Raw genomic sequence first — 576,716 nt, forward strand, 5'->3', positions numbered from 1 at the left:
TATTTCTCTTCATGTTGTCACAGAGCTCTCTAAGAGTTTCCTCTGACTTTTTGAGTCTTTTTTCTCTTTTCTTCTCTGCTTTCATGCCTTCATTCCAGTTGTCTTCTAACTCGCTGATTCGATCCTCTGCTCTATCTATCCTGTTTTTAATTCCTTCCATTGTGGTCTTTATTTCTGATATTGTATTTGTCGTCTCCAACTGATTCTTTTTTATACTTGCTATTTCTTTATTTAGGTTTTCAAACTCCCCCTCCATTGTTGTTCTAAGATCCCTAAGCATCCTTACAATCATTATTTTGAACTCCGCATCTGGAAGTTTGATTATTTCCATATCACTCAGTTCATCTCTCGAAAGTGTCTCTTGTGGTTTCATTTGGATTGCACTCCTTTGTTTTCTCATCATCTTCTTCTTTTTTTTTTATTTGTAGAGTTGATTGAGTCTAGGCTTGTTGTTGTCTGCCTCCAGTTTTCAGTTGTGTTATTTTTAGGTCTTCGTGGGTTGGTATCAGCTATTATTTGTAATCCACTTTCAGATTTGGGCAGCTTTGAAGTCTTGATTTGTTTGTTTTCTTAACAGGTGATAGTCTTGTTAACTGATCTCAGCAGGGGGCTTCCTTGAAACTGTATCCAGGAATGCTGTGGGTGTAACCTGAGTGGCTGAAGGTCTCTTCCTCCAACTAATCTCACTGGGGGCAGGGTTTTTTCTCTCAGCTTCAGTAGGGGGAGGTGTATCTCAGATCTCCATGGAGACCTGAGTTACTGCCCCTCCTCCCCACTTCTTGTTTTCAGCTGTGTCTTGTTGTGCTGATTGGAGCTGGATAGATGTCCGGAGATCTCTGATCCGGAAGCACTTCAGCTCTGTTTTGTGAAAGGTTCAGTCCCTCCCCCAGCTATGGCCGCCTCCAGCACGAATGAGTCAGCTTTTTTATTTTGTTTCTTGCATACCTTAGCCCCTCACAGTCTGTCCCTCTCCCTGTCTTTTCCACTTGGGAGATAAGCTGGTCTTTTCAACACACCTTGCTCCCTGGTCGCCAGGTAAGTGGCTGTGAGCAGTAGTTTCTGCTCTTTTTCCTCTGTGAAATCCTCTCTGGGCTCTCAGCCTCACCACCCTCCTTCCCTTCCTGTAAGCAGAGGAGATTCAGGCACTCCTTACCAGGATTATTGTGGCTTCCTCTTTGCTCCTTGGTTTTTGAGAGCTGTTCTTGCAGTTCAGTGTTGGTTTTTCATGCTGATTTTTTCTAAATTGATTTGTATTCCAGTTTGGTGTTGAGAGCTGGGTGTCTGTGCATCCGCCTACTCTGCTGCCATCTTCTCTCTCTTTTTTTTTGTATTTTTCTGAAGCTGGAAATGGGGAGAGGCAGTCAGACAGACTCCCGCATGCGCCCAACCAGGATCCACCCGGCACGCCCACCAGGGGGCGACGCTCTGCCCACCAGGGGGCGATGTTCTGCCCCTCCAGGGCGTCGCTCTGTTGCAACCAGAGCCACTCTAGCGCCTGGGGCAGAGGCCAAGGAGCCATCCCCAGCACCTGGGCCATCTTTGCTCCAATGGGGCCTCGGCTGCGGGAGGGGAAGAGAGAGACAGAGAGGAAGGAGAGGGGGAGGGGTAGAGAAGCAGATGGGCGCTTCTCCTGTGTGCCCTGGCCGGGAATCGAACCCGGGACTTCTGCACGCCAGGCCGACACTCTACTACTGAGCCAACTGGCCAGGGCCTGATCATTCTTTTTCAAAGGGCTCCAGGCCATTTCTTTTTGGTGGGCATGGGTGTGCGCGGTTCCAGCCAAAGTTCCCGGGCCTGGTCCTCACGTGACCTTCCACCTTTGCCAACTACCCTCACAAATATTAAACCCAACTGAAGAAAGCTTTAGCGCTTGCCTGACATGGGCAAGAGAACAGATGTTCTCCTGAACTTCCCGGCAGCAAACAATGCTTTCTTTTCCTAGGGAGGCTGCATTATTAAGAGATCCAAGTGTGTGCTGAGGAAGTTAGCTGAGACTGACCCTGGCAAGCAGCCCCAGAAAACTTAGCCATAGAACTCCTACTCGGAAGTGACAGTAAAGTGTTTGTGACATGCTAGAATATGTTAAATTCTGCCACGGACATGGACGTATGGGGGAAGTGGCTGTTTAAAGCTCCACAGACACATGCAGATCGATGTCTTTCTAGAGCAGGTAATTATTTCTCTTGATGGCTGTGGAGTCCCTGCCATGCTACGAATGACACTAATGTCCCATTTTAAACCAGGGAGCTATTCCTGGGCCCTCTTTGGTTTAGTTTTCTAATTAGTTTCTTTAATATTAAAATCCTTACATTTTGATAGCAAAAGAGTTTAACGTGATGGGAAAAGAAGCCTGAATGTCATAGGCCAATGACACCAGCTCTGAGGGACAAAATGAGCTGCTGTCAGAGAGCACGAGTCACTAAACCTTAAGTCTTCTCCCACAGTCAACGATGCAAGCCACTGTAAGCTCTTTAGGTAAAGCAAACCACTTCTATTGCTTAAAGAATTTTCCAGGTACCTTGATAAAAGTGGCATTCTTCATAGGATGATAAACTGTTTTTAAAAAATGGAAAATGGAAAAAAATAAGTTTGTCCCTTGGTGAAATACTTTAGAGCTGTGTCAAACAGCTGAGAAGTTTCTTCAGTATAGCTCTGAACAATTTTCCTAAGGATGTTTGGGAATCCCTTCATGTTGAACCCCTCTCGTTAGTCCTGACAGTTGCCTGCAGGCCCAGGTATGTTAAAAAAATATGGTATTGTAGGCTCGGCTCTGATTTCCCATTGCTTCTAAAGTTAGCCACGTAAATGAACCACTCTTTCCTCCTCACTTTCCTGCCTTGAAAGAAACTGTATTCCTCAACTCTGAAGCACGTGCATAATGCTTCAATTCCAGATGAACCGGATGCCGGGATCATTCTCATCCAGGGCGAGCAGCTCAAAGGCAGCAGGTGGCTGAAGGAGCACCACCATCAGTGAAGTGATCACTGGACAGTTAAACTTTCCTGTGAAGATGTTTTCTGTGAACCTTGTCTCACGGTCAAGACGTTCTCCGTGAGACTTGGGATAATGTGCTCAAGAACTGCACTTTCTCCCTGCAGACCATGGATAAATACACGAGTGGCTATCCAGAACACCTTTCCTTACTGCAAGAATCATTTACTATGTACTTTCTATTTTGTCCTAGCTACAAATTACTGATTACTTAATTTATGTCAGGTGCATGCTCAGTGCTTTACTGAGGTTAATTTATTTCACTCTTACAGAGTGAATTGATGTCATTATGGCTCCACTTGTGTATATGAGGAAATTAAGGCTTAGAAGAAGGTCACATTGTTTGTAAATATTGAGCTAAGATAGGAAGTTGGGTCTAGTTTTACATTGAAACATGCTTTTAAGCAGACTGTTAAATTAGCAAGTACTCAACTAGGAATCATGGAGAACAATAAGTAAGACAAATATATCTGCTTGATGATATTTTGCCATACTTGAATCATTAATATTTAGACACAACACCATGAAGAAAGGACTCAGGCTTTTATATAGTCATTTAAACCAAATGTCAGAAAAAGAGTGCTGTGCAAGAATTCTGGAACATAAGCTCTGTAAAAGCAAGTCATTGTTCTGCTAGTTTTCCTCTATCTCTTCAGTATGTGGAATGATAATCCGTACACAGGAGATACTAGATTTACATTGTTGAATTAATTACCAAAACCACTATAATCAAAGATTTTTATGGCTTTTCCATATTGACATTATCTATCAAAGTTATGTTGCTTCAAATGACAATAAATCCCTTTAGAACAACTTAAACACAAATTAAATTAAAGCAGGAATCCTCTAGCAGCTTCTGAAATACAAGACAACACTGAAGTGTAAGGCCATGGGAAGAACTCAGGGTAGTTTTAGGAGACTCTTGGACTGTCATTCTAGTGCTGGGCCCAACTACCAACTCAGTTTCGGTTCAAAGATCTAAAGAGCTTCCAATTGGCTTCTGTTGAGTCAATAAGTTGTCTCTCTTGGGTCGGGTGATAACTTGTTCCAATAAATTGTGGCCAGAGACAAGGCAGTGTCATGCAGACAAGGTAGGGTCATGCAGTGCAAGTGTGGGTAACTTAAGCAAATGTGTGGCCGGGATGGGTACATTCTAAAATGTGTGAAATGCTGATGTTGCTGCCTTGAGAATGTGACCAGTGCCCTTCAGCTAATATTAATACCTCCCGATTTAGCATACCCTGAGGGAGTAGTTTTGTTAACTTTCATTAGCTCTTGCAGTTGTTTGTGCATTTGGAACTTTGTTTAGGGAGAATATTGTCCAAAGAAAGCACATTATTAAAGTAATTATATATTTGTACTTGGCAATTGGTAAATACCTATCGTTGGCAGGTGAAGTTGGTTTTAACTGATATGCTGATTTTCTGAGTTAGATAGGCAAACTAGTGGTTTTAGGCTTCTCTTTCCATTTCAAAGTACAGAATGGATCATAGACAGAACAAATTTTTATTTTTCACCAGCAAGGCCTATACTTTAAATAGTTTGCAAATGAGATTCATCAGTCACTTGTGAAGTGTGTTGTCAATCATGTGCATTTAATGCTGTTATTGAAGCTCTTCACAATAGATAAATGAGGAGTAATATTGGGTAATTTGAATTAAAGAGGGGTGGGCACATGCAGTAGAAATTGCAGAGCCTGAGAAGTTGTATAGGGTATGGAATCATGTTCTCTTCTACTTCATTCAAATTTTGGATTCTAAATCATTGTCCTAATTCATAGGTAAAAAGGAGGTTTTCATGCACTTTCTGCCATGCAGTGGTGTAATTTCTGGCACCATTATGATGCAGTTGTCTGTGATGTATAAAAACTACATGTCAACTAGAAACATAGAGCTGGTGATTTCAACCTGTAGTGACTTGACTGGACTGTAAAGCTCTGTTGAGGGATAGGACCACATTGCCAGTTTAGTCAAAAAGCCCTAAAGGATCTGAACTGAATAGCACCAGATTCCAGTATGTAGAGCATATTTGTCATATGAACATCCCTCCTAATAATGAGGTATATTACTTTTCACAGCAGTGAGAGAGTGTATCCCACATTGAATGCTGGCATTTCCTTCTCCTGACTTTCCCCTTCTGCTCCCCTGTCCTCCTTGCTATATAGCCCGTTACAAGATGCTATTAATGGCCAAGTATCAACTCTTAAAGTGCAAGGACCATGGATCACTATAGCAGCTGAAGGTTCTCATGGAAATTTTCTTAGTGTGGCATTCATATATATATATATATATACACACACACACACACACACACACACACTTAATTATTATCCTATTCCTTACAGCTTGGCTTTTAAGGCTCTTCTTTGGTTGGCAAACTGTGGCTCGTGAGCCACATGTGGCTCTTTGGCCCCTTGAGTGTGGTTCTTCCACAAAATACCACATGCGTGCATTACCTCGGTAAGGAATGTACCTACCTATATAGTTTAAGTTTAAAAAATTTGGCTCTCAAAAGAAATTTCAATTGTTGTACTGTTGATATTTGACTCTGTTGACTAATGAGTTTGCTGACCACTGCCCTAGATCAGTGGTCCCCAATCCCTGGGCCGCAAACCTGTACTGGTCTGTGGGCCATTTGGTACTGGTCTGCAGAGAAAGAATAAATAACTTACATTATTTCCGTTTTATTTATATTTAAGTCTGAATGATGTTTTATTTTTTAAAAATGACCAGATTCCCTCTGTTACATCCATCTAAGACTCACTCTTGACGCTTGTCTCAGTCACATGATACATTTATCTGTCCCACCCTAAAGGCTAGTCCGTGAAAATATTTTCTGACATTAAACCGGTCTGTGGCCCAAAAAAGGTTGGGGACACTGCCCTAGATGACTTGATCTTTGGCTGTTTCTCTGACAATATTTCTACACTCTACCCCTCACTCAGTCAACTCAAGCATACTTGATTGTCATCAAACCCCTCAAGTATATTTTCAGCTCAAGATGTTTGGGCGTGCTGTTTCCTGGGCCTGGGAAGTTCTTCCCTTATATTAGTGGAGGGCTTGGGCCTTTGTTCTATTTAGTTTTTTATCATCTTTCCTCTCCTGACCACAATAAATAAAATGGAAGCTCTGTCATTTCTACATCCAGCCTTTGGTTTTTGTTTCTTACAGTCCTTATTTCCACCTGGCATAAAGTTATTATACATTCATTTTTTTTATTGTCTCTTTCACCTTAGGGAAATCTAAATATCTATAAGGACAAGAATTTGTCAATTTGGTCCACTACTGCATACCCAATCCTAGAGTGGTGTACCAGACACACAGTAGCTTTTCAATAACTGCATATTAAGTGAATGAATAAACAGGCAAAATAAAATTATAAACATATTTTACATTTGCATTAGGTGGTCTAAAACATTACACATTTATTGATGGATATAAGTTATTAGACTAGTAGTTTATTTCAACTCAATTACATAATGAGTAGAATAATTTGAAGTTGGCTTCTGTTAAGTGTCTATTTAACAAATCAGCTAAAAATTCTGAACTCAGTGTATCAACTTGTCCTATGAATGTGTCATGATTTTTTTTCTGTTTTTGGGTCTCCAGTTATAAAAACATAGGAGGAGAAGAAAAGAGTGCATTCTAGTCTCACACGCAAACTTTCAACTCCGTTTAAAGTTAAGGGTAAGACTTTTTACTTTTCAAGTGATTCTACATCCGATCTCAGAAAAATATACTCAAAACACTTGATTTTGAAACAGATGATGAGCATGAACATTAGCTATAGAATAAGACAGGCAGAATTTGAAGTAAAGATGGCTTGTCTTTAAGATCCTTCCTATCTTGAAGTTTCTTCCATACATCTCATCCTCCATTTCTGGTGGCTAGTTTCATAAAGTTTATGGCTTCTATATTGTCCTCATCTCTACCTCTCTTGACACTTTTCTACTGGAACCTCTTTCTTTGGCAATCTAGAGAATTTATGATAATAAAATACAACTAGTACTAATAATTTTCATAGCTTAGATCAGGGGTAGTCAACCTTTTTAAACCTACTGCCCACTTTTGTATCTCTGTAGTAGTAAAATTTTCTAACTGTCCACCGGTTCCACAGTAATGGTGATTTATAAAGTAGGGAAGTAACTTTACTTTATAAAATTTATAAAGCAGAGTTACAGCAAGTTAAAGCATATAATAATAATTACTTACCAAGTACTTTATGTCGGATTTTCACTAAGTTTGGCAGAATAAATCTTTATAAAACAACTTACTATAGTTAAATCTATCTTTTTATTTATACTTTGGTTGCTCCGCTACCGCCCTCCATGAAAGCTGGAATGCCCACTAGTGGGCGGTAGGGACCAGATTGACTACCACTGGTTTAGATCATTATTAATTTATAATTACTTCAATAATTTAGATGATTAATAATAACTTTGATAAATTTATGCTACAGGTTAATGTACTAAAATGAGAAAGGGGCTGAGGTCTGTAATCTAGTTAATATGAGTTCTCCTAACTTTTCGATGGTGGCTGTCTGTTTGGCCTCCCTGTTACTCAAACTTATTTATTGAATGCTTGATAGTGACTCTTGTACTACCAATTTAGATTTCTTTAAGAATGTAATCATATATCTATCTGAAGGAGAATTTGGCAGAGCCAGAGGTAATAAGAGAGTTAGGATTTAAAAAGAAGATGGGAAAATACCATATAATAGACCAAACAGTGGTTCTAATGCTCCCAAATGGAAAATGATTTTTCACCATCTTCCCACGCACTTTTTCTCCAGAAAGCAATTTGTTTTATTATTGTCTAGCATAGAATCAAGTTTAGTGACGAGGATAGTTTTTTTCTGATAGGTCAGTATTTAAAAAAACAATTGAACAATGGAAATGATAGTTTCTATAGAGCTTTACCTTTGCATCAGCATCTCTCTGTAGTATCTTAGGTTGCAGAAATCTTAGCTGGAGACCAACTGTATCCACTGCTAACGTCCAGATAGAGTTAATGAATATGAAGGAATGCCACCAAAAGTTAATTTGCATGAGGGGCTGAGGCAATTCTTAGCACAAATATGCTGTGTTAATAAAGTAGCTCATAAATGTCACTAACGTTTGTCTCTCTATTCAGTTATTCACTGTCTATGTTTGAGTCCACCAAGAAGTAGTTCTGAGTCTCTTTTTCAGATCTGTTCAGAATAAGGAGTTGGACACTGACTTTATTTTTTTGCATACCCCGACCCCCAGCCAGAATAAAGGGAGTAACTTTCTGGTATATATTCCAGCAATCTTCTGAAGATATAAAAACTAGGTAACATAGTGATCAAAATAAGGGTAGGTAGTTTAAAATGTAAAGTCATAAATAAGTTTGTTTCAGATTATTAAATGGTAAAATCATTTTATAAATAACATAGATAATAAACATGGGTATAAATATTTTTTGTGTCATTTTAAGAGTAGAAAACAAACATGGATTTTAATTACACTAGTTTTCATTACTTTTTCTTTGTTTGCCTTTTTTCCTTTCCTCTCATTTCTTATTTTATCATTCTCCTTCAGGCTCTTCATTTCTCTGCTAGTGACCTCCACCTTGCTTGGGAAAAAGGAAAGCAGAATTTTTCATATCAACTCTAGAAAGCATCATACCTTTCCTATTTTTGTACAGCATAGAGAAGGTGACTTTTTCTGCATCTCTAATTTAAGATGTTGATTTCCAAGGAAATTCTAAGGCAGCAATTGCTATTTCGTACGCCGAGTTTCAAAGGTTGGTTGCATACTTATTTTTGTTAGTTTGCAAAGGGAGGTAAGTCTCTGAACAGATTGGAAATTTGAGATTCTGTTGGCTTTAAAAAAGAAAAATTGTCTCATTTTGCTAGGGGAATTAGTAACCAATTTTAAAACTTAAAATGAGCCTCCTATTACTGTTCCTTTGGGGCTTATTTTGCATCTTTTGATGACCAATATGTGCAGTCTTACAGTGAGTTCCTTGTTTTTTCAGCTTCTGTGTTTCTGCCTCACGCAGCTGTCACTGGTGCAGTGTGTGGGCCTTTCTGTGGGCAGAAGAGCTCTCTGGGTGGGCACTCACTGTCTATGCCCTCGAGTGCAGATGGCACTCAGGGGAAGAGCAGGCACTTTCTTTTTCTCTGTCCTCACATTCTTCCCTCTAATAAAAATTCCTCCTCGGTGGGTGTCTACAGCATTGTGGGGAGGTTGATTAGCCTACAAGTTCTATTCTCTCTATTTACAAAGAAAATAAGAGTTTATAGGGAAGGGATGAAAATGGGTGGTTCAGTATCATATACTGTTCAGGAAAAGGGCGTTGATGAGGTAGACAAACCTGGAATGAATTAAAGCTTGAAAACTAATTGATAAAGAAATATGACTACCGCCAAAGGTCCTTTCCAAGAGTAAATTTACAACCCTGGGTGAGTCTTAATGCAGGATTTATTTGAGAGTTGTGATCAAATGAATTATAAGCTTTGGGCATTACCTACTTCTGAAACCAAAGTTATTTAGGTTAAATTAACTCTAAGTGCCCTTACCTCTCTTCCAGTACTGAAAAACACAAAGTGTATCAGTTTAGAATGATAAGGCTATAGTGTGAATAGCTATTCTTAAGTAACACCAATTCTTAGATAATGCCCAAGTCTATTAGAAGAGACCAATTTGCTTCTCATTTGTATAACTACTCCATCAATATCAATAAAAGATATTTTCCTTTGAACTCGAGAGAGATTTGGAGTAATGAATAGAGTAAGAAGGCCAGGAAAAAGGAAGTTTCTATCTGAAATGGCTATGGGGAAGCATTAGTTTAAAAAGAAATCAAACTTTTGAAATTGTATATGCTTGTTCTCTGCAGTGGTTAAGATTCATTTAAAATTTTTAGCTGTTGTTTTCTCTCCTAACAAGATAAGCCAGAACCACATTGAGTTATATATCTGTTGGCATCAGTCTAGGTTCTCCAGTAAGTGGACACCACGATGGAATTAGAAGTGCAAGAGGTTTATTGAGGGAAGTGCCTGGTGGGTGTAAAGAGAGGGGAAGCTGAGGCAGGGAGAGGTTTTTTGATTGCCTGACATCTGTAAAAAGAGAGAGGGAAGGAAGAATGATTTGGTTGGAAGAGCTGAAGGCTGAAGTGCCACTCCCAGAATGTTTCTGTGAGGCTGATGAGCTGCCCCAAACCCAGCTTGTCTATTAGAGGAGTCCTGAGTTGGGTAGAAATAGCCTGTCTCCACCTACCTTACTGTGAGCAGGTGGGGGAACAGCCAGGGAAGGGCATCAGTGCTAAAGGGGGTCCCAAAGAGGGAGGATCTAGAGCTGTCAGCTCCCTGGATTCTTTGCAGCAGGTTCTCTCTTGAAGGACTATCTGAACAGTGTACCTCTGTGGGTACAGAGGTGGTTTAACAGTGGGTGCACTGGGTATGCGCCCTGGGCCCCGACTTCTGAAGGGCCCCGCTAAACCCCAACTTGACACTTTTTTCTAATGACGCCAAGTTTGGTTTGATATGTGCAATTTTAATATTAATAGTACATAATATTTTTTATTTCTTTAAAAATATGGTTAACATGTATTTTTATTTTTTCTGTCTCTCTCTCTTTCTTAAGGGGCCCAATATTTTCTTCTGGGCCCCGGGCCTCAACCAACCTTAATCTGCCTCTCTGTGGGTACCATTCTATTATATATGTTTGACTATTATTTAAAGAAAATTTAATGTCCTTTCTCATGCATTTTTGCTAGTCTTAGTCTTTAAGTTCCTGTATGGAGGCCTAAGAGTTTTAGTAAATATTTCATTAAACTTCATCCATTTATTGCCTTGTAATTGGCATCTACACCCAATCATTCTGCTCGTTTGGGCTGTTTCTATGACAGGTGTGGCTTAAAGAAAAGTTGTTTGTGAGTCATGACTGATCTCTCTCCCACAACTGAAACTGTGGCAAATATATGTTATTTCTGAGTTTCTTTTGCTAATTTTTTTTCTTAAACCATTTTTTCAAGGTGTGTCACAGTTTGTGAAGTAAGTTCATCCTTATCTCTAAGGTCAAGGATGCTTGTTTGGAAGTACATGCCCCACCTCTAACTTATTTGGGAGACCACAGTGAACGGGAAAGGGAGGCTCTGGGGGGAAAAATTATCAATGGCTTTTCTGCCCATAGCCTGGTTCTCTTTCTGAAGATGATGATAGCAACGTTCCAATTCTAATACAGTCCCTCTAGAAAGAGGCATCTGAGACCTCAGACTCAGCTCTAAACCCAAGCACACCATTGTGCATGCAACCCTAGGGTGTCTGAGAGGGATGCTTAGCCTGCAGATGCTTACAGCATTTCATCTGCCTCTAAAAAGTGGCGAGTCAGTACACCTGAACAGCAAGGTTACTAGAAGGTGCCCTGATGTAACTGCTGGGCTCTGCTCACTTCTTCCTTTTCAGGCCACTGGGACAGAGTAATTTTACCCTGAGAGAAAAGAACTATGAAGAGGCATCAAGAAGGCAACTTTTAACATGGCAATGACACTTTTCTAGAGCAAACATGAAAGATACATAATACGTATGATTTGTAGAAAAAAACTAAAAACTGAAACTGACTTTGGGGTGACTTCTTCTTTTTTAGTGAGAAAAGGAGAGGCAGAGATACAGACCACTAGGTGGTGACACTCTGCCCATCTGGTGCCATTGCTCCGTTGTTCAGCAGCCAAGCCTTTTTTTTTTTTTTTAGCTCCTGAACTGGAGGTCATGTAGCCATCTTCAGAGCTGAACTGGCTTGAGTCAATCAAGCCATGGCTGTGGGTGGGGAAGAGAGAGAGAGAACAAAAAAGAGAGAGACAAGGGAGGGGTGGAGAAGCAGACGGTCACTTTTCCTGTGTGTCCTGACTGAGAATCACGCCTGGGACATCCACATTCTAGCTGACACTCTATCACTGAGCCAACTGGCCAGGGACTGGGGTGACATTTTGAAATGTCTACCACCCCGGTGTTTTTCCTTCAGAATTTAGTCTTATGCTTACTTCCGGCAGGCCTCCCATCCTTTATCTCTGGATAGAATGTAGACATAGTAATTTGTGTAGATCTTCTGTTAAAGACTTATTTCTTCCGAGTAACTGAACTACTCCCTTCCACAGAAGTAAGAATGCTTTCCCAAAATAAACATATTTGGGTTAAAATAAATTACCATGAACTGTAAGATGATTAGAGTCCTTATGAGTATTGCATAGAGTACAGCTCACAGAAAGTGCTCCTGAGACTCAATTCCAAACAGCAGTTGGTAATTCTTTGTAGGGATGTAGGATAAGAAAATTAGTCGGTGCTACTACTAGTTTTTATCCCTATCATTTCTAAATGAGGCTCCCACTTAGTCTACCTGTCTCTTCTCTTTAAAGCCTGAGTGAGACCGCTTGTCAAAGAACTGTGTCAAGTTAGTGCCTAGGGCAAATGTTTACTGTTGTAACAATTCTGTCAAAAGCAAGTTTAGTGCCTGACAGCACATTCACTGTAAAATTGCTGGTGGACATCTGTTCATTTCTGGGCTGCATGTGTGGGGCTCTGTGCTAAGGTTTATTCAGACACTCGACTGATGGGAAGAAACCAGATTTAGTGCAATTTCCATAAGGGACAGTACTCCAGTGTCCCTGTTCTGATTATGACCTCAGGCAGCCACTTAACATGCTTCTTAGTTGCCCATCTGGCCTTAAAAATGTACTATTTCTATTATAAATCAGGAAAGATTCTGCAGTAGAAAAGTTTGAGTATTTCTGGCACTCAATAGATTTAAAAATGGAAGTATCACCATTGAGTTAATGGTTCAATAGTTTTAGGTGAACTTAAATTTTTATTTGAAATTGTGTTCCCTCATGGAGATAATGAAATAATAATGGTAGAGAAATTAAGCTGATTCTTTCTAAAAGCACAAGTTAAAGTTGGTCTCCATTTTACTCCCTTGCCAAATTTCTAAATTCAGGACATATTTTGCTGTATTTAGTTTTCTCTTCTCCGTTTGGGACTCTGGTACAATAGTACATATTTAAAGACTGGTATTTTGGAACTTTGCAAACGACATAAGTGTTTCTGCTGGAGAAGTTATTTCTGTTAGCCGCTTTCTTTACTTACAAGTTGACTATAACATATTATGAAGTTTATGCCCTATATAAATTGCTTTTATTATGCTGGGTTTATGTAACTTTTTCTTATTTGTATAGGCTGCGTGCATAATTTTTTTTTCTAAAAACTCAAGAAACTTGTTGAATATCACAGTAAAAAAATGCAATCATTACTTATTCTTCCTGTGGTAACTAAGTTTAGGTCACCAAGATCATTGACTTTGCATAAAGATACTTAATTTGGGTAAATTAAGTGGGAAAAATAAACTGGTATTATTGTCAAAGTCATTCCAGATGATATGTGTCATTCTTAGAGTTCCAGTTTGTCAACATAAGAATTCTTCCTGTCTTGCCCTGGCCGGTTGGCTCAGCAGTAGAGCGTAGGCCTGGCGTGCAGGAGTCTCGGGTTCGATTCCCCGCCAGGGCACACAGGAGAAGCGCCCATCTGCTTCTCCACCCCTCCCCCTCTCCTTCCTCTCTGTCTCTCTTTTCCCCTCCCGCAGCCAAGGCTCCATTGGAGCAAAGATGGCCTAGGCACTGAGGATGGCTCTGTGGCCTCTGCCCCAAGCGCTAGAGTGGCTCTGTTCTCGATAGAGCGACGCCTCGGATGGGCAGAGCATCGCCCCCTGGTGGGCATGCCGGGTGGATCCTTGTTGGGCGCATGCGGGAGTCTGTCTGACTGCCTCCTCGTTTCCAGCTTCGGAAAAATGGAAAAAAAAAAAAAGAATTCTTCTGTCTTCTCCTCTGGCCTAGAAACAAATCTGGTTCAGTTGCCTTGATAAATGTGTGGGACTCTCCCATTTTCTTACAAGAACATTAGTCATGGCTACGTCTAATTTAAGACCAAGAAACGCTTTCAGCTACTTCTATCTAGTTGATAAATTGAATGATATTCCATATTGAAATAAGAGGTGAGACCACAGGTATCGTGGTTCTTCTGGAAAGAACATTCAAACATTAGGATTTCAGCTTCCCTCCAAGCTATTTTGTTTGCAGGCAGCAGGCTCTTCCAGAGGCTATTCTGAGTAATTTTTAGTTCTTAAGTATCCTTGTTCCAAATTCTTTTTCTCCTTCCCATATTACTTTTTTATTAAATGCAGAAGTGATGCAATGATACATTAAAAAATTTGAAAACTAAGAATTTTCATAATTTTGACACATCAATTGATTATTTAAATTTTTCCAAATCATGTTTCCATGAATATAGATTTTTACATAGTTCTTAAAATAGTCTCTATAATGTTGTGTTGTATTTAACATGCTGGATTGTGAGCACTGTTCTGCATAATAATAAGGTGAGTTCATACCGGCTGTGAAGTCTTTCCTGAAACCCTAACTGAACAGCGCCCATTTTCTCACTCCCTGTCCCTTCTTGATTTTTACCCTTTCCGAGCATTTATCATTGTCTGACCTTATAGTATATACCAGTTTCTTAGTGGCCAGTTCCATTAAAGTATGAGTTCAATGTAGGAAAGCATAGAGAAGTGTTTAACACATAATGAACACTCAAAAAAAAACATTTGTTGAACAAATGGATGAATAAATGTCCCAATCCCTGTTATTTAGATTGATTCCATTCTTTTGCTATTACAGTGAATGCACTAGGAAACATATTATTGCATAAAGGTCTTACGTCTTTTGACCTTTTCCCTATGATGACACTGATACAGAAAATGTATAAAAAATGTATTTTTGTTCACTCTTTTTATTCAATCATTTATACATTGATTTACCACTTATTTTATATCTAGTGACAAAGTTGTGAAAGATTAGATGAAGTTTTTGACTTTGGAGATTTCATTCTAGTTAGAGAGATAAGCAATAAACAAACAATTAAACATCAGGTAGGGATAGGACTATGAAGAAAATGAAAAAAAGGAGAGGAAAAGGTATGCTGTGTAGGTAGGGATGACAGTGAAAGCATTCGTGAGAAGGCAAATTTTAAAGCGATTCTCAAAGTAAGAGGTTAAGCCATATGAATAGATGAAGTAGAGAGAAAAGCAAGTGCAAAAATCCTGCTGCAGGGTGTTCTGTATATTGCCATAGGATGTTCCCATAGAGTTGTGTCTCATTAATTTTATATGCTCTTGATTAAACATATTTTTGGTGTAGCTAATTTACTAAGTGTCATTTCTATCTTAGGTTAGCTTTAATTGGTGTCTTTGATCACAAGTAAGGATAAACCTTTGTTCCCTGTATTTGCCCCCTACTTGCATTTCTCCTTGAACTCTTTGTTGTTATCTTTTGGGAATTCAGCACTGGTGTCTTGATGCTTTCTGAATGTGATCTTTATATATTGGAGATGCAAATGGTCCTCTGTGTCATTATCATTTCAGTTGTGGTTTTGCTTCTTTTTATTATATAGCTGTCCTCTGTGGTTTTGTATGCATTTTAATGGAATAAACTGATTTAAGAAGCATCTGCGGTAGATTGATTGTATTAAGAGACCTGATCCCCACCCCCCACCTCCATGTATCCTTTGCCATATACCTTTTTCTTCTCTGCCGCATTGGCTATGGGTAGCAGCATGCAGTAAATGTGGCAACAGCAGAAGCTTGAAACTACAGGAAAATAACTTACACAATTGCTGTCTCTCTCTTGCTCTCTGCAGCTGCCCTGGGTGTGTGCCAGGACTACACTGCAGGTGGATGGTAGACACTCAGTACACAGGCAAGTCTGATGCCCTAGCCAGAACCATCCTAGATTAGCATAGCTAGTTGACCCCCAAATATGTAAACAAACCCAACTAAGACCTGCAGAGCCACATACATAACTCATAGATCAGAGAAGCCACAAGCTGGAGCTCAGTCAAGAGCAGTCAAGCACCCACATACTAATGAGTTAAATAAAAGCTCTCAGTATATAAAAGGAGGTTTTATGGTTGTTTTCTATGTAACATGTTTATGGAATAGGTAATTGGTAGAGTGCTCATCTTTAAACCATCGTTCTGGTTGTGTTACTTGTGCCTTGTCTTGGTGATTGATATTAGTTGTTGTTGATATTCAGGGTCTCATGAAGAGGAGCCTCAGAGGAATGAGGCAGTGACAATACTGCAAGTGGAAGACCCCAATCTCTCCAGGATTGAAGAGCCTTGGAGAGATCAGCTATCCAATTTATTAAGCAGAAACATGACATCATGTGTGAGAAACTAACAAACAGAATACAGTGTCCAATTTTATTATTTAGTTTTGCAAAACTGATTAGGTTCCTTTTGCCCTTTCTGAGACATAACACCACACCAGCTGCTGTCTGATTCCTGACCTGCAGAAAGCTCCAGCAGGGCCAAGCATTCATGACCTTGGGCCTTCCCTGGACGCGACTGCTTTCAGTCATGTATGTTTGGTCTCAACCTTCGCTTCCTCAGGATGGGAACAGAAAGTCACTCGGTGCTTTGGCTTTCCTCCAACATTAGTGGAAAAGCAATAAAAATATGTTAAAATTTAATGCCAATGTTGGTCCAATATTAAGATTTCATTGCATCACTGTTAGGCAAACAAGTGTGTTAGGCTTGCTGATTGGTGCATGAGCACGGGGCAGTGCCACGTGTGTAGTCTATGTAAGGCTGCAGGTGCTTGCCCTCAGGGCAACAGATTGTAGATTGTGGATTGCCTGCTGCCACCTGGAGGGACCATTTTTTGCTATTGTTTGCTGGAGAAGGGGTCCTCCATCCCCGTCCTGTTTTGCTTGTGAGACCTGGGAGAGAGAAGTGGTTTTCCCTGTCTGCTTGCTCATCCGCCATTGTGGGACTCCAATAAACAGAATGGCCAACCACCCTGTGGCTCCACAGTTCCTTTACCATCTGCCCAAATCCAGTGTGAACCTGCATGGCCATGGCCACTGGCCTTCCAATCACCATTCCCTAGCACACACTGGATGGGTAAATTTGTATTGGTAAAATGAGAACAATTCAAAGAAACATCCTATGATGGACCGATTTAGTGCGAATCAAAGAATTCTTTGCCTAGTAAACTTGTATGAGAGAGGAGACTACTGGCTAATAAAAAAGAATGCAACTTTTTGAAGGTAAAAGTTCAATGTATTTTCAAGAAGGGATGATGAACACACTGTTCAATCTGATACTGCCCCCATTCTGTGGAGAACAACAACGTAAAAATGTTGTGTCAAATGATTATTGTCTGTTTTTCTGAGAGCACTAAAGTCCAGCATGCTCTTTCCCCTGGGACCATCAAATCACCGTGCTCAGAGACTCTCAGGTAAAGAGCAGTGTTTCAAAAAGAGCTTATTTTCAGCTGTCTATTGTTTCTACATAAAATCTATAATGGCCCTTGGGCATAATAAAAACTTAGTATTTACTTCCAGGGTAAATAAAATGGATGAGGAAAAAGCTGCATCAAGTTTTCTATGTGGACCACTGCATTACAACAAATGGAACTCCGCTTGAAGTGCTAGTGCCAGGAGTACTTTGCTCTGCGCTCTCTCACAGCCTGGGAAGAAAAATAGATAGGAGCCAATGATATCCTGACTTGAACTTACTGAGGTCACCCATAAGTGTTTAATTAATCAGTTAAAAATTTTTTTTTAGCTTTGTATATCTACTATACTTCAAAATTGAGGAAATAATTCAGCCACAAATCTGATAAATGTTTAAATATTTTATGTGGTATCAGGTTTTCTAAAATTTCCTTCTTTTCTTTTTTTTTTCAATCTGGACCTTAATAGTCTGTTGAAGTAAAATTATGAGGTTATTAATAATAAGGATCAGAACATATTTTAAGAAGAAATAGTTATATTCAACAATATCTAAAACACTTTTATGTTGAGAAGAGAACTAAGAAAGGAAGAACAAATCAATAAATAATTTAATGTTGCCTGACCAGACGATGGCACAGTGGATGGAGCATCAACCTGGGACACCGAGAACCCAGGTTTGAAACCCTGAGGTTGCTGGCTTAAGTGCGAGCTCACCAGCTTGAGTGTGGGGCTCACCAGCTTGAGTGTGGGATCATAGACATGACCTCATGATCACTGGCTTGAGCAACGGGTCACTGGATCAGCTGGAGCCCCCTGGTCAAGGTACATATGAAAAAGCAATCAATCAACAACTAAGGTGCCGCAACTACAAGTTGATGCTGCCCATCTCTCTCCTTTCCTATCTGTGTGTCTCTCTCGCTAAATAATAATGATAACAATAATGATAATAATAATAACTTAATGTTGATGCCTTGATTATAGATGTTAGTAAAATTCTTCCTGAATTTGTAATTTGGTATTTTTAGAGTTTTATAAAAAATAAGTTTAGCCTGATCTGTGGTGGTGCAGTGGGATAAAGTGTCGACCTGGAACGCTGAGGTCAGGTTAGAAACCCTGGGCTTGCCTGGTCAAGGCACATATGGAAGTTGATGCTTCCTGCTCCCCCCCTTTCTCTCTCCCTCCTTTCCCCTCTCTTACTCTCTCTCTCTCTCCTCTCTGAAACTGAATAAAGTCTTAAAAAGAAAACTTAAAAAAATAAGTTTAATGAAGGTCATTTGATTAAACTAAATCAAATGTTGAGAAATAACATAAGGATAATTAAAACCCACAACTAGATAGTCAATGAATAAAGCTTTGGCTTCACCTGTTATAATAGTGGCATTTAAGTTTCTTAAAAATATTATATTATATATATATATATATATATATATGCTTCTTTTACATAAAGTACAAAAGGATTTTATATTGGTTAGACACATCAGAGTAATTTGATGAATGTTATATTAGATGATTTAAAAGTTAGATTTAGGGAACAAGGAATAAGTTATTATTTTATGAATCAGGGAACCCAGAAGATTACCTGATAACATTTATTCATTTAACAATCATCAACTAAATACCTAAAATGTGAATTGAGTGCCTGAAATGAGAATTGAGCAGGAATGTAAGCAGATTAAAATTTTCAATTCAGAGATATTATCAGTAAAAAAAAAAAAAAATAGTGAGCCCTGGCCGGTTGGCTCAGTGGTAGAGCGTTGGCCTGGCGTGCAGAAGTTCCGGGTTCGATTCCCAGCCAGGGCACATAGGAGAAGCATGCATTTGCTTCTCCACCCCTCTCCTTCTCCTTCCTCTCTGTCTCTCTCTTCCCCTCCCACAGCCAAGGCTCCATTGGAGCAAAGTTGGCCCGGGCGCTGAGGATGGCTCCATGGCCTCTGCCTCAGGTGCTAGAATGGCCCTGGTTACAATAGAGCAATGCCCCAGATGGACAGAGCATTGCCCCCTGGTGGACATGCCAGGTGCATCCTGGTCAGGAGCATGCGGGAGTCTGTCTGACTGCCTCCCGTTTCCAACTTCAGAAAAATACAACAACAACAAAAAATTGTGAAAAACTGAGTTAAATTAGACTTTTGATGTGATTAAATGTACCAGTCAATGTTTCACTTAAGGAAAAAGAAACCATTCTAGATATATCATTTTACTTATATTTACTCCATTCTGAGTTTATTCTTGTGCTTGGAGTAAGAAGGTGGTTTAGGCCCTGGCCGGTTGGCTCAGTGGTAGAGCGTCGGCCTGGCATGCTGGGGACCCTGGTTCGATTCCCGGCCAGGGCACATAGGAGAAGCGCCCATTTGCTTCTCCATCCCCCCCTCCTTCCTCTCTGTCTCTCTCTTTCCCTCCCGCAGCCAAGGCTCCATTGGAGCAAAGATGGCCCGGGCGCTGGGGATGGCTCCTTGGCCTCTGCCCCAGGTGCTAGAGTGGCTCTGGTCGCGGCAGAGCGACGCCCTGGAGGGGCAGAGCATCGCCCCTGGTAGGCGTGCCGGGTGGATCCCGGTCAGGCGCATGCGGGAGTCTGACTGTCTCTCCCCATTTCCAGCTTCAGAAAAATACAAAAAAAAAAAAAGAAGAAGAAGAAGAAGAAGAAGAAGAAGAAGGTGGTCTAGTTTCATTTTTTGCACGTACATGTCCAATTCTCCCAACACCATTTATTAAGAGTAAGGAGGAGTGGCCTCCACACCAGATCCACACAAGTTAGCCATTGACAAGTTTGAGCCTGCCCAGACCTCGGCACCTTGTCCAAGCAGCTGACTCCTCAGCAGGGCATGAGCTCTGCAGGGTCGGGAAACTGGGAATCCAGATGGGGCTGTTGCATTCTGTCAGGCTCCTGCTGTAAGGAAGTCATGCTCCATCAAGAAAAATGGCATCTGTGGTGTGGGAGAGTGACTCATTATGGAAATCCTGGCATTTGTCCCTTCAGCATTCTCCCCAGAGCCACAAACCCCAGTCTCTGCACACGACTACTCTGCTCTGCTATCCCTCCACTAGAGCCCAGGGTGAGTGGCTTTAAAAGAGATTTTGTGCGTTGTTCTTTTAAGAAGGTGCCTGTGTCTCTAGCAGACTCCTCTCTCTCCCGATGAACAGAATCACTGCTGGTGTTTATACTTAGATGCTATATGGGTGCCTTTTCCTGCTCTGGTGCTCTTGGCTGGGGATACCAGCAGGGGGTTTTGACCCCATGATCCTCAGGGGGGAATCTTTGCAGTTGAGCTATTCCTGCAGAATCTCAGTCGCTACTCATGAGAACGGGCTGAGCCCTGTTTGTATCTCCACCTATTCTTCTCAACGTGGCTTCTTCTGTAGATCCTCGGTTTTAAGAGTTCTGCTCAGGTAGTCTTTAGCTGGATATTCAGGTTGATCATTCTATATTTGAGTTGTAATTCCAGTTTGGTCCTGGGAGGAAGTAAGTGTAGCTTACACCTACTCTGCCACCATCTTGGATATAACCCATTCTAGATATGTTAATCAAAAAGAAATTAAATAAAGAGCATTAAGAGCTTATATAATCTTTCAAAGAGCTAGAGGAGTTGGTTGAGGTTACACTACTGTAGCCAAGATTCAGAGGTCAAGAAGCAACATTGTTTGTTACCACCACCAATGCCACTACAAATGCCTCAGACTTGTGAAGCTGGTAACCAATTCCTCAAATATAGATCCAATTGGCTGCAGACAGAACGTGAGTCCAGCCTCCACAGCAGCAGGAAGGTGCTCTTTGTTTCCTCTCCATCTTTCTTATCCCTAAAAAACTATGTCATTGGTGCAACATATATCACATGTAGCCCCTTTCTTTTGGGGATCCTGACAAATGTCTGCTTTACCCTTCCAGCAGCTCTAACATAGGGGTCTTTATAAAAAGAGATGAAAATGAATGCTAAGTCCACATCCAGCATGCTTAGTCTGTTCTGAAGACTCCTTTGGTAAGTTTTAGGGAGATGAACACAAATACCAAGAGAACTTTCTCAAACTATTCTACATTTGCAGGCAACATCATAAGTGGCTGAAGCTTAACATTTCAGGAGGGGATATAGGTCCCCCTGGATTAAAGGGCTTTAGACATATAACCCAAAATTTATTTTTAAATAAAATTTCAGCTTCTGCATTTAGTACAAAAAGAAATATCATTACCTTAATTGCAATTTCCAGCTTTACCTCATTATTTGTTTTATTTCAAGATGAGAATTGATTAAAGATTACTATAATAATTATAATGATGATAATTCACTGTTTATTGAACATTTGCCAAATATTAGGTATTTTATAAACATTAGTTTTTTACATTCACAATTTTACTTCAGAACTACCTAATAAAGTGGCACTACTATTACCTCCATTTTACTCATGAGAAAACTTAGAATTAGATTAATTAATTGACTTGGCCAATATCATACAGCCCATTGACCTTATTCTCATGTCTTCTCCATTATTTTAAAGACCGTCATCTACCAAGTTGCTCAAGTAAAAAAATGAAAGCATTATCCATATTCTTTTTTCTTATGTGCAAATCAAACCCATCAGTGTTATTGACTCTACTACCAAAATATGTCTAAAATCTCCCTCCTTTATCACCTTGATTATCCCTGCAGTCCAAACTGCCATAATCTTATGACTACCACACTAGCTCCCTGACTTGTCACCTTGTCTCTACTTCAGGCTTTTTAAATCCATTATCTGTTCTACAGACAGAATAAATATTTATGCCTAAGACATTCCAATGGCTTTTCACTGTACCTAGAATAAAACTCAAATTTCTTATATGATGTTTCTCCTAATTACCACAAAATCATCTCATTTCTCTCATTCTCATCCACTCTACTCATCATACTGATTGTATTAGTTAGAACTTTTGTAACAAACTAATACAGATTAGGTGGTGTAAGCAACAGAAATTTATTTTCTCAGTTCTGGAAACTAGAAATTGGAGCTCAAGGTGCCTGAAGGGTCACTTCCTTCTAAGGGCTTTGAGGAGGAGATCTGTTCCAGGCCTCTCTGTGGCCTTATGGATGGCTATGTTCTTTCTATGTCTTACATCTGGAAGTGGCCATGTCCAAGATTTTTCTTTTTATAAGAATACCAGTCATGTTGGTTTAGGACTCACCCAAGTGAACTCATTTGAACTTTATTATCTCTGTAAAGAGTAAAGACACTATATCCAAGTACATTCTGAGGTTAAGACTTCAATATGAATTGGGGGGGGGGGGGTTACATTTTAGACCATAACACTAATCTTTTCATTGGTAGTAAATGCCCAAATCATTCTCATCTTTGCATTGGGTCTATTTTCCACTTTCACTGCTATTCTTGCTCTCTTCTCATGGCTGGACCCTGCCAATTGTTTTATTGTAGCTCAAATATGTTAGAAAGACTTTTTCTGGTCATTTAATCTTAAGAATACACTAAGTCACTTTCTGTCTCATCATTTTACTTTTTTTTTGCATAGTATGATCAATTTCTGATATTTTTTTATTTTGTTTGCTTATTATCTGTTTTCCTTAAACCTTACCAAATGCAAACAATGTGAGAGTAGAAACCTTGACTGTTCCACTCATTCGTGCATTCACTGGTTGATTCTAGTGTGTGCTCTTATTGATATATCAAGGCAACCCTCTCATCAACTGAGCGACCTTGCAAGGACTTAGAAACTTTGTCTTGTTCAGTGTTTTATTGCAGCACCTAAAATAATGCTTGCTTTTCACATGATTATACATAAATAAATAAATTAAATAAAAATGAACCAACCAACCAACAAATGGGGAAGGAGATGAAAAGAAAGATGAAAAAAAAGGAGAAAGAATTCAAAACTAAGTCTGTCCTAGATTTTACCACTGGATGTTCTAAAAAAATTGTGCTCCAAGTATTAAATAAAATTTTAAATTCCATTTTGATTTCCATGAATGAATTGAAAGTTAGAAGGTGAATTTTCAGCTTTCTGAGATTTTTGGTTGGTTTCTGGCTCTCATTGATAGCAAGGGTGGACCTCACAAAGAGTCTGCATAATTCTGAAAAGAGCCCTAAATTGGAAAATGTAATGAAATTTCCTAAGTTAAAAAACGTCATGCAAACGGTGTATTATTTACACCACTCATTTTGGCTTCATTTCTTTGTTTCCAGTGCCAAATGTCCATCTATCCTAAGGGAATGGTAATGTTAGAGAAAACTACTTAGCTGAACACAAATGTAAACATACTGGAGGAGACACTACCATTTCCTGAAACATACTGAAGGAGTACTAGGTATTCACATTTCTTGGTTGGTTACTAGAAGAAATAGAATAAATTATTAGGTAGTATGGAGAAGCATTATGGATCTCTTAAGGAGAGGACTCCTCTCCTAGTAATGCTCTTAGTAAAAAATAAAGATAAAATCTGCACAGAAAGGCCCCACTGATACCTGGAACTTGTGTTCAATAGTTTGCAATATAAATTGTATGATGGTGTGGTGGCAAAAATCTAAGGTGACACTCATGATTGCTGCCCCCTTGTGTCAACTCTTGGTGTTAATCTTTAATCTTTTCCTTATGGGCTGTAGGTGGGGCTTTTGCTTCTAGATAAAAGGGTAAAGCAAAATGAAGGTTTTTTTTTTTTTTTAGAAATAAAGTTTCCACAGCATTTGAATTTGAGGTAATAAAAATTATATTATTTTGGGTGAGACTGACTTTATCAGGTAAGAGCCCTTAAATAAATAATTGCCTCACCCCCACCTCCACCACACCCTGAAGTCAGAGACTCTCCTGTGGGCTTGATGGAGTAAGCAGTTACATGGGTGATGTCCAAGTGGTAAGTAACTGCACAAGGCTGCTGGGACCTGAAGGTGGCTCCTAGCAAGTAAAATTGAGCACTTTCACTTATACGGCCACCAGGAAGTGAATTCTGTTAACAACCTGAATAAGCTCAGAAGCAGATTATTCCCCACTTGAGCTTCCAGATGAAAATTCAGCCTGGTTGACACCTTGATTATAGCCTTGTGAGACCCTGAGCAGAGGACTCCCCTAAGTCATACCCATATTCTTCACCTAAGGAAACTCTAAGATAGTAAATGTGTTATGCTAAGCTGCTACATTTGTGGCAATTTGTTACATAGCATAGAATACACATAGCTTCAAAATTAAGAATAAATACTAAGCGGAGTACTTGGCCAACTGGTACCTATCTGGTTTGCTACATTGTCTGCAGTTTGTTGTCCCTAGTGCAACCAAAGTATTCCTTTTTAAATGCAAATTAAGTAGCCTCCCCTTATCCACAATTTTACTTTCTTCTGTTTCAGTTACCCACAGTCAATTGCCATTTAAAAATGTTAAATGGTAAATTACAGAAATAAATAATTCGTAAGTTTTAAATCACATGTTATTCTATGTAGCACAATGAAATCTAGTTCTGTCCCTCTCTGTCCCACTCAGGACATGAATCACCCCTTTGTCCAGTATATCCATGCTATATAAGTCACTTAGTAACAATCTTATTATCAGAATGGTTATCAGAGAGAGAGACCACATTTATATAACTTTTATTACAGGATATTGTTATAATTGTTCTATTTTAATATTTAGTTATTGTTGATTTCTTACTTTAATTCTTACAAATTAAACTTTTTCATAGGTAGGTATGTATGTGTGGAAAAAAATATTACTTATACGGCTTGTACTACCTGTGATTTCAGGCATCCATTGGAAGTTTTGGAACATATTCCTGCAGATACGGGGGAACTGCTATATAGCATCATAGCTTAAAAGTCATTTATGTTTTCCAGGAAAAATCCCTGGAAACCTTAATATGGCCCCACATGGCCCACTCTTACAGTCTATATTTTTCTTCACTCTCTGTATTCATCGTACTGGTCATATTTAGCTTCTCACATGCTCTTTGCTTCCTTCTACCACAGGATCTTTGCACTTGAATTCTCTATGGTCTTAAATTATTGTTATTTCTTTGTGGTCTTAAACAATTCCTTTTTTCAAATAAATATTCTTCCATATTATAAAAAATATTTTTTTCCATTCTCATTTCAGAGTCTGAAATGAGCAGAACCTTCATGGACATTTACTTTTCTGACTGAAGAATTATAGGCTTATTTTTTAGAAAGCATCAGGCTTGCTTCTGTGTTATCTTTTTTAGGTAAGCAGGGGAGCAGCTAGTTTTTATAGTGATAGATGGGGTATTTTTTTTAAAAAAAATCACAAAGATCAATTTAGATCAAATCTAATTGGGAAGGTCTATAAACACCCTGGCAAAATAAGCTCTAGAGAGCTGCTGTACAACATATTACCTGGAAAGCAACAATAACGTATTGTCTAAACCATTGGACCTTGGCCTCAGAGAACAATTTGTGAATTTGACTCCAAAGGCAAGGGAAGTAAAGCCAAAAATAAATGATTGGGACTATATCAAACTAAAAACTTCTGTACAGCAAAAGAAACTGACAAAAAAACAAACAAACCCCAAACAAACAAATAGCCACCTAAATGGAAGATGATATTTGCAGACAACAGCTCCAATAAGGGATTAATATTCAAAATATATAAAGAACTCACAAAACTTAGCAACAAACAAGCAAACAATTCAATTAAAAATGGGGAGAGGACTTAAAAATAAACTTCTCCCGGCCCTGGCCACTTGGCTCAGTGGTAGAGCATCGGCCTGGCGTGCAGGGGTCCCGGGTTCGATTCCTGGCCAGGGCACACAGGAGAAGCGCCCATCTGCTTCTCCACCCCTTCCCCTCTCCTTCCTCTCTGTCTCTCTCTTCCCCTCCCGCAGCGAGGCTCCATTGGAGCAAAGATGGCCCCGGGCGCTGGGGATGGCTCTGTGGCCTCTGCCTCAGGCGCTAGAGTGGCTCTGGTCGCGACAGAGAGACGCCCCGGATGGGCAGAGCATCGCCCCCTGGTGGGTGTGCCGGGTGGATCCCAGTCGGGCGCATGCGGGAGTCTGACTGTCTCTCCCCATTTCCAGCTTCAGAAAAAAAAACAAAAACAAAATACACTTCTCCCAAGAGGATATACAAATGGCCAACAAATAAATGAGAAGATGCTCATTTTCATTAGCTATTCAAGAAATGCAAATCAAAACTACAATGAGATACCACCTCACACCTGTTAGATTGGTTATTATCAAAAAGACAGGTAATAACAAATGTTGGAGAGGCTGTGGAGAAAAAGGAATCCACATTCAGTGTTGGTGGAAATGCAAATTAGTACAACCATTATGGAAGAAATATGGTGGTTCCTCAAAAAATGAAGAATAGAACTACCATATGGCCCAGCAATCTCTCTGCTGGGTATCTACCCCCCAAATTCAGAAACATTGGTACATAAAGACATCCCTCATGTTCATCGCAGTATTATTCACAGTGTCCAAGAAATGGAAACAACCAAAATGTCCCTCAATAGAGGATTGGATAAGAAGATGTGGCACATATACACTATGGAATACTACTCAGCCATAAGAAATGATGACCTACTGCCATCTACGACCACATGGATGCACCTTGAGAACATTTTACTGACTGAGATAAGCAAATCAGAGAAAGCTTAGAACTGTATGATTTCACACATAGGTGGGATAGAAAACTGAGACTCATGGACATAGATAAAACTGAAGTGGTTACCAAGTGGAGGAGAATCTGAGGACATGGGACGGGGGTGAAGGGAGGGTGTAAAGAAGGACGAATATAAGGTGATGAAAAATGATTTGCGTTTGGGTGATGGGTATACAACATAATCAACAGTTCTAATGCTATAGAAATGTTTACCTGAAACCTATATGCTCTTATTGATCAATGTCACCCTGTTAAGTTTAATTTTCTAAATAAAATTAAAAAATAATGTATTTTACACAATAATTTGTTAGGAGAGTAGACCTTCTCTTAAATGTTTTTAATAAAATAAAATAAAATAAAATAAAATAAAATAAAATAAAATAAAAACACTTTGATTATGGTATCACAGTATATAGAAGCCAGGATGAGGGGAACATATGATGATCATAAAATAAGGTTCTTCTGCTCTTTAATGCCACTCACTGTTAATGACAGGTCATCCACTGGGAATCCTCAAGTCTGCTGCTGCAGAAGAATTGAGAGGTACTGGACATGATTTGCTGTGTCTGAGTCACAGAACACCTCATTTTACTCAGTATTATGGTAATTGCCAAAGATTGGCAATGAGGCTTAAGTTTCCTTAGTGTGACTACAAATGCTTTTACTAAGTGCCAGGCATGAATGCAAACACAGCATCAGTTCACATTACCCCATATTTCTTGTCTTTCTTTTGCTCAAATGAAGAAAAGAGAAAGTGCTAGAGGCAAAACTGTAGTACCTTTATCATAAACCGATGCAGCATGTCCATCCGCATCTTGAGACATGAAAGAGACAATCCATCAGAAACTGCTGGTTAATTTGCTTGGGTTGTTTTCTCTCTGAGGGCCATCTATTGCTATAGAACAAAGAAGCAATCTGAGCAACCATACCCCACTGGTTTGAACTCAGAAATTGCTTTAGTGTTTGATACACTTCATTGCACAGCATCTCTGACTGATTTTACACCTCTTCTGAGTGGAACCAAGCTTGATGTTGATTTGAAGACATACAAAGAATCCTATAACAGAAACTAGTGTTTTGCTCTGAGAGAAGTTTACTAGTTTATTTGTTTGATGACAGGGATCCTTATTCTAACTTAAGCAGACTTTTATTTTTTGCAAAATTTAAAATTTAACCTTCTGCTTTATTCTAAGTGGAAATCCTGAATGCCAATTAAGTATCATGCATGCTACCACTCCCTTCACCCATCACACCATGACTCACAGCAGCATCATTAACTGATCCTGACATAGTTTCCCACTTGAACCCAGGTTTTAGGATCCGTCTCAGCGCCTCACTGCATGCATCCTTCAGCCAGTTTTTCTTTTGCAGTAAGTGGAAAGTGAGGCCTGCTTACCTATACATAAAATGTAAGCAAGTATTTTTTTAAATGTAGAGGTTTTCTATTGCAGGATTACATAATCTTCAATCTTTGGATGTTTTAAAAGCAATTCTAAGGGGGACTATAATACGTAGCACCTCTGAACTCACTTGATCATAGAACCTCCCTTTTTTTGCTTTTTCCGAAGTGAGAAGTGGGGCGGGGGGTGTGGCAGACGGACTCCTGCATGCGCCCCCTGGGATCCACCGGGCATGCCCACCAGGGGGCGATGCTCCGCTTATCTGGGCATCTGGGGCGTTGCTCCCCTGCAACCGGAGCCATTGTCACGCCTGCGGTGGAGGCCATGGAGCCGTCCTCAGTGCATGGACCAACTTTGCTCCCATGGAGCCTTGGCTGCAGAAAGGAAAGAGAGAGATAGAGAGGAAGGAGAGGAGGAAGGGTGGAAAAGCAGATGGGTGCTTCTCCTGTGTGCCCTGGCCGGAAATTGAACCCGGCACTTCCACACGCCAGGCTGACGCTCTACCATTGAGGCAACTGGCCAGGGCCTCATAAAGCCCCTTTTTAAATGCAGTTCTTATGAGTCTTTGTAATACAACTTGGGAAACAATGCTATCGTACCTTACCATTGATGGATTTTTCCAGTTAAGGTTTCCGATGTTTATGGGTAATCCAGGTGGTCATTTATTATAATCATTTTTTAAAATAATAATATGAATGTGAACTATATGCTAAAAGGCTGTGCCTAAGAGCCAAGTCAAATAATAAGTCAGTCTTGCGTATCACATAGCATTCACATTTCAAAGAGGATTATCTTTTGTAAACTATCTTCATTGATAATTTACTCCAAGTCTAATTTTCTAAGCACTTACCTCTCATTTTAGCAAAAAACCCCATATATCCCAGTTTATGTCTGAGGTAGTTCTGGTTCATGCCTGGCTTGCAATCGTACTTACTAACACTGTTTCATTTTACCATCAAAGGCTTCTGCCTTGAATGATAAATTAAATCATCTCCTTACATTTAATTCTCAAACAAACCATGCTAGTGTTGGTATTATTAATTCTATTTTATCAATGCTCCAACAGGGCTTCCAGAGACTGACAAACTGGCTTAGTTTACATAGCTATGACACAGCTGAGCCAGTATTCAAACTAGGTCAGTCTAATCTCAATGCTCATGCTCTGGAATGCAGTTCCATCCTGCTCATTTAAAACATGATGTCATTTAGTTCTCTTAAAATTATGTAAGAAACATTATCATCTGCATTTTGAAGATGGGACTATTGAAAAAAATCATGCACTGTAATGTAAAAATTTGAGGTCTCTTGTATTGAGAATCTTGCCTTCTGCTGTACTTAGGTGGGCGTGGTAAGCCCCTGCTTCTCCACCCTTCCTCCACTCCTTCCTCTCTATCTCTCTCAGGTGGCTCACACGTGTGGCAGGTACAGCTACATAAAGGGCTCCAATGGGGCCTCACACCAGCTCTGCGCTAATCCGCTGGGACCCACTAGGTCAGGCTTGTGATGCAGATCTCTCTTCTAAAGACTTACCCATTTAGAAAAGTAATATGCAGTAAAATACAAGTAAGTCCAAGTTATTAAAATTGGACTCCCTGAGCATTACAGAAAACAGGAAGGAACTTAGATGAGCAAACAGTGCACAGTAAGATATAATGATGGCACAAGTTACAAGGTCATTCTCATTAGAAAAATACTGAGAAGAGTCTTATTTTCTAAAAATTGGAGTCTCCATTGGTAGAATAATCTAATGTTCGATTTATGAAAATGCATTAAAGTCAACCATTTGACCATTCAATGACCCATTTACCCTTAAGCCATGTGTGTTCTAAAATATGCATTCAATTATGCTCTTAGAAAATTTTGTATAACGTTAACTGTTTTTATTTTGACAGTATTCTTTTAAATGCTAATCCCATTTTACTTTACAGTCTAGGTCAAGGTTCCTCAACCTTTGCACTTTTGATATTTTGGAATGGAAAATTCTTTGTCCTGTATACTAAAGGATTTTCCCTTTTCTTTACATATGAAATGCCAGGACTCCCTTTTCTGTAGTTACGACCATGAAAAATGTTCCAGATATTGCTAAATGTCCAGGGCAAAGAGAACAAAATTGCCTCATTTGAGAACCATTGGTCTAGCTGCTTTCACTTTGTTATCCTCGGAGATTGACTAATGGCAAAGAAAGGAATTAACTAAACATAAAACTCGTTTGATCACATTCAGTACCTGTTCATATTTCTCTAGAGGTCAGAGTCATGGTAAATTTAAGAACCTGAGGCAAGGGCTGGCTCTTGGAGAAAATTAGGAGTAACGGTTTGGTAACAAATCTGATCTGAGGAAGGGATGAAGAGAAAGGTAAGCTTCTGGCTGTCAGGCTTCCGGAAGCAGCAATCCAATCTGCAGCAGGCCTCTCCTGGAGGTCTCTCCTTGCTGGAAGTGACTGGGCTCCTTGGATAAGGCCCCACACCTCTGTGAGATGTTCCCATATTTCTCGTCTACATCCCTGTCCCTCCACCCTGTCCTCTGATCTTTTCTTACTAAGGCAAAGCTTCTGGTGTGTGGCTCAAATGTGATGAACAGTATTCTGTATGTTAGGGATAAAACTCAGAAATTGAAAATATTACTTTCTTATGGTGCATTTTAATTTGGGTGCATTTAATTTTGGATTACTCTTCCTCTGCCTTTGCATTTCTCTACATTTCATCTCTTCCTTCCATGCAACCGGTATGATATGGGCTTCTGATCCCCCAACTCCAACCTTATCTAACCCATGTGCTCGCTCTGGCAAAGCCTAATCAGCCAAGGATAGGATGAGCCTCAGAGATGGTTAGGTTTCTTTTTCCATGTTTCTTTGTGGTGACAAAGTACTAAGATTTCAAGAATCACGGTATCTAGCGAAAGAGGTTATTAAATGAGCTTTTTGCCAAATTTTATTCTAAGTTAGCCCAGTTCTTTAGGGTAGTGTTTTAGAGATCCTAAATTTAGATTTCCATCTATGTTAAAGATCTGAATTACACCCAGGCCTTATCTCCTGCTCCCACCCTTAACTGAGTTTTTGGTAAGAAATCTTCTAATTATATTATAATCAGGAAAGTTAGCATTTTATCTGTCACTGGATTTCACATCTTCAATAAGACTAAACCTAATGGCAGAATTGTAGGTATTAGTCACAGGCTATTGAAGTTTTAACTTTAGAGATGATACATACATTTACATTTTATAGATGGAGAAAATTATAGAAAAGCAGTTTTTCTATTGCTTTCCCTAACTCTTTGGGTGTGACAATCCACAGAAATGAGGCTCAGTGAATGGAATAGCATACCCTTTCTTGAAAGCTTGAATATGAAACTATGCACTGAATTTCCAAATATAATCATCAGAAGCAGCTTTGATAGGGATAAATTAAACTGTATTGTTGTTTAAAATGAGCTTATTTAAGAATATCAATAGTCTTGAGAAAACTATCATCAATATTTTTCAGATAACTTTTAAAAAATAGACTGTCCCCTCACTGTTTAGAAGCTAGAAAAACATCATTTGTGTTTATTTTACTTTATGGGCTTACACAGTGAAATTAATCAAGTTCACTTATTTTCAAATAGTCTTGGTAGATGTCTCGCTCTGTAAACTGGCAAGTAAAGGAGCTTAGTGGTTAAATCTCATGCATTGATTTTGAAAAGTCAGAGATAGCTTTAAACATTATTTTATTTGCAGTAATTGTGCATGAAAATCATAGAATGATAAAACTGCTTTCTACTTTAAGCTAGTAAACTATGTGTAAGAAATAAATTGATGGAATTGTAACCCTTTTAATAAGGAATGTAGGTCATAGAAATGTATATTAATATGAGATATAAAAAGTTAAAAAAGTTGTTTTCAGGATTACATGCAAATAAGCACTGAATAAGAGGTCTACAAACATGATGAGACAATAATAGTTAATTTTGAAAATGAGAAATTCAGAAAATGGACCAGCCACTTAAAAGGCAAGTATGTACTAAACAAATTTGTATTTTTATGGTTATTCTGAGAACAGGAGGAGTCATTTTTTAGGTTAGTACCTAAAACAGGCCCAATAACTTTGCTACAGAGCATTTAGTTTTTTTGTTCTTATTTTCTTTCAATTTTTAAAATGGAAAATAGCTGCTTCCATGAGAAAATACACTGTAAAATGCAAGAATTTCATTTTGAAAGAATGCAATTGCTCTATGGAATTCAATTGTAGGCTTGATATACCCAGATAAAGCAGATACAATGTCAATAAATTGTGATAATAACAAAATCTGAAATCCAGAGGCCTGCTCTTTCTCTCACGGCGTAGATTTGCCCTGAAGACAGCTGGCAGTCCTAATGCAAGCCTGCTTTACCCTGAAAGCACAGTGTCTGCAGATTCTTGTTTCATTATAATAACCTGAAAACGAGAGCACAGGAAATGTATTAGTGAATAATGGATCATCAATTGAAATTGATTAGCTAACATAAAATCACCGCCATAAATCTTTCTAAGGAATAATCACCTTTAGCTTGAAAAATACACATGTTTATTCTTTCAGAAGAAGAAAATGAAATATTTAGAGGATTCTGTTTGCTAGACAAATGATCCCTTCAAGTCTCTCCTAAGACTGCTTTAGGTTTGTTTTTTAAATAGCTGTTTTCATACCTTCCTTAGTGATCTTTTCTGTAACAGAGACCAAATTCCTTTTCAACTTGGAGTCGAGCAGGAAGCTATGAAAAAAAAAAAAAGATGAAGAGGTAGCTAGCATTTCTTCATTTTTAAGGCTGAGCAAAGAAACATGATAAAGTCATAGTTGTCTTTCATAGTCATGAAAAAACAGCTTTGTAGCAGCAACTGACAAGACAACCCTTCATTTTAAAAGAATCATTGTAAAGCTCAACTTCACCAAAGTACTTGAATTCAAATTTTATTTCCATTTTGATGGAGAATGACCCAAGTGTTGAGAATTTGTATTCTTTTCTCTTATTCAAAATCTTCCTCCAAAATAACATGTCATAGTTGTACAGTCCTTTAGATCTTATAGAAGGATCTTTGTTTGATAAAGATATTTTCACAACTTTCTGGGACTAGGTGTTACCCTGTAACTCTGCTATAGCTGAATGAGTCTAATGAATCTATATATTATAGCCTTATTAGGCCTACAGCCCATTGGTGGGCCACAGAATGATCCAGAGATGCGAATACTTCAGTCAGTCCTTAAGAGTGAATGGCTTTTATGATTACTTATGATTTAGTGACTGATGCATTAGACAGATTAAGGGCTATTAAAGTTTGGTATACTAAAGTTGGTTTATTATGAGAACTTATCAAAGGCTCTAATTCTGGCTTTAAGTAAGAAATCCAGCTGCCACATAACTTGTGACTGCAAATTTCCTACATTGTGTATACAGATAGATGGAATAACAATTTTTATGAAGAAAAATTTGTATTCAGGTCATTATCGTTGTTGTATTGAACTAGTTTTGGTTTTCAACTGCTGCTGTCTTTGTTTAGCATTATTTTTAGCTTCTGTTAGCAATTTATTTCTAGTTAAATGTACAATGTGAAGTAATGCATATTTACATGAACAATATTTTACGGTTAGTTTTCTTTCCCTCTATAACTAGACTGTAACGACTATGTACATTGTGGCTCAAATAGACTCATCATATTCTCGTTGCTAAAGATGATGTCTTTATACCTCTTCTAAGAATTATTTGGCCCATACATGCAGAATTAAACCACAGTTTGGCCATGATGCTTTTTTCCTTTGATCAAGTTTCTTCTTTGTTTTTTTTTCAAAATAGTTAATTTCTTTAAATTATTGCTCATGGATTTTGCACACAAGGCTTATGTAACCTATTTTATTCATATTTTTAGAATATTTCAAAGCATAATCAGGATAGAAGGCTTATGTTCTTTCTCAACAAAATTCTTTTTTTTTGCATTTAATAAAAATTAAGATAGCCCTGGCTGGTTGGCTCAGTGGTAGAGCGTTGGCCTGGCGTGTGGAAATTTCAGGTTTGATTCCCAGCCAGGGCACATAGGAGAAGCACTCATCTGCTTCTCCATCCTTCACCCTCTCCTTTCTCTCTATCTCTCTCTTCCCCTCCCACAGCCAAGGCTCCATAGTAGCAAAGTTGGCCCATGCACTGAGGATGGCTCCATGGCCTCCACCTCAGGTGCTAGAATGGCTCTGGTTGCAACAGAGCAACGCCCCAGATGAACAGAGCATCGTCCCCTAGTGGGCTTGCCAGGTGGATCTCGGTTGGGTTCATGCAGGAGTCTGTCTCTCTGCCTCTCCACTTCTCACTTCAGAAAAATACAAAAAAAATTAAGATAAATACAACCTACCTTATTGTTGAAAGGTATATTATGTAAAGTATTTTCATTGTGAACACTTTCATTACCTAGAAATACAAACTCTGTTACTATCTCTTTAGTCATTCATACATTTAATGACTCATTTATTTAGCACTTAAAAAAATTATATATGCAGGCCCTGGCCAGTTGGCTCATTGGTAGAGCATCAGCCTGGCATGTGGAAATCTATAGTTCAATTCTCGGTCAGGGCATACAAGAGAAACCATCATCTGCTTCTCTACCCCTCCCCCATCTTTCTCTCTCTCTTCCCTTCTTGCAGCCATGGCTCAAATAGTTTGGGCAAAGTTGGCCCTATGTGCTGAGGATGGCTCCACAGCCTCACCTCAGGCACTAAAAATATCTCAGTTTCTGAGCAATGGAGCAGAGTCCCAGACAGGCAGAGCATCGCTTGGTAGGTGGCTTGCCATGTAGATCTTGGTCTGGGCACATGCGGGATTTGTTTCTGCCTCATTTTTTACTTAATAAAAAATTATATATGCAAAAAATAAGATATTGGTAAAGAAGAAAATTACTAAAGAGATAAAAGGGCATATTGAAAAGTCATCTTTGGTGAGTATGCCATTAATTTCTCCTATACATAAAGATCAACTTGGATAGAATACTGAGGAGTTGGTTCAGCTCAGAAACAGTCCTATACCTTTGAATAACAACTTCAACTTGATTACACCTTCTTCTCCCCTGCCTAGTTACCAGGATTTGCAGATTGCAAAATATACTAAGATATGTGTGTGTGTGTGTGTGTGTGTGTGTTCCTACTAGTCTCCATTGGCTCATACCACTGCCCACCTGCCCTTACCACAGGCTTTCCACTCTCCAAACCAGCCATACTGCTCACTTCTACTACTTCCCATTTCCACAGCCAGTGCTTTGGTTCAGGCCATAGACAACTGCTTCTAGATTATCCAACAGATGCCTAGCTGATATCTATTTGCTCTTTTCCCTCAACATTCTGCACACAATCCTCCCCATCACACTAAAGTGAATGACTTTCTCAAGTGCTATTCCAATTTCATTTGCTCTATCAATAACTTCCACTCATCAAATATCAGCTCCTATTTATATATATATCTTTATAGCAATTCCCATGGTATAATGCATATATATATTACAATACATATGATGAAACTGAGGCTTAAAGAGCTTAAGTGACTTGCCAAAGGTCACAACCAATAAGTCACAAAGAGCCAGGTCAATGAGAGTTCAAAGAACAAGCTTCTTTTATTATATAACAATGCCTCTAAGATTGCTATTCTATAACCTTTTCACAATCTATTTTGGCAGTCAAGTGGTTTTGCATATATAAACACAAAAACTAAGTAAGATTTTTACACTGATCTGTCTAGTCATATTAGGCTTAATTTATATTGAAATTGATTTACTATGTGCTTTGTTTTCATCCTCAATCCTTCAACAAATACTGAGTACTTACCATTTGGATGGTGCACAATGGTGAGCTTATCTAGGAAAAAAAAACACATTCTGAGTTTTGCTTAATATTTTTTTCTAACCTTTCTTTTTATTGTTTGACTGCTTATCTTTAAGGTGAGCATAAACTTTCACAATCTGATTTAAAAAATACTAACTTTCCACTAAGTGTGAGAAACCATGTCTTTTACTACTTTTGTCTTTTTTCCTCCTGATGCTTGTCCTAGGGTATTCTGATTTGGATGTCTTTGACATTTAATAAAAGCTTGCTTTTTTTTTTTTTTTAGCTTGGGATATTCAATACTTTTTTGAAATTAACATTATTCAGTAATAAATACAGTACAATTCAAACATTTTTAAGTCTATACTTTAATAGATATAGTCAGTTATGCCATCTCACATCAATCCTCACCCCACACCATACCATTACTCCTGCTCACCCCTGAACTAATTTCTGTCTCATTAATTTTATCTAGAATTCCAGATAAACAAGAATCTTACAATGTGTGCTTCTTTGTGCATAGTATCTTTCAGTCAGCATAACCTCTGTGAGATTCATTCATGTTGTTGTATGTACTAACAAGTATTCATTTTTACTGCTGAGTAACAAGTGAGGCAAGTTATTAAGAAGTAGGAAATTTTCCTGGCAAGTAGAGAACTGGAGACAAAGTACTTAAATAGTCAGGCAATTAGCAGCCAGCTAATAAATTACAAGATTTTATCTTCCCTAACTAAAGACAATTAGGAGCAGATGGTTCACATCTCTCCTCCTCAACCAGAAAGCAAGTGGCTTAAATCTCCCTAATCAAAGAGATAAGTAACAGAGACCCAGTTAGTGGCATTAGTGCCAGCCAAACCCAAGAATGGATCAAGTTAGGGGAAGAAATAACAAAACCAGCAATCAAAAACTCAATTAGAGCCAAATCCAGTAGAGAGGTAAAGCTCCCACTCTACACTCATTTTTGATACATCAGCCTAATAAAGGTCACATCTATAAAGCTAATGAATATTCTGATTGAGACCTCCCCAAAATTTTCTGCCTGCAAAAAACAGACACAAACCCTCAAGACAAAGAACCCCGTGCACTCTCTTTGAGCACACCCATGCCCCCCCGCCCTCAGGGGTGTACCTTTGCTTTCTCTCTCCTGAGCTCTTAAGGGTTCTGATGAGACTTGCAATCAGAGGGGCAGTGAGGAGAGAGGTAGAGAAACAGGAAAATAAAATTCATAGAAAAGCAAAAGAAAACCATCAATAAGAACAACCTGAGATGATTCCACTGTTAACTTTAGCGATGACTTTGAAGCAGCTCTGATAAACATAATTAACTTTATAAAAATATGGTTTTAAGAAATGAATAAATATAAAATCACAGCAAAATATTGAAATTATATAAATGGAAATTATAGAAATTAAAATGATAATAAAAGAAATAAAAAATAGATCAGATGAGCTTATCAGCAGATTGGATATAACAAAAGAGTTAATAAAGTTGAAGACAAATCAACAGAAATTATGAAATATGATGGAAAGGAAGATAAAAAAAATCTTTAAAAAGAACAGAACCTGAGAGACATGAAGAACAATATAACATAGTCTAGTATGAACATAATTAGAGTCCCAGAGGAGAAAAGAGTGAGTTTGGGACAAAATATTTTAAAAGAAATAATGAGCAAAACTTGCCAAATTTAATGTAAGCCACCTCCATACAGTTCCAAGAACTTCAAAAACACTAAATAGCATAATTGTTAAGAGGACTTCATATAAGCAACTGTAGTAAAAGAGATAATCTTGAAAGCAGACAGAAATAAAGACACATTTCACATAGAGGAAAAGGATGAGAATATTCACTAATTTCTTACAGAAACAATGGAGGACTACAAACAATGTAATAATATCATTGAAATGCTAAAAATAAAAATGGCCACTTAGAATTGTATATCCAGAGAAAATATTCTTCAAAAATTTGTTGAACTAGAGACATTCTCAGGGAACTAAAATCAGAAAATTCACTGACCGCAAATTGTAATATAATAATAAATGTTAAAAATCTCATATAAGGTGAAGGGATATTGAAAACAAACTCATATCTGCACTAAGGAATAAAGAACAATGAAAGTTATACAAAGCAGGTAGATATAAAGTATTAGGGTTTTCTTTTCCTGTCTTTCACGTGGATCTTACAGGGGCTTGGTTTTAGGCTTTGTTATGGCAGATCTGGTATAAGTCTTACTGGAAGTTATGGTCCTTAGTTTTTATATCTCTTGGTGTTCACAATAGGATGCTAGGTTTTTTTACAAAGTGTTAAGGAGACCTTTTTACTCTGGCTGGGCAGGAATGGAAATATTCCAGTATGGACTTTCTCTAACTCTGCTCAAACTCTAGTGTCTCTGTTCTGCATTCAATGCCCTAGAAACTGCTATCCTGTATATCTTGAGTGGTCTTGCTCTGCACTTGTACAGTCCATCTCTCAGCCACAGACCTGTGGGGTCCCTCACTCCCTGTAAGGCTATTTCTACACAGCTGCCGCTTCAGTGACCCACCACATACATTCCAGAAACATTAGCTGCCCTGATCTTTGTTCTTTGTCTCTTCAGTTCAACAGGACTGCCTGTTTTGCATAGATTGTAGCCATAATATCAGTCTCTGGGAGTCATGAGAGCTACCATATAAAATTGCTTGTCTTTAGGATTATAGTCTTAGGTTGTTTATTGTCCACTCCCTGAAATCAGTGGCCCCATATTTTTTCCCAGTATGAGTGTTCTGTACAGTGGAATAATTTATTTGGTATATTTATTCCACTTTGGCTGGAAGGGAAGCTAGATGATTCCTAATTAGGACACCAATGATTAAGAGCATGGACTTCGAATTAAAAAAGCAATAGATTGTAGTTTCTAACCTGTATGTTTGGGATGTCTTAGTTTCTTAAAGCCTCAGTTTTCTTATTTATAAATTGAAACTAATGCCTACCTCAAAAGGTTATTGTAAAAAAAATTCGTAAGGTAATATTAAGTGTACAGTCAATAAATATTAGCTACTATTACTTAATGTTCCTTAGTAAAATTATTTATATATTTTGTAATTTTATACTTTGTTAACATTTTAATCTTATTCTACATTAGAATAGAAATCTATAGAATTTAGTTATCTGTAAATTACTCCTGTGTTTATGACCTTAATTATTTTTAAAACCATTTCTGTTTTAGAAAACATTTCTAAGAGAGCTTGAAGAATTCTCTATGGAAATAGATAACAACCCAATAATATGAAAAGAAAATGAATTTTAACAGGGTGGATTTCAAAATGGAGCACTAGCTAAAAGTTATGCAATATTATTGAAAATAGAAGAGATGAAAGTTTCCAAGCTTTACTAGTGGTTGTTAGTTTTTAATTATCTGTGCAGGAATAGGAACTTGGATAAAGAGTGGTCAGATAGTGAGAATATACTTAATTTCAATTTTAAAATATGTTGTTTGTTTATCTTTAGAGAAGATTTACCATTTTAATAATGTTTAGCTTGTGTTAATATTAAGATGAGTGGTTTTTGTTTTTGTTTTTTCTCCTGAGAGCAACTGTTAATTATTAGCAAGGGGAATCTGCACTGCCAAGAAACACGCTAACTGTAGGGGAAGGCAAATGGAGATTTGAAATTTAAAATGATCCACATGTGGACAATTGTGTGAACTCATTCTATTGAGACTCTTCTACCTTATTAAAAAAGTATAACTCCTTAAAAATTTAATTCTCTGCATAATAGTTCACATATAAAAGAAACTAGAGTAGAGTCATTTTGTAGCTCACATCAAGATCAAAGGAAAAAAGGCTCTGGCAGGTGGCTCACTGGATAGAGTACCAGCCTGGCGTATGGATATCCTAGGTTTGATTCCCTGTCAGGGCACACAAGGGAAGCGACCATCTGTTTCTCTCCCCTTCCCTCTCCCCTTTTTCTCCCTGTACCTCTTCCACAGCCAGTGGCTCCATTGGTTTGAGCATGGCCTCAGGTGCTGAGGATAGTTCCATTAGAACAGATCAGCCTCAAGTACAAAAAATAGCTCGATATTCAAGCATTGGCCCCGTATGGGTTTCTGGGTGGATTCTGGTTGGGTCACATGCAGGAGTCTTCCTCACTATCTCCCTCCTCTCACCATAAAAAAAAATCAAAGAAAAAAAAAAGAAACTAGCATTTATTGAATGTCCATTATGGGTCAGAGATAGTAAAAGTATTTTATATGTTAACTTATAAAACCACTTTCAGATATGTATAATTATTCCTGTTTTCAGACAAGGAACCTGAGTAGCATGGATTAAAGATACTGGCTGGCCACATAGCTGGGAAGTGATTGAGTATAGATATGAACTTAGACCTTCTTGATGTCAAAGTCCTTGCATTTTCCAGTTTATCACTCTGCCATTTTTTAATAATAGACAAATTTTACTTACCATAGACATTTTCATCTTCTGGCCTCTTCCCAAGTATGCAATCTCGCAGTTGGCGTAGTTTTTCCTAAATGAGGAAACAAGCAGGAAACAGAAGTCAAGATTTACAAATTGTCCTAGATCAAGAAGAAACTACTGTCCCTAGTATCACCACAACTATTTTGTACTAATTTAGAACTTATAATATCTCATTGACTATCCTTGACATTTTAGATGTATTATCTTGCTTGATCCTCACAACTTCATGAAGTAGATATAAAATGTCATCATCTCATTTAACACATAAAAACTGAGATACAAAGAGGTTACATAACATGCCCAAATCCAAATCGCAGTCAAAGGTGGTAGAGTCAGGATTGGAACTCAGAGTCCAGTTCTTTCAGAAGCTGTTTTACCAATGTAATACTTGACCCCATGTAAATCACGGACTATTTGATGATCAAAAACATGAGAGTGACACAACGGTGACTTGCTATTGCTGGAGCACAACTCCAGCTTCTGTAGTACACCATCCTTCCCCAGAATTCCTTCAAAGAAATAGGGACTCAACCAAAAAAAACACACCTGGATTCCCCTTCTTAGTTAATTTGTGATATTTATTTGCTTTTCAAATATCCTGCATTGAACATCTATTCTTTTTAACCACAATATAATATAAGCTGATATTCAAAAATCCCATTTTAGAGGAAAATATAAGAGTAGCACTTTTTCTTAAGGGTTTCCCATGAAACATAGAAATCACATTTCCTAAATAGATAACAGTTTTCACTGCTTTACGGGAAGTCCCCTAAGAGTGGAGCAAATGTTCTTTAGGCACTCAGGGATCATGAGCGGGTGTGAGAAGAATAAGAGGCCAGGTTTTCACCTTCTCAGCCATCTCACCTTCAACTCCAAGGATTCTACATGAGTCTCATTATTCTAGAATCTCTTCTATTATTAACACTATGTTTGTGCTATTTTTTCTGTTAATTTCCTAAGATAATGTTTCTGTCAATAATAATAGAACTTTATAGTTACCTCTGATTGATTCATCTTCAGGGTGCAAATGAATATTTTTGTAAACTATAATAGTAATAATGAGAAGTGTATGGGATTGAATATGTGTCTGTTATGAAAATGGGAGAACATTATTTTTTTTTTGTTCTGACTATTGTCTAGGCCCTTATATTAAACACGAGGAAAGTGTAGGGTCTTGACAATGTTTTTTGGATAAGATACCCAAAAGTATAAGCAACAAAGGAAAAAATAAACAAGTGTGACTATATCAACGTGTAAAGCTTTTACACAGCAAAAGAAGCCATCAAAAAACTAAAAGGAAACCTATAGAATGGGAGAAATCTTGCAAATCTTTGGTTAAAAAATGGGCAGAGAAACTGAATAAATATTTTTCCAAAGAAGATGCACAAATGATCAACAGATATATGAAAAAGTGCTCAACATCACTAATTATAAGAAAAATGCAAGTTAAAACCACTTTATTATTGTTAGAATGGCTGCAATAGAAAAGATAACAGTGCTAGTAGAAAATGGAAAAAAGGGGTTCCTGAGTACTATTACTGGGAATGTAAATTGGCTCAACCGCTATGAAAAATAGTTTGTATGCTTCTGAAAAATTAAAAATGCAACTCTATATGATCTAGCAGACTCACTTCTGAGTATGAGTATATAGCAGAGGGAAGTAAAAACAGGGCATTGAATTGATATGTGTACACCAATGCCCACTGCAACATTATTGACAACAGCCAAGATATGGAAACGACCTAAGTGTCTCTCAGTGGATGAATGGATAAAGAAGTTATCTATATCTATATACATATAAAATTTATATTTAATAAAATAATATATTTAATGGAATAGTCTTCAGCCATGAGAAATAAGGAAATTTGCCATTTGTAAAAACATGGATGAAAGTAACTTCAGAGTACTATGCCAAGTTAAAAATGTCAGAGCCTGACCTGTGGTGGCACAGTGGATAAAGCACTGACCTGGAATGCTGAGTTTGCTGGTTTGAAACCCTGGGCTTGACTGATCAAGGCACATATAGAAGTTAATGCTTCCTGTTCCTCACCCCTTTTCCCCTCCCTACCCTCCCTTCCTCTTTCCCTCCCTCCCTCTCTCTCCCTCTCTCTAAAAAATTAGAAAACATAGCAGAGAGAGAAAGACAAATAATGTATGATATTACTTATATGTTAAATCTTAAAATGTCAAACTCATGAAACAGTGAGTAGAATGGTGGTTACCAGAGACTGGGGGAGTAGAGGATAAGTTTGGCCAAAAGGTACAAACTTTCAATTTTAAGTTCTAGTGATCTAATGTATAGCATAGTGATTATAGTAAAAAATACTATCATAGCCCTGGCTGGTTGGCTCAGTGGTAGAGCGTCGGCCTGGTGTGCACGGGTCCCAGGTTTGATTCCCAGCCAGGGCACACAGGAGAAACGCCCATCTGCTTCTCCACCCCTCCCCCTCTCCTTCCTCTCTGTCTCTCTCTTCCCCTCCCGCAGCCGAGGCTCTCTTGGAGCAAAGATGGCCCGGGCACTGGGAATGGCTCCTTGGCCTCTGCCCCAGGCGCTAGAGTGGCTCTGGTCGCGGCAGAGCGACGCCCCAGAGGGGCAGAGCATCGCCCCCTGGTGAGCAGAGCGTCACCCCCTGGTGGGCGTGCCGGGTGGATCCTGGTCGGGTGCATGCGGGAGTCTGACTGTCTCTCCCCGTTTCCAGCTACGGAAAAATACAAAAAAAAAAAAAAAATACTATCATACACTTAAAAGTTGCTGAGAAAGTAGGTATTAAATGTTCAACCTCCCTCCCCTGCAACTAAATGGTAATTATGAAATGATGGCCATGTTAGCTAGCGCTATAATGGTAATCATTTTGCAGTATACAAATGTATCAAATCAATACTTCCAACACCTTAAATTTATACATGTTATATGTCAATTATATCTCAATAAAGCTGAAAAAATATAAAGGAAAGAACTGACTGATACCTCTAATAGTATTCAGTCAGAATTCTAAACTTTTGGCTCTATGAAAGGTAACCTTAGTGCCTGTTTTTGAATTTACAGCTAAAGTACTTTATTTTTCATAAGCACTAATCATATTCATTACCCACCATTGTCCCTTTATATATATTAGATTAGTCAGCTCAGTCTCAAAGTAGTGAGTATGGACCACCTTAAATTCTTTTTAAAAAAATATTAAATATAAATACATAAAAATAAAAAAAAACAAGTGTTTAATAAAACAACTAGTGAAGTCATTTCCAAAATGTATTTAGGTTAGATTATTCTAAATTGTAAACTTTATTATTGAAGGGTCAATAAAAAAATCAGATGAAGTACAACTGATTTCTGTGTACAAAATTCATATAATCTAGCATTTCTAGGAATGTGATTTGCATGTCTGCACTTAATTAAGCATATTGTACCCATTTCAGGATAAGAGGGATGTTTGATGGTGATGGTATTGGAACAGACTGAGAGGCATGGACAGCTATCAGTTGCAGAACCCAACAATCAGCATTCTTTCACATCTGTTTGACAAAATCACTGGCCTTGCTTAGCACTGCAAAGTCTGAAACCTGTCTGACCACCAGCCCTTAACCAGAGCTGCCCTTAGAGACATGGTTTCTGACATGAGGTCATCTCAGATGTACTTGAGAAGTCCCCTTTTTTAATCTATCTCCTGTTTATATGCCATATTGTTTAAATTTCACTATGGGATTCATTTTTCTGTTGTCAAAAAATATTTTCCTAAGCATTGTTTTTAAATAAAAAATAATCCCTTAGGGAAAATAGCATACTAAGCTATTAATGATTATTTATACTTGGCCTAAACTAGTTAATTTAAGTATGTTTTATAAGACAACTTCCTGGCAACTGGTTTCTAAGACAAGGGGACATACTGTAATGACAGAACAAAAACTGTTGAAATGCTTTGGGGATAGGAAGGCCTTTTGGGTACTTAGAATAAGGTCTGGATACCCCTTACTGAGAAACATCACAGGGTATATGTGGTATATTTTTGTTTTCATTCTCATCTTTGAACCACCTACTCCAATTTCCTCTCAGGATATAAATTATATCTATAGAAGACAAGACTAAACTTATCTGAATTTAATGCTCTTGACATCATTTCTCTGAAGAACGTTTGTGTACATATATATAAATACATAAATCTATATCTATTATATCGATATAGATATATATGTATAAAGGTTAAAGGGAAGAGAATACTTATTACATTGCTTTTAGGACTACTGCCTGATACAATTTCAATCATTCTTGTTTCTTTTAAGTTTGGTCTACATAATACACTATTCTGAATGCTGAGCACATATTAGTGTAAAGAAGCTTTACCCTAGTTTCATCAATGAGATTCATAAAATATTCACTATACTACTGACAGCCTTAGAAGTTAAGTAGGCCCTGGCCAGTTGGCTCAGTAGTAGAGCATTGGCCAGCGTGTGGATGTGTGGATGTCTGGGGTTCGATTCCCAGTCAAGGTACACAGGAGAAGCAACCATCTGCTTCTCCACCTTCCCTCCTCTCGCTTCTCTCTCTTCTCTTCCCGCAGCCATAGCTTGAATGGAGCAAGTTGGCCCCAGGAGCTGAGGATGGCTTCATGGTCTCTGCCTCAGGTGCTAAGAAAAAGCTCAGTTGAGCAACAGAGTACCTTCAGATGGGCAGAGCATTGCCCCCTAGTGGGCTTACCAGTGGATCCTGGTGGTGTATGCGGGAGTCTGTCTCTGCCTCCCTTCTTCTCACTGAATAATATTAGCTCTGATACATTGGGTCTCAGCGTGGAGTTCACCAATGTTTTGTAATCATGAAGTTTGGATATTTTCTAACTCTTAACTGGTAATTTGAAAACACTTTTTTGGGGGGCTATTTAAAAACAAAAGAACAGTTATCTGTATTCCTTATGAAGACTCAACATTTACAAAGAAGCTTGGAGCTTTTTAGTGACAGAATGTTCCAGAAGGGATTGGGGTCAGTCAGTCTTACCTGCTGAATCATCTCGAGGCCAGTCTTTCCTATCTGCCACTGTTTAAATTTCTCAAGGGCTTGATCCACAGACAGTTTCCCACTCTTCACTTTCTCCTGCAGGAGGATGAGTTCTTCCTGCCCAGCAGCCAGGCAGCCCCTCACAGGGGAAGAGACTTGACTCTCCATCCAAGGTCTGTCTACAATATAAGGGGAGGGGGGTTTAACAAGAAGTCAACATATGACAACTGGAAAAGAAAAGAATCTGAAAAATAAGCAGTTTGAGTTTCTTGTTCTTACTGGTCTATGAGCAGTTACAGAATAAATCAGCAGAATTTTTTTTAATGATTTTCTTTCTAAATGTGTTTATGCCTGGCACTTAGTGTTATGGTTAAAAACAAGCTGTTGCATCACTGAAAAGAGAAGAGGAAGAAGAGGTAGCAAAAGTCCAGCACTGCTTTGTGGTAGGCAGTGCCAACCCTGTGGTCTTTTTGTGAGGATTATTTGAAAATGTGTACAAAATACTTATCACAGTGCCTGCTACATAGTACACTAAATCAATGTTAGCATTATTATTAATAATAAATATTTGCGGGATAAACAGAATCTCTTTACCTTTGGGAAAAGAGATCTCAACCAAAATCTTAATATGATGAGAAGGTAAGGATCATTTGTGTCAATGGAAAAAAAAACTTCCAAACTGTAAGAATTTTTTATGAGTTGATTTGAGCCAATCTGTCCACAGTTGCTGGGAAGCAAAGTGTCAACAGATTAAGAAAATGCTCTGGCAAATGGTGATTTCACCACTTATTTTATATGTCAGAATCAAAGGGGAAAGTGTAAGGAGTTACATGAAATTAGTGATAGATTAGGGAGGCAGGAGAAAGCAAAACCCGTGTGGGGGATCTCTGGGATTAGATAAAAGTGAAAATGTATACACTAAAACCTCTTACATAGGAGGCACCAGACCAGCAGGTTAATTAACATGATAATAGTAACAATGAAAGGGTTTGTTGGCTCCTGCTTTGGTAGGATGCCTGCCCTGAAGGAGCAGAAAAAGAAGATTCCCTCCACACCTCAATGGCATGTTATCAGTTACATTATTGCAAATGAAAAAGGCAACAGACAGCTTCAAAGCAAACACTGACTTTCCTTCAGATAGAGAGTAACTCCCTAGGACATGACTACCCACCATAAAATGCTTTTAGTTAGAAAGGTTTGATTTAGACCAGGGGCAGTCAACTTTTTTATACCTACTCCCCACTTTTGTATCTCTGTTAGTAGTAAAATTTTCTAACCACCCACCAGTTCCACAGTAATGGTAATTTATAAAGTAGGGAAGTAACTTTACTCCATAAAATTTATAAAGCAGAATTACAGCAAGTTAAAGCATATAATAATAATAATTACTTACCAAGTACTTTCTGTCAGATTTTTGCTAAGTTTGGCAGAAAAATTTTTATAAAACAACTTACTATAGTTAAATCTATCTTTTTATTTATACTTTGGTTGCTCCGCTACTGCCCACCGTGAAAGCTGGAATGCCCACTAGTGGGCGGTAGGGACCAGGTTTAGACCATCCTGTGCTTACCTTAGTTCTCTGAATTCACAAGGCCATTGTGTAGGCTTTCCCTGAGCTTGTCAGGTTTAGTTCATGGCCACATCTTGATTTATTAAAAAAAATTTTTTTAGTCCACATTTGAAAATTTATCCTAAAACATTTTAAATAAATAATTGCTGGTCATTTTGTAGTGAATGGCTTTCTTTTCAAGAATTTAATTTTGGAGCAATCCATGTAGTATTTGTTTAGTATAAGAAGAACATTAGATGGTCCAGTTGTCTGTGTGTGGCTGCTAATGCCACACCAGATCCTGGCCTGAAGTACAGTGGTGGTACATTGCAAAACATAGGGGAATTGACTTTTTTATTTGCCTTACGTGGCATTTGAAGTTATACATGAACCATCATCTGCATGCATTTAAGAATGTTATATGTCCTCCTCGCTACCTTAATTTCTGTTACTCTTAATGACCACTGGATGGTGTCACACTTGTGCTACCAGTCTGGCTGCAGAACTCGTTTATGTGTTTGTACTTTCTCATTGATTTATTTCCATGAAGTCCAACATACTTACTCTCTTACCTCAGGAGAGACTGGGTTACTTAGCAGTGGCAGCACATGTGTTAGGCACGGTGAAATCTAAATATGCCATCAAGTCTAGAAGCAGAGAATAGGTAGTCCTGCCCAATCTGTACTAATGAGCTGGCTGTCTCTGGAGAAATTGCTCCTTACTGGGGTCCCTTCTTCAAGAAAAAAAGCAATAAACTAGACTGGACCTACAGCAGACTGACAAGGACTGGGGAGATGGGGAGGGCATTAAAATTCTAATGTAATAAGATTCTTTTTTATATACTTAGTATATTTTAATTCTAAATTATATATATGTGCATAATATATAATCAGTCATCATATTAGGTGCTTGATAAACACTATATCATTTAAGTCTTACAGAAATTTTTGAGAGAGGTATTACAACATTTTTAAATTTTCTGTGAAAACTGGCCCTGGCCCGTTGGCTCAGTGGTAGAGCGTCGGCCTGGCGTGCGGGGGACCCGGGTTCGATTCCCGGCCAAGGCACATAGGAGAAGCGCCCATTTGCTTCTCCACCTCCCCTCCCTTTCTGTCTCTCTCTTCCCCTCCTGCAGCCAAGGCTCCATTGGAACAAGGATGGCCTGGGCGCTGGGGATGGCTCCTTGGCCTCTGCCCCAGGCGCTAGAGTGGCTCTGGTTGCGGCAGAGCGACGCCCTGGAGGGGCAGAGCATCGCCCCCTGGTGGGCAGAGCGCGCCCCTGGTGGGCGTGCCGGGTGGATCCCGTTCGGGCGCATGTGGGAGTCTGTCTGACTGTCTCTCCCCGTTTCCAGCTTCGGAAAAATACAAAAAAAAAAAAAAATTTTTTTCTGTGAAAACTGCATCACAGCATATCTACAAAACATGTTTGATTTTAGAAGAAAGAAGCACCTAGTCCATGCTTGAAGCTATTGCACTTAAGACCAGTTTATGCAAAAAACAGCTATGCAGAGTTAAATATTCTTATGACATGGGTGAGATGGCCTATTAAACTCCTTCATTTCACAGATGAGGCCCTGAGAGTCTAAAGCTGCATTTTCGTGCAGTCCTGAGCCACAAGTGGCTAGTGAGCCCTTGAAATGTGACTAGTTTTAATGGAAATGTTTGTAAGTGCAAAATACATACTGAGTTTTGTAGGCTTAATGTGAAAAAGATGTAAAATATCTCAATAATTTTTAAACTGATTACATGTCAACATAAAATATTTGTTTAAACTTAGTCACCTGTTTCTTTTAAAAGTATTTAAGGTAGCTTGAATTTTAATTGATTGGACAGCACTGATATAGAAGGTTAAATGACTTGTTCAAGTGCTCACAGCTAGACAGTGAGGAGGCAGGAGTCAAATTAGTTTTTTGTGATTTTCTCCCTCTAATGTTCCCTCCGAACCTTTGCCGGCTGGATCTTTCCGTAACTTTTCTCTTTTAGTACTCTAAATAACAACTTTCTGTCCCTGTTTAAGGTATTGCATTTCTCAATTATGTAAAGTTGCTTAGCTGTGATAATTATTATTATTATTTAAAATAAATTTAATGGGGTGACATCAGTCAATAAAATACATTGGTCTTAGGTAAATATCTCTATAGCATTTGAACCGTTGATTGGGTGCTGTGCCCACCACCCAATATGGAGTACTTTGTAGCAGGTTTAAGTGTGTGAAGGGGACTTGAGCCTCAGGGCTGTCTTGGAAAGACTTCTAATGTCAGTCTCAGTTTTGAAAAGATTCTAGCAGGGAATCCGGGAACAGGAATACAGGGAGGGTTTCTTTCTGAAAAGATTTACATGCATGTAAAACTGCTCCATAGCCAATCGTTCTGATGCCCACGGGGCTTTCTTGTCTTGTCTTTTCTCTTCAGAAGTCCTCTTCCCCCAGAACTAACAAGATGTCAACAGATTCTAGACTCTGAGTCTTTTTCTCCAGGGATGACGAAGCATGAAATCCCAGGGGAATTGCAGATGCACAAGTCAGCCAGAGGGCTCACTGGTTTAGCAGCCAAAGCACAGATAACAAGTGAGTTCTTGCTTCCTGTACCATATACTTTTTATAGGTCTCCACACTTCACTTCATTTCATGAGATGCAGTTTGCAGTAGAATTTTACCTGCCAGTCCTGTCAGAGCGTGGAGGGTTAGCATCATCATTGAACAGCTATGCCATTTAACTAGCACCTCGCTTCTGTCATCTCTTTGCCTAAGTGTGAATCCATTTTTATCTCAGGTAAAACCCATGCAACTGAATTTTCTGCTTACTGTGGAAGTTATCACAAGAAAAGCTCTTCCCAGAAAACCATACTAACTTGTTTTGCTACACATACAGATTAGTTTAACTAAAAAAATATATAATAATTTTAATAGTATTCATTTCAATTACCCCTTTATATTTCAAATTTTAGCTACTAAAATATAAAATGCCTTCCCAGAGAAAGGAGCAGGAATTCAATTCTGTGTGGTTGGGCAGAGAGAGCAAAAGAACAGAAGTGAGGAGCTTCAGAAATTCCACAGACCAAGTCCTAGGAGGGAGTTATTTACTAAACTATTTTGCTATACATCTGCTTTTACTCTTTTTCACACTAAAAAGATTAAAAGAAAATTGCTTGATAAATTACTACTAGGCATGGTAAGTTGCAAAGGAAAATGATGTAGGCTATTTACTATCTTTCTTCTCCTAAGGGTAGACTAATCAAACCAAAGTGTGCAACCTGTAGTTTTAGGTAGGGTATGCAAAATTGCTTTATTGCATTTAGGTTACTATCTTATGGAGGATGGAAGGATTTTTTTCCTTCCTCCCCAATTTTATACTTATTATTCGTTTATTTCGCAAGCGTTAGTATGAGTTTAACACAGTTTTCTTTGAAAGCATTTGTAAGACAGTGAACTGGACTTAGTGCAGGCTCCTGGTAGGCTCCTGGTCTCTTATTGTAAAAGCTTCAACACAAACTATAGTTTCTAAAGTTGTTCTCTGTTGTTTGTTTGTTTTTATTGCTTCTTGGCCTTTTGGCTTAGATCAATTGTAAACTTTAAGTGTCTTTTGGTTTATTCTCTCTACAAGATATTCCATTCAAGCAAATGTTGGTCATATAAACATCAAGAAATCTGTTGTGGTGAGTATATGACTCTATAGATCAGGTAGGAAAGCAAATTAGGCTTTTCATTAAAATTTTTTTCTGTTTACTGAGTGACTGGTTAGAATATATTTTTACTGAAAATATGAAAGGAAACAAGTTGATTGCCCAACAACAAGAAATTTAAAATATAAAATATTCATTTAATAAATATTAGGTATTCATTAGAATAATAGTAATAATGAAAAGATCATGTGGCAGCATGAAAGTGCCTATTATATAATGACAAGTATAAAAGTAGGATACAAAATTGTATATAAGTAAAATTTTGACAATATCAATGTTGTACTATAACAAAGCATGAAAGAAAATTTTTAATGATATTAATTGTTCTATTGTGATGGTAGAGAGGTGCAAACTTTTTTCCTAATTTCTAACACTCTATAATAATACTATATTGTTTTCACAATAAAAAAATATCTGCCACTTTGTTAATGGGTTTCCCCATGGAATATATGCCATCTCAAACCATGCCTGATATACTGTACCATGCCACATCATACTGTACCATCTTACCAAATTATTTTGTGAGAAATTGGAAAAAACTGTCAATAATGGGACTTAGAGAACCAATGACCAGAATTTAAATCTGAAGTTCCCTTTTGGTTCCATAGCTAGAGTACTGACAGATAAATACACTCAAGTCTACATGGGCGGACTAACATGCCTGGAATGATTTATTTATATGTTCTAAGAAAGTCTCCACATTTCCTTAACTTAGGGCTGCATATAACAAAGGTGCTCTCCTTTAGTAAACTTTGGTCAGGCTCGCTGAGTCCTTTTCCAGGTAAGCTTCACCTTCTGCACTTCCATGTTTGTCTTTGGATTGCCTAATTTTTACAAGATCATGCTAGATTGGTTTGGCCAGAATCTCCCACCCTCCTATCTGATCAACCTCAATATCTAATAGCTTCCTTATCTTCCATCATTCCCAGATAATGTCTGATCACCTGCTAGCCTTCCGCAGGAATCCTATTAGGTCAAGTCAGCTCCAATCCCTCTAAACTCTGAGGTTTTCTCAGTAATTTTCCGTCCAGCCCTTGTGCCTCCCCCACATTCTGCTGCTTACCTATAAACTCTCACTTTTCCTTTTTGTATTTGGATACAGTGCCTGTCTTATTTTACCTTTGATACTATTTTGCATTATTTAAGTAAAAACAGCACAAAAACCTTAATAATTTTATAATCTAGACTTTTTACTGCTAGTGATTGTCATGCCAATATAATGGTAAAGACTACAGATTTAAGCACTGCATAAGTAACAGACAATAACACATATGGCAAGAGGTGCTGCCTTAATCTTTTTATTTTTCTAAATGATTGCCCAATATCAGCTCTTCTTCTTAATTTTAATTACCGTACTTTTTGCTCCATAAGACACACATTTTTTACCCCTAAAAGTGGAGAGAAAAAAACCCGTGTGTCTTATGGAGTGAAAAATATGGTATTTTATTAAATATTTTAACACACCATTTGGTTCAGAACATTTTTTTTTCTTATTTTCCTTCTTAAAACCCTAGGTGTGTCTTACGGTCAGGTGCGTCTTATGGAGCAAAAAATATGGTAATTAATTAATTACCTTGTTTTCTTTGTGAATTTAGAAGCAGTCTTCCAAAGTGTTGTCTCTTTTCCCCAAAGGAAAACAAATCTTTTGAATCCATTCCAAATGAATGGGGTTTTATTAAATTCATAAATCACTTTAGAAAGAATATAGACTATCTACCTATGCAAGAAAATCATGTGCCTTTCTCTTTTCAATGGAAACTGTTTGTGTTTTCAGTGTATAGTAACTAAGCTTTTGTTTTTCTTTTATGTTGTTTTCAAACTATATATTCTTGCTGGTACATAAAAAAAGCAAATTATTTTTGAATTATATTCAAGTGTTTTTAAATAACTTTCAGGAGTCTTGAAGTTGATTCTGTCATGCTTTCTAAGTATGTATGTACAGAATATCATTTAAAAATAATGAAAATGTATGTTTTCCTTCCCAACAGTTACACTTTTTTTTTCATTGATTGTTTTCTCATACGTGCATCTCCTCAGCATCTCAAGTCAATGCTCTATCCACTGCGTCACTGCCTGGTCAGGCTGCACGTTGTGTTTTACATTCGTGTTTTTTTAGTTGTTAAAACTTTCTAGAAGTTAAATTAACATGTGATAATCAGTATCTTTATCTTGTATCTAGCCATAAGGAGACTAGCTCTATCCTTGAACTATTAAAATATTCTTAATCCTGTCAAGAAATCACTCTCTTTTTTTTTCTCTGTATGATCTAAAAATTATGAACAATGCCTGTCCAGGCAGTAGTGCAGTGGATAGAGTGATGGTCTGGAATGCCAAGGACCCAGGTCAAAACCACAAGGTTGCCACCAGTTTGAATGCAGGCTCACCCAATTTGAGCATGTGCTCACCTAGCTTGAATGTGAGATCATAGACATGATTCCATGGTTGCTGGCCTGAGCCTAAGGCCACTGGGTTGAAGCACAAGGTTGCTGGCTTGAGTCAAAGGTCGCTGGCTTGAGCAAGTGGTCACTCACTCTGCTGGAGCCCCCCCCCAATCCTGTCAAGGCACATATGAGAAGCAATCAATGAACAACTAAGGTGCTGCAACAAAGAGTTTATGCTTCTCATCTCTCTCCCTTCCTGTCTGTCCCTGTCACTAAAAATAAATAATAATAATAGTAATAAAGATTATGAATAGTTTAACAGTAATGATTTATGTCATTTTTATTATTAACTGAGGTTATAATGTATGTTCTTGATTACTGAAATAACTAGCACATTACATTAATATTTCTAGTATATGGGATGGTTCATATAATAGAAAAATTCTTTTACTTTAGTTTGAAATAACTCAATAGCAAAGCTCATTGCTGACTATCTTTTGAGTTAAAACATTCCTTAGTTATTAGTCTAGAAAGTTGTTTTTAAATTTCTTTTATCACCTGACATAGTATGTTTAATATAAATTTTTATTTATTTTTTCAATACACTTTATTATTTAGAGCAGTTTTAAGTTCACAGTATACTTGAGTAGAGGGTACAAAGGTTTTCTACATACAGCCTGACCCTACACATGCATAGCCTCCTCTATTGTCCACATCCCCCATCAGAGCAGTACATTTGTTGTGACTGATGAACTTATATTAGCACATTATCACCTGACATAATTTTGTTAATTAGTATTTCTCTTTAAAAAGTCATATATTTTCATATCCAAGAAAATAAAACAATTCCTCTGATTCTGTATACTTCCATTTTCTCATGACTGATATTTTAAATTGGTGTTTTATCTTTGTTTTATTTGCCAGAGAACTTGCTAATTTACTCTTTTTAAAAATAAACTTTTATAAGGTGATGGAAAATGATTTGACTTTGAGTGATGGGTATACAACATAATCAACAGTTCAAATGTTATAGAAAAGTTTACCTGAAACATATGTACTCTCTTTTTTTTGACAGTGACAGAGAGAGTCAGAGAGAGGGACAGAGATGAGAATCATCAATTCTTCATTCGGGACCTTAGTTGTTCATTGATTGCTTTCTCATATGCGCCTTGACTGGGGAGCTACAGCAGACTGAGTGACCCCTTGCTCGAGCCAGTGACTTTGGGCTTAAGCTGGTGAGCCTTGCTCAAACCAGATGAGCTCCTGCTCAAGCTGGCAACCTTGGAGTCTTGAACCTGGGTCCTCTGCGTCCCAGTCTGACATTCTATCCACTGCGCCACCGCTTGGTCAGGCTGTACTCTTATTGATCAATGTCACCCTTTTAAATTTAATTTTCTAAGTAAAAATTTTTTAAAAATGTACAATTTAAATTAAAAAATATAAACTTTAAGGTTTAACCAACATTTTCTGTATATTCACCTGTGAATTCTTTAAATTCTACCACTAATTTACAACTTTTATAATTTATTTCACTGGCTTCATTTCATAATTTTTACTCAAGTCCAGAAGCACATTAAGGTCGGTTGAGGCCCTGGGTGCAGAAAAAAATATGGGGACCCTTAAAAAAAGGAAAGAGAGGGAAAATAAAAATACATGTTAACCATATTTTTAAATAAATAAAAAATATTATGAACTTTTAATGTTAAAATTGCACATATGAAACCAAACTTGGTGCCATTAGAAAAAAGTGTCAAGTTGGGGTTTTGCGGGGCCCTTCAGGAGTCGGGGCCCAGGGAGCATGCCCAGTGCGCCCGCCATTCAGACCACCTCTGCTAGACTGTTTAGTTCCTTTGTCTCCCTTTTCTGTTATCGCTACAGTTTTCAGACTGCAATGTTGCCTCTGCTTATAGGACTGTTAGCTAAGCAACCAATTGTGTTTGAACTTTCTCTTTGCCTTCAGAGTTTGTCAGAATTTTCACAGTTGTTTTTATTTAAATTTCTGTTATTCATACTTTAAATATTCTATTGAGATTAGAAAGTAGGTTGAATAGGTAATATTTTATTAAGTTTATATTTAACAGCTAGCATATTACCATATTACCAATTATGGCTCCTGAAAAATGTATAGTATATTAAGTACAAACATCCTAATTTTTATATACTCCTTTTTATTATTCCTTTTTATTGAATTTATTGGTGGTAACACTGATTAACAAAATTATACAGGTTTCAGGTGCCCATTCCTATAACACATCATGTTATACACTGTCCTGTACACTGTACTGAGTGTTCACCACCCCAAGTCAAGTCTCACCATTTATCCCTCCTACACCTCCCTCCTTCTCCCCTAGTCCCATTCCCCACATAATCACCACACAGTTGTCTGTGTCCATGAGTTTTTCTCCCCCCTTTTTTTGTTCAATCTCTCCATCCCTACCACCCAGCCCCTACCCTGCAACAGCTCCCTGTTGTTTATATTTTTTGTATTTTTACTACTTTATCAAAGATTCAAAGTACTTATAATCTCTCACTACTACTGTGGTTTTGTCAGATGCTGTTATTCTAACACATTTATTTAAACATTTTAATACTTTAATATTTGCCACATAAAAGTACATAAATGACATATTTTTATTTGGATTTTAGAATTTAAATAAATAGAATGATTTCTTTTGTCTAATAAATACTTTTGCATTGAATTCTATTTTTTTCTAAAAATAAGATTGAAACAATTCCTTCATTTCTGTTTCATCATTAATTTTCAGCTTTTCTTTAATATTTTTGGTCATTTATCTTTTTAAAACAGAATATCATCTAATTTTGTTTGTTAGCCAAAGCTGAATCAGTGTCTTTTATAAAAGAGAACACAGCATAACATTTGGACGCGGCAGGCACGGGTACAAATCTCAGCTTTGCTTCATTCCACTTTTGTAATCATCAGTTTCTTTCTATATAAAATGAAGATAAATAATTTCCTTTCAGAATTATTGCAAAGATTAAAGGAGCTAACGTGTGTAACATGCTTTGTGGCACAAGCGAAAATCCAAGAAGTTATAGAGATACTTGCTACTATGATTACCTGGAAAAACAGTACAGGAGGTGATTATAAACAGGAGCTTCAGAATAAAATAGAATTAAATTCAAGTTTGGCTTCTACCACTTACTTACTCTGTGACCTTGGTTACCTAATCAATCCTTCTTGGAAAGTGAAATAATATCTACCTCATAAGATAGCGCTGAAGTCTTAAGGAGCTATTGTATGCAAATACTTAGCATAGTGCCCTTTGTCCAAAGGATTGTTACTGCTCTGTGAGGATGTTTGACTGACATATGTATTGTCATAACTGCTTTTCTTATACTTAATCTGGTTTTGAGTACTGTTTTTTTGCCTTTACTTGTAGATTCTGACTTTTGTTATAAAGACTATATTTATAACATATATAGTACACTTAATATATAGTACATATTTATATATAATTATATAATATTAAATAATTTGGAAGATACACATTCTATTTATTTTGAAATGGGTACTTTTCTAAATTTCTGAGATTTTTTTATCTTATATTTTTGATTAGTAAAGTCACAAATAAAAGGGCATGGTTTAATTTTTTCAGTTTCTTCTAGTTTCTAGACATGTTTATATATTTGAGAATTAGACCTATATTATTGGAATAAAATTATGACTTGTTTAATTGTATTTATTTTTTATTACCAATATTTTATGTTCACATGGTTTATAAGTAATTTTATAATAATTATGTAAATTGAATTCTGTGTTTCAGTGAATTTATTTTAAGATTTTTAAAATTAATTTTACAGAGAGGAAGGGGGCTGAGAAGTATTAACTCATAGTTGCTTCACTGTAGCTGTTCATTGATTGTTATATGTGCCTTGACAGGCAAACCCAGGGTTTCAAACCAGCAATCTCAGTGTTCCAGGTTGATGCTCTATCTACTGTACTACCCTAGGCCAAGTTATGTTTCAGTGAATATAAACTTTTATTTTATTTTTACTTTTTTTTTTTTCCCGAAGCTGGAAACAGGGAGAGACAGTCAGACAGACTCCCGCATGCGCCCGACCGGGATCCACCCGGCACGCCCACCAGGGGCGACGCTCTGCCCACCAGGGGGCGATGCTCTGCCCATCCTGAGCGTCGCCATGTTGCGACCCTCCTGGGTGTCGCCATGTTGCGACCAGAGCCACTCTAGCGCCCGGGGCAGAGGCTAAGGAGCCATCCCCAGCGCCCGGGCCATCTTTGCTCCAATGGAGCCTTGGCTGCGGGAGGGGAAGAGAGAGACAGAGAGGAAGGCGCGGCGGAGGGGTGGAGAAGCAAATGGGCGCTTCTCCTATGTGCCCTGGCCGGGAATTGAACCCGGGTCCTCCGCACGCTAGGCCGACGCTCTACCGCTGAGCCAACCGGCCAGGGCCTGTTTCAGTGAATTTATAATTCACTACAATTCTTGAACACTATGACTTGTTTTTTGAGCAATTTGTTTGCTTAATCTGTCATTTATTTAGAATCTTTCAGGGAATACTTTTATGATGACATAGAAATGTTATCCTTCCTAAAATCCTAGATATCCTAAAAGTATATTTGTTTTTTTCAGACACAAACAAAATACCTGACTAAATATAAACATAAGTGGCAAGTTTTTCCAAATAAAATGTGTAGTCTTTAGTTTAAATTTTTTTACACAGATGATGTAATTTTAAAACTGATCTTCATTATTTAATAGAAAAGCTAAGTTAAAATATTTCCTCAATACTTTACGATACTTTCTTCATCTTTATGATTTAAAAGATTTGCTAACGTGCTTTTAAATCTGTGTATATTTCACTTGAGCAGGCAGTGGCGTAGTGGATAGAGCGTCAATCTGGGATGCTGAGGACCCAATTTCTAAACCCTGAGGTTGCCAGCTTGAGTGTGGAATTGCTGGCTTGAGCCCAAACGTCGCTGGTTTGGAGCTCAAGGTCACTGGCTTGAGCCCAAGGTCACTGGCTTGAGCAAGAAGTCACAGGCTCAGTTGAAAGCCCCCCCATCCAGGTCAAGGCATGTATGAGAAAGCAATCGATGAACAACCAAAGTGATGTAACAAGTTTATGGTTCTCATTTCTCTCCCTTCCTGTCTGTTCCTGGCTGTCCCACTCTCTGTCTCTCACTAAATATATATATCGGTATATATAATGACTTTTTCCTGGACCACAGTGAGCCCATATAGTCTGCATATTCCATTTCTCATCCCCTGTTCTCCAAAGCTTTGTCTAGTTGTGTTATTTATTGCATTGTCTATCCCATTTTGAATATACCCATCAACACGAGTTGGATCTCTGTTCTCCATATCTTCTGTTTCCAGTCTTTCCAGGTATTGAGACCAAACCCTTCTCCAATTATGTTTTCTATTTCAATAATGGATTTCACTCACTGTCAGCCTTTTTTTTTTTTTCTGAAGCTGGAAACGGGGAGAGACAGTCAGACAGACTCCCGCGTGCGCCCGACCAGGATTCACCCGGCACGCCCACCAGGGGCGACGCTCTGCCCACCAGGGGGCGATGCTCTGCCGCGACCAGAGCTACTCTAGTGCCTGGGGCAGAGGCCAAGGAACCATCTCCAGCGCCCGGGCCATCTTTGCTCCAATGGAGCCTTGGTTGCGGGAGGGGAAGAGAGAGACAGAGAGGAAGGAGGGGGGGTGGAGAAGCAAATGGGCGCTTCTCCTATGTGCCCTGGCCGGGAATCGAACCTGGGTCCCCCGCACGCCAGGCCGACGCTCTACCGCTGAGCCAACCGGCCAGGGCACTGTCAGCCTTTTTGAGTGACCAATGTGAATTTTAATTTCAGCTTCCAAGTTGATTTTATTTTTACCATATTTGCCCTTCTAACTCTATCTCTCTTCATGTCATGTGTTTCACCTCATCCTGTCATTTCACCTAAAATGTCTTTCACCTGTTTGTTTTCATCTCAGCCTGACTTTGATAACTCACATATTTTTATAGTTATTACCTTAAAACATTTTATAAAAAGTTAAAACATTTATAAGAATCTTGAGATTTAAAAATTACAAACTGTTAGTGGAAACAGTCTTAATGTATGTGTGAGTGTGTGTATTTCTCATTAAATCCATATTGGTACCCTGGCACTTTTGGAAAAGCTATGACAATCTTATTAAAGAAGTACTTACAGAAGTATAATAATCTTGGGTTTCCTTGATGAAAAGTTCCCTCCTTACCTCTGAAGTGATTTTTAAAGTTTTTATATTATTTGTTTGTTATCTTCTTCAATACTTCAAAAATTATTTATTGATTTTAGAGAAAGAAGGAGAGAGAAAAACACATTGAGTTGTTATTCCACTTATTTTTGCATTAATTGCTTGATTCTTGTATGTGCCCTGACCACGGATCAAACTTGCAATGTTTGCATATCAGGACAGTGCTCTAACCAGGCTGAGTTACCCAGCCAAAGTTTCAATCCATCTTGAAAGAGAATACATCTATAGAAACATGTTTGCCAAGAGATATATTATCTCTTTTGGTTATTTTATTTATTTATTTATTTATTTATTTATTTATTTATTTATGACAGAGACAGAGAGAGACACAGAGAGGGACAGACAGGGACAGACAGGAAGGGAGAGAGACGAGAAGCATCAATTATTTGTTGCTGCACCTAGTTGTTCATTGATTGCTTTCTCACTTGTGCCTTGCCTGGGGGGCTCCAGCAAAGCAAGTGACCCCTTGCTCAAGTCAGTGACCTTGGGCTTCAAGCCAGTGACCTTTAGGCTTAAGCCATTGACCATGGGGTCATGTCTATGATCCCACGCTCAAGCTGGTGAGCTCATGCTCAAGCTGGATGAGCTGGCACTCAAGCTGGCGACTTTGGGGTTTTGAATCTGGGTCCTCTGCATCCTAATTAGATGCTCTATCCATTGTGCTAGTGCCTGTTTAGGTGTGTTTGTTTACCCTTTGAGTTTATTTCTTGTGTTAAAATCAAATATTGATTTCTGCTCTAGGACTGCAGAAGACTTTGATAGGTGTAGTTCATAGCTCAAGGTCCCAGAGGTTAGCAGACTTTTGTCAATTGCAGCTTTGTCTCCTATAGATGAGACATGATTCTTTGGCAATATATACTGACTGGTTTTGAAATACTAACTCCCTATATAAATTAATAACAGAGATCATTTTCTTCTTCTTCTTCTTCTTCTTCTTCTTCTTCTTCTTCTTCTTCTTCTTCCTCCTCCTCCTCCTCCTCCTCCTCCTCCTCCTCCTCCTCCTCCTCCTCCTCCTCCTCCTCCTCCTCCTTCTTCTTCTTCTTCTTCTTCTTCTTCTTCTTCTTCTTCTTCTTCTTCTTCTTCTTAAGTTAGTGAAAGGCAGGGAGGTGGGGAGGCAGAAACAGACTCCCACATATGCCCCAACCAGGATCCACTCGGCAATCCCCCTATAGGTAACCCTAACCCTAACCATAACCATAACCCTAACTCTAACCCTAACAATAACACTAATACTAACCCTAATAATAACTTTAACCCAAACCCTAACAATAACCCTAACCCTACCTATAACCCTAACCTGAACAATTACCCTGTCCCTAACAATAACCTTAACACTAACCCTAACCCTAACCATAAATATAACCCTAACTCTAGCAAAACACTAAATCTAATCCTAATCCTAACCCTAACAATAACCCTAACCCTAACTCTAACAATAACTCATCTGGGGCTGTTGCTCTGTAACCAAGCTATTTCAGAGTCTGAGGTGAGGCCATGGAGCCATCCTCAGCACCTGGGGCCAACTTGCTTAAACCATTCGAGCCATGGCTGTGGAAGTGGAAGAAAGAGAGAAAGAGAGAGAGAGAAAGAGGAGGGAGAAGGGTGGAGAAGCAGATGGTCGCTTCTCCTGAGGGCCCTGACTGGGAATTGAACCCAGGACTTACACACGCTGGGCCAACACTCTACCACTGAGCCATCCAGTCAGGGCCAACACATTTCTTCTTGACCACCCCATCCCTTCATCACAGACCTTTACTTAAGGCTCTTAGAATGTAAAATGTAATGTGAAGTCCCTCCTTATTTCCTAATGAAAGGACTACTTTCTGCATGTATACAGAAAGACTAGAGCTGAAGAGGGCAGGACTTTTTAGAACTAGCCTCTGTGTGAGTAATAGCTGTGAATCAGTGGCTGGACCACTGATTTTAGTTGTTTCAATCTCTTTTTCAGTCTTAGAATTAACTGAATTAGTTCTACACTCTAGCATTAGCCTTTTCTCACTGTTACTAAGAATTCCATATTATTGACCATGCCTTGACTTCACAGGTATTTTTGAGAGGTCACACTGTGGGCTGTTGACATATCACCATTTTAGACAAGAACTCAGCTATTGAAGAAATTTTTCTAGGCATTGCTTTAACAAAAAAGCTTTTTTGAACAATATGACAAATAGAAATGTAAGTTCTACTGAAAAAGAGAACTGGGTTTCTTATTCTTTTATGGAGTACAAATCACTACATTTGATAATTTTCCTCTTTTCTTTTTAATATATCTAGTGCTGGCAGAAACAGCCTGATGAAAATACCTCAGAGACCAGCATTCTCCTTTCCCCAAATACGGGTAATATCATCCACAATTCCCAGGTCTCTTAGTTATAGAAAATTTTATTACTTAACATTTATCAAACTGCTGCAGCACTTGGCACTTAGAGAACACATACAAGATATGGTTCTCTGACTATATCCTTCCCATGACATGACCACCCTCAAGCAGACCAGCCAATAGCAACTGTGCAGTCTGTCGTGAGGAACAGTGGGCAGATTACACCAGGGATTGCAAACTCATAAGCCTACAGGGGCCACGCTGGTAGAATTACTGAGCAGAGAAGATTTCAGTGTCTGTTTATTAAACACATTCGAATAGTCTTTTGTATCACAAATACATATATTCTTTTCATGTTTTTATGCATCATGATTCTCCCTAAGCTTTTTATTTTTCCACTTTTGATAGAATTCTAATTTTAGAGAAGTGTGTCTCAAAATAAGAAAACAACATGGAGAGCGTGTTAAATGATAATAGCGAAAGTCATTTGTAACAAATGATGTAAATATATAACAGAAAGTGGTTGGAGATTTGAATTTTTATATGAAACATGGATTTAAACCTGAAACAAATTTAAATTATATTGTGCAGATTGTTTTGGAAATGTAACATACTTAAAAGCAAAATTTGACCACAATAGCCCCTTAAACAGTTTCTTTTTATTAGATTTTGTTCTCTATATACCGGTGTACTGATCATTATTCTCATGTGTTTTACTTTTAGTCTATCCCTACAGTCAGACTTAGCCAACCACATTTTAGAAGCTCTGCAAAGAATTCTTATGTTCCTCTAAGGTTGGGAGTCACTGGAATAGGTGAGGGTAGATGTGCTCTACCCTCTCCCACCTAACCCCACCCTCAAAGAAGTATGTTGCTTTCTAAGAGCAATAGCCACAACACATCCTTGATGCAATTCAGTATTGAACTGTGTGGCTGAAACCTGTAGATGTGACTTATGATCACAGTATGGCAGTTAAAATATTAAGAATGCTAAACCTCATCAGTTGCCATGTACCATGTCTGAGGTAGGACTACAGTAATAAAATGGGATGATTCTGGTGAGAATAGAAAAGGCTCCTTGGCACTCCAAGAAAAAAATAATTTACAGAGAAAAAAAGTAACATGTCTGGAAGACATGAGCTATTATGTGTATATGATTTTGTAAGTAGAAAGAATTAAGTGGACATTTCCATATCCTTGAGGAAGCAGCTCATACAGTACCTCAGCCTCCTTCAAGTTGATCACATTTACCTAGTAGTTTTATATTTTACTAATTATATTTTATAGATACTTTATTATTTGAGAGGGACCTAATGAATGCAAACATTCTAGCTCTGGGAAGGAATCTAGTCAATGGAATGCATAGATTTAATAAGTTGGAATTGGGCATTATAAATGAGTTCTCTATGAGTTTGGTTATTATAACTCAGACTTCAAAACTGTGATCAACTCCAAACTCTCTGAAATATTCAAGTCTACGGCTTATGACATGAAGAACAAACCCTTCACTGGCCTGTGAAGCTCAATTTTGGGAAGGGGTGGAGGTGAGAAGCAGCATATTCTGCAATATCACTCTGGCATTTTCTAACGTCAAAAAACTTGGGAGAACTGATTTCAAAATTGTATTTTGATGGAAACTTTTTACTTGTGATCCAAAGTCCTCAGCATTTTCTTATATTTTTTCAAGATGTGAAAATTGAGTCAAAGAAATCTGTTAAGTTTCCATGGAAATGGTGCCAATTAATTTTTTCTGTTCCTCAGGAAAATTCCTTGATTTAGCAGTAGTGTAACTTCCTGGCAATCCCTTGGCAGCTGTGAACACAGGGCAGCTGAAATCCTTACACTTGCAGTGGGAAAATAGTTGGCTCTCACAGTCCCTTTTCCTTTCAGCATATAGTGAAAGAAAAGAAATAATTTATTTCGCCTTGTTTAGAGAACTTGTCTAGTCCCTTTAGAAAATCTTGACTCTGACACCATTTAATGAAAGGATCTTTTGTTCTGTACAAATAAAGAGATTATCATTGCTGAAGCGTGTACTGCTTTTCCTAGTATACCGTAAAATCCCAGGATATTTGAAGAGTAAGCATTAACTTGGGATAAGTAGTTTTGACTTCCTGGCACGTTCTATGAACTGGATGGTTATAAATAGAAAAAATGGTTGGGCACAGTAATCTTTTTTAGGTACTTGAAAGTCTTTCATTTAAAAAATACTCCCAATTATTCTCAATTATTTTCTTTTCCCCAAATATTTTCTTTTTCTCAGATTGAAAGAATCAGGAAGGTTTTTTTTGTTTTATTATTTATTTATTTATTTATTTGTTTGTTTATTTATTTATTAACATTTCCTGAGGTTTAAATTCTCTGGTTCTTGCAAATAGAACCATTTCCTTTTCTGTTTTACTAAATTACTGATATCCAGAGTTAAAGGAATCTAGAAAAACTGCTCTAAGATGAGCAATCAAAAACATCATCATGAAGTTGGATTTAGGTATCTAGAAAGAAAAAAATTGATTGAAATTTTCAGTATCCTAGCCCTCAAAGTGTTTTAAAAATCTGGTAATTATTGACATAGATAAAACAAATTAGGTAACAAGGTATGAGCAGATATTAAGCCAAAAAGTTTTTATAATTAGGTCCTTGTTTCTTCCTTTTTTTGTGACTTAGTATAGTAACTTTTATTTTTGCAATATCTGTCTTGGAGACTGAGTTTAAGAAGGGTTTTATAATTTTACATGGCATTATGCATGAAGGATATTCTTTTTGTTGTTGTTGTTGTTGTATTTTTCTGAAGCTGGAAACGGGGAGAGACAGTCAGACAGACTCCCGCATGCGCCCGACTGGGATCCACCGGTACGCCCACCAGAGGGCGATGCTCTGCCCACCAGGGGGCGATGCTCTGCCCCTCCCGGGCATCGCTCTGTTGCGACCAGAGCCACTCTAGCGCCTAGGGCAGAGGCCAAGGAGCCATCCCCAGCGCCCGGGCCATCTTTGCTCCAATGGAGCCTCGCTGCAGGGAGAGGAAGAGAGAGACAGAGAGGAAGGAGAGGGGGAGGGGTGGAGAAGCAGATGGGCGCTTCTCCTGTGTGCCCTGGCCGGGAATCGAACCCGGGATTTCTACACGCCAGGCCGATGCTCTACCACTGAGCCAACCGGCCAGGGCCAGGTCCTTGTTTCTTTTCATTATTCTCTCCTCCTCTTTTTTTCCAGGCACAGATTGGGCTCTTTTTCTCTACATGTGGGAGTATAATCATCATTCTCATGTAAACTTCATGGACATTTGCAGCCTTTCCATATATTGCTCTCTGTGGAACAACCAGAACAATTGATAAGATCAAGCATTTCAAAGATCTCTTCATATCTTTGTTACTTGTCACCTTCTTTCATCTCCTGTGGCTTTCTTCACTTGTCCTCTTTAATTTTGATAAAATTTAATTAAAACATGATAATTGAATAATTTATAAAAATGCTTCAGGAAAATATTCTCCCAAAGAGCTCAAAGCATCCTCTCTCCTTACTCTTTCCAAAGCTCTGTGAGGTGCCTGGGAGAGGCCACAGAGAAATAATCTTTTCTAATTTGTTTAATTCAACTGCACAACAATCTATAAAGTTTTGCATTAATTTTTTAAGAGAACTAAAGGCACAGTGATAGAATAATAGTAGATTTACAAAGATTCATCATTTTCCCCAAATATAGACTCATTAGAAATGGACACCTCTCCAATAGAATTTCTTCTGCATGTAAATCTATACACAGAATATCCAACTGATTCACGGGAGACTGGAAATTCAGTTCCTTATGTGTTGCATTCAAACATCATGTACTTAATTGGAAGAATGACCCAAGTAGAAACTTCCTGCCATGGAAAACATCACTTGAAGTCATGGGTGAATATCAATCATGTTAGGGACACAGCTTTGTTTGGAGGGCAATCCATAGCATCGGAGGAGTAGGCTTACCGGAGTTTGCATACAATAGCTCAGTGGGTGTTAGAAGTTGGCACAGTCAGTACCCAGTCATCTTTGCAATGGCACAAAAGGTGATTGACTTCAGAAGTGTTTAGTAGCTGTTGTGAAATCTCCTAGTTTTATTTTAATGTCTCTTTCAGCATTTTATCAGTAACAATTTGCAGGTAATATTATTTGGGACTAGAGTACTTTCAAAGGTGGGTTGAGGTTAAAACATCTGTGCATGTTCCTTGATTATCAAGGCAGCCAGTATTAGCTCCCTCTGCCACCTTTCATGTTTTTCATTTTTGAACTTTAACCAAGGACTTATTATCAGGAAAAAAATCATGATAAATAACCAGATCTTTTTTTCACTAAGAATGAGATGTGTCAGGGAAAATGGTGGTGGTGGTGGTGGTAGGGAGACAGCTGCCTCTTTATACAAGAGGAAAATAATCTTCCTGTGAGAAGTCTCTGTAGCTACAGATTTTGGCTGTTCTCTGCATAACAAATAATTGTTTAAAAGTGTTGGATCAAGTGCCAAAGGCAAAAACAGTGAGAAAGGGGTACAATCTTTGACTGGAATTCAATGTAGAGCACAGAAAAACTGGGCTCATTTCATTTTGGGGGCTATCAATCATCTGTCCTTCCCTCCAAGTAATTTCAGAGGCCACTCTTTAAAGGTCCATGAAGGTGTAGTAACTGATGCATATTTGAGAATTTGTCTTACTTGATCTTCCTAGAGCCCTGATAACATTAAAACCACTAATGGTGTCACAAGGCCACTTTTTGCCTTTGTTAATTAAAATATTTTTCTTGCATTAATCTTATTATGGCAAAATTATATTTGGGTAAGACAAAGTTAAGAATGAAATTAATCAAGAACACTTATATACTTCTATCCCAAGAGACTTTATTCAGTATTCATAAGACTCCTTTAACTCTAATTATAGATAATTAAATAAACTGAAGTTGGTGTCAGTACCTTGTTTCCTAGGACCATGGAACTTGTCACCGTCAGATGGTCTTCTGGCTGCCTTTTGTTGAAACACTGCAAAAAGTATAGCACATGTTATTTATTGAACATAATTATAAATAAGAACAAACTGTGGAAGTCTCCAGGAAACTGGAATGCAACACATCATTTTCCTTAGCATCAATTCTTGAATTGTATTATTTTTGAGTGGGAGGATTATTAGATTTACAATTTTCTCATTTGTGCAGCTCATCAGTCATTTCAAAAGGCATTCTCTGTGGGCTGAGCAGTATAATGCTGATGGAATGCATCATTAAACTATTTAAATCAAGATATGATCCCATTTTGATATCAGGTAAAGATAAAAGCTGCATTTTGTTAAAAGTGATAAATGTTAAAATCATATGAAAAATTCCATTTGCACAGAAATTACTCATGCTGACTTCTTGGTGATAAGCAAGAATAATGGTTGTTTCTTCCAAAACAGATGAAAAGACTTCTGTATTTCAGATGTAATAATAAAAAAGTACTTTATTCCTGTGTCGTCTAGCTGGACCTCAGAGCTATTAAAGAAACTTATTCGAATTACTTCATTATTTGAAAAGTGCTTTGTTCTCATTTATTATTTCTCACATGAAATTCTGTGAGACAAGTCAGCATTACTCATCCCATTCTGCAGATAAAAGATAAAACTGATTGTTTAATATTTATTGAGCACCCACAAAGCTCCATATAGCTTCTGGCACTTGTTAATGAAAAAGTCTCTACCCTTTACAACTTGACTTTAGAAACTGAACGTTGCACAGTTCCATTTATTTTTTATGACTAGTTTGAATTGCAGGGTTTGGGAACTGGAAGAGGCCTTGGAGACCTAGTTCAATCTCATATGTTTAGAGATGAAGGAGATGGAAGTAACTAAATTATAAAAGGGCTAAGTAATTTTGCAATTATGGTAGAGCTGTAATGTAGACCTTCAAGCTTTGATCTTTAATCTAGTGCTAGGTTCTTTAGAACACAGCTGCTTCTTCATTTCCATAGGTGTTTCAGTTTAAAGATAAAGAAGGAGCTATAGGCAGGGGGTTGAAAAGAACCTTAGAGCATTTTCAACAAGCTTGTGTCTCTTGCTCTCAGTAGCTCACCAGGATCTCCTAGGAGTAAGAGCTGTCCAGCTGGATGGTGCTTGACCACTGTGACCAGGAGACCATGCATCCCAGCAGTTACCTGGATATCCGTCTTTGCTTTTAATATTCTTCAAACCATTCTAATACCAAGTCCATATCGGGATTACTCCAGATAGCACATTTTGTAAATTGAAAAAAGGTCTCTAAATCATATCAAATCAATAATTATTTATTAAGCATATATAGTTAGCCAGCTGTTGTCAAGACAGAGGGTACTCTAGTCTACTGTCCTCTTTCAAACAGGAGAAGCAAAGATATTTTCAAAGTATGATGTGTTTAAAGAAAATTATATGCATGAAATAATATTTCTAGTTGAAAATCAATTTTCTGCTTCAAGTTAGTATTTGGAAAACATGCTAAATAGAACTTACTGGGAAGTTCTGGGGTTTCTGGCTTGCATTTTTTTTTTTTTTTTTTTGTATTTTTCTGAAGCTGGAAACGGGGAGAGATAGACAGACTCCCGCATGTGCCCGACCGGGATCCACCCAGCACGCCCACCAGGGAGTGACGCTCTGCCCACCAGGGGGTGACGCTCTGCCCACCAGGGGGTGATGCTCTGCCCCTCCGGAGCGTCGCTCTGTTGCGACCAGAGCCACTCTAGCGCCTGGGGCAGAGGCCAAGGAGCCATCCCCAGTGCCCGGGCCATCTTTGCTCCAATGGAGCCTCGCTGCGGGAGGCTAAGAGAGAGACAGAGAGGAAGGAGAGGGGGAGGGGTGGAGAAGCAGATGGGCGCTTCTCCTGTGTGCCCTGGCCAGGAATCGAACCTGAAACTTCTGCATGCCAGGCCGATGCTCTACCACTGAGCCAACCGGCCAGGGCCGCATTTTTTTTCTAAAATAAAATATACTGATAGATAGTCTGTGATATATTTTAAGTTAGTAAATGAATTTTTATAAGTGGTGCTTGATTTTTTTCATTGGTCAGCTCTAAAAGTCTTTAAAAAATAAAACACTTTTGAAATTTTTATAACATGCAGGCCCTCTGTACTTTTCTCCCAATATTAAGATAATAACTAAGACTGTTCAGACAAAAAAAAAGCTGTAGTGTGTCATAATTTACCTGGGAAATAATCTGAATCCAAAGATAAATTCAGAAAATAAGTTTTTTGACTAAAATGTACATTAATTTTTAAGTTTTAGGAATTCTGCTGAATTTTGAAGCTATAAACAACCTGGAAGTGGAATTATTTTTCCCACTTTTTGACATTAATTTGTTAAAAATCACTTTATACTTTACATAAAAAATATTTTATTAAAACATGTTTGGTTGACAACAAATGACAGCCTTTATGAAAAATAGTAAATGTTAAATCAACACTCTTTTAGTCTATAGAATAAGAAGTTAACAAGTAGTATACTTCTTTATTGTTGAGAATTTACCAGGGTTTATAGTTGGGGTGAGGTGAAGAATTGCGGTGGGAAAGCAAGGTGTTCTGTGTAGGATGATTATGAAAGTGCTGTTAACATAACTTGTTAAAAACAAGAAGTGCCCTAAGCCATACCCTACAGTACAGAGATTCTCTTCACCTGTCAAATTTCCCTTGAAATGCCCCCCTAACTCACCTCCACCTGCACCTATTATAAGAGTTCCTTTCCTTTCCCCCACTGAAAAGCCTTATTTCCTTACAAAAACTAAAGTAGCAATTAGCATATTGCCAAACACTAATGTTTCATTGCTGTGAAAACTAAGAGGTGTGTTTGAATGTGAGGTAATCTTGGAAAAGACCTGCATTAACTTTTTTCCTGAAGCAAGAGCTAGCCTATCAAAATGATCACTGATGCAAGCATGCATACCAAAAACATGTACTCTTTTAACCTTAGAAAAAAATAGATAGGTGTAAAATTTCAGAATTATTTTAATAGTAAATATTAGCTGAATCATTTTAAATTAATTCTACCATTGAAATCTTTGTTCTAAAAAGCTTTACACACTATATATTTACCATGATGACCACACAACCTTTATAAGAAATAAACATAAAATCCATGTTAAGGTGAGAACTGAGCATTGAGTTAGGGGGTTACTCAGATTAAAGTACACATTTTTGTACAATAAGATCTATGGTGAGCAAGATAACAGACTGTTTTAAACATATAATAATTGAAAAAAAATCTATATGCCAGAATGTTAATATACTTGGGACAGTGGAAAGGGTGTAGTTTTTTCTTAACTTTAAAAAGATATGTGAAATGGGAAAATGGCTTTCTCCTCCTGGGCCTTTATTTTCTTGTCTATAATGTTAGGGTTCAGATGAGATGATCTCCATTGTCTCAGTCAGCTTTGACATTCTGAGATTCTGTCAGTTCTTTTTTCCTCAAGTCATTCCAGGCCAAATGGTGCCTGAATAAGTTCTTAAGTCAGTAGAAATTTAAATAGAGTGCTATGTTTTGAGGAAGATATTATTTTTACTGGGGGCTCAGACTATTAATAAAACCAGAAAATTATATCACAGACCAATGTTAATTTTTCATAATATAGGGAATAATCCTATCCCTATATATTTAATTTCTTGGAAGATACTGTTTTTGACCACATTTGATTGCATTATTGTTCAAATAATGCTATCAAGGCAATTATGACATCTGTCAATTTTGATGACTCTCTGCCCCAATGAATTCTTATTTTTCTCTACCTATCTAAAATTGGAATTTGAGGAGCAAGAAAAATGAATGCATTATTAGTAGCTGTCACTGCTTTTAAAGATTAACAAAAAGTCCATAGAGAAAGTAAAACAATTTTTGAAGTTCAAAATAATCTTAAACAACACAAATGTCCCAAATAGCACCCTCATTTATTTTAAATATTAGCAGAATGCCTTATGTAAAATTTTCTCTAGAATGAAATAAAATTACCATAGTATTAAATATTCAAAATGTTAAGCAAAGCAGAATTACCAGAAGAGCAGAGGAGGGAGAGAAGGTGAAATATAATGAATTCACTTGCACTATTTGTCTTCCAGGTTGCTTCTGCAAGAATATTCTTCACGTCAAACTCATTTGCAGACTATTTCAAGCAAAAGGACTCTTCTAGAGCTATCTTTATTAGAAAATCTGATAAAGCTTATTTGGAATTATTTTACAAGGAGCTAAGGTAATGGAAAATCTGTGCAATAGCTAAATGCATGCATAAAGATATGAATTATAAACGACAAACCCCTTGATATTCCATGCCCATTAGAAGTCTAAAATGAAACATTTAGAGCCAAATGCCTATCACTAATGATCATTCTTGAAACTAGAGACTTGATATAAAATGAAACATGCAGATCTATATTATATTCTGGGTTCTCAGGCAATGATACAATACAGGTAGCAGCAGTGTGTTTATTATTCACTCAACAAACTTTCATTAGGTTGCTAACTTTGTAGCCAAGTGCTATGCTAGGACCAGAGGATACAAAGGTAAATAAGACTCAAAGTTCCCATGATTTCTTTCATTATGAGCATTTATTTCAGCACAGGTCCATTCTAGAAATGCTTCTTATTCAGGACGATGAGACATTCAGAGACAAAGAGAGAGAGCAGTTGGTTTGTGGAATTCTGTACAATTAGAATTTGAGGCCATTCTAATAGGTTTATTAGCAGAATCTAATTCCACCACTGGGCAAACAGGTTCTTCTTCCTCTGGTTATGAGGCAGCTCACATATATTGCTTGCATAGCACTAGACCAGGGGTCGGGAACCTTTTTGGCTGAGAGAGCCATGAACGCCACATATTTTAAAATGTAATTCCATTAGAGCCATTCAACAACTCGTGTATCTTATGTATTATCTAATAAAAATTTGGTGTTGCCTGGAAGACAGCTGTGATTGGCTCCAGCCACCCACAACCATGAACATGAGTGGTAGGAAATGAATGGATTGTAATACATGAGAATGTTTTATATTTTTAACATTGTTATTTTTTTTTATTAAAGATTTGTCTGCAAGCAGATGCAGCCATTAAAAGAGCCACATCTGGCTCACCAGCCATAGGTTCCCAACCCCTGCACTAGACTGAGGGTTTGGCTACCCCCATATGATTTCATTTGGACTAATTGTTTGACTTCACTTTTTGACAATTTGTAGTCAATAAGAAAATGAGCTTGACCAGGAAGTGGCATTGTGTATACAGCATTGGACTGGGATGCAGAGGACCCAGATTCAAAACCCTGAGATCACTGGCTTGAGCGCAGGCTCACCCGCTTGAGTGCGGGGTCACTGGCTTGAGCATGGGATCATAGACATGACCCCGTGGTTGCTGGCTTGAGCCCAAAGGTCATTGGCTTGAGACCAAGGTTGCTGGCTTGAGCAAGGGGTCATATGCTGTGCTGGAGCCCCCAGTCAAGGCAAGTATGAGAAAGCAATCAATGAACAACTAGGTGCTGCAACAAAGAATTGATGCTTCTCATCTCTCTCCCTTCCTGTCTGTCTGTCCCTATCTGTCCCTTTCTCTGTCTCTCTCTGTCTCTGTAACAAAAAAAATGATATAAGTGTATATATTACTCTAGTAATATCTTTGGTAATTTTCCCTGTTGTTTCAAAGAGAAGTGGTTTGTATTACTAAAATGTCATATTAATACTCTACAAACTATGATGAGTTTACCGTTTGATTCACACTTAGAGATCAACAAAAGTAATTCTTCTTTCTTTTAATATTAAAGAAATAAAACAAGACTGTGCAATGTGCACTGACTTATACAACGTTTAAGTGGCTAAGTCATAAGTCAAATTCAGTTCCATCCAGCTTCACAATCTTCATGAATTTCACTCCACCATGCTGCTAGGTCCCTCTAGGAGGTGTTTTCCAGTGGGCCAACCCTACGGAGCGCCTTATTTTTCTCCAACAAATACATATTTAGAATAAGAAAAGTACACACGTTAAAAGTGCTGGTAAAACCTATTGTGAATTTAGGAAATCTAAAGTGAGAAAAAAGAAAAAATTTGTGCAGATAGCTGTTTGATGCACCTATGGTTTCATTTTCAAACGACCATTCTCTCGAGTATTCAAATGTTGACTCTGACTTAATAATGGAAGCATCCCACATCATGGTTTCTCAGCCTTGGCACTATTGACATTTTGGAGTGGATAACTCTGTAATGGGACCTGTCTGTGCATTATAGGGTGGTTAGTGGCAGCTCTGGCCTCCACCGACTAAATAACTACCAATTATGTCAAAAATTTCTTTAAAATATTGACAAATGTATCCTGGGAGGCAAATCACCAGAAGTTAAGAACTACTACTCATACCATTAAGCTTCTTAAGACATTTTTAACAGAGAGTCTAGAAACTTAGGTGTTGAGGAAAAAAATATCAGAATTCATTCTATTTTTGAGTGAAAATCTAAGCACTTGGTAATACCTGCTTTTATTTTCACATGAAATTACAAAGTCTTTAATGTCAATTCATACCACCGTTGATTACTGACTTCTCCCTTTACTAATACAAAGAAATTGAATTTCTGGAAGATGAGGTTATGAAAGCTCACTATTACTGTGTCAACACTCTCACAGATGGTCTGCAAAACATTTCTTAGGTTTTAGTCCAGCAGTAAGGAACCTTTTTGGCTGAGAGATTAAAATATGAATGCTACATATTTTAAAATGTAATTCTGTGAGAGCCATACAATGGCCCATGTATGTTACGCATTATCCAATAAAAATTTGGTGTTGTCCCAGAGGACAGCTGTGATTGGCTCCAGCCACCCGCAACCATGAACATGAGCGGTAGGAAATGAATGGATTGTAATATATGAGAATGTTTTATATTTTTAACGTTATTATTTTTTTCATTAAAGATTTGTCTGCGAGCCAGATGCAGCCATCAAAAGAGCCACATCTGGCTTGCAAGCCATAGGTTCCCGACCCCTGTTTTAGTCAGTGTCTCCGTAATGTTCCAGGGTGAGGAGGATAGAAAGAACACATCAAAACACTTAGGTAACACAAGCAGGCTTGACATCCTTTAATAAATAGTGTCAGCCCAGGCCTGAACACTGTTACTTTGCAGAGTTTGCACCAGCAATCTATTGGGGAAAAGGACAGAGTCAGAGAGAGAATCACAGGGAAGACAGGAGCACTGGGCTTACAAATAGAATGATATTTAAATTATGTTTCTCTGTCCTGAAAGCACCTATAATACACATACTAAGTGCTACAGCTAAACAGTTTGGACAAAGTAACCCAGCCAAAGAGTAGAACCCAAGGCACTTGATCTAAGGTCTACTTTAATCCACTTGACCATCTTTCTTCATTAATGAGGACAGAGACCATTCCACTCTTGTCACATTTTCAATGATGTGGATCAATTTTCCTAAGAGGTTCTAGAAGGTCTTTCTTTTTTTTTCTGTTTGCATTTCAACTGCATTGTATGTGATTCATTTCAAGTACAAGTGAATTGCAAGTGGAAAATTTCTGAGAGCAACAGAGTTGTACTTGACATTTTGGGGTCCTGGTAGCTGAGGAGCTCTCAAAAAGGTCATATACATCTTTGTTGCACTGCAAAATGCCAAGAGCAATTCGGTAGCAATGGGAAATTGAAAGGGAAATTATTTTCTACTCCAAACTGGAAACATGGACTCTGAAGAAGGATCTTGGTTCTATTAATTATGTGAGGGAAATTGTCCTTGGATATTAAAAATTTTCCCCAATAGGCAGTCATCTTTTTTTATGATTTATGAATATAGTTTTACTAACTATCTACACTACACAAAGTGCTCATTTTTTTCCTTGATTTTGTCTTAAATCAAGAATGCTGTCACTAAAAAGCACTTATATCCATGGTAATTTCTCTATATTCTTGAAGCTTAATGAACTTGATTCTTTTCAATATTATAGGGAGAAAAAGTTGGGGAGAATATAGTATTTGAAAGCAGGCAGACTTTAAAAATTTTCATTAAAGAAAAGATACTTTTTTGTGGTTGTTAACATAAAATTAGGGATAGTATAATAGGAGTGGAATTTAAAAAAACAGAAACATATTTCTCATATAAAATAATCCATGAGTTTAATTTTGCATTAACATTACATTTCTGGGGGCAGGAGATGGTGGTGATGGTGGCAACCGAGCATCTCTTTGGTATGTTATTCTGTGTGAAAACAGAATCTTTAGGTATATGTGAATATTCTAGAACTTTATCTCATTCTGCATGGGCTCCCATCTTCACACAATGTAGGGAAACACATTCTTACATTTATGTTTGTTATAGGATATGATAAAGGATACAGATGAATAGCCAGATAAAGAGACACATGAGGGTGAGGTGTAGGAGGGTCCCAAGTGCATGAGTTTCTGTCTTTGTGGATTTGGGGTGCATTACTCTCATGGTGGGGATATGTTTGCCAACCTGGAAGCTATCTTTTGGAATTTTCATAGGAGATTCTTCACGTAGACATGATTGATCATCAAGTCCATTTTCAGCCCTTCCCCCTTTTCAAGAGAATGGGTTTGGGGGATGAAAACTCCAAGCTTCTAATCATGGCTTGGTATTTCTAGTAACCAGCCCTCATCTTTGAGCCATCCAGAAGCCCATACAGAGTTGCCTCATTAGAACAAAATATACTATCACTTGGAAAGTTATAAGGGTTTCAGGAGCTTTGTGCCAGGGGTAGAGTCTAATAAATATATTTTCAATTATCTCATGAAAGCCAAAATAATTTTCTTGTATCTATCTGTTTTGTTTGCCTAGCCTCTTTGCCAGTAATTTCTTGAGTTTTTGAAATAGTAAGTTGGGATTCTGCATCCTGCAGTCTTCTTCTATCCTCTACTCCACATCCTTCTCCTTTGGCTACATTAACATATCCTGGATGTGCCAACTTCTGCTACCACTCTGTGCTCTGGCAAGAATTGGGTCAAGTTAATGTTAATTGAATGGATAGCTCTCTGGGAAATGGTGGTAATTCTATTTAATATATTTGTGTGAGCGAGGGAAAAAATGTGATGACTTTTACCCCTGTGAAATGCAAAGAACATCATGAGACAATAGCTGATAAGGCCATGTTTTCTAATGTGGGAACAATAAACATCATTAGCATAAAGGGATTGGCAAGAAAATATATCCCAATGAGAAAAAAGAGGAAGAAATAATGGAAAAGGACTTTGAATAACTCACTTACAATGCAGTTTTTGCTACTGATTTGGGATGTGGGGCTAATAACTACACCTGCTTTTATATACTTACATGCAACCCCCCCCCCCCCAAACATACATTATTACACTGGTTTCTCTCTGCATATAACACAAATGTGAGAACCAACTAAGTTGTGTTTTTGAATTAGAAAGGATTCTTATAAATTTTGAGGGTGTCAGGCTTATAAATAGCTGAGATTAAATAGTCTTTAAATTTCTTTTAGAAATACAAGATTTCTAAGATTCTTTAAAGTTCTTTTGTGTGTGTATGACAAATTATACCATTGTTATGCAAGGAATTTACATAATATGTAGAAAGACTATTATTTGGTACTCAATACACTTTTATATAATTAATAAACACATGAAGTAGGAGGAAAACCATCTCAATTCTCTTACATCGGGGGTTTGATTAAAAGTCTAAAGCATCCATAGCCCCACATTTATTTTCTGATGAAATTAGGCAATCATCATTATAGAAGTTTTATTCCTTGGAGAAATTGAACAGAAATGGTTCTGGCCATCAGACATGAGGTCCAGTTGTGGCAGGTGTTATACACTGGACTGAATACAGAGGAAACAAGTTGATTTGTGGTGAGATTTCCAAGTCTTCCTCCTATCCCCTGATCCCAGAGTGCTGGCAACCAGACACATAAATATAGATTGGAGTAAGTTGGATTTTTTCCTTCTACAATTGAAAATCAGGAGAATAGATCCATATAAAACTAATGTTCTTGTGGTAATTCTGTGATAAAGATGGTCACCTCCCCATTATTCTACAATGCCTTATACAAGTTAACAAGTCGAGTTGCCATTCAGGATTTTGTGTGCTGTTCTTAAACATAAAAATGTAGCTAAGATAGCCAGATATTTGATGGAAATTTCCAGCATTCCAGACAGCACAATCAAACATCAAACAAAGATAATAGAGACAACATGAGAACAGAAGTAAAATATAATAAAAATACGAGAAATTTAAAAATAAAAGCAAAATGAAACACAAACAGTAACCAAATTATTGAATGATATGGCCTCACCACCATCACAGAAAGAGAGTAGGACAAAAAAGGACAATCAGAACAAGGGAGAGTTCGTGAAAAATAAGACTTTGGCAGTGAACTGACGGGCGAGAAGATTAAGTACAAAGAGGAGAACCTGTGATGGGGAGTCTGCTGTCATTCCTGAGGTCCGTAAGGATCGGGGTAGAGGAAGATTTTTAGACTACAACTAATGATTGTAGTGAGCTACAGCTATTTTCCCTCTTTAAAAATACTTATTGGTAAGCAGCAACCTTGTCAACGAGTCAACAGTATTCTTGTGGTCACTATGACAATCTGAGAAATTCTAATTCGAACTTCTCTCCTGCCTTAATAATTTAGGTAATTGTTCCAGCATATTTTTTAACTTGTCATCATTTCCTAATTTTCAATAGTTTCTTGAATATTATCAGTTGCAAATTACTGTTAAATAAGTATATTATACACTGGTAAATAACTTTATACTTTCTCAAGTTTTTTACATAAATCTCTCAATACACACTATTAAAGAAATAGAGTGGTTTCTTTTGAACTTATTAAGCACAGATGAGTAACTGTGTTTCTTTTGGGTAGATTTGTGGCATATATATTTAAATGTTCTGTCTTGGTAGCTGGTTTGGGTTACTTAAATCTTTTGCCTCTCAGCTTTAGTTACCACTCACGCATTAATTCCAAACATTTTGTTCAAAAATCTCTAATAAAGGGTTACATTGCACTCTATACATTTATTGGCATATCTGTTGCCTAGAAACTCCTCTGAAATGAAGGCATAGTCTTAGTTCCTAGGATGGCATTTTAGCCCAAAAAGGTATTCAACACATTTATTTGTATGTATTGCACTGATGAACAAAAGTCATCTCCTAGACACTGTGGACTCATGGATTACCAAACCACAGTATTAAGAAAAAAGAGTAGAGTTAATACATTTTGTTGGGCTTACAGGTATAAAGATAGCTCTAAGAAATTTTTTAGTTTTTTATTATTTAGATCCAACTGGGTACCAAAGAAAAAGGTGTCTATAATAAAGTAGAAATTCTATGACAGATAAGGAAATCTTAATCATTGGTCTGAAATGCAATTATCAGAAGAATTGTGGTTAAATACCTGAGATTCTAGTATTCAAATGTTTAAATTTTTAAAGTCACCTTAAATAAAATTAGGAGTAAAAATAAAGTTAGGAGCAAAAAGTAAAGTACCTACCTTTTCTCATTTTATTTATTTATTTATTTATTTATTTTTACTGGGGTAACATTGGTTCATAAAATCATACAGGTTTCATGTGTACAATCTACAATTCATCATCTGTATATCGCACTGTGTGTTTACCCCCTAAGTCAGGTCTCCCTCCATCGCCATCTAATACCCTCTACCTTCCTCTTATGTTGGACATTATTCACTTGAGTTTCCCTATTGTAGAATTATGGAAATGTCAAAACAGAATTTCTCCACACATGCTACATTTTTTATGATCTTTGGATAGTTTGTCAAAATTATTCTTCTGAATAAAGAATTAGAAACCATACTCATACTCATTAATTTTTATTTTCTTTATTCTTTGTGTTTCTGAATTTTAAAATAGGCCAATACAATTCACCTATGAAATGAAAAGATACTTTTCATCCTTGGGTTTAGATCCCACTAAACAAGAGGACAGTCCCACCCAGAGACGGATTTAACAGTGGGCGCACTGGGCACGTGCCCTGGTCTCCAACTTCTGAAGGGCCCTGCAAAACCCCAGCCTTACACTTTTTTCTAATGTAAGGGGCCCAGTATTTTCTTCCGTGGCCCAGGCCTCACCCTACCTTAATCTGCCTCTGCCCCCACCCCCAAACACACTTACAAACAACAAAATACCTTACCTTGAGCTATATAAGGCGTGGTTTCCTCTTTCGGAGGGATGTTTGTGGGTCGAGGTGTAGGGGCAGGAGGTCTGTTTAGAATGAAAGACCGACTCCCAATTTTTTTCTTTGTACTTATATTGGCTAATATCATGTCATATTCACCATCATTGATCTCAGCAAAAGTATAAGGATCTTCCTCCTCCTTCTGCTTCTTTTCATCTTCTGTCTTTTCTTCCTCTTCTTTGGGTTCACCTCCTGTTTCTTGCCTTGCACTTGGATCACACCAATTTTTACTTCTTTCCATTTGATTCTCCAACATCTTCCCTGCTTATGAAATATTTAGTTCGTGGTTACTCTTCAATTATATGCAATCTTTTTGATGTTCACCTATCACTTACTTGAATATCCCCATTATATTTATATATTTTACCATATATTACAAAAAGAGAAAAGTGAACATGGATTTTACCAATATATCTAATATATCCTCCTGTAGCTTGTCATTGTTAACATTGTTAAGAATAAACTTTTAACAATGGATTTCTCTCAAAACATAAATAAGCATATAAATATTTATAATGTGGAAAAATTCACTCCACATATTCAATGCATGATTTAATATCAGGGAATAAAGTTATAAAATTAAGCCTCAAATTCCAAATGCTTTGAAAAATTGTTTTTCAAGTCTAATATTCTTTGACTTTTTTTTCACTTGAAGTCATTTTACCTTTTATAGAGTTCGCACTGGATATTCTGCCTAAAATTCAATTTCTCTAAAAATGACACAGTAGAATAACTAAAACACTATTGCTTGATTTCCTAGGCAAGTATTGCCCGATGATGACAAGCTGACCTTCAAACTCTTGATTTCTACAAGTCAACATGAACCTCACATTTAGGTAAATAAAACTTAAAGTAGATTTCATGACTTAAAAGATGGCATCAATTTTATCATTGGCTTGAACATTAATTCATATGAAAAGAATGAATAGTCTTTGATGGTTTTCATATGTAGTAAAATCTTTACATATTTTTATAAAAAGTATGAAAATGATTTAGTAGCAGTTATTTAGAAAATAATGATATCATCAACTTTGGTTAATGAATAAGTTGAAAAGAGTTTTGACAGTTCTCTGACAGGATAATGAGAATTTTAAGAGTTTTGCCCCATGGCAAATATTTTGCTTAAAGTATTAATAAAAACAATACAATGGAAAAGATTTTAGTTACCGACAAAAAAGTCATTGCTATTCTATGTTGTTCTGGGAGAGTCAGGCATATGAAAACTAAAGGAGAATATCTTTCTTTCTCTTGAGTGAAGCTCTGATTAAAAAAATTTTAATTTACTTACATATATTTTAGTGGAAAAACTTAGGAGCTAAGGAGAAAAGTTGTAGAGAAGACTGAAATAATATTTTCATAAGAAGACTCAGCAATTTTGAAGAGTTAGAATATGAGGAGAGACCAAAATAGATCATCTTTCAACAGTTTTAAATTTGATTGTTTCAGTTAGTTTAACCCAAGAAGAATACAGGCCTAAATGCTTATAACCAATTTTAAAATCACCATGACTTGCATTTTCCCTGAAGAAAAATATGGTATTGAGATTTTGAATTCATGGCTTATGTTTCACTGACAGCATCACAGGTGAAACCAGATTAAGTGTGTGGGAAACATTTTTACAGTGTTTTATTTTTAGTGGAATGTGTCACCTATCTTACTTTTATGAACTGATTTTCTGAGCTGTTATCTTTGTTTCTCTACCCACTTCCTTTCCTAACTCTTTCTAAAGTTGGGCTTGCACTAGAAGTAATATATTTTACTTTTTATTTCCCAATGTATCAGATTATACTTTTCATGTCAGAGTGGGACCTATATTCTTTCAATGCAGGTTGTACATTAGTAGGTAAAGATTAAAATAATTCACTTCCATAATTCTAATTTTTGAAATAATTGGAGCAAGAGTGTATAACAAAGAGAAGAATCCCTAAAATCCCAGGAAACCTGTTCTGAGAAGTATTTGGTACATTCTAATTATAGGCTCTATGGTCTAAGGCTGTCCCTCCCGCCCAGGATGGACCAGATTGACCAGCACTGCAAAAGTGGGCGGGTTTTTATAAAAAGGTTCGCCATCACGGGTCTAGGGTCTGAGTCAAAGAGGGGTCGTAAATGATGGCTACCTTTCAAGTTTGTTGTAAAGATAAAAAGAAACAGTTTGTTCTTTATAAACTGAACAGTTTTCTATCGTGTTCTGTATTATTGTTTTCTATAATAAATATGTCCATAAATCCATCATGGGGAATTTGATGCTTAGGGCAATGATGAGGAGGCCTCTTTTTTTTTTTTTTTTGATAACTTGAGGATATTATGCAATATTTTCTTGAAGGACAATTCCTGAAGGTATCCCTAGTTAAAATCAAAGAGCCCATATAAAGTCAGTGGCAAAAAAAAAAAAATGTAGAAGCTTTCAGTCTTACTTTCAAAGACCTTAATCAAAGTATTTTAAGAAAAAATATTGGCATTTCATTTTCCATAGACTGCCAATATCAGTCCTATGAAAAGATGACATTAAAAGTAACACTACGGATGAAATGTAAAAACAGAGTTTTAAGTAAAAGGAGTTTTTTTATTTTTATTTTTATATTTAGTACTTTCCAGAAAATATATTAGTAACCAAAATTATGCTTCTTGTCTTAGATATCTGGTGAATACACTCTGTAGAGCAGTTTTAGACTTCTTAACCAACATACCATATATAGAAATTTCCATTAGAAAAACACAATTTAGTATTAGCTCTTTTAAGAGATTTAACCTGATACAGGATGAATTTGCCACTTATCAATTAATTTTAATAATTATATAAAATTATTCACATTTGTTGAAATAATAAAAAATATACCAGAATTTTGTTGTCAGTGTACTACAAATCTATGTCCCTCCCCCATTCCCCAAATTGATACACCTACTTCATTGATCTACCTAAATGGTCTATATGAGCTTGGCACACAGTAGGTAATCAATAAATACTTGTTGAATGAGTGAATGGATCAGAGGAGTGCCCATGAGGTTTTCCATACTTTCCATTTAAGCAATACTTTCCATCTCTAAATACAGTGCATAACCTTAGTACAGGTTTATGTTGATCAAGTGGAACTTCCATAGAGACAGGGCCTTCAAGGACACAAAGGTTAAATTTAATGGCTTTAAAATTTACTTTGAAATAGTGCTTATATACTTTATAACCTTCTAGTATTCAACATCTAAAGTATTGTGACAAATGAGGTTTTGATAATAGTTCTTTCATCTTCCTTATTAAATTTTCTTTGTAAGAATATCTCCTGAGTTTAGAAAGTAAATATAAAATAGTGAACAATAAAGTGGGTGAAAAACAGTAACAGTGACAGTAAGCATGAGTGTGAAGCTAGAAGTTTGTTATTTGCACACTCCAGGCTATTAAGAGCAATATGGAAGCTCTTTTTGGTATTCTTGAATTCCCTCCCCCCATTATACACCTTAATCCTGCATTTGGGAGCAAATATGGTTATAGTCACTTAACTGTTTTTCCACTTAAACAATATATGTATATTTGGTCTCAATGCATTGTGTGATAAACCCTCTGCCACGTGCTTCCCTTGAACCCAACTGAGCAAACTTCCCCAAATCATTTTAAAATCTGTACTACATTAACCTTTCCCTTTGCCAGAAGACTGAGTATCTTTATTTATTTTTAGAAGCAAAGTTGTCGTTTACTTTTTCCATGTTACCTGAGGTTAATTTTTTTTTTTTTTGTACTTTTCTGAAGCTGGAAACGGGGAGAGACAGTCAGACAGACTCCCGCATGTGCCCGACCAGGATCCACCCGGCACGCCCACCAGGGGCGACGCTCTGCCCACCAGGGGGCGATGCTCTGCCCCTCCGGGGCGTCGCTCTGCCGCGATCAGAGCCACTCTAGCGCCTGGGGCAGAGGCCAAGGAGCCATCCCCAGCGCCCGGGCCATCTTTGCTCCAATGGAGCCTTGGCTGCGGGAGGGGAAGAGAGAGACAAAGAGGAAGGAGGGGGTGGGGTGGAGAAGCAAATGGGTGCTTCTCCTATGTGCCCTGGCCGGGAGTCGAACCCGGGTCCCCCGCACGCCAGGTCGACGCTCTACCACTGAGCCAACCGGCCAGGGCCACCTGAGGTTAATTTTAAGGAAGAATTTACAGACTAATTCCTAGTTTTGTTTTTTTACTTACTTAAAGCTTTGCAATGAGACTGTTACAGAAGGAAAAAATAATTGAAGGAAGGAAGGAAGGAAGGAAGGAATGAAGGAAGGAAGGAAGGAAGGAAGGAAGGAAGGAAGGAAGGGGGGAAGGAAGGAAGGAAGGAAGGAAGGAAGGAAGGAAGGAAGGAAGGAAGTAAGTTAAGGGCAGTTATCTCTTGCCTTATTTCCTGGGCCCTAGTTGTTAAATAATGGAGTGAAGTTGCTCTTAGTTTTAGAAGCCGATCTTCTCTGTATAGACTTGCTACCACACTATATGCTATGTAAGTCTGTCAAAGCTTTCGTTCTCTTTTTAATTTTAAATTTACCTTGTAATGTGAAGTGAGGTTTATCCAGTTGAAGGGCAGCAGCTACAACAGCTCGTGGAGGGGGAAGAGGTGGTCTGTTGTTCATGAGTGGCTCTTTTGAGTTAATTTCTTGATTGTCTCCAGGAATGGACATGTACAAGTCATCATACTGGTCCTCAGAACTCCCACTGTCAACCTCAGGTAGGCTGTGCTCGGCCTCCGTGTCTGATTCAGGCTCTTTTTCTTCCTTTTCTGTTTCATTTGCCTCAGCTCCTTCTGCATTCTGCCTGTATGTCTGCCCACTTTCATGAAGAAATGCTGGCTTCTGTATGGCTGTTTATGATGAAGATTGCATGATTTCATTTAAACATACCATCTGGAGGCATTTCATATTTTGTAATTTCATACAGAAGTGGTAGTACAGCTAATAAAACTTTTATGATGTGATATAGTGGAAAGCTGACAAATGCATAATTTTGGTGTATAGTCATTCTTGGGCTTTTAAAATATTTACTGACTGAACAGTTAAAGCTCCATTATATCTTGCTACCTCAGTATGAGGCACAATCATACGCATAATGTTCTGATTCTCTAGAGTTACTGTTCAAGACTCACAGATATGACTGTACTATTGTATTTTTATTAGAAAACAGTAAAGCTGACATAGTAAGTAATAAGAGATGGAAAAGTTAAAGACAAGAAAAAATAAATCTTAACTCACTTGTAAGTAATGCAATAAAAATAAATGTGATTCTTATTGTTATTATTTTAATACATCTTTATCAACAGATGATACTTTCTTGAAAAATGTTATTTGAGAAAGTGTTAATGTTTTTTGATGAGAAAAGATTCCAAAATCACCAATAGTAGACAGCTCTTTCTAAGGCTCAGTTCTCTCACCTATAAAATGAATTCTATCCTGAAATTTAACCTAATGATCCAAATTCTCTCCATTCTAAGAATCATGATTACAACACTTTTTTTTATACTGTACACAATAAATGCTCTCTAACCACTCAGGAAGAAAATAGAAAAACATTATAATGCAATACTTTTAAATCTTAAAAAATTTTTATTATATTCTTTTTATAAAAATTCTCCTCTATGGCCCTGGCCAGTGGCTCAGTGGATAGAGCATTGGCCTGGCGTGTGGATATCCCAGGCTTGATTCCTAGTCAGGGCATGTAAGAGAAGCTACCATCTGCTTCTCATCCCCTCCCTCTGTTGTCTCTGCTCTGTAAATGCCAGTTGCAAACCTCCTTTTTCAAGTCATGGCAATTAAAAACATCTCTGTTCATTAAGTCAGTCAGATAATACCATTTAATTTCACTTGTATGTGAAATCTAAAGAACAACATAAAGAAACAAATAAAATTGAAACAGACTCATAGACACAGAGAGCAAACTAATAGTTGCCAGAGGGAAGGGGGTTAAGGGGTCATATGAAAGAAGTACAGGGATTAAGAAGTACAAATTGGTAGTTACAAAATAGTCATGGGATGTTGTAGGAGATATAGTCAATAATATTGTAATAGCTATGTATGGTGCCAGGTGGGTACTGAAAATATCAGTACAAACGCTTTGTAAAGTATACTATTGTCTAACCATTATGCCATACACCTGAAATGAATATAAACTAACACTAAATGTAAAGTGTAATTAAAAAAAAACTCCATTCATTGACAAATATCTATTATTGGGGGCAGAAAATAAACCTCCATTGAGAGCCACTGTGCTACTGTAATAATTCAGGGGGAACTGATGACAGCGTGGACTAGGAATAATCACAATGAAAAAGAGAAATGGCTGAATGCTGGTTCTATTTTGAAGGTAGAGTGAACAGTATTATCTGACAGATTAGACGTGCAGTAGGCGACAAAGATAAAAGCCATTGGTGACCAGGGTTTTGGACTGAATTGACCAAGGATGGAGTCTTTACTGTCTGTAATGGGGAAGTCAGCAAGTGGAGCAGGTTGAGAGTGGCAGGAATTAGGATGTCCAAATTTGGAAATGTTAGGTGGGAGATGTGTATCAGACATCTTGGTGAAACAAGCTGTCGTAAATCAATGTAATCTGACATAATGGGCACAGTGATATATATCTACAAGTACTCTGAATTAATCTTCAGACACTAGGTTACAGAATTCCATCCTTCTGTAGTCAGTGAGGACCTTAGGGAGCATCCTCATCCAATCTTCTCATCTCCTAGCTGAGGGAACTAAGGTCTGAAAAGAATGTGACTTTGTTTAAAAACAGAAAACCAATCGTAAAAATATAGTTGCTAAATAGTTAGAATATTTACATCAACCTGATTTGTGTATTTTCTTTGGGTAGGAAAAACCAGTGTTTGTTTATTAAACATTGAACTTAGAACTATTTAAATTAGCAAGATAATTTACTAATGTTTCTACCCTATTATAAATTATAAATTAAAAGTCACTTGGTTAATTCCTTTTTCATGCTCTCTTCAGTTTTACTTTTTCAGTTACATATATATAATACAAACATTACTTATATACATTATACATAACCTATAGAAACACTTACTGGGAAAATATGCAGAAAGTGAGGTAATATCTTCTTCATAGTCATGCTCTTGCTCATTACTTATACTAATTTCTTGGATCTGAAAAAAAGTGAATATAATTTTCAATAATATGCATTAATCTATTATAAATAGTCTTAGAAGTTAGAGGGTATTATGCTAAATGAAGTCATACAAAGACAAATACTGTATGATTTCACTTACTTATAGATCTAAAAATAAAATAAAACAAACGGATAAACAAAACAAAAGCAGACTCATAGAAATGGAGAACAAACTGATGTTTGTCTGTCAGAAAGAATGGGTGAAAAGGTGAAGGGGGATATAGTAAAAAATAATGTGAAATGTTTGCACCGTGACAGATGGTTATTAGACTTGGTGTGCTGTTGTGGAGACAAAAACTATTCGGAGTAGCAAGCCTGTCATTTGGTTCCTGTTACTCACACAGGGCACCACTTGTGATGACAAAAACTATTTGGAGACCAGTGAAATGTACTGGGGGGCAAAGAGGAGGTAACAGTCCTGGTCAGCAGATCAAAGGACTGAAGTCCCATCCTTAGCTTCACTCAGATATTTATCAGCAAGTACAAATAACTCAAGGAAATACAAAGACGTTCTCAGGGGGGTGAAGTAAAGTGCAAGGAACATGCTTACTCCTAATCTCTGTTCTGAGAGCCTAAACATTTTCGTTGCTAAATCTTATCCTGCTGTTTTGCTATTTCCAGCATGCACTGTTTCAGTACAGGGTCAGAGAAGCCCCTTGACTCTCATCTGCTCAGGGCTTTTACCCTAGGGTGCCTTGCTGTCTCTAATTGCTTTCCTAACTCTACATGTTTTCATAGCATGTTCCCACAGTGTGTTAATCACATTATATGATAAATGTTGATTCACTATGTTGTACACATGAAACTAATATAATATTAGGTGCCAACTATACTTTAATAAAAATTAAAAAAAATTATCTTGACATTTGCCTGATTCTCAGTTCTCTAAATAAAATATCCAGTATAAACAATAAAATCTATTAGTTAAAGTGCTCAGTGTAATAGTCTAACCCATACAAAGTCTGTGCAGTACACACTGTTTAGTAAAATTAAAATAATTTATTATAAAAGATAAACTAAAATAAAAACTTTCTGTTAACTGACATATATCATATAAAGTTACATATGGTTTTGGTATCTAGTACTGTACAAATTGATCATAATATTCTGATTTTGAGGGAGTGAATAAAAGCAATCTTCACATAGCAGATGTTTTCTAAATCTTTTAATGAGATTCTGAAGATATTCTAATTAGCCCAAGCTTGCCCAACTTTCTACCATGTTAATTATAAATTATTGTACCAATGTTAAAGCATATGGTGGTCTGTGAAATGAGAATAAGAAGTCATATATGTTTAAAGAGTAACAATTACCCAGTAATATTTTATATATTACCAAAAATAAATGATGCAGTATTGTTGATAAAATTATAAAGATTATTCTTACTAAATGTTAAGAATAATAATTAATGTTATACTAAAGCTATGATAAACAGAAAATAGAGTCTCAAAAAACTTTTCAAGGGCATACTGTAAAAATAAATATCTTAGCTCTCCTTTTATCTTTTAAGAAAATTTGCTTCTCCTTAGGCTATATAGGTATACAGCCCAAAGCAGATTCATATAATCTCATGAAAGTTTCTTTATATGTTGTAGGATTTAGATCTTGAATGTAAAAATTAAATAGGAACAGCCCTAAAAACACTTCATAAAAGTTTTCATTCAATGTCTCTGGTGAAGTGAATTACAGTAGAATAGTGCAAATTTTTACTGGACTGAAGCATCTTGAAGAGTAAAAGCAGTGAGAAATGGAAGGCATCATGTATGTAGAGTTCCCTTTCAGAAACATTGATGTTAAGAAAACTTATAGAACAACTTTGCTTAAGATTTGCTTTTCAAAGAATGAGTTAAAAATTTTGGCGAAAGAATTATTTAAGGTAGGCAAGGGCTATGAAGATGGCAGGTGTAACATTTCACAGTACTGGTGTACAAAATACTGTTAAGCAATGTGAGATACACAGATATGAAAATTTCATAATCCCAAACCTCAGTATAAAATTAGTGGGGATGAGAAGAAACATAGATAAGGCAAAATGAAACATTCTTTAAACATATGTATATACCTGCAAAATGTTATAAGACAGAAACATGCATTCATTTGCATTGCATTAATAGACTGGAGAACAATTCAGATCAGGTGATATTCAAGCTGAGTCTTAAAGGATAAGTATAGTTTTAATCTGTAAAAAGAAGGGAGGGAGCAAATTCTTGATCAATGGGTAAGCATGACCGCAACAGCAGGGTGACTTGGTAAATAGTTCATTTTGGTTTGATTAGGTTGAATAGAGGAATATATTTGAATCACAAGATAGGATAGTGCATTTAGGTTTTATTTTATAAAGTTTTAAATACATGTCAGTATGTAATTATTTTCTAAGAAGTGGGAAGTAGCATGATCCTGCTTGTATTTCAGAAAACTAATTCCAACAACAGTGGGGTAAGAGAGAGAGGAAGTTATTTTAATAGTCAAGGTGAAGGGTAATGAGGATAGTGAAAAAAATTGAATGGAGAAAACAGATTTAAGAAATATTCAATGTCACTCCATTAAATTTAAATTTAAAAAAAATCAAGGACATGGGGTAGACAAGATTTTTGTTTGTTTGTTTGTTTGTTTTTATTTGCTTCAGTGGCAGGACTGAAGGCCAAGGGTCAAATAGGAATATGGTAAGTATTTGTTTAGCACAATGACATCTGGTAACCAGTTCTAGTGCCCACATTTCTCCCTCCCTCCCTCCCTCCCTTCCTTCTTTTTTTTTCTTTTATTTCTTTTCTTTTCTTTTCTTTCTTTCTTCCTTTCTTCTTTTTTTTTGAGAGAGAGAGAGAGAGAGTCAGAGACAAACAGATAGGTGAAGACAGACAGGAAAGAAGAGAGATAAGCAGCATCAAGTCATAGTTTCAGCTCCTTAGTTGTTCATTGATTGCTTTCTCATATGTGCCTTGGTAGCTCCAGCTGAACCAGTGACCCCTTGCTCAAGCCAGCGACTTGGGGCTTAAACCAGTGACCAGTGGGTCATATCTATGAACCACACTCAAGCCAGCAACCCTGCACTCAAGCTGGTGAGCCTAAACTCAAGCTGGATGGGCTTGTGCTCAAGCTGGCACAATTAACCTTGGATTTTGAACCTGGGTCCTCAGAGTCCCAGGCTGATGTTTTATCCACTGTGCCACCACCTGGTCAGGCTAGATGTGAGTTTTAGATCAAGATATAGTATCAACATTCTTCAGTAGCCTTTATATTGCTTCATGTAACACTTGGAAATATATGTTAAAGTGGATATATGGGTATTAAATAGTGAATATTCTAAATTTTTTATAAAGTTAAGCAGTTTACCAACTTGGGAAAACAGAAGTAGTAACTGTATGGTGGCCAAATAAATTATTAATTTGATCAACAAGATTTTTGACTATGAGAACAGGTTGATAGAATTAAGTTTCAGAATAACTAGGTGCAAAGTCCAAATTAGGTTATAAGATACCAAAAAAATTGCTTAGATGCAAGCAATTAAACATCAAATTATAAACTACATTTAATCAAATTTTACTGTATTTCTAAAATATGAAGGATCTCAAACAAGTTGTTATGAAGTTAAATGATTAATTAGGTATTAGGTGTTTCTGAACAATAAATATACTAAAAATAAAAGCCATATACTTGTTTCCACAATTTAAAAATAAAGTTAGATGGAGAAGAGACAGCAGAAGGAAGGAATTTAGTGAAAAGATAGAAAAAAATGTCAGAGACAGGAGGATATAATCATATAAATTAAAGGTTAAAACTAAGAGCTGAGAATTATTCTTAATCAATTTCCCTCAATTTCAGAATAATACTCAGAACTCACCTAAAGCATCTTGAAGGGGAATCAATTGCTGATATAAGAGACTTTACTAACTCAAGAAACAAGTTAGTTCTGAGATTTTCTTACTATGTAGTTTAGACACATCATCTAACATTTTCAAGCATGATTACCTTGGTTCATCAGTCAATAAGTATCTGTTGAATATATATATATATGTATATATATACATATATATATATACATATATATATAATCTTCTTAGGATTCTGAACATGTAGGTAGAGAAAAGAATCTTTTTTTTTTTTTTTTTTCCATTTTTCCGAAGCTGGAAACTGGGAGGCAGTCAGACAGACTTCCGCATGCGCCCGACTGGGATCCACCCGGCATGCCCACCAGGGGACGATGTTCTGCCCCTCTGGGGAGTCATTCTGTTGCATCCAGAGCCATTCTAGTGCCTGAGGCAGAGGCCACAGAGCCATCCCCAACACCTGGGCCATCTTTGCTCCAATGGAGCCTCGGCTGCGGGAGGGGAAGAGAGAGACAGAGAGGAAGGAGAGGGGGAGGGGTGGAGAAGTAGATGGGTGCTTCTCCTGTGTGCCCTGGCCGTGAATCGAACCCAGGACTCCTGCACGCCAGGCCGACGCTCTACCGTTGAGCCAACCGGCCAGGGCCGAGAAAAGAATCTTAAGTATTTGGTTTGACTAAAGAATACAGTAGATCCTGACCAGGCGGTGGCGCAGTGGATAGAGCATCGGACTGGGATGCAGAAGACCCAGGTTCGAGACCCCGAGGTTGCCAGCTTGAGTGCAGGCTCTTCTGGCTTGAGCCAAAGCTCACCAGCTTGGACCCAAGGTCACTGGCTCAAGAAAGGGATGACACGGTCTGCTGAAGGCCCACGGTCAAGGCACATATGAGAAAGCAATCAATGAACAACTAAGATGTCTCAACGAAAAACTGATGATTGATGCTTCTCATCTCTCTCTGTTCCTGTCTGTCCCTATCTATTCCTGTCTCTGACTCTCTCTCTGTCTTTGTAAAAAAGAAAAAAAAAAAGAAAGAAAAAAGAATACAGTAGAAGATAAGAATGAAATCACTATAGGTTGGAATAACTAAAGCTGGAATTTGCAGTATGGGTAGAATTTTAGAGATAAATCTTAAATATAGTCCTCGCAGCTAATGCCTGCTTTTTGAGCTAATGAATGAATGAACAATAAATGGATTGGTAGAAGAGGAACAAATGTGGATATTCTTGGTAAAGAGAATGGTGCAAGAAAAAGCAAGATTGATTAGATCATATGCAGAGATCTGAGAGCAAAACTACCCAATCAAAGCAGCAGGTAAATTTAGGAGAGAACATGTGAATATTGAAGGGAAGAATGGAGTCAATCTTTGCTTATTATTCCCCAATTTAGAGTATTGGAAAAGTCTCTAGATGATGATAATGATCAAGATTACTATTAAATATCCCATCTATAAATACATATAGGTTATAGAGATTAAGAGTTTGAGTCCAGAAGCACTGTCAGACACCTTATTCAAATCTGATGTTTCCATTTATCACCTATGTGAGCTTAAGCACATTCCTTTCTCTTGGTCTTGCTGGATGTAAAATAGGTATGAACATATCTTACCTCACATGGTAATTGTGAAAATTAAATAAGAAACTACATATTAAATACTTAGCATAGTGCTAACATCTTATCTTTATTAACATCATTATTTATTACAGAATGAATTTTACATAGCCCTATTTTTTCATAATACTAATATTTGTTTATGTCATAATTTATATTTTGTTAAAAGATGTAATGAAGATCAGTTGTGTTCAAATTGGAATATAAAAAATAAAAATAAAGACCTCAAGATAGTATGTATTATTTTTGTAGCTTACAATGATTTAAAAAAATATCTCTAATTTAAGAATGAGGAATCACAGAATATATGTGATGATGAATCAGAGCTAGACCAATTAAGCTAATAAAAATTAAGCAGAGCTCCTGGGTATGATTATATAGGCTGTACAATGAAATTCTCTCAGGGCATCATCCCATAGACTATGGTATATAAGGCAACCTGTGGTCTGGTTATCAGCTGGATTGGTGAGGAAAGAAGTCTCAAATGATTCTATAGTGTTTAATTCTCAAATGACTTATATTTGATTTACAGTCTTGATATTATAACCAAGACTTGTTTAGGCTAATAATAAAACTAGTTTTCTTTCTTCCAGCATAACATAATATGAGAGAAGACAGGTGAGAACCCAGAAAGGTGTTTTATACCTGGAGCATCAAGAGTAAGGAAGGAAAATATGGCCATGAATGAAATACAAAGTAGAAGGATGAGTAGTCAAAACTGATTCAAGAACTTGACTTTAATGAACTATGAACCTTGTAGCGGTGACAATGGCTACTCATAGACCAGATGAAGTACATCAAGGGGCCGAGGGGAGGCAACAGTCCTGGACAGCAGGTTGAAGGACTGAAGCCCCATCCCCAGCCTTACTCAGATATTTATTAGCCAGTACAAATAACTCAAGGAAGCAGAAAGCTGAAGTGCTCAGGGGGTGAAGCAAAAAACAAGGAACATGCTGACTCCTAAACTCTGTTCTAAGAGCCTAAATATTTTTCATTGCTAAATCTTATCCTGCTGTTTTGCTATTTCCAGCAGGCACTGTTTCCAGTATGAGATCAGAGAGGACCCTGGATTCTCATCCCCTCAGGGCGTTCACACTAGGATTCCTCACTGTCTCTAACTGTTATCCTAACTCTGAATGTGTTCATAGCATATTCCCACAGAATCTATGTTTGCTGCATTTATTACTTCAACTCTGATTTTTTTATTCCTGTAAAAGAACAAAAGCATATACCTGACACCAGCAAAAAGCTTTGCTATTAACAATTCTAAAATCTTGAAATTAGTTTTAGTTTCAAAATCATAATTTTTAAAAAAGTAAACTTCTGTAAAGGAAACAAAATAACACTATGTCAAAAGTATAAATCATTATCCCATTCTAAATACTTCAATCAAAGCAAATTAAAAAAACATGCTTTCATTTGGAGGAAAATAAAATAAAAATTTAAGAGTGGATGAATTTACATGTTTCCAAGTTAGCAAACTAGACTTATTGAAGAGGTAACCAGGTTTACATTTATGTTGACTATTACTAATAACCATATGTTTTCTTGTCTGTTGAGCCTTTGATAATTTGAGTGAGGGTAAAAAATAGCAAGTAGAAAAAAAAGAAAGCCTAGTAATGAAAGGCTAACATTGTCAATACCACAGTAGTTGGACATTTAATTTATCTAAAAACAGAGGAACAAGTGGTTTCTGAAATCCAACTCAGAAGCAAACACAAAATACCACTTAGACACCAGGCAATTTCTGACAAAGATTATACTCCTGAGGTGTTAGATGAATGTTATTTGATAAATTAAATGAGAGACCCTTAAGTTTATATTATTACCACCTGAAAATAAGTGATTTTTAACAAATTAAATAGAAAGATTCTCAAAGCTTATATTGTTGCTGATCTATTTATTCCCATTAGATATTTACATAGCTAAAATAATCCCTAGATTCCAGTTACAGAATATAAGGATTCAGTTGTATTGATTAGAGCATTTAAATCATGAAAGATCAATAGCTCAAAAAGGCGAATCATAAATTAATGATGATATGGTGAAATTGAAATAAAATTTCTAGCCTTAAACCCTTAATTTGATGGTGGGTGACTATTTAGGAGAAGCTTTTCCCATGGGAAAAAGTTGCTACAGATAAAAGTATATAAAAATACTTATTTTATATATTGTATTTAATATGTTTTATATATTGCAATACCCCATAGTGCTCTAAATATTTCTTCCAATTTAAAAATTTTACATTAAATTATGGAGTTTAATTAACATTATCAATAACATTCAGTAGCAAACTAGTATCTATAATCAGAGATACTGCTTTTATATATCATTTTGCAAAATCATTCTTTAGTCAAATTTCATGGCCTTCCGTCTGAAAATATATAGCGGTCTATATTTCGAACTAGAAAAATCCCTCTCAAAAGATACATAAAGGTTATCTGACCAGGCAATGGTGCAGTGGATAGAGTGTCGGCCTGGGATGCTGAAGACCCAGGTTCAAAAACCCCCAGGGTCACCAGCTTGAGTGTGGGATCATAGACATGACCCCAGGGTCATTAGCTTGAGCCCAAAGGTCTCTGGCTTAAGCAAGGGGTCACTGGCTTGGCTGCAGTTTCCTGGTCAAGGCCCATATAAGAAAGCAATCAATGAATAACTAAGGTGCTGCAACTATGAGTTGATGCTTCTGATCTCTCTCTTTCTGTCTCTCTGTCCCTGTCCATCTGTCTGTCTGTCTCTCTGTTTTAAAAAAAAGTACATTAAAGTAAAACTAAAGATAAACTGCATAAGACAAATTTATTTGAACTTCATGTAAGGTTACACACTCATAGAGCTACTTCCAGAGGAGAATGAATATTCTCATATGTATCAGACACATGAATGCTCAATGAATAGTTTTGCTATTAAAAGCCACTATTTACCAATCCCAATTTACCAGATTCTACTAAAGTCAGTCATGATAAGATTTTTTACCATTCCACTTAGCTTTGATGACTACATTGGCAAGATGTACATTTTTAGATCTTTGCCTAAATACAAACCTATTTATGATAATGTATTATATAGAGAGTTGTACACTCAAACCTGTATTATTAGCCAATGTCACCCTAATAAATTCAACAAAAATTAAAAAAGAAACATTATATAAAAATGCATTTTTATGTACCAAAGACAACATAAAACTATAGTAAAATAAATTTTATAAGTTGATAAAAGAACAAAACTTTTGAAAATAAATTTGTATTGCTTTTAATGTAACATAAAATGGAAAAATTTGTGGTACAAGAAACAACATTGTTATATATTAAAGAGATATACTTCCTCCATACCCACATGTAACATTAAAATGGAAGAGAATCAATAAAACCAATAAGCTCACTTTAGAAGAAATACATAATTTTCTTTAGCTCAGAATTCTAAAAGCTTTTAATCTGTAATAATAAAATAAATTTTATTTTGTGAGGGCCCCAACAAAGACGTTAAGTGTTCTGCTTTTTACATTCTATAATTACTGAAAAATGAGCCTCATTCCACTCTATTCTGCCAATAGGAGTTGCAAACTATCTTTTTTTTTTTTTTAATTTTTTTTTATTTATTCATTTTAGAGAGGAGAGGGAGAGACAGAGAGAGGAGAGATAGAGAGAGAGAGAAGGGGGGAGGAGCAGGAAGCATCAACTCCCATATGTGCCTTGACCAGGCAAGCCCAGGGTTTCGAACCGGCGATCTCAGCATTTCCAGGTCGATGCTTTATCCACTGCGCCACCACAGGTCAGGCAGGAGTTGCAAACTATCTTGCTGTAAGGTAGTAACTTAGCATTTTTAAGCTTCAAGTGTCAACATACGTAAAATGATTAACGTAATACCCTGTATCAACAAAACAAAGAACAAAAACTATATGATCCTACCAATAGATGCAGAAAAGGCATTCAATAATATACAACATCCTTTTGTTTAAAACATTCAACAAAATGGGTGTAGAAGGAAAACACATCAATATAATAAAGGCCATTTATGACAAACCATCAGCTAATATCATATTAAATGGTAAAAAACTGAAAACTTTTCCTCTAAAATCAGGAACAAGACAAGGTTGCCTACTCTCTCCACTCCTATTCAACATAATGGTCGAAGTTCTAGCCAGAGAAATCAGATAAGAGAAAGATATAAATGGCATTCATATTGGGAAAGAAGAAGTAAAGGTTTTACTTTTTGCAGATGATATGATTCTGTATATAGAAAACCCCAAAGACTCAACAGAAAGGCTATTAGGAACAATAAACCAATACAATAAGGTCACAGGATACAAAATTAATATACAGAAGTCTACTGCTTTATTATATGTCAACAATGAAACTTCAGAAAAAGAACTCAAAAAAATAATCCTTTTTACAGTTACAACAACAACAACAAAAATACCTAGAAATAAACATAACAAAGAATGTAAAGGACCTATATAATGAAAACTACAAAGCATTACTAAAGGAAATTGAAAAAGATACAATGAAATGGAAAAATATTCCTTGTTCATGGATAGGAAGAATAAATATAGTTAAAATGGTCATATTACCAAAAGCAATATACAAATTTAATGCAATTCCCATCAAAATTCCAATGTCATTTTTTAAAGAAATGGAATAAAAAAAATTATTAGGTTTATATGGAACCATAAAAACCTTGAATAACCAAAGTAACCCTATGGAAAAAAAACAAAGCTGGAGGCATTACAATACCTGACTTCAAACTATACTACAGAGCCATGATCATCAAAACAGCATGGTACTGGCAGAAAAAATTGACACACAGACCAATGGAACAGAATAGAGAGCCCAGAAAAGAAACCCATATATATGGTCAAATTATCTTTGATAAAGGATTCAAAAACACACAATGGAGAAAAGTAAGCCTCTTCAATAAATGGTGCTGGGAAAATTGGAGAGCCACATGCAAAAGAATAAACTTGACTACTGTTTGTCTCCTTGCACAAAAATTAATTCAAAATGGATCAAAGACCTAGATATAAGATCTGAAACAATAAATTACATAGAAGAACACATAGGTACTAAACTCATGGACCTTGGCCATAGAGAACATTTTATGAATTTGACTCCAAAGGCAAGGGAAGTAAAAGCAAAGATAAATGAATAGGACTACACCAAACTAAGAAGCTTCTGCACAGCAAAAGAAACTGACAACAAAACAAATAGACAGCCAACTAAATGGGAGATGATATTTTCAAACAACAGCCCAGATAAGGGCCTAATATCCTAAATATACAAAGAACTCACAAAACTCAACAACAAACAAGCAAACAATCCAATTAAAAAACAGGAAGAGGACATGAACAGACACTTCTCCCAAGGAGAAATACAAATGACCAACAGATATGTGCAAAAATGCTCATCTTTACTAGCTATTAGAGAAATGCAAATGAAAACTACAATGATAGGAAGAAAAAAAAACTACAATGATGTATCACCTTACACCAGTTAGATTGGCTATTATCAACAAGACAGGTAATAACAAGTGCTGGAGAGGCTGTGGAGAAAAAGGAACACTCATTCACTGTTGGTGGGAATGTAAATTAGTACAACCATTATGGAAAAAACTATGGTGGTTCCTCAAAAAATTAAGAATAGAACTACCATATGACCCAGCAATCCTTCTACTGGGTATATACTCCCAAAACTTGAAAACATTGGTACATAAAGACACATGTAGCCCCATGTTCACTGCAGCATTGTTCAAAGTGGCCAAGACATGAAAACAGCTGAAATGTCCTTCAATAGATAATTGGATAAAGAAGAAGTATTACATATATACCATGGAATACTACTCAGCCATAAGAAATGATGACATAGTATCATTTACGACAACATGGATGGACCTTGATAACATTAAACTGAGTGAAATAAGTAAATCAGAAAAAGCTAAGAACTATATGATTCCATACATAGGTGGGACACAAAATTGAGACTCATGGACATAGATAAAAGTGCAGTGGTTACTAGGAGGAAGGGAGGGAGGAGAAGGAGGGAGGTGAGGGAGGGGGAGGGGCTTAAAGAGAAACAAAATATAGGGTGGCAGAGGACAATTTGACTTTGGTTGATGGGTATACAGCATAATAGACTGTCCAAATGATGTGAAGATGTTTTCTCTAAATCTATATACTCTGGTTGACCAATATCACCCTATTAAATTTAACTGTCTAAAAAAAAATCAAAAGTATGCAAGGCACTCAGCATTTTGCTAATAAAAAAAGTCTTTTAAAAAAAGCTTCAAGTGATTTATTTGGCTGATTTCAGTCATTTGTGAAAATAATTCCTAATTTTCATATCATAGCCTAAAGGAAATCAGAACTAGTCAAATGGGAATATGGGTGTGCCTAGTATTCATCTCTGGGAGTCGATCCATGAATGTGTAACCTTACATAAAGTTTAAATAAATTTGCCAAATGCAGTTTATCTTCAGCTTTACCTTTACGTATCTTTTGAGAGGGATTTTTCTGCTTAGAAATGAGGACAACTACTTATTTCCAAATGGAAGGCCATGAAATTTTACTGAAGAATAGTTTTGCAAAGTGATATATAGGTTTAAAGTTTCTTTCAATTAAAAATATACTCATAAATATGGTCAACTCATCTTTGACAAAGCAACAAAGGAGATGCAATGGAGCAAAGATAGTTTCTTCAAAAATTGGTCTTGGAACAACTGGGCATTCACACAAAAGAAATAAATCTAGACACAGACTTCATACCCTTCACAAAAATTAATTCAAAATGGATCATAGACATAAATATAAAATGCAAAACTACAAAACACATAGAAGATAACATAGAAAGAACCCAGACCACCTTAGATGTGGTGATGACTCTTTAGATACAACACTAAATACATGACCCATGTATTGATAAACTGGACTTCACTTAAATAACTTCTGTCCTGTGAAAGATAACATCAATCAAGAGAATTATAAGTCAAGCTACAGACTGAGGGCTAATATTTACAAAGGACATATCTAATAAAGGATAGTTATTCAAAATACAGGGTGGGGCACCCTGTTCGAATAGCTCAGTTGGTTAGAGCATCTTCCCAATACCAAGGTTTTGGGTTTGATCCCTGGTCAGGGCACATATAAGACTCAACAAATAAATGCATAAATAAGCAGAATAACAAATCAGTATCTTTCTCTCTAAAATCAGTAAATTAAAAAAAATATGTATACAAAAACATTTAAAATTCAACAAGAAAATAAAAAACTGATCTTGATTGACACCTTATCAAATAAGATATACAGATTACAAATAGGCATATGAAACGATGTTCCATATCACATGTCATCAAAAAAATAAAAATTACAACAATGAGACAATACTATATACCTATTAGAATGGCCAAAATTCAGAACACTGAAAAATGAAATGAAAAACACTGATAAGCCCCTTGTCCTGGGCTTGCCTGGACAAGGCAGATATGGGGGAGTTGATGCTTCCTGCTCCTCCTCCTATCCTCTCTCTTTTTCTCCCCACCTCTCTGAAATAAACTAAAAAAAAAAAAATGACAAGGATGTGGAGCAATATACACTCTCATTCATTGCTAATGAGAATGCAAAATGGGACAGCCACTTTGGAACACAGTTTGGCAGTTTATTACAAAACTAAACATACTCTTTCTCTTCTCTCTTTTCTTTCTTTCTTTCTTTCTTTCTTTCTTTCTTTCTTTCTTTCTTTCTTTCATTCTTTCTTCCTTTTGTCCTTTCTTTCTGTCTTTCTTTCTCTTTCCCTTTCCCTCCCTCCCCTCTCTTCTCCCCACTCTTCCCTTCCCCTCTCCTTCCCTTCCCTTTCTTTCCCTTTCTTTCTTTCTTGCTCAATTCCTCCACTTTCCTCACTTAGTAAATTCAATTAAAAAAACTAAATATACTCTTATCATCAATACAGTAATCTTACTTCTTGGTATTTACCCAAAGAAGTTGAAAATTTATGACCATATAGAAACCTGTACATGGATGTTTATTTATAACTAACAAAATTTGGAAGCAACCAAGATGTTCTTCAGTAGGTGAATGGATAAATAAAATGTGGTGTTTCCAGATAGTAGAGTGTCATTTAATGATTAAAAAAAAAACCATGGGAAACCTTAATAACATATTACTGACAGAAGCCAATCTAAAAACACTACATTCTGTTTAATTTCAGTTTATGACATTCCTGAAAAAACAAAATTATGGGGACAATAAAAATACCAATGGTTACCACAGATGAGATGGGGAGAGATAGAGAATAGATGATTTTTAAGGTAGTGAAACACTTTGCATAATATTATAATGATGGATATATGTTATACTTTTGTCAAAATCTATTGAATGGACAACATCATAGTGAACCCTAAGGTAAACTATGGGTTTAAGGACATTATGATTTGTCAATGTCGGTCCAGCTTTGGTAAATGTACCATTCTGGTGAGGAATGTTGATAATGGGTTGGCTATGTATATGCAAAGGCCAGGTGTGCATAAAAAAAATTATGTACCTTCCTCTCAATTTAGTTATAAACCTAAAACTGTTCTAAAATATAAAGTCTATGTAAAATTAAAAAGACACTCATATGCCTTAGGTAGTGGACTTAATGTTATTCACTTTGTCTGGAGAGTTTCTAAAACTGTTTAGGGTAAAATTCTATAGAAATCAATAATGTCTTAGCATATATAAATATAGTTATGACTCACCACCGGATCAACTAGCTTTTTAGCATTACAATTAATATTATGCATAGTTATTTGAACCCATCTACATTTTATGGATCATGTAATTAAACAGTAAGATAAGAATTGAGTTTACTTTTTCTGAGATTTACTAACAGCTGAGCTAAATGAATGAATAAGATATTAAATTTTATGTCCTGTGTTTGAGGACATTTTGAAGTTTTATAAAGATACATTCCTCACCAAAAAGTTGAATTGCTTAGAAATTCATCAAACTAAAGCAATTATAGCTTAATTTAGGAAGAATTCATTCTTTGGAGAATTACAAGAATGCCATAGGGGTTTTATTTTCTTATTTACTTATTAAAAAAATTTAGTTGAAATCCACTAAATATTATAAACTAGGTTAGACAATAAAATATAAGGAAGGATAAGTTAAGTTTCTTTTTTAAAAATGCAGGCATCCACATATATTTATAATATGATAGATGTAATAATGTTATTATTAAAAATAATAGCTTATCTAACATTTACTATGCAACAAACACTGGTCTAAGTTCTGCACTTATGCTAATTATAGCTATAAAATGACTTTATGAAGTAAATTTACTGTTGTAATCCTCATTTAATGAGTGAAAAAATGGTTACAATGGGACAGATAACTTGTCCACAGTTACACAGCTGATGTTCTTTTAGAGCAGGGGTCTCAAACTCAACTCAGCATGTGGGCCACAGAGCAAGATCACAGCCATTCAGTGGGCAGCACTAGGTCTACAAAAGGCAACTGTTATGCAACACTTTTCTCACTGCAGTTGAAAACAAAAAAAAAATCAGTACAACAAGCACAATCGTACATGCAGTTTACTCAGTGTCACAAAACGACCAGAAACTGTAGTTCGCATCACAACTGCTGTTAACTAAGCTAATATCTAGCTAGGATGCTAGAGAAATGAAAAATACAAGTAGGCCCCTAGGCTTACTTAATTTTATCCAAAATATTTTGAACTTCGTGGATTAGTCTGCGGGCCGCGAGTTTGAGACCCCTGTTTTAGAGGGCCTACATAATAAGGAAATAAGTGTATACAAGAAAAATACATCAAGTCACTTATGAGTGTTTTAAATGAAGAGAGAGAGACTCATCTGAGGAACAGCTGACAAAATTTGCAAGAAATGCACAAGTTTCAGGGTGATAGCTGGCTTTGGGACATCTTTGAGAGATGACAAAACATTTGAAAACAGTGGCTGGCCCTGGCTGGGTTACTCAGTTGGTTAGAGCATTGTTCCTAATATGCTGAGGTGGCAGGTTCGATCCTGAGTCAGGGCACACACAAGAATCAAACAATGATGGCTAGAATAAGTGAAACAACAAATTGATGTCTCTTTTTCTCTGTCTCTGTCCCTCTCTCTCTCTAAAAATCAATCAATAAAAAAATTAATAATAAAAACAGGGGCTAGGAGTTATGGGCTGTCAAACAACATAATCAAGTGGATGTAGGAAAGTATGGGTCATGTTTGGGAAACAGTGGGTTGCCCAGCTTACCTAAAGGGTAGGGGCAACAGATGTCTGTCAGTGGGTGCTCACAAACTCAGATGCACAACCCTTCCTTTCTCCTCAAAAGTTCTGGCTCTCAGGTCAGGTGGCTGGGAGCCAGGCTGTCTAACAGTGCAGCCGGTAGAGCACACACCGAGATAGTTATGGCCCTTCTCTGAGTTATGAGAAAAAAGAAGGCCCAGTCTCAGTCTCCAAAGAAGAAACGAGCAAACAGTAATAATGGCATTTGAAAGCACAAGCAAGACATCATAAATCCATATTGTGATTATATGGAGGCTGATAGAGCAGGGCTAATGGAGGCCCCGGTATCAGGTGGCACTCAGCGGAGATGGCTCCGGTCTTCAGTGTTCATTTTCTTCTGCTGGCCCAATTTGCAAAAGAGCTAGGTGTTTTTTGAGATGTAGAAGACAGCTACGTTTTTACATTTGACTTGGATAAAAAATACAGTAGAAAATATCTTATAGATGTTTCTTGTGTTCTGAGAAATAAAAAAAATGCGATGAACAGAGATAAGCTATCATCAGAAAATCTTGCTTTAGGACCCAATCTTTCAGAAGAAAAAAAAAAACTGTTGTTGTAAGATGAAAATGTTACAAGTAAAAACATACAGGTTTCACAGTAATATTGTTTGATAACTTAATGGGCTGTGTCACCTTGGTACTACATAACTAAAGTGTGTGGCTCTTATTCCTTCAAAATCTGCCTCAAGCAATATATTATATAAAATCACATGTTATTATACTCATATCACAAATGAGATAACAGAAGCAGAGAAATTCTTTTAATGGTTTGTTCAAGGTCACTAGACAAAGTGCATTTCTTCTAATCAGAGTTTTATCCTTTCTGAGATATGTGTAATATATGGCTAGAAGCACTGTGACTTCGGAAGATTTGGATTACACTCTCAACATTTATTAACAAATATTTTCAAAACAGTTTCATGTCTATCACCATCCTTGTATCAACCCCACTAGTTAAGCGGGGCAAGTCCTACTATGAAGATAGATGAGGAGATAGTGCCTTAAAAAATACCATATGATTTCATTTACATATGTGGAATCTAAAGAACAAAGTAAATGAATAAACCTAATACAAACAGACACATGGATAAGGAACAGACTGATGGTTGTCGGAAGGGAGGCGGTTTGGGGGACAGTGAAAAGTTGAAGGAATCAAGAAGCACAAATAGGCAGTAGCAAAAACAGTCACAGGGATATCAAGTACAGCATAGGGAATATAATCAATAATATTGTAATAACCATGAATGGTGCCAGGCGGATATTGAAAATGTTGAGGAGGCACTTAGTTATATCTGAAACTAATACAAAATAATATTAAATATAAACTGTAATTAAAAAATTTTTTAAAAAAGAGAAAGTGGCTTGTCCACAGCTCACAGTATATAAAGCAGAGATCCAAACCCAAGATAACCCAGGGTTGTAGGTTTGTATATTGTGGGTCCAACTCCAGTGCTTTTTCTATTACAATATGGTGCTTTTATGTCAAAACTATCTCTACTGTGAACAGTTGACATTACAAGAGACCTACAGAAAATATTAGATATTTTAAAATAATATTTTTTATTCAATGATGAAATCACATCTAACTACAAATCAAATTCTATTTTATAAGTGATATTAAAGGTTTAAAATTTTATGTTGGTGGTAAAAATTAATTTGAAATTCATCTCTATTTTTGACTAATAATATACTTTCTAGAGAAAGTGAATGTGAGAGAAAATGATGGAGTTAATCAAACAAAATCTAGTAGTCAATAAAAATTTTGTGATACAGTTTAGGATGGATGACCACTATGACTTTAAAGTCATTTAAAGATGACTTTGAATATTCCAAAATGATAGAAAAGTCAGTATTTTATTGTCTATTTACCTGCAATTAGATTTTCGAGAACGTGTGACCATTTTCATAATCAGGTAGACTTTACCTGTCTTTTGATAGATGTAAATAGAAAGAGAAATAAAAGTAAAATTCCACAAATTATAGTTACATTTGTTAAAGTTTTCTGACAGAAAGAGTAAAATTAATTTTAAATTATGATTTCAGATTACTTCCCTGGCCTCCATCACCACAGAAAATTTTAAATCCATGCTTTTTTTGGGTTTCCTGACTCTTTAGCCAACATACCCAAAATAAGCCAAAGCACTTAGCCTGTTAGCACTGATTTGTCTTTGGAACACATTTGCTTGACAGCCTTGTAATCATTACTAACTCTCCCATTGCTAAACCTATAGAGAGGTCATTTACTAAAACAGAGGTGTTGGATCTTTACTTGTTTCTTCTAAAATTTTTATCTGGTCAGATTGCTGTCCAATTATGTATTTCTACTTTATCAAATATTTAACAGATGGTAATACATATTTTAGGTATTGTATCTTAGGAATTATACTTCATCACCTTAAGCCAATTTACTCTTTTTCAGACTTGCCCATTAGCTTCATGTTTTCTTTTACTTTTAAAGAGAAATAAATGCAAACCACAGAAAGATAGGCTTTGAAATAATGAGTGAACAAAGCTTTATTATCAGCTGCAGCTAAGTTTGATGAGACACTTTCTTTGGCCAAATGTAACGCAGCTTGACTCAGGTTACCCCTATGTTATCCTTTGTGAATCAGAGCTGCATTAACTTAAAAACTGTGAGCTTGGTTTACTAAAGATAAAAATACAGTTACTAGGCAATTTAAGTAGATAATATGTTATGAAAAGATTATCTGTCAGGAAGATCAGAAAAAAGTGAATTTAAAATTATGACATCCTACTCAGACCCACCTAGTTATTTGTGACTGGGTTCAGAAATACATTTCACATTTAAGCTCCGTGTTTTATATGATAAAACCCATACAAGAAAGCACTGGAGATTTCCAATCACCAGTTTCCTATTTATATTGTACTCTGTCCTAAAAAGAATAATTTAGATTATTGCATTTTAGGAGGTTGAAACCAAAGATACCTTTATGATGAGGAACAGGATCAGATAATGTAGTAATCTGGGCTATGGATGTGCACGTTAAGTTCAGGTGGGGAGCTTTTATAAACTACCTATTCTCAATAACCAGCCAAATTCAACTAAATTAGAGTCCCTAGAGGTGGGACCCAGTCAATGGTATTTATCAATGGCTCTGTTAAGGATTCTACTGTGTACCCAGGAGCAAGAACCATGAGGATGATGATTTCAAGCACAGATTTGGAGATGACCCAAATTCAAAGTGGCTCCTGACTATCAACTACGAACAAAGTATTTAAACTTTCACAGAACGAATAGAACAAAGTATTTAAGCTTTCTCAGAATGAGTTTTCATCTGTAAACCACGTGCCTACCTCTATGGGTTGTTTCAAGGGTTAGAGCAGATAGTTCTTGGCATAAGTTCAGTAGTACCGCTATTATGCAATGGGGAAAAGCCACCTCCTGTGCAGAAGTGTGACAGCACGCACTAACTTCTGAGACTGCATTTTAATTCCTGTACCCCAATACCTGGTGGCATTCCAGATTTTCACTATCATATCACTTCCTGAAATAGAATTTAAAAAACTTTCTTTATACGTAACACTGTGCCTTCTTGAAGAAATAGAGAAGTATGATTAAGCATATGAACTCAAAAGCCTAAATTTAAGTTCAAATCTGACTATGCTTTCTATTAGCTGTGTAATATTGGTCAAACACTGAAATTTCTGTCTTTCAATGTTCCCATCTGTAAAATAGACTACTAAAGTACCTGACTCAGTGGAATGTTGTGGTGTGTGTGTTAATATACACTATATAGATATAAAGCATTTAGTATGTTCCCAGCACACTGTAGAGTACCCAATAAATGTTAACTATCATAATGATGATAATAATGATATTAATAGTGAACTCTTTTACTGATATTTCAACTGAAAGTGTCTATTTTCCACTAGTGGAAAAAATCCATCACAGTGCCAACCAGACCTTTCCATTGTTTTTAGCTATTCTTCTACATCGTGCCCTCCAGAACCAAGTGTGGAGAATAAAGTTTTCAAGGACGAGGTTCACAGCTCTCTTATTTTTCTGCCAGTTCACAGAATTTTTAGAATTAATTATTCAAATCCAAAAACCACTTCTTAAATATGGCCTCTAAAAACTTGTTTTATTGATAACAAACTAGTAGCATCTTTTTTTATATATGCATTTATTTTAAAAATGTCTTAATCATATATCACATGGTTATATGTGACAAAATATTAATGTTGATATTAAGGGAGAATTAAGAGGATCCATAGGTTATTACTATGTCACAGTTCTTGTATAAAAGCTTCTTTACTGGGCTTTAATAAAAAATATTCTTAACATTTTTTTACTGATTTTAGAGAGAGGAAAGGTGAGGGAGTGGGAGCATCAACTCATAGTAGTTGTTTCTTCTATGTGCCTTGACCAGGCAAGCCCAGGGTTTCAAACCAGTGACCTCAGCACTCCAGGTCAACACTTTATCCACTGCACCACCATATTCTTACTGCCTTTTTTACACATCTTGAGTACAAAGATATTTTTTTCCCAAATAGCATTGAATATCATATTTAGAATTTTATTTTATTTCATTATTTTTTTAAGTGAGAAGAGGAGAGATAGGGAGACAGACTCCCACACGTGCCCCAACTGAGATCACCTGGCAACTCCTGTCTGGGTCAATACTGAATCAAACGAGCACCCGGGTCAATGCCAGACCAGTCAAGCTATTCTTAGTACCTGAGGTTAACACTTGAACCAATCAAGCCACTGGCTGTGGGAGGGGAAGAGAGAGAGAAAAGGCAAAGGAAGGGGAAGATAAACAGATGATCACTTCTCATGTGTACCTTGACCGGAAATCGAACCCAGGACGTCCATATGCTGGGCTGACGCTCTATCCACTGAGCAAACCAGCCAGGGCCTTCAGAATTTTATATTATTATTTTTTGTACATTTAATTAAAATTTTAAATTTTAAATGCTATACCAGAGAAATACTGTGTAATTTATGGAGTTATTATATGTTTCCCTACTGTAGGTATGAGATTGTGTTTCACCACAACCAAAATGCCTATGGAGGATGCCATAGCATCATGTCAGGGGTCTGAATGCAGATCACAATTAGCAGTCGGTATGTGTTTACAACCAAAGCTGTGGCGGCACTTGTCATAAGGATTCGCTGTAACATAGCTCATCTGAAATAAGGCACATGATCTTTTATTGCTTTCCTTGCTTTGAGGGCTTTAATTTTTCTAAAGCCAAACAAGGTCTTTTCACATCATTTTTACTTGACACTTACTGTGCCAAAGATAAACTTTCTGAAATAAATACTAGTATGAGCTATTAAAAACACCTCAAGGTAAAGCTGGCAACTTATTAACTATGACTTTATGAGGCTTCACAAATTGCATCTTGTGGAAGGCAAATAAAATCCTTATATCTGTCACTGCTTTTTCTAACTACTTCACAGCTGCCACTCAAATAAAAAAAAAATCCCTCTGCTGAAGATTCTAGCACTGGCTGGTCTATGAAAGAGAAATAAAGTGTAGAGGATAGTGTTTATAGAATTTTATTTTCCACGGGATTACAGATGCAGGTGTCAGGAGCCTAAATAACATTCTTTCTCTGCCATGTGCCAAGTTTATTATATATGGAAGAGGGTGCCACTAACCTTTTGTTTAAGTGACGTCTCAGTGTTCAGCCTGAGAGCCAGCATCTATGAATTCATGACCTCATGTACTGGAGGTAGTGTCTATTTATGCATTCACTAAATAAGTTGAGCACCTGATATGTGCCATGCACTATGCTGGGCAATAAAGATGTAGTAGTAAATAAAATGTGATAAGATTACTGCCTCCATGGAAATACATTCTAGTGGGGGTCAGATGGGTAATAAATAAATATATAATATGCCAGATAATTATAATTGTCATGGAAAAAATAAATGGATGTGGGTAATACCAGAGTGGAATTGTTATTTTACATAGCTCAACAGTTCATATATGACTATGAAATATATATTTGAATGCGAAGTATATGCATATACATACATGTGTATGCATTCATAAACTTCCCATCCCCTATATTTCTCACTCTACAAGCTCCTGCAGAACCTTGCCACTCTATTACCAAAAGTAAGTGTTTATGTTCTCTTTTCTTGAAAATGAATGGGCCTTTGTAGTTTCCTTGACTAAAGGGTAGGACAGAAATGCCTCTATGTTACTTCTGAAGCTAGGCTGTGAAAGTGCTAAACTGTTGCCAAACTCTCTCTCCCTTGGTTCACTCTTAAAACTCAGCGACCAGGCTGTGAGGTAGAGCCTCCCCCACACAGAGAGGAACAGAGGCATAGTATCAGTTGAGCTCTCAGCCTAGAGCCTCAAATGCCAAACATGTGAATGATTCATTTTTGAGTGTAGTTAAAACTCTATTGAGTGTGTTTTTCCAATTTTAAGGATTAGACAGCAAATAAACCAACTTGAAAATAATTTGGATGACTTGAGAAAAGTTGTTGTGTTGCTAACCATAGCTACTAAAAATAGCAACATGACCCATTTTAGCAGGGTTATATCTAAGGTTGGTTTCATAAGGTTAAATTCTTAGAGAAGGTCTGGACATTTCCCCCAAAATAGCTTTCAGTGCTGTATTCAGGATTGCCCAGTGAGGCATGAAACCTGAAGTAAAACTTGTGTAGTGAAGCTCTGTAAGCCAGAGATGTATAACTTGAAATAAGTCACTCAACCTTTAAGAGTCGGTGTGGACCCTGACTGGTGGATCAGTGGATAGAGCATCAATCTGGTGTATAGATGTCCCTGACAAGGCACATATGAAATCATGAAATGTGACCTTCTGCTTCTCACCCCTCCCTCTTCCCCTTCCCTCCCTTTTCCTCTCCCGCAGCCAGTGGCTTGATTGGTTCCAGATTGGCCCCAGGAGCTGAGGATTGCTCCCAGTGTTTCAGCCCCAGGTGCTAAAAATAGCTCAGTGGTCAAGCATTGGCTTCGGATGGGGTTGCTGGGTGGATCCCAGTCGTGGTGCATGCGGAAATCTACCTCACTATCACCCCTCCTCTCACCTAAAAAAGAAAGAGAGTCTATGTGTGTGTGTGTGTACACAGAGGTGGGCAAAGTAGCTTTACAGTTGTGGATATGCAACACAATTTATTCTTGTATTATTATTTATTAGTAATAATAATAAACTGCATGTTTTTTTCCAGATGAATAACTGTAAACTTACCTTCGCCAACCCCTGTGTGTATGTGTGTGTGTTTATATGGTTGCAAGGTTAACAGTAGTAATAATAATTGCTAATATTTTGAATGCGTATCATGTGGTAGGCACTATCCTATGTGATTTTCATACATCATCACTTTTACTCTTAAAACCATTTATTTTCTTAAGAAGTATGCTTATCTCATTTTTTACAGAGGAAGAAACCAACTTACTCTGAGGTTAAGTAGCCCAAGCAAGTACTGGAGTGGGATTTATAAAGCAAGTTTTTCAGCTAGCAAAGTCAGGTCACTTAATCACTAGGCGGCATATCCAATAAGGTTATAAATATGACAGATGTAAAGTGCTGAAAACACATAAGTGAACAAAGCAGCAGGGTAAGATTGTACTTATGGAAGGAGCAGAAGTGCTACAGGAAATAAATTGAGAAGAGAATTTTAGAAGAATTGAATGCTGCTGGCACTGACCACACTACCGTTATAAGGTGTGAAGCCAAATAAATACAGGAGTTGGGAGATAGGCAGGCCGAATGCCATGTTTCTGTTGTAAAGAGCAGGGTTTCAGAAAGGTGGGTAGAGAACAATCATACAGGAACGAAGCCATGAGCCCCTCTCTTGATTTTGGTGTCCTGTAGGTGTAGTAGGTTGATTAATGGCTTCCTAATGACCTTCATATTCAAATCCTCAGAAATATTGAATGTTTGCAGATGTGATTTCATTAAGGGTCTCAAGATGGGGAGATTAGCCAGGATTATCTTGGTAGGCCTGATGCAATCGCAAAGGTCCTTATAAGAGCAGAGGTGGTATGAAGGTGGAGGCAGGGAGGGACCTGAAGATGCTACACTACTGGCATGAAGATGGGGACAGAAACCACTAGCCAAGGAATGCAAGAGGGAAGGCACCCTCCAGGAGCTGGGAAAAGCAAGGAAATGAATTCTCCTCCAGAGCTGACAGAAAAGAAATAATCTAGCCCTGCCACAATTTTGACTTTAGCCCACTGAAACTTATCTCAGACTTCTGACCTCCAGGACTATGAGAAAATTACTCTGTGTTGTTTTAAACCATGAAGTTTCCAGTCATTTGTTACAGCATCCAGAGTAAGTTAATCTGGTGTATAAGTAGGTTAAAATGTGCAGAGGCTTGTAAAAGTACACCCCCGCCAGCATTGTGAGATCAAGATCTGGTTGGGTAGCCAGGGAACTTCACAAACAAATAGTTTATCTTAATAACTCCAAACTGAAGGTCAAGAGTTTTTATGTTGATATCCTGGGTTTGATTCTCGGACAGGGCACACAGTAAATTTTATTCACACTTTATTCAGTAAAAGCACTGAATAAAGATCCAAATAATGTCATTTCATAGTGAAATTTGGAACCATACTGGAAACTAATAGACAATGGGCAGTGTCTTAAATTTCTAGAAGAAAATGATTTCTAAACTTGATTGTTATATCTAGCCAAATTACTAAGCAAGGGTGAGGTCAGGCTACAAATATTGTCAAAATATTTTATGGTCCCTGCACCCTCTCTCAGAATGTTAGGGAAAAAATGTGCACTTTGAAGTATAGAAGTAAATGAGAAAACAAGAATATACAGATCAAGAAGAGAGAATTCAAGCTTGAGGAAAGCAAGTGGCTGGGAGAGGCGAGGTGGCCCCAAAGGCAATCCGTACCGATTAAGAAAGAATGGCTCAGGGAAAGATGAAATGGATGATCATCAGATGATTTTGAATGCACTGAGTTAAGATTTTCATTGTTTCAGAGGGTTTGAGTGTGAATTACTGATAGCAATGCAGGATATTAAGCAGCAAGCATACAATAGCAATAAAAAGCAGGTCATACAAACTCCAGGGAGAAAAAAGTGAAACAGGATAGAAAATGTAATAATTGTTCAATGAGTCATACATCTAATGAATATTATTTAAATAATTATAATATGCAAACCTTGAATATACTCTAAACAAAATAAAGGCTATAACTGTATTGAGAAGGGAGGGGGAGGGGTACGAGGGAAGAAGGTATATTGTATGAGATGTGCAAGAGTTAAATTCTCATAGTCTATAGTAGCAAGTCGATAAATGATATCTAAAACTAATAATCAAGAGCTAGCAGTAAAATTATTCATTTAGAAAGTGAAAGGAAATATATATGGAACAGCACTAAGAAATAAATGCAATGCCTCTGGGCCATCACAATTGCATATGGAGAGAGCAAAATAGACAGTATCTATTTTTCTGCTATAAACCTTATAGAAATATTTGGCTTTACAACTGGGTCTACATGAAACTTTCATACAATAAAATAATTTTAAAAATTTGTGTTTCTTCCATTCTCACTCTCATTATGGAATCAAAGACATTTTAAAAGAAATGCACTCCTGGAAATAAAAAAGTTATCATTTTTCTGCTGATAAATGAAAAACAAATAATAAAAAGAACCTGGAGGTACAGGTCTCTGCTTTTCCGGGTGTTTTTCCTCATCCACAAAGTGAGGGAGTTGGACTCATTGATCTCCAAGGCCCCTCTCTGCTGTAACATGCTGTCGCTTTCACCGCCATCACCATGTACAACAGTGTACAGCTCTCATTCTTTTGCTTGACTTTTATTAACATGAAGCATTTTTTTTTTAATCACAGATTTTACAAATTAAGGAAACAAATAATTGCTAACAGTTGGTGAAACTCTCACAAGGGACAAAGTAGAGCAGACGGGTAACGTACAACCCTATCTAAAAGCACAGGGGTCTTTTATGAATGAAGCCCAACTTTTACTCAAATCTCCGGATGCTTCCTGTGGCAGGAATGGTAAATAGACTGCAGTAAGCATTTCTGCAGCACCCATCACAATAGCCCTGGGCTCTGCGTACTCTGCAGGGCAAGCTTATATGAAATTACTCATTCTTTAATTGGAATTTAACAAAATATATTTCTTTTTATGATGTCTTTGAGAGAAATTTTCTTTCCTATTTATTTATCTCCAAATTTTTCCCCAAATATAGGTCATAAAATATTGAACTTGGTGACAACCTTAGTCTAAGCTTTATGTCTCACAGATAAAGAAATTAGGGGCCCAGGATATTTACGTGCTGTGCCCAGGGCCATACACAGTGACCAGCAGCACTCCTGGGTTCTCTGACTCTGTGGCACCCTGTTGGTAAAGACAAAACTACCTAATATTGCCAGTATGAGCTTGTTATTAAAGCTAAAGGAAACATAAATCAGGAGAAACCAAGTAAACACAAAAATGGTAGGAAAAGCTTAAGCTTAAATAACTGCAGATTCCTGATAAATCTGTTAGAAAACAGAATCCAGAAGGCATTTAACCAAAAGCTTTACACATCCTCTAGTGGGTTGTGCCAACTTTTTAATTTGACAGAAATAAAAAATATTCCCTGTAATCAAACACCCAGGATTCTGGTCTCTCATAAATTAATGAAGTGACTTTCTCCTCCTTATTAGATTATCAGTGGCTACCATTTTCCAAGATGGAGAAAATAAAGCATCATACCATAAAATGCTTTATCAGCAAGCGTGTGTTTAGTGCCAAGTAATTATTAATGCCGGGAAGGAAACATGCTGGATCAGCTCTGGCAGTGCCTTTGAAAACCTCAGGTCCTGAAAGCTCGGCAGCCCCATGCTCCAGTTTACCTCACTTACTCTCTCAGCCACACTTCTCTCCTCCTATTGCTTCCTGTAACGGAGACTTCGAGAATAGGAAAACTGGACGGGTTTTACAGGGATTCTCTAAGCTAGCAATTCAAGATAGAATAAAGTAAATTGCCTGAAAGAAACTGATTGCTACTCTTGGTGAAAGCCTAACCTAAAAGTATTGAGACCATATAAAGCTCTTTCTAATTGTTTGAGGGCTCCTATCTGTCTTGTTTTGGAATTACTTTCACCATAGTTTTTCAAACCCAGAGCCTGCAGAGATGAATACTTAGAGCTACTTATTTTGGCATGTCCTTTGCAGAATCAATGATTAGATTCTTATAAGATTCTATAAAAATTGTGACCTGGAAAGATGGAAAATAATCTACAGACTCCATGAAAACTGACTCTGCCTTTGCAAGTGGTTCAGATTAGCTGTCTGGGGGACAAACACTTCCAGAGGGGATTGTGGACTTCCATACAAATTTGGACTGATGGTAGGATAACCAATCTAAACGGTCCAGAGTTTAGCACTGCAAGTCCTGAATCCCACTCAGGAAACGCTTTCTTTCCAAGCAAACTAAAACAATTTGTCCCTCATGGTTTATTATTTTCTTATATATCATTTTTTTAGATCTCCAAGTATTGGGGGAAAACTATTGGGTTATATTTTGTCATAAAATAAAGAAATTCTTGGATCTTAAGTAATAGACATTTACATCTATAAACTTTTAATGTCTAGCAGTCATCTTGCATATGTTATGGACTTTGGGAATTGTACCATCTTGCTCTTTATTTATCTGCAATTTAAATGTTTCACCAGAAGCCAGGTGGGAAAAAGAATATGCAGTATGAGTCACTCTCAAAAGAGATACGTAAAAAGACAAACATATCGTGAATAATGATGATATGCTCTGTTCTACTACAATTTCTATGAAGACAAGCTCTATAAAAAGACTGATAAGATAATGGTAAAATTTAAAATTTAAAATTATGGCATTGAAAATATTCTTGGTTGAGAAGAAACACCCTTGCCCTTATTTCCTGTGCCTTCATTTTGCAGTTTTGGTGGATTTACTTACAAATATCTAATTATTTTGCAGCCTTTCTTTTTCAGTTATAGTTAGCTTGTTTTGAGAAAGCTCATTAATAAATGATTCAAAAAATTTTCCTATTCTCTGTGATTTTCCTTTGTCATTTTTATTTGTTTTTCCCATTCAGCTAAAACAGCAATATGGTTCAGTAAGAAACACACATGATTGAAATAAGACCAAAGTTCAATTTTTCCTTTGACCTACAATAGCCATATAATTTTCAGAAGTCCTTATGAAACCCCGAACCTCTAATTTTTCATGTGTAATTAAAGGATTTCAACCATATAGTTGAAAGCATTGCTTTTATCTTACAAACCTATGTGAATCAGGAAGCAGTGGAATAGGGCCTCATTCATTAACTCTCAGGGTTCAAAAGAGATTTTGTACACTCACAGGTGCTGATGACAGTGTCATGGCAAACTATTCTCTCTATAGCCTTTAAAGACTGGATCTTTTAAAGACAGAAAAAGATGACCTAACCTCACACACCCACACATACACACACACATTGTTCATCTTCGAAAAGTTCTCCTTAGTGTTTTTTCTTTCTTCCAAATACACAGGAAACTGTTTTGTATAGAGCACACACAGAAGGCTTGGAAAATCTCATGAGGCTTTATAGTATGGTTGAAGGTTGTATGAATTAGAGTTCTACATGGCCACTTGTCCAAGGGCCAATAAAAGCCATTTCCTAGGCTCATTTTTAAAAAGTGTCAACAACATGATACTCCTATGAAATACACTAGTAGACATTTTTGGCTTCTCTAACTTTAATCTATAGACAACGCGGTCTACAAATGTACAAAGTACAAAACAAAACAAAAGGAAATAATTTATCCACCTAGGAAAATCCAGAGCTTATTTGGGACACTGTATGTGGCATGGCTGCTAGTAATCCTGTTAACCATTCATATTTTCAACTGTAAGTGATAATAGTTACAAAAACTGTCATAATCACTCACTCTAGATTTGTTTTACTTCAAGATTCAAATGAGAATATGATCACAGGAACAAACCCAAGGAAGGTGGGTTAGCAAAGGAACTAAGGAGATGGGCTGTGATGTCCAGGGAGTAGGATTCAAATCCCAGCTATCCTCACCCGCTGGCAGGCTTTGGAGAGTCACATGACCATCCGAAGAATTCACTGCCTCATGTACAAAATAGAGATAATATGGTGCACCTAACAGTTGTGATAAAGATTAACAGCCTAATATATGAAATCTCCCAGCATGTTACCTTGTATTGAGTAATGTTCAAGATATGGAAGCCATTAAGAAAGCATTTTTAGTTAATTTTATTGAATACTTACTACATGCCAAGCACTGTTCAGATTATTCTACAATTTAACTCATTATCCACACAAGGACCTTTGAGTGAAATACCATTATCATTTCAGTTTTATAGATGAGATAACGAGGGCAAAGATAAATATCTCCCTTACATTTTCTTGAAAGAAGAATTTGTATTTTGTTGATTTTCAGTGTTTCAAAATATATTGCATTCTGTGGTCTACTCTGTAAAACTCAAAAGTGGTATAACCACACTTTGTACCTAGTGAAGCTAGGATTCAAACATAGGATGTTTGGATCTGAATGACCTTTGCTTAATCACTATGTATACTATTTCTGGAGATCCTCTGATTCTCCTGAGAGCAAAAAGATTTGAAAAGAAAATGTGTCACATCTCCGGCATGTAAAAAGTTTATAAATGACAATTCTTTTCCTAAAAACTGCAAATAACAATGCTTGTTCTGTGAAAATACAATAGCAGTAAATTTTAGCATAAACATGGTGACAAGGGAACTATCTTGAACTCATGAGGAAAGACATTTATTTAATAAATAAAGTATATTTATTACATTTTTCAGAGTAGCCACAGAATGCAATATATTTTGAAGTATTTAATGACATCAAAATAGAAATTCTTTTTTTGTGTGTGACAGAGAGAGGGACAGATAGGAACAGGGGACAGACAGACATGAAAGAAGAGAGATGAGAAGTACTAATTCCTTGTTGCAGCTCCTTACTTGTTCATTGATTGCTTTCTCACATGTGCCTTGACTGGGGGGCTACAGCAGAGTGAGTGACCCCTTGTTCAAGCCAATGATCTTGGGCTTAAGCTGGAGACCTTGGGCTTCAAGCTAGCAACCTTTGGGCTCGAGCCAGCAACCACACGGTCATATCTATGATCCCACGCTCAAGCCAGTGACTCCATGCTCAAGCTGGTGAGCCTGTGCTCAAGCCGGCAGTCTTGGGGCTTTGAACCTGGGTCCTCTGTATCCCAGTCTGATGCTCTATTCACTGAGCTACTGCCTGGTCAGGCATTTGTTTTTAATTCAGTGAGAGGAGTGAAGAAAGAGACTCCCGCATGCACTCCGACCTGGATCCACTTGACAAGCCCCCTATGGGCAATGCTCTGCACATCTGGGGTTTTGCTCCATTGCTCAGCAAATGAATTCTTCTTAGCACCTAAAGTGGAGCCCATGGAGCCACCCTCAGCACCCGCAGCCAACTCACTCCAATCGAGCCATGGCTGCAGGAGAGAAGAAAGAGAGAGAGAGAGAGAAACAAATGGGTAGTAGAGAAGCAGATGGGTGCTTCTCTTGTGTGCCCTGACCAGTAATCAAACCCAGAACATCCACATACTGAACCAGTGCTCTATCACTGAGCTAAGCAGCCAGGGCCTAGAAATTCTTTATGTAAGAAAAACTTCTAATCATAAAGTCATTCACACTAATTTGAAGCTGGAACCAAAAATACCACTTTTGTTTGTTGCTTTGCTTGTTTTGTTTTTATGAGGTGAATAAGAAAAATTATTGAATTTCTCTTGTAAATCAAAGCAGTACCTAGGATGTTCTCTGATTATATGCCAATATCCTCAGAAGTCATGGTCAAAAATTTTGCTTTTTCATTGATGCTGTAATTCATTATTGCAGTCTGGGGCTGGAGAGTATACGGATCTACTTTTGGAAGCTTTCCCAAGAATGTGTAATCAGAAAATCAAATAGATAGAATCCCAGTAAAGCAGTAAGTAGTGGTGTCATGCTTTTGGATGTTTTGCCATTTAAAGCAATCACCCTGCATATGAGGACGGGTTGGAAGTGGCAGGGTAGGGATGGGCCATTTAATCAATAACCACATTATACAAAAATTCTGATAATTTGTTTAACCATGTCCTTTCAACCCATCTCTGCCTATCTTCTTCATCCTTATTGTTCATCTTAATCTCTGAAATCTCATTTTCAAGCCATATTCTCTCATCCTCTTTTAACTTTTTTAAAAATAGACTTTATTATTTTGAGCTGTCTGAGGTTCACAGCAATATTAAGCAGAAGATATAAGATTTCTCGTATACCTCCAGCTCCCAGACATGCATAGTCTGCCCCTTTATCAATATCCTCCACCAGACTGGTACATTTGTTAACAGCTGATAATGTACAATGACACATCGCTATTACTCCAGGTCTATAGTTTACATTAGGGCTCACTCCTGGGGTTGAATATTCTATAGATTTAGACAAATGAGTGATGACATGTTTCCGCCATTATAGTATCCTATGGAGCAGTCTTATGCCCTAAAACTCCTCTGCGCTCCACCTATTTCACCAACCCTCCATCCTTCCTTATCCCTGCCAACCTTATCTATTTCCTCTCCATAGTTTTGAACACTTTGTTTTTGTTTTTCCAGGATTTTAATCTCATTTAAACAGGTCAGCCCTTGATTTCTCTTTTCTATTTTATTAGTCTATAATGGTTTAAATCTCAATCATCAAGCAGATCAAACTCCACTTCTATTTGCCTTTCTCAGCATCCTCAAAGCCAGATCTCTTTATCTTTTCCTGTGCTTGATCAAAAACTAGCAATTTCATGTCAATATGATCATTTGTCTTTCTTTGTCAGCTTCGGAGAGCCATGCCTCTAAATTCATAGAGGCAGACCTCTAGATATAAGACTAACATGAAGCTCTTATCAAACAGGTTGTATTCTAGTGAAGCCATCTGGATGGGCTGGTGCTTCTCTCAGTTTCCAAAGTTGGCCTATCAAGATCAAATTCAGATTGCTTTGTTCTACTTCTAATGCTTGCATGAGTTAGATCTGACACCTGCTTCCATGTCAAACTAGGGCCCTGCCAGTTGCACACACTCCGACCCCTGTTTTTGTTTTCCAAGTTAGATTTTGCATCTTATCCATGGGCTCTCAGAAGTTTCCCTGGGACTATCTATGATTCTGGCTTCTCTCTTATCCCGATTCACAGATTAAAGTCATTTTGCCCCATGAAATCAGAACAGCCTTACACAGATTGGTAGGTACCCAAAGGATAATTGAGTAATTGTTAAAATTGGTGTCTGCATGTATGTGATGGACTTCAGGCAGGCCTGAACTCTGAGTTTGCCAATTGATGTTTTGTCAAAGATGTTGACCTTTGATTTCTCCAATCTCATGGTAAACTCAGACATGTGCTGGTGTTTTACTGTACTGAGTGCACAGGCAAGAATGTGTTCTCTCTTTCTCATAGTCAACTGCAGTTACATGGAGGACTGGGCAAGAGGCAATTTAAACTTCATAATAAATATAAAGAAGAGCTTTTTTAATAAAAAGAATCCTCAGTCTTTGTAGATGGTATTACCAGGTTTTTATCCCTACAAATATGTGGGAAATGAGTACACTCTTATTGTATACTGTTTTGTGTAAATTTTGTGTTTAAGTTTTCATATCTTTTTTACAAAAGAACAAATTATATAGCTTTTAATTGTGTCTTCTGATATCTTTCTGCCCATCACATCACCATTCTACTTTGTGACAAGCACACAGTGTACTTTTGGTTTCTAAATGCTCAGAACTCAGAATACTTTTCATTCAGCTTTGCTATCTCCTTCTTCCACCACCACTACTGTTTGCTTCCTAATGAAGCCTAGCTCATTAATAGTCTGAGTAACTTGAATTTGCATTTGTGGTTATATTACATCAGATTAGTATTATTTGTTTATATGTCAATTCTATTAGAAGCTGAACTTCTCAAAAGACAGGACCTTCTCTTGCTGAACTTTCTCACCCCAGTGCCTAGAGTATTATTAAATGCGTAATAATGAGTGATTATTCAATCTATTCAATAAATGCCACCTATTTAATATTTTTTGAAAGTTATGTATCTTTATATCCATACAGCTTTGTTATTTGAGGGATTTAGAGTCATATGTGTTGTTAGTGTTTAGTAAACAGTAAACAGATTAAAAGTGTATGTGATAAGTGGAGTCATGCTATATTTAGAAAACTTTCTCTATAACTAACTAGCTAACATATGTGGGCAAAACTGCAGATTGGCAGTATGCAAATAACATTGAACTTGAAATCAGGGAATTGAGTTCCAGTCCAGTTAGTTCTTTGGCTCTGTGTCCTCAGTGAAGAACTGCTTAAATTGCCTGTGCCTCAGCCTTCTTTTTTCAAAATTGAAGCTGTTCATTTATTTTAGTTCCAATTTGTTCATTTACTTCTAGTTCTGTTAAAGTTCTGATTTGTTCATACTCAAAGAAAATGTTATTTTTGCTTTATCTTCCTGTTCTCCGATTTCCCTTCCTAGTCAACATACCAAGACTTGATTACTCACCCAATTTGCTTTCTGTTACCATGACTTATTTTCAATAAATCTTGAAAGCCATCACTAAAAGATGGCAGATTACATGCATTTCAAACATTCTTATGCATTTCAAATATTTTCTGTAAATGACAATTTTATTGAAATTACTGATGTTTGATAATTTAGTAAAAAAAATGTTTAATTGTATACACAATTCAATTTCTCAACAATGCAGTTAGTCAAATTTTGGTATCCATTGACTAATAGTTTCTCATATGAATGAAATTGTTATTTGTTTCCTTTTGTATCAGATGAGGTATTTTCAGTCAATATTTACACTTTCAAAATTATTCAAAATGTATAGTGTCAAATTTTACAGTTTACAGAATTTAGTAGTTGCGATCTCCATTGAATTTTTAAAAACCTTCATTGTTAAAATATACGAGCAAAATTCATAATAATTTTTGTTTTTCCTGACACCAATATTTTTGGTTATATGATCTGAGGCAAGCCACTCATATTCTTTCCAAGACTCAGGTTCTTCATCTTTAAAACGAGTGCAGTAGACAACTCACATTGATGCTAGGAGGACGGAATGAGACACTCAGTATGAAAACACTGTGTAAAACTTTAGTTATAAAGTAAATATAATTTGTTATTGGTTTTAAATATTCAAATCCAGACTCCTTTTTTTTCAAACTCTTAAGTTTTAATTATTTTTTCAGGTTAAAATAATATATTAAGACTTAAATGGAATTATTTCTAGGAATAAGGCAGGCAACTTCTAGTCATCATGTTCAAAATCTACTGATTAGTATCTCCCTCTGCTCATTAGGCAGAAGGAGCTCGAGGCTCAGCATCACACATGCTGACTCCCTGAAAGAGTTTGTAACTCTTGCTCCATGCCCTTGATGCTAACTACAAGAAAGTGTTCCAGCTGATTTTGGTCCCCGTAGGCATTCTTTGATATTATGCTTTATAACTGTAAAGCATGAGGCTTTTTCTCTTGTCGGCCAGTATTCTGGTTGATGTCAGTCTAACTGCTGTTAATTGCTCATTTTCTGAGCGGTGTGAGATCACTGCCCTTGCCTCTGTGAACCTTGGAATGCACTCAATTGGACTTAAGTTATCCAATTATAAAGTCTGCATCCTTCACCTGCACTGCCAAATGTATATTGGATTCTAAGCAATTCCGCTTTCAAGGTACTTTCTTTAAATTATTCAAGAATTGCAGAATGGGTTGAAACCAAACATGTGCAGTTTTAGTGGAAAAATAAAATCAAGAGAAAAGGTTATTAAAATAAATGTTAGGAATTTATAATAAATTTCTATAATGCAAATCATACAAATTTTTATAATTTTTAATGAAATAGCTAGAAATAAACATAATTCCAGTTTTACTTTGAAAGCTTTAAGTTCTAGAATGGAGCAGAATGTAATTATTCCTCCTTTCATTCTTTACCGTATGGCTGTTGCTGGGACTGGATATATTTAGGACCAAAATTTTAAGAAGGTTCTGATGTGTTTTTTGGTTAAATTATCCAAGAGAACTCACAGACCATATTTGTATAGACTTTTCTATAAAATTGAGTCTTTTGTTAAGAATAATTTACTATTCTGAAAATGTAAAATGAGAAATAATACTGGGAATCTACCAGATTATTTAGAAGCTCTAAAATTTTTGACTGTCATCACATTATAATTAGAAAAAGAAGAAAACAAGGAAGGAGAAATAATTATAAGTTTGATATAATTATAAAAATTGTGTGTTGAAAAAATGACTTTGCAAAGAAGAAATATAGAAGAATATACTTTATTCAACTGATCTAAGCTTAAATTAATAGTAATGAGAATAAGTAACAATTTGTCTCTTAATATGATGCACTGAAAGAGGGACAATACTACTGCTTTGTCATTTTTACCAAAAACAAATAAACTAAATTTAATGACAAGGAAAAATGCAGACAGACCCAAATGGAGAGATTTTATACAAAATAATTGTAGTTTTCAAAAGCATTAGTCATGAAAGAAAAAGAAAACTGTCTGAGATTAAAGGACCCTCAGAGGACATGATAACTAAATGCACTCTATGATTCTGAGTTGAATTTGGGCCAAGAAAAAGTATATTAAGAGCTACTGACAGAAAATGAAATAAGTTCTTTAGATTAATAGTATTGGACTATATCAATATTATTTTCCTGGTTTTGAAAAATTGTTGTGTTGTTATTTAAGATGTTAACATTTTGGGAAGCTATGTGAGGGTGTTATAGTAATTTGGACTATGTTAGTAACATTTGTAGGTTGGAAATGACTTCAAACTGAATTTAAAAAAAATAAAGAAATACAGATTTAAAACCATAGGTAATACAACATGTTCTAGGTCACACAGTGGTAAGTGGTGCCCTGTTAGAACTCCACCTCAGGTCTCTTCATTCCAAAGTCATCCTGCTAAGAAAACAGCAAAAAGCAATTGCAGTAGTTTTACATTTAAGTTTTTATGTTATATTGCTATACCTAAACACCAAGCTTATCATTTAACAGAAAAGACATCATTAGTCATAAGAAATAGTTACTAATCATTACTAATTATATAAAAATAACTTCTAAACTCAGCCCTATAATTTTATTTTACTTTATTTTATTTTTTGTGGCAGAGACAGAGACAGTCAGAGAAGGGACAGATAGGGACAGACAGACAGAAAGGGAGAGAGATGAGAAACATCAATTCTTCATTGCGGTTCCTTAGTTGTTCATTGATTGATTTCTCATATGTGCCTTGACCAGGGGCTACAGCAGACTGAGTGACCCTTTGCTCGAGCCAGTGACCTTGGGCTCAAGCTGGTGAGCCTTGCTCAAACCAGATGAGCCCACGCTCAAGCTGACCACCTCGGGGTCTTGAACCTGGGTCTTCCACATTCCAGTCCGATGCTGTATCCACTGCACCACCACCTGGCCAGGTAGCCCTATAATTTTATATGTAGGAGCATAGCCTGAATTTCTTCCACTGAATTTCCCCTTCAAAATTAAAAAATAATTATTTATTACATTTTTTCCCTAAATCTACACCATTTCTTTGCAATATGGGGGTAAATGAAAAGGAAAAACACTCCTAATAAGGCACAATCCCCTTGCTATTTTTCTGTCACTTTCATGAGGATTGCCCTTGACACTTGATGGCCCAGAATTGATTTGTATCAGCACTAACATTAGAAATAATAAGCTAAGGTGACCTACCTTGCTGAGTTTTATGTTTTTGAGTAAATAAACAAGCACAATATTTTGCTTGGGATTTAAAATGAGTGAGAGTAAAATGTTATTAAATTTATTTTGAATGACTCATATATATAATGTGTGTATGTATATATATATACACACACACAAATTTATTTACTAGAACAAATCACATATTATTTATTGCTAGATAGCTAATCATTTATCTATTGAAGATAGAAAACCATTTTCTTTTTTCCCATGAATCTTATGATGTGAAAAATAGTTCTGCTGCAGGCTAGGTGCACTGTGAGGGAGGAACTGAGCATTAAAACTCCCACTTTTCAAAAGGAATAAACTGTCCCAAATCAGACCATGATGTCCATCATAAACAACTGAAGCTCCAACTCTTTTAAAATCAGTTTACCCAAATGTTTATGTACCAAGGTAAGACTGTTGTGAAACTGATCTAATGGTAACTCCTCAAAAACTTTTTTAAAAATTTTATTTATTTAATTAATTGTGTTTACAGAGATTCAAGGGTCACCCTGAATGCATCCCTCCCTCCCCCATATTCCCCTCAACATCTCCCTTGCCCCCTTCCCTATAACACCCTCCCCACTTCCCTTCAAGTTTATCCCATCCTGTCATCCCCTTTCCCTCTGTCCTCTTTTCCTCTGGTCCCTTTGATCCCTCCTCTGTCTCCATTCCATTTCTCAGTTCTCATTGTTCCTTGGATTCCTCAAATGAGTGAGGTCATATGATATTTTTCTTTCTCTGCCTGGCTTATTTCACTTCACATAATAGTAGTTTCCAGGTCCATCCATGTTGTTGCAAAAGGTAATATTTCCTTCTTTTTCATGGCCCCATAGTATTCCATTGTATATATGAACCAAGGCTTTTTAATCCACTCATCCACTGATGGACACTTGGTTTGTTTCCAGATCTTCAATATTGTGAACAATGATGACATAAACATGGGGTGCATTTCTTTTTTTCAGTAGGTGATATGGTGTTCTTGGGATATATTCCTAAAAGTGGGATGGCTGGGTCAAAAGGCAGATCCATTTTTTATTTTTTGAGGAATCTCCATACTGTTTTCCACAGTAGCTGCACAGTCTGCATTCCCACCAGCAGTGCAGGAGGGTTCCCCTTTCTCCACATTCTCACCGGCACTTATTGTGTGTTGTTTTGTTAATGAACGCCATTCTGACTGGTGTGAGGTGGTATCTCATTGTGGTTTTAATTTTCATTTCTCTAATGATTAGTGATGTTGAACATTTTTTCATCTGTCTATTGGCCATGTGGTTTGTCCTTTTATTCTGTTCATATTGTCTTTAGCTGTACAAAAGATTTTTAGTGTGATATAGTCCCATTTCTTTATCCTTTTATTACACTTGCCCATGGAGATAAATCAGTAAATATATTGCTGCGAGAGATGTCGGTGAGCTTACTACCTATGTTTTCTTCTAAGATGCTTATGGTTTCAAGACTTACATTTAAGTCTTTTATCCATTTCGAGTTTATTTTTGGGAATGGTGTAAATTGGTGGTCTAGTTTCATTTTTTGTAGGTAGCTGTCCAATTTTCTCAACACCATTTATTAAAGAGGCTGTCTTTACTCCATTGTATACTCTTACCTCCTTTGTCAAATATCACTTGTCCATAAAGGTGTGGGTTTATTTCTGGGTTCTATGTTCTGTTCCATTGATCTGTATGCCTGTTCTTATGCCAGACCAAGCTGTTTTGAGTACAATGGCCTTGTAGTATAACTTGATATCAGAAAGTGTGATACCTCCCACTTTATTCTTCCTTTTCAAGATTGCTGATGCTATTTGTGTTCTTTCTTGGTTCCATACAAATTTTTGGAATATATGTTCTATATCTTTGAAGTATGTCATTGGTATTGCATTGAATTTATAAATTACTTTGGGTAATATAGACATTTTAATGATGTTTATTTTTCCTAACCACGAACACACTATATACCTCCATTTCTTTTGTATCTTCCTTGATTTCTTTTATTAATGTTTTATAATTTTCCGAGTACAAGTCTTTAACCTCCTTGGTTAAATTTACTCCTAGGTACTTTATTTATTTATTTATTTTGCAATAGTAAAGGGGATTGATTCCTTAATTTTTCTTTCTGACAGCTCATTGTTGGTGTATAAAAATGCCTCTGATTTCTGTATATTAATTTTATACCCTGCCACTTTGCTGAATTCATTTAACAGGTCAAGTAGTTTTTTGAGTGAGACTTTAAGGTTTTCTATATACAGTATCATATCATCTGCAAATAATGATAGTTTTACTTCTTCTTTTCCAATTTGGATGCCTTTTATTTCTTCTTGTTGTCTGATTGCTGTAGCTACGACTTTCAGGATTATGTTAAATAAGAATGGTAAAAGGGGGCACCCCTACCTTGTTCCCGATCTTAAAGGGATTTCTTTTAATTTTTGCCCATTGATTAAGGTGTTGGCAGAGGGTTTGTCATAGATGGCCTTTATCATGTTGAGGTATGTTCCCTGTATTCCCACTTTGCTGAGAGTTTTGATCATAATGAGTGCTGTATTTTATCAAATGCTTTTTCTGCATCTATTGATATTATCATGTGGTTTTTCTCCTTCTTTTTGTTTATGTGATGAATCACATTGATTGATTTGCGAATATTGTACCAGCCTTGCTCCCCAGAATGAATCCCATTGATCATGATGTATGATTTATTTTATGTATTGCTGGATCTGGTTTGCTAATATTTTGTTGAGGATTTTAGCATCTAAGTTCATCAAGGATATTGGCCTACAATTTTCTTTCTTTGTGTTGTCTTTGCCTGGTTTTGGAATGAGGATTATGCTCACCTCATAAAAGGAGCCTGGAAGTCTTCCTTCCTCTTGAATTTTTTGAAATAGCTTGAGAAGGATAGGAATTAGTTCTTCTTTGAATATTTGGTAGAATTCCCCAGCGAAGCCATCCAGCCCAGGGCTTTTGTTTTTTGGGAGTTTTTTGATAACTATTTTGATCTCATTTGTTGTAATCAGTCTGTTTAGGTTTTCTGATTCTTCCAGATTGATTTTTGAAAGATTATATGTTTCAAGGAATTTTTCCATTTCACCTAGATTGTCTAGTTTTTTTGGCATACAGTTCTTCATAATATTTTCTTACAATATTTTGTATTTCCGTTGTGTCAATTGTTATTTCTCCACTCTCGCCTGACCAGGCTGTGGCACAATGGATAAAGCATCAGAATGGGATGCAGATGACCCAGGTTCAAGACCCCGAGGTCGCTAGCTTGAGCGCGGGCTCATCTGGTTTGAGCAAAGCTCACTAGTTTGGACCCAAGGTGACTGGCTTGAGCAAGGGGTTACTCGATCTGCTATAGCCCCATGGTCAAGGCACATATGAGAAAGCAATCAATGAACAACTAAAGTGCCACAACAAAAAACTGATGATTGATGCTTTTCATCTCTCTCCGTTCCTGTCTGTCTGTCCCTATCTATCCCTCTCTCTGACTCTCAATCTGTCTCTGAAAAAAAAATTAAAAAAAATAAAAAAGTTATTTCTCCACTCTCATTTCTAATTATATTTATTTGAGTCCTGTCTCTTTTTTTGGGGGGGGGGTGAGCCTGGTTAAGGGTTCATCAATCTTGTTTAACCTTTTAAAAAACTAGCTCTTGATATCACTGATACTCTGTATTGTTTCTTTAGCCTCTATGTCATTTATTTCTGCTCTGATCTTTATTATTTCCTTCCTTCTACTACCTCTGGGCTTTACTTGCTTTTCTTTTTCTAGTTCTCTTATATGCAGGATTAAGTTGTTTATTTGAGCTTTTTCTAGCTTCTTGAGGTATGCCTGTAATGCTATGAACTTCCCTCTCAGGACTGCTTTTGCTGTGTCCCATAAATTTTGAGTTGTTGTATGCTCATCATCATTCATTTTTAGGAATATTTTATTTCTTCTTTAATCTCTTGTTAATGCATTTGTTATTTAACAACCTGCTATTTTGTTTCCTTGTGTTTGAGTATATTTCAGTTTTTCTGTTGTGGTTGATTTCTAGTTTCAAGCCATTGTGATCAGAGAAAATGCTTGATATGATTTTAATCTTCTTAAATTTGTTGAGACCACTTTTGTGCCCTAGCATGTGGTCTATTTTAGAGAATGTACTGTGAACACTTGAAAAGAATGTATATTCTGCTGCTTTAGGGTGAAATGTTCTAAAGATATCTATTAAATCCAGTTGATCTAGTGTGTCCTTTAAATCTTCTGTTTCTATGTTAATTTCCTATCTTGAGGATCTATCTAGTGATGTTAGTGGGGTATTGAAATCCCCTACTAATATAGTATTGCTGTTGAGTGCACCCTTTATATCCATCAAAGTCTGCTTTATATATTTAGGTGCTCTTATATTAGGTGTGTAGATATTTATAATGGTTATATCTTCCTGTTGGATTGCTCCCCTTATCATTATATAGTGACCTTCTTTTTCTCTTACTATAGCCTTTGTTTTAAAGTCCATTTTGTCTGATATAAATATTGCTACCCCAGCTTATTTTTCATTTCTGTTTGCATGAAAAATTTTTTTCTATCCTTTTACCATCAGTCTATGTGCATCTTTTGTTTTAAGGTGTGTCTCTTGTAGAGACATGTAAAGCATATGTATGGGTCCTGTTTTCTTATCCACGCAGCTACCCTGTACCTTTTGTCATCTCTGACTGATTCTTTTTTAATATTTCAATATCCTTTTTTATACTTGCTATTTCTTTATTTAGGTGTTCATAATGACCACCCATTGTTGTTCTAAGATCCCTAAGCATCCTTACAATCATTATTTTGAACTCCGCATCTGGAAGCTTGATTATTTCCATATCACTCAGTTCATCTCCTGAAGATTTCTCTTGTGGTTTCATTTGAATTGCACTTCTTTGTCTTCTCACTATCTTTGTTTGGGTGTTTTGTTTGTAGAGTTGGTTGAGTCTAGGCTTGGTGTTGTCTGCCTCTAGTTTTCAATTGTGTTATTTCTAGGTCTTCTTGGGTTGGCATCAACTATTATTTGTAATCCACTTTTGGATTTGGGCCGCTTTGAAGTCTTGATTTGTTTGTTTTCTTAACAGGTTATAGTCTTGTTTACTGATCTCAGCAGGGGGCTTCCTTGAAACTGTGTCCAGGAATGTGGTGGGTGTAACCTGCGACTCTGAAGTCCTCTTCTACCAATTAATCTCTCTGGGGGCAGGGTGTTTTCTCAGCTTCAATAGGGGGAGGTATATCTCATATCTCCATGGAGACTTGAGTTACTGCCCCTCCTCCCCACTTCTTGTTTTCAGCTGTGTCTTGTGGCACTGATTGGAACTGGAGAGATGTCTGGAGATCTGTGATCCGGAAGAACTTTGGCCTTGTTTTGTAGAAGGATCAGTCCCTCCCCCAGATATGGCCACCTCCAGCACAGATGAGTCAGCTTTTTAGGTCATCTCCTGCATTCTTTTGCTCGTCACAGTCTTTCCCTTTCTTTCCTTTTTCCACTTGGAAGATAAGCCGGTCCTTTCAACACTCCTCGCACCCTCGTCACCAGGCATGTGGCTGTAAGCAGTATTTTCTGCTCTTTTTCCCTGGAGTGAGATCCCTTCTGGGCTCTCAGCCTCAACTCCCCCACTCTGTTTCTGTAAGCAGGAGAGATTCAGGCGCTACCTACCAGGTTTGTTGTGGCTTCTTCTTTGCTCTTCGGTTTTTGAGAGCTGTTCTTGTAGTCCAGAGTTGGTTTTTAACTCTGATTTTTCCTAAATTGATTTGTATTCCAGTTTGGTGGTGAGAGCTGAGCATCTGGGCATCTGCCTACTCTGCTGCCATCTTTAGATGGATCATTTGGTCGGATCATTTAATTCATTTACATTTAAGGTTATTATTGATATATAGTTGTTTATTGCCATTTTATTCTTTAAAGCTGTATTCCTCTTTTGCTATATATTTTTTTCCACTTTGATCTGTTTACAACAGGCCCTTTAACATTTCCTGAAGCACTGGTTTGGCTGTAATGAATTACTTGAGTTTTTGTTTTGTTTAGTTTGTTTTGGGTTTTTTTTTTTTGTCTGGGAAGCTTTTTATTTCTCCTTCAATTTTAAATGATAGCCTTTCTGGATAAAGTAGTCTTGGTTGTAAGCTCTTGTTCTGCATTACTTTGAATATTTCTTGCCATTCCCTTCTGGCCTCCAGTGTTACTGTTGAGAAGTCAGATGTCACTCTTATGGTGGCTCCTTTGTAGGTGATAGCCTTTTTTTCTCTAGCAGCTTTTAATATTTTCTCTTTATCGCTTAGCTTTGGTATTTTAATTATGATGTGTCTTTTTGTAGGTTTCTTTGGATTTCTCTTTAATGCAGTTCTCTGTGCTTCCTGAACTTGTGAGACCCTTCCATGCATCATTAAGAAAGTTTTCAGCTAAGATTTGATTGAATAAAGTTTTTATCCCTTGTTCTTTCTTTTCTTCTTCACGAACCCCTATGATGCAGATGTTATTTCTCTTCATGTAGTCACAGAGCTCTCTTAGAGTTTCCTCAGAGTTTTGAGTCTCTTTTCCTTTTTCTGCTCTGCTTCCATGCCTTCATTCATCTTGTCCTCCAACTTGCTGATTCGATCCTCAGCTTCATCCACCCTGCTTTTAATTCCTTCCATTGCGGTCTTCATTTCTGATACTGTATTTGTCATCTCCAATTGATTCTTTTTTAATATTTTTGTTCTTTTTTGTATTTCTCTGAAGCTGGAAATGGGGAGAGACAGTCAGACAGGCTTCCGCTTGTGCCCGACCAGGATCCACCCAGCACGCCCACCAGGGGCGACACTCTGCCCACCAGGGTGCGATGATCTGCCCCTCTGGGGCGTCGCTCTGTCGCGACCAGAGCCACTCTAGCACCTGGGGCAGAGGCCAAGGGGCCATCCCCAGTGCCTGGGCCATCTTTGCTCCAATGGAGCCTCGGCTGCGGAAGGGGAAGAGAGAGACAGAGAGGAAGGAGAGGGGGAGGGGTGGAGAAGCAGATGGGCGCTTCTCCTGTGTGCCCTGGCCGGAAATCGAACCCGGGACTTCTGCATGCCGGGCTGACACTCTACCACTGAGCCAACCGGCCAGGGCCTTGATTCTTTTTTAATATTTTAATGTCCTTTTTTATACTTGCTATCTCTTTATTTAGGTGTTCGTAATGACCATCCATTGTTGTTCTAAGATTCCTAAGCATCTTAACAATCATTATTTTAAACTCTGCATCCAGTAGTTTGGTTATTTTCATATCACTCAGTTTATTTTCTGGAGGTTTCTCTTGTGGTTTCATTTGGATTGCACTTCTCTGTCTTCTCATTATGTCTGTGTGTTTGGGTGTGTTATTTGTAGATCTGGTTGAGTCTTGGCTTGGTGTTGTCTGCTGCTAATTTTCAGTTCTGTTATTTCTAGGTCTTCTTGGTTTGGCATCAGCTGTTGTTTGTAATTCATTGTGGGATTTGGCTTTTCTAGTAGAGCTGCTTTGAAGTCTTGATTTGTTTGTTTTCTTCTCAGTTTTCTTAACTAGTTGGTAGTCCTGTTTACTGATCTCAGCAGGGGGGCTTATTTGAAACTGTATCTAGGAATGAAGCAAGTATAACCTGAGACTCTGAAGGCTTGATCTGCTGGTTACTCTCTCCGTGGGTGGGGGGCTTTCTCTGCTTCAGTAGGGGGAGGTGTATTGCAGATCTCAATGGAGACCTGAGTTACTGCCCCTCCTCCCTACTTCTTGTTTTCAGCTGTGTCTTAATGCACTGATTGGAGCTGGAGAGATAGCTGGATATGGGTCATTCAGAACCACTTTAGTCTTGTGTTGTGTGGAAGGGTCAACTGCTCCCCCAGCTATGGCTACCTCCAGCACTGGATGAGTCAGCTTCTCAGGCCATCCCATGCAGTCCTCTGCCCATCACCATCTGTCTCTCTCTCCCCTCTTTCCTTTTGGAAGACAGGCCATCCCTTTCAACACACCTCATTCCCAGGTCCCCAGGAAAGTGGCTGTGAGCAATATTTTCTGCTCTTTTCCTTGGTCAGTGTGGTTTCTTCTTTACTCCTTAGTTTTTGAGAGCTATTCTTGTAGTCCAGAGTTGGTTTTTCATACTGATTGTTCCTAAATTAATTTGTAATACAGTTTGTTGGTGTGAGCTAGGAGTCTGTGCATCTGCCTACTCCACTGGAATCTTCAGGTCCCTTTCCACACAAACTTTTATATTGTAAGTGTAAGACCCCTGACTGTTTCAGCAACTTCCTAGTTTGCATATTCTGGCCAATACCTGCCAAAACTGTCTCCAAAGCTTAAAAGTACAGTATCCTTTTTCTACATTACCACCCTTGAGATGTCTCATGTTCAGCATGAGATGATCTCCCTCAAGGTGCAGGTTTTTTTGCTGCAGTAAGTAATAAACCCAACTTTGTTGTCTATAAATGTGTATCTGGAGGTTTTGTGCTGATAGGTGTTGGCAAATATTATTTTGGAGAGCAATGTTAATTAGTAGACTTTTATTTTTGTGATTTTAAGAGCCTTGAGCAGTGTTTTCTGAGAACTGTTTTAATGCTTTCAGAAAACAGTGAAACACAAAGACCAGAGAAAAGCGAGTATGTATAATTATACAAGATAAAATCCCCCATATTGGAAGCTGTAAGAATCCAAAACATTTTCTGAGTGTGAGGTATTTCTGAATTAAAGTGCAATTCTCACCTGGTGTGGACTTTAAGCAATGGGTTTCAACCTTAGGCACACATGAGAATTATTCTAAAGGGCTTTTAAAAATATGGATTGCCTAGTGACCATTGTAGACATGTTTAATTAGAATCTTTGACCTTGGCTGGTTAGCTTAGTTGGTTAGAGCATCACCTTGAAACAACAAGATTGCAAATTTGATCCCTGGTCAGGGCACACATGGGAAGCAACCAGTGAATGCACAACTGAGTAGAACAACAAATGAATGCTTCCCTCCCCCCCCCCCCTTTCTCTTTGTACCTAAAATTCAATCAATAAAAAAAAGCGCTGGTTGGCTGGTTGGATCATTGTCCAGAAGTGCAGAGATTGCCAGTTCAATCCCAGGTCAGGGCACAGGCAGAAGAGCTTGATGTTCCTGTCTTTCTTTTTCCCTGCCTATCTCTAATAAAAAAAAAAAAAGAAAAAGAAAAAGAAGACTCTCTGGAAATGAGGCCCAGGAATATGTATTTTAAAAAGTTCCAACATGATTCAAATGTGAAGGCAGTATTGAGAATCATTACATTAGGGTGCTCACAAATCATTCTGTTATAATACTTATTATGAGTTTATTAAATATTAATCTATTCAACTACCCACCTGTTTAAAAACATTTATTGTGTTTTGGTATAAAGCACTATAGTTTCAAAAAAAAAGAGTTGAACATTTTAGAAGTTATCTTACTCAGTATACACCTAATGAAAACACAATAAAACCTGTTAGCAAAATCTGGATTTAGAATGGTTGCTTCCTGGCAAGAAAAGATGTTTCTGAGAACTGGAAAAACTGATTTTTTAGAAGCTGCAATTTCTGAACAGATTAATACAAAGCAGAGATTGAATCATTCACCCACTTAATAGACACATGAACTCTGGAGATAAAATGAGGTCATAAATGTAGGAGGCGGCTGCTAGGTAATGCCTCCATGCTCACCTAATACATGTCTAGTGAAGTCCAGAAGCTACAGAACTGGGCAGATACAGATGCAGCTTTCATAAAATGGTTTTTTTTTTCTAATTTTATTTAGAAAACTAAGTTTAACAGGGTGACATTGATCAATAAGAGTAAATAGGTTTCAGGTAAACATTTCTACAGCATTTGAACTGTTGATTATGTTTTATGCCCATCACCCTAAATTAAATCATTTTCCATCACCTTATATTTGTCCCTCTTTACACCATTCCTCCACTCCTTTCTCACATCTCCCTCCCTTACAACTCCCACCCCCTGGTAACTACTTCACTTTTATCTATGCCCATGAGTCTCAGTTTTATATCCCATCTATATGTGTGAAATCATATAGTTCTTAGCTTTTTCTGATTTACTTATTTCACTCAGTATAATGTTCTCAAGGTCCATACTGATCTTCAGAGCCAAATATTAATATTTTTGGATCCATTCTGGCTTTGAACTTTTGTATAGTGCTGTTTTCTTTCACTTTTGAATTATCAAAGGCTTAACCATTATAGAAATGAAGTTCAATAATGATCCAAGCTGGATAGTCAACAATGAATACAGTCTCTGAAAAATTCTCTAAATATTTGTCAAAATATACTTCTTGGAGCTGTGAGGAACACACAAACATCATGTGTCACATCTATAGTCAAGAGCTAATAAAAGAGTGGGAAGAAAATGTTGCAATTGAAAACTTCATCAAGGCCCTGGCTAGTTGGTTGGGTGGTAGAACGTCAGCTTGGCATGTGGATGTCCTGGTTCAATTCCCAGTCAGGGCATATAGGAGAAGCTACTTCTTTACCACTCTCTCCTCTTTTCTCTTTCTCTCTTCCCCTCCTGCAGCCATGGCTCAATTGGTTGCAGTGAGTTTGCCCCTGGTGCTAAGGATGGCTCCACGGAGCCTCCACCTCAGGTGTTAGAAATGGCTTGTTTGCTGAGCAACAACCCTAGATGGGTAGAGCATCACCCAGTAGGGGGCTTGATAGGTGGATTCCAGTTGGGGTACATGCAGGAGTTTGTCTCTGTCTCCCCTCCTTTTGCTTAAAAAAAAACTTAGTCAAGTTATATTAAAACACTCTGAAAAATGCTTTGTTGGGGTACCCTACGTCCAGCAGTCTGCAAATAAAGATAAGTAAATAAAACATTCATAGTAATCAAAAATTTGAACATTAACAGCACTATCATATGTATAATTATGAATAACTTTGTATGTTAGGAAACATCCCTGAAAGTTAAAGTATAGGTTATTTCAGTGCTAATCAGGCCTTTAAAAGCTGTCTTAACATCTAGGCAATGTTTTTATGCTTTAAATTTACAGAAAGCTTATGCCATGAAAACTCAAAAAGCATAAAAGTTGAGATAAACAATGCAATATAATTTGCTAATTATTCTAAAATTTAGATGTTTTAGATAAATATAAAATTATATAAAGTATTTCTAATAATTATACATTGAAAGTGGCAAGATAAACTGTTTTGGGTTGTAACTGCAAATATCTCATGAGGTTTAACTCAAGAAATGTTTGTTTGTTGCTCACTCAGGTGTTCATTATGAGTTGCCAGAGGACCTCTGCTTTACAGGGTTATTCTGGGCTCAGGCTTTATGGCGACCCCTTCCTCTGTGATCACCTTCTGCAGTGGGAAGGGAATGTGGCAAATCTTCCTGCTTTCTCCCCAGGCAATGTGCACAGCTACTGCTCACATTTTATTGACCAACTGGCTTAAGCATCCATATTTGACTTCAAGGAAGCAGGTAAAAAGCAAAACAAACAACAAAAAATTCTATTGTATGTCTAGAAGGACGACTGGAGATTTTTGAAAACAAGGTCTAATGATTCCTACAACCTGTACCAGATTCAAATTAAAGTAAGAGCAATAGGGGTAAAATATAACTTTTCTTCTGTTTTTAATATTTGTAATGAATAGAAAGGCTTCTTTCAACTTAGAAAGTTCAAAGAATTACTTGGGAAAGTAATAAGCACTCATTGCACAAAAACGCAAAGGTCACTGGGAGAATAATTCACAAGAGGTAAGCTTCACTGGTATGAAATATTTTAGTAGTTGTACACTTTTAAATGAGTGTATAAGATAATATAAAAAAATGAGTCAGTATATTGAGTATTTAAGACCCTGGAGGCTAGGTTTAAATTCTGGTTCTGCAACTAACTAGCAGCATGACCTTGATGAAGTAACTATCCTTCTTGTGACTCAGTTTCCTCATTTATAAGTGGGGACATGACATTGATGCCCTCTTCAGAGTGTTTTATGAGGATTGGTAAGTGTATGTGTACACACACACACATTATTCAGATACTAGTAAATGTGATTAAGTGTTTGCTATAATTAAGTGAACTGATTTTCCATTAGAATAATGCCTTACAAGGACTGGATAAGTCAAGTGTTGAGGGTAAATTTGGTCTGTCAAGATCAACAGCCATGCCTTCTAGGACAGTGTCATTGAGATGAAGTATTGAGATGTCCGGCTCCAGTCCCACTTCAACTCCTAACTAATGTGCAACTTTTAATAGATCACTTAACATGTTTTTGTATCTCTTTTCTTTCCCCTCTTTCTTTTGTTCTTTCTAGGCTAGGTGAGCTTTCTTCAATTTAAAATTTATTTACTGGGGATCCTATGGCATATACAATATAAAAAACCCTTACTCTGTAGTAAAGGAGTAATCACATTAGAAAAATGAGTAAGTTAGAAGTAAATTTGACATGAAATATAGACCTTTGGAGTCAGAAAGAATTTTACCAGTTGGATGGTGACGGGGTATTCCAGTGCAGAGAGTAGAAATGACAACATCTTAATAATAACTGTAACTCATTCATTGAATGCTTACAAAAAGCCAAGTATATTTACTTTTAATTACTCCTTGTCATCAGAAAACTCAGAAAGGTGAATTAAGCATCCACATTTTGACAATAAGGAAATTGAGGTTCATTGAGATTCATGTAACTTGAGTCTGGTTTGTCTGACTCCAGAAGCCAGCGATTTTTTCATTTATGTTATTCTATGAAGGGGGACAAAGTGAAGGTTAGAATCAGGGGAAAATGAACAATCTGGTTTGCCTAGGCCATTTGATTGTTTAGAGTTAGCAATAATTCAATTAAAAAGGCCTATTCCATGCATTGAAATCTTTTGTTTCTGTTGTCTCAAAATTAAGCTCAATTATAAGAATATGTGCATCTTAAATGTCTGAAACATCTGCCTCAGGAGTCCCCTGGTACTTTATACATACATTTATGAATCCTTATCACACACCTTAGCTTTTATATACATACTTATTATAACCTTTTAAATTACTATTTGTTTTATACATATATTTATCAGAGTATTTTTATTCTTTGCTTATGAATCTGTAAGACAAAGTTTTGAGTTTCTTGAAGGGAGAAAGAAACTATACCTAATTTATCTTCTCTTCATATCCCTAAGTTCCCATCACAGTAATTGGTAGACTTTAAACAAATATTTATGGAGTGAATGAAGGAATAAATTAATTAATGCTTTTATAAATACTCTGACGCTTGAATGTTTTCTTGACTCTTAGCTCTCTAAAGTCCTTTGAAATTTGACAAAATATAAATCTCCAATAAATACATAAAATATGCAAAGACTTACTTTTGCTAGAGATAAATTTTATTTACAATTAAATAAAATTCATGACTATTCTATGATTTGTTGACTATAATCTTTTACTTTAAAAATTGTTTCCTGGCTCTGGCTGGTTGGCTCAGTGGTAGAGCATCAGCCTGGCGTGCAGAAGTCCCGGGTTCAATTCCCAACCAGGGCACACAGGAGAAGCGCCCATCTGCTTCTCCACCCCTCCCCCTCTCCTTCCTCTCTGTCTCTCTCTTCTCCTCCCGCAGCAAGGCTCCATTGGAGCAAAGATGGCCCAGGCGCTGGGGATGGCTCCTTGGCCTCTGCCCCAGGTGCTAGAGTGGCTCTGGTCACGACGGGGCAACACCCTGGAGGGGCAGAGCATCACCCCCTGGTGGGCGTGCCGGGTGAATCCCGGTATGGCGCGTGCGGGAGTCTGTCTGACTGTCTATCCCCGTTTCCAGCTTCAGAAAAATACAAAAAAAAAATTGTTTCCTTTCATTTTCATATTGAAAGATATTTTGTAGTAATAATAAACATTAATGGAAACACATTATTTAACAAGCTGATATCTTACATGCAACAGTTAAAATATTTTTTTCTGAGATATATAGCAAAACCAATGAACACTGCAGTCACAAAAACAGTAGTGTTAGTAAGTAGAACTCTTTTCCATCACACAAGTTAGAAGTTGACACTATTTCTCCAATATTATAAATTTCTCTTATGGAAATTCAATAATATTAAGTGGTAATATATAAGAAAACTAATGAAAATTAATGGTGTATGTGAGTAAATCTAGCACTCTACTCTTCATTGGATCAATAATTGGTGTTGGTTGTCATCTTTCCTAGTAGTAGTCACTCAGGCCACATTCATGATCATATGAACTCACAACTGTTAAGACACTAAAATTGTTAAGAAACCCTGTCTTTTTTTTTTATTACATAAATAGATTTTTAAAATAACCGAGAAGTATAGTTTCCTTTCTGTTTTCAAGGTCTTTGAGAATGAAATGGCATTTATTCCTCCTCCCAGATTCTCATTTTCATATTTGTCATAATGATAATCAACAAGTTTGTTCTTAAAACTCATTGAAATTTCATCTTTAATTAAGTTAGTTTCTTAAGAATTATTGTTATTCTCTAAAACTCTCAGTGGAAGTAAAAATAACATCTCTCAGTAATACAGTTCTTTTACTTCAAATTTCATGTTGTATATATAATAATTCTGAGAGGTTACTGGTAAATGAAATACTCTCTTTGTTTTCTGGATAAGAAAATTTCATCAAAGAGCCTTTTCTGGTATAAGTGAGTGGTTTTACACCCAGAGAACTATGCTTAGTATCATTTTCGTAAAATTCCACCATATCCTTAAAGGAAAAATGATATTAGCTTCACTTCTCCTTGTGGGCTAATGATCATAATCCTTAACCTTATTCCAAGGACCTCTTTTCTAGATTTCTTAATTTTTTTTATGTTTTTTTTAAGTTATCCTAGATCTTTTTTGTCCTTTTGTACATAGGGCACCTTAAGCTGAACACAATAATTTAGTAAAATGATGACTAATAAATATTTATGTTTCTTGTAGTATCAATTAATTTCTCTGCTCACCTAGGCTGAATGTGCTCCATAGCTGATGTCAGAATATCTCTGAGGTGATACATCCTCTTCCTTATCTACTGTAAATGTAACTGTGAGTTAATACACTGGTAACATGATTGGCTAGGGAATTTTATTTCCCGAGTACTTTAGGTTTTTAAATTATCTTCTGGGTACTTTTCTGTTGTGCCTATGCCACAACAATAATGCTGTCCAATATGATATTTGAATTGCTTTTTGAAAAATGAATTAAAATAATATTGAAAATGGACACAATACTTTCAGGAGGTTTTGAACCACTGACAAATCTAATGCTTCAAGCTAAATAATTTCCTCCTGTGTTAAATAACTGGTTAACTATCTGGAGCCTTTTTTTCCACCTTTTTCAAAAAAATCCTTTGTGATGAGAAGTCTTTAATCAGATCCACCTATTTCCTTTAACCTCATGGTTCGCTTTTAAATATAAGTGAAGACTATGCTATACTTCAAATACATCAGTTACTCACAATCTGGTATGCAACAACCGGAAGCCTCTAATTATTTGAAGAGGATGTCCTGAAATTATAATAGCTACCATTTTGTGCCATTTATTTTTTCTTTACACAGACATACAAACACTATCTCCTTGCACTGCGTCCTCCCATCTGCAGCCCTTCAGAAATGTGTTTTCCTCTCTCCCTTTCTAGCATTCTTGGGAAGAAGCATTCAGGCAGGTTTCCCTGCCCCTCTATATCCTTGATAGAAGTTAGCTGAAGGCTGGGAATGCTACTGAGGCTCCTGGCTCAACCCCTCCGGGAAGGAACAGCCTGAATCCCCTCTCTGCTTTCTTTTAAGAGAGCTTCATTTTCACTCTATCCACTACGTGGATCTGTACTGGCTGGAAGTTGGCTCTGCCAGTCACGGGGACTGTGGGAAGAGCTCTGCTGCATCCCAGCCTGGAGGTTCAAGCTATCCTGTTGAGTCCAGATGGGTGTGTATAGGTCTGACCTGTGGTTGTGCAGTGGATAAAGCATCGAACTGGAATGCTGAGGTTGTCGGTTCAAATCCCTGGGCTGGCCTGGTCAAGGCACATACAGTGAGTAACTACTACAAGTTGATGCTTCCTGCTTCACCCTCCCTTTTCTCTCTCTCACTCCTTCCTCTCTCTCTAAAAATAATAAATTAAAAACAAAAACCAAACCCAGATGAGTGTGTGTAAATGAGCAAGGGCCCTGAAATAGGAGCAGATGGTAATGCATTTCCCTGGGCTTCAGTTGTAGAGTGAAGGAGTGCCAGCCCCATGTACCCTGCTTCCATCTGGCTCGGGTATGGAGGCCTGAGGATGCAGGTGTGCACCTGGATTTTGCTGGTGGGGTGGACGCGTGCCCAGAGTTAGGGGTTGCAGTGGAATCAGGAGGGTGAGCTGTGTGGTCAAAGACAGCACCAAACTCAATGGGAAAATAATAGAGGCATTGTCATTAAAGTTGAAAATAAGGTAAGGATGCCCTCTATCACACCTATTCAATAACACTTCTTTGCGCTAATAGTTCTAATTAATTAATAAGAGAACAAAATTGGATTTACTAAAATTGTGAAGAAAGGGGGGAATTTTCACTACTTGGAAATAATGTATTGTATCTTTGAAAAATTCATGAAATTCATGTGCAATATAATATACACATCAAAATAATTTAGTAAGCCCTGACCTGTGGTGGTACAGTGAATAAAGCATTGACCTGAAACACTGAGGTAGCCGATTCAAAACCTTGGGCTTGCCTGGTCAAGGCACATATAGGAGTTGATGTTTCCTGCTCCTCCCCCCTTCTCTCTCTTTCTTTCTTTCTCTCTTCTCTCAAAAAAAAAAAAAAAAGGAATAAATAAATCTAAAAATAAATAAAAAAATAATTTGGTAAAGTCTTATTAATGTACCATTAAATATGGTTTGCTAATATTTTGTTGAAGATTTTTGCATCTTTGTTCATCAGGAATATTGTCATATAATTTTTTTCATTTAGTGTCTTTGGCTTTGTATCAGGGTAATGCTGATTTCAAAGAATGAGTTTGAAAGTGTTTCATCTTCTTTTAGTGGTATTTATTTTTCTTTATATGTTTGGTAGAATTCAAAAGTGAAATCACATGAAACTAAAATTTTATTTGTGGGAATGCTTCTGATTACTGACTTTATCTCCTTACTAATAGTTGGTCTCTTTGGATTTTATATTTTTTTATGATGTAGTTTTATTAAGTTGTATGTTTCTAGGAATTTATACATTTCTTATAGGTTATCTATTTTTTGTGTATAATTGTTCATAGCAGTTTTCTGTGTTATTAGTTGTGATGTTTCCTCCTTCATTTCTGAGTTTAGTATTTGAATCTTCTCTTTTTCTGTTAATCTAGGTAAATACTTGTCAATTTGTTTTTTTTAAAAAAAACACAGTTCTTAATTTCATTGATTTTTCCACTGTCTTTCTAGTCTCTATTTCAGGGGTTGGGAACCTTTTTGGCTGAGAGAGCCATAAACACCACATATTTTAAAATGTAATTCCGTGAGAGCCATACAATGACCCGTATACATTATGCATTATCCAATAAAAATTTGGTGTTGTCCTGGAATAGCTGTGATTGGCTCCAGCCATCTGCAACCATGAACATGAGCAGTAGGAAATAAATGGATTATAATACATGAGAATGTTTTATATTTTTAACGTTATTATTATTTTTATTAAAGATTTGTCTGTGAGCAAGATGCAGCCATCAAAAGAGCCACATCTGGCTTGCGAGCCATAGGTTCCCGACCCCTGCTCTATTTAATTTATTTTGCTCTGACTTTATTCTTTCCTTTTACTAACTTTGAGCTTAGTTTATTCTTTTCTAGTTTTTGAGATATCAAGTTAGGGTGTTTAATGGGATCTTTATTTTTTTTCTATATGTAGGTATTTCTTCCTATCAAAGCACATATGTTTATTTATATATTTTTATAATTATTATACATATATGTACATATAAATATATAAATTAATGGGACAATCAATATCATATAAGACAGATGAGATTTTGTTTTAATGACCTAATTGAAATAGCAACTTCCAAATCATTTATTGTCTTTTAAATCATTCTTTTCAGCTTGTATGTCTTTCTGAAAACAATTTATTCCTTAAAAATGCCGATAGTTGACTCTACAAAAAAAAATTTAATAGCAGTGTGAGTCATTTGGAGCATTTCTAAAAGAGCCAGATAGTTTTCCTTCTCAGAACAATAAAAGTTTGTTTACTGTTCTTTCCCTTTTTGGATTATATCCATAGGTCTACTGGTTTCTGTTGAAACCATTTATACAAATTAATTTTATATGGTCAAAAATCAGTGCTATACAATTTGAAGTACTACCAGAGGCAGTCTTTTTTTCTTAAAAATGCCTTTGCTGCAAGGATATAACAATGCTACCCTACTTTTCAAAAAATAGTGTTTTACATTGGCTATAATCTTGTAAACATTTATTTACATTTATGGTATTTCTTTTTGTCTTATTTTCATGCATATATTGGGTTTTCATTTTATAAAACTGATTGTGTCTAATATTTGCGTTACTGCTTGCTTTTGCATGTCCTATACTCTGATAACTCATCAGAGATAATTAGATGCAAAAGGCATGTGTTATCCCAAACATAATTATCTGCCAGCTTCTTTGCCAAATAACATCTACTGAGTTTACATATAAGTAGGAGAGCTAAGCCTTAAGGGAACAATGATTCATCACATTGATAAAAACAAATGTCACAGTATCTTAATTTCTGAAATTTGGTGATGTTAGTTTGATGTGAAATAAATTTTATTGCTTCCAACAAATATATTGCAAGTAAGTCTGTATTTCAATAGAAAAGATACTTTAAGCAGAATTCTGTGTCATTAAATAAGAAAATTAACCAAAAATAATGACATTTTATTGTGATCAAGCCATTATACCTTTCTCTTTTTTTTTAGACTGGGAAGAAATAAACTGTGACAAATTATGCTCACTGATCTCTAAATTCTTTCAGCATATTTCAAGAATGTAACCATGAAAGCTTTCTACCTGCCTTGAAAGCTCTATAGATAGGAACATATATATTTAATCATGAGCTGAAGGTTTCTATGTCAAATATACTTGGAAATAAAAATGTTGGGAGAAAATTTGGAATAGAGGACTACCTCTAAGGAATATCAATAATATTGAATGCTTACTACATTCCAAGTATATCATATATAATATTATTTTAGTTAATCAGTTGTAGAATTCATAGTTTTATATCTTCCTCCATATAACTTAATATTATGAAGGCAGAAATTTAATATATATTGTTTATCTGATTATTTCCTGGGTCTCAGTTTTGTCATTTGTAAAATAATTGGGCTGACTTGCATAGTCTTAGAAGGATTCTGTACTTTAAAATTCTGTAATTCTAAAAAATAAAGTCCATCATTTCTTTTAGGTTGCAATTATAAGACAGAGTAAAGAAATCACTAGAGTTTCATTGTTTTACTTTTGTTCAATAGAGTGGCTATTTTATTCCCTATTATAACTTTAATAATTGTTTTAGGAATACTTTTTTAAAATTGAATTTTAATACTGTATTTTTTATTGGGTTTTGTTAAAATCCAACACAGAGATATTTTATTTTTGGTAAGTGCATATTCATCTTTATGCATCAAATATAATCATCTATTTTTAAATAATAATAGTTCTATAATTATTTTTAAATGGAGAAAAACAGAAGTGATTCATTTTTTTTTTTTTTTGCCAAGGATAAAATTTTTGGCTAGAATGACCACAGGTTTGATTCAGTAAAGAAAATTCATGTGATTTTATTGATATAAAATTAGAAAATGCATGAAAGGAAGAAATTAGTCTGAAAAATCACTGGATTCTTAAGAATTTCCCACCTGCTCCTTAAATTAATCTAATAGCTAAAAAGGTTGAAGAATGGGTCATATCACAGAAATGAGGTGGTTTTATAAGTAACAGTGTAATACATTTACATCAAAAGCATGTAAATAGTAGCACTTAATGACTATAGTGACAAGAACATTTTTAGGGCTAATTTGTATCTAAGAACTATTCAAATACTTTGATGTTCTTCATGTTGGGCACATCATAAAGTGAGATTACACTTCATCTTTGAGTTAGGCTTAGCCATGTTGCTTGCTTTGTCAGGAAGCTGAAGAACCAGTGTGTGATTCACCGCATTCCTTTGCTCCTGGGGCAGAAGTGTGGAAATCTGAGTTGTGATGGGTCTGCCAGCCTGGGCTCCTTAGTGACTTTGATGAGCAGAGGCCCCGAGGCTGCATAGTATTCAATGTGCAGAGTAGATGTGTATGTTTTTACGCCTTTGAGAATTTAGTGTCATCCTTTACTGCACTAGCCCATCTTGTCTGAAACATTTCTGGAAATTCAAGGACTTTCTCTAACTATATGTGTCAATCTTGATTAAATGCACAAAGTCCTGATGATTTTAATAACACTATAGTAATCTGACTTTCTGATTCATAGTATTTCTTGATTTGCAATATGATTAATTTTATTGTTAGAGTTGAAATAAATCAAATACTGTTTTCTGTAAAATATTCCAATGTGCAAGATTCAGGTTGCATAGAAAGCTCAGATATTACTAAATCTTTAAAAATTTCATCCATGAAAAATGCCTGTGTTAACTAAGCTTGCAGATAATTTATTTTATTAATTCCATTACTCTAAGAATAAACTTTTCAAAAGTATTAGTGATAAAATTGAATAAAACTCAGGTAAAATTTTATGATATTCAATCAAAGCACATGGCATTCTAGTGAGAATAAAATAAAATTTGTGATTGATAAACCATCATGTTTATTTGGCACATGAAGGAAACAAACCAGGCTTCTTTTTTTACCCAAATTTTCCATTTTAGAAATATTAACACTTAAGGACAAAGTTTCCAAATCAACATTTTACTTTGGCTAGCAAATTAAAGGAAATGTTAGCATGCCAAATCTACATGTACTCTCTAAATTAAATATTCCATTTTAATGACTAAAATACTTTCAGCCATCTATTTGGACATTATTTTTGTATATTCTTTGTCAGCATTAATCCAAGTCCTGTGTAGTTCAATATCTTCCCATTCTGAGCAAAGTCTCAGACTTAGAAAACTAGTTTAGAAAATAGAGAAATTTAGCCCCTACTCTCAGCATCTTCTGTTATTAGTATTGATTTTCCCTGTGGCATTGAAGTACAGATCCAGAGACAGCCAAGCTGTACTTAGAATACTGAAAAGAGGCAGCAAAAAGCAATATCTCTAATTCACTGTTTATGACCACAGATACATTAACTCTTTGGACAAATTGAGTACTTAGATGTTTATTTAAATACCTTTAAGGGCTAGTTTATATACACATCAGGTGCTGAAAATTATTTACTGAATAAATTAATATCGAACCAGATCCTTTCCCTTGTTTGAGGAACACATATTGGTAAAAAATATCTTTGGAAAAAAACTTATGGGGAAAAGCCTAAAATAAAGAATAATATATCTGAATAAGAAAATTGTCAGAGGTTGAGGAGGCAGTGGTGCAGTGAATAGAGTTAGACTGGAATGCAGAGAACCCAGGTTCGAAACCTGGAGGTCGCCAGCTTGAGCGTAGGCTTATCTGGTTTGAGCACAGCTTACCAGCTTGAACCCAAGGTTGCTGGCTTGAACAAGGTGTTACTCGGTCTAATGTAGCCTCCCCCCCAATCAAGGCGAATATGAGAAAGCAAACAATGAGCAACTAAGGTGCCACAATGAAGAGATGATGCTTCTAATCTCTCTCACTTCCTGTCTGTCTATCCTTATCTGTCCCTCTCTCTTTTTCTCTCTTTCTCTGTCTCTGTCAGAAAAAAAAAAAAAAAATTAAAAAAAGAGAATTGGCAGAGAACAATCATAGACGTTATCAAATATTGTTAGGGTTATAATTGGTCACTTGTGCCATTCTCATTTTAACAAGACTTGCATATTTATTTATTCATTTACTAAATAGTGATTGATTATTTGCCATATCTGGACCTATGCTCATTACAATAAATAAAGTACAGAAAGAGAAATAGTCATTATGCAGTTTATACAGAAAAGCCAGTAAATAAAACAAATGATAACAATTATATCTAACATTTGACTATCATTGACAGCCACTAGTAAAAGTACTTTTAATGTGTTAACTCATTTTCTCCTAATAATATTTTCTGAAGCAGGTTCTATTATTGGCATTGCCATTTTACAGATGAGAAAACTGAGACACAGAGAGAACTGCTTTGGGCAAATAACTAGTAAGAAGCAGAGAAAAGTTCTGAAAAATAGCAGAATGCCTGAACCTCTCATGTTATGATTGATGTCTCTCTCATGAACTGCAATGCCAACAATAGCAGAGGAAATGCAGGCATCAATACATTCTTATGGCAGGCATAACAGTCTAGAAGACTAATATGAAGAACTCACCTTTAATCTAAAACCAGATAGAGTTAGTCACTTGTTCCCAATTTGTATAAAAGGGAAAAAGAATTAAACATTTTTTATGGCAATCTAAATGTTACCTCTAAAATCACTAATAATTTATTGAAAATAATCTTAGAATTTCCCATCATCATAGAGGTAACCACTTGTGAGGCATTTCACATTGAAACAACATTTCCTTTTACACAGTCTGAAGAATTTCCCCTTGACATCCATGTAAATGGGTTTCAAATGAAGCAGATTCCCTCCCACTAGGTGTCTCGTCTATGTTAATAATTAGGGAGCCATGTTTATTCTTTCAAGCTTCTAGGCCAACAAGAGCATACTGTACCTAAATGTTTCAGTTTTTACAGAGCTATATTCTAAAAATGAAGCCATCATAATGCAAAGTCAACACAATGTCATTTAGACATAATATGAGATCTACTGCTTAAAGTAGGTATATTAGACTCAGAGTTATATAAGAGTCCTGGGGCCTGACCAGGCGGTGGCGCAGTGGATATAGCGTCGGACTGGGATGTGGAAGGACCCAGGTACAAGACCCCAAGGTCACCAGCTTTAGCATGGGCTCATCTGGCTTCAGCAAAAAAAAAAAAAAAAAAAAAAAAGCTCACCAGCTTGAACCCAAGATCCCTGGCTCGAGCAAGGGGTTGCTCAGTCTGCTGGAGGCCCGTGGTCAAGGCACATATGAGAGGGCAATCAATGAACAGCTAAGGTGTCGCAGTGAAAAACTGATGATTGATGCTTCTCATCTCTCTCTGTTCCTGTCTGTCTGTCCCTATCTATCCCTCTCTGACTCTCTCTCTGTTCCTGTAAAAAAAATAAAATAAAAAAAGGAAAAAAAAAGAGTCCTGAAAAAGTCCATTATGGACAACAAAGTATCTGAAACTTCCGAATTCTTTGTTGCCAAAGAAGTTGGCTATTATCAGTTCATTGTTGGTAATCTTACTCTTTTGTTTTTTCTTTAAAAAAATTATTTTATTTTTAAGTTAAATTTATAGAGATAACATTGATTAATAAGATTATATAAGTTTCAAGTGTACATTTCTATGATACATGATCTTTATCTTCCATTGTGTGCCCACCACCTAAAGTCAAATCATCAGTCAGCATATATTTGGTCTCCATTACCCTTAACTAACCTCCAACACCCTTTCCCTCTGGTAACCACCGCACTGTTGTCTCTCCATGTGTCTCAGTTTTACATCCCAATTATGAATGAAATCATATGCTTGTTAGCTTTATCTGACTGATTTATTTGCAACAACATAGGTGCACCTTGAGAATTGTATGGCAATCTTACTTTTCAGCTCAGAATCTGGTGATAAAATGAGATAAACTTATACTGTCTGTAGTGACAAAGCTGATGAAAGTAGAAGGGATTTTGGGTACTATAACTCACCCTCCTGGTTCTTACCCAATATATAATATATTCTAGTATTTGTTGTTGTTTGGGTAGGCTGTTTATTTGTACTTTTAAGAGAGAAATGTTTAGAGTAGAGAGGGAAGAAAAAAGCCATGAACTAATTCTGGCCCATGACAGAAAAACAGAAGAGTAAACAAATAGTTTGTTTCAGTTCAATTCTCCCCATTCAGTCAGGTTTTTTGACATAAACCAGGATTATTAAGCAGAAAGAAAGCAGAGAAAGCATTTAAATACTCAAATAGAAATATATATTATTTAAATCAGTTAATATATATTTATATATTCTTTCACTCATTAAGATAATAAGCATTTATTGAGCATCTACCTTATACCAGACACCAGGTTTAATTAGCAAAGCAATATTTGTTAATATCCAGCAAAAGTAAAGAGCTATATTGTTAAAACCCTTTATTGTTAAATAATTTAAAAAGTTGTTCTTTAAAAGAACAGAGTATAAGTTAAATAGCTAGTTAGAATAACAGAACTCGGAGTGACATCACGGAAATGGCGCCGTGAGCAGCGCGTCCGACAGCTCTCCCCTAAATCACAACAAATTTATCAACTAGAAACAGAAAAATTTATCCTCTGAGCATTCCGGAGTTCCACACAAACTGATAGCGAAAGGACTGTTATCACTTGAATCTGAGAGACGGGGGTGTGGAGGAATCGACCACAGGGACGTTCTTTCAAACCGCAAGGAAGTGCGCCTGTGGTGAGTCAGCCCATATACTTGGGAACCGCGAGCCGCTGCGAACCGCCGCCGCGAGCGGCCGCCACGAGCCACCGCCGTGAGCCACCGCGAGCCGCCGGGCGCGCGCCCGGTCTGGTTGAGCACCGCTGACGTTCCCAGCGGCCCGCACACTGCGAGTGGGGGTCGCCGGCCACCGGTGCCCGGAGCGCCCCATTCGCGCGCGTGCCTTGGGCATTCCACGCGCCCAGGGCGCCCTGCTGGCCCGCACACCCAGGGGGCTCCATTATCCTGCGCCTGGTGCGGTCCAGCCGCCAGCGGCGGGGCGAGCGGGAGAGGCTTGGCAGATTCTCTCCATGGGCGGGGCACCTCACCCAGCCATTCAAGCTAACAATCAAGCGTTGGGGGAGGGGCGCGCGCAGGCAGCCTAAAATACCTTCGGAAGCACAGCTGCGACCCAATCACTGAAATTAGCTTAACCCATGAAATCTGCGCACCCTCGGTTCTAATTGATAAGATCTCTCTCAATTCAGCGTTCCAAGACAAGAGGCGTGATATTTTTTAGTGCCTCTCGCTAAAGGGGCGGGGGCAACTTCTGATTAATAGAGCCTCCATATTTAGGGATAAACGCTAACAAGAAGGACTTGGCAGATAATAAGGTCTATACTACACTAGTCGTAAGCAGAGACTAGTGCCTCTTCTTCCCTGCAAAAACAGGCTACAAAGTGTGGAAAGCCTGGGTTGAGAGGTCCAACTAAATGATAGGCGCTGAACAGTCACCTTGACAACAATTGACTCCCACCCCCGCCTGATTACACTGGAGGCCCTGACTGTCAGAGCCTTTCCCAAAGCCTTGCACTGAGTGGGGATAGAGTGGGGATTTCCCAGCTCTTTGAGCCTCTTACTCCCCAGGCAGAAGCAGTTGCAGCCTTATAGCTGGATCACCAGGCTGCTAATTCAGAAAGGGGGGACTAGGAGAGAGAATCCAGGAAAGCAAACTCTCTCATCGTTGGACCCTGCAAACACCAACAAGCCTTCACTTCCAGCAAGACTAAAGCCAATTATATGACATTGCCATAGAATCCCATCAACTGCAAATCCCTACCTAAGAGTGACACAGGGGCAGAGCCTGGGGTACAGAGTCACCGACCAGGAAGAGGGAGAGAAAAGAAAAAGGAAGAAGTTAACCTCTCAAAATCAAGAAAAACCCACAGACTTTACAACTTGATCCACTATTTATTTTTCTTTTTGTTGTTGTTGTTGTTGTTTGTTTCTTCTATCTTTTTGCCTTTATTTCCTCCACCTCGGTCCTTCTATTCTCTGCCCATCTTATGCTTCCCCTTTCTTGAACTACACTACCCATGAGTGTTGCATTTTTTCTTCTTCATCCTCACCCTCCTTTAAGGTTATACTCCAAAACACTTAACTCTCACTCTCTCCTCTTTTTTTTTTTTTTGTCTTGCTTTATTTTGTTTTTTTCTCTTCCTATTTTATTTCTTCCTTCGTTTTTCTCTTTTTCTTATTTTTTCCTTTCTATTCATTTTTTCTTTTCTCATTTTACTTTCCTCCCATATAATCCTCAATCACGAACAAATTAGTTAATTTGGGACTCAAGGCTTTTTTTTGGCTTTATTTCTCTTTTTTGCTTTTGTTTTTATTTTTTTTTTTGTGGCATTTTGGGTCCTCCCAACCCAAGGTCTCCATTGTATTTAGTCTTCGCTCCACTTAATACAACAGATTTTTACTTATTATTTTTATTTTTTCTTCTTTATTATTCTTTTTTGGTCCTTTTTTCTGGTTCCCTCTTATCCCTCTCATTATATCTCTTAGTTGACCATCACATACAAGCAAATCATCTTATGCTTGTCTAAGATTTTTCTTCCTTTTTTTTTTTTTTTTGCATTTAGTAGGTCCCTACTCCCTTTTTTTTGCCCCTTGAACTCTTCACCCCAAATCAGGCCCTCCATTATAGGCACGATATTTCCCTGAGGAGGGGAGAGGAGGGAAAGAGAAGAGAGAAAAAAAGGGGGAAATAATAAATTATTACTGTTTTTTTTTGTGGGGTGTTTTACCTTTTTTTTTTTTTTTTTTTTTACTTTTTACTCTTTATTAATTCTAATTAGTGCTATCAATAAGACCACCCTCAGATGCCGATGAGAAAGAGGAAATCGAATATTATGGATACAAAAGAAAGAGAGGTAACACAAATAGATGTGGAAAAATCTATGGAGAAAAGACTTAACATATTAGAAGGCTTGGAGCTAAATGACAGATAATTTAAAATAGAAATCTTAAAAATACTCAGAGATATACAAGAAAACACAGAAAGGCAATATAGGGAGATCAGAAAACAACTCAATGAACACAAAGAATATATTACCAAGGAAATTGAAACTATAAAAACAAATCAAACAGAAATGAAAAACTCATTTCACGAGCTGAAACACGAGGTAACAAGCTTAGCTAACAGAACAGCCCAGATTGAAGATAGGATTAGTGAAATAGAAGACAAACAACTTGAGGCACAACAGAGAGAAGAAGAAAGAGACTCAAAAATAATAAAAAACGAGAAAGCCCTACAGGAATTGTCTGAATCCATCAGAAAGAATAACATAAGAATAATAGGTATATCAGAGGGAGAAGAGAAAGAAATTGGAATGGAGAATATACTCAAACAAATAATAGACGAGAACTTCCCAAGCCTGGGGAAGGAACTATAGCCTCAAATTCAAGAAGCAAACAGAACACCAAGTTTTCTTAACCCCAACAAACCCACTCCAAGGCACATCATAATAAAGATGACACAAACCAATGACAAAGAAAAAATTCTCAAGGCAGCCAGGGAAAAGAAGAGTACAACATATAAAGGAAGGCCTATTAGATTATCATCAGATTTCTCAGCAGAAACTCTACAAGCTAGAAGAGAGTGGACCCCAATATTTAAAGCCCTGAAAGAGAGGAACTTTCAGCCAAGAATACTATACCCATCAAAGCTATCCTTCAAGTATGAAGGAGATATAAAAACATTCACAAATACAGAAAAGATGAGAGAATTTATCAACAGAAAGCCCCCACTCCAGGAAATACTAAAGGGGGTTTTCCAACCAGATTCAAAGAACAAAAGAAAACAACACCACAAGTAACAGCTCCACCAAGAACACAATAAAACCAAACTTAAACTGTGACAACAAAGGAAAAAAAGGGGGGAGAGGATGGAGATTAACAGTAGCAAAGGATGATGAAGTGCAGAAATACTTATAAGATAGGGTACTACAATGAATATGGTAGGTACCCTTTTCATTACTTAATGGTAACCACCCTTAAAAAAACCACCACAAAAACACTTGACTTAAAAAAGGTAGCAACAGAGGAAAGAAGTATGGAACACAAACAAACAAAAACAAATGATAGAAAAACAAAAAAGAAGAATCAAACTAGATACAAAACTAACAGAAAGCAATTTATAAAATGGCAGTAGGGAACCCACAAGTGTCAATAATTACACTAAATGTAAATGGATTAAACTTACCAATAAAAAGACACAGAGTAGCAGAATGGATTAAAAAAGAAAATCCAACTATATGCTGCCTACAAGAAACACATCTAAGCAACAAGGATAAAAACAAATTCAAAGTGAAAGGCTGGAAAACAATACTCCAAGCAAACAACACCCAAAAAAAAGCAGGCGTAGCAATACTCATATCTAATAATGCTGACTACAAGACAGAAAAAGTACTCAGAGACAAAAATGGTCATTTCATAATGATTAAGGGGAAGTTGAATCAAGAAGACATAACAATCCTTAATATATATGCACCAAACCAAGGAGCACCAAAATATATAAGACAGCTACTTATTGACCTTAAAACAAAAACTGACAAAAATACAATCATACTTGGACACCTCAATACACCGCTGACGGCTCTAGATCGGTCATCCAAACAGAGAATCAATAAAGATATAGTGGCCTTAAACGAAATACTAGAACACCTGGATATGATAGACATCTACAGGACACTTCATCCCAAAGCGACAGAGTATACATTTTTCTCTAGTGTACATGGAACATTCTCAAGAATTGACCATATGTTGGGCCACAAAGACAATATCAGCAAATTTAGAAAAATTGAAATTGTACCAAGCATATTTTCTGATCATAAAGCCTTGAAACTAGAATTCAACTGCAAAAAAGAGGGGGAAAAACCCACAAAAATGTGGAAACTAAACAACATACTTCTAAAAAATGAATGGGTCAAAGAAGAAATAAGCGCAGAAATCAAAAGATATATACAGACAAATGAAAATGAAAATACGACATATCAGAATCTCTGGGATGCAGCAAAAGCAGTAATAAGAGGAAAGTTCATATCACTTCAGGCCTATATGAACAAACAAGAGAGAGCCGAAGTAAACCACTTAACTTCACACCTTAAGGAACTAGAAAAAGAAGAACAAAGACAACCCAAAACCAGACGAAGAAAGGAGATAATAAAAATCAGAGCAGAAATAAATGAAATAGAGAACAGAAAAACTATAGAAAAAATCAATAAAACAAGGAGCTGGTTCTTTGAAAAGATCAACAAAATTGACAAACCCTTGGCAAGACTCACCAAGGAAAAAAGGCACAGGACTCAAATAAATAAAATCCAAAATGAAAGAGGAGAGATCACCACAGACATCATAGATATACAAAGAATTATTGTAGAATACTCTGAAAAATTATATGCCACCAAATACAACAATCTAGAAGAAATGGATAAATTCCTAGAACAATACAACCTTCCTAGACTGAGTCATGAAGAAGCAGAAAGCCTAAACAGGCCAATCAGCAGGGAGGAAATAGAAAAAACTATTAAAAACCTCCCCAAAAATAAAAGTCCAGGCCCAGATGGTTATACTAGTGAATTCTATCAAACATTCAAAGAAGACTTGGTTCCTATTCTACTCAAAGTCTTCCAAAAAATTGAAGAAGAAGCAATACTTCCAAACACATTTTATGAGGCCAACATAACCCTCATACCAAAACCTGGCAAGGATGGCACAAAGAAAGAAAACTACAGACCAATATCTCTAATGAATACAGATGCTAAAATACTAAACAAAATACTGGCAAACCGAATACAACAACATATTAAAAAAATAATACATCATGATCAAGTGGGATTCATCCCAGAATCTCAAGGATGGTTCAACATACGCAAAACGGTTAACGTAATACACCATATCAACAAAACAAAGAACAAAAACCACATGATCTTATCAATAGATGCAGAAAAGGCTTTTGATAAAATACAACACAATTTTATGTTTAAGACTCTCAACAAAATGGGTATAGAAGGAAAATATCTCAACATGATAAAGGCCATATATGATAAACCATCAGCCAACATCCTATTAAACGGCATAAAACTGAGGACTTTCTACCTTAAATCAGGAACAAGACAGGGTTGTCCACTCTCTCCACTGTTATTCAACGTGGTGCTAGAAGTTCTGGCCAGAGCAATCAGACAAGACAAAGAAATAAAAGGCATCCATATCGGAAAAGAAGAAGTAAAGCTATCACTTTTTGCTGATGATATGATCCTATACATCGAAAACCCGAAGGACTCCACAAAAAGATTATTAGAAACAATAAACCAGTACAGTAAGGTCGCAGGATACAAAATTAACATACAAAAGTCCATAGCCTTTCTATATGCCAACAATGAAATATTAGAAAACAAACTCAAAAAAATAATCCCCTTCACGATTGCAACAAAAAAAAATAAAATACCTAGGAATAAACATAACAAAGAACGTAAAGGACCTATATAATGAAAATTACAAAGCATTGTTAAGGGAAATCGAAAAAGATACAATGAGATGGAAAAATATTCCTTGTTCTTGGATAGGAAGAATAAATATAATCAAAATGGCCATATTACCCAAAGCAATATACAAATTTAATGCAATTCCCATCAAAATCCCTATGAGATTTTTTAAAGAAATGGAACAAAAAATCATCAGATTTATATGGAACTATAAAAAACCCCGAATAGCCAAAACAATCCTAAGGAAAAAGAATGAAGCTGGGGGCATTACAATACCTGACTTTAAACTATATTATAGGGCCACGATAATCAAAACAGCGTGGTATTGGCAAAAAAATAGACACTCAGACCAATGGAACAGAATAGAAAGCCCAGAAATAAAACCACATATATATGGTCAAATAATCTTTGATAAAGGGGCCAACAACACACAATGGAGAAAAGAAAGCCTCTTCAACAAATGGTGTTGGGAAAACTGGAAAGCCACATGCAAAAGAATGAAACTCGACTACAGCCTGTCCCCGTGTACTAAAATTAATTCAAAATGGATCAAAGACCTAAATATAAGACCTGAAACAATAAAGTACATAGAAGAAGACATAGGTACTAAAATCATGGACCTGGGTTTTAAAGAACATTTTATGAACTTGACTCCAATGGCAAGAGAAGTGAAGGCAAAGATAAATGAATGGGACTACATCAGAATTAAAAGTTTTTGCTCAGCAAGAGAAACTGATATCAAAATAAACAGACAGCCAACTATATGGGAACTGATATTTTCAAACGACAGCTCAGATAAGGGCCTAATATCCAAAATTTACAAAGAACTCATAAAACTCAACAACAAACAAACAAGCAATCCAATAAAAAAATGGGAAGAGGACATGAACAGACACTTCTCCCAGGAAGAGATACAAATGGCCAACAGATATATGAAAAGATGCTCAGCTTCATTAGTTATTAGAGAAATGCAAATCAAAACTACAATGAGATACCACCTCACTCCTGTTAGATTAGCTATTATCAACAAGACGGGTAATAGCAAATGTTGGAGAGGCTGTGGAGAAAAAGGAACCCTCATTCACTGTTGGTGGGGCTGTAAAGTAGTACAACCATTATGGAGGAAAGTATGGTGGTTCCTCAAAAAACTGCAAATAGAACTACCTTATGACCCAGCAATCCCTCTACTGGGTATATACCCCAAAACCTCAGAAACATTGATACGTGAAGACACATGTAGCCCCATGTTCATTGCAGCACTGTTCACAGTGGCCAAGACATGGAAACAACCAAAAAGCCCTTCAATAGAAGACTGGATAAAGAAGATGTGGCACATATACACTATGGAATACTACTCAGCCATAAGAAATGATGACATCAGATCATTTACAGCAAAATGGTGGGATCTTGATAACATTATAAGGAGTGAAATAAGTAAATCAGAAAAAAACAAGAACTACATGATTCCATTCATTGGTGGAACATAAAAATGAGACTAAGAGACATGGACAAGAGTGTGGTGGTTACCAAGGGTGGGGGGGGAGGGAGGACATGGGAGGGAGGGAGGGAGAGAGTTAGGGGGAGGGGGAGGGGCACAGAGAACTAGATGGAGGGTGACGGAGGACAATCTGACTTTGGGCGAGGGGTTTGCAACATAATTTGATGACAAAATAACCTAGACATGTTTTCTTTGAATATATGTACCCTGATTTATTAATGTCATCCCATTACCATTAATAAAAAATTATTAAAAAAAAATAATAACAGAACTCAATTAGCTCCACTGAGACTCAGTTTTGCCATCTTTAAATAGATCTAATATAATAATATTGTCTATTCCAACCCACAGATTTTATAAAATATTTTAGATTAAAATATTACTTTTGTTTTCATTTGTATCAATAATATTTCATGATATAATCACCCCAAAATGAACTAGATTATATGAACTATGGGCGCTTTTGCATAATATGAAAAAGAGTAAGTAAATTCAAAATCTTATGAAAATAATAGATAATGACTAGTCTCTGTGACTTTTAGCACTTCCTGGACTTTCCACACTACGAAACAGTTTATATACTGATGACCCACTCCCATGAAAACCATTTCAAGAATAAGAGGTGAGCAACTAAGGCAGTAGATTTTAGTGGCTAAGGAAGCTCTGGACCTAGTCATGTTTAAATTTTAACTATGTGATTTATTCACCATATGGCTTTGAGCAAATCCCTTAATATAAACTCAAGTTTCCTAATCTATAAAATGGAGATCATAATGAAATCTATTCTGTAAATTTTTTGAAGATTGAGTATTTCTACAAATAAAGTAAAAATCTAAGAGTTTTAGATGAGAAGATACTAGCCAAGTTGGTCTTACTATTTTTAACAATCTGTTTTTTGGCCTAATTACAAGTTTTCTTATATGTCTATGTGGCTTTATCAGAATTTTTATCAAATAGATCAGTGATTCTCAAGTTTTTTTCTGTTTTTGACACATTTTGCTTAAAAAATTTTTTGAGGCACACTTGCATCTTTTGTAAAATACAGTGGTACCTTGAGATACGAACAGACCAACATACAATTTTTTTTTTAAGATACGAGCTGCGTCTTGGTCCGTATTTTTGTTTGAGATTCCAGCGAAATTCCGAGATAAGAGTTGTGATTTGGGAAGCTGCCACTAGTTGGAGCGTTGGTGCATGGGTCCAGTAAAGGCAGTTTGATATACAAGTTGACTGACTTATGAGCTCGGTTACAGAACGAATTAAATTTGTATCTCAAGGTACCACTGTATATAAAATATCTCAGGGCCCAATGGAATTTTAATTTACTCATTGTTCTTCAACATTGTTTATTGCTCAGAGAGTAATCTCCTATATACTGAGAGAGCTTGAGGTTTCTTGGGTAACAGTTTTCAACATTATGTTATATTTCTTGCTACTACCTTTGATAATGTATAACACAGACAACACCAAATCACATGAACATTTCACCACAAATTTCATCTGGTCATCTGTCATTTGGCAGCTCCCTTAAAGACTTGCATGCTCAGGGACACATGTCGCAGGCTGTGAACCAGTCACTCGAGGCTGTATGTTCAGAATCCTACTACCTGGAAATTTTTTCAATAATCATAGACAAAACAAAGGCTTGAGAAAATTATGTTTCCTTCTCCTATGTCACTCTGAGTTGAACCTAAAAAATAAAAAACTCGATTTTACTGATTTTTTTCTTTACCAGCTGTTTGGATTTTTCCTAAGCCAGTATCATCTGTCTAGGGAATATAGAGTGGTCATTAGATATTTCCCAAGTGAGCATTGTACAGGTTGGCTGGACAGCTAGGTGAGCATGTTAGGTAGAAATTCAATACAGTGAATAAGCAGACATCCACTGTTGTCTTTCCCATTTTGTAATTAATATTCCAAGCTGCACAGACCCAGATAACGTTCTCAAAGGGAATAGTTATCTGAAATGAGGCAAACAGGATTATTTCCAGGTTTGTTTGTTTGGTTGTTTCTGTTGCCCCCCCTCCCAGCATCATCTCACAGATTGTAGTGGCAAGATGACAAAAATATAACACAATAAGATCAAGGACTGCTCATTTCTGAAATCTTCCCATAGCTAACTTATTGTAATTTTCCCACTCCAAACTCTTACAGGTAACTCCCGAATATTCTAACTATATTTCACTACACAGTTGCCAAATTTTTGTTCTTAAACTCTTTTAAAACTGTCTCTACAACCCTGGAATTCCATAACCTAAAACTTCAGTCTCTATTACTGTACTATAACAATATCAATAGTAAAAGTAAATATTTATTGAATTCCTAATTTGTGCCAGCTTCCCTAATCTTCCCAACAGCCCTGAGGATAAGTGTGTCTGACCACAGCAGGGATTCAATAGAAAGTTGAGTCTGGTGGAATGGCAGGAAGTAAGTGGAGAAAATATGGGCTTAGAGAGATAATATAATTTATGCATGGTCTCCCAGCTAGTAAACTCCTTTTTTTTTTTTCTTTTTTTCTTTTTTTTTTTAGAGGGCCGGGATTTGTGAGGGGCCGGGTTCATGAGGGGTGGGATTCGTGAGGGGCCGGATTCGTGAGGGGCAGGAGTCATGAGGGGTGGGAGTCCGTAGACTCCTTTAAAACTCAAGACTTTCTATCTTAAAAGACTGGGCTTTTAATTTATTTTTTTTGTTCTTCCTATCTCATATCACAATATATTCCTGTAAATCTTACTTAAATTCACCCTTATCTGTTCTTATTCAGAACTAGAGTAATGCAAAGACAAAGAAGGCATCATATTTAAAGCTTTATTTGCATAAAACCATTCTATGCAAATAACTGGCCATAAATATACACACTTGATAGCTTAGTTGGACATATGATGAGTTTTTCTGGCCTTTGGTTATGTATTATTTCATTTGATGATTTGCATGATAGGAATAAGTCTTGAATGGTCTCTATGTACATTTTTGCTGATGTGGAAGCGGTGGTACCTTATCCATCTACTTGTTAAGGTAGGGCATGTTTCTAATTCATCCATAGCAACAATATGTGATAAGATGCCAAGAAATTGCAAAAATTGTTAACATTAGTATTTTAAAAGGAAGAATCAGGCCCTTTACCCTTTCTTTTTGAAGAGAAAAAAAAAACCCAAGAGAAAGAGATTAAAGGGGCAAAAGTTAGTTAGTAGTTAATCATAATTTACTATAGTTCTCTAGAAAGATTGAGGCCACTTGCTAGATAGCAAAGAAGGTAAAACTTATCTGAAAACTTCTTCTTCCTCCCTTTCTTGAGAGCCTTTAGGAGACAATTTTTACATATCTTAATTAAAAATTCCTACACTGATTCTAACTCTTCCCCTCCTGGAGTCCTGAGGGTGATGTATACCACTAGATAAAGGGATCATGAGCCCACTCCCCTTGCTTGAAAAACCTGCATTCTGTAACATTTCGTATGTTTTCTAATCCCTTTTAAGATTCTTTATATGTATAAAACTTATAAACTAAGCAAGTGGGGACTAGCTTATAATACTTTTAGCAAAGGTAATTTCATTTAGCTTCTCTCCTTATTCTAAGCTAAATTTTTTGTAGCAGGAATAGGTGGTAGACCTAGAGGATTTGGGAATGTCTTTGCCGGGTATGTAAAACACTTATCACTACTGTGTGTTATCTTGTGGTCTTGATGTGTGGGAATGCTTTTTCATTTTAAGAGATCCTATAGATACATGTTGTAAGCTTGTTAGTAATTGACTATTGTACCATGTTCCCCCTCCTTCCCTACCCCAACTAGTACTTAATTTTGTATAAAAGAAGGCTCAGAACTGTATGAGAGCCTACATGATTTGAGACCATGCCCCATGTAGCTAGCTGGCTAATTAATTTCTTCAAATTTCTTCTGTAACCTGCCTGGTGTCTCTATGTAACCCGCAGATTGCAGTACTTTATAACAAATATAGTGTCTATTTCATTTAATAATATAATTTTCTAGACACTACTTAAACTTGTATACTTATCTCAACTAAATTTAAACATCAACTTTAGCAAGAGGAGTTGTTTTTTATTCAAATGGCTATTTGCCTCAGTAACATGTTGTATGGCTAGTAGCCAGGGCCACCATCACAGCCGCCTGGCCCATGCAGGTTTGAATTTGATTTGGACAGATGGTAATGAGACAATGGAGCCAAGAACTGGTGAACCATTACTTTTAATCCTAGCTTGCACCTGGCGGGCGAGAAATACACACAGTGGGAAAATACTTCCCTTTTCATTCACCTTTGTTCCCAATCTCCTTCTCTCTGCACAAACTGGCTTCTCCCTCAGCACTCTGCCATCTTGGCTGCTTCTCCTCTGCATTGCTAATAGCAGGAACTGAGAGAGAGAGAGCGAGCCCCCAGTCTGCCCCATTTTATAGTGTAGAAATCAAAACCTTTAAGCCAATATACAAAAAAAGAAGTCTCTGATACAAAGTCACTTATCTGAGGCATAAATGGGATTCCTCATAAGAGTGCACCACTCCACATCATGCAACAGTCAAAGGCAGGGGTCCCCAAACTTTTTACACAGGGGACCAGTTCACTGTCCCTCAGACTGTTGGAGGGCCGGATTATAAAAAAAAACTATGAACAAATGCCTATGCACACTGTACATATCTTATTTTAAAGTAAAAAAACAAAACGGGAACAAATACAATATTTAAAATAAAGAACAAGTAAATTTAAATCAACAAACTGACCAGTATTTCAATGGGAACTATGCTCCTCTCACTGACCACCAATGAAAGAAGTGCTCCTTCTGGAAGTGCGGCGGGGGCCAGATAAATGGCCTCAGGGGGCCGCATGCGGCCTGGCCCGTGGGCCGTAGTTTGGGGACTCCTGGTCAAAGGTGTGGGGAAAAGCTTAGTTTTAAAAAGATCTTAGTATTAAAAGGGCGGGAAAGGCTTAGTCTTAAAACTAAGCCTTAGGCTATAATGACCCTGCCTGCTTACAGCCTGTCCCCCACTCCCAATGCAAACTATAAGCAAGCAAACATATACATCATATTTACAAATTTATTTGACCAACACATGTTATTAAGAGAAAAATGTTCAGGAATTTGGAAATAGTTTATTGTATCTGGAATGGAAGGCAGTGTGTTATTGTATTGTTAACTTTTAAGAACTTACTAAAATTTGCTTATTTATATAACATTTATAAAGATATTTTTAGCACCCACACTAATCTAATAATATCTGAAACTTTACTATTGTCAATATACTGCTCAATATGCCAATTTTTAAATTAATTCATAATCAGTTGTGTAGGGGGCATTTTTATTAGCCTAGGACACAATTTCCTTCCAATTTCACTTACATTAGCAAATACAAACATCAAATATATTTCAAATGACCTAATTTTTTAGTTTGACGTTTTTCTGGATCTTTGTATTTCTATTTAGTCAAAGTCAAGTATAGAGAAGACTATTGTTTAGAACCCTGTCTGACTCTGGCCTCTGTATTTTGATCCAATTCCCAGAGGTGGAAGAGCATTCAATCTTTATCAAATACAAAAAGTTCCAAGTCATACTTAAGCATGCTGAGAACAGTACGGTTAGAGGTAGCTTTCTCTTGATGAGCTCAAATCTCAGACATTATCTCTTTAACAGCTTTCTTTGTCTGTTTGCAGAAACCTTCAATGGTCACACACATCTGAGAAAGGGGCATGAATTCTCATTTATTCTGTATTGCCACCATCACCTTTAGGTGTTACCATTCTCAATACAATTTTAGCATCACATTGTTCTCAAAGTAGTCTTTTTTTAAAAAGTTTTTTTTATTTATTCATTTTAGAGAGGAGAGGGAGAGAGAGAGAGAGAGAGAGAGAGAGAGAGAGAGAGAGGAGAGACAGAGAGAGAGAAGGGGGGAGGAGCTGGAAGCATCAACTCCCATATGTGCCTTGACCAGGCAAGCCCGCGGTTTCAAACTGGCGACCTCAGCATTTCCAGGTCGACGCTTTATCCACTGCGCCACCACAGGTCAGGCTCAAAGTAGTCTTTCATTATTTTTCAGTCAGTTTTTCTCTTGATTTCTCATGAGCAAGAGTTCTATCGGTTTGGATTTTGCTCTCCCTTCCTCTTGCATATGAAATTGTCTAGCATTATCATGCTATGTGTGGAAATGTCCTTACAAATTTTAAAATTTCTTTCTCTGTAATTCTCTACAATATTAAACCTTTCTATTTCATATTCAGATTGTGCTCATTTCCCTCTTTAGCGCTGCCCTGCCCTCAGCCCCTCAGCAGCCCGGACCCCGCCCACGCCCTGGCACTTCTCTGGTTCTTCACCGCAGCCGGAGGGACATCCTGTCACACTCTGCTCCACAAGTGTCGCACAGCACTCAGCACTGAGCCGGGAAGCTCATCTCTGTGTACCGGGACACCCAGCAGTCTACTTTTGAGACTACATGTTGGGCTCCAAAAACAAACAAACAAATAAATAAATAAAATTTAAAAAGCAATTTTTCTGTACAATTTTGTCTCCCACCTGAATTTTTTTTCTTTCTTTTAATGTAGGTCCAAATCTATCCAGCATCTCGTTGGAAGAGCCTGTAACATGAGAGTGAGTGCCATTTCCGCATTCATGTTGCAATGTGCTTAAATTAAATACACTGTTTTCATTCGTGGCTGTTTAACAGTTTCCCAGCAAATGCCTCCTGGTGATTTTGTGGCTTCCCTACATACTTATTTTAACATTTATTATGTATCATTTCATCCCAAAAGGTTAAATGAAATTATTACTTGCTGGTAATTGGGTTCGCAATTTACCTTTTGACATAATTCCCAATGTATTATTGATGCTCCCCACCTACTGGCCCACATAGTCTTCTGCGGGGGCATTTCTTCTTATCATTTATGTGTGTTGCACTGACATGACATTGCTGTTTCAAAGACTGTGTGAATTTATTTCCCCTTCAGAGACTCATCCTCCACCCCTTGTTCCCAGGGTTCACCTTCTGTGCAGGCCACCACCAACTTTAGCCCACTGTTTTTCCCTAATGCAGCTGATTGCTTGAAAACAGCTAAGTTTTATGCTTTTTTATCTTATTCAAAATCATCCTAAAAGTCCTTTGTTTCTTCAGTGCTGTTTTAAATTTTAACTTTACTTCTCCTTAGTCCTTTTCCTTTTATTTTCCTAGTTACCTTTCACGCTGCTACCTCTGCTTGGTTCTTTCCTCATGAGTAACAATTGAGTTAAGGTTTAAATCAGAGGATGAAGCATATATGAGTGGAATTTAGATGGCCTGGGATATGGAGCTTGCTCCTGTTATATGTGAGCTGTGTGACCTTAAAACTTCCTCAGAGGAAGATATTTTTCAGTAAAACAACAAAATTGGAATAAAGACCTTGCATGTTTACTGAATTTAATGTTGTTTTCTCTGAATATGTACTTCACACCCCCTTCCTACTTTATTTAAATCACTCCCTCCTCTCTGCTGCTCTGTACTGCTTAAGTTTTCTAGAAGAATACTGAGACCATTGAATGTAACTATTTCTCCAGAGACAAGTGATTGTGAGTGTAAATGCTGGAGCTATCATTTTGAGCATGAATCCTGGTTCTAAATTATTCAACATTTGTTGTCATTTCCTTGGACTCTCTGTGTTTCAGTTTTGTCATTTATACATTGAAGCATATAATAGCACTGACATCATATTGAATGTTGTAAGAATAAATTATTTAAGGTATATAAAGGACTTAGCATTGTGTCTGGTACATAGTAACTGCTTAGTAAACATTATGACCCTCCTTTAACTGTAACCTCTTTGATGGCAACATTTCAGTCCCACTCATTTATTTCTCCCTAGCAGCAAGTATATTGCCTGGAATCAGTGCTCAATTAATGTTTAATGAATTGGAATACATTGAGTAAAACATGTTTTGTGGAGTCACGGTAAGGCCCTTGACAAATGTTTGTTTTCCCTCTGACAAGTTTTATTAACTTCCCTGATGGATGAGTGAGCACTATTTTCCTAACATGGAGAAAGTTAGTCTCAGAAAAGCTGCATGTATTCAGTAGCCCATGCACTGGAATTCAGGTGTACTGAACCAGGTGTTCTGAATGTCAGGCTGAAAGATGCTGCTTCAGAAGCTGACTATGGGTCTTGAGTTCACTTCCGCCAATTCTCACATCTTGGCCAATGGCTAATGCTTCTTACCTTTGAAGATGCTTTTATGTGATTTACTCTGGCTTCATGAGCCCAGGCACAAGGTGGGCTGTGACTAACAGTTCGAAGTGTGTCTGAGATCATTTGAGTTTCCAAACTATGTCTAAATCAAAACTAATGAAATATCATTGAATAAAAAGAAATAAGTTCTTGATATATAAATGGCAAATGACTTGCTTTTCATTTTATACATGCTTTTAGAAGCTTAAGGGGAAAATCAAAGAATTGCATTAACAACATTCCACATTAACTATTCTCCGTGATGTCTATCACAGCCAGACTAAATAATTTATGATAGTTATTTATTAAATTATACCCTGTGGTCCAGCTCTTCTAGAAAACAAACTTGCTTGCTTTCTGGCATTAAATGGAAGCCTAATAAACATTCCCTAAAACCAAAATAAAGTGCCCATTTCAAAATCCTCCTTATATAATGACCTTTGTTTTGTCAAAAAAAATGGTAGAGGAGAAGAAAGAGAAAGATTGTTTGAAAAAAAGAAAAGTAGAGTAAAACATTCAATGAATGGTTACAAGTACGGGGTTTGAATAGCCTCTTTGAAGAGGTTGGCTAAAAGTAAATTGCTTCTTGGATCATAATTTTCATCAAGTATGAATTTTAATCTATTGCCATTATGACAGGACAAATAAGTAAAAAGATAAACCTATGTTAGGGAAAACAAATCTTCTTTTGATATTTTGTCTTTATTGCTTCACTTGCGTTTAATTAAGCAGCAAGCCACAGAACAAATGGATGCTGAATTTTCAATAAAAGGGCCACCAAGCCTTCCCAGATATCAAACGACTATGAGCTAGTTCAAAGTGGCTCACATTATTATAAAATGGAAAATTCTGAGGAAAGGTCATGTCAGTACAACAACTGGAAATTATTAGAATTTATATGACACTACTGGTAGATAATCAGAAAAACCAGTGGGCATCCAACCATCTAGGTCTATCTCAGTGAGCGTTCAACATTATGAGAGTTGCAGATTTTGCAGAGAAGCCCCATAATGCTGTGGTTCTCTAGGAACCACTTGCTGAGAGTTGAGGCTCATGAATCATAAATGTTGCTTTTATAGGCACTCTAGGTGGCTTCACAGAGAATGTGTTTAGTTTTTATAGTGTCTTAGCTGGGAGACTATTTTAAATGAAGAAAAAGTTAGCAGATAAAATCAGTATGAAACTCTCTTTAGATCTCAAAGAAACCTTATCCTTGTGGCATTGCACCATTTAATTAGAAGATACAAGCTTTACTCTCACCAGGGTTTATAACACTACTTCATTCCAGACTTAGTTGTTTGTACATTTTGTGGCACTGCTTTTTATTTAGGTGGTTGTATAATGTAGAAGTATTGCAGCAGAGAGTAGCAAAAGGTATTGTTTCTTCTGGATTTCAAAGAGCCTGTTGTTTTAGAAAAAAATGCTTTTCCTATTTTATTTTGAGTAAAAATAAAAGATTAAAAAACAGATGGCTTTCAAATATTATAAATAGAAATAGGTCAGTGTTTTGTCTATCTGTTCCTTCATTAGAATATTTTTTTATATTTATTTTAATTGAATCTCATCTCTATTGGAAAAAAAAATAGTTGAGTTTCTCAATCCCTAAGGAAGAGGAAAAAATTGTTTCTGTAAAGAAGTTATTCAATGTAAAACCTTTGTGAAAGACGATACCCTGTTACAGCTTTTACTACAAATAGATTTTTATAATTGAACCAAAAGGTACATACTAGTTAAAATTTAACATAAAATAACATCATGTACCTATAAAATATATAATTAAATTATAAAAATAAAGTGAATGTTTTTTCAAAGTAGAATATTTTAACAGCTAGAAGAGATAGGAGTTATAATTCCAGTTCTATAGATAAGTTAAGATTTTTTATATTTTTGTTTTGATGGGGCTGTGTGATGATGCATTTTAAAGATAAAGTGGAAGCACTATTCATCAAGAAGAAATATGATAGCATTTTTTTATGAGCATATAAGAAGGCTATGTTCTGTTGACCTCATCATCTAATTACTCTATCAGTGATCAATGGCCAAATGAACTTCCACCTATCCATGATTTATGGCACAGCAATGGGATGAATACAAAATGTAACCCACCTGGCTAGGACTCTAGGTTTCAGGCATCTAATGTATTAAATTAAATAAAAACATGTTAAGCCCTCTAACAACAAACAAGTAGGCAGTACTAGATGTTGGAGAAGACACAAAGATGACAAAGACAGTCCTTGCCTCTAATATGCAGTGTAATGATTGATGTCAAATGACTTTCATAGGAAAGAAGTGCTATGGGAGCAACCACTGTAGGATGAGGGCTCAGAAGAGGAAACACTGAAATGATGTTAAGAAAATATCAGAGAAGGATTTTTGGATTCCAAGATGGTGACTAATTAGGCAGATGTACCAACTGCCACCTCCCAGGATCAAATTGGATTACAACTTAATTTAAGAACAATCATCTTGAAAAACCAACTTTGGACTAAATGAAGAGGAGTTTATAACCCAGGATCACAGAAGAAGCCACATCAAGACTGGTGGGAAGGGTGGAGACATGGAAAGGGCTGCCCTGCTCCCAAGAGCAAGTGGCACCTAAGGGTCCGAAGGGACTCTCACTGCGGGCAGGATCACCCTGATAGGTATAGGTCCTCAGCCCCAGTCCTGGAGCCCCAGCCTAGAGCCCCAGAGCCTAGAAGAGGTGCCCACACAGCACTTGGCAGAGAAAAGAACCGAGGTTTCTGTCTGTGAGAAAGAGACTAGAGCTCTCAGAGATGCAGGCTCCATGTTAAAGGGCCCATGCAGAAAATTTGATCACAACCACTTACCTGGGGCTCCAGTAGAGGGGGAGCTGAGAGGACAAGAGTTGCATGAGGAGAGTGTGAAGTTGGAGGGCCAGGGAGAGACACCATGGCAGAGAGTCACTGTGGTGAATTATTCTCCAATACCTCAGTCGCCAGCTATCGTGGGTGGCGCAGTCCCCTCCATGCAGCATTAGCCTGGGGAAAGCAACTGCCCCACCCTGGGGAGTCTCTCCTGTCTCACACTTTGGAGACTGGGTCATTCTGAGAAGTCAGCCAGGAAGCAGGGAGCACATCTGTGACTCAGTTTTCTGGTATTGCAGCCAGAGCTTCCTCCACACTCTCCCGAGTCTATGACTGGTGCTTCTGTCCCACAAAAGTCTCAGTAGAAACTGTCATGTCTGCAGCAGACCACACCTCTGGGTCTCAGAGGCCACACCCACCGGACTCCTGGTGCCACACCCTACTGAAGTCTATAAAAAAAATCTGGACACCCTGGCCGGCTGGCTCAGCAGTAGAGCGTCGGCCTGGCGTGCGGGGGACCCGGGTTCGATTCCCGGCCAGGGCACATAGGAGAAGCGCCCATTTGCTTCTCCACCCCCCCTCCTTCCTCTCTGTCTCTCTCTTCCCCTCCCGCAACCAAGGGTCCATTGGAGTGAAGATGGCCCGGGCGCTAGGGATGGCTCCTTGGCCTCTGCCCCAGGCACTAGAGTGGCTCTGTTCGTGACAGAGCATCGCCCCCTGGTGGGCAGAGCGTCGCCCCTGGTGGGCGTGCCGGGTGGATCCTGGTCGGGCACATGCGGGAATCTGACTGTCTCTCCCCATTTCCAGCTTCAGAAAAATACAAAAAAAAAAAAAATCTGGACAGACTGATACCTGAGGTCGAGGGGCAGAACCACACCCTCCACCTTTCCTAATCCCTAATTGCAGCAGGCTTTAGACCAGGCATGGCCAACAGACGGCCCGCTGGCCAGATTCTGCCTGTGTAATGAGTTTATGTGGCCTGCGATTAAATTTTTAATATTCTCCACTACTTTAAAATCTCAGCTACTCAGAAGCGGAAGCATCTTTGATTATTGGAAATCGAGATATTTAAGGAGATAGTGATAAGTGGAAAAGTGTGTGACTAATCTAGGGTTAACTTCCAATAATTTGTTGAATGGATTCACGATACTTATTTTTTTTAAAAATTCCATTATAAAGATTTACAACTTTTAGACTTGTCTGCACTCAATATGAACTGTTTGAAGTTTAGCGGTGATGTGAAACCCACATTCTTTTAGGCGGAGTTTGCCAGTGAGCACCCAAGATCAAACAATTTGTTATTTTTGTGGTCAAGTGTGCTGAATCAAGTGGCACTGTAGCATAGACAATAGCTGCAGTTGATAACTGAAAACGTGTCCAGGCTGTTTGTAAAACAAAATAATTGTTTTATTTGTGATATATAACCCCTTCAAGCTCATTCTATTAATTAAATATTATTTCAATTGATTGCAATACAGTTTGGATATTTATATGGTATTTAATTACATTTTTATTAAAATAATATTGTATATTAAAATGTTTTTTCACTCACATTTATTTATAAACAAATTACATAATAAAATTTTGTTTATTTAAATGAATTGTTTTTGTATTTAACATTTTTTAATGTTAATATTTTGTCCGGCTCGTGAAAAAAATTTTCTTTCTAATCTGGCCCAGGGGCAAAAACTGTTGGCCACGCTTGCTCTAGACTCTACCAGAGGTTTTTTTCAGTGGTGAGCCCAACAAGCAGCTAGCAGACAGAGGCTGCAGGAGGCGGGACTCAGGGAAACTTGGCCTTTTAAGTGGACCTTCCCCCAGGACCAGAGTGGGTAAAAGCCAGCTTAGGAGTGTAGCTTGGTATTACTATATACATCTGGGCCCAGCAAAGGCAGCCATATACTTCTTGGATTGTGTGTATCTCCAAGAAGATTGCTGAGGGCCAGTCATGGGCAGTGTCCCCACTGGTCTGTACTGGGGTTATCCCAGAGAGGCCCAGGGCCGGCACATCCAGAGGCCAGTTGCAGAGAGCATCAGTTCTTGACCTAACAACGCTTGCTAGTAGTGTGTCCTAAGGAAGGGCTCCTCACACCTGGCCCAGCTGAGGTGAGTTTCACTTTCTGGGATCAGCATCTGCATAGCAGCTCATATGCACTGGGTAAGGTGGAATTTCACAGCCAGCCAGCCCAGGTGCTGGATATCCTGCCCAGATGGGCTAGATTCCACAGAGGTAAGAGCAAGAGGCTTGGAGCATGAACACTGAAAGTGTGGATCCTTGTGAGCCTACTGTTGGGTCTGCTCAAGGGGCCTAGCCACTTTCTGAGGGAGCACAATTAGCCCTAGAAGAGAACTCTCTCAGTCTTCCTTCCTGAGACCAGGGCCTCACCAGCTGGAAGAACTTCTGCAGAGGGAACTGTCAGCCCCACTTGATCTAAACCTGCTGCTCACCTTGCTGGGGAGAAATAAAATTTGAGTATCCAGCAGTGGTTGAGGGATTAGGCTCTGAAGTAGGGGCCATTTTCCGAGTACCGAGCTTCTGACCAAGAGACCCTGAAGTAAGGGGTCCCACCAATGTTGTATTCCCAACTTCTACTGCCCTAACTCACCAAACTTGCAACCTGTAGAGCGGTAGGTTGGGTGAGGCCAGTCTGAGCCCACACTACAGTCTTTCTATAGAAGACTCTGTGGGAAGACCAGGCATCTGTAAAAGTTGGTAGAGTAGATGAAAAGTAGGCGCAAATTTTACAGAGCTTTGGGCTTTTACAAAGCTATGGTTATCTCTAAGCAGGAAGAAGCTGATCCTTATACACAGGTTGGCCCCTTCCACAATACCAAGGCACAGGAAACACAGACACAAACAACAAACAGAGCATTAGCTCCTGACAGGTAGCCCACAGCAGGTAACAAACAATGGCTGACGCCAACCCAAGAAAACCCAGAACCAGCACAACCAGAAGTGGGTGGAAGATAGCACCAACCTTAGACACAGCTAACTACATAAGCAGCATGCACAAAGGAGAAGTCCAGCAGGCACCAGACACCAGGGAGAATAAATATGCCCAACAGGACAGACATTGCACAGTGTCTAATACATAGGTTATGAGAATAGGGCTTTGATAAATGGTTAAGTTGAAGATTTGCTTCTTCGAAAATGAAAATTATTGTTGCTGTTGTTGTGTTTGCAGTTTGAGAAGTCATATATATCTCATAATAAAATAAATTAAAATAATATTTTAAAGAAAAATATGGAAACCCAAGAGAATTAATAAATAAACAAGATAATTAGTTAGGTGGTAAATCCAAGATTAAACTAATTATATCAAAAGCAGCCTAACTGGTCAATAATAACTAGATAGAAAATATAATAAAAATTACATTTGAGTAAACAGCAATGTTGCTAGATATGAGTCTAATAACAAGTGTTCAAAGCCTAAACAGAAAATTATAAACCATTAATGAATAATGATTTAAGGAAAATCAAGTATTTGGAGAGTTACATATCTTACTTCTAAATGGTAATATTCAATATTTTAATGACCCCAAAATGCATAAATTTAATGCATGCAAGTCAAAATATCAATAAATAATTGTAAGTGCAAGAAGCCAAATAAATTCTTAGTTGTTAATCTGTTATTGGAAGAATAGCCATGAACATTTGGAAGAGACTAACAAGGGAGGATATACCTAAGCAGATATGAAAATGGTACCTTGACTACAGTGGTACCTTGAGACACGAGTTTAATTTGTTTCATGGCCTGAACTGTGGTGGTGCAGTGGATAAAGTGTTAACCTGGAAACACTGAGGTCGCCAGTTCGAAACCCTGGGCTTGCCTGGTCAAGGCACATATGGGAGTTGATGCTTCCTGCTCCTCCTTTCTGTCTGTCTGTCTGTCTCTCTCTCTAAAATGAATAAAAAAAATAATAATAATAATTTGTTTCATGGCCGAGCTTGTGACTCAATTTGCTCGTGTGTCAAATTGAATTTCCCCATTTAAATTAATGGGAGTGCACCCTGGCCGGTTGGCTCAGTGGTAGAGCGTCGGCCTGGTGTGTAGAGGTCCCGGGTTCGATTCCCGGCCAGGGCACACAGGAGAAGTGCCCATCTGCTTCTCCACCCCTCCCCCTCTCCTTCCTCTCTGTCTCTCTCTTCCCCTCTCGCAGCCGAGGCTCCATTGGAGCAAAGATGGCCCGGGCACTGGGGATGGCTCCTTGGCCTCTGCCCCAGGCGCTAGAGTGGCTCTGGTCACGACATAGCGACGCCCCGGAGGGGCAGAGCGTTGCCCCCTGGTGGGCGTGCCTGGTAGATCCCGGTCAGGCGCATGCAGGAGTCTGTCTGACTGTCTCTCCAGGTTTTTAGCTTCAGAAAAAAAAAATTAATGGGAGTGCAATTAATCTGTCCCAGCCCCTAAAATCTACACAATTTTTGTTTTATTTATATGCTTTTAAATAAGAAAATATACTTTATAAATAACAAATATATATGTATGTATGTGTGTATATATGTATATATACACACACATACATAATAAGAGAGAATGTAAAGAACTACATAAACTGGTTTATGAAATGTTATTTACCTTCAAGGTCAGGTAAAGATGCTGGCAGAGGGGGAGGAGACTGGCAAAGGTTTTAATTTTGTACGCTATCACTTAACATACTCTTTACACGCTACACTACATTTAATTGCAAAATTGACCTTACACACTACTTATGATACTGTATGTAAATTTTATCAATTTACTTGTGTAACCTGCAAAACTGAATATTCAGCAGGCTGTTTAGTGGAGGGTGGTGGAAGCTCGTGATTCAAATATCCGCTCGTGACTTAAAGCAAAAATCCCACGAGTGACTGCTCGTCTCTCAAATTGCTCATGATTTAAAGTGCTTGTGTGTCAAGGTACCACTGTATAGTACATAAGATTGTATGGCACTGTCAAAAGTCTCATCAAAGATCAAAAGAAATGTAAGTCCAAAAAGAAAAAAAGACTCATATACATTGAAACACAAAGTGACATTTCACTAGAAGAAACTATCTATCACTAAAAAAAGTATAGATATTAAATCCACAGAATAAGGCAAATTTGTACATTTGAGGGCAAAATTTGACAATATTCTTATAATTTAAGTGTTCATACCTTTAGGTAAAGCAATTCCACATAGCTATCTCAATGATGATTTATTTGTAGCATTACATAATTAAAAATATAAGAATCTAAATACATACCAACAGGAAATTAAAGAAAAAAAAGTACTCCAATTCTCTAACATACTACATATCCATAAAAAGAAAATATTGTCAAGAAAAATGACGAATGTGTATTAAAAATAAAAACAGCTAATAGCAGAATGTTGTTTACAAAGTTGTGTTAAGTGGTTGAGGCCAGTAAGGAAAAAAAGCAAGAACTAAAGACAATTCAAAAGTAACAATTCAACTTCAGGTGACTTGGAAACAGTGAAGTCATTTAAAAAGAGAGCCAAATAGGAGCAAAGATCTGGTCTGGTGAATATGGTGAACTAATTTTTAAAATGTCAACAGGTTGCCAGAGATAAACTCATGCCTATGTGATCAATTAATCTTTGACAAAGAAAGCAATTACATTAAGGCAATAAATGCTGTTGAAGAAGAAATTGGATAGGTATATGCAAAAAAAAAAAAAAAAGGAAAAGATATAAAATAAGACCATTTTCTCACACTATCCACAAAAGTAAATTCAAAATGGATTAGATACTTAAATTTAAGACCTTAAACTGTAAAACTTGTAAAAGAAAATATAGGCAATAAAATCATGGAAATTTCTCTTAGCAATATTTTTTTTGACATCTCAAACAAGGGAAACAAAAGAAAAATAATCCAATGGGATTATATGAAACTAAAAAGTTGTTTCAAAACAAGGCAAACATCAACAAAATTAAAAGAAATCTACTGAATGGAAGAGATGTTCACCAATGATATATTCAATAGGGGTTAATATAAAAAAATTATAAAGAACTCAGACAACTCAATACCAAAAAACTGAAGAAACTCTTCTCCAAATAGGGCATACAGATGGCCAGTAGAGGTATAAAAAGATGTTTAACATCACTAATCATCAGAGAAATGCAAACTAAAACCACAATGCAACACTACTTCATAACTGTTAGAAAAGCCAGCATCAATAAATCAACTAACAACAAGTATTGGCAAGAATGTGAAGAAAAGGGAATCCTAGTGCATTATTGATGGGAATGCAGATTGGTCTAACCACAATGGAAAACAGTGTGGAGGTTCCTCAAAAAAATTAAGAATATAGAGAGCAGCAAGATGGTGATGGAGTAGGCGGACGTACCAACTTTCACCTCCCAGAACCAAAGTAGATTACAACTTAATTTTAAGAACCATCATTTGGAAAAACCAACTTTTGACTAAACTAAGAGGACTCTTTAACCAAAGAACACTGAAGAAGCCACACCGAGACTGGTAGGAAAAGCAGAAACGCAGAGAGAGCTGCTTAGTTCCCTGGAGCGAACGGCAGCCTGGAGAGACTCGTGGTGGGAACTGAGTTTAGTAGAGAGGGGAGGGTCCTGAGCCCCCAGCTTGCAGCCCCAGAGCCTAGAAGAGGCGTACAGACAATATTTAGCTGTGAAACAAGTTAGGATACTGTTTGTGAGAAAGAGACAGATTTCTCAGACCTAGGATTCTTCTTAAAGGGACCGTGCAGAAAACCTCTCTCACAACCACCCACCTGGGGCTCCAGGGGACAGGAGAGAGGAGAGGACCAGAGCAGCAGGAAGAGAGTGTAATCAAGGAGGCACAGGGAGAAACACTTTGAGGGACAACCATCCTAAACCCTGAGCTGAGTCACTCTCCATATCTGAAGCGAATTATTTCACCTGGAAACAGCAATACCAGTAAAGAGAAGCAGGACACTAGACAAACAAGGCCTCCTGCAGCACTCAGAGCAGGAGGGAGGTTTTGGGACTAGAGTATTGAGTGTTAAGGTCTGAGCTGCAGTGACCCCACCCACACGGCTGAGGGCTTGCTGAAGGGCGGTTCAATGGGCAAGAGCAGAAGCTGGCCGGCCATGACTGAGGCCCAGGTGTGAGCTCAGTCTTGCCCAGCAGGGGTGGAGGGGACATGCAATAGTGGTCAGGACCAGCTGTGGGCCTGTGGGGGAAGGGTGGGAGCCCTGGAAGGGACAGAGACCAGCTACTGAGCAAGGGCACGCTGGTGCACAGCCTCACCAGGCCGCAGAATTGAAGCTTGTGGCCTGATGCACGAGCCGGCTTCTCCCATGGGGATGGGGCAAAAGCCCATCCCGCGACTGAGCATGGGTGATTAGCCCCACTCGGCCGGCGGAGCCAAGGCTTGCAGCCCACTGAAGAGCAGGCTCCTCCCTCAAGGGCAGGGTGAAAGCCTGGAAACAGGTGGAGACCTGCCGCTGAGCAAAGGTGCTCACCTGTGCTTATGGTGCCAAGGGTTGCAGCCTGGGCATTTGCATAACTCCACCTGTGGGGGTGGGGCAAAGGCTGAGGCTGTGGAGGCTTGTACACCCAGGCATGTATTATCAACCCCTCTCATGGAGGAGAGGCATAAACCACAGAAACAGCCCCAGTGGGCTGGCACCATCAACGCTCATACCCAAACACCCTAGGCAGCAGCAGCAGAGGGCGTGGCGGGCCAGCAGACAGAACACACCTAGGGAACACAGAGGCCATATCCATTGGACTCCAGTGGCCAAAACCTTCTTATATATAGACAAAATGAAAGACAGAGAAATACAACACAAAGGAATCAAGAGAAATCCCCAGAAAAGGAGCTAAGTGAGTCAGATATAACAAAATTACTGGATGCAGAGTTTAAAATAACAATTATTAGGATGCTCAAAGATCTTAGAACAACAAGAGATAGTCATTACAAACACTTAAAAAAGAGATAGCAAATATAATAAAGGACATTGAAATAATAAAAAGAAATCAGTCAGAAATGACAAATACAATAAAAGAAATTAAGACCACAATGGAAGCAATGAAAAGCAGGATGGGTGGAGTTGAGGATAGAATCAGTGAGTTAGAGCACAAGATAAATGAAGGCACAGAAGCAGTGCAGAAAAAAGAAAAGAGACTCAAAAAGTCTTAGGAAACTCTAAGAGAGCTCTGTGACAACATGAAGAGAAATAACATCCATATCATAGGGGTTCTGGAAGAAGAGAAAGAACAAGGGATAGAGACTTTGTTCAATCATATCATAGCTGAAAACGTCCCTAAATTAATGCAAGAAAAACTCTCACAAGTTCAAGAAGCACAGAGAACTCCATTAAAGAGAAACCCAAAGAAATCTACACCAAAACACATCATAATTAAAATACCAAACCTAAATGATAAAGAGAGAATGTTAAAAGCTGCTAGAGAAAAAAAGGCTATCATCTACAAAGGAGTCCCCATAAGGGTGACATCCAACTTCTCAACAGAAACACTTGAGGCTAGAAGGGAATGGCAAGAAATATTCAAAGTAATGCAGAACAAGAGCCTACAACCAAGACTACCTAATCCAGAAAGGCTATTGATTAAAATTGAAGGAGAAATGTAAAGCTTCCCAGACAAAAAAACTCAAGGAATTCACTACAACCAAACCAATGCTGCAAGAAATGCTAAGGAGCCTGTTGTAAACAGATCAAAGGAGAAAAAGAATATAACAAAAGAGGAATACAGCTTTAAAGAATAAAATGGCAATAAACAACTATATATCAATAATAACCTTAAATGTAAATGGATTAAATGATCTGATTCAAACATAGGGTAGCTGTGTGGATAAGAAAACAGGACCCATATATATGCTGTCTACAAGAGACACACCTTAAAACAAAAGATGCACACAGACTGAAGGTAAAAGAATGGGAAAAAAATATTTCATGCAAATGGAAATAAAAAAAAGCTGGGGTAGCAATACTTATATCAGACAAAATGGACTCTAAAACAAAGGCTTTAGTAAGAGATAAAGAAAATCATTATATAATGATAAAGGGAGCAATCCAACAGGAAGATATAACCATTATAAATATCTATGCATCTAATATAGGAGCACCTAAATATATAAATCAGACTTTGATGGATATAAAGGGCAAGATCAACAGCAATACTATAATAGTAGGGGATTTCAATACCCCACTGACATCACTAGATAGATCCTCAAGAAAGAAAATTAACAAAAAAAACAGCAGACTTAAAGAACACATTAGATCAACTGGATATAATAGATATCTTCAGAACCTTTCACCCTAAAGCAGCAGAATATACATTCTTTTCAAATGCCTGTGGTACATTCTCTAGGATAGACCACATGTTAGGGCACAAAAGCGGTCTCAACGAATTTAAGAAGATTGAAATCATATCAAGCATTTTCTCTGATCACAATGGCATGAAACTAGAAATCAACCACAATAGAAAAACTGAAAAATACTCGAACACTTGGAAACTAAATAGCATCAAATAACGAATAGGTTAACAATGAGATCAAAGAAGAAATAAAAAATTCCTAGAAACAAATGAAAATGAGCATACATCAACTCAAAATTTATGGGACACAGCAAAAGCAGTCCTGAGAGGAAAGTTCATAGCATTACAGACATACCTTAAGAAGCTAGAAGAAGCCCAAATAAACAACTTGACCCTGAATCTAAAAGAACTAGAAAAAGAACAGCAAGTAAAGCCCAGAGGTAGTAGAAGGAAGGAAATAATAAAGATCAGAGCAGAAGTAAAGGCATAGAGGCTAAAGAAACAATACAGAGGATCAATGAAACCAGGAGCTGGTTCTTTGAAAAAGTAAACAAGATTGATGAACCTTTAACCAGACTCACCAAGAAAAAAATAGAGAGGACTCAAATAAATAAAATTAGAAATGAGAGTGGAGAAATAACTGACACAACAGAAATACAAAATATTGTAAGAAAATACTATGAAGAACTGTATGCCAAAAAATTAGACAACTGGGATGAATGGACAAATTCCTTGAAACATATAATCTTCCAAAAATTAATCTGGAAGAATCAGAAAACCTAAACAGACCAATTACAACAAATGAGATCGAAACAGTTATCAAAAAACTCCCAACAAATAAAAGTTCTGGGCCTGATGGCTTCACAAATGAATTCTACCAAATATTCGAAAAAGAACTAACTCCTATCCTTCTCAAGCTATTTCAAAAAATTCAAGAGGAAGGAAGACTCCCAAGCTCCTTTTATGAGGTGAGCATAATTCTGATTCCAAAACCAGGCAAAGACAACACAAAGAAAGAATATTGTAGGCCAATATCCCTGATGAATTTAGATGCTAAAATCTTGAACAAAATATTAGCAAACTGAATCCAGCAATATATGAAGAAAATCATATATCATAGTCAGGTGGGATTTATTCTAGGGAGGCAAGGCTGGTACAATATTCATAAATCAATCAATGTGATTCATCACATAAACAAAAGGAAGGAGAAAAACCTCATGATAATTTCGATAAATGCAGAAAAGGTATTTGATGAAATCCAGCACCCATTATGATCAAAGCTCTCAGCAAAGTGGGAATATAGGGAACATACCTCAACATAAAGGCCACCTATGACAAACCCACAGCCTACATCATACTCAATGAACAAAAATTAAAAGCAATCCCCTTAAGATCAGGAACAAGCAGGGGTGCCCCCTTTCACCTCTCTTATTCAACATAGTCCTGGAAGTCCTAGCTACAGCAATCAGACAAGAGGAAGAAATAAAAGGCATCCAAATTGGAAAAGAAGAAGTAAAACTATCATTATTTGCAGATATTATAATATTGTATATAGAAAATCCAAAAGTCTTAGTCAAAAAACTACTGGACCTGATAAATGAATTCAGCAAGGTGGCAGGATATAAAATTAATACTCAGAAATCAAAGGCATTTTTATACACCAACAATGAACTGTCAGAAAGAGAAGTTAAGAAAACAATCCCCTTCACTATTGCAACCAAAAAATAAAGTACCTAGGAGTAAATTTAACCAAGGAGTTTAAAGACTTATGCTCGGAAAATTATAAAACATTGATAAAAAAATATCAATTAAGATACAAACAAGTGTAAACAAATACCATGCTCATAATTAGGAAGAATAAACATCATTAAAATGTCTATATTACCCAAAGCAATTTATAAATTCAATGCAATACCAATTAAAATACCAATGACATACTTCAAAGATATAGAACACATATTCCATAAATTTATATACAACCAAAAAAGAACACAAATAGCCTCAGCAATCTTGAAAAGGAAGAATAAAGTGGGAGGTATCACACCTCCTGATATCAAGTTATACTACAAGGCCATGGTACTCAAAATAGTTTGGTAGTTGCATAAGAACAAGCATATAGATCAATGGAACAGAACTGAGAACCCAGAATTAACCCACACCTTTATGGAAACTGATATTTGACAAAGGAAGTAAGAGCATACAATGGAGTAAAGACAGCCTCTTTAAAAAATGATGTTGGGAAAATTGGATATCTACCTGCAAAAAAATGAAACTAGACCACCAACTTACACCATTCACAAAAATAAACTCAAAATGGATGAAAGACTTAAATGTAAGCCGTAAAACCATAAGCATCTTAGAAGAAAACATAGGCAGTAAGCTCTCTAGCAGCAATATATTTGCTGATTTATCTACACGGGCAAGTGAAATAAAAGACAGGATAACAAATGGGACTTTATCAAACTAAAAAGCTTTTGCACAGCTAAAGACAATAAGAACAGAATAAAAAGACAAACTACACAATGGGAAAACATATTTGACAATACGTCTGATAAAGGGTTAATAACCAAAATTCATAAAGGAGTTGTAAAATTCAATACCTGGAAGACAAACAATCCAATCAAAAATGGGCAAAAGAAATGAATAGATACTTCTCCAAAGAGGACATACAGATGGTCAATACGCATATGAAAAAATGCTCAACAACACTTATCATTAGAGTAATGCAATTTAAAACCACAATGAGATACCACCTCACACCAGTCAGAATGGCGCTCATCCACAAAACAACACAGGATAAGTGCTGGCGAGGATGTGGAGAAAAGGGAACCCTACTGCACTGCTGGTGGGAATGCAGACTGGTGCAGCCACTGTGGAAAACAGTATAGAGAGTCCTCAAAAAATTAAAAATTGAACTGCCTTTTGACCCAGCTATCCCACTTTTAGGAATATACTCTAAGAACACCATAGCACTGTTTCTAAAGGAGAAATGCTCCCCTATGTTTATGGAAGCATTGTTCACAATTGCGAAGATCTGGAAACAGCCCATGTGTCCATCAGTGCACAAGTAGATTAAAAAGCTTTGGTACATATATACTATGGAATACTACTCAGCCATAAGAAATGATGACATTGGATCATTTACAACAACATGGATGGACCTTGATAACATTATACTGAATGAAATAAGTAAATCAGGAAAAACTAAGAACTATATGATTCCATACATAGGTGGGACATAAAAATGTGACTCAGAGACATGGACAAGAGGTTGGTGGTTATGGGGGAGTGTGAGAAGTAGGGGGGAGTGAGGGGCACAAAGAAAACCAGATAGAAGGTGATGGAAGACAATTTGACTTTGGGTGATGTTTATGCAACATAATCAAGTGTCAAAATAACCTGGAGATGTCTTCTCTGAACATATGTAACCTGATTTATTAATGTCACTCCATTAAAATTAATAATAATAATAATAAATGAGTCAGGAAAAAAATTAAGAATTTAACTGTCTTATGATCAAATTATTCCTCTTTTGGGAATATACACAAAAAATCCCAAAGCACTAATTAGAAAGAATATATGCACCCTATGTTCATTGCAGCATTATTTACAATAGTCAAGATATGGAAACAACCCAAGTGCCCATCAATAGACAAGTGGATGAAGAAGTTGTGTTACACACACACACACACACACACACACATACACACACAAACACACACACACACACACACACTGGAATATAACTCAGTTATAAAAAAGAATGAAATTTCACCATTCATGGATAGACCTAGAAGATATTATGCTAAGTGAAATAAGCCAGATAGAGAAAGACAAATACCATATAATTTTACTTATATATTGAATCTAAAGAAAAAAATAAATGAACAAGCAAAATTGAAACAGACTTATAAATACAGAGAACAAACTGATGGAGGCCAGAGGGAAGGGATTGGGGGACAGGGTAAAATAAGGTGATGGACTTAAGAAATACTAATTGGTAAGTACAAAATATGCATCTGGGTGTACATTAAAGCATAGGAAATATGTTAACAATATTACAATAACTATTTATGTACCAGGTACCAGGTGAGTTGAATTATTGGAGAGAACATTTGTAACCTATATGAATGTTCATCTACTGTGCTATATACCTGAAACTAATACAAAATAGTGTTAAATGCAAACTACAATCAAAAAATAAAATTAAAACAGCTCCAATTGATGAATTCATTAACCAGTCAATTGCAAGAGAATGTCAGTGGAGAGTTTGAGAGAGACAAATATTTGGGATCATCTACATAAAGATAAGAGTTAAATTACAGTAGATAGACTGCCTGTGGTGGTAGAGAAGGCAGAAAAAAATTGCACAGGGGCAAAACATTGGCAACACTTGTGTTTCAGAAGAAGAAAAGGGCAAGAAAGAACACAGTGTACAGGGATCAGAGACAATGGAAGAACACTTGGTTTGCTTAATGTCATTGGGCTGTCAGAAGAGAATCTAAAGAGGGCGACTCATGTCATGTGATATAGAGAGGAGTCCATCAAGAGAATACCTGAGCCATGTTGACTGACTCTGAAGGTTATTGATAATCTCGGAAAGAATAATTTAGGGTAACAAGTGATAAGAGAAGACTGATTGGAAGAAAGTGGGTGATAGCACCCCAATAATGTATTTGACTTATCTACACTTGCTTTGTAACCTTTTTAATTTTTTTTATCAACAAGGCAGAAAAAAATAAATTGAATATAAAGTAATGAAACAGCAATGACAGTAAAATTATTCCTGGTGACTAAACACACATAAAGAGGCACCTGCAGGTTTACCTATAAAATTTTCCAATTTGTTCACCAGATGCTTCAATACACCACTTAGCAGGGTAAATTGCTTCCAATTCTTAAGGGACCCAGTTAGATGTTGCTGAGAGGTGGACATTAAGGCAGAAGATGACAATATTTTAAATTGCGCTGCAGGGGCTGCATTTACTTTCTCTATCTTATAAAAAATATAAATAAAGTAAGGCATATTTTTTTAATCTATCTGAAACCTCTGGTTTCCTTTCTCACCTAAAGCAAACTGACTTTTTAAAGAACCATTTATTTGCTTTAGATTTTCTCAAAAATAATCAATTTTGAAATAATAGCTTGACAGGGAAATCAATGTGATCACAAAAAATGCAGGCAGATTATGACTATGAAGAAGATTAAGGAGATCTGAAGAAGAGAAGAAATTCTCTTAGTTGAATAAAAGGAGAGTGACTAAAACAAATATGATTTAACTCACCAGGAAAATGAATGTCAGTCTTCTTCAAGGTGGTATACCTTAATGTGTGAGAGACTCTCCATGAGTAGCTGAATAAGCTAATAAGAAGACCCTCATCCTAATAAAGTGATTTAGTAACTTGAGAGTTAGGACATGGTGATGCTAAATTGGTGTTCTGACAAGAGTACTGTCATTGTCACCATTTCATTAAATGTATGTGTCCACCCAATCAAACTTCATTAAATATTGTATACTGACTATAGAATGCTCAATATGCTGCTGTTAATAATAAAAGATTCTAACTTTGTCTCTGAATATCTTCCACTCAATACTTTTCTTTACATTTCTACATTTACTGGCAAGTAATTTTTTCCATATAATCCTAAACAGATAATCAAAAACTAGGGAAGAGAATTTAAGGAAGAGCATCACGATTTCCCTTCCACATATTTTTAGTAGTTGATCATTAATACCTTATCTTCTCTTTCTTCTCAAATATGAAAGATAGTCAAAATGTTTTTAGTGATTATCTAGTTAAACCTTCCTATCTTGTAGATGATAAAAATGAGTCTCCAAGAGGTAATTTGCCTGGGGTTAAGTAGGTTGTTAGTAGAAAAGGCAGAGCTAAAAATCCTGTCACCTTCCTCTCAGTCCCTGCTTTTTACATATAGGATAGATTAAATAGTTACTTAGCTGTTGGTGGTTAATTGCACATAGTTATGCTCTAAAATAGCTATTGATGAATTATCCATGAAGATTTTATATGTTTTAGCAAAGCTGGACAGAACAATGTAAAGAAAACTTAGAAAAAGAGGGAAGACAAACTAATAACAGGTAGAAATAATTCCCCTTTTCCTCTGCTTGACCCCTATTAATTTCTCCATTGTATATTGTCTCAGTCTGAAGCCTCCTCAGACATCTGCTGGTTCCCCATTGCCTACTAAATAATCACCCGCACAGTCAAACACCATACTGTGTGTGGTAAATGTGCACACGTATGTAATTCAACAGGACTGCCAACATTCTCAACTGGGAGACAGAGAGCTTTCAGTAGCTAAAGTTTCTTACTGTTTTTAGCCTTCAACCATACCATGTCAGTTTATATGTTGTCCACACTTATCCATTGAGGACACACCATGTTCTTTTTTTCTATACATCCATACCTATGATAAAGTTTATTTTTAAAAAAATATTTATTGATGATTGTTTTTAGAGAGATAGGAAGAGAGAGAGAGACAGAGAGAGAAACATTGATTTGTTGTTCCACTCATTCATGACATCATTGGTTGATTCTTGTCTGTGTCCTGACTGGGAATCCAACCCCGCAGTCTGGGCATGTCGGGACAACACTCTAACCACCTGAGCTATCTGGCCAGGGCTAATAAAGTTTAATATCGATGTTTGGCACAGTGAGATATTAAAATCTAATAATAAAATAGAAATATTATTACAATATATTGTAACTAAAGCCATGTGAACATGGTCTTTCTCTCTGTCAAAATATTTTACGGTACTGTACTCACCCTTCTTCTTCCTGCAATAATATAAGAAGATACAATGTCTACGTGTGAAATAAAATGAAGTAAATGATGTAGGCCTTTTGACACAGCACAATAACGATTTATATGGGTTATCTGAACACAAGCACTGGGATTCTGCAATAGTCAATCTGATAATAGAGTTGTCTACTAAGTGACTGAAGGGCAGGAATATATGCACAACATGGACCCACTAGAGTAGACTAAGGGGTGATTCACGTCCTGGGCAGGACTGAGTGGGACAGAGTAGGATTTCATCATGATACTCAGAACAGTGTGCAATTTAAAATGTATGAATTATTTATTTCTGGAATTTCCTACTTAATTTTGTTTTGGACAATGGCTAATCATGAGTAACTGAAACCATGGAAAGTGAAACTGCAGATGGAGGGTGGGGAAACTATAGTACTTGCTTATATATAAAGTTGTAAATGATCTACATGTATTCTTGAGTAGAAAAATATTTAAGCAGAAGGACCATGATTACTCAACTTTTTCATCCATTCTCTTTATAAGTTGGTATAGTGCAGTAGAGTAAGAAACACAGAAGCCCCTAAATAAATTTCACTTGCATTTTTAGACTGTGGTGACTTTGTGATGTTTAGTAAAACTACCTTTCTACTTTCCTTTATAACAGGAATGATTAATGAAAATTAAAAGTTTTACTGCTAGAACTACCTGTAATCATTCATCTGGACTTCAGGCTTTTTGACTATAAAGGAGAGTACTAACTCATTTCTAAGGTTCCTTCCTTTCTAACATATGATGGGTGATGTCAGAATCCTGACTCTTGAGGGTAAGATCAGGGAAGGGAATTACTACATTTTCTAAAAATGACACTGAGTGCTGCTGTGGGGGGGGGCACTAAACTTTAAAATCTCTGTCTACTTACACTATAATCCATGTGTTATTAAAATTTGTGCAGCAGGTTAGCCACGTATAATTTTCTCATTAAAGTAGCTTAGATGGATGGATTTCTGCTCCTCCAGCTTTGATCAACGAAGCTATGTTGGAGTAAGCATTACTTTCAATGGGCTGACTGACCACATTTGATTAGCTAATGAGACTGCCTTTTCTGTTAATGCTAAAGATGCTTGCTGATTAAAGTGGGGGACAATATTGGAAAATTGTGATACTTATATAATCTTTTGATGGGTACTGACATTAGTCATTATACTATGAACTTTGCCTTGACATTGTAGCCATTCTCATACTATAGTTGACTTTTCAAATTCCAAGAAGATCCTCTATCTCAACTTTCCTTGTCTATTTAAGTCAGAACATTAGGAATCTACTCTCTAGGAAGCAGAATAATAATAGCTTTCAGAATTGAATGTAAACATTTCTAGTTGAACATAAGGTTTCTCTGCTGTATATGCGTGCCTTCAACTTTCTGTGTCCTAAGCACGAATCCCTAGAATAATGCTGATTTTATAAGGCAATCCATGAGATTTTATAAATCAAAGTGAAATTATCAACACATCACATAGTCCTTTCAAGGACTCTTGATAATGTATATTCTGAACTAGTTGAGATGTAAGAATTTCTCAAAATACCTGCACTGCCATTCAGTCTACTTCTAGAGTCCTGGAATACAGCCAGTGTGCTAGTGGTGAATTTGAGCTTCCTGCTTCAGAACTCTGCAGAGCTGAGCATGTGTAGTGGATAGATGTCAGTATCTATTATTCACACAATTGCTTAGTATCCTGAGGACATCCTCATCCTTACATGCCCAGCTCATCAGAATTCAGTTTGCAACATTGTAGAGTGACCATTGCAAGGTGAGTATAAGAAATGTTTTAAGGAAATGGTAAAGCAGATCTTTGAATAGAGGCAGAACTGTGTAGTTCTCGGAAAATAGCACCAGATGGGCCAAGCTGGCATACAACTATCAGAAACAGCAAGAACTATTTTAAGCAAAAAGCACTGGGGCAGTCTGCAAAGTGAAGAGAAAATGACAGTAAGTGTTTTTAACATCACTTAGTAAAACGAGTATGGGTTGTAATCTCAAACGGGTTTTTAAATCCCAGCTATTTAATTTACTAGTTTATTTTAGGAAACGACTTAGCAACTTTGAGTCTTAATTTTAGAGACTCTAAAAGAATGGGAATGGTGGTGTTTTTATTACAGAGTAATTGTGATAACTCAATATGCCAAACACACAGCCTAGTGCCCAGTACATACTAAAAAATAAATTAGTATAAACAAACATCAATGCTTATATAGCACATCTAGGATAGATTTCATGTGTACAAAGTGCAGAAAGAACTTTTGGTTCCAAAGCCTATGTTTCCAGTTACACTTACAACATCAAGATCTTTAAATGTAATGATTAATAAATTGAGTAAAATGCCAAAAAAAAAATTCTCACTTTAAGTGGAAAATTGAAACACTTTCAATTTGTCCACATACTCTTAAAATGCTCAGAAAGTTAAAGGACAATGGCTCAATCCCTTCTCTTCTACCTTCCCAGGGTGAGTTCAGCCAATATTTTCTTCCAGATGTGTAAACTGCCCCTAAGCCAGTGAGTCACAGTTGACTCACAGACCACAGCTCACAGGAGAAGGGTTGTGCATTGTTCACATGGTGGCTTCCTTGGAGAAAAGACAACCATTCAATGTCTGTTAGGCCCTGAATAATCACATAAGTGAAGCTTAGTTTTTACTATTAAGTAGAAGAATAAAGTTCTTCAAAAGTAGGTAACTGGACCCAGGACCACAGGAACACAGCCAATTTCAATGTAGGAATCCTCCCAGTCAATGGAATCCTGAAAGAGTGGTTGTGAGACTGAAGGCGAGGATGAACAGAACAGACCAAGGTAGTCATGTTACTAAGTAAAGGCCAAATGCAGAGATATGGCTGAAACAGTTCAGATCATCAAAGGCATTTCTTGCTTTGGATAAAATAATACAAAAGTAAATAAGATTCTGTATGTGTCTTCTTTGTTAGTAGCTATAGTTTCAAGTGAAATTAAGATTATAGCTCATGGGAAGGAATGGAGTTGTTAGACATATCATCATAGGGAAGGATATGGCATGGGATCATTGGAAGGAAATGATGGGCAAAGTTCTTTCTGAATGAAACAGAAAAGATCAAGATGTCAGGAGAAGTATGTTTTTGGTCTGCCACTGCTGTTAAATCATCTGACACTGATGAACTCATGTGCCTCTTCTATACTTGTCAATTTTCCACCTGTTCGATGAAGGCTCTGTGGTTTCTCTTTCCTACATAATTCTTCTCTCAAAAGGAAAACAAAATATTGAGCATTTTGTCTGCAAAAATCAGATGGGCAGATTTCATTATTCTGTATGTTCTGTGTTGGCAGTAAGTAAGGTAGAGCAAGGCGGGGACTGAGCAAGAGTAATAAAAGCTAGAATGTTTTCTGTTTTGCTCTACAGATAAACCAAAAGCTTAAGCGTCTGAGTGAGACTGGTACTTCTTCAGGTCTGAACATTATCTCAAGTGCTACCTTCTAGGTTGTGATCAACTTGATGCACTTTTAGAGGTTGAGCTATTACCAAGGGGATTGCCCAAACTGCCTAAAATAGATGATGTTTAGGACTTCCAGGTTAGTGAGAATCATTGTCATCAGCCCTCCTCTTTGGGTTTTCAAATGTGATTTTAAAAAAAGAGAGAGAATAAAAACACAGAAAGAAACATTATGGCATTAAAATTGTCTGACAAACAGCCAAAAGGGAGAAGATATTACAAACAACAGCTCCAACAAGGGGTTAATATTCAAAATATATAAAGTACTCATTGGCCTGACCTGTGGTGGCGCAGTGGATAAAGCATCGACCTGGAAATGTTGAGATCACTGGTTTGAAACCTTGGGAGTTGATGCTTCTAGTTCCTCCCCCCTTCTCTCTCTCTCTGTCTCTCCTCTCTCTCTCTCTCTGTCTCTCCCTCTCTCAAAAAAATGAATAAATAAGATTTTATAAATATATATACATAAAGTACTCATACACTGCAATTACAAAAATAAATAAATACTTAAATGGGCAGAGGGCCTGAACAGACAGTTCTCCAAAGAAGACATACAAATGATTAATAAATATATGAAAAGATGCTCAACTTTACTATTAAATAAATGCAAATCAAAAGCACAATGACCTATTACCTCTCACCTGTTAGAATGGTTGTTATCAATAGGACAAGTAATAAAAGGAGTTAGAGAGGTTGTGTAGATAAAGGAACCCTCATTCACTGATGGTGGGAATGTACACTGGTATAACCACTATGGAAAACAGTATGGAGTTTCATCAAAAAAAATTAAGACTATGCCATATGACACAGAAATCCTTCTTCTAGTATCTACTCGAAAAATTTGAAAACATTTATTTGTAAAGCTTATGTACTCTCCTATGTTCATTGCAGCATTATTCATAGTAGCCAAGATATGGAAAAAATGGAAGTTCTTTCAATAAATGATTGCATAGAGAAGATGTGGTTCATATATATAATGGAAAATAATAAGCCTTAAAAAATAAAATACTGCCATTTTTGACAACAGATGGATCTTGAGAATATCATGCTAAGCAAAATAAGTCAGATGGAAAATGTCAAGAACCAAATGATTGCACTCACATGTGGGATATAAAACTGAAAGCAACCAACTTACACACAAGGCAAACAAACAAATAAAAACACATAGACACAGACAAGAGTATGGTAGTTACCAGAAGGAGAGGAGTTTGGCGGAGTACAGTAAATGATAAAGGGGTCAAATATATGGTGATAAAAGGGGATCTAAGTTTGGGTGATGGACACACAATGCAGTATACAGATCATGTATTCTGAATTGTACACTTGAAACCTATATAATTGTGTTGACCAATGTCATTCCAACAAACTTAATAAAATTTATAAAAGATAGAAAAAAACATTGCCTGAATATTTAGAGTGTTGTAAAGGCAAAGATGAGGATAATAAACGAGACGATAGGCTTAGTTTCCATAGAATACAAGATAGAGTCAATAGGGGAAGCAGTCATTTAATCTTGCCCTCGACCTACAAGGGGTCCCTCACTGGCCCTTTCACTTTTGCTTAAACATTTCACAAAAAGACATGTTTCTTGTAAGGAAATTAATTTCTGGATTTTAATGGTTTGATTGTTAGAACAGTCTCACTTATTTTGAGCCCCTGAATTATATTTTGTTATATTCCCAAAATATCATATCGGAAATTATATTTTTTAAAATAAAAGGTAGCATTTAAAAAATCTGATAGCAATTATATGTTGGAAATGCTTATTTTGGAAATATTTTAGTTTTCTTCATGTTTAACAGTTATTGATCACTCTATACAGACACTGGTAAACATTTTACATAAACTATTCCATTTAATCTCCATAACAATATATGAAATGGGCACTATTATGTTCATTGTACAGATTAAGATAGAATGCTTGGTCTCAGTTAACACCTATGGTTCATTTATGGCACTGGGGTATAAACACAGACTTAAATATCAAGCTATTATCAAATAATTTGCTAGTTTATTTAGCCTTAATATAGATTCTTACATGTCACATCTAAGTGGAGGAATTTTATCATTTAAAGAGGTCAGTGTTCTTACATAATGTTAACCAAGGAAAGGAGCAAGGAAGAGACAATTTTCTTCTCGACAAGAAACTGAGCATCAAATTCCTGTTACATAACCATGCTGCACTCTCTTTCAGGAGGCTGATGGCGGAATAACATACAAGGAACCGTTCCCTTGTTTTATGTAATAGGATAACAACCTAAGTGGTAAAAACATGAAAGAAAAAGAATCAATGGCTCTATGGTGGAATTACAGATAGAAAGAAGGACATCTAAACTGCACTGGAAAATAAACATCCAGTTTATGTCACTAATACTGCAAAATAGCAAGAGAACTAGTCTGCGACCTGATAATTATGTTTTTTTAAATCTAAATCTATAAAGGGTCTTCTGAACAATCTATTTGAATGTGTGGCACATCAATAAATACAACAGCCATGTCAGAAAGATATGTATTCCCGTGTTGGAGTGTCTCTTAGCAATGACTTTATTGCTGTTTCTGTCTGCTCGCTCAGTCTAATGTGCTCTCCTTCGCTGCACCGTTGCCTGCGTGTGCAGTAGCTCATCTGTTATCCTGCTTTTCAGAGCACCTGTCACTGTAGCATTTATGAGCTGTAAATGAGGACTGCACAGTTTATACCCACACAGCTAACATATTAACATAATGCCTCATGAAGAAAGGTTTCTTTTTTTCTTTCCTTAATTAACTCAACGCATGCCTACCAATCATTGACCTTTATATTTCTAATGTTGGGCTCTACAAATCATATATTGCTCATGAAAAACAAACATAAATTTAGGAAATGTTCCTTTTGGTGCTCAAAACTGCTGTCTCATCTAACAATGGGAGATTTCTTTTTGGTGAAATACAAGATTTTCCCCTCCTTTTGTGATTTTAATGTGTGTGGCATTAAATGGACTATGTCTATTATATTTCAAGTAATTGCATGTGGTTTATAAGAGTTCCACTCAGAAAACTGATCACATGTTTGGCAAATTGTGGTGACAATCAACTTAGAAAAATTCACAAAATCAGTGAACTTAGGTATATCTTTTTCCCTACTATCATCTTGGTATTTTGTTTGTCTGCATGCCCAGATCCAATCCCTTATTCAGTCTCTTCCCACTGTCAATCCATCACCTCACTGGTTTGGCTGCTTGACAAAGAAAGAGTTCTCATACCTTGGAGTTTGCCATCACCTTTCCCAGACATAATAATGTTTACCAAGGGCTTTACAGTATTTGAACTTGATATCCTCACTGTGTCTGGAGGTCAGAAGAAAAACAAGACCCTAAAAATGAGTCTTATACTTGCCAAAATGTAAAAATCACCTTCATTATTTCCTTGAAGTGAGGTTTCATTCATGAGGAGGGTATTGGGAGTTGAATTGTATCCCCCTCTAAAAATAAATAAGTAAGTAAGTAAGTAAGTTTCAATCTAAATCTTGTGACCTTGTTTTGAAATTGGATCTTTGTAGAGGTAATCAAGTTTAGATGTGTTCATACTAAATTAGGATGTGTCCTACGTTCAATGACTGCTGTCCTCTTAAGAGGGCCACACAGAGATAGACACAAGGAGAACGCCATGAGATGCCCAGGAACACCAAGAATTACCCATACCCACCCAAAGCTCAGAAAGAGCCATGGAATAGATTCTCCTTCAGAGCCTTGAGGAAGACTCTGACACCTTAATTTTATACTTACAGCCTCCAGAACCATGAGAGAATACGTTTCTGTTGTTTTAAGCTACATAGTTTTTGGTAATTAGTTACTACAGCTCTTGAAAACAAATACAGAAGGCAAGACATACAAGATAGCAGAGAAATATTAGTCTCAACATGTGTACCATCTTATATGCAGAAAGTAAAGGTCAATCTTTCTATTTTTTAAAATTCACAATTTATAAATTCATATGAAAATGAACTATCATGTATTGAGAATCCACAACTCAGGCAAAAGGAAGGCAGGTATATAAGAAAAAGGCAGTCAGCAGCATACTTCCTTTGTTCTAGTTGAAAACATGTGGCTTTTTACTTTTTTTCTATATGAATCCAGAAAAGAAGTAATAATGCAGGAGCAAGCCTGCTGCAAATTTCAACGTGCTCTGACCATTTGTCCTACAAATACTTCCTAATACGTCTGCTTTCTCCCTGCAATCCTAACATACTATAATCTTGATATTTACTGAGTAAGAACAGAGATGCTGTAATTGTGAGCAGGTTTCTCACTGTTCCCCCTTTCAAGATTTAGTGTTCTGAACAAGGCATTTTCTATAGATATGACAAGAGACAGGAAAAGCAGACGGGAACATTTCAATCCTTCCTCACTTATTATTTATACTACCTTTGTTCTCATCTTCATAGTATAAACTTAAAGGATGAAAGACCATTATTGTGTTACCCCAAAGGTTCTTACACGTAGTAAAACTTCAGGTAATAAAATGTCTTATTTCACTATTTTTCCATCATCTAGGCTTTGGCATAAAAATTAACCTTGACTTACCTCTGACCTCTCCATTTTACCTAAGTAGTGTGGGGTGCCCTCTGTTGGTGCAGATGTGGGCAAAAGGTCTTGCCTAGTTACTTTCACTGATCTCGAATTATTAGTGTAATGATTTTTGGTTTTAGTCTTTGGTTGTAAGTTAAAAAAAAAGCTAGAAACATTACAATTATTGATTTGATTTTAATTATATGCAAAAATCACCTGGCCTGAGCATAACATGGCAATGCAGGAATGTGGGAAAAGCACAGGCTTGGCATCAAGTACTAGATTTAAAAATCTTCTTTAATTATGAAAAAGTTTTAACAGCTTTTGTCCCACTTTTTTTTTAACAGAGACAGAGAGTCAGAGAGAGGGATAGACAGGGACAGACAGACAGGAACAAACAGATGAGAAGCATCAATCATTAGTTTTTCGTTGCGCATTGCGACACCTTAGTTGTTCATTGATTGCTTTCTCATATGTGCCTTGACTGCAGGCCTTCAGCAGACCGAGTAACCCCTTGCTTGAGCCAGCGACCTTGGGTCCAAACTGGTGAGCTTTTGCTCAAACCAGATGAGCCCGCACTCAAGCTGGCGACCTCGGGGTCTTGAACCTGGGTTCCCAGCATGCCAGTCTGATGCTCTATTCACTGTGCCACAGCCTGGTCAGGCTGTCCCACTTTGTTAATACAACAAATACAACACACTGTTCTACTGATTTTCTGTAACCAAGGCCTGTCATTTATTTATCCTACAAATATTTACCAAGTACCTATTATGTACTAATGTTTTAGATGTTAGAGACATGTCAGTGACCCAAATAGACAGCTTTCTTTCTCCAGGCCTACAATACAATGGATGTTTTCAAATTATAAGCTTATACTAAGCACTCAGTAAGTGTTAGTTATTTCTATTGTTATTACTATTTTTATTGTAACTACTATAGAATTATTAAGCATAAATGTCATTTTTCTTAAAATTTTATTTTCTATTTAGACTGGGGATCTATTGTATACATGGGATGGTTCTTGTCCTCAAGAAACTCCATTCTGAAGATAAACACAGTTAATCACATGAATTAGAATGTTACTAGTACACATACAAAGGCAGATATACTTAGACATAATGTATGCTAGTACTTTGGGTCATTCAGTCATTTATAAAATAGACAAAAGCCACAAGTATCTGGCCTCACAACTGGACAGTAATTAAGAAACATCCGTCAGGTAGTAGGTGTTCCCTTTGTTTTAGAGGGAAATATACTAAAACAGCACATGGCCATTCATTTGCTGTAACTGAACATTAAAATGATCATAAAAGTTTCACATTTTTCTATTTATGAGTATGCATGCATCATTATTTTGTTTTAGAAATGTGATGTGCTCTGAATATAAGTACCAAAACAAAAAAACAATCATTTGTATTGACAATTCTTTAATTTTGGCTAGATTAATGATGGAAAATCCCAGCAAATGTTTATAGGTTTGTTTCTATTGTTTTGCCTGCAATTAAAAAATTATCCTTAGTTTGCACATTGGAAGACTGAAGTAGCAATTATAATTTTCATCTTGTACTTGAGTCTTTTGAATAGGTTCTTTTGATTTTGAAATTAAATTTAATGAGGTGACTCTGATCAATAAAAGTACATAGGTTTCAGGTGAACATCTCTATAGCATTTGAATGGTTTGATTGCATTGTGTACCCATCACTCAATGCCAAATCATTTTCTATCACTGCATATTTGTCCTTTCACTCCCCTCCCCCACCCTCCTCTAGGTAACCATTTCACTTTTATTTATGTCCATGAATTTTAGTTTTATATGTACTTGAGTTTATTATAGCAAAAGCAATCTTTTGTAATGTCAAAACCTGCATTTTTATTTCTGTATTTTTTCCTTATAGTCCATAAATGTCTGCATTATAAAAGTGAATGAGTCTAAGAATTGTTTCTTACAAAGAAATACTTTAAGCTATGTCTTTTGAATTTCAAATGGTAAAAATAATGTTTTCGATTTTTTCAAGGAAATGTAGAGCAATAATCTAGTTATAAAATACTTCAACTTGAGATGCTACCTGTTAGAGCAACTGCTTTTAGTTATGTCTAAATTTTCCCTGAAAACTGGTGTTTGGGTTAAAGTTTATAAAAACAAGTAGAATAATAACACTCTTACTGAATAAAAATTACGCATATTTTTATGAAAATACATTTTTTATATTTTGTTAAAAAAACTCCTCTGAATTCTTAACCAAATTTTAGGTTAGAATCAGTTTTTAAAAATAGTCCCTTCACATGTAAATAGTTTTAGATTTAAAGGAAAACTGTGAACGTTGTTGAGCTCCCACATCTAGTTGCCCCCATCATTAAGAGCTTACATGAATAGGATACATTTAGTTGACTAGTGAACTAATGTCAACACATTACTATTAAGTAAAGTCCATGTTTTATTCAGATTTCCTAAGTTTTTACCTAACACTCTTTTTCTGTTCGACAATCTCATCCAGGATGACAAATTACATTTAGTTGTCACATTTCCTTAGGCTCCTCTTGGTTGTGATATATAGTTTCTCAGACCTTCTCCTTGTTTTGATAACTTCTCTGTGTTAAGAACAGCTATCAGATGTTGTGTAGAATGTCCCTCTAGGCCTCTAGATGGATTTATCTAATGTTTCTGTCATAATTTGACAGAGGCCATGAGCTTGGGGGAGGAAGACCGCAGAGGGGGTGGCAGTGTCACCACTTCACATCACAGCAATGGTTCAGACTGTCCCCAGAGCTTGTCACTGTTGTTCCCCTTGACCACCTGCCTGGGGCAGTGTTTGCCAGCTTTCTTCCCAGTGATCCACTTCTCACCCCCATTTCATATTATAGTTTGGGGAAGAAAGTCAATATATGCAAGCCACACTTTAGGGTTGCAAATTTAGCATTTTTCAGCTTTAAATTTAATGTAATATTTCAAAGAAAGAACATTTATGCATAGAACAAAGGCCTCCTCCTTTACTGAAGCACTTGTCTAGGGGTAATGTTCCAAATGGAAGCAGGACTCATTGGAGGAATCTTGGCCTCAAGAGTTTTATCTGTTTAAGTCCTAGTTTTTTTAAAAACTGCATAATCCCAAGATTTCTCCTGGAGTTTTTACATGCATCCAGTACCATTTATCCTACTCTTTGAACATTAATGAACAGTGGACATTATAGCAATCGTCTCCTTTAAATTTAATAGTCATGGCCTCTGTGGCTTATGTATTTCAGAGTTACTACTGAAAGAAACTAGAAACAGCATAATGATGGTAAATCTCCACCAGTGGGTCCAACCAGTCACAGTGGTCTTTTATCATCACCTTATTTTATCAGTTAGCTCATACAGAGCCAAATTGAGGCTCAGTTTCAAATAATGTTGAGTAATTTTGCATGGCAGACATTCTGATAGACATTTTCATATATGCTATATTTTAAAAGCTATATACTGACCTTGTGTACATATTGCTTCTATTATCTAGATAAGAAAACAGACACAAGCCTGGCCAGGAAGATAGAGCAGTGGATAGAGCATTGGCTTGCGACACTGACTATCTAGGTTCAAAACCCTGAGGTCACTGGCTTGAGCGTGGGGTTACCAGCTTGAGCATGGGATCATAGACATGATCCCATGGTCACTGGCTTGAGCCCAAGGTTACTGATTTAAGCCCAAGGTCGCTGGCTTGAACAAGAGGTCACTGGCTTGCTGGTCAAGGCACATATGAGAAAACAATCAATCAACAACTAAGGTTCTGCAACTATGAGTTGATGCATCTTATCTCTCTTCCTTCATGACTGTCTGTCTTTGTGTGTGTGTGTGTGTGTGTGTCTCTCTCTCTCTGAAAAAAAAAAGTATTCTTCCTTCTTACCAAGAGATAGTCTTGCTCTCAGTGGTTCAAAATGTCAATCTAGAGTTTAACATGTATTCTATTGCATAAAATTTTAGCTTTTATGGGAAATTTAGCATGTTCTAGAAACAATACTAGAACTTTAAATAAAATGTCTCATTCAGTGCTCACATAATGAAGAAGTATCTAGTAGTATCATTTTAAATTTGAGTAAATAGAGGTTTAGAGAGTGTTAGATTGATTACATTTGGTTCTAATTAATGGTCTCCTTGTGTCCTTTGCCTTGTAACTCTGTAGTCCCATCCCATGCTGACTAAGCCCTTGTTATTGGTTTGGCCATGGGCCAATGACAAACTTGATGCAAGAAGGGGCTTTAAAAGGAGGTTGCATGTTTCTGCTTTCTGTCTCACTTCCCTGTGTTCAAGAGAACATGACCAAGTTAGCCTGAGAAGACGGCTGGTATAGACTGCTGGGAAAACACAAGAGACACATGTATATGAGATTACATGGAGCAGGGCCAAGCCAGCCCAGCCAAGAACATCCTAATCAAGTCAGCTCCCAGCTGATCTGCCAACTGACCACAGACACACGAGTAAATCCAAGCCTCAGTGGCAAGGCCAAGACTAAAGTGAGGCAAGTGAGGAACTTGTACTAGTTGTAAAATTTAAGGGGGGGGGGCTACAAAGAAACTAAAAAAAACCATAAAACAATATTTTAATGCAATAGTTTAAAAAAAATGAATGCAAAACTCATAATGAATAAAATATCAAAATTTAACTAAAGACACTGTCAATATTACTATTTCCCTTTAGCCTCAGGCACCAATATGGCATGGCACAACACTGTTCAGTAGAGCTACCTACCTAGCTCCCTACTAAAGAATCATGAAAATACAAATGATTATTGCTTTAAGTTGCAATGTTTGGGGAGTTGTTACTTTTTCTTTAGGGAGAGAGACAGATAGACAGACAGAGATAGGAAGAGAGAGAGATGAGAAGTATCAACTCACAGTTGCATCACTTCTGTTGTTTGTTGATAGAATCAATTGGAGTCTGAAAGACCAGTGTAACAGGCTTTAATGAAAGGAAACCTGCCAGGCTGTCCCGTAAGGGAGAGCAGCCCCATTTACAGACTCAGACCACGTTTTAAGGGTTAGGTTTAAGGAAGTAAGAAGGGTAGCAGGGCATTTGCTGATTGGCTGTCACTATCGCTGGGTGCAGGGGTGTTTTTCACCAATTATGAATGTTGGTGCATTTTCAACTGTCCATGACTTCATCGGAATTGTGACACTGGACATTCTTTTGTGGCTGGTCATCTGCCGCAAGCCTGAAATGAAACTCATGCCAGCAGGGTTAAAGAAATGAAACCTAAGACCTTTCATATGTGCCTTGACCAGGGGTGCTCAAGCCAAGCCAAGTGACGTCTTGCTCAAGCCAGTTACCTTGAGCATCAAGCCAGCAACCATGGGGTTGTGTCTATGATCCCACGCTCAAGCTGGATGAGCCCACAGTCATACCAGCAACCTCTGGGTTACCTCAGCATCCCAGGTCAATGCTCTATTCACTGTGCCACCACCAGTATGGCTAGGGTTGGTTCTTACACATTAATAATATACTGAAAGAGATTAATTTCAAGTTCACATAGATAATACCTAGAGAACCCATATTTAAATAAAAGCACCTTGACCACAAAATCTCCCTTTCTTACCCTTATATTACCAAGATATATACTTGATAGGAAAGAATTTCACAGAAACAATTCTGTTCTTGAAAAATGTGATAATGGGTGAGTATTGTGATTAATAGTATGAAGTATGGTCAGATGGAGCTAGGTTTGAATCCAAGTTTTCATCCTACCATCTAAGTTATCTCGGAAAGTTGTTAACATAGGATCCTCATCTTGAAAATGTGAACAGTAAATTATATACAAATTTTATTAAAATTAGATGAGAATATTCATATCACAAAGTTTAATATGAATTAAAATCTAATATGTAGAAAGTACTTATTAATGTTAATTATTTTATTTTGAACACATTAATACTATATAGTTCCATTTCCCACTTATATTATGTTCACTATAACCTCTACTTATAAGCCTAAACTGCTCTGAGGCTTACCTAACAGGGAAAGCCAAAATAAGGACAGAATAAAGTGATAGGTTAGCCTTTATTTTGAAAAACATATTTTATTAAAATAGAAAAATGTTTTCTCAAGTTTATTGATTTCTATTACATTGGAAGGCAGGCCTGGTAAATTTGATCATGGAGTGTTACACACAAATAAAATCCCATTTAGACTGAAAGAGAAATAGGAAAACATGCTTTTCTAGACTTGGCAGATTGTGTTAGAAAAGAAGACAGGGTCCTGGCCAGTTGGCTCAGTAAATAGAGTGTTGGCCTGGTGTTTGGACATCCTGGGTTCAATTTGCAGTCAGGGCACACAAGAGATGTGACCATCTGCTTCTCTTCCCCTCCCCCTCCCCCTCCCCCTTCTCTTTCTTCCTCTCAAAGCCAGTGGCTTGATTGGTTTGAGTGTCAGCCCTGGGGTGCTGAGGATAGCTCAGTTGTTCCGAGCCTCTGCTTCAGGCACTGAGGATAGCTCAGTTGATCGGAGCATCAGCTCCAGATGGGGTTGCTTGGTGGATCCCGGTTGGGGCACATGCAAGAGTCTGTATTGCTATCTCCCTCCTCTCACCTTTTTTTTCTTTTTTTTCAGTGACAGGAGGGGAAGCAGAGAGACAGACTTCCACATGTAACTAATCAGGATCCACTTGGCAAGCCCACTAAGGGGTGATGCTCTGCCCCTCTGGGGCATTGGTCTGTTGCTCAGAAACTGAGCTCTTCTTAGTGCCTGAGGCAGAGGCCATGGAGCCATGCTAAGCACCTGGGGCCAACTTGCTCTAATCGAGTCAAGACTTCAGGGGAGGAAGATATTGAGAAAAAGAGAGAGAAAAGTGAAGTGAGAGGGGGATGTGTGTGGAAGCAGATGGGTGCTTCTCCTGTGTGTTCTACCTGGGAATTGAACCTGAGACATCCACATGCAGGGCCAATGCTCTACCACTGAGCAAACCATCCAGGGCCTTCCTTCTCTCACTTGAAAAAAAGGAAAGAAAGAAAGCAAAGGAGACGTATAGGGTGCCCTTCTTGGAACCACAGCCTTTAATTTAGCAGGTTGGATGTAGCATCTTGGTATAAAGAAGCCCAAGAACATCAAGACCCCTAGGATAATGCCAATCTTCTTTCTGGCACTATGATCATTATGCCTTTGAAACAAAATGGTGGTGGTAAGATTTCTTAATAGATGAGTTTGACGTAGCCTCACTTACTGAGGCCATTTTAGGTATAAGTAAGAAGCAAAGGCAAAATATAAAAAACAGTCATCCAACAAAGACTGAGTATCCTACAATGACTACTTTGATTATAGAACTATAATGAATTTACTAGGTGGTAAAAAATCATTCTCCTTCTTACCCTTTGGGATGACAGCATAGTTAAGGAGATAGAATCTAAAGTGAATGTCTGCTGTAAAACTTTGCAGTCTGTTATATGATTACTTAACTTCTGGAGAAAAGAAGCTCTCATTCACTGGGCAGTTCTGCTGAGGCTGGTGCACAGGCCAGAGAAAGGCATGTGGGCCGGCACCAACAGCACCAATTACATAGGTTCAAGTGGCATTGGGTGTTAATCAAGTGGTTTTCCAAATTATGACAATTTAAAGATTTATTTTTGATATGACTGTGCTCATACTCTCCCCTTTTCTTTGCAAAATACTGGTAACAGGAAAGCTTAAAAAGCAAGTATACTTTTATTAAAGTACTAATACACATTCATTGTTTTACTAAATATATGGCATTATAGTGTCAGATTAATAATAAAATTACAACAATAAGGATTATTTCTAGTGTCTAACATATAGTAATTATATATTAATGTTTAAAAATGAATGGATAATCCTGAGAAGGAAAGAACAGTTAGTTGCCTGATAGAAAACTGTCCATAAATTTATATCAGTTCTGTATATCAATGACATACAGAAACAGAGAAATCAATTATTCAAAAGTATTTTATATCATTGTTTCTTTTGATGTAATAGAAAATAATGATAAGCAAATATGAGAAAACTTGGAATTCTTATAACAATATGTTATTCGATAGGGGTAAAAGAACATGATTTGTGACAGCAAAGTTCAGGAGAATTATTCAGAAGAATAGATGTTAAACACGATAGTAGTTACTTCCTTATGAATGCACGGATTTAATTTCATAATTTACATTTTCATGGTTTCTGGCTTGAATGAATGAATCGCAAGGAACAAATTTGCAAACACTAAATCTAAACTGCACACAGAAAGATAATGTAAAATATTGCCACCTGGAGCTTTCATGAATCAGACTGCAAGCAGCTGTGCTTCCTCTTGAACCTGACAGGCATCTTTAATTAATTCAATTAAATGTGGCCTTTAGTTAAGTTTTCTATTCCCAGACTCTCATGGGAACCCAAGGACTCACACATTGATTAATCTTCTGTGAGATGGAGGGTGTAACTCCTGAATCTGTTGAGGAATGCAATGCATAATACACATTTGCAGTGTTTTCAACCACAAACTGCTCTCCACTGCCACTGAAACCAGCTCTTAGGTTTTGCAGGTTTCACATTTGAGTACCTTGAGTAGATGGTAAACCATGAATAAATATTCAGAAGTTACTGAGATCCTGAGGTTAGGACATATTTTTCCTATGGCATATACTTGTGAAATTGAGAGCATGTTGGAAGACAGTTCAGTCCTCAGGTAGATATGGTATTGCATGACTGTCTAAGGAATGATTGGACCAGTTTATTCTCATTTCCCTGGGGAAGTATTTGGAATGGAAGAGGTCAAAAATCTCCTTCTACTCCTTTCCTTTTTTCTGAGTATAGGAAGAGAATAAATGCTCTCACATAACAAAATTTGAATATGCTAGTAAACATCTTAAGAAGTTTATCTTAAGAAGTAAACATTTTAGAGCAAATTGCCTCCAAAGCAGCATTCTTGTAAAGGTAGATATATTTTTCAGCTTTACATCACCTGAAAATTGATATTCAGGAATACAGACTCACATTAATGGTTAAAGAAAAGTTGATTAGGACAGGGCTAAGTAACAAAGTCTATAACACACTACAAGATTTCCAAGCTGCTATCAATCCATTCATTAACACTTAATATGACTTAGTAAGTAAAGAATCCAGCTAATTGCTTCAGTTTTTAGGGCTTGTTTTTCCATCTTGTCACAAATAAATGGGAAGAAAAACGTTCAATTTATAAAATCTCAACTAAACTATTAAGCTTATCAAAAAGAATGTGCATTGGCCTGACCAGGCGGTGGCGCAGTGGATAGAGCGTCAGACTGGGATGCGGATGACCCAGGTTCGAGACCCCGAGGTTGCCAGTTTGGGTGCGGGCTCATATGGCTTGAGCAAAAAGCTCGCCAGCTTGGATCCAAGGTCGCTGGCTAGAGCAAGGGGTTATTTGGTCTGCTGAAGGCCCACGGTCAGGGCACATATGAGAAAGCAATCAATGAACAACTAAGGTGTCGCAATATGCAATGAAAAACTAATGATTGATGCTTCTCATCTCTCCGTTCCTGTCTCTCTGTCCCTGTCTATCCCTCTCTCTGACTCTCTCTCTGTCTCTGTAAAAAAAAAAAAAAAAAAGAATGTGCATTATTTTGCATTTCTGATACTATTGAAAAAATGATTTCATTTGAAAAGCCTTTTCCTTCTAAATATTTATAAATCACATTGCCATCTAGAAAATCACTAGGGATTGAAATAATATTGTTATTCTATAGGGTTAAAGCTATATATATTTCCTCTACTTGTGGATAATCAAAGTATTTGGCAAAGTTGGCAGCTCTCATATTTCCAGGATTTCTCTATGATTACCAAGAGTGATCTCTTCAATGACTGTCATGTACTATGACTGAGCCTGAAAACTTGGATTCATTTAAAAGTGTGCGATGGAGCTTTAATCCTCTCTGGTTTTCAAATCCTTGGCTTGGTTTTTTTGTTTTATATGTTGCTTTGACTTTTCTAGTTTGAATATGGTTCACTTCAGAGGAGATGGAAACAAAACCTCTCTCTGTATTTTGTCATCTGCTAATATGAGAGCCACTACTCCATGCTGAGTTCCTGGTGCTTCTTTATGCTAAGTATAAGCATATGGTAAAACAAACAAACAAACAAAAAAAGCCCAACAACAACAAAAAAACAAACAAACAAACAAAAAACCTTTCTCTGGTTGGCTTTAATATTTTCCCCAAACACAGGCTTAATTGATGTGATTTAAGTCCTTCCAAGCATCTACTAGGTGCCAAACACAAAGCGGCACATGCAAAGGCTCATGCCAGTTCTGTTTTTTTAAATTGGATCCTAGAGCCAATTTTTTACCTGCTATGAAGTCAGACAATCAATCCCTAAGTAGCTAATACTAATTACTGGGCAAGGTTCAAGAGAATATACTTCTTGTTTCACCGAAAACCTTATAATAGTAGCCCAAAGTATACGGGTAAAGAGTCTAATAAAGACTGGGTAATTTCAGTTTACATGGTGAGAAGTTGAAGTAGCCTTATGGGAAGAAAAGCTTTAAAAGGAGTTCATTGTGCAGATACCATTTGCACCAGTTTATAAAGACATGGCACTAAATATTATTTGAAATAAGAGGTATCAATTGCTCAAAAACCCATTACAGAATTAATTTAATTGGAAGAGAGATATATACAAGAAATTTTGTGTGTTGAAAATATAAGCATTACGGAAAGATCAAAAGCCATTAAGTCTGAGAAATCTGGACCAATAACTAAGGGACTGAAAAAGGAGATTTGAATTCATAGAGAAAATTGGTAGTCAACATAAGGTGATTTTCTTCTCTTTTCTTTTTAAATTTATATATATATTTTCCTTTTGACTCTCTTTACTCATGTCTCCCACCCTCCATCCCTCTCTTCTGGCAACCACCAATCTGTCCTTCGTATTTATGAGCTTGATTTTCTATTTTGCTTTGTTTTTGTAGATGTCACATAAAAGAGAGGACATATGGTATTAGGCCATATTGGCCTGGTTACCTCTCCTTTCATCTTTTCTACACATTCTTTTAAAATATAAGCTCATTCTAGAACTTACTATAAAACTCTATTTACTTCTTTGTAAAATTTCCTTTCCATGTTTTCTTATTATAATCAGAATATTAAAAATATATTGGTTTGTGTCTATTATTGGATTATTGCCTGTGATTATTGTTACTGTTTAATAATCCAAAATTAAGTTGGCTTATTATTGTTACTTCATCCTTCTGAGAGATGAATTTTTCTGCAGGGTAAGGGAAGAATATATTCTGCTTTATTTTTAAAGGAACAGGATCCCATTAAATCTGGGTAAATCAACTCTCCACTCACTATTATATTTTGTGTTTTTGACAGTTTTAAATATTCTCTGAAGGACCATATTCTACATGGCCTGTGTGCTGATGTCATCACATCTCTATTCTCTCTTGTGCTTCCTCAAAACTGTTTCAAAAGGCTGCAACTCTCAGCATTTTCATTTTTATGCATTCATTCAGCAAATACACACTGAGGGTTTGCTTTGTGCCAGGTACTATTCTAAATACTTGGTTTGAAACAGTGAACAAAATAAAGCAGAATTTCTGCACTTTGGACCTTACAAGATAATTGAGGGAGACAATCAATATAAATAAGAAAATTGTCTAGTAATGTTAATAACTGACAAGCACTGAGGAAACAAAAAGCCCAGTATAATAAGAGGTTATCAAAATACAAATGTAGTGAAGAAGAGAACACAATTTAAATGCCCCATTTAGGAATGTCTACACTCTTCTTGTTACCTATTGTATTTCTTTATTGCATTAGAAAAAAATTATTTTAATTTATTGATTTCAATGAGAGAGGTAAGGAGAGAGAGAGAGACAGGAACATCAATCTGTGCCCATATGTGCCCTGACCAGGGATCGAACTGAAAACCTCTGCATTTCAGGACGATGCTCCAACCAAGTGAGCTACCTGGCTAGGACTCATTCATGCATCTTTATCCAGTGAAATATTTTTCATTTTTTAAATTCTTGTTTAATTGTTTTTATCTCAATGTTGTAGAATTTTATATATAATTTTTATTTTATAATATAACTTTATACATTCTATTTGAGTACTTTATTGTATTGATCTGTTCATTGCTCATATATGCCTTATTCTTTTCCAAAGTTGCAGCTTCAACTAGAGGAAGAAATGGAAATAACACACGGACTCCCAAATACTTCTGTTTCCTAGTTAGAATAAAGAATTACATGTGGATAATATAATACTGTTCTAATTTCCTCCAAATCAGTAGGTATCAAGTGAGAAAATAATTTTGAAGGTATCAGATACTATGCAAATATAACATATTTGTCCCCTATATTTTCCATTTGATATTCTTCACAAAATCTTATACAATGCTAGTCCATGGAAGCTATAAAAGATTCCTCAAAAATTGATAAATAACACTAAGAAATGTTGACACAAAGTTTGAGTAAGAACATTTAGACCACACAACTCACTCTGGTGTTATGTATCCAGTTGTTTTTGTTGTTGTTGGTTCATAAATTCTGTTGGTTCATGGTTCACCAACTCATTTCTGACTAGAAATAATTAATCTCTTCAGTATAAATTCTACATTTAAGTAAAGATGTGAATTTTATCTGTAAAATTGAGATAATAATACCTCATCAGATTTTTTTTTGAACAGAGAATGAAATATATATGTAGTGCATAGCACAGCACCTGAGACACAGTAGGGATCCAAGAAATATTTGTCCCCCCTTCCTGAACAAATGAAAGTTTGCAATAATACTCACAGTAATAAAAAAAATAACTAATGATTACCAGGGATAGGCATTGCTTTGCCAATGCCAACTCAAGTGTATTTTGTCATAATAAAAATCATTTTGAACAATAAATGAATCAAGCTTAGTCATGATCCATTTTATTATTATACTTATTTAAACTTTCCAAAATTCTTTTGATTTAATCAAAATGAGCAAAGCCCTTAGTATGCATTAACAGCACAGCACCTCAACTCCCAGAACTAGAGTCGAGGCGTAATTAAGAAGTCTTCTATGAACTCAGATAAACTTCTTTCCACCTATATTTACCATGCCTTTTAGAAAACTGAAGCTTTTTTAAAATCTGGGACCTGGGTATTACTATCAATTTGAAATGTTTTTATTTTTTTGCCTACAATGGCTTCTTCAGGGTCCCTCTCATTGACACTGGTTTCTTTTATTTCTCTTGAGTTCTTGAAAAACTATGAATAACTAAAGTGCTTTAAGGGAGAAAAAGGAGCTATGGGAAACATAACAGGGGGTGGTAGAGCTGAAATAATGATGGTGGAAGTTGGCCAAGTATAAAAGTTTGTCAAATGTCTTTGGAAATAGTGCAAAAGTCCTAAGGACCTCCCATAAGCAAAAGGAGATCACAGCATTGGAGGAGTTAAAGGGAAGTTCAATGTGGCTGAAACTGAGGGAAAGAGGGGAGGATGGGGAAAATGTATCATTATCCACTATTGTTTTACTCTTTTGCAACCTTTTAAAGTAGTGTATTTCCTGGCAAGCACGTCTTATACTTTTCTTTCTTTTTTTAAAAATTTTTTTTCTTCTTCTTTCTTAAGCTGGAAACGGGGAGAGACAGTCAGACAGACTCCCGCATGCGCCCGACCGGGATCCACCAGGCACGCCCACCAGGGGCTACGCTCTGCCCACCAGGGGGCGATGCTCTGCCCCTCTGGGGTGTCGCTCTGCCACGACCAGAGCCACTCTAGCACCTGGGGCAGAGGCCAAGGAGCCATCCCCAGCGCCCGGGCCATCTTTGCTCCAATGGAGCCTTGGCTGCGGGAGGGGAAGAGAGAGACAGAGAGGAAGGAGGGGGTGGGGGGTGGAGAAGGAAATGGGCGCTTTTCCTATGTGCCCTGGCCGGGAATTGAACCCTGGTCCCCCGCACGCCAGGCCGACGCTCTACCACTCAGCCAACCAGCCAGGGCTGTACTTTTCATATAGTTTTTTTCAATATGTCATACACTAAAATTTGTTGATTGACACACTGATTATAAGAAAAAGCTGTATATTGAGAATTCTTAAATATAGTGAATTAGGGTCTACACACATGAATGCATACACACAAAGACACACATGCATTTACTGGTTACCAGCAAATACCAGGCGATATTTAAAGAAAATTGGACATACTACAGAAAATTAGACATTTTATAGATGATACTAAAGCCCAAAGAAATTAATTCAATTTCTCAAATCTAAAACTAATAAATAATTTTCAAAGCCAGAAAATCATGTATTATAGCTCCAGAGCTTAAGGATTTAATCACTATACCATGAAAATTTTATTTTTTATTAATTGTTTTAAGGTGTGCTCTGTTATAGTTATCTTTCCCATTGTCTTTACTACCTTCGCTCTTCTTCTATTTACAGTTTAGATATTCTGCCTGAAATCTAGATCTCAATATCAAACTTCCTATTAGCATCTAAATTGAAATATAAAACAAGCACTTCAACTGAACTTGTCTCTGTCCCAAACTGAATCCATATTTCCCTCTCAGATTCCCTTTCCTCTCTAGTCATGTACCAGTTAAGAGTCCCCATTTATTGAGGCATTTAAACCAGAAACTTTCTGCTTCCCTAATCCCGATATCAGCTCAGCCACCATGACCTGTTGTTCTGTCACCTTCATGCCTTTCTAAATGAACTACTTTTTGCCTTCCTCTCTGTCTATCTCAGCTCAGCTCTCCATCATCATTCATCTCATTGGGCCCTTTGCATATCATGTTTTCTTACAACACATTCTCTATCATGTGGCCAGAATGATGACTTATCATTCTTTTGTCCGAACATCTTAATGTTCTCCATTGTCTCAAGCATTATTAAGAACTAATTTGTTAATACAACTGATTTCAAGGTCACCTCTCCAGCCTTTGTTCCTGCATATTTCCCTGACATGCCATACATTTACTTTAATGTCATTAAAGGTACATGAAGTTTTTTAAATAAACCATGTTCTCTCTCACTTCTAGCCTCTGCTCATCCTACTCTTTGTGCCCTGTTATGTCTTTTTATTATTATTATTCTTTTGGCTAAACCCTATTGGTTCATTGGAAATCAACTTAGAGGCTGGATGGCGTTTCTGAGTGTTTAGAAGATAGCCTTATTAACAATACTATCACACTTACTATACTCACACTAGATTGTCCTATTATTCAGGGCGGAGTCCATGTCATTAATATGTGTATCCTAAAGGTATGCTGCAGTATCTACCACTCTGATTGAGAGTCAGTAAATATTTGAGTAATAAAAGAATGTATTTTTAATAGATACAGTATGTCAAATGCTTAAAAGTGATAATTTTCTAGTTATCTTCCTTTCCCCTCTTTTTTTCCCTGCATTTTATCTCCCACATCTATGTAAAGAACCAGCTATCAAGTCTGACTTTAGAATCACACTTATCTTAAATTATGAAATTATAAGAACAAATATTATAAAATGTTTAGGACTCTTTTTTTAAAGAAAGAGGTCAATTTTTTTTCTGTACACTGACTTAACTTTAAATTGTAAAACAATTTCAGAATTCTTTTTAGCCTGACATTAATTTATTTTTCATAAGAAAGCAATGTCGAGATGTGTACATGTTGTTTCACTTATTTATGATAGTTTTTCAATTCCAGCTTTCGAACTCAATCTTTAGCATATAAGAGTTGACAGAGAAATGTGGGCCTCTTGAGCTTTCTGACAAAGAACAGGCTCACACTGCCCAACACAGGCTATGTCCTCCTGCTTGGCGTATTGGACGCGTTTCCCACTGTGGTGATGAAGAGGTCTGCCTGATGATACAAAACTTTCAGTGCTCATTAAAATCAGGCTCGGAGGCTGTGGAGTGAGAGAAATGTTATGGAATGACTTTGGGTGATGCAGCTGCAGAATCAATTAGGCTGAATAGAGTCTCTGGTTGCCAATTTTAGTAATAGCAGAAAAATGAAAATGCTGAGGCTGGTAGTCACCCAGATGCTAAGTCCTGCTGACTGGCACATCAGTGTTCATCCTTCCTGATCTGTCTTTGGTTCTTGGGCATACCTCATGGTATAAATAAATACTGCTCTTACTCTCACATAAAGGCCAATTACGGGAGGAGCTGAAAATAGGACAGAAAAAGCCATAATATCCTAGTCTTCCATTTTCATGGCTTAGGAGATGGCCACTGCCACAGAAATGGATCATTAGGAAGGTCAGTAACAATAACACTTAAAATAAGGAGGAAAAACAACTCCAAAAAAAAATACTGGGGAAATAATAGCAGTACTAATTTGTCAAAAATTAGAAATAAAATTCAAACCTCTCTTTTATTAGAAAGCTAATTTCTACTTAATCACCTTAAATATAAAAAATATTTGACATATATATAAAACATATATATATTTATCAATTTTTTAATATATATATATATAATTACTACACTTTGGATGGTGACTTTGTATATAGTCCCAAAGTCCTATCTTATACTTCTGATGGATGAAGGATCCAGTCCCCCAGGAAAGACTTCTAGAATTCATTTTACAGAACAGGCAGTTTTATTTTATCCTTGTGTAGGTTTGCACAACTATCAAAGTAATTCAGATAAAAAGGAAAAGTCTTTTTATTCCAGACTAGGATTGTTGGCAGTCTGGGTAAACCTGAGTAAAATTTAAGGAGAAATACATATCATTCTTTGCTTTGTCAGCTGAGAGGGCCTAGAAGGAAGAGTAACACAGTAGCAATTTGCTGCACCTCAATGTTGATTTCTAATAACATTCTCCAATAAGAGAAACAAGACCTCCTTGACAAATGGCTGATGCTGAGTAGGAAATATACAAGATAATAATATACAATACATAGTCACGGAAAATAGTGTAAAAAATAATGAGTATATCAAGGGGACAAAGAAATGAACTAAAACATCTCCCAAATGGCCAAAGCCATTTTGTTTTCAAGCAACAAAATAAAGTAGGAGTATAACCCAAAGTATATAATAAACATCCATGATTCCATACTGATATAAATAAATTCATGCATAAAATAATAGATGGGGGAGATTGGCAATCCTCTTGTGCACTATTGTGTACACTTTATATAAATAATGGGCCCCCAAGGACACGGAGTATGGGCACCTGGCTGTGCTCCTGGGAAAATAGCCTCCATACTATGACTCTGACTAGGGCATGAGAGGTGGCGAGGATTTGGGGTTTGGAAAAATATGGAGGTGAAGCATAAATGTTCACTCTTTGAGAGTGAGATGTGCATAGTGACATCCTTCCAAGAGTACAGTATGAAAGGCGGGGGAGTGGAAAGTACCTTATAGCGGAGAAAGCTGGCAAACACTGCCCCAGCCAAGTCATCAAGGAGAAAACAGTGGTGAGTTCTGTGGACAGTATGAACCATTAATGGGATGGGATGGGATGGGATGGGATGGGACTGGCACTCCACTTCTGTAATCTTCCTCTTCTAAACCCTTAACTTCTATCTAATCATGAGAACATTAGATAAGCCCCTCTTGAGGAATATTCTGTAAAACCTGACCAGCAATTCTTACACAGGGAAGTCATCCAAAACAAGAAAAGTATAAGAAACTGTCATAGCCAAGAGGAACCTAAGTAGAGATGACAACTAAATGCAGCATAGGTCTCTGAAGGGCTCTTAAAACAGAAAATAAAAAAAAAATTAGGTAAAAAGTAAGGAAATGTGAAAGTCTGAATAAAGTACAGCGTGTACGTAAAGTCATGGTGTACTTTTGAACGGTCACAGGAAAGCAACAAAAGACGATAGAAATGTGAAATCTGCACCAAATAAAAGGAAAACTCTCCCAGTTTCATACCTATTCAGTGCAGTTCGATGTGGGCTAACACACAGATTTTTGGGGGCTCCTTAGGTAGCTATCCCGTATAGCCTCTACAGACTCGTCACTGACTGATGGCCTACCAGAATGGGGTTTCTCCACCAAACTGCCAGTTTCCTTCAACTGCTTATCCCACCGAGTAATGTTATTCCTATGTAGTGGCGCTTCGTTATAAATGCGCCGATATTCATGTTGCACTGTGGTCACGGATTCGAATTTAGCGAGCCACAGAACACACTGAACTTTCCTCTGTACTGTCCACATCTCAACTGGCAGGGCCATGCAGGGGTTGTCAAACCTTTTATAAAAACTGCCCACTTTTGCAGTGCTGATCAACCTGGTCCTTACCAAGCACTAGTGGGCATTCCAGCTTTCATGGTGGGTCAATCAATGGTGCAGTTTGGTTGCTCTGTTACTGCCCACTATGAAAGCTGAAACACCCACTAGTGTGAGGTAGGGACTAGGTTGACCAGCACTGCAAAAGTGGATGGTTTTTATAAAAAGTTTGACGATCCCTGCGCCGTATCATCCTACAGAAACTGGGAGGGTTTTCTTTTTATTTGGTGCAGATTTCACATTTCTATTGTCTTTTGTTGCTTTCCTGTGACCGGTCAAAAGTGCACCATGACATTACGGACACACTGTATGTACTTTAGTTAATGGTAATATATTAGTATCTATTTACTAATTGAGACAAATGAACTATAATAATGAAGGGAGTTAATAATAAATAAAACTGAGTAGAGAGAGTATATGGAATGTATACTACCTTCAAACTTAAACTACTAAACCTGATAAATAAATTTGACAAGGTGGCAGGATATCAAATTAATATTCAGAAATCAGTCGTATTTTTATACACCAATTATAAACTGTCAGAAAGAGAAATTAAGGAAACAACTACATTCACTACTACAACAACAAAAAAAATAAAGTACCTAGGAATAAATTTAACCAAGAAGGTAAAAGACTTGTACTCAAAAAATTATAAGACATTGAAAAAAGAAATCAAGGAACATACAAACAACTGGAATCATATACTGTGTTCATGCTTAGGAAGAGTAAACATCATTAAAATGGGTATACTACCCAAAGCAATCTATAAATTCAATGCAATTCTTATTAAAATATCAATGGCATACTTCACAGATCTAGAACAAATATTCCAAAATTTATGTAGAACCAAAAAAGAACCCAAATAGCCTTAGCAATCTTGAAAATGAAGAACAAAGTGGAGATATCACACTTCCTGATATCAAGTTATACTAGAAGGTCATTGTAATCAAAACAATTTGGTATTGGCATAAGAACAGGCATACAGGTCAATGGAACAGAACAGAGAATCTAGAAATAAACTCATGCCTTTATGGTCAATTGGTATTTCACAAAGGAAGTAAAAGTATACAATGGAGTAAAGACAGTCTCTTTAATAAATGGTGTTGGGAAAATTGGAGAGGTATATGCAGAAAAGTGAAACTAGACCACTGACTTACACTATTCACAAAAATAAAGTGGATAAAAGACTTAAATGTAAGCTGTGAAATCATAAACATCTTGAAAAAAAAACACAGGCAGTAAACTTTCCAATATCTCTCGTAACAATATTTTTGCCAATATATCTCCACAGGCAAATGAAATAAAGGACAAAATAAACAAATGGGACTATATCAAACTAAAAAGCTTTTGCACAGCAAAGGACACCATTAACAAAATAAAAAGACAACCCACACAATGGGAGAACATATTTGCCAATACTTCTGAGAAGGGATTAATAACCAAAATTTATAAAGAACTTCTGAAATTCAACATTAAGAAGGTAAACAATCCAATTAAAAAAATGGGCAAAGGACCTGAATAGACACTTCTCCAAAGAGGACATACAGGCCAACAGGCAGATGAAAAAATGCTCATTAGAGAAATGCAAATTAAAACCACAATGAGATATCACCTCACATCTTTTAGAATGGCGCTTATTTACAAAACAACACACAACAAGTGCTGACAAGGGTATAGAGAAAAGGGAACCCTCCTGCACTGCTGGTAGGAATGCAGACTTGTGTAGCCACTGTTTCCTCAAAAAATTAAAAATGAAACTGCATTTGACCCATCTACCCACTTTTAGAAATATATCCTAATAATCCCAAAATACTGATTTAAAGGAAGATATGCACCCCCATGTTTATTGCAGCATTGTTTACAACAGCCAAGATCTGGAAAAAGCCCAAGTGTCCGTCAGCAGACGAGTACATAAAAATTGTGGTACACATACACAAGGAATACTTCATGGCTATGAAAAAGAAGGAAATCTTACCTTTTGTGATGGCATGAATGGACCTGGAAATTATTATGCTAAGTGAAATAAACCAGGCAGAGAAAGAAAATATATCATATGATCTCACCTATGTGTGAGATCTAACGAACACAGTGAACCGAGGAATAGAATAGAGGCAGAGGTGGGGTCATAGGGAGCAGAGGGACAGCTGTCAGAGGGAAGGAGGATGACGAGACAGAATTAGAGAAGGTGTAGGGATTAGTGAAATTATATATCTATATAACACAGAGATACAGATAACAGGACAGCAAATTCCAGAGGGTAAGGGGGAGGGAGTTAGGGGGAGAGAGGCAAAGGGTGTGTAATGGGGGGCATGTGGTTGGGGGGTGAGGGTGTTATATTGAGTGGGACACTTGAATCCATGTTAACATAGTAAATTAAAAAAATTAATAATTAAATAAAAAGAAAGTATTCTAAAATATAAAGTTTATTTAAAAAAAATAAAATGAGTACAAATCACTTTTTTTTATACGTGGAAAAGTGAAGGGAAAATCCCTGACACTATAATATTTAATACACAAAACATTAATCATTCCAATTATGTTCATTTATCTAGAGGGATAAATAAGTGCCTCATAATGATGTGCAAGGGAGGGATGCTGAAAGAACAAATCTCTTAGGGGCAATAATTGAATAAATAAATTTGAGTGAGCAGACAACAGCTGAATGAGCTCTATGTAGTTTGGTTTATGGATGAATCCAATTTGCTGTTGTCCAAGTTAATCGTGTAAGTTAGGGAATATTTGAATAGCACCCGAGGAACTAACTTTTCAGAGGAGTTGGTTTCAGTAATTTTAATGTTATTTTTAAAATTACTTTCTTATTGATGTATGTTATATTATCTTTGTACCCTTAGAATATCAATACACATGTAAAATTAATTTTAATAAAATTGCATTGTTTGAAGTTTGATTTATCCTGTTAGTGCCCATAGCTGATGTGCAAAATATGTGTGATAAAGATACTTCTCACCAAATATTCCATGTGTTCTACATTTTTCAGAATCCCTTGTAGTTGGGTTGGGGCCCCGTGACTGGTTTAGGCCAATGATTTGTGAGAGGAAGTGATGTCAGTCACTTCTGGGCAGAGGCAGTTAAGAGACCAGGTTCCTAAGCCTTCACCTTTCTATTTCCTTTCCATTGTATTCAGAAACCATGTTTCCAGGTGCTGCTGCTATAATATGATATAGCATCCGTTAGCCTAGTTTTCTGAGTTATCATATGGGGCAGATCTTTCTCCCCAAACCCTGACAATGTATGTTGAACATGTGATATATATTATATATTCTATAAACCATAAGACACTAAAGTTTTTCTGTTGTTATATTTAGTGTTAATTAATCTACTATAGCTACTAAGAAAAATCACATATTTTTAAGAAATTAATATTACATTTTAGGCTATTTTATTATAGGTAGTGAGAAGTAGCTTTTAAGATTACCATAAGCTTTACTTGCCACAGACCCCAAATGATAATGCCTTATACCATAAAGGAATACTGTAAATTTTAAAAGGCAGCAGGTATAGAAATTATGAATAGGAATAGAGGCCCTTGTAGAACAACCCAGTTCTACAAGGATAGTGACTCGGTCCAGCCAGGAAAAATGACATAAACTCAACCTATTGAAAGAATGGGGATTTAAGCAAAAGTTTAAGATTTTGTTATATTGTATTTCAAGAAAAAACGTATCAGGTAGAGAAGGAAGGTAAGTAGTACCTATGGCTTGAATTGATTTTCAGGAACATAAGATGAAGAAATATAAATCATATTATTGCTGGAGGTAGAGAAAAATGAGCGTTGACTGGATATAAAGTACTTTAGGGAATAACTGTAAGATGCCATGTGTAATTTCTATAAAACACAGGGGTATGAATAGGGAACATGTTCACACTCTGCATACAGAGGTCTCCCAGACCAGCTTTCCAACACAGTATCATTAGTCATTTGTCAATAGAGGGATAAGTTTTATGGACTGAGGTTCCCCAAGCGCTATCTACCATTCACTTAATCATGCCTGACATATGTGTTTCAGGTTTGTTTTTGTTTGTCCTGCTAATTAAACTTTTTGACATGACTGTAGTTAGAGGGTTTGTTCCATGTTTCATATGTTCCCTAGGACTCTCCCTGAACTAATAACTTGAGGGAAATATTACAGGTTCTTTCAATTATAATGTTACTCATACGTGAGATTTGCGATAGCATTTGATGATAAATTGAATAATGTGCTGAAGTGAAGAAAGATTTCTCCCCCTTCTTTATCTTCATAAATGGTTTTTAAAAATTAAAATAGATATCTCAAAAAGTCAATATGGGTTTGTTTTAAAGTATTGATGGTATATTCCTCTCCACTCAGCTAATAAATAGTCCCAGTGCCCCACTAATGAGCCAAATGTATTTTTTAGAAAATTAACAGTCCACAGAAAGATTGATATTTTAATTTATATTCACAAGGCAATTTTATGACACTGCTGTTTTTCTGATTGACTCCTTAAGAACTTTTCTTATAACTTTTTCATTGCTTTGCTTTTAGAATTGCAGCACGGTGTTGACTTTTACTACGTTAATGTAGATAATCTGCTTTTTTCAACTTTAGAAAGATTTTTAATGCAATAAAAACAAAGATCCCTGTCCTCACAGTAGTTATATTCTAGGTGGAGGACTGAGAGGCAGATAATAGTGTCATGTAGTCTTTCAGAACGTCATAAGTGCTATGAAAAAATGGAAAGTAGAGCAGAGTAAGAGAGAATTGAAATGCCAGGTGAAGGGGGATTGGGATTGACAATTTTAAGTTGAGTTGTTAGAGTAAACTTCATTGAGACGACATTTGAGCAAGTTTCTGAAGAAGGTGAAGGAGTTAGATAGGGTCCTAAGTATGTAAATAGGTAGGTAAACACTGCCCAAAAAACACATAAGACAATGAAGAACCTGATGTTGATGGAAATGTATAAAATTTGAAAGAGGTTCCTCTACAAAGTTGTTTTAAGTGGCATTTTGACAATAGTTTAGCTATAACGGCGCTATATATAGAATCTTCAACTTATTGCTGAATTGTTCTAACAGTTTGTAACCGAGTCAGTGGTTTGGTTTTCTTTAATTTGTTTGTTTATTTGTTTGTTTTTAAGCTATGGCCATAAGGCCACTGGCTACATCAATCAGAAAGGCTTCTTAACATTTTCTTATTTTGACAGAAATGACAAATTTTTTTTTTTTTCATTTATCTGAAGCTGGAAACAGGGAGAGACAGTCAGACAGACTCCCGCATGCGCCCGACCGGGATCCACCCGGCACGCCCACCAGGGGCGATGCTCTGCCCATCCTGGGTGTTGCCATGTTGCGACCAGAGCCACTCTAGCGCCTGAGGCAGAGGCCACAGAGCCATCCCCAGCGCCCGGGCCATCTTTGCTCCAATGGAGCCTTGGCTGCAGGAGGGGAAGAGAGAGACAGAGAGGAAAGCGTGGCGGAGGGGTGGAGAAGCAAATGGGCGCTTCTCCTGTGTGCCCTGGCCGGGAATCGAACCCGGGTCCTCCGCACGCTAGGCCGACGCTCTACCGCTGAGCCAACCGGCCAGGGCAGAAATGACAATTTGAAAGCTCTTCATAAACCAAAAACAAAGGATTTTTTCTCTGGTTTCTAGAATTCACTTGGGATGGAGGCTCTTACTACTTATAACTTCCTTTTATTTTCATCAGAGAAAGCACTAATTTCTCCTCCAAGGATTATAGCCATCAAATCATTTTCCTTTACTCCTTCCATTTTTCTGTTTCCTTTTGTAGTCTCTTAGCATATCACATACACAACTCAGTTTACTCCTCTAGCTATGATGGTAGAGAGATACTGAAAACCCCATTTTAAAGAAGTTACAGGATCACAGTCTCCTTCCCTCAATACAAAGTTCTTTCAAAAGGGGTCAGCATACCTTTAATGCTGTTAATAAAGGTTTTTATGATTCACTCTGGAAGCTTCATCATAATTAATGCTTATACATGCTTGGCCTTCCTTCCAGAAATAAAGAGATTCCACCCTTGTGTCATGACTCTGCCTTTGCCTCTTGGCTTCACATTTACACGGAACAGCTCGCTGGTGTCATTCTGGCCCTAAGACAGGGTTCACAATATTTATTTGGTTTTAGCGAGACACACTTGTAGACATCAGCATTTTTGGCAGCAAACTGGAATGAATAAAAACACGCATATCATGCTAAATAAGCCAGCCAATAATTATAGGAGAATCCTGGCCGCTGAATATGAGTGTCTCACAGAGTTTATGAAAGTGTCCACAGTCATGGTGTAACTGGGAATAAATATGCCAATGGCACTATCCATTTAGTAACCTTTTAGCACTGTCATGAGGTCTGAATAGAACTGTTTCTTTTCCTGGCTAGCTTTTAACTAAACTTGTGAGGCAGAACTGTTAGTTCTTTCAATATTTATTTGGGTATTTTTTTGTTTTTGTTTTTGTTTTTTTAAAGAGACAGAGAGAGAGAGAGAGAGAGAGTCAGAGAGAGGGATAGATAGGGACAGACAGGAACAGAGGGAGATGAGAAGCATCAATCATCAGTTTTTTGTTGCGACACCTTAGTTGTTCATTGATTGCTTTCTCATTTGTGCCTTGACCATGGACCTTCAGTAGACCAAGTAACCCCTTGCTGGAGCCTGCGACTTGGGTTCAAGCTGGTGAGCTTTGCTCAAACCAGATGAGCCCGCACTCAAGCTGGCAACCTCGGGGTCTTGAACCTGAATCCTTCCGCATCCCAGTCCAATGCTCTATCCACTGCGCCACCACCTGGTCAGGCAGGCTTTTCAATATTTGACCTTCCGTTGGTACACACTTGATGTTACTTCCTTACTCTTCTTTTTGCAATAAGTTGTTTTTGTCTCTAAATGACATTGTGCTACCTGGCTCAGTATTCTATTCTCTTTGACAGTCATCACGATAACATTATATATGCTAAATTATATTTTAAAATGCATGTGGATCAAAACTGGATGATATACTTGTGAAGAGATTGCAACACAGCAGTGAGAATGGCTGCCCTAAGAAACACCCACCTGTCTTATCTAGAGTACAGATTTAACAATCCTTTGCATTAGGCCAAAGGTGTTAATGCTACAATCATAAGAGCATTGCACCTTTTTAATATACTTTTTTCACAGACTTGTTTTTGAAAAAAAAGTTACTCCCAGTGGGTGCTTTCAGGCTTAACACTTTTTTTTTCTCACTTGATTCTCCTCTAATCATTAAATATGCTACCTGTTACTCCCACACAAATAAAACTCTACATTTTATTTCCATGAGTTTCTTCAAATAATCTTCCTTTCCATACCCTTATCTTTACCATGGACCATAGTTTTTGATAAATTTCACAATAACCACCTGCCAATTATTCATGACATTACTAATGTTTGCATTTGAAAGGGAGCAGGGTTTGCAGCATAGCTAAACTGCTCACAAAAATTAGAGGATCAGGGAACGTGCAGCTACTCCAGTACTTTCAGCCTTTTGTATAGTGCATTGTCACCAATGAAACAAAAGTTGGTTTTGCATCTATCTCATTTGCATACTCATACAACTTTCTTTGACTTGTCATTTGCTTTTCTGATGTTCTTATTTAATAAAAATAATCAAATCCTTCTTTTTATCACTTTAAATTCATTTTGAAATATCCCCTAATTTTTGTGAGCAGTATAATTCACACCATAAATTATGGAGGCAAGAATATTTTTCAGTGCACATTCTCCAAATGATAATATGGTATCCACATCATAGGACATTTTAAAACCACAGTAAAAGACAATAATATTAGAAAGCTCTGTATAAACACCTTTACCAGACCCATTTCAATAATTATCCTCATCCCATAGCTTCATAGTTAGTCTCATGCTGCATGCATTTTTGCCCATCCATTAAAACTATTGTTTTGCTTATCTACCTTTGGGGGATGACTTAACTCTATTTGAAAAGAAAATTACCTCCGTGTTCTATCTCTGTCTAGTACGTGTAAGGCACCAGAAGAATGGGTGCCTTACCTTATTTCTTCTTTCATTGATGTAAAAATGTTACTGACATAGGGGAGAGGCATATCATTAAAGTAGTTTGAAATAGCCATTTTTTGAAAGGCATGTATTATACCATCAGCTGTATTTTCACCTTTTCTTTCAGAAGCTGTTCAAATTGTGCTCAGTGGTGATGATGGTGGCGATAGTTGCCTCACAAAATGGCAGCCCTCTACTTTCTGACATCTTATAATTTACTAAAATTTGTGATATGTAATTAGTTGAGGGAACTGAGTTACAACTAGACAACTAATTTAAAACCAAAAAAAAGTCCCCTTAGAAAAGTGATACTAAAAACATTGCTGAAATATATATGAAAGGCTTTTTTTTACAAATTCCAAAGACCTGTCACATACACAATTTGAAATTTACAACATTCTGATATTTAATGAAGTAGATTTCAATAAGAAATAAAATTACAGTTTTCTCTTTTCTCTCTAAAAATCCTATGATATATGCAATGAGTGCTCAATAAATGTCTGGAAATAACTACGAGGATAGTAATCTAGGGACGAGGTTGACATTTTCTTTAAGAGCACCACATGGACATAGGTGGGGATATCAAGGAAAGAATGCATAGGACTGCAGACGAGGCACTGGCTTACTCAATGAGTATTTTTTATTAAATTTAGATCACTCTACATCCCTTTGTGCTAATGTAAAATCCAGTCCCTTTCTTTTCTACTCTTATAGTTTATGCTAAAAAAAAGAATAATTTAAATCATTAAAAAATTCATGGAGACCCTTAATACTTTTATGGCTAGCCTACTTTTTGAAAAGTCATTTTTTTTTTTTTTTTTTTTTTATAATTTTATTTTTTTAATGGGGTGACATCAATAAATCAGGATACATATATTCAAAGATAACAAGTCCAGGTTATCTTGTCGTTCAATTATGTTGCATACCCACCACCCAAAGTCAGATTGTCCTCTGTCACCTTCTATCTTGTTTCCTTTGTGCCCCTCCCACCCCCTATCCCTCTCCCATTCCCCCCTCCCCCCCGTAACCACCACACTCTTATCAATGTCTCTTAGTTTCACTATTATGTCCCACCTACGTATGGAATAATACAGTTCCTGTTTTTTTCTGATTTACTTATTTCGCTTCGTATCATGTTATCAAGATCCCACCATTTTGCTGTAAATGTTCCGATGTCATCATTTCTTATGGCTGAGTAGTATTCCATAGTGTATATGTGCCACATCTTCTTTATCCAGTCATCTATTGATGGGCTTTTTGGTTGTTTCCATGTCCTGGCCACTGTGAACAATGCTGCAATAAACATGGGGCTGCATGTGTCTTTACGTATCAATGTTTCTGAGTTTTGGGGATATATACCCAGTAGAGGGATTGCTGGGTCATAAGGTAGTTCTATTTTCAGTTTTTTGAGGAACCACCATACTTTCTTCCATAATGGTTGTACTACTTTACATTCCCACCAACAGTGTATGAGGGTTCCTTTTTCTCCACAGCCTCTCCAACATTTGCTATTACCTGACTTGCTAATAACAGCTAATCGAACAGGTGTGAGGTGGTATCTCATTGCCGTTTTGATTTGCATTTCTCTAATAGCTAAAGAAGATGAGCATCTTTTCATATATCTGTTGGCCATTTGTATTTCTTCCTGGGAGAAGTGTCTATTCATATCCTCTTCCCATTTTTTTATTGGATTGTTTGTTTGTTTGTTGTTGAGTTTTATGAGTTCTTTGTATATTTTGGATATTAGGCCCTTATCTGAGCTGTTGTTTGAAAATATCATTTCCCATTTAGTTGGCTTTCTGTTTATTTTGTTATCAGTTTCCCTTGCTGAGCAAAAACTTCTTAGTCTGATGTAGTCCCATTCATTAATTTTTGCCTTCACTTCTCTTGCCATTGGAGTCAAATTCATAAAATGCTCTTTAAAACCCAGGTCCATGAGTTGAGTACCTATGTCTTCTTCTATGTACTTAATTGTTTCAGGTCTTATGTTTAGATCTTTGATCCATTTTGAGTTAATTTTTGTACAGGGGGAGAGACTGTAGTCCAGTTTCATTCTTTTGCATGTGGCTTTCCAGTTTTCCCAGCACCATTTATTGAAGAGGCTTTCTTTTCTCCATTGTGTGTTGTTGGCCCCTTTATCAAAAATTATTTGACTATATATATGTGGTTTTATTTCTGGACTTTCTATTCTGTTCCATTGGTCTGAGTGTCTATTTTTCTGCCAATACCATGCTGTTTTGATTGTCGTGGCCCTATAATAGAGTTTGAAGTCAGGTATTGTTATGCCCCCAGCTTCATTCTTTTTCTTTAGGATTGCTTTGGCTATTCGGGGTTTTTTATATTTCCATATAAATCTGATGATTTTTTGCTCTATTTCTTTAAAAAATGTCATTGGAATTTTGATGGGAATTGCATTAAATTTGTATATTGCTTTGGGTAATATAGCCATCTTGATTATATTTATTCTTCCTAGCCAAGAACAAGGTATATTCTTCCATCTCATTATATCTTTTTCGATTTCCCTTAACAATGGTTTATAGTTTTCATTATATAAGTCCTTTACATTCTTTGTTATGTTTATTCCTAAGTATTTTATTTTTTTTGTTGCAATCGTGAAGGGGATTATTCTTTTGAGTTCCTTCTCAGTTGTTTCATTGTTGGCATATAGAAAGGCTATTGATTTCTGTATGTTAATTTTGTATCCTGCGACCTTACTGTATTGGCTCATTGTTTCTAGTAGTCTTTTTGTGGATTCTTTGGGGTTTTCGATGTATAGGATCATATCATCTGCAAAAAGTGATACCTTTACTTCTTCTTTTCCGATATGGATGCCTTTTATTTCTTTGTCTTGTCTGATTGCTCTGGCTAGAACCTCTAGTACCACATTAAATAAGAGTGGAGAGAGTGGACAACCCTGTCTTGTTCCTGATTTAAGGGGGAAAGCCTTCAGTTTAGTGCCATTTAATATGATGTTAGCTGATGGTTTATCATATATGGCCTTTATCATGTTGAGATATTTTCCTTCTATACCCATTTTGTTGAGAGTCTTAAACATAAAATTGTGTTGTATTTTATCAAAAGCCTTTTCTGCGTCTATTGATAAGATCATGTGGTTTTTGTTCTTTGTTTTGTTGATATGGTGTATTACATTAACCGTTTTACGTATGTTGAACCATCCTTGAGATTCTGGGATGAATCCTACTTGATCATGATGTATTATTTTTTTAATATGTTGTTGTATTCGATTTGCTAGTATTTTGTTTAGTATTTTAGCATCTGTATTCATTAGAGATATTGGTCTGTAGTTTTCTTTTTTTGTGCCATCCTTGCCTGGTTTTGGTATGAGGGTTATGTTGGCCTCATAAAATGTGTTTTGCAGTATTGCTTCTTCTTCAATTTTTTGGAAGACTTTGAGTAGAATGGGAACCAAGTCTTCTTTGAATGTTTGATAAAATTCGCTGGTATAGCCGTCAGGGCCTGGACTTTTATTTTTGGGGAGGTTTTTAATGGTTTTTTCTATTTCTTCTCTACTGATAGGTCTGTTTAGGCTTTCTGCTTCTTCTTGACTCAGTCTAGGAAGGTTGTAGTTTTCTAAGAATTTATCCATTTCTTCTAGGTTGTTGAATTTAGTGGCATAAAGTTTTTCATAGTATTCTACAATAATTCTTTGTATATCTACGGTGTCCGTGGTGATTTCTCCTCTTTCATTTTGGATTTTGTTTATATGAGTTCTTTCTCTTTTTTCCTTGGTAAGTCTTGCCAAGGGTTTGTCAATTTTGTTGATCTTTTCAAAGAACCAGCTCCTTGTTCTATTAATTTTTTCTATAGTTTTTCTGTTCTCTAATTCATTTATTTCTGCTCTGATTTTTATTATCTCCTTTCTTCGGCTGGTTTTGGGTTGTCTTTGTTCTTCTTTTTCTAGTTCCTTAAGGTGGGAAGTTAAGTGGTTCACTTGGGCTCTCTTTTGTTTGTTCATATATGCCTGAAGCGATATGAACTTCCCTCTTATCACTGCTTTTGCTGCATCCCATAGATTCTGATATGTCGTATTGTCATTTTCATTAGTCTGTATATATCTTTTGATCTCTGCACTTATTTCTTCTTTGACCCATTCATTTTTTAAAAGTATGTTGTTTAGTTTCCACATTTTTGTGGGATTTTTTTCCTCTTTTTTGCAGTTGAATTCTAGTTTCAAGGCTTTATGATCAGAAAATATGCTTGGTACAACTTCAATTTTTCTGAATTTGCTGATATTGTTTTTGTGGCCCAACATATGGTCAATTCTTGAGAATGATCCATGTACACTGGAGAAAAATGTATACTCAGTCACTTTGGGATGAAATGTCCTGTAGATGTCTATCATATCCAGGTGCTCTAGTGTTTTGTTTAAGGCCACTATGTCTTTGTTGATTCTCTGTTTGGATGACCGATCTAGAGCCGTCAGCGGTGTATTGAGGTCTCCAAGTATGATTGTATTTTTGTCAGTTTTTGTTTTAAGATCAATAAGTAGCTGTCTTATATATTTTGGTGCTCCTTGGTTTGGTGCATATATATTAAGAATTGTTATGTCTTCTTGATTCAGTGTCCCCTTAGCCATTATGAAATGGCCATTTTTGTCTCTAAGTACTTTTCCTGTCTTGTAGTCAGCATTATCCGATATGAGTATTGCTACACCTGCTTTTTTTTGGATGTTATTTGCTTGGAGTATTGTTTTCCAGCCTTTCACTTTGAATTTGTTTTTATCCTTGTTACTTAGATGAGTTTCCTGTAGGCAGCATACAGTTGGATTTTCTTTTTTAATCCATTCTGCTACTCTGTGCCTTTTTATTGGTGAGTTTAATCCATTTACATTTAGTGTAATTATTGATACTTGTGAGTTCCCTATTGCCATATTATATCTTGCTTTCTGTTAGTTTTGTGTCTTGTTTGATCCTTCTCTTTCGTTTTTCTATCTTTTGTTTTTATTTGGTTGTATTCCATACATCTTTCCTCTGTTGCTATCTTTTTTATCTCATGTGCTTCTGTGGTGGTTTTTTCAATGGTGGTTACCTTTGAGTAATGAAAAGGGTCCCTACCCTGTTCATTGTAGCGAACTATTTTGTGAGTACTTTTGCACTCCATCGTCCTTTGCTACTGTTAATCTCCGTCTTCTCCCCCTCTTTCTTTTTGTTGTTGTCACAGTTTAAATTTGGTTTTATTGTGTTCTTCTTGGAGCTTTTACTTGTGGCTCTGTTTTTTTTTGTTCTTTGTATCTGATTGGAGAACCCCCTTTAGTAATTCCTGGAGTGGGGGTTTTCTGATGATAAATTCCCTCATCTTTTCTGTATCTGTGAATGTTTTTATTTCTCCTTCGTATTTGAAGGATAGCTTTGATGGGTATAGTATTCGTGGCTGAAAGTTCCTCTCTTTCAGGACTTTAAATATTGGGGTCCACTCTCTTCTAGCTTGTAGAGTTTCTGCTGAGAAATCTGATGATAATCTAATGGGCCTTCCTTTATATGTTGTATTCTTCTTTTCCCTGGCTGCCTTGAGAATTTTTTCTTTGCTGTTGGTTTGTGTCAATTTCATTATGATATGCCTTGGAGTAGGTTTGTTGGGGTTAAGAAAACTTGGAGTTCTGTTTGCTTCTTGAACTTGAGGCTTTAGTTCTTTGAAAAGTCATTTGATGAAGATTCTAGCTCCACAGTTTGTTAACTCTCTAACATGTGAGCCTCAGTTCCCCAAAATATAAAATAGGTAGCAGTTCCTTATACATTAGTGGAGAACAGGGAATGAGGGAATGTGTATGAAGGTTCTAGTCTAACCTATTATATAATAAATCTTCAATAAACAATCAAGTCGAAGTCCTCCCTACTTCTACAGTATTATTGTAAGCAAGCTGCAGGCTTGTTTAGCACCACGGTCCAACACTCCTGTAATGAGCCAGATTGTTCGGATAATTGGCATTCTCCCACCAAATGCAAGATTGACAGATGCAATAAAAGTCTGTGCAGTTACCCATTCCTGTAATAGAGAGTTCTCATTAAGAAAATGAATTAATTGGCTTACTGATGTTTTAGTGAAAGCCAGATCTGAATAAGTAGACTCCACAGTACTGAGAAAAGCAAATTAAACACTAATAAAGAGAGAAATGTGCTTGCTTTGGCTGAAGTCACAGCCATGGGCTCAAGTCAAGGCTTTGGGTTTCAGATCTGTCAGTGTGAATGGATACTGATGTCTGACAGATTAAACTACTCTGATTCCTCCCTGACAGTTCAGTCTCTCTGCAAGTCACTCAGACCAGTTGGAGGCTGCATGTGTCTCATGTGTCTCCTCCCCTAGAAGCTTTTCATCAGGGATTCCTAACCCCTCATCAGGAAATGTGTCTACTATAGAATCATGCTTCACTCTTTATCCCCACCAAAAACAGTTAATAAGACATATTTGGGACAAACTGAAAATGAGAATAAAATTTCTTCAGAATTATTCCCAAAGTAATGATGCTCATACTTCATTAGAACATTTTGTCCTAATCTCTCTTCTCCCAGTGACTCACTGCTCCCTCTTCAATATTTGGAAAGATTTATATATGATTAGTTTTTCAGGAAAAAATATAAATATACACATATAAATACACACACATATTATTTATGCGAGTGTCTTTCTTGTCCTGTTAAACAGATACAATAGTGTTTGGCCAGTGCTTTTTCTCTTTATCAGAATCATTGATTTTTCTCTCTCTATTGGTCATTTCCATTAGCTTACAATCATGTCATTCCCTTAATCTTTAAAAAAATAAAAATCAAACATCTCAATTGACTTTACATTGCTTACCAGCTACAATACCTTTTCTCTGCTTACCTTTATACTAAAGTACCCCAAAGAATGGCTTTATACTCATTATTCCCCAATTCCACTCCTTTTTTGACCTGATCCTCTTCATCATCTCAAGGCTTGTCACCTCGCTCACACCCTTTCGCACAGAGCACTTCAAATAAACTGTACCTGATGGCCACATTGCTATGATCCAAGGTTGATTGTTTGTCCTTATTTTAGTTATCTTGTCAGTAGCATCTGAGACAGTTGGCCACTATTCTTCTGTGAAGTTTTTTTTTCACTTGACTTCCAGGTCAATAGGTTTTGATGTTTCTCCTCATCTCAATGACTGCTTGCTCATTTCTAGTTTTTTTCTGTTAGTATCCCCTATCACCTCAACTTCTTAACTTTGGAATATCTACTAGTCATTTAAAATGTAATATGTTTAAAACCAGATTGATCTTTTCATGCCATCCTGTTCTTTATACAATCCCTCACCTCAACATGTAGCAATTTATTTCTTCTGCTGCTTCAACCACAATCTTCAGAGACATCACTAACTCCTCACTTGTTTTTACATCTCACCTTCAAAGAAATCAATCTGTTGGCTCTCCTGTAAAATGCCAGCATATTTCAAATATAACTACTTCTCACCATCTCTGCCTCTGTTATCCTAATCTAGGCAATTATTACATTATCATCTATCCTGTGGATTATTGGAGTAGTCCCCATTCAGTTCCCATTTCTCCTGCCCTTGCCTTAGACAGTCTGTCATCAGAAGGGCAGCCAGAAAGTTATATCAGAGTATGCCTCTCCTCAGAATTCTCTGACAGCTTTCTTTCTTCAAAATCCTCACTATTGCATACAAGGCCCTACATATTCTGGCCTTTGTTACTTTTCTGGCCCCATAAATTTTTATTATTTTTCTCTCTCATTCACTCTGCTTTGGTGACATGGGCCAACTTGCTCTTTGTTTTGGCCAAACCAGGCACATTCACCTCAGGGCCTTTGCATTTAATGTGCTGTTTTCTCTTATTGGAATAGTTTCCACCTAGATATCCACATGGATTTTATAGCTTTAAGGTTGTCACCAAAAGGCTGCTTTCTCTCTCAGTGAGGCTTTCCACCCTACTTATTTCAAAACTGCCCCCATGCTCCTCACACAATACCTCACACCATCTTGGCCTTAAACATTAATGTCCATTGGCTTCATTATATGTCTTAATTATGTATCTGTTTATAGTCTCTATTTTTTATCATTTGAGTCTGAGTACAAAGATGGTAGAAGTTTTAGTATGTTTTAAATTCCAGTGTTTATAACAATACCTCACATCTAATAGATACCCAATAAATATTTGTTGGAACAATTAATAAATTGATTTATTAAATGAAAATTAGAGAGACTATTGATATTCTAGCTCAAGAATTATTTAAAATAAATCCAAATTTAACCTTTAACTGATACCATTTATTTTCCTATTACACTATGTTTTTAAAGGCAAAATAAATCAGACAGAATCCTTAATTCCTCACATCCATGTCTATCACAAGATAGGTGACCCCACATAAGGAAAGATAAAGAAAAACTCATTTTACTTGGCTCAGGGCTATATTTAATGAGTATTCCATGTATATTAGATGTTAGAGACATAATTATATATTGTATATGTATATATGTAGACACATTTTTCTCATGTGTAATCTGGAAGGCTCCTATGCTCGCCGCTATACCACCAATGCTGCACTCATCTATAATCTGACCTTAGAAAGACCTTCTATTAACTAAAAGTAGAAACCGTGCCACACGGCCAGCAGGAAAGTATATGGCGAGTCTATACTGGATTACCTATATTACATACCCAATTCTATCCTCAAGCATTGAGAATGATTAAAATTCAGAGCCAATTGATAGAGAAGAATTTCTAAGTTATATTTTCCCACTGAAATTTTTATTAATTTGCCTTTGCAAGCTTTCATTCTGAAAGCATAATGCCATTGTATTTATTTCATGAAATCCACTTTCTAAAGCGGTGATGTCAACAGCCATTGCTCTAATTAACATTTGTGATCAATTTTGCACACACTGAAATTGCATTTCCTTTTGACCAACAGGCTTGCAAGTGATAGCTCCAGACTATTCTGTTCTGTGCAAACTAATTCCTTTGAAAGAAGCTTGGTGGGAGGGGATCTCAAGTTTGAAAGGTTTCTGAGAAAACAGAAGCCTAAGGATTATTAAAATTTAGGACTCCAAGAAACTGAGACAATTTAGACAATATATGTAGGGGTGTGACATTTGTAAGAAAACTGTACACTGCCTGTATCTGAATGAATACATTAAAAATAATTAACTATCTGTTTAGAATGAGATGCTGTTTCAATCTTGAAAAAAAATTAATATATTAATGATCTTTATTGGACAGGAACTGTAAGCACATATATTATTTCCCTCTAGTACTTTCATGAATTGCCTTGTTACCTATGGGTAATCAATTAATTTTAATTTAATAAGCATTAAAATCATTACCTACTGAGCCCATAGGTAATCAAAATAATAGTGTTGTTTGTTCTAATATACCATGGCTGCATTCCAAGAAGATATGACATTTGGAACAATAAAGATTAGAGCAGAGACATAAATTCTGAAATATGCATTTGCTGTGACTGAATTTGCCACTGCAGCTGTTTTCCATGTACTTGGAGATGAGGACAATGGGAGATGAGTCTAAATTGTACACTGGGAGCAGCCATTGGTATACAAAATATTTCCTAAAAAATGAAGATGAATAGGTATTCACTTATCTTTAAAAGATATTTCAGGATAAATCTCATTTAGCAATAAAACTATGATTCTCCTCAAATGCTAAGGTTTTGTTCTGCCTGGAACGATGAGGCATTATTTTGCAGGGTTCAGCAATTGGAAGGACAAAGTACCCCCGAGGGTTTATCAAAAGAGTCATTAATTTCTGAAATAATGGTTTTAATAAAGCATTTCTTGCCCGGGCTGGTTGGCTCAGCGGTAGAGCGTCAGACCAGCGTGTGTAAGTTCCAGGTTCAATTCCTAGTCAGGGCACACAGGAGACGCAACCATCTGTTTCTCCATCCCTCCCTCTCCCACTTCTTTTTTTCTCTCTCTCTCTTTCCCTCTTCTCCTCCCACAGCCATGCTCAAATAGTTCCAGCAAGTTTTCCCCAGGCACCGAGGATGGCTCCATGGCTTTTCCTCAGGAGCTGAAATAGCTTGGTTACCGAGCAATGGAGCAGTGGCCCAGACAGGCAGAGCATCGCCCTGCAGGGGCCTTGCTGGATGGATTCCAGTTGGTCAGGGTGCATGCAGGAGTCTGTCCCTCTGCCTCCCCACCTCTCACTTAATTAAAAAACAAAACAAAAATAAATATTTAAAAAATATTGATTTATAATTGGGGTAAAAAGTTTACTTGATAATTTTGAAGGAGATAAAATTGACATTGGAATAAGAAAGGTGACAGACACCAATATTATGAGATATGTGAGTATACCCTTTTTATGAGAAAATAGCATTTCTTATGTAAATAATCTAAATCATAAAGATAATGCACTGTGCTTATCTCCAAAACTAGAAACATAAACCATGCACTATATCAGTATTACAAAATCTTTTCTTTGTTACAGTTTAATGAGAGCTAATTTCATGTATGGTTATATAAATTGATAATACAGTAATCTGTTTAAGTGCTTGAGTTAGAAAAAAAAAACACAACTCAGGGGCTGTTCAGATGTGTTATTCCTCTTGCTTTTCCCAGTGCCACTTGCCTCCTTTTTTCCCTAAATGATGATAATGTCCTAGAGACTACTGGGTTTTATCCTGACTTCATTCTTTCTGTTTCCTTTTGTGTGGAGGTAGACAAGGGATAAGAACCCAGGAAAAATAATTTTTAGGGTTATGTGATGTATGTCTGTAAATAGAAAATATACAGATACTGTTAGCTCTTCTAGGAACTTTTTAAAAATGTGAATCATTTATTAGGTAGCAATGCTGTGAAAAAACAGCAGCTGTGACATCTGTGAATAGTGCCTACTGTGAATTACAAATGGGTTTTTGTTTTGGGTTGTTTTTTTTTGTTGTTGTTGTTGCCTGACTTTGTTAAACCAAACTAACACCATTTCAAGGAGAGATTATTTCAAGCAGTTCACTGGGCTCAGTGGTCAGGAGAAATATCTTTTCTGATGGTCATGCTATTGATACACAGCCTAAGGATAGTTTTCTCAATAATTCACAGTTGATAAAATAAATTTGGAAAATCACTATCACATTTTCTCCACCTTGAATTAAGCTGTCTCCCATATGTTGTATTAAACATATAACCCATGAGAGAATGTGTAAAGAAACTTATCAAAAATTGCTTTCTCTGCGTAACTGAGTGGGCAGAATGCCAGAGATACCTGCCTTACCCACTTCTGTTTTGCTAATGTCTGTTTCTTTATTAGTTCCTTTACTCTTCCTCCTTCTTTAATTCCCAACACTTTTTATTTAATTTTCAAACTCAATGGGCACATTTTAGGCCAATACCTAAAATCAAAAGAGTTTTGTTGTGTATTTACATTTTCTAAAACTTAAGATACTTACACTAAAATTTAATAAATAATTAATGAATTTTGGAATCAAGCAAACTGTCAATTAATTAACTGGATATTTCACTTTTTATCTAGTTATCATATTGAAACCATGGCAAGTAGTAGGTTAAATCTCTCTCTTCTTCATCTGTGGAAATGCTTGTCTAGACCCAAACATTCTCAAAGCAGCAGAGAGCACACTACATGATTAAATCAATATTGTTGCTTGGTGCTCTTAAATGTTAAAATTTCTCTTTCCTCTCATCAAGTCTGTCCTGGGTTGCTCCCTAGAACTAAATCAATTTTATAAGAAGCATATTAAACCTTAACTGAAAAATAAATTTTTGTTAAGCAAAATCCCTTCTAGTCTTAAAATGAGAAAATTGTAAGAGTCCAAGGCAGAGCTACTCGACTTGGACATAGGGAATGTTCTGCCCTCAAGCTAGGAAATCCCGTCACTTCATGCATTTATTAGCTCAGCATGTATATACAATCTGGGCCTCCCTTGTGACCCTGATTCATCAACATCTGATATCTTGCTCCTGATAAGCACCATTTGGGTTTTTAACTGGTTCAAATCCTCTTACATTTTTCAGGTAGGACCATGCTACTTTTAGATGCAAGTGTTGGAGTTTTCAGTGACTCCTCTCTGATAATCATTTTGAGGAAGTGAAGTAGTAACTTCTTGGGTTATCTCTAGAAGGATTTATCACATATTATATTTCTATTAATATTAAGTTATCGGGTTTACAAGGCATATATAACAATAAATTAAGAGTGAATGTAATTTTAAATTAAAAGCATACAATATAAAATGTTATTACAATGTAAAAGTAACGCATGGAAAATCTATATCTTAACAACTGACACCAGGATTCTTCTGAATTTCTTTGAATATCTTGATAAATTGTTTGAAGGAGGAAATTTATATTTTAAGGACATAAATTGAGAACAATGATAAAAGATGACCAAACTCTAGGGAGTTTGCAAGAGAAGAGAAGTAAGACTTCTTACTTATTTTTACTAGGATAGTGTTTGGAGGCAAAGAGCTGATCAGCATTGATGAAGATTAGTGTCAAGGTCATTGCCCTCCATGACCCTAAACTTTTAAAGTAAAATATGCTATTCACACAGAGGTCCTCTGTGAATGGCATCTGTGTGGGACTCTAGGGAAAAGGGCAACACTGTTGGGAGCTGAAAGAGCTAGAGAAAGATGCTACCATCCGTCACCTGGAGAAGCCAGAACATAGAATCATTTGATATTAAAGACATAAAAAATCTGTTATTCAAATATTTCTAGGAATGATTGGACTCTGAGAGCTTCCTACCTAATAATAGGTTTGAGTCATTTAAATTTATTTAAATTTCAAAAAATGAATGTAACGAAACACATTAAAATATTTAAAGTGGTATTTCTAGAAGGTGGGAATATAAATAATCTTTATATTTCTTTGTATTTTCCAAATATTTGGAAACAACCAATATTACTTTTAAATTGAAAGGAAAACATAAATAGATGCATTTTCTCATTGAAATGTACCAAATATGAAATTTACTTCTGTACCACTGTTGGTTTACATACATCAGTGCTACGTAAAAGAAAGTCGGTATTTACATTCATATGCTTAGCATAGAATTTTGTCATTTGCGTTCCTTTTTTTTTTTTACAGAGACAGAGAAAGTCAGCGAGAGGGACAGATAGGAACAGACAGGAACAGAGAGAGATGAGAAGCATCAATCATTAGTTTTTCACCTTAGTTGTTCATTGATTGCTTTCTCATATATGCCTTGACTGTGGGCCTTATAACCCAACCAAGTAACCCCTTGCTCAAGCCACTGACCTTGGGTCCAAGCTGGTGAGCTTTGCTCAAACTAGATGAGCCCATGCTCAAGCTAGTGACCTTGGGTTCTCGAACCTGGGTCCTCCGCATCCCAGTCCAACGCTCTAACCACTGAATCACAGCCTATCAGGCTCTTCTGCATTCTTTATTCAGATTGCTAGCCTTGACTTATTTTTTTTTAAAGGTATATAGAAGGAGTAGTCAACCTTTTTATACCTACCACCCACTTTTGTATCTCTGTTAGTAGTAAAATTTTCTAACTGCCCACAGGTTCCACAGTAATGGTGATTTATAAAGTAGGGAAGTAACTTTATAAAATTTATAAAGCAGAGTTACAGCAACTTAAAGCATATAACAATCATTACTTACCAAGTACTTTATGTCAGATTTTCGCTGTTTGGCAGAATAAATCTTTATAAAACAACTTACTATAGTTAAATCTATCTTTTTATTTATATTTTGGTTGCTCCGCTACCGCCCACCATGAAAGCTGGAATGCCCACTAGAAGGTGGTAGGGACCAGGATGACTACCACTGGTATATAGGATCTCTGTAAAATCAGATTGAAATCTATAAGGACAAAACCTCAGCTTGGCATAAAAAAGTGATGATAATAGATTTCTGATTTAGTGAGCTCTTTAAAATGTAGATGTTGACTTATAAGTGCCATTCATACCCTAATCGTTTTAAGAAAAATAAATAAAATAAATCTCTGTCTGTTCTCAGAACTTAAAATGAATACATACTTATATATTTTGTTCTTAAAATATCAACAACTTGTTTAAATATTTAAATTGAAAAGAAAAACTGAATAAAAATATGAATCACATTAAATTCTTAGAAAAGAACAGATATAATATGACAGTAAGGCAAAGTATATCTTTAGCAGATGTTATGTGCCTTGATTCTTAATAAACACCAGTTATTAAAGGTCAACAAATCTACTTTCAAATGTTACTTTTATTTATACCAAAAATAATTAGGACTATTAATAATAATAACGATCCATTTAAACGGCAACTCTTGTTTCTATCTCTGTCATAATGTGATTTACTTTATTGTATTTTGCAGCCAAAGATGTCCACATGGCAATATATATATATATATATATATATATTTGCTTTTGATTTTGTTTCATCTTTTTCTCCCTTGAAATGATAAAAAGTTCACAAAACATTTAGGAAAGAGAATCATTCTACAAAAAAAAGAGAAGATTAGAAAACAAAACCATCTTGATTTATCTCACTGCATTTTTCACTTTTATTTTCAGTAAAAATAATCCTATTGCCTGTACTTTTAAATACCTACTATGAAGGTGTGTATGAGCTCTTTTGAGCTCTAAAAACAACATTTCTTGGTATATTATATTAAAATCCCATTTTTAAATGTTAAAGCTTTTTAAAAAATAGATACATGGTCATTCTTAGCTAATTACTGTCAAGTCCAAGGATAATCTATTTCTTATGAAAAAAAAATTAGATAAGATGACTAGGTTTTCTGGTCTAAGTCAGAGCTTAAATTTACTCTCTCTGCCTTCTCCCCACAATTGCACATTCTATTGCTTTCATTCAGATGCAGCCTTTATGTCTTTCAGTCAAATGCTTTCTATTTAAAATTTTATTCGTGATTTATCTTCTCCTTAGGAAAAATTCTAGGTGATTTCAATTGTTACCGTTATAATACTGCCTCCATTTACATTTTTAAAATATTTATGAAGATGTTTTGGATATTTTTATGTTCATCCATTTCATTATCTGCTGGGACACAGCTATTGCTTTATTATTTTGTGAACAAGTTCTGCAGCAGTGAGACTTTCTTTTGCCTGAAGTACTTTGCTCACTGAGTACACTGCCACCAAGGGGCTTCAGCCTTCAGCATTCATGATTTAAAAAGAGAAATTATTGCACTTTTTTTTCCTGTTACATAGAAATATCCTTTTTCATTAAATAAACATGCAGTTATAATTAGGAGTTAAATCCAGGTGCCTCTCTACAATCTCATAACTGACTTTCCCCCAGCAAGTCTTCTTACTCCAACCAGAAATGATTACCCCTTGCTCCATTAGATATTGTTTCATTTAATTACAGTATGTTACAATACAGGATAAAATATTGATTTACTTATTAAAGAGCTGATTTGAGGCTAAAAAACAGTCTTTTTATATTTTTACCACAAGTCAATTTTACAATTCAAGATAGTAAAACAAAAGTATTTAAAATCCTACTTTAAATGTATTCTCAATTGAATTTTAGTCCTTTCACACATGTAGGAACAGTTTTGTCTCCTCTGGTTTCTGGGCTCCAATGATTACAAGAATTTTTTTTCATATAAGATTCAATAGAGTTACAGATATATTTATGTATTACTGGAATATAAATACTAAAGCTAAATAATGAAAAATAATACTTTAATGGTATACAATTTTAAGGAACACAGAGAAAGGCTATAGTTAGGTGGAAAAACCGTTAAATGGAAAAATAATGAGGCTTAGATGGGAAATATAGCTTTCTTAGATTATAGCATAATCCCAAACAAGTGGCAGGTTCTGAAGTTCTGATCTGTAAAATGGGAGGAAAATATCCAATTCACACAGATGAATATAAGGATATAATGTGAAAGCACCAGGCTCAATGCTTGACATAGAACTCACCAAAGGCTAGTTCTCTTCTTTCCCTTCCTTTCCTGAGTCAGAACTATGTGAAACAATAACAAAAACTGAACTTGATCTGGATAAAGATTAAGATGCCTTTCAGGTAATGTTATAGTAACAATGCCACTAATCTTAAAAATCTTAAATCAGTAGACTTAATGTAAACAGCAATTCATAATTTCATGGCAAATGTTTACCATTAGAAAAGTCAAAACAACTTGCAATGTGATCTTAAATATTTTCATAGTTGTATATTTCCACGTGAATGTTCTTTAAGACTTATTCAAAAGCTATAGTATTTATAATTTTATTATTCAAAATTATTTATTAAAATCACTCATAGTAACTATCTTACTGGTCAAAAAATGCAATAACTAGCACCTGCAAGCTCACTAATTGGTCACTGTCTAGAGAATTTACTGAATGGACAATGACATGTATGAAATAAAACTGTTTACTTCTCTGATATTGACAAAAGAAGTTTCTAATCTCTTTTCAACTTGCCATTTGCGATAACAAGTACATACTTGATCATTTACTTGCTATGTAAACACCTAACACTGCCAGAAAAAATATTTTACAAAGTAGAAAACTGGAAAATCTAGATATTCTATCTCTAAGAAATAAATTTATTAAGAAAATATTTAAACGAAATCACAAAATAGCTCTAGATGTTTAGATAAATTATGGTAAAATGCACTGGCTGATGTTTCAATGCATTGTGTTGGCCTGAATCTAGTTCTTAAGAAGAAAAAAGTAGTTTGTGGAGAACATGAAGAGTCTGAGAAAGGCTAAGTGTGTGCATTGACACTAAAACATTGTGATATTTGCCAAGATCAAAACCACTTGTACCGTGATACTGAACAGTATTAAATGTCTCTTTTACTAATGGTAAATTCTTGAAGCTACTAAATTTTTTTTTTTGGTTTCATGTTTCTTATATCAAAATTTTACTATACCATAGTCACTTCTCTCAAACAACTACAACAAAATAATGTTCATTTTTGGTTGAAGAAAGAATGAAGAAATAAAATGGAGGCATTATTGTCAAGTTGCTAAATTATTAAAATCAAGTAGTATGAAGCATTAGGAAATAATTCTATTCTTACTTTAACTAGCCTGAGAACTTAAAATTTTGGAATTTTTAGTTGTGTATCAATTACTGGAGATATATTATACAATAGGTAACCTTATGGGGAACCACCTGACATCCATTATCCAGACCCCTGGTCATCTGGGGGATTACCTGCTCGGATCAATCCAGAGGCTCAAAATACAGGATTGATTCTTCTCAAGCAGTTAGTTAGTATAAATTTCTCAGATTTTCTTTATTCTTTGGAGCTCTCTGAGTATTGCTTGGTTGTGAATCTGATTTATATATCCGAAAACCCTCAAATAAATATTTGCCATTTATTTCTAGCCATAGCCTCTTGATTCTTTGTGCATGGTTGACTTGATCTCTGTTGAACTTATCCACATAATGCTTTTACAAATTTCTTATTAGGAAAAAAATAGTCTTTGCTATTTTTATTATTTAACAAACAATTTATTACCAACAAACTCAAAGATATTATGTTGGGTACAATGGGAAATATGGAATAAATGGTGTATGGTACTTGCCCCCAGGAACTGAGAAGTTGACAAAATCAACACTGACCAACTGGTTTATTCATTTCAATACTTAAATAGTGAACCTATCTATAGTATTTGCCAAAAACTATGTTAGGTACTGGCTACTGTGGTAAATAAAATAAAACTGACCTTGCCTCTATGGAATTCATAATTTATTGGAGAGACAGGGGGAAAAAAGCCTACAATAAATAAAAATAATTCACCAGTATTTACTTTAAACTATAAGTAGCTCCATAAAAAGGTCCTTCAGACTGAATAAAAGAAAAATAATAACACTTAACATTTATGGAGCACTCTTTATTTGTCATGTTGTTGTACATGTTTTAATGTATTTATATTTAATAATAACTATACTACAAAGAAAGGCATTGTCTTTATCTCCATTTTACAGTTGAAAAAACTGAAGCATAAAAAGATTGCCTTAGTCAAGGGTCCATGACTAGAAAGAGCAGAGCCCATGTTTAGACCAAAGCAGGTGGCTCCAGAGTACATGTTCTCAGCCTCACAATGTTTATGCTAAATTTGCAATGGAGATTAAAGGTGTGCAGTGGAGATACATACCTGTAGTCTCTCTCTCTCTTTTTTTAAAGTTTCCTGGAATAGATGAAGCTTAAACTGGGATTCAGGCATGGTTCAGAGCTCAGAATATTTTAGTCACAAGGAAGGGAGTTCTAGGTCAAGTTAATAGCCTGAAATAATGAAATGCAGGAAAGACAAGTAGACTTTGGTGACTGAGGTCTGCTATTAAAGGTGGGTCCTTGGTAGGCGGCCTGATATGAAATGGCTTGATGCCACAAAGATTGGAGAGAAAGACCTCTTAGGACGCCTCTTCAGACCAAAAGAGAGAAAATGAGTTATAAACTGAGGAAGTCACAGAAAGAATAAAAAATAGGGAACTGGTGAAATAGATTACAGTTAAGTAAAACTGTTGAGATATGTTGACCAAATTGATGGTCTGGTTGGGGGTTGTTTGAGGAAAAGGGAGGTTACAAAAAATGAGTTCAAGGTTTAGTTGGACATATTTTTAACTGAGTGACTTTGAGCAAGTTACTTTATTTCTATAAGTCTATTTATTCATATGAAAAATGGGGAATAGTAAACTCATGTATGTTGGAAGCTTAAATGAGATCATGGAATTGGAGTGTTATGCAGAGGATGTGCACACAGTCTCTATAAATGACATTTGTGACTATTTTAATAGGACTTGAAAATATCTTTTAAGTTTTAGGCCATTTCAATAAGCAGAGATTAAGTCATTAACTGAGTTGAGGAAAAGGGATATTTGGTATATTGAGATCTAGATGCTTGTAATATATCCATATGGACATTTACAGCTTGCAAACCAAAACCAGAGTCTTAAGTCAAGGGAAAGGTCCAAATTAAAGACAATGATTTAGCTGTTATCACAAGAGAAGACTGTGTTAAAAGAATCTTAGCTGATGGAGTAAGAGAAGGAAGTTACAAGGGGTCAGTGGTGATTTAGAAAGAGGACAGGGTCACGAAAACCAGGGCCAAAGTTTGAGCCAAAGCATATTTGAGAGGAATCCAGTAGATCTCACATATGACAGATCATCCATGGCCTTTGACAGAGCAGCTTCAGTAGTGGGTTTAAGCTCTGATTATCAGGAGGCAAAAAATGAGTGAAATAAAAAGACAGCTGGTGTAGACCATTCTTTCAGTTAACTTTGGCCTTGAAAAAGAGATTGAAGAGAAAGCAAGGTTGTTGGGAATATGTCTGTGTGTGTGTCTTATATTTGGTGAGCTGTTTTAATGAGAGATTAATGATGTAAAAGAGAGGGGACGATTGGTGGTGAGTTCTCGAGTGGATATGAATAACTTAAATCAAAAGTAAATACGGTAAATGCAATTTCATTTATTATGGATCTACTATATATTTAATGTTTTCACATTTATTTTCTTAAGTTCTAAGACACTCTGTCAAAATCATTTTTTCAATTTTCTGATAAAGAAACTGAAACAGAGAACACAGAGGTTGCCCAAAAGAAAAAGAAAAAGCTTGGTATATGATGAAGTTAGGATTCAAATCCAACCTGGCTGAATCCCAAGGCCCTATGAGTAGAGGATAATAAAAAAATTTGACAAAAAAGAGAGGAAAGTTGAGGGAGTTTAACAGTATGTTTAGAGGTGCAGAGCTAGGGTATCAAAACTGGGTTTGAAGACTTGGAGAAAAGTAAAATTCTATTACAGCCACTATGGTGCATTAAATGGGATATTAGGAAAAGGTTGCTAACTAGCTCCAAAACTTTAACTGAGACATGAATTTGTAATGCATGCCGTCAAGTGCAGTTATGTGACTTGTTCCAGTTTCCTCAGTTCTAACAGAACATCAATATTGAACAAAGGCCAAGCTTCTACAATTCATTGTAGGTTGGCCTATTAAAAATATATGCTGAAGTTAGCAGTTTGGCTATTTGTCTATGAATTCTCTAAAACTAAACTTTAAAAAATATTGAATATAGAGAGAATATGTGGAATTATTTTATTTAAGCCAATGTTTTACGGATATTATTATGTAAGTAAGCTAAAATAAGTCCTTAATTTTGAAGTTTGCCTTCTGCCCCATCATTGAGTAAATACATGTTGAGCTCCTCTGGTGAGTTTGATGTGGGGAGGGTGGAGAGCCATTATACATGACTAGCCTCTAGACTGGTAAGAAATAAAAACTATATAGGCAAAGCAGGGTATGCTACTATTTAGATTCAAACAGTATATTATATATGCTGAATAAAATGATACAGTCTACTAGAGAACAAACAGTATATAAATTACGAAAGGAGTAATGTTAAGAATGAGAGAAATAAAGGGCCAATTAGAATGAATGTGCACTGGCCTAAACACATAAAGCCTGCCTTCTGAGTAACTGGTTCTCAACACCAGTCAGTAAGTCACTGCTTAATATTAGGGATGCTCTAAGTGCTTTAACACCTATCCCTCTGTACCTTTATTCCAAACCCTTGACCACTTGAAAAATATCACAGTTGTTGTCTATCAGACAGACACACTAGAGGGCAATATAATCTCTCTCTCTCTTTCTCTCTCTCTCTCTCTCCTCTCTTCTTACTTTGTCCTCTCTCTTCCTCTCTCACTCTCTCTCATGGAAACAAGCACACACACACACCAGCCCACTGTTCACAAGGGAAAGAAAGTGTCTAGGTAAGTCAATGAGAGAAAGATGCCACAGGATTCCCATCACTGATGTGAGCAATAGAGAGTCTCAGCTGAAGTTCTCCTAAAGAGGCCAGCTACAAAGAGTACATGGGAGACTAACTTTCTATTTCTTAAATTCATCTGAAGTCTATTTATGCCTGAGATCTTATTAACATACACACCTAAATACATAAGTGAACAATGTGATGGAAGAAAGAAGATCTCATCTGGATATTGTTCCTAATTTAAGAAACTATCTTTTGGTTTTGCAATTCCATAGTGGTCCAGCAGAGAAGTATATATTTTCCTGTCTACTTATACATTGATATAATCATTTTTAAGTATTCTAAACTGGTAGAGATGTATGGAATGATATGTGTAAGATAATACAAGGAAATGTCACATATTATTTTGGTTAAAACACATTCTAATTTTTGCTGTATGCTTTACATCACAAAGTATCTCTTAATCTGTGGCCAACTTCCAGTTTATTTTCAGTATTTCAGATATTTTTGATTGAAAAGATAGCTTTTTATAGGACTGAATTAGTTTTCAGTATTGCTATTTATTATCTGATATAGTCTGGCTTTTCTCAAGAGTTCTGTTAAACAAACTGTGGTTCACACCCAATAGTGGATGTGTGTGGGTTTATATACCAACACTCTGCTCTTTGTCCAGAATTTATATTAATTTCCCCAGAGGATATTGTGAGAAACTAAAACTTGAGTAGTTTATTTGAAAGACCTGATGGATTATAGGAATATATGGTATTATAATCGTTAGCAATACAGTACTTTGAAAACATAAAAAAAGCATAGGTGTTAATTAGATAACTTTATCAAAGCATGAAAATTATTTATTCATAGTAAAGAGGCTCTGTTCATAGATTGTATATAAATTATTAACCTCTCAAAGAAAAAAGGTCATGAAGAAATGTTAAGAAATGTGACCTGAGGCTCCTTCTCTTCCTCCACTTCCTCCACATAGCTAACGCTAAGATATAGATAGCCCTTGTTTGTTTATGAATGTATGCTAATGGTCTCATGTATGCTAATTGTCTCTTTTTTTCTATATTTTTAAAATTCATAAGACTGTGTTCTTCTACCTACTTTATTCAGTAATGATCAAATTCATGCTACTATAACTCCCTTTGAGAACCTAAAATGAACAATTTTCACTGATGGCAGATAAGGAAGAATTGAGCAAATCTGTAAGTCAGCTGGGAGCAAAATATTATATGTTTGAATTTAAAAGTATATATTTCTTCAATACAGAAATAAGTTCCATTGGTAGGTTACAAACCTCAACATAAAAAAATATACTCCTTTCAATAATTCTGAAGTAATAGTTCATGGAAATTTGAATATATATGTCACCATGTTAGATTTACCAGAATGTGATTATGACATGAGAGCTATGTAAACATTATTAAAGAAACAATAAAGTATTTTAACAGCATAATGAGATTACACATTTTTTCTTTATCAGGTTTAGATATGCTCTTAAAAAGACATAGCTACCATAGTTTGAAATATAAAATTTCAATATTAGATTATCTGGTATAATTTCACTAAGAAGGTGTGGCTTTTGTATTTATATTAAATAAAATTAATAATTAAAAAAATAATTAAAAATATATTAATAGGAAACATTTTTCCTTGTGCATTACCACCTAATACATATGTTCTCATTTCCTTAACCACACATTTGCCAAAGGCCTTTCGTAGCTTGCAAAATTATTGTACCTAAAATTATCCATAACCATAAAATGCCCTTATAAATCTGTTGTCCCTTGCAACAGTTACAGTCACTTCCTTGCTGAGAGAATACTCACAAAACTAATCGATCTAGCCTACCTATAATTGTAATGTCTACTACAGACGTTCCAGCAAAATGGAATACCTCACAAAGAGATGAAATAAATAAATCATTTAACACATTTCATAGAATAATTATCAAGCATAACTTCAAAATTGAATGCTGTCACTATAAAAAGAGTGAATAGTCACTTAAAGACAATAATAGCAATCAAACTCTATTGGTATTATTATTGCAGAAACAGAGGATATTGTTAGGTTTAGGTTCAAGGCTCCTTTATATCCAGAGTCCCTTCAAAACTCAAATTCCCCTCACCCAACTTCCTACCAGGGCTCAAAACAGAACATTCTCACTCCCCACTGTGAAGTTGTAGTTAATTTGATTGCTATTCTCTCTCTTAACTGCTTCCTGGCCTTTACTTTGAAATGTATCAAAAAGTTTACCTTTGCAGGAATGTCATGGAAAGCTTACATTGGGGAGGGACTTGACCATTAGGGGAGCTTAAATCACAATAGTTGTTTCAGAAAGCCTAGCCACAGGCTCAGAGATGCCAGGTCCCAGCTGTTCCTGGGAGATTCCTGACCTCAGCTGTCTTCAAAATTTACCAAGGACACCAGACAGGACCACGCTGATTAGGCCCGAGGTACATCAGAAGGAACTTGTGTTTCTGCAGCTGAATCCCCCTCATCCTGCTCACTGTCAAGTCAGTGTCCAAGGTCACAGACCCCAATATGATAATCTGAGCATGTCAAGGTGATGGCAACCATGCCAGCAAATGCCTGCAGCAACCCCTATATCTAATACTCTCTCCTGCAGCTCGGGGCTGACACGCTTTGCTGGTCTCAGCCCACTTGTACCCAGGTGCTTTTAAAATAAACTTGTTTTTTGGAACACACTAGCCTCATGTTTTAGGTGCAGCCACAATTTCTGCCTTTTATTCTGGTTCTGAAATCCTGGAGGTGTGTGCCGAAGACCAGTTGAAGATCTAACCCTGACCCTGGGAGGTGGATGTTTGCCACCCAGGAGCGGTAAGCGGCATCAGCTCATCTCAGGCTTACCTCTGGATCCTGCCTCCCTTGCCCATGGAGGTGAGGAACTAGTTTACTGACCTTTTGGCCATGACTCCTGAACCCACTAAATCTTCCTTTCAGATACCAAAGAGAACAAAAGTATTTCCCACATCCATCAAACCCTTGACTCATACTTAATGTCTATCTATTGTCATTATTATATGGTATTATGCTATTTATGGAGTACACATAGTTTGCATGGGAATGCATCTGTTAAAAGCTGAGTCCTCCCTGGAAAACTAGAAATGCAAGCATCACTCTTTGAAAATCGAGGTTAATCTTAGAAAGTAATCTTGAGTATTGAAGAGTTTTAGGGGAAAATTTAACTGAGTTCACCAGTGGTTGAAAATTTGAGACTAGGGTTGTAGAGAAGTGAGATGTACTGAATTAATGGTATTGTGGGCAAATACATAAGGCTGAATTGAGTCACTGACTTACCTGACATAGATGCCATGTTTCCGTGTTGTACTGGTCAATGGCAACATACAATGGCTAGACGCTAAAACGAATGTACTCATCAGATATATAAGAATTGCCATCTAAATTCTTTCTAGGAGTAAAAATAATGCTTATTCCATCCTTGAAGGACATAGAATAAAACCTAGTAGTTTATTATAAACTTTATTTATTTTAAACACAGGGAGAACATGTCTTATTACAATTCCAGATAGTAATACACATTCTTTTTGGATAACTATTTTGGTATTTCTTAAAAGTGGTGGGAAAAGTTATATTAGCTGTCATTTTGCTGTCTGGAAATCAAAAATGCCAATGATTTTATAAATTTAATATCACACGGATATAGTCTAATAATCACAATAAAAGCTAAAATAATAAGAAGCTATTTATAGCTTCCAATGATTTATATGATATTAAAGGTTCATAGGCAATAAAAGTATTTTATGAGAAGCCAAATTTTGACAAATTTACCAACAAAACCATTGGCCTATTTTATTTTCCTAAGAATCATCAGAAATATAATTCACATTCTTGAGCAAAATATGCATACTTCTGTTATAAACAGAAAATTATTACTTTTCTAAAGTTGATTATGAAAACACAAAATGTGTTTTCTGGACTAAGGTCAGAACCTTTCCTTCAAAATCTTCCCTTGGTTAAATTTTTACAAAACTTATATCCTTCAAAGAGTGTTCTAAAATTGGGGGCTTCAACCTACATAATAAAAAACTGAGACTTCACAAAGAGAGAAAAGGAATAATAGATGAGGACAGATTTAAGTAATATGAATTAACTTTTAATAGGGTAAACTTTTTGAATGATTATCAAAATGTTTTCCTTAAATATAATAATAATCTAATAATGTGTTTTAAAACTTTTTTACTGTGTTTTATTTTATATCATGATTTTTTTGTCCTTGGTAAGTTGATATAATTTAGGGAAATAAATACTCCCTTCTCTTTTTTATTGTATATTTATGAGTAGTGATAGAAAGGACAGACTATAAGAGCATAGGCCAAGGGTGTAGAAAGTGAAAAAATAAAGTTGAAGAGAGAGACAAAATGAGTGTTTACAAGAACCCTTCTGTACCTAATAATGTCTTATTTAGACTTCTGAACAAAAGAATAAAGATAATAGGTTTTTACTTCCTCCTTACTATGTCCTCTCCAGTATTGAATAGGCTATATAGAAAGACCAAATACATTTCAAAAAAGCTATTTGGGGTGGGGGTGTGGAGTCAGAACTGGTTTATGGCAATACTAATAAAAGCTGACTAATCTCACAAAATCCTTTTTAAGACAATGAATGATTCAGGACGGACAAACACAGATGCAAGTAGCAACACAGTAGCATCATTTTCAAAAGAGCAGTGTATGCACACACACAAACACAATATTATTGGTGCAAAAGTAAATATTTTTGGTGCAAAAGTAGGTTTATAAAGCAGTGTATACACACACTCATTTTATAAAAAGAGTTTTAAAGATATAATGGGGAAAAAACTTACTGAGAAGTCTTCAAAGATTTTCTTGAGTTCTTTGTGATCATGCCTTTCAGCAATATTTGCTGGATCTAATCCCTCCAAATTTTTCATCTGAGTAGCCCAAGTTGCTCCTGGACACTGAAGCAAATGAATAGCCAAGTTCTTTAATCCAAATTTTGCTGCACAATGGAGAAGAGTTGGAAGCTCTTTGAAGCGAGTATCTGTAAGCATGAAAATCAGTAGAATTTAATGTTTTTATATCTGCAATCCCATTTAAAAAAAAAATTGAATGCAATAAGCTCCTAAAAGTAATTCCGACATAGTGGGACAGACTTTTAATGTGATTTTACATATAAGAAACTCTCAGTGGTTTTTTCAATGTAGAATCCCCCCTTTCTATTTCTCATCTTTATATATATATATATATATAGATATAGATATAGATATAGATATATAGATATATAGATATATAGATATATAGATATAGATATAGATATAGATATATAAAGTATTAATGTTTAACTCTTACTAGTGGGATAAATTTAATATAGAAAGGCACATCAACCTCTTAAATGTAACAAAACAAAAATCATTATATTGTAATAACTCCTTTTGAATGTAATTTGATGTTAGCCAAGCACTAAATAACAAAATTAAATAAGTGCATCTATAAAACCTTTTTGTGATTTTTACTGCTATGTCTTGTTTGCTTCTTGCTGAAGTTGAAATGAACATGAAATTCCTGGAGGGGTTATGTTAGATTTCTATGTGAATTTTTTTTTCCCAAAAGTAACTGCAACAAAAAATATAGGTAAGCACTTATATAAACATCTCATTTGGAAATTTTCATTAGGATTTTATAGCTTTCATATAAATGTTTTTCAATGTTTTTAAGTTTGAATTTCATATTTACTTATTAGGTATCAATTAGAAGACAGGTCCTAATTATGCATAACTAAAAAGTGATAAATATAAACTGCTGTCCCTGTGACACAACACACACACACACATGCACACTGAGAAGTGATGGTTTGTTATTCTTCTACACTTTCACACTTAGATAAAAAACATGTTATGGACATTACATACCAGCCTCCTTTAATAGCGGTGGCATTATCAGAAGCAGGCAAAGGTAAGACTTACAGCAATAGAAACAAAAGCCACTGTCAAAGTAAGAGTCAGTTCTCTTCCAGCAAAATTTTAAGCAATAGAAATAGTCACCTTATAATGTTTTTGAACACTAATCTGGCCTCATTTGCCTCTTTGTTATTTTGTAGACAAGAAAAAAGGAAGAAGAGAAAATTAAACCTTGAGTTTTCAATTCACTTGGGTGTTTCAGGGCTGAAGAAATTCAGTTTGTTGTTATATATGCTTTTAACAGAAAACAAAACAAATAAAAACCTTCTATAGACATTAAGAACTTATTGTAAGATAATATTTTACCCTTCAAAATATACTGAAACTAAATGACTATAGGTAAATCTATGCTCATATTTCAATAATAAATGCATTGATTCCTTCTTATATGATGTGCAGTGGGTTGAAGCTTATCAAATAGTTTATGAAAATAAGCTTATGAAAGCTGAAACTGTCTAAGGTAGATACCAATTTTCAAAGTAAAAAATTGTTTTCTTAAAAATGTCTAAAGATATAATTCCCTATTTATTTTCAGTAAGTTGCATTCTAATATATAATTTTCTCAGGTAATTAAACTAAGCCAAAGTTAATAAGAAAAAATATTTGCAGAATAATATAAGATTTTTAGATGCCCTTAGTCATCTCTTTGCCACACCATAAAATAAAAAAGAAATCACCTGTCAATCAATATTATGCGTTGTTCTAATCATTGATATTCTGGTGAATTTTTAAATCACTTTTATTGCAGCTTAAAATGTTGTTTTTATTAAATAAATATTTAGTCATTATTGAAACTGTTTCACCTTTTAACCTCACCAACCTCCCTATCAGTAAAGTCATCAATAGTAAGGCAATATAATATTTAAAATAACAAGAAATTTCATTAAGTTATTCCTTTAATTTTTGTACTTTAAAAAGAGTACAAGGAGTGTCACAAGTGGCCATGTTTTTTCAGGGAACATTTCTTAACAATTTTGACACCCTGAACCACGTTTTCTGACGCAAAGAGGAAATTCTGCTGATTTAAGATAATACTGCTGATACCATAGGGACCACAGGTTTGAAGGTTGGCTTCTCTATTTTTCATTTTGTTATTTTAGTGGTAGCTTAAAATCCATTAACCTACCTGAATTTTTTGTGAAGTTATAGACATAAAAGAGGTTTGGAGGACATCTAATTTTCTACCTATAGAAGCAGAATGATGTTCTAGGTCCTGCTTTGCATACCTCTAATGACAGAGTTCTTTATTTCCTGAGACAACCTGTTTCTTGGTTACACAACTATTCCTACTGTTGTGGTGAAATGTATTTTCTCTAAATTTTCATATCTTCATATCTTTTGGGCAATACAGAATGATAGTTACAAAAGCCTGGGCTTAGAATCAGTAGATCCTGCCATTTATTTACTCTGTAAACTTCAGCAAGCAAGGGTTATCTAAGCCTAACTTTCTCATCCAAGTTTGTAGGTCTATTGAGATAATGAAATGATTTAATACATAACAAGTGCCAGCAAGGTGTTTGAAACATAACATTCAATAAATAGTAGTTTCCTTCCCTTTCTCTGAATCAAATAGTTTAGAGCATCCTTGTCCTAAATCATGTTTGCCCCAACTTTATGATCCCTAATTTTTTCATTATTCTAAAATATGAGTATTCTGAGATTGGCCCAATAATTAGACCTTTATAGAATTAATCAGTTTCAAACCTGTCCAACATTTACTGCAATCCTTTTCATTGCCTGTTATTTTTGTTAAGTAAAAAATAATCAGCCTACTAATGCACATGGTCAATAACTAGAAAATTTCTAATTTAAGATTTTTTAAATTATAATATGACAGTTAACTTTACAAAGAACTTGAGATGATTCACAGGAGTTATATTAGTTATTTTAATATATTAATATTTTAATATTAATTTATGGTCTCACATTATTTTTGCAGAATCTCAAATTAAATATACTCAGTATGTGCATATAATATTATATTAATATACATATGACATTCATATTTGTAGAAGTCCTCACCTCAATAAAGTGTGATTAATACTAAGAATTAGTTTGGGTTTTTAGTACTTTATATTTTATAAAATCACACTTTTAATGTTTCACCTTGATTTGATTATTATGAAAACTTGAGATATCAATGAGTCTTTCTGTAATTGGAACTGGTAATTTGTAAACAGTATAAGATGAGGAAGTCTTTTAGTACAATAAAGCTTGCTGAGGAGATGAACGCTTTTTCTCCGCACTCATTCAGTATAAGAGAACGAGTGTTCATCAAATAAGGTGCCTGGGATTCTGGAGTATTACATATTGTCCTTCACTATTCTTTAGAGCAGGGGTCTCAAACTCGCAGCCCGCGGGCCGCATACAATTTTGTGCGGCCTGCAGACTAATCCACGAAGTTCAAAATATTTTGGATAAAATTAAGTAAGCCTAGGGGCCTACTTGTATTTTTCATTTCTCTAGCATCCTAGCTAGATATTAGCTTAGTTAACAGCAGTTGTGATGCGAACTACAGTTTCTGGTCGTTTTGTGACACTGAGTAAACTGCATGTACGATTGTGCTTGTTGTACTGATTTTTTTTGTTTTCAACTGCAGTGAGAAAAGTGTTGCATAACAGTTGCCTTTTGTAGACCTAGTGCTGCCCGCTGAATGGCTGTGATCTTGCTCTGCGGCCCACATGCTGAGTTGAGTTTGAGACCCCTGCTTTAGATCTTCATTTAAATATAGAACACATAATTGCTGTTTTTTTTTACTTAAAGATCTTTACCTTCATATTGGAATTTCTAAAAGTAGTTATTTTTTTAACCTCATAGCATTTATTTTACAAAGTTTATAATCTTATGATAGACTCCTCAAGAAGATGTAAAAAAAAAACAAACCCAACCTTTGAAAATATGCTTAATCTGCAGTGTATGTCTGCTTCTTCAATTCAAGGCAATTTTCATTGAATTAATCAAGATTCATTACCAAAGTATAAATATAGAAACCATCATTAACACTAAGGTCTAGCCAATTTGCTTTTGATTTTTTTTCTTGACAATATAAATTCCCAGTTTTCAAATGTTCAGTTTTCTAGGAAAATCCAAGTTTAATAGTGTTTCAAATAAAAATAACTAGATGAGTTGGCACATAGTAAAGAAGTTGAATCACATACAGTGTTTGTTTGTGCTGAGCCATTTCTAACAGTTCAAAGTAATCTGTATAAAAGATGGGCAATGATTACATTAATCAAATCAAAGCTTTCAAAAGATTAACCTAGTTCACCAGAATAATAAAATGAAAATAAGTGAAAGGTTAGAATATCAGCTTTGAAAATTTAAAAGATGAGTATACAAATTGGAAGTAAAGGACCATGTAATAATCTATTTGTATTCAAAAATCACTATCTGGAAGCGTAAATATTTATTTATTCAAAGTAGGATGACCAGGTGGCCACTTTAGGAAAAAACAATGAAGCATACAACAAAACAATAAAAAGCCAGGAAATACACAATATTACCAGCTTAGCCAGGAAATACACATTCTATTACCAGCTTAGTCACTACATCTGTGGTACTTAAGAAAGTTCTTTCATCTCCCTGGACCTCAGTATATTTATCTATAAAAGACAGGATTGGGTTTAGAATTATAGGATTTCTGATATCCTTCTGAGCTAGAAACCATGCCACAGGTGGTTTTTAGGCAATTTTCCTAGGACGCTAATCAGATAGCAGTTACAGGAGTAAGGACAGTAGTATTTGTGAAGGTTGGAGAAAGGTAATGGCTTTGATTCCTTTCATCATAGAATTTAGAGACTGATGAAATGTTAGTTTTAGTTCTCCTGTGGATCTGTAAAAGAGAAGATTGCTGGGTTTATGAAGCTGATTGCTGCATGGCAGAAGGAGCACACATAGAACACGAGAGGGATCACTCTTAGCATCCTGTAAAAAAAGTAGACGTATACAATAATCCTATTTAGAATTTCAAGCAACAAAACATACTGTCAAGGTAATTATATCCATAAAACCTTGATAAATTACATGAATAAGGGTCCATCAAGCCCTTTGCTACAGTTGTATTTTTCATATTATGTAAAATATGTGGAAAGTTCATAGATATACACATCAGCATTTACCCCAATTTTAAATTCATTAATTTTTGCAATTGCATTTTTATTACTGAAACATTCTCTTAAATATTTAAGAAAAAAATTAAAGCTCATATCCATTTTGCATGTCCCTTGTTAATTTTCTCAAGAAACTTTGTACCAGATATCCTTTTTCAAATGCTTTAAATAAAGTATTAATCATTATTATATTCAAATGAATCCTGATTTCATCATAATAAAATTAAAGCTTTTCTTTATTTTAAATGCTAAAATTTAATCCCTTTTATTATTTTAAACCCTAAAATTTAAAACTTAATATTTATTTCTTTCAGGAAGCAATACTGTGTATTTAGTGCTTAGATATTGGGGCTTTGAAACAAGACCACATGGATGGAATTCCAACTCCAGCATTTAAAATTGGTGTGATTTAAACAAACAACTTGAACTTTCTGTGTCTCAATTTTCTGAACCATTAAATGAGGATAATAACATTTATTCAATCAGGTATTAAACCTAGGTACAATGTATAATATTTTGTCATACAAATAAGTACAGTTGATCTTCATTATTCAAGGATTCCATATTTGCAAATTTTCCTATTAATAAAAATGTATTTGTACCCACAAAATCAATACTTGTGGCACTTCTCCAGTCATTTGTGGACAAGTGCAGAGCAGTGACCAACTTGAGTCAGCTGAAGTGCATATTCTTAGCTGAAGTGTATACTGCCTCTTGTTTTAGCTCTTATAATGTAAGCAACTGGCCTTTTTGTGGCCTATGTAGTACCATATTTTTTACATTTTTGTGTTTTTCTTGGTGATTTAGTTGTTTAAAGTGGCCTCTAGCCATAAGCTAAAGTGCTGTCTAGTATTGCTAAGCTCAAGAAGGCTGTGATGTGCTTTATGAAGAAAATAAGTGTATCAGATAAGTTTCACTTAGGCATGAATTATAATGTTATTGGTGGTGAGTTCAATATTAATGAATTAAAAGTATATATCAAATAATATGTCATTAAACAGAAACACACATAAAGCAGTTTATGTATCGATCAATTGACAAGAATGTGACCAGAGGCTGGTAGGAACCTAACCTTGTATGTCTCCTGGGAGCAGCGGTTCAGTAGCCTCTTGTTCAGCAATTTTATAGAACATAATTACTGTAAATAATGGGAATCAACTGCACTTTGAAGCCATATAGAGGTCCCTTTTTCCTTTTGGAAAAAGAATTCAGAATAGGTTTCAATAGGAACATGGCTAGGCATTTTCAAAAGTGTGGTGCCTTCTTTTCTTTCTTCCCCACAGCTGAAGCTCTGAGTGCAATCGTGGCGCCTGCTCCTCAGGAGTGGGGCTGCAGGAGGAAACTGTCAGCATCTAGGCCCGTGTTTTCTGAGGCATTCTCCCTGGCTGTCTCTGTGTTTAGGGCCTACCTTGTTAAAATTCAGACTGGGCATGATTAGAGCTCACACTACCAACCACCGTGGTGACAGAAGGAACAGGCCCAGGGTCTTATTTTTTTTCTCTTAATCTAGCTTATTAAGCAAAACAACAGGAAAAATATAAGGTAAAAATGAATCCTTACTCTGTTGTTCTTAGGTAATGTGAATTCCTTTGAGTGACTTAAATCTTTTCAATTTTAGCAAAACTTCTGTATTTGTGTGATAACTGTATGTTTAAGATTTGGGAGTTTTGTAAAACTATAAAAATAGACTTTTGGAAGACTGATATGTAAATATCTGAATAATAAATTAACAAGAAACATGAGAGGGTTGGTGACGTCACGGAAATGGCGCCGTGAGAAGCGCGTCCGACAGCTCTCCCCTAAATCACAACAAATTTATCAACTAGAAACAGAAAAATTTATCCTCGGAGCATTCCGGAGTTCCACACAAACTGAAAGCAAAAGGACTGTTATCACTTGAATCTGAGAGACGAGGGTGTGGAGGAAGCTACCACAGCGACGCTCATTCAAGCCGCCAGGGAGTGCGCCTGTGGTGAGTCAGCCCATATACTTGGGAACCGCAAGCCGCCGCGAGCGGCCGACCGCGAGCTGCCGCGAACCCCCGCGAACCCCCGCGAACCGCCACCGCGAGCGGCCGCCACGAGCCGCCGCGCGCGCGCGCCCGGTCCGGTTGAGCACCGCTGACGTTCCCAGCGGCCCGCACACTGCGAGTGGGGGTCGCCGGCCACCGGTGCCCGGAGCGCCACATTTGCGCGCGTGCCTTGGGCATTCCACGCGCCCAGGGCGCCCTACTGGCCCGCACACCCAGGGGGCTCCATTATCCTGCGCTTGGTGCGGTCCAGCCGCCAGCGGCGGGGCGAGCGAGAGAGGCTTGGGAGATTCTCTCCATGGGCGGGGCACCTCACCCAGCCATTCAACCTAACAATCAAGCGTTGGGGGAGGGGCGCGCGCAGGCAGCCTAAAACACCTTCAGAAACACAGCTGCGACCCAATCACTAAAATTAGCTTAACCCATAAAATCTGCGCACCCTCGGTTCTAATTGATAAGATCTCTCTCAGTTCAGCGATCCAAGACAAGAGGCGTGATATTTTTTAGTGCCTCTCGCTAAAGGGGCGGGGGCAACTTCTGATTGATAGAGCCTCCATATTCAGGGATAAACGCTAACAAGAAGGACTTGGCAGATAATAAGGTCTATACTACACTAGTCGTAAGCAGAGACTAGTGCCTCTTCTTCCCTGCAAAAACAGGCTACAAAGTGTGGAAAGCCTGGGTTGAGAGGTCCAACTAAATGATAGGCGCTGAACAGTCACCTTGACAACAATTGACTCCCACCCCCGCCTGATTACACTGGAGGCCCTGACTGTCAGAGCCTTTCCCAAAGCCTTGCACTGAGTGGGGATAGAGTGGGGATTTCCCAGCTCTTTGAGCCTCTTACTCCCCAGGCAGAAGCAGTTGCAGCCTTATAGCTGGATCACCAGGCTGCTAATTCAGAAAGGGGGGACTAGGAGAGAGAATCCAGGAAAGCAAACTCTCTCATCGTTGGACCCTGCAAACGCCAACAAGCCTTTACTTCCAGCAAGACTAAAGCCAATTATATGACATTGCCATAGAATCCCATCAACTGCAAATCCCTACCTAAGAGTGACACAGGGGCAGAGCCTGGGGTACAGAGTCACCGACCAGGAAGAGGGAGAGAAAAGAAAAAGGAAGAAGTTAACCTCTCAAAATCAAGAAAAACCCACAGACTTTACAACTTGATCCACTAATTTTTTTTTTTTGTTGTTGTTGTTGTTTGTTTCTTCTATCTTTTTGCCTTTATTTCTTCCACCTCGGTCCTTCTATTCTCTTCCCATCTTATGCTTCCCCTTTCTTGAACTACACTACCCATGAGTGTTGCATTTTATTTTTCTTCTTCATCCTCACCCTCCTTTAAGGTTATACTCCAAAACACTTAACTCTCACTCTCTCTTCTTTTGTTTTTTTTTTGTCTTGCTTTATTTTGTTTTTTTCTCTTCCTATTTTATTTCTTCCTTCGTTTTTCTCTTTTTCTTATTTTTTCCTTTCTATTCGTTTTTTCTTTTCTCATTTTACTTTCCTCCCATATAATCCTCAATCACGAACAAATTAGTTAATTTGGGACTCAAGGCTTTTTTTTGGCTTTATTTCTCTTTTTTGCTTTTGTTTTTATTTTTTTTCTCTTGTTTGTTTATTTTTGTGGCATTTTGGGTCCTCCCAACCCAAGGTCTCCATTGTATTTAGTCTTCGCTCCACTTAATACAACAGATTTTTACTTATTATTTTTATTTTTCTTCTTTATTATTCTTTTTTGGTCCTTTTTTCTGATTCCCTCTTATCCCTCTCATTATATCTCTTAGTTGACCATCACTTACAAGCAAATCATCTTATGCTTGTCTAAGATTTTCTTCCTTTTTTTTTTTTTTTTTTGCATTTAGTAGGTCCCTACTCCCTTTTTTTGCCCCTTGAACTCTTCACCCCAAATCAGGCCCTCCATTATAGGCACGATATTTCCCTGAGGAGGGGAGAGGAGGGAAAGAGAAGAGAGAAAAAAAGGGGGAAATAATAAATTATTACTGTTTTTTTTTGTGGGGTGTTTTACCCTTTTTTTTTTTTTTCTTTTTACTCTTTATTAATTCTAATTAGTGCTATCAATAAGACTACCCTCAGATGCCGATAAGAAAGAGGAAATCGAATATTATGGATACAAAAGAAAGAGAGGTAACACAAATAGATGTGGAAAAATCTATGGAGAAAAGACTTAACATATTGGAAGCCTTGGAGCTAAATGACAGAGAATTTAAACTAGAAATCTTAAAAATACTCAGAGATATACAAGAAAACACAGAAAGGCAATATAGGGAGATCAGAAAACAACTCAATGAACACAAAGAATATATTACCAAGGAAATTGAAACTATAAAAACAAATCAAACAGAAATGAAAAACTCAATTCACGAGCTGAAAAACGAGGTAACAAGCTTAGCTAACAGAACAGCCCAGATTGAAGATAGGATTAGTGAAATAGAAGACAAACAACTTGAGGCACAACAGAGAGAAGAAGAAAGAGACTCAAAAATAATAAAAAACGAGAAAGCCCTACAGGAATTGTCTGACTCCATCAGAAAGAATAACATAAGAATAATAGGTATATCAGAGGGAGAAGAGAAAGAAAATGGAATGGAGAATATACTCAAACAAATAATAGACGAGAACTTCCCAAGCCTGTGGAAGGAACTAAAACCTCAAATTCAAGAAGCAAACAGAACACCAAGTTTTCTTAACCCCAACAAACTCACTCCAAGGCACATCATAATAAAGATGACACAAACCAATGACAAAGAAAAAATTCTCAAGGCAGCCAGGGAAAAGAAGAGTACAACATATAATGGAAGGCCTATTAGATTATCATCAGATTTCTCAGCAGAAACTCTACAAGCTAGAAGAGAGTGGACCCCAATATTTAAAGCCCTGAAAGAGAGGAACTTTCAGCCAAGAATACTATACCCATCAAAGCTATCCTTCAAGTATGAAGGAGATATAAAAACATTCACAAATACAGAAAAGATGAGAGAATTTATCAACAGAAAGCCCCCACTCCAGGAAATACTAAGGGGGGTTTTCCAACCAGATTCAAAGAACAAAAGAAAACAACACCACAAGTAACAGCTCCACCAAGAACACAATAAAACCAAACTTAAACTGTGACAACAAAGGAAAAAAAGGGGGGAGAGGATGGAGATTAACAGTAGCAAAGGATGATGAAGTGCAGAAATACTTATAAGATAGGGTACTACAATGAATATGGTAGGTACCCTTTTCATTACTTAATGGTAACCACCCTTAAAAAAACCACCACAAAAACACTTGACTTAAAAAAGGTAGCAACAGAGGAAAGAAGTATGGAACACAAACAAACAAAAACAAATGATAGAAAAACAAAAGAGAAGAATCAAACTAGATACAAAACTAACAGAAAGCAATTTATAAAATGGCAGTAGGGAACCCACAAGTGTCAATAATTACACTAAATGTAAATGGATTAAACTTACCAATAAAAAGACACAGAGTAGCAGAATGGATTAAAAAAGAAAATCCAACTATATGCTGCCTACAAGAAACACATCTAAGCAACAAGGATAAAAACAAATTCAAAGTGAAAGGCTGGAAAACAATACTCCAAGCAAACAACACCCCAAAAAAAGCAGGCGTAGCAATACTCATATCTAATAATGCTGACTACAAGACAGAAAAAGTACTCAGAGACAAAAATGGTCATTTCATAATGATTAAGGGGAAGTTGAATCAAGAAGACATAACAATCCTTAATATATATGCACCAAACCAAGGAGCACCAAAATATATAAGACAGCTACTTATTGACCTTAAAACAAAAACTAACAAAAATACAATCATACTTGGAGACCTCAATACACCGCTGACGGCTCTAGATCGGTCATCCAAACAGAGAATCAATAAAGATATAGTGGCCTTAAACGAAATACTAGAACACCTGGATATGATAGACATCTACAGGACACTTCATCCCAAAGCGACAGAGTATACATTTTTCTCTAGTGTACATGGAACATTCTCAAGAATTGACCATATGTTGGGCCACAAAGACAATATCAGCAAATTTAGAAAAATTGAAATTGTACCAAGCATATTTTCTGATCATAAAGCCTTGAAACTAGAATTCAACTGCAAAAAAGAGGGGGGAAAACCCACAAAAATGTGGAAACTAAACAACATACTTCTAAAAAATGAATGGGTCAAAGAAGAAATAAGTGCAGAAATCAAAAGATATATACAGACAAATGAAAATGAAAATACGACATATCAGAATCTCTGGGATGCAGCAAAAGCAGTAATAAGAGGAAAGTTCATATCACTTCAGGCCTATATGAACAAACAAGAGAGAGCCGAAGTAAACCACTTAACTTCACACCTTAAGGAACTAGAAAAAGAAGAACAAAGACAACCCAAAACCAGCCGAAGAAAGGAGATAATAAAAATCAGAGCAGAAATAAATGAAATAGAGAACAGAAAAACTATAGAAAAAATCAATAAAACAAGGAGCTGGTTCTTTGAAAAGATCAACAAAATTGACAAACCCTTAGCAAGACTCACCAAGGAAAAAAGACACAGGACTCAAATAAATAAAATCCAAAATGAAAGAGGAGAGATCACCACAGACATCATAGAAATACAAAGAATTATTGTAGAATACTATGAAAAATTATATGCCACCAAATACAACAATCTAGAAGAAATGGATAAATTCCTAGAACAATACAACCTTCCTAGACTGAGTCATGAAGAAGCAGAAAGCCTAAACAGACCAATCAGCAGGGAGGAAATAGAAAAAACTATTAAAAATCTCCCCAATAATAAAAGTCCAGGCCCAGACGGTTATACTAGTGAATTCTATCAAACATTCAAAGAAGACTTGGTTCCTATTCTACTCAAAGTCTTCCAAAAAATTGAAGAAGAAGCAATACTTCCAAACACATTTTATGAGGCCAACATAACCCTCATACCAAAACCTGGCAAGGATGGCACAAAGAAAGAAAACTACAGACCAATATCTCTAATGAATACAGATGCTAAAATACTAAACAAAATACTGGCAAACCGAATACAACAACATATTAAAAAAATAATACATCATGATCAAGTGGGATTCATCCCAGAATCTCAAGGATGGTTCAACATACGCAAAATGGTTAACGTAATACACCATATCAACAAAACAAAGAACAAAAACCACATGATCTTATCAATAGATGCAGAAAAGGCTTTTGATAAAATACAACACAATTTTATGTTTAAGACTCTCAACAAAATGGGTATAGAAGGAAAATATCTCAACATGATAAAGGCCATATATGATAAACCATCAGCCAACATCCTATTAAACGGCATAAAACTGAGGACTTTCTACCTTAAATCAGGAACAAGACAGGGTTGTCCACTCTCTCCACTGTTATTCAACGTGGTGCTAGAAGTTCTGGCCAGAGCAATCAGACAAGACAAAGAAATAAAAGGCATCCATATCGGAAAAGAAGAAGTAAAGCTATCACTTTTTGCAGATGATATGATCCTATACATCGAAAACCCAAAGGACTCCACAAAAAGATTATTAGAAACAATAAACCAATACAGTAAGGTCGCAGGATACAAAATTAACATACAAAAGTCCATAGCCTTTGTATATGCCAACAATGAAATATTAGAAAACGAACTCAAAAAAATAATCCCCTTCACGATTGCAACAAAAAAAATAAAATACCTAGGAATAAACATAACAAAGAACGTAAAGGACCTATATAATGAAAATTACAAAGCATTGTTAAGGGAAATCGAAAAAGATACAATGAGATGGAAAAATATTCCTTGTTCCTGGATAGGAAGAATAAATATAATCAAAATGGCCATATTACCCAAAGCAATATACAAATTTAATGCAATTCCCATCAAAATCCCTATGAGATTTTTTAAAGAAATGGAACAAAAAATCATCAGATTTATATGGAACTATAAAAAACCCCGAATAGCCAAAACAATCCTAAGGAAAAAGAATGAAGCTGGGGGCATTACAATACCTGACTTTAAACTATATTATAGGGCCACGATAATCAAAACAGCATGGTATTGGCAAAAAAATAGACACTCAGACCAATGGAACAGAATAGAAAGCCCAGAAATAAAACCACATATATATGGTCAAATAATCTTTGATAAAGGGGCCAACAACACACAATGGAGAAAAGAAAGCCTCTTCAACAAATGGTGTTGGGAAAACTGGAAAGCCACATGCAAAAGAATGAAACTCGACTACAGCCTGTCCCCGTGTACTAAAATTAATTCAAAATGGATCAAAGACCTAAATATAAGACCTGAAACAATAAAGTACATAGAAGAAGACATAGGTACTAAAATCATGGACCTGGGTTTTAAAGAACATTTTATGAACTTGACTCCAATGGCAAGCGAAGTGAAGGCAAAGATAAATGAATGGGACTACATCAGAATTAAAAGTTTTTGCTCAGCAAGAGAAACTGATATCAAAATAAACAGACAGCCAACTATATGGGAACTGATATTTTCAAACGACAGCTCAGATAAGGGCCTAATATCCAAAATTTACAAAGAACTCATAAAACTCAACAACAAACAAACAAACAATCCAATAAAAAAATGGGAAGAGGACATGAACAGACACTTCTCCCAGGAAGAGATACAAATGGCCAACAGATATATGAAAAGATGCTCAGCTTCATTAGTTATTAGAGAAATGCAAATCAAAACTACAATGAGATACCACCTCACTCCTGTTAGATTAGCTATTATCAACAAGACGGGTAATAGCAAATGTTGGAGAGGCTGTGGAGAAAAAGGAACCCTCATTCACTGTTGGTGGGACTGTAAAGTAGTACAACCATTATGGAGGAAATTATGGTGGTTCCTCAAAAAACTGCAAATAGAACTACCTTATGACCCAGCAATCCCTCTACTGGGTATATACCCCAAAACCTCAGAAACATTGATACGTGAAGACACATGTAGCCCCATGTTCATTGCAGCACTGTTCACAGTGGCCAAGACATGGAAACAACCAAAAAGCCCTTCAATAGAAGACTGGATAAAGAAGATGTGGCACATATACACTATGGAATACTACTCAGCCATAAGAAATGATGACATCAGATCATTTACAGCAAAATGGTGGGATCTTGATAACATTATAAGGAGTGAAATAAGCAAATCAGAAAAAAACAAGAAATACATGATTCCATACATTGGTGGAACATAAAAATGAGACTAAGAGACATGGACAAGAGTGTGGTGGTTACCAAGGGTGGGGGAGGAGGGAGGACATGGGAGGGAGGGAGGGAGAGAGTTAGGGGGAGGGGGAGGGGCACAGAGAACTAGATAGAGGGTGACGGAGGACAATCTGACTTTGGGTGAGGGGTTTGCAACATAATTTGATGACAAAATAACCTAGACATGTTTTCTTTGAATATATGTACCCTGATTTATTAATGTCATCCCATTACCATTAATAAAAATTTATTAAAAAAAAAAAAAAAAGAAACATGAGAAATAAATGGAGCATGTCACCTTGAATTCAGAAAGAGTTCATTGTTCACTAAACACCCTGAAATGATTTTAGATTCCACTATAAAATTAGCAGCAGTAATAATAAGAGCAGACAGGGGAAAGAAAATGGGAAGAAGGAAGAGATTGGGATTTTAAGTGTCTAAGTCAGAATAAGTAATAACAGAGCCGCAGAACGTGTAAGTAGAAGGTTGTTGCAAGATAGTTTGATCTTATAGAAGGAGTATTTGAGGACATAATGTGAAATGCCCTCTTATCCAGGGTTGTGAACCAGGAATAGCCAGGGAGTAATAAGGCAATATACAGAACAAGACTAAGGCAGGCCATGAGGCCACAGTGAACAGCCTGAGAGCTTAGGGTCCATGTCTGGAGATAAAATTAGGAAGAAAAGGGTGGTATGGAGTTCTTTTTTTTATTTTTATTTTTTCCTGATGCTGGAAACGGGAGAGACAGACTCCCGCATGCGCCCGACCGGGATCCACCCGGCACGCCCACCAGGGGCAATGCTCTGCCCACCAGGGGGCAGATGCTCTGCCCCTCTGGGGCGTCACTCTGCCGCGACCAGAGCCACTCTAGCGCCTGGGGCAGAGGCCAAGGAGCCATCCCCAGCGCCCGGGCCATCTTTGCTCCAATGGAGCCTCGGCTGCAGGAGGGGAAGAGAGAGACAGAGAGGAAGGGGGGAGGGTGGAGAAGCAAATGGGCGCTTCTCCTATGTGCCCTGGCCAGGAATCAAACCTGGGTCCCCCGCACACCAGGCTGACGCTCCACCGCTGAGCCAACTGGCCAGGGCCTGGTATGGAGTTCTTATTGAAGTTCTTGTAATTGACAGCAGTTAAAGGTAAATCTAACAGCACTTGAATATATTTGTTTATTATCCACTTTCCATTATCAGCCCACATGGTGATAAAGTAATGAAGAGCAGGGCTGCCACGTGCTCAACCAGTCCAGTCAATCTGTGGTTTGCCTTGTGTGAAAAAGAGAATTCCCTGGAAACTTCATGTCCATACATGTGTGATTATAGTCTATCTGTCTGTGTTCATTTAAAAAATACCTTTTGAAAATTACCAATGTTGACTCTGCTGAGTGAAGGAACCAATAACCTAGAAAGAAACTAGGAAAGAACCTAGAGAGAAACAGGATACCTAAAACAACAAAAGTGTAAAAATCAGATAGGCTGCAGTGGGATTAAATGGCTAGTCACTCTATTGCAGGGCCATGCCTTACAGTAGAAAGCTACTCACTCTTTTTGATGGGTCTCACATGGAAATCCAAGGAATATGCACAACAAGCAGTAAATGGACATATCAAAGATGCTTGATTTCATTAGTAAGGACTATTCAGCACTTTTTAAGACTTGTAATCTCAAGCACCACATTTGTTCTTTAAAAAATAATAACAAGCCCTGGCCAGTTGGTTCAGTGGTAGAGTGTCAGTCCGGTGTGTGGATGTTCTGGGTTTGATTCCTGGTCAGGGCAACAGGAGAAGTGCCCATCTGCTTCTCCACTCTTCCCCCTCTCCTTTTTCTCTATCTCTCTCTTCCCCTCTTGCAGCCAAGGCTCCATTGGAGAAAAATTGGTTGGGTGCTGAGGATGACTTCATGGCCTCCACCTCAGGCACTAGAATGGCTCTGGTTGCAGCGGAGCAAGTCCCAGATGGGCAAAGCATCACCCCCTGGTGGGCATGATGGGTGGATCCCAGTCAGGCACATGCGGGAGTCTGCCTCCCTGCTTCTCACTTCAGAAAAATATAATAATAAAAATAATAATAATAACAACAACAAATATGAACTAAGGCAAGGAAGAAAATCTGGGCAGTTCTTTGGGCAATAAAGTAATGGGGTAGAGCTTAAGATGCCTTAGGGAGCAATTTCTTATGTGACATAGGGGTAGAATGAGAATGGAATATGAGAATAATTAGAGAAGCACCTATTTGGAGAATAGATTGGTAAGAAAGGTAAAACATGTTACAGAAACCTGGTAGAAGAATTTTTTAGAAGGAAAGAGAGATAATTGATGGTCTGAATTAGAGTAGTGGCAGGGAAAATTAACAAATATGTCAGACATTTCAAAAGAAAAGTTAGCAGGACATTGTCAATGACAGTGTAGGCTCTAAAGAGTTGAATGTAAGATAACATTCAGGTTCATGACTGTGAAATTACAAGGTAGAAAAACAGAGAATATTTATTAGAAAATGTGACAAAGATTATTGCCATGGAGAGTTATAGTCATGGGTATTGATAGGGTAGCTGCCAGCAATAGAATTATATGGTAGTAAGTCAAATAAGTCAAATTAGAAATATGTGTCCTTGAGTAGAGCATATTGGTTATAAACTTAGATCCGCATCATTAAACAATGAAAATAACCACAGAACACTTGTGTTGTGAAAGAGAAAGCATTCTGACATAGGACCCCAGATACACTCTCATTTGCCATAGAAGGTAACATTCACAGATCTGGGAACTGGGACGTGAATATCTTTAAGACGCAATTATAATATTTAGCTCACTACTACACTAAGCAAGAGATGTTAACTCAAAAGCCACTCCCATAACACAGGAAAGTGGTAACAGCTCTATAATTCAGCAGTTTGTATTATGTACATGACTTAAATTATATGTTACCACACAACCAGCACATCCTCAGGATAGAGTACTTTGGAAGATTTTTTTATTCACTAGGTTATAGTTTCTTCATAAATCTATTAATAAGCATTTTTCTAACTGATTGTTGAGAATCAAAACAAGTAAGTTGGAGTTGCTCAGAGCTATCAACCTCTGAATAGGATAATGGTAAGTATAATAGTTAATTTTATGTGTCAACTTGGCTAGGCTATGTGCCTAGTTCTTCTGTCACACATCAGGCTAGCTGTTACTGTGCAGGTATTTTTAGATGTGATTAATACTTATATCAGTAAACTTTGAGTAAAGCCAATTACTTTCATTTACTAGTTGAGGGCCCTAGGAGAGAAGACAAAAGAGGAAGAGGAAGGAATCCTATCCTCATACTGTCTTTGGACTGAAGACTGCAACATCAATTTCTACTGGAATTTCAGCTGGCCTGCCCTGCAAATTTTAGAACTTTTCAGGATTGCCAGTCCCATAACAATGTGAGACAATTCCTTAAAATTAATCTTTCTCTTTCTCCCTCTCTCTTTCTAATATACCCTATTGGTTCTGGGGTTTTTTTGTTTTTTTTTTTTGTTGTTGTTGTTGTTGACCTTGGGTAATTCAGTGAAAAAAAATGACTGTGGTGGTTTTGGTTAACCATAACCTATAGGTACAAGACATTAAGATAAGTTCTACATCTTTGAGTTCCTGTCTTCTCAGAGTAGAACAATGAGTCCTTAAATCTACAATGACACTACAAAGATTTTCTACAGCTATATGTTAATGGCAGAATACAGAGATCAAATGAGTCCCTTTAGGATGTGAAGGAGTTATGTTTGGAGTGAGTTAGTAATATGGTACTATAGGAGTTGTTTGTTAAGAATTTCAGAAAGTAAAAACTGTAAGTTTGAGAATCATTACTTCACAACAGCTGCAAAAGAAAGAGGAAGTTACTTAAATAGTAACTTACTCAATTTGTTAATAAAAAAGCCCGTTTCCATTGTGTGTGTGTGTGTGTGTGTGTACATGTGTATAAGTGAGGTTAATCCATACTGCATTTCCCTTCATAAGGTGAATGAACATTAGAAATCCAATTTCCTGTTATCAGTTACTAATGGACAGTATTTATGGGTTTGTTTGGGGTTTTTTTGTAACCTTATGATGAACTTTAGATATTTCTTACTATTGACCTGGAAAATTCTATATTTGTGTTATCCCTGAGAAGATGAACATAAGTGTCTTATTTAAGCATGGACAATTCAGTGCAGTACACTCAGAAGGTGCATAAAACAATTTTTCATTCTGCTAATGGCAGATGCCATGAATAGGTAGAAAAGACAAAATAATGACATTAAAAGTAGCTGCCCTATATTCTTACAAATAAGTACTCTTGTTTTAGAAGCTAAATATTATTAGCCTATACCTATTTCTGTCCAGGGTCTTATTGATTTTGGTCTATGGCTAATTTTATTGACATTAACTAATTAATTAGTGTATATTAAATTGACTGATAGAAATTCTTCTAGCCACTGGGAATAAATCAGTGAACAAAATAAACAGGGTTCCTTCCTATGGATATTTTCCCATAGAGGCAAATGGATGATTTGAAGAAAATCATGCTCTATGAAACAAAGATCACTGTATTTCAAGGACTGCAAAATGTAGCACAAAGAGCATCTGACACAACTTGCCTCTATCAATTATTCATTAAAGTAATAATTTAAAATAATTTAGCAGAAATTTATAACGTTTCTATTAAATTTAAGATCATCTCCCAGGGAAGCTTCTCCTGACTGCTCCTCTTTCTCGGGGCTCCCATGACATCCGGGAGCTCCCGCTCACTGCAGTGTGGGACACAGCTGTCAGGTTGGTTAATCATGTGGCCCCTTCAGCTGGGCTGCCTGGATCTAATTCCCAGCTCGACCACTATTTGGGCATGTAATGGTAACTCTCAGTGCCTCATCTTTAAAGTAGAGATTAAAATAGTACCTGCTTCAGGACTTTTGTGAGGAGTTAAAGAGTTAAAGTATGCTAAGTGCTTACATTTTATTTGACACAGTGTGTACGAAATGCAAATGTTAGCTCTTATGAGTAGCGCACATTATTTTAGCGACACTTCTTGTGATTTTTGTTTTCACTTCCTGTTTGGGGTACCCTCTGAGTTTATGGGTTGTGTTTTGTTTCATATTCCTCTACCTTCCTTCGGTGTCTAGAAAAGCACTTAGTGCAAAGCAGAGTGCACTAAAGTTCTAAGAATTCATGAGGATTTTATATTTTTTAATAATAATACACAAAAAATACTTTGGAGATTAAACAATCACTCTAAGACTACTTCATTATGCATCCATGGTTTAATCCTGGGACATGAAGTGATGGAATTAAAAAAAATTTGCAATCTTGACTTTAATTTCATCACAGCTTATTTTATGTATATAACATGTCAGCGGCCCCACCCACAACTGCTGTGTTCACTCAGTGGTTCTCATTGGTGATTCACAGACCCATAGCATCAGAATCATCTATGAATTTGTGAGAAATGCAAAATCCTTAGGCCTATCCTAGACCTACTGTATTAGAAATTCTGAGCGGGGCCCAGAAACTTGAAATTTAACAAGCCTGTCAAGTGATTTTGATGTCCATTAAAGTTTGAGAGCAAAGTATTAAATACAAGAAAAAATAAGGCTTGGTCTGAATAATCAGGCAAGAGTGGATAGCCAAGAAAAATGTGGTAAACCACACAGAGAGTTAAATAAAACCACAAAGTATACAAAGCATGTTTTGGGTAAACTTTCTCTCCAGTCTATTCACAGTTTCACTAAAAGTTTCCCTCTTCTGTCTGTCATGGTTTACATATTAAAAAATATCTGCTCATGTCTAGTCAAAGGAAAATACTATAATGGAAGAGAAATTGTGTGCTAAAAGATTCTTATCTTAATTTATTTCTTAGATAAATACACAATCTCATAGTACTTTGAGAAATAAAGCATTGTTAGAAACAACATTTCAACTAAACACCATATAATGTATTATTGCAGAAGTAATCTCCACTTGTAATCTGAACATAATGGTAAAAGAGTATGTAAATTCTTTCTCTTTTTTTAGTTTTTTGTATTTTTCCGAGGTTAGAAGCAGGGAGGCGGTCAAACTGACTCCCGCGCGCACCCAATTGGGATCCACCCAGCATGCCCACCAGGGGGTGATGCTCTGCCCATCTGGGGTGTTGCCCAGAGCTATTCTAGCACCTGAGGCAAAGACCATGGAGCTGTTCTCAGCACCTGGGCCAACTTTGCTCCAATGGAGCCTTGGCTGCAGGAGGGGAAGAGAGAGATAAAGAGAAAGGAGAGGGGGAAAGGGTGGAGGAGCAGATGGGCAATTCTCCTATGTGCCCTGACCAGGAATCAAACCAGAGACTTCCACACACTGGGCTAATGATGCTCTACTGCTGAGCCAACTGGCCAGGGCTGAGTATATAATTTCTTATAGTCAGTCAGATATCATGGGTAGAGGTCATTCTTTACTAGATTTTTATAACTTCAAGAATTTCTTCTGTAAGGATGTAACTCTCATCTTTCCACTTCACCTTTCTGGCTTCTAGGATGACCCAAGTCAGTAACTGTTTCTTGGCTGAATAGGAATGGAAAGGAAGTAGCTGGAAGATAATGCAGTTCAGCTTTCAAGCCTCACTTGTTCTTTATCATATGCTGCTAACCCTACTATTACCATACACTTTAGATGCTCAGACTAATCTGAGCATCTACATTTTTTTTTTACTCATCTGCTATCCTGTCCTCTGTATTTCACTTTTCCCTGTTCATAATTTGTCTTGTAGCTAATATTCACACCTTATTTCAATACCTGTATATTTCCACTCAGTATTCAATGTCAAATATGCTTAAAATAGAGGAAAGATATATACCAAATGAAATTTAGGTTCACTACAGTGGAAATGAGCCCAGGGTAGAGTTAATTGTAACTATACATAATTCTCTGTTTCTTCTGAATAATGCTTTTTTTTTTTTCACTTGTTAACATCTTGCATTCTCTGAATCAGTCTGCATTTCCAATTGCTTTTAGATATTTCACAGAATTCAGGGGCCTTTCTCTTCCCAGCATTTGCTCTACAGACACTATTCATACAGATTTAAAGAAGAAACCATCAAATCTACATGATATTTTTGCTACAATGATTTGGGGAATAACTAGCTCAACTAGGGGTACATTTCTGGCATTAGCAAATGGTTTTTCCAATCACAAGTTATTCTGTGGTTATTTTTCTTCTCTTTCAGAAATATGTTCTTCATTTGGCTCTCAAGACTCCACACTATTTCAGCGGATACTCCTTCTCAGTCTCCTTTTATGGAAGTTTCTCTTCCAGACCTCTAAATATTACATTGCCCAGGATTCAGCCCTTCGCTTTGAATTACACTCTCTACCGAATGACCTCATCCGGACAGACCATGGCTGTGAACATCATGCATTACCTCCTTCTTGGGCTTTTGATAATCTTCAGCAAGTTCCCCATCTTTATTTTCAAATATCTACCAAGTAAGAGCAAGTCTCAAAACCTCTACTGTTACCAGCAGTTGATAGCCACCATCATGTCTCCTGTGAGACTAACTAGAATGGCCTCCTGTCTAGTCTCTGCTCCCATTCTCACACACCTGTAATTTGTTCTCTACATAGCAGCAAGATAATATTTTCTAAATGTAAATGAGATGATACCAAACCATGGTTAAAATCTTTGCACGGCTCCACATCACCTCCCAACTCTCTATCCTTTTGTTTTACCATACTGCTATTTGAAATAATATTGTTTATTTTGTGCTGTTGTTGTTGTGTGAATTGTTTATTCAGTTTCCCTAAATAAAATAAAAGCTCCATGAAGACAGATGTTCCATAGCAGCCACCTGTGTCTGGAATATCTACTGGTGTGTGGCACTTTGTTTATACTTGTCATATGAGTGAATAAAATCACTTAATGTTTTGCAGAATTAACTTTTTGAAAAATATTTAAAAATATTATTTGTAATAGATCTTTGATGTTGATTTTATCTGTTCCTAATTTTCACTTAAGGGAATAAGATTAGTAATTTCTCATTTGCAAAAACTATTTTCTATGTAGAACTATGATATGTTATTAGATACATAGATCAATTCTAGAGTTACTAAGGAAAGGAGCAAACACAATTTAAAAATATAGTTTTAAAATAAGATTTTTGATCTCAAAAAATTATAACTAGAGATAAATCTAAGAAAGGTTTTCAAGAATTTTCTAGAAATACATATTTTTGGAAAAAATAAAAAGACCCAAGTAAATAAAATAGCATGCAATAGTCAGAGTTTGTATACTACAAATGGCAGTTTTTACCAAATTAATCTATAATTTTATTTCAGTTTTATTTGAGTTTTTTTATGGAATTTAAAAAGCTGATCCTAAATATCATAGACAAATAATATAAGAAGAAGAGTAAAAATAATTTTAAAAATAAGGAGAGGATCAGCTCTAATTGATAGCAAGTTTTATTATAAGCTTTAATCATATGCCTACATAAGATACTGTATAAGTGTAAATAAAAGCCATTATTAAGTAGATATTCACAATGTATAAAACTGGAAAATGATTAGCATTTAGAATATATATATTAAAAAAATTCCAAAATTTAATAAAACAACTAAAAGAAATAAACAAAGACTATAAAATGGAAATTCACTGAAGAAAAATAAAATTCCAAGTTAACAGAAGAAAAGATGTTCAGCGATATTTGTAATGAAAATATTAATTAAAAGTGAGATACCACTTCATACCTTTCTGAATGGCAAAAATAAATTGCTTCACAATTCTTAACATAGAAAAGATGTGGAGCAATGGTATAATACTGCTTGTGGAACTATAAATTGGCACAAATATTTTTCTAAAGAAATTTGAAAATATCTAGCACCACAGAATAAGTATGTACCTATTTCAGAAATTCTATTGATAATTATATTTATTGAGAAATTATCACACGTATATATAGGCATTCTTTTTTTTTTCTTTTTCTTTTTCTGAAGCTGGAAATGGGGAGAGACAGTCAGACAGACTCCCGCATGCGCCCGACTGGGATCCACCCGGCACGCCCAACAGGATCGATGCTCTGCCCACCAGGGGGCGATGCTCTGCCCCTCTGGAGCGTGGCTCTGCCGCGACCAGAGCCAGTCTAGCGCCTGGGGCAGAGGCCAAGGAGCCATCCCAAGCGCCCGGGCCATCATTGCTCCAATGGAGCCTTGGCTGCGGGAGGGGAAGAGAGAGACAGAGAGGAAGGAGGGGGGGTGGAGAAGCAAATGGGCGCTTCTCCTATGTGCCCTGGCCGGGAATCGAACCCGGGTCCCCCACACACCAGGCCGACACTCTACCGCTAAGCCAACCAGCCAGGGTATATAGGCATTCATATGCAAGAATATTCATTGTAAGATTAATTGCAATGATAGAAAAATTGAAACTTTATCAGTTAATAAGAGAAAAGATACATATTGTGGTATAATCAAATGATACACTGCCATTACTATTTTAAATGCATGACTTAGATCTACATATATACATGCACATATATAAAAAATAGCAGTTGAAGGAAAAACAGTGTGATACCATTTACATAAAATTTACAAAATTGTACAACAGTATATATGAATTATAGAAACAAACGTAGTAAAAGGATTAAGAAAAGCATAGTAATGGTCATCAAGAAATATAAAGTACTAGTTACTTTTCAAGTATGTCAAATGACAGAGGAAAATGTATAGAAATAGAACTTGATCCATAATATTTTATTTCTTTAAAAAAATTTGAAGCAAATCATGACAGTGTTAAAATTTGGCAAAGGTAAGTCACGGATAAGAGTGTTTTTATATTGTTCTCTATTTTTCTGCGTGATTAAATCATTTGATAATATAAAAAGAGAAAATCTAAGGACATTTCCTCTATTCAGATAGCAAATGAGCTATTTTCTGTGAATCTAAAAGTATTACAAACTCAAGATAAATCTTGAACCTACACTTACCACTATGTATGCATTGAATATCCAGTTATAGGCCCCATGTTTCATAGACATAGACATAATATTTTGAGTTAATACTTACACATGTCACTGGACTGGTGATCATGTCTTATTCTCTTTCTGATGACACTATTTCTACTTAATGGATATATGCTTTGACATACTTTTCTAGGTATTGGTGTGGGCTTTCCTAAGCCTATTCTTCTTTCTGGGTAAAGGTAAATAATCTGCCTCAAAGTAACCTAGTTTTCTTTTTTTCTAAACTAACTACCACTTATAGTGATTGAACCAGCATCTATAGCCTTCTGTACAAACAAATTGGACTACTTCTTTTTCCTCTTTATGACAGGAGATTCTCTGAATTACCTAGCCTTCAGAAGGCTTCTGAAAAGAAGTTAGGGAGATTATGTACCTTCTGCAGTCAGACGAGACTACATAAAATGTCCTGAAGCACAGAGTAGGGGAGAGCCACAGAGAGACTAAAGCAATGTGAAAGGCCACAAGCCCTCTTCTTCATTACCATACCAAGTCAGGGACATTCAAACTGATTCTTGGTGACCCATATCATGTGGATTTATATGTAAATCTACAACCAAAACGGAACTTGCTAAAAATGATACTTCTCTGACTTTAAGAAATGTAGTCAGTTATTATTTATTCTAGTATCTTATATGTCAGTAAAAAACTTGTTACAATCCCTTACATCAATTTTACTGTCTCTGATGATTCATACACTAGAAAGTTGTTCATAAATTATTTCTATGACTGTTGTATTCAAAACTCTTACATTATATTAATATATCAAGTTTCTCTGAAAACCTTTTAGTATTCTTCTCTCAGGGAGAACTTTTCACTATGGGAAATTCTCATCAATGGAAAATGTTATTTTAAAATCAATAATAAAGCATTACATTAAAAGGAATAAAATATTTCTATCTTATCTCTGCAACTACCATCCCCACTTCAAATCTGCCTGCCTTGGGTGGAAAAAAAAGTCATATGAGTAAGCTTGTTGGCCAGACAGAAATGAAAATTACTGAGACATAATTGCATGGGATAGCATTTACTTATAAACAAAGTAACAAGAAACTAAACTTAGAATGTACCAAAAACAAGTTGAAGACAAAAAAAATAATGGGGCAATAATAAGTTAAAAAGGTCTGATTCATATATCATCTGGTTCTAAACTTTTAAAGAACCATAGGTATCTGTGAACAATACCATGGCTCATTCTTAGTGAAAGTCAATGCTCAAGGTACACACTGTCAATTTTTTATGGCTATCATCCCTTCACAATCTCCTAACCTTCAACTAAAATGTGGGGTAGTAAATAATAAATGAGTAATAAATAAGACATTTCACCAAATAATTGAAGAACCTTCCTCGGGGATAGACACCTGGAATTATACCTGATCATTGATGAATTTATCTGTCAGAATACCTCTAGTGGTGTTTCTATAAAAATTTGTCAACAACTTACCAGTTCTTTCCTAAACTCTCTCCCTCAGTTAATTTCACATTATATATGAAAGCATCTCCACCCTTATTACAGATTCATCTTGAAAATGATGAAAATACCAGTGCAAAGTCTTAAAGACCAGATATTCTGAAGCTGACATTGATTAAAGATTATAGGGTTAAGAAGGCCAGCAAAACATGAGTTCAGTCATATTCATGTCTATCTTACATGTTTTTATTATGTAATTTGTATCATGTTATTTTGTACTTCAACTAGGAATTAGAGTCTAATGTTATGAGGATCATTTGCATCTGTTATAGGATTAAGAGCAAATGTCATCTAGCAATACCTATAAAGGTTTCTGAATGATTACTTAGACTTAGAAACATGTATTAAACTTTACATGTTTAACTTCTGTTAAAAAATGTAATTGTTATATAAAAATGTTTGTCAAGTACAGAATAATCATTAAATTCTAGCAAAACTTTTATATGCTACTAAAGTTCTAACCTTTGGAAGAAAGAGTAATATTTTCTCTATGTCAAAAATCAGTATGAGGGCCCTGGCAGGTTGGCTCAGTGGTAGAGCGTCGGCCAGGCGTGCAGCAGTCCCGGGTTCGATTCCTGGCCAGGGCACACAGGAGAAGCGCCCATCTGCTTCTCCACCCCTCCCCCTCTCCTTCCTCTTTGTCTCTCTCTTCCCCTCCCGCAGCCGAGGCTCCATTGGAGCAAAGATGGCCCGGGTGCTGGGGATGGCTCCTTGGCCTCTGCCCGAGGCGCTTGAGTGGCTCTGGCTGCAACAGAGCGGCACCCCGAAGAGGCAGAGCATCGCCCCCTGGTGGGCAGAGCGTCCCCCCTGGTGGGCGTGCCGGGTGGATCCCGGTCGGGTGCATGCGGGAGTCTGTCTGACTGTCTCTCCCCGTTTCTAGCTTCAGAAAAATACAAAAAAAAAAATCAGTATGAGAATGATTTTTTTGACTGTTCTGCAGTCCAGTGAAGCAACTAGGGGCTGGTAAACTTGGTTACCAATTCAAATTACCCAGGAAACTTTAAAAAGTAGTGAGAGCTGGGATCCATTCCCCCAGATTATTTTTTACTTGGTATAAGGTGTGGCTTAGGCATGGGATACTTTAAAAAGTCCACAGTTATAATATGCAGCCAAGGCTGAGAATAACTGCTCTAAACCCCTGATGCTCAATGAGAAGTCTGAGGACTAGCATCAGCATTACCTCGGAACTTGTTGGAAAAGCATAAGCTTATCTGTCCACCAGATCTGCTGGGTCAGATTTACTTTTTCAGGGGCTCTGATTCAACCCATTCAGAATTCTCTTTCTATAAAAATTAGGTGTCAAGCTAACCCATTCTTTCCAATTCTAAAATTCTTAATCTACAACATAAAGAATACACTGAGAAACAATTTTAAGTTTATCTAGAATTCTTTACCTATAAAAATTGAAAGACTGAAACCATTCAATCTCTCCAACTCTGTAATCTCATTCCACAACCTAAATAAATATTAATACAATGCTAAGGGAATTTGTAAAAACTGTGTCATAAATCCATCTTCTGTTTTCCTTCTTCTTTCTCACTAGAATTCACTCATCTTTTAAGACCAATGTAAAATTTCACCTCCTTTATACAGCAGGTGCTAAAAAATAACGTATCTTTTCTCTAAAATTCTATGTCAATATAATCAGTTCCAGAAAGTTTACTTCATTGTTTCTTTCTGTTAAATCAGGAGTCCCCAAATTTTCACATAGGGGCCAGTTCACTGTCCCTCAAACTGTTGGAGGGCCAGACTATAAAAAAAAACTATGAACAAATCCTTATGCATACTGCACATATCTTATTTTAAAGTAAAAAAACAAAATGGGAACAAATACAATATTTAAAATAAAGAACAAGTAAATTTAAATAAACAAACTGACCAGTATTTCAATGGGAGCTATGCTCCTCTCACTGACCACCAATGAAAGAGGTGCCCCTTCTGGAAGTGCGGCAGGGGCTGGATAAATGGCCACAGGGGGCCATGTGCGGCCCATGGGCCATTGTTTGGGGACCCCTTTGTTAAATGTTACCTCATTTCTCCAATTAAAAAATGTGTTTTAGAGAAAGGCCACATGGAGGAGGCCAGGAGAAGCAGCCAAGATGGTGGAGTGCTGAGGGAGAAGCCGGTTTGTGCAGAGTTTGTGCACGGAGAAGGAGATGGGGAACAGAGGTGAATAAGGCTAGTGAGCTAGAAAACTTTGATTCTAGGAAATTCGGATAAGTCAGTAGTTTTATGAGAACTGAATGAGTGGGTTTTGGAGCCCAGTGTGTGTTTTTACTTACCTGCTGGGTGTAAGCTAGGATGAAAGGGAGTGATGTCAGATAAATGGTGCTGTGAGGAGTACTACTGATAAATCTCCCCAAAATTCAACAAGTTCTTCAACCAAAGATAGAAAAATCTATGCTTGGAGTGTCTGGAAGTCCCATACACTGAAAACAAAGTGCTATCAACAAAACCACCCTCAGATGCCATTATGGAAAAGGAAATAAAATATCATGGATACAAAAGACAGAGATGTAACACAGATAGATGAGGAAAAATCTATGAAGAAAAAATTTAATATATTGGAAAGCTTGGAGCTAAATGACAGAGAATTTAAAATAGAAATCCTAAAAATACTCAGAGATATACAAGAAAACACAGAAAGGCAATTTAGGGAGCTCAGAAAACAACTCAATGAACACAAAGAATATATTACCAAGGAAATTGAAACTATAAAAACAAATCAAACAGAGATGAAAAACTCAATTCATGAACTGAAAAATGAGGTAACAAGCTTAGCTAATAGAACAGGTCAGACAGAAGTTAGGATTAGTGACATAGAAGACAAGCAACTTGAGCACAACAGAGAGAAGAGAGAGACTCAAAAATTTAAAAAAATGAGAAAGCCCTACAGGAATTGTCTGACTCCATCAAAAAGACTAACATAAGGATAATAGGTATATCAGAGGGAGAAGAGAGAGAAAATGGAATGGAGAACATATTGAAACAAATAATAGACAAGAACTTCCCAAGCCTGTGGAAAGAACTAAAGCCTCAAATTCAAGAAGCAAAGAGAACACCGAGTTTTTGTAACCCCAACAAACCTACTCCAAGGCACATCATAATGAAACTGGCACAAACCAGCGACAAAGAAAAAATTCTCAAGGCATCCAGGGAAAAGAAGAATACAACAGATAAAGGAAGGCCTATTAGATTATCATTGGATTTCTCAGCAGAAATTCTACAAGCTAGAAGAGAGTGGACCCCAATATTTAAAGTCCTAAAAGAGAGCAACTTTCAGCCAAGAATACTATATCCATCAAAGCTATCCTTCAAATACAAAGGAGAAATAAAAACATTCACAGACACAGAAAAGATGAGGGAATTTATCATCAGAAAACCCCTAATCCAGGAAATACTAAAGGGGGTTTTCCAATCAGATACAAAGAACAAAACAAAAGAAAACCACAAGTAAATGCTCCACCAAGAACACAATAAAACCAAATTTAAACTGTGACAACAAATAAAAGGGGGGGGGAGAAGGCAGAGATTAGTAGTATCAAAGGACAATGGAGTGCAGAAGCATTCATAAGATAGTGTACTACAATGAACATGGAAGGTACCCTTTTTATTACTTAATGGTAACCACCCTTGAAAAACCACCACAGAAGCACAGGACTTAAAAAAGGTAGCAACAGAGAAAAGAAATATTGAATACAACCAAACAAAAACAAATAATAGAAAAACAAAAGAGAAGAATCAAACAAGATACAAGACTAACAGAAAGCAATTTATAAAATGGCAATAGGGAACCCACAAGTGTCAATAATGACACTAAATGTAAATGGATTAAACTCACCAATAAAAAGACACAGAGTAACAGAATGGATTAAAAAAGAAAATCCAACTGGATGTTGCCTACAAGAAACACATCTAAGCAACAAGGATAAAAACAAATTCAAAGTGAAAGGCTGAAAAACAAATTCAAAGTGAAAGACTGGAAAACAATACTCCAAGCAAATAACACCCAATAAAAAGCAGGTGTAGCAATACTCATATCTAATAATGCTGACTACAAGACAGCAAAAGTACTCAGAGACAAAATGGTCATTTAATAATGATTAAGGGGACACTGAATCAAGAAGACATAACAATTCTTAATATATATGCACCAAACCAAGGAGCACCAAAATATATAAGACAGCTACTTATTGACCTTAAAACAAAAACTGACAAATATACAATCATACTTGGGGACCTCAATACACCGCTGATGACTCTAGATCTTTCATCCAAACAGAAAATCAATAAAGATATACTGGCCTTAAACAAAATACTAGAGCACCTATATGATAGACATCTACAGGACATTTCATCCCAAAGCGACAGAGTATACATTTTTCTCTAGTGTACATGGAACATTCTCAAGAACTGACCATATGTTGGGCCACAAAAATAACATCAGCAAATTCAGAAAAACCGAAATTGTACCAAGCATATTTTTTGATCATAAAGCCTTGAAACTAGAATTCAACTGCAAAAAAGAGGGAAAGAAACCCCACAAAAATGTGGAAACTGAACAACATACTTTTAAAAAATGAATGAGTCAAAGAAGAAATAAGTGCAGAGATCAAAAGATATATACAGACAAATGAAAATGACAATATGACATATCAGAATCTCTGGGATGCAGCAAAATCAGTAATAAGAGGGAAGTTCATATCACTTCAGGCCTATATGAACAAACAAGAGAGATTCCCAGTAAATCACTTAACTTCATACCTGAAGGAACTAGAAAAAGAACAAAGACAACCCAAAACCAGCCGAAGAAAGGAGATAATAAAAATCAGAGCAGACATAAATGAAATAGAGAACAGAAAAACTATAGAAAAAATTAATAGAACAAGGAGCTGGTTCTTTGAAAAGATCAACAAAATTGACAAACCCTTGGCAAAACTCACCAAGGAAAAAAGAGAAAGGTCTCATATAAACAAAATCCAAAATGAAAGAGGAGAAATCACCACAGACATCATAGACATACAAAGAATTATTGTAGAATACTATAAAAAACGATATGACACCAAATGGAACAATCTAGAAGAAATGGATAAATTCCTAGAACAATACAACCTTCCTAGACTGAGTCAAGAAGAAACAGAAAGCCTAAACAGACCAATTAATAGGGAAGAAATAGAAAAAAGTATTAAAAACCTACCCAAAAATAAAAGTCCAGGCCCTGACGGTTATACTAGCGAATTCTATCAAACATTCAAAAAAAAAGTTGGTTCCTATTCTACTCAAAGTCTTCCAAAAAATTGAAGAAGAAGCAATCCTTCCAAACACATTTTATGAGGCCAACATAACCCTCATACTGAAACCTGGCAAGGACGGCACAAAAAAAGAAACCTACAGACCAATATCTCTAATGAATACAGATGCTAAAATACTAAACAAAATACTAGCAAATCGAATACAACAACATATTAAAAAAATAATACATCATGATCAAGTGGGATTCTTCCCAGAATCTCAAGGATGGTTCAACATACGTAAAACGGTTAACATAATACACCATATCAACAAAACAAAGAACAAAAACCACATGATCTTATCAATAGACGCAGAAAAGGCTTTCGATAAAGTACAACACAATTTTATGTTTAAGACTCTCAACAAAATGGGTATAGAAGGAAAATATCTCAACATGATAAAGGCCATATATGATAAACCATCAGCTAACATATTAAATGGCACAAAACTGAAGGCTTTTCCCCTTAAATCAGGAACAAGACAGGGTTGTCCACTCTCTCCACTCTTACTTAATGTGGTGCTAGAGGTTCTAACCAGAGCAATCAGACAAGACAAAGAAATAAAAGGCATCCATATCAGAAAAAAATAAGTAAAGGCATCACTTTTTGCAGATGATATGATCCTATAAATCAAAAACCCCAAAGTCTCCACAAAAAGACTACTAGAAACAATAAACCAATACAGTAAGGTCGTAGGATACAAAATTAATATACAAAAGTCCATAGCCTTTCTATATGCCAAAAATGAAACATTAGAAAACAATTTCAAAAAAATAATCCCCTTCATGATTGCAACAACAACAAAATACGTAGGAATAAACATAACAAAGAATGTAAAGGACCTATATAACAAAAACTAAAAAGCATTGTTAAGGAAAATCAAAAAAGATACAATGAGATGGAAAAATATTCCTTGTCTTGGATAGGAAGAATTAATATAATCAAAATGGCCATATTACCCAAAGCAATATACAAATTTAATGCAATTCCCATCAAAATTCCAATGACATTTTTTAAAGAAATAGAGCAAAAAATCACCAGATTTATATGGAACTATAAAATCCCCCGAATAGCCAAAGCAATCCTAAGGAAAAAGAATGAAGCAGGGGACATTACAATACCTGACTTCAAACTATATTATAGAGCCACGACAATCAAAACAGCATGGTATTGGCAGAAAAATAGACACTCAGACCAATGGAACAGAATAGAAAGTCCAGAAATAAAACCACATATATATGATCAAATAATTTTTGATAAAGGGGCCAACAACACACAATGGAGAAAAGAAAGCCTCTTCAACAAATGGTTCTGGGAAAACTGGAAAGCCACATGCAAAAGAATAAAACTCAACTACAGTTTGTTCCCTTGTACTAAAATTAATTCAAAGTGGATCAAAGACCTAAATATAATACCTGAAACAATAAAGTACATAGAAGAAGACATAGGTTCTAAACTCATGGACCTTGGTTTTAAAGAGCATTTTATGAATTTGACTCCAAAGGCAAGCGAAGTGAAGGCAAAGATAAATGAATGGGACTGCATCAGACTAAGAAGTTTTTGCTCAGCAAGAGAAGCTGGTAACAAAATAAACAGACAGCCAAGTACATGGGAAATGATATTTTCAAACAACAGCTCAGATAAGGGCCTAATATCCAAAATATACAAAGAACTCATAAAATTCAATACAAACAATCCAATAAAAAAATGGGAAGAGGACATGAACAGACACTTATCCCAGGAAGAAATACAAGTGGCCAACAGATATATGAAAAGATGCTCATCTTCATTTGTTATTAGAGAAATGCAAATCAAAACTACAATGAGATACCACCACAAAACTGTTAGATTAGCTATTATCAACAAGACAGGTAATAGCAAATGTTGGAGAGGCTGTGGAGAAAAAGGAACCCTCATTCACTGTTGGTGGGAATGTAAAGTAGTACAACCATTATGGAAGCAAGTATGCTGGTTCCTCAAAAAACTGAAAATAGAATTACCTTATGACCCAGCAATCCCTCTACTGGGAATATACCCCTGAAACTCAGAAACATTGATATGTAAAGACACATGCAGCCACATGTTCATTGCAGCATTGTTCACAGTGGCCAAGACATGGAAACAACCAAAAAGCCCTTCAATAGATGACTGGATAAAAAAGATGTGGCCCATATACACTATAGAATACTACTCAGCCATAAGAAATGATGACATCGGATCATTTACAACAAAATGGTTGGATCATGATAACATTATACAGAGTGGAATAAGTAAATCAGAAAAAACCAAGAACTGCATGATTCCATACATAAGTGGGACATAAAAATGAGACTAAGAGACATGGACAAGAGTGTGGTGGTTATGGAGGGAGGGGCGGAGAGGGAGGAAGAGTGGAAGGGGGAGGGGGAGGTGCACAAAGAAAACTAGATAGAAGGTGATGGAGGACAATCTGATTTTGGGTGATGGGTATGCAACATAACTGAATGACAAGATAACTTGGACATGTTTTCCTTGAATATATGTACCCTGAGTTATTGATGTCACCCCATTAAAATTAATAAAAATTTATTTTAAAAATGTGTTTTAAGTGAGAAATCATATCATGTTCATTTTCTATCCTAATCCAATCTCTAAACTTTGGAAGTAAACTATATATTGTTAAAATACATGTATTATTAAAATATATGTGAAACAAAAATATGTTTCACTAATCATACAAGATTACTTAATCAAAGCTAGGTTATCACTGCCATTTCCTTATAACGATATGTAGGGAATGATAACCTCACCACAGGTAATACAAGTTCTCACACATTCACATGAATCACAATCTGCTGTGTCTTAGAAATCTTATTGCTGACCTGAAGCTTGTCAGCTGGTTAGTATAAAGGTGCTTTAAGTAGAGAGAGACTGTACAGAAATAAAATGTCCTCTGCTATAGTCCTTAATATGCCTACAGTAGATCTTTCATATTCTTTCTCTCTCATAGTGTTTAGCATGTACTAGGCATGTAAGTGAACTATAAACAGACAATGCAGGAATAATTTTGAAAATGTACTACTGAACTTATCATAACATTTAGAAGTGTGATTTTTTTTGTATAGTTCTTATATACACTTTTCTTGATTCTTATATTTTTCTTTTTATCATACAGGTAGTACAGAGTCATTGTACAAAACACAACTTAAGTAAAAAATTTTAAATGTAATCCCTGAAAATTCAAAACCCCAAACATAACTAATGTCAACAGGTACATGTCTGTCCAGATCGACAATTTATAGATATAAGATATGCACTATTGAACATATGTACTTTGTAATAGATTATTGCACTCTACTGCTACATACCCTGCTTTTATTAAATGAAGTATATATAAAAAGTTCATTTCAGCCAGCCTACCAATTTAAAATAAAGTTCATTTCTGACAGTTGCTTTAATGAATGCACTAAATTTATTTAATTAATTATTTATCTTACAAAGATTAAGTGACTTCTACTTTTGGTAAAATTATAAACAATGTTAAAATTGTTGGTGAACAGTCTCTATTACAAATGTACTTTCCTAAACGTTTCTTTGGTATAAAAATCTAGAAAGTAAGTTTACTGATTTTAAAAAAACTATGCACATTTTTAGGGCCTGAGTTAAAAAAATTTACCAAATGAACCTTCAGAAATTTGTACTAGTGTGCTCTCTCACAAAATGATAGGAATTTTCTAAAATATCTAATCAGTAATTGAACTGTATTATTATCTATAAAATTTACTATCAATCAACATCAACTGTCATATTGAAATATGACATTAAAGAATAATTGATGCAGTTGGAAATACTCACATTCTTTTTGAAGGTCAATTTCAGTTTGGAGAGATCGGAACTCATAATCTGGTATCTCTTGTCTGAATAAAGATGTGAGAACATCATCAAGTTCTTCCATGTTATTCTGTTTTCAAATGTAAAGGTCATTTTTAATTAGTTCATTTATTCACAGAGAAACTCATTTTAGTGCAATATAATAAAAAGTTATTAGCTGAAGTAAATACTGAGTAATCTTTGATAATACTATTACTATTTTTAAAACCTCATACAAAACATTAGGGTTTGCTTAAATACCAATTACTGGGGAACAAATTTTTTTTAAATTTTCTGTTGCATGAGGTTTTATAACTGTTTCTATATATTTCTGCATCGCTGATTCTAAATCTGAAATCCATTTTTTGGTGCATGCTTTCTTTTTTATGCAATTTTAATTTCTTTTTGTTACAGTTAATGGCATGCATTTGTTTTTGAATTGGAGTTAAACAGCAATGACTCTTGGATTGAACATAACCACAAGGCAATTAATGTTTTAAAAACATCACTTTTACATAATTGTAGTTGTTTTTAAATGTAAAAAATTATTATCTGATAAAAACACCCTCTTATTTTGTTTTAAGATTGAGTCATGGCTTCTTCAAGTAAGCGAAAATGTAAGAATAGTCCTGACATCTTCTGTTATATATGTGGCTGTTAAACACTTCAATGTCAAAGGCACAATATTTCATCATTTGTGACACGTGCATATATTGCCTATTTTCAAGTTCCCCTTGGCGATCAAGACAAGAATTGGGCTCCTCAAATTGTGTGTTATAATTGTGAGAAAATGCTTTGTGACTGGACAAAAGGAAAACACAAAGGAATGCCCTTTAGTATTTCCATGTTGGGCATGAATGTAAGGACCACAGCAGTGACTGTTATTTCTGTCTGATCCATACAAAGGGCATCGGCAAGAAAAAATGGCATATGATTGCATATCCTAATATTCCTTCAGCAATACATCCTATCCCACACTTTGAGATACTCCTGGTTCCAGTTTTCAATGGTTTTATTTCTTCTAAGGATGAAGAAAGTGAACATGGTGATCAAGTGTATTTTGATAAGATGCATGAGGAAATGGTTATAGAATCTGAAGGGTCTTCTTCTGATGCCAAGCAGTCATTAACCCCTCAGCAGTTTAGCCAACCCGAATTGAATGACTTAGTAAGAGATTTGGGCCTATCAAAGAAAGCAGCTAAGTTATTACCCTTTAGGCTTCAAGAAAAGAATGTATATACTTCACTGGTCAGTTAAAGTATCCCATTTCAGGAAGCATGAACAAATTTTTGTGAACTTTTTTCCCAAAGACAAACACTTTGTTTACTGTCATGATATAAGTAGTCTTCTCAGCCAGCTAGTGTTACCACTTACAGTTCAACAGAATGGTGGCTATTTCTTGACAGTTCTAAACAGAGTCTGAAAAGTGTTCTCCTACACAACAGTAATGTTTATGCAGCGGTTCCAATTGGTTATTCAACTCATCTGTGAAAAGATTATAATGACATAAAAATTGTCCTCAACTTTCTGAAGTATGAGGAGCATAACTGGATCATTTGTGTTGATCTTAAAAAATTTCCTGCTAGGGCAACAGAGAGGTTTCACGAAGTACCCTTGCTTTCTGTGTTTGTGGGACAGCTGAGCTTGGGAGAAACACTGGACAGAGAAGGAGTGGCTGAAATGTGAAGCTAATAGGGATGCAAAATATTGTGAATGAACCTGCAGTTAATTGAGATAGTATTATTTTTCTCCCACTTCACATCAAACTTGGCTTAATGAAGCAGTTTGTTCAGGCTTTGAATAGAGAAAGTGAATGCTTTCAAAATATTATTTCTGCTTTTCCTGCCTTGTCTTTCGAGAAGATAAAAGCAGGTGTATTCGATGGACCTCAAATTTTGAACCCTCATATGTGACAAATTTGCCAGGAAGGTGAATAAGGAGGAGAAAGCAGCATGGCAGTCTTTTGTGGCAGTTACAAAGAACTTCCTTAGCAACAAAAAAGTTGAAAACTATGAACTTCTTGTTCAAAGGATGATGTTGGCTTTCCGTGACATTGGATGTAACATGAGTGTTAAGATTCACTTCCTGAACTGTCTGTCACCTTGGTAAGTTTCCTGAAAAGCTTGGAGCTGTTAGTGATGTGCAGACTACTGCTGGAGCATCAAACAAGATTGTCCTCAACAAGTACACAAATGCAAGAGCTACAAATGCAAATTTTTTTCCTGAATAGAATTTATATAAGTTTTGTGCAAATTATATGATTAAAATAAGAGTTTTAATATGTTCTATATCAAAATTGTAGACAAATTCTGATGCAATCTTATCTTTTAGTGTATTACTGTATTTACTGTATTATATAAATTATTATATTTTCACAAAGATGACATTTTACTTCATTATGTTAAACTAAATGTTGAAAATTTTACAATAAGATGAAAACCTCTAATCTTGAATTGCATAAAAAGGTATAGCTTACAGAGGAAAACTAATGTCAGATTTGAGATCAGCACACTCGAATTAGGTAAGAACAAGTGTTTTTGTGGATGCAACAAAAATTTTGTTCCCCATTGTAAAGTAATAGAAAAATAGATGCAGAAAACAAAAGTCTTTACTTAAATACCAATTATAAAAGAAATCAGAGCAGGTCAACGATAACACTGAAATATTTTAAACTAAATTTTGATAAAATATATGTGATGTCTTAATACATAAAATAATAAAATAATGAATCTAGCTCTTAAAGGTAAGGGTTAGAAAGTATACTCTATTTTATTTCTGTGTCAAAGTGAGAGAAAATATTCATCTTGGCCTTTTTTTTTTCCTTTGCAAATATACAGTAACAATATGTCTACTTTATTTCCCTAATTTTAAGAGGAGGCAAGCAAAACTGAAACAGTCTCCTACTTATGGCATACCTATTACAAAGACCAGCATTCTGGACTAACTGAACAAATTGCTTACAGGCATGTAGGAATCATGGAACATGACCTGGTTAAGTATTTTTGAATTTATATAAGACTACTGTAGAGTGAGAGAGAAGAAAGAAGTGGCATTTCAAAAAGTGCCATAATAAAAAGTTTATTAAAAAAAAAAAAAGTTTATTATTCATGCTGTAAGCCTTGAGAAGTTGTTTAGGGTTCACAATGCTTAACATGGAAATGCTTATTATTTGGATTAAACTTATTTAAGTTGCAGCATGATTATGATTGTTTATGCAGTTGAATACTGATGTCAAATGAAACTTATTCTACAAATAAAGATGTGACAATTTTATATTAGCAATAATTACCCCTTTTTAATTGAGGTATAATTGATATATAATATTATATTGGTTTTAGGTGTACAATGGAATGATTCAATGTATCAGTGTATACATTGCTATATTGAAATAATCACCACAATATATATAGTTAGCATCCATCACCATATGTAATAAAATTTATTTCTTGAAATAAGAATTTTTAAGATTTATTCTTTTAGCAACTTTCTATAATGCAATATAATATTAACGACTATAGTCACCATGCTCTACATTATATCCCCATGACTTTATAACAGGAAATTTGTACCTTTTGACCACCTTTGCTCATTTCTCCCAATACCATACCCTAGCCTCTTGCAACCACCAATCTATTCTTTGTATCTCTGAGCTGTTTTAGATTCCATATGTACATGAGAGCATTTGTCTTTCTCCGTCTGATTTATTTCACTTAGAATAGTGTTCTCAAGTTCCATCCATGTTGTTACAAATGTCAAGATTTTGTTCTTTATATGGCTGAATGATATTCCGTTATCTATCTATTTTCTATCTATCTATCATCTATCTATCTATCTATCATCTATCTATCTATATTATATTTTCTTTATTTCTCCATCAGTAGACACAGGCTCTTTCCATATCTTGGTTATTGTAAATAATACTTCAATAACCATGGAGGTGTATATATCTTTACCAGTTAGTGATTTCATTTCCTTCAGATCAAAGCCTAGAAGTGGAATTACTGGATGATATAGTATTTTTATTTTTAATATTTTGAAGAACCTTACTTTTTCCAACAGTGGTTGCACTAATTTACATTCCCACCAACAATGCACAAGGGTTTATTTTTCTTCACGTCCTCACTAACACCTGTTATTTCTTGTCTTTTTGATAATTTCCATCCTAACAGGTATAAGGTGATACTTCATTGAGGTTATCCTTTTAATTTTTTCAAGGAGTCTTTGAAAGGAGCAACAGAGCAATACATTATTAGCAATATATTTGCATTTCTTTATACTAAAGTTCAAAAGAATATATTTGAGCTGTCTGAGATGAAAAAGAGAAATAAAAAAACATGAAAATCATACATTAGTTTATAATTTTTAAAAAAATTCTGTCAATGGCTATGAGATTTCTGCATAACCTATTATTTAGTCATTGATAATTTTACATAAAAAGATAAATTTCTACTTCTTTCCAAAACTTAGTAGATAGAAACTGGTATGTCCTAGAATTCCTACTCTCATGTATAGGTTAGTCATAAGATAACCTCTGGAATTACTTTCAGCTCTGAGATTCTGAGACACATGTGAGAATTCAAAGAGCAAGAGTTCTCACTAGAAATCTGAGGCACCATGATACTTCAATGGAAGAAATGCTATAGCTTATAGCATTGAATTTAAAAAGTAAAGTAATAGTGTTCTTAGTAAAAAAAAGTCAATGAGAATATAGAAAAACTCAAATACAATATCTTATTATCCAAAAGTCTAATCAATAAAGATCTAATGAACATATATAGATTATTCCATTCAACAATAGCAAAATACATATTCTCACCACATATCCATGGAACATATACTGAGATAGATTATCTCCTGGGACATAAACATATAACAGAAAATTTAAAATAATTTAAATTATACTGATTGTGTCTTCCAACTGCATGGAATCAAACTATATTTCCATAACAGAAAGAGAGTAAAAAAGTCTCTGAATTTTGGAAACAAAACAACACAATTCAAAATCCATGAGTCAAAGAGGAAGGAAATTTCAAGAAGAGTTTAAAAAACACATTAAAGTAAATGACAGTGAAATGCAACATATCAAAATTTGTGCAACACAGCAATAGCAGGGCAGAGAGAAAATTTTATCGCAACTATAAATACTAGAAAAGAGAAAAAGTCACAAGTCAATCATCTCATCTAGGCTCCCACTTCAAAGACCTAGAAAAAGAGTAAAATAAATTCAAAGCAAGCAGAGAGAAGAAAATAATATAGTATAGAAATCAATAAAACTAAAAATATAAAAAAAGTATCAGTGTAACAAGATTGTTTTTTCTAGTTTTTATTAAATTTATTGGGGTGACATTGACTAATAAAACTATAGTTTTTAAGTGTATAATTCTATAATACAACACCTGTATATACTGTATTATATATTCACCACCCAAAATCAAGTCTCCTTCCATCATCATTGATCACCCTTTTACCCTCTTCTAGCTTCCCTTCCTCCCCCTTTTCCCTCTGGTAATCACCATACTGTTGTTTGTATCTATGAGGGGTTTTTTTTGCTTAATCCCTTCACCTTTTCACCCAGTCCCAACACCCCTCTTCTCTGACAACTGTCAGTCTCCATATCTATGAGTCAATTTCTATATTGTTTGATTAGATTATTTTGTTCATTAGATACTTTATATATGTGAAATCATATTCATCTTTCTCTAACTTATTTTACTTAGTATAATACACTGCAGGTCCATCTCTATGTTGTTGCAAAAGGTAAGATTTGTTTATTTTTTATGGCAAGTAGTATTTCATTGTGTAAATATTCCACTGATTTTGATCTACTGATCTACAGATAGGCATTTGGGTTCCTTCCAAATTTTAGCTATAATGATGCATTAAACATAGAGATGCATATGTTCTTTCAAATTATCATTTCAGATTTCTTTGACTATTTTCTCAGCAGTGGAATTGCTGGGTCATTAGGTAGTACCATTTTAAATATTTTGAAGAGACTCCATACTGTTTTCCACAATGACTGTACCAATCTGTATTTGCACCACTAGTGCACAAGAGTACTCTTGTCTCCACGTACTCACCAATACTTGTTGTTAGTTGATTTACTGATAGCCATTTTGGTAGGTGTGAGGTAATATCTCAATGGGGTTAATGAACCAACAGAAAGATAAATTAAGAAAACAATCACATTTACAATTGAATAAAAAAATAAGGAACTTATAATGATTTTAATTTAATTTTAATAATTTAATTTAATAAGTTAATTTTAAGAAATAATTTTACTAAGGAGGTAAAAGACTTATACTCAGAAAATAATACAATACTGAAGAAACTAAGGAAGATACAAATAAGTGGAAGCATATGCCATGTTTATGGATAAGAAAAATTAACATTATTAAAATGCCCATAGTACCCAAAGCAATCTATAAATTCAGTGCAATTCATATGAAAATACCAATGTTATTATCACATAGGACTAGAACAAATATTCTAAAAATTTATATAAAACTACAAAAGATTCCAAGTAGCCTCAGCAATCCTGAGAAAGAAAAGTAAAGTTGGAGGCATCATGCTACTTGACATTAAACTATACTACAAGACCATAGTAATCAAAACAGCATGGTACTGGCATAAAAAAAGGCATGTAAATCAATGGAATAGATTAGAGAGTCTAGAAATAAACTCATGCCTTTATGGTCAATTAATATTTGACAATGGAGGCAAGAACACACAACAAGGTAAAGCCAGTCTATTCAATAAATGGCATTGGGAAAATTGGACAGATAAATACAAAAAAATAAAAAGAAGCTAGAGCATCTCCTTATATCATACACAAGAATAAACTCAAAATGAATTAAAGATCTAAATGTAAGTCTTGAAACCATAAAAATCCTAGAAGAAAACATAGGCAGTAAAATCTCAAAAATTTCTTGTAGCAAATTTTTTCTGATATAGCTTTATGGGTAAGAGAAACAAACAAACAAACAAAATATAAACAAATGGGACTCATCAAACTAAAAAGGTTTTGCACTCAAAGAAAACCATCAACAAAATGAAAAGACAACCCATTGAATGAAAGAACATCGTTGCCAATGACTCATCTTAGGAGCTAATATCTAAAAATCTATAAAGAACTTATATAACTGAACACCAAGAAAACAAACAATCCAATTAAAAAATGAGTGAAGGACCTGAATTGACACTTTCAAAGAGAACATACAGATGACCAATAGATATGAAAAGATACTCACTGTCACTGATCATCAGAAAAATGCAAAATGAGATGATTTTTCAAAGATCAAGAAGATTGAGAAACTGCTAGCAAGACTGACCAAAAAACAAAAGAACAAAGATACATATGACCAATGTTATGAATGAAACAAGAGATATCACTGCAGAGCCTGCAGACATCAAAAGTACGACAAGGGAATATTATGAACAACTAAATTTATAAATTTGACAAGTTAGAGGAATGAACCAATTCCTTAAAAAGTACAAACTATCAAACACAAACTTTCTCTATTATTTCTTACAAATACATGTGAATTACAATTTCTAATAACTAAAAATTTAATTAAATATAAACAAACCAGAAGAAAATATTCATTACGCAAAGTTGAATTCATTGGGATAAATAGCTATTTATTTAGCAGCACCACTTCAAAGTTTAATTTGCTTCTTTCTTGAATGAGAAGTGTGAACACTGCTGTGGTGTGATGGCATTGAGAAACTGTTCTTTAAAAATATATATATATATATTTTAAGATTTTATTTTTATTTATTCATTATAGAGAGGGCAGAGAGAGAGAGAGAGAAGGGGAGAGGAGCAGAAAGCATCAACTCCCATATGTGCCTTGACCAGGCAAGCTCAGGGTTTTGAACCGGCAACCTCAGTGTTTCCAGGTTGACACTTTATCCACTGCGCCACCACAGGTCAGGCTCCTTTAAAAATATTTTAGGGGAATTTTTTGTAAGCAGTTCAGAGATACTTCAGATATTTGGAAGGTGTGAAAGGTTATGTATTCTACATATAAGGTAAGTGCATACAATAAAATAGACTCAAAGAGTTTAAGTAGTACCAATAACTACTACATGATGGGTGCTTATAATTTGCTAGGATTTATATAGTTTATATACAACTTTCATAACATTCCTGCAAGATAGATTTTTTAAAAGCCTGTTTTTATAGATGTGATCATTATGGTCCAAAAAGTCAGTAATACCCCAAATCATAGAGCTAATAAATATAATATAAGGATTTTAATTTATGCTTTCACATTCTAAACAAATTGTGTTTTATACCACATTCTAGTCATGGAAGAAAGAATAAAGTCTGAAGCACAATTTAAATAAAATAAAGAATAAATTATGGTTTCATGGTTTTACGATAGATAGCATACTTATGTTTAGACATACCTGGAAGGGACATGGAGAAGGTGGCTATTGACAACCATATCTATTCTTTTCTTTTTTAATCAGAAAAACAAATGCTCCAAAGATGTCTATCTGTGTCTCATTGACTAAGACTGTCTCATATGACCAACTCTAGCTTCACAGTTAAAAGTGAGGAAATTTGGCTTTCCCAGCTTCCATAATAAAGATAGGTAAAGAACAGAAGTTTTAACATTGATGTTGGGTAAAGAAACCTATAAGGTTGGTCACAGAATATTAAGGTAATTTTTAAAATCTATTAGAGAAAGACAATAAAAGTCTTTAAATTTATTTTCCTATTGATTTGAGAAAGGGAGATGGGGAGAGAGAGTGGAAGAGAGAAAAGCATCAGCTCGTTGTTCTTAGTTGTTCCATTTTTACTTTATTTGTGAACCATTCATTTCTTCTTCTGTGTGCACCCTGACTGGGGATGGAACCCATGACCGTGTACTAGGACTATTCTCTGTCCACTGAGCCATCTGGCTAAGGCCATGATAATAGAGTCTTGATTAATAACAGAAACAATATCAGTGACATAACCATAGGAGGGTTGTAAAATATTCATGATAAAAGAAGAAAAATCTATGAAATTGTTGTAGTATTTTATGCTTTACCTTCAGATATCTAAAACATAAGTCAGTTCTACTTCTTTTCCAATTTGGATGCTTTTTATTTCTTCTGTTTGTCTGACTGCTGTAGCTAGAACTTCCAGAATTTAGTTGAATAAGAGTGGTGAAAGGGGGCACCCCTGTTTGGGCTAGAGAGGGATTGTGGGAGGCGAGTAGCCGGCCCGCCACTGTGAGGGGCCATTTTTGCTGTTTGTTTGCCTGAGAGGCAGTTTCCCCTGCCTGTGTGCTTGTCTGCCGTTGTGAGACTTTATTAAATGAAATGGCCCAACAACAATAAATTTTAAAAATAAATAAAAAATTTAAAAACGTAAAATGGAAGCCAGTAGTTGAGTTGAAAACATCTTGTTCTTATTATAACAAATTGCTATGCTTGTTTAAGTTTCACTAGTAAAAGAAAGAAAAGTCACTTCATTTGTTCCATTGTTCATAAAGTGTGCTGTGAAAGGGAGCCAAAATAGCCATTTAAAGGGGAATAAGATAAATAGTTTACATAACATATCTTAAACAAAATTTCCTACTGAGGCTTGCAAAGAAAATGATAGGTAAAAAAGTAGAACAAATACTTTTTAGGGTTTCATAACACCTTTTCTTTTTCTTTAAATAATTTTATGAGTCCAAGCAGTTAATTTAAAAGAATAATCTAAATATGTGAATAGAACCAATAATTTTTTTTATCGAATTAAGTTTTCTACATTTTCAGTGTGTCAGTTCTTAAAATTTCAACCTGCCTGTGACTACATACACAAAAGTAAAAATAAGAATATAAAAGTCAATCCAATTTAAGGCTTGCTTTATATACTTGTTATTGATTAGGTATTTATAATGTTATAGAATCTCTTTAAATAACTTAGAAGTTATATTCTAACAAAGAAAATATATTTTGAGATCTGAGAAACCTGTTCCAGAACTCACTAGCTATGGACCTTAACTTAATAATATTTAACTGACAAAATTATTACAGTTAAAATGAGTATGTACGTAAAATCTCCAGTAAACGCTATTTCCCTTTACTCTAAATACTATGATGTGAGTGCTCAGATATAACAACTCATGAAAATAATAATTGTGATTCAGAAAACTACACAATTCTATCAATGAGAATACTATTCCCCAAATTTGTTTTTGAATCAACTGAACAAATAAATTAGTTTGTTTTTTTCTTCCTAAATTCTTAAATTATATAACATATCTTTTAAATTACTTAGAATGCAAGTTTTGATATTGTAATTCAGAAACTCAAAATGCCAGTGGATTAAACAAGATAAACATCCATTTCTCTTTGAAAAAAAATTCTGGAATTAGGCAGGTCAGGGCTGATCAGCATGGTGATTCCCTGACTAGGAGATCAAGGCTTTATTTTGTTTTATTACTGTACATTATTTTCATGGTGCTGGCTGTTTTATCCATCCCCTGTTGGCATCACAGGGCAATGAAGTCAGTGAAGGGGAGAGCGTGACTGTACCCTTCTTTTTAAGGACATGATCAAAAATGTGCTTGTATCACTTCCACTGACATCCTGTTGGCTGCTAGTCATGTGGCTATACCTAGCAGCAAAAGAGTCAGAAAGTGAAATATTACCTGGACTATCATATACTTAGATAAAAGTTATATCATAAAAGTTAGCAAAGAAAAATATTGGGGGACAACTAGCAGTTTCTGACATCTAAATCAATAATGCAATATGTACAAAGATCATAATTCATATAAAGGCAATTTGATAAAGGTTTAAAAAACTCATTTAGCCTGATCAGGTGGTGGTCCAGTGGATAGAGTGTCGGACTGGGACATGGAGGACCCAGGTTCGAAACTCCAAGGTTGCTAGCTCAAGCACGGGCTCATCTGGTTTGAGCAAGTCTCACCAGCTTGAGCTCAGGGTTACTGGCTTGAGCAAGGGGTCACTCAGTCGGCTCTAGTCTCCCAGTCAAGGCAAATATAAGAAAGCAATTAATGAAAAACTAAGGTGCCGCAACAAAGAACTGATGCTTCTCATCTCTCTCCCTTCCTATCTGTCCCTCTCTCTGTCACACAAAAAAACCAAAAAAAACTTTTTTAGATCATTTACTATGATGTGCTGATTTTTTTTTGAAAACCCTTGATTATGCTGAATTTTTTAACTTTGACCCCCTGTACATAATGTAAACAGCCTCAACACTTTAATTTGATCTAACTTGAACAGATTCATTAATGAGGATATTTAATGACAATATTGATGAAACAAAAAAGCAAAGTTTTTCTATTATAAGCATTACATAGAGCAGTCATAAGAACCATGTCTTATATCATTCTTAGGTCCCTTTAACAATTATTTTGTAAGTACCTAATGTTAAATATATAAGACAAGTTTTAAACCAAATAAAGGCCTAATATAATTTAAAAATGTCTTTTTTCTTTTTTCTTCTCTAATTCTCTTCTTTTCTCTTTTTTTTTTCCTCTTCTTTTCTTTAAGCGAGAGGAGGGGAGGCAGAGAGACAGACTCCTGCATGTGCCCCAACCAGGATCCACTCAGCAAGCTCACTAGGGGATGATGCTCTGCCCATCTGGGGCCGTGGTTTGCTGCTCGGCAACTGAGCTATTTTAGTGCCTGAGGCAAGGCCATGGAACCATCCATAGTGCCCCGGGCCAACTTTCACCAACCAAGCCCTGTCTGTGGGAGGGGAAAAGAGAGAGACAGAGAGAGAAGGGAGAAGCATATATTAGCTTCTCCTATGTGCCCTGACTGGAAATCAAACCTGGGACATCCACACACTGGGCTGACATTCTACCACTGAGCCAACTGGCCAGGGCCAGAAATGTCCTTCGAAAACGGTTTTTCTAACTCATGCCATGATTTCCAATATATTCTGGAATTATTCTTTTGTGTTGTTTTAGGTTCTAGTTTTCAATCTAGATAGCACAGAACTGATCCATTTTCTCTTCATTTGATTTTTTTCTTTTGTTGTCCTTCCTTTGTCTTGCTTTTTCTACTGCAGTCACAAGCAGCACTGCTTCAGCCAGTAGTCCAGTAACTTTCTCAAGAAGGGTTGTGCCTTTGTTATCAGGAAACCAATGACTATTGAAACAAGGGGTTTTGATAGGTGGGCCACCTGAGGTTGGATGGCAAACAATGTATAAAATTCGTTCACTTTGTCATTATTTCACCCAACAAAATATGTATTGAGTAGCTATGTGTCTGTCAGTGTACCTGGTTTTGGAACTGAAACAAGGAGCAAAGATAGATAGTATCTCTGCCCTTGTTGACCTTGGTGTCTAATGAAAGGCAGACATTATTTTGAGAAATATCACACACACTGGCATCAAATTAGAATGGGATTAGTGTTACATAGAGATACATAGGAGATGTGCAAAGTCAGGAAAACTTCACTACAGAAGAGATGCTAAAATCAAAATTTGAAGGATAAATTAGAATTAATGAAGTGAAGAGAGTAAGAGAGGAGGGACTGGAAAAGTGTTTTAATCAGATAGAGGGGCATATATAAAGGTCCTGTGATAGAGATCAGATCATAAAAGCCTAGGAGCTAAAACCAGGCCAGTATGTCTAGAACGGGGGAGGGAGAGGATGGAGATACACTGGAGAGAGAAAAAGGGAACACCCCAGAGCCATTTAAATAAATGGATGAGCATACTAAATAATATATTTCTATTTGATTCAGTGATTTTTAACTCAGGTGAATATAAATGCTGAGAACTTTCTATTTAAATGATCTTTCTTTTCAGACTGACTATGGACTTAAGGTATGTAGGTCCTTTGCAAGAAACTCATAGTGGGGACCAGTTGGGAGGCTATCACAGTTGTTAGGTAATAGGAATAGTGGTGGATCAATGCACTGGGATGGCTGAGATGTGTAGAGAAGTGAGCAATATTTAGTAAGTAAAACTGATATGGTTTAATGATGGATTGAATTTGTAAGGTGAGGAAATAAAAGGTATTAAGGAAGCATAATGACTTTTAAAAATATATAAACAAACATGTTTTGTCACAATAATTTTTTCAATCTCTAATTTCCAAAAGGTTATTAATGATTTGAGGTTTGTTCCTATCAGGGGCAGATTCTCTAATTTTCTGTAATTATCTTGTTATGAATAATAGCTATGAAGAAACGCTGTTAAGTGTGTTAGACTTATACTTTGTTTTGGGGCTATTTAAAAACACTCCTTATAGTTGAAAAATATCAGCCCTCTAAACAACTAGATAGTAAAAGCTGAAGCCCGCACTCCAATAGGGTCTGTCACAGGCAGCACTCACAAGAGCGTGCTGGCATCCTCTGTAAAAGGCAGTCGAAACCAGCCCCAGCAACGACAGGGGAGGAATGTGAGAAGCAAGAGAGATGCTTTAGTTTGGGAGAAATAGAAAATAGAGCAAGCATTGATTTCCATTGGGTAAGCAAAACTATAAATTAGCAAGTTACTAATAAAATATATTCCAAACAGCAGCTGAACATAGCTAAACACATGGTGCCAAAAAGCATGAAAGTGGACTGCGATGACTTCCAGGAAAGAATTCTAGAGAACAGTATGGGTGTCTTAATGGCTAAGTATCTGCACTTAGAAATATTTATTTTTTCTTGTAACAACTCCTATATCTGCTGTTAAAATTAACCAATTTATTATTTTTCTTTAAATAAATGGATGAGCGTACTAAATAATATATTTCTATTTGATTCAATAATTTGTAACTGAGGTGAATATAAATCTAAATCTTAGGTCTGAACAACATAATCAGGTATTGTTTAACTATATAGCTTGACCATTACCCCAGGTAGAGACATACCATAAAGGAAAAGTCACTTATTTTGTCAGTACAATGCGAACTTTAATAGCTATGCCATATTCGTATTGATCCAGTCTTCTAAGGGCACACACAATATGGAAAACGAATCCAGAAATAAACCTCCAAATTGCATTTACTTTACTGATCTTTCTCTACTCATTCCAAATCTTTCATCAGAAATATGAAACAAATAATAAAATTGACGGAAGAAACCTGAAATTCAAATCATTTCCTTTTTCTCTGGAAGAAGAGTAGGGAAGGAGTGCAAATAGAAGTAAAATGAAGGCTGTGTAGAGAGCCCACACATATGCAAGCCTATCCTCTTTAATGGAGAGTGGTCATAATTTCCAATGCAGTTAAGTATTTTTGTCTTGGCATAAAATTATGGAATATTTGAGTTGGAAGTGACCTTGGAGATCATACACTCTAGCTTCTTCATTTACACAGGAGGAAATTCCTCTAGCACTAAGAACACTGAGCCCTCATGAAGTGATTGCTTATTCAGTAAAAGGCTCTAATGCCTGCTCCTGCCCCATAGGAACATCAATTTTCCTAGGCTACACTGCCACTTGCCAGTAAAGGAAAAGGAAAGATAAGAAGTAGCCTTTTGAATGAGAGATAAAATCTTGGGCATTTTTTAAATCTTATTTTTATTCATTTTAATGCAGTGACATTGATAAATCAGGGTACATATGTTCCGAGAAAACATCTTCAGATTATTTTGACATTTGATTATGCTGCATATCCCTCACCCAAAGTAAATTGTCTTCTGTCACCTTCTATCTGGTTTTCTTTGTGCCTCCCCTCCCCCTCCCCCTCCCCCTCCTTCCTCGCCCCCTCCCCACCCCTCCACCCCACCCTCTGTTACCATCACATTCTTGTCCATGTCTCTGAGTCTCATTTTTATGTCCCATCTATGCATGGGTTCATATAGTTCTTAGTTTTTTCTGATTTACTTATTTCACTCTGTATAATGTTATCAAGGTCCATCCATGTTATTGTAAATGATCCGATGTCATCATTTCTTATGGCTGAGTAGTATTCCATAATATATATGTACCAAAGCTTTTTAATCCATTTATCCTCTGACGGACACTTGGGCTGTTTCCAGATCTTCACTACTGTGAACAATGCTGCTATAAACATGGGAGTGCATTTCTCCTTCTGGAACTGTTCTATGGTATCCTTGGGGTATATTCCTAAAATTGGGATGACTGGGTCAAAAGGCAGTTCAATTTTTAATTTTTTGAGGAATCTCCATACTGTTTTCCACAGAGGCTGCACCAGTCTGCATTCCCACCAGCAGTATAAGAGGGTTCCCTTTTCTCCACATCCTCGCCAGCACTTATTCTGTGTTGTTTTGTTGATGAAAGCCATTCTGACCGGTATGAGATGATATCTCATTGTGGTTTTAATTTGTATTACTCTAATGATTAGTGATGTTGAGCATTTTTTCATATGCCTATTGGCCATCTGTATGTCCTCTTTGGAGAAGTGTCTATTCATTTCTTTTGCCCATTTTTTGATTGGACTGTTTGTCTTTCTGGTGTTGAGATTTACAGGTTCTTTATAAATTTTGGTTATTAACCCCTTATCAGACATACTGTCAAATATGTTCTTCCTTTGTGTAGTTTGTCTTTTATTCTGTTTTTTTTTAATTTATTCATTTTTTAGAGAGGAGAGGGAGAGACAGAGAGAGAGAGAGGAGAGACAGAGAGAGAGAAGGGTGGGGAGGAGCTGGAAGCATCAACTCCCATATGTGCCTTGACCAGGCAAGCCCAGGGTTTCAAACCGGCAACCTCAGCATTTCCAGGTCGACGCTTTATCCACTGAGCCACCACAGGTCAGGCTATTCTGTTCTTATTGTCTTTGGCTGTGCAAAAGCTTTTTAGTTTGATATAGTCCCATTTGTTTATCCTATCTTTTATTTCCCTTGCCCGTGGAGATAAATCAGCAAATATATTGCTGTGAAAGATGTTAGAGAGCTTACTGCCTATGTTTTCTTCTAAGATGCTTATGGTTTCACGCCTTTCATTTAAGTCTTTTATCCATTTTGAGTTTCTTTTTGTGAATGGTGTAAGTTGGTGGTCTAGTTTCATTTTTTTGCAGGTAGCTGTCCAATTTTCCCAACACCATTTGTTAAAGAGGCTGTCTTTACTCCATTGTATTTCCTTACCTCCTTTGTCAAATATCAGTTGTCCATAGAACTGTGGGTTTATTTCTGGGTTCTCCGTTCTGTTCCATTGATCTATATGCCTGTTCTTATGCCAGTACCACGCTGTTTTGAGTACAATGGCCTTGTAGTATAGCTTGATATCAGGAAGTGTGATACCTCCCACTTTATTCTTTTTTCTTAAGATTGCTGAGGCTATTCGTGTTCTCTTTTGGTTCCATATAAATTTTTGGAATATGTGATCTATATCTTTAAAGTATATCATTGGTATTTTAATTGGTATTACATGGAATTTATAAATTGCTTTGGGTAATATAGACATTTTAATGATGTTTATTCTTCCTAACCATGAGCACGGTATATGCTTCCACTTGTTTGTATCTTCCTTGATTTCTTTTATCAATGTTTTATAATTTTCTGACTACAAGTCTTTAGTCTCCTTGGTTAAATGTACTCCTAGATACTTTATTTTTTTGGTTGTAATAGTGAAGGGTATTGTTTCCTTAATTTCTCTTTCTGAATGTTCATTGTTGGTGTATAAAAATGCCTCTGATTTCTGAGTATTAATTTTATATCCTGCCAATTTGCTGAATTCATTTATCAGGTCCAGTAGTTTTTTGAATGAGACTTTACTGTTTTCTATATACAATATCAAATCATCTGCAAATAATGATAGCTTTACTTCTTCTTTTCCAACTTGAATGCCTTTTATTTCTTCTTGTCTGATTGCTGTGGCTAGGACTTCCAGGACTATTTTGAATAAGAGTGGTGAAAGGGTCATCCCTGCCTTGTTCCTGATCTTTTTTTTTCTTTTTTTTTTTTTCATTTTTCCGAAGTTGGAAACGAGGAGGCAGTCAGACAGACTCCCGCATGTGCCCGACCAGGATCCACCCGGCATGCCCACCAGAGGGCGATGCTTTGCCCCTCTGGGGCATTGTTCTGTTGCATCCAGAGCCATTCTAGCGCCCGAGGCAGAGGCCACAGAGCCATCCCCAGCGCCCGGGCCATCCCTGCTTCAATGGAGCCTCGCTGCAGGAGGGGAAGAGAGAGACAGAGAGGAAGGAGAGGGGAAGGGGTGGAGAAGCAAATGGGTGCCTCTCCTGTGTGCCCTGGCTGGCAATTGAACCCGGGACTCCTGCACGCCAGGCTGACGCTCTACCGCTGAGCCAACTGGCCAGGGCCTTGTTCCTGATCTTAAGGGGATTTTTTAATAAATAAAATAAAAAATGAGGGGATAAATAACAACTGACACAACAGAAATACAAAACATTGTAAGAAAATATTATGAAGAACTGTATGCTAAAAAAACTAGACAACCTAGATGAAATGGACAAATTCCTTGAAACATACAATCTTCCAAAAATCAATCTAGAAGAATCAGAATACCTAAACAGACCTATTTCACCAAATGAGATAAAAAGTTATCAAAAACTCCCAACAAAGAAAAGTCCTGGGCCAGATGGCTTCACAAGTGAATTCTACCAAATATTCAAAGAAGAACTAACTCCTATCCTTCTCAAGCTATTTCAAAAAATTCAAGAGGAAGGAAGACTTCCAAGCTCCTTTATGAGGGGAGCATAATTCTGATTCTAAAACCAGGCAAAGACAACCCAAAGAAAGAAAATTATAGGCCAATATCTCTGATGAATATAGATGCTAAAATCCTCAACAAAATATTAGCAAAGCGGATCCAACAATATATGGAAAAAATCATACACCATGATCAAGTGGGATTTATTCTTGGGAGGTAAGGCTGGTACAATATTCGCAAATCAATCAATGTGATTCATCACATAATCAAAAGGAAGGAGAAAAACCACATGATAATATCAATAGATGCAGAAAAAGCATTTGATAAAATCCAGCACCCATTCATGATCAAAACTCTCAGCAAAGTGGGAATACAGGGAACATACCTCAACATGATAAAAGCCATCTATGACAAACCCATAGCCAACATCATACTCAATGGGCAAAAATTAAAAGAAATCCCCTTAAGATTTTGGGCATTTTTAAGCAGCAAACATTTCCTCAATATTCAAATGAAGGCAAGAATGGAATCTGGAATCATATGGTCGTTTAAAGTTAGTAATGATGTGTGTTAACTTGCTGAGACAGAAGATGAAGATAAGTTTATAGCACAAATACTTCATTTTTCAAGAATCACAGACCTCTGAGAATTCCTCATTTTCATAAGCATCAGATTTAGTTATTCACTTTTATAAATAAATAAGAGTGTATTTTAAGAGGGTAGTTCCATTTCTCTTTATAGCTTATACGCCGATACTACAGTTTTTTAGTTATTCTTCAAATAGCACTAGAAAAAACTGCAATCATTTTGTGTGTTCCTATTTTTTAAGTAATAACTATCAGTGTGTCCCTTGCATCAGGTACTATTCTTGTGAAATAAACTGGGTATACATAAATGAAAGACACAATGTTCCTTTCCTTTAAGAAGCTGGGGGTGGAGAGAGGAATAGCATATTGTGTTCTCAAATAGTCGGCAATCTTGACGGCTAGAACATGGGGAGTATGGAGAGATTTAAGAAGACACACAGAGGGTATGCTGTGGTAGGAGTCAAGTTGGAAAATATTTGTGACCGTGCAGCCTTATGTGCCAATCAGAGGAGCTGCATCTTATCCAGGGAGCCAGTGAAAGTTTGTAGCAAGGAAGTGTTAGATAACAGTGGCCTTATGGTGAAGGGACTAGATGGATTTTTATCTCTCATCAACAGGAGCTGACGAAAAAGAGGAAGAAGGATGTCCATCAACCTTTTGAGGGAGACATGGATCTAAATATATTACTGAAAGACCTGGGGATTCCCAGTGTTCCTCAATGGGAAGAATCTACTGAAGATTCTTTAAGGGAGACAACTGCTAACACCTGAGCTTTACTTAGTGAAGAAACTAACCTGTAAGGGAACTAACTAGTCACAACTGGGACATTCTGAATGATACGACAGTTTCTCTAAGCCTATACCTTCTCACACCTAACACCATCTGGCTTCATACTATATGAAACATTTGCAGGCAGCATACCAAAGATTGAATAATATTCATAATTTAACAAAAAATACTGGAAATGAAGTGTACCTAATATGAAGATGAAAATAAGATTTAAGTGAGTATAAAGTAAAACATGAGAAATAATAAATACTTGCAAAGCAAAGATACCATTCTACCTATAAGAAGTACAAGTAAGAAGAATTATTTGGTACCATTTCAAGAACTCTTAATGAATAGGATCCTAATGCTTTGACCAATAATTCTACGTTCTTTTAGCATTTCAACCTAATTTAATTTTTATATTGTACCTCGTTCTTTCTATATAAAGTTACCTTTATTATTGCCCCTAGACACTTTTATAAATAGTATAAAAGTCTCAAAGGTTTTAATTATCTTAGTTAAATAACAGATATTAGTATTTCTAACACTAGGACTTGAATTCTAATTATCTTCCCAAATTGGGCTTTGACTCTCTTGAATTCACTCTTTTAGGTGATAATCTGGAAATTGTATCATTATAAGACTATGTGCTGGGATTTAGTATCTATTCAAAAAAGGTGAAATTATTTTATAAAGCAGTTAAATAATTAAGCTGGTTTGGGTTTCATATTCTACAACCTAATGGACATCACTAAAAATAAACTAAAAAATCAAATTTCTCCTTATCACTTCTTTTCTCAGATTCACAAAATGGTCATTTTGCTATATGCTGAAGAGGTTTTAAATGATAATGCAAAGTCTCTTATTACAACTTCTAGGATTACTGAAAAATAAAACCCAGAGATTTGTCATTATTAGTCCTTTCCTCAAATTCAGATAATGTTTATGTTATTATATGCTCAATAGCCTTTAAATGATTATAGGGAGTATTTTATTACTAATTTTTAGGATTACTTAAATCACATCCACAATTAAAATTTACAGGAACACTCAGGCTAGCTCTTACAATATACCATTTTAGCTAAAAAGTAGGTTGGATACTGAAAAAACTGAAGTCTGCTGATATATGTCTTTGCAAATATAAGTTATTCACAGTAACTATAGTGAATAAAATTACAACATATATTGTTATTTGAATAGAGATGTTCAGTGGACCATTTGCAAAATATTCAAATATCCCAATAAATGATTCAGTAACAAACACATAAAAATTACTGTGATATTGTATAATGGAAAGAAAAAGCAAAGGTTTTTACACAATTTCAAAAATATAATCTACGTGGGAGCAAAGTCAAGTGTCAGAAATATAATCTATGTTGGAGAAAATCCAAATTCCCACACGGAGAAGTGTGGGCTGGGACACATCCTTTGAGGCGAGCATCCCTAAAACACTGCAGGGAAATGCTCTGTTCTTTTCCATCAAGGGTAGTTTGCCGTTCATCATCGTAACAAATTCATAACGGACAGAACATATGTAGAACAGATGTCAGTGGATCAGACAAACCCCGTGTCAAACCTGATCTAAGATCTGGTAGAATCTGACTGAACTGCAGCCTTTTCCTCCCTGTAGGTGTGTGATAGTGTAGCTTGGTCTGGTCTGAGATCTGTCTCAGAATTTGTTTGATCTAATCCCACATTCTAGGTCCCCTCATGACAACAGCTGAATTGCAAAGCCTCTCTTAATTGTATGTATTAAATCTAATCTCTATTGTTTGTTCTTACACAGTGGTCTGTTGTCACCAAGCTAGAACAACTCTACTTCTCAGAACTCTCACCTTGAGTTTCAAGTGGCTCTTCCCTGATAGTCACAGCCTGAATTGAGCTGTGACTGTCCAGCACTCTTCTTCTCACTAGACACCAGGGCTTGGAGGGAGGAGAACTCTAAGATGCAGTCACAACCTTACTCACCTCTCATTTTTGATACTAGGGGTGAACATAAAACAAAGCATTTTCTAGCTATTTAAAAGATTTTATTCACTCAAAGCTGTAGAAGAAATCATGACTTGCACATTGCAGCATTCTGAAAAATTATCCAAGAGTCATAAATTACTTTTACTTTTCACTATATACAAAGAGTATTTTCCTCCCTAATGGCAAAACCAACACAAAAATATGTCTTGGGGACTGTTTTACTTCTATGCTGACTATATTAATAATATAATATATCACTTTTATTAATTTTTTGGTAAATAACAGAATTATTTAAGTAGAAGATAAGGTAGACTTGTCATAGAAAATGTAACTGTATTTCAGGCTATTATTTTTGTTCTTGCTTTGCAATTACAAAATAGACATTTTGTCAAATGTCCACAGACTGCCTGGTTTGACAAATGGTATTTTACTCCCTGTCCTTCTCTAAGACATTTTTACCATTTCCAATGTTCTAAAATATGTTGTTCATAAAGGAGAACTCTAATAGAAAAATGTGTCACACAAAATAAATAACAAAACCTCCAATTTCAAACTAGCTTAAACATATAAAGCTTCACGACAACCTGTCAACTTCACTATCATTGATGGTTATGTTTCAAGTTCTTATAGAATGTTTTGTGGTGAATTTGAAGAACATATTTTTCATTCAACTACCTCTTTCTTTCTTTCTTCTCCCTTTTACCCTTTTCTTCTCCCCCCACCCAAATGACAAATAAGCAAAGTTATAATTCTAATTAAATAATAACTTAGAATGGCATTTATATCACTCTGAAAATTTGATGGAATAAACATGTAAAAATTAAAAGTTCTACATCAAGCAAGCTTTCTCTCTATTAAGAGTGGGTCAGATAACAAAAGGATAAATAAAATGCAGAAATTAAAGTAATGGCATAAGATTAGTCAACATGCAATTATTACATTCTAACTCCCTGAGGGCAGAGGAGTCAAAGCATATATACACACTGGAAAATGTCCCAAACAAAGGCTTTTTGAGAAGACCACAAACTCCTCAGCAAGTATCATTTTTGAGTAATAGAAGCAACCTGTGGATTAAAAATGCCTTTTTGTATACTTCCCAGAAAATGTTACCCTTCTGGATTTCCTAACAAACATTGTCCATTTAAAGTAAGAATTTTCACTATCAGATGACAGTGATAAATGAAACTAAGAAAAATGTACACTGAGTTTGGAAAGTTCCACATGAAGATCACAACTTCTAGATTAATACCACATGCTCCCTTTTGGGTGGTATTTTTGGTATGTCTGACTTCTTAACTTTAAAACATCAGATGACCTGACTTTTCGCTTGTTTGGATTGTCCAGATCTAGATAAAGAGGAAATTAATTTCTGAAGACTTTTCTTTAATCTTTCTGTCTTTTTCTACCCTGTAACAGCTTTAAAATAAGCCTATCACAATAACTATTTCATAATGGGTAACCTATCACCCAGTGACATTATCTGGAATGCTTGATTTAAGAAACTAATTCATCCTCATCTCTGCACCACAAAGGTCAGTTTCTTCCCTTTCTATTGATTAGTAATTCATTCTTATTCAAACAACATACAGACTTTCTACCAAATCATGCATTCTTTTATCCACATTAGCTCTTTAGCTCATTTTCAGCATCATGAAAAGATCAACTTACCTGACACACACTATCTCTTGAACCTGCCTCTCCCGTTAGGCATCCTACAGCCTTTTCTGTTGTATAGTATTTAATCTGGGTTGTGACCTTAATGATTCCATTACAGTAGACACCGACATTCACAGAGCCAGCAGAAAAATCTTATAAAACACAAAAATAGAGTTAGGAATTGAGTATATAATGCACATCTCACATTATTATATCTTTTAGGGAATATGAAGGAAGGTTTTAAAAACTAATAACAATTTTACTAAGTTCTATTATGTGTGTTTTCTTTTTATCTTTAAAAGTTATAAATCTCATAATAGATGTACAATATTAGACTTGTTTAAGAAAACCTTAAAAGATAAGAACAGTTGGTAAAATTATAATAAAACCAAAGCACTAAGTCCTTCCTTCCTAACTACTAACTTCTATTTTAAAAATAATATAGAGACTTCTGGTCAAGATGGCAATGTAAGCAAACAAGGTACTCACCTTCTCCAACAACTACATCAAAATCACAACCTAACTAAAAAGCAACCATCATTCAGAACCACCTGAAACCTACATAAATGGAAGTCTTACGACTAGGTAATTAAAGAAGCCACATAGAGACTGGCAGGATGGTTGGAGATGCAGAACAGACTGGTCCCATACCCATCTGTGGCAGATAAAAATTGGAAGGAATATCAGCTTCAGAGGTCTCCCCTGTAGGGTGACGGGTATCAGCCCCACACCAGGGCTCCCAGCCCAGGGTTCTACTGCTGGGAGGAAAAGGATCCATAGGTTTTGGCTGTAAAAAGTAGTGGGGATTGAAGCTGAGGGAGACAGAGGACTGGTGGAGTCCCAGGAAGCTCCTCTTGAAAGGCCTGTGTACAGACTTACTCAGACTCACTCTCTTTGATCTTTCAACTTGGAAAGCACCAGGAACATATGGAAAGGAACTGGATTGTCCAGCATCAGAGCAAAAGCTGAGGGGCCGCTTTCTCCCAGACAGAAGTGCTGGCAGATGTCATTGTTCTTTTGATGATCCCTCTCCCCACAGATTCCCTTGAGCTAGCTTAAGCTCTAGTGATTTGCTCTGCTTTGGTGATTTCCTCAGGCTCCTCACCACCCAACTTTCAGTCCCACCCAAGCTGTTTCTAGTAGTTTTCTCATATGAATGACCTGTCTTGGCTTTAGATTTTTCTAAAATCTCTTGAAAAAGCAGCACCTGGCCTCAGCATGCCCTATACCTCCAGCTAAGTAACCCCAGACCTGGCACTTGTCGCAGCCAGTCTTGGTTCACAGTTGGCCTTACTTGAACACTTTCAAGTCCAGCACAAGTAGCAGCCATATGCAGGTTGCTTTGTAATTCATTTTGGGTGGCCCTGGGCAGAACACAGGTGGTGGCTGATCTTTTCCTGCACATCCCGGGATACCTCAGAGCCAGTACACTCAGTGAACAGCTTCAGACTACATTGAAACATTATCATCCAACTACCTGCACAACCAACACACTCAAGGGGCAGACTCAGTGGACCCCAGAACCCCTCTGAAGTAAGTTCTGCTCCTTGTGGCAGGCCCTTGCACTGCTGATCCTTCACAGTAGTCACTGGTTGGTTGGTGGATGCAGTTAGTCTTTGCAGCTGATTAGCCTGGGAATAAACACCTGCTACTGACATGCCAACAGTAATCAAGGCTCAACTACAACAATAGAGAGTACACAGCCCTGTCCAGTTGGCTCAGTAGTAGAGCATGAGCTCGGCATATGGAAGTTCCAGGTTCGATTCCTGGTCAGGGCACACAGGAGAAGTACCCACCTGCTTCTGCTTCTCTACCCCTCCTACTCTCACTTCTCAATCTCTCTCTCTCTCTCTCTCCTCCTTCCCTCCTGAAGCCATGACTTGATTAGAGCAAGTTGGCCCCGGGCACCGAGGATGGCTCCATGGCCTCTGCCTCATGCACTAAATAATGGTTCCAGTTGCAACAAAGCAAGGGCCCCAGATGGGCAGAGCATCGCCCCCTGGTGGGTTTGCTGGGTGGGTCCTGGTCGGGGCACATGTGAGTGTCTGTCTCTTCCTCCTCTCACTAAAATAAAATAAAAGAGAGAAAGAGAGAGAGTGTGTGTACACAGCCCACATGGGGTGCACCTTGATTGTCTAGCTTGGGTGATTGGGGAGGCTGTGCCATTGGACCCTACAATGGCCTACATTAGGCCACTTTACCAAACCTGGGAGACATAGCAGCTCTACCTAATACATAGAAACAAACACAGGGAAGCTGCCAAAATGAGGAGACAAAGAAATATGTCCCAGATAAAAGAACAGAACAAAACTCCATAAAAAGGACTAAACAAAATACAGAAAAGCAATGAACAGTCTGAAATATTAGTTATAAGGATGCTCAATGAACTTAGAACCTCAACAATATACAAAAGGATTAGTAAAAAATGAAGGATGCAGTAACTGAAATGAAGAATAATTTACAGAGAATCAATAGTACAGTAGAGGAAACCAAGAATCAAACCATAGATATCAAATATAAGGAAGCAAGAACCACCCAATCAGAGCAACAAAAAGAAAAAAGAATATAAAAAAGTAGAATAGTATAAAGAGCCTCTTGGACAATTTCAAGTGTACCATTATTTGCATCATGGAGATGCTGGAGGAAGAAGAGAGAGCAACAGATTAAAAACCTATTTGAAAAAATAATGACAGGAAACTTCCTTAACTCAGTGAAGGAAATAGATAAACAAGTCCAGGAAACACAGAGTTACAAACAAAATGAACCCAAAGAGGCCCACACCAAGACATATTATAATCAAAATGTAAAACGTTAAAGACAGAGAATCTTAAAAGCAACAAGAGAAAAGCAGTTAGTTATCTATAAGGGAGCTGCCATAAGACTGTCAGCTAATTTCTCTATAGAAACTTTGCAGGCTAGAAGAGATTATTGGCAAGACATATTCAAAGTGACGATAAGCAAGAACCTACAACCAAGATTACTCTACTCAGAAAAGGTATCATTTAAAATCTAACGGCAGATGAAGAGCTTCCTAGACAAAAAAGAACTGAAGGAGTTCATGACCACCAAACCAGTATTATATGAAATCTTAAAGGGAAGAAAGAAGTAGAAGAAGGATTAGGATTAGGAGGAGAAGAGGAAGAGGATAAGAAGGAGGAGGAAGAGGAAGAGGAGGAGGAGGAGGAGGAGGAGGAGGAAGGAGAAAGAGAAAGAGAAAAGAAGAAGAAGAAGGGGAAGAGGATGAGGAGGAGGAGGAAGAGGAAGATGAGGAAGAAGGAGGAGGAGGATAAAGAACATAATAACATTTCAATAAATACGTATCTATCAACAAATGAATATAATACAAATAAATGAACAAGAGAAAAGAAACAGACTTATAGATACAGAGAACATATTCACAGTTGCCAGATGGGTAGAGGGGATGGGTGAAATTGGTGAAGGGGTTAAAAAATACAAATTGGTTGCTATAGAATAGTCATGGGGATATAAGTACAGCGGAGGGAATATAGTTAATACTGTCTAATAACTATGCGATGTGTTAGATGGGTGTGAGATTTATTGGGATGATGGCTTAGTAAGTTATGTAATATTTAATCACTGGGATGTACATCTGAAACTAATATAATAATGTATGTCAATTGTAATTGAAAAATGAAAATGATTTAAAAAGGAAAAAAATTGAAAATTCACCAGTTTAAAAAGTAAAAACAAAAAATAATATATAATCATTTTTCACAATACTTTATAATTTAGATCAGTAAAGTTGCTAATAAAAAGTTAGGTATTTGTTACTGCTATTATGAAAAAAATGTCCATAAATTATAGGTAAGTTTCTCAAAACTGTATCTGAACATATAAGAGTGGAGTCTATTGAAATCATAGAACTTACATTCAATTTATTATAATGAAAAACCTTTGTGAAGGAAAGGTTTAATGCTCTATTTCAGTACTAGTTATTTACACTATACGTTTATCCAAAGCCTGTTGTGAACAAGCCGTTTAAAGAAAAGATATATGTCATTGTTAATTCTGCTCTAACATACCAGTAACTAGGGTTACCTAAGAATTTTGGGCTTCCCATGAAAGAATAACAATAAAGAGCCATTTCAATAGAAAAGTCATTGTGTTTTATTGCAACATGAATAAACAAAATTTATCTTTTTTAGTTCTTTTTCAGAACACACTTCAAAAACTTTCACATTTTTCTGGAGACATTTTCTAAATTCTTCTGGAAAATAGTAACCTAAATATGTGGGGTTTGGGGTAAGCCATTAAGTACAAGACTAAAAAGCTAGTTTTAATCCTACCCCCCCATGAAGCTTTAAGTATTTAAAAGTTTTTAAGGTTTAAGCATTAATTTTATAATATTATAAGGTTAAAGGACTTTATAATATTTTTCAGGGTAATCTAAAACCAACAAAAGCAATCTAAACTTAACCAGATGAAGAAGCTAAAATTTTCTCTTACCATATTGCTGGACTAAACACTTAACTTGTTATCATAAAGAAAATATAAGTAGATAAGTTGTCTCTTCCCAAAGTAAGTACCTAGCCTACAAGGAATTTAAGAGAAATCAGAATAAAAAACTGAAAGTTGGCCCTTGCCAGTTGGCTCAGTGGTAAAGTGTCGGTCTAGCATGTGGAAGTCCCAGGTTCCATTCCTGGTCAGGGCACACAGGAGAAGTGACCATCTGCTCTTCCACCCCCCACCTCTCTTCTTCTCCCACAGCCATGGTTCAAATGGTTAGAGCAAGTGGCCCTGGGTGCTGAGGATTTTTCCATGGCCTTGCCTCAGGTACTAAAATAGCTCAGCTGCTGAGCAAAAGAGCAGTGGCCCCAGATGGGAAGAGCATCACTTCCTAGTGGGCTTGCTGGGTGGATCCTGGTCAGGGCGTATGTGGCAGTCTGTCTCTCTGTCTCCCCACCTCATACTCTCTCATTTAATGAAACAAAATAAAACAAAACAAAAAATCCTGAAAGTTATTAAGTACATCTATCTCATCAGCTATTGCTGTACACATATGGTAATGGGGGTTCTGAAGTTTTTGGAATCAAATAAAATCAATTTCATTAAATACATAAAGATTATTTTGAATGAAGTTATTAATTTTGTTTATCTAAAAAGATATTAGGAGTTTTATAATAAGGTGTTACATTTCTGAAAAGTCAGGTGATGCATCATGAGGGAAATATGGTGAGATTTTCTTGCTGGTTCTTTGATATAGAATACTTAGAGTATTTTAATTTATGTAGAATAGAAAATTAAAATGAGCTAATTTGTCTCTGATATCTGGAGCCATTAGTTGACTCAAAACTTTTCCATTAGATCTATTGATTATGATGTTGATTTTAGAGTAATCCTCCAAAGAAATGTTCTTTGAAGTACTATCTTTACTATGTTAATTTTCATATCTATTGAATGGCAGTTATTAAATAAGACTTAATTATTTTTCCCACCCATATATTAAGGAGGACAGGTTATAGATTCATCTGGTTGGGAGGTCCTCCTTCCTAATATATTACTGAATTGACCTGTGTGTGTGTGTGTGTGTGTGTGTGTGTGTGTGTGAACAATACGCAGTATGACTTGGGCATTATTTTACATTAACTATGGTCACTATGGTGTCTACATTTCATAGCAATGAAAATTATATCAATTACTTTAAGGAGTCAAGCAGAAAAGAGGAAAATTGTATCCTGTTAACACTGGAGTTATACAAAAATATTGGTCAAATCACCAAATCAAGTAAGGGTATAAGAGTCAACTATGAAGAAGAAAAAAGCCTTACTATAGAAGAAAAAGAAATGAAACTTCCTGCCTCATGAGACATATATAAACAAAAAGTACACTTAATAGAGGAGCAATGGTATAAAAGGAATTCTAGTTAAATTTCAAATCTCAAATTCTAGGCTCTTCAAGAATCTTGGTCAAACTTTCCTGTCTCTGTGACTAAGTGATATGTCCATCCAGATAAAAAATAAATAAAGTTAATTTTTGGAATATATAACCCAAAGGTATTTCTTGAGAGTCAGGATTATATTCACTAATTCCATAAAAAAGATATTTCACAAATCCATTAATTTAAGAGCTTTTCGCTTTCTGTATTGCCATCATCAAAGAATCTGTGTTCCTTTATGAATCAATTTCAGCCCCATAACACGTGGCAAAACATAAATCAATCTATCTAATGTCTCCACGAGAACTGAAATCAACATGAATTTTTTTTATTAGAGCAGTATTATTAAGTATTATCAGAAGCTTCAAAATGTTGATCACAACTAAAAATTAATTTCAATTTTTTATATGTAAAAATCATCTTTCTGAAGTATGATATTTAGAAAAATCTCTTGTTGTTATTTTTCTAAGCAGGTCCAGGTTAACATTTGGCACACTCTAAAGTTTTTAATACTCTTTTAATGAAATATGAGTTTATAACTTATACTATTCAGAACACAGTTTCCTAATTAATAAAGATTCATTTACAATCCTTTCAACTTTTAATTGCTTGTCCCTGCTATGTAAATGTTTTTCTGGCTGAGCTGCAGGTACCAAAGGGATACCCTCTTCATCTTGAGAAAGAACTAGTTAATATTTCTAGTTTAAAGCCTTGACATATATTTTTATATATATCGGCATAAACTGAGACTATGTAACTTTAAATATTTTTAGCACAAAACAGTCTGTCAGAGAGCAATCCGTGACACTATGGGCAAGGTGTGGTTTTTAGCAAACAACGTAATAAGTATATCAAGTTATTGAATTTAAAGGGAGAAGAAAAATTAGAGAACATTTTCTCAAATTAAAAAAATATGGTAATATTTGAAAGTGTGTAGCAAGGAAAGAAAAAGAGCATTTAGGAAAAGAGTATCTTAGGATTTCTTTCCTGTTTGGATATCGTACTTTAATATAATTTTGTTACTCTCTGAATTATTACTAAGTTAGAAAGAAACATACATTTTAAAAGAACATTAATATGTCACAGTATTGGGTTGGATGGAGAGAAATCTGAGAGTTTCATTTGAGAACTGTAAGAGGGAGAGTTCAGAGTATTTGATATGCCTCAATGTTGAGAGAATATTAATACAAACATACACACTCTCTCTCACACACACACATTTAAATGGTTAGAAGGAGGTGTCCAAACAAAGGAAATAGAGTAGTTGGTTTCAAGGTACTCTTTTCTTTTTCTTTTTTTTCTTTTTAAATAAATTTTTATTAATTTTAATGGGGTGACATCAATAAATCAGGGTACATATATTCAAAGAAAGCATGTTCAGGTTATCTTGTCAATCAGTTATGTTGCATACCCATCAACCATAGTCAGATTGTCCTCCATCACCTTCTATTTAGTTTTCTTTGTGCCCCTTCCCCTCCCCTTCTCCTCTCCCTCCTTTCCTTCCCCCCCCCCCAACAACCACACTCTTGTCAATGTCTCTTAGTCTTGTTTTTATGCCCCACTTATGTATGGAATCATGCAATTCTTGGTTTTTTCTGATTTACTTATTTCACGCCATATAATGTTATCAAGATCCCACCATTTTGTTGTAAATGATCTGATGTCATCATTTCTTATGGCTGAGTAGTATTCCATAGTGTATATGTGCCACATCTTTTTTATCCAGTCTTCTATTGAAGGGCTTTTTGGTTGTTTCCATGTCCTGGCCACTGTGAAAAATGCTGCAATGAACATGGGGCTGCATGTGTCTTTACGTATCAATGTTTCTGAGTTTTTGGGGTATATACCCAGTAGAGGGATTGCTGGGTCATAAGGTAGTTCTATTTTCAGTTTTTTGAGGAACCACCATACTTGCTTCCATAATGGTTGTACTACTTTACATTCCCACCAACAGTGAATGAGGGTTCCTTTTTCTCCACCGCCTCTTCAACATTTGCTATTACCTGTCTTATTGATAATAGCTAATCTAACAGTTTTGAGGTGGTATCTCATTGCAGTTTTGATTTGCATTTCTCTAATAACTAATGAAGATGAGCATCTTTTCATATATCTGTTGGCCATTTGTATTTCTTCCTGGGAGAAGTGTCTGTTCATGTCCTCTTCCCATTTTTTTATTGGATTGTTTGTTTGTTTGTTGTTGAGTTTTATGAGTTCTTTGTATATTTTGGATATTAGGCCCTTATCTGAGCTGTTGTTTGAAAACATCATTTCCCACTTAGTGGGCTGTCTGTTTATTTTGTTGGCAGTTTCTCTTGCTGAGCAAAAACTTATTAGTCTGATGTAGTCCCATTCATTTATCTTTATCTTCACTTCTCTTGCCTTTGGAGTCAAATTCATAAAATGCTCTTTAAAACCAAGGTCCATGAGTTTAGTACCTATGTCTTCTTTTATGTACTTTATTGTTTCAGGTCTTATATTTAGGTCTTTGATCCATTTTGAATTAATTTTAGTACAAGGGGACAAACTGTAGTTGAGTTTCATTCTTTTGCATGTGGCTTTCCAGTTTTCCCAGCACCATTTGTTGAAGAGGCTTTATTTTCTCTATTGTGTGTTGTTGGCCCCTTTATCAAAAATTATTTGACCAAAAAATGTAGTTTTATTTCTGGACTTTCTATTCTGTTCCATTGGTCTGAGTGTCTATTTTTCTGCCAATACCATGCTGTTTTGATTGTCATAGCCCTATAATATAGTTTAAAGTCAGGTATTGTAATGCCAGCTTCATTCTTTTTCCTTAGGATTGCTTTGGCTCTTTCTAATAGAAAATTCTAGTTGCCTATCCCAATGTCTATTCTCTTCTTCTTCTTTTATTTTATTTTTTGACAGAGACAGAGAGAGAGAGACAGATATGGACAGACAGACAGGAAGGGAAAGAGACAAGAAGAATCAATTTTTTGTTTCGGCACTTTAGTTATTCATTGACTGCTTTCTCATAAGTGCCTTGACCAGGGGGCTGCAGCAGAATAAGAGACTCCTTGCTCAAGCTAGTGACCTTGGGCTCAAGCCAGCGACCTTTGGCTTTAATCCAGCAAACTTTGAGCTTAAGACAGCGATCATGGGGTCATGTCTATGACCCCGTGCTTAAGCCAGCAATCCTGTGCTCAAGCTGGTGAGCCCGTACTCAAGCCAGATGAGCCTATGCTCAAGCAGGATGAGCCTGCACTCAAACTGGTGATCTTGAGGTTTCAAACCTGGGTCCTCTGTATCCCAGTCCAATGCTCTATTCACTGCCCCACTGCCTGGTCAGGCTATTCTCTTCTCCCTTTTAGAAACAGATTTTGAATTTCTTTTGCTGTTGTTGGACACATTTCTATCCAACTAAAAGGACTAGATTTTATACTCTTCCTTTCAGCTAGATATGACTTTAGGATTAAGTTCTGACTAATGAGATATCAACAGGTATGTCTTACAGAAACTTTCTTATTTAATGAAACATTCATTACTTTAGCCCAGTGATGTTCTGAGAAACTGATTCTCTAGAAAGAATGAGAAGCCTTGGTTTTTAGATTTGCCAGTTTTTGTGGTATCAATACTTACACTATCGTTGATTTCAAGCTACCAAAGTGTTATGCACTATATGGTGTCCCCCTGATCCTAAATTCTTATGCTGAAGCTATAGCTCCTAATGTGCTGTAATTGGTGATAAGGACTTAAAGGAGGTAATTAAGGTTAAATAAGGCCTTAAGGGTGGGTGTCTTATCTATTAAGACTGATATCCTTATAAGAAGAGAAGGAAATTCCAGAAGTGTAGATGCACAAAGAAAAGGCTGTGTTTGGACAGAGGAAAAGTGGCCATCTGCAAGCCAAGAAAGAGATTTTGCCGTAAACCAACTTTTGGCCCCTTGATCTTAGACTCCCAACCTCCAGAGTTGTGAGGAAATAGATTTCTATTGGTTGAGCCATTCAGTCTGTGGTATTTTGTTAGAAAATCATGAAAAGTTTAATACACAAAGTGATATCACTAAATCTGAAATAGGGAAGGGATACATAAAACTGGCTCTTGCAGTCCAGTATGAGATGGTTCAGTGTACCACTGCTATAGAATGGAGACTAGAAGTAGGCCTGTGTCCCAGATAATATTGTGAAGTTGCCATACCAGCCCCCTATACCAGCCAAATTTAGAATAGGAAACTGGTTACAGCACAAGAAAATATTCAAAGGAAGCAAACCACATTTTAAGTCATGTGATTAAGTTTTGGGTCAGGTGATCAGAAATCAAGTCACATGAGCATTTTCTCTAGAGATCTCCTCTTGACATTGATGCATCAATATTCTTCAGAACAATTCTGAGAGTGGGAAAGGGTTGCTCATAAGCTTGTACTTTAGTTTTTGATCCCTCCATTTTAATTTGGTATTAGAAAAGGACAGAAAAAAAGATGAGGGATACTAAGTGAGATCATTTCTTGCCTTGAAAGTCACCAATAGGTACAAGGATTATATCTGAGATGACATAGAATTAGGAGCTCCTCTGAGTATGAGTTCCCAAGGGTAAATAGAGACAAAAAACTTCCTGTAGGGAAGAGAAGGAAGTTTTTAAATGGTTTAGCCATAGGTGTCCTCAAACTATGGCCAGTGGGCCACATGCAGCCCCCTGAGACTATTTATCTGGCCCCCCTGCTGCACTTCCAGAAGGGGCACCTCTTTCATTGGTGGTCAATGAGAGGAGCACTGTATGTGGCTGCCCTTCAACGGACCCCTGGTAGCACAACCCATCCAGAGAGTAAGGGTGTTTTATCACAGAAAAAAACTACTCCTTGTGTTTAAGGGAATTGCTAGAGGGAGAGATGGACACTGTCCCTCAGTTGGATGTCTGTTTAAGTGCAGTCTTCTATCTTAGCTCCCTTGTCCTCAAACATCCTCTAAGCAAGTACTTAAAATGTAAGTGGAGAAATTATTTTATCAACAAGAAAATGTGGCACACAATGGTCAAAAGACTTGTCTAGTTACCCAGTAAATGGCTCCACACAGAGTAAAAACAAGTCTCTTGGTCACTAGTTAATTGTTTCTTTGGCTACATGCAGATTCTGGACCAATCATTAGCCTTTAAGAGCATGCTGGGCACTCTCTCTTACTCCATAATTGGTGTAGAGAAAAAGCCTATTGTACAGTCAATTGAACATCTTGAGATGATGGATATGTTCTAAGAAATCATTTGAAATATGGTTAGTGCAACTGAAAAACTGAATTTTACATTTTGTTTAGTTATAACAAATTAAAGTTTCAAAAACCAGATGTGGCCAGTGGCTACAGTATTAGCCAGTGCAGCTACAAAGTATAGCTGTGGTTTGTGACATACTAGCACATCATGACATCAATTTAGTAGGTGTTCACTAGCATCAAATAAAGAAATACAATTCTTACCTCTCTGCTTATATTAGCCATCGCATGTTCTTGCATGTTGTCTGCTTTTCCATTATAGCTCTTAACATATTAATCCAAGTCATTTAAAATTCCCTGACTGATAATTTTAACATCCATGTCACAACTAAGTCTGGTCTGATGTTTGCTTTCTCTCTTTACACTAATGTTTGTTTGTTTGTTTGTTTACTTGGCTTTTGGCACAACTTGTAATTTCTTGTTTAAAACCAAACATATTGTGTCAGGTATAAAAAATGATGTCAGTAGGCATGCCATGAGAACATATAGTAATTTGGCTAGGAGTTGAGCTAGTTTATGTTTGCTGTAACTGTACATACCAAAAGCTTCAAATTCCTCTATTGTCCTCCCTTTTGACCTTGTGCTTCCCTAAGCATTCCTCCTCAGAAAGAATCTGCATCTTGCAGTAATGTCAACTGTAATTCATTGTCATTATACTGAACCCTGCCATGGTGGTGGTGGTGGTGGTCAGGTGGGAGGGAAGCATTTTAATCTTATGATTAAGTCTCAGTCTCTTAAAGGGCCCCTGTCTCTTGGTTGTGACTTTCACAAGATATTCTGCTATGGCAGAGATTTTCCTCCCCAACTTCTAGGAGGACTGGAGAGGATACAGTGGGATGAATGCCCTTTCCCAGGAGGAGTACAGTGGTTTCTCCTGGAGAATAGCCTTTGTTATGGAGAATATACTGGAAGTATTTCAGCATGATTATTCTTCCTCTGACCTGGCAGAGCTTCCAGAGGAGCTTTCTCAAATCTTTACTCTGAGAATTGGTGAGGTTCTTGTAGGTAATTTCCATCCATTTATAGATGCCTCACAAGACTACAGTCTCTAGGAGATTCTTTGTTTACTTACTTTTTTTTATTCAGTGAGAAGAGGCGAGGCAGAGAGACAGACTCCTGCCTGTGTCCCAAACGGGATCTACCCAGCAAGCCCAGTAGGGGGCAGTGCTCTGCCCATCAATGACTGTTGCTCCATTGTTCAGCAACCAAGCTTTTCTCAGCACCTGAGGCAGAGGCCGTAGAGCCATCCTAAGTGCCAAGGCCAACTCCCTCTAATCTAGCCATGGCTGCAGGAGAAGAAAGAGAGAAGCAAGAGGGGGAGGGGTAGAGAAGTAGATGGGTGCTTCTCCTGTGTGCCATGACTAGGAATCAAACCCAGGACATCTACACACCGGGCTAACGCTCTACCACTGAGCCAACTAGCCAGAACAATCCAGGAGACTCTTACTCTCAAAATAGTCCACACTCAGCCACCAGAAATTCATTAAAATTACTATTTACATCAGGGGTCCCCAAACTACAGCCCGCGGGCTGCATGCGGCCCCCTGAAGCCATTAATCTGACCCCCCCGCCACACTTCCGGAAGAGGCGGGGCACCTCTTTCATTGGTGGTCAGTGAGAGGAGCATAGTTCCCATTGAAATACTGGTCAGTTTGTTGATTTAAATTTACTTGTTCATTATTTTAAATATTGTATTTGCTTCCATTTTGTTTTTTTACTTTAAAATAAGATATGTGCAGTGTGCATAGGGATTTATTTATAGTTTTTTTTATAGTCCGACCCTCCAATGGTCTGAGGGACAGTGAACTGGCCCCCTGTGTAAAAAGTTTGGGGACCCCTGGTTTACATGCTCCTACCAGTTTCTGGCTAGTGACTTCTGCTCTTGGCAAGCAGATTTTGGATATCATTCTCTTGATTTACCTTTCTCTTTACTTTTTGGGATGGTGGCTTGCTCCACAACCATAGTTATCAATGAACTCAAGAAAAGTCATTTATTTTCAGTTTGTTCAGCTTTTATTATGTTGCATGAATGGGAATGACAACTTCCAAGTTCTACATGACTGTGCTAACACTATTAGTCTTACTACCGCTTTAAAAACCTTTGTTTTAATTATGGATTTATGCATAGGCACTGGGTCATGATATAAAACGTAGTTATTGCTAGGGCTCTAACACTAAGAAACAGTGCCATGAGGCAGAGAAAATAGAATTCTGGGGCCATTTCTGCTAGGGCCTGTCCCATCCATATTCCCACTCATACTCATGAAATCAGTCTATATATTGTTACATAGCAATCACAGTCAAAATTTCACAAGAAATCACACAATTTCACAATCTTTCCACAGAAAGATTTGGAAAGATTTAATTAACATAATTATTAAATACTGGTTTATTTTTTTTACTACTAGGATATCTTGGAAATTTAGACTATTAGCTTTCTGCTTTTCTGAAAAGCTTTTGAACTTTTACATGCTTTATTCTTTTCACTGTTCTTAGCAACTAGGTAAACTGAGCCTAAAATCTTTTTTTTTTCCTTTTTTTTTTTTTTTTAGTGAGGGAGATTGGGACAGATATGGACAGACTGAAGGGAGAGAGATGAGAATCATCAATTCATTGTTGCAGCACCTTAATTGTTCATTGATTGCTTCTTTTATGTGCCTTGACCAGGGGGCTCAGGCCGAGCCAATGACCCCTTGCTCAAGCCAGTGACCTTGGGCTTCAAGCCAGTGACCTTTGGGCTCAAGCCAGCGACCATAGGGTTATGTCTATGACCCCACGCTCAAGCTGGTGACCCCATGCTCAAGCTGCAACCTCGGGGTTTCAAACCTGGGTCTTTAGCAACCCAAGCTTATGCTCTATCCACTGCGCTACCATGTGGTCAGGCTGAACATAAAATCTTAATGTGAATAATTTTATTTGACATTTTGATCTGCTCTTTGAGAAATATTATCTAAGTACTTCTTAATTTTCAATATTGATATTTTCTGTAGTGATTTTAGCCTAACTAGATTTAGTTTAAACTTCAAAACTAATTAGTTAGAAATTATTCTTTGTGAAATCGTTTTAAACTGTGACACAAGGAAGTAATGGCCTTTAGAAAAGAAAGAAAAAAGCAGAGTTCTTTCTCATATCACTTATGCATATCCTTGTCCATGAGAGGAAGTAGCATCTAAAATGTTTATAAATGCTTGCTATAAAGTCTTTTCTTTTTATAACTGACCTCTCATCTCAGCTGTGCAAGGAAATCCATAGAGAGGACATATGCTTTCATTACATAACCAAAAAAGTTTGCAAATGCTCTGTAATGTTCTTTTATTTCATAATAGCCATATATATATATATATATATATATGGCGTATATGGCGCATAGGATGCATTTGACACACTCTTTAATTTTAAATATATTTTACATTTTCAAAGTTTACACCTATAAAGTTTTATAAGGTAATTTTATTTTCTCATTAAAAAAGGTAAATTTATAAAACAAGTAGTCTTACATTTTTTATTGAAATATTCAGAAAATAATATATCAGATTTTGAATTTAGTACAATTATTGTTGCAAGTGTGTATATTCCTCTGATACTATTTATCATGCTGCAAGCAAAGTTGCACAATGAAATGGTTAGCTTCACAACTAAATGAAAAGAAGGGAAAGTGTATGCAGAAATGTTACCATGATGATAAAATTGTGAAAAAGTTTATACTTTTCAAAATAAGCAAAAATATACTGAGGAGCATGACAACAAAAGGCAGAGAGAAGAAGGGAGGGAGGGAGGGAGAGGAGAGAGGAAGGGGAAGAGGGAGGGAGGGGAAGAGGGAGAAAGGGAGGGAGGGAAGGAGGGAGGGAGGAAGAATGGGAGGAAAAGAGAGAAAGAAGAAGAAAAAAATCAGTTATTAACAAAAATCCAAATATCTACTAATCCTGTTACAATAATGCTAGTAATTTTAGTTCCATATTTAATAGCTGGTACACAATCAAGTGCATTCTGCTGACATGTGTAATGTTACTAGATGCTGTTTCACAATATGACATATAAACTAGTTTCTCATAATTTACACATTCGTACTTTTGCAAATTCAGATTAACAACCATGGGTATGTGAAAGCTAAACACAGGAAACACCTGCAGAACAATATTAGTTTCTGTAAGGAAGTGAAACCATTTATCATAAATTTATTGAAAGAAATTCAGGATGATGTTTCACATTTATTAAAGCATAAAAGAATTTCTTACCTAAAGCTTTCATACACCAGACTGTTTTACTCCAACGTGCTGGCCTTGTTCTAATGCATTTATTATTTGATGTAAATTCAACCTCCACAGTATCACCAATTACTTCATCTTTCAAAATAATAAAAATTTCACCAAGATTCTATAAGAGATGAAATAGAAGCCAATTAAACATTTGAAAAGTTTACATTAACCACATAGCCCATTATATTTATTAATGATACAGGTTGCACATGATCATTATATGTCTTCTGTCATGTCTGTATTTTCAACCATATTTAGAAATGAAATACATGAATGTGATTCTCATTATATTTTGAATTTATGGACTTAGTGTCTATTGCATACTCAAATCTTTTTGTAATACCATATGTTGCAACTGAAAAAACAGTGAGAATATAGATGCATAATTACACAGACCTCCAGGGAACTGTAATTTAATTGTTAAACCCTTTTTCCAAATCCTTTCCTCCACCTTTCTAGAACTTGATGTATTTATGTATAAATGAAAGACAAAACATATAAATGTGATGAATTTCTCAAAATTTAAGTATGAAAAAAAATTTTAAGTCCAATAATTTTAAATCTTTCCTAATAGACATTCTCTGGTTAGTTTATTTATAATAGGTATCTATGAAGGTTATTGAGTTGACCAAAGGTTATAAATCTAAAAGTTTAAAGATTTTTATTAAGTTAAAAAAGCTAAATCTCTGAATACAATGTAATAAGGGTTGTTGAAAACTTTTTGAATTTTTTTTTAATTAGGGATAAAAAGGTTGAAATTAATACAGAGAAAGTAATAATTATTTATTAAGCATCTATTTTATACTAAAACTATTCTAAGCACATTTTATATAAAGACTTTTTAAAATTCTAACCAACACACACACACACACACACACACACACACATACACGGGAATGCATACACTTAAATCAAATGGAAGACTATTATTTTTCCCTTTCATAAACAAGGTAACTAATACAGTTACATCTGAAGATGAATCAGAACTATCTGAATTCAAAATCCACACTTTTCTTTACATCATGTTATTAAACCCTTCCAAATAACTAAAATGAAATACTATTTTTATGATTATCTCAGATACCATTCTTCAAAGACTTTCTTCAAAGTCAAACTAAATTTAAGTTCCTCACAAAATAAACAGGAACTTCATTGATAGGCTCTTATAAAATCATGATTACCCAAAAGTTATTAATTTCAAAGTTCTCTTAGTTAAATGTTATCTTCCTAAGCAAAAGTCACCCACCACTAAAGCTTACATCTTTAATGCTCTGTCCCAAAGAGTTTCTACAAATCTGTTGGTGTTACAAAATCATTTCAGCTGATACACATCCACTTGGGAGTTTCCCACTGGGCTCCAATGCTCCTAAATATTTGTCTGCAGCGTATTTTGATCTGAGTTTCTCCTCACCCATTAAATTCCATATGAAGAAAAGATCAAATCTCAAGGGAACTACTAATATTTACCCTCTCACTCTTGCCCCACACATCCAGCTTGTCAGAAACACTTCCCTGTATTCTTTTTTGTACCTTCTCCAACACATTTCTTCAGCTGAGTCCTCAAGGTCAGGGCTGTGAGACTCTTCTGTTGCTCATACCTGCAAGCTCTTCCACACAGGACCTCACATCTAGCCCAGTTCTTCTGTTCCTTTGTTACTCATATCTGTCATCTTACTTCAAATTTTTAGTGACTTCTTATTTCACTTCTTGCCTCAGATCCCCAATTCCTGCTTCAAAATTCTTCAGAGTTCTCTTCCACCGAAACATCACTTCTTATTTAACCTTGACCTCTCTCCTTCCAAACCTGGTAAGCCTGAGCATCTCTCCAATGTTTTATTCACACAGTCAACTCAATCTCATTCATGACTGTTTATACGGGCAGCTTCTTATGCATCAGATTTTTTCCTTAATAGAGGGCATGGCTCCACCTTTCAACCATTTCTAGAAAAAAGTTCTAAACAAAAGACAAGCATACTGACCACCCCAAATGAAGCACTTACGTGTTTATTTGTATACAGGGCCAGCTTCATGGGCAGGCGACCTGTGCAACTGCACAGGGCCTTGTGCTCAGTGGGGCCCTGCACTTAGTTTAACGTTCTGCTGTCACTGCCTTGAAATACTCAGTAATTTGAACAAGGGCATCTGCGTTTTCATTTGGCATTGACCCTGATGATTAGGTAGCTGGTCCTGTTTGTACATAATGCTTATAATTTCCTTCCTTATCTCCCTTCATGTCTCCATACTTACCCTCTCTATCAATGTCCAACTCAGGTTTCGCCAGTTCCACAAATTGTTCCTACAACTTCAGTACATGAGAGGTTTTGCAACTTCCAAAGGAATCACAGAGAATTTTACATCCAGACTCCTTATTTAACCCTTTCTAAGCCATGCCCTCTGCTCTTCATTAGTGTTTCATGTCTATGGCTTGCCTTCCCAGCTAGATTTTTAAGAATCCTGAAGGTAATTTTATTTTTTATATCATATCATTGGGGCATCTTGCAAAACATAAGAGAAAATCTGTATATCTTTTCAAATTAAGATGAAAATAGGTCTGTAAAAATATGACTCTTTAGCCTGACCAGGTGGTGGCGCAGTGAATAGTACACTGAACTGGGATGCGGAGGACCCGGGTTCGAGACCACGAGGTCACCAGCTTGGGCTCATTTGGTTTGAGCAAAAGCTCACCAGCTTGGACCCAAGGTCGCTGGCTTGAGCAAGATGTTACTTGGTCTGCTGAAGGCCCGCGGTCAAGGCACATATGAGAAAGCAATCAATGAACAACTAAGGTGTCGCAACGAAAAACTGATGATTGATGTTTCTCATCTCTCTTCATTCCTGTCTGTCTGTCCCTATCTATCCCTCTGACTGTCTCTGAAAAAAAAAAAAAAAATATATATATATACATATATATATATATATATATACACCTTTAAATTGAGCATGCTCAGCCCTTCCAGGACTCACAGCTTCACCCACCCCTGTATCTCCATAGAGGAAGCAGTCTGCTCCAAGAGTGAAGGGCTGCACTTGTCCCACCTTGTCCTTAATTATTGTGGACATCTTAATTATTAATATATATATAATTATATGGTCACAATTAATTCCATGGAGAAAATGTTGAGATAGTCAAATGGTCATAAGTTTAGTTTTATCAGTTATGAGGGTGTTATTTTGCTCACAATCTTTCTATTCATTATTTAGTTCTGAGCATTTGAAGAGAGAAAGGCTTATGATAATTATCACTTTTAAACCCTGATGTTTTGCTTGCATTCGTCAAAAACTTTGAGACCTAAACAAAGGGGCTAGAACTTGGTGTACAATATGACTTAAAGCTAGTGAAGTTTCTGGCTCTGTCAAGGTGGGTATATTTACGAAGCACAAGCAACAAAGAATTTTGATCCTCATCATGTTGGCTTACTGTGAATTTTGTACACAAACCAATGGTTCTTTCTCTATATTAATGGCTACTTCAATAGCCACTAGGTCAACAAGCATAGGTTCATTCGGCCTTATTAAGCCAGGATGGTGCAGGTTGTTGCTACAGCCATCATGGATCTGATCCAGAACAGCAGAGCAAGGATAAGGTTATGGCAATGGTTCCAGACTGGGATGCTAATTGTCACCCTCAGAATCATCTGGGAAGATTACAAAACTCTGTGTTCAGGCCATATCCAGATTTTTTATATCTGAGTTCACTGAGATTTATATCTGAGTTCTACTTCATAGAATGCGAGGTATTGTTTTTTGAAACATCCATTAGTAGTCCCTATATGCATCTTAGTTTGAGAACCGCTTGGTTAAAGGGAAAATACATCTACTGGCCATTGTAAAATCCTACCACCAAAGCGGCAACAGTTCACAACATAGATATGTTTAACACAGATATACACAATACTTTTTTTGCTACTCTTACTATAATTTTTTTTCAATTAGATTACAGGATCAGATTTTATGTTAAGGATGGTTACCAAGAACTAGTACGTGACTTGGTGTTAGAAATAAGTGGGCAGGCCTGACCTGTGGTGGCACAGTGGATAAAGCGTCGACCTGGAAATGCTGAGGTCACCGGTTCGAAACCCTGGGCTTGCCTGGTCAAGGCACATATGGGAGTTGATACTTCCAGCTCCTCCCCACCTTCTCTCGCTGTCTCTCTCTCCTCTCTCTCTCCCTCTCTGTCTCTCTCTCTCTCCCTTTCTCTCTCCTCTCTAAAATGAATAAATAAAATTAAAAAAAAAAAGAGATAAGTGGGCAGTGTTGTTAGCTTCTATTTATTGTTTTACTCTGAATTCAGAGCCTAGGGAGAAATTGGTAGAAGGTAATCACTGAGATTCTTGTGGTTCACCCACGGGCCCTTACAAATCACACCCATTCATTTAGTCTCAGAGTTTCTCTAGATTTGTAAATTAATCTGTGGCCTAGGTTATGGATTTGAAGATTTATATTATGGTTGCAGCCAGAGAGGTATGTCAATGAACAGGTGAAATAAAATGAAATAAAATTCCCTTTATTAGGGAATATGCTATATTCTAGGATTCAGATAAGAAGGCAATTCAATGAAATTCTTATAGATCTAAATGCTAATAAAGCCACTTAAAAGAACTTTAGCAGTTATTCTATAACTTTAAGAATTAAATTTGCTAAAAAATTCAAGTTATTGAATTGGTTTTAAAAGTAGGCTCCAGCTTTATCTTGAGAACAGCAGCACTAACAGAATAATAAAAATAAAGAAATATCAGTTAATCACACGAAAGGAAGTAAGAGATTCAAGGGGGAGGAAAGCTAAGATTGAAGTGACCATATTCTACTTAAAAGAGAGAAAGTAATAAATTGGAAACCTGTCTACAAAGGTAAAACAAGATAAAGAAAATGAGCTCACTGTGAACTCTTCAGAACCGGGCTACCGAAGAAGCAACACACAGAGGCATGACCAAGCCTCTTCGGGGACTCACAGAAGTGACGGGAGGGGCGGGAGGCGCCAGAGAGCACCCCGCTGCTTCTGAGCAGACCCACCCAGGGAAACTTCTAGAGGCTCCCTCTGAAAGTTCAGGACTAAGCCATGAAAGGTGACTGGGAAGCAGCTATGCTCACCACTATGCAACGGATGCACACACAAGACCGGCCCCAGGCTGGAACTGCAGAGGGTTCTCCCACAACCACACCCTGGGAGACAATGCTAAGTATTAAGCCTCAGGCTGCATTCCCATAGCCACAGGGTGACTGCACTGGTCGCCAAAGCAGTACATGAATGTCAGGCTTACCTTTACCTACTATATAAATTGCACCAAATCATATATGTATGTTCTTTCATTTGTACCATTCCTTCAAATAAAATTATGTGGTACCCGTCTTCTCTCCACTCCCCAAAAGAGTCACTGGAACCAATGCTTATAGGTTACACAGCTTTAGCAAGTGATTAGAGGACCACTGGGTAGGCTGAGGAGAAGTCTCTGAGGGAGCCCTGAATTCTTGATGCCATTATTAGGTGATCTGAAGGTGATTTATTACTTAAGAGGCATGAAAGTATTTCCTATCTTCTGAGACAGGATTCAACCTTGATACTACTGACAGCTGGGGGCTAGAGAAGTCACTATTGTGGGGACTGGCCTGTGCATTATAAGATAATTAGCAGCATCCGTGGCTCCTACTCACTAGATGCCGGCAACAGCCCCCCAGTTATGACAAACAAAACTGTCTGCACACTTTGTCAAATACCCTCTGGAGGCAGTGAGCAAGATCACTTCCAAATAAAAATCATTGCCTTGAGAAAATCTGTGAGAAAAATTAATGAAATTAAGACTCTGATGTAATACACAGCACAGAAAAGAGAAACTAGTGAATAATAGACCAGGTCCCGTTCTGGTTTAGGTGCTGTTCCAGTGGGAGGATGCCTCCAAAGTGTAATTTTCATCATGGATTTAAAATTGGATAAGATTCATTTGAATAATGGATATATCATTATGTATCCTTTGCAGACAGAACTCACTGACTTCATATTTCTAGTATTTAATTACCCTCATGACAAAATCAAGAGGTTTTGCTAGAAAAATAAATGCCTTGGTCCATAAATAATTTTTTAAAATACCAAAATAGAACAAAAAATGCTAATCATAAAAAAGATAAAGAGGCAACATTAAATAACAGATTTAACTTGTTGAAATTCATCTAGGTATTTCTCAAAGAGACAAGAAATAATTCACACAAATAGAGCACTGGAGGCATATCTTTACCAGTGTATGAAAAATAAAAGTTGAAGAAAAAATATTTTCTGAGCCCTGGCTGGTTTGCTCAGTGGATAGAGCATTGGCCTGGTGTATGGACGTCCCAGGTTCAATTCTTAGCCAGGACACACAGGAGAAGCAACCATATGCTTCTCCTCCTGCCTTCCCACTTTTCTCCCATTTTGCCTTCCGCAGCCAGTGGCTCCACTGGTTCAAGCGTGGCCCCGGGTGCTGAGGACAGCTCTGTTGGAACACATCAGAATCAGGCGTTGAAAATAGTTTGGTTGATTTGAGCACTGGCCCAAAATGGGGTTGTTGGATGGATCTCTGTCACAGAGTCTGTCTCACTATCTCCCTTCCTCTCACCAAAAAAGAAATACAGGGGGTCCTCGGGTTATGACACAGTTCTGTTCCTACGACAGTGATGTAACCCGAATTTTAAAATAAGTCAAAACACACCCTTGCCTAAGTCACTTGCCTATCCTAACACAGTTGTAAAATCATAATCTAGAACATAAAAAACAACTCCCTCAAATCACATGCCACGTTACTACATATTCTTCTGTTGTGTGCAACCAAAACAGTTTGCTCACGTAGTCTGTAAGTACAATGCTAACAGTGTAAGCCAAAACACTCATGTCTCGATTTTTTAAAGTTCTTTATGGGAGTGATCGTTGTAAACTCGAAACATTGTATGTTGAGACTGTCATAACCCGAGGACCCCATATATATTTACATATTAATATATTGATATATTTTTTAGTTAATTTTTCTTCTGTTTTTAAAGTGGCACAAGATTTTTATGGTCCAGGCAACAAAACAACCCATGGAAAAGATCAATGCCAGTTAAGATGACAAGGTTGAGGGAGCAATACTCCCAGGTTCCCAGGCTTGAAGGCAGCAGCAACATCCCCCACAGCCTCAGTTAAATAATCCACTCACATGGATTCTTCAGAAAAGATGATGGACCAGAGAGCACATCTCTAGGAGGCATGTCCCTACACCCACGCAGCTCCACAGTAAGAGGCAGCAGCGGACAGATTCAAACTAGCTCCCTGCTCCCTGTCCATCAGTAAGATAAAGATTATGCCACTAGGTAGAACGCATAGTGAACTCAGTGCTGGTATGCTGGAAACATGAAAGTACATGGAGAAATGAATAGATTTTGAAGATGCTGGGTATGAAAGAGGCATAACTCAAATAAGACCTCCTAGCCAACAATAATAAATATTGTACATTTCTAGGTGTTGTAAGATGGCAGGGATTCCAATATTACCTCCTGGCTGTATTATTAAGGGGTCTCTCTGTTCACTCATTAATTGGAATACTTCTCAGAAATGAGTAAGTGCAAAGGTTGTGTTTTCAGACAATAGGCATAGACTGAATGTGATCCTGGCAAATCTGAAGCATGCTTTTTACTCATTTGGATACAGATCATCTTTCCTGCGGTGCTTGACAGTTTTCATGTGGATTCAGATTTTACTAAGATAGAGGTTCTTAGAACACAAGGTTTTGACTGGGGTAACTATACATATTTGGTCTAAGGATTAGCTTATTTTGAATTTTTCAGGTACAAGGCTAGTGCTAAACAATTCTTTTATAACCTCTCAATTCTTAGGGTTGGTTAAAAGTAGGGTACCCAAGAGAAATCTGAAAATGAAATAATTTAACCTCAGAGAATCTGGAAAAAATATTTCCATGTCAATTATAAATAGCCCATGACACTGCCATTGAAAGAACCCTGATCCTAACTAGCCATCTCGGCCTGGAGGGCAGTGGGGTTTAAATTTGGAGTTTTAATTTCTCTGAAAATTTAATATTGAAAAAATTTTACATTATTCAAATTTTACTGTTACAGATATTTTTAAAAGCAGCTATTTAGACTCATTGCATAATTCCTGGTGAGTTATTTTTAGTTCTAGAGGGTTTTTCTTTTTGCTGTTTCTGCTTTGATTTTATCTACTTCAGAACAGTTTTCATTTCTCTTTTATTACAGTCTCTTCTATTGATTTCTGTCTCTCCCATGATTTCTGACTCAACAGCAGCCACCAGTTCTGATTGTTTAGCCTGAGGTTCCTCCTTTGAGATCTCGAGTCCTTTAAGGGGGTTGCAAGTTCTCCTTGCCTGATTATCTGTGCCAGGTCCCTTGAACCTGTCCAGGTCAGGTTTCTGGGCTAAGGTAGCGTCAGAGAAGTGTTTATTCCTCTGGAACTGACAGCATCACACTTTAAACCTGTGATTTTTCTGCTTAGGCATCAGGTCTGAGAGTGAGGGATTTAAACTGTTCCACTGCATGGAATGTGCAGCTTCCCCAGGACTGGGCCCAGCAGAATCAGGAGAGTCTTTCTCAGAACACACCTCCCAGCAAACAGAAAAGGCAGCTCCTGTGGTCCAGTCACATAAATCGACCAGCCTCTACCAGAAAGGCCCTTGCATGCAAGTCCCGGGACTCTCCTGTGTCTTTGGCTCCCTGCACTTAAAGATACAGGTACTGAGAGCCAGCATTCTCTTCTTGTCTAGAGATTACATAGCCTGAAATTCAAGTCAAGCTCTATCAGGAGGCTTATTTCAGTTGTTTGTTTCATGGAAGACAAGAGGAACACATGTCAGCAACATGTATTCACATAGTCACCTTCAAAAATCCACCTCCCTCCCCCCCCCCAGCCACTATACTTTTATTCCCAAAAGGACAAACTCTTCTAACTCTTAGGATATTTTCCCTTGATAATGTAGGCCTCTGATACATGGTTTATAATTGAGATATTGATTATCCTAGAAAATATTTTCAAATTCCATTAAAAATGTTTCCCTTGATGAAAAATAAAATCTCTGATCTGGTTAAATCAAACCCAATGTTCTTTTTAAAGTAGCTTGGTATATGTAGCAACTGCAAATCTGTTTGTAATGCATCAAGAAATAGTTGATTAAATTAAGCTTTTAGATATTCTCCAATAGGCAAGTCAACAAATATGTATTAAAAGCATACTAATCGCCAGACATTGGGTACTGAGGACATGAAAAGAGCAGACAAAAACACCAGTTATTTTAGACCTTACATTTTGTTGACATGAAATATCTATTAAAATAATACAGTTAAATAGTAAGACATCTTTACTGACCTCACAGGGAATTTCAGTGGGAAGCACCATTGCCAGTGGTGTGGTGCTTCTGGAGGCTTCAGATGAGTCTTCAATTTCCTTTCTCTCATTTACTTCCCCAGAATGTTCCACTCTTACTTCTGTTGGAATATTGACCTCAAGGTAATTCTCGGAACCTAGAGAAAAGTGCACAAATGTGGATGATAGTACAGATAAGGCCATTTTATTTCCTCTATTTTTATAAAGAATAAGTGTTGATCAATCAACTTAATTACTTTGTAGAACAACCGAACTGAGTTTAAGAACCAGTGTTAATAAAATAATGCTCCACAATTTAGCTAATGTTACAACCTTAGTGACTAAACTAAAGCAACTAAATATGTTGATCTACTAGTTAAACTTTTCTCCCAAAATCCAACCATCGTTTAGTATTTTCTCTTACTATCAAAACAGCAATTCTGAAAAACATGTAACTCTATTTTCAATAACTGTAATTAAAAAATATTTTGTTTTAAATGGAAACAATTTAAATCAGAATGATTATTTACCCTTTACATATATTTCTAGTTTTTAAAAATAAAAAGCTTAACTGACACTAAATAAACTAGTAAGAACATTGGTTTAATAGTGGAATGTTAGGCCATGGTTTATGACTCAGTGGATAGAGCGTTGGCCAGGCATATGTACATCACAGGTTTGATTCCCAATCAGGGCCACACAGGAGGAGCAACCATCTGCTTCTCCCCACTTCCCTCTCCCATTCTCTCCCTCTCCCTTTCCCACAGCCACTGGCTCCATTGGTTTGCGCATCAGTTCCAACCAGGGGTTGCTGGGTGGATCTCAGTTAGGATGCACGTGGGAGTCTATTTTACAATCTCCCCTCCTCTCACACACACACAAAAAAAATAGTGGGATATTAGGGATATTACTGTTCATCAAAATGTTAATGTGTTATGTAAAAAAGAAGTGTTCAAACAAAATGGGTGTCTTTATGGTAGTTTTACTAAGAAGATTGAAATATTGCTAATGTGAATTTTGAATCTCAAAGTAGAAATAATAGTATCTGATTTAATTTTTTTTAAATTTAGTATTTGATATTAATCATTAAAACATTTTTTTTGTATTAAAGAGAAAAATGTTGTATGAGGAGAGATAATGTTTTTATTACTCAATGTTCCAAAGCCCAAAGCATTTCATTAGGGCACAGAACCAATGTGGCTGACCCAAGGCTCTCACAACTAGATTGTATCCATCAAGTCTTATGCCAACCCTAAAAGTATCCCTCAAATTCCCAAAGAGGGAACTGGAAAAAGGAAAGGAGCCCTGACAGCTAGAAACAGATACTGTGCAAAGGCCTTGGTGTTGCTAAGAGCAGCATCAACAGCAGAGAAGGCCACTGGATCACCATGATGAACCAAGGTAAAGGTGAGACCACTATGTAATCATATTTGAATCCTGGCAAAACCATGTACACTGACCAAACCATAAACATACCCAATTATTCCATGTCCTGTGTACTGTGAGTGATGATGCTTCTTCACCAATTCCAGTATAGCCTCTTTTCATTTTTTTCTTTTTTAAAACTATTTTTATTAAATTTTAAAATTTATTATGTTAGCATAGATTCAGTGTCCCACTCAATACAACACCTTCACCACCAACAATGTGCCCTCCATTACACCCCCTTTGCCCCTCTCCCCATATCTCCCTCCCTCCTTCCCTCTGGAATTTGCTGTCTTGTTATCTGTTCCTATATGTGTTATATAGATATAATTTCACTAAGCCCTTCACCTTCTCTGATCCTGCCCCCTCCTCCTAGCTCTTGTATGTTGATTTGTTAATGAGAGCCATTCTGAAAGGTGTGAGGTGATATCTCATTGTGGTTTTAATTTGTATTACTCTAATGATTAGTGATGTTGAGCATTTTTTCATATGCCTATTGGCCATCTGTATGTCCTCTTTGGAGAAGTGTCTATTCAGGTCCTTTGCATATTATTTAATTGGGTTGTTTACCATCCTGGTGTTGAGTTTTAGAAATTCTTTATAAATTTTGGTTATTAATCTCTTCTCAGATGTATTGGCAAATATGTTCTCCCATTGTGTGGGTTGTCTTTTTATTTTGTTAATGGTATCTTTTGCTGTGCAAAAGCTTTTTAGTTTGATATAGTCTCATTTGTTTGTTTTGTCTTTTATTTCACTTGCCTATGGAGATATATCAGCAAAAATATTGCTATGAAAGATATCGAAGAGTTTACTGCCTATGTTTTCTTCCAAGATGTTTATGTTTTCACACTTACATTTAAGTCTTTTATCCACTTTGAGTTTATTTTTGTGAATGGTGTAAGTTGGTTGTCTAGCTTCACTTTTTTTGCATGTTCCTGTCCAATTTTCCCAACACCATTTATTAAAAGAACTGTCTTTAAATCATTGTATACTCTTACCTCCTTTGTTAAATATCAATTGATCATAAAGGCATGGGTTTATTTCTGGGTTCTCTGTTCTGTTCCATTGATCTGTAGGCCTGTTCTTATGCCAGTACCAAGCTGCTTTGATTTACAATGGCATTGTAGTATAACTTGTTATCAGGAAGTGTCATACCTCCCACTTTGTTCTTCATTTTCAAGATTGCTGAGGCTATTCAAGGTCTTTTTTGGTTTCATATAAATTTTTGGAATATTTGTTCTAGATTTGTGAAATACTTCATTGGTATTTTAATAGGAATTACATTAAATCTTTAGCTTGCTTTGGGTAGTATAGACATTTTAATCAGAGGCAGATTAAGGTCGTTTGAAGCCCGAGTGAAGAAGAAAATATTGGGTCCCTTGTCATTAGGAAAAATGTAAAGTTGGGTTTTTGCAGGGTCCTTCAGAAGTCGGGGCCCAGGGCACACTCTTGTGCACCCGCCATTAAATCTGCCTCTGATTTTAATGATGTTTTTTCTTCTTAAACATGAACATGGTATATGTTTCTACTTGTTTGTATCTTCCTTGGTATCCTTTTCAATGTCTTACAATTTTCCTAGTACAAGTCTTTTACCTCCTTGGTTAAATTTACTCCTAGGTACATTATTATTTTGATGCAATAGTGAAGGGGTATGTTTCTTTAATTTCTCTTTCTGAAAGTTTATTGTTGGTGTATAAAAATGCTACTGATTTCTAAATATTAATTTTATATCCTGCCACCTTGCCAAATTCATTTATCAAGTCTAGTAGGTTTTTGACTGAGACTTTAGGGTTAAGTCTAGTAGTTTTTTTACTGAGACTTTAGGGTTTTCTATGTACGGTATCATATCATCAGCAAATAATGACAGTTTTATTTCTTTTCCAACTTGGATGTCTTTTGTTTCTTCTTCTTGTCTGATTGCTGTGACTAGGAGTTCCAGGACTATGTTGAATAAGAGTGGTGAGTGGGGGAAAGGCTGTTTTGTGCCTGATCTCAAGGGGATTAAATTTAATTTTTTGCCCATTGAGTATGATGTTGGCTGTTGGTTTATCATAGATGGCTTTTTTATGTTGAGATATGTTCCCTGTATTCCCACTTTGCTCAGAGTTTTAATCATAAATGGTGCTGGATTTTATTAGATGCTTTTTCAGCATCTTTTGATATAATCATGTGATTTTTATCCTTCATTTTGTTTATGTGATAAATCACATTGATTTGCAAATATTGTACCGGTCTTGCCTCCCCGGAATAAATCTTATTTGATTATGATGTATGATCTTTTTAATGTATTGTTGCATCTGTTTTGCTAATATTTTGTTGAGAACTTTAGCATCTATGTTCATCAGGAATATTGGCCTATACTTTTCTTTCTTTGTAGTGTCTTTACCTAGTTTTGGAATGAGGCTAATGCTTTCCTCATAAAAGGAGCTTGGAAGTCTTCCCTCCTCTTAAATTTTTGGAATAGCTTGAGAAGGATAGGTGTTAGTTCTTGGAATGTTTGGTAAAATTCACCTGTGAAGCCATCTGGTCCAGGACTTTCATTTGCTGGGAGTTTTTTGATAACTGTTTCAATTTTATTTGTTGTAATCAGTCTGTTTAGGTTTTCTGATTCTTCCAGATTGAGTTTTGGAAGATTGTATGTTTCTAGGAATTTATCCATTTCATCTAGGTTGTCCAATTTTTGGCATACATATATCTGCACAGTATTTACTTATAATCTTTTGTATTTCTTTGCTGTCAGTTGTTACTTCTCCACTTTCATTTCTAATTTTATTTATTTGGGTCCTCTTTTTTTCTTAATGAGTTTGATTAAAGGCTCATCAATCTTGTTTACCTTTCCAAAGCACTAGCTCTTGGTTTCATTGATGTTTCGTGTAGTTGATCTTTTAGCCTCTTTGTCATTTATTTCTGCTCTGATCTTTATTATTTCCTTCCTTCTACTTCCTCTGGGCCTTATTTATTGATCTTTTTCTAGTTCTTTTAGGTGCAGGGATAGGTTGTTTATTTGAGCTTTTTCTTGCTTCTTAGGGTATGCCTGTAATGCTATGAACTTTCCTCTCAGGACTGCTTTTGCTGTGTCCCATAAATTTGAGGTTGTTGTATGTTCATTTTCATTTGTTCAAGGAAATTTTTTAATTCTTCCTTGATCTCATTGTTAACTCATTCGTTATTTAATAACTTGCTATTTAGTTTCCAAGTGTTTACATGTTTTTCCATTTTCTATTGTAGTTGAATTCTAGTTTCATGCCATTGTGATCAGAGAGGATGCTTGATATGATTTTAATCTTCTTAAATTTATTGAGACTTGCCTGACCTGTGGTGGCGCAGTGGATAAAGCGTCGACCTGGAAATGCTGAGGTTGCCGGTTCGAAACCCTGGGCTTGCCTGGTCAGGGCACATATGGGAGTTGATGCTTCCAGCTCCTCCCCCCTTCTCTCTCTCTGTCTCTCTCTCCTCTGTCTCTCTCCTCTCTAAAAATGAATAAATAAATTTAAAAAAAAATTAAAAAAAAAAATTTATTGAGACTTGTTTTATTTCCTAACATTTTGTCTATCCTAGAAAATGTGCCATAAGCCCTTGAAAAGAATGCATATTCTGCTGCTTTGGGGTGAAAGGTTCTGAAGATATCAATTAAATCCAGTTGATGCAGTATGTCATTTAAGGCCACTCTTTCTTTGTTAATTTTCTGTCTGGACGATCTATCCTGTTGGATTGCTCCCTTTATCATTATGTAGTGACCTTCTTTATCCCTTACTATAGCTTTTGTTTTAAAGTCTATTTTATCAGATATAAGTATTGCTACCCCAGCTTTTATTTCATTTCCATTTGCATGAAATACTTTTTTCCATCCTTTTACTTTCAGTCAATGTGTATCTTTTGTTCTAAGGTATAAAGACAGCATATATATGAGTCCTGTTTTCTTATCCATGCAACTACCCTATGTCTTTTGATTGGAGCATTTAATCCATTTATATTTATTATTGATATGTACTTATTTATTGCTATTTCACTCTTTAAACTTATAATACTATTTCTCTTGATTTTTTTTTTTTTTTTGCTTTTTTTATAGCAGGCCCCTTAACATTTCTTGCAGTACTAATTTGGTTGTAATGAATTCTTTGAGTCTTCTTTTGTCTGGGAAGCATTTTATTTCTCCTTCAATTTTAAATGATATTTTGCTGGATAGAGTAGTCTAGATTGTAGGTTCTTGTTTTGCATTACTTTGTATATTTCTTGCTATCCCTTCTGGCCTGAAGTGCTTCTGTTGAGAAGTCACATGTCATCCATATGTGAGTTCCTCTGTAGGTAATTAACGGTTTTTCCCTTGCAGTTTTTAATATTCTTTGTCTCTTAACTTTGACATTTTAGTTACGATATGTCTTGGTGTAGGGCTCCTTGAGTTTCTCTTTAATGGGACTCTCTGTGCTACTTAAACTTGTGTGACTTTTTCCTTCATCAATTTAGGAAAATTTCCAGTGATAATTTCTTCTATTCCCTTGTTCATTCTCTTCTCCTTCAGGAACCCTTATGATGCAGATGTTATTTTCCTTCATGTTGTCAGAGGGGCCTCTTAGAGTTTCCTCAGTCTTTTTGAGCTTCTTTTCTTTTTGCTGTTCTGCTTCTGTGCTTATGTTTATCTTGTCCTCTAAATCACTGATTTAATCCTCTGCTTCATCCAGCCTGCCGTTGATTCTTTCTAGTGCAGTCTTCATTTCTGATATTGTATTTGTCATTTCTGACTGGTTGTTTTTATGACTTCAACATCCTTTTTGATACTTCTCTTTCTTTGTTTAAATTCTCATTGTGAGCATCCATTGTTGCTCTAAGATCTTTGAGCATCCTAATAATCATTATTTTAAACTCTGTGTCTGGTAGTTTGGTTACTTCCATTTCATTTAGTTCTTTTTCAGGTGATTTCTCTTGTTGATTTATTTGGGTCATGTTTCTTTGTCTGTCCATTTTGTCGGTGTATTAGGTAGCACTGTCTGACTTTAAAATTTGTTGTGGTGTCTTTATGAAAAAGATGGGTTCAGGGGTACTGAACTCCAGGCTACCTTAGTTTCTTGCTCTAGAAATGCTTTTTGAGGGTTATATTTACCCTCCTGTTGTATGTGAGTGTTGAATGCAGTTGGTCTTTTGTGGTTGTGGTTATCCCTTCACATTGGCTGACTCTAAGGGTCTACCGGAGGCGAATTAAGGTCAGTTAAGACCCTGGATGCATAAGAAAATGTTGGGTGCCTTGTCATTAGAAAAAAGTGTAAAGTTGGGGTTTTGCAGGGCCCTTCAGATGTCAGGGCCCAGGGCATGCACCTGGCATGCCCACTGTTAAATCCACCTCTGTAATCAACTTTGATCATGTATATTAGACACTATGCAAAGTCTGTCTTATTGGGTGTATTTATTCTCCTGAGTGACTGGTTCCTGCTGGAATCCTCCTTTGGGCATGCTGTTTGTGTAGTTAACTGAGTCTAGAGTTAGTGTTGTCTGCCACCCACTTCTGGTTGTTTTGGTTCTGGGTCTTCTTGGGTTGGTGTCAGCCATCATTTATAACTTTCTGTAGGTTATCTGTCTGGAGCTACTGCTCTGCCCACTGTTTGTGTCTGTGTTTTATGTGCCTGGGTACTGTGGAAGGGGCCAACCTGGTTATAAGGATCAGCCTCTTCCTGCTTATAGATAACTGTAGCTCCATAAAAGCCCCAAGCTTCATAAGATTTGCCTCTACTTTTCAGCTGGTCTATGTCCTCTTGTAGCTGCCTTGTATTCCAATAGAGTCTTCTGTAGAAAAACTATGGTGTGGGCTCAGATTGGCCTCATCTCATCAACTCTTCTATAGGTTGCAAATTAGATGGTTTAGGTCCTGGTTGGCAAACTGCAGCTCACAAGTCACATGCAGCTCTTTGGCCCCCTGAGTGTGGCTTTTTCACAAAATACCAGGTGCGGGCACTACCTTGATAAGGAATGTACCTTCCTATACAGTTTAAGTTTAAAAAATTTGGCTCTCAAAAGAAATTTCAATTGTTGTACTGTGGATATTTGGCTCTGTTGACTAATGAGTTTGCCAACCTCTGGTTAGGGCAGCTGAGGTTGGGAATACAATGTTGGTGGGACTCTTACTTTAGGGGTCTCTTGGTCAGGATCTCAGTACAGGGAAAGTGGCCCCTAATCCCTCAGCCACTTCTGAATACCCAATTTTACATCTCCTCAGTGAGGTGAGCAGCAGGTTCAGATTGGGTGAGGCCTACAGTTCTCTCTGAGAAGTTCTTGCAGTTAGTGAGCCACTGTTCTCAGGTAGGAAGACTGAGAGAGTCCTCCCCTGGGGCTGACTGTGCCCTCTCAGAAAGTGGCTAAGCTCCTTGCCTGAAACCAACAATAAGCTTGCGGGGACCCACACTTTAAATGTCCATGCTCCAAGCCTCTCTTCCTTCTCCCTGTGGAATCTAGCCCAGCAGGGCAGGATATCCAGATCCCAGGCAGGCTAACTGTGAAGTTCTACCCTGTCCAATGCGCACGAGCTGCTGTCCAAGTGTTGACCATAGAGTAAGGAACTTTTCCAGCTAGGCCTTGTGTCTAATGAACCCTGCCTTAGGAAACAACACCAGCAAGGGTTGTTAGCGCCAGAACCAATGCTCTCCACAGCTGGCCACTGGATTTGCCAACCCCGGGCATACCTGGGGGAAACCCAATGCAGATCAGTGGGGACACTGCCTGTGAATGGCCCTAAGCAACCTTCTTGAAGCTACAAGCAATCCAGAGTTTTTGGCTGCCTGTGTTGGGCCCAGATGCACATGGAAATGCCAAACTGCATACCTAGACTGGCTTTTACCCATACTGGGTCTGGAGGAAGGTCCAAAAAAGGCCAAGGTTCCCTGAGCTCCACCTCCTACAGTCTTTGTCTGCTGGCTGCTTGTTATTCTTGGCCATTGAAAAAAAATCTGGTGGAGTCTAGAACCTGGGGCAATTCAGGGATTAGGAAGGGTGGTGGGTGTGGCTCCACCCCTCAGCCTCAGGTGTCACTCTGTCCAGACTTTTTTTGCAGACTTCAGTAGGGTGTGGCCCCAGGAGTCTGGTGGGTGTGGTCTCTGAGACCCAGAGGTCTCTGTGTGGTCTGCCCACAGTCTGGACAGTTTCTACTGAATCTCCCATGAGGTGAAAGCACCAGTCATAGACTCAGAAGTGTCAGTCACTGATGCACCCCTGCTTCTGGCTGGCATCTCAGAATGGCCCAGTCTCCATAGGGTGAGACAGGAGGTGGTCCTGAGGGTAAAGCCATTGCTTTCCCCCTGGTTGATGCCTCTAAGAGGGGACTACTTCACCCAAGAAAGATGGAGACTGCAGTATTGGAGAATGACTCTGTACAGGGGTTTTGATGGCTTTCCCCCATGATGTCTCTCCCTAGACCACCAACTTCACACTCTCCTCACAGAACTCTAGTCCTCTCAGCCCTCCCCCTGCCAGACCCTCAGGATAAATGGCTGTGAACAAGATTTTTCTGTGCTCTCCCTTTAAGATGGAGCCTAAGTCTCCAAGAGCTCTATCTCTTTCTCACAATCCAAAATCTCAGCTCTTTTCACCACTAAACATTATGTGGGTGCTCTTCTAGGCTCTGGGGCTCTAGGCTGGGATGCCAGGCCTGGGGCTTAGGACTCTCCCCTCACAGGATGCTCCTCCCTGCAGTGAGAGTCCTTCCAGACCCTCCACTGTTGCTCACTCCTGGGAGCAGGGCAGCCCTTTCCATGTGTCCACCCTTCCTACCAGTCTCAATGTGACTTCTGTGATCCTTGGTTATAGATTCTCTTCATTTAGTCCAAAGTTTGTTTTTAAAGATGATTATTCTTAAATTAATTTGTAATCCAATTTGGTCCTGAGAGGTGGCAGCTGGATTGTCTTTCTACTCCATCATCATCTTGGAATTCCCTTCTTTTTATTTCTGAATAGAGTAGCCAACTCCCCCCAGTTTGCCTGAATTTTTCTGGCTTGTGCACTAAAACTGCTGTGTCCCAGGAACTCTCTCAGTCTCAATGATACTGAGATTTTGGGTCACCCTGATGCTTGATAAGAGTTATGATTATACCAAATTATAAAATTACATCTGCTTATTGACACAAGCAAATGACAGCTATGCTTTCTTTAATTCTCCCTTAAATCACATAACACAGGCTTAAATCCTATAATAAGTCTTTTTTAATACCATCGTACTGAGACACCCTACGGTTCTCCATGGTGCCCTCCATTAATTACAAATACCAAAAATTCCAAGTAGTTCAAATACTGGAGTGTTCCTAGTGATCTTTGGCTAAGGGACATTGATGAAATAAAAAAGAAGAGCCAAAGGCAATATAGATGGAAGTAGCTAGAATTTGGTCTCATTGTACTCAAGAAAAGTGAAGTCATAGTTTCATATAGGTACTTCAATCAGGAAAGCAGAGTAGCAAATGACATGCCCTCTAGAGAAAAGCTGTCCCCATGCCACATCTAAGAAGGAGAGTGGTTTTCTTTGTTGTTGTTATTTTGTTTTGTTTTTAATCTTTCTATCTTATGAAAGTTGCAGAATAAAGGCACGAAAGCACCTGGGATTTGCAGACTTCTCTTAGTACTGGACTTTATTGAAATGAATTAAAAACCAGCCTTTATTTCTTTAACAATTTAAAACACTTTCATAAAATATCTCATTCTCTCTGTCTCTCTGTGTCTTTCACACACACACACATACACACACACACATACATCAACACAATAAAAGGTTATATAGAACTGGCTCAATAATTTTATGAATTGATGAAAGAACAAATTGATTGTATTTGATAGACCTTAAAAGAAAAAGGTATAAATTATTTCACCACAGAAGTATATAGGATGTTATCTGATAGTTTCTCTGTACTATTAGATTAAGAAGAACTATTTTATTTATCTTGAAAATATAACCATGATGTACAAAGTGATTTATATCTATAAGTGTTCATAGTAGCACAGTTTATAATGCAGAAAATTGGAAGCAGCGTGAACAATAAGAGATCAGATAAAAATATATACTATCGCTAATAAAACTCTGTCAAAGAATATTCAACAAGGAATAAGTTTATAATGTAATTGAAAAATTCAAGTTACAAAATAGTCAATCTAGTAAGGTCCCATTTTAGTTTAAAAAAATAGGATCTCTAGGTTTAGATTTCACATGTAAGGGGCTTTTGAAGTCACCACTCATCCTAACAAACAAAAAGCTGTTGAACAGACTAAAAATACCAAGAACTCTTTTCTTGATATTTAAGGAAGGGGCAAGCATGGCATAATTGCTGACCCCAAAGTTGGAGAAACAGGAAAGCAAATATTGGTTGTCTCAGTTTATCAGACCAGAAACTCAGGAGTGGAAATCACCCAGGAATTTGTGTCAGGGAAGGGCAAACTGAACTGTAATTGACAAACTGCTGCATGCTTAATCTATACAGTCCCAGAGTTAAAAACTCTAAGGGATTCCAGACAAAGTGAGGAAGAAAAGGAGGGGACACATTATTTTGAAATTTATCTCCTTCAGGAGCTTAACCAGTTTCCCACAGTAAATATTGGAAAAAATTCCCCTCCTGCTAGAAGCAGAAGGAAGGGAAACTGAGACATTTTGTAACACCCCAGATACTTCTTCCTAACATGACCCACACTGAAAGGAAATTAGCTAACCAGCACCTAAATTACTGGATCATTATGGGAGTTGAACTGATCTAAGGAAGAGAAACACCCACCTGTAATCCACTGTAGCCATTCAGTAACACCCAAGGTGAAGAAAAAACTGAGAAACCCTTGTAAATTTCATAGTCCAGAGGCATAGACTCACTAAACAACTGAGGATCATAGGATTAGAGAAAGCTTTCCCTTCCCCTACACCTCACCACCACATTATTAAAGATCAATCTACATCAGTTCCCTTTAACCCCAGTACATCACGTCTGGCTATTTAGAAAAATTACAAGGCAGCCTGACCAGGCGGTTGCGCAGTGGATAGAGCATCAGACTCCAACGCAGAGGTCCTAGGTTCAAAACCCCAAGGTCGCTGGCTTCAGCTCAGGCTCATCAGGCTTGAGCCCTGCTCACCAGCTTGAGAGCAGGGTTGCTGGCTCGAATATGGGATCATAGACATGACTGCATGGTTGCCGGCTTGAGCCCAAAGATCGCTGGCTTAAGCCCAAGGTTGCTGCTTGAGCAATGGGTCACTTGCTTCACTGTAGCCCCTTTGTCAAGGCACATATGAGAAAGCAATCAATGAACAATGAAAGTGACACAATGAAGAATTGATGCTTATCATCTCTTTCCCTTCCTGTCTGTCTCTGTCCCTGTTTGTTCCTCTCTTGTCTCTCTCTCTCTCTCTCTCTCTCTCTGTCACACACACAAAAAAGAAAAATTACAAGGCATATCAAAATGGAAAAAACAATATGAAAATACAGAGTAAGCAAGACAACCAGACATAGCAGAGATGTTGGAATTATCAGATCAGGAATTTGAAACAACTATCATTAATGTGCTAAGGGTTCTAATGGATAAATAGACAACATGCAAAAATAGATTGGTAATGTAAGCAGAGAGATGGAAATTCTATGAAAGAGTAAATAACAAACCCTAGAGATCAAAAGCACTAACAGGAATTTTAAAAAATGCCTTTTATGGGTTTATTAGTAGATTGGGCAAAACTGAGAAAAGAGTCTCTGAGCTAAAGACTATCTTAATAGAATTTTAAAGAACTAAAAGCAAATAGGGACCTGGTTGGTTGGCTCAGTGGTAGAGCATCACTCCAGCGTGCGGATATCCTGGATTTGATTCCCAGTCAGGGTGCATAGGAGAAGTGACCATCTGCTTCTCCACCACTCCCCCCTTTACTCTCTCTCTCTCTTTTCTCCTCCCATAGCATGTCTCAATTGGTTTGAGTGCATCAGCCCCCAGCGCTCCATGAGCCCCATGAAGTCTCTACCTCAAATGCTAAAAATAGCTTGTTTTGCAAGCACGGATCCAGATAGGCAGAGAATTGGCCCTGGCTGGGGGTTGCCAGATGGATCCTGGTCTGGGTGTATGCAGGAGTCTGTCTCTCTATCTCCTCTCCTCTCACTTGGAAAAGAAAAAGAAGAAAAAAAAGCAAATAGAACAAAGATTGAAAAAAACATAATGGGGCATCTGAGGACTATGAGAAACCTATAAATGGTGAAACACATGTGTAATAGGAATATCAGAAGGAATAGAAAAAGACAAAAAACAATTTTAAACAACAGTGACTGCAAATTTGTTTACATTCATGTCTGACACCAAATCATAGATCCAGAAAAATCAGATATACCAAGTAAGATGAATTCCAAAAAAGTAAAGGAAGGATTAATACCTTGAAATGGCACAAAATCAAAAATAAAGAAAAAGTATTCTGAAAAAAGCTAAAGAAAAAAATAACACCTTATCTTAGCAGAACAAGACAAGAATTATATCTGACTTCTCAGAAATTACACAATATTTAAAAGTGTAAGAGAAATGATACCCCAGTCCTATACCCTGTGGAATTATCCTTATTTAGAGAAGTTCTTTAGTGAGGAGGAAAATAATATGTCAGAAACTCAGATTTACATAAAGAAGAGAAGAGTGTTAAGAAGAAATAACTAAATGTAAAATTAAAATATTTATTTGTCTTATTATAATTGATATAATAGATAACTATTTAAAATAATAATAGCAACAAACTAATTACATATGCTTATGCACATTTATTATATAACTAAAATGAATGAAGGCATAATAAGAGGGATGGGAGAGAAGAATTAGGATTATTTTGTTATTATCAGTTACTAACACTACCTGTGAAGTGGTATGGTGTTATTTGAAAATAGACTTGGATTATTGGCAAATGTATATTGCAAACTCTAGAGAAACCACTAAACAAGTAGGGAAAAAAGTATAACTGATATACTAAGAAGGAAAAGAAAGTAGAACTCATTTAAAATGCTCAGTTAAAATCACAAATGACAGAAAAATGTAGAAGATAAAAATTGGAACAAAGAATAAGAGTAACAAAAAAGATAACATTAATAACTAAGGTAGATATTAATTCAACTATATTAATAATTGCGTTGAATGTCAATGGTCTAAATATACCAATTTAAAAAAAGATATTGTCTGAGTTAATCAGAAAACAAGAACCAACTATGTGTTTTCTAAAAGAAACATATTATAAATATCAAGTCACAAAATGATTAAAATTAAATGAATGGAGAAAAATATTCCAAGTTAATACTAAATAAAAGAAAGCAGGAGTAGCTGTATTAATTTCAAATGGAGTTTATTTCAAAGTAAGGACACTTATCAGGGATAAAAAAAGGCATTACATAATAATAAAGGAGTCAAGTCTCTAAGAAAACCTAATGATTGTTAATAGGTATATACTTTTACAATAGAGAGTTAAACCTTATGAAGCAAAAACTGATAGAGTTGCAAAGAAAATGAATAAATCCACTATCATAGTTGGAAACATCAAAATCCCTGTCTCAGTAATGGACAGATCCTGCAGGCCGTTAAATTTGAGGACATAGTTGACTCAACAACACCATCAATCAACTGGAAACTGGTGTCATCTACAGACTTCATCCAACAACTAGTTTAAAAAAGTAGAAATCATACAATGTCTATTTTCAGACTACAATGGAATTAAACTAGAAATCAATAACAGAAAATAGCTTGATAATCTCACAATATGTGAAGATTAAACAACATACTTCTGAATAATAAATGGGTCAAAGTAGAAATCTCAAATGGTATTACAAAAATATTTTGAACTGAGTAAAAATAAAAACACAACTTATCAAAATATGTTGAAAGCAGCAAAAGTAGTGCTTACAAGGATATTTATAGCATTTCATGCATATATAAGAAAAGAAGATATATTGCCCTGGCCGGTTGGCTCAGTGGTAGAGCGTCGGCCTGGCGTGCAGAAGTCCCGGGTTCGATTCCCGGCCAGGGCACACAGGAGAAGCGCCCACCTGCTTCTCCGCCCCTCCCCCTCTCCTTCCTCTCTGTCTCTCTCTTCCCCTCCTGCAGCTGAGGCTCCATTGGAGCAAAGATAGCCCGGGCGCTGGGGATGGCTCCTTGGCCTCTGCCTCAGGCGCTAGAGTGGCTCTGGTCGCAACAGAGCGACGCCCCCTAGTGGGCAGAGCGTCGCCCCTGGTGGGCGTGCCGGGTGGATCCCGGTCGGGCGCATGCGGGAGTCTATTTCTCCCCGTTTCCAGCTTCAGAAAAATACAAAAAAAAAAAAAAAAAAGAAAAGAAAAGATATAAAGTCTAACCTAAATTCCTGCCATAGAAAACAAAAATGAAGAGCAAATTAAATCCAAAATAAGCAAAGGTAAAAATAACAATAATAATAATAATAACAGAGAAGAAATTAGTTGAATTGCATATAGTAACTTAATAGAAATACCGTATTTTCCCCATGTATAAGATGCACCTTAATTTTGGGGCCTGAAATTTGAAAAAAAAGTATTAGATAAAGTTATTAAATTCAAATTTTATTCATCATAAAAATTCCTGCAACTCCTCAACACTGTCAAAACTCCCATCCATTAGCTTGTTCTCATCTGTGTCTGATGACAAATCACTGTCTTCAACAATGAGCATTAAAACAAGCGTGAGAAAGCAAGAAACGTAAGTGAAAGAATCTTCAACCACTGTATAAGACATACCCAGTTATTAGACCCCAAATTTTTTGAAAAAAGATGCATCTTATAAATATGCAACAATTGTACATCTATATGCAAAAACAAATTTAGACACAGACATTACACCCTTCATAAAATTTAACACAAAATGGATCATAGACCTAAATGTATAATGCAAAACTAAAAACTCCAAAAGGATATCATAATAGAAAACCTAGATGATTTTGGATATAATGATGCCTTTTTATATAGAACATCATAGACATGATTCATGAAAGAAAATATTGATAAGCATGACCTAATTAAAATTAAAAACAACTGTTCTGCAAGACAATATCTAAATAATTAAGAGATAGGCTATAGACTGGGAAAATATTTGCAAAACAATACATCTAATAAATAACTTCTCAAAACAAACAAGGGACTCAAACTCAAGAATAAGAAAATGACACCTGACCAGGCGGTTTTTCAGTGGATAGAGCGTCGGACTGGGACATGGAGGATCCAGGTTCAAAACCCCGAAGTCTCTGGCTTGAATGCGGGCTCATCTGGTTTGAGCAAGGCTCACCAGCTTGAGCCCAAGGTCACTGGCTCGAGCAAGGGGTCACTCGGTCTGCTGAAGGCCCATGGTCAAGGCACGTATAAGAAAGCAATCAATGAACAACTAAGGAGCCGCAACAAAGAATTGATGTTTCTCATCTCTCTCTCTTCCTATCTGTCCCTATCTGTCCCTCTCTCTGTCTCTGCCACAAAAAAAAAAGAAAAAAGAAAAAGAAAATGACCAAACCAAACAAAATTTGGCAAAAGACCTGAGCAGATCTTTGCACATAAAAAGACATACAGGTGGCAAATAAACATATGAAAAAGTGTTTCACATTATAAGTGATCAGGGAATTGCAAATTAAAACGAGATTCCACTACACACCTATTAGAGTGGCCAAATCTGAAACACCTACAGCATCAAATACCGGGAAGGATGTGGAGCAAGAAGAGCTCTTATCCACTGTTTGTGGAAATAGTACAGTCATTTTGGAAGATAGTTTAGTTTTTTATGGAAAAAACTAAACATACTCTTGTTATACAATCCAGCAATTGTACTCTTTGGTATTTCTCCAAACAAGCTTAAAACTTTTATCCACACAAAATTCTGCATATGGATGTTAATAGCAATTCTATTCACAATTGCCAACTCTTGGGAGTAACCAAGATGCTATTCAGCAGATGAATGGATAAACTGTGTTACATTCAGACAATGAAATATTATTTAGTGCTAAAATGAAATGAACTATCAAGCCAAGAAAAGACATGGAAGAACCTTAAATGCGTATTACTAAGCACAAGAAGCCAATATGAAAATGCTGTGTATTATGTCTCCAACTATATAACATTTTGAAAAAGGCAAAAATATAGAGACATTAAAAAGATCAGGGTTTGTTAGAGATCTGGGTTGGGTCCAGAAATGATGGACAAAGCACAGAGGATTTGGGGGCCATAAAAATATTCTGTATGTTAACATAATAATGAGGAAATGACTTACATTTGTCCAAACTCAGATTGTACAACATCAAGTTTGTACCCTAAGGTAAACTATGGACTTTGGGTGATTATGATGTATCAATGTAGGTTTATCCTTAAATGATTAAAAATGTACCATTCTGGAAAATAATCATAATTGGAATGGCCAGGTATGTTGCAAAGAGGAAGCAGGGAGTATATGAAAAATCTCTGTATGTCCCTTCTCAGTTTTGATGTACACCTAAAACGGCTCTAAAAAAGTAGCTTTAAAAATAAGTATACAGATACAGAAGTATGTGGTAGGAATCCAAGACATATTCTTGAATGCCTAAGAATAGCCTAGCCATATATATATATATATATATATATATATATATATATATATATATATATATATATATACACATACACACACACACACACACACACATATATATGTATATAAAATATCGAGAATCGAGAGTGGTCATTTCTGGCTGGTAGGGTTATGGGTTATGGGTAATTTTATTATATAAGGTCTACCGGAAAGTTCTGTCCATTTTTGGAATAAAACAAAATACAAATTTTTCTTACTGTCAATAAACTTTATTAAATAATATAATTGCCATTATTATTAATGATTCCTTGCCAGCATGAGGGCAATTTGTATATCCCATTTTTGAAAAGTGTTTTATCTTTTGGTATGAAAAATTGAACCAGTGCTTGCTTGATATCTTCTTCATTTTTTATTTTTTTGCCATTCAAAAAATTTTGTAAGGACAAAAACAAGTGATAGTCGAAGGGTGCTCAGTCCAGGGAATATGGTGGATGCGACAGACATGTTTCTGTAGCATTTCTTCCTTGTTGAAATTCATAAAAATTACAGTGGCGTAAATGAACTTTATCAGTAGCCATGGATATACTATCGCTTCACACATAAGATTATCGTGAATCAACTTTTAGTTAATTTGCTACATCAGTATGTATGTATACATTAAGTAATAAAAATAGAGAGGCACACATACGCCAAATAAACGTGCTTACGTGTCGAAACTTGTGATAGAAATGGACAGAAATTTTCAGTAGACCTTATATATGTTACAAAAAATACTAATTAATCAAATTTAATAATATATAGTATATATTGGTTTTTCTATCACAAAAATATATTTATTTTACAGACTGAACAATTTATATTCCTCAAATAGAGAAATGAATTGATTGATAGTATAGTCTGAGCATATGTATCTTTTCCCTTTCCCTACAGCATGTAAATGAAATAAAATATTTTCTTTATAATATTTATGTTATATAAAAATGGTTAGGGAGCATTCTTTTGCAGATAGTATGTGAAATTAATCAACTTATCACAAATCATCTACACATTAAGTGATACAGGCAATTCCAAAAGATAATATCTGAAATTAAAGTGATTCTTCTCTTTTAAAATATATATAATATTATGGAAAAATAATCATAGATTCCTTAATGCAAGATAGGTTTGAATAATTTTCTTATCAATCAATAAAATTTTATATACTAGTAATATAGTCACACATTGAAAAATAGTAAAACACTAGAAAATAAATTTTCCTTTAAGAATTAAGTTGCAAAAAACTGGTATACATTTAATTTCTAAAGCTTGGCATATGCTTTTCAAATTAGAATTTTTTTCATACTATTTTTTTCAAAAAATATAATTTTTCATATACTTTCGTGTATTTTGTTCTCGTTTATTTGTTAATTAAACCTCATTTCTCATGGGGCAGATTTTCTAATTAACAAAACTAGAATAGTTGGCTCAGTAGTAGAGCATCAGCCCAGTAAGTGGATGTCCCAGGTGTGATTCCTAGTCAGGGTACACAGGAGAAGTGATCATCTGCTTCTCCACCCCTACTCTTCCCTTTTCTCTCTCTCTCTCTCTCTCTCTCTCTCTCTCTCTCTCTCTCTCTTCCCCTCCGGCAGCCATGAATCGATTGGTTCAATGCATTATTGGCCCTGGGCACTGAGGATGGTTCCGTGGAGCCTCAGCCTCAGGTGCTAAAAGTAGCTCAATCGCAAGGATAACCCCAGACGGGCAGAGTGTTGGCCCCAGATGGGGTTTGCTGGGTGGATCTGTCAGGGTGCATGAAGGAGTCTGTCTTTCTAGTTCCCCTCCTCTCACTTGGAAAAGAAGAAAGAAAAAAAATGACTGCAAAACAGTGACATCTTTTTTTTTTTTTTGTGATCATATTTGGATTTCTTTCATTATCATGATTGCAAGAAAAAAGTTATTCCTAAATAGCTAATGATTCTTTAAATCTAACAGGAGTTAACAGACAAAAGGTTCAGTTTTCATTACAAATAATGTGGAAACAACAACAAAAAAAGAAACACTACTGTAAAAGAAATATGCCTACTGCTAACCCTGCCCCCCTTTTGTCTTTTCATACAAACTTGGAGAAAGTCCTATGTACCGTAAGTGTCAATTTTCATTTTGAATGGAGCAAATAGTAACTTCTTTGTTGAATTGTTTTGATTACATTTAATATGTATAATGTGTCAGGTCTAGAGTAGGTGCTCAATATTAATTCCCTTCCTTTTTTAAATCTGATTTATGATCTCAAAATGAATAAACATAATGGTTTTTTTTTATTTTCAAAAGATTCTAAGCCAATCTTTCTCAGCTCATATAACCTAACCCACTATAATTAAGAAAAGACTACAACATTCCCTTAGAATTTTAACATTAAACATCATTGTTCTTGTCCAATTTGTAATCTTGATAAAAGAATCCAGAACTACAATTCTGCTGGAGTTTTTTTTAAGTATGCTTAAGTTGATACAGATTCTCATTTGCTTTTCTTGAGTTTTAATATCATAACAAAAACTACAATACTCCCTACCACTCAGGTAAGTAAACAGATATTTCTCCAAGAGATAAAGGAAACAAATGTACTTTACAAAGAGATGTAATTTATACCAAATATTAGTCTAGTCCTCCACATTCTCAAACAATCTTTTGTTGTCTGTGGTGCATTATAATGGACACAAGATAAGAAATATTTCATTCAAGGCTATTATTAATGGTAATAACTATTAATAACGATAATAACAAAACTTCTTACCTACCAGATATATACCAGATATACTCAGTACAGACAAGAAAATGGTTTCCAAAGGGAAGAACATAAATCTACTTTGTTTTAAATGTTCATTTCTTTTCCTGGCATTCTAACTGTGCAAACTCTACCAGCTAAAGCTCTCTCATATGTTAGCCTGAATGTATATTTATATTTTATTCTTACTACTTTGGGCTTCTAATTTTAGTTTATAACATGCAGTATAATTCCAATGCAAAGTGTAAGTAAAGAGATGATGTCTATGGTGGCCTGTGTGTTTCATTTTGCCTGCATTTTTATTCCATTTTATTTATTATATTTTCTCCTTTTTCCTACCCTTTTTCTCTCTTTCTCCCATTCCATCACCCACACTACTAACTCTTCCTTTAAGGCATCTTTTCCTTCTGACCTCTTAGTCAAACTTGCTACACAGAAAGAGTACCATACCTTACAACTCAGTGTGGTCCTCAGACCAGCAGTTTGTCAGAAATGCAAATTCCCAGCCTCCACCCCAGAGGACTGAATCAGAGTCAGCTTTATAAAAGGCGACTGAATACATATTGAAGTTTAAGAAGCAGTAACAATGTACACCTTATGTGATATGTTTCCATAATATTATCATAACATAAACCATCAACTAAAATTATATCTGTCTCCTTGTTTCTTTGTTTTTTGTCTATCCATCTAGAACGCAAGCTTCTGAGGTCAGGTAATCAGTTTTCTTCTTTTTACCTCTGTAGTGCCAGTGCATACAGTAGGGCCTTTCCCACAGTAGATGCTTAATATTTCTATAAGTACACATAATGAGATGCTATGTATTTGTATGCATAGATTCATTATTTGTTGTTTTATTTAATGGTTGGATAAACCCACACCTAACCTGCCTTTCTCTCTCTCTTCTTTTTTTTTTTTAGGGGGATCTGGTGAAATGGCTGGTAGCTCCTGGACAGTAATTTATTCCATGTAACTCACTCTTGCCTGACCATCTTAAGGAAGCATATCTGTACTTCAATCAGTATAACCCTAAAGCCAGGAACTAAATAAAGCAGGAGAAAATCACCACAGCTTAGCAAGTACTAAGCTTGTCCATTGCTCTCCTACACATTTTCATCGTGTGCTCTTTCTGACAGTTACTAAGGCAATATTAGCATAACCCATGCCATTGACAGTTATTTTCTGCAACCTGATAAATGAAGCACTGATATTAAGAAATTGTAAGGCCAGTTAATGAAATAAACCCTAATTATATCCTTTATGAAGAATTTCAACATAAATCAGCAGATTGTACAGAATAAAATAAAATCAAGGTCTATTGAATAAGATTACAAACAATAATTGATTATTAGACTTTCAATTATGTCATTTGCTGAATAACATTGCAAAGTTTTATTTTTGGTTGTTATATTTTATAAATCTAGGCTACCAGAAAAATTTGTGTATGACCCGATCATTCCAACTTTGAGTGTTAAATTATATATGGGACATATAGTTAGTTCAAGAGTGGAGGAATGACTTTTTGTTGTCTTAAAAATATTCCATTGAAATACTTGGGGCATGATAATACATAGTCAACCCAGATATATTCAACAATTTGCACTTTATTTTTGTTATTTTTTTCTTACAACTAGGAAAGAAGCATAGAATGATCTGAATAGAGTCTTAAAACACACAGTTGAACAGTGTTCCAAATGAGGTTGTAATATGACACAATTTTTGTTATGTTAGCTCAATAAAAAAATCATTTATATGAATGGAATTTTACTCATTTATAAAAAATAAAAAATCTTATTTACAACAGCCTGGATGGACATAGAGGGTATTGTGCTAAGTGAAAGACGAAGAAAGACAAATACCATATGATTTCACTTATATGTGGAATCTAAAGAACAAAATAATAAAAAATAGACACAGACTTATTGATACAGAGATCAGATTGATGGATGCCCAAAGGGAGGGTGGTACAGAGGCTGAGTGAAAATGGTGAAGGGATTAAGAAGTACTAATTGGTTGTTATGAAATACTCATGAGGAAGTAAAGTACAGCATAGAGAATATAGTCAACAATAATGTAATAACTACGTATGGTACCAGATGGCAACTTAAAATGTTGGGGGGAATGCTTTGTAAACTATGATGGTCTGAACTCTATTCTTTACACCTAAAACTAATACAAAATAATGTTGAGTGTAAACTGTAATTAAAAAATTAAAGTAAAAAAGAATAATAAGAATCAAAGGAGATGACGTCAGAGTAATGGCGGGGTAGGAAGCGATACCGATAAATCTCCCCCAAAACTCAACAAGATCTTCAACCAGAAACAGAAAAACCTATACTTGGAGCTTCCAGATGCTTCGCAATACACACAAAGGTATGAATGAGTGAAAAATAGGCTAAATATATAACCAAACCCCGAAGGAAATAGGGAGTAAGAAATGCTCCGCCTTCCTCACTAACCTAAACAGGGCGGCTTTCTCTGGTAACTGTGAATATAGAAACTGAGGCAGGCAAAGGGGGTGAATAGATCCAGGCCGCTGCGGCACAAACGGCCGAACCAGGCTGTGGCATAGAGATCCAAGCCGAGGAAAATCTGATCCTGTGGCAACCCGGGCAATACAAGCTAACACTCGCGCCAAACCCAAACAAAGAAAGACAAGCAGAGCAGCCATTTTACCCGGTCTCCTGGTCAGTGTGCAGTTAGTGGGCGAGAATTTCTTCCTAGGCCCCGAGAGTGGGTGCCCGTGTTGCCCCACGGAGAGGCAGGGTCAGAGGCCTTTCTGTGGGCCGAGGGCAGAGTCTCTGGGCAGCCCCAGTGCCCTGGGAAAGGCACGCACGGGAGGGAGTGAGAACTAATTCCAACGGTGGAGATTTTCCGTGCTGGAGGGTGTTTCACTCAGAGGGAAACGCGGCCGGCCTCATATCCTGGTTTGCGTGCGCAGATAAGGAGTGAGCAATTCCTCCGAGTGCCTCGGCAGTGCACGCCCGTGTTATCGCACAGAGGGGCAGAGTCAGGGGCCTTTGTGTGGGCCAAAGCGGAATCTCGAGCCGCCCCAGCGCCTTGCAAAAGCCGCGCACGGGGACGGAGCGAGACTCAATTCCAACGCTGCAACTTTTCCCTGCGGTTGGGGGTTTCACTCAGAGCGTGAGACTGCTGGCCGGATATCCTGGTCGCAGACAGTGAGTGAGAGTTTCCTCCAAGCAACCCAGAAGTGGGCGCCCACTTGTGTTACCGGACAGAGTGGCAGAGCCAGAGGTCTTTGAGTGGGCGGAAAGCCCGCCTGATTATGCTAGCAGCTCTGACTGACTGAGCCTTACGCAGAGCACTGTGCTGAGTGGAAATAGAGTGGGGAGTTGCCAGCTCTTTGAGCCTCTTACTAACCAGGCAGAGGCAGCAGAAACCCCATAGCTGGATTATCAGGCTACTAATTGAGGAAGGAAAGACTAGGAGAAAGGCTCCAGGAACACGGACTCTCTCACTGTCAGAGCCTATAAATGCTAATGAGCTTCGACTGCCAATGAGACTAAAGCACAATACATGACATTGCCATAGAGACTTATCAACTACAAACCTCTACCTGAGCATGCCAAAGGGGCAGAACCCGGGGTACAGAGTCACTGACCAGGAAGAGGGAGAGAAAAAGCAAGAAGATAACCTCTCAAAATCAAGAATAATCTGCAGACTTTATAACCTATCCCATTTTATTATATTTGTTCGTTTGTTTCTCTTATCTTCATTCTTGAGACTTTTTTTTCCTCCTCCAATTTGGCCGATTAACTCTCTACCGGTCTTACTCTCTCCTCTCCTTGAACTACACTACCCATAAGTGTTACATCTCCCATTATCTTTTCTCTTCTCTTCCTTTCTCTCTATGAGGGTTGCACTCCAAAACTCTTAACTCTCTCTCTCTCCTTTCTTTTTTCTTCTTTTAGTGGTTCCCTCTTTTTTTCTCTCTCTCTCTTTCTTTTCTCCCTCTATATTAGTTTCTTCCTTTCTCCTTTACATCTCCTCTCATTCAAACTTCAATAACAAACAAATTATCTTATCTGGGACTCAAACCTATGTTTGTGGCATTTTGGGGGTTTTTACTTCACCTTTTTAACTCACTAGCAGTGCTCCCATCCCTGGCTCTCCATATTATCTAGTTCTTGTTCCACTAAATACAATAGTAAGTTTTTAATTTGTCCCCCCATTTTTCCGTTTTCCTCTTATTCCTCTCATCATAACTCTTAGACAACCAACACCTAAAAGCAAATCATTTTATTCTTGACCCAAATTTTTTCCTTATTTGCTTTTTGTGGGTCCATACGCTCTTTTTTTTTCTTTTTTCTTTTTTTTTCCTTTTTTTTTTTTTTTGCCCTTTTATTACTTTTCCCCAATTCAGGCCCTCCATCACAGGCATTATTTGTTATAATTCACAGTCCACCACAAGATTTTCTCAAGAAAGAGGGGAGAGGAGAGGAGAGTAAAAAAGGAGGGGGGGAATAATTTCCGTTTTTTTTTAATTTTTATTTTATTTTATTTTTCTTTATTTCATTATTAATTTTTTTAAAAAAAAACAACTCTTCAATTTTTTTTTAACTTTTTATTCTTTATTAAATCTCATTAATACTATCAACAAAACCACCCTCAGATGCCATTAAGGAAGAGAAAATCGAATATCATGGATACAAAAGAAAGAGAGGTAACACAGCTAGATGAGGAAAAATCTATGGAGAAAAAATTTAATATATTGGAAACCTTGGAGCTAAATGACAGAGAATTAAGATAGAAATCCTAAAAATCCTCTGAGATATACAAGAAAACACAGAAAGGCAATTTAGGGAGCTCAGAAAACAACTCAATGAACACAAAGAATATATGTCCAAGGAAAATGAAACTATAAAAACAAATCAAACAGAGATGAAAAACTCAATTCACGAGCTGAAAAACGAAGTAACAAGCTTAGCTAATAGAACAGGTCAGATAGAAGAGAGGATTAGTGAAATAGAAGACAAGCAACTTGAGGCACAACAGAGAGAAGAAGAAAGAGACTCAAAAATTTAAAAAAATAAGATAGCCCTACAAGAATTATCTGACTCAATCAAAAAGAATAACATAAGAATAATAGGTATATCAGAGGGAGAAGAGAGAGAAAATGGAATGGAGAACATACTCAAACAAATAATAGATGAGAACTTCCCAAGCCTGTGGAAAGAACTAAAGCCTCAAGTTCAAGAAGCAAACAGAACTCCGAGTTTTCTTAACCCCAACAAACCTACTCCAAGGCATATCATAATGAAATTGACACAAACCAACAGCAAAGAAAAAATTCTCAAGGCAGCCAGGGAAAAGAAGAATACAACATATAAAGGAAGGCCCATTAGATTATCATCAGATTTCTCAGCAGAAACTCTACAAGCTAGAAGAGAGTGGACCCCAATATTTAAAGTCCTGAAAGAGAGGAACTTTCAGCCACGAATACTATACCCATCAAAGCTATCCTTCAAATATGAAGGAGAAATAAAAACATTCACAGATACAGAAAAGATGAGGGAATTTATCATCAGAAAACCCCCACTCCAGGAATTACTAAAGGGGGTTCTCCAATCAGATACAAAGAACAAAAAAAAAACAGAGCCACAGGTAAAAGCTCCAAGAAGAACACAATAAAACCAAATTTAAACTGTGACAACAACAAAAAGAAAGAGGGGGAGAAGATGGAGATTAACAGTAGCAAAGGACGATGGAGTGCAAAAGTACTCACAAAATAGTTCGCTACAATGAACAGGGTAGGGACCCTTTTTATTACTCAAAGGTAACCACCATTGAAAAAAACCACCACAGAAGCAGATGAGATAAAAAATATAGCAACAGAGGAAAGATGTATGGAATACAACCAAATAAAAACAAAAGATAGAAAAACGAAAGAGAAGGATCAAACAAGACACAAAACTAACAGAAAGCAAGATATAAAATGGCAATAGGGAACTCACAAGTATCAATAATTACACTAAATGTAAACGGATTAAACTCACCAATAAAAAGGCACAGAGTAGCAGAATGGATTAAAAAAGAAAATCCAACTGTATGCTGCCTACAGGAAACTCATCTAAGTAACAAGGATAAAAACAAATTCAAAGTGAAAGGCTGGAAAACAATACTCCAAGCAAATAACATCCAAAAAAATGCAGGTGTAGCAATACTCATATCGGATAATGCTGACTACAAGACAGGAAAAGTACTCAGAGACAAAAATAGCCATTTCATAATGGCTATGGGGACACTGAATCAAGAAGACATAACAATTCTTAATATATATGCACCAAACCAAGGAGCACCAAAATATATAAGAGAGCAACTTATTGATCTTAAAACAAAAACTGACAAAAATACAATCATACTTGGAGACCTCAATACACCGCTGACGGCTCTAGATCGGTCATCCAAACAGAGAACCAACAAAGACATAGTGGCCTTAAACAAAACACTAGAGCACCTGGATATGAAAGACATCTATAGGACATTTCATACCAAAGTGACTGAGTATACATTTTTCTCCAGTGTACATGGATCATTCTCAAGAATTGACCATATGTTAGGCCACAAAAACAACATCAGCAAATTCAGAAAAATTGAAGTTGTACCAAGCATATTTTCTGATCATAAAGCCTTGAAACTAGAATTCAACTGCAAAAAAGAGGAAAAAAATCCCACAAAAATGTGGAAACTAAACAACATACTTTTAAAAAATGAATGGGTCAAAGAAGAAATAAGTGCAGAGATGAAAAGATATATACAGACTAATGAAAATGACAATACGACATATCAGAATCTATGGGATGCAGCAAAAGCAGTGATAAGAGGGAAGTTCATATCGCTTCAGGCATATATGAACAAACAAGAGAGAGCCCAAGTGAACCACTTAACTTCCCACCTTAAGGAACTAGAAAAAGAAGAACAAAGACAACCCAAAACCAGCCGAAGAAAGGAAATAATAAAAATCAGAGCAGAAATAAATGAATTAGAGAACAGAAAAACTATAGAAAAAATTAATAGAACAAGGAGCTGGTTCTTTGAAAAGATCAACAAAATTGACAAACCCTTGGCAAGACTTACCAAGGAAAAAAGAGAAAGAACTCATATAAACAAAATCCAAAATGAAAGAGGAGAAATCACCACGGACACCGTAGATATACAAAGAATTATTGTAGAATACTATGAAAAACTTTATGCCACTAAATTCAACAACCTAGAAGAAATGGATAAATTCCTAGAAAACTACAACCTTCCTAGACTGAGTCAAGAAGAAGCAGAAAGCCTAAACAGACCTATCAGTAGAGAAGAAATAGAAAAAACCATTAAAAACCTCCCCAAAAATAAAAGTCCAGGCCCTGACGGCTATACCAGCGAATTTTATCAAACATTCAAAGAAGACTTGGTTCCTATTCTACTCAAAGTCTTCCAAAAAATTGAAGAAGAAGCAATACTTCCAAACACATTTTATGAGGCCAACATAACCCTCATAGCAAAACCAGGCAAGGATGGCACAGAAAAAGAAAACTACAGACCAATATCTCTAATGAACACAGATGCTAAAATACTAAACAAAATACTAGCAAATCGAATACAACAACATATTAAAAAAATAATACATCATGATCAAGTGGGATTCATCCCAGAATCTCAAGGATGGTTCAACATACGTAAAACGGTTAATGTAATACACCATATCAACAAAACAAAGAACAAAAACCACATGATCTTATCAATAGACGCAGAAAAGGCTTTCGATAAAGTACAACACAATTTTATGTTTAAGACTCTCAACAAAATGGGTATAGAAGGAAAATATCTCAACATGATAAAGGCCATATATGATAAACCATCAGCTAACATCATATTAAATGGCACTAAACTGAAGGCTTTCCCCCTTAAATCAGGAACAAGACAGGGTTGTCCACTCTCTCCACTCTTATTTAATGTGGTACTAGAGGTTCTAGCCAGAGCAATCAGACAAGACAAAGAAATAAAAGGCATCCATATCGGAAAAGAAGAAGTAAAGGTATCACTTTTTGCAGATGATATGATCCTATACATTGAAAACCCCAAAGAATCCACAAAAAGACTACTAGAAACAATAAGCCAATACAGTAAGGTCGCAGGATACAAAATTAACATACAGAAGTCAATAGCCTTTCTATATGCCAACAATGAAACAACTGAGAAGGAACTCAAAAGAATAATCCCCTTCACGATTGCAACAAAAAAAATTAAATACTTAGGAATAAACATAACAAAGAATGTAAAGGACTTATATAATGAAAACTATAAACCATTGTTAAGGGAAATCGAAAAAGATATAATGAGATGGAAGAATATACCTTGTTCTTAGCTAGGAAGAATAAATATAATCAACATGGCTATATTACCAAAGCAATATACAAATTTAATGCAATTCCCATCAAACTTCCAATGACATTTTTTAAAGAAATAGAGCAAAAAATCATCAGATTTATATGGAACTATAAAAAACCCTGAATAGCCAAAGCAATCCTAAAGAAAAAGAATGAAGCTGGGGGCATAACAATTCCTGACTTCAAACTATATTATAGGGCCACGACAATCAAAACAGCATGGTATTGGCAGAAAAATAGACACTCAGACCAATGGAACAGAATAGAAAGTCCAGAAATAAAACCACATATATATAGTCAAATAATTTTTGATAAAGGGGCCAACAACACACAATGGAGAAAAGAAAGCCTCTTCAATAAATGGTGCTGGGAAAACTGGAAAGCCACATGCAAAAGAATGAAACTGGATTACAGTCTCTCCCCCTGTACAAAAATTAACTCAAAATGGATCAAAGATCTAAACATAAGACCTGAAACAATTAAGTACATAGAAGAAGACATAGGTACTCAACTCATGGACCTGGGTTTTAAAGAGCATTTTATGAATTTGACTCCAATGGCAAGAGAAGTGAAGGCAAAAATTAATGAATGGGACTACATCAGACTAAGAAGTTTTTGCTCAGCAAGAGAAACTGATAACAAAATAAACAGAAAGCCAACTAAATGGGAAATGATTTTTTCAAACAACAGCTCAGATAAGGGCCTAATATCCAAAATATACAAAGAACTCATAAAACTCAACAACAAACAAACAAACAATCCAATAAAAAAATGGGAAGAGGATATGAATAGACACTTCTCCCAGGAAGAAATACAAATGGCCAACAGATATATGAAAAGATGCTCATCTTCTTTAGCTATTAGAGAAATGCAAATCAAAACGGCAATGAGATACCACCTCACACCTGTTCGATTAGCTGTTATTAGCAAGTCAGGTAATAGCAAATGTTGGAGAGGCTGTGGAGAAAAAGGAACCCTCATCCACTGTTGGTGGGAATGTAAAGTAGTACAACCATTATGGAAGAAAGTATGGTGGTTCCTCAAAAAACTGAAAATAGAACTACCTTATGACCCAGCAATCCCTCTACTGGGTATATATCTCCAAAACTCAGAAACATTGATACGTAAAGACACATGCAGCCCCATGTTTATTGCAGCATTGTTCACAGTGGCCAGGACATGGAAACAACCAAAAAGCCCTTCAATAGATGACTGGATAAAGAAGATGTGGCACATATACACTATGGAATACTACTCAGCCATAAGAAATGATGACATCGGATCATTTACAGCAAAATGGTGGGATCTTGATAACATGATACGAAGCGAAATAAGTAAATCAGAAAAAAACAGTAACTGTATTATTCCATACGTAGGTGGGACATAATAGTGAAACTAAGAGACATTGATAAGAGTGTGGTGGTTACGGGGGGGAGGGGGGAATGGTAGAGGGATAGGGGGTGGGGAGGGGCACAAAGAAAACAAGATAGAAGGTGACAGAGGACAATCTGACTTTGGGTGGTGGGTATGCAACATAATTGAACGACAAGATAACCTGGACTTGTTATCTTTGAATATATGTATCCTGATTTATTGATGTCACCCCATTAAAAAAATAAAATTATAAAAAAATAAATAAATAAATAATAATAAAAAAAAGAATCAAAGACACCCCCCAAATTAAAAAGCATATATATGTATATGATTATGTGTGTGGATATATTAACACATATATGTATATGTATATATACATGTGAGTGTATATATATATATTCATATACTATGTGTGTATGAATATATGAGACAAAAAATTACCTTTGTTTGTTTCAGTGGGGGGGCACAGACAGGAAGAGAGAGATGAGAAGTATCAAATCATAGTTGTGGCACTTCAGTTGTTCATTGGTTGCTTTCTCATTTGTGCCTTGACCAGGGGGCAGCAGCCAAGCCAGTGATCCCATGCTCAAGCCAGAGACCTTGGGTTCAATCCAGTGACCTTGGGCTCAGGCCAGTGACCTTGGGGTCATGTCTATGATCCCATGATCAAGCTGGTGACCTTTGCTCAAGCTGGTGAGCCCACACTCAAGCCAGCAGCCTCGTGGTTTTGAACCTGTGCCCTCAGCATCCCAGGCCAATGCTCTATCCACTGTGCCACATCTGGTCAGACTATTACCATTTTCTTAACAGGGATTATTTTTTAAATATTATCTTTATATTTTTTTATTCATTTTTAGAGAGAGGAGAGAGAGAGAGAGAGAGAGAGAGAGAGAGAGAGAGAGAGAGAGATGGAAGGAGCAGGAAGCATCAACTCCCATATGTGCCTTGTCTAGACAAGTACAGGCTTTTGAACCGGTGACCTCAGCATTCCAGGTCGACTGCTTTATCCACTGCACCACCACAGGTCAGGCTTAACAGTGATTATTTATGAGATGAAAATAGAATTCATTAAAAATTTTTTCTCATTCATTTTATATACACCAGACTTTTAAGAACCCATAAATGTTATTTCTCCAATCAGTCAGACAAAAATGAACATCATCAATAAATTATTTATCATTTTTATTGAATAAGAGGATAGAATCAATTCCAATTTTTGTAATAAAATTTACATATTATTTATTTAAGTAATATTCATTATGTATAATTTAAAACACACACACACAAATCACCTATAATTCTATTTCCTAGCAATAACCACAGCTAACTTTTTGATATATATTCTCCTGGTGTTTGAAGAATGCAAATGCATATCTTCAAAAAAATTAAAATGGGACAATCTTAATGTACTTATACAATTAGGTATGACAAAAATACATGGCTCTTTATAATCAAGATTTTCACACACATTATACTTTATTTTAAACATACACTATAATCCCTGTTCAATACTGGAATACTGAATTTCTGTCAACTATCAAAACTATTTATAGTTTTAAAATTCTGTGAGTCAGAAACTGTTCCTCCCCCATATACTGTTAAGCTAAATAAGATATTTTATTTCTCCTCTAATAAGTTTTTTAAAAATGTGGAGATAACACAGTGTAATGCCAGTGGCCGAGGCCAAGTAGGTCCACATTGGATTCGGGCAAACGGTACGTAAACTACAGAACCGAAAAGGGTTGGGCCATTCTGCTTAATAAAGTCGCACATGGTGGACAAGCACACAGGCAGGAGAAACTGCCTCTCAGGCAAACAAACAGCAAAATGGTCCCTCACAGAGGCGAGCAGGCAATCCACGCTTCTGGGATCCCCCCCTCCCCCGCTCTCATCTCTCTGGACTGCAAACACCCATAGCCTCACATAGGCCATATACAGGTGGCGCAGCCACGCAGCCACACACCAATCAGGCAGAGTGCTTGAAACTGGTAACCCCATGAGCAAGCCTAACACAGCTGCCCCACATTCCACCCCTTTAGGGTTGCTCACTTCGCAATGACAGGAAACACTACAGCAAGAGCAAACGTTACACAATAATTACAAAGGTGCCCTTCACAATGTCTGCCTGAGCACTCGGCCCAGGGTGTCTCCTGGAGGCCTACCTCTAACTCCCTACTCCATGGTAGGTAGCAGGGCCTGTATAGTCCAGGGCTGTGTCCATGGAAACCATATAGTGTCTTTAGTGCACCTCTGCAACTGGATGAGAGCAGCTTCCCAGTGTAGGAGGGCCTCCACAGGTGCCATGGTCCCCCATCAGGGTCTCTCATAGTACTGTCCATAAGCAACATGTCTATCCATCAAAAGAGCCAGTGCCCACCTTTGATCACAGTCCAAGAGTCAGTTCATGATAGCCCAGCTGTCTGTGCAAATCACCAAGGTAAGGGTTCATTACAGGCAACTAGACAGACAACTCTTTATTAACAGACCTCAGCACCTTTCCATAATGCACTATTGCCACAAGCCCCATCCAAACTTCTCAAAAAGCTCATAGGGCCTGGCGGGGTCAAACACATTCAAGGCCCGTGTCACCTTAATGGTTCTCTTAGTGGCTGCTGCTGTAAAAAAAGAAGCACCTATTACCTTTTAATGCCAACACCTGCTGTACATTAGAAGGAGAACAGTGGATTGCCCATTTCACATGGGGCCTCTGACCCCTGCCCATCCCTCTCTGACAGGTCCCTCACCCTTCCCCCTATTCAATCTGGGACAACGGGTCTTCAAGATGCTGTAAACTGAATGCCAGCCATTTTCCTGGCAGATGCCAGGGCCACCTGCTTCCCCTGCTTTTTCAGCAGCTGGAACCTCTGTTTTGACTCAAGCTGCCACTAAATCTCCAACAAGACTTTATTAGGCTTGCCATCTAATTTCTATCTGCCCCGGTCAAATCAAAACTACCCAGATCAGTTTTCAGCTAACTTTCACAGGCCTGTTTCTCTTGTTAGTTGGGGAGGGGGGTGTAGCACAGGAAGCAACTCTCACAGCCTTACGGTCCATCTCTGTTCCTGATACCATGATGCCATTCACCCCTATGTTCCACAGCTGCACCAAGCAGGCTGCCAGGGGCTCAGTGGGTTTCTGCCTGAATTTCACCCTAAACTCCATCAGCTCTGCCCGGGTATAGGGCCAGACCACAGAGTGCTCCACTACCTGGGGAAGGGGTTGTGGATGCCCTGAGGGACTCTCTGCTGCTGGATCTTTACCTTCTTGGTGACCACTGGCTGGGCTCTGAGTCTGCAGATGGCAATTGCAGCCTGAGCCTCCCCCTCAGAAGAGTCAGAGACGCCTGCTCCTGCCAACTCAGAGCCACTCCACCGGCAGGAATACAGCTCTGTCTTCCGCACCCACTTCAGCTCCTGTGTCTGCCGGCTCTCAGCCTGAAGCTGACTCTCAAGCTCCTGAACCCGCAGTTGTTTCTCCAACAGCCACTGGCAAACTGCCACTTGTGAACCCGTAACTCTTTGTCCAGAGACTGCTCCAGTTCCAGGTGCCATTGGCTCTCGGCCTGTACCTCACATTGCAACTCTTGGCCCTGGTCGCCTCCTTCTCAAGTGCTCACTCCAGTTCACACTGTCATTGGCACTCAGTATGCAGCTCATCCTGGAGCTTTTGACCTCGTTCAGTTTCTCGCACAGAGCTCTTGGTTTCTTCTCGCAGGATTGTAAAAAGCAACCAGCCCATGATCCCCACCAAGAGAACCACAGGGAACAGCCACTGCCCTATTCCACCCATCAAGGGTGTCGGTGGCTCCATAACAATCTGCTTCAAATCCTGCCCACTATGCCAGCCAGATGTAATGGCAGTGGCCAAGGTCAGGCAGGTCCACATTGGATTTGGGCAGATGGTAGAGAAACTACCAGAAAGTGTTGGGCCACTGTTTAATAAAGTCTCACAACAGCGGAAAAGCACAAAGGCAGGGGAAAACCTCTTCTGCAAACAAACAGCAAGAATGACCTCTCACAGTGCTGGGCAGACAACCCACCATCTCTCTCGAGCGCAAGCACTCATAGCCTTATATAGGCCATGCACATGTGCTGCTGCCAGGTGCTTATACACTAATCAAGGAAAGTGCTTGCAGCTGGTACACCAGTGAGCAAGCCTAACACAGCTGCCCCATAACCAGCTAATGACCAAGTGCTTACAGGACACTGAGGTGAACCTTAATTTGCATGAATGTATTGTCATAGGATGGAAGCAAAGATACATAAGGCAAAGGTGGAGGAGAGCAAATGCTGAGAAGTACTGTGTTGGAAAAAGAGCTGTGTTAAGCTTGCTTGCTTGTACTTTGCATGATTAGTGCGTGAGCATGTGGCAGCACCACGTGTGTATAGTCTATATAAGGCTTTGGGTGCTTGCCCTCGGGGCAGATGGTAGATTGCAGATTGCCTACCCACCACTGTGAGGGGCCATTTTGCTGTTAATTTGCCTGAGAAGCAGCAAACTCACCCTGCCTGTTTGCTCATCTGACATTGCAAGACTCTGTTAAACGGAATGGCCCAAGGCTTTCCCTAGTTCCTCTACCATCTGCCTGAATCCAATGTGAACCTGCCTGGCCTCGGCCACTGACACTACATACTGGGGCCCAGGGAGGGGGGTGCTAGAAAGGCTGATAGGGTGTTCAAGGAGATGGGTGAGGACTGCTATTTCAAATAAGAATGTTAAGACTGAGTAGGAAATGAAGAAACTTTCCCAGGTCCATACAGCTAGCTAGCTATTGCTAAAGTCAAACAGGAACTAGCTAGGCAGACTTCAGAGACCCCCAATCACTATACCACACTGTTTCCTCAGTCACAGTGAAATCATACATATGACACTCAATTATCACAGGAATGATATGACAGAATCAAAGATGTAAACTTTTCAGAGCTCTTAAAAACAACATATGGCCTAAATTTCAGTTACAATCTCTAAGGCATTAATTCTTAGAATACCATAAGATTACATTTTATTGGACATTAAATTGATGTACTAGTTAGGATTGCTAACTGACACCAAAATTACAGTTATGCATGTGTTTGTTTATATTATTGTTGCTTACCAAATTATCTCCCAAGAATGTTTTATTTTACAAAAAATTTCCAGGGGTAGTTTGAAGTTGTCAGATGCACATCTGCTAGCAGAGGAAATGGCTGTTGCAGTGACAAACCTGTGGAATTGCTATCAACAGGTCAGGATAATTCTTCTCCATCTGAACTGAATTTGAAGGAGACAATTACATTTCTGATTTTTTTTTATTAAAATATCCACATTCCTTACAGTTATCTGAGAGTAGAGCTTAAATTTTGACAGCATACTTAATTTGGTATTTAACAGAAATATGTTCACCAGTATTTTACACATTTCAGATAGTAATCAAAATCTTAAACTGATATATCTAAGAATATATCCATAGACTATCAGACACTCAGAACCTGAGGATTTTATTTTAATTTCCAAATTATATATAAAAAAAAAAACTTCAGTGCTATATGTATGTAAATAATTTGAGGATGAGTTATAGTTTTTAGTTTCATATTTTATGTGACCAGATAAAATGACTTTGAAATTGCCTGCTTCCATATAAAAGCAGCCTTTAAAAAAATCCTTCATTTTCTTTATTAGGAATACTATATCTTTATTATATGCGGCTTAAGTGTCTGTTTTTCGCCGATGGCTTATTGGTTGCTTGCGTAACTGTACTAGCCAATGGGGTGAAGTTGCTCCGGCTGAACGCAAATTGAGCAGGTCAGGGGGGAGGTGAACATTTGTTTGCATTGGCAATCATCTGCTTTTGAAACAATTTAAGGCTGAACGCAAATTGAGCATGTCAGGGGGAAGGTGAACATTTGTTTGCATTGGCAATCATCTGTTTTACATAAAAACTACATCTTAACGTAATTTCTTTTAAGAATGCCTCCTAGAAAATACAGCACTGAAGAGGAGAGAAAAGGAGCTAAAGCTGCACAAAAACAGCTTTCTCAACAAAAAGAAACCACTGAGCAGAGAAAGACAAGGCTTGCTTCAGTTGCAGAGCAAATGCGTCTTTCTTGGCAAAATGAGACTGATGAGCATAAAGAAACAAGGCTTGTCACAGATGCAAGACAAAAAAGCCTGTCTCGACAAAATGAGTCCCTTGAACAAAGGCAGGAGAGAAATGCAAAAAAACAACAGAGTAATGCTGACCAAAATGCAAAAGGGATTAAAATATATTTAAATCACCTTTATTTATTGAGCTAGCAGTGGCTCTTAAGAAATATACCGCCAGTGGTTTCCTTCATTGCACTCTACTTTAAGCAATTAAGCAACTAGAAGGGGGAAACCCCGTGGGGCACTAAGCAAAGGGGTGTCCTCACCACCTGCCCTGGGTAATTCAGTTTGAATTAGCAGACACCTTTGCACAAATCATTTTAATTACAATTTATAATATCTAGAACAGTGGTCATTTCGTATGACCGCCAGGCTTTCTAGTATAAGTATAACCTTTCTTTAATTTGAATAAGAACTGTAGAAACTGAGTCTCCTCACAATTGAAGCAGAAATAGGTTTTGCTCTTGTATCACTTATTCAGTGAGATACCTTAAAATGAGACAGGTCTCTAGGCAGTTAGGCCCTGGGGCTTACTTTGTTGATAGATAGGCTCCTAAGTCTGTTTGTGTCGAGGTGAAAATAAGAGGTAACATGTATTGAGTTTGGATTAAGTCTCAGATACCCTAGTAAAGGTTTACATACATAATTACATTTAATTCTCACAATTATCCTAAGAGACGCATACTATTATTTTCTATTTTACTGATGAAGAAATAAATTTTTAATTTTTTTAAAAATTGTCAGCCCAGCATATGGACATCCTGGGTTTAATTCCTGGTCAAGGCACACAGGAGAAGCCACTATCTGCTTCTCTCTCCACCCCCCTCCCCCTTTCTTTTCCTCTTCTTCTGCAGCCAGTAGCTTAATTGGTTAGAGCATGGCCCCAGGCTCTGAGGATAGTTCTGTTGGAGCTCATCAGCTTCAGGTGCTAAAAATAGCTTGGTACTTCAGCATCAGCCCCTGATGAGGTTGCTGGGTGGATCCCAGTTGGGGCATGTTTGGTTCTGCCTATCTCCCATTCTCTCACCTAAAAAAAAAAATTGTCATAGGTCACAGAGCTGGACTTGAATCCAGACCTCTCTGACACTAAACCCTTGGCTACAGAATTAAAGTTTCCACTGAAGGTAAAAGATCCTTGGCTGATTCACATCTTGCCTCATGCACAAGACAAAAAGACTTTCTTCAGTTAAGAGTAAAGAAGAGCCCTAGACCCACTTTGGTAGCTTCATCATCTGTGACAATGGTCTACGTCTTTTGTAGCAATTCCAATCTCCCAGTCTTTGAACATAATCACCTTCTTCTTCCTCCTCCCCCTCCCCCTCCCCCTCCCCCTCCTCCTCCCCCTTCTTCTTCTTCTTCTTCTTCTTCTTCTTCTTCTTCTTCTTCTTCTTCTTCTTCTTCTTTTTCTTGAGAGAAGCAGTCAGACAGGAAGGGAAAGAAATGAAAAGCATCAACTCAAAGTGTTGCAGCACTTTAGTTGTTCACTGATTGCTTCTCATATGTGCTTGACTGGGGTGGGCAGACTCCAGCTGAGCCAGTGACCCCTTGCTGAAGTAATGATTCCACACTCAAACCAGTGACCTTGGGGTTTCAAACCTGGGAACTCAGTGTCTCAGGGTGACATTACCCACGGTGCCACCAGTGGTCAGGCCATCTTTCATTCTTTTGTGAAAGAGTCAGAAGTTGCCAAGGTAAAACCAATGAATCACATAAACCAGAAATCCTAACTAGAAAATCAGTTTAATGTCAAATGGAATATAGTCTTACATTATTGTAAGAATTAATGCCTTAGACATTTTCACTAGAGTTTTGGTAAAAATTTACTGTTCACACACCAAAAAGACAACTTGCAACCAGGAACCTTCAAATTCAAATATGTAATGAGACTTAGGAATATACCATTACAGAGTAGCTTATATTGTGAGAAAGCAGTGTTTTCATGGTGATGTGTAATTAAGCTAAATTAATTACTAAATTGGTTTTGTCTATTCAGTCTAATCTTCAAAGCTAGTCTCCATTTACTTTTTTTTTTTAGATGAGAGGAGGGGAGATAGTGAGACAGACTCCTGCATGCGCCCCAACTAGGATCCACCTGGCAACCCCATGCTCAAGTATCAAGCTATTTTTAGCACCTGAAGTTGTTGCACTGAAATGGAGCTATCTTCAGCACTTGGGGCTGCACTCGAACTTATCAAGCCACTGGCTGCAGGAAGGAAAGAAGGAGGGAAGGGAGAGAAGGGGGCAGGAGAAGCAGATGGTTACTTCTCCTGTGTGCCCTGACCAGAAATCAAACCCAGGATATCTATATGCCAGGCTGACACTCTATCCACTGAGCAACTGGCCAGGGCCTCCATTTATTTGTGATTTTTTTTTACAGAGACAGAGATTCAGAGAGAGGGACAGATAGGGACAGACAGGCAGGAACGGAGAGAGATGAGAAGCATTAATCATCAGTTTTTCGTTGCGACACCTTAGTTGTTCATTGATTGCTTTCTCATATGTGCCTTCACCATGGGCCTTCAGCAGACCGAGTAACCCCTTGCTCAAGCCAGCGACCTTGGGTCCAAGCTGGTGAGCTTTTTGCTCAAACTGGCGACCTCAGGATATCGAACCTGGATCCTCCGCATCCCAGTCTGACGCTCTGTCCACTGTGCAACTGCCCGGTCAGGCTACTTGTGATTTTAATGCTTTCATGTATGTTCTTTTGTTTTGGCTATTGGGTCTAGTCTAATTTTTTCTCTTAATTTTCATTATTCCTATCAGTGTTCGATCCCAATGTAAGACCCTTCCCACCATCCCATAATCATCCCTCTTTGGACAAACTGTACTTCATTAGAAAGTGTCACATTGATCATATTATTTATATATTATTTATTTTCCTGTTTCTTTCATTTGACAGTGAGCTCTTGATAGCAGAAACTGATAATGTTTGTCTCCTTCTCAACTCCAAGTGATAAATAACTAAAGGCCTTTCACACAGCCGAAGCTCAATAAATGTAATTGGCTAAAACAATCATTTAGTTGACCATCAACCAAGCCAAAAGGGAAACTTGTATTTCAAAGGAAGGTGATTGTTCCTTATTGCCTATACATATATTTCAAATGAAAATTATGCAAAGTTGAGCAATGAGAAAATTTCTTTTACAAACATAGCATTAACTAACATGGAAAGTAGAAAAAAATGTTAGACAAAAACAATATGTATTTTCTGGGTTATGGAAAAAGCAGTTCCACCCTGGCCAGTTGGCTCAGTAGTAGAGCATGGGCCAGCACATTGAAGTCCCTGGTTCGATTCCTGGTTAGGGCACACAGGAGGTGCACCCATCTGCTTCTACACCCCTCCCTCTCCCACTTCTTTCTCTCTCTCTCTCTCTCTCTCTCTCTCTCTTTTCCTTTCCACTTGCAGCCATTGAAGCGAGTTGGCCCTGGGCTATGGAGGATGGCTCCATGGCCTCCACCTCAGGCACTAAAAAATGGATCCAGTTACAACAGAGCAAGGGCCCCAGATGGGCAGAGTATCGCCCCCTAGTGGGCTTGCCTGGTGGGTCCTGCTTCGGGCACATCAGGAGTCTGTCTCTGCCTCCCTTCTTTTCACTAAAAAATAAAAATAAAAATAAAGAAGAAAGAAAAAGCAATCCTAATAGTTAAATGAGTTTGAGATTATGAAAGAAAAGTGTTCCCAATATTTAAATAAAAATTAAGAGAAAACATTATAAAATATTTGACTCTAATATTTTAAATAAGAATGAGAAAGTACATCCCAGATAGCAAAAGACTAATATGAAGAAAGTATATAAATTTATTAGGATCAGAGTAATCTGGTATGATTAATATGCTGATAGAAAGAACACCATGGAGTACCATTTTATTTATTTAGTCAAGGTTAATATGTTAGAATATTTATCATAAAAATTATAAAATAAAAAAATATGGACAAAAAAATGTGAAAATATCTTATTCTAGTGAAATGAGACCAATAAGAAAGAGATGAATACTGATAGATCAGGAAAAGCAGATAATTTTTGTTTACAATTTTGAAATACAGTGCCTAAAATGATAGAGAATATAGTTTGGTTAAAATAAGAAATGTTTCATTCCAGTCGGAGCATATGTGGAGTCTGTCTCTGCTTCCCCACCTCACAATTAATTTAAAAAAATTACAATTTAGAAATAAGAAATGTTTCAAATAAAAAACTCAGAAATTTATTTATTTTAAAAGTCTTTCAGTATTGCTATAATATTCCAGTCAAGAAAACTTTCTAAAGCTCATTTAACTTATGAGAAAAATAACTGAAATGAAAAGATTATATAATATTGTATTTAAATATTGTAAGCTTGTAAATGTACATCAAGTCTCAGGGCCTGAGACACAAATTGTGTTAAATTGTGACCTTCCTGTTCAAGCTAGAATATGGAGGCTCCTTATGAAAGAAAGCTTGAAATCTCTCCACCACTGAAAATATAGATGCTGGGTTATGAGAGGATTCTCTGCCTACACCAACATTAACCTCAGCAAAGCTCATTTCAATTATTACTGCCTCAATTTTTCATCCTAGACTCTGAAATACAAAATTCTGGACAATTTTAAGAACATTCTGACTAGATTTAAGTATGTACACATCAGAGAAGTTAATAAGACTCTGGTACTGCCAAAGTACCCTAAAAATAAATTTTCCCAATCAAAACCAAAATTTGTCTGGTAATTCATTTCTGTGAAATGTGGGTGATGGAAGTATCTGATCCACATTTCAGCACTGTCATTTTCTAGTTGCCTACCCTCTTTGTATTTGTTTGTATTTTTACTTAAAAGTTGGATGTACTAGTAACCGGACCTCATTGTTTTTGAGAGAGTTAAATTTAAAACGTGCACAAAGTACTTATAAGAATGCTTGGCTCATAGAAATTCATAAATTGATGTTAGAAAAAAATTGTTTTGATGTTAGGAATAAAGAAATAGATGAATCATGGACAAATAATGGAAGTAACCTGCTTCCCAGCACAAGCACTACTGGCATTTGAGAACTGGGCTTCGGAAGGGAGGAGCTTGTGCTCTGACTCGGCATGGGTTTCCCCAGACTCCTCCCCACTTTATACTATGGGTTTTGAGCAAATAATGAGATGTTTTGGGGTCTCAATGACATCATTTGTCAAGTAAGAATGTTGGAGAAGATATTACCTGAGACTACTTTCAGTCTAGAACTAGTGTATGATTTATTTATAAAAATGTTTTAGAAATAATTTTTCAAACAAAGTAGCAGAAACATTGTCGTTATAAATTTATATCTTCGGCCCTGGCCGGTTGGCTCAGCGGTAGAGCATTGGCCTGGTGTGTGGGGGACCCGGGTTCGATTCCGGCCAGGGCACATAGGAGAAGCGCCCATTTGCTTCTCCACTCCCTCCCTCCTTCCTCTCTGTCTCTTTCTTCCCCTCCCGCTGCCAAGGCTCCATTGGAGCAAAGATGGCCCAGGCGCTGGGGATGGCTTCTTGGCCTCTGCCCCAGGCGCTGGAGTGGCTCTGGTCGCAGCAGAACGATGCCCCAGAGGGGCAGAGCATCGCCCCCTGGTGGGCAGAGCATCGCCCCTGGTGGGCGTGCTGGGTGGATCCCGGTTGGGTGCATGTGGGAGTCTGTCTGACTGTCTCTCCCCGTTTCCAGCTTCAGAAAAATACAAAAAAAAAAAATTTATATCTTCTTCCATTTTTCATAATAATTCATCTGATTGTAGCTCATCTCTGAAACACTATATTTTGTTTCTCTCTACATCAGTATTTTGCATGGTTTTTTGTAATTAAAATTATCTATGTGTCCATATTTTATATTTTGTTTCATTATTACCAACTATGTGTTCCATACTGGAATCTTTCATTAGAGTGTAACATTGATTTTGGTGAGAGTTTCATTTTCTCATGGAACAGTTGTTAATATATCATTCCTGAGGCAAAGACAAAATTTGACATCCTGGCTTATCATTTCATATTTTTTTTAAAATGTGTTACTCCCACATTCATTCAGCAGTATAGTCCTAACCTGACACTTATGATTTATCTTTTCCTCTAACATATTATGATACTGCTTAAAAATGAACCTATATACATATTTGCCAAGTACTCCCTTAACTTTTAAATAACCTATATTTTATACTATAAGAGTCTGTCTTAGGAATGAAATATGCCAAAATGTTAACAGTGATTGCCTCTAGGGATATTCATTCTGAGTGACACTTTTTCATGCTTACATTTTCTGTACTATTCAGGAGTTTTTTGCAATAAATATATATTATTTTTATAATTAGAAAAACTAAATTTAAAACTTTTAAATATTTTTCTTTGGGTTTTAAGATTCTTATCCATAATTCAAAGTTGGTGTCATATTTGTTGAGATCAAATAAAATACAAAATTAAATATTTGGAATTATATACTATTTTTTTAAGAAGGAAAATAGAAATAAAATAATTGTATAACATTTTTTTGGTAACTCCTGAACAGCTTTGAAATACTAAGAAGCAATTACAGATTAGACATAAACCATAATTTCTCATAGTTTAAAAGAGTTTAAATTATTTATAAATAAAAAAGATTGTGTATGGTCTAGTCATTTTGTCTAATGAACAATGATGGAGAAAATCCCCTTTGCTTAAGAAACTCCTGACTAGAGAAAGGAATGACTGGGAATTGCATAGCATTCAACTGGGGTTGAAAACCATATGTTCGCTTTTAATAATTTTAACTAAATTGAATTACTCTTGAGGTATTTGAATAAAAAGAAAGTTGAATAAAAGTTAAGCTTCTTCATATGAGAAGCTATTGAAAAATTGATTTGTATTACTTGCATCCTTACAAATACACTTTATAGCATTATGATACAATTAACAGTCCAAAACAAGACAAATATAGGATGAACTTAAGAACAGGACTTGTATTGATTTCTATCTGCCTTGACAGTCCTATTATAATTTTAAAAATCATAATTGTGAAATAAAGAGTCCAATTTTAATGGATAAATATAGTTCCTGGAAACATGTAATTCCAACTGTGCTATTATGCAATATGTAAATAGTCATATTTAAAAAAATATTCAGCTCTCCCATTTTATAGGAATAGAAAGGCACTAGTAAAAGTAATTTGAAATATCTCATGCAAACTTAAGGTGAAAAATACATATCTTATATGAGCGTAAATGAATTCCCATTTGGTGGTATCATAAAATCTCAGCATGATTTAAATAATATGTGTTTCTCAGGGAAGAATTAAGTTAAAATGTAAGCACCTATCACTGTATTCCCTATGTGAAATAAAAAAATATAGTAAATTAGTGTTAGAGCCATTATTTTTTATCAAGCTGTTAGTTGATCTGATATAATCCCATATTTTATTTTCCAGCATAAGCCTTAGTGTAGATAAGAAAATGTTATTGATGTTAAGAAAATAAAAGTTTAGAATGTCTGTCTAGGAAAATAATTACTGAGACTAGTAAATATTTGGTTCCCAGCTAGAGCAAGGTGTGTTTAAATCAAACACAACTCAGGTAATATTTTTTTCCAATGGCTCAATCATCACTTGAAGGTGGAGTTCAATGGGTCTTAGAATATAGATTTGTAGGCTTCAGCATATCAACTATGTTGACATAGATTTCAGAACTAAATATTTCATTTAATCAGAGGCAGTAATATTTTTCTCTTTTGCCGAATGCATAGTTTCTTCTCTTTAACACTTTAGTCCATCTTCCGAGAAGCCTTAGAATGGTGCTGTACAGCAGATGACCATTTCCCATGTGGAACTGAGATGTGAAGAGCAAGACTAGCTTTAACAGAAATGAAGACAAAAAAATCATGCAAAGGGAGTGAGATTTTTAAGGTATGACACTATTATGTAGTTAATAACGTAATGTTCCTGAGTGATATGAAACAATGCACCTTAGTTTTAATTAAAAAGAGTAGAAATCTGGAATAGAGGGCATTTATAATATGAAAATGGTAAAAGCTACTCAGAATAGTATTCAAAATGCCTCCACCGGCACAACTAAAAATATCCTGACCAAATGCTTTTATTTTACTAGCAATAAATAACTTGTAACCATACTCTGGTGTCTAGAACTAATAAGCTACAAATAATTTTGGTGGTTTTGGATTTCATCCCTGAATATATATACTGCTTACCAAAATTAGGGGATATTTTATAGCCTCATATTCATTTTGAAATATCCCCTCGTTTCTGTGAGCAGTAACATTAGGAAACAGCACAAAATAAAAATGAAATAATTAAAAATAGAATTCAAAACATAAACTAATTGAAATAAAAACAACAAACTTCTTCAAAGAGGAGTTGAGCATCGTAAATTGAGGAAGACACCTTGAAACTTTAGTCTCCACAGTCTCAGAAGTAATAGGAGTTATGCTATTAAATCATACAAGCCAGAGAAGCTCGCTGGGACAACATAAAACCCTTGTGTAAAGCATCACATATCTGAACCCACATTTATAATTCAGACATTTTGAGTAATATACTTTTCAAACAATCCATCATTTTAATTGGAATTCTGAAGTCATAATGAACTATTAGTTTCTTAGAGAAAGAAAAAAAGCAGATATTCAATCCTTGAATCTAAAAGCTGGCAGCTAATAATTTTTCAAACTGTAATACATTCTAAAAGTACAAAAACAGTTTATGGCCTTTGTCTGAAATATACCAAGGTATCATCACACATGTACTATTAGAATTGATTAATTATTGTCTGAATTAGTGAAAGAGTCAATGTAGGTGTTTTAAATCATATTGATAATTTTCTAAAATATTTTACTTAATATTTGATTATGAGCAGCCTGTCCGATGCTTTGAATTTAATCTGTAGGTAATGTAGAGTCCATAATTAAGTGTGTGTTTCAGAAAGATACAGAAGAAGGAGACAGGCACCAGCAGCAAACTGTGAAAGGAAAGATGATGAGCCTGGCCAACGAGGATGGAGAATCAGAAAGTAGACACATTTCTAAGGCAGAGAAACTAATTGAATGCGGGAGAAAGAGAGGTCTCTGTGATAACGCTGGGGTGATAGGGGTAGTAGCAATGCCTTTAACTAAGATAGTGAACACGTGGAGCTATTTTTTTAAGTGAAAGGAGGCCAGAAAATAATGATTTTAGTATATTTAAAAGTGCTACATAAAAAAATAATGTAAAATTTGGGGGGAAGAGTGCAGACTGGAAAGGGACTAAAGGGGTCCATGAAATCATAACAATTCTCATCATAATACTAAGATGTTATTTGCCTATGAGGGTGCAAAACTGAGGAAGAGTAAAACAACTGTCACCTAAGTTTTAATAATAAAGGCAGTGGTGCCAAATTGTAGTATTAATCACCATGTACTTGTGGGTAAAATAAGTGTTAATTTTGTAGTAAAAAAGAAAACCATAATGAGATACCACTACACAAATTTAGAATGGCTGAAATGAAAAAGATCGACGAAGAGTTGGTAAGGGTGTTGAGCAACTGGAACTCTCAGCACTGCTGGTAGTAATGTAAAATGCTCTAACACCTTTGGAAAATGCCTTTGTAGCTTGTGCTACAATGAGTAATGAATGACATTGAACATCTTTCCATGTGCTTACTTGGATATTGTTTTTGGTGACATATTGAAATCTTTTGCCCACTTTTTTTTATTGCTTTGTTTGTTTTCTTATTATCCACTGGAGAGTTCTCTATATATTCCTAATGCAAGTCCTTGAAGATTGACTTTCTATTGATTGTGCATAAAATTTTCCTGCTTCTTTGCATGTGGAATATTTTGTTTTATTTGTTCTTAGATATTACAAACTTTAAGTTCTTAGTAAATTCCTATAGATATTCTTAAGCCTGCTTTTAGATGCAGCTGTGTTACTTAAAAACAGTTTGATATTTTTAACTCTTGCTTTAAATTTTGTTAGGTGTGACCAGTCTTTAATCTAGAGCTAATTGTGCGCCCAATACCCAGGCAACCCCTAAGTAATCTTACCTAATATTACTTGAATTATGTTTATTCTTTTTCCACTGTTGGTGGGAACACAAACTACCGTCTTGCAGTCCTGAGTGAGTTCCTGAGATTTCCTCTGCCCCCAGCTCCCTCTCTGGGCAACTCTCTACTCTCCAGTACCCTGCCTTGAGAACTCCAGTTGCCTTAGCCTCCCTGTACTTCTACCTTCATACTCTGAACTCTCAAAAACTGCTGACTCCACTTGGGTTACCCCTTCTTGAAACTTTCGCCAGGTAGTAAGTTGGAGCAATTGTAGGATTTACCTAGCTGTTTCCTCTCAGGGAAACCTGAACTGCCTGATGACGTGCAGCATCTGCAAATGGGTACTTCATATATATATAACCCATTTTGTTTAGCTGTACTGTATCCTAATTACACCATTTTGGCAAGAAAGGAAAGTCTCATACGTGTCTTTTTAATGTACTATATAGCAAAATGCATACTGCTTTTCTGCTACAAATTGAAGTTCAATACTTATCTCAAGAAAAAGCACCTGTGCAATTCTTTGAGTTGCTGTTAAGAAAAGCCTATCACTTGCTGAATTTTAGTGTAGTATTAAAAAAGAAGGCAGCTCTCTTTTCTAACTATCAGGGTAAGGCAGGATTTTATTCATGTACTACATGTTACTGATGTCAGTAAGAGAATCTAACTGGCCCTGGCTGGTTGGCTTAGTGGTAAAGCATAGGCCTGGTGTGTGGATGTCTGGAGTTTGATTCCCAGTCAGGGCACACAGAAGAAGCAACCATCTGCTTCTCCCCCTCCCCCTCTCCTGTCTCTATCTCTCTTCTTCTGTCCCACAGCAATGGCTTAATTGTAGTAAGTTGGCCCCAGGCACTTAGGATGGCTCCATGGCCTGCCTTGGAAGCTAAAATAACTCAGATGCTGAACAACAGAGCAATGGCCTCAGATGGGCAGAGCATCGCCTTGGTAGGGGGTTTGCCTGGTGGATCCCAGCCAGGGTGCATGTGGGAGTCTGTCTCTCTGCATCCCCACTTCTCACTTAAGAAAAAAATGAAAGAGAATCTAACTGACTTACTATACCGGATGGTAAAAATTTTTACAAAATCAAGAAATAATAATAACAATAATAATAAAGCGATGATACTTTTCTCACTAAGTCCTTTTACATAGAAATATGTTAATTATGCTAACATGTAATAGATTTATTATGTTTAAGTGAATCAGTAAATGTTTCTTTAAAATTCTACATTTTAATTTTTGACATAATAAAAAAAATCAAAAGATATAACTAGCACAAACAAAAGTCCTCAGGGGTTCTCAAAAATTTTAAGAATATACAGTGCCTTGAGAACAAACTTTAAAATTCACTAGCCTAGAATTATAGATTTGAAAGTCTTAGGCTTATAGAAAATGTGTTAAGCCACATTTAGGGACAGTCAGAATAAAAAGGGAAAAGACATAAATCGGAGAGCTATCCTCACCCTCCTCCTGTTGCTCAACCTCTGTACATTCAATCTGTTCTTAAGAATTGTTTATTTTGTCCTTTAAGCATCTTCCTAAATTGTCCTCTAGCATCTCTGTGTCAATTCCTTAATTCATGCCCTCATCATTTCTCTCCTATCCCACTGTAGTATCTTTCTTACAAGTCCTTCTAGCCATTGTCTATGTACCACACTATCAAAGTACGTAATCCTTGTGCAAATCTTCTGTAAACTTGCTTAGTTAAATTGTATCCATATTTGAAAGGGCTTTGAAAGCAATGCCTTGCAGTTAAAATTCAAACTCCACAGAAATAAGAAAAACTCTTCAGATTGCCTCTACTTCAAGCTAGCCCTCCAGCCTCTTTATATAAGAACATCTATAAGTATTAGTCATTTGAAACTCACGTGTAGTTTTCTCACCAAAATAGATGTGCCCTGGTCTCAAAATATGTATAGTTATTCGTTTTGTCACATACCTCCCAAAATAGAATAGCTTAAATAAATAAAAACAAATAATTGAAACTTTCTAGAGTCACACTCTAGTTATGAGTATCAGTCATCACCATTAATAAGTGCCTCAACAATAGTTACTCAAAGGTTTTCTTTCTAATCTGGAGGACATTTATGCAACAACAGGATTGACCAGAAATTACCTGAACAAGATGTTTAAATGACTGAAAAAGATCACCCTATAAAAGGTCTGCACTTTTAGCTCACTGCAATTGATTGAAAATTTAAAGAAAGTTGTAATTGACAATGATAATACATTTCATTGTTTCCATTTATGTAATCTACTTATAAACTAAGTTGTGTATTTATCTACAACGTTTTTATTTTAGCGATACTTTCATCATAGTTGGTGTCTCCTGCCCCAACTCCTTCATAACTCACTATAAATTAGAGGCAAGGGCAGTAGAAGAAAAGTAAATTTAAAGCTGAATGTAAACTTAACTTTTAAAAGCTGATTTTATGCCACATTTTCTCCAAATACATCTGACCAAAGGTCAGCACACAAAGGCATAGTTACCAGATGTCTTTTTCACAGGGGTTTACTATTGGGAATACAGAATAGCACAGTTTCATATATAATGAGCCCCCCAAAAGGTATCCCACAGTGGCAATTTGCAGGAAACCCATAACACAAATGTTGCAAGTTAATTAAAGTGCACTACTACCTTTATTATGAACATAAATTAGTAAGTTTTCTTACACTCTAAAGTTTACTATAAAATGAATCTTTCCTTTGACATGACTTTGAATTCAGCTACCTAATGCAGTGTTCTGTATGACAACAAAACATGAAAATTAATTAAATCACATCATGCCTACAATGAAATAGGTCTGTTTATTATCTTTGATAAGTGACAGATGATGGAGAAAATAGAGCACAATTCTTATTTATTAAAAGAAATTATTTTTGTTTCTGTTAAAGAACCCTTCATGATTTTTTTAGAAAAAGTGATTAAATATCAACTGTTTCAAAGAAATCCCTTTCTCTCATGAATTTAAATATAACTTCCAGTTTCACTGGAATTTTAAAAAATTCATTTAATTGCAGCATTTTAAAATCAACTTTTTTCCTCTTATTCAAATATCTTCAAATTTCACACTATCACTGAAGATTATGAATGTTTCATTTCAAGGGAAGACTGTGACAAAGAAAATAAAACATGAAAGCAAAACAAAGAGAAAAGGCAGGGTTCATTGTTCGGTTCACGAAAGAAATGTAAATTATTTGAGATTTGTAATATTTCAGGTTCCTTATTATACTTGTAACAGATAACAATTTATTTTTTCAATTTAAAAAGATGTTTCTAGTAATCTGCTTATAAAATGAAAACAGATTAGAGTCATAAGTATCAATCCCTTTATATCTAACCTGAGATACTGCAAATAAAAATTTAATAATAACAATAACTTTTTATTCATGAATGTTTTAGGGTAAAGTAAAAGAATTTCTCAGAGACCAAAGAAATAAATAGGCACAAGTTCATAGTATGAAGGGAACACATTAGAATTCATATGCACTCTGAGTTTTTCTGCCCATCCCTAGGGCCACTGGGTTTGATGGTGCTCCATACTCATTGGAGAGAATAAAACATTGGGGCATGAGCAAAGTGGGAGAGCAGACCAAAATTCTCATAAACTTGAACACCCAAATCTGCAAAAACAAATTTTCTTTCTCAGCTCTGGCTCTGGGGCAATAGAAAAATAGAAAGATTACCTCTTGAAATTTCCCAAACTAAGAGCACTCAGATGGGCTTAGGACCTGGATAAATTCTACCTAAAAAAACAAACAAACAAACAAACAAACAAAAACCTGCCAAAAACTGCAAGGCAAACATTTAGTTTAAAGTGGCCCCAGGTGGAAATTTAAGTTCCTGGCAGAAACAAGCCTAAATCTTTTGTTTAGCAACATACATTAAAATGATGTAATGTAGAACATTACATCATTAGAATTTTAAAAAATACTTAATAAAGAAGAAATCTGAAAGAACTAGTCCAGTGATCCACTTATTACTATTTTTAAAAAGGAACATCAATAAATATTATATTAATATGATGAAAGAAATAATAAGGCTCTGAAGAAACCTTAGGGTTAGTGTTGGGGTTAGGGTGAGGGTTAACAGACTATTAAAAGAAGTAGTCTTTGATAAGACATTCAAAAACAACTCTCAGAAATGACAAATGTAACGTCATGTAAAACTGAAATTAAAGATTCAATGGCGATTTTCAAAGGTAGACGAAAACGAGCTTAAAAATCTGTTATCAAAAAGACACGTTTGAAGAAATAAAGTGTAATAAAGCAAGAGAGAGAGAAAAAACATGTGTGAAAGGGTAGGTAGGAGGCATGCAGAGAGAAGGAAAACGTGATGCATGTATGTAGAGTTTCCAGAACATAGTTGGAGAAATGGAGAAGAGAGAAGAAATTGGAAGGTATAATGGCTTAACAATTTTCAGATTATGGAAATACATGGAATCTCAGATCTAAGGAGCTCAAATAATTGTGTACAGGATAAACAAAAAATAAATATTTAAACATATCATTATAAAACTGAAGAAATCCTAGTACAACAAGTAGATCTTAATAGTTGTTAATGAGAAAAATAAATTGCCTACAGAAGAATGGTTGTCAGATAACCAACTTCTTAATGGCAACATGAACGTGAGAAGAGAATAATATCTTCAAAGACTGAGAGAAATAACCTAACTGCTCTATTCCCTGAACCTCTCTTCAGTAATGATGCGAATGTAAACAGAGGCAGTCTATTACCAAGAAACTCACCAAAATGAATTTTTAAGATCTACTTTATGAAAAAAGAAAATGTATTCAGCTGAGATACAAGAAATAATGGTATATAAGAATACTGTAAAAATGTCGTTTAAGGTAAATAAATATTGATCCTCTAAATATCAAAAATAGCAAAATGTCAATAATTATCCTATAAAGTTAAAAAAGCAAATGGTTCTAGGTAAAGCATTACAAAAGGCTTTTATATTCTTTTTCAGAAGAAAGATAAGATAATTAAATATAATTAACAATTAAAGATTGTCAATAATATTAATTAATGGCTAAGTATACATTGTTAACCCTTTGAGTAATTTGAACGTTCATGTACATACTCGTGCCTCCTGACCATCCAGAGTACGATAGATTTATCTTAAAAATGTGTAAGGCAACATGAATAAAAGGCAAATGTATGTTCTTCTTGTTTCCATAAATTGGTTATCAAACAAACATGATTTTAAGTTAATAAAACTGTAACTGAAACTAATTTCACTTTTTGGGAAAAAAAAAACTACTCTGGGGGGTCAGCGAGCAGGAAAAAACTCATGACTCAAAGGGTTAAATTTCTAGGATATCACTGAAAGAATAAATAGCATGCAAATGAGATGAGAGGAACTCAATCCAAGAGGAAGCAAGAAAAGTTAAAGAAAAAAGAAACAAAAAATTGAAACAAAAGAGGTAATAAGATGGCAGAATTGATTCTATATGCATCAAGTTATTATAGTCAATAGATAATTATGTATTTAAAGACTAAGATTTTAAGACAATTAAAAAATCCAGCTATGCCTGACCTGTGGTGGCGCAGTGGATAAAGCATTGACCTGGAATGCTGAGGTCGCCAGTTCAAAACCCTGGGATTGCTCGGTCAAGGCACATATGGGAGTTGAAGCTTCCTGCTCCTCCCCCCCGTCTCCTCTCTCTCTCTCTCTCTCTCTCTCTCTCTCTCTCTCTCTCCCCTCTAAAATGAGTAAATAAATAAAAATAATTTAAAAAAAAAAAAAAAAAAAAGACAAGAAAAAAATCCAGCTATAAACCTTTATGAATATACAAAGAGAGAACAAATACATAAAGATAGCTCAGAATAAAAGAATGTAAGAGTGTATAGCATATAAATAACAAGCTTGATCTAAATGCCATCTATAACACATCTCAAGTATGGAGATAAGTGTTCTTTTCTAGCATAATGGAATATTTTAAAAGCCAGTCAAATATAACTCAAAAAATTTCAAATTATCTGAATAATACAGATCACATTCTCTGACCATATGAGAAAATATATAAATTAATGCCTGACCTGTAGGGGCACATAAAGTGATAAAGCGTCGACCTGGAAGGTTAAGGTCACTTGGTTTGAAATCCTGGGCTTGCCTGGTCAAGGCGCAAGAAGCAACTACTATGAATTGATGCTTCCCACTCTTCTCCCTCCTTTCTCTCTTTCTCTCCACTCTCTAAAATCAATAAAGAAAATCTTTAAAAAAAAACTTTAGAAATTAATAGCAAAAAGAAAATTTACAGCTCACACTTCCATTTAATTATATTTCTAAAGAAGAAATAAAAAAAATTAGAATATATGTAGAACAAAACAATAATAAAATAGTTGTAAGAATTATTGAATATGTATGAAAAAGTACTTATAAATTACAGCCTTAAATATTTATTTTTAAAAGGAAAAACCCTAGGGGACATTTCCAAGAGCTAATATGTTCAAAAATTTAAAGAAAGTAAAAGGAAATAGATATAAATTACAAAAATAAATAAAATTTTACAACAGAAAATACTTTTCAAATATTCAAAAGATTATCCTTTGTAGGGACAAATAAAATCAACATTAATATAAAAAAAGATAAATGATCTTAGAAATAAGAAAGAGCACACAATTTTATATAGAGGAGATATAAAAATAAAGAAATGTTATAAACAACTGTATGTCAATAAATTTGAAAACAATTGAAATCAGCAAATTTCTAGAAGAATAAAACAATAAAAATGACTCAAGAATAAAACCTGAATGGTTTAAACTCTTAAATATATTCAACTGAAACATTCAAAGAACAGTTTATTCACACTGAGAAAATAATCTGGAGTCCAACCTCACATTGCACACAGTATTAATTCCAGATAGATGTCATACTTTAATGAGAAAATTCAAGTGTCAAATTTTAGAAGATATATGTATGACCTATGAGAGACAAACACTTCTTAAGACAGGATATAAGAGTAGTTAACTAAAAAATATATTAATATAATGTAACTATATTAACAGCTTCCGTTCTGAAAATAATTAACTTTAGCCATATTTCCTAGTCTAGCATCCATTTCAAGATTAATATTGTACATAGTTTTTGTGCAAAATTTAAAAAAATTTTAAATTTCTTTATTCTGGAACAAAAACTCATCCTTCCTTTTAGTTTCTTGACTTTAATATATTTTAAAAATACAAAATAAAATTATTTTGTGGAATCTAGTTTAAGTTTGTCTGAGATCCCCTCATGATTAGATTAAGGTTGTGTATTTTTAGAAGGACTACCACAGTAAACCCTTCTATCATTAAAAAAGTGAAAAGCCAAACTTCACCAAAAAACATTTTTAAACTTGTACTTTGAAACACAACTTGTTGGCCCTGGCCAGTTGGCTTAGTGGTAAAGCATCAGCCTGGCATGTGGCTGTCCCAGGTTCGATTCCTGATCAGGGCACCCCTCCTCCTCCCCTTTCTCTTTCTCTTCTCTTCCTGCAGCCATAGCTCAGCTGAGCACAGTGGCCAGGCACTAAGGATAGCTTCTTGGAGCTCTACCTCAGGTGCTAAAAATAGCTTGGTTGCAGTATGGTCCCAGATGGGCAGATCATCAGCTCCAGATGGGGGTTGCCAGAGGGATCCCAGTCTGAGTATATGCGGGAGTTTGTCTATGTCCCCTCCTCTCACTTGGAAAAGAAGAATTTGTCAGCTCTGTTATTTTCTGAATGTTTAGAATGTTGAAATATTTCAGAAAATAAAAGGTTATCAGCAGTACATTTTTAAAATATAGAGTAATAGAGAGAAGAAAAGGAATTGTTAAAAATTATTACAAAAAATGGAATGAGTCGTAAGTAAAGAAAAACAAAAATTTAATAGAATTAGTGATGAAGAAAATATATTTCAAGAAGAAACGATCTGAGATGAGTTCACTGATAAAACAGCTTTTCAGTTGACTTAGAAAGATAGCTGGGGGATTTCAACTTAAAATATGGGGAAAGATATGCTAGATAATGAGGGCAGCATAAGAATCGCAGTTTGGAGGCAGATATGGTCAACTGCTTGTTTAGTGGGAAGTGATGCAATTATCCTAGGGTGCAGCATGTGTCTACACTATTGACAGAAACATCTATGCTGGAGCCATACCTTCAAGGAGCTGAAAGACTATGCAGAAATGATGGACTTCATTTGAAAATCCACAAGAGCTCTGGCTTGATAGCTCAGTTAGAATGTTATCCAGTATCGCACAGGTTGCCAGTTCAACTCCCGGTCATGGCACATACAAGAACAGCTCCATGTTCTAGTCTCTCTCCTTCTTTCACCCTACCTTTCTCTCTAAAATCAATAAATAAAATTAGAAAAGGAAAAAAAAAAAGGCCATGAGACCTCATTGATTAGGTAACCAGAGCTCTGACAGCAGTATACAGCTCAGATTGGAAGGAAAGAAAAAAATACTTCTGCACAGTTTGTTTCTGTTGTGTGATTGTTGGTTTCCTTGTTTTGTTTTTCCAATAATTCTAGTGTTACATTGCTATTCTACATTTTAGCCTTCTTCTCTTATGCTTAATGAAGCTAAGAATTTTAAATCCTTGGTTTGATAATATAAATACAAAATTAAAATACTAAAGTTATTTATGAAAGAATTAGCAGCTTTCCCACTATCATTACATCTAAAATTTTGATAAATAATACAATAAGCATGCAAAAATATAAATATATTTTAATACAAATATATTTTCATTTATATAAAAACATAATAAAAATAAAGTTAGAGACCACTGACTCAATTGCTGAGAGCAAACCAGAGTACCTGGAAGAGTACAAAGGCAAAGGTATAAGAATAAAGAACATGGCCCTGGCCAGGTGGCTCAAAGGATCAAGTGTCCACCTGGCACACCAAGGTTGTTGGTTCAATCCCCAGTCAGGGCATGTATGAGAAGCAATCAATGACTACTCAACTAAATGGAGCAACTAAGTGTAATGCTTCCCTCTCTCTTTCTTCAATCCCTACCCCTTATTTCCCTTCCTTTCTCTCTCTCTCTCTCTCTGCAGTCAATGAAAAAAATTTAAGAAAAAAAGAATAAACAACAAAGAGTAAGGAAAGAAAAAGACCCAAAAGATGTGTCCTGATCACAGAAACTGGTAACCTTTTTCTAAAGGAATCATGTTTATACAACAAAGTACACAATGATAACACTCATAGTTGTTTTCATATAAGTTTGAAATCAGATCATTCATATTACATATAAATAATGCTGCATGAAACATATACCTGTGGAAAAACTAGAAGCAGAAAATGAAGTAAAGATACAAAAAATTAAAATAGAAAACAGAAAATAAAAGAAATATCATCAAAATTATTATACTATACACAGAAAGGCAGGAAACACATATAGAATTGTATTAATCTTAAACTGGAAATTAAAGAGATGGAAAATTTAACTTTCTTAATTCTTTAGAGGGAAATAAAACCCTCAGAATGAAAAACAAAAGAATCAGATTACACATGAATTACTGTATTTTTTAATCTTCATTAGTGTATTAAACTTTTCTCTGGAACCTTAATTGATTATGAAATATCTTTTTTATTCATTAAGTTTTATGTTTTCTGATTCTTTTCTCTTATATGAATAAAGGGTGGGGCAAAAGTAGGCTTATAGATTTTTGTATAAAATATAACAAAATAATAAATTATAATATAAGAATAAACTGTGTTTTGCATACTCACAACTATAAGCTTAGTTTTGCTCTATCCTGTATATTAGAACATTTGATTATTTCCATGACTATGTGGAAACTTCTATTATTCTCTTTTTCATATCTTGTTTCTAAATAAATTCCCCTTCTTTTTTATATAATTTCTTTATGGGCTAGAGGGGAAGTAGCAAAAGGATAGTAAAAACTGAATTCCACATTTTTCACTGTATTTCACCCATTTTTGGAGAAGTAAACTTTACAAATGCAACACAACTGGTAATATGAAACTAAAGTAATTTAGCAGACCACCTAACCTGTTTATTAAAACAAATTTATTACTGCATAGACTATATCAATTAGCACCGATTTTGTCAAGGGACTCAACCCCACATAAAAATTATTATATGAGTGGTTTGCAAATTTCTGAAAGATTTGTACATTCTTGTTGCATTCTTGAAGATCAGACAAATTTATCATCTTTGAATGTATCTTTTCATGCAATTGTACTTTTCATTTGGTAGGGGCATCTAAATTACTCTAAGAAATCAGAGTCTAAAATTTGAATGTAAGCAGATGAGAGCTTACAATGTCTTCAAAATAATTCTCATTTTCCATAAGACATTAGCTTATTTTTATTCAAATATCAATAGAAAATTATTTGGAAAATATACTCAAATGCCACTGACATAACCACCAAATGGTATTCATCATAACACATACACACAAAAGTTGTTTTGTTAATATTTTTATATAACGGTGACAGTATAATTGAAGTGGCCAAAGCAACCTGAGTTTTTTAAGATATACAAGTGATGTGTGTAAAGAATCTTTCAAAATTTTGCCAAGTTATAACAAACTTCTGTCTCAGGGGAAAAAATAGCACACAATTACTTGCACTTCATGTGCTTTTATAGAAATTTTTCATGATTTCCAGTTGTAATTTTCCTTTTCAACCAAAAATAGATAAGTAAATAAAAAGCTTAATACTCTTGGGGAATACTAACAATAAATAGATAAATAAATAAAGCAACAAGAAACTTGAAGACTACTAGTTTCTAAATTTTACTAGACAGTCAATATTTCCCCACTTTATCCCTGGAAAACATCCCAAAACATTAATAATGAGAAACAATTATGTAAAAGTCCCATTTATTGAAAATAGAAAACAGTGATTCTTGACCTCTAGATCAATGGAATAGTTCCAAATCAGTGATGGTGAGCAAAAGGGTGTGCAGGAGAAAATAAGGAAAAGAAACCTCAAAGAATTAATCTTGAAACTGTGGATTTCAAGAAGAGCTAACAGCTATCTTTCTCTGAAGGTAGAAGTCATGCAATTTTATATTGTACACATAAGGCAACAGTTTCATGTTGAAGCATCTGTATAAGCAGTTTGGTCCCCAAAGCAGAAAAAGTGGAGCTAGATGAGGAACTATGCAGAAAAGACATTCACAAAAAGCAATCTATATCGGTGGAAACAGAGAAGTAAAGTATTTCATTGTGGGGGAGAAAAACGAACAGAACAAACAGCAGAGAACCCACATTGCCTATCTCTCCATTGGAAACTCCCTCCAAAAAAACCTCAGTTGTTCAGTGGTACAAAGGAAAAACTAGGCAACCACAGGATCTATATAAAAATACAAAAGAAAGAGAAAGAGAAAAAAGAAAACCAATGGTATACCGGGAACATATACTAAAAACATGTTGCCATAAGAGAAGCAGTAAATTGTGACCAACCATTTCACCATAAATTTTTTGTCTCAGTCTTGCAAATTTTATTTACAAAATGAAATGTATTTTGTATTTTAAATACAAAATATGTTGCATATCATAATTTTTAAAAATGTAATAAACAGCAACCACCTCTTTGAAGCAATAATACAGCACAGAATGCAACGTTTTAAGGAGACATTAGCAAGACAAGGACAAAAGATGAATTGCAAACTTTCAATCCTCAACCAACAGTAAAAGTACCATAAAAAGGAGGGGAGAATTAGAAATTATGCAGGGGAAAAGAGAATACTGAAAGCATAAGAAGATAGCAAAAACTAAAGTGGTAAATGCAAACTAACTATGGATATTAATAAAAAGAATCAAAATGAATTAGAGAGCAGTTGTTGAGCGTATCAGAAATAAAATAAATCCAACCTGCATAAAACAAGAAATTGTTTCTGAAATAAAAGAAGACTTGATTCTACATCTTGGGGAGAGGAGGGAACAAATACAAAAATAGCCGTATCTCTGGGTAAAATAGTCTAGAACAGGCAGTGCTAAGATGACATTCATGTGAAGTCACTAAACTTAAAGTACACATGAAGAATCCTTTAGTGAACCAGGCAAATTCGATCTCCCTAAATTCTACAGTGTAGAAGAAAGGAGAACATGGTCCTCGGTCAAGCTGTACTTCATGTACAAGGCAAGAGATGAACGCTTCTGAACATGCAAGATTTCAGAAACATTGCTGCCAAGGGCCCTTCCTCAGGAATCTGTGACAGGTGACTATCCAACTGAGAGAAGATGAAAAACTCAGTAGCAAACTTGCCATCAGTGTAAGGTCCTTTGGGAAGCAAATCCTCCTCCCAGTGGACTGTAGAGGCTTGCAAAGGGTTGTAGTTCTTGACAGCTTGACTGCAACCTCATGAGATGCTCTGATTCAGAACCTCCCGGCTAAGCTGCTCTTAGATTCCCCAAGTATAAAAATTGATAGAACCTTTGCTTGTTGTTTTAAGTTGCTAAATTTAGGGTAACTTGTTACAACAGATAACTTAAAGAAGGCTTTGAAAGTATTGAATTTTAAGATGTTGGAATGCTGGAAAATAGAAAGAGGTTTTTTTTTAAGGAGAGTTGTTGATATGCTATGAGTCCCACCATCCCCACAGGGAAGACAGGGATATCACCATCTCTATGCATAGTGATAAGGGCTGCCAGCAAACTATTTGGAACTGATATCTGTTCTCTGGATTTATAGAACACCAAGACTCACTAGCCTCATGTTTGTAAATGATGAAAGCAAGAGCCTGCGACTACATTGCCACTCTGAGTGCAGGTTGGTGGTAGCTACACTGGAAATGGTTTATATGTGCGGTTTGTCAGGGGAAAAGACAAATGAATGGTTTTACAGATGTATGTGGACCAGGTGAGAGAGAGGACCAACCAGGAGATATCTCAGAGAGACTTTAATCAAAAAATGGTGCCATAGAAACCAACAGTAAGAATCTGTATAAGGTGGACCATCACAAATAGATACTTAGAGGAGAGGAGACACTCATGTCATTAAGGAACTGCAGGTAAAACATCCTCAGTGAATGAGGGGATCACCAAACAACCTAAAAATATGCTCCAAGAAAAAGAGCCAACACTTATTATCTGATGTGGCCACTGGAAACTAAGAGCACCACCTCTTCCCTGTTAGAGGGGAAATCATAGCTGGAACACTGGGAGTTAAAGGCATAATGCAGGTTGACAAAACGAGAGAAAGAACTTACCACCCACCCCTTTCCCACCAAGCCTGACGCAGAAAAGAAAAGGGAAGGGAGAAGCTTTAACAAGAATAAGCATCAGAGTTTTGACTATTACATGGAACTGTAATTCATAATCAAGGAACCCTTACATCTTGCTCTTTAACACAAAGAATATATGATTGAAACTAAATTTATTTAAAATTAGTAAAAATAACAGTATTTCATGGCTTTCATAAATATAATTAAAACACAACAAAAACTCTGTAACTCTAACCCAGAATTTCAAACGTTGGGCTGCCACTGAGTGGGAACAACACTAGAGCAGATATTATCTTGTTATGTAAGAAACCAGCTTCCAGAATCAAACTGCTATATAGCATTGTAACATACCATTTTTTGTCCTATTAACTATGATCTCTATAAATTGCCTTAAGAAATATATTTATAAGCACTGGCTGGTTAGTCAGTGGTTAGAGCGTCAGCCAGCATATGGATGTCCCAGGTTCAATTCCTGTCAGGGCACACAAGAAAAGTGACCATCTGCTTCTCTCCTCCTCCCTCTCCCTCTTCTTTCCCTCTTCTTCTCCCACAGCCAGTGGCTCCATTGGTTCAAGCATCACCCCAGTGCTGAGGATGGCCAGTTGATTCGAGCACATCAGCCTGAGGTACTAAAAATAGCTCAGTTGATTCACGCATCAGCCTTAGACAGGGATAAATGGATGGAACCCAGTCAGGGCACATGTGAGAGTTTGTCTCACTATCTCCCCTCTTCTCATTTAATGTATAAATATTGATTGACTTATGACCTATGCAACTTACGACCATTTGACTTTACGACCACAATCACTAGCCACGACTGTTCCGCATCTGGCAGCACAAGTGTTGCCCAGCTGGGCGTAGGACAGTGCGGACCAGCTTCCGGCAGCACTACCATCTCCACGTGCACCATTTCAACTGTTATCCCAGACTCAGTACAGCAATTTGTGCTTTGTGTCTTGGATATTTTTCATCAAACCCCTCCCAAGATGTGTACCAAGAGGAAATTGTCTTTGCAAATATTAAACCAGTTGCACTGGTAATGCAGGGTTTTACTTAAACCTGACGAATGTAAAAATAAGAAACAAAATGGTGTAGAGATGATGCAAATGGCATAAAATGAACAAAGAAAATTATGATATATAACAATAATGGAAGAAAATTATGATAAAATATGACTTAAAGATTTTTATAACATCATTTCACAGTGCTGTATATATAGCCTACTCAACCTACGACCAAGTTGTGTTACGACCAATCTGTAGGAACCAATCATGGTTGTAAGTCGATCACTAGCTGTATATGTATATATATATTTATAAATCATTTTAGAACAACTGATAAGCCTTTATTGGAATATGGCTAAAAATTAACCTGCCTGCATTTTGAGAAAAGTGTAATGTATTGTTAAATAAATTTGCCTTCATTTTTTTCTTTTTTATCAAAACATCATATATTAATTTGTAAAAGAAAATTTTATATTTTTTAATTATAAGAAATAAACAAAAAATAAAAACAAATAGATAAAAAAGATTCGTTAACACTACCTGTGAATATGATGCTCTCGATTACAGAGATGTAGTCTTCGGGCCCCTGCTCAGTTGAGATCTCCCATCTGCCTCCAGACATATTTAGTAATTTGTAGAGCTGATCTGAACTCGTCACCCCACACAGCAGGGTAACCACACTTGCTTGTGAATGAAGTACCTTTTCCAGAAACTGACATTTCTTTGGAGTTAGGTCTTTAAGCAGGCTATTTGATAATATCAAAAGTTTGCATTTGTAAGAGTTTAAACTCAGCAATTCCAAATCCTGAAGACAGTAGTTCTCCAAGCAATATAACAGGATAGATTCCCTCTTTACAACATGTAAAAAAACTTCCTTCAAGTACAAAGCCCATTCTTCAGCATCTTCTTCATATATTATTATGATGTCTTTTGTATTTTCTGGAAATAGAAAAAAAGAATATATTAATTTTCTTATATTTAAAATGCTGAAAGGAGGCTATATTGCTATTTCTCATAAAATTAAATGTACTCCTTAGGGAATGTATTAATTTGTTTATATATGAGACTAATCATGTAATTCCTATCTTAATCATATGGGGTTAAACTAATCCTTCAGATGCAACACAGTTCATGCTTTGTGCTAGTCTATGCTGTACTCACTGTACAACTGTGAGTCAAGGATGATCAGCAGAGAGGAGGGAGAGGCCTGGTGGCAGAATGGAAGGAATATTCTGTGGGATAAGGGTGCTGGGCAACCAGGCACGGCTCTGCCAGGAACCATAATTTTACCTAGATTAGGTCATTTAACTCCTCTGAGCCATTGTTTCTTTTACTAAATGAAGGTTAAAAAAAAAAAAGCCATACCTAATAAATCAGATTATTCTGAGAAGAAATGAAAGCCATTTATAATAGAGAACTTTAAAATCTTTCTTCCAGGCCAAGATGAGTACATAAAGACAGATTATAGAATTTTCATGCCCAGAAAACTCATTAAATAAAAATTAAAAAAAAAAAGAAATTCCAGGCCCTTGCCGGTTAGTTCAGTTGGCTAAAGCATCGTCCCACAACCTTGATCAATCCACGGTCAGGGTACACATGAGAATCAACCAGTGAATGCACAACTAAGTGAAACAACAAATGAATGCTTCCCTTCCCTCTTCCCTCTCTTTCCCTTCCTCTCTTTGTCTCTTTAAAAATCAATTAATCAATCAATAATTAAGCCCTGGCTAGATAGCTTGGTTGGTTGGCTCATTGTTCTGAAGCGCAAATGTTGCCAGTTAGATCCCCTAATCAGGGCACAAGCAGGAACAGCTCAATGTTCCTGTCTCTCAGTCTCTCTCTCCTACTGCTCTCTAAAAATATAAAATTCCATAGCAAAATAATAATAATAATCAAGCAGTACTGTCTCATATCATAAACTAAAAGAGTTGATTTTGATAAAATAAATAGAAAGTTCTGGTGGGGAAATACTGGTCCTAAACCTGTCTCCCACCCTAGAACTAGTACTGATGAAAACACTAGAATTACACAAACTGCCAGGTTTTCTCACAATATAAACATATCTCCGAAGACAGATGCTTTCTCTTCACTCGTGGATTCCAACACAATGTCTAGCACAATTTCTTGAACAGATATTTGACAGAATTTTTAAAATATATTTACATATACAGAATGAGAAAAAAACATCTGGAAGAAAACATACGGGAAGCAAGCACTAGTGCGTGAGCCATCAGTTGAGTTGTTATTCTCTACATAGTGTCTCACTCAGCCTGAATGCTAAGTGAATACTTGTTGAACAAGCACAGACATAGCGTCACAATTCAGTATTTTTATGTTTGAGGAACAGTAGAGGAGGGGTTTCTTTATATTATACTAGCTAGAGTAACTGCTGTAGAGTTATGAAATAATTGCAGTAAAAATGAAATTATTGATATTTTAAATTAGGAAGTGCTTAAAATAAACTAGGCTTCTTTATGTTTTACAGATGTTTATCACTTAATTCTCAAAGTTACACTATTAAAATCGTAATGTTCTCATTTTACAGATGGGAAAATGAAAGTGGTATTGGAATTAGGATTCTAATGCAGGCAGTCTGACCCAACAGTCTATACTCAACTTCTAATAGCAGAAGGCACAACAACATTATTTAAGATGCAAGTAGATTATTTGTAGTAATATGAGCTAGATCAGTCAATATTAAGCAGCCTATTAATTAATCTCAAGTAAGCAAAGTATGTAAAAGCTTAGTGCAAATCTGATTTCCTCTCAAGGGAAAAAGGGAAACAGACTATATGATATACTACAAGAGCAATTATCTATGAAGAATTTGACAGAACTTCTTTCTTGACTTTCAATTTTAAATCAATAAAATTAGAGACTAAGCTATTAAGGTATATTAAAGTACAGCATGAATATTCCCACATTTTATGGCTGGGTATCATAGTACTATAGAAAGACAACCATACGAAATTAATTCTAGAGACAATCATAACTTACCTTTTAAAACTTCCCAGGAAAAAATCTGTCTTTCTCAATACTTTCTGGCTATTTTTCCCTATGTTGAAATTGAGTTTTCCTTTTCAATTCGTTTTGACTTATACTTAGTCAATGATTGCTGCTTGACAATTTTTAAAAATCTGAAGATTAGCATTAAATACCATCCCTTCCTTTTGTATAGATTAAGATATTTGGGTCTTTTAATCTTTAATTTTCACAATTATATTTTTAACTTACTAAGACTTTCTGGTACCAGGTATGTTGCTAAACATTTAACATGTATTGCTTCATTTACTATCCATAAAACTGCATGGACTTAGCTCTATTATTCTTCTTTTACTGATAATCACATTGAGCCTCAGTGAGGTTAGGTAATTTGTCAGGGCAATGGAGATAGTAACTGGTATTTCTACTGCCTTTGAATCTTTTTGTATGAAATTGCATTGAATCAAACTTCAAATGTTAATAAGAGGCCTTTTCATAGCCATGGTTTTCTTTTTCCTTATCCTAGAAAATACAGGCTGTCCTTGAGTAACATCTGAACTGTAGACCCAACAATACTGCTCTATGAAGTCTCAAGAGGAACCTACTGGCTTTGTGATGCAGTTCCCTTTATAGACTCAAACTAAATCAAATGCAAATCATTAGTCTGCCCCATTTAAGGAGGGTTATTATCATTAAGGTTGGCCAATATGAATAGGCTATGAAATAAAACAATAAATGATGAACCTAAAAGATAAAAATGCAAAATTTTCATTCCTGAAAAGCATCATTTTGCAATTAAGGTCTGCAAGTTAATTATTTAAAATGTAAATTTCCAATCTAACCACACAACAGCATTATACAATGATAGAAACAAAATAGAGCCATATACATCTTTGTAAATTTGATATAAGTGTTCTTTCAGATGTCATAATACCTTATTTATTTATCTTGCAAAATATTAGAAATCCTTAAACTTGAAGGTAAATTATATTAATAATCGATATCAATAGTTACTTTTGCACCAAGAATAGAATTTACTACATTTTGCCAAAAGAATGAAATTGATCATAAATAGAAATCCTTCTAACACATATTTACAGTTTCAAATGGCAGATTTTCTTCTATTTGAATAAGATCCCATCTTTTACCCATGTTTGATTATGCATAATGAAGAAAGATTGCATGATGCATCTATTCGATATTATGTTTTTTCTAAACAATATTATGTTTTTAACTGGTAACCAAAGTACAGAAAACAAACAAACAGAGAATTACAAAGAAATGATTTGCATCCATAATAGACTCACTAGTGATTAACATGAACATTAATCTTGATATAATCCCATACAAGTATATCAGTACTCAGATTTATAGCAAATGTAACCGAATTGGTTTTAAACTCTTAAGTGTGTACTCTAGTATAACAGAGGAACCAAACTAGAAATTTTCCATAGGATAAGGTAGTCAAACACAGTGCATCTTCTATTTCTCCTCCAGAAAAGTTGGTTAATTTTATTTATTTAAAATGCAAAAAGTACCAGGTGTTTTCTAAATATATCTGTGCTACATATTCCTGGACTACATATTCCTGGACTACCAGCTACATCTTGACAGTCAGTTGTTTAAGCTCACTAACCGCTTCCAATCTCTGCTTTGCTCCTTGAGGAGTTTCTTGAGCTGAGGGAGCTGCCTCAGTCTACGTGCCTGGCTGGCAGCTCAGGAGTGCTGAGGATTTGGAGGGCTGGATCGCAACCTTTAGACAATATGGGATTCATAGCAATGTGTAAATTATTCAGCTTCACCATCATCGCTGGAACAATTCTGAAGTTCGTTCTACAGAGTAAGGAGAGGGTTTCCAGTGCTATTGAATTATAATTGCTCATCACATTATTCTGCTCATTAATATACACATTATTGGTTTTTCTCTCTTTCTTGTCTCACATTTCCCATTTTCTCACTAGTACTTCATGGGCTTATCCTCTAAATAAACTACCTGTATTTGTGTCCATTTCTCAGAGTCTTCTTCAAGGGAAATCTCTATACACATATATGTTAATGAACCTAGTACTTCCTCTCAAATACAGGAAAATACCAACACATTTTAAGATTATGCTTTTCAGCTACTATGAGAAACGATCAATAAAAATATGTTTATATATGTGTAAAATTTTCCCCTTCCTTCTTCTGTTTAAGATGCAAACTAAGGCTTTTATGCTTCACAAAACAACCTGGGAGAAGAATTCTTTTTCTTTTCTTTAAAAAAAGCATAGTGTTAATTTTCACAGGATTCTTTAGCTAAGACCTCCTACTCTTCACATATATGCTGAAAATGTTCATCTACCATCTCTATCACTTTTTATCATTAGTACCAATTGTTAATAGTTCATTTAAAATTATAACCACAAAATATCCTAGATCTGTATGGAGGTTTTAAAATGTTTCAAACTTACTTAGTTCAAGTTTGTGGAATTCTATTTCTACAATGTCCACCTCCTTTTCCAGCTTATATTGCCATTACTCTATGGATTATTAAATCTAAGACAACATTGACCATAAGATGGGCCATTCTTGTAAGAATTCTGTCATCAAATAAACTGTAATATACTACAAATTTTAAGATAAATTTTGATTTCAGAGAATTTGACTAGGCTAAAACACGAAGAAAAAAAAATTGCCACTCTGGCCAGATACCAGTTGGTTTGAGCACTGTCCCAAAGTACAGAGATTGCTGGTTCGATCCCTGGTTGGGGCACATACAGGAACAGATCTTCTCTCTCTCTCTCTCTCTCTCTCTCTCTCTCTCTTTCTCTCTGTTTCCCTTCCTCTCTCTAAAAGTCAATAAAATAAACACTTAAAAAAAAAAAAAAAACAGTGTCAGCCTGACCTGTGGTGGTGCAGTAGATAAAGCATCGACCTGGAATGCTGAGGTTGCCGGTTCAAAACCCTGGGCTTGCCCGGTCAAGGCACATATGGGAGTTGAAGCTTCCTGCTCCTCCCCTTCCTTCTCTCTCTCTCTCTCTCTTTCTCTCTTTCTTTCTCTCTCTCTCTCCCCCCCTCTAAAAAAATGAATAAATAAATAAAAATAATTTTAAAAAACAGTGTCAGAATCAATTAAATATGGTGGTAATATTATATCACACAGTCTCTTAAGGACTTCTCATTTCTTCAATTCATACTCAAGAATAGTTTTTTTATGACCTAAATATTTTCTGTGATCTCTCCAGATTGAGTTCTCCCCTACAGATTACATTACCCAGGCTCCCATGCCCACTCCAATAGAAAGCTCTATCAGAACATCAGAAGGTGAGAGAAAGAGACCATAGGGTCATTGGCCTTCTCATTCACTCCCCCATTTCTAGTTTTGCAATGGCTGCTTTTTTTCGTGGACCTTCTGTGGCATTTTTTCCCCATGGTTCCAGTTCATGCAGTCCTAGCAACCATGATCATCCCCCCTTTCCCGCTCAAAGCAGTAAAGGAATCAGCTGTTAGCCTTTAGAGGCTTCACTATCCCTCTTTAGGTCCTTTAGCCTTGGGCATCTTAATAAATAATGCTCTTACTAAATTTTTTTCAGTTAAAATCCTTGATGGTGGCATCTGTTTCCTGCCAGGATCCTAATAAATACATGTACTAAAGTGGCCACAAGAGACAGGTCCTATAAGGTGATTTTGGAATTGTATTTTCTCATAATTGTGTAGAACACAAGCAACCCCTTGCCAAGGAGTAATGGCACACTGGCAATTTATGGCATGCAGAAGCACCATAGTGGCTCAACTTAGTACCAGTGATTATATGGATGGACTGTTAATGGAAGGAAAAGATTTAGGAGATCAAGTATCTATGAACTATAATGACTACAGTGGCAATAGGGGTTACAAGGATGGAGGGGAAGATCATGGCTTCTCTGACTGTTCCGGTGAGCACGCACATGCACAAAGACAGAGTGAGCACTCCAGTAGCAGGCAAACCCTTCCAGGATTCTTAAACTAATGTAAAACGACTGTTTAGGAAATGTGGAATCATAGGACTTTAGAGAAATGATCAGGGCAGAGATGAGGTTGAAAGTTTTAAGTGCCCAAATGTCCTGGGCTCTTTCTTCACTGGCGGAACCTGCATTCCTTTTTAAAACAAACAAAATAAAAAGTTTCCCAAAATTTCACTTGAAGCAATTGCCTTACAAGTGATGTCACTTTTCTCATTATCTATGCCAACACCCTTCATTGATTGCCTCTAAGATCAATACCAAGAGTTAGACCCCATACATAAAGGAAATATTTAAGGGAAACTACTATATTTCATACACAAAAATTATTACAGGCTATTTGGATTTTAAGAGTTATTAGATCAAGACAGACAAAACAGAAAATTAAATATGACTAAACTTATCAATATAGTTATATTCATAGAAGGTTCAGAATTTGATGTTATTTAAGTATCTGGGATGTCATTACAGCCTATCAGAATGGTTTATTAAAGTTTGGACTATGCGGTGGCCTGAGGCCAATGTTACTACAAAGTCAATACCTGCCTACCATAATGGAGGAAATGGGTCCTCAGGTAAACTTTTTCTGTAAAGGGCAACATGAGAAATACTTTAGGGTCTGTGATCCACATAGGATACTTCTCTTTCTTTTCTTCCTTCCATCCTTCCTTACTGTTTTTCTTCCCCTCCCTCTTCTCCTCCTCCTCTTCCTCTTCTTCTTTTTCTTCAACCCTTTAAAAGTATAAAAACTATTCTCATCGCACAGGCTGTAGACAAATGGGCACCAGCTGGGTGTTGCCAGGAGGTTGCAGTTGCTGACCCTTTCTTCAAAGAGTTCTAGCATTCCCTTCATTAAGGATGAGGAAATTCAATCATGGAAGCCCTGTAATGTCTCCTCTGTGGCCTAGAGACAGTGATGAACACTGGATCTTTAAATTGAACTTTTGATGTCAACAAGGGAAAACAATGAAGTCTTAATTGGTAGAGAATGAATGGCAACCCTTAATCATTAGAGGCAATTTAAGTAATCAAAGTGTTTTTCACCACAGAGGTTTGTTGTAAAGAATAGATCTGAGGGTGCTTAGGAATGAAATTTATGTATTGCCCATGAAACTTCAATTTCACATTTATAAAGAAAGCAGTTTCATATTTGTTTCAGATTCACAATCCTTTGACTAAGGGACGGCCAAGTCCCTTTGAGAAAGAATTCTGCTCTGTTGTTGAAAATGTATACAATGAATCTTTTTCCAAGTATTCTCCATGAGTACTGGGGAAAAAGGAATAACCACATCTTTCAGTGCTTATTAGTTACTGATCTCCACTGATACAAATTCTTGAAGACCTGAAATGCCACATGGCACACTGTTAAGAGTGGGAATTTATGGAAGTAAGATGTAATGGTAAATCATATTTGGCATAGGTATTTGTAACAACAGTTTTAGTGGGCCCATATAGATATCCTGTGGATATTTTTTTAAGTCATGAATGTATAGTGCCAATATATACACATAGGAGATTTCACAGCCCTTAGAGAGAATGTGAAATATGGTAAGAAGAAAAAAATAGGTCTCTAGAATTGTTTCACCCTATTCCTCCATCATCAGCAAAATAGTGAACTAAAACAAATACTGGAATAATAAAAGATTAGTGCCACCAACAAAAATTTAAAAGATGCAATTATGGTGGTATTTCTTCATATCTCTGTTTAACTCACTAGTTTGCCAGTATAAAACAACTGCTGATTTTCACAAATGTAACCAGGTATTGCTCTCAACTGGTGTTGTACACATGGTATCTTTACTGGATATGAATGGGTCTGAAAATACACTGACGCCAGTCCCCAGGGAATCGTTGCTGCATTACAGACTCACTCATGGTTATCCCTTACAAAGAATGGTGAAAGGAAGTTTTCTCAGTTGACAGACCTTAGGCACTCTCTCTAACTGTCCACTTGGCTCTGAAGACAAGACCTGAGCTATGGACATACATTGAGTAAAAGAAGAAAGAGCAGAAAAGGATACATTTCAGAGTTAAAATATTGAAACTAGGGTACTAATTAAAAAAAAAATCTTTGAAACATAGCCTACAAGTTACTTTCATCTATACAATGGTATCCTTACATTCTTTGTGGTTTACATAAAAGTAAGTTAGATTTGATTTTATGTTTCCCAGTTTTTTTGTGAGTAATTGGACCTGTGTAACAAGCCTATGGCTATATTGATGATTAAAAAATGCTTGCTGAATATTTGCTTGAGTTACAATTGAAGCCCCGATAGAATCAAGGATTGATTGTTTTTTGTTTTTTGTTTTTAACCCTTCTTTTTTATTATTTTTTTAATTTTTTTTATTTAATTAATTGTGTTTACATAGCTTCTAGGGTCACCCAAAAGCATCCCCCCTCCCCCTATTCCCCTCAACATCTCCCTTGTCCCCCTCCCTACAGCGCCCTCCCCCATTCCCTTCAGGTTTATCCCATCCTATCATCCCTTTCCCTCTGTCCTCTTACCAGAAATGGAACTGCCCTTTGACCCAGCCATCCCACTTATAGGAATAAATCCCAAGGACACCATATCACCGATTGAAAAAAAAGAAATGCACCCCCATGTTTATGGCAGCATTGTTCACAATAGCGAAGATCTGAAAACAGCCCAAGTGTCCATCAGTGGACGAGTGGATTAAAAAGCTGTGGTACATATATGTATACAATGGAATACTATGGGGCTATGAAAAAGAAGGAAAGATTGACTGGTTTTTATAAGGCTGTAAGAAAATTTATCTTGGAAATACCTTTTCCTGTAGCAAAGCACTTTTCACAAACAAAATTAATTTCAAAGAAAAACATATAATTAAATAAAGTTAGTGTAATAAAAGTAGAGATCTTGAGGATATTATCCCTGAGTAATTACAGTATACTACTAAATCAAATTTACATGACTATATGGATTTGTCAAATGCATAAAAATATACCCTAAAAGTAAATTTTACTTTATGTAGATTGATGTCAGTCAATATTTATGACTATAAAGTAAATCTATAATAAATTAATAAAACTATAAAAATGAAAAATATGCCCAGAGTGGCAACTCCCTAATAGAGTAATAAATTTAAGATTCCTTTAAACTCTATTAACTTTTATGTACCCTAGATCTAAAACTATATGAAGTCACAATTTAATTTAAATCTACATAAATTAGTCACTAATAATTTTAGTACATCTGTAATCTGAAAGCTGTAAATTCTTTAAAAGACCTAGTAGAAGTTAGTGAGGATCAAGATTCATGATAAGCTTGCAACCCAATCTCGACTCTTACCTATTGTGGTTTCGTTAAGCTCCTTGGTCTGTGATCCAAGGTCTTCTGTATCTGAGTGTGCAACTCTGTCTAATTCTGAGATTTCACATTACAAATTCTACTTTCTAACAGCTATATACCACATTAGCCAATGCCAACTTCATCAACAATAAAGACAACATTTGATTTCCTCTCTGTCTTATTCTTTTGTCTTACTTCTCAATTGCTTAACAGTTTAAGAATTGAAATGGGATATTAACTGTTCCATCCTTCTCTCCATCTCCAGTGCAAGCCCTTGAGATTTCTTTACTAAAAAGTAGCTTAACACGTTACTGTGAATGTGACACATTTCAAAGGAACATACACTGAAATCTTATTCTATAGTAATAATATACAGAGTGCATTCACATGAATATTGTGGTGTGTTTTTATGCTGTACACTACAATTTTTAAAAAGTCTTTAAAATCAATTTAACTCAAAAACAAAAATTTAAACTAAAGACAAAAGTTAAAAGGTCTGAGAGACTTACCCAAGATCATATCAATAGTACGTCAGAAAGCTGGGCTTCAATTCACACCATCTACTGCCAATTCTACTTTGAATATCAAGCCATACCACAGGCAGGCAATATTATTGAGAAAATGAAATAAAACTGTAGTCCCTTCCTTGAAGTTCCCAATGTACAGAGCATATAATCAGCTGATCAGATTAAAAAAAGAATGAGCTTTAGTTCCACTGGCAAATCTAATTTTGTTGTCCTAGTTCTGAGCAAGACAAAAGGGTGCTGGCATTCCCTAGTTTCTTTGTCCTCCCTCACTTTCCATTTCTACCTCTCCTTTCCAAAGCACAAGAATGGTGGTGGAAAAAAGTACCTTTTATCATGGCTTGAGAGCAATAACCAAATAGTTTATGTTTTTCATCCTAAATCTCTTTCATGGACATTAAGCAGACCTAACAGTGCAAATGAATGCTTTTAGTCTCTATTATTGAAGTATATAAATCAAGGATACGACAAACCCACTTCATGTCCTCAAACTCTAATGGGATCTTGCAATTTAATTACATTAGCAACTATTTGATTATCATTTAGACACTAATGTCTTCAATAGCTTTGTTATATGCAGAATATGATGTCACAATATGAGAACATAACCGAATAAAAAAACACTTTTAGCAAAACCTTCTGTGGCAAGTTTGTCTCACATCTTACTGTGGGGATGATAAAATATATTAGAACTGGCTATATACTAGAAAATATGCACAGACAGGAAGCAATACCAGCAAGCATGTAAGTCCCACCCCTTCCTGATGTCTGCATCCTCTGCAGCCATTCTTGACCAGAAGGGAAATAGCAAACCCAGCAAAGTATGTTTTCTACCACTCCCAGAGGCAACCCAAGGCCTCCTGGGGCCTATGCTTATGATAAACATGACTTTTGGGTGGAGCTCACACCATAGCAAGTGATAAAAACACTGGTGTCTCTCCAGAAGTCCTCATCTCTGTTAAGCACTTGATAACAGCTATATCATCCCCACTGTGACCCCATTTTCTTCTCATAATGTGGTCCTGGGCCGACATGTGTCAGAACCACTTTGGGAGCTTTATAAGATCAGAACTTTCTGGGATGGGGGCTCAAGAAAGAATCATTTCTCATGTAACTAATCACCTCTGGCTAACTAAAGTTCAATCATATTTGACAATTACTGCAGTCTCTTTTATACTGATAGAATTGCTAGTATAATATTTGGTGATAATAACTATCATGTTTATCTGTCAAGTTTTGCTGATATTTTAAAATATGAAGATTATAGACTTTCCTAATGAGAAAAAGTTTTCAAATGATTTATTTATTAATAAATAAATATAGTTTAATACACTAAAATAATTAACTTAATAAAAAAATCTCCCTTATTGTACCTCAGTGATTTTGTTTGTTACCTAGGGGCCAAATTGCTTATTTCCAGACAAAGAACACAATATTCAAAATTATGTATCTAAAATTTAGATTGCAATACTGAAGTAAATATTGTGTTTATTATGTTAGCCAAAACTATAAAAGGTAATGCAGAGTGTTATTTGAGGGGAGGGAATTTTACAAAAAAAAATGTGATTAAAGAAAAGCATTTTTGAGTATTCTATTGTATGTTAACTTTTATAAAAATTGCTTTTTTTTTTATAATTCCCATGCTCCAGCTGTAATTATTAGGTAATTAACAATGAGTTCCAGAACCCAGGCACTAATCTGGTTACAAAAGCCAAAGTTAAAAAAAAAAATAATGTTCAATTACTTTACCCATTGTTAATATTTTATATAAGAGTGAATACTACACTTTTTTCTGAGCTGAAAAAATGAATCATTGAAAATTCATGATGGGGCCATTTTTATTAATAATTTGACATTTGCAAGTATATAATATAATAAGATCCATGCATGACTTCTCATAAAAATTTGACCTTAACGACAAAGAAATATTAATTTAGAATATAAAGAAACAGAAAGAATTATTACAATTGTTCCTATGTTTCTTCTCTCTTATTAAAATGTATAATGATACAGTTCATCATAAATTTAAATTCTAAACAATATAAAAGTTTTAAAGATAAAGCTTTATCAGGAATATATGAAAACATTTTAAATTTATTCTAATCAACTTTAGTAATCTATTTTATATAATGACTCTAATTACTTTAATTACTTACATTTAAACAGTACAGAGAAATAGCTATCCAAATATTGAATTTTCCCTTATAATATTTTTTCTCTGAGTTTGTAAAAATAAGATAGTACTAGTATATATTTAAAGAATTTACTGCCTAACCAAGCAGTGGCTCAATGGATAGAGCATTGGACTGGGACACAGAGGACTCAGGTTCAAAACCCTGAAGTCACTGGCTTGCATACGGGCTCATCCAGCTTGAGTGCGGGATCCCTGGCTTGAGCATGGAATAATAGGCATGACTCCATGGTCACTGGCTTGAGCCCAAGGTTGCTGGCTCGAGCAAGGGGTCACTCGCTCTGCTGTAGCCTCCCAGTCAAGGCACATGTGAGAAAGCAATCAATGAACAACTAAGGAAACTAAGGAGTCGCAACAAAGAATTGATGCTTCTCATCTCTCTCCTTTCTTGTCTGTCTGTCCCTATCTGTCTCTATCTGTCCCTCTCTCTGTCTCTCTCTCTCTCTCAAACACACACACAAAAATTACTACTTTTTTTGTGTGTGTGTATTTTTCTGAAGCTGGAAACGGGGAGAGACAGTCAGACAGACTCCCGCATGCGCCCAACCGGGATCCACCCAGCACGCCCACCAGGGGCGAAGCTCTGCCCACCAGGGGGCGATGCTCTGCCCCTCTGGGGCGTCGCTCTGCCGCGACCAGAGCCACTCTAGCGCCTGGGGCAGAGGCCAAGGAGCCATTCCCAGCGCCTGGGCTATCTTTGTTCCAATGGAGCCTTGGCTGCGGGAGGGGAAGAGAGAGACAGAGAGGAAGGAGGGGGGGTGGAGAAGCAAATGGGCGCTTCTCCTATGTGCCCTGGCCAGGAATCGAACCCGGGTCCCCTGCATGCCAGGCTGATGCTCTACCGCTGAGCCAACTGGCCAGGGCCAAAAATTACTACTTGAATTTTAGGAATTATTTATACTATATCTTAATAGACTTTACAATTGTAAGCAAAGTTGAAAATCAGCTACTTCACAGAGTAAGATGATTGACACATTTCATTCATTGGAAATTCTTACTATTTCCAGAAAGTCATATTTAGTAGATAATTATCCTTACCCTTTTATGATCCTGATTCTTACTACTCTAACATTTCATAGTTCTCACACATCATTTGTATTTTCAGATCAGGTATTTTGAAATTCAACTGAATGATTTATCATACTCATCCATAAGTATCTTAATAAATATCTCATTATCAATTTTCTATTTATATATTTTATGTTTACTTAATAAGCATTTAATAATTATTATAAAATTTTGATAAGATCTTGAGATATAAGGATTATGAAGCACAATTCCTGCCCTAAAAGTGACTCATATCTTATAAAAAAAAAAGCATAGATTTTTATAAATTACTTTAACATAAGGTAATTTATTTTAGTATCTCATTAAGACTTGTGGTTGAAGTCTTCTCACCTTTTTTTTCCCTAGTGTTAGTATGAATGTACTGCCTTAGAAATAAAATATCAATAAATCCTTAAGTATCACAAAATGCACAATTAAACAAGTTACAAATCAAAAAGATCTATATTTTTTAAAATGCCCCTATTTGACATTAAAATATCTGAAATTGTATCATTAATTAATGTTCTGACCACACTGATCATTATAAAATCATGTATGCAATGTGAGGTCATTTTAGCACCTGAGAGGAGGCCATGGAGCCATCCTCAGTGCCCAGGGCCAACTTGCTCAAACCGTTTGAGCCATGGCTACAGGAAGGAGAGAGAGAGAGAGAGAGAGAGAGAGAGAGAGAGAGAGAGAGAGAAATGGAGAGCGAGGGGTGGAAGAGCAGATGTTTGTTCTCCAGTGAGCCCTGACTGGGAATCAAACCCAGGACTTCCACATACCAGGCCAACACTCTATCACTAAGCCAATGGGCCAGGGCCTAGAATTTTTATCATTAGGAGAAAATGATCTTAAAACAATTCCCTATCAGGGTTAAAAATGGCTCATGTTCTCAGTAAAACAAAATGGGACCATGAAATGATATTAGTGACTTTTGACAAGGAATACACATCTAAATCAGTTGTCTCAGAATATCTTTGATGGAATAGGGCTTTATGTAATTAAAGCAATTAGCATCTAGCACTAAGCTTAGTAGAAGTTTAGTCAAATATTTCAGGGACAGTCCTCATTCTTTCATTTCAAAGCTCTTCAGCATAGTTAAGTTGTTTCTTTATTAAGATGTTTCAGTTTCCTTACCTGAAAGAAATGGAGACAATGATTCCAAATTCTTAGAAATAAATATGAAGCCAGCAGGGTAGGTTAGGGCCTGGCACCTTGCAATCAGTGATATGTAAGGTAGTCATGATGATGACGACCAATGATAATTATAATAAAAATTACCAAAATTAGCAAGTGTCTAATATGTATCAATTAATCTGGTGTTTTACAACCTTGACTTCTTTTGACCTTCTAACAACACTGTGAAAAAATGCTCATCTTATCCCATTTTGCACTTGTAGTGACTGAGACAGTGAGAACATAAATATCTTGCCCAAGTTCACCTATCTCTACTAGTACAAATTGTAATGGCAGCAGTAGCCAATAGCATTAACTACACACATTAAATTGCTAAAATGACCAAATGTGAGCAAACAACAAATGTATAAGTCCCAAATAACAGGACTTACAATTTTTATATCACTATTAAAGCAACAGTAGCCCTGGCCAGTTGGCTCATTGGTGGAGCATCGGCCCACCATGTGGATATCCAGGTTTGGTTCCCAGTCAGGGTACACAGGAGAAGCACTCTCCTCCTCTTACTTCTCTCTCTCTCTCTCTCTCTCTCTCTCTCTCTCTCTCTTTTCCCTCCTGCATGGCTCAATTGGAGTGAGCTGGCCCTGGGTACTAAGCATGGCTCCATGGCCTCTACCTCAGGCACTAAGAAGAGTTCAGTTGCTGAGCAACGGAGCAAGCCCCAGATGGGCAGAGCATTGCATTACCCCCTAGTGGGCTTGCCAGGTGGATCTCAGTCAGGTTACATGCAGGACTCTGTCTCTGCCTCTCCTCCTCTCACTGAATTAAAATTTTTAAAAAAGCAACAGTAATTCCAGAGAGATGTTCCAATAATGAATAAGTATATATCTTTCTAAGGATACCTACATAAGGGTAACATGGTAACATTGATACACTCTTCTTATTTTATAAAAGCTATTTCTTTCTGATTATGTTAGCATAGATGGCTAGATATTAATAATGGAAGGAAGCAAAGAGAATCAAACAATGAAAGGCTTGCTTGCTTCACTGGGAAATCACAGTTCTGGATACCCCCCCCCAAGGGATTGCATTTCCCCACACTTCCTCAGGTAGGGAGGAAGGACCAAGTCTTCAAACCCCTTGGGGTACAACCAGTCTATCCCCAGACTGTGGGAGGAGGTGCTACTGTGCTTCTACATTGAGGCATATAGCAGTAAAAGCCAGGATGGCAGCCATACAGACCTCCCAGTCTAGTCTAGAAGGATCTGATCAGTTAGTGGGAGGAACCAATGCAAGCTTGCAAAAGATTAAAAAGCTGATTGGTTAGTTTAAATAAATGCCTAGCCTGATCCTAAGAAAGGAGCCTCCTCTCTATTCTCTGCCTTGGAAACATGCACTTGCCCCATTCATTTCTGCCTTCTCCAAATAGCCCTGTGGCCCTAGGCGCTGCATGGTCCAGCTGCCATGCAGACTCCCGGGTACAGGCTCTGACAGCAACACAGCACCTGGAGTGAACCAAGCTTTGATATGGATTGAACCATGGCACAGAATTTCTGGACACTGGTCTTTCTCCTGGGCTAAAAAAAAGACACGATTGGATTTTTTCTTTGGAAGGACAGACAGGATGGAATACTGGAAACCTGTGTGCTGTCTTCTCTCTCAACCCCTAAATAAACCTTACTAAAGCCTCATCCCCCTTCCCTCGCATACATGGTTCTTTGAAATGCTTTTCTTAGAACATCATAGAAGAACACCATTTCCACCAGCATCACTTATGTCCAGATTTTTTGTTTTGTTTTGTTTTGTTTTAACTAGACTGATGGTGTATCAATGTCTAATTGGTAGGGTGGGTCTTATCTATGGCATTCATCCTATTCTTTTTCCTTGTGGAGTCCACATGTATTTCAAATTCTGTATTAATTTCCTATTGCTGCTCTAAAATACTAATACAAACTTGGTGGCTAAAAAGTAGCAGAAATTTATTATCTTTTAATTCTGAAAGATAGAAATCTGAAATGGGTCTCACGGGGCTAAAATCAAGATGTTGGCCGGGATTTTTCTTTCGGATGCTTTCGGGAAGAATCTGTTTACTTGTGTTTCCTAGCTTCTAGAAATCACCCACAGTTCTTGGCTCCTTTCCCCATCCCTCCATTTTCAAGCCAGCAACACCGGCTGAATCCTCCTCAAGCTGCCATGTCTCTGGTTCTGCCTCTCTGGCCTCCCTCTTTCACTTATAAAGCCTATCTGCATAACTCATAACACTCTCCTCATCTCAAAGTAAACTGATTACAACCTTAATTCTATCTGCAACCTGAAATCTTCTTTGCCATGTAACCTAACACAGTGTTTTTCAGCCACCAGTCCGCAGACCAGGGCATTCAGCCAGAAATTTCGTGCTGGTCTACAAAAGAGTTAACCACCTGAGGTTGTATAAAGATTACAGACCCAATGATCTTAGGCTAATTTGCTTTTGCTCAGGGTGATTTCTGCCTTGGTGGTCCCCAAAACAATTCTATTTTCACCAGTCCAAGTGTAAAAACGGTTGAAAACCACTGACCTAACAAATTCACAAGTTTGGGGAGTAGGATGCAGACACTTTCAGGGAGCCATTATTTTGTTTACAACATCTGAACACTGTGTTCAACTCTAGTTCCTTCTCTTCCTTTTCTAAAGCCTTCTGACGTAAAACAGATAATGTTCAATATATTTTCTGCTTCTCCTCACACAGTGTTTGTAAGATAACCCTGACTAAATAGCTTCAATGACCATTGTTTATATTTTTTCACTGAGTCAAAGCAAATGATACATTAGAAGAATTTTCTACCTGTCAACTAGTAGTAGTATGAGAATTCCTTTGAAAAGGCAAAGCATTAGGCAGCTGCCAATTTTGCACTCTAGATTGCAAGCATTTTACAATATATTTTAATCACATTTGTATTACAGCTTTCATGATTTTAAGTACCCTAATGGCCTTCATTAAAAGACAATGTTTTTCTTGCATTTTATTGTAGATATTTCACCTCCTGTTATTTCATTCAGCTCCAAGGTCCTTAGAAGTAGCAAAACTTTCTAAATTTTTATGATTATTAGTTGGAAATTGTGGCTGAATATTCTATTTTTTTTTTTGTAAAAATGTTTCTAAGCTGACATATTGATAGGTAACTATATCATCTTTTATGTTGAGCATTTGCTATTAAAATGACTTTCTATATGCATGCGACTTGTTGATTTAAAAAAAAAAGAAATGTCTGCATTAGAGGAATGCTGTTCTGATATAAGAGTAAGTATCTGTTTCCGTGAGATTGAAATGAGTTCATTTCCAAGTCACAAAACAGTTGAGGCCAAGCTCCTACAGTCCAAATTCAAGCAGATAATTACCTTCTCTGAGCCTGAATTTCCTACTGGTAACATTTGGGTAACACTACTTATGAATCAGTTGTTGTGAGAATGAAATGAAATAAAGTATGTCCCATAATGCTTGACATCTATAAGCCCTAAATAAAATTGTGTTTCAACATTCTGAAAAGTGAAGTGTGCCTTTGGAGACAGTGTTTGCAGTAGATGGGATGCAAACTCCTGGAGACACAATGACAGAGTCAGAGAGGGAGAAAGGCAATCCCTCTAGAACAGGGGTCTCAAACTCAACTCAGCATGTGGGCCGCAGAGCAAGATCACAGCCGTTTGGCGGGCCGCACTAGGTCTACAAAAGGCAACTGTTACGCAACACTTTTCTCACTGCAGTTGAAAACAAAAAAAATCAGTACAACAAGCACAATCGTACATGCAGTTTACTCAGTGTCACAAAACAACCAGAAACTGTAGTTCGCACCACAACTGCTGTTAACTAAGCTAATATCTAGCTAGGATGCTAGAGAAATGAAAAATACAAGTAGGCCCCTAGGCTTACTTAATTTTATCCAAAATATTTTGAACTTCGTGGATTAGTCTGCGGGCCACACAAAATTGTTCAGCGGGCCGCGAGTTTGAGACCCCTGCTCTAGAAAATCTCTCCATTTCTGGTTACTTCAAGGATAATGTCTCATCATGGAGCTCTTATGACTTCATGAACTCCAACACTACCAAAGAGAAAGTGACACTTGAGCTCAGAGCCTGTCCTTAGCTATAATGATCTCAACACTATTTTATTTCAATGTTCATCTTCTATTTATGCAAGTGATAATAAATAGTAATAGTGATCTAAATGTTCTCTTAAATATATTATATTTAAGCTAAAAAAAGTTACTTTAAAGAAAAATCTTTTCTTAAACAAGAGGATAAGTAGTATACCCCAAAATTGAGGAAGGTTTTATGAGAATGACTGAAATTTGCAAAACACTGTCCCAGGGGACTGTACTCATGACTACATTCTGAAATGAGTAGTGACTTTCTGGAACAGCAGTTATGCATCAGAAGTCACCCTCAGGACTCAGAGAAAACATTCTTAGCTGCTGTTTGTCCCTGACAACTAGTTCCAATGACTGAATTATTCAGATTTCTGCAGGTTGAGGGTTTTTGAGTCACCTGATGTTGGGTTAGAAGGAGTATAAAAAGAAATAAAAACATTAAGATGTCCCCATCCATATTTCACTTAAATACAGCTCTTGAGGGTGGGAGCCAACTTTCTGTATATCCTTTAAACCCAACATAAGAGATAAAAAATAAATGTTTGAAGAATAAATAAATGAATCAAGTATAAAACTATATAAGCATTATTAGTCCATTCTTTCTTGATAAACATCCTCAATCCAAAATGCCTAGAGAGAACAATTTTAATGTCTGCAGTATTTTCTTTAAAAATAAGAGATATTAACTGAATTATTATTATAAGCCAATCATTTTCCTGAATAATTAACATTATCATCAATATATATAATACCTCTGAACATCAGAGAGGTTGCATGGCTTGTAAAAGGTACAGGCTCATTAGTGACAGATTCTGTGCTTATTTGACTTCAAATTCAGTGCTACCCCAAAATTACTTCCTATGTTATTAAAAAATATCCAGTGTTAAATACCATACCATTTCACTTATGTATGGAATCTAAAAAGCTGAATAAATGAACAAAAACAAACTCATAGATATAGAGGACAAATTAATGATTGCCAGATAGGAGGGTTGAGGGGTGGGCAAAAAGGCAAAGGGATTAAGAAGTAAAAATTGCCAGTTATTAAAACATTAAACATATTAAATCATGAAATATAATGTACAGCATAGACAATATAGTCAACAATAGTTTAATAACTATACATGGTGCCAAATGGATACTAGTCTTAGTGGGGTGATAACTTTTCAAGGTATATAAATGTCTAACCACTATGTTGTACACTTAAAATTAATATAATATTGTATATCAACTGTAATTAAAAAATAAAGTAAAAAAACTACTCAGTTTTTCTTTATATTAGTTAATAATAATCTTACATGAAGGATAATCTATTCTTTTATCCAATAAATCACTATGGATTTTTCTTTTATTGTTTTCAAATATTGTGCAATAGACTTATATGAGGAGAGAGCAAAACTGAAATATTTATAAATGAAAAGTCACCAAATGGCCACCTAATGTAATTTTTAAAGGTTCTTAACAAATGTTAAATGTATTAAAATTAAAAAGCTGAATAAGTAAAATTATTAAAGTAAATGAAAGTTCTGGTTGGCTGGCTCAGTGGTAGAGCATTAGCCCCAGATGGGCAGAGCATTGGCCCTAGATGGGCAGAGCATTGCCCCCTAGAGGGCAGGCCGGGTGGATCCCAGACGGGTGCATGCGGGAGTCTGTCTCTTTGCCTCCCCACTTCTCACTTCAAAAAAATACAAAAATAAATAAATAAATAAATAAATAAATAAATAAATAAAAAGTAAATGTAGAAAAATAAAAAAATAGAAGTACATACATACGTTTTTTGTTTTTTTAAGTTTTTGTGAGGTATTTTCAATTATGTGCATGTATTGTTTTAGAAAAAAAGAATACTAAAAATGATTTTATCTTCTAGACATATATGGAAGATACAAAATTTTATTTGCTTTTAGACTACGATTTTATGTTTTCTTTGTTTGTCCTTGAAGATGTTTTAATTAGCTAAATATTCTAAGTTATACTAAAAAGTTATAGAATCTTAGTATTTTTTTTACTAGATTGAAAGTTAATATTAAAAATACCTTAAAATTATCTTTGTTTAAAGAGTTTTATAAACTTTAAAGATTTTTTTTTCATAATAAAAGGAAGCCCTTCTGCAAACCAAACAACTGAAAAACAAATACCAAAACCAGGACAGTTATCTAAGGGTAGACAGAGGACTCTGAGGGTATTCAGAAATGGATATTCAAAAGTGGATCCATCTTCACTTATCCTTTTTCATAAACTTAATTGGGTACTCTAATGTCACTCTTTGTACTAGCTAATCAGTAAGCATTTATTCGTGTGCTTCTCCCTGCTGACCAATGCAGAGCTTATCTGTTCCTTTAAAGAGCACCCAGTCTATATGAGTATTAAAAGTCATTGTCATATTAATGTTGTTTTCTACATAACCTGTTACGTTAGTCAATCTTCAAGACATAAAATCCATTCTCTAGCTGAGTTATTTGCATTTATATCAGCTTCTGTTGCTTCAAGTAGAAATATATTTCAGCAATAATTTATTTGGGTGACTCCTAATAGCCCATGTGCTTTCTTCAAACATATATTTCATTAACAAATATGTCTAATGTGTAAGTAATTTGTTTATGGCTATGTAGTCAAGTTGCTTTTAATTTGGAAATGTTTTGATAAACGAAATCTCAGTATTTAAACAATATGAGGACACTTACATGGTCGACACAGTGACAGGTTTACATAGTCTAACATGAAAATACCTGTAACATCACTTGCTCAGTGGAAATGTACACATGCTATCTAACTATAGACACACGCACTAGAAAATATCCTTATATTAGAGTTCCCTATGCATTTTCTAGTTCCATGTGATCCACACATCTTATCTTCTGACTTTGCTCTCATTTTCTCAACCATATTGCATAATCAGAGTTCCCAACTGATTGGATTAATCACAAGGGAATTAAAAAGATAGGTAAATCGTGAATGCCCTTCTCAGCTGACCAATGCCATTTCCCCTATTCCACAGGCTTTTCAGTGTCTGTTCGCATCAAAAGCCTTCCTCCAGCTCATTTTCAAAATGTGGTCATCGGTGATCAGAACTTTCTTTACTCAAAAGTATGACAAGCACCAAGGAAAACATAACTGAAAGCAGTGCTCACAATCTCTCACTCAAAAATCAGCCTCCCCCAAAACTATTTGCAATTTAACATGGATGATAACTCGGTGCAAAAGAACTTCTTTCTCTACCAATGTTGATATGATGACACATCCTGTGGTTAAATACATTTGTATAACAATGGATTCAAGGAAATAAAAGATGTGCTGTTAGTTGCAGAATTTTTCAGACCATTGGAATGTTTTAATATTCATATTCAGTATTTATTTCACCACAGAACACTTCTTTTCTAGGAACATATACACTACAAAATACAGTTTGGGCAACACAGTACTAAAGGATACAGCCCTGGCAGGACGAATCCTGGTTTTCCAGATACTGGCTATAAGATAAGAGAAGTACGCAGGTCAGCCTTCGTCAAGTTCCACATGGACACTCACTCACTTAGTAACAACCATGAGAATTATCAATTAGTAGGCACCTACTATGCTGCAATATTACTAAATTATCTTCTACTATGAGGTAGGTACAGAGAGGTCTTTTTTTTTTTTTTTTTTTGTATTTCTCTGAAGCTGGAAACGGGGAGAGAGACAGTCAGACAGACTCCTGTTTGCGCCCGACCGGGATCCACCCGGCACGCCCACCAGGGGGCGACGCTCTGCCCACCAGGGGGCGATGCTCTGCCCCTCCGGGGGACGCTCTGTTGCTGGGGGGGGGGGGAGGCTCTGTCGCGACCAGAGCCACTCTAGCGCCTGGGGCAGAGGCCAAGGAGCCATTCCCAGCGCCCGGGCCATCTTTGCTCCAATGGAGTTTTGGCTGCGGGAGGGGAAGAGAGAGAGACAGAGAGGAAGGAGAGGGGGAAGGGTGGAGAAGCAGATGGGCGCTTCTCCTGTGTGCCCTGGCCGGGAATCGAACCTGGGACTTCTGCACGCCAGGCCGACGCTCTACCACTGAGCAAACTGGCCAGGGCCGGTACAGAGAGGTCTTATAACAGAGTTACCTCAGGTCATACAACTAAAAACCGAGTGATGCAGCTAGGTTTCCAACTCCAAATTAGGAACCTAATTTTTTATATGCAGCAGATCAGAAAATTATTCTAAAGACTAAGACAATATTTATATTATATAGAAACGTATTTTTAATGAATATTCTATATTTTCCTAAGAAGAAGCAGAAATTAAATGTGTTAATTGCTAACTTCTTATCAAACTGCCCTTAATGGAAGAAATAGAAAAGCTGCCCCTCTCTTTCCACAGTCACAAATATTTTCTAATTATCCATAGGATACTCAGAACTGGAACTTTGCTTAAGAGGGACTTCCTGTTATTCTGCTGACCCTCAAAGTTTTAGGTGAGGCACTGCATAGATTTATACCCTATAGGGAATAAATTGCTCAGATAAAATTTAAACAATTCTGAATATATTATTAAAGCTTTATCTTTAAAATTATACCAACTCTTATTTTTATCTATATGATGTTATTAGAAATACCTTTATCACTAAAGTTAAGAGACACCGAGTCAATTCCACTGTGATCCTGTTTTGTGTGTGTTGATTTTCTTGTGGTAGGTGTGGAGGATTAATATATGATATAGTTGTGGACTAAATCTCCTTCAAGAACAAAGAAATAAAAACTAGCCACATGATGTGTAAACAGAATTAAATTCCCAATATAGAGAAATTGTTCTTTACCCATTAACTATTAACAGAATTCTCACATATAATATCATGTCATTTCCTTTCTTAGCAAATCATAGGTTTCAAGTTCAATTTGTAGTGAATACTCAGAAAATATATAATAGCGATAGTATAGTGTTTAATATAGTGATAGTATAGTGTTTAATATAGTGATGAAAAACAGTTAAACAAGAGAACTGGAAGAATCTCTTTATGAGGCTCTCAATCCTGAGATTCATGTATATATGACACTAGAAGTTTAGAGAAAGAGCCATATGAACACATTTCTTCTAATAAAAGGAAAGTTGAATACTAGTTCTGGCTCAAAGTAATAATATTTGCATTTTCTAATACCTGCCATGAATGCTATAGGCCCTTTACATACAGAATTACATTTAATCACTACTATATTTCTATAAAATAGGTGTTCCATTTCAAACAATAAAAAATTGGATCTTACGTAAGTACTCTGCTCAAAGTCACACAAATGACAGATCTCATATCTGAGTCTATATAGATAAGTACATATGTTAGTATTGATAATCAACCCACAAATAAAAACACAACTTGGAGCTTCAAGTATCTTTTAAAATAACATTTGTCAATGATAAGTTGAAAAAGAAATGTCAAGAAAAACAAGTAAGTGATTAAGAGATTAGTTTGGTCTGTAATACAAATAAAAATCATGATATATTTTAAATTGAAATGCTTTATGCATATCTAAAGATCTATCTTGCCTGACCAGGCAGTGGCGCAGTGGATAGAGCATTGGACTGGGATGCAGAGGACCCAGGTTCAAGATCCCAAGGTCGCCAGCTTGAGTGCGGGCTCATCTGCTTTGAGCAAAGCTCACCAGCTTGGACCCAAGGTCACTGGCTCCAGCAAGGGGTTACTTGGTCTGCTGAAGGCCCACAGTCAAGGCACATATGAGAAAGCAATCAATGAACAACTAAGGTGTCACAACAAAAAACTAATGATTGATGCTTCTTATCTCTCTCCATCCCTGTCTATCTGTCCCTATTTATCCCTCTCCCTGACTCTCTCTGTCTCTATAAAAAAAAAACTATCTTAAATGCCTTTAATAATGCATTATGTACTCATTTTTGCTTTTTAACATCACATACTATTTAATACTAACTAATAGAAACTTAGATATTTTTCCTTCCCATAATTATAATGCAAAGGTCACATTTTCTAATTAATGATTCAAGGAACCAATTTCTTAATAAAATGTTACATAGAAAGACATTTTAAATATAGAAAGTGGAGTGAGTGACATCAGAAAAATGGTGCTGTGAGAGATGCTCCTGATATGTCCCCTTGAAATTTCAACAAATTCAACAACTAAAAACAGAGAAAAAAATCTCAGGAGAATCTGAACTACACACACACCAGACAAAAGTATGATTGGGCAAAAAGGTGGCTGAATATATAATCCACTCTGAAGGAAATAAGACAGAGAACAGAGTATTCCGCTTTCCTCACTGATCTGAGAAAGGAGCACTTTCATCTGGAGCTGAGCAAAGAGGAGGGTCGGAGGCAGAGGGAGGAAGCTGAGTTAGGGTGGATGATCAATCAGAAGTCAGAACACTGTAGTTCTGCATAGGATTGTGGATGAGGGGTGAGCACAGTTTGCGGACCCCAACAAAGGTTTCTGGTTCAGGGTGCCTGCGGGAGCCGGCACCACACCAGCGACAGTAGCATGTGCGATCCCGGGTGGCGAGTGGCTCCACCTGGCACCACTGGAGTGGGCACATGCACTCGGGGGGCTGGAGAGCTTGGCCCGAGAGTGTCAGTGATAAAATGTGTGTGGGCTGTTGCCAGTGTCTTTGTGCAATCCCAGTTCTGCCACTAGCATGGGATGTGAGCAAATGCCTGGGTCCCTGGGCCTGAGACTGTCCGGGCACGGCACCTCTGTGGGCCTGCATTTCTTGGCTTTGACTGAGATCACAGGCCCTCTGCAACTAAGTGGGTGGGTACAACCCTCTGTGTGCAGGGCTGAGGGTGTGGGGGCTGGGCTCACACATGGCTTGCTGCAGGCTACCAAACAGAGCACAAGGGAGAAGCCTGTGGAGATTAGACCAGTGCAGCACTGAGGCATACTAGACATGCCCAGCCCTTAGAAAAGCACTCGATCTGCAATCGGCTCCCAGCCAGTGGCATGTTAAGACATGTTAGACCTGTCTACCAGCCCTTAGAAAGGCAACAGATCAGCAGTCTGCTCCAAGCCCTGCCTGCTCTCGCTGGCAGCTCTGGTTGGCACAGCCTTACCCAAAACTGTGCTTTGGACGGTACTGAAGGAAAGACCTGGCTGCTCTTAGAACCTCTTGCTTTGCAAGCAGTGGCTGAAGTGAACCTCATAGTTAAGTCCCCAGGCTGCTAGCTCTGGAGGGAGAAACATGGAAAGAAGCACCTGGAAAACTCAGTCTCCCGTTGTCAGAGCCCCCAAATGATACAACAGCAAACCTCTGCCAAAAACTGTAGTACAGCATCATCTGCCAAAAACAAGTAAGAAGCTACCTCTCAAAACCAGAAAAAAATTACATTTTTAAAACTTTTTTCTTTCTCTCCTCCCCCCCCCCCATTTTGGTCATTTTATCTTCTTTCCCTTTTATTCTTTCCTTTTCCTTTTGAACTTCATTATCCATAGTTGTTACATTTTTTTCATTCCTGATTTTTATGAGAATTTTCTATTAAAACCCTTTCCTTTTTTTTCCTTTATCTCTCATTAGTTCATCACTTGCCAACAAATTATTATATTTTGGATTCATATTTTTCTTTGTGGAATCTTGCATGTTTTTGACTTATTTTTCATCTCTTTTGTCATCTTTTCTCAGTTCCTGCTCCTTGTTCTCTATAGTTTCAGTTCCACCTATCATTATAAAATTTTCATTTTTTCACTGTATCTTTTTAATTTTAATTTTATTTTTTAAATTATCTCTTATTAGTGTTATTAACAATACTACTCTAAAATTCTATTAAGGAAAAATAAATCAAATATCATGGATACAAAAGACAGAGATGTAGCTCAGATAGATGATGAAAAAATCTCTAGAAAAAAATTCCAATGGCTTGGAAACCTTGGAGTTAAATGACAAAAAATTAAAAATTGAAGTCCTAAAAATACTCAGGAAAATACAAGAAAGCAGGGAAAGGCAATTTAGAGAGCTCAAAAAACAATTTAATGAACAAAAAGAATACTTCACCAAGGAAATTGAAACTATAAAAATAAACCAGAGATGAAAAACTCAATACATGAACTGAAAAATGAGGTAATAAGCTTAGCTTATAGAAGAGGCCAGAAAGAGGAGAGAATTAGTGACATAGAGGCAGGCAACTAGAGATATTACAGAGAGAAGAGAGAATCATGAATTTAAAAAAATGAGAAAGCCCTACAGGAATTGTCTGACTCCATCAGAAAGAGCAACATAAGAATACTGGGTATATCAGAAAAAGAGAGAGACAATGGAATGGAGAACATATTCAAACAAATAATCAATGAGAACTTCCCAAGCCTATGGAAAGAATTAGAGCCTCAAATCTAAGAAGCAAACAGAACATCAAGTTACCTTAACCCAAACAGACCGAATCCAAGACACATTGTAATGAAATGATCACAAACCAATGACAAAGAAAGAATCCTCAAGACAGCCAAGGAAAAGAAGAGTACAACATATAAAGGAAAGCCCATTAGACTTCATCAGATTTCTCAGCAGAAACTCTACAAGCCAGAAGAGAGTGGACCCCAATATTTAAAGTACTGAAAGAGAGAACTTCCAGCCAAGAATACTATATCCATCAAAGCTATCCTTCAAATATTAAGGGGAAATAAAAATATTCACAGATATAGAAAATATGATGAAATTTATCACAAGAAAACTCCCACTTCAAGAAATACTAAAGGGGGTTATCTGATCAGATACAAAGAACAAAACAAAACCAAATCACAAGTAAAAACTCCAACAAGATCACAATAAAAAAAAGATTAATCTGTGACAACAAAAACAACAAAAGGGGAGAGGACAAAGATTAACTGTAGCAAAGGAGGATGGAGTGCAGAAGCACTCATGAGATAATGTACTGCAATGAATATGATATATATCCTTTTTATTACCTATTGGTAACCACCCCTGAAAAAACCACTACAGAAACACATGGCTTAAAAAAAAGAAACACAGGAAAGAAGTATGGAAAACAACCAAACAAAAACAAGTGACAGAAAAACAAAAGAGAAAAACCAAAAAAGATACAGAGCTATCAGAAAGCAATATATAAAATGGCAATAGAAAACCTCAAGTGTCAATAATTACATCAAAAGTAAATGGATTGACCTCACCAATAAAAAGACACAGACCAACAGAGTGGATCAAAAAAGAAAATCCAACTGTATGCTGCCTTCAAGAAACATACCTAAGCTACAAGGATAAAAACAAATTCAAAGCGAAAGGATGGAAAACAATTCTCCAAACAAATAATATCCAGAGAAAAGCAAGTGTAGCCATACTCATATCTAACAATGCTGACTACAAGACAGCAAAGGTAATCAGAGACAAAGATAGTCATTTCGTAATGATAAAGGGGACATTGAATCAAGAAGACATAGCGCTTCTTAATATAGATGCACCAAACCAAGGAGCACCAAAGTATATGAGACATCTACTAACTGATCTAAAAATAAAAACCGACAAAAAAATCAATAAAACAAGGAGCTGGTTGTTTGAAAGATCAACAAAACTGACAAACCCTTGGCAAGACTCACTAAGGAAAAAAGAGAAAGTTCTCATAGAAACAAAATCCAAAATGAAAGAGGAGAAATCACCACAGATATCATAGATATACAAAGAACTATCATAGAACACTATGAAAAACTATATGCTACCCAATTTAACAATCTAGAAGAAATCAATAAATTCCTAGAACAATACAATCTTCGTAGACTGAGTCACGAAGAAGTAGATATCCTAAACAGACCATAAGCAGGGAGGAAATAGACACAACTATCAAAAACCTCCCAAAAAAATAAAAGTCCAGGACCAGAAGGCTATACTAGTGAATTCTATCAAATATTCAAAGATTTGGTTCCGATTCTAATCAAAGTCTTCCAAAAAATTGAAGAAGCAATACTTTCAAACACATTTTATGAGGCCAACATAACCCTCATACCAAAACCCGGCAAGAACAGCACAAGAAAAGAAAACTACAGACCAATATCTCTAATAAATACAAAAGCTAAAATCCTAAACAAAATACTAGCAAATCAAATACAACACATTAAAAAAATAATTCATCATGATCAAGTGGGATTCATCCTGGAATCACAAGGATAGTTCAACATACATAAAATAGTTAACATAATACACCATATCAACAAAACAAAGAACAAAAACCATATGATTCTATAAATAAATGCAGAAAAGGCATTTGATAAAATACAACATCCTTTTATGTTTAAAACATTCAACAAAATGGGTATAAAAGGAAAATATCTCAACATAATAAAGGCTATTTATGACAAACCATCAGCAAACATCATACTAAATGGTAAAAAACTGAGAACTTTTCCTCTAAAATCAGGAACAAGACAAAGCTGCCCATTCTCTCCACTCTTATTCAATATAGTGCTGGAAGATCTAGCTAGAGCAGTGGTAGTCAACTTGGTCCCTCCTGCCCACTAGTGAGCATTCCAGCTTTCATGGTGGGCTGTAGCAGAGCAACCAAAGTATAAATAAAAAGATAGATTTAACTATAGTAAGTTGTTTTATAAAGATTTATTCTGCCAAACAGTAAAAATCTGACATAAAGTACTTGGTAAGTAATTATTATTATATGCTTTAACTTGCTGTAACTCTGCTTTATAAATTTTATAAAGTAAAGTTACTTCCCTACTTTATAAATCACCATTATTATGGAACCAGTGGGCAGTTAGAAAATTTTACTACTAACAGTGATACAAAAGTGGGCTGTAGGTATAAAAAAGATTGGCTACCCTGAGCTAGAGGAATCAGACAAGAGAAAGAAATAAAAGGCATTCATACTGGGAAAGAAGAAGTAAAAGTTTCACTTTTTGCAGATGATATGATCCTATCAAACCCCCCAAAACTCCATAAAAAGACTATTAGAAACAGTAAACCAATACAGTAAGGTCACATGATACAAAATTAATATACAGAAGTCTATTGCCTTATATGCCAACAATGAAACTTCAGAAAATGAACTTAAAAATATAGTCCTTTTCATGGTTGCAACAAAAAAATTTAAATACTTAGGAATAAACATAACAAAGAATGTAAAGGACCTATATAATGAAAACTACAAAGCATTGTTAAGGGAAATTGAAAAAGATATAATGAAATAAAAAAATATTCCTTGTTCTTGGATAGAAAGAATAAATATAGTTAAAATGACCATATTGTCCAAAACAATATACAAATTTAATTCCCATCAAAATTCCAATGTCATTTTTTAAAGAAATGGAACAAAAAAATAATCAGATTTATATGAAACTATAAAAAATTCCAAAGGAAATACTAAGGAAAAAGAACAAAGCTGGGCATTACAATACCTGACTTCAAATTATATTATAGAGCCACGATAATCAAAATAGCATGGTATTGGCAGAAAAATAGAAACTCAGACCAATGGAACAGAAGAGAGAGCCCAGAAACAAAACCACATATATATGGTCAAATCATCTTGATAAAGGAGCCAGAAACATACAATGGAGAAAAGAAAGCCTCTTCAATAAATGGTGCTGGGAAAACTGGAGAGCCACGTGCAAAAGAATGAAACTTGACTACAGTTTTCCCCTTGTATCAAAATTAATTCAAAATGGATCAAATACCTAAATATAAGCTCTGAAACAATAAATTATGTCAAAGAAAACATAGGTACTAAACTCATGGACCTTGGAAATAAAGCATATTTTATAAATTTGATCAAAAGGCAAGGGAAGTGAAGTCAAAGATAAATAAATGGGACTACATCAGACTAAAAAGTTTTTGCACAGCAAAAGAAACTGATAACAATACAAACAGACAGCCAACTAAATGGGAAATGATATTTTCAAACAACAGCTCAGATAAGGGCCTAATATCCAAAATATACAAAGAACTCACAAAACTCAACAACAAACAAGCAAACAATCCAATAAAAAAATGGGAAGAGGACATGAACAGACACTTCTCCCAGGAAGAAATACAAATGGCCAATAGATATATGAAAAGATGCTCATCTTCTTTAGCTATTAGAGAAATGCAAATCAAAACTACAATGAGATACCACCTAACACCTCTTAGATTAGATATTATCAACAAGACAGGCAATAATAAGTGTTGGAGAGGCTGTGGAGAAAAAGGAACTCTCATTCACTGTTGGTGGAATGTAAAGTAGTACAACCATTATGGAAGAAAGTATGGTGGTTCCTCAAAAAATTAAAAATAGAACTACCATATGACCCAGCAATCCCTCTATTGGTTATATGTAAACTCAAAATTGCTGGTACATAAAGACACATGCAGTCCCATGTTCATTGCAGCATTGTTCACAGTGGCCAAAACATGGAAACAACCAAAAAGCCCTTCAGTAGATGATTGGATAAAGAAGAAGTGGTATATATATACTATGGAATACTACTCAGCCATAAAAAATGATGACATAGGAACATTTACGACAACACGGATGGACCTTGATAACATTATACTGAGTGAAATAAGTAAATCAGAAAAAACTAAGAACTATATGATTCCATACATAGGTGGGATACAAAATTGAGCCTCATGGACATAGATAAGAGTGCAGTGGTTACCAAGTGGAGGGGAAAGGAGGAGAGGGAGGTGGTGGGGGAGGGGAGGGGCATAAAGAAAACCAAATAAAAGGGGACGGAGGGCAATTTGACTTTGGGTGGTGGGTATGCAACATAATCAAATGTTAAAATGATCTGGAGATGTTTTCTCTGAATCTATGTACTCTAACTGACCAATGTCACCCTGTTAAAATTAATTGTCTAAATAAAATTAAAATTATAAAAAATAAGAAGTTAGGTATAAATCTAACCAAATATGTGCATGTTATATAAATTGATAAGTATACAATTTTGTTGAGAGATGTTTTAAAAATGGCCAAAAAAATTTGAGAGGTGTATTATATCCATGGAGTGGGATACTACATATTGTTAAAATGTCAACACTTCCCAAAGTGATTTTATATAGAATCTAATAAAGTAAACTCAAAGTGTATATGAAAGGAAAAAACTAGGATAACCAAAACAATTTTAAATATAGAAAGCAATATCTTGTTACATTTCTTCACAGAACATCACCAAGAAAAGTTCAACATTCATGTGATGGTAACATGAGTGAGTGGAAAGTTTCCAACTTTGTCATTTAATTTAAATAAACCAAGTTGTTATATATTTCTTTGCAACCTAGGACCTTTTATACATACAATTTTCTACCTAAATTAATCCAATGGAAGATTTGATAGCATTTAAAGTTGTTTCTCCCCAATCAGTACACATAAATATATTGTAATTCCAATGGTATAAAAGGTGTCTATGTTGGTTGGTGCAGATCCCACAAAAGAAGATGCTCATGAGCCAGTGTTCTTGGAGTTTTGACACTAGCGTGTTCCTCTTGCCAACAGCTGGTTCAGTGCCTTCCTGATTTCCTCTATTCCTTATAGTGATAACAGATATCCTCTCCCTACCACCCTCACCCTCTGCCAGGTGGCCAATTAGAAAAATTGTTCCTACTGGTCCAGTCTAGATGTTGCTCCCAACACACTGGCATCAATTATGTAATAACTAATTCCCTAAAGTTCTTTCTGCTTAAAACTGCTAGATTACTTTCTACAAATGCCTCTAGACCATGTGTTATACAACACCCAATATTTTCATGAAAAAAAAGAGAAGTAGATAAAATATATATCTAAAATGCAAGTAGAAGAATTAAATAATGAATATCTACTAATAACCAAGAAAATTATGGTAAAGATTTCTTGGGAGAACTTTCCTTCACCAATATTGGCTTGAGAATAAAATCATATTTCAGTAGAAAAAAATAGAGAATCCAGAGTGTAAATAACAGGATACATGAAAATTTGCTACATGGCAGTATTTCAATTCATTTGGAAAGTACAGTTTATTTAATAAATGCTGATTACTCAATTGGCTGCCTTTGTTTTAAAAAGCTAGTTGGATTTCAGCCTCATGCTATACACAAAAATAAATTTCAAGCACACTTGATACAACTATAGAAAATTTAAATGTCAGAAAAAATATATAGTAAACTATATTGGTCATGTAAGGGTTAGTGAGGCTCCTTCATTCAAGACAAGAAACAGAAACTATAAAAGAAAAGTTAATTATATTTGAACCAAGGAATATTAAAATATATGCTATGGTAACAAATGCCATAATCAAAATAAACAAATAAATTAATAAAATTTTTAAAAAATATTTGTGATGCATAAGATCATAAATAATCTTCAATAAACAGAGCACTCTTATAAATTATTAAAACAAAAGACATAATATAAATATGAAAAATAATATTCAATGCTAATTAAATTTTAATATTTCATATTTTAAAGTGAAATATCACTACTAAAATGCATTCTGTGGTGAGTATAAATGCACAAGGTTCTCTCCAAACTGCTGGAGGAATTGTGAATCAGGTTAGCATTTATGAGAGTTATCTGCTAATATATATTCAACAATCATTCACAAGAGAGAAATCAAATCTTTAGTAGATTTTATTGGAATTTTTTTCTGAAAGTTTAGAGCAGTGCTATCCAGAAATATAATTCAAATCACAAATGTGAGTCACATATGTAATTTTAATTTTTAACAGCAATCTTAGAAATAAGAAATAAAATTGTTTTATTTAATCCAATAAATTCACCATATTTAAAATATGCAATCAATATTAAATGACCAAGTGATTTTATACTCTATCTTTTTATGCAAAGTCTTTGAAAACCAGTGTATGTTTTACATTTACAGCACAGCTCAATTTGAGCCAGCTATATTTCAAATGCTCTTGATTCACAAATCTAATATATCCAGTGTTGGATAGCACAGTATATTATTTTTTGCCCATCAGCCAATCAAAAATATGTAACATTTCAATAATTAGATTATAATCTAACATCATAGGAAAATATGCATGTTACACCCTTGTCAGGGAATTTTGAGCTTATTATCATTGTTATCAAAATCTATATGAAACTAATAAGTAACAAGTATTGTCAACATTTATAATGTGACCTACCTGCTTGAATGTGTTTTTATTAAGCAACATTCAGTGTTTCAGATTCAGATGGAAAGAATCCAGTCGAATAGATTTATTTGGGGTTGGGGTTTTATCAAGTGGGTATGAGAAGAAAAGAGACGGATGGGAGTTGAGGCACATGCAAAGATGTGATTGTAATAACGATGCACAGACTCCAGATCGAATAGAAAGGAAAATATGACCAACAGAAAGTAAAGCTAAAGAATGAGCATTGAAACAAAGTATTCATAAAAATGAGCATGTTATTTTCCACTGAGATTCATGATGAGTGTGAAAACAAGTGTGAGGGAAGGAAGGAGGAAAAAGAAGGAAACAGGAGAAGGCACTCCAGAAACATAGACTAAAAGAAAGAAAGAAGGGGCATAAAATGAGCCTAAATACTTAAACATATAAGAAAATCTGTCCCTAGTGGAATTTTTGGAACTTCTCTCTAAAAGTTTTTATAGAAGAAAATCCCCTTTGCTATGATGTTATAAGCTTGTGAGTACAATTAAATTGCTATGGTAGAACTGATATTAAAAGAAAAATAACAATAAAATCCTTTCCTTGATGCCCCATCTCCTCCAGCTACTACTATCTTTCTACAGTTGGGCTGCCATTCTTTCAAAAGTTGCCTACATGGTGACCATATTCTCATCAATCTTTATCCTTCAATTCATTCCAACTTGGCTCTCATTCCCTTTACTAAAGCTACTTATTTCTCTTCCTAAGGTAATTTTTACCACAATTTAACAATGCCAAATACACAAGCTAAATTTCAGTGCTTAATTTAACTAAACTATTCAAAGAATTGGAGAGAGTTCACCACTCTTGCCTTCCCAAAACACTTTGCTTTTGAAGTCTTGCCATTATATTCTTGTTTTCCTTCTTTTCTTTATGGCCCCTCCTCAATTCTAATAGGCAACATCTCCTTGTCTACTAACACTTAAATGTTCATTTTCCACAGGTCTCTATCCTGGGTCATCTATTCTTTCTACTCTAAACCCTTTTCTACATTATTTACTTATGCAATTTTAAATACTATATATTTCCTAATTTTACATTTCCAGTTTGAACTGACTTTCTGAGCTCCAGATCATAATATCAAATTTTTTACTTGAAATCACTACTTGACTCATGTTCAAAATCGAAATCTGGATGTTCTTTCTCTCTTATCCTAACCATTTGCTTCTCCTCCTTTCATCTTTTCAATTGGAGAAAATGACAACTTTGTGATCCTCCCAGTTTTTCCAGTCACAAAGCTAGGAGAAATTCTTCACATCTCTTTTCCCCTCAGAATTCATATCTACTATATCACGAAATGTATATAATATATTTGTTTTTCCTTGTATTTCACTAATTGGCAAACTCCTAATTTTTCAAGAAGTTCCACTGTTGACATCTTCTAACATTTTTTACCAATTGCAGCTCAGTTGATCTTCTAAACACCAAAATCTTTATTATATGCGGCTTAAGTGTCTGTTTGTTGCCGATAGCTTATTGGTTGCTTGCGTAACTGTACTAGCCAATGGGGTGAAGTTGCCACGGCATTCAAATAGTCCCGCCTTCTGGCATGCCACCTCACAAATTGAAGTTAAGATTGGAGCAATTATTATGCTGTTAAGAAATCTTAACACCAGATGGGGTCTTTGCAATGGTACAAGACTAGAGGTTCTCCAATTGAAAAATAATGTCATAATAGCTAAGTCTTTGACTGGCTCCTCTAAAGGTGAAATACATGTCATTCCAAGAATTGATTTGGCTCCATCTCAAACAGGGTTACCGTTTCAATTGAGACATAGACAATTTCCTGTAAAACTTGCCTTTGCTATGGCCATCAATAAGTCTCAGGGCCAAACGCTTAAGCGTGTTGGCAGTTTTTTTACCTGAGCCTGCATTTGGACATGGTCAACTTTATGTTGCCTGTTCAAGAGTTCGTGAAAGAACGGATGTAAAATTAAAAATAATTGATGGTCCTCTGCAAGGTGAGCTTAAAAGTGATGGAAAGATCTACACAAGAAATGTTGTGTACAAAGAGATCTTTGATATGTGAATTAACATTTTATTATTTAAATCACCTTTATTTATTGAGCTAGCGGTGGCTCTTAAGAAACGTACCACCAGTGGTTTCCTTCATTGCACTCTACTTTAAGCAATTAAGCAAGTAGTAGGGGGAAACCCGTGGGGCAGTAAGTAAAGGGGCGTCCTCGCCTCCTGCCCTGGGTAATTCAGTTTGAATTAGCAGTCACCTTTGCACAAATCATTTTAATTACAATTTATAATATCTAGAACAGCGGTCATTTCGTATGACCGCTGGGCTTTCTAGTCTCATCATACCGTGCCTCTCTAATTTTAAACTGCTCAATAGCTATTCATTATACTTAGGGGACTTTTTACACAGGTTTATACAATTTAGTTTTGGTTTACTTTTCCAGCTTCTTTTTCTGCACCTCTCCCCCTTGCTCATTATAACACTGTATATGCATAAAATTTATCAAATCTTGAAAACTTCATGTCATTGAGTTTTATTTCTTCGTCTACATCATTATACATAACTGATCACACCCAAACTTCATTAATTTGTGCCTATCACTCCAGTTTAGCAAGAGCATACTGAATTCTGATCTTGTTTTTCAAGGTGATCATTAATCCCATTATTAACCTATCATCTGATACTTAATAAAGATACTATAACTATATATTCTACTGTTACTAAAAAATATGTTGTTCAAGGACCAATCTCTGAGGTACAATACTGATTTTTTCACACTGATATTAATCCACTGATATTATGTATAAGGTTTTCATGATTCCCTGTCAGTGAAGCAATTTTTCTTCATATGCCAGGGGGATTGAGATAACAGCTAGTACATTATGATACTTTTACATCACCACTTCCTCTTTTACTAAGGTAAATGTCATAAGCATTCTTTTATTTTGCATACCTCAATATAAATACATTTTTTAAATACGTCAGACACAGTATGCTGTAAATTTTTCAGATAGTAAAAACAGCCTATTAACAAAACATGAATATCACTTGTTATAGTTTTATAATATAATTTTATAACTATATAATTCACAAATCTACATGTTTAATGGTGCTTATCTCTTATAATAATATAAACTTTGGAATGAATTATTTCTTTACCAATTCTAGGGACTGCAAATTTAGAGACAAAAATAACTACATGGACTTTCTTCAAATTTTAGTAATACAGCCAGAAAACTATATATTTATCTGGAGGACCACTGGACTTTCCATAAAACGTCCTTTTCTTAATGAATAAAAGAAATAGTACTAATTATCAGATTATTTATCTTTCAATGGAAGAGGCAGAGGAGATAGCATTTTAACAATAATAACGTATTTCTAAAAGAAAAGAGGCTTATGGGAACAGGAGCAATGTTTGAGAAATAAAGATACTTTATTTAGCTTAAACTGTTGTTTCTTACATGAAGGAATTTGAAGAGAAATTCATTTAAACTCCTTCGTGTAAGGAGAAGTTAACTAGGAATACCACAGGCATCATAGATCAACAAGATCAGAGTAAGTACAGCCGGGTCTTACTTGGCCTAGAAGTGTCAAGACTAAGACTATTTACTTTGTCTTTCAGTCTTTCTCAATTCTTTTATCTCATCTTCTGTAACTCTCCATCTTGCACATGAGTCAACCGGGCTGTCATCCTCTATGGCAGGGGTCCCCAAACTACTGCCCGCAGGCCGCATGCAGCCCCCTGAGGCCATTTATCCAGCCCCCGCTGCACTTCCGGAAGGGGCACCTCTTTCATTGGTGGTCAGTGAGAGGCAGATGCATCCTGTGCTCCTGGAGTACTGTACGTGGTGGTGCCACAAAGCACGGCATCTCACGTACAGTACTACTTCCGATGATGCGGGATGCACACGTCACAGCTCCGGAAGCAAGACATATATGGAACCGGATATTGACCATCTCATTAGCCAAAAGCAGGCCTATAGTTCCCATTGAAATACTGGTCAGTTTGTTGATTTAAATTTACTTGTTCTTTATTTTAAATATTGTATTTGTTCCCGTTTTGTTTTTTTACTTTAAAATAAAATATATGCAATGTGCATAGGGATTTGTTCATAGTTTTTTTTTATAGTCCGGTCCTCCAACAGTCTGAGGGACAGTGAACTGGCCCCCTGTGTAAAAACTTTGGGGACCCCTGCTCCATGGTATATCATCAAACACTATCCTTTCACTGACAAGTCTCATTCTCTCTTGTTTGAAAGGAAAAAAAGGGCTTTGATGTGTCCAACAAATCTGCAAAGGCCAGACAACAGCCATCATGGCCATTAACCAGTCAACTGGCTGGCTGGCTGCCTTTGAATGAAATGCCTACTCTTGGCCCAAGTGACTGTTTCTGGGAATCTGAGCAACACATGGTTCTAACCATTTTACATGAGTATCAATGGACAGGACGTGGTAAGAAAAGGGTGTCTGGTCTACAGATAACTGCCTGGAGTAGTGAAAGCACTCAACTTTAAATTAAAAACAATGAGAGAGTTAAGGAAATTAATCATTAATTATAATCAAAGTAGAATTTGCCTCAATTTTATCTCATTCATTTTTCCAATAGTGACTGAATAGATTCCTAATAAAGCACAGTTATCTACAGAGATTTTTGAACTATCCTAATCTATTAGGTCTAAATAAAATATGATCACCCAATGTAGAATATGTGTAAACTTTAAGAATTCTTCATATAGTCATAAAAAATACTTTACAATTTGTCATTCCCAGTGACATGATTTTATACAATCACACAAAAAAACTTTGATATGGAATGTTTCTCTACATCTTTGTCATGTGGGTGTTTCTCCACCTTCCAACCCTCCTTTCTAAAGAGACATGGTGACTGAGAAGTTACAAGTTCAACAGTTTAGAAAAGATTTTGTAGGAAATGAAAAAGCAGTTAATTATTCAATATCTTTATATGATTATACTGAACAATACAATATCTTGTCCAAAGTAGCTGCTATCTTCTGATGCTCTCACTTACCAAGGAAATGTGATAGCCATATCATATAAATTTGAAGTAGGAACACAATAACTGGTAGCTACTAAAAAAGACAAAAATTCCACATGGTCCTGACACTGTTATTCTTCTGAATGTTAGCAAAGATCCGACAGTCAAACTGGAACAAAAAAGGAATGAAAATATTGATACTGACCAAAGGATGATGGTTAGTCCTTAGCATGGATCCCAAAAAAATGAGGTATATAGCAAGTGGAGTTCCAAATCAGGAATTGTTCTACACTTTTCAGTGTGTCTTATAAAATGGGGCACATTAAACATAAACAATGGAAATTACTAATATGGGAAAGTTGTATGGGAGCTATAAATAAAGGAAAATATGACATATAGTATGACAAACCATTACTTATTTTAATGAACTGGATACAAAGGAAATCTTATAAAAGACCACAAGGCATTGATGAATTACTTCTTATGATTACAAAGGGAAGTGGTCTTTCTGGATTATTTCAATGTGGAGCACTTGGAAATAACAAAGAAATTTCTGTCCAGTGGTAAGTGTGTAAAAAGGCTCATTATTTTTCTCTGAGTAAAAAATAAATATAGTATGGGTATAATTTCATATAATAGCTGATATTTTCACCATCTGTACTAATTCAATGTCTACAGTAAAACTTAGGTACTAGACTATATTTAAAACAGAAAAGAATTACAAGACCATATAACAACTTATTTTTAAATAATAATTTCTGTAATGTTTGACCTTCTTATTGTTATTTCATAGCTGTCTATATAAGAATCATAAGATATTATACACTATAAAAAGACAGTAATAAAATAACAACTATAGATGATCAGGTAACCACCATTTAAATTCTTAAAACTTTACTTATATTTGGCACGAGTATTCTTCACCTCACATTGGTTTCATTTTTTTAACCCAGCAGTAATATTTTGATGAAAAAGATTCTCCATTTTCTTATAATATGATGAGGTACCCTATAATTTTCTGTTTGACACTTGGTTTTTCATATATATTTTTAATTGGGTCACAACTGTTACTCTTTGAAATGGAAAAATAAAACATGGTCTCATTTTGTTCTGTTACATTTCTATTTTATTCTTTCTTGACTTCCCTAGTCTAATATCATTTTAATTAACCTATCCTTAGTTTTCATTGAGGATTTTTTTTTCTCCCTCTTCTCAGAACTATTAATTACAATATTTTCCTAAGGAAAGGCTGTGTCTTTCTACAGGAAGCCATACTTCCTAATTTTTTTTGATGTGGGAGTTTGATGACTTTATTTATTTAAGTATCCCACTAAGTCAACATGATCAGTTTCTCAATAAGAACTTTATATTTCATATGTAAATATGACACTTTTGACCAATGGCCTAAAAATTCAAATAATAGCAAACGTATTAAGTAATTATGATACTATGTTACAGCTCCCTGAAAAGTACTTCACATGCATGCATTTTTTTCTTTTAATCCTCAAAATGGCTCCTTAAAATAAACGTTGCCGTTCTTCTTGTTTTCACCTTCTTTTTTTTAAATGGAGATAATAACAGATTTAGCTTTTTACCCAAGACCATACATAGAATAGGTGAGCAGTGAAACCAGACCAGATGTGAGGCGGTCTGAGTCCAGCCGCTATCATTACTGGGCATCATCGCCTACAATATGTGTCCAATTAGATGTGGCAAAAGTATTTCCTCTGCTATCCCAAGTACAACACCAAATATGCTGCTATTTAAACCTAAAATCCTAAGCAATTGGATATTTTACAATGATTTCATATTAAAGTGAAAATGCCCAAATAAACCATCTCTTCTTAAAACCTCGGAAACATGAACCTTATCAGATCTGAAGAAAGTAAGTTTTACCAGCTGCCACAGTAGAATCAGAAGCAGGATATCTCCTTAGAAGGTGAAATCTAGCTTGTTGGTGCTGTTGGAAGAGAGTAGTCAGAGTAAAAAGCTTCAAGAACTTCAAGACAGAGGAGAGAAGGCCAGACAAACCACATACCTCACAAGCTGGTATAAGAGCGTAGCACGTGGTATGATAAGAGAGATGCTTTCTGTTTTTAAGTTAATGATTGATTTAATTCTCTTTATAAAAGACCTCAAACTATATTAACAAAAATACAAAACCTATAGGGTGGAGAATAATCTGTGCTCTAATAAATAAAAAGTCCTTATTGAAGGTAGAAGTTAAATTTAAAATTTAAAATTACTAGTTTGGAAATAAAGCAAAGAAATAATTTCTCTTTTGGATGTTGGTATAGAGTATCTGGTTCAAAATAAATAATAAAATACAGTCTAAATAAAATTTTTATCAACTGTGACTCATTTTTACATTGTTTTAGTACTGGATACCAGTAAAGGACAAGTGATCTCTGATGGCTGCATACGCAGATGTCACTCCAAGTATACCATATACTTAATGCTAGAAATAGCTTCCTAGGCATAAACCAGGTTTACCATTATAGATTGTGTTTACCATTTTATGCTTTCATTATTATACAACTCTTATGGGGTGATAGAAGATTGTTGGTGATCTTCAGATAATTATTAATTATGGGACTATGGACAAATCACTCTTTGTGCCTCAGTTTTCTCTTCTCCAAAATGAAGCAGTTGTCTAAGCTAAGGTCTACAATGCTGTGGAGATGCCCAAAGCAGAAAGATAGGTTGCACAAAAAAGCTCTCCATTTAATAAAGGATTGATCGCCCTGGCCGGTTGGCTCAGTGGTAGAGCATCGGCCTGGCGTGCGGAGGACTCGGGTTCGATTCCCGGCCAGGGCACCCATTTGCTTCTCCACCCCCCACTCCCTCCTTCCTCTCTGTCTCTCTCTTCCCCTCCCGCAGCCAAGGCTCCATTGGAGCAAAGATGGCCCGGGCGCTGGGGATGGCTCTTGGCCTCTGCCCCAGGCACTAGAGTGGCTCTGGTCGCAACAGAGCAACACCCCGGAGGGGCAGAGCATCCCCCCTGGTGGGCAGAGCGTCGCCCCCTGGTGGGCGTGCCGGGTGGATCCCGGTCGGGCGCATGCGGGAGTCTGTCTGACTGTCTCTCCCCGTTTCCAGCTTCAGAAAAATACAAAAAAAATAAAATAAAAAATAAAAAATAAAAAAAAATAAAGGATTGATCTGCACTAGTTCTCTGGGAAGACTTCTTATATCAAGGAACAGGCTTGTATTAATATGAAAGTTCACTGTATGAAAATTTTCATTGTTTTGGTCAAATAAGGAGATAAAGCAAATGATAAATACTGTAGTGGGAAGGACCAAAGAGATGGGCGGGGGAGATGCATGGAAGGAACAGGGATAACCAGAAGGAGAGAAAAGTTGATTCACATCACTCCAGCATTATTCATAATAACAAGTACCTCAAAATACTACTTGAGTTTCAGGGAAAATATAAGTCATTTTATGGCTTACCTGCTCAATTTGGAAGCTTAAAATAAATTGTAGCCCACTCCATTTGACTAAATTGTGAAGCTGAAATTACAAAACAGCTAACCAGCCCTAGTTCAAAAGACGTGGTTGGTTATTTACAGATGCCAGCAAAGGTTTCTCCGCTGTTCTCCATCAGAGCCACAGATTTCAACAATGTCAATGTTTAACATTTAAATTTTAATACATTGAGATATCATGGGCTCCAGCTCCTTTCTTGTCATTTTCCACTGTCACAAACATATCTCCTATTTTAACCGAAAATCAGTTTAAATTTTTATATATTAAAATATACACTAGCCAAGAGAAGCAACTAAAGCCAAAACTATATTACCTGAATAATGCCAGTAAGCTATGAGAACGTCTATTCAGCAAATTTAAACAAATTTGTTCAGATATTAATAAATAAACTAATTTAGATATTAAATTTACATTAAAAAATAAATAAAATATCACTCGGATTTTCTTGCTGCATTTCTCACTCTGAACATCTCCAGTAATCTTAATACCCAAGTGAAGGCTTTTTTTTTTTAATTTCAAAACTGAACATTTTTAATAATATTGTAAAGTTCACAAATGTATTTGAAATACTTCAAAAAGAACTGACTACAAAGGTCTTAGTGTCCACCTGACCTATAAATCCATTTATGTATTCAAACAAGTTTGACCGTTTTTCCTTTTCACAAGTTAGCAGGATCTGTGAGGTGAGGTGGTTCTACCTTAGCGGGTTAAGCAGGTCGCAATCCATCCCGGCAGTTTCCCAGGTTGCGTTCTGTAAGGGGGGCAGGTAAACCGGGAACGCTGCAAACGCGGGAGGGAGTTTGCTATAACATGTGGACTGAATTGTTAGGATTACGCCTAACTTTAAAACACTTACATATCTTTAAAATACATTCCTGGGTGATTTTACACACTAGAGGATCTTGTGTCTGGTGCTCTGGAAAGTTCCTGCTACTGGGAAATTGGGCGGCACTGGAGGTAGCAAACTGGCAGACCACAGAACGCGCTCCCACCTGGCCCAAATTCCCCAGCAAAGAAGCGGGGCCGCCAGACCGACAGGCAGCGATGGGGAGAAGTGAACCAGAGGGCCTTCAAGGTCCACGGAGCCCGGAGCCGCGCGGCCCACCTCCCCTTTAGCTGCCCCGAACGCGCGCCCACCCACCTGGGGGCGCTGGGCCGCCGGGGGGCCGCTCCAGGCTCCCGCCTGCCCTGCCCGGCGCTGCAGGCAGCATCGCGGCGCTGGAGCCAAGGCGTCCGCAGGCAGGTGCCGCCGAGTTCCGAAGTCTCCGAGCTGTTCTTCGCTGCCTGGGAGTCTCGGCACCCCTGCGCTCCGCAGTCACCGCAGGCAGCTGGGACCAAGGTCTCGGGAACGCAGCCCAGGGACTCAGCAGGGTCGGACTAAGCTTTGCCGGGCGCCCTGAGGAAGTGAAACTGTTCAGGGGCTTGCTCGTGCACCCTTTTTAGGCTGGTTTGGTTTCTAACACTCACTGGCCCTGTTCCCTTCCCACCTTTTCACCCAGGACATCTTTAGAGCTGTGCGACCAGTACTTTAGCTCTCTTTGTCTCGTTCTAGGTCTTCCACCATGCCCCCACTTTGGGAAAGAAATAAGAATATCAGAAATAGACATTTGTGGGGAAAGGGGAGTAATAGAGACATAGGTATGAATATAAAAATAAAGATATACATAAAGATGTAGATAAAGTGAAGGTACATTGTATTTTTAAAAACATTTCATTTTGCCCAGACTTTCTAGGTTGATTCATAAATTGTAAAGTCAGAACTGGGCCCAGTATAAAATTAGACATGGGTCTAAATAGGTCCTAAACACCAGTGTTCTTTGTTGCTTTGTTTGCATTAAAGACTGAGAAAACCTCACCATCACCCCCAGATCCTTAAAATAAATTTCCCCTCTACTTTCAAAGATCTCTAAATTACCTTACGAGGTAAAATATAATGTTGATCAATTTGAAGATTTGATAATAATCTGTGGTTTAAATGCCCCTCCCTCCCTTTTTTTAGAAAAGAAACCAGAAAGGAAGGCTTGTGTGGTAACTGCTTATCTCACTCACAGTGTTTTTCAGGAATACCATAAATATCAAGTATCAAAATGTTAATTTTTTCACAGAACTGGGCTTATTTTATACTTTATAATATAGTAAAAAAATAATTTGGGAGAAATATGTGAAATGTCAGCAAATTTTGAAAACTATTATAGATATTTATGTGTTTTCCAACACTTCCTCTAAACAAAATAAATTTTAAGTTGATCTTCTGTATTTGAAATAATGAAGAAATGTTACTTAATTTAACATATAACATATTAAGAAATTGTTTTCTGTGAGTGCCTAGTATACTAAGAGCTCAGTATTATAAGGTAAAGACAGAAGGTCTGGATTGCAGTGTCCATATAAGCTCTTGGTCAACATTTTCAGAAACTCAGGTTTTAGGAAAGCATTAAGTCTTCTCAAACCAACCCACTGGGAAAACAATATCTTTTTTTTTTTTTTTTTTTTTTTTTGGTATTTCTCTGAAGCTGGAAACGGGGAGAGACAGACTCCCGCATTCGCCCCACCGTGATCCACCTGGCACGCCCACCAGGGGGCGATGCTCTGCCCACCAGGGGGCGATGCTCTGCCCCTCCTGGGCGTTGCTCTGTTGTGACCACAGCCACTCCAGCGCCTGAGGCAGAGGCCAAGGAGCCATCCCCAGCGTCCGGGCCATCTTTGCTCCAATGGAGCCTGGGCTGCGGCAGGGGAAGAGAGAGAGACAGAGAGGAAGGAGAGGGGGAGGGGTGGAGAAGCAGATGGGCGCTTCTCCTGTGTGCCTTGGCCGGGAATCGAACCTGGGACTTCTGCACGCCAGGTCGACGCTCTACCACTGAGCCAACCGGCCAGGGCGGGGAAAGCAATATCTTAATTGACACATTTGCTAGTATATACATATATTCCTCACAAAAGATATTTTGACCAAGATTTTGAGTAGGAAGGAAAAGACATATCCACACTAGCTTATGCTCTCCAATTAGTTATTCAAATCTTCAAAGGCATCCTAGTTAGTTCTGTGGAAATACACAATGCTCACTTCCTCCATGCACACAAAAAAATAGTTACTAAGGATAGTCTTCAGATAGCATATTGTATCTGAAACATATATGCAGCAGCCTTCATGTGTGAACAGCCCTGGATGGGGAGTCAGAACACTCAGATTGCCATGTCGACTCTCCATCTTTCTATGTGGGCAACTGGAGTAATTAATATTTCTATAATTTTGACTAAATAAGGAAATTAGAAAATTTGTACTCATGTCTTTGCCAGCTATAGAATTTTATGAGCTTGTTTCCCATAATACACATAAATAAAATAAGATTTCCAATATATAGAAAAATTAAGTATATTTCCAGATGCTCAGTTTGACTATTTACATCATTATGATCCTGACAATGGAAAGATAAAAGCAAAAATGTGTTTTGGGGCTTTCCTTTTTAACTACTTCAACAAGGCTTTGTGTTAGAAAGTCTTTTAAAATCTTCCATTATAGTTCAAAAATTATTCTAGCTATATATTTGTTTCAGGTACTGAATGAGAACACAATTCTTGTTCAAAAGCAATGTGGTAATGTTTTAGCCTATTTATTTATTTATTTATTATTTTTTAGTTTCATAACTTGTTTCTGTTAACAGTTACTCTGATTTTTTGTTTGTTTGTTTTAAGTATTTAATATACCAAGCACTGTGTGTTTCATAATGTGTGTTCATGTCATTTGGTTTTTATATCAGTGAGGTTTTACCCATATTTTACAAATGAGGAATCTGGTTTTTAAAAGTTTTAAGTGATAGAGCTGAAATTCAATCCTCAATTTGACTCCATAGCTTGCCCTCTTAATTACAATCTTTCATATCTTTTAAGGTCACCAAGTCATTGCTAAAGATTTCATAGACTTCATAGGCAATGCTATACCTGTACACATATCAAAATTGCTGTTTTTCTACCCACTTTCTCATTGAGCAGTCATTTTATAGAAATGAACATCCGTATCCATTAAAATCGGCATTAACTGAACTCATAGTTCATTAAAACACTGGCACTGTTTGGCTGTGAATAGTTAGAAGCATTTCACGAATAAAAGAAAATGTGTGGCAATTGCACACACACAGAGATGTGGTGACTTAAGTCTTAACCTGTATTTTAATTTGCTCATGCATTTATGAAAAGATATTTTAGAAATACTTTCATTCATTTTGGTTTTGTTTCTCAATGTCAACTTCATGTTTCGTTGAATTTATTTTCCCCCTGCTTTCTCCCTTAAGGAAATGATACTGTCTGAAATGCTGGATTATTTCTTGCTTTTTGTTGTTAGGGAGGAGGCACCTAAGAAATCCTCACACTGAGATGCTTTTCAGTTAAAAGGCCACCAGCGGTGTAAAATTGCAGGTTTCTGATTTTACCTGTGTTACAGAAGGACAAAAAATGCTAGCCACAGTTGGTTTTCTGTTTCCCAATGTATCAAACTCTTGGATCCATTGACTTCTTCCCTTGCATTTATTTTTTCTAGCAGCATATTGATGACCTCAATATTGTTTCCTACTTTGAAGAATTTGTAAGAGCCTCATGCTGAGTCCATGTTCCAAAAAGTGGATGTCTCAGGCTTTTCACTGTTGCCCTGTTGTCACGGCTGAGTCCTTGGGCCCTATGTGAACTGGATTATTTTGCTAATGCTGTTGGCTTTATTTCTACTTTTAGATTCTGTTTTTTCCTAAAGCACCAACGAAATTGTATTTTGCTTCTTTATGGCTATTTATTATTAGAGAATTTTCCTCTTAAAAAACATGTCCAGATTTTTAGATGCTGAATTACATTTTTCTCATAGGGTGTTATTGTGCTTTTTATTTGCTAGCTCAAAACTAGACCAAATATTGCAAAGGTTTGAAGGAATTTCCTAGTACAGCGGTACCTTGAGATACGAATTTAATTCGTTCTGTAACCGAGCTCGTAAGTCAGTCAACTCGTATATTTAACTGCTGATACTGGACCTGTGTGCCAACTAGCGGCAGCTTCCGGAATCACTTGTATCTCAGAATTTCACTCAGATCTCGAACAAAAATACAGACTGAGTCGCAGCTCGTATCTTAAAAAAATTGTATGTTGGTCTGTTCGTATCTCAAGGTACCACTGTAATAATATTTTGTTGTTACTGGGAGGCTTTCTTCATTCTGCTATCCTTTCTCACATTTAACTGAATTCTTTAATACTAATCTGTATAATGGGGCTCGTCAATTTATCCACATCATAATTCCCAGAGCCTGTGTATATTCTACCTTACATTACATGGAAAGTGGAATTAAGTTAAGGATCTTGAGATGGGAAGATTATTTTAGATCCCTGTGGGCAAATGTAATCCCAAGGGTACTTATTAGGAGGCAGGAAAGTCAGAAAAGAGATATGACAAGGAAGCAGAGTGGAGTAATGTACTCTGAGTATGGAGAAAAGGCTACAATCCAAGAGGGCCTCTAGCAGCTGGAGGAGCAAGGACATGGATTCCCCTGCAGAGCCTCCAGAAAGAAACAGCCCTACTGAAAACTTGACTTTTATTCCAGTGAGACTGATTTTGAACTTCTGACTTCCAGAACTATAATACAATAAGTTAGTGGGGGGTTTTTAAGACCACTGAGACGGTGGTAATTTATTACAGCAGCATAGGAAACTAACACGTAAGCTTACAATGATAAATTGAGTATTTGGAGAAATTCATTAATAAGAATTGTTTTTTACATTCTTCTAAATAAACATATATGAGAGAATGTTCAATTCCCTTTAGCATTAATTTTCAAAATTTCCTTGGAGCAATATTTCACTGTTAATTGGTGGTTTTGGTAGCTTTTATATATTCCATCCTGCAGGGCTGTCTATATTATGTACTTGCTTCTGTTCTCTAGTGATTGAGGAAGAGTACTCAATCTTCTCTTTCTACTTGACTGAGGATGACTTCAGGAACTAACCTAGTTTTCTGCTTATACTGCAGCTGATACCACCCCAGCCTGTGCTAACAAGTGAAAGAAAGTTTGCTCCATAATCTGAGTTTTAACAACCAATACCATAAAATGTTTGAATGTAAAGAAATTCAAATTCTTCCATTTCTCTTTTTGATTATTTTGACTTTCTTTGTGAACGCTGTTAAATTACTTCTATTTTTGTCTTATAATTATTGATTTGATTAAAATTTCAGCCCCACTCACTATATGATATATGATAATGTTACTCTTAGCACTTAATTTACCACAGGTCTCTCAATATGTGAACCAGTTGACTTGACTCCTTTATAGGACTGATAAAAGGAAACATTTCTCTTCATATTTCATTATCTATTTGTTAATTCAATTAAAAAGAGTTCAGTAGTATCTACCATATATAAAACACAGGGCTGGGCACTGGACATACAGTGATGAAAAAAAACAACCCTTGCTTCTAAAAAGTCTGCTATCTAGACATTCTGCTTCAATGTTAGTGGAGAATTATATAGAATAAAGAAATACTGAATAGATCTGAGGCAACTAAAATATATCTTTGGACCATTGGATGTATGAAGAATATTCTTAAAATACGATTGTAGGAGCAGTTTCTTTTCTTTTTTTTTTTTTTTTTTGTATTTTTCTGAAGCTGGAAACAGGGAGAGACAGTCAGACAAACTCTCGCATGCGCCCGACCGGGATCCACCCAGCACGCCCACCAGGGGGCGACACTCTGCCCATCCGGGGCGTTGCTATGTTGCGACTAGAGCCACTCCAGTGCCTGAGGCAGAGGCCACAGAGCCATCCCCAGCGCCCGGGCCATCTTTGCTCCAAAGGAGCCTCGGTTGCAGGAGGGGAAGAGAAAGACAGAGAGGAAGGAGAGGGGGAGGGGTGGAGAAGCAGATGGGCGCTTCTCCTGTGTGCCCTGGCCGGGAATCTAACCCGGGACTTCTGCACGCCAGGCCGACGCTCTACCACTGAGCCAACTGGCCAGGGCCAGGAGCAGTTTCTATTACACATAAATTATAGTAAAGAAACTTTCAAATTGAGAATGTTTAAAACTAGAAGACAACAACAGGAAGTGGTTGGAGAAAAATTTCAACAGGAAGAAAAGATAATGTTTCAGCCAGTGGTGTAACGCCTGGGAAGCTTCTAAGAATTGTGTCCCTTTGCATAATTCAAAAATTAGGAGAGACTGTAGAAGGTAGTTTCCATATCTACCACACAATTTCATAGGGTAGTAAGTAGCTTGGTAACAGTTAAGAAGAATAGAAAATGCAGAAATAAATTTGCGTCAAGTGAAATGTTTCCTTTTATGACTTGAAAAACAAGTCATTACAGTGGACATCTGAAACACCCATTACGGGGGTGGGGGAGCATAATGGACTCTACAAATAGCTAAAAAAAGGGGGGAATCAAACAGAAAGTGGAAATTTATGGTGAAAATTATCACTAAAAAAATATGACTTTATTTCTCAAAAGCTACTAACAGGAATGTTTATAATATGAAAGCAATGCCAAGAGAACAGTAAGCATCTCCTGCAGACCTTCTCAGAGTTCACTTCACTCCTTTCCTGTAGCTGGTTTAGGATGCATTTCCCACCTTCTGAGTGAGCAGCTGTGTTGTATCAATTTGTGAGTTGTCCATGAGATTTCAGAATACAAGACTCTCTGTGGCGGAGGCTCTGTACTCTGTTGCAGACTTCATGTACAGTTCATGGGGCCTGAGCCTTTGAGGAATGTTGAGGGAAAGCACAGGTCATCCTTATTGGGACCAATAAAAGATATTTCTTCATGAATGGAGAATCAAAACATCATGTATGTTTTTGAAGGAAAGAGAATGTATTATTCAGGGGTTTGTTATTTGTAAATCTATACAAATAGGAGAGGGATGTTTAAAACTATTGTGAAAAGAGATGAGTTTAAGTCATGTGTATAACTACCTCCCGGGAGATAGCTTAAATAGCCACAAAAATGTAAACACAAATCAACAACAACAACAACAAATAAAACCAGAGTATGTAAGAAGGTAATGAATTTATCTAATGACTAGAGATGTAAGAGACAGAGCACTTCAAAAACTTTGGCTGAACAACCTAAGAAATATGTTTAATCTTGGGCATACTGCTGAAAATATTTTGTATAAGTTTTCTGATACTTGTTTCCCTCTGGCAAAGAAAATCTGCCTTTCATTTTGGAAAAGACTGGAAATAATATTTAAAATTAACCAAAATAGAAAAAAAATAAATTTTAAAGTGTAAGATTAAAAACTTACTTTTTACTTTATAACTATATATCTTCTATGTGTATAAATTCTAATAATGATACATAAAAGATGAACATTTCATATAATAAACTATATAATCATAAATAGACCTTAATCATATAATAATTAACAGACAGGATTAATAAAAATTTTATTTAAAATTTAAAAAATTTTGTTTTATAGACACAATAAATATATGCCATAAAATAGTACTAATGAATTTAAAAAATATATAAAAATTTATTAAAATGAATTATTATCTAGTCATTCAGCAATTAAATATTGAATACTTACTATGTGTTATGGTTTATAACCTTAGAGTAGTTCCCATAATACAACTAATAATAATTCTATTAGAGTATTCCAATATTATAATAGAGAAGGGATAATATTACTATAGACTTAATAATATCAAAGAGTTACTAATATGGGTTATATGAGATATTTAGCAAATTAGGGCAGGGCATAGGACATTTTGACTAGCCTTCAGGTGAGAAAAACCTTCCCTAGGGATCAATTATCTCTACCTCTGACCAATTTAAACTAATTAAAATATAATCTCTAAAGCAGTATCAGTTTAGGAAAAGGCATGTGTTCCTTGATATACTGGAACTATTTTCACAAGGGGATTCCACCCTACACTAAAATAAACAAACAAAATATTTTAATAGATCAGGAAAGTTATTACAATATAAAGTTAAATACAACACTATTTTTTCCTTTTTAATTGAATTTATTGGTTACAAAAATTAATTGCAGTATAGAGTTAAACATATCACTATTTTTTGGTTTAGCCATCTTTGGGCTAAACCAAGAGGAATCTATAGCCAAAGATCACTGAAGAAGCCTTTTAACTGAATTTATTGGTTACAAAATTATACAGGTTTCAGGAGAACAATTTCACAACACATCATCTGTATACTATATGTGTTCAACATCCCAAGTCAAGTCTCTGTCCATCATCATTTTTCACCCATATACCCTCCTCCACTTCCCACCCCTAGTAATCACCACACTTTTGTCAGTCCATGATTTTTCTCTTTTTTTCCCCTTTTTTTTTGCTCAATTCCTCTGCTCCCCCATCTAGGTTCACAATAATCCACCTTGAGAGCTATTAACTGGCTCTCTATCTATGAGTCTGTCTTTATTTTACTTGTGAATTTATTTTGTTTGTTAGATTCCACATAGGTATAAAAATCTTATAGTACTTAACTGGCTTACTTCACATAATACTCTCCAGGTCCATCCATGCTGTTGTAAAGAGTAAGATTTCTTGGGGGCAGCAAGATGGCAATGGAGTAGGCGAATATTCCAATTTCCACCTCCCAGAACCAAAGTGGATTACAACTTAATTTTAAGAACAATCATCTGGAAAACCCATCTTTGGGCTAAACCAAGAGGAATCTATAGCCAAAGATCACTGAAGAAGCCACACTGAGACTAGTAGGAAAAGCAGAAACATGGAAAGTGTTGCCCAGCTCCCAGGAGTGAGCGGCAGCCTAGAGGGACTCCCATGGCAGGGTGGGTTGCCCAGAGAGAGGAGGGTCCTAGGCCCTAGGAACAGAGCCCCAGCCTGTATCCCCGGAGCCTAGAGGAGGTGTATGGACAGTATTTAGCTGCAAAACAAGTCAGGATATTGTTTGTAAGAAAGAGACAGATTTCTCAGACCCAGGATTCTTCTTAAAGGGGCCATGCTGAAAACCTCTTTCACAACCACCCACCCGGGGCTCCAGGGGAGAGAGGAGAGGACTGGAGTAGCAGGAAGAGAGTGTAATGTAAAAGGCACAGGGAGAAGCACTTTGAGGGACAGCCACCCTAACCCCTGGGCTGAGTCACTTCCCAAATCTGAAGTGAATATTTCCCTGGAAACAGCAATACCAGCAAAGGGAAGCAGGACACCAGCCAAACAAGCTCTCCTGCTACAGTTGGAGTAAAGAGTCAATTAGAAGCAGGGAGCCCATCAGGGATACAGTATTGAGTGCTGAGGTCTGAGTTACATCACCACCCCCACACTGATGGTGCTCACTGGAGGGTGGGTGGCGGCAAGACGGGGGAGTGTGGTCCCCTCAATGGGGGCGGAAGCCGGCAGCCAGACATGGCTGCAGCCTGGGCACTGGAATGCACTCTTAGACCTGGCAGAGCAGGGGGGTCTGGTCATGGCTGGGGGCAGGGCTCATGAGTGCAGTCCCACCTGCAGTCCCGCCATCAAGGGTGGAGAGGAGGCTGGGGAACCAGCGGAGGCTTGTGGCCAAGCGTGAGAAAGTGGTTCCACCCATGGCAGCAGGGTGGAGGCCCAGGGCCTTCCAAGGCTTGCAGCTCCTGCGTGTAAATGCAGTCTCACCCGTGGAGTTGAGGCAGAGGCTGGGGGCCAGCCAAGGCTTGCAGCCTGGGCGTGAGAATGCAGTCGTGCCTGAGGAGGTGGAGGTGAAAGCTGGGGAACCGGCCAAGGCTTGTGGCCAGGCACGCAAATGCAGTCCTGCTCGCGAGGCTGGGGCAGAGGCCAGAGCTGTTTGTGGCGGAAGCCTGGGCATACTACACAGTCCCACCACAGAGGCAAGATGGAAACTACAGCAGCGGGTGGGCGCTGGCAACACTGGTGCTGGAACCCCTGAGGAAAAGGCAGCCGTGGTGGTGGTGGTGGTGGGCCTGTGGACAGACCACATCTCAGGAACGCAGAGGCCAAACCCACTGGACTCCTGTGGCTACATCCTTCTGAGGGCTGAAAAAACAAGAAAATATAAAAGAAAAGAAATAAAAAGAAAAGAAAAACAAGAAGTCTGGATAGAATGACACCTGAGGCTAAGGGGCAATCCACATTTAATACCTTACCTAATTCCTGATTTATAGTACTGAGCCCAACAAGTAGCTACCAATAAGAGGCAGCAGAAAGCAGATCTCAGGGGAACCTGAACATTTAAATGAACATCCTCTAGGCCAAAAGTCAATAAAAGCCAGCCTAAGAGTGCAGTTGATATTAACAAGGGCACCTGGGTTCAGCAGAGGCAACCACGGGATTTGGATCCCTGGTTGCTCCAAATAAGGTAGATAAGGGCCAGTCATAGGCAGCAACCCCCACTGGTCTGTGTCAGGCTCTGGCCAAGAAGGTCCAGGGAGGACACATCCAGAGTCCAGATACGGAGAGCATCAGTTCAGGACCTAACAACCCTTATCAGAGTGATACCTTAAGGAAGGGCTCCTCACACCTAACCCAGTTAAGATATAGAAGACGCAAATACAAATAGCAAAAAGAACAGTGACCAGACAAATAGCCCACAGCAGTTTACAAACAGCAGCTGATGCCAGCTCAAGAAGATCTAGAAACGAAACAACTGGAAACAGGAGGCAGATAATACCAACCCTAGACACAGCTAGCTACACAACACACCTAAAGGAGGAGTTTATATACAGAGAAAATGGGAAGGCAAAGAAATTTAACCCAAATGAATCAACAAGAGAAATCCCCAGAAAAAGATCTGAATGAGATGGAAATAACCAAATTGCTGGATGCAGAGTTTAAAATAATGATTGTTAGGATGCTCGAGCATCTTAGAGCAACAATGGATGGACATAATGAGCACCTAAATAAAGAGATAGCAAGCATCAAAAAGGACATTGAAATCATAAAAAAGAACTGCTCAGAAATGACAAGTACAATATCAGAAATGAAGACTACACTAGAAGGAATTAAAAGCAGGATAGATGAAGCTGAGAATGAATCAGCAATTTAGAGCACAGGATAAATGAAAACACAGAAGCAGAGCAGCAAAAAGAAAAAAGGCTCAAAAAGTTTGAAGAAATTCTAAGAGAGCTCTGTGACAACATGAAGAGAAACAATATTAGCATTGTAGGGGTTTCTGAAGAAGAGAAAGAACATGGAATAGAGAACCTAATTGAAGAAATCATAGCTGAAAACTTCCCTAAATTGATGAAGTAAAAAGACAAACAAGTTTAAGAAGCACAGAAAGTCTCATTAAGGATGAACCCAAAGAGGCCTACAGCAAGACACATCATAATTAAAATACCATAATTAAGGGATAAAGAAAGAATACTTAAAGCTACAAGAGAAAAGCAATTACCTACAGAGAAGCCCCCATAAAGATGACATACGACTTCTAATCAGAAACATTAGAGGCCAAAGGGAATGGCAAGAAATATTCAAAGTAATGCAAAACAAGAGCCTGCAACCAAGATTTCTCTATTCGGCAAGGTTATTATTTAAAATTGAAGGAAAAATAAAAGGCTTCCTAGAAAACAACAACAACAAAAAACAAACAAACAAAAAAAAAACTCAAGGAATTAATTACAATGAAACCAATGCTACAAGAAATGTTAAGGGATGGGGGAATCTAAAAAAAGTGGAATGTAGATTTAAAGAATAAAATGTCAAAAAAAACAACTACATATCAATAATAACCTTAAATGTCAATGGATTAAATGCTCCAATCAAAAGACATAGGGTAACTGAGTGGATAAGAAAACAGGACCCATATATATGCTCTCTACAAGAGACACACCTCAAAACAAAAGAGACACACAGACTGAAAGTGAAGGAGTGGAAAAAATATTTTATGCAAATGGAGATGAAAAAAAAAGCTGGTGTAGCAATACTTATATCTGACAAAATAGACTTTAAAACAAAGACTATAGTAAGGGATAAAGAAGGTCACTACATAATATAGGAGCACCTAAATTTATAAAGGAGATTTTGATGGACATAAAGCAAAAATCAACAGCAATATTATAATAGTAAGGGATTTTAATACCCCAATAACATCACTAGATAGATCCTGAAGAAAGAAAATTAACAAAGAAACTGCAGCCTTAAAGGACAAACTAGATCAACTGGATCTAATAGATATTTTCAGAATCTTTCACCATAAAGCAGCAGAATATACATTGTTTTCAAGTGCTCATGGTACATTCCCCAGGATGGACCACATGTTAGGAAACAAAACAAGTCTCAATAAATTTAAGAAGATTGAAATCATATCAAGCATCTTCTCTGATTACAATGGCATGAAACTAGAAATCAACTACAATAGAAAAACTGAAAAACATTCAAATGCTTGGAGACTAAACAGCATGTTATTAAATAACAAATGGGTTAATAATGAGATCAAAGAAGAAATAAAAAATTTTCTTGAAACAAATGAAAATGAACATACTCAAAATTTATGTGACACAGCAAAAGCAGTCCCGAAAGGGGAGCTCATAGCATTATAGGCATACCTTAAGAAGCAAGAAAAAGCCCAAATAAACAAACTTAACCCTACATTTAAAAGAACTAGAAAAAAAATGATAAACAAAGCCCAGAAGAAGTAGAAGAAAGGAAATAATAAAGATCAGAGTGGAAGTAAATGACATAGAGGCCAAAAAAACAATACAGAAGATCAATGAAACCAAGAGTTGGTTCTTTGAAAAAGTAAACAAGATTGATGAACCTTTAACCAAACTCACCAAGAAAAAAAGAGAGAGGACTCAAATAAATAAAATTAGAAATAAAAGGAGAAGTAACAACTAACACAGAAGAAATACAAAGGATTGTAAAAAAAAAATACTATGAAGAGCTGTATTGCAAAAAATTAGACAACCTAATAAAATGGACAAATTCCTTGAAACATATAATCTTTCAAAAATCAATCTGGAAAAATTAGAAAACCCAAACAGACTGATTTCATAAAATGAGATTGAAACAGTTATCCAAAAACTCCCAACAAACTAAAGTCCTGGGCCAGATGTCTTCACGGGCAAATTTAGCAAATATTCAAAGAACTAATTCCTAGCCTTCTCAATCTATTTCAAAAAATTCAAGAGGAGGGAAGATTTCCAAGTTCCTTTTTTGAGGCGAGAATAATCCTTATTCCAAAACCAGGTGAAGACACTACAAAGAAAGAAAACTATAGGCCAATATCCTTGATGAACTTAGATGCTAAAATTCTCAACACAATATTAGCAAACCAGATCCAGCAATACATGAAAAAAATCATACATCATGATCAGGTGGGATTTATTCTGGGGAGACAAGGCTGGTACAATATTCACAAATCAATCAATGTGATTCATCACATAAACAAAAGAAGGGATAAAAATCACATGATAATATCATTAGATGCAGAAAAAGCTTTTGATAAAATCCAGCACCCATTTATGATCAAAACGCTCAGCAAGTGGGAATACAGGGATCATACCTCAACATGATAGAGGCCATCTATGACAAACTCACAGCCAACATCATACTCAATGGGCAAAAATTAAAAGCAATCCCCTTAAAATCAGGAACAAGGAAGGGGTGCCCCCTTTCACCACTCTTATTTAACATAGTTCTAGAAATCTTAGCCACAGCAATCAGACAAGAAGAAGAAAAAAAAAAGGCATCCAAATTGGAAAAGAAGAAGTAAAAACTATCATTACTTGCTGATGATATGATACTGTACATAGAAAACCCTAAAGTCACAGTCAAAAAATTACTGGACCTGATAAACGAATTCAGCAAGGTGGCAGGATATAAAATCAATATTCAAAAATTAGTGGCATTTTTATACACCAACAATGAACTGTCTGAAAAAGAAATTAAGAAAACAATCCCCTTCACTATTGCAACAAAAAAATAAAGTACCTAGGAGTAAATTTAACCAAAGAGGTTAAAGACTTGTACCTGGAAAATTATAAAACATTGACAAAGGAAATCAAGGAAGATACAAACAAGTGGAAGCATATACCATGTTCATGGATAAGAAGAATAAACATCACTAAAATGTCTATATTACCCAAAGCAATTTATAAATTCAATGCAATTTCTATTATAATACTAATGATATACTTCAAAGATATAGAACAAATATTCTAAAAATTTATATAAAACCAACCCCCCCCAAAACAACAACCCACGAATAGCCTCAGCAACCCTGAAAAAGAATAAAAGTGGGGATATCACACTTCCTGATATCAAATATACTGCAAGGCCATTGTACTCAAAATACCTTGGTACTGGCATAAGAACAGCCATACAGATCAATGGAACAGAACCCAGAACCCAGAAATAAACCCACACCTTTATGGACAATTGATATTTGGCAAAGGAGGTAAGAGCATACAATGGAGTAAAGACAGTCTCTTTAACAAATAGTGTTGGGAAAATTGAACAGGTACTTGCAAAAAAATAAAACTGAATCACCAACTTACACCACTCACAAAAATAAACTAAAAATGGATAAAATACTTAAATGTAAGTCGTGATACCATAAACATCTTGGAAGAAAACATAGGCAGTAAACTCTTTGATATCTCTCATAGCAATATTTTTGCTGATTTATCTCCATGGACTAGTGAAATAAAGGACAGGATGAACAAATGGGACTATATGAAACTAAAATCTTTTGCTCAGCAAAAGACACCATTAACAAAATAAAAAGACAACGCACACAATGGGATAATGTATTCGCCAATACATCTGATAAGGTGTTAATAACCAAAATTTATAAAAACCTTATAAAACTCAACACCAGGAAGATAAACAATCCAATCAAAAAAATGGGCAAAAGGAGCCCTGGCCGGTTGGCTCAGTGGTAGAGCGTCAGCCTGGTGTGCAGAAGTCCCGGGTTAGATTCCCGGCCAGGGCACACAGGAGAAGCGCCCATCTGCTTCTCCACCCCTCCCCCTCTCCTTCCTCTCTGTCTCTCTCTTCCCCTCCCGCAGCTGAGGTTCCATTGGAGCAAAGATGGCCCGGGCGCTGGGGATGGCTCCTTGGCCTCTGCCCCAGGCATTAGAGTGGCTCTGGTCACAACAGAGCGAAGCCCCGGAGGGGCAGAGCATCGCCCCCTGGTGGGCAGAGCGTGGCCCCCTGGTGGGCGTGCTGGGTGGATCCCGGTGGTGGGGCGCGTGTGGGAGTCTGTCTGACGGTCTCTCCCCGTTTCCAGCTTCAGAAAAAAAAATGGGCAAAAGGAATTAATGGACACTTCTCCAAAGAGGACATACAGATGGCCAATAGGCATATGAAAAAATGTTCAACATCACTAATCATTAGAGAAATGCAAATTAAAACCACAATGAGATACCATCTTACACCGTCAGAATGGCGCTCATTAACAAAACAACACATAATAAGTGCTGACAAGGGTGTGGAGAAAAGGGAACCCTCCTGCACTGCTGGTAGGAATGCAGACTTGTGCAGCCACTGTGGAAAATAGTATGGAGATTCCTCAAAAAATTAAAAATAGAACTGCCTTTTGACCCAGCTATCCCACTTTTAGGAATATATCCTAAGAATTCCAAATCACTGATTAAAAAGAAGAAATGCACCCCCATGTTTATGGCAGCATTGTTCACAATAGCCAAGATCTGGAAGCAGCCAAAGTGTCCATTAGTGGACGAGTGGATTAAAAAGCTGTGGTACATTTACACAATGAAATATTATGAGGCTGTGAGGGAGAAGAAAATCTTACCTTTTGCAACAACATGGATGGACCCAGAAACTATCATGCTAAGTAAAATAAGCCAGGAAGAGAAAGAAAAATATCATATGACCTCACTCATTTGAGGAATCTAATGAATAATGTGAATTTAGGAATGGAACAGAGGCAGAGGCGAGATCAAAGGGACCAGAGGGAAAGCAGTCAGAGGGAAGGTGGAAGAGGAGATGGGATCAGAGAAGGGAAAGAGATTAATGAAATTATATATAAGATATATCAATACATAACAGCATTATAGAGAACAGGACAGCAAATTCTGGAGGGAAGTGGGGAAGATATTGGGGGAGGGGGCAAAGGGGGCGGCTGAGGTGAACATGGAGGTGGGGGAGAGATATATTCAGTAGGACACTTAAATCTATGTAATCACAATAAATTAAAATCATAAAATAGAGTAAGATTTTTTTTTTTTTTTTTTTACAGCTGAGTACTATTCCATTGTGTAAATGTACCACAGAGTTTTTGTGCATTCATCTATTTCTGCTTCCAAATCTTGGCTCTTGTAAATAATGGCTTGATGAGCAAAGGGATGTATTTATTCCTTCAAATTAATGTTTTGAGTTTCTTTAGATAAATTCCCAGAAGTGAAAACGCTGGGTAATAAGGCAGTTCCATTTTTAATATTTTGAGGCAACTATACTCCTTTCCACAGTGACTACCCCAATCTGCATTACTCAGCAGTGCCTGAGGGTTGCCTTTACTTCACATCCTTGCCAACACTTGTTGTTTGTTGATTTATTGATGATAGCCATTCAGATATGTGTGAAGTGATATATTATTGTTGTTTAAATTCCATTTCTCTGATGATTAATGATTTTAAGCATCTTTTCATATCTGTAGGCCATCTGTAGTTCCTTTTTGGAGAAGTGTCTGTTCAGGTCCATGACACAACTTTTAATTAGATTGTATATTTTTGGTTTTGCGTTTCATAGTTTTTAAAATAAATTTTGGATATTATTCCCTTATTTAGATGTATCAGTTTATGTTTTCCCAGTCAGGGGGTTGTCTTTTCGTTCTGTAGATGGTTTTCTTTGCTGTGCAAAAAAAATTTAATTCGATGTAGCTCTATTTTTTAATTTTCTCTTTTATTTCCCTTGCCCATGGAGATATAGCAGAAAAAATATTGCAGGCCTTGGGCGGTTGGCTCAATGGATAGGCATCGGACTGGCATGTGGATGTCCTGGGTTTGATTCCTGGTAGGAGCTCAGATGAGAAGCAACCATCTGCTTCTCTCCCTCTCCCTCTCTTACCTTCTCTCTTTGTCCCTCTCGCAGACAGTGGCTCAATTGGTTCGAGCACCAGCCCCAGGCACTGAGAATAGCTCAGTTGATTTGAGCATTGGTCTTAGACATAAATAGACTGGTAGATCGCAGTTGGGGTGCATTCAGACATAAATAGGCTGGTAGATCGCAGTTGGGGTGCATTCAGGAGTCTGTCTTACTATCTCTCCTCCTCTCACTTAAATATATATATTTTCTTCTAGGATTTTTATGCTTTCGAGTCTTACATGTAAGTCTTTAATCCATTTTGAGTATTATTGTATATGGTATGAAAAGTTGGTCTAGTTTCATTTGTTGTATATATCTGTCCAATTTTTCTAACACCATTTATTGAATAAACTATCTTTACTCCATTGTATGTTTTTGCTTCCTTTGTGGCGTGGGTTTATTTTGGGGCTCTTTATTCTGTTCCATTGATCTATATGTATGTTTTTATATCAATACATGCTATTTTGAATACTGTGGCCTTATAGTATATAGTTTGGTATCAGGTAGCATGAGTCATCCAACTTTGTTCTTTCTCAAGATTGGTATGGCTATTCAGATACTTTTGTGGTTCCATATACATTTTTGGAATATTTGTTCTAGTTCTGTGAAATACGTTATTGGTATCTTGATAGAAGTTGCATTACATATTTATATATAGATTGCTTTGGGTAGCATGCACATTTCAATGATGTTAATTCTTTCCATAGGCACAGTATATGTTTCTACTTATTTGTATCTTCAGTTTCTTTCTTCAGTATCTTACTATTTTCTAAGTACAGGTCTTTTACCTCCTTGGTTAAATTTATTCTTAGTACCTTTTTTTTATGCAATTGTAAATGGGATTGTTTTTTTTAGCTTCCCTTTCTGATAGTTCATTATTACTATATGGAAATGCAACTGATTTCTGGATATTTATTTGTATCCTACTAATTTACTGAATTCATGTATCAGTTCTAGTAGGTTTTTTTGTGTCAGAATGGTTCATGTTCTCTATATACAGTATCATGTCATCGGTGTATGCAGTTTTACTTCTTCCTTTCCAATTTGGATGCACTTCATTTTTTCTTCTTGTCTGAATGCTGTGGCTAGAACTTCTACTACACTGTTTAATAAGAGCAGTGAAAGGGGACATCCCTGTCTTGTTCCTGATATTAAAGGAAACATAGTTTTTTCCCACTGAGTATGATATAGGCTGTGAATTTGTCATGTACGGCCTTCATTACATTGAGGCATGTTCCTTCTATTCCCACTTTGTTGAGTGTTCTTATCATAAATAAGTGCTGGATTTTATCAAATGCTTTTTCTGCATTGATTAATAAAATCATGGAATTTTTATTTTTCATTTTGTTTCTGTGGTGTATTATGTTTATTGATTGTGGATACTGTACCAACCTTGCAACCCCAGAATAAATCCCACTTGCTCATAGTGTATGATCTGGTTTGAGATTATTTTGTTGAGGATTTTAGCATCTACATTCATAAGGGATATTGGCTTATAATTTTCTTTCTTTGTAGAATCTTTATCTGATTTTGGAATTAGAATAACGCTAGCCTCATAAAATCATTTTGGGATTTGGCCATTCTCTTGATATTTTTGGAATAGGTTGAGAAAGATAAGTGTAAGGTTTTTGTTGCTTTTTTTTAAGGTTTGGTAAAATTTTCCTATGAAGATATCTGGTCTAGGACTTTTGTTTGTTGGCAATGTTTTGATTACTGCTTCAGTTTCACTAGCTGTAAATTGTCTATTCATATTCTCTGGTTTCCTGATTCAGTTTTAGAAGGTTATATGTTTCTAGGAATTTACCCATTTTGTCGAGATTATCCAGGTTGTTGCCATACAATTGTTTATAATATTTTCCTTCAGTCCTTTATATTTCTTCAATGTCAGGTGTTATTTCTTCTTTTTCATTTCTGATTTTATTAATTTGGATCCTCTCTAATTTTTTTTTTGATGAATCTGGTTAAAGTTTTGTCAATTTTATCTTTTAAACAACCAGCTTTTGATTTTATTGATCTTTTAAGATTTTATTTTATTTATTTCTGCTCTGATATTTATTATTTCTTTCCATCTACTCACTTTGGCTTTGTTCTTTTTCATTTTCTTTAAGTGTAAGATTAAATTATTTATAAGATTTTTCTTGAGTTAGGCCTATAATGCTATTAATTTCCCTCTTAGGATTGCATTCTCCGTGTCCCATAGGTTTGGGATTGTTATGATCTCATTCTCATTTGTTTCAAAATATCTTTTGATTTCTTCTTTGACATCACTGTCAATCCATTCATTGTTTAGTTACTTGTTATTTAGCCTCCATGTCTTTGTATGTTTTCTTTTTTTTTCCCCCCTGTGATTAATTCTTAGTTTTATACGTTATGGTCAGAAAAGATGCTTGATATGATTTTAATTTTTTTAAACTTGTTTTGTGTCCTAACATATGGTCTATTTTAGAAAACGTACCATGTGCACTTGAAAAGAATGTATATTCTGCTATTTTGAGTGAAATATTCTGAATGTATATATTAAATCATTCTGATCTAATGTTTTATTTAATGCCACTGTTTCTTTGTTGATTTTCTTTCTGAAAAATCTATCCAATGATATCAATGGGATGTTAAAATCCCTTTCTATGATTGTATTACTGTTAACCTCTTCATTTATATTCATGAAGATTTGCTTTACATATATAGGTGTTCATATGCTGGGTGCATACATGTTTACAAGGATTATATCTTCATGTTGGATTTCTCCCTTTATCATTATGTAGTGTCCTTCTATGGCTATACCAAGATTAGAACCCTAATTGGGAGAGTGGACCCCAAAACTTGTGTTGGTGACATCTGGGTTTATGGTCTGATGCACTTAAATCTTCAGATTCCTCTGAACATTCTGTGTCCAGGTAAATGCTCTACTTCTCCATATAAAAGCACTTCCTCCTTGCTTGATAAAAATGCACAAGCTTGTACCTTAGAAGACAAGATACATCATCCCTCCCTATTTATCTCTATCTCCTCTCTTAACTAACAGATTAATAATTAGGATCCAGCTACACATGACCAGGTAAAGGAAGAGCTTGGCTCCCTAAAGGAAGAAAGAAAGGGTGTATAAGTCAAAAAAGCTAAAAAAAACTTTAGCTAACATGTGCCAGCAAGATTTGGGACTAGAGCCTGAAGATGAACCAGGTCAAGTGAAACATAAAGTTGGATAATGGAAGGCTTTTCAATATGATTTTACCTTTCTGTGATACAGTATTGAATATTTTGGCAAGCCTTAGGAGGTTGGGATGGTTCTAATGCACTGCTTAGTTGGAACTTTGAAACCCAGAAATATTGATAGCTCTTCCTACATGAACTAGAATTGTAATGACAAATGGTATAGCAAGTGGTTTTCAAGGATCACATAGGCTTGCTAGAGATGATAATATTACAGCAGACAGAAAACTCATAAGATAACTCTGTTTTATGGAGAGGTTTAGAGAACACTCTGTTTACAAAGTGATAAAGAATGAGTTACTAAGTGGAGAATCAGAATTGTTAAGCAGCTGTCATCTGAAGACCAGGTTTTCATGTAGGAAGGATTGCAAGTAGTGATGGGATGACAGAATCTCAAACAAATCAATCTAGCATTTCAACTACCAGAAACAAAATGGGCACCATAATGTCAATTAGGAGGAAGGTTGGCATAACAAATAGGGGAGCGTGATCTGCAGATATCTATGGAGATAATTAATAAAACAAAGAGCTTTTTCAGACAAAATAACTAGGCACCCAACAATGATATTGTTCAATTTATAGATTGCTCAAACTATATTGAAGAAAAATTGCTTTCATACCTGAGCCATTTCATAGATTTGGAATCTAGTGAATGAAAGAGATATCCAGAAGGAAAAACTTTGCTTCACCAAATCAAGTTTTTATGAAAATTTTCCTCCTGTCTTTGCCCAAACTGTCCTGTAGTCATTTACTGAGGTATTGTATGTTGGAGAAATTATTGTTTTGTTGAATTCACATACAGTGTAGACTACCCTGGTTTAAATACTACATCTGTTCATCAGAAGCTAAATGGAATTTCCTACTTGGATACAACAGATTTTTCTCTAAATCCCAGAGGAGGTATATCTAAAAATAATTGCTCAGCTAGATTCTAGAATTGTCGTGAATCAGTGACCACTTTGTTCCTCAAACATATACCACCACTACTCCTTTGAATAGAAGTATTAATTTAAATTACCCTGCCCCTATTTCATTATTTTAAGTTGGAAATGGGGGGTTTATGGAGCAGATAACTTGATTTTTAGTTTACAGTGCTCAGTATCCAAGACAATGCACTTAAGAAGATGCACCTGAGGAATTTTATGCCAGGAGCATCAGCCACACTTGGACTTGATTTAAATAATATTCTAAACATCAAGCCTAAGCTTCAAGCCTTTGTCTGATGCTGTAATGGAATGAGATTATAGAATTTAGGAAGCATGGAGTTTATTTTTAAAGTTAGGGGAGTATAAATCATCAGAAGTTAGATGGAAACCTGTGGTAGCTATTATATTGGTGATCCAATAATACATCAGTACTCCTGGTATACATGCCCCCATGTAATTTCTTTCCACACTGACTCAGAGATTGACCCTCTGACTAACTGTGATCAATGGAACACTAAAAAGCTAAATGCAAAGTAAAGGCTTGCACATTGGGGTTTATATTGTAATGCTCTCTTGGAGCCCTAACCCACTACTTAAAGAGATCTAGCTATCTTGATAAATAGGCCATGTGGATGAAGAGGCATATCCAGCCAGTCCCTAGTAATTCTGGCCATCACAGCTGAGGAGTGAGACATGTAAGTAAGGAAGACATTTTGAATACTTAAGCATTGACAATCACCATGTGAAACAGAAAAACCACCCATCTGAGCCCAGCTCAGATTGCAGAGTGTAACATCCACCGGGTACAAGAACAAACGTCGGAGACTTTCAGGAGTATAGATGTAACTTTATTGGCCAGTTTTACCTGCGCAGGGGCAAATTCCCGAGGTGTCCGGAGACACTGTGTTCACAAGGAGCTGCAGATGGGAATTGCGCCTAGCGCTCACAGCTAAATCCTTTTATAAGCTAAGCAAGCAAGCATAATACAGAAGCAGATGTGGCGGTAACCTATTTGCTAAGGGGCTGCACATAGCATAGCAACAGGGGCTGGGGTCTAGCTCATTGGCGAATTCCAAACATAAACTTCTGATAAGGGTCTTTTAACCAATAGAATGCATACGTTTGTCTTTTCTTTTTCTTTTTTTTTTTTTCTCAGCCTCACAGGGTCCCTATCTGTCTCTGCTTCTTGAACGACCTTGGGCATGTTATTCCTAACAGAACAGGAGCAGGACCTGCCTGTAACCCTTAAGTCCCCTGTTCTATTAGTGCCCTGCCTATTTTCTGATCTTCTCTTGGTCCTTACATTCCCTACTCCTGTTAGGGCATAAATCAAACCCTTGATTCTTCATCAGTGGGAAGAATGGTATAAGTAGGTTGAGATAGGACCATTACCTTTACAGTTTCAATTCTTTCCTTTATAAATGCAAGGAGTTTATTAAGAACTATAGGCCCAACAGTGAGAGATAACAAAAGTATCAGTAATGGCCCAGCAATTGTAGATATAAGAGTAGTTAGCCAAGGGGAAGTTCTGAACATAGAGGCATACCATCCTGGGTTATCTTCTTCATCTAACTTCCTGTCCTTTAATCTATTTGCTATTACTTTAATATTTTCTCTAATTACTCCAGAATGATTAGCATAGAAACAGCATTCTTCTCCTAAGGCTGCACATAGTCCTCCTTGCTTGAGGAAAAGGAGGTTTAGTCCTCTCCTATTCTGTAGGGCTACTTCCACTAGGGAATCTATTTGCTTTTCTAAGAAAATTACCTGGTTCTGGAGTATGGCAATGTCCTTTGAGAAAGTATGAGACAATTGCTTCAAATTCAAGTCTCCCTGTATTAGAGCGGTAGCTCCTACTGATGCCGATCCAATAACACCTATAGTAGCTATAATAGGTATTAGAACGGGAGCTCTCTTTTCCCTTACAGGTGGGACAAGAAGGAACTTAGGGTTGCCTCCGTACAGATACACTTGTAGGATGACGTATGCACTGACACAGAGTTCAGGGTTTGTAGGAACAATACACTTGAATATACCTTGGGTGCACACAAACTATAACCCTTCCGGTGCTTTCATTACCTTAGGCCTTTCTGGATTACTGGACAGAGTTTCTTGATTAAGACAATAGTCACTGTAATTGGAATTAGTTAAAGTGAAATTTGCTAGGGAATAACAAGTTCCTTTTCTGTGGAACTCAGCAATGGTGAGAGATCCTCCAGAAAGATAGTCTTCTATTTGGTCTTGTTTCCCTGTGGTGGGAGGGATTACAGTGCTAGGAACCAAGTCCCCTCCTTTTGATGTATTAACCCCTATTCCAATGTAGAAAGGTGGCTTAGGACTAAGGCACAGCCAACAAGACTCAGTGATGTCGGGCTGGGTGTTGTTAAAGTAAGTAAACACCTTGTCTAATAAACCCAGTTCTTCCAGTTGTCTGTCCAGTGACGGATGGAGAGTGTGATAAGGTACCTTCTGATTTGCCCTTTCTGGTACACTATATGAAGTTGGACTAACTAAGTTTATCTTGCTTATGGAAGGACTAGTCGAAGATGTGGTTGGTAGCCTGGGTGCTCTCGGGGCTAGCTTATTCTTTCCTCCCTCAAAGAGAAGCTTATTCTTTGTGGGTAGCTTTCTCATAGTAAAGAAGGTTCCTGGATCCGCACCCGCAGTATAAATTCCTAGTCCCCATGTTTTTCCCTTACTCTAATTTGGGTCTTGAGGCCTCTTGATAGTGACAATGGTAGGGTTACAATTGTTTATAAAACATTGGTAATCTATACCTTCATTAGGCCTTTTTTCCTCCATACTTAGTTCCTAGGCGGAGGAGATCTATGTCGGGGTCTGGTCGTGGCGGCTTCCATTTCCATTGACTAGTAAGGGTTTCACAACCCCATGCTTTACAATAAAATTCAGTGGTAGAACCACAAGTGTAGCGTTGCCCTGGAAGAGGCTCAGGACACGCATAATGTGGAGTATACCACAATGCCCTATTGTGGCGTAAGGGCAAACACATTTCAATATTCTCCCATTCTGGTAAACCTAAAGGTGCCCGAGGCGTCCACTTTACAGACCTGTGTGCTGCAGGAGAGTCACAGAATTCATCACCAAAAAACTTTGAAAAATCTACACTAAAAGTTACTTGGTTGCCCCATGTATTGTTTTGTGCTATTGTAATGCTATCTGCTGTTCTAATCAATACCCATTCATTTAATTCTAGTTCCCTACTGGGTAAAATACAGAAAGTCATTAGTCCTAAGTGGAGGAGAAGGTGAGCTTTAAAGGCTCTCCAGGGGTCTGCTTGACTTGCCATCTCTGGGATCCTTCGTCGGGTGGTTGGGCTGGTTTCACGTGGGAAAGATAGATCCAATAGGGCTTTTCTACTACCCGGACTGCAGAAGGGGTGCTGAGCAATACCTGGAACGGTCCTTGCCACCACGACTCTAGGTTCCCTCGACGGTGGTTAAGGTCCCAAACCCACTGTCCAGGGTCCGGTGGTGACAGCCTCTGGGCGTTGTCTTCTAATGCTGCGGTCCTCTGTTCTCACAGCTCCCTTACTTCTCTCCGACTCTGCTGCAATGCCTGTAGGGACTTGAGGAAATTATGATTAGACATCTCTATTTCTTCTCTGGTGAGCTGGGGAACCAGTGGAACGGGTTGTCCAAACATGAGCTCATAGGGGGTCCATTTATTAGTGTTAGGTGTACATCTAACCCGGAACAGGGCAAAAGGGAGTAACTCTACCCAGTTTTCACCGGTCTCCTCTCTTAACTTAATTAGAGTCTCCTTTAATGTCCTATTCATTCTTTCTACTGGTCCTGAACTCTGAGGCCTGTAAATACAGTGCAATTTCCAATCAATTCCTAGCCTCGAAGCTAATTCCTGGGAAATCTTAGAGATGAAAGCTGGTCCATTGTCAGATCCTATGGCTATGGGAATTACATATCTAGGGATGACTTCTCTTAGCAGGATCTTGCAAACTGTGGAAGAAGTTTCACCTTTGGTGGGAAAGGCTTCTGTCTATCCTGTAAAAGTATCTATTAGCACAAGTAGATACTTAAATCCTGCCTTTCCTGGAGTCATTTCTGTGAAATCTATTTCCTATAACTCTCCTGGGCACTTTCCCCTATATTTAACTAAAGGGGGAAGCTTCTTGTTTATAGCATTGACCTTAGCACAAGCCTTACATCTAGAAACTATAGATTGTACTATATTTATAATCTGAGGTCCCCCATATTACTTCTTAATTAGTTGTTTCATGTTATTTTGCCCTAAGTGGGAACTTGTGTGGATTTCCTTTGCAATTTCTCCTATTATTCCTTGGGGTAGGTAGAGTCTGGTGTCAGGAAGTTCTATCCACCCCTGTTTATTTCTTTTACCCTCTAGTTGCTTTCCCTCCTGCTCTTCCTCAGGAGTATACTTAGGGTTTGGAGGCAGCAAGGGTTGAGGCAAGAGCGGTAGAATATCTGCAGTTCCTTCTTTTGCAGCTTCTCTGGCAGCGATGTCAGCAAAATGATTTCCTTGAACAATTGGAGAGTCCCCCTTTTGATGTCCTTTGCAATGAATTATGGCTACTTTAGAGGGAAGCCAAATGGCATCAAGCAGGGCTAAGATCTCAGTCTTATTCTTAATTTCTTTTCCCCCTGCCATTAGCAAGCCTCTTTCTTTGTAAATGGCACCGTGAATGTGAGCAGTGGCAAAGGTGTATCTGCTGTCCGTGTAAATGTTGGCCACTTTGCCCTCAACTATCTGGAGGGCTTGTGTAAGTTCAATTAGCTCTGCTCACTGTGCAGATGTACCTTTTGGTAATGCTCTCTGCCATAAGACACTGTCCTGGGTAGTTACAGCTGTTCCTGCATATCTTTGTCCATCTCGGACATAACTGCTTCTATCAGTGAACAGCGTGAGGTCTGCCTTCTCATAGGCCTGGTCCCTAAGGTCCGGTCTGGCCCCTGTGACAGGGTCCAATATCTGTCTGCAGTCATGGACCACTGATGGGTCTGGCAACGGTAGCAAGGTGGCAGGATTTAAGACTGCCGTCTTCAAGAACTGCACTGCCGGAGGATTCAATAACTGTGCTTGGTACTGCGTCAGTCGTGCATTGGAGAGCCACCTATCTGGTGGGGCACGCAGCACTTGTTCTAGATAGTGTTCTCCAATAACCTGGATGTCCTGACCCAATGTCAGTTTGTTGGCCTCCTTAACTAGGATTGAGGTAGCAGCAAGTGCCCTCAAACAGGTTGGCCAGCCAGCTACGGAGTCTAGCTTCCTGGATAGGTATGCTACAGGCCTCTTCCATGGCCCAAGCTCTTGGCTGAGGATTCCCAAGGCTACACCTCCCTTCTCAGCAATGTACAACTGGAAAGGTTTGGCCATATCTGGTAGGGCCAATGCTGGGGCAGCTACTAGGGCCTCCTTCAGTGCCTGGAAAGCCTTCCTTTCCTTGTCTGTCCAAATAAACTGTTCTTCTTTACCCCACATCAATTCGTGGAGGGGCCTGGCTAGCTCTGCAAATCCTAATATCCAGAGTTTGCAATATCCTACTGCTCCCAGAAATTCCCGCACTTGCCTTTTGTTAGTGGGTTCTGGGATCTGCAACACAGTTTGAATCCTTTGACTGGATAATGTCCTTTGTCCCCCTTGTAAGTTATATCCCAAGTAACTTACAGTTTGGGTGACAATCTGGGCCTTCTTGGCAGAGACTCGATACCCCATCTGCTGGAGATCCTGGAGTAGGTCTAAGGTGGCCATCTTACATTGCTCTTCTTCTGCTGCAGCGATGAGGAGGTCATCCACATATTGGAGCAACACAGTTAAAGGGTGGGCAGCTCGAAACCCCTGCAAGTCCTTACACAAAGCTTCATTAAAGATAGTGGGAAAATTCTTAAACCCTTGAGGAAGCCTGGTCCATGTATACTGTCCCACTAGTCCATTTTCCAGATCATTCCATTCAAAAGCAAATATCTCCTGGCTCTTAGGGGCCAATGGAATGCAAAAGAAAGCATCCTTCAAATCTAGTACTGAATAATATGTACAAGTAGGGGGTAACGAACTTAGCAAAGTGTAGGGATTTGGCACCGTTGGGTGAATAGTCTCTACCCGGGCGTTTACTTCTCGCAGATCTTGCACCGGGCAATAGTCCTGGGTCCCAGGCTTCTGGACTGGGAGCAAAGGTGTGTTCCAGGCTGACTGGCATTCCCAGAGGATACCCGCTGCTAGTAAGCGCTTCAGATGCTGTGCTATGCCCTGCTTAGCTCGTGCTGGTATGGGATGTTGCCTTACCCGCACTGGGCTAGCGGTGCTCAGCAACTGCACTATGACAGATGGCTGATGAGTGGCTAAGCCTGGTGGGTTGGTTTCTGCCCACACCCCTGGTACCTTTTCCTGTATTTCCTCTGGGACCCCAATGACTTCGTCCTTACCTTCCTGTAGGACTGCCATCAAGTATTCTTCAGATATGGGCACTGTTACCTCGAGACTGACTTTTTCCTTTCTCTCTTGGGAACTGCTGTCCTCTTGCTTAAAGGTTATCATGGCTTGAAGTTTCTGCAAGAGATCTCGGCCCATGAGAGGATAAGGACAATCTGGAATGACTAGAAACGAGTGAGTAATAGTGCCTCGGCCTAAATTTGTGATTCTTGCGGTGGTCCGTGGATAAGCTACTGCTTTTCCCATTACCCCTATTATTTTTGTAGTTTCTTTTTGTATGTGTCCTTGTGGCTTCTTTAAAACTGAATAGGTGGTTCCCGTGTCAACCAGGAAGTCTATTGGCTTTCCTTCGACTGTTAGGGTGACCATAGGCTCCTGGGAGACGACAGAAATGGAGCCCTGGCCCCGTCAGTCTAAGGTTTGGAGCAAGACCCCTGGATCTTGCTTTAGCTTCTGACTGTTAACCCGTAACTTTGGGCAATCTTTCCTCCAGTGTCCTTTCTCCTTGCAATAGGCACACTGGTCCTTGCCTATTTGCTTCCGTGGTTGACCTTTCTCTTTGCCTTTTTGCTGCTCTCCCTAGTTCTGAGTCATCCCTATTTATATATACTTTCTGAGCTATTTCAATTAGCTCACTTCTATTTTTCCCTTTAAATCCTTCTAATTTCTGAAGCTTCTTTTTAATGTCTGATGCAGCTTGCATCACAAAAGCTATATTTACTAACCTGCGATTCTCCTCAGCTTCTGGATCTATAGGGGTATAAACCCGGTAGGCCTCCATTAGCCACTCTAAAAATGCAGCAGGGGATTCTTCCCTTCCCTGGATAACCTCACTTACCTTACTGAAATTAGTGGGTCTCCTGGCTGCTGCTTTTAAACCCTGCAACAGAGCCCGGTGATACTGGAAGAGTGCTTCTGAGGTATTCAGGTCCCAGGTCGGGGGCTGTTTGGGAAGGACATTCTCGACTTCCCCATCCGTTCCCCCCTCCTCTAAAACTGCCTTTGCTGCTTCTCTCATTATTCTATTTTTTTCTTCTGTAGTAAAAAGAGTTTGTAAGACCTGTTGGCAGTCATTCCACGTTGGCTGGTGGGTCCTAAAAACTGTTTCAAGCAAGGATATTAGTCTCTGCGGTTTCTCAGAAAAAAGGAGGATTTTCCCACTTCCAGTTGTACAAATCACTGGTGGAAAAAGGCACAAAAATGAAACGAGGGGGCGCTCGTGAACCAGCATCTGGTGCCGGCGGCGTTTCCCAGAGTGGTAAAATGGCCGCGCTCTCCTTGGCGCATCCCACCGGAGGAGACAAAGGCAAAATGGCGGCACCTCCTGCAGGAGGAGGCAAAATGGTGGTGCCTCCTGCAGGAGACAAAGGCAAGATGGCGGCGCCCCCCGCCAAAGGAGAAGGCGAGATGGCGGCGCCTCCTACTGAAGGAGAAGGTGAATATATCGCCCCTCCTCGGGTGTGTGGTGGACTCAAAAATCCACTCACATCCTGCTGCATGGAATCAGGTTCTCCCTGCCGCCGATAGGGAGGAGGGAAATTTACTGGGTCTAAGGGATCCTCCAGTGGTTCAAGCAAGACAGGGTAAATTCTAGATGATGGTACAGTGGACCGTACTGGGGAATTGGTCTTCTCCTTTTCCTTCCTACTGCCTTTCCCTGCCCTCTGGTTACTTGCAGTAACACATACTGCCCTTCTCTCTCTCTTGTCATTCTTTATGTATTTTCTGATATACCCTGGCTTCTCTGTGGCAATATCAACCCACACATCTATATACAAATATTGGTCTGGATGGGGCACCTGGTAGATAATAGCTCGGACAGCAAACACAATAGGAAGATCAAAAGTTCCCTCAGTGGGCCACCCTACATTGAAGGTGGGCCATTCTAACTGACTCAAGGTCCCTAGGGTCTCTCGGTCCGGAGGTGGCCCTCCGTACTCCTGGGCTCTTTTCTGAAAATCAGAAAAGTTGTTTAGCAGGCACTCAAGTGGAGAACCGGGTACAGACTCTTGTCCCATTCTTCTGTATCCAACTTTGTCTGCTTCTAAACCTTCAAGAATTAACACACAATTATCAAAATACCCCAACCAATAAGCAAAAAGGCTAGAGTAAAAAATTGTCTCACACTCAATTCAGGCATTCGCACACAGACAAAACGTAGTGCAGAGCAGTGCAGAAATTCCTAATGTGACCGGTCACTTCTAATGTTAACTCCTAGAGTTAACAATTCCTTTCAGAAAACGACGTCCTGTTCTGAAAGCCCTGGGTAGATTACCAGTGGCATCCCACCTACTACCTCAGGTTTATATGCTCCGGAGCTCAAAAACAAAACCAAATGAGGATCGTCGAAGAGTACTTACTCAGCTCGAGCTGTCCCTCCAGTCTCCGACCAAAAACTCCACCAAGGGAAATCCCGGATGAGCCCCCAGAGATGTAACATCCACCAGGTATAAGAACAAATGTCAGAGACTTTCAGGAGTATAGATGTAACTTTATTGGCCAGTTTTACCTGTGCAGGGGCAAATTCCCGAGGTGTCCGGAGACACTGTGCTCACAAGGAGCTGCAGATGGGAATCACACCTAGCACTCACAGCTAAATCTTTTTATAAGCTAAGCAAGCAAGATGTGGTGGTAACCTATTTGCTAAGGGGCTGCACATAGCATAGCAACAGGGGCTGGGGTCTAGCTCATTGGCGAATTCCAAACATAAACTTCTGATAAGGGTCTTTTAACCAATAGAATGCAAACGTTTGTCTTTTCTTTTCTTTTTTTTCTCAGCCTCACAGGGTCCCTATCTGTCTCTGCTTCTTGAATGACCTTGGGCATGTTATTCCTAACAGAACAGGAGCAGGACCTGCCTGTAACCCTTAAGTTCCCTGTTCCATTAGTGACCTGCTTATTTTCTGATCTTCTCTTGGTCCTTACACAGAGCAGTGAGAAATAACAAATTTTAAGCTACTAAAATTAGGAGTAGTTTGTTTACACAGCAATAGATACATTAAACACTTCTCTAAAGATCCATATATAATACAAGTACTAAAAATAACATAATTGATTATTGACAGACTGGAGTCATTTAATAATGTACCTAATCACAGTCTAACTTAAAATATAGCATAGGCTTCCAGGGGTCTTAGCTATAAAATGGGAAAGAGTCTAAGTATATATAAAAAGATCTCAGCCATCATTATTTTTTTTTTATAATTTTATTTTTTTAATGGGGTGACATCAATAAATCAGGATACATATATTCAAAGATAACAAGTCCAGGTTATCTTGTCGTTCAATTATGTTGCATACCCACCACCCAAAGTCAGATTGTCTTCTGTCACCTTCTATCTTGTTTTCTTTGTGCCCCTCCCCACCCCCTATCCCTCTCCCATTACCCCCTCCCCCCCATAACCACCACACTCTTGTCAATGTCTCTTAGTTTCAGTATTATGTCCCACCTACGTATGGAATAATGCAGTTCCTGGTTTTTTCTGATTTACTTATTTCGCTTCGTATCATGTTATCAAGATCCCATCATTTTGCTGTAAATGTTCCGATGTCATCATTTCTTATGGCTGAGTAGTATTCCATAGTGTATATGTGCCACATCTTCTTTATCCAGTCATCTATTGATGGGCTTTTTGGTTGTTTCCATGTCCTGGCCACTGTGAACAATGCTGCAATAAACATGGGGCTGAATGTGTCTTTACGTATCAATGTTTCTGAGTTTTGGGGATATATACCCAGTAGAGGGATTGCTGGGTCATAAGGTAGTTCTATTTGCAGTTTTTTGAGGAACCACCATACTTTCTTCCATAATGGTTGTACTACTTTACATTCCCACCAACAGTGTATGAGGGTTCCTTTTTCTCCACAGCCTCTCCAACATTTGCTATTACCTGACTTGCTAATAACAGCTAATCGAACAGGTGTGAGGTGGTATCTCATTGCCGTTTTGATTTGCATTTCTCTAATAGCTAAAGAAGATGAGCATCTTTTCATATATCTGTTGGCCATTTGTATTTCTTCCTGGGAGAAGTGTCTATTCATATCCTCTTCCCATTTTTTTATTGGATTGTTTGTTTGTTTGTTGTTGAGTTTTATGAGTTCTTTGTATATTTTGGATATTAGGCCCTTATCTGAGCTGTTGTTTGAAAATATCATTTCCCATTTAGTTGGCTTTCTGTTTATTTTGTTATCAGTTTCTCTTGCTGAGCAAAAACTTCTTAGTCTGATGTAGTCCCATTCATTAATTTTTGCCTTCACTTCTCTTGCCTGTGGAGTCAAATTCATAAAATGCTCTTTAAAACCCAGGTCCATGAGTTGAGTACCTATGTCTTCTTCTATGTACTTAATTGTTTCAGGTCTTATGTTTAGATCTTTGATCCATTTTGAGTTAATTTTTATACAGGGAGAGAGACTGTAGTCCAGTTTCATTCTTTTGCATGTGGCTTTCCAGTTTTCCCAGCACCATTTATTGAAGAGGCTTTCTTTTCTCCATTGTGTGTTGTTGGCCCCTTTATCAAAAATTATTTGACTATATATATGTGGTTTTATTTCTGGACTTTCTATTCTGTTCCATTGGTCTGAGTGTCTACTTTTCTGCCAATACCATGCTGTTTTGATTGTCGTGGCCCTATAATAGAGTTTGAAGTAAGGTATTGTTATGCCCCCAGCTTCATTCTTTTTCTTTAGGATTGCTTTGGCTATTCGGGGTTTTTTATAGTTCCATATAAATCTGATGATTTTTTGCTCTATTTCTTTAAAAAACATCATTGGAAGTTTGATGGGAATTGCATTAAATTTGTATATTGCTTTGGGTAATATAGCCATCTTGATTATATTTATTCTTCCTAGCCAAGAACACGGTATATTCTTCCATCTCATTATATCTTTTTCAATTTCCCTTAACAATGGTTTGTACTTTTCATTATATAAGTCCTTTATATTCTTTGTAATGTTTATTCCTAAGTATTTTTTTGTTGTTATTGCAATCGTGAAGGGGATTATTCTTTTGAGTTCCTTCTCAGTTGTTTCATTGTTGGCATATAGAAAGGCTATTGACTTCTGTATGTTAATTTTGTATCCTGCGACCTTACTGTATTGGCTTATTGTTTCTAGTAGTCTTTTTGTGGATTCTTTGGGGTTTTCGATGTATAGGATCATATCATCTGCAAAAAGTGATACCTTTACTTCTTCTTTTCCGATATGGATGCCTTTTATTTCTTTGTCTTGTCTGATTGCTCTGGCTAGAACCTCTAGTACCACATTAAATAAGAGTGGAGAGAGTGGACAACCCTGTCTTGTTCCTGATTTAAGGGGGAAAGCCTTCAGTTTAGTGCCATTTAATATGATGTTAGCTGATGGTTTATCATATATGGCCTTTATCATGTTGAGATATTTTCCTTCTATACCCATTTTGTTGAGAGTCTTAAACATAAAATTGTGTTGTATTTTATCGAAAGCCTTTTCTGCGTCTATTGATAAGATCATGTGGTTTTTGTTCTTTGTTTTGTTGATATGGTGTATTACATTAACCGTTTTACGTATGTTGAACCATCCTTGAGATTCTGGGATGAATCCCACTTGATCATGATGTATTATTTTTTTAATATGTTGTTGTATTCGATTTGCTAGTATTTTGTTTAGTATTTTAGCATCTGTATTCATTAGAGATATTGGTCTGTAGTTTTCTTTTTTTGTGCCATCCTTGCCTGGTTTTGGGATGAGGGTTATGTTGGCCTCATAAAATGTGTTTGGAAGTATTGCTTCTTCTTCAATTTTTTGGAAGACTTTGAGTAGAATAGGAACCAAGTCTTCTTTGAATGTTTGATAAAATTCGCTGGTATAGCCGTCAGGGCCTGGACTTTTATTTTTGGGGAGGTTTTTAATGGTTTTTTCTATTTCTTCTCTACTGATAGGTCTGTTTAGGCTTTCTGCTTCTTCTTGACTCAGTCTAGGAAGGTTGTATTTTTCTAGGAATTTATCCATTTCTTCTAGGTTGTTGAATTTAGTGGCATAAAGTTTTTCATAGTATTCTACAATAATTCTTTGTATATCTACAGTGTCCGTGGTGATTTCTCCTCTTTCATTTTGGATTTTGTTTATATGAGTTCTTTCTCTTTTTTCCTTGGTAAGTCTTGCCAAGGGTTTGTCAATTTTGTAGATCTTTTCAAAGAACCAGCTCCTTGTTCTATTAATTTTTTCTATAGTTTTTCTGTTCTCTAATTCATTTATTTCTGCTCTGATTTTTATTATTTCCTTTCTTCGGCTGGTTTTGGGTTGTCTTTGTTCTTCTTTTTCTAGTTCCTTAAGATGTGAAGTTAAGTGGTTCACTTGGGCTCTCTCTTGTTTGTTCATATATGCCTGAAGCGATATGAACTTCCCTCTTATCACTGCTTTTGCTGCATCCCATAGATTCTGATATGTCGTATTGTCATTTTCATTAGTCTGTATATATCTTTTGATCTCTGCACTTATTTCTTCTTTGACCCATTCATTTTTTAAAAGAATGTTGTTTAGTTTCCACATTTTTGTGGGATTTTTTTCCTCTTTTTTGCAGTTGAATTCTAGTTTCAAGGCTTTATGATCAGAAAATATGCTTGGTACAACTTCAATTTTTCTGAATTTGCTGATGTTGTTTTTGTGGCCCAACATATGGTCAATTCTTGAGAATGATCCATGTACACTGGAGAAAAATGTATACTCAGTCACTTTGGGATGAAATGTCCTGTAGATGTCTATCATATCCAGGTGCTCTAGTGTTTTGTTTAAGGCCATTATGTCTTTGTTGATTCTCTGTTTGGATGACCGATCTAGAGCAGTCAGCGGTGTATTGAGGTCTCCAAGTATGATTGTATTTTTTGTCAGTTTTTGTTTTAAGATCAATAAGTAGTTGTCTTATATATTTTGGTGCTCCTTGGTTTGGTGCATATATATTAAGAATTGTTATGTCTTCTTGATTCAGTGTCCCCTTAGCCATTATGAAATGGCCATTTTTGTCTCTGAGTACTTTTCCTGTCTTGTAGTCAGCATTATCCGATATGAGTATTGCTACACCTGCTTTTTTTTGGATGTTATTTGCTTGGAGTATTGTTTTCCAGCCTTTCACTTTGAATTTGTTTTTATCCTTGTTACTTAGATGAGTTTCCTATAGGCAGCATACAGTTGGATTTTCTTTTTTAATCCATTCTGCTACTCTGTGCCTTTTTATTGGTGAGTTTAATCCGTTTACATTTAGTGTAATTATTCATACTTGTGAGTTCCCTATTGCCATTTTATATCTTGCTTTCTGTTAGTTTTGTGTCTTGTTTGATCCTTCTCTTTCGTTTTTCTATCCTTTGTTTTTATTTGGTTGTATTCCATACATCTTTCCTCTGTTGCTATCTTTTTTATCTCATGTGCTTCTGTGGTGGTTTTTTCAATGGTGGTTACCTTTAAGTAATGAAAAGGGTCCCTACCCTGTTCATTGTAGCGAACTATTTTGTGAGTAATTTTGCACTCCATCGTCCTTTGCTACTGTTAATCTTCATCTTCTCCCCCTCTTTCTTTTTGTTGTTGTCACAGTTTAAATTTGGTTTTATTGTCTTCTTCTTGGAGCTTTTACTTGTGGCTCTGTTTTTTTTTGTTCTTTGTATCTGATTGGAGAACCCCCTTTAGTAATTCCTGGAGTGGGGGTTTTCTGATGATAAATTCCCTCATCTTTTCTGTATCTGTGAATGTTTTTATTTCTCCTTCATATTTGAAGGATAGCTTTGATGGGTATAGTATTCGTGGCTGAAAGTTCCTCTCTTTCAGGACTTTAAATATTGGGGTCCACTCTCTTCTAGCTTGTAGAGTTTCTGCTGAGAAATCTGATGATAATCTAATAGGCCTTCCTTTATATGTTGTACTCTTCTTTTCCCTGGCTGCCTTGAGAATTTTTTCTTTGCTGTTGGTTTGTGTCAATTTCATTATGATATGCCTTGGAGTAGGTTTGTTGGGGTTAAGAAAACTTGGAGTTCTGTTTGCTTCTTGAACTTGAGGCTTTAGTTCTTTCCACAGGCTTGGGAAGTTCTCATCTATTATTTGTTTGAGTATGTTCTCCATTCCATTTTCTCTCTCTTCTCCCTCTGATATACCTATTATTCTTATGTTATTCTTTTTGATGGAGTCAGATAATTCTTGTAGGGCTATCTCATTTTTTTTAATTTTTGAGTCTCTTTCTTCTTCTCTCTGTTGTGCCTCAAGTTGCTTGTCTTCTATTTCACTAATCCTCTCTTCTATCTGACCTGTTATATTAGCTAAGCTTGTTACTTCGTTTTTCAGCTCGTGAATTGAGTTTTTCATTTCTGTTTGATTTGTTTTTATAGTTTCAATTTCCTTGGACATATATTCTTTGTGTTCATTGAGTTGTTTTCTGAGCTCCCTATATTGCCTTTCTGTGTTTTCTTGTATATCTCGGAGGATTTTTAGTATTTCTATCTTGAATTCTCTGTCATTTAGCTCCAAGGTTTTCAATATATTAAATTTTTTCTCCATAGATTTTTCCTCATCTAGCTGTGTTACCTCTCTTTCTTTTGTATCCATGATATTCGATTTTCTCTTCCTTAATGGCACCTGAGGGTGGTTTTGTTGATAGTATTAATGAGATTTAATAAAGAATAAAAAGTTAAAAAAAATAAAAAAAATAAAAAATCGAAAAGAGTTGTTTTTTTTAAAAAATTAATAATGAAATAAAGAAAAATAAAATAAAATAAAATTTTTTTAAAAAAGGAAATTATTCCCCCCCTCCTTTTTTCCTCTCCTCTCCTCTCCCCTCTTTCTTGAGAAAATCTTGTGGTGGACTGTGAGTTATAACAAACAATGCCTGTGATGGAGGGCCTGAATTGGGGAAAAGTAATAAAGGGGCAAAAAAGAAAAAAAGAAAGAAAAAAAAAGGAAAAAAAAAAAGAAAAAAGAAAAAAAAAGAGCGTATGGACCCACAAAAAGCAAATAAGGAAAAAATTTGGGTCAAGAATAAAATGATTTGCTTTTAGGTGTTGGTTGTCTAAGAGTTATGATGAGAGGAATAAGAGGAAAACGGGAAAATGGGGGGACAAATTAAAAACTTACTATTGTATTTAGTGGAACAAGAACTAGATAATATGGAGAGCCAGGAATGGGAGCACTGCTAGTTAGTTAAAAAGGTGAAGTAAAAACCCCCCAAAATGCCACAAACATAGGTTTGAGTCCCAGATAAGATAATTTGTTTGTTATTGAGGTTTGAATGAGAGGAGATGTAAAGGAGAAAGGAAGAAACTAATATAGAGGGAGAAAAGAGAGAGAGAGAAAAAAAAGAGGGAACCACTAAAAGAAGAAAAAAGAAAGGAGAGAGAGAGAGAGTTAAGGGTTTTGGAGTGCAAACCTCATAGAGAGAAAGGAAGAGAAGAGAAAAGATAATGGGAGATGTAACACTTATGGGTAGTGTAGTTCAAGGAGAGGAGAGAGTAAGACCGGCAGAGAGTTAATCGGCCAAATTGGAGGAGGAAAAAAAGTATCAAGAATGAAGATAAGAGAAACAAACGAACAAATATAATAAAATGTGATAGGTTATAAAGTCTGCAGATTATTCTTGATTTTGAGAGGTTATCTTCTTGCTTTTTCTCTCCCTCTTCCTGGTCAGTGACTCTGTACCCCGGGTTCTGCCCCTTTGGCATGCTCAGGTAGAGGCTTGCAGTTGATAAGTCTCTATGGCAATGTCATGTATTGTGCTTTAGTCTCGTGGGAGTCGAGGCTCATTAGCATTTATAGGCTCTGACAGTGAGAGAGTCCGTGTTCCTGGAGCCTTTCTCCTAGTCTTTCCTTCCTCAATTAGTAGCCTGATAATCCAGCTATGGGGTTGCTGCTGCCTCTGCCTGGATAGTAAGAGGCTCAAAGAGCTGGCAACTCCCCACTCTATTTCCACTCAGCACAGGGCTCTGGGTAAGGCTCAGTCAGTCAGAGCTGCTAGCATAATCAGGCGGGCTTTCCGCCCACTCAAAGACCACTGGCTCTGCCACTCTGTCCGGTAACACAAGCGGGCGCCCACTTCTGGGGGGCGCTTGGAGGAAACTCTCACTCACTGTCTGTGACCAGGATATCCAGCCAGCAGTCTCACGCTCTGAGTGAAACCCCCAACCGCAGGGAAAAGTTGTAGCGTTGGAATTGAGTCTCGCTCCGTCCCCGTGCGCGGCTTTTGCAAGGCGCTGGGGCGTCAGCCATCATTTATTCAATGTCCTGAGTTAAAATTTTATTTTAAAAAATAATGTTTGTACTGACCGAGGCATTGGATAAAAGAGGAGAAGTTAAACTGAATAAATAGGGTAAATGTGTTATAGATAACAATAAAATGGGATAATAAAAAATGAAATAATTTATTTTTATATTCAGTAATTTAACCCACATAAACATAAACAATCATAAAAGAGTTAGAATACTAGATTTCAAAGTAGAAACAATGAGAATTGGAAGTTCATACGATAAACTAAAGCAGTTGATGTTTTAAGACATTGAGGGCAGGGACTATGGCTGTTGTTTTGTTTGTTTGCTTAATTTCTGTGGCTTAGCAGCTGCTATAGTACCCAAAATAGATACTCAGTAAACATTTGTTGGGTTAATTATTGAACATCGGAGAAGAAACCTTCTTGTGCTTTAGTAGAGAACTGGCCCACCACCAAAAATCATCCAATACCTCACCTCATACCCACTTCAGGTAGTAAAGGAGAGCTGAGATTGAGAGCATAGCTGTTTCCCTCCTCTACATTTTCCCATGGGCTGCATTTCCTATGAAAAATTAAGAGAAAAACCTAATCATTTTCATCCTCTACTAGGTCAAGACAAGTATTTATCTCACCACTGAAATGTGGCACATTTTTCAACTTACAGAATGACTAATGCAGCTGGAATGTGCTATAGAAAAAGAGGATTCAAAATGATGATAGAGTTGAGGAGAGGTAGCAAGGAAGCATCCTGAACTCCCTCTACTCTTCATAAAAGCATATCTAAAATTTTGTAAAAGTTGAGTGTTCACCATGGACCTACTCTGAGGACCAGGTAAACTTGAACCACCATTTCAGTGCCCCTCAAGAAAGAGGCCCATAAAATGATAGACCCCAGTAATCAAAGGTTGTGTAGTGAACTACTTATGGCAGAAGTTAAAGTTTGTTTTTGTGGAAGAATTTAAGCCAGAACCAAATCTACCTTATCAGGGAAATATTGAATATTTCCTCCAACTGGTAGAACAATCTTCAGGTGAAAAACTTCTTAAAGTCATGGAGTCAACCACTATTCTGGAAAAAAAAACTTATAGTAAAAATAATTAAATGTTTACCCAACATTTTCAGACATTTTAAAATCTATATCCATCCTGTGTCTGTCCACACTACCACATATTCATTGCTATCACATGAGCACAAGCCTGGATTATTGCAAAAAGCTTGTAACTGATCTTTCTGCTTCCATCTTTTTCCCTTACAAGTCATTCTCTACACAACAGCTAAAACTAAACTAATCCTGTCACTCTTTTACTTAAAAACCAACCAACCAAAAAAACAAATAAAAAACACCAATGGCTTCCTATTATAGTGAGAGTGAAATTCATAACTCCTTCCACACTTTCTAGGTCCTTTTTGATTTGAGTCCTGCTCTCACCCAAATCTTAACCTTTAATACTCTCTGCCTTCTTCTTAATACTCCAGCTACGGAATCCTCCTTTTTATGTCAAACATGTCGAGTCTATTGCTGTTCTTATGCTCTGCCCTGAGGCCTTTGCAAGCCTTCACTTTTTTATCAATTATGTTTCGACTCAAATGTCACTCCAGAACAGTCTTCTTTTCATTATATGTATTGTTGTTCCCACCCTGATCACTCTCTGTAGTAGTTCACGGGAAGGCCTAATGCACTGGCACTTAATCAAACCTGATGATGGTACAGTAACACATTATGAAATAAATTTTAATATATGTAACTGGAGGTAAAATGAAGTTCATGTTATGCTAGTAAAGAAAGTCCTTAAGTGCTGAAATACTACCCACCTTCTACCTGAAATGGTATAATGACACTGAGCCTGAAGTTCTACAATTCTTAGACCAATTCTTTTAAGGCCACTGGAGCTTCAAACATGGCACACCTCTAAGATTAACAGCAGGCACATGAGGGTGCCTTATTCACTCATAGCTTCATTTCACTTATTATACTAATTATTATCTATTAATCAATCTCTCTATCAATAAATCTGAACATCATCTGTCTCTTATACCAATCTGTTAGCTCTGTGAAGGAAGAGCTTTTTGTCTGTTTTATTTTTTTCATCAATCTCTATCCAGTGTGTAGAATGGTATCTAGCATAAATGCAAACTACTAAATTGGTAAATTAAAATTTGGATTTAAGGGGGGAAATGAGGTTTCATTCAAAGCCACAGAATAACCTAGTTGTTCAGAATACAGTGGTACCTTGACTCACGTGCACTTTAAATCATGGGCAATTTGAGAGACGAGCAGTCACTCAGGGGATTTTTTCCTTTAAGTCACAAGCGGGTATTTGAATCATGAGCTTCTGCCACCCTCCACTAGATACCCTGCCCAACGTTCTGAAAGGGAGGAAGAAACAGACTTCCATAGAAAGGTTTTTGTTGAAACAGCCTCTAAGTGAAAGTGAGGCAAAACAGCCAAAAGTCAGTAAAGAAAATGATGATTGCTGGGCAAATGAGTTTGTAAAATTTATATTTTCTGAATTTGCTCACTTTTATTGTTAAAAATCACATTGGGCAGCTGTCTAAAATTGTTAATTACCTTCCTGTTTGGGAAGGACCATTGTTATGCTAATGTCACCAGAGCAGGCATTTTTGCACCAAAAAGTTTTGAAAAGAGCAGAGAAGGAGAAGGGGAAGAAGAAGGAAGCCATAAAATGATGATTAAGTGAAGTAAAAAAAATAGCAATTAAATTTAGTGATAAAATTACATACCATATGTAGTGTATAAGTTAAATTTTTCAATTAAATGTAGCATTAAGTGTGTAGAGAGTATGTTAAGCCATAGCGCACGATAAAAACCACTCTGCCAGTCTCCTCCCCCTCCACCAACATCATCACCTGACTTTGAAGGTAACTACACTTCATAAACCAGTTTATTTCTTTACATTCTATTACATTCTCTCTTATTACATGTGTGTGTGTATACACACATATGTATTTGTTATTTATAAAGTACATTTTCTTATTTAAAAGCATATAAAATGAAAAATTCATGTGGTTTTTGGGGGCTGGAACAGATTAATTGCATCTCCATTAATTTAAATGGGGAAATTCCATTTGACACACGAGCAAATTGAGTTACGGGCTTGGCCATGAAACAAATTAAACTCATGTGTCAAGGCACCACTGTAAATCCATGACTCTCAAGCAAAGTCTCAGATAACAATTAAATGATTTTAACTTTTGCTTCCTCATATGATTCCTAGTGACAGTAATAGCAAGAAGCAAAGAATTAGACATTTCTGGCTCATTGACCACCATAAGTGTTTGTTCAATAGCAATATAATCCCACCATCATCTCCAAAACTAAGATCATCACACCATTAATCCCTAAAACTAAAGTAATGTTACATTTGGACCTACATCAACATGTTTTTGTTTGTTTGTTTGTTTTTTATAAATAAATTTTTATTTTAATGGGGTGACATCAATAAATCAGGGTACATATATTCAAAGAAAACATGTCCAGGTTATATTGTCATTCAATTATGTTGCATACCCATCACCCAAAGAGAGATTGTCCTCCGTCAACTTCTATCTTATTTTCTTTGTACCCCTCCCCTTCCCCCTCTCCCTCTTTCCCTCCCTCCACCCCCCGTAACCACCACACTCTTGTCCATGTCTCTTAGTCTCGTTTTTATGTCCCACCAATGTATGGAATCATGCAGTTCTTGTTTTTTTCTGATTTACTTATTTCACTCCGTGTAATGTTATCAAGATCCCACCATTTCGTTGTAAGTGATCCTCTGTCATCATTTCTTATGGCTGAATAATATACCATGGTGTATATGTGCCACATCTTCTTTATCTAGTCTTCTATTCTTTTTTACACTGATTAAAGCCTTTAATCAAACTCTTGGCAAATATAGCAAGAATCCCTAAAAAAGTAGTGTCCTTAACATGTTCATCAAGTCCAAGTTGGCCCCAACACCATGCCAAATCCCTGAAAAATGCAACCCAACCCCAGTTCAGTCTGTTAGGAGCTGTCACAAGGAGCAGGAGTCCAGTAAAAGTCTACATCCAGGAAAAGTCCGCATGGCACTGGAATTGTTGTCACAATTCTATACTTTGAAGCTCATGTCCACGTCCCAATGACCGCTGCTTCTAGCTGGTAATGATTCAGGTAGACTGGAAAAGCCATCTGCAGCATGTATGGATATGGAGCTTATGTTCTCCTCTGCCTGGAGAGATGAGGCCAGGTTGCTTTTCCCTGGAGCTCTGCAACTGTGGCTTGGTAAAGAGAACCTTGGGATACACTAAGCTAGGTGGCAAAGGTAGATTCATAATAGAAGTTGGCAAAAGGGGGAAAGAGAGCTCTAAATTAGGAGTAGGCCCCAGCCTGAAATATGAGTGGGGCATTGAGGTAGGAGGAATAAAGAAACACTATATATTAAACAAAGCAGCAGAAAATAGGACTATCAATACCCACAATAGAGATTTTCGAGGAAGAATATAAAACCTGACTATTCAGGCAAGTTAAGTGGCCCTTGTGCAAATGAGATCAATTTACCTGCTTCTTGGAATAAATACCCTAGGCTCGTCCACAGTGTCGTAGATGGGACCAATGGCCCTGGGCACCTTCAGCCTTCATTGGCAAACCCCAGCATTCTGGGCAAGGTTAGGTCATAGGTGGCTGGAGCAGGGCTGAAAGAGACTGAACCCTCCCTTAGAAGAGCAAGCGGGAAGCCTACCTTCCAGTGTCCCTGTTTCCTCACAGCAGAGGCATGTAAGTCTGGCGGGCTTTAGCTCAATGACCTTCCTTTCCACTATTGAAGCAGGACCCAGATGGCATCCTATGTGACCCCTTTAGGGCATTGGAGACTTTAAGGGCATATCCTAAAAGCTGATAGTTCTCCTGATTGCTATTGGGTTTTTCTGCCTCTAGGTATCTTAAAAGCCATGCTCAGAAGATCTCACTGAGGGATTTGAGGATTCCCATCTGCCTATATAAATCTTTTCCATATATCTGGAGCTATTTGGAAAAAGACAAATGTGTCATTAGCTGGATCGAATAAAGAAGGTAGTAGTTTGCAGGCGAAGATTTGGCATCTCCTGTTCATCAGCATTCAAAAGAAATTTTAAAAAATTTTTAAGTAAAAAGCATGATATGGTAGACCCGTAGTAGTTCCAGGATATGACTACCCCCTTTTAAATTTTTTTTAAATTGACCCTAAAATATTTGCTGGGTACACTTTAATAGTACCTTAACTTTAAAGATTGTAAGAATGACAAAATACAGTAAATGCTTTTGCTCCATATGCAGGAGCATTTTCAGTTTAACCAGTTTAGGAAATCCAATAATAGAACAATGCATACAGACAATGAGCTATAACATGCTTAGCAGCCTCTCCTGTTCTGGCAGAGGTTAATATAAATCCAGAATATGTATCCACTGTAATGTGGATATAGGACTGTTTGCCAAATGAAGGTATATGAGTAACATCCATTTGCCAAAGTTGTCCTAGTAGGGGTCCTTGAGAGTTAACTCCAAATGAAGGGGCAGATTGTAGTATAGGACTCCTTGGACAGGATTTCCCAATCTGCCATGCTGCTTCCCAAGAAAGTTGAAACTGTTTACACAGGGCTGCAGCGTTCTGGTGATGCATAGTATGAGACTGAATTACTCGATCTGTCATGGTTGCTCCAAATAATTTTCTTTTAGGTAGCTTGATCAACAAGGGCATTCCTAGGTCCTGGCCAGTTGGCTCAGTGGTAGAGCATCGGCATGGTGTGCAGGATTCCCAGGTTTGATTCCCGGCCAGAGCACACAGAAGAAGTGCCCATCTGCCTCTCCACCCCTCCCCCTCTCCTTCCTCTCTGACTCTCTCTTCCCCTCCCGCAGCAAGGCTCCATTGGAGCAAAGATGGCTCGGGCACTGGGGATGGCCCCGTGGCCTCTGCCTCAGGCACTAGAATGGCTCTGGTTGCAACAGAGCAACACCCCAGATGGGAAGAGCATTTCCCCCTTGGTAGGCATTCCGGGTGGATCCCGGTCAGGTGCATGCGGGAGTCTGTCTGACTGCCTCTCCATTTCCAACTTCAGAAAAATACAAAAAAAAAAAAAAAAAAAAGAAAGAAAGAAAAGAAAAGAAAAGGAAAAAAAAAAGAAGAAAAGAAAGAAAAGGGCATTCCCATGTGCTAAAGCTCCAGGGAGCATGGAATGAACTCAAGTATGTCCTATGAAACATGGAGCTCTATGTTGTCATACAAGTCTTTGAAGAAGGAGGAACTGCTGAAATAGTTCATCAGCATTTGTCCCTAAGACAACAGTCTTTATAGTGGAAACACCATAAGTAAATATTTGCTGTCTGTATATAGATTAAAGGGGGAATATGGCAAATGCTGAAAAGCCATGAAAATGGCATATAATTCTAGACTTTGAGCTGATTTTAAGTTGACAGTTTCAGTATAAAGTTGTCCATTGATTTACAAGAGCGATTTGCTATTTAGTGGAAGTTTCCCAGAGCCATTGTTGTTCATCCTTTGAGAAAAAGAACAACAATAATTTTGAGGCTCAAAACCTATAAGCTGTAAGGGTCGCCTATGCCCCTTGATAATCCAGGAGGCAACAAGATCAAAATATGGAAGTGTATTCCATGGGCTATTAGATGGTTCAATGTGCCCAAGCTATAGCTGCTCTTGTACCAATTGAGCAGCTGCCCTAAGTTTCTCCTGAGAAAGGGGCCATTGGTCTACCCATACAGGATTATCTGATTTCCAAGTAATTGGGTCTGCACAATGCATTATTGAAGTAGCAGGAGCTACCAAGGCCCATATGCTAAATTTTGATATCCTAAACCACACCGTCTGGTATTGGGTGCCACTTCTATGGGGGTGAGAATTCCTCGCTGTTCTTTCCCTAGACCCTTGGTGGGCAAAAATCCCCAATCAAGCATCTGAGTACTAACTAAACCATTAGGACTGACAAGCAACACTCCCATATTTTTCAAAACATCTCTACCTCACAAATTAATTGGCCATCCAGGGAGCACATAAGGCTTAAAAAATCCAGAATGACCTTTTTAATCTTCCCAATGTAGAAAACTAGAACTTTGTTGAGGAGATTTACTCTGCCCTATACCTTGTAATTCTGTGGCTGCTGCATGAGTGGGCCAGGAAGAGGGCAATGTAGCTTAGCAATAACAGATACATCAGCTCCAGTATCTAAAAGTCCTTTAAATTTATGCTCATGTATCATTAGTTCCAATTCAGGGCGTTCTTGACCTATTTTTTTTTAATCCAATTGGAAAAATAAGAGGAGCCAAATCACCAATTTGCTTGGGGCCCCTATTGCAGGATGTGTCCTGAGAAGCAGAATTAGCATCCTTATACTATTCTTCTAATTGTCTGAAATAGCCGTGAGACACATTCTATTTTATTTTTTATTAATTTTGATGGGGTGACATTGATAAAATTGTCTTCTGTCACCTTCTAACTGATTTTCTTTGTGCCCTTCCCCTCCCCTAAACCCCTCCCTCTCCTCCAACCCTGTTGTCCATTTCTCTGAGTCTCATTTTTATGTCCCACCTATGTATGGAATCATATAGTTCTTAGTTCATTTTGATTTACTTATTTCGCTCAGTATAATGTTATCAAGGCCTATCCATGTTGTTGTAAAAGATTCAATGTCATCATTTCTTATGGCTGATTAGTATTCCATAGTATATATATACCAAAGCTTTTTAATCCACTCGTTCTCTGATGGACACTTGGGCTGTTTCCAGATCTTTGCTATTGTGAACAATGCTGCCATAAACATGGGGGTGCATTTCTTCTTTTCAAACAGTGCTATGGTGTTCTTGGGGTATATTCCTAACAGTGGTATAGCTGGGTCAAAAGGCAGTTCGATTTCTAATTTCTTGAGGAATCACCATACTGTTTTCCACAGTGGCTGCATCAGTCTGCATTCACACCAGCAGTGAAGGAGGGTTTCCTTTTCTCCACATCCTCGCCAGCACTTATTCTGTGTTGTTTTATTGATGAGCACCATTCTGACTGGTGTAAGGTGATATCTCATTGTGCTTTTAATTTGCATTTCTCTAATGATTAGTGATGTTGAGCATTTTTTCATATGCCTATTGGCCATCTGTGTGTCCTTTTTGAAGAAGTGTCTATTCATTTCTTTTGCCCATTTTTGGATTGGATTGTTTGTCTTCCTGGTATTAAGTTTTACAAGTTCTTTATAAATTTTGGTTATTAACCCCTTATCAGACGCATTGTCAAATATATTCTCTCATTGTGTAGTTTGCCTTTTTATTCTGTTCTTACTGTCTTTAGCTGTGCAGAAGCTTTTTACTTTGATAAAGTCCCATTTGTTTATCCTGTCTTTTATTTCACTTGCCTGCGGAGACAAATCAGCAAATATATTGCTGCGAGAGATATCAGAGAGCTTACTGCCTATGTTTTCTTCTAAGATGCTTATGGTTTCACGGCTTACATTTAAGTCTTTTATCCATTTTGTTTTTATTTTGGTAAGTGGTGTAAGTTGGTGCTCTAGTTTCATTATTTTGCAGGTAGCTGTCCAATTTTCCCAACACCATTTGTTGAAGAGGTTGTCTTTACTCCGATGTATGCTCTTATCTCCTTTGTCAAATATCAGTTGTTGATAAAAGTGTGGGTTTATTTCTCATTTCTGTTCCATTGATCTATATGCCTGTTCTTATGCCAGTACCAGGCTGTTTTGAGTACAATGGCCTTATAATATAACTTGATATCCGAAAGTGTGATACCTCCCGCTTTATTCTTCCTTTTCAAGATTGCTGAGGCTATTTGTGTTCTCTTTTGGTTCCATATAAATTTTTGGAATATGTGTTCTATATCTTTGAAGTAAGTCATTGGTATTTTAATCGGTATTGCATTGAATTTATAAATTGCTTTGGGTAATATAGATATTTTAATGATGTTTATTCTTCCTAACCATGAGCATGGTATATGCCTCCACTTGTTCATATCTTCCCTGATTTATTTTATTAATGTTTTATAATTTTCTGAGTACAAGTCTTTAATCTCCTTGGTTAAATTTATTCCTAGGTACTTTATTTTTTTGGTTGCAATGGTAAAGGGGATTGATTCCTTAATTTCTCTTTCTGACAGTTCATTGTTAGTGTATAAAAATGCCTCTGATTTCTAAGTATTGACTTTATATCCTGCCACCTTGCTGAATTCATTTATCAAGTCTAGTAGTTTTTTGACTGAGACTTTAGGGTTTTCTATATACAATATCATATCATCTGCAAATAATGATAGTTTTACTTCTTTTTTTCCAATTTGGATGCCTTTATTTCTTTTTCTTGTCTGATTGCTGTGGCTAGGACTTCCAGAACTATGTTGAATAAGAGTCATGAAAGGGGGCATCCCAGCCTTGTTCCTGATCTTAAGGGGATTGCTTTTAATCTTTGCCCATTGAGTATTATATTGGCTGTGGGTATGTCATAGATGGCCTTTATCATGTTGAGGTATGTTCCCTGTATTCCCACTTTGCTGAGAGTTTTGCTCATGAATGGGTGCTGGATTTTATCAATGCTTTTTCTGCATCTATTGAAATTATCATGTGTTTTTTCTCCTTACTTTTGTTTATGTAATGAATCACATTGATTGATTTGCGAATATTGTACCAGCCTTGCTTCCGAAGAATAAATCCCACTTGATCATGGTGTATGATTTTTTTCATATATTGCTGGATCCGGTTTGCTAATATTCTGTTGAGGATTTTTGCATCTAAATTCATCAGGGATATTGGCCTATAATTTTTTTGTGTGTGTGTTGTCTTTGCCTGGTTTTCGAATCAAAATTATGCTCACCTCATAAAAGGAATTTGGAAGTCTTCCTTCCTCTTGAATTTTTTGAAAAAGCTTGAGAAGGATAGGAGTTACTTCTTCTTTGAATATTTGGTAGAATTCACTTGTGAAGCCATCTGGCCCAGGCCTTTTCTTTTTTGGGAGTTTTTTTGATAGCTGTTTCAATCTCATTTATTGTAATTGGTCTGTTTAGGTTTTCTGATTCTTCCAGATTGATTTTTGGAACATTATATGTTTCAAGGAATTTGTCCATTTCATATAGGTTGTCTAGTTTTTTGGCATACAGTTCTTCATAGTATTTTCTTACAATATTTTGTATTTCTGTTGTGTCAGTTGTTATTTCTCCACTCTCATTTCTAATTATATTTATTTGAGTCCTCTCTCTTTTTCTCTTGGTGAGTCTGGTTAAGGGTTCATCGATCTTGTTTACCTTTTCAAAGAACCAGCTCCTGGTTTCATGGATCCTCTGTATTGTTTCTTTAGCCTCTATGTCATTTATATCTGCTCTCATCTTTATTATTTCCTTCCTTCTACTAGCTCTGGGCTTTACTTGCTGTTCTTTTTCTAGTTCTTTTAGATGTAGGGTCAAGTTGTTTATTTGAGCTTTTTGTAGCTTCTTGAGGTATGCCTGTAATGCTATAAACTTCCCTCTCAGGACTGCTTTTGCTGTGTCCCATAAATTTTGAGTTGATGTATGCTCATTATCGTTTGTTTCTAGCAATTTTTTAATTTCTTCTTTGATCTCATTGTTAACCCATTTATTATTTAATAACATGCTATTTAGTTTCCAATTGTTTGAATGTTTTTCAGTTTTTCTGTTGTGGTTGATTTCTAGTTTACTGCCATTGTGATCAGAGAAAGTGCTTGATATGATTTCAATTTTTTTTAATTTGTTGAGACCGCTTTTGTGCCTTAACATGTGGTCTATTCTAGAGAATATACCATGAACGCTTGAAAAGAATGTATATTTTGCTATTTTAGGATAAAAGGTTCTGAAGATATCTATTAAATCGAGTTGATCTAATATGTCCTTTAAGTCTGCTGTTTCTTTGTTAATTTTCTTACTTGAGGATCAATGTAATGATGTTAATGGGGTATTAATATCCCCTACTATTATAGTATTGCTGTTTATCTTGCCCTTTAAGTCCATCAAAGTCTGCTTTATATATTTGGGTGCTCCTATATTAGGTGCGTAGATATTTATAATGGCTATATCTTCCTTTTGGATTGCTCCCTTTATCATTATGTAGTGACCTTCTTTATCTCTAACTATGGTCTTGGTTTTAAAGTCCATTTTGTCTGATATAAGTATTGCTACCCCAGTTTTTTTTTTCATTTCCATTTGCGTGAAATATTTTTTCCATCCTTTTATCTTCATTCTGTGTGCATCTTTTGCTTTAAGGTGTGTCTCTTGTAGACAGCATATGTATGGGTCCTGTTTTCTTATCCAGGCAGCTACCCTATGCCTTTTGATTGGATCATTTAATCCATTTACATTTAAGGTTATTATTGATATGTAATTGTTTATTGCCATTTTATTCTTTAAAACTGTATTCCTCTTTTGCTATATTCTTTTTCTCCTTTGATCTGTTTACAACAGGTCCCTTAGCATTTCTTGCAACCTTGGTTTGGTTGCAGTGAATTCCTTGAGTTTTTTTTTTGTCTGTAAAGATTTTTATTTCTCCTTCAATTTTAAATGATAGTCTTGCTGGATAAAGTAGTCTTGGTTGTAGGCTCTTGTTCTGCATTACTTTGAATATTTTTTGCGATTCCCTTCTGGCCTCAAGTGTTTCTGTTGAGAAGTCAGATGTCATCCTTATGGAAGCTCCTTTGTAGGTGATAGTCTTTTTTTCTCTAGCAGCTTTTAATATTTTCTCTTTATCACTTAGCTTTGGTATTTTAATTATGATGTGTCTTGGTGTTGATTTCTTTGGGTTTCTCCTTAATGGAGTTCTCTGTGCTTCCTGAACATGTGAGATGTTTTCCTGCCTTAATTGAGGGAAGTTTTCAGCTATGATATGTTTGAACAAAGTCTCTATCCCTTGTTCTTTCTCTTCTTCTTCAGGAACCCCAATGATGCGAATGTTATTTCTCTTCATGTTGTCGTAGAGCTCTCTTAGATTTTCCTCAGACTTTTTGAGTCTCTTTTCTTTTTTCTGCTCTGCTTCCGTGCCCTATTTATCATGTCCTCTAACTCGCTGATTTGATTCTCTGCTTCATCCATCCTGCTTTTAATTCCTTCCATTGTATTCTTTATTTCAGATATTGTATTTGTCATTTCTGACTGATTCTCTTTTATTCTTTCAATGTCCTTTTTTATATTTGCTATCTCTTTATTTAGGTTTTCGTAATGACCATTTATTGTTGTTCTAATATCTTTGAGCATCCTAACAATCATTATTTTAAACTCTGCATCTGGTAATTTGGTTATATCTGATTCATTTAGGTCCTTTTCTGGGAATTTCTCTTGGTTTATTTGTGTTGCATTTCTCTGCCTCTACATTTTGTCTTCACGGGAGTGGCTGTGATCACGTGCTTGGGTGCACAAGCCTTGGTGGCCTTGGCCTTTCTCCACCCTTGTTGATGACGTTATGCTCGGTCCTGAGGGCACTGGCAAGCACCTTTGCTCAGCTGCGGGTCTCTGCCTGTTTCTGCACTTTCACCCTGCCCTTGCAGGAGGTGCCCGCTCGTGGAACGGCTGCTAGTTTTGACTCTACAGGCCGTGCAGGACTGCGTGCCCATGCTCAGCTAGGTAGTTGAACTCCATCCATTCTGGGCTTTTGGCTCCACCCCTGCAGGAGGAGCCGGCTCCCAAGTCAGACCACAAGCCTGGGTTGCATGGGGGGGGGCAAGACTGTGCTCCTGCACCCTTGCTCAGGGGCTGGTCTCCACCCTTTTGGGGTTCCCGCCCTTCACCCGCAGTCTGGATTACAGGCTGCCAGCAGCTGGGCTTGACCTCTTTTGCATGCCCCCTCCTCCCCAGCTGAGCAAGACTGAGCTTACACCTGAGCCCAGTGGTGGCTAGCCGGCCTGCCGACAGAACTGTGCTTCCACGTCCCGCCACCAGCTGCCCTCTGGCAGCCCTCAGCCGCGTGGGTGCGGGCACTGCAGCTCAGACCCTAACACTCACTATTGTAGACCCGAAAGCTCCCTCCTTCTAAGCAACTCTGCTCCGAGTGCCACAGGGGGAGCTTCTTTGGCTGCTCTCCTGCTTCCCTCTGCTGGTATTGCTGTTTCTGGGGAAAATATTCACTTCAGATTCGGGGAGTGACTCATCCTAGGGGTTAGGGTGGCTATCTCCCAAAATGTTTCTCCCTGTGCTTCCTAGATTACACTCTCTTCCTGCTACTCTGGTACTCTCCTCTCTCCCTGACCCCTGGATCCCCTGGTGAGTGGTTGTGAGAGAGGTGTTCTGCGCGGTCCCTTTAAGAAAAATCCTGGGTCTGAGAAATCAGACTCTTTTTCACAAACAGTATCCTGACTTGTTTCCAGCTAAATACTCTCCTTATGCCTCTTCTGGGCTCTGTGGCTGCAGGCTGGGGTTTTGTTCCTGGGGCTCAGGACCCTCCCCTCTCTGCTAAACTCACTTCCCACCATGCGAGCCTCTCCCAGCTGCTGTTGGCTTCGGGATGCTGGGCAGCCCTCTCCACGTTTCCGCTTTTCCTACCAGTCTCGGTGTGGCTTCTTCAGTGTTCCTTGGTTGAAGAGTCCTCTTAGTTTAGTCCAAAGTTGGTTTTTCTAGATAATAGTTCTTAAAATTAGTTTGTAATCCACTTTGGTTCTGGGAGGTAGATGTTGGTATGTCTGCCTACTCCAGCACCATCTTGTCTTCTCTCCATCAACATGTTTTATATCTTCGTAGAAATATTGGGTGAAAACTATCTCTTGGTTATTGAGAAAATTCATTCATATTTTTAATATTTGCAAATATTTCCCTAACTTGTGAACAAATCACTTGCTTTGAAACATGGCTCACTAGAACTTTTGAAACAGAGTAGTTTGTGTAGTTTAAATGGCATTAAATTAAAAATCTGGAGATCTGGGATTGATTTTTATTTTGCTATTTATAATAGATTTGGTATTGACTTTAAGAATATCATTTTACTTTAGCCTAAATTTCACCTTCTGAAGAATGAGATGCTTAAATCAAAAGTTTTTTTATGACTTCTTTATGTTATTAAAATCTAATATTAGAATGTAGATCACACATTCAGTTTGAAAGTGATAATGAAAAGCTAACAGTTTTCCCTTCTCCACCTGAACATCAACCAATGCATCAAGAAAGGCAAGAAAGAAACAAAACCCAGCTTAAAATAAAGTATGTGTCAGCAAAACCCCAAACCACAAATTTGGCAGAAATGGTGAAGAAGAAAGTAGAGATAGAATATTTACAGCAGCTGATCACCAAAAAACTAGCAGATATTATTTAAAGGTTAAAAATATATACTGCTAATATAAACTACTCTTTTTTGCTACTGGTGGACATAGGAACAAAGGTTGGAGAAAAAAAATCCCTAACATGAAAATGTTTGAAAAGCAGAGGACACAGGACTAAAACAATAAAATTACTTAGAGAAGTCCATTAAGAAGAAATAGCCTGTAAACATGGTAAATGGGAGAAGGGAAATATAAAATTTTGTCTTATAAAAAAATCTATCTAAATATCTTCCATGTATTAGATGGAGAAAAATAAAAGTTACTGCTGTGTAACACATAAAATAATCATTATTCTGGATCACCTAAGATGTGTATATACAAAAATATTTTGAGTAAAAATGGAGTAAAAATATTTTGAGTAAAAAAAAAGACCCCTACAATGCTTATGAAGGCCATTCAAAGTTTTTTCCATTTCTCTCTCCTTAGTATTTTTCAAATTTTCTGAATTGAGCACATATTACTTCAGTAATTAAGGGTAAATGGTATTTTGAATGCTTAATTTAGATACAGGTTAAGATTTGCTAAAAGAAAAATAGGTCACAAATTTAAAACAATGATATATTTTTAAGAAGACCTTTTCTCTTTATGAAACATCAGAGGGCTTACTCACTGTCTTATCCTTTGGTAAATTAATAAATAAGAAAATGCATTTGTGAACATTTATATTTTGTCAAATGTCATTTGAACTTTTTTATTAGCATCCCAAACAGTAATTTTCCAACTACTCCATTGTAACCTACAATAATTAAGAAATCTATTGCTCTTGTATTTTATTTAAATCTTAAGAAATTCCTGAATAACTAACTGAATGTTTTCACGTTGAATTTGATGCTTGGTGTTGGAGAGACAGTGTTAAAAGAAGACCTTACTTCTGGGAAATGTCTCATCAAAATAATGTTTTCTCTTAATTTTCTAGGAGTCATGCAAGATGTTTACCACTCCTTTAAAGCCTTTGTTCAATAAGCTTTTTCAAAGTAATTACAATGATTACAAAAGAAACTCAATATTTTCTCACTACTCACATTTGAACTAAAGATTTCTTGAATTTCTTTTTGTTTTTATTGTTGCTCTTAAAAATTCCAAACTTATGGAAGTTTAATGAAAACCCTCAGACCGGTGGACTAGTGTGCGGTTCAAGGATGTATCCTAAGTGCCTAGAACATACCCATGGTTGGGTTCAACAAATGGTGTTAAATAAATGAGGTAATTTCAGATACTTAAAAATACATACTTGCTAAGTTCATTTTCTCCCTCTCTCTTAGCATATGTTACCACTGTTTTATCCCAGTTTTATGTTTGTTCTAATTTTTTTTTTCATTTTTCCAAAGCTGGAAACGGGGAGGCAGTCAGACAGACTCCTGCATGCGCCCGACCAGGATCCACCCAGCATGCCCACCAGGGGGCAATGCTCTGCCCATCTGCGGCCTCGCTCTGTTGCATCCAGAGCCATTCCAGCACCCGAGGCAGAGGCCACAGAGCCATTCCCAACGCCCGGGCCATCCCTGCTCCAATGGAGCCTCAGCTGCGGGAGGGGAAGAGAGAGAAAGAGAGGAAGGAGAGGGGGAGGGGTGGAGAAGCAGATGGGCGCTTCTCCTGTGTGCCCTGGCCGGGAATCGAACTTGGGACTCCTGCATGCCAGGCCGACGCTCTACCGGTGAGCCAACTGGCCAGGACTGTTTGTTCCAAATTTAAGTTGCCTTCTCTAATGTTATTGAGAAGTTTTGATAAAAAAAAATAAATTAATAATAATGTTACATGGTTATTGTTTTAAAGAAAGTTATGCATTACTGAAGAAGAGCCTGGCACATTCTTTCTTTGTGTATTGACAAAATTGGTTGAGGTATTTTACATTTTAATTGCTAGTGAGCACAATTATATTTTTATATAATGTCTTTTTAAAACATTTTTCACATTGAACAGTGCTTGGGTAATATTATTTTCACTGGAAAATGAAAGTACACAAATAAGTTAGTAAAATATATTTTTAAAATACTTTATTCTTCCTTAATTTATCTCATATACAGCTCTAAATTGACACATGGACCAGCCTCTTGCCTTTAAGTAAATATTTTTTATGCTAAGAATAAACCTCTGTGAAGTCAGTCTGAACCACTTAACTGCTGTTAACTATTTTCAGGGCATGCACATACCTGGGAGAACTGTGAATTTCATTGTACCTATTTTCTTTCTCAGAGTATACAATAAGAGCTTCATATATTTTCTATTGAAGACTAACTTCAAATGAAATAAGAGGAGATATTTTTCTGAATATTTCAAATAAGTAACTCTGAAAGAGATACATAAATAATGAATGGACTCTTAGATACTGCTGCCATGCATTATTAATTAAAAATAAAGATCAGATCTACATTGAAAAATAAATCTTGGTATCTAGGCTGCAATGTGTCTAACAGGGAGATTAAATTTAATGGGCAAAGAAGTGGCCTTTCTCACATTCATGATGGCTCAAGACATTTGAATAGACTACTCTTGTTCAGTATAACACATACTTCTTTCTTCCTCTTTTTTGTTTTTTTTATTTTAGTGAGAGGAGGGGAGGCAGAGACAAACTTTCTTCTGCATCTGCCCCAACCAGGATCCACCCAGCAAGCCCACTAGGGGGCGATTCTCTTCCCATCTGGTGCCCTTGCTCCATTGCAACAGGGGACAGTTTAGTGCCTGAGGCAGAGCCCTGGAGCCATCCTCAGTGCCTGGGGCCAACTTGCTCTAATTGAGCCTTGGTTGCAGGAGGGGAGGAAAAAAGAGAGAAGCGAGATGGGGAGGAGTAAAGAAGCAGGTGGGCACTTCTCTTGTGTGCCCTGACCAAAATTGAACCCGGAACATCCACACGCTGGGTCCACACTCTACCGCTGAGCTAACTGGCCAGTTCCACACATACTTCTTTAAAAACTGGACTCAAAACTCACTTTTTCTGTTTACAGTCAACTCGATTTTTCTGGTAACATTGCTGGAATAAATCTCATCCACATTTATTCACTGTGTGCTCACTAATACCGCACCCCAGTTTCATGACACTTCTGAGCATAAGCAGCATTCTCACCGTGATTATCACTGCCCACATTACCTGAATTTCATGGTATGCCATACTCCAGGGGTCCCCAAACTTTTTACACAGGGGGCCAGTTCACTGTCTCTCAGACCGTTGGAGGGCCGGACTATAAAAAAAAACTATGAACAAATTCCTATGCACACTGCACATGTCTTATTTTAAAGTAAAAAAACAAAACGGGAACAAATACAATATTTAAAATAAAGAATAAGTAAATTTAAATCAACAAACTGACCAATATTTCAATGGGAACTATGCTCCTCTCACTGACCACCAATGAAAGAGGTACCCTTCCAGAAATGTGGCGGGGGCCGGATAAATGGCCTCAGGGGGCCGCATGTGGCCCACGGGCCGTAGTTTGGGGACCCCTGCATGTCTATACAGCTCCAGTTTATGCATGAATAAACTCATATTTGGCACATCTGAAACATTTTGTAATATTGTATTATAAGCAGTTCTATAAACTTCAAGAGATTACCAAAGGAAAATAAAACAATCAATAGAAGTTAGACTTAACAAAGCTCTGGTTGTGATACTAGAAAGATTTAATTTTCCTCCAAGATTCACATGCCTTTTCTTATTCTATATGAGCTCTGACAAGCTATCTCTAACCTCTTGGTAGATTCACAAGACCAAATCTATCTTGTTTACTGTTGTATCCTTAGTTGTTATTGCCTTTTTTTTCTTTTTATGACTCATGAGGCTGGGCAATGCTTAAATTCTGGAGATTGATTTACTCTTTACTACAGCACATTTTAATTGACTTCAGTTTCCTGTTTGATATATGGTATGCAAACTACTCTGAGAAAAGAAAAACCTTGACAATAGAGTCTTACATCTTATTTGCTTATATAATTAATGAGAGAAAGAAATAACCTGTTTGGCAAAACAGAAACAAATTCATAGATACAGAAAACACATGAATAGTCACCAGATCGAGGGGGAGTTAAGAACATGGGTGAAAAAGTGAAGGGATTAGGAAGTACAAATTATCAGTTATAAATGTAAAGTACAGCTTAGGGAATATAGTCAATAATATTGTATTAACCATATATTAAGTCATATGGATTCTAGACTTATTGGGGTGATCATTTCATAAGTTATATAAATGTCTAATCACCATGTTGTACACCTGAAAACGATATAATATTGCATGTCAACTGTAATTGTAAAGTGTTTAAAAATTAATTAATTAAAAAATAACATGTCTGGCCACAGATCAAGATTAACACTTCAGTTCACACAAAGAATTGGTTTGCCAAATCAGATTTAGAGGAATCAGAGAACCTACCCAGTATTCAAATATACATACTAGACTGTTTTTTTTCTTTCCTTTGTCCTCTTATTACATAATGTAAGATGTATTAATAGTAGTTAACATTACCTCACAGTATTAAGTAATGGGATATTGAGAAGAATAAACACCCATCAAGGACTTCACATTCTCTCCTGGGGAAATGTGTGCTGTTGGTTGTTACAGAAGAGTTGTTTCTTGTTAGAAAGGAGTGTGTCTTGGTTACTCTTCTAACTTGAGGGTTTGTACATGAGTACCAAATTGACAAAGAGTGGGCCTTGGTAGTTTTATATAGGCAACTTAGGTAGGCTATCGCACCCAGTTACTTAATCGAACACTAATATGTACATTTCTGGAAAGGTGTTCTGTAGATATGGTTAATATCTACAATCAGTTGATTTTAAGTAAAGGAAATTACCCTCAACAATGTTTCTGGGGCTCCTCCAATCAGTTGACAGGTTTTATAGGCAAACTGGTTTCTCAGAGAAGATACCTATCTCAAGACTACTGCATCAACTTCTGCTTGAGAGCTACTACTGCTGGCCTACCTTACAGATGCCAGCTTTCCCACCTCCCATAATTGTATGAGCCAATTCCTTGCAATAAATCAGTCTTTCTCTAAGGCTGTGTCTGTCTCTGTCTCACACGCCTTTTTATATATATTAACACATATGAAATTGACTGAAAATCATAGCTAGCGGTCCCATCACACTTTACCAGTGGAAATGAAAGCCTATTGCCTGCAAGAAGATCCAGAAAAATGGCATTCTTGACTTGTCCTGACCTGAAAAATCATTTAGTAGTCCATTCTCTTCCATCTGTGAACAGGGTCACAGACACTCTAGAAATGGTTTCCTGTGTCAAAAGTTTCAGTGTATCTCATCTAGCACAAATTCATGTTTGCCCCTTTAAAGTCACTTGCTCTAAATTTCTCTCTTCATTTCTCTTCTTGACTCTTAGCCTGTTTTTCTTGGAAAGGGGTATTTGCTTCAATTCCCCTTTATTTCATAGCCTGAAGATGCAAATTAATTCCATCACTTCTCAAAATTGAGTCACTAAAAAAAGAATAGTTGCCCCTCTTGTATGGAGGCTTCTCTCTGAAGCAGCCAGGGAATATTCTTTTCCCACAAAATCAGTACCTCTTTTCCTATATCTCTTAGCAAACAATGACATCCAAAATAAAACACAATAGGGCAATAAATAACACTATAAATCTTATTGTTACATTGGCCTGACCAGTGGTGGCGCAGTGGATAAAGTGTTGACCTGGAAATGCTGAGGTCGCTGGTTCGAAACCCTGGGCTTGCCTAGTCAAGGCACATATGGGAGTTGATGCTTCCAGCTCCTCCCCCGCTTCTCTCTCTCTATCTCTCCTCTCTCTCTCTCTCTCTCTCTCTCTCTGTCTCTCCCTCTCCTCTCTAAAGTGAATAAATAAAAAAAATCGTATTGTTACATTAAGCATATTAAGTTATATAGTATTAAATTTTTTAAAATTTTGAACCAGTTATTTAATTATATACTTGAAATAATGAGTAAAATGTAGTAGTGGACCTCAAAGCCTTATTCTCCTTTGTAGAATAAAAATAAAAATTGATAAAATGAATTGAATTTCATTTTCATGGTGGAGATAGGTGAGCAAATATTTGTAATGCAATGTCAGAAGACCAATAGTGAAGTTCTACACATAGTGATATTGAAGCATAGTGGAGACTTCACTTCTATATAACAGGTGATAGCTCAACTAGACCTTGAAAGAAGATCAGGATTTTTCTAGGCAGTGATAGTGGCAAGAACACTTCAGACAGAGGGAGTGCCCTGTTCAAAAGCATAGAGATATGAAAGTGTATGCTCATCAGAAAATTAGTCCAAGTATGATGATATGTGTTGAACACTAAGCTTAGGATTGTGTTGGGGGGTTATCTTGCAGTTATTATGAAGCCATGGAAGGTTTCAATGCAAATATGAGACATAATAAGAGGACAAGACTAATTAGGAAGTCATTGCCAGAGACTACATGAAAATTGGTGAGCCAGCACTCACCCAATTCAGTTCCCCAAATGAGAAACCTGAGTCATCCTCAACTTCTCCCTCTCACTCACGGAAACAATCACAACGTTCTGTCAAATGAACATCCTAAACAGAAGTTGAATTCATCCTCTTTTTTTCATCTCCACCATCACATCCCTGAAATATGGTGAAAACTTGACTCTGCTCCTGTTTGAGAATCATGAGTATGTTGGAAAACCAAGAAGGTGACTGGTTTTGAATCTGATTTTCTCCCTGGGTGGAACCTGGTATGCACTCAGAGTTGTAGTCTGAATGCAGGGTAATCTAAGGGCCCTCATGTGTGCTTTTGCATCATTGGGAAGTACGTGGCAAGAAGGCAAGAGACAACAATGAAGAAGGTAGGTGGTTATGGAGTCTTTATGAAGATGTGACTGTCTAAGCAGTCAAAATTGGAACTCGTGACAGCAGAGAGAAGGCTCAGGAAATGTCTGAAGAAAGGAAGATAGAAGCAAATTTTGAAAATATCAAGTTACAAGCAGGTTATTAAGGTCAGAGTCATGCAGAAGGGAAATAAGGTAGAAGCTCAATTTATAGATCTGAGATGATTATTAGAGGGGATGATCACAGAATTAAAAGAAACCCTATTTTTTTGTTTTGTTTTTAAGATTTTCTTTTTTTATATAAAATATTTAATATTTATTTTATTGATTTTTAGAGAGAGAGGAAAGGAAGGAGAGAATGAGAGTCAGGAACATTGATTCGTTGCTGTTTGTGTCCTGAACCGGGATCGAATCAGCAACCTCTGTGCTTTGGGACAATGCTCTAACCAATCAAGCTATTCAGCTAGGACACTACTCTGTTGTTGAATTAGAGAATAAAGTCATAACAAGAAAAAGTATAATTGATTTAATGCTGAATCACTGGACAATTGATAAAGGTATTTTAAATGCCCAATGATGAAGATGACAGCTGAGACAAGCACTGAATATTTGGACAAAAGATATAGAAAAAAAAAACCAGTTTCTCCCAATACCTAAGGAAGCAAGTTAATAAGACAACAATTTAATAAAGAGTATATGTAGGCTTCAGAGAATAGATCCTTATATTTTCTAGAAAGCAATAGCTGTTAAATAGAGATAGTTGAAGTTTTTGTCATCTGATATGTATAAAACATCACCAACATTATATTTAATGTGTTATGCTAATAAATACAAATAGTACTTTAATACTATAAAAGCTTTCCTTTATGATGTCTAATCCCTTACTGTTAATTTTTCTTCATAAATTCTTATGTTTCTCAATCATGTTTTTATGAACCATTGATTATTATCAGGAATCTGGTCTTCCCAGTTGGGAAGAAATTACAATAATTTCAAGCAGTACCATTGTCATCCAAAGTCTCAAACAGTTTTATTTACCAAAACCAGACAGTTTATGTATGTGTAATAACCATTCATTTCAACCCTTTTCATTTCTACTAAATCTTTTGCTGGCATTTCTCCAAAAATATAATTTTTAAGAACAAAGAGACAGGGAGTGAGTCCAGTGATTAATGGCAAGGGAAGAATTTAAGAAAAGACATCAGCAGGAAATAGCCAGGTCTGAAACCAGAAACTCTATGATCAAAACAGAAGCAAAGAACCAGAGACTTTTTGGTAAAACATAGAGATTCTGGGCAGAGCAATACAGAAAGTCAGAGGCATCCAAGTAGTCAATAACTACGAGCTCTTAACAGAAGTGAGGAAAGCAAGGAGCAAAGTCAAACTGCTAACAGATAGGAAACCGGCATCAAAAGCCAGACAGGGGCCATTGGATGTCAGCAAGAACACATTTTCACTTTCATCTGGTCATAGAAAGCAAAAATCATGGTGATAAGACTTTCGTAAAAGTAATGTACTTTCGCTGAGGAGTTAACCCAGAGTTTACAGGTAAAACAGGTAAGTGGCTACATGTGGGTAGAAAAGACAATAAATAGAATGTTAGGAAAAAGAAAATCTTGGGGGGAAAATGAATGGAATTGCATTTATCTTACTTATCTGCTCATGAACAGAGGAAGGTAAAGAAGAGTAAAAAATTGAGGGGAAAGCTTTTAGGAATTCAGAAATTTAACAGCTCCCCAATGGTTAAAATCATGGAGATATTAGTTGCCTTGTTTTTCTGACACTTTGATTATCTGTTTTTCATACATCTTATTTGTATCTGAAAATGTTACCTAACTATGAACTTCAAAGATGACTCTTAGTGAAGACACGAGGAATTAAAAATTTCATTTTAAGCATGATTAGCAGCAGTGAAAGTTCAGGGAAAACTGACTTTTATAGGGGGAAATATAGCATTAAAAAAAATAAAAGCATTTTAAAATGAAATATTTCATTATATCTGAACTGAGCAGTTCATTGAATTTGTTACTTTTTTTCTAATAATAAATAAGTAAACTATTTACAGATTAAATATTTTAAAAGAGTGAGTGAGGCAACCAAGGTTCTGATGAATCCTAATAAAATCTATTTGTTAGGGATTGCAAAAAAAATTTTTTTTAACTCAACTTGTACAGAAAGTTACCAAATCTCTTGCTTATTATGAGCTTATTCTCCTTTTTTTTTTTTTTTTTTTTTTTTTTTTTTTTTTTTTTTTTGTATTTTTCTGAAGCTGGAAATGGGGAGGCAGTCAGACAGATTCCCGCATGCGCCCGACCGGGATCCACCCAGCACACCCACCAGGGGGCGACGCTCTGCCCACCAGGGGCGATACTCTGCCCCGACCAGAGCCACTCTAGCGCCTGGGGCAGAGGCCAAGGAGCCATCCCCAGCACCCAGGCCATCTTTTGCTCCAATGGAGACTCAGCTGTGGGAGGGGAAGAGAGAGACAGAGAGGAAGGAGAGGGGGAGGGGTGGAGAAGCAGATGGGCTCCTCTCCTGTTTGCCCTGGCCAGGAATCGAACCCAGGACTTCATGAGCTTATTCTCAATAGTTATTATTCTACTTCTTATTATCAGTTTGGACAAAAGTATATAAATATCAATACATTAAATCTTCAGTAGTGGCAAAATAGATTACTAACTACATTGGGAGCATTGATTTTGTGAATTATTACAATACACCATAAAATTATGGAAAAATGGAAGAAGTAGAACAATCAAAAACAGTTTAAATAGACTTCAAATAAAATGTGCTTAATTTGCACTTATGTCAAATTGGAAATTCAATTTTATTTAGTAATATAATAAAGTTAATTGGTTAGATATGGTTGGAGATAGAAATTCATCTAGAAGTATCAGTTAAGACTTCTAGCCAAGGACAATTTTGAATAAACACCAAGTTAAGAACATTGAGAAGGAAATCCAATCATAGTCCTGAACACAATTTCCCAAAACATTTAGTGTGTGATGTAAAGCCTACGGCCATCATTTCTTTGTGCTTCTGTATGTAATATACTATTTCTTTCTCTCTCTCTCTCTCTGTCTGTCTTTCTGATGTTTTAATGTTTTTATCATTAAAAGATAAAGGTATAAAACATTTGTCAAAAATTTGATTAAAATGCATTTTTGTGTGAGCTTTATTCTGTTTGCTTTTCTTAATATTTATTGTTTTTCTTGGATCTGTGGGTGTATAGAAGATTTAATAAAATTTGGAAATTTTTCAGCTGTGCGTTATTTTCACAAAACTTTTCTGACTCTCCTTTCTCTCACTTCTCTGGGACTCTAAGTTCATATACGATAGACCACTTGGTACTGTCTTACAGATCACTGAGGCTCTCTTCTTAGTTTGTGTTATGTTTTCTTTGTGCTTGATTTTTCATAGTTTCTATTGCAAAGTTTTCAGAAGTTGCATTTTCCCCCTCCTCTTGGTAATAGCCAGGACATGACAACTGCTATGTATTGCAATTTGGCACTTCTCCATACTTATCTAGCTCTTTTTATGAGTAAAGAGGGAATTAAGGTTAGAAGTAAGAAAGACATAGAAGATGAGGAAAAAATAATTTTTATATTACAGAGAAAATTAGACAGGATTTTTATTCTAAAACAGGGGGGAGTTTTACATATGGAAAAATCATATCACCACTGCTCTGACTGATTGCATTATTGTTTACTGCTTGTTTGTATTTCCTTGTACTGTTTATTGGTAATAATGAAAGAAAAAGAAATGTTTATTTAGCTTCCATTTCTGATACTTTCTCTTCCCCAGAATTATAGAGGGAAGTTTGTCATTTGTGTTCCATATACATACATACATACATATATATATATAATTAGATGAATGCATTTTGCTGTCTTCACATAAAGAATTCACAAAAAATTTCTAACTTGTTTTTGTAAGGATGTTTTATAATCTTATCTTGCTTCATAAATATCAGCACATTCTGCAAACATTTGAGGTATTGAAGTTATTGGCAATTTAATTAGTTTGAAGCAAAAAACTAAAATCTTCAGAAAAAAATATTTCAAAAGTATGAAAAGACAACTTGTTGTATTCTCATTTCTGTAAATACAATTGTTGAGATATTTCTACAGCTCTACATCCTATTGTAACTGTTATAATCACACCATATGGAAAGAAATCAATAACATTTTTTTAGTAAATAAGCAAGGAATTTCAAAATTATAGCTTCAGAAGATTAACAAAATATCAGCTATAGAATATTTAATAAGACCAGTTTAGTTAAACATAAAGAATTATAGCTTTTTAAAAATATATATTTATTTGTTTTACCACTAAGTTAGTAAACTATTTATTGATTTCAGGACCACTCAATATACTTTCTAATAGTAAAATTGTTGAAATTCCTCTTTCTTTGCTTTAGCAATATGAACCATAAATAATTGATAACATAAATCAAAGTAGTCCATAATTTCTTAGTGAAGTAACAGAAATAAGAAGAGATCTCAATTGTTATTCAGTAATAAAATGGGCAGGGTTACCAATTTTTTGTGAACTTGGAAATATCACTACATTTTGTAAAATGTGAATATTGGTCTCTTTGTCATACTCCCACAGCAGGGAACACAGGATATTTCAACACAAACAAGCTTCAATAAATTTCCAGTGTTTACTGATTCTGAATAGCATACCAGATCAATACCCACTTAGAAAATCAAATTATGATTTAAGAACAGGCAATGTAACACCATGTAATTCTTATTGAAAGCCATCTCTTTGGCATTTGCATAAATTCTATTAAATAGAATTTTAGTATTTTATATTATTATTCAGTGCTTTTGATGATCTTGGACACTTAAAAGACAAGTGCTGCATCTATTTTTGAAGAATTTAAGTTCTTAATACATCATTTCTGTGTCTAAATTGTTCTGTTTCAGACAAATGCTCAGTCTTTTGGGAAGGGTATGTTGCTGACTGTCTAAAGTTCCATTAATAAGGATGGTCAAATTAAGATAACAGTATTTTAATTGAATATATTGGGGTCATATTGGCTAACACAATTATATAGGCTTTGGGTGCTCAATTTTACAACATACCTCTATGCATCATATTGTGTGTTTGCCCCACACCCCCAAGTCAAGTCTTTATCCAGCTTTTAAAACAATATGATCATAGGCATAAAAGTAATCTTTACTATGGGCTACATTTAAGATCATTTATTTGAGAAGCACAGAGAGGTATCAATGTCTCTAGTACACCTTCTAGGAGTTAAGCACTTTGTATCTATCATCATTTAGTCCTTTTAAAGGTCTAGGATACAGACACTGTTAATGATATTAACAATGTAAATAATGAAAAAATTAAATATAAAAATGTTAGGGTTCCTAGAACCTACCTCATTCAGGGTTATTCAGCCAGGAACTAGAAAAGCTGGCTCTTTAATCCACATATATCTGGCTGCACAGCCAGTGGACTTCTCATTACTTCATTACTTCTCACTAAAAAAAAAAAAAAAAAAAGTCACATCATAAGGTGATGTGTAACTAGCTAATATATTTAAGTAAAGGGATTTGAGAGTTATTGTCAATTATTTCTAACATTTACTTAGACATCAGACTACTTCTATGCATATTTCCATCATAAAGCTCATCTCATTTTGTGTTGTTGTTTTGTTCTTTTTTCTACCTTTTATTTGTCACTTGTACAAGATTGGAAGTTCTTTGAATAGTGAAACTGGGTGTTATCTTTTTAACTGTAAAATACAGCACATTCATTTATTTATTCACAAATATTTACAGACTACTGACTATGTGCCAGGAATGATACTAGCACCTGGTCTTTAGGAGAAAGCAAGGAATATAGGTTTGCTATGGGACAGATTACTGTTTAGTTTAGTAAGTGCTCTAAAAATATTTTAGGAAGAATGCATCCTCAAAGTGAAATTATTCTTGTATCTCTTATCTGAATTTCTAATTACCTCACTTCAAAAAGGCAACAATGAAGGTCAATTTAAAACAAAACTCTAGAGCTGGCATCAAGAAGATCTAGTATCTAATTATAACTTTGCCACTTGGACCTTGGAACCATCAATTAACCATTTTTGGCCTTATTTGTTTTCTATAAGTCAAAGATGTCATTAACAATATGTGAAAATCATAGATTATTAAAATATAAAAACTCAAACAAATGAATTAATAGAATAGAAAAAAGCTATAAAGATTTGGGAATGATTAGGAAGTTAATTTAAAAATTTTGTGTCCATAGATTGCCTATAAAAAATAAATAATGTTAAACATTAATAATAAAAGTACAAAGAAAGAAATAAGTAATATAATCTTCTATCACTTGCCAAATAGTAAAATAAGTAATACCTTGTACTATCAAGGGAATAAGAAAATGTACCAAACACTAATAAGACTTTTAATCAATGCCTTTCTTCAGGGCAATTTGGCAATAGGAATCTTAATTTTAAACTTATCATAAGCTAGAGAAACAATATACAATTTTTGTATGTATTTATGTTTATAATTTAAAAAAATTTATGTATGAATGTTTATAATTATATTTTTAATAAAATAAATGTACAAAAATTATGTTTTTTATTAAGGAATTGGTTAAATAAATTCAAGTAAATTTCTACAATAAAATTTAAGCATCTATTCAATAGGTTGAATAGAAAATTAATTGACATAGGAAATATATTATTAAGTATGTTACAATTAACTACATGTTACAATTAATTAAATGCATTTGGATTTATTTTGTTAACAATGCAGTTAAACATATTGAATAAAATGTAACTAGTTGCTAGTATCTTATCTCTGGTAGTAGGTTTCATCTCTTAGATTTATTTGTTTAAGTAATTTTATAATGAGCACATATTAAAAGGTAGATAAATGTGAATCCATACCTACCTTCAAGGATTATAGTAGAAATAAAATAAAATAGAGTTTTTGAAATCATAAGAGTAACATACAAATGTAAGGAATTAATACTGTAAACTAGTATGTAAGCCAAACATCCTTGTTAATTGAGTTAGACTAGTACTATAATCTTGTGTAACAGGTTTGTATTCAGGAGGGACAGCTACACAGCTTTAATTAATAACTCAGACTTTGGAAGCTGAACACAATATAAGATTTGTCTCTATTTAAGTCAATCAGAAGGGGGAAAAATAATTGACAACTGCATGTGAGAAGTTACTATATGCCTGGCTAGCAAGCGGTACACATAATTTCTGTTCACATTCCATAGGTATAGTCACATGGCCACATGGTCACGGATGCCTGAAAGGGTCAACTAGCTATATGCTCAAGAAGATGGGGAAGAAAGATTTTGGTGAACAGTTAACAATCTTTGTCATAGCTTTAGCCAACACAACCATGCATGCTCCTTACTAGAATGCATCCATGTTATCCTGAAGGGGGACAAAGTCTCATCCATCCAAACATTTAGATTTCTTTCTAACTTTTACTGCTCTCCATTGAGTCCAGACATGGATCTTTAATGTCTGATAATAATGGAGTAGGAAGGGGATAACTCTAATGAAGAATCCCAAGGGAAGAGTGGACCACACATAGCAGGCATGTTCCCATGGCAACACTGGATTTCTGGCTTCCCACTTTACCTAACATGGTCATTTGACAGGAAATTTACGATGGATACTTGGTCATCTGCATTTAAAGGCTTTTAAGCTACTTTTATTGGCCCCACCGGCTACCAGAGGGAAGAAAGCACAGAAGAGAGCCTACGGAAAGGTTTCTGGAGCCAGGCAGATACTGAAACACAGTGATATGGCCGTAACTACCGCGAGGCAGGCTGGAAACTTTATGTGCAGAGGAGAAAAAGGATTTTGTTAAGAAGAATCTCTGACAAAAAATAACCACAGAGAAACAAACAACAACCACAACTACAAAAAAAGTGGCGTCTTTCTTATGTGTTTTATTCTCTCCCTCTTTCTCTCTCTCTCTTTTTTTGTTTTTTGTTTTGTTTTGTTTTGAGCTCACAGTTATTTATTCTTAATTTGTGGGAATCTCTAGAGCTGACAGTGGAAATACTTTCCTCTGAGACAATTTGGCCTTGCTATTATTGACAGCCAGAGGCTTTCCTTCCTTTCCTGGCAGATCCCATAGTGGGAGTCTCAGGGGCGTCCTGCCCTTGCTCTGCTTAGGGCTGAGCCTGAAAACCATGTTTGCTCTCAGGTCAATCCAGCCTCTTCAGTCTGTTCATTGGTCAGAGACCACAGGTCTGGATTCAGCTCACAGGAGTATTTGGGGAATGGGCGTGATGGCCTTTTCTTCTTACAATCTGAATAAAGCTGTAAGAAGTATGCTTTATTTAGGAGGTAGTGGTTTTGTAGCGTGAGGAAGTTATAATTAAATCAATCTATCATACAGATAAAAGTGTAGCTCTAAGGCAAGAATTTTGTTTTAACCTCCATATTTAAAGATTCTTTTTGGCCTACTTCTTCCTTGCTTCTGAAAATAATTTTGAAATTACTTTTTCTCAAATTATAAAAATCAAAGCATATTTTCAGCTTTTAAAGATGAACTATACTTACACAGTTTATGCCCTTAAATATATATTTTTAAAACTAAATGTTTGATAAAAATTTATACATTAAACTCAAATTTGAAAACTGGTGCCAACGGAATACTGAATTCACCAATCCCCTCTTTGCACAATTTCCAAAAATTCCGGATGATATATGATTCTGTCTTTTTAATATAAAGTTCAGCATGTTATGTTTTTTCTTAGTTCATAAATATTTTGAAATATTTGTAGTCTATTCCTGATGGAATAATGGTGTACAAAATATTGACAATAATGAGACTATCCCAGGATTATTTTATTTCTTACTAAATCTTAATGGTTTTCAAGCTGTGTCCTGCAAACCATAGTGTTCTATTGAGCATATTAATAGATATCCCCTAGCAAAATGGTTATATGGTCAAATAAATATGAAAAAATCTTTTTACTACGTCTATTCTTTAGAGATTAATTACATGCATCAGCATACTGAGGTCTCAATGTATTTTTACACTCTCAGTGAAAATGTACACTTTTGAAATCTTTTTGAAGAGACATTTACCATAATGTCAAGCAAAATCCTATAAATTTTGGTGATAAATGATCACAATGACTTTTTTTTGCCACAATTTAAAAATAATGATGCCACAATTGAGCATGGCTGCCGTACCAAACAGGCGAAGCAGAGAAGTACATTTGTGCATCACACCGTATTGCACAGCTGGGTAAGTGCCTACATTGTGGAGGTGGATGCAGCTCTCACTGCCTGTATCGGGGTTTCTCTGCCCCAGGACTACTGACATTTTAGGCTGGCAAATTCTTTGTTGTTGGGATATTCTACACCCTGTAAGATATTTAACAGCATTCCAGACCTCTACCTACTAGTTGTTAGTAGCAGTGCTCTGTTTTGTTGTGACAACCTAAAACGTCTAAAAATGTTGTCAAATGTACCCCTGGGGTCAAAGTCTCTCCTGGCTGAAAAGCAGCTGGGATTGGTTGGTTCCTTGTACCAGTCACTGAAGAGGTAAATCAGGAATCTAAACGTTTCATTTGCTCTGCTCCTGTGCTTCCCAAGTCATCTGCTGAGGCTCTATCCAAGAGTGGATTCACAGCCCAGATATGCCATTGACTAAGTGTATGGCTAAGTTTCTTGACTCCTCTGTGCTTTACCTTTTTTTATTTCTGAAACAGGGAAATGATCATGTCTACCTTACAGGATCATTGAGAAGATTAGATGACAACTGTTGTAAAGCACATCAATCAGTGCCTGGCATGTAATATTTTATTAATAATTTTAATTAATTACTTTATTACACTCACTTAAGCTATGTAACAGACCAATGATTCTTTCTAGCCTACCTGAGTTATGTTTCTCTTTATTAATTAATGCATTGACATTCAGCTTTGTACTAGAGTCATCTGTAATTTGGGTAGGTGTAAGCCAGAAGCTTGGAATTTAGTCAACTGTTTGATGCATTTGCATACTGAGACCCTGCAAATAGAGAAGACTGTGGATCGCCATAAATTAATTAAACAAAACGGAGGCTGCTGGTAGCCATTCTATCTACTTTCCTTGATGACAACTCTATCTCACTACTTGACATCCTTCCATTTCAACAAGTTATTGTTGAAATATGATGTTATCATAATAATTATAGTAAAAATATCTCATTGCCCTCCCCTTCCACGTGATCAGCTGGTCATGTACATACCAATTTACCTTACCTATGAAATGAATATAACTATTCATTAATAATTTTCTTAACAGGTGAGCAAACCCTATGTAGTAAAGAAGGGGACTTAGAAAACTGGGAAATGACAAAGGCCAGTTTTGGTTGAGTGGGAAATAAGCCTGACTGGGGCTTTGCAAGGAGACACTGGAACACAGAGTATTAGGAACACAAGGAAACTGTCCTGAAGATAAACTTCTGATTCACAACTTTGCACAGGTTCACCTCTGTTCTTAGACATCCCTCCACAGCTGTCTCATAAACATGCAGGGTAGAGAAAGAATCCAGCTTGCCTTCCTGACAGAATTTGAAGAAATCACTCTTCCTGAATGACAAGTGAAAGTTAAGCTGTTATTTTCTAGAGGAGTTTAGAGCATTCCAGTCAGCTCCTGAAGTGACAGCTTAGTTTTATGAACAATGTAGCATGGATGTTCCTCCCTCCAACCTGTGAATAGTGCCTTCACTTTGAGAGCCCCATTGTCAATCCCTGTAGAGTGCTAGGAAAAGGGTGAGGGATGGGTGAACACTGGCCATCCCAGTTGCTGTTCTGCCACCACCCAGCACACTCCCACCCACATGCCTGATATCCGCAGCCAAGATTGTGTCATTCACCCATGGTCACAGCTACATGCCTGTGACATACTCTTAATACTGAGCTGCCATGAAGTTCTTCATGGGACAAGCTGGCATGTAAATAAATAGCACTACTGTGAAGAGAAACATTTCCCTCTGCAACTCTAGATACATTCTTTCATTAAAGTAAAAAGAGTTATGTGGAGTGACTCTAGCCTTGGTGGCAAAAAGCCTTTTAAAATGTAAATAAGAAATACCAGATTTGTTGGAAATGTTGATTCAGTCTGGGCATGATAAAGTTAGCTTTAAGAAGAATATTTATCTTTTACATATACAATCTTCCTTCAGCAAAAGTTAAAAAAAAAAGAAAGAAAATAATTATACACTAGCCTTTTAATTTGTAATAAGATTACTCCCTTTCCTTGGACTGGTAGCCTGGTTTGATCTAGGATTAAAGTGGCACTCAAAGGATTTGATCTTTTAATTCTTAACTGTGGCTATCTCTTAAATTTGTCCCTATGTGCTACTTTTTTTTTCTTTGTGGCAGAGACAGAGAGAGTCAGAGAGAGGAGCAGATAGGGACAGACAGACAGACAGGAATGGAGAGAGATGAGAAACATCAATTCTTTGTTGCGGCTCCATAGTTGTTCATTGATTGATTTCTCATATGTGCCTTGACTGGGGGGCTACAGCAGACCGAGTGACCCCTTGCTCGAGCCAGTGACCTTGGGCTCAAGCTGGTGAGCCTTGCTCGAACCAGATGAGCCCGCGCTCAAGCTGGCGACCTCATGGTCTCGAACCTGGGTCCTCCACATCCCAGTCCAACACTCTATCCACTGTGCCATTGCCTGGTCAGGCCCTACATGCTACTTTAAAATAAAAAGTTGGCCTGACCTGTGGTGGTGCAGTGGGTAAAGCGTTGACCTGGAAATGCCGAGGTCACCGGTTCAAAACCCTGGGCTTGCCTGGTCAAGGCACATATGGGAGTTGATACTTCCAGCTCCTCCCTCCTTCTGTCTCTCCCCTGTCTCTTCCTTTCCTCTCTAAAATGAATAAAAAAAAAATTTTTTTTTAATTTTTTAAATAAAAAGTTGGCTTTAAGTTTTTGAAATTAAATGTTAAACTCATTTATGGTGAATAATTATGTATTGTATTTTGCTTTTGTGTCTATATGTAAGTCGGAGGTATGATTTTTTTGCGGATGCCTACCACTTTATAAAATCAGAGTATTAATTATCATATATGTAGGAATTGTTTTGTTTTGTTTTGTCCCTAGATTCTGAAAGGACTATAAGTAGGAACTGCAACGTCAGGAAAGGCTCACTCTAAAATGACTTTAACATTTAGTTACACTCACATGGATTTTAAGTATGTTTAATCATGGAAGAAGTAATGTGGTCTAACTTGAGTTAAAATAGAAAAGACATTGTTTTATACATTTTGAGTGAAATACTGGCACATAGTACTATATATGCTTAATGACTACCTGGTCAATAATTCATTGAACAACTGAAATTTCTTCTTTATTAATTTTTTCTTTCTTATATTTAGAAATAAAAACCATGATTCCATTCTCTGCCAGGCTAAGTTTAGAATCAAAAACAGAAAAATTTTAATAAGAAAATTTGGGGGCAAATGAGTTTGTAAAAATCTGTATTTTCTGGTTTTGCTCACTTTTATTATTAAAAATGTCCACTTACCATATGATTGCGTTACCCAGGTGATACTGTTAATTACTTTCCTGCTTGGGAAGGGGTTTGGTTATGCTAATGTGTGCTGGAGGAGGGGTTTCACGCCAAAAGGTTTTAAGAAGAAGGAAGAAGGGAGGAGTGAGAAGATGGCCATGTTGTTGCAGAGAGAGAGGCCACATGGTGGCAGGGAGGCAAGCAGCCAAGATGGCAGGAACAGAGGGAAACAGAGGTGGGGCCTTTGATTCTAGGGAAAACTGGAAAGATTTCTCCTGGTTGTGGAACCGGAGAACATGTGAATGGGTTTTGGTGCCCTATGTGTTTGTTTTTACTCGCTTGCTGGTGTGAGCTAGAATAAAAGGATGGTCCACCAGTTCTTGGCTCCATTGTTTTTCTACCATCTGCCCGAATTTAATGAGAACCTGCATGTGAATGGCCATGATGGCAGCGGTGGCCCCTGGCCTTATAGAAATTAAGTTGATCTAAATAACTAAAATTTGTTTTATATGTATGAGAGAGTCTCCTTTGGCTGCCTAATAATGGCAACTGTTTCTTTATGTTGGTGCCCACAAACTCGACATAATTTTCCCTATGGAAAATCACTTGATACCTGTATTTTCTGAAAACAGAGCTGAATGAGTGGCTTACCTTTCATTGGGAAAACCTCTCATCTGTGTAAATGAGGATGACAGGGTAACAGGGGCAGGGCCTCCATAGGGAACTGTGTTTGATGTGCAGCAAGATTATGAAGGAGGACAATGAAGCTACTGATTTGGCCTGAGATACCATGCAACTCTGATTAACTGATGCAGGCCTTAACTTCAAGTAAGACTTTAAAAATCCTAAAATTTATCATAACCTATAAAAAGCCCACGTGCACTGAAAATCTCTTGGAAAGAAGTTCAATCTTCAGCATTAAACATTGCTTGACAAGACCCAATACATTGAGTGTGGGAATTTCAAAAAACTGTTACTAATGTATCATGAAACTATAAAGAAAATCTTTAAAAATTTTGATAAATAATAAAATCTTTCTTGTCCTCTTTTGTTCAAAATCATTATTTCCTGAATAAAATGCTTTAATATTTAGTAACAGTGCTTTTCAGACCCAGAAATGTTTCGGTATGCCAAATTCAAAAAGTTCCTAAGTAAATAGTTTATGTTAACTTTGAAAACCTAATATATATTTTTTTGGCCTTACATTTCAGGTTTCCCTTCAGAAAGCATAAAACACAGAGTTACTTTGTTATTTTTGCATTATATAGAATGTAGCTAGCTTCAAATTACAAAAGGCCTAAGAAAATACTTACACATAACAACATAACATAAACATAAAGAGAAATTTAGAGATAAGGCAATTGCAGAATTCATTAATGTAATGATAACAAAATCTCAGCCTCTAACCTCTCTGCTTTGCCCCCAGGAACTTAATATCTAATTCCTTCTAGGTTGTTAGAAATCTGCAGCAATCAAGGTATCAGTTCCTTGCATTGTAATTTGTTAAGACATAACAAAGGATGTATTTTCCTTTAGCTTATTTTTAGGAGTAAAGAAAATGTCCCAGAAGCCTCTCAACCAAATTGTCTATATTTCACTGGACAGAATTACACTGTATTCACTTTTCTACTCCTACACCAGTCCCTGGAAGGGACAGAGGATTACCATGGAACCGCTATGATCAGTAAGTTGACTTAATCATGTAGACCTCACATCCAGGACTAGTCCTTATCCCAACCTCTCCTAATGACCATAGGCCTATAATACATAAACAAAATTGGATTCTAGATACAAAGAAGATGGGGTCCAAAGGAAGAAGGGGTGCAATTTGGTATAATATAGGAGATGAAAAATGCCAAGTTACCCACCATAAATGCAGATTTTTACACTTACTGGAACATTGTGCACAATGATTAAGAGTTCTCAACTGAAATATGATCAATTTTGTCCCTAGAGTTAAGGATTTAAAGTTTGGACTGTCTGAAGGAACTGAATATTATATAATTCTAAGAAACTGTGTTTTATAATATTAACCCCCCAAACGCCCCCCCTTTATTTAAATGTGGCTTTCAAGGAGAGTTTTTCTGTTTCTTTAGCAGTTTAAAAATATATTATAACTCACAGGAGTTCCAAATGTCACTAAAAATGCCATTCTCACTTTCCTAAGCCTGATTTGAAAATGGTTGTATCATTTAAAATAAAAACACAAACAAACCAAGACTTGGGTGAGATTCCATTTAAACAAAAGTCAGCAGCAATTGCTTAAGACTTTACAAATGTTAAAATAAAATAATAGGAATATCTCTATTTCTCAAGAAAGCAAAGAACAAAAACTCAGCTACAGTCACATGATGTGGAGATGAGAGTGTAGCTGTTTAGTTGGAAATAAAAGCAGATTCAGTGTCATAGTCACAGAGTATAACTCTGGTGAGGGAAATGGTAGAGTCTAGAGGCCATTAATATTGATAGGCTCAGCACTGCAAGCTCTGTAAATTCCCAATTGCCTTCTTCATTGTATGCAACTGATAAAAGAAAGAAAAAACATATACATATTTGAATAAATAACTTAGTAAAGCTTTTTCCCTCCAGAACAGATTTAGGACCATTTCAAATATTAGAATCTGCTGAATATTGATGTCTGTTAACTTCTGCTTGTTTTTTAGGCATCTATCTCCAAAGCAGAATTGCTAACAAATAATCATTAGTTATTATAATTAGCATGTTGTTCTTATGACTCATACTTTTTCAGTAGTCAAATTTCATAGAAAAGATCTCCAGAGCAATAAAAATTTCTACGTGATAAAACAAAGTGTGTTCTATTCTCTCTTCTAAAATGTTTCTTTAATGATCACTTTACTGTAAGTTAGATATATACCTATACACCAGGAAAAAATAAAAAACACACTTTGTAAGTAAGTAATAGTATTTTATTATTACTAACTTATATAATACTTACTATGTGCTATGCATAGGTCATATATTTATTCATTTTATTTTCACAGCAAGTTTCCAAGGTTGGCACTGTTATTCTGTTTTTCAAGTGAGAAACTGGGGTACAGAGGATAATAAAATTGCCAAGGCCAAAATATTAGTAACAAAGTATTAGCCAGGGAAATTCTATAATCAAGCTTTCTCACTTATGTATGTTAATGTCTGTTTCACAAATAGTGTATCTGGATTCACAATCTAGAACACAGTAATGCTTAAGTCCAGTTATAGGAATGCTTTATAGAAACTTATTTTCTGAAGTAAATGCATTGTAATAATTTCCTACTGTATTATCAAGCTAAAAGTATTTTAGCAACTTTTGTTTTAACAGTAGTCTGTACATAATATAATATTTTTACACCTACTGGAACATTGTTCACAATGATTAAGAGTTCTCAACTAAATATGATCAATTTTGTCCCTAGAGTTAAGGATTTAAAGTTTGAACTGTCTGAAGAAACTGAATATTATATAATTCTAATTTTGCCAATGCAAAAATAAATATTTAATTTTTATTACTAATAGGCATAAAATGTATTCAGAGGCCACACTCAAAGTGAAGATTTCTGCTTTTGGTAAGACAGAGATACTGCATTAGATAGACAAGACACTCTCACAGATAACTATAAACTGTAATTTATATGTGATACAAATATACATGGTACACAGAGTGGCACAAAAGTAGGTTTACAGTTGTGAGTACACAGAACAGTTTATTCTTGTATGATTATTTATTAATTATTGCATTAGTTGCCATACAAACAACTGTAAGCTTACTTCTTTCCCACCCTGGATGTCTGTATATTTTAAGTACTTTTTGCATGAGGATATATCAGTATGTGAGGCATGGGGTAGCTAGAACACAAGAACAGAGGCCCATGGCTTTACTGTCTCAAGGAGTCAGAGGATGCCATTCAGAGTTGTATGAGTTAAATAGAAAGTGTGAAAAAAAATTTAAAATGAATACTTCACAGAAGAGAAAACCCAAACTCTTCACATACAATTTGCAAAACCCTTGGCTGACATTGAAATGGCCTTGGGGGAGACAGAGTGAGTCCAGCGCGATGGGGAAAGGACTGAGAGAACAAAGAAGACACGCATTCCACTGTGCTCCACAGGAGACATGCAGCTTGGACTTTGAGTCCAGTGAAGCTATTCATCTGCTCCAGCAAGAATAAATACTACTCAGAGGGAAAATACAAAATCCAGTGTCTGCTTAGCATACCACCCTCCACTTCTAGAATGTCAGGTAAAAAAATTTCAGAGAAATATAAATAAAATGAGAAAATCAGACATATAATTTAGGTAAAAAGAGTCATTAGACAATGACTCAGAGATTATCCAGGCATTAAAATTAGGAGGTATTATATGTTCAAAAATACATGTTCATAATGAAAAGAACAAATGAGGAATATCAGCTAAAAATGGCAACTATAAAAAGAACTAAATAAATATTTAAAAAGTACAATATTGAAATAAAAACTATATATAATGACTGACTCAATGGTAGATTGAAGATATCATAATAAATCATCAGAAGAATGATTAACAGAAAATATCCAGTTTAAGGAAGTAAGAGGAAAGTGTTAAAAGCAAACTTAAGACTTTTTCAGTGATATATAGGCAATATATATATCAAGGTAATATATCAAACAAGGTAATATATGTTTAACTGAAGACCCCAAAAAAAGAAGAGGAAGAAAATAAGGAAGAAAAATATCAAAAGACTAATGATAAACCTCCCAAATTTAGTAACAGGAAATATAATCTTAAATACTCAAAAAACAAAGTGAACTCCAAGAAAAATAAATACAAAAATTATGTATAGGCACAGCAAATTAAAACTATAAAAGAACAAAACAAATAGATATTTTTTATAGCAGTCAGCAAATAACGATACATTAAATCAGGGGTCAGGAACCTTTTTTGGCTGAGAGAGCCATGAACGTCACATATTTTAAAATGTAATTCTGTGAGAGCCATACAACAACCCATGTACATTACGCATTATCCAATAAAAATTTGGCGTTGTCCCGGAGGACAGCTGTGATTGGCTCCAGCCACCCACAACCATGAACATGAGCAGTAGGAAATGAATGGCTTGTAATACATAAGAATGTTTTATATTTTTAACGTTATTATTTTTTTATAAAGATTTGTCTGCAAGCTAGATGCAGCAATCAAAAGAGCCACATCTGGCTTGCGAGCCATAGGTTCCTGACCCCTGCATTAAATAAATGGAAAAAGTGGTAACATGCTTAAAAAAAATAAAAACCTGTTAGTACAAAATTGCATATCTAGCAAAATAAAGCTATTTTAAAAATAAAAAATTAGGGATTTTACTGCCAGTATATCTTCTCTATTTTAAAAAAAATGATATAGAAAATCCTTCAGGCTGAAAGAAAATGATGCAAGACAGCAAGTTATGTTTACAGGAAATAGTATCTGAGAGAATATGGGAATCTTAACTACTTTTTCTTCACATTATTCATTAGAAGACATGTGGCCCTTTAAAAGGAAAACTATGGCATTGAATTGTGGGGCATAGAACATAAAGATGAAATATATATGATAATAGTAGCACAAAGGACAGAGGTAATGCAATTTTACAGTTGATAGAGTCTTACTGTTATGTGAGGTGACATATTAACTCTAGGTAAACTGTGACAGTATAAATTTACAATAATCAAAACTGCAGGATGATATTGGCATAAGAATAAAAAATTAACAATGAAACAAAAGAGAGATCCTCGTTTATATGGTCAATTGATTTTCAACAGATACCAAAGTAATTGAAATAAAACTCTTTCCAATAAATGTTGCTGGTACAACTGAATATCCTTTTTGAAAAATAAAATGTGAACTCCAATGTCTACTTCCCACTATACAAAAGATCATTTTAAATGGATTATGGACCGAGACATAACAATCTGAACAAAAAAGCAAAACTGTTAACCTACTAGAAGACAGACATTAAACAACATCTTCATGACCTGATTAGAAAATTCTTTTTTTTTTTTTTTGGAAATTCTTTAAAAAGACACAAAGCAATAATCATAAGGGAATAAAGTGATCAATTAAATTTCATCAAAATTAAAAACTTCTGCCAACCAATAGACACCATTAAGTAAAAACACCCACAGTTCAACATAAAAGAAACAAGCAACAAAACTAAATGTGGGAAAGACATCTGAAGAGAGACTTCACAAAAGAAAGTATTTAGACGCCAGTAATCAGCACATGAAAAAGTATTCACACTGTAATTCATCAGAGAAATGCAAAGCAAAAACACACTAAAACATTAATACATATTTACTAGAATGCTTAAAATTAAAGATTGAAAATTCCAAATGTTGATGAGAATATAGGGCAAATGAAACTGTCATATGTTGATGGGAGTGTAAAGTGATACAGTCTCTCTGGTGAAAGATTTGACAGTTTGTTTTTATAATATTAAATATGCACCTACCTTAGAACCCATCAGTTCTACTACTAGGTACCGATACAAAAGAAACAAAAACATATTCATAAAAAATGTGCATAAGAATGTTCATAGAAATTTTACCCATATTAGCTAAACACTAAAACCAACTCAAATGCTTACCCACATGAGAATAAACTAAACACAAGTGGCGTATTATGAAACACTACATCAATAAAAATAAATTGCTGATGTATGCAACATGATAGATGAATCTCACAATATTACACTGAATGAAAGAAGTCAGGTTGAATATATTCTTTTATATAAAGAAATAAAACACATCAGCCATGTTGACAATAAGATAGATAGATAGATAGATAGATAGATAGATAGATAGATAGATAGATAGATAGATATCCGTACCCATTAAGTAAAACTGTCTTGCAGTAACTTTTTTCTAGAATTGTGTACCTTATGGGACAGCAAAGGCAGGTTCAAGAAACTAAGCTGCCTTAGTAGTCTTGGCAAATATTTACTAGAATGCTTAAAATTAAAGTTATGTGATTACTGAATCACATAACTACAGATTTTCACAAAGTTAATGTCCACATAGTATGTCTATTCAATGTTGTAAAAGTGTACATATAAGAGAATTAATTTTTTTAATTGGCATTTAAGGGAATAACCTTCACTTCTTAAAAAATCACTTAGAATATTGCAGGTTTAATTTACCTTAAAAAAAGAACTATCTAGATTGGTGGGGTTGCAGTTTGATAACACTACATGGGAAAAACAAAATAATCACCTCTCTTCTTTGCACCAGAGATAATGGCCTTCCATTTAAGTATAAATCTTATCAAGCAATCCACACTTCTTTAAGAAGACAATGATACAGCTTTTAAGTTGATTATTTCACAATGTTTATGTCACTGAACTAACATTGCCTCTTCACTTGTCTGTATCAAATTCCAATGACAAACATCAGCACTTGATCTTTGTGGGTATCTGTGGAGGGGGAAATGTATGGATATAGAAATAGAAGTATGTGTAGCTATTGATGTATATCTGTAGACACAGATATACAGATAGAGATGTAGATGTGCGTGTGCATATGCATTTAGTTTTTCAATCACAATACTGCACTGTGTAGCCCCAGCATGCACTTAGCTCATAGTCAGTGCTCAGATGTGTGTTAAGTAAGCAGAACAAGCAATATCAAATAGTTTCTCAACAGTATTTTCCAAGGATTACAATTTAAGCTCATTTCTCTTTCTATTTGTTTAAAATTTACTTGTGAGAAAAATGGGTGACTTTCATGAAGGGCATAAGCCCTTCTCATATATCTCCCTATGTGAACCTAGACCACAACAACATCTTTTACCCCTATAATTGTTCAGCACCCTTCAGCAAATCAGCAAGACTTAATGCTTTGTCTTTCCCCTTCCATCCACAGAAGCATGTTTACTGACCTACTCCTCGAGATAATGCCAGAAACCTATTTAGAAACAGTTCTATAAAGTTGTTGTCACTGCATCTATTTTAAGGATACCACTGAGAATGCTGTTTATTACTTCCAACAATGTCCTCTTTATGAAGAACCTCAAGAGAAACCTTTGTCGGTGCTCTGTACCAAGAACAGATATTCAGTACTGCCCCTGAGCAAATGTGTTGTCTAACTGACAAGGTCTCCTTTGCTAGTGAGTTCCCAAAAGTTGGAGCTTATTTTGTAGCTTACAAGTTAAATTGTGCATAGACACTTAGATTTATCATTGCAGTCTCATGTTGGCTTATTTTTTTCTTCATCCTGTTTATTTTTTTGAAATTTGTTTCACTGCAGTTTAATGTATGAATTTTATCATCTTTTATGACACTGCCAAGTATAATTTTGTTTGGAAGAAAGTTGATAATAAATAAATATTCCCTTGTTTTAAACAATGTTGCTCTTTCAACAAATACATTTGATAGGCACCCAGTTTGTTATAGGAAGAATGATATATACTATCCTATTTTATCTACTGAATAATGATTGGATTTAGTTATATATTTTAAAGGAAAGAAATTGAATGGCAGAGATGTTAAGTAACTTGCCTAACACAGATTTACTGAGGAAGCCACAGAGACTTACTAGAAGTGCAAAGATACAGAAAGGGCTGGTCCCCACACCCAGGTGTGGCAATTGGGAATCAGAAGTATATTTGGGCTGCAAAAGTTCCCCCTGTGGAGCGTGGGGCCTCAACCCACGCTGGGTTCCCCAACCCAGAACACCAGAGCCAGGAAGAGGACTTGAATAGCATCTGGCTGCAAAAATCAGTGGGGACTCTGTTCACCTGGAAGGGAAGGGGGGTCTGCTAGAAACCCAGGCACTCTTTTAAAGGGTCAGCATAGAGAATCTTGCTCTCAAACACTCACCCAAAACACTCACCCAAAAGGCTCTGGAAAAAGAAAGGCAACTCAGGGCATATGGGAATTTAAAGAGATCTGGGTGGCGTGGCTTTGTTTTTATGCTGAGTGCCTATGCTGAGTACCTATGCCATACTGCCCTCAGATGCTACCCTCCCAAGGTTGAGCACTCCTATTCTTGCAACACCAGCCTGGGGAATGCACTGCCTGGTTTTTAAACTACTGGCATCACCACCCTGTTGAACTCAAGTCTTACAGAAAGGTCTGCTGACTGCCCGCAACAGGGATCTTTGGTGCACTCTCTAGAGAAGCTCTTGGCGGAGAATCACACAGTCACTCAGCCATGTGGCTTTGGAAGAGGCCCTTGGCCCTGCCCTCATGTGCACACAGCCATGCCTGGTGTCCCCCTCCCCCAACCTGGTGATTTTCTTATCTTGTCCTTCTGCGTCCCCGCCCAGCTGAGCTCAGGCTTGCAGGGGGTTCAGAGTGCTGTGCAGTTTTGGGAGCTTCATGTGCATCTCCCTGGGAGGTTCTTGTCTGGGGCTCACATGGGTACTAGTTTTGTGAGGCTATAGCATGGAGGGGGGCATTCTTTCAACCCTGCAAGCTCAGCTGGTGCCACTTCTCCAACAGGAGACTCACTTGGCCTGTCCTTCACACTCCACGGAGCCTTGCTGAGCGCAGTCCCACAGAGGTGCTGGCTGGCTGCAACCAACTTGAACTAATGGCTCACTCTTCCTGGGGGAGCTAGGGTGGGAGACCCCAACAGAGACTAAGTGGGTTGGCTCTGGAATGGGGCCACTTTCCCCACATTGAGTGCCTGACTGCATTGCTCCCAAGCAGGAGTGCCACTAGCCCCACCCTCCTGACATTGGTTGCCCTGCCTTATGGACCTTGTGCCTCGTGGTAGGGTATGTGGGTTATAGCCAGCATGGGCCCACTCTACAGCTTTTCTTTGGAAGGCTCTCGAGAAGACCAAGCAATCTCAGGGGATGGCAGAGTGGTGTACAAGCGGAGGCACAGTATTTTGAACATTTATTGACCTGCCTTCAGCTTAGAACTGGAGGAAGTTGACCCTTGCACACAGTTTGGCCCCTCCCATACACACCCAAGCCCAGCACAGGCGGCCAGAAACAGTGAAATGCTTGGTAGCCCAGACAGATGTCCCAAAGCCGATGACAGGCAGCATCTGACACTGACCTGCACCAGAACCCTGCCCAAGTGGACCCAGAACCAACACAACCAGTGGTGGCCTTCAGACCACACCAGAGCTCAACCCAACTAGCTACACAAATGGAACACACAAAAGGGAGTCCTGGCCAGCACTAGACCCTGCTTGGAACAGCTCCACCTTGGGGGGGGGGCAATATGGAGTTTCTTCAAAAAATTAAAAATGGAACTGACTTATGACCCAGTAATTCCACTTCTGGGAATATATTTTTTTAAATGTAACACTAATTCAAAAGAATACTTGCACCCCTATGCTCATTGCAGCATTATTTACAATAGCCAAGATTTAGAAGCAGCCTAAGTGCCCATCAGTAGATGAGCAGATCAAAAAGCTGTGTTACATTTACACAATAGAATACTACTCAGCCATAAAAATGAAGGCGATCTTACCTTCTTCAACAACATAGATAACATGGAGCATTATGCTAAATGAAATAAACCAGTCAAGAAAGACAAGTACCATATGATTTCACTCACATGTGGAATCCAATGAACAAACAAACAAACAAAATAGAAACAAATTCATTGATACAGAGAACAGACTGACAGCTGTCATAATTGGGGGCTGGTGGGCTGGGTAAAATGGGTGAGGAGATTAAGCAAAACAAAAAACCTCATAGACATAGACATCAGTACAGTGATTACCGGAGGGAAGAGAGGTGGGAGCCAATGGAAGAGAGTAAAGGGAGGATAAACAGTGATGCAAGGAGACTAAACTATGGGTGCTAAACATGCAATGACATATACAGATGATGTATTATAGAACTGAATTCTTAAAACTTACTTAATTGATAAACATAGCCCCAGTAAATTCAATAAAAATATATTTTTCTAAATATATATATATATTTTTTTATAAAAAACAGAAATGATTCTGCAGCGACATCTCACATATAAAGTCCCCAAATCTTAATGTTAAGTTCTTTGGTTTGTTTTTTAGAAAAAGGATAGATGTATTTATAATCTTTAGACCTAAGTCAAAAAATATAAATTTCAGTGTTTATATGGTAAAAGTTTGGAGTAACTATTAAATGAATAAAAATATTATGTATAATTTTTCTACCAGCAGAAGATAATTAAAGAGAATCAAGATAAAATATGGCAAATATAAAACATGAAATAAAATTGCAGACGCAAACCTCAGTATAACAATAGCTTAAATTCATAGGGCTTAAAATCCCCAGTTAAAAAATGGCACCCTTCAGACTAAATAAGAGTGAAACTTAGATGTGGCTATTTGTAAGAGAAAAACATAGAACAAGAGTTAAATAACAAAAGATAGGGAGATGATATAGATATAAATGTAGATATAAAAATGTTATATACTATAGATATAACTACATAGATTATATATTATATAATATATATAACACATAGTTAATACTTACTAATAAATATAAAACTTAAATAGCCTTAAAAGGAAGAGAGGAAGAGATGTTTCACACCAATAAAAAAGATGATCTATCAAGAATTTTTTCTAGCCTTATTAAAATATAATCAATGTACAACAAATTTGTGAAAGTTTGAGGTGAACAACATGATGGTTTAACTGTTCAGAAATTTATACTGAACATAAAGCTACATGATCCAAACAACATAGTTTGGAAATATATAAACAAAAAATAAATAGAAGACATAAACAAGTCTACAATCATAGTATGATCATTTAATACTTTGTCAATAAAAATATAGTTTTAGTGAAAAGAAAAAAAATAAATAACAAAAGAGGATGAAGATGTTTCATCCCATAAACACATACAAGTTTTGACTATTTCTGAAAATCATATTATTTGTACATTGCAAAGCTGTCAATTCACCCCACTGAAATTATTCACAATGTGCCGAAGGTTCTAGAGGCAGTTCCAAAGGAAGAGCTCCCGAAGTATTGTGAGCAATAGCAGCATCCCAGGAATAAAACTGCAATTTTTCAGATTTCTCCTTGATGGGAATAGTAGCATTGGGATGTATCAGTCTTCTATATGAGTGTTAGAATCATATGGGAAATTTATGTGCACTAATTTTCTATACCTTTTTCTATAGTAAGATGTTTTACAGCAAAGATTGTGTCATTGTGCACTTTGCTCTCTGTGTCTGACACAGAGTAGTTATCCATATAATGTGTATATGCTGAGTAAGTGAATGACTGTCCAAGGTTCTCCTTTTTATAACACACTATTTTTAAGACTTTAATTTTTTAGAGCTGTTTTAGGTTCACAGCAAAATTAAGAGGAAAGTACAGAGATTTCCCATCTATCTTTTGCTCCCCCATATGTATAGCTTCACCTATTATCAACATTCCTCATGAGAGTGGTGCATTTTTTACAACTGATGAACTGACATTGCCAAAGTCCATAGTTTACATTAATGTTTGGAAAAATGTGTGGTGACACGTATCTGGCATTATGGTATCATACAGAGTATTTGCACAGTCCTAAAATCTGTGGTTCATTTATTCATCCAACCCTCAACTCCTGTTAACCCCTGATCTTTTTAATGTCTGTATAATTTTGCCTTTTCCAGAATAGATGAAAGCATACAGTACGTAGCTTTTTCAGATTGGCTTCTTTTACTTCACAATATGCATTTAAGTTTCCTCCATGTTTTTCATGACTTAATAGCTCATTTCCTGTTAGCACTGAATAATACTTCATTGTCTGGATACTGCAGTTTATTTATCCATTTATCACTGAAGGACACCTTGATTGCTTCCAAGTTTTGGCAGTTATAACTAAAGCTGCTGTAAACATCCGTGTGCAAGTTTTTGTATGGAAATAAAGTTTTCAATTCCCTTGGGTAAATATCAAGGAGTGTGATTACTGGGTTGTCTAGAAAGAGTATGTTTAGTTTTGAAGGAAACTGACAAACAGTTTGATCCCCAGTCAGGGCACATACAGGAGCAGTTTGATGTTCCTGTCTTTCTCTCCCAGCTTCTCTCAAAAAACAAACAAACAAACAAACAAAACACTGCCAAACTTTCTTCCAAAGTGGCTGCACCATTTTGCATTCTCACAGCAGTAAGAGTTGCTGTTGTTCCACATTCTCACCAGCATTTAGTATTGTCAGCACTGTGGATTTTAGTTATTCTAATAAGTGTGTACCTGTATCTCATTGTTCTAATTTGCATTTCTCTGATGACAATTGCTATGGAGCATCTTGTCATATGTTTGTTTACCATCTGTATATCTTCTGCAAGGTGTCTGTTCAGGTCTTTGCCCATTTTTAAATTGGGTTGTTTGTTTTCTTACTGTTGAGTTTTAAGAGGTTTTTTTTGAAAATATGATATATTTTGGATAACAGTCCTTCATTAGAAGAGTCTTTTGCAAATATTTTCTCTGTGGCTTATCTTCATAATCTGTTGACATTGGTTTTCACAGAGCAAAAATTTTACATTTTAATGAGGTCCAACTTATCAATTATTTCTTTAATGCCTTTATGGTGTATCTAAGAAGTCATTGCCATACCCAATGTCATCTAGGTTTTCTCTTATGTTATCTTCTAGAAATTTTATAATTTTACATTTTACACTTAGGACTATGATTCATTTTGAATGAATTTTTGTGACAGGTATATGTCTTTGTCTAGATTCATTTTTTTCACATGTGGATGTCCTGTTGTTACAGGACCATTAGTTAACACTTTATGTTGTTTTAAAAACTAAATACTTATACCTATATAACAGCAAGTCCCAGAGGGAAGGGTGGAGAGAGTTAAGGGGAGGGGCAAGAGGGGTGCAATGCCGGACAAGAGGGTGGGCTGAGGGAGTTATACTGAATGGGACACTTGAATACATGTTAATACAATAAATTAAAATTAATGAAAAATTTTTTAAAAAAAGAAAAAACTAAATATTTGTACCTATAAAAAATTAAATTCTGGATAAATTAAAAATTTAAATTAATAAGTAAAAATATCTGCTTCTCTTTTCCTCCCCCCTTTCTCTCTCTTCCTCTCCCTCAGCCAGTGACTTGATTGGTTCAAGTGCAGCCTTAGGTGCTGAGGATAGCTAGGTCGGTCTGAGCACAGGGTCAAGACAGGGGCTGCCAGGTGGGTCCTGGTCAGGGAGCATATGGGCATCTGTCTCACTAGCTCCCTTCTTTTTACTTAAAAAAAACACACGTAAGAGGCTTGATATTTGTATTTTACAGTGTGTCCCTACAAATTAAGAAGAAATAAAAAGGGAACTTTTTAAAAAAATCTAAAAGTTAAAGAAGAGGAGGAAAAGGAACAGAAAAAATATGTACAGTTTGCCAAAGAAGTAATCAGGAATATGCAAATATAAATAAGAATGAGACATTTTCTCCCACTTATCAGATTGGCAGGAGATTAAGTTTCAGTACATCAAGTTCTGGCAGGGCAGTAGGCCTTCTAACATGCTATTTGTGAGAATGCAAATTGATATAATCTTTTGAAATGTAATTTTAAATGAGCATTTAATTAACATTTAAAATTTACATTTTTTTTTTGACTAAGCAGTTTTTACCTCTATAAAACCATCCTCATCCATTGGAGATACACGTGTATGGGTGTTTATTCAGTTTATTTTCTTTATTTGAAGGAGAACAATAAAAAAATTAGGCTAAAGCTACAATATTGGAATGCTGTGCAGTCATTAAGAAGAATTCAGTAGACCTCTTGGTACTAAGCTGGAAAAATGATCGTCATAGAATGTCAAGCCTAAAAGGCAAATAACAAAGTTATAAATTTTTATTTTATAAATATATGTATATAGTAGAGTATTTATTTATAATCCATAGACATATGAAGATTGCTACACTCAAAACCCTTACAGTAATTATTCTGGTGAATAGCACTGGGTAGTTGGGATGAAGAAGGTTTGACCCTTTTCTTCCTAGTTTGTTACACATTGCAAGATTATGGGTGTTTTCCCTTTGTGTTTGGGGAGAACTATTATTAATTTTCAAATATCAAAAATTTTTTAAATGAAAGTACAAAATGGCCTGACCTGTGGTGGCGCAGTGGATAAAGCATCAACCTGGAATGCTGAGGTCGCTGGTTTGAAACCCTAAGCTTGCCCAGTCAAGGCACATATGGGAGTTGATGTTTATGCTTCCTGCTCCTCCTCCCTTCCCTCTCTCTCTTGCTCCTCTCTAAAATGAATAAATAAATAAATAAAAATTTTTAAAAAGTACAAAATGCTTTTGGGATGGACATTTGAATAAAAATGTAGAGTGCTAATAGAAAAGAGAAAGCCACGGAAGCTTTAGAAATAGGAGTAATAAAAGGGAAAGCTGTGTAGTTCTAACGCATCATACAAAATGTCTTCTAGAACTCAGATTTTTTTCAAATCTTATAAAGGTAACAGGGTGTGTTTACCCATTAGAGAAAGGAGAGGAGGGGAAGGGAGGGGAGGAGAGGGGAGGGGAAGAGAAAGGGAAGGGGGAAGGGGAGGGGAGGAGGAAGAAGAGGGGAAGAGGGGAGGGGAGGGGAGGGGAAGAGGAGGGGAGGGAAAATGAACATAAAGAAAAAGAAAGTGGAGTAAATGAGGAGGGGATGGATTGTTTGGCACAACGAAGAGTCCTTGCATGTGATGTCAGCAGCACTCTTTGTAAGTAAATTGTGGCCCTGAATTGTGAAACAGCTCTCCTAAACGTAAAATAATCTGGCGGACCCTGGCAATAAGAGCTGGTAACACCAGAAACTGCAGTTAGGCACAACCACTAGGATGTCTGTAATGATCGATGTGTGAAATTATCAGAAAATGAACTCAAGTGGAAGCATTAAAGTCAAAAGAAAATTATGAATTTACATTCTCATCATATGTTTCAAGATATTCCTGAATCAAAGTGATCTTGTCATGTTCCATAAAAATTCTGATTTATGATGCAGCTAATAATATTTTCCAGCCTTGCAATGGCTCCATCTCAATATTGCGTGGCAGTTTTTCATCTTTATGTAGCCTCTGAGCTTAGCACAAACTTGCCCAGGAGGCTCGTGGACCACCCACTGACGCCTACACATCCCATCCATGCTGCTCATAGCTGGCCAATTTCCCCCGCAAATGATTGTGTCAATCAGTGGTGAATTAAACCCAGAGATTTTTTTTTTTTATGAAACCTTTGTCCTAAAGTGACTTAGTTTGAAACAAGCTCTTGTCCTTCACCAAACAAGGATAACACTTTTGCCCTAAATGAGAATATGAACAAGGGAAGGCCCTCTAACATAACTCACTGAGTTCTGAAAGTGTTTCATTTTGGGATTTCCTCCCTTGTTTAAAATATTTTACTTCAATCATCTATTGATGGGCTTTTTGGTTGTTTCCATGTCCTGGCCACTGTGAACAATGCTGCAATGAACATGGAGCTGCATGTGTCTTTACGAATCAATGTTTCTGAGTTTTTGGGGTATATACCCAGTAGAGGGATTGCTGGGTCGTAAGGTAGTTCTATTTTCAGTTTTTTGAGGAACCACCATACTTTCTTCCATAATGGTTGTACTACTTTACATTCCCACCAACAGTGGATGAGGGTTCCTTTTTCTCCACAGCCTCTCCAACATTTGCTATTACCTGTCTTGTTAATAATAGCTAATCTAACAGGTGTGAGGTGGTATCTCATTGGAGTTTTGATTTGCATTTCTCTAATAACTAAAGAAGATGAGCATCTTTTCATATATCTGTTGGCCATTTGTATTTCTTCCTGGGAGAAGTGTCTGTTCATGTCCTCTTCCCATTTTTTTAGATGACTGGATAAAGAAGATGTGGCACATATACACTATAGAATACTACTCAGCCATAAGAAATGATGACATCGGATCATTTAAAGCAAAATGGTGGGATCTTGATAACATTATACGAAGTGAAATAAGTAAATCAGAAAAAACCAGGACCTGCATTATTCCATACATAGGTGGGACATAAAAGTGAGACTAAGAGACATTGATAAGAGAGTGGTGGTTACGGGGGGAGGGGGGAGAGGGAGAAGGAAAGGGGGAGGGGGAGGGGCACAAAGAAAACTAGATAGAAGGTGACAGAGGACAATCTGACTTTGGGTGATGGGTATGCAACATAAATGAATGACAAGATAACCTGGACATGTTATCTTTGAATATATGTATCCTGATTTATTGATGTTGTCCCATTAAAAAAATAAAATTATTAAAAAAAATATTTTACTTCAAGAAGTCTCCTTTGAGTCAACAGTAGAAAAGCAAGTCCATTCTGGCAGCTGTCATTCACTAGTCACTGGCTAAAGACCTGGAAGATTACTGCTTGTGGAGATACTTACTGTACATTAGAGCATGAATTAGTAGTTATACCTATAAATTCTTTTTGAACCAAGACAAGAGAGAAAGAAAACAGAACTGACACTTCACTACAAATGGTCAAAAGTCAGCCTTGGATTTAGTTTTGTTATGAGAGGTGACTTGGTACCTACAGTGTCTTGGAATAAATGAGACTGGAGGCTAATTAAACAACTCAGACGGAGGAAGTAGCAATGAGGGCGGCATTCAATCTGCTACTCATTCTCTTACTGTCTAACTATTTCCAGATTCCTGAAACAGTCTGTGATTTTTCTTCTGCATTGCACAAAAACTGAAAAACATTTACAAAAACATAGTCACAAATAACGTTTGCATTCAACCATAAAAATTATTCTGTTAGTTCAAGCCAACAGTTAAGAACCTGGTGTTATAGTTTGGTATTTTTCTTTTGTTTCAAGTTTTTGAGTAAACAAATGTGTTGCTATAAATAAGAGATGACTAGACAGAAGCCATTATGCTTTCAATGTGCCTTGAAACAATTCTCACCATTCAGTCTCCTGCTTATTTAGTTACACAGGGGTTTTATAAACCTATTACTACTTGGCAAGCTTTCTTTCAAAATCTTTTAAAGACTGGAGTGGTGAAATAATAACCACTTTGCTGAGAATTTAAATTGTGCTGTAATTTGGACTGAAGTCTCAAGGCCTTCAATCCTTCTCTTCTAGCTTTCCCTTTTTCTTTGTTAGAAAATGTGATCACAAAAGTCATTATAGTCATAGTAACAACGGTTTCTTGAAGGCCTTCATAATTTTCATAAAGAGACGATTAGCAGTAGCAACTCTGGTTGCAAGTTGAAAAACCACCCTGACCTAGCTTTAGTTAAAATGGAAGTGGGACTTTGTAACAATATAGAAGGTCTCATGAAAGTTGTTATAGAAGTGTCCAGGCCTGACCTGTGGTGGTGCAGCGGATAAGGCGTCAATCTGGAACGCTGAGGTTGCCCGTTCGAAACCCTGGGCTTGCCTGGTCAAGGCACATATGGGAGTTATATTTTCTGCTCCTCCCTCTTCCTCTCTCTCTCTTCTCTCTAAAATGAATAAATAAAATCTTACAAATAAAAAAAAGAAATGTGAACGAGAAATCAATCAGACATTCTACTTTTTGTTTCCGTGGTTTTCTAAATATCTTTGTCCTTCCCCCTTTGCAGATCTTTCAGCTGGCTTCTCATTCCAGGTGACAGAAGACGATTGAGTTACAGGTCCTAAGATTATAGTTTCTCTCAAAGCAATATTAAGCAAGAGTCAGTTAACCCACAATAAAAAATTATGGGGTCAGTTTAACTGGCCTGGCTTGAGTTAGATATCTACCCCTTATCCAGTCAGCTTGGATCAGAGAGGATTGGTATCAGAAAAACACAACTATGGGTAGAAAGTGAGTGAGAGGAGGCCCACTAAATAATATCATTTTAATATGCACTCTAAAATATGTCAACTAAAGCATCCTGCTTGCATCCTCTACAGGCAAACACTCCCTTCTTCCTACACATGCTGTTTTAAAGATGCCTTCACATCATGATGTAGGCAGGCTTCTAAGATTGTCCCCAGTGAGTCCACCTCCCAGTATACATGTTCTTATATAATCCTTCCCCTGGAGTGTAGGCTGAATCTAGTGGCTTGCTTCTAATCAATACAATATGACAATGAAGATATATCACTTCTGTGACTAGATAACAAAAAATTTTGATTTTTGTATTGCCAAGAGATTTACTCTTTTCCTTTCTTGATTTGCACCCTTTGATAAAGCAAGATTGTATATTAGAGAGGCCCACATGGTAAGAAACTGAGGACAACCTCTGACCAATAGCTAGCCCAGCAATCCATGAAAAACTGAATCCTTCCAACAAGCACATGATTACCTGTGTGGAAGCAGATTCTTCCCTAGTCAAGTTTTGAGATGACTACAGCCAGGGAATACCTTAATTGCAGCCTGTGAAAGATCTGGACACAGAGGACCCAACTAAGCTGTGTCCAAATTTCTAAGTCATAGAAGTTGTGAGATAAAAAATGTGTGTGATTTGAAGTTGCAAAGTTTGGGGGCAACTTGACATTCAGTAAAAACTAATGCACGTAACATGATAAAAAAAATGTGTGTAATTTAAGATTGCAAAGTTTGGGGGCAACTTGACATTCAGCAAAAACTAATGCACATAACATGACCTACTTCTCCATCTACAACAGCAAATGTGCTCATCCCCAACCTTATAAAGCACTCGTTCAAAGTCATGTACTTAATGTCACTCCACTAAAATTAATAATAAAAAGATAAATTTAAAAAAACAAAGTCAGGTACTGATTTCTCATCCAAAGGCAATATCTTTGAGTCAGTTTGCTCCAGGTTTAAAATCTCTGGATGATACCCATTCTTTCTATGATTTAATCTTTACTTAGTCCAGGGCTACTTCTCTTTGCATTATAAACTTAACAATTAATTTAACAAAAAGTTACTTAACAAACATTAATTTGGAAGCTATTACTTGCCAAGCATTATCTATGCAAGTAGACTATAGCAGTGAACAAAACATATAAAAATTTGCCATTATTAACTATCATCCTGGCACAGACATAATAAATATGCATTTTCTGAAGTTGAGCTGAAAATATTTTCACTTCAGCATCTATAAAATCTGTGTACATCTAACAGTTGTTGGCATATCATCATTCGACTGGCAGCTTTTCTTCTTTCTTAGTTGTGCATAAAATAATGACACATCATAAAATTATTGACCTTTAGGTTTGCTGAAATACTGTAAGTAAATTATATGTATAGTGTATTATAATACATAAATAGCATGGGAAAAAAAGCTTGAGTCACGTAAGGGATCTCAAGGTGGAGGATGAATAGAAGGGGATCAATGGTAGTATTAAATAGGGTGTCTGGGCAGGCCTTGCCCTGACTTATTAAAAAGGTGATAACTAAGCAAAGCATTAAAGGTGAGAGGGGGGAAAGTGGAGGTAAAAAAAGAGATAATGTGAGGGTGTTAGCTAAGCAGGTACCTACGCTAAGCAGATAGATAGCTAAGCATATACACATACATATATGTTATCATATATATGTGTTTATACACATACACACTTCTCTCCTAATCCACTCTTCTTAGTTTACAACAAATTAAAAAACAGAAAGAATCTTATAGCCAGAGAGAACAGCTAAGGGACAGGCCTTCAGGCAGAAACAGGCCTGACATTTTCAGTAACAGCCCACTAGCTCTTTTGATTAAAATATACCTAGTAAGAAGAAGCAAAGAGAGAAAGGCAATGGGTGAATGGTAGTCTGTTCAGCTGGGCCTTAGAGGTAAATGGAAAAGACTTTGGCTTCTACTCTGGTAAAGCTAGATGAGCTACTAAAGGATGTAAGATGAGTGAGAAAAATCTGAGGAGTTTTGAAGTCACTCTGGTTGTTGTGTTGAGATCAGAGTAGATTCGAGCAAAGGTTCTGCTATTATTTTATCATTTGCATTTAACACTAAAAATATTTTAAGATGGGTTCCTCTTTCTTTTGGTTCACCTCCCTCCAGTGTTAGTAGAAAATTAAAAAAGAAAAAGTCATGTTTCCTGTTCATGGTTGATGTAACTAGACCTAAATTTTTACTTTGATTATATATATTTTGTTGCAAAGGAATTAAAGATACTGATGTTTTGTTACATATTTATTGCATGTGAGGAGAAAACTCCCATTTTTTCCCTAGCATATTTTATTGTGAATAAAATAATTACATAACATGTTTGTGTAGCATGTACTGCACACTGTAACCTTGTCTTTGCACACTAGCTCTATTCAGCATTTCCTGTCAATAATTCTATATGAAAGTGTAAAATCTAATGAGTTCTTTCTTGTTAGAGCCTGCTCTTCATTCCTCTTTCCTCACTTCTCATGGTGCAAATGAACATATGGTTTATCTACCATCTAATTGCTCAGCACTCCCCAAACAACCTCTAAGTCCAGTTTCACATTTCAAATGCCCATCTAATATCCCCACCAGTAAATTTTGTAGAAACCACAAATACACTGGGTTGAGAACTAAATTTATCACCTTCCATTCATAAATATCCTCTATATGATATGTTTACACACACATACATACACACACACACATTAATATCTATCTATATATTTATTTATTTATATACACACACACTTCTCTCCCAAACTCACTCTTATTAGTTTAGGCCACCAACTTTCCTTATGTACACAAAACGTTCCCCCCAAAGAGATCTGAGTTTGAGTCCCAGCTCTTCCTCTTAATATTTTAAAACATAAAACAATAAATTTTTGGACTTGTACCTCATCTGCAAAACAGAGATAAAATATCTACTTCATAGAGATTTTCTGAAAGCAGCTTTCATTGTACTCTGTACCTAGAAAGAGCTCAATATTAATTGCTATATATAATTATATAGATAGCTATAATAATAATTTTTATTAATTATGTTTTAAATAAAAATAGATTTAATGGACAGAAAATTGACTTGGAGTATTGAACATACAATGCAATATAGAGATGATGTGTTGTAGAATTGTGCACCTAAAACCTATAAACTTTTAACCAGTATCACCCCAATACATTCAATAAAAAAAAAGAAAAAAATTTAAATTTTAAATGCCTTATAAAAAAGTAGATTTTAAACAGTATCTTCAGATTGTAGAAGTAAAAATGGTTTATTTTTTTAACTTTTCAAAGTAAACTGATACCCTTTTTTATTTAAAAAAAGTATTTAGCCCTGGCTGGTTGGCTCAGTGGTAGAGCATCGGCCTGGCGTGCGGAAGTCCCGGGTTCAATTCCCGGCCAGGGCACACAGGAGGGGCGCCCATCTGCTTCTCCACCCCTCCCCCTCTCTATCTTTCTCTTCCCCTCCCTCAGCCGAGGCTCCATTGGAGCAAAAGATGGCCCGGGCGCTGGGGATGGCTCCTTGGCCTCTGCCTCAGGCACTAGAGTGGCTCTGGTCGCAACAGATCGACGCCCCTGGTGGGCGTGCCGGGTGGATCCCGGTCGGGTGCATGCGGGAGTCTGACTGCCTCCCCGTTTCCAGCATCAGAAAAAAAAAAAAGTATTTAAATATTCCAATCAAGTCAGTGCTTGCTTCATTTTTATAAAAATTAAAGTTCTTAATCATAGAAAAAAATAGACTATTAGTAAAATATTTGCTTCCTTAAATAATCATTACACTAAACTTTCCCTTTTTATGTTTACCATAACAACATTTGTTGTCTTCTGAGAATATAATTAATGGCATAATCTATTTCCAAAACGGTCAGCTATTTGATAAATTATTAAAGAATGAATATCTATCACACAGTATCTACTAGCCTACAGAGGTATTATTGAATACATTAATAAATTCTATCCTTCAAGATTTTCTCTGGAATTGGCCTGGGCACTGGCAACTTCGTGAGGAAGTGTGGTCCCCTCACGATCCTTGTGTTAAATAGGTTAAGGAAGAACACATAGAATGCCATAGGGAGGACAATATAATGTAGTGGCTAAGAGCTCAGACTCCTGAGTCACACTTTCTAGATTCAAAAATCACAGATTTGCTATTACTAACTGATGTATTTATACAAGTTAATTAACTCTAGATTCTGCATATATAAAATAGGGTTGCCACTATCTGATGACAAGGCAGTTGTGAATATTAAATAGCCAATAAATGTTAAATATTTTATCACACTTGGGAGAAGCACAGAGGACACCAATATATTAAAGATTGTGAATTTCTGCAGTAAAAAGAATATATTCAAATCATTGACCTAAATGTTCCCCAGAATTGCTTCATTGCCCTTTTCAATAATACCTTTAAACACATCAAGTAATTGGGGTTCCATAGATTAAAATGTAAAGTTGCTCTGTAAAAAAATTCATATTTGAGTCCAAAGAGACTGGCTATCTAATTCTAGCATGACTACTTATACTGGTACCTCTAGGCAAGTTGAGCTTTCCTTATACAGTATGTTGATTCTTATTGAATATATTATATTAATAACACAGTAATTGATGCAAGTTATAAATGGTAAAATATGTGCAACATTCAGCACAGAGCCTGCTACATAGTACCAGTTAATAAACATTCTTTTCCTTCCATCTTTCCTATCTTCACTCATCCTTTAAGTATTCAAGGAGGAACAATTAAAAAATTTTGCAAGAATGGAGTAAAAGACATCCAAGCACATCATATATTAGATAATTAGATGGTTTAGGGTCCCTTCCAACTCTGACTTACTGTAAATCTGTGATTTTATATATTTCCAGATATATGTGGGTAAGAAGACTAGTTCACAGGCCCCCACATCTGATCCTGAGCCATGCTAGAGTTTTTATGCAAAGCTAAGGATGCCACAGAGATTTTGATAACCACTAATTCCTATCATACTTATCACATCTTATACTCCAACAGTCTTGAGGAGAGAGACATCAAGGACTCTCTCTGCTTTTTGCCCTGAGGGTAATTATGGTTAGAGGCTAAGGACACTTTGTTGACCAAAGTATTATTGATATGACCAAGCCTACGTGAGGACAAATGTTTTGTCCCAGCTCTGTGAATGTTCTTTGTCCCAGAAGGGTAAAGCGCTGGTACCTACAATAAAACAACCCTCGAGACAAGCCTCAGCTTCTCTGTCCCAGATCCTTTGTCCTTCTTATATCTTCTTTCTTGCTACTGCTTTCATCTTTCTAGGCCTGCCTCTCCTCACATTTGGAATGTAAAGAGCCAAGATTCAAAATGAGTTTAAGAGAAATACAAAGAAATAGATTTGTTTGAAGAAATTTGATTTTAGGTAAAAAGCATCTCTATCAAAACAATAAGAAGTTTCCACATAGTTCAGCCTCATACTTGGGGAAACAGTATTGGTTTTGGGGGCAAAATCCCATTTAGCAGTAAAGCATGAATTATTATTATAGTCTTGCTTCACCTTGTGCACATAGCTTTCGATTGTGGGGCTGCCCTGTGTGGTATGTGGTTAGTCAAGGACAGGGACCGGATACTCAGGCCCTCTGTATCTCAGGGTCTCTGTCCTTCTCTCTTAAGTAAACTTATACTGAGAAAAAGGAGTTTCAAAAATAAGTTATATTGTCCACTAATGACAATGGGTGGCTCTATTCAGAATGTGCTGCCTTGCTCCCTCAAGTCAGGAAATTAAAATCAGAAATACAAACATGGAGAAAATAATTATCAAATTTCAGAATTTTTAAATTTAATTCTAGTGCTAGATTTGCATTTTTCTGAACCTGTTTGGATGCCAGTTCTGCAGTGAAATATCTGTCTAACATAGGCTTTAGAGAACAGATGCAAAAGAGATTAGACTTTGCCTTAAAACAACTTGCCATTTGCATTGGGGAATTGTTAAGGGGGAGGATTAACTTATGGTATTGATCCATATAATACTCATTTGGTTTCTATGAGATATATTTCCATTTGCTCTGCTCTTCTGCAATCCTGATTATATCAATAAATGGTTAATCTTATTCTCTATTTGAGTGAGTCCTGTTTGAAACACATTATAGTCCATCTGCCAACAACAGTGTTTAAATAATGCAAACATTGGCGTTTATCATTACAAATGGACTAATTTCAAAATTGTATTTTATAGAGTCTCGCTATTCTATACCTACACTGATTCATTTTGATAACTCATGGTCCACATTCCCACTGTAAATTCAGTGGACTTATTTCAGCAATACCAATTCATCTGCACAACACTGGAACAGGAACAACACTAAACAAAGTAGGCTCTGGAGTTGATCATTATGTTATAATCATGGTACTTGAAAACTTTAATTGAAGAAAAGGAATAATTGAGAGTGAACAACTGTGCCCCATGAATAGCCCTTCTTGAAAATGAGTGTAAATGTGGAGTTCATGATTGTAATAAAATTATACCAGCATGAAGTTAATAGAGCACATTTTTATTAATCTGGAGTCCCTGTTCTGCTCCAGCAGGCCGACCTTGAAATTGTCATTTAATACAATTGAGCCTCATTTTCTCCATCTGTAGAATGAGGAATTGACTTAAATAATCCACAAGGTCCTTTTCAGATCTGTAAGTGTGATTCTCAAAGTACATGTTCTGCTATGTTTATAACATTATAAAGATAATTAGTATTAGTTTTACTTTTGTATAACTACTCCAGATTAGAGTTTTGTCTTTACTGTTTTCACTTCTAGCATCAACAATTACTGTTAACATCAATATGAATCATTATAACCATTCTCATATTGACATTTGTTCATGATAAAATGTAAAAGACTGGTCATAGTGAAATATTCCCAGCTGCTGCCAATTTTCCCATTGGCTCCCACTGACTCAGCCCTGGGCCTTTGCAGGTGCTGTTCCTTTTTCACAGGTCACTCCTGCTCAGGATCCTCCTGACCAAGCCCCTACTTTTCCTGACCAGCTCTAACTCATGTTCCATGACTCACTTTAAGTCAGCCCCTGTAGCACTCTGCACTCAGCCATGTTCTGTTTATGTACCTGTTTCCCTATTACACCATCAATTGCAAGAGGGCTGAGACCAAATTGTGATTTTTGTCCTTACACTTGCCAAAGCTCAGTACTGTTCCTGAAGCAAGAGCCTAGTGAGTAGATACTGCTATATGCCTGGCACAGAAAGATGGGAAGGAATAGTATAAGGGAGGTATGTCAGGGTTTAGGGAGGCAAAGAGATACAGATGTGCAAGTCTGGTCAAAACATTATAGATTACATGCCGAGATAGATTCCTATGTATCTATTAGCTCCAGGAGATGGGTCATACTCAACCACATCTGGGGTTCATCACTCCCTGGGAAGTGGTTGAGTGAGCAGAGGTTCAAAGAGCATCACTCACCCCTGTGAAGCTTCAAAGAAAACTACAGCAAAAGTAATCGGCAGCTGCTTTTCCCCACAAATCACCCCAACATGCAAGTCCTTTACTTTCGCAGGGGGTAGGGGAAGAAAACTGTTTATTTGGGTGCATACAGTTTGCTAGCCTGTGAAAATAATATTCAGAAGTGGTAATTTTTTTTAAAATGGAGATAAACCATTTCTTTCATAATCTCACTGATATATTAATGGATGTGAAAGAATCTAGTGCAAAATCAAGAACAAAGCAGCGAGTAAAATGAATTTTTTCTGGAATTAAAAAGTGAAAGTGTAAATTAAGGCAAATATACTAGGGGTGACTGCACTGCATGGTATGCGTAGATGACAAGTGAAGTGTGAGTATCTGTTTGATTAGGGGGAAGAGGTTGGCAGCAGGTGGTAAAGGGGATGGATGAGTATGCTGCAGAAGAGTCAAAGCAGGGATAAAATGTAGAGATATTCACTTCTCTGCAGTTTTAACAAGGGTCTGCCATTTTCTCTAAATATTCACCTATGCAAAAACAAATGGATGCTGTGGGCAGAAATATCCACCCCTGCTACCCCCAACCTGGCTGAGCATGCAGGCCTAGTAACAGGAGTAAGAGGGACTAAGAACCTGGTGCAGATACTGCAATGAGACTTCCACCTTGCACTAGCCACCTGCCCATGGTAAACAACTCTCATGCTTAGTGATAACTGAAGAAGGCTTATTTCATTTGCTTTTAATCTTGTCTGCCTTTGGCAGTTTGAGGCAGATATATTCAAAATCTGGACTGTTAAAGGCCAAAAAACACTGACTTGTTTCATAAGAAGACATTGCAATCAATAAATATCTATTCTTTTGGGTGTTAGCTATCTCCTAGATTTCTCAATTATTCTCTTAAAGAATCTGACAGAAAAATTAATTTTTATCTTGTTAGTTAACTGAAACAACTGAAAGTCAAGCATGGTCAATTTCAAATGAATGTATGTAGCATATAAATATGAATATTCAAACATAACTTCATAGCATTTTCATAATTGTATAACATTTCTGAAAGATGGTAATAGCAAGCATGAGTTTATGAGGAAAAATATTCTATCATGCAAAAAAATGGGTTACCCTTATCAAGAATAATTTGTTGATACAGACCAATTAAAAATTAAAACCAAAATAATATTGCAAATGTTAAATTCTTACAGGCTCACTCAAAAATTCAGCGATCAACACAAGTCCCAGCTCTTATTCCAAATATCTTTCCAGCAAGTGGCTCAGCCTGTCACTGGATGTTTCATAACCTCTGTTTATTCAAAGTTGAGGCTTAGGGTTGTTACTGTTTTCCTCAATTTCTTCCTTAAACCAGTGCCCAATTTCCTAACAGAAAAAGATAGGGAGACAAATCTAGCACTGATTTTTCAAACTCTAGCCTGTACTGAACTCTATGTGCTAAATAAAACTGAGACACAGTGGAAGTGGTTTCCTTGGCAACAATAGCTACAAAAGTAATTTTCAAACTGGAAAACTTTTTGTGCTGTAGATATTCAAGTGGCACAAGTAACTAAATCAAGAGTAAAATGATGAAGGAAATCAGGGCAGATTCATGCCCCTAAATGTGGACAGCTTGGTTAAAGCAGAGCAGATGGGGAGTACAATAACAGGTTATGTGTTATAAAAAGCTGAAATGGGAAAGAAATGAATTATTTCACTTGGTTCAAGGGAATAGAGGTAGGTATGAAATTCAGAAAAGAAAATTTTGTCTGTCAAGAGAAATATCCCAAAGAGAGAAAATAGTCTCTGAAAGAAGTCAGGGGAAAAAACTCTGTCTTCCAGGACAATGGGAAAGTGAATCGTTACAAAACATTCAAGGTAATATTAGAGCAAGTCATTTTCGTCCAAAAGGGAAGATTTACTCTCTTCCAGCCTCTAAGTATTATAACTTTTTGGCTCATGTGATTAATAGAAAAGACCAAAAAAAAAATGTAACTGTAAACTAATGCATGGATCTCTCTAAAGAGAAAACAAATAATGACGAGCTTGTTTTCATTCTGTAAACCAAAATAAGTAGACTTCTGAAAATCTCAAACTGGGGTTTCAAGGTTGTGAAAGTAATGAGAAGCCTAATTACTGTAACAGAAGTTCATTCCTTGTCAGAGCGCATCAGGGCTCTAGCACCCTGTTTAGAAACAATGGCTAGGACATAGGTGGCTTACGCTGACAACTGCAGGTTAAGCATCGCAATAAATCTTTAAGTATCCCTGAGAATATCGTATTTCCCCATGTATAAGAAGTACTCCATTCCAAAAAATTGGGGGTCTGAAAACTGGGTGCGTCCTATATACAGTGGTTGTAGATTTTTTTTTTACTTCCATTTACTGCTTTTTCGCACTTGTTTTTGCACTCATTGTGGAAGACAGTGATTTGTCAGCAGACACAGATGAGGACAAGCTAATGAATGGGAATTTTGAATTTTATGATGACTAAAACTTGAGTTTAATAAATTTATGTAATTTTTTTTTGAAATTTCAGGCCCCAAAATTAAGGTATGTTTTATACATGGGAACGTCTATTCCTTGGGGAAAATACTGTATGTAGGTAGAGTCACAGGGCCACTGTCCCCATGGAGAGGGTCTCCATTTATGCTAGTGCCTGTTTCACTGTAGGCACAGAGGTTCCCAAAGCCTATCCATGTTCTTAGGGGAACGAAAATATGTTCTTATGCACTTTTAGTTGAATAATCTCTCCTTTTTCGCTAAATATAGAAATATCATTTCTGGTAACAGAGGAACCATCACCCACAGGTTAAATATAGTAATACATGTTTTAAGTGCCTATAGTACATTATTGTTAATCTTCTCAATAATGCTATTTATCCAGCATCTTTCTCCTTTTCCCTCCCCCCCCCCCTCTCTGGGTTTGTTTGGTCTAAGCTTAAATAGTAACAGCTTTAACCAGGAGTCAAACTTAGCTATGCATAACTCCAGAGCTCTATTTTGCTACACTTCTAAAGCTTATTCCCTGATATTCAAGGCTTTTCACAACAAGTCAGAATTATAAAAGTGTATATTATTACACTTTATATATTTCCAATGTATATTATTACTCTTTCATAATGATTCCAATGTATATTATTACTCTTTATCACTGTGTAGTATTTGCTCTACATGTAAGATAAAATGAACCCCTTACTGCTCTTCATATAGTTTCTGTAATTGCCTGTACATTAAGATCTCACTCAGCCTGACCAGGCAGTGGTGCAGTGGATAGAGTGTTGGACTGGGATGCGGAGGACCCAGGTTTGAGACCCCAAGGTCGCCAGCTTGAGTGAGGGTTCATCTGGTTTGCTTACCAGCTTGGACCCAAGGTCGCTGGCTTGAGCAAGGGGTTACTCAGTCTGCTGAAGGCCCACGGTCAAGGCACATATGAGAAAGCAATCAATGAACAACTAAGATGTTGCAACGAAAAACTGATGATTGATGCTTCTCATCTCTTTTCGTTCCTGTCTGTCCCTATCTATCCCTCTCTCTGACTCTCTCTCTGTCTCTGTAAAGAAACAAAACAAAAAAACCTCACTCAAATATCTCTCCTCATCATTATTGTCCCTCATCCCCTATCAAGAAACATTTTTCCTTTGATGTGTTTCATAGCATAATATTTTTCCTTGTTTAAATAATACTTAGCACTCTTATTTTTAAATTTGGATGGCTTTTATTTATTTTTATTTTTCTATTTTATTTTTAATTATAGCTGACACACATTGTTATAATAATTTCAGGTACATTGTTTATTACTCTTATCCTGGTTTAGCTATTTGTAATTCTTATCTGTGATTAGCTTCTATTTAGTAATTATATTTAGTTACCTAAAGTATCTTAAACATAGCCAATGATGAAAACATTTTTGTTGAGTTGTTTAATTAATGAATAAACTCCAAATTATCCATTTAGAAGTCAGTCTCAGGTCCTCATTATCAACAGCATTATTGCAGATGTGGCATGTGTAATATAAACATCTGAGTAACTGTATGAAAAATATAGTTTGTAAATGGGTCACTATAGCTTTAGGAAACTTTATTAAAAGTACCAATGTACTAAAATATCTTCTCTCCCCAAAATATTACACATATCTTTCCTTTGAAATAGTACAATATCTTAAGATGGTCAGGAAGTTGGAAACTGTCAGAAACAGTGACATCTGGTGTCCAATGAAGGGGTTGTTCTATGAAGACATACAAAAAAAGATCACAGATGACATGAGACCCTCTCATCTTAAAAATCTCATTAACTAAAAGTTAACTAAACAAGAAAATAATTTAAATAATTATAAAGTAATAAATAGAATAATAGATAACATTTATTGACTTTGTACTCTACATCAGACTCTGTTTTAATAACTTCGCATGCATTAATACATTAATCTTCATAAAATGCTATGTGAGTTACTACTGTTATCCCAATTTAAAGATAAGAAAATTGAGATTTTCCCAAAGTCACAGTGAGTAGATCAATAAGCAGTGATGTGTGTCCAGGACTTTTGACTCCCAAGTTGCTGCTCTATTCTACATTTCCTATAACTCTCAAGTGAAGGCACAAAACTTATACTATTGGCTCAGCATTAAACTACCACTAGTAAAGACCAGGATTCAAAAGAACATATTGTCTTGGTTATTCTAGAATTGTCTACAGTCCCAATTAGAATGGGCTTTACTGATAAGTTAAGTTGCAAATGTTCTAGAATGTCTGGAATTAGTTTTCCTATTGTCCTATATTCAGGACCTAGGAAGATAGCATGTGTTAACTCAGCCAAGATCAACCACCCTTCTAAATTTTTGTTTAATGGGTTTGCTTGAGAGATGTATTTAGAATTTTTAATTGAGAAATCTATGCAATGAAAAATCTATACAAAGAAAATATAATAATTTTGGAGCTGAATAGGACTAATATATGTGTGTGTGTGTGTGTGTGTGTGTGTGTGTGTATATATATATATCATCCAGCCTCTTTATATTACAGATTAGGTAACTGGGAAACAGAGTAACTTGTCACACTAATAAGTTTTAATTAGAATGTGTTTTCTTTTGTGCATTACATTATTAGAAAATACATTTAAATTTCAAGTGCATTTTTACTGCCCATTCTTATATTGTTGACAGATTTTCCTTAAATACTTACCATATTCTGGATGTTGCACTGGTTTTTAGAGATAAAATCAACCTCTGTACTAAAGGTGGCTTACAGGCTGCTGAAAGAGACAGACGAGAATCCTGACAGTCACGAGGCAGTGTGGTGAGAGCTGCAACTGGAATTTTAGGTGCATAGAGCTAGAATATCTCATTCAGAGTTTGAGTAAAGTATGAAAGGCCTTCTAGTTGAAATAACATCTGAAGAAAACCTAAGCATGAGAAGGAATCAACTAAATGAAGAGTACGGGGAAAGGACACAGCTCTCCAGGCAGAGGGAAGGGAATGTACAAAGCCTGGAGCCAAATTAAGAATGGGTCATCTTTAGGGAATTTAGAGTAGTTCAGTGAGGCTGCACTGTGGTGTTCATGCAGAAAGTGGTGAGAAATGAATTTGGGATCAAACTAGGATAAGCTTGCTGTGACATAGAGTACAGCTCAAAATGCTCTTTGCCTGCTTGACATGTGGTGGCACAGTGGATCAAGGGTCGACCTAGAAAGCTGAAGTCGCTGGTTTGAAACCCTGGGTATGCCTGGTCAAGGCACATATGGGAGTTGATGATTTCTGCTCCTCCCCTCTATATTTTTTCTCTCTCTAAAGTCAATAAATTTTTTTTTTCTTTCAAAAAAAGGCTTTTTACCAGAGAATGACCAATTAGGAGAATAGTGCTATTCTAAAATGCCAGTGACACAGAGTAAATAAAGCAAAGCAGACAGACTTCAGAAATATGTAGAAGACAGAATTGACCAATTGTCAATTGCATATGGAAGAGAGCCATTATCAATACCAACTTTTGGCTTGAGCAATTGGCAAGTGTTGCCATTTACTAAGATAGGGAAAATAGAAGGTGTCATGATTACTACTTATATTTCTGAAGCTCAGTAGAGCTATGGCCTGGAGGTAAAGATCTAAGAAATCAACAAGTAGATAGTGCTGAAATGGTGGGAGGAGAAGATATTGCTTACGGCCTATCACACAGGGAAAGTCCCCAAAGAACACTAATTTTTCAAGGACTGGTAAAGGAAGAGGAACTGAAGGAAAATAGAGAAAGTATCTAGAGAAGAAGAATGAAATTTCATAGAAAAGCTTGTTCCAGAAAACAAGAATAAAAGCATTTCTAGAAAAATGAAAAAGTCAACATTACAACAAAAACATAGTAACAACAGCAATTGTGGGTTTAAAAACTAACGCATGACATTTGAAGCTCTCACTAACTCTATGAAGTCAATTTAATTATTATTCAGGTGACCAACATTTTTACAATGAAAAGGAGGAAAAAAAATAAATGGAAGAAAACAATATAAGAAATATAAATAAAAGAAACATTTTATTCATTGCAACAATAATGCACTATAATATGATAAATGCACAATAAAAACATTTGTAATATTTTATATTGTAATTATGCTTACATGCCTATTAATTTTTAATAATAATTGTAAGAAAAAAGTACTCATTTAGATACAAATACGTCACATCACACACAATGGATCGACTCAGCATCAATCGAATACAGACATTTACAGATTAGTCTTCCAATATCAAAAAGGAGGAAACTTATCAAGGGAGGAAGGAACTTACAAAAGAAGGACTGTTCTCCCTAAAGGAGGATTGTTGGTCACCTTATTATTATACTCATGTTACAGATGAGGATAATAATAGTGCCTAAGTTATGGTATCATTGTAAGTTTATACAGCAAATCTTTCCATTCCTGTAAGAATGGTGTCAATAAAAGCCAAGTGACAGTGGATTGAGAAGTATATAGGAGGCAAACAATCAAGCCAAAGATAGAAGTATTTAGTGAAGTGCTTTAGGATAAAACATGGTTTACTGTGAGAGGGAAACGCAGGAAGGGATACTGGAAAGTCTTAGAGGAGAGAGGGAAGTAAGTTGGGGTCAAACCAGGAAGGAGAAATTATAGAACACAAAAGGGCTAGTTCAGGGAAATGGATGGATTCATAAAGATGCAAGGATAACAAGTGTGAAACACCAGGCTTTGAGGTCACAGTGGGATATCAAAAATATCAGTTCCAAATTAAATGAAAGTTGAGAAACACCCTGAATCAACTGTACTTTGAAAGAGCCCCAGCACTAGGGAACCAGTGAACAACTGATCAACTCACTTCATCTGAAGGACTCTCCTCACTTATTAAAAATAGTGCATGAGCCTGACCAGGCAGTGGCGCAGTGGATAGAGCATCGGACTGGGATGCGAAAGACCCAGGTTCGAGACCCCGAGGTCACCAGCTTGAGCGTGGGCTCATCTGGTTTGAGCAAAACGCTCACCAGCTTGGAGCCAAGGTTGATGGCTCGAGCAAGGGGTTACTTGGTCTGCCGAAGGCCCACGGTCAAGACACATATGAGAAGGCAGTCAATGAATAACTAAGGTGTCACAATGAAAAACTAATAATTGATGCTTCTCATCTCTCTCTGTTTCTGTCTGTCTGTTCCTATCTATCCCTCTCTCTGACTCTGTCTCTGTAAAAAAAAAAAAAAGAAAAAAAATAATGCATGAGTGGATCCTGGTTTCTTTACTGTATTAATAATAGACCAGAGATGATGGTGCCAACTTGGACTTGGTAAACATGTTAAGAACACTACTCTTTTATGGATTCTTGCTGTACTGGCCAAGAGTTTGCTTAAAAGCTTTAATCATTGTAAAAAAAAAACAAACAGAAGACTGGATAAAGAAGATGTGTCACATATACACCATGGTATACTATTCAGCCATAAGAAATGATGACATCGGATCATTTACAACAAAATGGCAGGATCTTGATAACAGTATACGGAATGAAATTAGTAAATCAGAAAAAAAACAAGAACTGTGGGATTCCATACATTGGTGGGACATAAAAACGAGACTAAGAGCGGCCCTGGCCGGTTGGCTCAGCGGTAGAGCGTCGGCCTAGCGTGCGGAGGACCCGGGTTCGATTTCCGGCCAGGGCACACAGGAGAAGCACCCATTTGCTTCTCCACACCTCTGCCGCACTTTCCTCTCTGTCTCTCTTCCGCTCCCGCAGCCAAGGCTCCATTGGAGCAAAGATGGCCCGGGCGCTGGGGATGGCTCTGTGGCCTCTGCCTCAGGCGCTAGAGTGGCTCTGGTCGCAACATGGCGACGCCCAGGATGGGCAGAGCATCGCCCCCTGGTGGGCAGAGCGTCGCCCCTGGTGGGTGTGCCGGGTGGATCCTGGTCGGGCGCATGCGGGAGTCTGTCTGACTGTCTCTCCCTGTTTCCAGCTTCAGAAAAATGAAAAAAAAACAAAAAAAAACGAGACTAAGAGACATGGACAAGGTGTGGTGGTTACAGGGGGGGGGGGGGAATGAGGGGGGGGAGGGGCACAAAGAAAACTAGATAGAAGGTGATGGAGGACAATCTGACTTTGAGTGATGGGTATGCAACATAATTGAATGACAAGATAACCTGGACATGTTTTCTTTGAATATATGTACCCTGATTTATTGATGTCACCCCATTAAAATTAATAAAAATTTATTTATTTAAAAAAATAATAAATAAATAAATAAATAATAGACCAGAGACTTAAGTCTCAATTTTCTTATTTTTAAAGAGAAGAGATAGGCTCTTGTAACCTGCAAGCAGAAATAACTGCAGTTCTAGTTCAGGTGCTGTCCAGATGTCCCTGGGTCTTACGGCCTAGACAAACTGAGCACGAGCTCCAACTGTTTGTTCTTCCTTTCATGGGAAGAAAGAGCGTGGTTTCTGACTTCTGTGAATTCTTAGCCTCTTAATTTCATATAGCTCTCTGACTCATTTTTTCCCGGGACATGATGCCTAAGATCAGCCAATGTTAGACCCCAGGCTCTATATCTAATTCTACTCCCCCTCAAAAAAAAATCAGCTCAAGTATTTTGTAATTTGATTTTGAACTTAGTAATTCATTTCAATCATTTGAGGGAAGGATCAAAGACATCATGTAGATGTGTCCTTTCACTGACTCACTAACTGCCCACTTTTTCCAGCTCTGTGCATTGCTCTCCAGTATAGCATGTAAAGCTGTACCTCAGGCTCAAGCAGAGATTTCAGTTCCTATTAAAACCCTGCAGGTTCAGCTTCTACCCTGGGGCGGGCTTGAGCAAAGCATCTTCTTAGCGATGCTGTGGCCTCAGCAATTCTCTCTCATACTTTCCACTGAGAATAATGTCTTTTCTCTACATCTTAACAACTAGAAACTTTAACATTAAATATTAAGTATGTTAACTTACCTTCAAATAAAATTCTACCTTTAGAAATGCTAGGTTTCTGCACATTTTCCATAATCATAATCACCTTTACCAACATTAGCCACATCTACCCTCCTACAGAACTTAACTTTCTATTCTTCATGTTATTACTCTTCTAACCCTAGCCTGAGACTGTGTTACCACCTTAACATTCAACAGACTAGTTGAATAGACCAGTTCTTAACTCTCAAATGGAAATATTAATTTTGGTTGGTATAAGAAGGAAAGAAAAGATGTTTCAGTGAAAGGGCCAAAGTGGAAAAGCTTGAGGGTGCAAAGTACACCTAAAACACTAGTATTTCAAGGTAAACAAACTAAAAAAATAGAGATTGAAGACACTGGTCATAAACTTTATCAGCCTTAGAGCTTGAGGTTTCTCTTGGTCCCCAATTAATACAAAATCCATATTCTGTTAAAACTAACTAAAAATGGGAAATAGAGAAAATGAGAAATGAGTAACAAATAGCTTACTGAGCTTACTTTTTCAATTCTGATTGGAAAGGTATCCTAATTAAACAGAAAACTAATTAGATCTTTTTCTATTTTTACTTTATCCTGGCAACATAGGAAACTTTTTATTTTCATAGCACCAAAAACTAACATTTATGTAGTAATTTCTAAATTATAGAGTTCTGACAAACATTATGTTGGCTTATAATACCCGTGTAAGTTTTAATTATATAGATAAAGAAAATGGAAGTTCAGAAAGGGCTAAAACAAATATCTTCTGACCCCAAAGGTCTTTTTGTTGTTGTTAATTATAAAAGAATAACTAATTTAAAATATGTTTTTTCTCAAGAATGCACCTTTGCACTGCCAGATGCATTTGTCATCACGGATTAGATGTAAATAAATTTAAGGTTAAAGTGCTACTGAATTATAGATTTTGTCTTTAAATATTTGGCCTTTAAAACCATGAAAATGAATCATAAAAGGAGTAAAAAAAAAAAAAGGGAGATGATGTCAGAGTAATGGCGCGGTAGGAAGCGATACCAATAAATCTCCCCCAAAACTCAACAAGATCTTCAACCAGAAACAGAAAAACCTATCCTTGGAGCCTCCAAATGTTTCGCAATACACCCGAAGGTATGGTCGAGTGAAAAATTGGCTAAATATATAATCAAACCTGAAGGAAATAGGGAGTAAGAAATGCTCCGCCTTCCTCACTAACCTAAACAGGGCGGCTTTCACTGGGAACTGAGAATATAGAAACTAAGGCAGGCAAAGGGGGTGAATAGATCCAGGCCGCGGCACAAATGGCTGAACCAGGCTGTGGCACAGAGATCCAAGCTGAGGAAACTGTTCCTGTGGCAACCTGGGCAACACAAGCTAACACTCACGCCAAACCCAGACAAAGAAAGACAAGTGGGGCAACCATTTTCCCCAATCACCCGGTCGGCGCACGCAGATAGTGGGTGAGAGATTCCTCCAACTGCCTCAGGAGTGGGCGCTTGTGTTACCCCACAGAGAGGCAGAGTCAGGGGCCTTTGTGTGGGCCAAAAGCGGAATCTCCGGGCCGCCACAGCGCCCTGAAAAAGCCACTCACTGGGAGGGAGTGAGAGCCAATTCCAATGCTGGAACTTTTCCGTGCAGGAGGGGGATTCACTCAGAGGGTGAGGCGGCCGGCCTGATATCCTGGTCTGTGCGCACGGAGAGTGGGCAAGAGATTCCTCTCAGCACCTCAGGAGTGGGCACCCGTGTTATCCCGCAGAGAGGCAGAGTCAGAGGCCTTTGTGTGGGCCGAAGGCGGAATCTCTGGACCACCCCAGCACCCTGGGAAAGCCGCACACGGGGAGGGAGTGAGAACTAATTCCAATGCTGGAACTTTTCCATGCAGGTGGGGTTTCACTGAGAGGGTGAGACTTCCGGCCTGATATCCTGGACTGCGGGCGCAGATAGTGAGGGAGAGATTCCTCTGAGTGCCTCGGCAGTGTGCGTCTGTGTTATCCCACAGAGGAGCAGAGTCAGGGGCCTTTGTGTGGGCCAAAAGCAAAATCTCCAGCCGCCCCAGCACCTTGAAAAAGCCGCGCACAGGGACGGAGCGAGAGCCAATTCCAACGCTGGAACTTTTCCGTGTGGGTGGGGTTTCACTCAGAGTGTGAGACTGCCGGCCTGATATCCTGGACTGCGGGTGCAGATAGTGGGCGAGAGATTCCTCCAAAGCCTCGGCAGTGCATGCCCGTGTTATCCCACAGAGGGGCAGAGTCAGGGGCCTTTGAGTGGGCAGAAACCCCGCCCGATTATTCTAGCAGCTCTGACTGACTGAGCCTTACCCAGAGCCCTGTGCTGAGTGGAAATAGAGTGGGGAGTTGCCAGCTCTTTGAGCCTCTTACTATCCAGGCAGAGGCAGCAGCAACCCCATAGCTGGATTATCAGGCTACTAATTAAGGAAGGAAAGACTAGGAGAAAGGCTCCAGGAACACAGACTCTCTCACAGGTGGAGCCTATAAATGCTAATGAGCCTCAACTGCCAACGAGACTAAAGCACAATACATGACATCGCCATAGAGACTTATCAACTACAAACCTCTACCTGGGCGTGCCAAAGGGGCAGAACCCGGGGTACAGAGTCATCAACTAGGAAGAGGGAGAGAAAAGAAAAAGCAAGAAGAAAACCTCTCAAAATCAAAAATAATACGCAGACTTTATAACCTATCCCATTTTATTATATTTGTTCGTTTGTTTCTCTTATCTTCATTCTTGATATTTTTTTTTCCTCCTCCAATTTGGTCGTTTAACTCTCTGCCGGTCTTACTCTCTCCTCTCCTTGAACTACACTACCCATAAGTGTTACATCTCCCATTATCTTTTTTTTTCTCTTCCGTTCTTTCTCTGAGGGTTGCACTCCAAAACCCTTAACTTTCTCTCTCTCTCTCTCTCTCTCCCTCTCTCCTCTTTTTTCTTTTTTCTTCTTTTAGTGGTTCCCCCTTTTTTTTTCTCTCTCTCTCTCTCTTTCTTTTCTCCTTCTATATTAGTTTCTTCCTTTCTCCCTTACGTCTCTCTCATTCAAACCTCAATAACGAACAATATCTTATCTGAGATTCAAACTTATGTTTGTGGCATCTTGGGGGGTTTTTACTTCACCTTTTTAACACACTAGCAGTGCTCCCATCCCTGGCTCTCCATTTTATCTAGTTCTTGTTCCACTAAATACAATAGTAATTTTTTAATTTTCCCCCCCATTTTCCTGTTTTCCTCTTATTCCTCTCATCATAACTCTTAGTCAACCAACACCTAAAAGCAAATCATTTTATTCTTGACCCAAATTTTTTTCTTATTTGCTTTTTGTGGGTCCATACCCCCCCTTTTTTTTCTTTTTTTTTTTTTTTTGCCCTTTTATTACTTCTTCCCAATTTAGGCCCTCCATTACAGGTATTGTTTGTTCTATTTAGTACACTATAATTCAAAGTTCATCACAAGATTTTCTCAAGAAAGAGGGGAGAGGAGAGGAGAGGAAAAAAGAAGGGGGGGATAATTTCCTTTTTTTAATTTTTATTTTATTTTATTTTTCTTTATTTCATTATTATTTTTTTTAAAAAACAACTCTTCGATTTTTTATTTTTTCAACTTTTTATTCTTTATTAAATATCATTAATACTATCAACAAAACCACCCTCAGATGCCATTAAGGAAGAGAAAATCTAATATCATGGATACAAAAGAAAGAGAGGTAACACAACTAGATGAGGAAAAATCTATGGAGAAAAAATTTAATATATTGGAAACCTTGGAGCTAAATAACAGAGAATTTAAGATAGAAATCCTAAAAATAATCCGAGATATACAAGAAAACACAGAAAGGCAATTTAGGAAGCTCAGAAAACAACTCAATGAACACAAAGAATATATTTCCAAGGAAATTGAAACTACAAAAACAAATCAAATAGAGATGAAAAACTCAATTCATGTGCTGAAAAATGAGGTAACAAGCTTAGCTAATAGAACAGGCCAGATAGAAGTGAGAATTAGTGAAATAGAAGACAAGCAACTTGAGGCACAACAGAGAGAAGAAGAAAGAGACTCAAAAATTAAAAAAAATGAGATAGCCCTACAAGAACTATCTGACTCCATCAAAAAGAATAACATAAGAATAATAGGTATATCAGAGGGAGAAGAGAGAGAAAATGGAATGGAGAATATACTGAAACAAATAATAGATGAGAACTTCCCAAGCCTGTGGAAAGAACTAAAGCCTCAAATTCAAGAAGCAAACAGAACTCCGAGTTTTCTTAACCCCAACAAACCTACTCCAAGGCATATCATAATGAAATTGGCACAAACCAACAGCAAAGAAAAAATTCTCAAGGCAGCCAGGGAAAAGAAGAATACAACATATAAAGGAAGGCCCACTAGATTATCATCAGATTTCTCAGCAGAAACTCTACAAGCTAGAAGAGAGTGGACCCCAATATTTACAGTCCTGAAAGAGAGGAACTTTCAGCCATGAATACTATACCCATCAAAGCTATCCTTCAAATATGAAGGAGAAATAAAAACATTCACAGATACAGAAAAGATGAGGGAATTTATCATCAGAAAACCCCCACTCCAGGAATTACTAAATGGGGTTCTCCAATCAGATACAAAGAACAACAACAACAAAAAAAAAAAAAACGCCACAAGTAAAAGCTCCAAGAGGAACACAATAAAACCAAATTTAAACTGTGACAACAACAAAAAGAAAGGGGGGGGGGAGAGGATGGAGATTAACAGTAGCAAAGGACGGTGGAGTGCAAAAGTACACACAAAATAGTGCAGTACAATGAACAGGGTAGGAACCCTTTTCATTACTTAAAGGTAACCACCATTAAAAAAACCACCACAGAAGCACATGAGATAAAAAAGATAGCAACAGAGGAAAGATGTATGGAATACAACCAAATAAAAATAAAAGATAGAAAAACGAAAGAGAAGGATCAAACAAGACACAAAACTAACAGAAAGCAATCTATAAAATGGCAATAGGGAACTCACAAGTGTAAATAATTACACAAAATGTAAGCGGATTAAACTCACCAATAAAAAGGCACAGAGTAGCAGAATGGATTAAAAAAGAAAATCCAACGGTATGCTGCCTACAGGAAACTCATCTAAGTAACAAGGATAAAAACAAATTCAAAGTGAAAGGCTGGAAAACAATACTCCAAGTAAATAACATCCAAAAAAGAGCAGGCGTAGCAATACACATATCTGATAATGCTGACTACAAGACAACAAAAGTACTCAGAGACAAAAATGGCCATTTCACAATGGCTAAGAGGACACTGAATCAAGAAGACATAACAATTCTTAATATATATGCACCAAACCAAGGAGCACCAAAATATATAAGACAGCTACTTATTGACCTTAAAACAAAAATACAATCATACTTGGAGACCTCAATACACCACTGACGGCTCTAGATCGGTCATCCAAACAGAGAATCAACAAAGACATAGTGGCCTTAAACAAAACACTAGAGCACCTGGATATGATAGACATCTACAGGACATTTCATCCCAAAGTGACTGAGTATACATTTTTCTCCAGTGAACATGAATCATTCTCAAGAATTGACCATATGTTGGGCCACAAAAACAACATCAGCAAATTCAGAAAAATCGAAGTTGTACCAAGCATATTTTCTGATCATAAAGCCTTGAAACTAGAATTCAACTGCAAAAAGGAGGAAAAAAATCCCAAAAAAATGTGGAAACTAAACAACATACTTTTAAAAAATGAATGGGTCAAAGAAGAAATAAGTGCAGAGATCAAAAGATATATATAGACTAATGAAAATGACAATACGACATATCAGAATCTATGGGATGCAGCAAAAGCAGTGATAAGAGGGAAGTTCATATGACTTCAGGCATATATGAACAAACAAGAGAGAGCCCAAGTGAACCACTTAACTTCACACCTTAAGGAACTAGAAAAAGAAGAACAAAGACAACCCAAAACTAGCCGAAGAAAGGAGATAATAAAAATCAGAGCAGAAATAAATGATATAGAGAGCAGAAAAACTATAGAAAAAATTAATAGAACAAAGAGCTCGTTCTTTTTGAAAAGATCAACAAAATTGACAAACCCTTGGCAAGACTTACCAAGAAAAAAAGAGAAAGAACTCATATAAACAAAATCCAAAATGAAAGAGGAGAAATCACCACGGACACTGTAGATATACAAAGAATTATTGTAGAATACTATGAAAAACTTTATGCCACTAAATTCAACAACCTAGAAGAAATGGATAAATTCCTAGAACAATACAACCTTCCTAGACTGAGTCAAGAAGAAGCAGAAAGCCTAAACAGACGTATTAGTAGAGAAGAAATAGAAAAAACCATTAAAAACCTCCCCAAAAATAAAAGTCCAGGCCCTGACGGGTATACCCCCAAATTTTACCAAACATTCAAAGAAGACTTGGTTCCTATTCTACTGAAAGTCTTCCCAAAAATTGAAGAAGAAGCAATACTTCCAAACACATTTTATGAGGCCAATATAACCCTCATTCCAAAACCAGGCAAGGATAGCACAAAAAAAGAAAACTACAGACCAATATCTCTAATGAATACAGATGCTAAACAAAATACTAGCAAATCGAATACAACAACATATTAAAAAAATAATACATCATGATCAAGTTGGATTCATCCCAGAATCTCAAGGATGGTTCAACATACGTAAAATGGTTAACATAATACACCATATCAATAAAAGAAAGAACAAAAACTACATGATCTTATCAATAGACGCATAAAAGGCTTTTGGTAAAATACAACACAATTTTATGTTTAAGACTCTCAACAAAATGGGTATAGAAGGAAAATATCTCAACATGATAAAGGACATATATGATAAACCATCAGCCAACATCATATTAAATGGCACTAAACTGAAGGCTTTCCCCCTTAAATCAGGAACAAGACAGGGTTGTCCACTCTCCCCACTCTTATTTAATGTGGTACTCGAGGTTCTAGCCAGAGCCATCAGACAAGACAAAGAAATAAAAGGCATCCATATCGGAAAAGAAGAAGTAAAGGTATCACTTTTTGCAGATGATATGATCCTATACATCGAAAACCCCAAAGAATCCACAAAAAGACTACTAGAAACAATAAGCCAATACAGTAAGGTTGCAGGATACAAAATTAACATACAGAAGTCAATAGCCTTTCTATATGCCAAAAATAAAACATTTGAGAATGAACTCAAAAAAATAATCCCCTTCACGATTGCAACAAAAAAAATAAAATACTTAGGAATAAACATAACAAAGAATGTAAAGGACTTATATAATGAAAACTATAAACCATTGTTAAGGGAAATCGAAAAAGATATATTGAGATGGAAGAATATACCTTGTTCTTGGTTAGGAAGAATAAATATAATCAAGATGGCCATATTACCCAAAGCAATATACAAATTTAATGCAATTCCCATCAAAATTCCAATGACATTTTTTAAAGAAATGGAGCAAAAATCATCAGATTTATATGGAACTATAAAAAACCCCGAATAGCCAAAGCAATCCTAAAGGAAAAGAATGAAGCTGGGGGCATTACAATACCTGACTTCAATTTATATTATAGGGCCATGACAATCAAAACAGCATGATATTGGCAGAAAAATAGACACTCAGACCAATGGAACAGAATAGAAAACCCAGAGATAAAACCACGTATATATAGTCAAATAATTTTTGATAAAGGGGCCAACAACACACAATGGAGAAAAGAAAGCCTCTTCAATAAATGGTGCTGGGAAAACTGGAAAGCCACATGCAAAAGAATGAAACTGGACTACAGTCTCTCCCCCTGTACAAAAATTAACTCAAAATGGATCAAAGATCTAAACATAAGACCTGAAACAATTAAGTACATAGAAAAAGACATAGGTACTAAACTCATGAACCTGGGTTTTAAAGAGCATTTTATGAATTTGACTCCAAAGGCAAGAGAAGTGAAGGCAAAAATTAATGAATGGGACTACATCAGACTAAGAAGTTTTTGCTCAGCAAGAGAAACTGATAACAAAATAAACAGAAAGCCAACTAAATGGGAAATGATATTTTCAAACAACAGCTCAGATAAGGGCCTAATATCCAAAATATACAAAGAACTCATAAAATGCAACAACAAACAAACAATCCAATAAAAAAATGGGAAGAGGATATGAACAGACACTTCTCCCAGGAAGAAATACAAATAGCCAACAGATATATGAAAAGATGCTCATCTTCTTTAGCTATTAGAGAAATGCAAATCAAAACTGCAATGAGATACCACCTCACACCTGTTCGATTAGCTATTATTAACAAGACAGGTAATAGCAAATGTTGGAGAGGCTGTGGAGAAAAAGGAACCCTCATTCACTGTTGGTGGGAATGTAAAGTAGTACAACCATTATGGAAGAAAGTATGGTGGTTCCTCAAAAAACTGAAAATAGAATTACTTTATAACCCAGCAATCCCTCTGGGTTTATACTCCAAAAACTCAGAAACATTGATACGTAAAGACACATGCAGCCCCATGTTCATTGCAGCATTGTTCACAGTGGCCAGGACATGGAAACAACCAAAAAACCCGTCAATAGATGACTGGATAAAGAAGATGTGGCACATATACACTATGGAATACTACTCAGCCATAAGAAATGATGACATCGGATCATTTACAGCAAAATGGTGGGATCTTGATAACATTATACGAAGTGAAATAAGTAAATCAGAAAAAACCAGGAACTGCATTATTCCATACATAGGTGGGACATAAAAGTGAAACTAAGAGACATTGATAAGAGTGTGGTGGTTACGGGGGGAGGGTGGAGAGGAGAGGGAAAGAGGAAGGGGGAGGGGCACAAAGAAAACTAGATAGAAGGTGACAGAGGACAATCTGACTTTGGGTGATGGGTATGCAACATAAGTGAATGACAAGATAACCTGGACTTGTTATCTTTGAATATATGTATCCTGATTTATTATTGTCGCCCCATTAAAAATAAAATTATTAAAAAAAAGTGAGAGAACAAAGAAATAATATCCAAAGTAGCAGAACCTTATTCTAAGAAAATTGAAACTGAGTCTATTTTTAAACAATAAGCCTCCTACTTATGAGCCTTAGGAACATCAAAATCATAATGTAAAAGTCTGGAAATCTATTTCAGGGTGAACTGATCCAATTTTTTTTTCCAGAAATGAATGCTTATATTTGTATATTATCATATATGTGAATTAATATGATATTAGTGACTAAAATAAAGAAGACAACAAGTTCATTGCCTTCCTACCACTTATTAGAACCTCTGTTTCAAGTTCGTATCTTGTTCAATCCTTACAACCCCATGGGGCGAGGATAGGTAAGACAACCAAGACACCTACGGAGACCCTCCAGCAATTGCGTGGGTATTGAATGAATAAGACTTTAAAACATGCTTTCTCACTGCGTATTCGGCTACCAATGCTGCCTCCAAAGATATAAAATAAAATGAAAATTTTAACATGCATATGGGCATTAATATACCCCAGAACACCAGGTAAATTATGTCAATAAGTAGAGAATGTGACTACTGACACTAAAACCCAGCTCTCTCCCCAGTGGGAAACCACTGTCCGTACCCTGAGTCAATTATAGACTAACTGATTTGTAGAACAGACATTTATTATGATTAATAAGTTGACAGGAAAGATTAAAATGCTTACCCCCCAAAAAAAAGAACCCCAATATTAATACTATATATGTAATACTTTAATTTATGAGAGAGAAGTGGTGAGGAGCAGGAAGCATCAGCTCCCATATGTGCCTTGACCTGGCAAGCCCAGTGTTCTGAACATGCAACCTTGGCATTCCAGGTTGACACTTTATGCACTGCACCACCATAGGTCAGGCCTGACTTACCACTTCTTTCTCAGTTTACACATTATTGATTTTCAAAGATGGAGTTAGATCACCCACCTTGGGAGTTATTCAAATGATAACATGTATCACACTGTATTTTATTGTCTATTGCCTTTATTCTCTGAGGAAATAAGATTTGAGAACTTATCACTTGCAAGGGTTTGTTTTCCTCTGTAGGCAGAGAGGATATCACAATGATCAATAGGAGAACATCGAGAGGAACAAAAAAGAATCCACATACATACAATTTAAGAATATGCAAAATGCTATGGTGAAATTAACAGAGCATAATGAACCATTAGGGATAGTTGACCTTGGTGCAAACATCTGACGACTGAAAAGGAGTTTACTCTATAGAAAAAGAGCATCAGTGTACAGAAAGCGGTACAGATCTCAAAGTAAGAATACAGTGATGCGCAGAAACAGTACAAATAGAAGGAGCAGCATCTGAACACGCTTTGAGATAGAGTAAGATATAGCACGTTTAAGAACCCGAAAGAACACATACATGCCTTCAACATATCTTGTTCACCATTTTCCTCTCAATAAAAACATATTTAGGTGACATTTAGCACATAATTTTTCACTGAACAAGTGAATGAATGAGCTAGAACATGTGTGCATAAAAAGGAAGCAGCATCTATAGCCAAGGTTTCCTTTAGCAGCTGAATAATGAAAGATTATTTTATTGTTCTTATTGTTGTTGCATAGCAATGGTGTCAAGCAACTAAAGATGTCCCTCTAGCCATAACATGTCTATGATAATACTATCACTTGATATTATGGATCTTTATGTATGTTTCATTTTCTAGTCTCTATGGTCTTTGAGAGTAGATATCACTTATTATTTATCTTTGTATTTCCACTAACTAGTACCTAGAATACATAGGGCTCAAACACTTATTAAATTGAATGATAGACTCCTTGAGGGCAAGGATCACTCCTCTTTTGATTACCTATAGCACTTAAAACAGCACCTTACACTTAGTAGGCAACCAATATATATTTGATGAATTTAATTGAAGCTCTAGATTTTACTATCTCTTACCAATTTTTTACTTCTCACATCCTCTCTTCACAGGATAGAACCAACATTCAAATTATGTGAAGCACCAACAGTTCTACCCTTTCAACATTTTCTCTCCAGGGACCATTTTCTCCACTGATCTATAGCATTATCTTTTATAACAGACTGATAGCTGACCCAAAGTTTCAGCTCCCAAGGAGGTTTTAGGGACTCTCCTAGTGGTAGCTGTGTTCTTAGAGATTGTATAATGTCAAAGATCATTTTCTCACTGTAAATACAGATCCCTTTAAGAGAGAACTCATTATATTGTGCTAACACTGAAGATGTCACCTGCACTGTGCTTCCCCCACAAACATGCACACAATTTTTTTTCCAAGTTACCACCTGTGCCTCCCTTACCACAATATATTAGTTATTCTATTATTATAATTATATACTACTGCACATATATATGCAGTTGAATCTAGAACAATATGAAGGTTAAGTGTACTGACTATCCCTTCCTTGCTGAGTCAGAAATCTACGTATAACTTTTGACTCTACAGTCAGTCCTTCCACATCTGCAGATTCAACTAACTGCAGATGGAAAACAATATTTTCCATCCATAGCTGAGAATCTGGGGCTGGAAATGCACAAATACTATTTTGTATCTCTGGTTGGCTGAATCTAAAGATGCAAAATCCCCTGATATGAAGGGCAACAGTATTTATTGTAAAAATCTGGGTAAAAGTGGATCCATGCGGTTCAAAATCATGTTGTTCAAGACTCAACTGTGTATTATATATTATAATATGACATCCCTGTGTCTCAACAGAGCACCATAATAACAAGATAAGTGGCTAAGTAATGGAAATGGAATGACATGTGAAATCAGATACATAATAGAAAAGCTGAAGCTTTATTTGTTTTATACCAAGGTTTAAAAATTTTAATATTTTTTAATATAGAAACTGCAAGAAATCCTAAGTGCTATTTTTTTCAGTATTTTTAGTAAAGAGAGAGAAAAACTGACTAACCAATAAAAGAAATTGATCAGACAATCTTCCAAAACCATTTCCACAGCCAGGGAATCAGGCTTAGAAAGCATGTGGCAAATGCAGGGTGGGCGGCAAGCAATTGCCACCTTCCTATCACAGAAATGGTTGGCAGGTCCCTGTTACCCTGTACCAGCCACTGGATGGCCAGCACTGTGCTCTATCTGCAAATAAATCTCTCTCAGCAAGACACAGACAGTAGAGATGTTCCCAACATGGCCTAGGAGTTCAAATGCCGAGCAGCCAAATAAGCAAATGTAAAACAAACAAACAAAAAAAATGAGACAAAAAGAAAGGTCCACCTGTAATTATAAAAAAATTATTGTTCCCTATCACATCACCTCTAAAATTTCAGCTCAGGTTTGCTCCCATGCTAACCCCGGGTGGGGGAGAACGAGATTTAGACTAACAGATCAGAATAATAAAATTCAGTAACTCATCCTTTTACTTAGCAAAGAATACCAGCACGCAAAAAGATTTAATACATACTCAGAGACCTTATCTCATAATAAAATGTTATAATCTACAAAAAGTAAATTTAAGTTCAAAAAGCTGAGAAAACAGGGTGAATGAAATTTCAATCTGCCTTTATAAGCATGCTAAAAAAGATCTGGGCAACTCCCCATGCAGCTGTGCCAGGATGGTTCATATTTCTGGGCTGTGTGTGACCAAGCTAGCTGCAAATTATTCTATGCTTCTATGACCGGCAGGACAGGGCAGAGCCTCAAAGACCACAACATTATCCATTAAATGCTTCTGATTGCCATGACACATATCACTCCTGTTCACATTTCACTGGCCAAAGCAAGTCACCCTGTCTGACATAAATTTAAGAGGGTGAGGAAGAAGAGTTTTCCACAGCCAGGAAATAGAAGAGGAATTGACATTGGTCCATGCCTACCACACCATCAACTATTGAGTATCAATGTAGTGGATTTCTAAACAATGTGCAAGATACAGATTTTTTTTAAACTTTCTGCATTGAAAATAATATAGTTTTTTAAAAAATTTTTTGATAGATCTTGATCATAAATATTAAAGAACTTTTAATGAATTTTAAGTCAGAAAGTGTTTATCCTCTTTCACAATTATATTTCTATGAAAATTGTACTAACTGCTTCTAAATTAATTAGGGCTGGCTAGCCCTAATTCCTTCCTCAATGTTGCTATATTGTGCAGTTGCTTCTATAACAAATACCCACAGGACTCCTCCCACACTCATTAAATTCAACAAACACCAAATCAACCAAGACCAAAAAAAATAAAATATAACAAAATATACATACCTACATTTTAAGCTATCTACTTATTTTATTTAAATTATTGGAGGCATAGGAGCATTCCAAATGCATTGATTTTACTGTGTTCAATACACTAAATGTTTTTAGTTCAACAGTTCAACACATTTTAGTTGAGTGCATAGTCCATAAAGTATTTCAATAAGTATCTAATTTTGCACTAGAGATCTTAAGATATGGAAGCTGTACTACTATACAATACAGATGCAGGTCAAAAAGCAGACTTTATGCCATTTCAATAATAGCAGAACCTTAACCCAAAGAGAAAACTAAATAAATTTGTGTGTGTATGTATGTGTGTGTGTTGTAGCAAAGACACAAGTACTTAAATACATGGAAGGTTAATGAAAAGCAAATTTAAAAAATCCCCAAACTATTGGTACAAAGACAATGACTCAGTTTAAATACCTGCTCTATAGAATAATTTAATTTCTAATGTGAAGGGATGGGAATACACAATAGCAAAATTAAGTGTCAAGGTGATTTCCTTTCAAGTTAAATATGTAGCTATATATCTGAAAAACAGCTCACTACAAAATATCTAGAATAGGTGTACACAATATTTTTAAACTATTTTGAGTACATATCTGAACTATAAATGTAAAAGAAAATTAGGAAAATCCCTCCTAAAAGGCCCCAAAGGAAGCAGCCTTGTGAGTTAGAGGAGAAAGGAGACACTGAAGCCAGCAGCATGCATGGAGTGTCTATCCATCTTCAGCAACAGGGAGGTATAATTCCAAAAACCACATAGGAGATAAAAGACAGGGCATTCAAACAGTTGTTGTACTAAAGACCCACTCATAAATCTGGAAGCCCTAATGTGTTACATCTGCTGTGAAAAGATGAACTAGAAAGAGACTGCTTTTGAAAAGAACTCAGCAAGGAAACTTATCTAGAGTAACCTTGCCCCTGGGTCTGTGAGGTGTGGAAGTAGGGGAGGGGGGTTGAAATGGTTGAAGTATTCCGTCAAAATGTATAAGTCAGTCATTACATACTAATGGCAGGTCTGAATTCTAGTACTTGCATGATGCAAAAACCCACCAAGAATACAAATTAAGGATGGCCCAATTATAGCAGAATTTCAGTGTGGCTGGTAGAATTTTAGTGTGGAAATTCAAGCAAATCATCTTTGCAGGAAATCTCTGCATTGTACATCTGTGGCTTATCACTGATTGAATATCACTCCATGTATATTAGTGAAGAATGGGTAAATAAATTGTGTTGAGACAACTGTGGGATTATGTGAAAAAAGGAAGTAAATTTGAGCCTTATTTCACACACATACAAAATCTATCCATTGCTGTTAATAGACTTAAGCACATATAAAACAGATTGCCTTGATAATCCGGGAACAGGAAAAGTATTTGTGATCAACACACAAAGAATATGTTTATGAACATGTCTGTAAGAACTAGATTATAGAAGACATCAAATGTGCAAATCATGAAATAAAAGAATGATAAATACAGTCACATTAAATTAAGGACTTCTGTCCATCAGTTCTGACTTTGTCTGCTGTTTTAATAATGAGGTGTAGCAAATCATGTCAAAATCAAATGTTTTACAACCACAAGCATATTTTTCTTGTTTCTGGGTCTGTGGTTTGGCTATAGGTGAGGTGGGCTTGGTTCCAGACTTGGGATTGAGTTAAGGCTGCTCCTGGCACCCTCCTTTTACCAGCAGTTGACCAGGACATGCTCTTCTTATTGAGAATGGCAAGGGCACAAGATGACAACCTGGACCTCACAAGCAACATTGAACACTTCTGCTTGCATGCTTGCATCACACTTGCTCATATCCCATTGGACAAAACAACATTTTTGGCCAAGCCCAACACTAAGGTGGCAGGGTGTCATAATCCTACTACTCTGGAGGTGAACCCTTACAGCCATATGACAAAGGGTGTGAACGAATCACCCTGCTATAGGAATTAAAGAATTGTCACCAGTACTCCTATCAACCATAATTGCCTTTAACTGTATGACAAGCAAGCCAACATTTGGCTGAAGATGTTTATCACATCTATAACTAAGAGTGAAATATTCTCTCAAATATCAAAACATATTTTACAAACCAATAAGAAGACAAACAATAGGACCTTAAATAGGTTAAAAACAGAAGGAGGTACTTCACAGAAAGAAAGCATGAAAATACAATTAAAAAGACATGTTTAAGTTTATTGCAGACAAAGAAACCAAAATAAGAAAGTCTTATAATATAAAGAGTAGTAAGAATGTAGAGAAATTATAACTTTTACACTACTGTTGGAGTGCAAATTAGTAAATTCACTTTGGAAAACAACTGACACAATTTTGTAGCCACATATATATTTAAATTCTTTGACCCAATTATTCTACTCCAAAACCCTTGCACATGAGTTCTAAAAGACATGTACATTGCAGTAGCTTTGTGAAAACAAACAGCCAGGAGAGTAAATGACCTGCAAATGGTGAGCAAACAAATAGGAAATGGTCCTGTCCTAAAATAAAATACTTACAGCTGTGATAATTAATGAACTCCATCTCTACATACCCATGTCAAAGAAAGAAAACATAATGTTGACCTTTTTAGTGTGTGTGATAGAGACAGAGACAGAGAGACAGAGGGAGGGACAGATAGGGACAAACAGACAGGAAGGGAGAGAGATGAGATGCATCAATTCTTCATTGCAGCAACTTGGTTGTTCATTGGTTGCTTTCTCATATGAGCCTTGACAGGGGGGCTACAGCAGATTGAGTAACCCCTTGCTCAGGCTAGTGACCTTAGATTCAAGCTGGTGAGCTGTGCTCAAACCAGATGTGCCCACGCTCAAGCTGGCGACCTCAGGGTTTCAAACCTGGGTCTTCCACATTCCAGTTTGACGCTCTATCCACTGTGCCACCATCTGGTCAAGCTAATGTTGATTTTTAATACAAAGCAAGTCTCAGAAAAATGCAGAGATTATTATATGAAGTTCAAATAAAGGTACAACCAAATCATTAGGTTTCTTAGGGGTTATTAATATATTATAAATTTATAAAGAAAAATAACAGAATGATAAACACAAAATTCAGTGAGAAAGGCATACAGGGGTCTTGAAAAGTAATGCATGTTTTACTTTTTTAAATTGTATTGTGAGTACATAGGTGCTTGTTTTACTAGTCTTTACACCTTATTTAAAAACATTATATATCTTATACATATAAATTGTCATATAATTAAACAAAGTAAAAAATTTAGTTATCAAAATAATTAGCATAATTTTGTTTTTCTTAAACTTCTATTATGTCTTTACAAACTGGCATTTAGTCATCTGCATATCCAAAGTTTTAATCACTGTCAGTTCTATAACTTTTTAGTGTTTCCTATCTAGACATGTTTATTACAATATGGCTCTCTACTATTTTGAATTAGGATGAGAAGCACTAACATATGCTCAATTAATGGGGAATGCTGACACCTTTAGCTGCTTAAATTTGCTATTTAAATTTAGCAAAGTTCCAAGATCAGTTAGCTAGGAAGAAAACAGGAAAATAGAACAGCAACAACAGTTGTTAAACATTTTCTCTCAAAGTTATTTACCCTGAAATAACTCAGAAAATACCCACAATGGCCCCTGAACTGGGTTCTGTGAGCAGCCAAGACTGAGGCAGAAAAATTGTTATGCAATTTCCCACAGTCACTCAGCTGTTAAGTGATGATATTGCTTCACACTCCTACTCTTATCCACTCTGCTGTACAAAATTAAATGTTAAAACAAAATCACAAAGCAATCAACTTAACTGTCAAGGAACAAAACATGTACTGATTATCATTTATAGAATATAAACACTAGCATTTAAAAAAATCTGTGAATTAACTGAATAAATTATGCACTGGATGGTACCATTGGTACTTTGTTTTGTATCTGTCCATATGTCTTCTCTCATTCTTTCCAACTATTCAATTTTTGCCTCCCTTCCTCTTCACCTTTTTCCCCCTCCAGGAATATATTTGCTTATTTCAATCTCCAAAATGTCTCTCTTACAAGCTTTCCACAATTTTGTGAAGTTTAAGTTACTTTCTTATATTAAAATGAAGATAAAATAAAACAAAGGGGAGAATCCTAAGTAGAATTACTTCAGTTTGAAATAACACTCCAAATAAGTGGTTTTTTTAGCTATGCAATTTATTTAACATCGTGACTACTTTCATCTTCAAGCTTAAGAAATTTGATCTTTTGAACTCTACCAATTCTAGTTAAGTGTGTCTCAAATCAAGGGCTCCAGGTCAGGTAAAAAAAAAAAAAAAAAAACCTCTTACTTTCTAAAGTATCAGAGAAGATTCAGCGGGTTCTGCAATCTTTAGTCATACCCATTTTTTCCCCTTGCTTTAGTTTAAGACTAAGGGAAAGTACAATTCTTTCACACAAGATATGAGTGGGTAAATGCTAAGGGCTTCTAGGGAAACCTCCCTCCCTCTTAAAAATAAAGAAATGCACTATCTTCCCTTCTGGCCTGTGGGTATTGTTGTGCAGGATATGATACCCAAGCTGGTGCAACTGCCTTGCAATCATGAAGGAAGCAGCTGACATGCTAAAAATGACAGAGGAGAAAAATTGAAAAAACCTGGATCTTTGATATGGTCACTAGTAAACCAATAATAAAATAAACCAATGTTAAAAACCAATAAACCAATATTAAAACTGAATAAACCAATATTAAAAATGTGATGCCCCAAATCTTCATGTCATAGTAAATTTTCCTTATTGTTTCCTTATTGTTACTTGTAGCTAAAAGCACCGTAATACATGCCCTATGACCTGTTCTGTATCTCAAGGAAAGAAAGATAGAACACAATATTATTAGTTTTCTTGGGATTGTAGAACTCAAATGAAATATCTGACTGGGAAGCAACTATGGGCTGAAACTCAATTGGGACATGTTGGGAGTCCCACTAGGAACTCATAGACTTCATGGGATGAAGAGTTGTCCACCTTGGCCAAGGTCTTTAAGAGCCCCAACTCTGTGAATGACATCAAGGCCACACAAATAGAACCCTTAAATAAATAATAATATCTCACAGAAATGGCTCCAGGAATTTTCCTGAGCACTTTGTCCTACCCTTCTATCTCTGTCATTACATTGTTGAATTTCATTATAGTGCACATCAACTCATGCCGAGTAATGATTGTGAAACTATGTTATAGACTTCCCTCCAATTGGATTCACCATCTAATTACCTGAAAATTATCTTTTCCATGGCCCTTTAGTCAACTCCCAGCACCAGTATTAAATCACAGATAGATGTCTTAATATATTTTGAAATAGCAGAAATTCTGTCATCTTCAAGTCTTGAATGCTAAACTCATTGTTAAATCAACTTCATTTTTATTTATTAAGCAAATATTTTTATATAAATACACAGTACTATTAAAACCAACCATAACTATTTACTAGAAAAATTATTCCTTTGGTTTTTGGAAAAAACTTTGTTCAAAACAGAAGTCTAAAGGAAAAAACAAACAAACCATCCCCCTAAAAAAAAAACAGAAGTCTAGGGAATCCACATTTCCACATTCCCAGAGATGAGAAGTATGGTTACCCTTGCCATTTTTGTAAATACCGTGCTCTACTGTCTTAGACACAACTTCAGTTCATTTGTAACCTATGAATTATAGAACAGATTCCTGACATTGTTTACATGACCCAATAAACACCAATATTTCCATTTTTTAACTCTTCAAGGAAGATCATAACAGTGTTATCACTGAGTCTGACTGTCTAACCCCATCTTTTAAATCCCAGTTTATTAATATATCTAAGATCTGATTAAGGGTCCCAGTGAGAAAAACAAAACTTGAGAAATCTAATTTTAATGGATTGATTTCTGACAATATTAAAACTGATAACTCTTCCTCCCACTAAATAACATCAGAATTCTCCTTCTGTTTTTAAGGGGTGGAGGGATCTTAGAATTTTCCATAATAATCTGACCCTGCTTTAAAGCTACACCACTAACCAAACAAACATTTCCAGTTTACTGTACAGTTAAATCCATCATGTGCAACTGACATTCTCAAACGTATTGGAAGATGTTGCTCAGTTGAAACTCATTCAATGAACTCTGGCACATATCTCCTGAGCCTATCCTATAAAAAGCAGTATATAAATACCTGTAGTGCTGATGGGTCTATTACAGCAGTCACTTCAAGGAAAAGGCAGAACAGCATTACATTACTTGAAATGGTTTTCAGCTATCAACTCTAGGGATTTGTAAGCAATGAGTAAGAAGCTATCACTATAGCAAACTTTTATTTTGTAAGTATCGGTGCTAGTTGTTTGCCCATGATCATGCATAATGTAGTTAGAACATTGTGTAATTGATATTCCTGTTTTCACCAAGTTGAATTCATATTTTCAGAACATTATAAATTTATGCAAGCATAATGAAAGAACATAACCACTCCATGTAGAAACAAACATTCAGATTAAATAAAATTTTGTTAAAGGTAATTAATACTGTTCCAAATAGTTACAACCCCAAACATGGATGAGTAAGCATAGGTAAATTTTATCCCTGATAGGTTTTCAGAGAAAAAAGTCAACTTTTAAGAATTTAGGGACACTATTTATCATTGATGCTGAGATCAGGGAGAAGGGTAGGAGCCTCTCTGACTGGTTACATTATTAATATGTTATGTTTTCAAAATGAAAGTAACTTAGAAGAAGAATAGACATTGAAGGCAGACCTTGTGGCTTTTATTTCTTCACTCTGAATTCAATTAACTAGTAATTCAATAAATATTCTGATTTGTAGGTAAAGACTGACTAATAGATTCAGTTGCAAATATTTTATAGAATTTGGAGATAAACTAGAAAATCTCTTATAGTATTTTTATGCTAAAAATGTCAAAAGATGTTCTAAAGATATAATTGTATATAGAATTTGAGGACCTTTTTGCATTTTTAAAAAGATACAATTTTCAGAACTAGATTGAAATGTTATCTTTTCTAGATGAATGCTCACACTAAGAACCTACCATCTTACATTTAGACATTCAGACATGAATATAATTGTCAAAGTTAAGGACTATTTATCAGAACTTTGTGTCAATAAAACAAGGCTAACATATATTTAGAGCAGGTTTGCTTTCGGGAGCTCAGAGTACCTAAGAGCCAGACAATTTAGAAGAATCAGAGCAGAGGGTCAAACAAGCACAGGGCTCTAAGGGGATGGGGAAGAAGGTGTGCTTTGCATCTAAGGAGGGGCTCAGAGGCCTGTGTGGGCTAGAATAGAGGAGGCGAAGGGAGAGCTGTAGGAGAGCTCCAAAGGCTGTGATGAAGGCACACATTTTATTGCAGGTGGAATGAAAAGTCATCAGAGGGTTTTGAAGAAAAGAGGAATATAACCAGACTTAAAATATTCAAATATGTATATGTGTAAGTATTATATATATACCAAATGTACAATACAAATATCAATTATTAGCTACCAGAATAAACATATTCTGAACTTTTCTCTCACTAAAGTTACTTACACAATAAAATTTAATTTTTAATTTTTTTTATTTTTATTGATGTAACATTGGTTAATAACATCATATGTGTTTCAGGTGTACATTATTATAATTCTGTATCTGTATATTATAGCATGTTCACCATCAAAAATCTAGTTACCATAGTTCACCATATATTTGATCCCTTTACCTACTTCACCCTCCTCCACGCACACCCATTTCCCTCTGGTAACCATCAACCTGTTGTCTGTATCTATGAGCTTGTTTTGTTTTGTTTTATATCCCACATCCGACGAAATCATGTGGTTCTTGTTCTTTTCTGTCTGACTTATTTCACTTAACATAATACCTTCAAGATACATCTATGTTGTTGCAAATGGCAATATTTTATCTTTTATATGGCTGAGTAGTATTCCATTGTATATATGTACCACCTCTTTCTTATGCATCCACCCACTGATGAACATTTAGGCTAGTTCCAATTAAAACTTAACTTTGATAGTTGGAGAATTACCTAAACTCATATGAAGCAAGAATTTCTTGTGACACAAAACAAACTATATGATATATAAGCCCAGCTGTGGGAAACTTGACAGGCTCCTCTCTCTGGTTTGGGGCAACTCAGGTTTAATGAGCTCTTGATGCATCAGAAGTTTCCTATGATGTTTTTGAAAGCTTTAAAATAAAATTGAATTTGGATTTTGTTGTTTTATGTTCATTTTCAGAGATTTCTTGACATGAGATTAAAGAAACTGTCACACCATCTTCACATTAATAAAAAAAAAGGCAAAATGAATGTTAGAGATAAGCAATGTCACAAAATAGATGAAAGCAAGGACCACAGAATAAAGCCAACATCACTGTCTCTGAGAAAAACGTTCATCTCCACACTCAACTTCTCTTTTATTTAAAAAGAAAAGTACATAGCTCTGGCTGGATAGCTCGGTTGATTAAAGTATCGTGCTGAAGTGCAAAATTTGAGGGTTTGTTCCCAGATCAGGGCACATACAGGAACAATTTAATGTTCCTGTCTCTCCCACTCTCTCTTACCTCTCTCTAAAATCAATAAAATAAATATTTAAAAATAAGTAAAATAAAAAGTAAATGGCATAGATATAATTAGAGAAGGTTAGAATACCACAGAAAGTCCTGCTTATTATCTTTGTCTTAATTCTCTCTTTGTATGATGCAGGGCAGTTTATCTCTGTCTCATACTCCCACCTGCAAAAGAAGATAATATTTTTCATTTGTTTCACTGATGTGCTTATGGAAGTGAGTTAATTTATATGGGTGAATTATTCTGAAGATGGAAATATACTGAATAAATGCTGAACATTAGCAGGTGACTACATATTTACAAAAACTATTATAACAAATAATCAGCAGTGCTATGGCATTTCACTGTCAATCACCTTCTTCTGTAGGACTTAACATGTTGTATTGGAAGTTATAATGTGTGACATTAGCTAAAATAAATTTAGAAAAATTTAAGATTGGGTGTAGTACCTTGTGTCAAGGAATAAATATTAAGGAATACATAACACACACACACACACAAATGCATAGTAACATAAACAAACACATTTATATATGACATGAATATCCAATCATTCATTTAACTCTTGCTCTTTACTAAACTAGGTCAATATATCTAGAATACACAAAACTGGAGTCTGTATCTAATAAAAAGTTTCAAAATTGGATGCCTCATTAAGATGTTTGAGCATTTAGGGAGTATCTATTTAATAGAATAATATAATGATCTTTTATGTTTAATGGCCTCTGGAACTTTGCCTACCACCGTGGTTACTTATACAAGAAATAAATCACCAGAGATATGCTTTTATAAATAAAGTTATCTTTCATGGCTAAAATAACACTATAAAAAATTCATATTAGATACTGGCTTCAGCAGATACATCAGTGTTTTCAGACAGAAGAGAAGAACTTGGGATCCAATACTGTTCAAGTACAACTTCTCAAAGTCATGCAGGGTTTTTTTGTGCATGTATTAAATATTAGTCAAAGAGAGTCAAGCTGTTGAGAGCAATAGTAAAGAAAGATGTTTGTCATGTAATAATGGCTACAAATCTATTTGTAATGGCCTGTCAATTAAAATTTTAGGTTTTTTAAAAATTAATTAGCCAATTTTGTCTACCTTAGCATTTGTGTGTATTCCCTATAATCTATACAGTATCATTTATGTTTTCACTTAATTGTGTAGACCTGTAAAGAAACTTTAAATAGTTCATAAACATAAAAAATGTCAATCACACTGTGTATTTTTATGAGTAAAATAATGTTTAGACATTGCTTACCACAGGATACATAATATAGCTTCCTACAAATGCTTAATGAAGAACATCATGGTGGGCGAGTGCTCTGTAATTAGAGTGTCTACCTTATATTTGGAAATTTATCCTTGATAGAAAAGCTATTAAACTCTGGGGAAATCAGGAACAAATGCTCCAGATTTTAAATTGATTAAATATTCTTAAGCGAAGTCAACCTTGCTTTTCATGAGTCTTGCCATGTTCATCCTTGCATAGTTACAGAAAGATATTTTGCCCTCTCAAATGACAATCCCATAATATTGATACTTAGGAAGAAGGCAATAATAATTCATATGCTTAGAGGAGTTACAGCACAAGAAAAGAGTTTATAAAAGTTTAAAGTAAAAAGCACTTAGTTATGATTATATTTCTGTTCTTACCTCAGTTACCTTTATATAGAAGCAAATGGTACTATTTCCCTTTACTTTATGGAATTATATATTTAATGTCTATTTGATTCTATTTGTCCTTGAGCATTTGCCCCAGAGTGTCTGTCCCTTTTGACCATATTTAAAAACTTTATCAAATACCTCATATAAAATTACAGTTCTCATAAGGTTTTCAAAATTGTGGGTGTTGGATTTGAACAAGATGGTGATGGAGTAGGCGGACATACCAACTTCCACCTCCCAGAACCAAAGTGGATTACAAACTAATTAAAGAACCATCATCTGGATAAACCAACTTTGGACTAAACTAAGAGTACTCTTCAACCAGGGAACACTGAAGAAGCCACACTGAGACTTGTAAGAAAAGCGGAAATGCAGAGAGGGCTGCCCAGCTCCCCAGAGCAAATGGCAGCCTGGAGAGACTCACGTGGCAGGAAGTAAGTTTAGAAGAGAGGGGAGGGTCCTGAACCCCAGGAACAAAGCCCCAGCCTGCAGCCCCAGAGCCTAGAAGAGGCATATGGAGAATATTTAGCTGGAAACAAGTCAGGATACTGTTTGTGAGAAAGAGACTGATTTCTCAGACCCAGGATTCTTCTTAAAGGGACCACACAGAAAACTCTCTCACAACCACTCACCTAGGGCTCTGGGGGATGGGGAGAGAGGAAAGAACCAGAGCAGCAGGATGAGAGTGTAATCTAGGAGGCACAGGGAGAAACACTTTAAGGGACAGCCACCCTAACCCCTGGGCTGAGTCACTCCCCAAATCTAAAGTGAATATTTCCCCTGGAAACAACAATACCAGCAAAGGGAAGCAGGATATCAGCCAAACAAGTTCTCCCATGGCACTCAGAGCAGAGCTGCTTAGAACGAGGGCGCTTTCAGAACTACAGTATTGAGAATCAGGGTCTGAGATGCAGCGCCCCTACTCACATGGTTGAGGGCTTGCTGGAGTGCAGGCAGCAGTGGGATGTGGAAGCGCAGTTCTGTCCGCAAGGGGTGAAGCTGGCTGGTCAAAACTGAAGCTCAGGTGTGAGCTCAGTCTTGCCGGGCTGGGACGGAGGGGATGCGCAAAAGTGGTCAAGCCCAGCTTTGGGCCACCTGCAATCCAGCCTGCGGGGGAAGGGCAGGAGTCCTGGAAGGGGCGGAGACCTGCCCTTGAGCAAGGGAGCAGGAGCGCAGCCTGCCCCTCCCACAGGATCGAGGCTTGCAGCCTGACACACGAGCTGGATCCTCCTATGGGGGTGGAGTGAAAGCTCAGAACAGGCGGAGTCCCGTGACTGAGCGAGGGCATGCAGCCCTGCCCAGCCTGTGGAGCCAAGGCTTGCAGCCCTACCATGAGCAGGCTCTTCCCACAGGCATGGGGCAAAAGCCTGGAATCAGGCAGAGACCTGCAGCTGAGCAAAGGTGCTCACCTCTGCCCTCAGGGACAAGGCTTGGGGCTTGGCGCTGCATATATCACCACCCACAGGGGCAGGGCAAAGGCTGAGGCCACTGAGGCTTGTACACCCGAGCACGTGATCACAGCCCCTCCCCTTGAAGGAGAGGCGGAAAACACAGCAACAGCCCCAGTGGGCTGTCACAGGCAACCCCCATACCAGAATGCCCTAGGCAACAGCAGCAGAGGGGGTGGCGGGCCTGCAGATAGACCAACCTAGGGAATACAGAGGCCATACCCAGTGGACTTCAGTGGCTAAAACCTTCTTTTACACAGACAAAATGGGAAGGCAGAGAAATGCAACAAAAATGAATCAAGAGAAATCCCCAGAAAAGGACCTGAATGAGTCAGATATAACCAAATTACCGAAAGCAGAGTTTAAAATAACAATTGATAGGATGCTCAAAGATCTTAGAACAATAATAGATGGTCATTATGAACACCTAAAAAGATAGCAAATATAAAAAAGGATATTGAAATAATAAAAAAGAATCAGAAATGACAAATACAATATCAGAAATGAAGAACACAATGGAATGAACTAAAAGCAGGATGGATGAAGCTGAGAATCAAATCAGCAAGTTAGAGTACAAGATAAATGAAGGGCAGAGAAAAGAAGAGACTCAAAAAGTCTGAGGAAACATTAAGAGAGCTCTGTAACAACATGAAGAGAAAAAATATCCACATCATAGGGGTTCCTGAAGAAGAAGAGAAAGAACAAGGAATAGAGACTATGTTCAAACATATCATATCTGAAAACTTCCCTAAATTAAGGTAGGAAGACATCTCACAAGTTCAAGAAGCACAGAGAAACCCAAGGAAATCTACACCAAGACACATCATAATTAAAATACCAAAGCTAAGAGATAAAGAAAAAATATTAAAAGCTGTAGAGAAAAACAGGCTATCACCTACAAAGAAGCTCCCATAAGGATGACTTCCGACTTCTCACAGAAACACTTGAGGCCAGAAGGGAATGGCAAGAAATATTCAAAGTAATGCAGAACAAGAGCCTACAATCAAGACTACTTTATCCAGCAAGGCTATCATTTAAAATTGAAGGAGAAATAAAAAGTTTTCTAGACAAAAAAAATCTCAAGTAATTCACTACAACCAAACCAATGCTGCAAAAAATGCTAAGGAGCCTGTTGTAAACTGATCAAAGGGGAAAAAGAATATAGCAAAAGAGGAATACAGTTTTAAAGAATAAAATGGCAATAAACAACTACATATCAATAATAATTTTAAATGTAAGTGGATTAAATGATCTGATCAAAAGACATATGGTAGCCATGTGGATAAAAAAACAGGACCCATACATATGCTGTCTACAAGAGACAAACCTTAAAACATAGACTGAAGATAAAAGGATGGAAATAAATATTTCACGTAAATGGAAATGAAAAAAAAACTAGGGTAGCAATACTTATATCAGACAAAATGTACTTTAAAACAAAGGCTATAGTAAAAGATAAAGAAAGTCATTACATAATGATAAAGGGGGCAATCCAACAAGAAGATATAACTGTTATAAATATCTATGCACCTAATATAGGAGCACCTAAATATATAAAACAGACTTTGATGGATTAAAAGAGCGAGATCAACAGCAATACTATAATAGTAGGGGATTTCAATACCCCACTAACATACTAGATAGATCCTCAAGAAAGAAAATTAACAAAGAAACAGCAGACTTAAAGGACACACTCAATAAACTTGATTTCATAGATACTTCAGAACCTGTCACCCCAAGGCAGCAGATTATACATTCTTTTCAAGTGCTCATGGTACATTCTCTAGGATAGGCCACATGTTATGGCACAAAAGCAGTCTTACAAATTTAAGAAGATTGAAATCATATTGAGCGCTTTCTCTGATCACAATGCCATGAAACTAGTAATCAACCACAACAGAAAAACTGAAAAATACTCAAACACTTGGAAACTAAATAGCATGTTATTAAATAACAAATGGGTTAACAATGAGATCAAAGAAGAAATTTAAAAATTCCTAGAAATGAACGATAATGAGCATACATCAACTCAAAATTTAGGGGACACAGCAAAAGCAGTCCTGAGAGGGAAGTTCATAGCATTACAGGCATAGTTTAAAAAGCTAGAAAAAGGTCAAATAAACAACTTGACCCTGCATCTAAAATAACTAGTAAAAGAACAGCAAGTAAAGCCCAGAGGTAGTAGAAGGAAGGAAATAAGAAAGATCAGAGTGGAAATAAATGACATAGAGGCTAAAGAAACAATATGAGTATCAGTGAAACCAGGAACTGGTTCTTTGAAAAGGTAAACAAGATCTATGAACTTTTAACCAGACTCACCAAGAAAAAAAGAGAGGGGACTCAAATAAATAAAATTAGAAATGAGAGTGGAGAAATAACAACTGACACAACAGAAATACAAAATATTTTAAGAAAATACTATGAAGAACTATATGCCAAAAAACTAGACAACCTATATGAAATGGACAAATTTCTTGAAACATATAATCTTCTAAAAATTAATCTGGAAGAATAAGAAAACCTAGACAGACTGATTACAACAAATGAGATCGGAGCAGTTATCAAAAAACTCCCAACAAATAAACGTCCTGGGCCTGATGGCTTCACAAGTGAATTCTACCAAATATTCAAAGAAGAACTAACTCCTATCCTTCTCAAGCTATTTCAAAAAATTCAAGAGGAAGGAAGACTTCCAAGCTCCTTTTATGAGGCAAGCATAATTCTGATTCCAAAACCAGGCAAAGAAAACAAAAAGAAAGAAAATTATAGGCCAATATCCCTGATGAACATAGATGCTAAAATCATCAACAAAATATTAGCAAACCAGATCCAACAATATTTGAAAAAAAATCATAAACCACGATCAAGTGGGATTTATTTTGGGAGGCAGGGCTGGTACAATACTTGCAAATCAATCAATGTGGTTCATCACATAAACAAAAGGAAGGAGAAAAACCACATAATAATTTCAATAGATGCAGAAAAAGCATTTGATAAAATCCAGCGCCCATTTATAATCAAAACTCTCAGCAAAGCAGGAATACAGGGAACATACCTCAAAATGATAAAGACTATCTATGACAAACCCACAGCCAACATCATACTCAATGGGCAAAAATTAAAAGCAATCCCCTTAAAATCAAGAACAAGGCAGGAATGCCCCCTTTTACCACTCTTATTCAACATAGTTCTGAAGTTGTAGTCATAGCAATCAGACAAGAAAAAGAAATAAAAGGCATCCAAATTAGAAAAGAAGAAGTAAAACTATCATTATTTGCAGATGATATGATACTGTATATAGAAAGCCCTAAAGTCTCAGTCAAAATACTACTGGACCTGATAAATGAATTCAGCAAGGTGGCAGGACATAAAATTAATACCCAGAAATCAGAGGTATTTTTATACACTAAAAATGAACTGTCAGAAAAAGAGATTAAGGAATCAATCCCCTTCACCATTGCAACCAAAAAAATAAAGTACCTAGGAATAAATTTAACCAGGGAGATTAAAGACTTGTACTCGGAAAATTATAAAACATTGATAAAAGAAATCAGGGAAGATATAAACAAGTGGAAGCATATACCATATTCATGGTTAGGAAGAATAAACATCATTGAAATGTCTATATTACCCAAAGCAATTTATAAATTCAATACAATACCAATTAAAATACCAATGATACGCTTCAAAGATATAGAACACATATTCCAAAAATTTATATGGAACCAAAAAAGAACACAAATAGCCTCAGCAATCTTGAAAAGGAAGAATAAAGTGGAAGATATCACAGTTCCAGATATCAAGTTATACTACAAGGTCATTGTGCTTAAGACAGCCTGGTACTGGCTAAGAACAGGCATATAGATCAATGGAACAGAACAGAGAACCCAGAAATAAACCCACACCTTTCTGGACAACTGATATTTGACAAAGGAGGTAAGAGCATACAATGAAGTAAAGACAACCTCTTCAACAAATGGTGTTGGGAAAATTGGACAGCTACCTGCAAAAAAATGAAACTAGACCACCAACTTACACCATTCACAAAAATAAACTCAAAATGGATAAAAGACTTAAATGTAAGTCGTAAAATCATAAGCATCTTAGAAGAAAACATAGGCAGTAAGCTCTCTGACATCTCTCGCAGCAATATATTTGCTGATTTGTCTCCACAGGCAAGTGAAATAAAAGACAGGATAAACAAATGGGACTATATCAAACTGAAAAGCTTTTGTGCATCTAAAGACAATAAGAACAGAATAAAAAGACAAACTACATAATGGGAGAACATATTTGACAATACGTCTGATAATGGGTTAATAACCAAAATTTATTAAGAACTTGTAATACTCAACACCAGGAAGACAAACAATCCAATCAAAAAATAGGCACAAGAAATGAATAGACACTTCTCCAAAGAGGACATACAGATGGCCAATAGGCATATGAAAAAATGCTCATCACTAATCATTAGAGAAATGCAAATTGAAACCACAATGAGATATCACCTCACACCAGTCAGAATGGCACTCATCAACAAAACAACACAAAATAAGTACTGGTGAGGATGTGGAGAAAAGGGACCCTCCTGCACTGCTGGTGGGAATGCAGAATGGTGCAGCCACTGTGGAAAACAGTATGGAGATTCTTCAAAAAAATTAAAAATCAAACTGCCTTTTGACCCAGCTCTCCCATTTTTAGGAATATTCCCCAGGTACACCATAGCACTGTTTCAAAAGGAGAAATGCACCCCCATGTTTATGGCAGCATTGTACACAATAGCAAAGATCTGGAAACAGCCCAAGTGTCCGTCAGTGGACGAGTGGATTAAAAGCTTTGGTATATATATACTATGGAATACTACTCAACCATAAGAAATGATGACATCGGATCATTTACAACAACGTGGATGGACCTTAATAACATTATACTGAGCAAAATAAGTAAATCAGGAAAAACTAAGAACTATATGATTCTATACATAGGTGGGGTATAAAAATGAGACTCAGAGACATGGACAAGAGGGTGGTGGTTACTGAAGGTGGAGGAGAACAGGAGGTTGGGGGAGGGGAGGGGCACAAAGAAAACCAGTTAGAAGGTAAGGAAAGACAATTGGACTTTGGGTGATGGGAATGCAGCATAATCAAATGTCAGAATAACCTAGAGATGTTTTCTCTGAACATATGTACCCTGATTTATCAATGTCACCCCATTAAAATTAATAAAAAAAGAGAAAAAAAAGAAAAAAATTGTTGGTGTTATATATTGATTATTGATTGTATGTAATTTTTGTTTAAATAAAAACAAGAAAATTTTTGTAAAAATAAATAAAGTTATACTGTGTGATTTTTCCAAAATAGGAATAACTTGTTAGGTACATGCAGTTACATCAGTTGTCAAGTATTAGAAAGGCTTAGTTTGTCAAACAAACCAGGTACAATATTTAAAGTGTTATACCACCAATAAACTTTGTAATTGAAATACACTATTATTGCTAAAATAATATATTTAAGTACCAGTGTCAGAAATAATAGAGTAATAATCATATTTATCTTATTTTTTGCTTATAATTAAATTTTTTTGCATTACGTTTGGGAATGAAGAAAACTTGCTTTGCAATACAAGTATGGATTGCAGTGGATTTCAGCATACTAGAAAATAGTATTGATCATATGAAAAAAAATGACCTTTTGTTTAGAAAACTACCTTGGTGGCTGCTTTGGGTAGGAAAGAAGTCTTCCTTGCATTATCTTGAAGAAGAACATAGAACAAAAAGATTTGTGTGGGATGGTGTGGGAGGGGAATAAGACAAAAAACATTAGACAATAACAAGAAGTAAGGCAGAAGTGAGGAAGGTGTGACAGTTGGAAAGGAAATATGTCCAGCAACATGATAAGAGGCGATGTTCATAAGATCTCTTAGTAGTAAAAATCCCTGTGGAATCTTAAGAATAATATTATATCATAACTTGTTTTCTCTGCTATGTAATGGATGCATACATTGGTACCTGTATTCTGCTACTTCTTCCCCATGAAAAACCTCCAGAATATGTTACTATTGTGTACCCTGGATGTTTTGGGAAATCACAGAATAGGGGTTGTGGTCCATGTTTGTGCTAATCTTGGATGGAGAGTTCAACCCAGCCACAAAAGGACAGGCTAATCAAATCGAGGTAGGAATTAAAAATTGGACTGGGATCCACAGTAAATCCTTGAAAATTTCCAGAAATCATAGGAAAGATACCAGTCTTCCAATAAGGTATGGCATGAAATTCTGACTGATATTTTTATAAATACTAAAACAAAATTTGACTCCATAATGGTGACTAAATCTGATCATAGAAATCTATATTATAATTTCTATGGTAGAAATCATTTTTATGGAAATTATATTTTAAAATTCACATTATTTATGCAAGAGGATACTAAGCTTTCACAATTCACTAGAAATGAATCTTGGGTACTCATAATCTAATAGAATTATTTCTTAGAGTGTAAACTATTTGTAGTTCTTTTTTGTGCTTTAAATTTTTGAAATTTAAGAGTTATATTATTTGAATCTTCCTGGGACTCATTTTCTTATTTCTTCAATTTTCAATTTTTCACTTTCATAATCAATCTCATCAGCCAAAATGGTAAATATAGCAGCCTAATCACCCTCCACCCCTCCTGCATGCATCACAGTGTTGCTAAAACTCTGTAGTAGTCAGTTCTGTGCCACAAAGACCGTTAGAGGAGCAGAAAAAACAGACATCCCAAGTAGTTACTTATCAGACGACTAGAAAGAACAACTTAGTGTCAAACAGTCACTCTGAGTGTGGGCACCTGGGCCAGTGTTCTTCCATAGTGTAACATGCTTCTGGGGCTGTGCATTACACCCATATGTCTCCAGCTCCATGTTCCCCAGGAAGTAAGCCTGACCTCAGAGAGGCAGTGTCGAGTTTTCTGCTCAGATACACATCACAAGGTAGATTTTTCTTCATAGTTGGCATTTCTGCATATAGCATTGTGCCACTCTTGATAAATCAAGGAATTATATTGATAAATCAAGGAATTATATGTCTCTCAGATGCAATTAAATATTGACCAATAGAGTAGAAACATGACTCTTTCTAAATACTTAATTTCACTAGGTTACGGGCAGATATATAGTGTACTGTATATAATTGTCAAGTTCATCTCTGTAGATGATCCATTTATATCATAATATGGTTCGGGAAAATTACCTATCCAATGTAGTCAGACTCCATGATGACCCCCAATGATCTTCACCACCTGGTACTCATTCATTCCCATGTTGTAACAGGGGTGGTCTATGTGACCCATAGAATTAAGGCAGAGGTAGTACTATGTCAATTCTGAAACGAATTTATAAATGACAATGTGGCTTCCATCTTGGTAGGCTTCTCTTATAGACTTTCACTTCTGGAGCCCTTGCTCTGGGGGATAGCACATAATGAACAGTCTTATGGAGAGGCTTACATAACAAAAAACTGAAGCTCCTGCCAATGGACACTTGAATGAGCTTGGAAACAAATCCTCCAGCTTTTGTCAAAATCTTCAGAGACAGGCATCTTAACAGGCCTGCACTACAACCACCCAGCTAAGGCACTCCCAGATTCCTAACCCCAGCAACAAGGGCCATAATAAATACGTGTTGTTTCAAGCTGCTAAGCCTTGAAGTAATTTATTACATAGCAAAAAATAACAAATATAATTCTTATCTTCTTCTTTTGGCAAGTACTTGCTAGGACAAAATGAGGTTTGGGCTGGTGTGCAGTATGTTACAGTCCAAAGGGCAGGTGTGAGAATAGGGCATAGCTTACTTGCTGAGCCCAGAAGTAATGTCAAGAAACAGTATCATGAAGAAATTACAGATGAGAACAAAGCAGACAATTTGAAATCTAGACGCTTCTATCAAACAGGCATGGCTAAGAGATTGGACAAAGGACAAAATTCAAAGGAAATGGAAATGATGAGACTTGAAATACCCTTCTGAGACGTTGAGATTGCCTTCTCTGTTTCTGATGCCCCTGAAAGGGCATGCCAGAAGGAGGTTGCTGTGAGCAGATATTAATGTGACATTCAAGAGCTACCATAGTCAAGACCAATCTTACCATTTCATTTTATCACTAATCTCATTTCTTCTGCTTCAGATAAAAACAGTACTTTCTTTTTTTAATTTTATTTTTCTTATTTTTTTTAATGAGAAGAGGGGAGATATAGAGACAAATCCCCACATGCACTCTGACCAGGATCCACCTGGCAACCCCCGTCTGGCGCTGATGCTTGAATCAACCAAGCTACCCTCAGTGCCCGGAGCTGATGCTCAAACCAATGTAGTCACTGGTTGTAAGAGGGGAAGAGAGAGAGCAGGGGGAGAGGAAGGAGAAGAGAAGCAGATGGTCACTTCTCACGTGTGTCCTGACTGGGGATTAAGCTGGGACATTCTCATGCCGGGCTGACAGTCTAGAATCTTAGAAAAACAGCCAGGGCCAAGACAGTACTTTATTATCTCAATGGTTTTATGGAAGCCATTACATCCAACAGGAATTCCCTGTCTGCTTCTTTTCACATGTCCCTTTGGACTGGACCTATCTTTGGGGGCCAGTTTGATCCCTTTTTTCTTTGCAGTCTCCCCTAAACAACACAAATCTTAAGATTGCTCCCTCCTCTAAATAAATACCTGTGCTACTCATATATTGCCTTCATTTTATGTGCTCTCTCCACAATATTAAAATAATTTCTAGAGGGCAGAAGTCCTAATACATTATTGTATTTTCTGCAGAGATTCTAGCACAACATTATTTATTTGGTAGAAGCATGATAAATATTGGTTAATTGATTTCTATAAATTTTCTTATTGCAAAATGAGGGTCTGGTTTTTTTTGCAGATAGTTATAAGAAGTCAATCAAAAAGAGAAAAAAACATCAATTTACCATCCAATAAGAACCACTCGGTACTTTTGATGGTTCAGCCTTTTTTGCAGGATTGTGTGTGTGTTGTGGATTGTGTGTGTGGAAGAAAATCAAACTATGCATTTGCCCATTTGACAATAAATTGCAAAACTTACTTACTGAATGCCTCCTTCTGGGACCTAGAGCAGAGTCTTGGGATATAATTTTTTTAACATAGTCCTACACTAATACAAGGTGTCTTTTGCCCCTAAAAACAATATGCTGCTTATTTCAGACCCTTTATGGGCTCATTCTATTAAAAGTATTATGATAGTAAACAACATTCTCAGTTTGTATGGATTCAAATGTCAATTAGTAAACAGTATCAGGACTAGAAGGAAAATTAACAACTATCCAAGTATTTCAGTGAGATTTAAATAAAGTGGACTGAGAAGTTCATTGCAGCCCAATATCCATTACTAGCTCACCTAATTTTCCAATATTATCTCAAGAAAATCTGTCTGTTTCCTATTGTCATCTTTAAACACAACTCTGAAAAAGCCAGAAAGTGACAGAATTGCCACTTCCTTTCTCCTTCTAATTTCCCATTTTAATCTCTCCTCTTCTGTAGTTAAAAAAAATAAACAAAAGGACGATGAAGTGCAGAAATACTTATAAGATAGGGTACTACAATGAATATGGTAGGTACCCTTTTCATTACTTAATGGTAACCACCCTTGAAAAAACCACCACAAAAACACTTGACTTAAAAAAGGTAGCAACAGAGGAAAGAAGTATGGAACACAAACAAACAAAAACAAATGATAGAAAAACAAAAGAGAAGAATCAAACTAGATACAAAACTAACAGAAAGCAATTTATAAAATGGCAGTAGGGAACCCACAAGTGTCAATAATTACACTAAATGTAAATGGATTAAACTTACCAATAAAAAGACACAGAGTAGCAGAATGGATTAAAAAAGAAAATCCAACTATATGCTGCCTACAAGAAACACATCTAAGCAACAAGGATAAAAACAAATTCAAAGTGAAAGGCTGGAAAACAATACTCCAAGCAAACAACACCCAAAAAAAAGCAGGTGTAGCAATACTCATATCTAATAATGCTGACTACAAGACAGAAAAAGTACTCAGAGACAAAAATGGTCATTTCATAATGATTAAGGGGAAGTTGAATCAAGAAGACATAACAATCCTTAATATATATGCACCAAACCAAGGAGCACCAAAATATATAAGACAGCTACTTATTGACCTTAAAACAAAAACTAACAAAAATACAATCATACTTGGAGACCTCAATACACCGCTGACGGCTCTAGATCGGTCATCCAAACAGAGAATCAATAAAGATATAGTGGCCTTAAACGAAATACTAGAACACCTGGATATGATAGACATCTACAGGACACTTCATCCCAAAGCGACAGAGTATACATTTTTCTCTAGTGTACATGGAACATTCTCAAGAATTGACCATATGTTGGGCCACAAAGACAATATCAGCAAATTTAGAAAAATTGAAATTGTACCAAGCATATTTTCTGATCATAAAGCCTTGAAACTAGAATTCAACTGCAAAAAAGAGGGGGAAAAACCCACAAAATGTGGAAACTAAACAACATACTTCTAAAAAATGAATGGGTCAAAGAAGAAATAAGCGCAGAAATCAAAAGATATATACAAACAAATGAAAATGAAAATACGACATATCAGAATCTCTGGGATGCAGCAAAAGCAGTAATAAGGGGAAAGTTCATATCATTTCAGGCCTATATGAACAAACAAGAGAGAGCCGAAGTAAACCACTTAACTTCACACCTTAAGGAACTAGAAAAAGAAGAACAAAGACAACCCAAAACCAGCCGAAGAAAGGAGATAATAAAAATCAGAGCAGAAATAAATGAAATAGAGAACAGAAAAACTATAGAAAAAATTAATAAAACAAGGAGCTGGTTCTTTGAAAAGATCAACAAAATTGACAAACCCTTGGCAAGACTCACCAAGGAAAAAAGGCACAGGACTCAAATAAATAAAATCCAAAATGAAAGAGGAGAGATCACCACAGACATCATAGATATACAAAGAATTATTGTAGAATACTATGAAAAATTATATGCCACCAAATACAACAATCTAGAAGATAAATTCCTAGAACAATACAACCTTCCTAGACTGAGTCATGAAGAAGCAGAAAGCCTAAACAGACCAATCAGCAGGGAGGAAATAGAAAAAACTATTAAAAACCTCCCCAAAAATAAAAGTCCAGGCCCAGACGGTTATACTAGTGAATTCTATCAAACATTCAAAGAAGACTTGGTTCCTATTCTACTCAAAGTCTTCCAAAAAATTGAAGAAGAAGCAATACTTCCAAACACATTTTATGAGGCCAACATAACCCTCATACCAAAACCTGGCAAGGATGGCACAAAGAAAGAAAACTACAGACCAATATCTCTAATGAATACAGATGCTAATATACTAAACAAAATACTGGCAAACCGAATACAACAAAATATTAAAAAAATAATACATCATGATCAATGGGATTTATCCCAGAATCTCAAGGATGGTTCAACATACGCAAAACGGTTAATGTAATACACCAAATCAACAAAACAAAGAACAAAAACCACATGATCTTATCAATAGATGCAGAAAAGGCTTTTGATAAAATACAACACAATTTTATGTTTAAGACTCTCAACAAAATGGGTATAGAAGGAAAATATCTCAACATGATAAAGGCCATATATGATAAACCATCAGCCAACATCCTATTAAACAGCATAAAACTGAGGACTTTCTACCTTAAATCAGGAACAAGACAGGGTTGTCCACTCTCTCTACTCTTATTTAACATGGTGCTAGAAGTTCTGGCCAGAGCAATCAGACAAGACAAAGAAATAAAAGGCATCCATATCGGAAAAGAAGAAGTAAAGCTATCACTTTTTGCTGATGATATGATCCTATACATCGAAAACCCGAAGGACTCCACAAAAAGATTATTAGAAACAATAAACCAATACAGTAAGGTCGCAGGATACAAAATTAACATACAAAAGTCCATAGCCTTTCTATATGCCAACAATGAAATATTAGAAAACGAACTCAAAAAAATAATCCCCTTCACGATTGCAACAAAAAAAATAAAATACCTAGGAATAAACATAACAAAGAATGTAAAGGACCTATATAATGAAAATTACAAAGCATTGTTAAGGGAAATCGAAAAAGATACAATGAGATGGAAAAATATTCCTTGTTCTTGGATAGGAAGAATAAATATAATCAAAATGGCCATATTACCCAAAGCAATATTCAAATTTAATGCAATTCCCATCAAAATCCCTATGAGATTTTTTAAAGAAATGGAACAAAAAATCATCAGATTTATATGGAACTATAAAAAACCCCGAATAACCAAAACAATCCTAAGGAAAAAGAATAAAGCTGGGGGCATTACAATACCTGACTTTAAACTATATTGTAGGGCCACGATAATCAAAACAGCATAGTATTGGCAGAAAAATAGACACTCAGACCAATGGAACAGAATAGAAAGCCCAGAAATAAAACCACATATATATGGTCAAATAATCTTTGATAAAGGGGCCAACAACACACAATGGAGAAAAGAAAGCCTCTTCAACAAATGGTGTTGGGAAAACTGGAAAGCCACATGCAAAAGAATGAAACTCGACTACAGCCTGTCCCCGTGTACTAAAATTAATTCAAAATGGATCAAAGACCTAAATATAAGACCTGAAACAATAAAGTACATAGAAGAAGACATAGGTACTAAAATCATGGACCTGGGTTTTAAAGAACATTTTATGAACTTGACTCCAATGGCAAGAGAAGTGAAGGCAAAGATAAATGGATGGGACTACATCAGAATTAAAAGTTTTTGCTCAGCAAGAGAAACTGATATCAAAATAAACAGACAGCCAACTAAATGGGAAATGATATTTTCAAACAACAGCTCAGATAAGGGCCTAATATCCAAAATTTACAAAGAACTCATAAAACTTAACAAACAAACAATCCAATAAAAAAATGGGAAGAAGACATGAACAGACACTTCTCCCAGGAAGAGATACAAATGGCCAACAGATATATGAAAAGATGCTCAGCTTCATTAGTTATTAGAGAAATGCAAATCAAAACTACAATGAGATACCACCTCACTCCTGTTAGATTAGCTATTATCAACAAGACGGGTAATAGCAAATGTTGGAGAGGCTGTGGAGAAAAAGGAACCCTCATTCACTGTTGGTGGGTCTGTAAAGTAGTACAACCATTATGGAGGAAAGTATGGTGGTTCCTCAAAAAACTGCAAATAGAACTACCTTATGACCCAGCAATCCCTCTCCTGGGTATATACCCCAAAACCTCAGAAACATTGATACGTGAAGACACATGTAGCCCCATGTTCATTGCAGCATTGTTCACAGTGGCCAAGACATGGAAACAACCAAAAAGCCCTTCAATAGAAGACTGGATAAAGAAGATGTGGCACATATACACTATGGAATACTACTCAGCCATAAGAAATGATGACATCAGATCATTTACAGCAAAATGGTGGGATCTTGATAACATTATAAGGAGTGAAATAAGTAAATCAGAAAAAAACAAGAACTACATGATTCCATACATTGGTGGAACATAAAAATGAGACTAAGAGACATGGACAAGAGTGTGGTGGTTACCAGGGGTGCGGGGAGGGAGGACTTGGGAGGGAGGGAGGGAGAGAGTTAGGGGGAGGGGGAGGGGCACAGAGAACTAGATAGAGGGTGGCGGAGGACAATCTAACTTTGGGCGAGGGGTATGCAACATAATTTAATGACAAAATAACCTAGACATGTTTTCTTTGAATATATGTACCCTGATTTATTAATGTCATCCCATTACCATTAATAAAAATTTATTAAAAAAAAAAAACAAAAAAAAACATACTCTTGTGATTTACCTATTCGGTTTCATAATCTATGAAATGGGACAGATAATGGTAATTACCTAATTATTATGTGCCAAATGGTAATTACTATTTGGCACATAATAAACACTTAAAAATGTTCCTGCATATTGTACCTGTTTTGTTTTCTCACGCTAACATTCACACTAATGCATGCATGCATGTGCATGTGTGCAACACATACACGCACACTCATTTTTTAAAAATCAAGAAGCACAACTCCTACAAGCTCCTTGATATGTTACTTCTGTCTGTGTCTCATTCTTGATTATTTCGAACAAGTGTCAGCTACATAATTAATTAACCAGGTAATTATGAACTTTCCACAAATAAAGGCAACATACTGTTTTTGTTTAATAAAATGTTCATTAGTTAAAAGAAAGTGCAGATAAATTATTACTAGAAGTAAACTATTTGGATTTCTCTGAGACTGAGCATTAATGCACAGTTAAAAACTTGTAATTAGTGTCTGAGATATTTCTTTTGTTATCAAGAATGAAGGGTTGGTATTTGTAGGTTCATAATCTATACCATAAAACTGTATTAAAAACTCTGATATTTGATCTTAATGTTCTCCTTGTACTCTCTTAACAACTGTTAAATGTGCCATGAGCTGGCCATGCATTATGACTACAAACCCCATCTGAAAATGTGAAGTCCTAATCCCTCAACAGACTTACTTCTGGCTCGGGAATCCCAGAGACCATGAAGCAGCTTGGACATAACTATCTTCACCCCTAGTCCCAACTGCAACCAAATGATAAATCCTGAGCACTTTTCCAACAACTGAGTTGGCAGCAGCAACTTCAATGTTCTCGCTGCAACTCAGTCATGAAACTAACTCACTGTTGAACAACAGGGTGATCTCTTGGAAGAACTTGAGAAGTAACAGTTCAGTCTTCTCTTCTATCCTTTCTTTGTCACTTTTGTCCTTCAATGTGTCCTCTCCCAAACCCATTTCCACCTCCTGAATCCTCAGGCTCTCTTTCCTATCCCTTACCAAACTATTTACACTAATATACAAATTGAAATGTAGAAAAGGAAGGCTCTTAGCATAAGAGACTTTCAGCAGAACTTACTTTCTCTAAAACAGGGGTCGGGAACTTATGGATCGCAAGCCAGATGTGGCTCTTTTGATGGCTGCATCTGGCTCACAGACAAATCTTTAATAAAAAATAATAATGTTAAAAATATAAAACATTCTCATGTATTACAATCCATTCATTTCCTACTGCTCATGTTCATGGTTGCAGGTGGTTGGAGCCAATCACAGCTGTCCTCTGGGACAACACCAAATTTTTATTGGATAATATGTAATGTACACGGGTCGTTGTATGGTTCTCACGGAATTACATTTTAAAATAGGTGGTGTTCATGGCTTTCTCAGCCAAAAAGTTTTCCAACCACTGCTCTAAAACAAAGAGACTTTCAGCAGAACTTACTTTTTTTTAAAAGACTCCCTACCCCTGGACTTCAAGCTGGTTCCCTAGGCAGTGGCCTTGGAATAGTGCCACAAGGTTGCAGATGTTCCCAGAATGTTTTTCCCTGAATTAATCCTATAGATAGCCCTGGACGGTTAGCTCAGTGGTAGAGCGTCGGCCTGGTGTGCAGGAGCCCTGGGTTCAATTCCCGGCCAGGGCACATAGGAGAAGCGCCCATCTGCTTCTCTACCCCTCCCCCTCTCCTTCCTCTCTGTCTCTCTCTTCCCCTCCCGCAGCTGAGGCTCCACTGGAGCAAAGAGATGGCCCGGGCGCTGGGGATGGCTCCTTGGCCTCTGCCCCAGGCACTAGAGTGGCTCTGGTCGCGACAGAGAGACGCCCCGGAGGGGCAGAGCATCGCCCACTGGTGGGTGTGCCGGGTGGATCCCAGTCGGGCGCATACGGGAGTCTGTCTGACTGTCTCCCCGTTTCTAGCTTCAGAAAAATACAAAAAAAAAAAAAATCCTATAGATAAATATTGTAAATAAGCTTGTTTCATTGCTTTATTTTACTGAAATGCTTCCTCTCTTCCCTATTCCCCAATCAGTGTGTAATTTTGTCTTTAAAAGCTGACTTCAAACTGTATTCAGGGCCACACGATTTGAATGACTTAGGTCTCTGTGCAGTCTCTGGCTTTGAAATAAAGGCTCCTTAATTTGGCTGCTTAATTGTGTTGCAAAACATCTGTTTCTCACTGTTCTGATACAACACAAATGATCAAGAGTTCTTAATATATCATTTCTCCAGGTAGTTTCATTCATTGTAGACCAAGCCTTAAATCAGTGGTAGTCAATCTGGTCCCTACCGCCCACTTGTGGGCATTCCAGCTTTCATGGTGGGCAGTAGCAGAGCAACCAAAGTATAAATAAAAATATAGATTTAACTATAGTAAGTTGTTTTATAAATATTTCTTCGGCCAAACTTAGAGAAAATCCAACATAAAGTACTTGGTAAGTAATTAATATTATATGCTTTAACTTGCTGTAACTCTGCTTTATAAATTTTATAAAGTAAAGTTACTTCACTACTTTATAAATCACGATTACTGTGGAACCGGTAGGCAGTTGGAAGATTTTACTACTAACAGAGATACAAAAGTGGGCGGCAGGTATAAAGAGATTGACTACCCCTCCCTTAAACAATGGATCACATTTGTAAAAGTTAAAATTGAAGCATCAGTCTTAATACTGATATTTGGGGAATAAAATTATTTGAAAGCACATCATATAGTCCCTTAATTAGGCCACCCTATTGGCCAATATTGAATCTGAGAATGCAGTGACATGTATCTGGCACTCTGTCTTGTATCAGCAGAATAACACATATTTGTAGCACTTGGATCTGTTTTTCATCACTAGAGACCAGCCATAAGAAGGATAGAAATGGCTCACTCAGGTGGGGAAAATGGAGTGATAAAAAAGATAGTTTTAATAACAATGTCATCTAGCCAATTGATTGTTAAGGACTTACTTATTTTGTAAATGTAATATTCACAACAAAATTAAGTAATTTTTATCAACAATTCCACCCCGCTAATAAACCATTGTCTCTTTTTTCGTGTACATTAATAGTTCACTCTTCAATGTTTATTGAGAACCTTCTAAATCCCAGGTGACTTGCCACATTCCTTTTCAATCCTTATCCAGGCAGAATTTTAAATAATCTGTAACTATCCATAGACAGATTTTTTAAATTTACTATATCATAAGCATTTTTATATGCTGCTAGAGATATAACATGTTTGATACATTTTTCTTTTTTAATTATAGGGTTTTTTAAATTAAATATACAGTTATGTGTTTGATCATGGGGCGCTACACCAACCCCCACTGGAGTGTTATAAGGTACATATATATGAACTGTCTACTTCTCTAAGACCTTAAAAATTGTGAAATCTGAAATACATCTGACCTCAATTAACAAGGGACTGTGGACCTGTGTATCATAAGGCTTGATACTATGTGGGCCTCAACCACAGCTCAGCCACTCATGAGCCATATGACTGAACAAGTGACTTACTGTTCTTGAGACTAACAAAGTGAGAGGTAGCTAGGAAAAATGCCTTTCCTGAAATTAATGGGAGGCATTATTAATGCCATGAAAGCCCTTCCCATAATTCCAAACTAGTTACCTGGAAAACTACCAAGGAATATCACCCTTTGTTCCCAGTGCAAGACTGAGGCAACTTTTATTGGATTAGAGAGACGCTAGTAGACATCTGAGAACTTATTTGGTGTAATTTATTTACATATTAGACATTAGTATGTGTTCACAAAGTGTTTTGTAGACTTCTTTTTATAAAAGAAGGCTCTAGTAAGAAGCTGTGGTTAGATTACAGTAAAGCTTGTAGGGCCTTGCAGGCTTCCCTGTCAAGGTTCTGGTGAATTTTAGAAACCAAGTAAGAGTGTCGCCTTTCCCAGGCCTGGACTTCCTCCGAGTCCAGTCAGGGCTGCTGAAGACTCAGCCACAGTATCCGTTCTGCTTTCAAAGGACAGTAGGCTGCATAAAGCACAGGCACTGTGCGGACTGTGAGCAGAGGAAGAACAAGTGCAAAGAAATGGGCACTACTGAATGTAGGACTATGCCAAGTTTAAGAATCAGCTTCCTAAGTCACCTTCCTATCTGCTAAACTGACTCAAAGAGGAGGGTTACAAAGTAGTACTGAAGCTCGCTTCTTCCATTCTTAAAACTACGAAACTAAGCCAAATTTTTTTCAATCAGGCTCTGGAAACAAGGGAAAAGTGATGTGGGTGACCGGGGTGAAGAGGGAGGGAGTGGAGCACCCAGGTGAGGGCTC

General features: G+C 36.6%; 1 protein-coding gene across 2 annotated transcripts; it reads right to left on the reverse strand.

The window, feature by feature from the left end:
* Positions 1-31,970: 31,970 nt before the first annotated feature.
* On the reverse strand, positions 31,971-427,199 carry BANK1 (B cell scaffold protein with ankyrin repeats 1). Of its 2 annotated transcripts, none has more exons than XM_066280104.1 (17): positions 426,958-427,199; positions 383,554-383,952; positions 323,282-323,436; positions 313,924-314,062; positions 298,591-298,730; positions 276,051-276,156; positions 240,977-241,173; positions 85,887-85,965; positions 83,362-83,673; positions 78,814-79,119; positions 66,642-66,707; positions 45,517-45,695; positions 40,515-40,578; positions 36,082-36,111; positions 34,623-34,678; positions 32,934-32,998; positions 31,971-32,684 (listed from the first exon to the last, which is right to left on the reverse strand). In XM_066280104.1, exons 1-16 carry the CDS (start codon positions 427,025-427,027, stop codon positions 32,939-32,941), a joined length of 2,358 nt encoding a protein of 785 aa, XP_066136201.1. In that variant the 5' UTR covers positions 427,028-427,199; the 3' UTR covers positions 31,971-32,684; positions 32,934-32,938. The 2 variants fall into 2 exon arrangements, with proteins under 2 accessions (XP_066136201.1, XP_066136200.1); XM_066280103.1 differs by having other exon boundaries at positions 78,814-79,122.
* Positions 427,200-576,716: the final 149,517 nt, after the last annotated feature.

Source organism: Saccopteryx bilineata, chromosome 5 (genome assembly GCF_036850765.1).
Source record: "Saccopteryx bilineata isolate mSacBil1 chromosome 5, mSacBil1_pri_phased_curated, whole genome shotgun sequence".
Classification (NCBI taxonomy): Eukaryota; Metazoa; Chordata; class Mammalia; order Chiroptera; family Emballonuridae; genus Saccopteryx; species Saccopteryx bilineata.

Excerpts from the sequence above, each read along its gene's own strand:
- BANK1 (XM_066280103.1), bottom strand. The coding sequence starts at position 427,027 with ATGCTGCCTGCAGCGCCGGGCAGGGCAGGCGGGAGCCTGGAGCGGCCC. Across the intron at positions 323,437-383,553 it reads CGAGAGCATCATATTCACAG|GTTCCGAGAATTACCTTGAG; the intron begins GTAGTGTTAACG and ends ACTTTTCTCTAG. Across the intron at positions 79,123-83,361 it reads ACCTCACTTCACATTACAAG|CAGGGAAGATGTTGGAGAAT; the intron begins GTAAATTTAAAA and ends ATATTTCATAAG.